At 38.0% G+C, this 576716-nt stretch overlaps 1 protein-coding gene across 1 annotated transcript; it reads right to left on the bottom strand.

The window, feature by feature from the left end:
• Nucleotides 1-282733: 282733 nt before the first annotated feature.
• Nucleotides 282734-518801, bottom strand: SEMA5A (semaphorin 5A; the record flags this gene model as incomplete). The annotated part of the gene is made up of 21 exons (XM_084306898.1): nt 518657-518801; nt 494805-494904; nt 479378-479423; nt 439092-439154; nt 425000-425098; nt 423794-424007; nt 409387-409672; nt 405879-406014; nt 400996-401200; nt 379775-379982; nt 366802-366919; nt 361934-362115; nt 360572-360715; nt 352219-352366; nt 311474-311699; nt 303465-303683; nt 294257-294427; nt 290354-290509; nt 286590-286637; nt 284204-284415; nt 282734-282853 (listed from the first exon to the last, which is right to left on the bottom strand). Exons 1-21 carry the CDS (start codon nt 518784-518786, stop codon nt 282734-282736), a joined length of 3231 nt encoding a protein of 1076 aa, XP_084163024.1. The 5' UTR covers nt 518787-518801.
• Between the last annotated feature and the right edge of the window lie 57915 nt (nt 518802-576716).

Raw genomic sequence — 576716 nt, 5'->3', positions numbered from 1 at the left:
AAATTCCCGCTCTACTCAGACCCCAGCACAGCCTCACTAGAAGATACCATGACCATGCAGAAGTTATTTCACAGTTAATCTTTTTTCTCACTACAGTAATAATTTTTCTCATTCTCCAAGGAAGCACTTCAAAAACAGAAGTCACCAGCAAAATCCTTGGCTACCACAGCTGCTACCAATGGCCACAGAAACTCCATCACCTATTTGAAAAATCTCCTCAAAACTGTTGGTGAGGAAGGGCATGGTCTTTAATGAGACACTGCTAGAGGAGAGAGAAAAAAAGGTGGTTTAAACCTGGGAAAAATAGAAAATCATTTCTAAGGAATTGGATTGGAATTGTTTCTGGAATGATGGGAGAAGAGAAAATGGTAAGATTTTACAAAAGGAATCTTACCAAGTAGGGCTAGTTCATCCTCATTCTGTCCAAAAGGTAAGCCCCACACATACAATAGGACAACAATGACTTTTTTTTTTAATAAGGAGTTTTCTTTCTTCTTGTTGTTGTTGTTGTGTGTGTGTTGTAAATCTTGATTTGGTCTTCTTTCTTCTGTTTTAATGCATACATCAGTTGCTCTTACAATGTTAGAAAAGTCATGATCACAGGAAGAAATTTTGTGATAGCAGAAATATGTTTATTTTAAGTAAATATCAGTCTTAGAAAAAATGATATATTAAAGAATGGCTGTTTTTCAATGGTGAATGACTCACTATCCTTCTCAAGGTTGTAGTTAGAAACAGGCTATTAATGATCCAGAGAGTGTTGTGTAGGCCATTCTGAAAGAAAAATGTAATAAACCATCCTATTTGACAAGCTTATAAAAAGGTTAATAGCTTTACCAAATTAATTATAATGTTAATCATTTTTTTTTCTCCTGCCTTAATCAGCACTGTCAAATCATCAAACATAACCCAATTTTCTTCCAACACTACAACTACACTGAACTGCCATTTTGACAAAGTTTCTCATATTAATCAACCTCTGTATTAATATCTTTGTAGGATAAAACTGAGTTTAAAGCAGATGTTTCAAAAGCCTGTGCTTTTCCAAATCACAGGAGCTCTTTTACAAAAATGAGCTTTCTGAAAGCATTCTCTGTCTGTCACTTCTTTAGAACTTCCCTCCCCTCCTCCTTCCCCCCCCCCCCCCCCAAGGAAATAAGCACATTTGAAGAGTATGCAGTGGATCAGATCAGTTTTAAGCAATTACCAATCTGCTCAGATATGTAGTAACAATATAAAATGTAAGCTTCAATTTTGAGGACCTTCTTGTTTGTTTGTTTGTTTAATATTTTGATCTTTGACAACTTAAAGGTCAATTTCACTAAGCATTCCCTCTCAAAGCTAATCGATTATACTATAAGCACATTTTAAATAACCAAGGGAAATGCTACAGCACTTTATTTTTCTTTTTATGAGAAAAATGGAATTAAATTAAATTTTTCAATCCCCTGTGACTCATTCTCTAATGTAGAATAAATTTTATATGATTTGTAAGTGGGATGTGTATTGATATTGATGTCTTCTCTCTTTTACTGGAGAATATATATCAAACTACTGTTATATGAATATGTGCTGGCAAAAACATGTTGCAGTAATAGATAGTGTAAAATACGATATACCTAATCCATTTGAAGGTTTGCTAATTCCTGGTGGGGTTTTAAAAACATATTTGGAACTAGACCTGCAAAAGAAGTTATTTTTACTATCTTATACAACTTTAATAAGTTCCCCATTTGGAATAAACTAGCCCCCAAACTGGTGAAGACTGCAAAAACGAGAGTGAAACACAGAAGACCCAATGAGTTGTGGGAGAGCAGTCTCATTTGGAATGTGATCTGCTGTTTTAGATTTCTGTTTGCCAAATTCAGACTTTTGTCTGAACTTTTAAGTATCTGCCTTCTCATGGAAATCTTCAGTCATGTAGGTATTCAGGTAGTCAGGGATGTCTGCCTTCCAGTACATTTTATGCCTTTCTAGCTTTTTATTTGCATTTGTATTTGTATTTAATATTAAATCTAACAGTAATTGAAGCAGAAGGTCTGATGTAGGTCTATCTAAATTCAAGTGAATTGTCTAATCTTAATTATATAGGAATCCTCTTTTGGCCTGTTTCTTATGGATTGGTATTTTCCACTTTGGAAGGATAATATTTATTTGTTTTTTTTTTTAATTCCAGATCTCTGTAGAACTGATTTTTGATTATTTAGATAGTATGATGATTTATGAGTCTTCTAGAGAACAAAATGATGTTATGCTTTATAAGATTTTATTTTATTTTATTTTCAGGGAAATTAAACACATATTTTCCTTCATTCAATAATTCTGAAATAGATTTGGGAATAAAATAACCAATCAAACAAACAAATAAATAAATGGGGTCATAGCTAAGATACGATAAACTGATTTTGCTTCACTTCCCATGTAAAGCACATTGACCCAGTTCACTGATGAGGAGTTTGTCTTCTGGAAAAAAAAAAAAAAAAGCCAAGACTGGCGTTACATAGATTGTTACTATCCTCTGTACCAGGCAGTGCTCTAATAGAGAAACTACATAGCAGCCTTTGCTTCAGACTCTCCTGTAGGAAATCATGATCTCCCCAGGAATTCTTAAAGTAGGCATTTTTTTCATTCCTTTCTGCCACACAGGAGGAGGTTTGGCTCTCACAGAGATCTGGCTCTTGCAAGATCTCTGTTTTTCTAACAAGAAAAATAAACTTAATAAAGAGGGTATCAAATTTCCAGATTATTTTGAATATCTTTATTTACATAGATTTACTACTTAGCCTAAAGATTTTAAATTCTGTCCTTGATTAGGTTAATACATATATAAATATAAATTACAAATCGTCCTTCAAAAAGAGGAGATGCAATGAGGTTACGTGTAAAATAATCTTTGCTATTTGTCTGCTCCTGTTAGTTTCTCATTGTCAGGTGCCAAATGATGATGTTATGTTTTGAATATGTATTGGTGCGAACTCATGAAATTTTTTTTTATTCTATTCATTCTATTTTATTGTATTAAAGTGGTAGCCTCCTCCACCACTTAGCAGTCAGTTTTTACTTGAAGCAATACTCTCAGTTACCCTGCATTTATTTACAAGAAATGATAAGAACTGACAGGTGGGTTGCTGTCTTTTTTTTTTTTTTTTTTTTTTTGATAGCATTTCCTTTATTTATGACCTCAAAGACATAACTAGCACTTCCTGATAAATGCAAAAGAATAGGTTTCACAAAAAGTGCGTGGTAGAGAAGTTGCATCAGTTGTATGACATTACTTCCCATGTCAAAATGGATCACTTCTCCTATTGATATTAATTGTGCCCCTGTAAGGCTCAGCCTCTGCTTTCCATCTCCCATTTTCAACAAGCTCATAATCCAAGCCAGAGGAACCCTGTACAGTGTTTGGGGACTTGGACATAAAATCTTCCCTTTGGATGCTTCTCTAAAGGAAGAGAGATTAAAAAAAAAAAAAAAAAAAAAAGGAAATGAATTAATTTGTAATAGACACAATTCTGTGCATGGTTGCCTGTATCTATACCTTTTACTGACACTTACATGTATGTTCCATGTGGACAAGATTTGCATCTGTAGGGGTGCCCTTTTTAAGATTATACCCTGAAAGGACTGCTTGGAGGCAGACTTCAGACAAGATGGTTCAACATTAGCCTGTTGAGGATAGCACTGTATTGGGGTCAGCTTTCACATGTGAATCCTTGCAGCAGCTGAGATGAAGGGTGGTGGGTTGAGTGGAGGTATTGCAGGGGTAGCAAAAGCACTGGGGGAGAAACTAGAAGCAGATTGCTGTCCTTACCTTCTCTGGTATTGTGTAGGCAAGCTGTGGACCTGTCAGTCACAGGGCACTACTGGGAGTGTTGTGAGCACTACTAGGTGCTTCCCTGTGTCTTTTCTCTGTGCAGGCACTAGACTTCCTACTTGAGAAGTGTTACTTTGCTGACACAGTGCTTTGTAGGAGCTGGGGCTCTCATCAGGTCCTGAAATGGCACAGGAATGGGCTGGAAGATTCTCCACACCCTGATTCTGCCCATAAACTGTGAGCCTATTCCTCTATGAGATGATGAGCCATGTTGTGCTTGCCCCTGCTATCCACTAGCTGCAAAAAATTCCATTGCTCTTCAGCTGAAGCTGTGCAGGGTTACCTCTTCATAGGATTGGAAGCTGGGTGACATACATTTTTTTTGTTGTTGTTGTTGTTGTTTTTGTTTTTGTTTTTGGATGACCAGTTAAGATTGGCAGAGAGAAGGATGAAAACAGGCATTTCTGGGCATTTTAGGAGCTGTGGCATGACCCAAGTCTGGGAAGGGTGATGCATGAGGAGGTGTCTGGAGAGTGGGCATTGCAACAGCTGTTTATGAGAACTTGCAAGATCCATGATGTTCTGACTCCAGTGACTCTCAGTTTTAAGACTGCATGATATGAATATGGTTTACCCAGTTGTTCCACAATAAATAATACCATATAAAAAATTGGATTGGCAGAGACATTGAAAGATTTTGTAGTCAAACATCCTGTTCCAATCAGGGCTAACTTCAAGGCTAAATCAGGTTACTCAGAATCCTGTACAATCAAGTCCTGAATATGGCTCGTTACGATAAAGATGTGTCCCCTAGTTGGTTCCATAGCAATTGGCAGTGGTCTGGGAAGTTGTCTCTTCCAATCTGCAGTAAAATAATTTTGAAGAAGGACAAATCTGCAAAATATATACACATGGAAAGCAGATGATTTATTGAATAATCATTAACTGTCTTTTGCCTCTTTTATTTACCAGATAAGTTTTCATTTATTCAACTTTCTCTTATGACAGCTTCATAGAAATCTGCTATCATGAATTGGTCTGGGAACAGAGCAAGATTTGAAATAGGACTATGTTATGAGGCATTGATTGCTTCAGAGTTGCTCACAAGCATTCCTTAGAGCCACTGAATAGCTAACACGAACATTATGTACAATTGCACAACCAACACACTGTTCTCTGAAAGAGGATGTGTTCTTTATGCCTTTGATACGGAGTTTCTGCTCTTGCCTCTGCAATATCTTTGCCATGGAATATAAACTGTATTTAATAACTCTTTAATTGCTGAAGATGAAGCAATATTCTTATATTACTGATTTCTGCTGGATGGCTCTCTAGTTACTGGTCAAGATGAAATTGAATATGTTTATATTAAAATTATTATTTAATGTGATTGTCTACTGTCTTTTCACCTGAGGGGTAACGAGTAACGGTATTATTTAATTCATTGTGAGCTATGGAAGTCTTCACTAACATAGCTGTAACTTCTGTGACACTGATGTTTCATATATGTAGAGCTCCAAATTCCTTCATATGAAGATAGGCTGTTGATTCAAGCTACCTTAGAAGGCTTTCTAATTTCAGCGTGTGTTCAACAAAGTAGTATTCCTTAAGAAATGATCTTTTTGTTACACTACGCAAGCATCTTGAAGAAAAAACCCTAAGAGTAGTTAAATGCTTCAACTATGCCAGTAATTTCCATCGACTTTGAAACTATTTATTTCTATTAGACCTTACTTAATAGTCTAACTGCAGTATTATTTAATTTTTTATTCTGAAATGGCAGCACAGCTTCACAGATACTGTGACTTCTTTTGAATTCATAGTGTTTAATTGCCATAAAAAAACAGTTGTGAGAAAGTACTCTCTGGAAATATGTAACTATGTTGCTTTAATGCAACATCATGGCAACTAGCTGTAGTTCATATCTGAGCTGGCATTTTCATCTTAAACCCTGTTCTTAGTTTCAAATAACTTCCTCAAACCATTATATTCCTGGCTGAAATATCTGGTCTAGTATCAACTGAGAAGTAAAGTATTTAATTTTAAAAAATGTACATAAAAAGATAAAGACAAAACAAAAGTAGTTTCTACATAAGAAATGTCTCATTTTTTTTCCCATTTGGGTAATCTGCTTTTCTAAAAAACGGTAGGTGTGAATGTATAGAGGATGATATAAAGGATGCTATTCAGCATCCTTTGTTAGTTAGTTGAAGGAGTTTCCACTGGAATTTTTATTTTTAAAAACCTCTTTGTAAAATATCTTTAAAACCAGTATGAAATAAATAATAATAATAATAAAAACGAGGAAAAAAGAAATAAAAATTTGACTTCTGATACCATATCACAGAACTAGTTCCTCTTTACACAAGTTGAACTAGGACCTGTCTCAAGGATAAAGAAATAAAACAGTACTATCGAAAGGAAGTTTTGAATAATGAAAAAATAGACAAAAAAAAAAGAGTAAGAGTAAAGGTTCCCTGCTTTAAGTGTTCTTGTTTTGAGAGGTTCCTTATCCTTGAACTCAGACATCTCATAGCAAATGATGTGTTTCATGCTCAGAAAACTGGAAATGTAAGGACCATTTTCTGTCATGCTTCTCTTGTGATGTGGAGTGTGAATGAGTGAAAAGGAGAGTTTTGATATGCAGAATACTCAGCCAAGGCTTTTTAAAGCTGGACAGAAGATCTATGGAAAAACATGAAGACTGCATAAGTACTGTCTTCTAATATTTAGGAGACTGATACTTTGGACAAGGAATAGCACGTGGCTCTTAACAAGTTAAATAATTTCTTCAATGTATAGGTAGAGAAAGGGGGAGTGATGTAACATTTGTTCATTCCTCTAAGGAGTGTTGATACCATATAAAAAAACACAAAATGATAATGAGTTCATCAAATACAGTTATGGATTTGACCTGCTCTTAGGGCTATTCAAAGTGTGTTAATCCAGTATTTTTATTCCTGTTATTAGAAAGACAAAGTGCTTATGCAAAATTGTTTACTATATCTGTGTGTAGAATAAATGCACCATAGGATTTCAAAGCACTTGGGGAAGCAAATACTTGCATTTGGGTGATCCTCTCAAAAAGAAATCTAAATTTATTAGTAAAAGGTGTTTGAAATATTGGGGCATATTATTATTACTATTTTCCAAATATTATCTGAAATGTGCAGAAACCTAGTGGACTGATTTTTCCCCAGTCCTGTGTACACAAGTATTATAGCATTATATCAGTACATCACTTCTGATAACTTGCAGCAGGTATTTTCTGTTTCTTACATTGTTCTTTTTTACTTCAGTTTCACATATGTTTTGCTTTAATGTCTGAAAAACTACTAGTAGTCCTCTGGGTAGTATTGACCTCATTTTGTGTATTCTCTGAAATATAAGTTCAAATAGAAATTTAATATTGGTTTAAATAAAGCACCAGCCTTCTAAATCGTGTTCATTTCCCCAGAGATGTAAGTGTTCCTATATGTTCAGATCTATGTTTTTAAAGTGATGCTTTTTAAAATATCAGAAAATGATCTGCTATGCTGAAACAGAACCCATACAGTGATTTAATGTGATTACAAACACACTGCATGATACCCATCTGACACAATTATATAACATAATTAAATGAAACAAGCTCAATATTCTGATCCTATTACTGTTTTATACAGAAGACTGTCTAGCAAACCACAAAGCATTCAGTAGTGATGGATCAAATAGATTTAATGTTAGACCAAAACATGAATAAAATTTTAATTTTATTTTGATTTTAAAATTTTGATTAAAATTTTGATTTTAATCACGTGATTAAAAAGACAAATAATAACACATATATAAATTACTTTCTGCATTGATGCCCACTCACAAAATATCACAGAAAACTTCTTCCACTGCATGTCTGGATATTAGGCTAATACCAGACTGAAAGAGCATTCTACTCATATTTATTTACTTTCCAATTATGTCTTAATAGGAAATAGTTCTAATACTTCTCATATATTATGATATAAAAGCATATATCATTGTAATGACCTCCTAAAAATTAAGGCTTGAAGACTAGAGAAATTTTGTTTTGAATTTTTTTTGTTCTTTCTCAAACCCAGACTTCACTGAGGGAAGTAGGTTTTCATCTTGAAGATTTTTGTAGCCCTTATGGAACAGCAGATTATTAAGGCTAGACTGATTAATAAACTGACTGAAATGGTAGAACTTTTGGATTTAATAATTCATTTGAAATCTGCTCTTTGTCACATAACTAAGAGGGACTACTATCATCCCGTAGATGTAATTTTGAACGGAGTGGCAATTTGTAACTTCTGTTGACTTTGCTATCTTACATGTACATTTGTATAATTAGTTAATCCAGTTTACTTTGTTACAGAGACAAGTTACTATAATTACATCATCGTAAGGAAACCCCAGACAATATCAGTGTTCTAGACAAATAAAATCTGTCTGCCTAGCATGAAACATATAGTACAATTTAAAATGTATTTTTGAAACAATAAGGCTTATTAGAATTGCTTTCAAAGTACTTATACAAAAATATGCTTGATGGATGTAATGCTTCATTGCCTTCACAATTTTGTAGGTTAGCTTTGGTATGAGAATGTTTTCCGTGTGACTATGTTAGTTAATTCAGTTTGAACGTTCCTCATCCACTCCCAGTTACTGAAGAGAGCAGGCACACAAAACACATAATTCTGCATTCTGTCTCCTTTCTCTGAAAACCTCCAGGAAGAGGTAGACTCAGAGGTGCCTAAACTTATTACAGAGTGAACAGTGGGCATCACAGGGTGAACAGTGGACAACCACACAGATGCCTGTATGTGTATATGTGTATGTATACTTGCATATATGTGTAGGTACTGAAGAAAAAATCTATCCTGTTTTAGGACTAGGAAAATTACACTATTCAGCCATGGACCAGAAAAGGCACCTAGCACCTAGTGCCCCTAGGGCGCACTCTTAGTAACTCTAAAGGGCACAAAAATACACCTTCTCAACATGAATAACACAAATAGTCTGTTCCAGTCTAGGTGAGCTCATAAGAACTGAGTTTTTTCAAAAAACTAAAAAATAAAAAAATTCTGGAGCCCATGAGTAACATTATTAATGTTTAGAAGTAATGCAGGTTGAGAATTCTAATTTTAAGCATTTATGGAGTGTTTAATCAATTAATATATAGGATGATTTGTCTTCTTAAGACATAGTAAATATTAGGAAAAGCAAGCTGACATCATCTTTCTGTATCTCATTCATCATTTTTAAAGGTGTTAAGGATGCCTGGATTGTGACAGTTTGTGGAATCGCTTTATACATGTATATACTTCAAACATACTGGTTCAAAGTGGTATATATCTTGTCAGAAGGCAAGTACCACTCCCTCTGCTCTTTCTTTTGGAGAAAAAAACAAACAAGCAAATAAAAAACAAACAAACAAACAAACTTTTGGGGTTTAAAGTCCTGAGAGATTTAGAGTACTGGAGATTTAGATCTTGGCAGTCTAAACCTACCACCCCAAAGTTATCCTCAGGTGAGGAGTTTCACATCTCAGCTTTGCATTCCACTCAAAGAGAAGCATTTCCCTTAGTCTTGTGTTGTAAGGGATATTTGTTGCCCATGCTCTTATACTGGAATATGGATTAACTATTTACTGTTCACCTTCTCCATGTCACACATGATTTTATATCCATCCTCCTCTGTCATCTCTTTAGCCTCTTCTAGCCTCTTCAAGCTATTTAATCTACTGATTCATTCTCTGTGTGGCATCTCTTTCAAATCCTTGATTGTTTGATTATTAATGCTATTTTGCCTTTCAAATTCTATTTTTCTTTTTAAATAGAGAAACCCATACCACATACAATATCTCAGAAGAAAATGCAACATGGATTTACACCATATCATAAAGATCAAGAATCCATCAGCAGGACAGGTTTTTCTAGGCAGAGATAGTATTCTTTATTAGACCTACTAATATTCTTGAGAAAAACATGAAATAAAATAAAATCTGGGGCATGCAATTCCTCTGCCAAGTCTCAAAATAGAAGTAGGAGCTTTCAAAACAAAATGCAAGGTAAGAACAATTAGTCAGAATTTAGCTAATTATATATCAGCTAAACTGTCTTTGAGAAAAATAGGTCTTGTAACCTGTGGTACAGAGGGAACATTGGGAGGGTTAAAAGAATTGAGAAAGGAGAAAGGCAATCAGGGAATGTAAAAACAACAGAAGTCTAGAGAGATGAATAGGTACTTACCACCTAGGGGAAAGAGAAAGGTAGAATCTGTGGAACATAGAGAGGTTAATGCTGGGGTGAGTCATTATAATATGCTATAAAGAGAGGGTTCAGGGTTGTCTTTAGAAGGTTTTTCGTATGTTTCCTTTGTGGAGATTAGAACACATCCACAAAATTGGAGATGGAGTGACTGTTTTCTGGGAAATGCCTTCCCTTGATATCTGTACATTTCTGTTATGTATAGACTGGATGTGTGAGTTCATGTTGGTGCATAATGGCTGCCTAGCATCAACCATATATACTGTGGTGACATCTGGTGCTCTGTGTGAAACATTTGACATTTCTCCATGTGCAGGTGCAGCATCTACAGAAGCTAACAGTTCGGCTGTAGAGCTTATTCATAGTGAGTAGTACAGACATGTTAGTGAAAATCACTTTTGTTGCATAGGCACTGTCTATATTCAGTGCACTTTGGATTATGGAGAATTTGCTTCTGCTAAATGAGCCCAAAGGCTCAGGAATATGTCTGGGGGAAGATTTATTTCCAGGATTTTCTTCCAATAAAGGCTCTATTAAATGACTTTCTATACAAGTTCCAGGGTAGAATGTTATGTGCCAAGTGGGATTTATTTTTTCTTACAGTTAGTTAATACTTCATGTGGTGTTCAGGTGTCTTTTAGAAATCTGGCCTGTTCCTCTAGAGAATCTTTGTTGGATAAAAGTCCTCTTTCAACTACTCAGGTGGCCATCACAGATTAAATGCAGTAGTATGAAAAGGCAAACCTCTACCTTCTCACTTTCATGGAAAGATTGTACCTTGTATATATAGATAGGTGTTCTGACATGCAGGTTTCCTATATATTGTAGTTTGTAGGCTGCCATTGTTTATGCAGACTGTACTGTTTAAAGAGGTTGGTGCAATAGTATTTTGGAGATAGTTTGACAAGAGGGGGCTAATAATTGAATTTATGGGGAAAACAGTAAGGGAATCCAAATTTCTGGGCCAGTTGATAAAGATGTCACCTGTGTATCTTTGACTTTTTGGTACTGTTATTTAAAAGCCTTTCATGGCTCATTAAAACATTTGTAGACCGTTAACTCCTTTTCAATGTTTATAATGATGCCCATACATATATCACAAATTTTTGTCTTAAGTTTCACATGGGTACATTGGAGCTGCTAGCCTGACAGTGACTGTTTTTTGATTTCCCTGGAAGATGTACCGATAAACCTCTCCAGTTTCCTCTTTTTCAGCGGAACTGGAGCTGCCAGGCTTAGAAGGCTGGACAGCGTATAGAAGTAGAAAAAACTTCCATGTCTCTGCAGAGCTCCTCTGGGCCTATAGTTCAAGTCCTTTCCCATGATAATCATGAGCTACCTGACATGTGTACATGTACATCACATGCCCATGTGTGTGATCACATGTTCATCACATTGAAAAGATAACCATATGCAGTAAAATAAGAATGTCTTGTACTTCTCCACGCAGTTCATCTACCTGAAGGAGTATGAAAATGTTTTATTTGGTCCCTTCTTTTCTTCTGGGTCTAAATGATCTCCTGTACTCCTTTATGACTTGTCTTTGAGGATGGGCAGCCTGGTTATCTTCTTTCTACTTTAAGTCCTGGTTTTGCTCATTTTAGTTCTGGGGCTCTTTTTCTTCCAAGCTTTTAATCTATTGAAAGCCTGTTAGTTACAGTCTGCACACTAAGTGTATTTAATTATCCAAGTATGGAAAGACTATTCTTAGTCTCCATTTAATCTTACAACAGAACAATCCTAAGAAAGATTTTGATTTATTTGATTTTAGATATATGTGTCTGAGTTAGTTGCCTATATTCCTTTTTTGAGGACAGTAAGGCTCATATGATGTGTGATTCATCTGATGTCTACCCTGGGATGAGATAAATTGTTTATGAGAAGTACATCTTTCTTCTCATTTCTTAAGGATGAGCTCTAGGAAGGTTGTTCATATACAGGTGTCTACATTGTAGAAGTCTTTTAAATAGGTGAGACAGATACCATTACCTGAGTCTTTGGCAAAAAAATGGCTATTGAATGGCAGAGAGGAACTTGGTCAAATAAAATTTTAGAAATTACAAAAAAAAAAAAAAGAAAGAAAACAATGAACATGAAATGAGGAAATTATTCATGTTCTGCCATGTGCATGAAGTTCTTTCTCATACGTGTATGAGTTTCATGTAGTAACAGTGCCTGTAAGATCATTAAAGATCAGCTAGTCACTACCAATTCCTACAACAAGCATAAACACACAAGGGGAAAAAAAGAAAAAAGAACTTTTCAGGAACTGCAAGGATTTCTATGGAAATTGCTGTATTCAAATACATTCTTGAGTCACTAGTCAGGAAACAATGACTTTATTGTCCAACACACCCAAACTGCAGGAAGAGAAGACATAGTAAGACAAAATTTTGTAGAAGAACTTATTGAGATTTCTAAGGCTTTTTTTGAGTGGGGGGGAGAGGGGGTGGGGTGGGGGGAAGGAGGGGTGCGTAGCTGGCTGTCACACTTGAATTGTGATAGAGGCTCTTCTCTTTTTATTCAGGAGTTTGGCTGCCAGAAGGCAAATTTGTTACATTGATTGCAAGAACACATGGCTCAATATGATTCTCACTTACTTGTTGAAATCGCTCATCAATATCAAACATTCTTGAAGACATTACATAATTCACAGTGTTAGCTATGATGGCATGAAATTCAACAGAGTAGTGTTCTGCACCTGGGATGGAGTACTGCCAGACACAGGTACAGAACTGGAGAGCATCTCAGCAGAAAGGGGCCTGGGGGTGCTGGTGACAGCAGGCTCAGCATGAGCCAGCTGTGTGCACTGGCAGCCAAGAGGGCAAACTGTGTTTTGGGGTGCATTAAACACTGCATAGCCAGCTGATCAAAAGAGGTGACTATCCCCCTAGATATATCTATATCTATATCTATATCTATATCTATATCTATATCTATATCTATATCTATATCTATCTATATCTATATCTATATCTATATCTATATCTATATCTATATCTATATCTATATATCTATATATCTATATCTATATATCAGTGCATATATATATATGCACTGTTGCAACCTCACCTTAAGCACTCTGTGCAGGTCTGGGCTGCACAATATAGAAAAGATGTTAAGGTCCTTGAATGTGTCCAGACAAGGGCAACAAAGCTGGTAAAAGAGCTGGAAGGCATGTTCTATGAAGGAAAGGCTGTGTACACTTGGATTTTCTTGTCTGGATAAAAGGAGGCTGAGAGGTGATTTCATTGCTCTCTACAGCTTCCCAAAGAGGGGAAGTGCAGAGGGAAGTGCTGGTCTCTTCTCCCTGGTCACTGATGACAGGATGAATGGGAACAGCACAAAGCTACACAAGGGGATGATCAGACCGGATGTGAGGAAAAAATTCTTTACTGTGAGGGTAGTCAAGCCTAGGTCATGCTTCTTAGTGAGGTGGTTGATGCCTCATGCCAATCACTGTTCAAGCATCATTTGGATAATGCCCTGAATAATATGCTTTAACTTTCAGTTAGCCCTGAAGTGATCAGGCAGTTGGGTTAGATGATCTTTGAAGGTACCTTCTAACTGAACTATTCTATTCTGTTCTGTTCTATTATATTCTATTCTAATCCACTCTATTCTATTCTATTCTATTCTAGCTCTTTCATCTTAATATCACAGCTTTTCATTCTCACAGTCAAGCAATTTTTGGCTAAGAATGGATTTCAGATTGCTGCCTGATACTTTAAGCTTTGGTATTTAAGCAGCCTGTAGAATGGAAATAATGAGCATTAGACATTGGTAGAATAATTTGTGCTGGGCTAAATAAAACAGAAAGCTTGGCAATATGGCTGCAATATAGTCCTTTCTTCCTCTTCCCCTTTTTCTTTCTCTCTCTCTCTTTCTCTTTATTTTATTTTATTTTATTTTATTTTATTTTATTTTATTTTATTTTATTTTATTTTATTTTATTTTATTTTATTTTATTTTATTTTATTTTATTTTATTTTATTATTTTATTCAGGTAGATTCCAAAGAATTAGGAAACAAATTTCCAAAGAGTTAGGAATTCCAAAAAGTTAGGAAACAGCCTGTTTTAATAAACAGATGCAGAAAAAGGGGATTAGGCCTTGGAACTAATTCAGCATGGCGCTATGGAACTGGCTGATTCCAGACTATTTGGTCTCCAGCTCCAGTAACACTGTCTCAGTAAACTTCACAGAGGTCTCCTTTTCCTCAGACTCTACTTTCTGCAGTACCTCCTGCGTGTGAAACACAGTGGGAGAATATTGTATTACACAAGAATATGAAGGAGCTTTTTTCATCAGACTTCAGCATGTTGATGAATTGCTTACAGCAGCTCTAATTTAAACTAATAGCATGTGCTGGAACTAAGACAAATTATGAAATGTCCAGCAAGCAAGTCCGAGAGAGTAAATGTGCACTCAAAAAGAGTTTTAAAATGCACATGAAGGATTTATGAATTGTGGCATCCAGGCAGAGCATGACAGTTTCCCTGATGTTTTGAGGGACTGCTGTAAGTTAAATGATGGAAGAAATCCAGATGAATATTGAAAATAGTCAAAACTAGGTGAAGTATTGAACAAATAAAATAAGAATTTCAGAAAGCCCAAGAAGGAAAACTTGAAAAATGAGACTATGCAGATAACATTTGCAATGCCTCCCCACCCCCAAGAGTGAACTATGAATCAGCCCACCATCTCTCAGGAAAAGGAACAGTCAGAATCTCTGCAGTCTAAGAGAGGAGAAATGGCAAGACAATGGAAATTTCAGTTGTCAGCTAAGTAGTAGTCCCTAACTCTGGAAGCCAATGATGAGAAAATGTGAAACTGAACACACCCTTTCCCAATGTCCCAGAACGAATCCATGACCCTGCTATAGCACAAATCTATAATGAAAGTAAAGCTGGTAGTTATATCTATGCAAATTAGTGCTGCATTATTCAGGAAAGCATTTGTCAGGTGGAAACGGAAAAGGTCTTACGTGATGTTTAACTGGTCTAGTCTACTTCTGCTCTATCTGTACATCTAAAAGAAGGCATGGATACGAAGAATGACAGACACATATCTAAGCAGCTGGCTGACTGCATGGGGAAGGACCTCATAAAAGCAGTGACAGATGTACCATCTCTGAATCCATGGTCTGCTTTGATCTGTGTGGCAGAAACCTCCGACTGAAAAAAACATGTCTTGTACAAAAATGCAATGCCATGTAAAGTCTAGGAGAAAAGTGATTCCACTTCTTTCACTAATACTAAACAGCAATTCAATGTACTTCTGTCCATTTCATAATACTTATGGTATTATTTATTGCCACCAACTCCTCAAACAGCACTTACTGAAATGATAGGGAGAGAGAAGGAGTGCTACATTACTTAGTGTAAAGAGAAAAAAAAAATAAAATGAAGATAAAATATAAAGATGATAAAGATAGGACAAAGATATAAAGGACCTCCAAAGATCAAGGAGCCTACTCAGATTTTAGAAAAAAGCCACTGAAGATTATTTATTGACAATTGAAGAAAGTTGATGACCAGAAAATGAAAGAATATCACAAAGAGCTATAACAAATTTAAAGCCAATATTTTATAGACACAAAAGTCATCAGTTAAATTGAAAATGCGAGGAATAATCAGCATTTCCAGACTTCAGCCAAAAAAAACAACTAACCTAACCCAAAACAAAAACAATAAACAATAATAATTCACTCCTGCTTACCACTAGGGTCTTATCTGAACGTTGCTGTCCATCTTTAATGTCTATTCTTTAAAATGGGGTGGCCACATTTTAATTCTCTACTAGGAATAACACCTTGTCCATTTTAATTCCTGAACCATACAGGAGAATTGTTTATGACCATGCTAGTTGGCCCAAGCTATATCAGGGACCATTCTAGCAAATTAACTGCACAGAAATATGATTCCATCACCTTAGAATATCTCTTGGCACTATGTAACATGGTAGTATTGGTATGGAACCTGAACAAAGAAGTGAAACCAGAGGAAGAGAAGTGATGCCTACAGACTTTAATCAGTACATTGCACACACTACTTGTGTATATAAAAGATGGTAAAAATTGGGGAAAGAACAATTAATGAAACTTGAGAGAGAGAGGAGATAAATCTAACACCAATAGAACTAATATTCATACATTCATTCTAAGATGAAGTAAGAAATGCAGTTCTGCAAGAATGGGCATTCACTGTCTTCACTGAAAAACAGAAATCACATATAAACTGTCATTTAGTGCACAGCCTGTCCTAAACTATAACCAAAAGGACTAAGGAAGAGGTACAAATACAGTAAATTTTAAAAAACTAATCTGCTTACAGCACAGAAATTTTACTTTATAGATTCCTGTATCAGGCTGCCTAACAACAAATGTCCTTACTTTGGTAAGAATCTGTGCATTTATGCTTTAAGATAAGTATGCGATTGGCATGATAACCATGCCAATGTACATGATAACCTCATGTACAGGGCTCAGCTCTTGAAAAAAAAATAAAAATAAGACAAGTGAGAAGGAGAAAGCAGATGGACAATGCTGACAAGATGACATGATGCTTCAACATGAAACTGAGGGCATAAATCTGAACAGATGAAAAGATAATGTCATGGACAATGGAAAATGTGACAAAATGCTCAACTGTAAGGGAAGAGCTAACTGTTCTGCTTAGAAGGTAATAACCTATTGCTTTGTCTCTGTCAAAACCTGCCTGAGCACTTTTGCAGGATGTACTAGGAACAACAAGCAGATTATATGATAAAACTACCCCAAACTCCATTTTGAGTAAACATCACTACTGGAGGTGAGCAAGTTCTAAGGGACACATAAACAGAGGACTGGAATGAACCTAATGCCTGCACCTCTCCCATGCTGGAAGCTTTGCTTTGCATGAAACTGTGGGAAGGTGGTTGGCGAAGTCAGGACTGTAGTAATGATATGATTGGATGTGTTTGCATGGTGTTTTGTTGCAAATTATACATAAGGTGCTGCATATTCTAATGGTTAGCTCTCATTTCTCCACTGGAGGAGAGGTCTTATGCTTATGATTAAACTTTGGTGAAATGTTTGTAAATGTACCCCTGTTTCCTCCTCAGTCATGGAATGTCCCAATATGATAGAAACCAATTATCTACATGGTACAATGAGATGTTGAAATCAACTGGAAGAAAAGACACAGTGTCACTATTCCTATTCTTCTTATGCTAGATTTTTGCAGCAGTTATCTTTTAGTAAAACATAACAGAAACACCACTCCTTTAAAGAAAAAAATTGTCACTGCGATGAATCACTATTAAATTATCCATTTATTATTATTTATTTATTTATTTATTTATTTATTTATTTATTTTTCCGGACTGAAACTGGATTTGCTTTGGTCTCCTGCATAAGATCCTAACTGTGAGAAAAATCTCAAATCATTTTCTTCAGACAGGATCTTCTGTGAAGCTAATTTATTCGCTATTGCAATGGTGGGCGTCCTGCCAATTAGATGCACATTTTAGTAAACAAATCATAACCTTTTATTCCCTATTACCCAACACCTGATCACCTCCCCTGTGTCCTCATTGGCTGAGTACTACAGGTTCACAAGCTACTCGATGCTCTTCCATACCATATTTGTACAAATTCTTTTTTCAACCCTTTAATTTCTCCTTTTCCCCCTTTTTTTCCCCTTTCTTATGTTATGAGAACTTGTGATCTTTGTTTTACCATTCTCACACTGCTCATCCTGTTTTTCTCAAGCTTCCACCTTATTTTGGAACAATGAGGCCGTCTTCTGTCCACTTATCTAGTATTTCTCCTTATCATGACTACACAACTACCTTGGAATACAGAAAATTAGTTCTCTACTGCAAAAACACAACTTAGTTTCTCACATAACCCCAAAATCCTAAATAAAAGCGAGGAATTTCAAACAGGTCAATGGGTGTTGTACAGAGCATGTTCTCTGCTGACAACTTCCAAAATACAGTATGCAATATGGTTTATCCTTTTTGGTAGTACCAGAAAAGTGACATTTGCTGCAAGAAATGAGATTGCTCTAATGAGTTTATAAAAATTACATTGATTTAGTAACTTTAATTAATAATCACCTACATTTATTTGAAGAGTTTTAATCAGGTGCTTTAGGCTATGCCTATTACTAAAATACCAGAGTTAACAAGACTACTGATTTCAGCAAAGACATGCTAGGCACAAAAAAAGTAAAGACAGGAAGGATTTCCCCTGCCAGTAGAAGAATGGAACTAGCCGAAAGAAGAGATTGAAAGAAAGAACTGGTCTGCGAAGGGGATCAGGAGGAGGTTAGATAGTTATGAGATGTGAGTACAAAAGGGACAGCAACTAGGCAAATCAACAAACCAATGCAAGATTCCTACCTGTGATCTAGTTCACCTGGCTGGTTAGTGAAAATCAATTATTTCAGAACACAGTTATCTGAAGACAATTTTTTTTTTTTTTTTTTTTTATTTCCATCAAAATATTTTTACTTAACTTGAGGGCAGAATAATTTAATTTTTAAAAAATATATATATAAAAGGAAATAAGACTTCCTTCACCAATAGTTGAAAATGCTTTAAGAATTGCATCTGAGTTATAAGAGGGGGAAAACAGCACACAAGTCTGTGCCTTAGGTTTCCTGTGACAGGTTAATCCAAACATGAATCCATTGCCCCATAGCATGAATATGATTATTTAATATAAGCACCTGCCCTTGGGTCTCTTAGCATAATCATAATGTGTCCTTAGGGGTTATTAAAATTGCTTAAAGTTTAGTCAATGTTTCCCTCTTTGCTTTATGCAAATGTATTAAATTATGAGCACAGAGAAAAAAAATGAACCAGGACATGAACTTAGCTGCTATTAATTTAGCTAACCAAATTAAAAAGGAAAAACCCAGAGACATTGTATAGCAATCAGTAGTAGGCAATTTTATTAACACCACATCTGAAAAATTAAAGTAATTCAGGCTGTCCCATTCTTCAATATCACCAGAGAAACCATCAAGTGAAAACTGCTGGAAAATCTGATGAAACGTGTTTGAGGAATATATCCGGGGAACCAACTTTCATAAGGTCTTGGGAAGAAGGGAGAGGAAAAAAGATTCTGGTATGCAAATTTAATAGATTTTTCTAAATGTCTGTAGTCTTCTCAAGCATATAGCAATTCCATGTGAAGGATTGAGATACTGTTCTATCAGATTTTGCAGCTATTCGAGTCTAAATCCCCAAAGCTGCATTTTTGTATTGTACTTTAAAGAAGGGAGAAGTGTAAAAACTGCTGTAAAAGTTGCTGGTCATACCTCAGGCTCCCAATCCCTTCCCTAAAGGAAAGTCCATAAAGACTGTCAGCAATCTGGGGACACGTGGCTTTTCAGTGTTATAAACAGAAAATACAGACCAAGTCATTCATAATGCACTTTCAGTTTGATACATGTCATGCCAAAGCTGATGGAAATTGACCATTAACAATTAGAGGGAATGTGCCTGGGACAAAAAGGTCACACTGTTAATGACTTTGCCTAATTGCTATTTCATGTATCCAAATATAATACATAAGACATTTATTTAAAAATTAAAAGAGCCAAAAAAAGCATTAGATATGTTTAAATTCACCAAGCAAGAAGTGTCTTCTATGGCAAATATTTAATTCACCAAAAATACACATACACAGATTTCTCATTTGGGAAATTAATTAATGTTTGTTCTAAACTAAAAGTGTTCTTAATTTATTTTGGAAAGCAGAACAATTTTGATTTCATTCACATAAATTTTTCACAGATAAATGATAAGACCCTGCATCCTAAAAGATATGGTTGTTGAATAGATAGACTGTCATTTATTTATATGTCAACTTAATTTGCAAGCAGTTAACTTGAAAGGAACAATAAGGAAATGTATGCCACTGGTTAGCTGGGAATATGATAGTGAGAATTAAGGTAGTTCAGAAGAGCTATACCAAAAGTATTATTTGATAGTGTGCTTATTCTCAAAGTATATATTTAATAAATATATTTATTATTAATACTTCATTTGGAAAAGGTCATGCACCCCAAATTGTTTTGTTTCTCATGTATATAGAACTTTTAAAACAATATAGCACATAAAGTATATATATAACTGTGTATTTCAATATTAGCACTTTTTTTTTTTTAATATTTAGCTTTTTAGTTCACTGTCTCTGCCTCATTAAACATAATAGGAATGGATAGTCAAGTGTAATTGGAATATATTTTTTTAAATATTACATTAAAATATTACATGCTAGCAAATGTTGAATCTTAAATTTATTAGAGTGTATCAGTTGGCTCTGAATTATAATCATATTAAAATAAAGTAGATGGGATAGGTGTTAGGCTGTCTTTAAGTATCATAAGTGTTCGTGATTCTCCATATGTTTACTTCACATATAATTTTTACAGAGCTGCTGATTTGAAAGGTTTCACTGTAGTCACAATTACATCCTAAAATGTCAGGCTAATTAAGAACTTGCTTTTGTAGCTGAAACACTTTTGTCCACAGAACTGAATCAGCAAAATTTGACATTTGTGTGTTCAGATGGCCTATAAATATTTATGCATACACTTTACCCAGGGCATAACTGGTTGTATGGAGCTTCTCTATAACTACCAGTTGGATGATACCAATCCCCTTTGGCTTATTTAAATATAATCATAATGAAAAAAAAAAAAAAAAAAAAAAAAAAAGTAGGAAATTCAAAGATCTCTGCTCTGTTTTACAAAACTCAAAGACCCAACTGTCTGCTGAGCCTGAACACTTGATAAGTGTTTGACATTATACTATTTTGCATTTTATTTGTGGGATTAACCCTTAGGGAGTTAGTTTTGTTTGGAATTGGTGTTAGTTTGCACACCCACTTGCAATTAATTATGTGAAAATTGTGGAAAAGAAATGTTTCTCATTCAGTGATGTTAAGAAGTTGGTGAAAACATGTTTGTGCCAGCCAGTCTGCTTCCTGAAAAAAACTTTTTCTGGGATTCTTCTGTCTCAAGGAGGCCTCTGCATGTCTAATTGAGTCAAGCACTCATAGCATAGGTGGATGGGGTTACTAGATTCAAGTAAATCCTGGCAAATTAAGTCCTCCGTCCATTCTTGTATGAAATGCTTGAGAGGAGCTTCCCATGATTTATCTGGAGGTTATTGCCTTTTTTGACCAGTATCAGCCACCAGATGTATTGTTTACAATCTTACTGACAATATTTAAGTAAACAGATTTCTTGTAATGTTTCCAGTCTTGTCCTCTTTCCTCCTATTTCTATCTAGGTGATAGAAATATATTGCTGCAAAGGTATGTTTAAAAGAAAACAATGTCAATCCCCATTTTAAATCTCTTAACTTATTTGATTCTTAATACTTGTAGCATGTTCGTCCGTATTTAGGGATTGACCTGTTGTTGTCATTATTGCCTACATATCCAAAAACATTTCACAGAAGTAACAGTTTGCTTTGTCCGTATTTTCTTATTAAAACAGAAGATTATTATTTATCAATGTTTTGCAGTAGATCAATCATGAGGAACGTTGCCCCTTTCTTCATGCAGTGGTGACACTGTTCTTTGCATCCGAGTCCTGGGAGTCTTTTGACTTCTTGAAGGAAAATGCCATGCATACAAAAAGTTTTTCTTGTTTGTTAAATGACTTAGCTTTTCTGACTGAATTGACTCAAAACCAAATAACACAGGAATGCTGTGTCTTGGCTAACTTTTCAACTGGGGTAGATGTGGAAGAATAATATCTGTGTTGTCCTCCTGAAACCATCCATGAAAGGCCTATCTGAAAAGAAAGAAAACCTGCAGCCTGACGCTAACAGCTTTGTTATAGTATTTACAATTGGTATAGTATTTACAATTCACAGTATGTTTCTTGTATGCCAGTTGCCATAGTGTGTGTCTGAGCTCAGTATTCTCTGCAAAATCCCTGTGGGACAGAATTAAGTTGATCTTCTCTCAGCTTTGTATTCTAGACCTAACACTCAAACTCAGTTTTGTTCAGTGATTTTGATAAAATAATTGCTTGCTTTCTCTAAGAATTAATTTGTCTGGGAATTTGAGAAATGTGAAGGTTAATTTTAGTATAACGAAAATGAATAATAGAAGATTGCATGGTTTCTGGAAATGCCTTTGTTTGAGGATTTCACATTAAATACAGATAGATGCAACATGAATATTTTCAGAGGCATATAAAGCAAATGGCTTCATCTTTAAGAATTTTTCAAATTTCTTATGAGTCATGTGCTGTTAAAATATGACTTACACAATATATTGATCACTGTGCTGTACAGCTGAATTCAGCTAAGTATACATATGTCAATCAAAGCTTATTGAAACCATAACTGAGAACAAATAGCTGCAGGCTTGTTGTTCTTAATGAAATTATTGGCAAGCTCATTTAAGTGAAAAGGATATAATGCTGAATACCCTGTGAAGTTGCATGTTAGTCCATTTATTTGTCAGCTGAGAAGCAGAAGTTTTTTTTTGTTTGTTTGTTTGTTTTTTAATTATCATTAATTTCTGTTAACATGGGGAAGAAATTAAATACTTTATTTTCAGACAGAATATTCTTGGAATACTTTTTCAGATAAAAAGGACTTTATTTAAATTTAATACATGTAGAAGTAATTTATATGGGGGAGTGACCTGGAGCATAAATATGTAAGAAGTTACAAATAATATGGAAGGACAGCTGACAGGTGGAACTGTTTCTGGTCCACAGACTGTTCTGGATTCTTCCAACACAAAATTAACTCCAATCATACTACAATGGAAAGCTGTGTTTTGTGTTGGTGTTGATTTTGTATAATATCAGAAGGTTCCTCTAAAAATGTTCAACCCCCCTCCACCCCCCAGATTATTCCTCCTTTGTGAAGGCCCTAAACCAACACAAAATTTGGACAGGGTGACTGTCAAATGATTCTGGAGTGAGTAGTGCTTCTGGTAGTAATTTTCTGCATCAAGCAGATCAAAATGAAAATGTTTGTTTGGCCTACGGTGTTTAAGAAAAAGTTTGAAGTCCAGAAAGAGAATTTCTTTCTAATTATTACCTTGCTTAAAACTTAGAAGTTTTTAGAGAGGATTTAAAAACAAACAAACAAAAACAACAAAACAAACAAACAAACAAAAACAGTGTAAGTGGACCAATATTTAGGAATTCAATGAAATCCTAAGACTTAGATTCAGTATATTGAATAATTGAATCAAGTGTAGCTTTGTTGGATGGTAGTAGAAGTGTAGATTTGTTGGACTTACCTAGTGGGTGATGATAAGAAACAGTCCCTACTCTGTTTCTTTCTGACTCCACATATGCTTTAATGTCCAAAAGCATCTTTCATTTTAAATCTCCAGTCTAGATTCTAGTTGACCTTCTATGTAATCACAAGTTAAAATCTCTTCTATGGCATGTATGCTATTTGTCCTTTCCATTAGGATTTATTCTTTTGATATATGAGTGGACAAAACTTGACATCTTTTTATATAACACATACATATACGTGCAAGCAGCATTTATCTCTAGGAAATAGGTGGATGAACATTTCAGGGGTGTTGTTTATTACCTGAAATTTATACATATATATATATGGTGGTTGGTTTTTTTGTTTTTTTTTTTTTTTTCCTTTAAAAATAAATTGAATTATTTTAGGTAAAGTACAGCTTCTTCATCTGATTTTCCATTCTGTCCCTCAGGCACAGTTTGTATATGCTGACTTCCCTCCTCTAAATGTGCATTCTACATGTTTACTGCCTGTAACATCTGCTCCTGCCTAAAACTCAGAGCCCCAAATATATGATCATCTTTCATGATTTTACCTATGGTGGATATTTCTGATTTTCTCCTGCCCTCCGATGGCTATGTTTTTGAGAGCTGCCCCTAAATGGCCTCGTGGGCCATTTGCTTTCAGCGTAATAGTCCATTCATTTAGTTTTCTTTAACTATTTTTAACACCTATTTCGATGGCCTCAATTTTCTCCTGTTGTCTCTGAAGTACTCCAAAATCCTTCATTTTCAATTTCTCTCAGTACATTACTTCTGACAGTTCATCCATACACATCTACTTTGTGCTGATTTTTTAAATCTGTTTATGAATTTTCTAATCTCATGCTGATAATGATGCCCCCAGTATCTCGCCCAGGATGAGTCATCATCTTTTTAGTTAAAATATGACTAACTTAACTCCTTACACTCCTTTCATAACCTCTCTTATCTTCCATCTCTGTTCCAGCTGACAACTTTGAACACCAAAACTTGAACTCTGTATGTATATTGCTTGTTTATATCTGATATTCATGGAATGTCCCTGTGCTACTGATTTTTTAGCCTTCAACATTCCCACAGAACACCCATTTTTGCCATCTTATTCAAAATGTTTCATTTAGGCTCTCATAATATCCTTCAATGACTATCACAGCCTTATCCTGCTCTTCCAAACATACACATCACCTAGCCATATATAAAATTCAGTTTCTGTGGTCAGTTGATCTGGTTTTTCATTTACCTATTCATTTCCTTCCTCTGAGTCCCTTTGTCATGCACTACCATAATTATCTTATCAATTTCAGAGTCCTGTGTGACTACTCCTCTTTGCAGAGATGTTTGGGGAGTTCTTTTCTGTTCACTTGTGCTCAATGCAACATCTTTTAGATTATCTTAAAAGGTAAAAACACCAATAAAGAAAGCCTATTGTATATTTCAATCTGGACTCGGGCAGGCTTGTCAACAAGGCATTTTGCTGGGTGATGGCTCTTTTGTGACTTAACTGAAATGTAGACGGTGGCTAGCTCTCAGCTGACAGATATCTACATTATACAATTAGATGTTAGAACTGGTATTGATGTCTACTTAGCAGCTTCAGCAGAGGTTAAGCACTGAAGCAGTTTGGAGACTAAATGATTCTGTCACTCTAACACTTGACCACTGCAGAAGAGGCCTGAGATTGCTGATCCCAGACAGCTTTCTCTGTTGAGTGTTTGTGAGTCCATGCTGAGGATTTATTTCTCTGTGCCTGTCAATCTAACGTGGTTCAGAAATGCTGAGCTAACTTTAGCAGTGATCACATGCTTAGAAAAAGCCGCTGCACAAATCCTGAAGGTCATCATTTTCTGACAAAAATTTGATGATCTCTCCTGTCAGCATTTGTCCTTCACTTGTTTGTGATAATCAGTGATATATATCTCCATTTAAAACGTCAGTCATTGTCAGTAACATATCTCAACTTTACTTTTTTCTTACCTTACTATTTGTTCAGATTTTCAACTTCTGCCCTATAAAACGTACCAGGTAATAAAAATGGTGAAGAATGGTTTTTAGAAGTTTTACTTCAGAGACTGAAAAAATAAACAGCAGCACCACCACCAATAACAACAACAACAACAACAAAAATAAATATTTTCTAAATAGTTTCACTAAGTTCAGCTATTTCAAATCTTCCAACCAACTGTACAAAGGTACTGATTCAAGGATCTCCATATGTGTGCTGAGATCACTGTAGGATTGGAATCCTCAGAATACGTTTCAATAAAATTTGACTGTGCATAGCAGATGTCAAGACTATTTCTATTATAGGCTTATCCTTGTGACTCATGTCATCATTCCTGAGTAGTGGCCTAGAGAAAGGTATAATATAAGTTTGTGTTTCAGTGATCTTACACACCTTATTGACAGATGCTTCCCAAGGACTTTCTTTGGACAGGAATAATAATGCACTCAACACCTTCACTGAGGGGACAAAAAGATGACAGGTGTCAAGGAGACAGGGAGGCATCTGCAGCATCTGCAAGTTCAATCATGTACCAACAAGAAAACATGACTAGTTATATGACAAAAGAATAATGTGATGTTTGATGAGATAACTCATCCAGGTTTCATACTCCTGGGAAGCAGCAGGGAAAAAAAAGTGATGCAGATTCTTCTATCAGTGAGCAGGAAAATAGTGATATGTTAAATAATAATAATAATAATAAATAAATATATATATATATGGTATATAAAAGGCAAAGTTAATTAAGACCTTAAAAGAGACCTGTTAGAGCTGAAGTTAGGAGCAAACAAAAACCTGAGGAATTATAGTCTGGAAAAGCGATATGAATTCTTTGTATACTAATTACATGTATTAGCAATTCATGCCACTTGTCTTAACTTGCAAGGTGATTTCTAGCAAATAACAGAGCTGACGGTAATTAAACACAATTTCAGTGGAAGAGGAATTTTAATAATTTTGACTCTAGTTTTGTAGTCTGTGCGTGTGTGTATTGTGTTCTCATCATATTTTAGCCTTTGAGTATATTCATTCTACAGCAGGAACTTTGCGTTTTAGGATTTTGCTACACACAATATAGTAAGACCTTGTTCTGACTGGAAATGCTATTGCACAGATTAACATGAACAGTAGCAAAACAAGAGCAAATAAGAGCCATGCCATTTTCTCAGCTGGTTAGGGGCAGGTATGAAGAAGTTGACATTAGATGCTGGCCTTTAACACCTTAGTGAAATGGAAGTTGAAAAATTAATTTCATTTAATATCATTCCTAGTTCCATTAACCTTCACCTTTCATTTTCAGATTTAAAACCTAGGAGAAAATTGTGGAGAGAACAAGATGTTTTCTGAAGTCTCCTGCTGTCAGTGGTAGTGTGGTTAGAATTCAATGTATGTCTTAGTCTGTTTTCTTCATTGCTACTTAATTTCTAGAATATAAAGACCTTAAAATCCCATTCTTTAATGGATCTACTCCAGCTGACAAATATTGCTTTCTGTTGTGTATTTGCAAAAAGGAGTCCCCACAGGGACAAAAAAAAATTATCAATCTTCTTTGAAGAGTTAATTTTATGAGCCATGTCCTTCAGAGTTTTCTATCTTTGCCCTGACTTTTCAACTAGAAAGGATGCTTAGACCCAAGTTCATGTACTGATACATTGAGAGCTTTTTGATGTTTTCATTAAACAGCACACATCTGAATTATGTTTTTCAACTATTACAAAATGCTGAAGAAGATGTATATACAGTAATAAAAGGGTGCCCTACAGAGGGCTTGAAAAATGAGTATGAAATGAGTTCCAGAAGTAACTTTTCTTATTGAGAATCAATAATGTCCTGACTTCAGTGTTCATCTGACAAGATCTGTTATTTTATATAATGTGTGAGCTGGACAGTTTATATTTATTTTTATACTATGCCAATTTAATTATGTCAGACCTGCATACCCTTTAGACACATGGATTTACTTACATAAGGTAGGCTTTTTTCATTAACATTCATTTTAAACTATCCCAGGAGCCTCTAACAATAATTTAAAATTTGAGATGCATTCAAATCTTGCCACCTTCATTTCTGGTATTTATTAATTTTCTCCTTCACTCATGTCTTCCTGTCTTTTTAATGATTTTAGATTAAACACTGATCCAAGATTTCATTTGATTTTACCTTTGTGGCATTTTGTTTTGTTTTGTTTTGTTTTTTTTTGTTTTTTTCTTTGTCTTTTTCCCCCTGCCACCTCCCTGCCATCTCCCCATCTAGAAGGTTTGCACAGCCAATGCATCAATTTTAATTCTGTCCTTTAAGGTGCTTGATAACCAATAGCATGTACGATGGTTTGAACAGAGTAGTACACAGCTATGTGACAGACTGTCAAGCTGTTGTGCTGGGGAGCAGAAAAGGCCATCTGCTCCTCAGCAGATGAGGAATCAAGCATGATACCAAGGCAAGGCAGGGGTTGTGTGAGCTGGGGCACAGCCCCATGCAGACATGAGCATTACTGGCCTGGAAATGGCAGTCCTTTGAGGACGACTGAGGGTCCAGATCAACAGGCAAGCCCATAGTAATAAGGCAGGTCCAAGGTCAAGGTAGGATATCCAGAGGTCAAGGATCTGGAATAATGGTGCCCATGACCAGGCACAAACAGAACCATGTTGAAATGGTTCTAATGGGCCCCTGGGTTGAAATCCCAGGTGGGGCTGGTCACCAGGGCCATTAAGGACTGTTAGTGCACTAAGAACACTGACAGTGTGTAGAGCAGTATCCACACCATGCCTCATAGGCATATGGCTGCTTTTTAGCAGCTATAGGATTTCCTTGACCTGGAGGTCACTATCATATACAAAAGGTTACCCTAGAGCTGACAGCAGAATCTGTCAGCAGCTGCATTCAAGATAATGGCTCCTAGCTTTTGTTGGGCTCAGAATAATTCTCCTTTAAATTTTTCTTCCCCTCCCGGCTCCTCTACTTATGAGCCCTGCTGAGTTCTTATGTCAATGTGCATTTTAATAGGTGCAAGGGCAAATGGTTAACCATTGCAATGAGTAGAAGCTTTATCATTAAATTGTAAAAGCAAAATCAAGTCCATGAATTCATCTTGACAATGGATCTGCTTAACCTGGCCTGTGTGTAATATATTTAGTCTCTAAGGAACTGATGCACTTGACCATGGGGGAGAAAACCTTAATTCCCTTGTGCAGGTTACAATAATGTGTTCAATGTTCTGAGATTGTTCATAATTTTATATTGAATTATAAATTACATGGTGCTTTGCAACATTCAGCATCTGAGAAGCTTGAAAGAAGATAGTAAGAATGATCTGGACAAATGTTCTGCAAAAAGAAAGTCATATTAACTCAGCATCACTAAAATGGCAGTTATTTTTAAGAAGGATTAGGCTGTAAGATATGGATATCAAATGCCAAATTTGCACATATGTGGAATTAATTTTTTGCTACATTTCATGCTGGCAAAATTGGCAGTGTTATAAACACTTGGTAATTTGGCAGTGACTTGAAAGGAGGCCAGCGCCTTCTGGTATTTTTTCTGCTGTGTTACCCACTAGTGGCAACAAAAGAGAAACTGAAGGACACCAGCCTTTGGGGAAGGCATTGGTTAGTGCAAAGTCTGGCAGCCCAGAGAAAAGTTCTGATGTTGCAGAGATTTACAGTGAGCTGCTGGTCCTTGTCAAGAACTGTCCTGGGGTGGTAGGGATTAAAAAAGGTAGTTCCTGGAAAGAAAACATGTACCACTGAGTTTTCCTAACTCCATCTCACATCTCTTCTGCCTTTGTTGGTCAACATCACTCCTAACTAGGTGGAGAAGAGTAGGAACAAGCAGTTCCTCCTAACCTTTCACTGGTGTCTACCCCAGAGCTCCAGTATAGTCTCTGCTAACAGAAAGAGCAAAGCCTTGAGCTGTAGAGGGCTGTTATTTCTGTTATCTGGTTACACCATGCCCTGTGTTGAGGTTCAGTCTTATGATCATCGAACTGTTGTAAATTTGGAGGAATATTTCCAAAAAGGAAGTTTTAAGAAGAAAACTTTCTTACTTAAAGAAAACTTCTTTCTTTAAGAAGAAAATTAAGAAGAGTGCCAGAAATAATGCTCTCTATCTGAGAAAATAGATTGAAGCTACTCAGACAAAAATAAATAAATAAATAGGCCTGTCTTTGGTTTAGAGATGTTCTTTGTTTTTCTTAGCCTCTATTTTAATTTTTTTTCAGTTTCTCTGCACACGTCCTGCCAAGCAACAGCCCATCTGCCTAATTGAAATAGCTATTTTATTAAGCTGTTTCTTGTCGGGCCCTTCTTTTTGAGATCCAGAAAGAGTCCTGCACCATCTCTTTCACCTCGCCTGCCAGCCCTAGTTCAGAACAGCACCTTAGCCTACTTCTTACTTCTCGGACAGTCAACATTTCTTGAGCAAAAACTTCTCTTTTGTAACTCCTCAAGAAAATTAAATCAAATATACTGAGGAGGAAACATCTGACTCCTGTTCTTCCGCAAAAGGGATGAAGGAAAAAAATGTTATTAGCATGTTGGTTTATTTAACATAAGCAAATATTTGACACCTTAATCACTGTAATAGTATTCTAATTTCTAATACTATACAGATGTTTTTCTTTGAAATATACACCTGCACATTAAGGTGTTTTATGGCATTAATGGGCAGAGACTGAAAGTTTAGTATATGAATGTACCTTAGAACAAGATTATATATATATATATATAATTAATTATAAAGGAATTCCATTATTCACAGCAAGTTTTCATTTGTGGTCTCGCCATTTGCAAATATTTTCTTCTCAACCTGGTAGTAAACTGCTTTATAAATCACATTGGGTTTTTGGCCAGAAAAAAAGGAAGGTAATTGATCTTGATTTGCACAGCCAGAATGATGCAGATCCCATGCAATAGAGTCATATGTTTTGATTTGTGTGTCCCCTTTCACCTGAAAACATATTAATTGAATGGGTTAAAGAGACTGGCACATAAAATTGATTACTCTAGGAAAGTACAATCTACAATTCAGTAGCATCTGGAAGATGCATATACTTCATCTTGACTTTAGAAAAATTTGTAATTGATGATTCCTTCAGTGTGGTCTTTAAACTTCTCAGGATTTACCATGTAATAACTGTGGGGGTTGTGGTCAATTGCTCATTAATACAACATCTAGAAAGACTTCTTCTAAGAACCAAACACCCAGGAAGTTTGCTTTAGGTAGCAGAGGTGAACTTTTGGATGGTCTAATTATTGTGTGAAATGAGTAATATTATGACTTTCAGGCTCATTTCTGTTCTTCACCTTTCATCTATTTACTTTTCATATTACAGTTTGAGCTAAAATTTAACATATAATTTCCATCAGAACTTGTCACACCCCTTCAGATGAATTTTGCTCATTTGGTGTACCACTGTGAAATTTATTCATAATATTTGATTAGGTATAAAGTTATCATACCTTTACAGTCATAGTTATGAAAGCAGCTAGAAAAACAAGCAATAGATAATGCCTCCAACAAGATGCACTGCATTTTTTCAAAGTACATGGCTGAAGCTATAAGGAAGTTGCATACATTTCCAGTTAGAAAAATGTTTAAAAGTGCAATAAAACAGTGTCTTTGGAGTTCAAGACAAGGAAAATAGCCTATCATGCTTGCTCTTTATGTCAGCAAATGTTTCCTTGCTATGTCATGGTTTATGCAATAGTGCTCTTCATTTTAGTTTCTAAAGTGCAGTGTCTCTAGTGGAGTGGGACACTAATACTTTCAAGGTCAAATAAACTCTTACTGTAATGTGCTGTAGATGATTCTACTAGGCAAATAGATATATATATTATATATATTTTATAAAGGTTTGATGTTTTCATATTTGGCATCCATCTTGCAAATATATTTAAATATTTATTCCAGAGGCAGTAACACTATTCTATGATGCAAGGGCTTATTAAGCTTAACTAAATATAATAATTAATTGTAACACTTTTGTGCACACTAAACAGTTTCTCATTTGACTGAAGCTTGCTAGAAAAATGATGGATGTTTAGAATGTGCTTCTGGTCATTTGTCTTGATTTCAGTCAGTATGTGAAAGTAGGAATGCAGCATACATTAAGCTAGCTCAGCAAAACTTGTGTCTTCCTGAGCTGACAAAACCAAACCACTTCAAATTATCAATCTTTCATTAGCAGATGGATGTCATGTAGAAAAATGTGTGGCAAAGGTCAGTAAAAGGGAATAAGACAGGAAACCTGAATTGCTCATCTGAGACAGCACAAGTAGTGTTTTCATGTACAAGAAGTTATTTTAATCTAAAAAAGCAGTAATCCTCATGAAAGAAAGATACATTCTCACTTGAATAGAAAAGACACATTAATTGCCCTCATATGTTTTATCTAGTTGAATGGAGTAACCAATGGCAAGTAATTGGAATGTTGTAATTTAATGCCAAGTCATTATAAAAATTGTTGAAGTCAAGGACCCAAACACTGGATAAATTACAAATTTTGCTCAAATATTTTTCTGGTATCTCCTAATACGAACAGATATTTTTATTTATCATTATTATTATTATTATTATTATTATTATTATTATTAATTATTATTTTCAGATGTTGCTCATAGATCAAAGCTTTAATTTCTGAAACAAAGTTTGTAAAGTTTTATTCTGCTCAAATGGTATTTGTTCCTTTGATATGGTGTTTTTGGTGGTGGTCTATTTTTTAATTTGTTTTGCTTTTTTTTGTTTTGCAAAATAATTATGTGCTATGAAAAAATGCTATACGGATCAGATGTAAACTGGATCCTTCTTGTCTATGGCCTTCCTTACCTCCTACCAATGCAGCTGAGAACAACCACTCTATCTTGCTACTGTTCATTGTGTATCCACTTCCACTCCCTCACCTGTACTACAATGGAGATGTAAAATTACACACAAGGTCATTGAAGCAATAAATTTCTTTCCTTTCCCCACATGTGACTGTAGTGGCTAGCTCTGCTTTCTGTACAGTACATAAGAAGCAAAAGCCAGAATGTTCTCAATGAAAGAAAGGAAGAGGCAAGAATCAATGAAGATATGTGAATATCCCGAAATAATATCAAATTTCTTAGAGAAGAATTCTCAAGACTGACATTCTGGTAAACATCAGCAAAAAAATCTTGCCATATTAAGGTATAGCATCTACAAAGTGAACAAATGCAAATGTAATCAACAGAAGAAAATATTCATATTCAGAAAGCAGCAAATTGAGCCTTATTTATTTGACAGAGATGTATAACTTACCATGTGTCATGTTCCCAATACTTTCTACTAAGCTATGCAGTAAGAAATCTTTTGGCACTATCTTATCAAAAATATATGTCTTCAATGCTTTTATCTTCAACAATTAGAGTTAGGCAGGACAAAGTGCTGAGACATTAATGCAAGGTAGAGAAAACTGAGATCTAATATTAGGAAATATGTTGTCTGATGTTGAATCAAGAAACATATTAATTTACTTACTTTATATAATTGCTTTGCTTAGAATTCTACATTATATACGGAGCCACATATCCATGCTGGAATTCATGTTGTACCACATTAATGAATTCCCTACGTCTTTTCATAATCAGGCATTTGATTTAGCGGTGTCATAGAATAAACCACAGCTATGCAACCACTGAATGTGGTGCAGTGTAAACTGCTGACAAAAAATGTTATTTCTCACTCCCTGTTAGGGATCCTAGATTCTTCAAAATTCATAATTTAGGGTTGTCTATATTTCTGTATTTATATTTAGTGGATGATTTATGAGTGACAGGCCTAGTATGTTGATTGCTAGAAATACAGTAGTACTTTCTAATCATAAAGCTCTGTTTTCCTGGAGCCCAGACCTACAGAAGAACTGAGATTAGCTTGCCCAGCACTGTTCAACATTGCTGTGTTTTCAATAAACCAGTGCATTCTGTAACAGTAGATTTCTACCAGCTGTGGTAAATATGCCAAAAAAAATGACTAAAGTGTATTTCTTCTGGGGATTCCATTACACAACTGTAGTGGGTTTACGTGGCAAGGTTTTGGTAGCAGGGAGCCATAGGGGTGGTTTCTGTGAGAAAGATCTAGAAGCTGCCCCATGTTTGGGAAGGGCCCCATTGTTTTCCAGATCCGAGCCAATAAGCGATGTTGTTTTTCGCCTCTGTGAGAGCATATTTAAGACAGGGAAAAAACGCTGCGCCACACAGCAGCCGGGAGTGAGGAACAGCCTTGCGCCAAGGTCAGTGTAGAAGGAGGGGGAGAGGTGCTCCAGGCGCCGGAGCAGAAGTCCCCTGCGGCCTGTGGTGAGGACCATGGTGAAGCAGGATGTCCCCCTGCAGCCCATGGAGTACCACGGTGGAGCAGGGTTCCACGCTGCAGCCCGTGGAGGAGACCACGGTGGAGCAGGTGGCCCTGCACCGACGGAGGCTGCCGCCTGTGGAAGACCCCTGCCGGAGCAGATTCCGGGCCGGACCTGTAGCCCGTGGAGAGGAGCCCACGCAGGAGCAGGTGACCCGGCAGGAGCTGCTGCCCGTAGGGGAGCCAGGTTGGAGCAGTTTTCTCCTGAGGGATGGACCCCGTGGTACGGACCCATATCTGGGGCAGTTCTGGAAGAGCTGCTGCCTGTGGGAAGCCCACGCCGGATCAGTTCATCAAGGACTGCATCCCGTGGGTGGGACCCCACAGCACAGGGGACGAGAGTGACCGAGAAGGAGCGGCAGAGAAGAAGTGCTGTAGACTGACCATAACCCCCATTCCCCGTTCCCCTGCGCCGCTCGGGGGGAGGAGGTGGAAGAGGGTGGATGGGGGGAAGGTGCTTTTGTTTTTTTTTCCTTTGTTTTTCTCACTTCTCTCGCTTGTTAGTTGTAGGCAATAAATCTTACTATCTCCTTATGCCGAGTCTGTTTTGCCCGTTACAATAATTATTGCGTGATTTTCTCGTCCTTATCTCAATCCTTGAGCCCTTTTCACATATTTTCTCCCCATTCCTCTTTGAGGAGGGGGAGTGAGAGAGCGGCTGTGGTGGAGCTCGGCTGCCCACTCGAGCGGAACCACGACAACAACAGACCAACTATATCCTTTTGAGTCTGTTGTAATAATTTTACCCGAGTTTTCATTCAGCAGACTTGATACTCTGTGAATGAGTCACATGTGTATTTCTTTGTAAACTGTTAAAATTTCAACAGCACCTAAAGCTGCATACCTAGAAGTGGACTGTATTGTTATCTGGTTATTTTTCTTGTAAGTTAAATTATATGCACACTTTGCCTACAGATTTATTTAGTTCACTGTATTTAAGAAGTTGTTGAGATATCTGTCCCAATTCAAATGAAGAAAAAAATACGTATTTACTAAAGTAGAAGAAGAAGAAGAAAGCTCAAGGATTTTATTATTTTTTTATTTATGTTTTAAATTGAACAGTTGTTATATGGATTATTTCTATTAACATAGTCAAATATTCAGAGGAAAAACACAGGTTCCAGGCATCTTTGGGCTAAGTTTCTGGTATTGTTTTAACATGTGCTGTTCTTTCACAGAGCGGTTTTTATCTGTTGTGCATAATTTACCCCCATTTTGATTTTATTATTTTATTTTAAAAACAGATAAACAGTTCTTCTAAACACATGGAAAGATGAAGAGAGAGAAAAAAAAAATACAAACAAACAAACAAAAAAAAAACACAAATGCTTTTACATAAAATATGTTTTGGTAATACCTCTGTAATATGTTTGAATAAATTGGAATTTGAAGTCCTGCAAAAGTGTTCTTAATCTATGATAAGTCTGATGTTCTTTGTGAAATTAAAGACACCTGGTTTCATCACTGCATTTGAGTTTAGATATAATACAGTGACATAAGGCATGAATGTATTGAACAGAACCATAGGAACATAAATATAAGAAAAAGAAGAAACCTGTGAATACCTTGTTTCCCTTCTGTTAGTGAAGAATTTTTTGATCAGGATTCCAGCCTGTTCCTTAGTCACCAGTTCTGCAAAGATTCATTTTGGAGGGGGGAGGGATATTTTTCCCGCTATACTAGATCTTAATTTTTCAGCTATGCATTAGATTGTTGATAAGTTTCAAACCAGTAGTATACCCAGTAATATATCAGTTTTCTGTTTTGCTTTTTTGGTACGCATCTCAGTTATTATAATATTCTCTGCCAGTACCTAGCAAGTGATACTTAAAGGCTCTGATCACCTGCTACCGGTTCTTGATAAGTATCTTTCTTCTCCATAGGGTTTTGTATTGCGGCATGGCAGCCTGGCACAAGTCAGTGCAGCTTTCAAGGGCCTTGCAGCTCCTCATGGCCAATGGAAGCACAGCCAGACTGTGCTGCGTGACACTTTGGGCTCCTTGGTGGTCCCTGCTATGCTAAAGCAGGGAGTGCAATATCTCTTATTACTCCAGCGGGAGTAGTGGAAAGCAGCTTTACCATTAGGAACAGTTTGGACTTATATACCTTTTCAGGTAGAGAACATAGGAAGTAGGACTGCCTAAGAAAATGAAAGGGGTGGCTTGAAAAACAGTGTCTCTGAAAAGGATTTAAGGAACACAACTGACAGACAACTCAATATGAGTTCCATGTTATGTGTGGTGGTTTGAGGCTAACACAATCTTTGGTTGCATAGGGAAGGAATACCAAGATGTTTTTACCTCTGCATGGCACAAGCTTTAATGATATACTTTTACTTTGGACCTGAGGTTGTCTTACATATTCCTGATCTATATTTTACCTTTCTTAACTGAATTCACACACCTGTACCCCAAGACAAGCATTGTGAGTTCAGTCTATCTGCCATCTCAGGTCCAAGCTTTGCTCTGTACAAGCAGTTCACCTCTTTTTGAAGCAATGAATTAATTATCCAGTGACTGACTAGTCCTCAGAATGCAGATAGGGTTCACATAGCAGAAGACAATATGAAACAATAGGCAGTCTATACATTACTAACTTTGTCAGCATTTTCCAGGCCCTGTCTGTTTGTGGCTGATCAATGAACTGCTACAATGGCAGAAGGCTCAGAGGAGATGGGAAGGGCAATGTACACAAGAAGTTCAAGGAGGAATGTAAGGAATGAATACATCTGTTGCAAAGAGAGAAAAATGTAACATAGGGAGACAAGAGAATTGTCTTTCTTGTAGATGGCTGCATCAGCTGAGTAGATCAGCCAAATATGTGGGTGGATGTCGTGGTTTAACCCGGCCGGCGGCTAAACACCACGCAGCCATTCGCTCACCCTCCCCCCTCCCTCTCTGGGACGGGGGAGAGAAATGGAAAGTGAAGCCCGTGAGTTGAGATAAAGACAGTTTAATAAGACAAAATAATAATAATAATAATAATAATAATAATAATAATAATAATAATAATAATAATAATAATAATAATACAATGATGATAATAGTACTACTACTAATAATATGTACAAACAAGTGATGCACAATGCAATTGCTCACCACCCGCTGACCGATGCCCAGCTTAACCCCGAGCAGTCCGGCCCCCTCCCCCCGGCTAGCCACCCCTATATATTGTTTAGCATGACGTCAGATGGTATGGAATACCCCTTTGGCTAGTTCGGGTCACCTGTCCTGGGTCTGTCCCCTCCCAGCTCTTACTGCACCCCCAGCCTGCCTGTTGGCAGGACAGAGCAAGAAGCTGAGATGTCCTTGGTTTGGTATAAGCACTGCTCTGCAACCATTAAAACATCGGGGTGTTATCAGCACTCTTCTCATCCTAAGCCAAAACACAGCATTCTACCAGCTACTAGGAAGAAAATTAACTCTGTTCTAACTGAAACCAGGACAGTGGAGGGCATCAACTGTCTGTATTAGTTGTGTGAATCAAATGCCTGGATCAGCTGAGGGGATCAACTAGTTGTATAAGGGTCAGCCCCTGAGTTAGTTAAAAAGAGTGGAAACAGTTATGCAACTGGTAGTACATTACCCAATGTAGTGTGCCTAACAAAGAATATAACAACTGAATAACAAACAAACAAACAAACAAACAAAAAACGAAGACACATTAAATAGTGAAACAGACTTGAGCTGGATTCAACCACTTACTCCTTCCCTTCAGTTGAGGGTGCCCAGTGTTATGATAGTGAATATATGATAGAGAATTACATTACTGGTGTGATTCAACTATATATTGCAATTGCTATACTCTGATAGTTTGTGCTTGCATTGTGTTTTGCGTATGTCATTGTATCACCCTGCAAAATCAAAATGCCATGAAATATCAAAAGAGCTTCAAATAAGTAAATTTGTTGTTAAACATTAGATCTTTCACATGTGGAATAACTAAAGCAAATTTGTTAGGGAATGTTAGACGCTGACACTGATACAATTTTGTTGGATCTGTGTTTCAATGCAAGTATATGTCTCCTATACTTTATCTCTTCATGCAGGCTGACTTAGCTTTTTATGCCTATTGAATTTGAAAATTTCCTCAGGTGAATGTAATACATTTATGGTAATGATTCACTGTAATTCCCCTCATCTTCTCAGTGGTTTCTACAAAATGGGTTTTGAACCCACTGAGCCAGGAAAACAATGCATATAGCAATAATACCTCTATCCAACAGTATTTTGCCTTGTCCTTATAGGTTAAAAATATGTAACATGTCAGTATATCTGCCTTTTAAAGACCTGTGATTCTGAAATATATGCTGTAGCACAGAAAGCTGAATCTGAAATTGTGTAAATGATTCTGGTGTCTGTATTTTAAAGAGATTGCTGAAAAAATGGAGGAAGTTAAAAGAGATACACCAACAGTGTTTGTGGGCTAGAGGATATGATTTACAACAAATGGCTTAGCTCAGCCATTTTTTTTAATTTTTCAGGAAGATATGAGTTAACTTGATTATATTGTATAAGTCCTTTCACAGACAGAAAATAGAAGTTTCTGATTTGATTTTTAACGTCATGGAGAACAGCATTGTAAAAAGCTAAAGCCACTCAAATTCAAATCAGAAATATTGTGTACATGTTTAACTGTGCAGGTGATCATCCAAAGGAACAAAGTTCAGTCTTGAATTCTTTCAGATGAAATCAGATACCTACCTGGAAGACGTGTTTTTGACAAAGACAGTTTATTACACTCAAGAGGGAGTTAACTGAGGGAAATGTAATGGTCTGTGATTACAAAACATCGAACTAGAAGTCTTAAGTGTCTCTGCAAGCTCTACACTCTATGAGTCTATCTGTTCCTGTTATGTTGTACAGAGACGCATAAACCTTATCCCTGACAAGTCTGTAATATTTTCCCTTACATTTTTTTTCCCCTGTTATTTAATGTATGGGACCTAGAATTGCAACGGAACACCAGGTTCATTGACTATAGTCCCCTGTTTTGACATGTCACAATTTAATAATTATTCTGGAAACAATATTCCCACTCAAAGGCTACTGCAGCACCTCACTGCTCTGCTGATTGGAATTCTCATCCCTAATCTATTGATGGCTACCTTAGACATATATTCTTAAGACAGCATTGTCCTTCAGTTTATGCTCCTGATGTATGTGAACATATGCAGAACAGTCATGTTTTGAATCAATTTTTCATTTGATTGGATTTGATTTGATGGAACTACAAAATTTTCAGTCTTTTCTGATAAGTGCCTCTATTCTACTGTCTACCCCAGAAGTCTTTCTCTACATTTGTCTTTTTCAATCTGAGATCATAAGTGCTGATGGGTGTTTGCATTGTTTACTATATTTCCTTTTTTTTTTTTCTTCTTCTCTCCCATTGCTTTTCTGTTCCTTTTTCACACTTTGTTACTCTCTTTTCCATTATACTACCTATTTTTCATTCTTTTATTGCTTTCATTCACTTATTCCATTCTTTTTTATCCATCTGCACTGGTTCCTTATCCATTCCCCTAACATGAAGTTAAAAAGTGCCACTCCAGATTTTATCAAAGAACAATGTAACTACAGACGTTTTCTTGACTTCCCCACTGCTTGACATCTGCCTATGACTTCTTTAATTCTATTCTTTATAATGATTACCACTAATTTGCCTGTTTAAGCATCAGATATGGTGGTCTCTAGCTATTAGATCCCACCAATATCCTTAAAAATTAGCACTGTATTCTCCTTTTCTGGGAGTTTTATGCAAGTTACTAGTTCAAATATATTACCTTACAGCTCCTTGGAAACTGGGTGGAAATTGTCTTGGGCCAGTAATTTGATATTACTGTTTGTTGTTGTTGTTATTTGCTTTATATATTCTACTGACATCTCAACTTAAAACTTATTCTTCCATAACATCTCCCATAAAGAGCTGTCTGCTATGGGAACTTCCTTAAGTTCCCCAAGTTTGTCACAGTGAACCCAGAAGTGAAAAATCTCATTTAAAAATTTCTTCTATGACTTTGTCTTCTCTGAGGAGTTGTTTCACATTTTTAGCATCAACTGGCTTTACAGATTTCCTATCTGACTTTCTGCTCCTAATGTGTTTGAAAAAAGATTTTTCAGTAGTTTAAACACTTCCTAAGACTTGTCCTGTTTGACTTATTTTCTTGTGTTGAAGTTTAAATTTAACAGAATTAGCGCTGTTTCCTATTTTCCTTCCTTGGATAAAATTTACATTTTGTGGAGGGCATTCTTTAATTGTATCACACCCAGTTTAGTACATAGCCATGCGAGTATTCGTAAATATTTTTTATTGGTGATGTTACTTTTCTGCAGTTAGAGTAGGAGTGGAATTAGGTTTACTGTCTTGGGTTGGTGTTAGCATGTTAGGTTCAAAGTTTCAATTAGTGTGATCTTTTATTTTATTTATTTTTCTTAGGGTTAAGGTTATGGCTGAGGCCTCAGATTGTGTAGTTTTTAGAGGGAGTGATAGGGCTTAGGTTTAAAGTTACAGTTTCATTTCTGGTTAGGGACAGGGTTTGCATTTTGAAGGTTAGTGTAAGGAATTAGGTTTAAGGTTATACTAGGGATTTAGAATTAGACTAAAAGTTATGGTTAGGGTTGGGGCTGGGGTCAGATCTTGGGGATCAGAAGTTTGCATTAGGACTTAAATTTGTGTTAGGGTTTAGGCCTTGGGATCTGCATTAGAGTGTAGGACTTAAAGCTTGTATTAGCATTTAGATTTAGGACATTGTGATTAGGTGTTGGGAGTTACAGATTTTACAGATTTGGGGTTGGGGTTAGGGATTTAGTGGCTGGGATTTGTGACTGGGTAATGGCTTATTGGTAGAGGTTAATGATTGTCATTAGGATTTGCATTAGGATAATTGCGTGTATTGGTGGGCTAGAATAGGGCTGGGTTGGGGTTTAGGGTTTGAGGATAGGGGTTAATTTAAGGTTTAGGTTTAGAGTTTAATTTAAGAATTAAAGTTAATATTTGTGTGATCATTTGGGGATTAGTTTACTGTAAGGTTTCTGAGAGGCTTTAGAGTTTGGGGTTTGTGATAGGGACTTTTGTTGTGTTAAGTATTTGTTTTAGGGCTTGGAGTTAGTGTTTACGTTAGAGTTAGGATTTGTATTGTGGTTTATGGTTTGATTTAGGTTAGAGTTAGCTGGTTGTGCTAAGAATTTGTGTGAAACTAGGGTTTAAGGCTTTTTTTTAAGGCTAGGGTTTAACCCTTTTAACTTAGGGTTAGATTTTGGGTTGGGACTAGGGTTTAGGATGACAGTTTGCATGCTTAGGTTTAAGTTTGGGGTTTAAATTCAGGGTTAGGGTTCAGATTTACAGTTTTCCTTGAGAGTGTGGTATTAGAGTTTAGAGTTTGGATTTAGAGATTTTCTTAATAATACTTGGGCTTTGGGTTAGAATTGAGAATTGTGTTAGTATTTAAATTTATGGTTGGGGTTTTAAGGTTGGGTTAGGGTTTGTATTAGTGTATTCTTCTAGGGCTTCGGGTGTTGCACTGGGGTTTAGAGGTGTGTCAATGAGGGTGAGGGTACATGTTACAGGTATACAGTTAATAGGATTTATAATCACGGTTAGGTTTTAAGGATGACAGCAGGGTTAGGGTTCAGTGTCAGATTTATTATTTATTTGTTTATTTATTTATTTATGGGGGGGTTGAGCTTAATGTAAAGTTGAGGGCTTGATTTAGTATTAGGATGAGATTAGTTAGGGTATGGTTAAGGTCTTGGTGAGACATTAGGGTTGATATCTAGTCTTGTATTTAGGGGTTAGAGTTAGGGTTAGAGATGACATTTTTAAAATCTGCTTGGACCCTACCAATGTTTATCAAAGTTATACTGAAATAGAGTTACTCTATTTCTGAATTGGCATATATATGGAGACAAATGGGCAGTTAAAAGATACTCAATATTATAGATAAGAAAGCCAGATATATGCATTTTGGTTTAGATGAGAAAATATCTCAGCTATGTACCCTGGTGCTGTGAAAGTTTTTGTCTATATTTTCCATTCAGTTGTGGAAAAGACCAGTTAATGAAAATGTTCAGTAGAAGAACTATAAAAGTTGTAGAGGTACTGTGTGCTAGAGAGCTGATGGCGTGATAAAAGCAGTGTCAACTCAGGCAGTTCACAATCAGAAATGCAAGCAGTGGCAGGGACCCAACAGAGCATATGGAGTTCAATCAAGATTTTATCCAGCCTGCAGAAATCTAAGTTAATCACATGAAATCCATTCTGACTTCAGAAGGAATAGAGCCAGATTACAGGAAAATTTAAACTATGGCCAACACAAAACACCAATTACTAACATAAACAACAAGAACTTAACATTTCCATAGATATTGGGAATGACTGAAGTTTTACTGTAGTACATCCTTTTAGAAGAAATCTGAACTGCTTTAATTAAAGTGTTTTAAGTCAATTGTTTTGTATCAATACAGCTGAAATAATAATCACAAAAAATGTAGCAACAAACGTAAGCAGGACTCCTAAACTTTGAAGGCATTTTTCCAGAAGCCTAGTCATCATTCAGACAGAGGGATTCTGGAATGGATTAGGAATTTACCTGCTATAACATTAAAGCCCGATTTCATGTACATCTGGAGCTTTCATGCCACCCAAATTATTGCCAAGGAATACTAGTTACTGCAGTTTTTTTTCCTGTGTTCATGTAAAGGACAAATTGAAAAATAGTCATTTAATTATCATTGCTATGACTTTCTAAACCTCTGGCAGCTTGACACATTTTGAGGCAAATGCAAGAAATGTTGTGACATTGAGACTTGGACACCATTTAACTTTCAAATCTGCAGTGCATGGAAGACGCCTTGATATACAGGAAAAAAAAAAAAAAAAAAAGAAAAAAAAATCTAACTATAAGTCAAGTGCCAGAGTGAAAAATAAACCACAGATTTTGGTGTTGTTACATATTTTGCACCAATATTATTCAAGCACCTAAAACTTACCTAGTAAATGTATCAAAATAAGCCTAGAAGATGCAGAAGTCTCTGTGGTGGTATATAAACAGCTGGAATTTATGTTATTAACTTCTGGGAATGTAGGTTGTACCACCATCTTCAGATGTTGATACCATGACATGCTTGATCTTGACTATGGGCTGAGGCTAAAATCAATGGTGATGGCTGGATCTGGTAGATTATGGTAGCCTATGGTCCAAATAGACCTGTTTAAACTTTCTCCACCTAAATAAAGCTTAAATGAGAAAAATGTAGAAAGTTCTGTGAAAACCTTTACAAGCCTTCACTGTGTTGGAGTACACAGTCAGTGTAACACATTGTTCACATAAAAGATTTAAGAATGAAGAATTATTAAATATACTTGATTACTTGTATGTAAGTAGTTAATTAATAGTTAAAATTAATTCTTTTAGCTGACCAGAGAATCTCTGGTTGGTAAGGCTCTTTCATAGACTGCAGGAGCTTTCTCGGGGTCTGGAAGAGCCAAATTTCTATACCAATCATACTATTTCCTTGTCTTATAAATAGTGTTTTTGTTCATCTTGGCAATCCAGGTGTACATACACAGCATATCTAAGAAAGCTCATTAACAGTTTTACCACACAGGATCATAGGGATCATAGGGAACCTTCTTTTTTTTTTTTTTTTTTTTTTTTTTTTTTTTTTCATTCACTTCTGAAATTGAGATGATATTTCTGAAACTGTTGACGTCTGTCACAGTTACAGGATGTCAAGTACTTGCTTATGCTGCTCAGTACAGCACTGTGTAAGTCTCCATAACACTGGTGCACAAAGTGGAAGGCAATGTTGTGTTTTGGAGGTACTACTTAACATAAGTATTATACTTTGAGCTAATAGGCTTTAACATGCACAAAAGTCACTGCCTGAATGCCATGCTTCTGGGAGTTTTCCACAGCTCATAGATATATTCCTTCCCATAGATATATTCTTACTTGTATACATAGACTGCACGATGTGCTGACAATGAAGTCATATGTAGCTCACTTTATGAATTTAATATTTATAAGTTGGTTATTTCTCTAATTAAAAAAAATAAATATCTACTTCAGATTAATTCGCAGCTGGCTTTATGTGTCAGTAGAAAACATTTCCATAGCAATTTTCCAAGGAGCCTATTCCTTCCAATTTGTTAGAGGTTTGTCATCCCAGGAAGTTCTTATGCCATTACCTAAGGCATATATTTCATCTTATTTTAGCCGGAGCATTGTACAAACCTTACTACCAAAAATATGAACCGTAATGACAGTTTTCTAAGACACTGGACAAGTAGGTTTTTACTTGTAAATTTAGGAAAAAGTCCTCGAGGGATGACATCCAATTATACCACAGTTGTCCAAGATCTGTTACAATACCCATGGTCAATTTTGTAAGCATATGTTTTCCTGGATTAGAATCTGCAAGCTTTTTCTGCCTGAGTGAAATTTAATTTTCTGTTTCAGTTCTGTATTGAAGAAAGTCTCTCCTTCCAGTTTAGTTGTGTGAATGCCAGGCTAATTCTAAAGTAATTATTTTCAGGTACACTTAATTCATCTTCTATTTCTACTGGTTGAGATCAATGCTTTAATGAAAGCCTCAATGGTTTCAAAGGTTTTCTCATAGCTGGATGATGTGTAAGAAGGTTGATGGCTTATAGCTCCTGTGCTTTGGCAGTTTGGAAGTTTGTACAAATTCTCTTTAATCCCACATCATGTTCATGTGTGAACTTACTACTGGTAAAAGAGATTTTTTTTCTATGCTATTAACTTGAAATGGGATACTCAGCACTCATTAATGTACACTGTGGCTGTTGGACTGCAAACCTGTCTATTCAGCCTGGCACAAGGAGAAAAAAGGAAAAGAAAAGAGAGCTTGTGTCTATGGTTTATATGCTTCTCCTGTGTCCGGGGTCCAGATTTACTCCATCAATAATAGTGTGATATCAGTGGAAGGAACACATGGTCATACATAGTGCCTTTTAATTCTAAATTGTTTATAGTTCTTTAAGATAAGAAATTTCATATGTATAACCTCTTACCTGAACTGCTTACAAATGGAAATTACATCAGTTAAATATTGATTAAATAGTGCTGCGCTGTTTTCATTATATCTACTCCAATGTTACAATGCCAGCTCACAGTGAGAATGCGATTTATGGCTTTTTTGTTCTCTGCTCAGGATCAATGTTCCTCCATACCATATCTCTTTTACTGTGTTGTTGTTTGTTTGTTTGTTGATTTTTTTTTTTTTTATTATTAATCTGCATCACTTATTAAAGATAGTCAAATCAGCCATGGAGAATGAGGTTAGCCTCATTCACTGAGGTTAGCCTTGCATTTTTTGGAACGAATAGACTAATGACAGGCTTTATAAGTGCACAGCACATAGCTCAGTTCATGGATTCAAAGTTCATGGATTGCTTGTAAGTTCATTTCTGTGAATTTTCTGTGGTGAGTAGATAGTCTCAAAGGTTCAGATAGGACTTTTCTCTCTGCCTGTCCAAGTTAAGGTTTGAAAAGCAGGAGCAAGCAGCACATAATGAAATATTGGTGTTACAATTGTGTCCTCCAGGGAAAGCTTTCTGGTAAAGATTTTGACAAATCAGGAGCTCCTCTGTTTTATAGATTTTAATAATCATTTAACTAACCATTGACACCATAATGTCAGGCATTTTTTCTATTAATCATGGGAAAAATTAGCAACATTTTCATGTCACTCAAATAGCTCTAAAGGTGCAGGCATTTTGAACAACATATGATGCTTTTTTAGAGTATCACATATTTCCTTCATCTTACAAACATTTTTAAATAACCAAAAACAGAGAAGCCAGACATCCAACCTAAACTGTATGGGGCCTTTCAGACTCCTTTTTTGTTAACCAAGGATACATCCCCTCACCTCACTTACTCATTTAAGATAGTGTTAATTGTCTCTGGAATAGTCTGTCTCCACTGATAGGTACATGGTTGACTTTTTGATACAGTAACATTCCGATGCTTTCCTACTTGTCTCTGCCATGTATTTATGCTGTTGTTTAACCTTATCTAGTTGTAATTTAATTGTATTTTTTTTTTGTCTGTCTTTCCATTTCATCAAGATCATTTGTTCCTCGAGTGTTCTTTCAAATGTTCTGTTTGGTACTGCAGATTGTCAGTGTGCTCTCTTTGCAGAGTGCAAGGCTACCTGTAAGGGTAGATTGGAGAGTATTCGCTGTTCAAATAGGCAAAAATCTGCCCATTTCTTAGTTTGTCTAGCAGAAATAATTCTTAGCTATCTTGTGCCTCTTCCTAATAAATTGGACAATTCAAGCTCTTTTATATCTTCCAAAACAAATTTATTTTTTTTCCCCTATCTCTTCCTTCATTGTAATCTTTTGTTATGTTTTGAAAAATCTAGTCTTTTTACAGGGGAAAACATAACAGCTTTCTGAATCTAAACTTTTTTAGTAAGATTGAAATGCCAATAAATATGGCAAGGCAAATGGTTTCAGATGACAGGATATTAGACTAAAGCTTATGGAGGCATTTCAGAGACCAAAAGAGAAGCAGGAAATATGTCATCGGAAGGGATTATTTGTTGAGAAATACATGTTTTAGAGGAATACTTATCACTGAATATATTCCTGGTTTCTTGATTAATGGTAATTTTTAAAAAGCAGAACATAAGGATTAATAAAGAAAAGAGTAAGCCCAGAAAGGTTAAAATGATATAAAACTATTATGTAAATTTTCAGAATACTTTCAGATTATTCTCTGTGACAACATGACATCCAAAACAGGTACCTAAGATGAATAATAAATCCAATCAGAAATGGATTGACAAGCATACACTGTTCACTCTTTTACATAAATCACGAAGAGGGTACTAATTCACATAATGTGATCAAAATATGTATAGAACTGGTGAATAAAATTATTTATAACTGAATCTTATTACTTCGTACTGTAATTTAGTCCAAGTGTTTACAAGGATAATTCACTGGCCTTTCTGATGAGAATATTCATGGTAGAAAAAGACTGAAATATATCTAAAATATTGTTCATAAGTCTACCCTCTCACGGCACAAGCACAAAGTACATTAACATGAACTTTCCCAGATGACAGTTTACCCAGTGTGACAAAACATCCTTTTAAAAATATATCAAAAGTGAACTGAGAAGTGTGGGTAAGACTCGGAAAAGCTTTACAAGCAGAAAGAGTTTCCCCCGGCATTAAGAAGTGCAAGATATTGTAGTCTGGACCAGTAACTTATTACATGCAATTACCAGAGAGCTTGCACAGCTATAAATCAAATTGCTGGAAGGCTCTATAGCAATGTATTTCTTGTCTCCTATAAAACACACTGCAATCAGTCAGAATTTCTAGGGGAAGTTTGGGAGGGATGACAAGAAGCTCAGAGGGTGTTTGGAGAAACACTACCTGATCTGCACCAGGGCTGAGCTGAATACCATGGAGCTGTTAGTAGGAATGAGGTGTCCACGGGCTCAGAGGCAGGCAAGAGCAGCCTGAATCCTCTCATCTGTTCCAGCTGTCACTGCTCTCCAGAAGCTCACATCCAATGTAGCCAATAGATTGAGACAAAATGACGAGGCTGCAGGCTTTCCCTGTACCAACACCAGGAAGAAAAGAGGATTTCAACTCTTTGCAAAGGAGAAAAGAACAAAGAGTGAAGTATTGCTCATACTGCTGCTACAGAAATCTTCCCCATTGTTAGATCAGAGTTTACACGTGTACGATCTTTACAGTACATTTGTCACTCCCCAAAATATCTAGATTGAGTTCAAGAAGTGTTTGGACAATGATCTCAGACATGTTCTGAATTTTTTTTGGATGGCCCTTTGGGGACCCAGGAGTTGGACTCCTTGCATGTTACTTCCAGCTTGGGATATTCTATGATTCTATGGAAGAGTTCTGTGCTACCAAGGTCAGCTGTAGACATAAATCCCCAATTAGAATAATCATTCTCTGCTTAGCACTCATGAGAGCCAGCATTGATCTGTACGGTACAAAGAGGAGATGTTCTTCACTTCATAGAAAACTGCATCAGGCTCTTGAGGTGGAAAGATGATGCACTGAAACTTGTACAGGCTCATGCAATTTGTTGCAAGACTCCCTTGGCTGTGCAAGTGTTTTGACATTTTCTGAGTCACATTGCTTCTGTTGCATTGACAACCCCAAACCGTAACCTCTTCATCTGGAGAAGCAAGAAATACTGTGGGAGAGGGATGGGACACCTTGTCACCAGAAATGAGCCATAAGTCTCACACATATTTGGTGCTTATTATAAGTGACAAAGAAAAGAAGGGGGGAAAAAAGGTACTGCCAAAGATTGTGACAAAACTATCAAGAGTTAGGGAGTAATTTACCTATCTGGTAGAAAAATGTATAAAAAAATTATAAGCACAGAACTGAAGAAGTTTATATGAAGATAAAAATGGATTTAATCCTATGATTACATTACAATTTGTAACACTGTGCATTTTATAATGTAAGAGTGAAGCATATCATTGGGTCTGTAGAAGCAGCTGACATTAACAGTGTGGCCTTACAACTGAGAGAATTTAAAGCATTTGGGTTGAACCAAAATATTAACATTTTATTTTTTTGCCAACACAGTATTTGTAACAAAGACAGACACATATATAACAAAAGCAAAACACAAAACTTTAATAATAAACCAAAGGGAGCAATAGCTAATGCCATTCCTGTATATTTAGTCGTTTTTCACCTAATAACCAGTGGCTAACATCTGAAGGTTCGTCTCCTGCTAGTAGCTGTCAAACTGAACTGTATCTGTCAGTCACATTAGTCAGAACAGGTCATATGTTCTCTTGGGAATGCCATACTAGGCTACGCATTAGTGTTGATAGGATGGGGAATGTGACAAATTATTTTCCTGACACCACTCCTCTCTGTATATAACTACAATTATAAATGTTTATTGAAGCAAGGAGGTGTTTGGAGGCTTCAGGAAAAAGGCTCCCCACACCCTCCCCAGTTCAGGCAGTGCGACTGTGCTTCTTTGCAGCTCCTTGTCCTGGTTTCAGTTAGGACAGAGTTAATTTTCTGCCTAGTAGCTGGTAGAATGCTATGTTTTGGCTTAGATGAGAAGAGTGCTGATAACACCCCGATGTTTTAATTGTTGCAGAGCAGTGTTTACACCAAGCCAAGGACATCTCAGCTTCTTGCTCTGTCCTGCCAACGGGCAGGCTGAGGGTGCAGAAGGAGCTGGGAGGGGACAGACCCAGGACAGGTGACCCAAACTAGCCAAAGGGGTATTCCATACCATCTGACATCATGCTAAACAATATATAGGGGTGGCTAGCTGGGGGAGAGGGGCTGGACTGCTCAGGGTTAGGCTGGTCATCAGTCAGTAGGTGGTGAGCAATTGCATTGTGCATCACTTGTTTGTACACATTATTAGTAGTACAATTATTATTATTATTATTATTATTGTTATTGTTATTGTTATTATTATTATTATTTTCCTGTCTTAATAAACTGTCTTTATCTCAACTCACAGGCTTCACTTTCCCATTTCTCTCCCCCATCCCAGAGAGGGAGAGGGGAGAGGGTGAGCGAACGGCTGTGTGGTGTTTAGCTGCCAGCAGGGTTAAACCACGACACTCCTCCAGAAGTGAAAGCAGTGGAAGCACTCCTGAAAGCAAGGACTCAGCACAGAGCCTCACAACAAGGCTTGCTCATTTGTCTTTTCATTTTCTCTATCCTGTCTGATGTATAAATACTTAAACTGCTTAGTTACTGCATCAAAAGAAGGTTCCAGGAAAGGTTTTGGAGACTTTTCCAGAAAACTTAAGAGCCTTGCAAACTGAAAACTCTTGAACGACTGAAGAAGTAGATTTTATTTTATTTTATTTTGAAAAGTGACTGAAAAGTAACCCTTCACCTTCAGCTGCTTTCTCAGAGTGATCTAGATGAGTACTACAACCCTAGTAACCAGCAAAGGAGTATGGACTTCTTATTTCCAGTCAACATGGTTCAGAAGTCATTGATCCTTACTGCATCAAAACAGTGATCTCTCTCCCATGTCTTCTCTTCCACTTCAAACTACTGACTAACACTGAAAATTCTCCTTGTAAACAGGTAAAAATGGCTGTTAAAATCCTCTCTGTAAGTGTTACGTCCTTACGGCATCCAGTGGGTGGGGGAAATGACTATTCTATTTACTGTAATATTTTGTTGACATTTTAAAACCTTGAAAGATGTTTTACCCAGTGTTTCTTAGGTGCCTTTTTAATTAAAAACCCCCTCAACATATGGTTTTAGCAAGAGCCAACCAAAATAATGCGCAAATGTGTTTATGTGTGGATGGCTGTATGCCAAAGTTCAATAGTGCTCAATTGGCAGCACTTTCTGGAAAGATAAGATTTACTGTTTGGAAACAGGATGAAAGTTTAAGTGTTTGCATTCCAATTACTAGCTAAAAGCAAATCAGTTTTGTTTCCATTTTCTATTTTAGTAATGCTTTATTTATCTTAATTCCTTTGCTTAATATAGTATTTTCTTCAAGGTCTAAGAGCTAGAGCTTGTTCAAAGCAGCAAACACTGGGGGAGGAAGACTTCAAATGAATGGGCTATGAAACTAGCATTGCTCCTATTGACTCAAACAGTGCATGTTCAGACTCCAGAAGAGCTGTGCAGTTTAGAGCAGCTGATTTGTCTGTGACTGGGTTTGGTATCCAGTACAGCCTTTGATAAAAAATAGCCTTCATTTCTCAAAACTCATGCTGTTATATGGGTTTCTGTTACACTTGATAATATCCTAATGCAAACTACAGCACTATACAAATAATGAGAACATATTACTCTAACAATTAGATTGTCTGCAGAAATTGCCCAGCACCATTTGCATGATAATGAAATGGTCGACAAAAAGCAAACACCTCAGAAAATGAAACTTTATGCAAATGGTGTGATACTGTGTGCTGGTTAGATCAAGTCTTTTTTTTTTTTTTTTTAATGTGGCTAACAACATTTACCAAGTCAAGAATCACAGATAATTATTGCAATGGAAAAAATGAATATGAAATAAAAATTATAAATTGAACTGGCAACACTTTTTTTTTTTAATGATATCAGTAATGTCAAATCTGTAAAACAGATTCTATAGGGAGAAAAAATTCACTGACATTTTGCATGTACTTTGAAGGCAGACTACAGTTGTCTTCTGAACAGGCAGAACTCTTTCACTACAGGTACTGCACCACCAGTGATATAAGGGATAGCGAAGTGGCAAAAGAACTAAATCCCAGAAATGCCTTTTTTCCCCACAATATATTTATCATTATGTGTTATTAAAATCAAGAAGTATGAAGTCTCAGCTAAGTGTCCTAGAATAAGAAAACCTTGATGTTTGTATTAGAGAATAAAGGGCCTTCATGTGTTGTTTCTCCATCATGTCATTGATTTATTGGAGGACACATACCACTCCTATCTCTGGGGCAAGAAATATTTACCACAGCAAGGGAAGAAACTTGAAACACCAAAAGGACTGCTGACTATACAACATGATTGCATCTCATTTACATTATATCCTAATTTTATGGCTGATGTTACACTCACTACCAAACTCACCAGTCAGGAATGGACATTATAAAAACTTCGTGAAAAATGTAACTCCGTCTCAAAAAGTTTAGGCTGAGGTAAAAACAGTTTAATAGGACTGAAGAGAAAGAGAATTAATAGTAATGATGATAATAATAATAATAGTAGAAATTAAGTGATACACAGTACTATTTCTCATCACCTGCTGACCAATGCCCATCCCATCCGTAAGCAGTGGTACCCCATATTTATATTTATATTCAAGCACATATATTTCAATATGTGCTTGATTGCAGCACATATCTTGCAACCATGAATAACCTGTGCTATAGTGTCCATACACCCCTTGATGACAAGTCCATCTAAATTTTGCATCTCTTCCTTGATGGCCTGAGGTACCATGTCATTTTGAGTAAGCTATCCTGGTTGGCAGGGCAGCACGAGAAGCTGAAAAGTCCTTGACTTAGTGCAAACACTGCTCTGGAACAATTAAAACATCAGCATTTTGTCAACATTATTTTCATCCTAAATCCAAAACACAGCACCATACCAGCTATTAGGAGGAAAATTAGTTCTATCCTAGCCAAAATCAGGACAGATATTAACCTGTAAAAGTGGCTATGCTGAAAAAATAAATCACCAAAAAGCCAGAAAGTGTCAAAGGAATGCTACCCTATGTACATTTCACAGCCACAGTGGTTAAGCACTGGAACAGTGCTTATATAAAGTGCTTATATAGCACTGGAACAGTGCTATAAACCCTGTGGGTTTTATAGATGGTGGTGATTTTAATGACTCCGGTGGAAAACCGGAGTCATTAATGTCCTGAGAAACCTCTTCTAGTGTTGAAACTGGCTATGCTTTGAGTAGGAGGTTGAACTAGAGACCTCAAGAGGTCCCTTCCAACCCAAATTATTCTGTGATTCCAGGACTCTTTCTACCTCTGTGAGTATATGCTGGAAGACGTGAAACATGATTCTCTGCTAATTTTACAGCAGATTTCTTTGCCAAGAGCTTAGTCCACAGCTGACTGCTGTTAGCTGGGGCCTTTTTGTTGCAATCACTGACTTTGGATTAGGGCCTTGCAACACAAAATAGATGCTCAGGGGAGGAACCAGCTGTCCTATATGTCTTTTTAAAACTAATTCAGCATGTAGCTGCATGTTTTGTTTACAGAATCGTATCCAAACACCTCTCTGACAGTAATACCAATGTCTGTGGTTTTTTTTTTTTTTTTTTTTTTTTTTTTTGAGCACTTACCACTATGATATTCAAATGCTTAATGAATTTATCTTTTTAAGCTTTAAATGACATCTTTGTACTGTCACAGGGAACAGCAGAGCTGTTTCTCATTTTTACAGATGGTGAGTGATGAAGACAAGTGGACAACTTGCAAACATGAAGTATCTGCTAAAAACCTTTACTGAACATGGGCTTGAGCATACATCCATCAAGTTAGGATAAGCAAATTTGGGAATGAATGCCATATCTAATCTCAGAATGTGCATTGCAAAGCACATTTGCCTTTTATCCAGTAAGGTGCAGAAATGTTCTGAAATGGATTTATGTAGAAGGGCTGTGCCATTCTAATTACCTCATCTTTGAATTTGTTTTAGCTGCTTGCTAACTAGCACAGATCTGTGAATGACATTCTGAAAGCTACAGAAAATCTATTATATTTTAAGTGGCTAAAGTTGAATTATATTTGGATTATTTGATGAATTGATGTTATTCATATGGTGGGTCGGAGGTGACAAAGACCTCCCCACAAAAGGAAAAACATAATTTTTCATTCAATTTATGAGTATAAAATCTGAAACAGTGCCACAAATCAAAATGGTCTCTCCAAATGTTATATTTTAAGCAGTGCTCTCCAGATGTGGTATTTAAAATAACTAAGTTAGTCTCATGTTTTCTTTGTTTTCTTCCTTTTTTTTTTTTTTTTTGACACTATTACTGAGAAGCAAAGGTATGAAGGTAAGGGAGAGCCAGGTTTATCATCATAGTCTGAAAAATGGTATTTTGTTTTTAGGTTTAGCTGAAACACTTATGCAAAAGAGGGAGATGTTCAATCTATTAAATTTATTTTTGAACTAAAAAGTCATACCTAGATTTTAAACATTCTAAAATTTAGAAATATTTGGAGAAGTTTCTGCCTCAAACCAACTTCTTTTAAAAATCACAGGTAAAAATCTCTCTTTGTTCACAAACATGCTCCCATGTGCCTTAACAAATGTTTTTGTGTTTCTTATTTCTTCAAAGATCACACAGAATACATCCTTTTGTGTCTCAGAAATATGATCCTGAAATTTTTGTGTCACAGAAGCATAAGAATATGCTTGTGAGAAAGATTGAAATCAATGGCAAAAACACTGATTTCCAAAGAGATAGATTTTACAAATTAAGGGCAGGCATATCCAGTTCAAAAATGGTAGAGGAAAGGGAAGAGAGAAAGGAGAAAAGGACACAGGAATGTGCTCCTCAGTAGCTGGAGGGATCTAGAGCCACCCACATTCCTCCTGCTACAGCTTCTAGTAAATTCAGGCCAGCTGTCATGGCACAAGTTATTGCAGTAGAAGCCTTCTGTTTTAATTCAAAATAAAGAAAAGGACAACAATGAAAAAACAACAACAAACCCCACAGGAGTATTAACCACATGCATTTGTTCTACATATTAATTTTCAGATCATAGCCACACTGCAGAACAGCTCAAGTGCTGATGTAATGGAATTGCAAGCACTTCAACCCTTTATACTTCAGCAAGTGTGTGAAAGTTGATTTGCCTAATTGCAGACATGGATGTAACTTTTTCATATTCATGCTTTAAGAATGAAAGAAATTTCAGAGAATGTGAACAACCTTCTCAGTCATTTTTAGTCTCTCCCTTTCTCTTATGTTGTTGGTCTGCTTCCTTACACTAGGAAATATTGCCCTATATCCTAAATACTTAAGTATGGAAGAATAATAATTCCTTAGAATTTTTCCCACTAGCAGTCACTGCTGACTAGTAGAGGTTTCCATACTTCACTCTTGTAGAACCTTGAAGGTTTACTTCAGCTATGGGAAGAAACATTGCTAACAGGAAAATAAAACAACAGGGAATATTATTAACAGTACTGTGGTATTGCAGTTCAACACCAGAAATAATGAGAGAATTATTTCATATAGTTTATCTTTCACCTACATTGGGCATTTTTATTTCTGTACCATGTCTCAATATGATCAAGAAAAAAATGATATAATCTGTTTGATTCTTCCCCTCCCCGCAAAAAAAAAAAAAAAAAAAAAAAAAAAAAAGTATATTTTCCTGTCCCTTACCAGCTTAAATAAAACATTTCTATGTCTGTGCTGCTGACAATATTTATCTCTGAGATTTTTCACTGCCTCTCAAGTGTGGATGTGTGGTTTTGGTCATGTCTGTATTGCTCAGTGCACTCTAGAGAGAAGTGCTGTGTCCATATTGCATTGCACTTGAAGGGCTACCTTTCTCACAGTACGCCAAAGAGCTTAGTGCCAGCCCATACAGATGCCTCTGTAGCAGAACTCACAACATGCTCACTGCTTTTTAGCTCCCTGGGTGACACATTACTACCTCAGTAATGTCCATTAAGGTGAGCAGGCAGACAGGATGTATCTGCTGCCTACAGTAAAAACAGGCTGCCCATTGCCTCTTCTGTAGTTCTGCAGGTTGCTAGTACTTTGATACTTTGGCCACTGCTGTGTTTTGCTAGACAAATTTTGCAGGCCATTGGCAGGTCTTGCACTGTCTGTAAGGGCACCTGGCAAGTTGCTTGTTACTCACTAACACGCCATGCAAACAAGACATCCTGGAGCTGCAGGTTAGCCACCAGAATGACCACTAGAAACGTTGTGTGCCACTCCTGGTCAGTGGAATCAGTCTTGTGGGCTGCCTGAGTTTCTGTATCCAACAGTCTTCCTACAGTGGGCAGAGATTCAGGAACTAGAAAACCAGTTTCCACTGTTCTGCACGTGGGGTAGACTAAAAGTGCTCCGAGGATCCCCCTGAGCTCCTTGTGAGGGCTTGTCAGCTCAAGCACCTGGCAACTATCCTTGAAAGATTTGTGGTTCATACCTAAAGAAGAGAGAAGCTGTGCACAACATAAGGGTCTATGTGGCCATCTCTCCTGCCAGTCAGTCCAAAGATGGACAGAAAACTGTAAAGCCATTGTCAAGCTCACCTTTTCGCAAGCCATCTGCATTGCTTGCCTTCCTGAGGTGATAAGAGCCTTTGCCCACTTTAACCAGTCACGTTGCCCAAAGGAGTCCTATGAAAACATTAACAATGGCACTGAATGATCATCCCTGTTAGACTGCTGAGGAGACTTTGTGCACATCATTACTTGAAATTTCTACACAGACATGGAATAAAACTTGGGCTCTGAAATATGGCTGGCTGCCTGTGAGGTGGCAAATGCTGAGAGAAGGTTGGACACCACTGTCTCCAGAACTGTGAAAAGTGCTGTCTGGATTTGATAGAAGCTATATGTGAATGCTATTGCCTTTCTATATGGACCAGTTGCTGCAGGATAGGGCCTTCCAGCACTTGTATGTACAGCCTGAAATTGATGCTGCAGTTGGATATGGAGTAGAGAAGACAGACAAACACAAAAGGTGCTCCATGTGTGGAAGTACAGCTGTAGGAGACTGTTCACTTAGTGTCATAGCTGAAAGAGAAGCCCATACAGTGGGTAAATTAGGTCCCCAGAAAGCCCAGAATACAACACTCTAATGTAGGGAAAAATGTACCATTCACACTACAGAAGTCAAAGGACATCATGATGCATGATATCTCACATGGTGAATCCTGGACTTTATCTGCAGACCATTTGGGTTGATTGCCCATTGTAGGGGTATGTGTAACGTGAAAACGTCTGCTTCATTAAGTTATCTGGTTAAGAGCTATTCATCATAAATTAAATAACAAATAACAGGGAGGGTGATAAATTAAACACATGGATATACAAACATGCTCAACCACTGGATGACAGGCCATTAAGAATCTGCTCATGCACATTCTTGAAGAGGGTCAACCTAAACCTTATAACTGATAAGAAGGTGGAAAGAACACTAACCTGATTATTATGGGACATGTGAAGGGCCTTGTAGACTGTGCAAAATTTGCTATGGAATGCTCAGGGAAGGGCCAAAGGCAGAGAAAGTAGAGACGGGGTGGACGGGGGAGGAAGAACTGTGAAAATATGTGAAAAGGCAATAAAAGGGGCCAGTCACATGTAAGCGATCTGCCAGTCTGTAAGCTTGCCTGACTGAGCCTTGCACCTGATCACCTCTATCTATGTTATTTTAATATTGTGCCATTTTTCTCAATTATTTGTCTTTTGGAAACCCACTTCTTATCCTATGGTCTATAGGATGGTCTATGGTCTATGGTCTATAGCATTTGGAAAGACTAGTGTGCAAGAGTTCTGAGTACCAGTACCTGCAACTGAAGAAAAGTCACAGGGCCTGTAGCTCTTTGTATGAGCAAGTGGAAGGAAAAGGGTATACAGGTAACTGTGAAAAGTCTAAATGCCAGAACTGGAAAACACAGAATGTAGTTATTTTTCCCCTGTGAACTTAATCCTGTGTGCATGTGTGTGTCTCAAGGTCAGAGTCGGTACGGTGTAAGGGAGCCCAGGGTCCAAGCATAGATATTAGGCAGGCTGAGAAAGCCTGTGGCAGTATCAAAAGTGTCCTTTATTTCAGAGGTATATGAGAGACAAATGTGTGCATGCATGCCTCTCTTTTGCTGGTGAATATCAAGCTGGACTAGGCAGTATGCAGAAGACCTATATATATAGAGAGGGAGACCTATAAGGGGACACAGGGTCTGAGCATAGATATTAGACAGACTGATACCCAAGGAATCAATGAACATGAACATGCTTTTAAGTCTAAAGAGTAGGGGTGCGTGTGATTCCCCTAGTGAACTCTAATCCTGATCATCCAGAGAGAGAACAGGACTGGGCTATCTGTACTTCTGTCCTTTGGTTCTGGTGGTGGTATACGAACACTGAGTCAGACAGATTTCAGCAGTGTCCTCTGTATATTTCTGTGTGCATGTGGGATACGTGGTCAGACTCACTTCTGGTTTGACCTACAAGCAGGAACTGTAGCTTCCACACGCACCTGCTGCATTTGGGTGTCTGGGAAGCAGCAATTCCTAGGTCCTGGCATCCACCCAACATTCTTTAACAACCACCACAGTGTCTGTGTGCTGATCTGCAGATCCAGGACCAATCTTGGAATCACAGCACCATTGAGGTTGGAAAGGATTCCTGGAGATCATTCAGGTTAAGCCACCTGCTCAAAGCTGGGCCAGCTGGGGCAGGCTGAGTTTGCCACAGAGGAGCAGTTCCTAGGGAAGATTGTGATGCTTCTGCAGGAGTTCCAGGAGGGTCACAAACAAGTGGGAAGCTGAACAGCTTTAAGTTGGAAATGAAGCAATTCTGGTACCAGAAGTGGTACCACTGATTTTTATGAAACTGGAGTGCTGCTATTTTGGTATTGTTCAGTGTTTGAATGTGTAGCTTTTCAAAAGCTCTGATATGGCTTAAGACATCTTTCCAGTGTTATGTCAGGGCACCTTTTCATGCTGGAATTCTGCCTTCATCTTTTAAACAGCAGGAGCTTAGAGCTGTGAGGGTGGTATATACTGAGGTGTCAAACCTGTCTGTCAGGAAACCAATAGAGACCTGAGGCAACTTGTCTTTGGATAGAAACCTTTGTGCTAGTCTTCTTAGCTTCCCAGGCCACTTGCATTCATCCATTCATGGATGGCTGGATGTTGTCTAACATCTCAATGTTTTTTTATGATGAGATGCTGAAGAAGTACAGCAGTCCCTGAACCATGGTGTGAAAACAAATGCTCATGAAAGGCCTGTTGAAATTCATTGTTTTAAAGGACTGTTTGTTCCCACAGGAAGCAGGTTAGAGCACTCCAGAGCAGGACTCAGGAGCAATCCAACAGTGTGAATAACTAGGATTTATGTACTTGCATTTGCTCACAGGCACTTGTTTAGCCAGTAATGTGTACATAGCTTTTGTTTGCAATTGAAAGTTATCAGTAATTTCTTGAAATGCCATTTAAAATTTTTCTTTGGACAGGGAAGTTTGAGAGTAAAATAAGTTTTTAAAGACTAGATGCAGTAAACATATTTCTGATAATGTAAAAAGTTATTTACAAAGATAGCTGTACTGATAAACCAGAATAATGTTGCATGACATTGACATATATATCACCTCATTTATAATAGCTGCCATGAACAGGCCTGTTGAAGTAAATGGTGAATGCACCTTGGCATTTCTAGCTTGAAAAGCCATAATGAAGGATTTATAACCACTGTAATTTTGTAACGCTGCTCTGGAAGGAGAAAAGAAAAATAATACCTTAAATAACAACCTAATGGAAGTATTCTGTAAAGAGAAATAAAATCATTAACCCTTTCTGTCTTTTCAGAGACTGTGGCAATGTACGGACAATCTTTTCATGGGGTCTGCATTAGCATGCTATAACTCAGGGAAACTGTTAAATACATAAGCAAGGACATACTATGCACTTCAAAAGACTCCTTGGGAACAGATAGCACAAAATATAACAGTTTAAACTATCTCAGTGCCATTTGTTCAACTAATTTTGGAATCATAAATACAGAACCCTTCATATAAACAATAATTTCATAATGCTTGTGCCAAAATTCCAAGCCAAATTATATAGTTTCTTGAATAAAAATAAGGTATTTTTAGAAATAGAATCTCAAAAGTACCAAACTGTGTGAAGAGATCTGTTATTTAATAACAACATTGTGGGGTTGTAACTGAGTATGTTATATATATATATATATATATATATAAATGGTAATAATACCATGTAACTGAGAAAGGTGAGCAGAGCAGGTCTGGTGACACCAGATTCTTCCATGAGTCAAGATCACCTGACAAGTCTGCAATGATGGGGTAGGTCCGAGGTCAAACAGGGAAGTCAAGTTAGCATGCTAAAGCAATGGTCAGGGTCAGGCCTAGAGAAAGTATCTAGGGTCAGCCACAGCTGAGTCTGCTCCAGGAAAGTGATGAGACGGGACCAAAGTCAAACTAGAAAGTCAAGTCAGCATTAGGGAGCAGATCAAGACAGTACATAGCCAGTAACACTCAGGACAGGACCCAGACTGTAACATGTGTCTGCGATATATTGAGGTAAGCAGTTTCCAACTGCAGAAGAGGTAGGACCTCAGTGAGACTTCTTCCAGCTATTTCCTTCAGAGTCACCAACTGTACCCTCTCTAATTCGTCTCTGAGCTCAGGCAGCAAAAACCTCAGGAGAAGAAGGATGTAATCAGGGCTCTGCTGGATAGTATATAAATGGATTATTAGGCTAAAGGAGGTACTAAAACATGGCTGCTTAAGTCGTTGGTCTCTGACGGTACCACAGATGATGCTTACAGGTTTGATCTTTATATATGTAAAAGATGGCTTATGGTAATGCCTCAAGTGACTGTATAACTATAACCCCTTTTAAATCTTATGATTCACACATATTTATTGTATACAAATTCTGTAAACTAACACTAGTGTATCGCTGCTATCTTCAGAAATATTTTCTAGGGCACAATGTAAAAGCATTGACCCTGAATACAGAGAAACTAAAGTATATCAAGAAAAGAAAGATTCCTCACAGGCTATGCATAGCCAGACTTGCAAAGATTCCTCTAATATTTGGAAAACAGAAAAAGTTCTTCAGGATTTGCCCCATCACATATTGTTTTATCTATAGTTTTAGAATAGTCATCTTCAGAAGAATAAACAATTTGTATTATAGATGCCACTTCTGTTTTACAAAATTACTTTGATTTTGGTAGAAGATGGATGTTTGATGGTAGTTGGAACTAAGGTGCTTTCTGCAGAGGGTAGACTTCTCTGTCGGCTAGATAGTAGCTTGATAATGTTCTTGTAGAACAGTACTGATTGCAAAACATACTTCTGAGTCAGGTACCAGCACCCTAAGAAACAATCTGACACCATAAACTTTCAAAGCTCATGCTTGTCTGTCTGTTGTTGATAACGACTTTTCATTGTTGTGGTTCTGGTTTGAGTTCAAAGCGTTGATCTAGAAATGAAAGACTGTTTCTTCTTATCAGACCCAGGAATCACTCAGCCTCCAACTCAGAGATGATGAGGTTCAATAGCAATCATTTACTTTTGTAGATTTCTGTAAACAACCTTAAAGATGTAAGAATTCTCAGGGCTAAAAGGTGGTACTTCAGTTTCAAGTTGTCACATTAAATACGCGTGGCCTGTTTCAACTAATTGAATTAATTTGCTCTTTCATGTGAAAACCGAAAATAAAAGATCTTGACAGGTGCCTAAAGAGGACAGTTTAGCTTCCTTTAAAATCAATAGGTATGTTTCTCTTATATGTACTGTTATAAATGGCTCAGGATTCAAATTAGGATTAAATAAAAAAATAGGATTTATTGAAAGAATATAAAGGAATAGAGGTAAGCAAACAGCGCTGGGTGCACCGGGAGTCTCCGCTCCACCAGGACGCACACCAGTTACATCAAGCAGCTGATTTTTATGCTCCTAGACTAATACATATTCATTACTACTTCTAAAAAAAATAGATTATTAAAATTAGCTTCCGGGGTGCAGTCCCTCCTACTGGAGCATGCGCAGTCTCCTCTGGGGTCTCTTCTGGGGGTCTCTAGGGGTCTTTCATGCTGAAGGCTCGTAGTCTTCCTCTCCCCCTTTGTACTTACTGGGCACCATGCCAAGTTTATAGAACATCCTCTTCAAGTCTTGTCTCCCAGCCGTCCTTCAGCTTCTTTCTCCTTCCTCTTTATCTCTCGGCCCCCCCTAACCAGATACCAAAGATCCACATAGTATCCCATAACAGTCACTAGTTGTTATCAGTTGTTCTGAAACTCCCAGACACACGAGTAATTAAAACATTCTTCCCAGCCATTCACAGACACATCTATAGCAATGTTAGAAATAGAAGTCCGGAATAACAAAAGCAAACAGGTTCATAAATTTAAGAAGTGATAAATTGACTAGAATGAGGGGGAGACTGGGACACACTGCATCTATGGTTCAAGAATTAAATTGCCAGTGCAGGGCCCAGAGGCAGACAGGATTCAAACAGAATTGTTCTTTACGGACACGAATTGTTAAAACATTCCTCACAGTACTACTACTGGTGCAAGACGTACCTATTGCTAATACCCCGTACAGACAGAACTGTAGTGGTGGTCCAGCATAAAGGAAAATGAAGCATGTGTTTAACATTACTCTGCTGCTTACAAATCCTAAGTAAGACTAATGGCACCCCACTTCCAAAGCCTACACTCAACATGAATATCTTCTTCATTTATTAGTAGCATTACTCTTGAAACTCATTGTGCTACTTCTATGGTGAGATGGAATTGTTTATCAAGATGTGTGGAGTATACCATAGTATTGCAAATTCACAAATTTCCTGAGTGTTCCTAGTAAATTCCTTAAGATGATCTTCAAATCCAGCACTGATTACCTTAAATTTAGTTTGCAAAAAAAAAACACTGCACCAAATAAACAAAAAAATATGCACAAAAAAACCCCACCAAACAGCAACAACAAACAAGAAAAACACAACAACAACAACAACAACAATAACAACAACAAAAAACACTTTTTAGCCAAACTTTGATGTAAACTTAGAAGTAAATTTTCTGTGGAATACAGGAATCAAATATGTAATACATGCAGCAATCCAACAGAGGATAATTTGGATAATTTGACTTTAAAATGAATTTAAATTTTAGTGTATGTCATGTATTTTAGGAAAAGTAAATAGTGAGTCTTCTTTTTATTTCCCCAGAGCTTTCCTAGAAAGTAGACTGCATTGTAGTCTTAGAGTTTTAAAATAGGGTCAGCAAATAATTATGGAACTATACTATTAGATCTGTGAGCAAATTTAATTATATATAAAAAACAATCAATACTAAATTGCATTGAACCTCTTGAGTTCAGCCCATTAATTGTCCAGCTAAAATAAATCACCATTTATTACCTATGAAAGTATTAATTATACAGCAGTCAACAACATTTGTGTTTGTTGTCAGTCTTACCAGATCAAGACATATACAGCCCCAGCTGTCTGAAAAGAGAAGCATTTGCTTTGTGTTTTAAAAGGTATTACTAGAGAGCTTTAAATGAATAGCTTTCATCCTGCACTGCTAAGTCTGCAGTTCCACTGCAGTTAGAAGCTGATGTAGCTAAACCAATGCTATCTCAAATTGCCCCAGAGCTTTCAGTTGCATCACAGGTATATCCTGGGTTTGCTTTCTTTTCTCCCGTCACTGCTCAACATTTCACTTTTTAGACTGTAACTGGCAAATCTTGATTTATTGTACTGGCTTTCATGGAGGAGTCGTCTATCGATCTGGCTCTGGCCAAGACTGAAAACTGATGATAATAAACTTCTTGGTGCTATGTATGAAAATTAAAAAGACAACACAACAATTATGTATTCGTTGTTGCTGATGGTCTTAGCAGTGTTTGAGTTGCCTTCTTGAATTGGCCTTCCTCTTTTATTCAGTTTCTTGTGCTGACTTAGGTTACATGTCATTTGGGATGAACATTATCATTCTGTATACAGTTAGCTGAGCCCCAATCCGCAATTACAGTACAAATAAGTGTGAGCCAGGAGTTGGACCAGGTGACTCCAGAGGCTTCTTCCAATTTAAATTATGCAATAACTGATATAGAGTATTCTTGTCTCAATTTTGTATTTATTTGCCCATAATTATACTTATTCTCATAAAATTAAATCCATTGCTGATAATAGCCAAGTTTATTCATATCACAGGGCTATGGTGGCTGTAAAATGCTGTTAAAAATGCATTACATCTCCCTTACATAATAACTGTGCTGTTACAATGGTGCAAACTTAAAGTTGCAGTAAAAACACATTTACCTTCTAGTAAAACAAAGAAATAAAAAAGTTTCTTTCTTCATATTCTCTGCAGGTACTACTAAGAGTAAAGCTATATATGAAGTTTGGAAACCTAATTAAGATCTTAGTCTTGTCAAAGGATATCACAGACTGTCTAAATACCACTTTTCTTCACTATTCTTCTATACTGAGTGGAGACATTTTACTTTTTTTTAACAGCATCAGACATTAGTAACTGAAGTTGGTGAGCACTACAGAATTTGCCAGTCATATTAGTCTGAATTTCTGAATATATTAACTTTAGCTATGTTTATATACTGCCTTTCACACACAGTTTCTAATGATACTGTGCAAAACATATCAGAGCCCTTGAGGTCAACCTTGTGAAATCGCTGCCAATATCACAGTGATGTATTTTTTTTTTTTTTTTTTTTTTTTTTTACATATCTTAGATGAATCTAGAGTTTTAGATATTCTCAGTAGAAATTTCACATAATTCCCATAGAGGTAGAAGAGACATTGTCATGTGATTTCATATGTTTAAATACAGGAAGCAAAACTAATTTTTCAAAGACCAATCACATGTAAATATTCTCCTAGGAAACTAATTGCTTTGTTTGTTTAACACATTCAAATATGTTCAAAGATATTATAAGAATTCACATCTATTTTGAAGATTGAGGTAAAATCCAGAAAAAGTATGTGTTGCAAGTTTGTTAGCTGCGGGTTTTATCAAAAACAGAACTAATTTCTAAAGTGAACTGATTTTTCACTTTGTAGAGAGGTTGCTTCTTTTTATTGTTTGGCAAAAGTAATCTGAGTCATTTCATGATTGATTTCATTTTTCCATTTCTCTTATTAATGCAATAGTCTTTTAGTTGAGATCCAAAAGTGACAAAGAAACAGAAATATTATCACGCTTGAATGGAGCCTTGGTGAAAGTCATATATCCAATCGTTCAGCAGTGACACACGTGGAGAACAGGATCCTGAGCTGCCAAATCAGTGCTAAAGCTACAAGGCCCCTAGGTAAGTCCCCTGGAGAAACTCCCTGCCCACAGAATGCAGAAAAGAAATACCAGTTTCAAAAAACTAGTATTATTCTTAACTCAGTAATGTATATAAAATAAAACAAGATAGCCTTGACTTAGTAATGTGTTTCTAGCAAACATTGCAAAAACAAAACAAAACAAACCACACCTGTGTTTCCATTGAGAAAATATGATTATTAACAGCTGCTCTTGGAATTTTTAGTGATTCTATGCATTTCCTGGGGTGCAACAAAGATGTCAAGGCAATAGCAGCAAAATTGTGAAGAAGATTTGGATTTTTGCCAAGGTGCTGGAAAGACTTTCCAGGTTCACATTAAGTTGTGTACTGACCATGCTAAAACATCTTACCCATGAAATTTCACATGTAGACTAATAATGTGATTTGAAATGATTGTAACCTAAAAACAGTATTATAATTTATCAGGTAATTGTTTCATGCTTGTCTGGATTTTCTTTATCTTTACTTGCTATTCGTATAGATCATTTCAATTAGACATAAGCAAGAAGAGTCTGGAACTGGGGGTCAGCCCCTTCTCATGGATAACTTGTGATAGCACTAGGGAATGGCCTCAAGTTGTTTCAGGGGAGGTTCAGGTTAGAAATTAGGAGACATTTCTTCTCAGAAAGAGTGGTCAGGCATTGGAATGGGTTACCCAGGGAAGTGGTGGAGTCACCGTCCCTGGAGGTGTTTAAGGAAAGATTGGATGTGGTGCTTAGGGACATGGTTTAGTGGGTGATATTGGTGGTAGGGTGATTGGACCAGATGATTTTGAAGGTCTCTTCCAAACACAATGTTTCTATGATTCTATGATTTTAAAGTTTTGACCATGAACATAGGAAAAGTGTGATTTACTCTTGACATAACATTTGTCTTTTACTAATTGAGGAGTTGGGCATAAACCTTTTGAAGTGCCAGGTTGTAAGGGCTGGAGAATAATACATTTGCTTTGCAGTACAACAGTTCAGCTATAGAAAGAGAGAAAACAGATACTTGTATCATGTAAGATCTGGTGAAAGACTAGTCATGTTGATATTGGAGGATTTGGACAGGGTTAAGTACCACAAAGATTTAATGTTATGGAAGCTTAAATGTAGACGAAATAGTATTGGGCCAATTGTTGACTACTGGTAATGCAAATTAAAATGAAGATGAAACTGTTAACAAATTGCTTCCTGGATCTATTACCAAGATGCAAGCAATGTTTACTCCATCTTGATCTTGAGTTCTTTTTTTTTTTTTTTTTTTTTTTTTTTTTGTACACTGGGTTTTCTTTGCTGAAGTCACAGTAATTCAGATTCTGCTTGGTTTTGTGCAAGCACCTGTCATCTGCAGTGATTCTAAAAGCATTTGGGACACAACCTGAAAAAGTAAATCAATTTTAAAACAATAATAATAATAATAATAAAAAAAATCTACACTAAACAATCCCATCATAAAAAATAACATATTTCCCCCATGATAAATTGTCTTTATTTTAATGCATTAGAAATAAAAAGTTATTGCTCTTAGTTTTAGAATCAATTTCTAGAATTACTTTTCTATCAGTTTTGATTTGTTAAAAATGTAGAAGTGGCAGGGAGATCATTTAAAGTGTCTTCCACACAGAATATCAATATTTCAGAACTAAAGATAGAGATGTAATTTTTAAACAGCAATCATGCAGTTTAGCAGGCTTTTCTTACGGAAATATCTTTAGTACCAATTTTCATGTTGATACAGCTATATCTCAGAAATTACCTATTTCAGATACATTTGTAGCCATCACACTTAATTCCTAACATCAGAAAAAATTAAAAGAAATGTTAGGGCTCCAATAATCCATGTTTTAAATGATAAATATAACCACAGTACTTTTTGCCCCTGCCAATAAGCAGAGCAGCCAGGCACCTAATTCTGAAACAGAAAAAGTACCTTGGCTTTTTGGAGGAATTTTATTTTATAAGTAAGAAATTTCAAAGAACCCAGGAGAGTTACATGGAACATAACAGGATTTCTCTTAACCACTAGCTGATCATAGTGAGTATTTCATGGATCAATAAATAATAGAGGAATTTATATACAGATGGGAATACAGAGTACAGAAAAGAATTGCAGTGTTGGTTCTAGTCCATGACATCAAGGAAAAGCAACAAGACTTGTGGGTGGATCAACCTAATACACTGTGGAACCCCCCACAACTATACGGCATATATATATAACGGCAACTATAAAAACAAGAAATCCAATGGAAAGCACATCATTAAGCCAGTACCTAGATCATTATTGCATCTTAGACATCCCAGGTGTATTACTAGTAAACAAAACATAGGAAGGAAGAGATAAACAAAAGACTTTTTTCTTAACTTGTAAGAAACACAAAATAGTAGTAGTGATTTGCTAAAGAATGTAGCTGTAAAAAGAAGTTGAAATGTGAACTAAGAAATAGCTGTGAGAAAAAGAGGAGGAAAATTAACTACTTCCCTGACGTATCTTCACAGTTCTCAACAAATGGGGAGCAAAAATGCATTTTTATCCATTGAAAATATTTATCAATCTAAAAATAAATCCAAAATCTGATTGTTTTAGATTACTTCTAGAAAATAATCGAATTCTAGCATTTCAAGTTTGAATCTGTCTGCAAAGTTGCTTCCTTTAAATTCCAGACCTGCGTAAAGTCTTTAAAAGTAGGTGAAGGGGAAGTGAGGAACTACAAATAATTAGAAAGTAATAAACATGAGTGGAAAAATCAATATTATACATGAGCAAAACAAAGAACCTGACATTATTCTGTAAAGCCCACCATTACAACATTGCCAATGTATCACAGATGTTTGGAAAGAAGAAGCAGTGTGCAGAGACAGGGACATATGATTTGTTAAATGCCCTTATCAAACACAGGTCAATATTACCTAAAAGAACTGCTCACTTAATCACAATATAGTTTCAGTGGCTCTGGTAATGTAGCAGTGCTACCAGCCTGCACCTCTCCACTATCTTTTTTAAATTATTTAAAAATCCAGGATGATTTCTGTCACAGGGATGCAAATTAGCCAGTTACGAGGTTGACCTGCCTCAACCTTCTGTTAATAGAAGGAACAAAGTCTCTCTATAAGACCAAGAAAGCTTTAAATCCAAGTCAGATTTTACTAGACTATAAAACAGAGTAGTTAACTTCTAAGATAGAGAAATTCAAAATGAATGAATAAGTCATGTCAGAAAAGAAGGGTTGATAAATCAGTATCTTCCCACTGCTACAGGATGTGCCCTTGCTCTTGGGCTTGTTTTCAGGTAACTCAGAGTCCTCCTGGAAAGAGAGAGATTCTATGTCATCCTTTTTGGTCCACATGGAGACTCTCCTCTCCTTATCTCAGTGGTGTGACTGCACCTTGATCCTCGTCTGCTGGTGCTGCTTGGTGTCTGCTCCTCAAAGAAGTCTCACTGTTAGTTTACCTTACTCTGCACTGTCCATTGTCTCTCATGAAGAACACCTGTTTTCTTCCAGCGGAGAGAGCAGTCTTCTTCCTCCAGAGAGCTGCCTGGCCCCATCCTTCCCTCTCAGAAGAACAAGACTTGTTACATATAGAAGTTCAAACAAAGAAAAAACAAAACAAAACAAAACAAAACAAACAAAAAAGAAAACAACAAAGTTATCCAATCTCAATTTCAAATATAGTTATCCAAATAAAGTTATTCAATTTCAAATATAATTTAGACAAAAGGAAAGTTTATCTAATAAAAGAATGCTCAGTCACAGCAAGAATATATGGGATAGCTGTTTGTCATAGAATCATAGAATTGTTTGGGTTGGAAGGGACCTTAAGGATCATCTAACTCCAACCCCCCCACCATAGGCAGGGATACTTCCCACCAGATCAGGTTGGCCAAGGCCCCATCCACCTTGAACACTTCCAGGGATGGGGCATCCACAGCTTCTCTGGGCAACCTGTGCCATTGCCACTGTTACAGTGAAGAATTTTCTCCTAATGTCTAGTCTAAAGCTATCCTCTTTTAGTTTAAGACCATTCCCCATATTCTTGTCATTATCTACCCGAATAAAAAGTCCTTCTCCATTCCTTTTATAAGGCCCCTTTAAGTACTGAAAAGCTGCAAGGAGATGTCCCCAGCGCCTTCTCTTCTCCACGCTGAACATCCCCAGATCTCTCAGCCTTTCTTCACAGGAGAGGTGCTCCAGCCCTCTGATCATCTTTATAGCCTTCTTATGGAAATGCTCTAACAGATCTATCTTTCTTGTGCTGGGGACCCCAAACCTGGACATAGGGCTCCATGTGGGGCCTCTCAAGGGCAGAGCAGAGGGGGACAATCACCTCCCTTGACCTGCTGAAATAATGTGAAAATTTCATAAGAAGAGCTGCTAAGTTTGATATACATGTGTGAAGATAAATATATAGAGACCTGCAGAGATAGAAACATAGCTTTTGCAGTTAGGGTTTTACATTTCCAAGAGAAACGATAATAAGGAATCCTGCAGACCTCTACTACTTCAGATAAGGGGAGGACAGAAAAGCACAGTATTAAATATCTGTACCCAGAGGCAGAACAGCCTACTACTTCAGCACATCATGATTATAGCCCTGATCCTTGCAGGCACACTGACTTTGGCATTAACATGAAAATGCAAGGCTTTGTACTAAGAGAAGAATACTAGAAAACTGTCTACTGGTTAATTGACTCTGTATAGAATATATTATTCATCATGTCCTGCAGAGCCAAAGCCAGATTATAAAACAATATCAGCATCATTGCAGTTAGGCCAAACATGATTTTCCTTTAGAGGTGGAATCCTTTCAGTGTTTTCTAAGCTGCATGCACACCAGGACTTGACTTTAACAGTTTTAGCCAGAAAAAAACACTGATAAAATGGAGTATGGGCAAAAGTTAAAATGTAAATCAAGTTTCCTGAAGACTGGCCTGAGGTTGATTAAAACAGTACTCACTGAAAGGCTGTTTTTGTCAAGAGATTTCTGAGACGTAGGCATAACAAGTGACTTGTTTGCATCTACTTAGGAGCTTAGATATTTTGATAAGAAGCAAAGGCTACAGCAGGCTGGAACAGTGGGAGAAAAACCCAGTGGCACTAGGTATTCAACTGGTGCTAGTAGGGAATAAAGACTGAGAGCATTGTAACAGATTTAAAAAAGAGAACACATCATAAGTAGAGTGGAGGAGCAGGTCTATACTATGTAAGATTTAAACCTTTCCTCCTCCTTCTTAATTCCTAGATGAATATTCTAATTCATGAATATAATGAATATTCTAATTTACTTATGAATTAGAAAACAAACTCTGTGCGGGGAAGGGGGTGGGGTGTTGAGAGGGGGTGGTATCTGGGAGGGGAGCACCTATGTGTCCCAGATTTTAAGCAGTATTCTCTGCATGGTCAGATTCAGTTGAGAGTATCCCATTGAGTTGTACTGGACAATTCTTACTTCTCTGAATCTCCTGTGCTATAGGTGAGTGGGCCCAGATCTGTGCTACAGACTTTGCACCTGCTCTCTGTTATGCTTTCCAGCTGGTACAGGCAATCTTGTTCACTGAAGGGAAAACAAATACATACAGGAAATAAAGGACATGGAACCAAGCACAGACAGGATGATCCTCTTAGAAATTCCTCACACCTGCTCCAAGTTCAACTCTTCTCTCTCATACTAGACCACATCTAGAAACTACTGTCAGCCAAGTTCAGTAATGAGTTATGGCTCATTCACAGGTGAAAGATAATAAAGTGCTATTATCAGAGACCCCAGAGTCTAGCCCTCCCACAGACAGCAGTGATCTTGAGAGGTGCAGCCCAGAACAGCTGGGACAGGGCAAGGACCGCTGCTCCACAGGCTTCCTCACATATATCACATATCATATCAAACAGTAAAGGACACATAGGCAGGTACACATGTGGGTGGCAGTTATTGTTGGAGGAGAGACAGAAAAAATCTTTGGCATCTCTGGACCACGCAATAGTGACTCCTACATACTCCTAAGAAACAGACTCCCTTAAACTCTCAAAAGAATCACAGAATCACAGAATTTCTAGGTTGGAAGAGACCTCAAGGTCATCGAGTCCAACCTCCAACCTAACGCTAACAGCCCTCCACTAAACCATATCCCTAAGCTCTACATCTAAACGTCTTTTGAAGACTTCCAGGGATGGTGACTCCACCACTTCCCTGGGCAGCCTGTTCCAATGTCTAACAACCCTTTCAGTGAAGAAATTCTTCCTAACATCTAACCTAAAACTCCCCTGGCTCAACTTAAGCCCATTCCCCCTCGTCCTGTCACCAGGCACGTGGGAGAACAGGCCAACCCCCACCTCGCTACAGCCTCCCTTGAGGTACCTAAAAAGAGCGATAAGGTCACCCCTGAGCCTCCTCTTCTCCAGGCTGAACAAGCCTAGCTCCCTCAGCCGCTCCTCGTAGGACTTGTTCTCCAGGCCCCTCACCAGCTTCGTCGCCCTTCTCTGCACCCGCTCAAGCACCTCGATGTCCTTCTTGTAGCGAGGGGCCCAAAACTGAACACAGTACTCGAGGTGCGGCCTCACCAGAGCTGAGTACAGGGGGACGATCACCTCCCTCGCCCTGCTGGTCACGCTGTTCCTGATACAAGCCAGGATGCCGTTGGCCTTCTTGGCCACCTGAGCACACTGCTGGCTCATATTCAGCTGACTATCAACCATCACTCCCAGGTCCTTCTCTGCCTGGCAGCTCTCCAACCATTCCTCTCCCAGTCTGTAGCTCTGCTTGGGGTTATTGCGCCCCAGGTGCAGGACCCGGCACTTGGCTTTGTTGAACTTCATGCAGTTGACCTCAGCCCATCGGTGCAGCCTATCCAGATCCTCCTGCAGAGCTTTCCTACCCTCGAGCAGATCGACACACGCACCTAACTTGGTGTCATCTGCGAACTTACTGAGGGTGCACTCAATGCCCTCGTCCAGATCATCGATGAAGATATTAAAGAGGACCGGCCCCAGCACCGAGCCCTGGGGGACGCCACTAGTGATTGGCCTCCAACTGGACTTGGCTCCATTCACCACGACTCTTTGGGCCCGGCTATCCAGCCAGTTTCTAACCCAGCGAAGCATGCGCCAGTCCAAGCCAAGAGCAGCCAGTTTCTTGAGGAGAATGCTGTGGGAGACGGTGTCAAAAGCCTTGCTGAAGTCAAGGTAGACCACATCCACAGCCTTTCCCTCATCCACCCAGCGCGTCACTCTGTCATAGAAGGAGATCAGGTTCGTCAGGCATGACCTGCCTTTCATAAAGCCATGCTGACTGGGCCTGATCGCCTGCTTCCCCTGCAAGTGCTGCATGATGACTCTCAGGAGGATCTGCTCCATGAGCTTTCCTGGCACTGAGGTCAAACTGACAGGCCTGTAGTTTCCCGGGTCTGCCCTCCGGCCCTTCTTGTAGATGGGCGTCACGTTTGCTAGCCGCCAGTCGATTGGAACCTCCCCTGATAGCCAGGACTGTTGATAAATGATGGAAAGTGGCTTGGCCAGCTCCTCTGCCAGTTCCCTCAGTACCCTTGGGTGGATCCCATCCGGCCCCATCGACTTGTGCACATCTAAGTGCCGTAGCAGGTCACCAACCAGTTCTTCATGGATAATGAGGGCCACATCCTGCTCCCCATCGCCTTCCACCAGCTCAGGGTACTGAGTATCCAGAGAACATCCGGTATTGCCGCTAAAGACTGAGGCAAAGAAGGCATTGAGCACCTCCGCCTTTTCCTCATCTCTTGTAACTAAGTTTCCCCCCGCATCCAGTAAAGGATGGAGATTCTCCTTAGTCCTCCTTTTTGTGTTGATGTATTTATAGAAACGTTTTTTGTTATCTTTAACGGCAGTAGCCAGATTGAGCTCCAGATGAGCTTTGGCCTTCCTAATTTTGTCCCTGCACAGCCTCGCTACTTCTTTAAAGTCCTCCTTAGTGGCCTGCCCACTTTTCCAAAGCTTATAAACCCTCTTTTTCCTCCTAAGATCAAGCCACAATTCTCTGTTGAGCCAGGCCGGTCTTCTTCCCCGCCAGCTCGTCTTTGGGCACGTGGGGACAGACCGTTCCTGCGCCATTAAGACTTCCCTCTTGAAGAGCGCCCAGCCTTCCTGGACCCCTCTGCCCTTCAGAACCACCTCCCAAGGGACTCCACCAACCAGTGTCCTGAGCAGCTCAAAGTCAGCCCTTCGAAAGTCCAATACAGCGGTTTTACTGGTCCCCTTCCTGGCCTCGCCAAGAATAGTGAACTCCACCATTGCGTGGTCACTCTGCCCAAGACAGCTCCCGACGATCACGTCCTCCACCAGTCCTTCTCTGTTTGTGAAGAGAAGGTCTAGCGGGGCACCACCCCTGGTAGGTTCACTAACCAGCTGCGTCAGGAAGCTATCTTCCACGCTCTCCAGAAACCTCCTAGACTGCTTTCTCAGGGCTGTGTTGTGCTTCCAGGATATGTCAGGGAAGTTGAAGTCCCCCACGAGTACAAGAGCTGATGATTTAGCAACCTCTGTCAGCTGCCTGTAGAATTCCTCATCCGTCTCCTCATTCTGGTTCGGCGGTCTATAGCAGACCCCGACCAGGACACTAGCCTTGTTGTCCCTGCCGATCCTAACCCAAAGGGACTCGACCTTGTCATTCCCAACCTCGAGTTCTACAACCTCGAAAGACTCTCTAATATAGAGAGTTAAAACACACATTCATACAAAGCAACCAAACAACCCAGTGGTTTCATATGACTTGACAGAAGGGGGGAGGGGGGGAGATTATGTTCTGTGTTCATCCAGATGCAGTCATAAACTTTTTTATATATATATTTATTTATTTATTTATTTATTTATTTTTCCTAGCTGAGGTAAAGATCGCTTCCTCAGCTAATATCTCAATAGTGTTAACTATTTCTGTCTTCCTACAATATTAATCCAACATTGTCATATTTCTCACTTATGGGAAATATTTTAGCCCTCATTAGACAACATTACATTTCATTTTAATAGCTTTAGAGACTGAGAAACAGATATGGAATTGTTTGGATATATTCCCACCTCTAAACAGAACAAAGTTTGCAAGGAGATACATAGGAGAAGGGATTTGGAAGACAACTAAACACCCAGATTCTTCTTGTGTTCCTTGGCATATTTAAACAGGGGTAGTTTTTCACATGAAAGCACGGAGAAATATATGAGAAGTGTCTGGAAAAACAAAACAAAACAAAACAAAACAAACTTCAAACTAGGATGATGTGTTCTTATGAGATATTGTATGTTTCAAGCCATATAAACCTGCATAACCTACTACCTTTGTATTAGGTTACACCTAATCTTGTATAAGATGATGGAATAAGATGGAATAAGAAGAAGATGGAATAAGATGATCATCTTGTATAATCTTGTATACAACATGATGGAATTTTTTGTGAAATTGATATTGATAAAAAATATTGCCGAAAGGTGGAGCAAATTGCAAAACACAAACCATAGAGCACTCGCATCAAATATGTATGACAATAGTTATCTAAGACGTGGCTCCAAGTCTCAAAGTAACAATCAAATACTTATATACACCAGCAAAAGGTACCAAGAAAGCAGTCTGGGGAGCTGGAATATTTACACATTAAGTAGCTTAATGTAGTAGATAATTTAGGATGAAATAAGACATGCTTATTCTGGCCATTGTTTTAGAAGATAGCCAAACACTCCCTCTTTTCTTATTAATCTGACTTATCTACAGTTTTATGGTTAAATATCTGATTTATGAAATATTTTACTTTGATTTTAGTTTCTGTTGTAAAGATTTTATTGTATTTTCCATGATTTGCAGCATCATTATGAGCCTTGCTCTTGTACTCTCTCTTAAAAGAAGAAGATAATAGAAATATAATTACATGCATTTTTAATGTTAACGCTGTTTTGTCACACAGGAGCAAGCACTCAGTACAACTATGTGGGAAGTATTTGGATGTAACCCCAGGCAACATAACTCAAAATGTCAGATGAATATATCAGTGTTCCACAGCTATCTCCTGCTGTGAAGGATTCTTCATGTTCCATTTAAACAGTCAATTTTGTTGTCGTATCAGTTACATTCAGAGCCTGAACTCTGTTTTGAATTGAGACTCTTTCAGGAAAAACTCTTACTGAAAAGAATCACAGATTGGTATGCAAAAATAAAGTGACTTGGTACACACGTACCAATATATACATATGCATATTTATTATAGACCACACCATATGTTTCAGCCTTAAATGCTGTTTTGACCGAAGCCATTGTAGAAAATTTCACCTAACTTATCTTTCAGACATAAGGACATGGACACAATCAGCCAACTGTGTGTCCAAGTGTTGCTTTAAAATGGTTTTGTATGCCAAATACTGCAGGTTGTTCCTCATATATGGGAAAAGCCCTGACATAAAATGTCTTAGCAAAGCAGTAAATTCATGCTCATCTTAAAGCCTATTAGTAATTTTATATAATTTAATATTTCATTAAATTGAAGTCCTAAGTCTATGCACCAAATTCATACTGGTATTACTTCATTATAAACCTGGTCTGGACTGCTTACAGGAAAGTAAGTGATTACACTCCTAAGAATGTTAACCAGGAGTGACCAAAAGTATTTACATTGTGTGTGAGATCTCTGGCAAGTCTTTCTCCCACCCTTTTATAATAGCACTAATGGCTGACGTTTGCCCTTCTGCTACACAATTTTCAAATCCTGAAGGAAGGCAAAGATTAATTATTGTTGGTTAAACAGAAGTATGATTCCTTAAATTCAAAATTACATAAAATGTGCTAAGGTTTAGAGTGAGGTCTAGTTACATAGGTCAATCTGTGATTTCATATTGAAAGCTTTTAGTGCTGACCCTTTCTTATTAAGATAGACCCCAACAGTGGAAATAAGACTGTATGCACATTTTCTCCTGGAAATGGAACAAAGAATTCAACAATTTATGCAGCAAAATGAAATTGTCATTCAACCATTCATGCAGTTGTTTTATGTTCTCTACTGTCTTGCTCTTTGACTAATGCCAAATAAACACTAATGAGATGTATCTAAAACAAACTAGGAAGAAGAACAGAAGACAGGGGGAATAAATAAAAGAAATTCAAAAGGCTGGTTTATGGCTTCAGAACTCCAGTTTTCAGGGGTGCCTTTCAACCTTAAGCCAAAAATAAAACTAATTGCTGACACACGTGTGTTCAGTTGAAACAAAACGAGCTTAAGAATCATTGATGTGAGGTTACCCAGCTCATATATAGTTGAATTTGCATGCTTCTGGGCATTCCACATTTCCATGAGGAGTGAACCATTTTGACAAATCTTTCACAAATAATGTACCTTGCTAGCACAAGTACATGTACCTTATTGTCACTTTAGTTGCTTTTGTTATCAGAGCTGACTGAAAAAATAAGGCTTTAGATCCATTAGAAATCAGCTCTTTGATAATTATGCAAGAGGTGGAAATTCCCCTGTATACAGTAAAAATTGTATCTGTAAAGAACCCCTGGAATCTCCACGTTGGGGAAGGAATCAACATAAAATAAACAAGAACTGAGGTTTGCCTGCAAGGTCCTTTGTTTTAGGTGAGTCTACCTGGCATACTGAGGGCTAGATGACATGGGAGCACACATTTTCCACCAGTGCATTAGATCATAGAATCCATAAGGACTCCATTCTGGATAACCATTAATTTTGTTAAATCCAAGAAACTTTAAATAAAGCAACAAACAACTTAAGGCTAAAAACACATAAATCTTACAAACAAATTTTGGTTTAGTTTGAAAGATTCTTTCTTATCCTAATTGCTAATATCCACAACATATCCTTCAATCTTTCCCTTAAATGCTTATTTCCACTGTACAACAGGTCTTCTTCTCTATTAAGACTTTTTTACTTGAAGTGCTTGTTACACAAGCCTGAAAACAGATACAGAGCTGAGAAGAGAGAAGAAAGGAAGACATCACTCTTATTAGGAACATCAATTCACTGCCTGTGAGATCCAACTCATTTGGGTCACATTTGCTTTCAACAGAGATCTGCTGCTGCTTGGTTTTCTGAACACTTTCAGGAGAAGGCAATCCAGGACTTTTACAGAAAATAAGCTTTACCAAGAAGTAATGGGTTGTTTAGGGTGCTGTTTTATGTATAGTCACGTACAAGGAAGAGACCTCTGAAAAGTTAGTGATAAAAGGTTTCCAAAGCTTAACAGGGTAAACAGATAACTAATCAGGCAATATGGACTGAACAAGGTGAGGGAGAAATTGTGCAGACAGAATAAAAAAAAAAAGCTAAGGTAGATTGAGAAACCTGCAAAGGGGAAAGCAATGGCTTGAACTGCATTTGAAATGCAAAGGGAAATTATTGATGTGAAGAGAAACTGTGACAGCAGTCTATTTATTTATTTATATCCTCCCCCCTCCCCCAACACCGTCCCCCAAAGCAGAGTTAGTATCAAATAGGCACAATTTAATGGTGTGTTTTTCTGCTGCAGAGATAATCTGATGCTTGCTGTGCTAGATGATGTCTCTGTGTTTCACTAGGTGTGGTTAACTCCTATTCTTCTAGATTTTTCCACTTTGATTTGTCCTGGCTGATTTACAATTGGTTTTACAAGCTCCTTTCAAGGAGATTGTGTTTGACAGTGTGTTTGCTTACACATTTTCATGAGCAGTGCAGGATGGAATCAGTATGAAAAGTGAAGGACATGCAGCTGTAGGAAGTCTGCAGTGTGAGAAGAGACTCAAAGGATATAACTTTTGTGAAGCACAGGGAGCAGCTAGGCAGCTAGGCTTTGGGATGCCGTAAATATATATATATTTAAAAAAAAAATCATGTGGACCTATTCTGTTGAGTTCATTAGAACTTTGGAAGCTTGAGAAAATTACTGGTCTTAGGGCAGGACTGAAGGACCTTGCAAGGATAGTTTAAACAGACAGAGATCTTGTCTACAATCCCTTTTACTTCTCTCTCACACAGCAGAGCTCTTTTCTCTGTTTAAGCATTTTTTCACTCTGGTCTGGATTATTCTAAAACCTCACTTTAGCATTAAAGCTGGATTGGATCGAAGAGCACTGACAAAGTTCCCAAAGGCTGGCTTGAGATCCTTTGACAGGAAAGAGGAAAAGGAAATCAACAACAGAAGCCAAGGACAGGTGGTGCCAGATAGCAACTGATTCATGATTTTGCTAGGTAAGTTATCTAGGTAAAGGCCAAAGGTATTGTGGGTTGCATACAGCAAGAAGGTATCAGCCTCTCACTGTGTATGGCTGTTGCAAATGCTAGCTGCAACAGTCCTAGGCTATAGTTCAGTAAAAAGAAGATAAATAAAGAGAAAAATAAAATATCAAGATGCTGAAGAAGCAGCTTGGGAGAAATGATGATACAAGGGGAAAAAAATACAGTTCTGCTATGGGGAAAGGGGGGATAGTAAAGCAGTCTCAAAATATTTGTGGAACACTGGTATTATGGAGTGAGAGGATTCAGTGAAGGTGTTCCATGAGAATGCAGTCCAGATGTGATTATATGGTAGTTTATATTATAAACTTTTTATATATAAACTTATAAACTTATTATTATATAAAACCCAACAAACATTAATGACTGGCAAGTTGCATACTGGTTGTAGAGTTGGTCCCCACACTTCTTCCTGACAAAACATCTAAACATCAGGAAACTGTATACCACAGAACAGCCCTGTGTTTGCATGTAACTGTGCAGGATTTTAAAAGGCTTTTCCACCCTCTCTTATGCACCAGATGAGAGAGTAAGCATATAGTAGTTCTAGATTTATTCTAATGTTAGAACAAAAATATAAGAGTAAATCTAGAATACAAAGCTATGCCCTTGCCGATTCAGCCACTCTTACATCCCAGTTTCAGCATCTTTGACATCAGCATAACAGACATCAGAGAGCAATCAAATCGCACATCTCTCCAATGCCCTTTGAAAGGAAGCATTTGTGCCTCTACACAAGGCACTGCTGAGCAACAGAGATTTGCTGGTAAATACTGTTGCAAATGTATAATTGAATTGCTTTCAGTGACTGCTACAAGAGCAATATATGCCTTCAGCTCAGAGAATAAAATGTTATTGCAAAATAGTCTAATAAAATATGTTGCTTCACTGTGATACTTCTAGCTTTTGTATGTCCTACCGGGATTATTTTTAAAGAGTGATTTTTTTTTTTTTATTAGCTCTCCAGAAAAGAAAGCAATGGTAATTAAAAACTCCTTCTTAAATTTGTACCTTATTCTGATTATATGTGTTGAACCTGTTGAGAATACCTTTGCTTCCTCAGATTTTCTTTCTGCTTTTGCATTCTAATAATCAGGGTAAAATATCCACAGCTGTGCCTATCTAAATATTTCATATTGAGTTGTGGAGAACCTTCCAGTGTGTGCATTTTCTGTGAATTGTTTGTATAATGCTTTTGTTCTGTATGCAAACACTACTATTAGGCTTATTGTACGTCTGCTGTAGAAAGAAAGTTAAATCTTGACATTCTTTTTTATCTTCTCTAGGTAGATGAATAGAGCTAAAATAATGACTGGAAGGGCTAAAATGTGAAGAGGGAAGATTACTACATGAGGTCCTTGTGAAGTTATCTAAGCACTTGGCCTTCCCTTACATTTCATCCTATGTTTTACTGACTAAGCTATGTGTAATCCTATAGTATTCTACACTAAAACATTTTTATGTATCCTATGTTTGTGCTAGAAACTTAAATCACTAACCTCATATAATGTTTAATAACACTTTTTAAGTATATATATTTTTTCAAATGATCAGGAACAGCTTCTGTTATCTGGCCAAGAAGAACCATTTCTGAGTAGTTCTGAATAATTATTGTATATTGGCATATTGACATGTGAAATTTGAAACACCATAAGGATACTACATGGCAGTCTTGTATTGTGTGCTAGTAGGTATTATCTGGTTACAAAAACTTCTGAAACTATTTAAGCCTTTATCAGAAATGTTATGCACTCTTTTGGGAATTGCATGAATTCAAAATGGTGATTGCATTGGTATGTTGCATTTACACTATCCTTTTCATTCTCATGAAGCATTTCTATAGAACAATTGTTCCTGTTTACACTAATTTACTAGAAGCAGTATTCAGTGCCCTGATTAACTTCATTGATTTTATGTAAACAAGTAGCTGTCAGTTTACTGACACTGCTAATAATGACCTTCAGCTCTAAATTATCAGTGCCATCAGTCTACAGTCCAAACACTATGGCATATAAAGTTGGCAAGGAAAAACCTGGAGTCACTGTCAGTGCACAGGAGGGTTGGAATGTGGTACACAATAAACCTTTGAGGGATAGATTTAAGGAATCTGTCTGAAATTCAGTAGCACAATGAGTAATTGGTTTATTTAGTACAGCACAACAACAACAACAATAACAAACACACTTAAGTATTTTTTATGCTTAACAAATAGATGTCCAAATTATTTAAGCTATTGAACAATAGATGTAAAGTAACTAGGAGCAAATATAGTTTGGAAATTAGAAGAAGGTTTTTTTCAGATGATCTTATTACTTTTATGAAGAGGCATTGATTATATAGTTTCCTATGACAAGGCTCACTAACCTAGGAGGCTCCTTCTTGGCTATGTTTATTTCTGAAAGAAATAAACATTATGCAAACATTATGTTCTGAAAGAAATAAACATTATGTAATTTACAGACAAAAGAGACACAATTCTTCTTCTGTAAATATTGCTATTAAACATTCTATAATATGCTTTTTTTAACTCTTTCAGACATTTCTTCTGCGTGTACCAAGTAAAGTTCCTGGACATCTCCTTAAATCCTCCCTGGTCATTGCCTGAATCCTGGACCCTTTCAGGAGCCATCATGAGGGAGGATGAGAAACAAACAAAAGAACAGGTCAGCAGTCCAGAAAGATGCTACACAGGCCTCCCCCATCTGCTGAATTCTGACAGACATACGTGACTTGTGAAGTCCTACTGGAGGACAGTAAAGAAAAGAGATGAGACAAGGAGGACTGAGTGGCCCAGTTCTTTGGTTGCTTTGGTCAGTTTGTAAAGGAAATATTCAGAACATTGTCAATTAACGCCACCGGAGGTTTTTTATTAGGAAAGATTCTTGGGGGAAAAAGGAAGGGAAGAAGGAAGGGAGAGAGGGAGGGAGGGTAAAGCTCTTAACACCTTGGTTTGTTACAACAGTAAAAAGTTTGTTTCTTCCTACAAGGGAAGTTTTGTACAACAATCACACATTCTATCTACTCCATAACAAAGATAACCAGTTAATTCTATACCAAAAGCTATCATAGTAATGAAAAAAAAGTCATTTTTACACTTCAAATAATATTATATTTATGATAAATCTATACTTACAAACATTTCTTTAATTGCAGAAGGTGTTAAAGATGTTGTAATTAATTTAATCACCCATTTCCTGCATGAATAATAATTTTACTTGATTCCTTATGTGTCCTTGTGACCTACTACATGTGACATTTTTACCCCAGCAATACCCAGGTTGCAATACCCAAGTAAGATGAATTTCTGTATCTGATCAGAAGACCTATTACTTTCTACAGCTACAGGTCTGGCACTTACTTTCAAAGGCGTATTGACCATATATACTTTAGGAAGCTCAGATGCATCTTTCAGTCTGAAAGTTCAAAACAGACCAAAAACAAGATTTAATGGAATGAAAGATGAAAAAAACCCCACAAAACTAATTCCTTGATTCCCTAAATTATGAAGACATTCAGTAAAGGTAAATTTTAGTGAAAGAAAACAAAAACAAACAAACTAACAAAAAGCAACTCTTAGAATTCTTTAAATCAACTTTAAATCAATAAACTCTTATTGTAGTTTTCCACTCTCCTTTAAAAAATTCAGAGGAATTATTTCTTCTTCCCCCTCCCCCCCCCCACACACACACTTTAGCACTAATTGTAGCACAAAGGGGACATCCTTCAGAGAGCATGTTCACCTTTTTTGCTCTCTTTCTTGCTCTCATATATCAGTGAAATGAACATAGCCAGTAAATACAACATGAAGTTTTTATATAGATTTTTTCACCAATAAGTCCCACTGCACTCTACAAAAACAAACAAACAAAAAACATCACAGTATTATTAAGCTATAAAAAAACAGACTAGAGATGGTTTGAATAAAAGAAGACCAAAATATAGTACTTCTCTAGTGTAGGAAACCAATAAACTAATAAGTCTGTATATGTTGTACCAGTATCTCTATACAAGTATGTGTTCTTCAGAGAATAAGCATGAGCATAATGACCACTGATAATGAGAAAGGTAAAAAAATATCTTCTGAGGTGTCTTTTCCAGCTATGTGCCTTCATGTGTGAAAAGTTCTGTTCAACTGTGCCACAAATCAAGGTATTGCAAGAGAGGATGGTCCATAACATGTAAATACTGGGGAAAATATAAATGTTTCAAGCAGAAAATTCTCTTATTTGGAGAAAATGTAATTTTATTTTAGATCAGTCCATGGTGTCTACAGACTTGCAAATGTATGAAAGTGAATGACTGTTTCTAAAGATAAAATGTGGGTTTTTTTTGGTTGTTTGTTTTTCCCCCATGACTATGTCTCATATGTAAGACAGAGAAAAAGACAGTGTATGCTTGTTCTGGGCTTCTCTCATATTGTTCAAATGGAATTGCAATTATCTTGATTTAGCAGGGATGGATCAAGAAGATTACTTCTGATATCACTGAATGAAAAGTGTATGTTAATGAATACTAAAACAAGTACTGACAAAAGATGATAATTAATAGTTTTATTAGATCTCTTGTAACACATTAGAAAGTAAAGCAAGATAAGTGGATTGAAATTTTTTCAGAAAGCTGCTTAATTCCGGAGATTTCTGTTGTAATGGTGGTCATGATAGTCTATGAATACTGACTTGAACTATCTGATGCAGAAAGATTTTTATCACTTTGATTTAGAACAGTGGATTTGAGGTCATGACATGAAGCCTAATAACTAACCAGTGTTTCTGTGTTTGATAACTGCAGCGAACTTTAAGGCAAATTTAACACACAAAAAGGAAACATAAGAAATCCTAAATCTGAAAGGGACCTGGTAGAGAATACACACTGGTGGCGTTTTTAAAAGGTTCTTGGAAGTAACTGTCAGAGCAGAGAAATCAATCCTTCAAAACAAACCTGAATCAAATGTAGCAGCATTAAGATCCACTCTTCTTAGGACATGATGTGAATTACAGTCTATTAAATGAATCATTCAAATGAGAGAATTTCACACAAAAACATTTTCTTTTTTCCTTCAAAAGAAAATAAGCAAGACCTTTGATCATAATTTTTATAATGTGGTTGTAGAGAGCTACCTTGGACTAAGATTATTACAATAATAATTAGGTAAATTCAGTATCAGTTAAGATTACAGGAAACAAGAGTCTCAAATCTAGTGAAAACAGTACTTCTGAAATGTATGTGTAGAAAGCAGGGAAAAAAGATCACTTAACCCCATGAGATCTAAGTGAAACTCATGCATGTGTGGGTTTGGTATACCCTTTTCACATTGTAAATTGTTAACTCTCCTATATTCTTGTTGTATTAATTCTTTTAGTCTTCTGCTCAGTTCTACTTAGAAAGTTTGCAGGAAGGCTATTCGAATTAAGTCAAGTGCCCATGCCACTTTTGTTATGTTTAGTAATATAACTGACAGTTCATTTGTGGTTTCTGGATTGCAGTTCTCTGTAAAAAAAAGGGAAGTACATGCAAAAGTTAATAACTGCACATTGGGAGGGAGAATTTTGTGGCTATGTCTACTTCACTCTGTGCATGATAGAAAGTTTGGGGTCTCAGAATCATCAGACAATTTTGGCTGATCAACCAATTTAAATTGGTCCCTGAAGACAACCTATGGTACATTTTAGCCACAAGGGAATCGGGAAAATAATGTCTAAGTAAGAAAAGTTATGAGATGAGGAGCATAAGAAAGAGTACTTTACTACTATTTGCATGCATTCACCAAATTAGGTGAAGCCCCATAATATCTGAGCAGGATAGGTTGATCAGGGTGCTGATAACAGGTTCTCTCGTCAGACCTGGCTTGGCAAGGTGATGCGTCAGGTCCATGGGGCCCCATAAGGGATAGCAGGAGATGGACCAAGGGACTGGACTGAAAACATGGCTACTGCATAGATCCAGAAGACATGGCTGAAGACAGAACTGGAGACAAAGCTACTATATGGATTTGAGGTTCATCCAGAAGATGAAGCCAGAGAAAGACTGGAGACAATGTTATACCAATGGTGTAGTGCAGGCAAGAACTGAAAGGCCCAAGACCTTCTGGACCCACAGGCAAAGGTATAGGAGTGGAGATCCTGGGTGAGGCTGATCAGGGCAATTAAGGCCTAATAGTGCATAAAGAGCTCTGTCATAACTGTTATATTTTTCCTATAGTCCCTGCACACTCTCATGCTTATGAATTTACTGATGACAGTTTGCACCATCTGAGGAATTAACCCTGTATGAGAAAGTCTTGGCCCGTAAATTGTTATGGATGAAGAACCTCTAATAGCAACATTCTTTATAAATAATTCTAACATACTCACTTGCCTGAAAAAAAAATAAAATAGAGTTCAACATCATTTTTTTCTCTACTGGTGTTTTAATTGAAAGTGCTTGCAAAATCAATTAAATCTCTTTTTATTAGGAGCTGGTTTTCAAAAAGCAATTAACAGATTTTCTGAAGCAATGGTGCAAATATTTTCAGGGCTTTTTATACTTTTTAGGATAATGTCTCTACGTATTAGTTTTACCAAAATAATGGTTTTATAACATTGATGTAGTTATGATTTATGTGATTCAGATATACCATAAGTGTTGACTTTTTAGTGCTACCAAAACAGATAAGCCTGATGCACCTTAAGAAGAATAGTTAGAGCTAAATATTTTTAAAGTGGATAAATCATACTAATACCTCATTAGCCTTCACCCTTCCATGCACACTCATTAAATAAAAAAGCTTTTTACCAAGATTATTCAAGGTTAAGCAATAACTGAGTGCATAAATCAGTGTAAGAATGCATAAATGAATTTCAAGTGAGCTAAACAAGAGTTCTTACTGTTTGTCATTGAGAAACATTGTTTTTCCCACTGGGAGTTTATTTGTGATCTTCCATTGGTGGTTGTCTATCTTACTACAGCTTGCTGTAACAATAATTGAATATCATGCAAGTTTAATAACATACCAGTCTCTGGGTAGTTAAATGTAATTGCAATCACTTTCATCACTTATTGGAAATTATAATTTATATAAGTTTATCTGTAGGTGAATGAAGCTCAAATACACTATACATCAAGAGCATTGATATTTCACACATCCTTCTTACCCTGTATTTGCTGTGGTTACCTACCAAAAACAGCTGTATGTTCAGAATGTGTTTTGAAATGCATGAATATTCAGCAGGAGAACTGTTTTGTTTGCAGTTTTGCAGGAATCACTTCCTACAGCATCATTAACAAAGTCACAGAATTGGAGATCTGGAAGTGACCTTGTCTGAGATCATGTAGACTTATCCCCAGGCACTGAGAAGGGAAACCATCCATGACAGACTGGTCTGTCCCAAACACTGAAGAACACTTGCCTTTCTTTTTTCCTATGCTTTCTCCCATGGTCACAAGGTCAAATGTAGTGCTCTCTCTTGATATCTTTTTTTTTATTTTTGTTTTTGTTTTTCTTTTCTCCAAGAAAGCCTAATTCCTTCAGCTTTCAGAATAGTTAGAGAAAGCTCACTACAAACTTTTGCAATCTACATTACCCACAGCTGGACATAGAGCTTCAGCTGCACCCTGATAGAGGAAAAGCAGATTGAGGACACTTTTATCCCAGTGCACCCCAGGAGATGCTGTGTGACTGACCTTTGGGGGTTTTGCATCCTAGCCTCAAGGACTTCCTTCTTCTTCTTGGACCCTCTGAGCACTCTGAGCTTTCTGGACCCTGTGAGCAACTCTCAAGGTGAGTGCTGCTCTAGGAAAGAGGCAGGAAGGTTGAATGGACCTTTGCCTGAAATGTTTCTTAGATGTAGTTTTTTTTTTTTTTTTTTTTTTTTTTTTTTAAGACATCATGGCATTCTACAGCTTTCTCATGAGGGGAGTGGAGGGGCAGGTGCTGAGCTCTGCTCTCTGGGGACAGCAACAGGACCTGAGGGAATGGCGTGGAGCTGGGACAGGGGAGGGTCAGGCTGGGTGTTAGGAAAAGGTTCTGCACCCAGAGGGTGGTTGGGCACTGGGACAGGCTCCCCAGGGCAGCGGTCACAGCACTGAGCCTGTCAGAGTTCAAGAAGCATTTGGACAACACTCTTAGACACATGCTCTGATTTTTGGGTGGTCCTGTGTGGAGCCAGGAGTTGGACTCGATGATCCCTGTGGGTCCCTTCCAACTTGGGATATTCTGCAATTCTATGACTCTGATAGCAATGTGCTCAGGCAGTGGTTTTGGTTTGTCAAGATAAAGATGATTAGGCACTGGCCTACAGAGATCTGTTGTGTCCCTTGCATCATATGAGAGGAAAGATCTGTGTGGCTTGTGTGTAACAGAGAAATTAGTCAGGTGATGCATTCTGTGTAAGGATGAAAAGAGAGGAAGACTATGAAAAAACACAATAGATCAGACTGAATTGTACAGTAGGACTTCTATCAGCATGCAGTAATGTGAGAAGCAACACCTTCTCTTCTTTCCCTTTTTGAAATGCAGGTCACAGTTGGAGTGTTGACTGGTATCTTTTGGATCCTGTTAGGTCATAGTTAGGGAGAAAGAATGTTCAGGGGAATACATAAGTTGTTACATAGAATATGAAAGAAACAATTATTTTCAGTACAAAGAGCAAAGTTGGACCGAGGGTCAGAACATTTCTCTAATTATTAGCAGTTAAAGATCTTCCTTAATATAAGCTGTTGAATATTTTCTAAAGGTGTTCCAGTGTTTCTTTCAATGGTATCAAGAAAACATGTCACTGCTTTAAATTTAAAATCTATTATAGTTCTGGAAGAAAAGAACATATAAAATGTTATTTAAGATGGTGGCTTCAGGCAATTCCTAATTAAGCAGATGTAAACCTCCCTGTGAGAATTGCACCTAAGAAAACCAATGAACTACATCAATGCTGGATAAAATTCAGATGTTCTGCCAGGATTCACACCCTTGGGATGCAGCAATAAATGAAAGTAATTGGTTCATGATTATGTTCTGTGTGATACTTAGTATGACTTAGCAATAAACCTTCTGGCTTCAAGCACAAGGATTTTTTAAAAAAAAAAAAGTCAGCATTTGGCTACTGCTGGATTTGAGTTTCTGAGATGATATTTCTTTTATAAGGTCACAACACTGGTCACTTAATATTCTCTTCAACATTTAAATTGTTTAACATGATGCTAGAAGGAGTATTAACTTGGGAACCAGGCTGATCACAGACAATCAAGTACCTTGGTGAATTTGCTATAGGCTGGCAGATTGGGGACACTTAAGCGTGACAAATTTGTGACATTTTGAGCATGAACTGGGAAGCCAACTATACAACTGGAAGAGAAAGTAACTTATGTTGGAAGTCAACACCATGTCAACCAAGTTACATGACAAATTACTACACTGTTACAAAACAAACTAAATATATGATAGAGATGGGAACTGGATGTTGTGGTTTGTTGTCTTAATCTTCTGTCAACTGCCTGACAGTTTTCATTTATGTTCAGAATTGCTGCTTTGAAGGCAAAAAACCTTTGGATTCAATAATTAGCTAGTCATGACTGCTTTCCCTTGGAAAAAGGCCTGTAAGGAGCAACTAGCTGCTTCCTAAGACAAACACCTTTATCATGAAGTTACTTTAGTAGTTGTCTTTCTTTGCATTTATACTCCTCTCTCACTTCTCAGTGGGGCTATAAATATTGCTTTCTTACATGTCTGTTTAATGTCAGTTAGCTTTTGGATATGATTCTGCAATACAAATATACATGTATAAATACTTGACAAGTTGGTCATCTGGTCAGATGAAGATAAAAAAAATTACCAGGAGAATGGTTTAGCACTGAAAATGTTGATCAAAGAAGCTGAAGAACCTCCATCTGTGGAGATCTTCAAATTCTACTGCAAGGTCCTAAGCAACCTGAAATAGCTTTGAAGTTAGCTGTTGGGGTGGCCAAGAGACCTCCAGGGGGACCTTCCTGCCTAAATCCTTCTATGATTGTATGATCTCAGTTAAAAGCCTGGCAAGTGAATGCATAAATTACTTTCAGGTGAGAAATAGTCTCGGTTGTGTAATATTGTCCCCTACTTCTGAAGTTTTCAAATAAATTATTGCAAACCCAGTCTGCATGTTTGAGGACCTCCATATAAGGTGGGGAAGATACAGGCTTTTAAATATATATATATATATTTTATCTGATACATAAAGTAAAAGAAGCTTTACAGCCACTAGTAAAGCCAGGCTCTGCTGTAACAAATCATTGGCAAATATGCTGAGATGCATTTTCCTATTCTGTGCTTTCAATATCTGAGATAGAAACTAAGCTCTCCATCAAATTTCAAAATAATTTAAAGCTTGTAATCATTCTGAATATACTAATAATACAGTTTCACTACTGACAAGTAACTGACTTTATTTCCATATCTAGTCAGTCCAACTGGTGCTATAATGATCTTTTGTGCTAACAAAAGGGTAGCGCTGTGACAAAACAAATTATATCACTGCATACAGGAAAACCTTTTTAATTACTAAATAAATTGTCAAGAAAAGGCTATGAACTTGTTCAGAGTAATAAGCTCATCTATAAAAAATCTCCTCAGCTCTAGCAAAATGAGTTGTTAATCTGTCCACAGAGAGAGCTTGAAGTGCTCCACTCAGTGCACTGTATCACTGAAAACCAGTTAACATAACAGACAAGGACATTTCTTCAGTGAGGTAGCTTTCCATCTCTCCTGATTATAACAGTACATTTTAAACACACAAAAATGTATTCTACGTGTATCTTGTTCATGATCTATTGGGATCCTTGAAAAGATTAAAGGTCTGCAAGAGGGTGCTAGAAGAACCTGCACTTCTGTTAGGTAGGTTAAAGTCTCTGCTCTGTCCCCTATGAAGCAGAAAACAAAAGGTAAATATCAACAGGGGTTTGTCATAGTTCCCTGATCTCAGTGCAAATTTAACCATCCTACAATAACTCTAATTGGCTAGAGTAGGCAATGGTCTTCTCAGGAATTAAAAACAACTAGCAAACAATCAGTCACTTCTCCCAGCATCAAAAGATAGTGAAGTGTGTCCCAAAAGATAAAATAATGTTAGGAAAAGAGTCATACTTTGTATACTTGCGTATATGCCACACACATTTCTCAGTCTCTTATCTAGACTATAACAGGAAGTGCCTTTCATTGCACAACTGTATCCAGCACACATGTCGTGTTATGTTATGTGCTTAGGACTGGGTCACTAGGTACTATTCAAATCAAGTTCTACTCTTAATTATTTTCTGTGTTTTATTTTCTGTGTATATGTATGTGATCTGCTAGCAAATTTAAGGTGGAACTAATTGGCAAGAAGGCAAAGAGGCCTGGGTGTCAGTCATTGGATGGAGACCAAAGGTCTAAGGAGCCTGAAGATCTGTGGTTGAGGCAAGCTACTGGAGAGATCTCTGCATGTATGCCTGTGTATCCTGCTAGCAGACACTGATTTTAATCAGCTGGAGAGAAGGAACGCATTCAGTCCATCTGTACTCAACAGAACACAGTATGCATTTGTGTGGGTGCTGTAAAAGTCACTGCTCTCTGCATGGCTGGTTGTAGGTGTGTTGTGTGTGTGTGTGCACCTCTATGGGGCCAGGAAGAACTCACTATATTTCTAGTGAATCAGGCAGATTCACAGTCCCAGAGTCCACTGTATTTGACTACATCTAACAGGCAGCTGAGTCTTTGGGCACAGGGGAGAGCTGGTCCCTTATGTCTCTAAGGCACCCACAATCAAGGTTGTTAAAACCTTACAAATAACAGCAAGGAGTATTGACATCACATTAAACTTACTAGGAATTATTTAATGAAGAAATATTAACTGTTTGAAGGTGTATTTGTGTTTCAGCTACTCACATGAGTTAGGTAGACATTTCTACATGTTTCTTTATAAAAACACCTCTTTGTATCAGTTCGTTTCCCTATCAGAACTTTAAATTTTGTTAGCAGTTGTATGCACATATAACTAGAAAGTAAATTGATTCTATTATTGTTATATTTAATTTGTTCTTCTGGAATAAGGAATTAACTGCTTCACATGTTTGTACATGTGATTAGTGTCATACATAAATGCTTTGTGCCTTCTGAAACTAATAACTATGAATGGCATAATACACAAGAGTAAACTGAAAAAACAATGCCAAATATTTTGTATAGTACTTAATACTTTTTATTCTGTGTTACAAAGGGGGTTTTACAGTTCCTCAGCAACCTGATTTTGGGTAGGTAGGACGTTAAATTAAACAGCATTCTCAATAAAAATCATAGATCATAAGAGATGTTTCCTGTGTAACTGAGTGGAACAAAGGTTCATAAGATGTAGGGCATCAAATATGAAGTGGCCTAATATTATTAGTAATAGATAAGAAACAAATTGTCACGTAAAAAAATATATAACATTGCATATAAAAGAATAGAACATAGGCTTATCTTAGCTGGTATCTTCCCGAGAGAGAGGTTGAAGTTGGCAATCTAGGTGAAAGTGAACTCTTGGGTAATACAACAACCTATTGTGAGATGATAAACTGCAGTAAAGGGATTTTCCTTCCTGACCTCTACAGACAATTAGCTTCCTCCCTCCAGCATGGAGTTTAATAACCTGTGTCATTATATTTCCTTGCATAGCTAGAATGCTAATGTTATTAATATTAAATTCAATCAGAGTGTTAAGTTGAAAAACTGCTTCCAGTATGTCACGATGTGTTCGGGATTGAAAGATCTGCAGAGTTTAAAGGGATGATAAGATGAAAATAGAGTTAAATCAGAAGAATAGTTACCTGCAAAACTGCTCATGGAGAAAAACAGATTTCAGTGAAGTTCTCACAACCATCATTTTTAAAAACTGATAGAAAAAATCCATTTCTTTCATGGTGAAGTTTCTCAGGAAGTAATAGAGTACAATTCTCAATCTCAGTCTTCCCCTCATCAACTGCAGAATATTTTATTGCTCTTAAAAGTAACATAACTGTTCTGGATGTTCTTTAATATAGCAACAGGTGCTTTGATTGATTTATAATGTAGCAACCAAAGCATTTTGATAGTTGAATTTCACAGAATCACAGAATCACAGAATTTCTAGGTTGGAAGAGACCTCAAGGTCATCGAGTCCAACCTCCAACTTAACGCTAACAGCCCTCCACTAAACCATATCCCTAAGCTCTACATCTAAACGTCTTTTGAAGACTTCCAGGGATGGTGACTCCACCACTTCCCTGGGCAGCCTGTTCCAATGTCTAACAACCCTTTCAGTGAAGAAGTTCTTTCTAACATCTAACCTAAAACTCCCCTGGCTCAACTTAAGCCCATTCCCCCTCGTCCTGTCACCAGGCACGTGGGAGAACAGACCAACCCCACCTCGCTACAGCCTCCCTTGAGGTACCTAAAAAGAGCGATAAGGTCACCCCTGAGCCTCCTCTTCTCCAGGCTGAACAAGCCCAGCTCCCTCAGCCGCTCCTCGTAGGACTTGTTCTCCAGGCCCCTCACCAGCTTCGTCGCCCTTCTCTGCACCCGCTCAAGCACCTCGATGTCCTTCTTGTAGCGAGGGGCCCAAAACTGAACACAGTACTCGAGGTGCGGCCTCACCAGAGCTGAGTACAGGGGGACGATCACCTCCCTAGCCCTGCTGGTCACGCTGTTCCTGATACAAGCCAGGATGCCGTTGGCCTTCTTGGCTACCTGAGCACACTGCTGGCTCATATTCAGCCGACTATCCACCATCACTCCCAGGTCCTTCTCTGCCTGGCAGCTCTCCAACCATTGCTCTCCCAGCCTGTAGCTCTGCTTGGGGTTATTGCGCCCCAGGTGCAGGACCCGGCACTTGGCCTTGTTGAACTTCATGCAGTTGACCTCAGCCCATCGGTGCAGCCTATCCAGATCCTCCTGCAGAGCTTTCCTACCCTCAAGCAGATCGACACACGCACCTAACTTGGTGTCATCTGCGAACTTACTGAGGGTGCACTCGATGCCCTCGTCCAGATCATCGATGAAGATATTAAAGAGGACCGGCCCCAGCACCGAGCCCTGGGGGACGCCACTAGTGACTGGCCTCCAACTGGACTTGGCTCCATTCACCACGACTCTTTGGGCCCGGCTATCCAGCCAGTTTCTAACCCAACGAAGCGTGCGCCAGTCCAAGCCAAGAGCAGCCAGTTTCTTGAGGAGAATGCTGTGGGAGACGGTGTCAAAAGCCTTGCTGAAGTCAAGGTAGACCACATCCACAGCCTTTCCCTCATCCACCCAGCGCGTCACTCTGTCATAGAAGGAGATCAGGTTCGTCAGGCATGACCTGCCTTTCATAAAGCCATGCTGACTGGGCCTGATCGCCTGCTTCCCCTGCAAGTGCTGCATGATGACTCTCAGGAGGATCTGCTCCATGAGCTTTCCTGGCACTGAGGTCAAACTGACAGGCCTGTAGTTTCCCGGGTCTGCCCTCCGGCCCTTCTTGTAGATGGGCGTCACGTTTGCTAGCCGCCAGTCGATTGGAACCTCCCCTGATAGCCAGGACTGTTGATAAATGATGGATAGTGGCTTGGCCAGCTCCTCTGCCAGTTCCCTCAGTACCCTTGGGTGGATCCCATCCGGCCCCAAAGAATTTGAAAAGACACAGTTATTTTTAAAAATAACTTAAAATAAATTTGAAAAATAACTTAAAATAAATTTGAAAAGACACAGTTATTTTTACTGGGTTAAGACTTGATATACATTTTCTGGCACCACCTGCCACTTTTTATTTATCCAGGGCATGATACAGACAAACCTGGCCTGGTTAGTTTTTTGCTCCCCACACCAATTGGGGTTGGAAGTGGTCACTGAAGCAGACTACATGGTGTTGTGGTATACCTCACTGCAGGTAAAATTAGTTAAGGTGTTTTCTCATAACAGTATTCATTTTCTGTAAAAATATATTTCAATCAAGTTTTAATTCCTCCATCATCAACAGCTAAAAAAACACAGGCACATCTTTATTTTTGCATGTGTCCTACACAGAGTACTTCAGTCACTTTTTCTTTCCTCTTTTCAGAGAAACAGATCCTCTTTATGAATTCCCCCTTGCTTTCTCCAAACACTCTATTTTTCCACAGCTTTTCACAGATTCTTTGTGTTTATCTGAAGATCAGAAATATTATAACAACTTAGTACCCATAGGCAAATTTTAGCCATCAGGCTTGCAATATGTCTTACTATTCATCTGACCAATTATGTATTTTGCTCTTTCTTCCAACAGAAGATTTTTCCAAATCTCTTTTCAATTTTTATGATTTTTAAGCTTTTTTTTTTTTTTTTTTTTTTTTTTTAATACAATATATGGCACCTTGCATTTAGTGATATAAGAATTCAGTAACAACATGGAACTCTCCAGTCAATGAAAGAATCCTCTCTCCTGAGTTTTTGACAGAATGCTGTCCAAAATATACATTAGGATGTCATCTTGACCAGCTTTATTTGTAAAGAATTGATGGAAAAAGAATTTTATTTCTATCTGTTTCATTATATTTCTAAGTGTTTGTCAAATATTGCCTACGGTTCCAATAAACCTAATTGAATCCTTAACTACTCCCAGGTAGTCAACTAGGTCATATTGGTGGTATAAGACAGCATTATGAACAGACAGTGTACTGTTAACTTTCTTGCTTTTTCAGCTTCTAGGCTTTGGAAGCCAACCTTAGAAAAAAGCGTCTCATATTTCCAGTGAGATTGCTTTGATAGTGGACCTTTGATGTGTGTCAAGGAAGCCACATTTTGCTTTCAATATAAGAGCTTGACCCAGTGACTATATCTTATTAAATGTGCTGAGAAGGAGACATGATGGGAACTAGTAGGTTTCCTCCAGAAATACATGTATTTCCACCCCACTTTCTGATTATATCCCCTCTGAAGCAGACTTAAAACTTTGTTCAAATAATAATACTAATAAGAGGGCCACTGGCAACCAAAAAGGATATTTTAACTTCTTCGTATTTGAGAAGAAATTAATGGAGGTCACTAGCAATAGAGTTCTTATCTGGTGATGTTTTGTGTTGTGTCTTGGCAAGGAAATACAGACAGGTTAGGTGAGAATGGCTAGATATGGAGATAAAATGTAGATATGACAGAAATCTCTTATCGTAAGAAAAAGCAAAACAGAGGTGAAGCACAGCATAGCTTACCCAAATATAACACTTAAGAAACAACTGCAGAAATTCTCCTTATTTTTTAAATACCTTCTTTAAGCTATGCATAAATCCAACAACTGCTTTCTTTGTTATTGTGTTATGTTTTATTGACATGAAGTTTTTCACATAAAGTACCTGAGAATCTGAAACCATACTGAAACTTGAAAATACCACTACAGTTTGATATCAAAGACAGAATTTAATTAAAAAGCACATCCCTTTCTGTTCCTGCCTTTTCTGGCAGAAACCAATGTCTGTTTTCTGAAGAAAGTTTTCCTGAATTTGTTTATATCTTTTAAGCTTTTAATCGGGCTAAAAGATTTAAATAAAATGATTAATTACATGTATAAAAGCAGTAATGCAACCTTGCTCTCTGTGAAAGAGGCCTGTGATTGGATTCTCTAATGTCTGATATGAGTGAGACCACCTTTCCTGTAACGAAGACTCCTTTTCTTTTTTCTTTTCTTTTTTCTTTTTTTTTTCTTTTTTCTTTCTTTCCTTTTTTTATTTTTTCCTCTCATTCTCTCTTCCTCCTCCCCCTCCCCCCCTTTTCTTTTTGTTTCTTTTTAAATCATTGCTCTTTTCTTGCAGTGTGATCTTGTTACATCTAAATAATAAAAACTTTTTAAATTGTTAAGAAGAAAAAGGTCCTATGGTATGGAACTATCATAAACACTTCTCTGACATTCTCCTGTTACAGAAGAGGAGATGGAATATGTGACCTTTATAGTGTCAGTCATTTTTTAACTTAATTGGAAAAATCTCAGAATAGCTCCAGAGGAAAATTCTTTCAGAACATTTTATGACTAGACTTTTAGTATTAAGTCTAAGAAATGGATGTATTTGAAGAAAGAGGTCACAAGTGAAGGAGAATTTGCAGATCCATACAACAGTAGGCAGCAGAGACATATTACGCAGTTGCATTAATCTTTTCAAGTGACATGGAATTACATGAAAACAGTTTTGTAATCATGGTACTATAGTTCAATGATCAGTAAATACTCTGGGAAATGTTCCTTGTAATGCTGAAGTGCTGAATATGCTTTGGAAATAATTTCAAAACAACTATAAAAGGCAATACAAACAAACAGAAATGAAGTTAGTGATATACCAAAGGTATAAAACTAGAAATATAGGTAGAGACGTGTTCCCAGTAAGATAAATTATAAAGTTCTAATTGGCTTTATGAGTAAAGTGGACTTTACTCATAAAATCAGATAAAATCTCTCAACATATGGCCAGTTATTATCTCAAGTCAGGGCACCAGTATACTGTCTCTCATTCAGAATGAGACTAACATAAAGTATAGTGAATGTTAGTTGAAAGTCAGTGTTCAGTCTTTCCCTAATTATGAAATGAAGAAACTGGAAATGTCAACAGTAGAATACCTAACGTTTTTTTTTTTTTTTTTTTTAATTTATTTTAAGAGGATAAAGCAGATTTTCTGAAGTTTTCCTGTTAGGAACTGGGCTTGGTTTTCTGCAGAGTACATCTGGACTGCCTGACCATCTGCCAAGCTGTGCCACAATTATTTAAGGCCTTTTTACAACTCTTGACCAAATCAACTCATTTACCAAATGGACCACACCACACTTCCCCAGTTGAATTCATAGAGATTCATAGAGTAAGAGGAACCAAAGTACCATGTGAGGCAAATTTTGGACTCTAAATTAATTCAGGGGAAATTTCACTACCTAATTCACTGGCAGTGCTATGGACATGAGGATTGTTTCTGGGACCAGTAAACAATGTACATACTCCAGCCAAGATCAGGAAGCAGTCATGGTGTAGTTTCAGCTACACCACCTGGATAGTGAATACTCTGGAATGAGCCCACTTTTCCCATTCTGCCTTGCTCAGAATCACAGATGGGTTTTGTCTCAGAGGAAACTAGCTGTTCCAATCCAAAAGGGAGTTCAGTTTTGAACTCATATATTTATAGCGTTGACAAGTGGTGGACCAAGAACTGAACCAGAAGGTAAGTATTTAGGCAAAATAAATGCAATGTGCTATTAGAGGAAAAGAGACAAACTCTTTGCTGACCTTCATTTTCACTCAGAGAGATCACTGCTTTAAAAAATACCCTCCGGCCAGATGAAAAAATAAAATAAAATGAATAAATAGAAATTGTACTAGCTTTCTATTTACTGTCATATCATCGTGTCTCATAATTATTACTAAGTCAGCAATGGATAAAGGCATAATTCTATAGATGCTGAAGAAGGATTCATTGCAGTATTTGCAGAAACTGGAAAGGCATCCTAAGCATGACAGTTTAGAGAGTTCATGTCCTTTGAGACCATAGCTTCAGGGAACATTGTTCTTTTCCTTTGACATTCAGTAAATATTCACAGGAGGTTGGACAAGCATCAGGAGTTAATACAAGATGTGTTTGCACTTCAGATAAAAGTCATGAAAAGGAGAAGCAGTAAATGGAATTTCTGTCAATTGTGTGCAAAAAAAAATCTCTACCTAAATATCATTGTTAGCATCTGAATTTTCTGTAGGGAAATCAGCAAGATTGCACAGCTAGGAAAATATAAATATTGAACGGTATTACCTACTATTGAAAAGTTAAACAGTTCTCCCCATTGCTTATTTCACTGTGCAGCCTGTGCCAAAACAGAATATTTCCTCTAGTTCTGTTTCTTTTGGATTGAAATGTAGGGCTAACAATTCAGTGGATATTTGTTGATTTTCTTTCAGACATTACTAATAATATTACTTAATAATAGTTGTAACTAACTAGCTGAATATATTTGTTATTCTGTGCAATGCACTATACATTCTGAGAAGACTAAAATATGTAAAATTGGATTTACCTATGCAGATAAGGTAAGGAGAAAGACACAACCTCTTACTTATACCTGCAATGTTTGTCTAACATGAATAAAAATGAATGTTACCTATTCTTCTGACAAAGGTGATCCATTTAATAAGTATGAAAATAGCCTGTGGTTGCCTACACTAAGTATGTTATCACTCCACAGGATGAAAACTGTATTAATAGTAATAAAAATCATACATATTGGCAGATTCAATGTTGTTCAGAAAGTGTTAGCAGCAAGTTCAATGTTAAACAAATTCTCCAAACATGCCATTGATAGCTGTTTTAAATATTTACCTATTTTCTCCTAATTTGGAACGTGATATTCTTGCCTCCCCCCATTACCCAAATTAACCTCACAGAGTAAGTTAAATAAAGTTTAACAAAACCAGAAATCTAATCCTGTTCCAGATATAGCACTTCCCCAACCCCAAATGCAGACAACAGTAGCATCACTATTGGCTTTAGACAGGAAGAACTTGAATAATGTGGTGATTAACAGCAACATCATAAACCTCCTACATAAATTTAGTTAGCTAAATCAAACTTGAGAATGCAACTCAAAAGTTCTCTTAGCCTTGGGTAAAGTCATAGGGTACTGATATATCCTATGTATCTATGTATACTGATGTATCCTATGATGCAAATGCTAAGAAAATATAACAGAAAAATCTCTTGAAAGAAGACAGTCTTCATTTATTCTCCCTCTCACCCTACCCTAGCTATGAGTTCCTGGGCTCTTGCTGTGCCATATCTAGATATGTCAGATACTTATCTTTCTCCCATGTCTGTTTTTCAGTACATTAACTGGGTGAACCACATCAGTCAACAGCTGTGTAAACAATATGTAACCTCACAGGCAGAATGAATAGCTGAGAGTAGTGATGTTCCCTTAATCAAATATTTTCAGTAGATGTTTGTGGAGAAAGTACAATTAGTTTTGATACACTGGTACTAGAGAAGGAGATTCCCATTGACCTACCAGCTTCATTCACAGATGTTTTATGAGTAACTATCACATATTTAGCCCACACATGTAATCTGAAAGCTGCTAATGCATGTGCATGAGGCATTTTAGTCAGAAAGACAAGAAGACGGAGAGAAGTATATGTTAAGACCAGTGCTCTTTCTTTTCCTATAGAGTATGCAGAAGGACCTTTACAGGAAAGCAAATTAAGTTTTGTCTAGAGACAAAACATCTGGCTAAAGTAAGTTGGCAGCTGCTGACACTGCAGTCCTGGGTAGCCCATACATAAGGCCTAACTAAGTTTCGTGAGACCAGAGGCCTAGCTGTTAAAGAAAAGATTATATAGAAACAGCAGATAAGAGAAAAATATTTTCATGCCTCGTTCTTTGAGTTAGCCCTATAGATTTTGATGTGGTGGATAGGACCCTATAGCTCCACCTTGCCTTTTGCCTTAGTCTTCAGAACATGGATGCAGCACTATATATATTTCAATATATGAGCTGAAATAAATTCATGAAGGTTCTGGAAAATGTCTTTCTGTACACATAATGAATATCACATTAGTTTCATTGGTGGTGTATGTATATACTCAGGTTATATGAATGAGACTGCTACCAAAAATATAACAGAAATATAAATTGTCCACTATTCTGTAGATATCCTTCAAAGCTTAAACTATGAAAATTTGAGCAAGCTATGTAAGTAGCATTATTTAAGTGGTCACAATTAATATAATACAGATATGGTTAAGCTGTTATATACAGGTTGGAAAATTATTTTGTAATAAATATTTGAATATGTAGTTGAATAGGCTTAAATGAATAATAGCCATTCCACATTAAAGAAATGAAGTTATCTATGAGATCATTTTTCTTAGTTAGCTAAAAGCACTGATCTTCATGAGATTTTCTTGAAGTTATAATCTAGAATGTATAAACCCAAAGGTTAGGCAATGGAAAAAAATAAAAATGAAATAAAATAATAAAATAAATAAATATCCGTATTGGAGCATATGTAACTCAGGTGACTTTTTTTTTTTTTTTAATTCTTTCAGTTCTTCTAGGAATGTTACAAACTCTTATTCATTCAGTTCTTCTGGAAATGTTACGAACTCTTTTGTGGAGTACAGAGATAGAATGCTGTACCTAGGTTCTACTCCAGCCACTTGAGCAATCTACAGGAAGTGTTATGTTGCAAATCTGAAGCTCCAGCATAAGTTGCCCATTTCATCAAGGGGCTGGGAGAGGAAATTGAATGAAAAAATGTTACTGCTTTGAATTCTGAATCTTCTGCATACCTCAACACAGATGTATGGCTCAGGTCACAGGCTGGAAAAGTGGCACAGAGTGCTGTGATATGATAGTCTAATTTCATGTGTAAAATAAGAACTGCTACAATAGAGCAACTTCTTTCTGGACTACACTTTCCCAGAGTCAGTTTTCAGCAATGGGCTCCTGTAATACCTTTAATAATTAAAAGAATCTTTCTCTTTGGGTATCTCTAAGGACTATGATCAAGAAAATTATTAACCTTCTTTTCATTGGATAGAGCTGGAAGATATCTTTCCACAAATATTTCCCAGATCTTAAATCACTCTCATTTCTTCTTTTCTTATCCAGCTCCTATGTATCTGTGTTATTCTTTTCCTGTGACAGTCACTGTGTTCAGCATTTGCTGCAGTGCCAAATTCACAAGTAAAAGGCTCAGTCTGCTATTTTTTGAGATTTTCATGTTTATAGATTAGAGTATTACATTATTCCTTCGGATTAATCATTGTATTTGGAACTGTTTTCATACTTTTGATGAAATAAACTGGCCTAGAATGACAACAATGGCAATTTCAACCTACTCAAATACATTTTTTAATAGCTAAATAAAGTTTCATATTACAAAAGCACAGAATTCAATTTATTTAATTTTTTGACCACAGTATTTTTTTTTCTGAATCCTCTTCAAGAAAGATGAAAATAAAGGAATATTTACAATATCAAAATGTAAAATATTAACTGAGGATTTAATTTTAAGACTACCCCTTATTATTTTACCAGTTCTCTCATTCTTTCCTCATAGGAGTGGTGTTCCAGGCACTTGATGGACTCTCCACGACCCTTTGATGGACTCTCTCCAGAATGTTTGTGTTTCTCATGTACTTGGGGGTCAAGGGACCGGACCCAGCATTACAGGTGTGGTTTCACCAGTGCTGAGTAGATGCAAAGGGTCATCTCTCTTGACCTGCTTGCAACACTAGTGTAGCCAGGATACCATTAGCACACTTTGCAGCAAGGACACATTGCTAGTTTTTATTCAAATTGTCCACCAGGACACCCAGGCCTTTTTCTGCAAACATCCTTTCCAGCTGGACCTCCCCCAGCATGTAGTGGTGCATATATATTCCTTCCCAGGTGTAGAATTTTGCACTTCCCTTTCATGAACTGCATGAGGTTCCTGTTGGACCATTTCTCTAGGCTGTCTCATTCTTTCAAAATTTGGACACAGCATTTGTTTTATTTTATTTTATTTTTTTTTTGATCTTTACCACTGTTCCAAACACTATTGAAAATCAATATCTATACTGCAGAGAGATGCTCATCATTGTATTCAAGTTCTTACATTCTTGCATTAAGTCAAATGCATATGATTAAATAACTTTTTTCATGTAACTTAGAATTAGAAAGCTAACTTAAACTACTCTCATTTGAGGACTTATTTATTTTATCTTTGTGTTAAAAAGAATAGCTTTTTGCCATGCTCTTCATACTCCTGAGACAGTAAGTATTTTGGGCAACTCTGGAAGGACAATTACATTAATCAAAATTATGAGACTTGCAGTCTAGCTAGAAAGGGTTATATTGAAAGAACTCTCTGAAAGCAGCAATGTGGGCAGTAACACACCATTACCCTTACCATTGCTGTTTCACTGAGCTGAGTGTATTGAGAATGGAAAATTATTCCCACATTTAGGTTATTCTCATAGCTAATTAGATAAGAATTGGAATTTATGGTAGATGAGTACCCTAAAGGTATTAAAATATCACAATATAACATACATTGTTTGTCAGACACTACTGCCCTGAATCTTCTGTACAAAACTCATAAAATACGATAACTCACCAGGGGGGAACATTTAAACTGTTAAATTGTAGGTCATACATCCTGTATAGGCAGACTGTTTTCAGTGGTATTGAAGCAGATCAGCTTCATCTCTGCCTAGGTCTTGATTGATCAGTGTTTCCAGTGGCTTAGTGAAATCCACAATCTTAGAATTTCATTATTAGCTTTATACTTAAACATGCTAATGATATCAAAGAAAAAAGGATAAAACCAGTGATGTGTCAGAAGAATGCCATTGATACTAATTGTAAGACAGTGCAAAGAGGCTGCGTGCTGATGCTTAACTAAGTGTTTTAGTACCATAAAATTTCACACCCTTTTTACAAAAGTGCAATCAATACAAACTAGATGTTTTTAACAGTGGATTGTAATCTTAGTTTTATGCTGCAGAATCAGAAGTACCATAAAACTATCACATAAAGAGACAGATAAAGCAAAGGATATTATCTGATATGCTGATGGAACACATACTGCATTTTTAATTACAAAACTAAACGTATAAGCACCCCAATAATCACAAGAATATCACTGTCAAGTAAACACAAGAACTGTACTTTTACTGGACTTTTGCTAGTCATCTCCTGGGTCTTCTGAGTCTATTCTTCATTTCCTTTTGTCTTTGGCTCAATGCTATCTGAAACAGGGTAGTCCAAGCGTGACCAAAATGATATCCTCAACTGGAAATCTGAGTATTATTCAAAGATGAGATCATTACATGGAGAAAATTGCCAGTTCTTTGAGTAGACTTTGACAGTCAAGATTCCCTTGCCTCCTGCCTGTTTAATCATTAGTCTTCAAAGTCATGCCCAAAGCTGTTCTTAATTCCTTTCTTTAGGTCTAGGTTTTCCATAACCTTGGTGTGGGGAGGATTTTCCTAGTGGAAATTACTCTGTTAAGCTGGACCACCTTCACAATTTTAAAATTCAGTCATGGTTAGAGCTATATTTTATTTCAGCTTACACTTTCAGCATAAACCTGTCACATTTGTCTCTTAGAAAAGATGTAAAGGTTCCTTAGTTTCTAGCTTCTTAGTTACATTTCATTAGCCTTATATATAAAGATTGGTATTAAGATCTGTTCTGTGTATAACGTTGTTTTGAGAGCCTATAGAAAAAAAATATTTTTAAGGTCACAGAAAAAGTTCAGGTGCCTCCAAAATTTATACATCTTAGGGAATGAATATTTGGCAACTGAACTAGGTTTTTCAGAAACATAATTTCAGAAGAGAAGGCTAAAGTCTGTTTTATTCTCCTGTAAGGCATCTGAATATACTCTGGATCTTTTTCTAAGACTGTGCTTTGCTTAGGAATTAGCAGTAGCTTAATTGCTATGAGACATACTGGTAATAAAACACTCAGCTCTAAAAATGACCTTTTCCACCATGCTCTACCAGTTATCTACTCAACATTGCTGGGAAGAAGAAAACATAGAATACCACAGTTAGATTGTTGCAGTGCTTAGCTGCATCTTTGTGTTTAAATGACAAAACAAACAATACACTATAAATAATATGCTACTCAAGCATAACATTTTTTTTAAATTTTTTTCCCCTTGGATGTCTATGCAGAGCATATCTTTGAATTTACAAGTTGTATAAATTGACATTTTTATTATTTTATATGCATTCCTTGATTAAGATTTGGCTCCAAACACTTTCCTACATGAATGTCAATAAGCTGGTATTAAAAATTCAAGACCCTGCAATCCGTTGTAGCTGATCTAATAAGAAATTTGGAATTGTATTTATTCTACAGCTGTGAAGAAATAAACTGTTAATTAATATTCTCTCCCAAACTTCTAGCAATTGTTTTTATGTCACTTTCAGAGTGACTAAGTTGTACCACCTTAAAAATTTTCTCACTTTTATATACAAAATTGTATAAGTTCATTGTTTTATAAAAGCATGTGCCCACTGGACATAAACAAATGTTCAACTGAATCTGAATCCACTTTTTAAACTTATTGATCTGGCAATGTATAAACATATTCATTGTCATGTAGTATTAGAATGAGCTTTAGAACAACACCTCCTGCTTGCTGTGAATCATAAATAATATTAGCTATGCCATATAGATTTAGTACTAGTACAAGTGCTTTCCACATCTCCTCCACCTCTTATTTAAAATGCAGAAGTACCATACTCTTATATGACAGGTCACAAACATTTAAAAGCAACTGATTACAAGTCCAAGTCCCATTAGCATTCTCTATGCCATTTCTTCTGTCCTTCTGGCAGCCATCCTTCTAAAAGAACACATTAGCAATTACTGTATAAATATGTAAAGAAGCAAGATATAATCAACTTGGTCAAACATCAGCAAACACAGGCCACAGGAATATGAAAATTGTTATTGTTTTCAAATACTTTGATATAATACGTCTTTAGTTACTGGTTTGATAAATTACAATGTAGAAAAGACTGTAAAAAAAAAAAAAAAAAAGTGTTGACCTTTCAAATCTGGACTATAGGAAAAGAGTAAAGTGCAAGTAGAGAATGAATACATTTTTTATTAGCAAAATTAAATTCTAAACGTTGAAGTTATTTGTATTCCCTCATTTGATTTCATGAGAAAGCATTCATTCTAGGAGTACATGACTATACACCTAAATACGCCTTTTCCCACACAGTTCTTTATCAGGCATCAAAAAAAAATATATATATATTTACTTTTGAGTCAGAGAGGCAAGATAATAATTTAATGTTTCTCTTCCTCATTATTCAGTTAATCTGCAGTAGATCTGCATGAAACAAAGAACTTCAATAGCACAAGGAGTTTGATAAAATTATTTGTTTTTAAAATCCTGTCTTCTTGGTCAAAGAAATATTAGGAATGGAAGCAGAGCACTTTAACTAGTGCTATTCCTGCTAGAGAAAATGTCAACATTTTCTCACATGAATCGTAATGTACAGGGATGTGTTCAATGACCCACAGTTCCTCTGAGGTATGAATATCCCCATAAGTTCTACTCGGCCTTTAGGAAAACCAACCAACAGAAAGAAAGTTATGAAACCTTTTTGATTACTATAAGTCTGCTGATGGATGATCTTAATATCTTATGTTGCTAGGTATGTTTCATGCATCACCAGTAGAGAGTTTGATATTTATAGAAAGAAACCTTTCTATGGGCTATGGATTTAATATCCCAAACCAGAGTTAGTTCCTGAGAATGGGAAACCTGTGCAAGTTAATAATCATAACAAGCTTCTGATTTTTTTCCTCTGAAGAGGAAAATATTTTAATAATAACTGGATGAACAGCATCATCTAGATGCAAGAGAAGCTTTTGTGCCCCTGGCTTGGATCAACAGAATGGTGTTCATCTTATTTGTTTCCTCTCTCTTTTGTTTTTCTTTTTTTCCTAAAGTTTTCTTAAGCTATTGGATAAGGTGGTAAGTAATAGCAGAAATATATATGTTATTCTGTTTCCCTTTTTTGTGTTTGTTTGTATTGTTTTCAGTAGCAACTAGTAACAGTGCGTGTCTTGATAAACTATAAATACTGCTTCTTTAGGCTTCATTATAAGAACAGTAAGCAAGGGTCACAGGCAAGGCAACCACTTGTAACTCCCTTTGATTTCAGCAAGTTGCACTTATGTGCATGATCTGAGATTCTCTGTCACTTTTTCTTTTTTTCATTGTATTCGTATTTTCAATTCCCAACCCTTTAAAAATTAGGATAAATCGACAAAAATAACAATGAAGATAAGAAAGAACTAATCAAATCATTTAAAACTTAAAGAAACACTCTTGTCTTGGGTCAGTTCTTGTTTTAGACAGGCACTCATCCCTGTGGTAAACTGAAACATTAAGCTGCATTTAAATGTAAATAGCTTCTGAGACTGATTCAATCTACTTTAGTAAATAACGTGCACATAATGTATAGTACGTGCAGCAATTCATCAAGCACCTAATTCAAAATTCCTAGCCTCCTAATTACATATGGTTCTTATGTGTGATAGTTTCCTCTTTTGATGCTTTTATATCCAATTAATTTCAATCTATTTTTAATGAAAAATGAGATTACTTCTGAACTTGAAATGCAAGAGTGAAATAAAGTAATTTAGACACATTCTACAGGTAGTAAAGATAGTTCAAAACGACACCTGCACAAATTATTCAGAAATACAAATACAGTCTAAAATCGTGAGAGGAGTTTAAGCTTCTTATATGATGATCTTAATCTATCAACGGAATGCATTAATCCATATTTGTCATTCTAGAACTTCAGACTGGCATATAAATGAATTATCTTCAAATTTTCACCCCAATGTAAGATTTCACTCCTGACTTCATATTTAAAGTTCAATTGCAGTTTATTTTCTTTAACTCTGAAAAGCAGAACTATATCACAGTCATTCTCTGTCAGAAACTGACCCACAGTCAATAAGCACAGGAGACAGAGTTACATGGATTGGTACATCCTGTCTTATGAATATATTTTTTTTAGTCCATTGAAGTAAAACAGAGAAAAGCTACAAGGAAACTTATGGCATTATGAAATTGCCATTTGATTTCTACTTGAAATGGTAGGCTTGATAACTTCTGAACAGGGAGAAACAATCACACATATAGAAACAAATAAACAATCACTACATATAGAATTGTTTCCTGCTGGTTGACGGGTTTCTGAGAGGACTCTCTATTGCTCATATAACAATGTCATGAGGTAAAAATGTTAGCAACATGATAATGCCACCAGTCCATTCTTCATCCATCCTGCTGGCACAGAAGGGTGACCCAAAGCATTGTGCACTAGCTTGAGAGTTAAGAAAACAGATTCTATTCTTGGTTCTATTTCTAACATACTGTAAAACTTGGGTAAGTTCTTCAGCCTGCAAGTGGCATAGTTGGAGGAAGAATATCAAGAAACAAACAAACAAAAACTACAATGCAGCATTGGAAAGACTAGTAACTACTTTGTTAGAGGATCTGTAGATGGAAAATGTTATGCTCGTGGCAAAATAAATTGTTCTGAAATTGGAATTTAGTCTTGAAATAGAGATCTTTACCTTGGATTTCATGAAGTGTTAAAACTTGAAAATTGTCAGAATGTTTATATTTGTGGCTTTATTTTACATTCTCAGTTTTTCCTAACTAATATTTTTATGTGATGATGTGAGTCAGCTCTGCATTTAAAAGCAGGAAAAAGCCAGTTCTCCTTCAGAAGGATGTTTCTTCTATGCAGGAGAACAGAGCTTTCTTCCAAGGCAGAATCTGGTAAAATGTAATCTTTCACTCATAATCACAAATTAAATTTCTTCAACAGACCATGGAGTTATGTGGCTTCTTGAAAATCAAAGAAATGGCAGGTATGTCACTATTCTTTCACTTATGTCGTGACAAAAGACATACTGAAGTTTTCTGTCTTGATGCATATATATTAATTCTATCTATGCATCTATGTAATGAGAAAAATACATTATCCCTCTAGTTTTAATCTGTCCTTTTTTAAGCTTTCATGTGTTGCCTGAGAGTTGAAATAGAGCTGATCATTCAAAGTGAAATTATTTCAAACCAAGCAAGGCAAAATAAAAGATTAACATAGTGTTGCCATCATGGCACAAAAATTTGAACTATGTTCTTGTGTTACATTGATTTATTTGTGAATTGCAACATGAAAAAGGATGTGAAGTTTTGTGAATATGTAGTATTATCAAATATATTATTAGTATTATCAAATATATTATCAAACAAATCCTGCAGGTGAACTAGATGATCTCTGAAGATCCCTTCCAACTGAACTAATGTATTCTAAATTAATTTTCTAGTGTGGCCCCATGTAAAACTCTGGGCACTATTTGTAAACTCATATCTTACATCAGAAAAATGCACTCCGTCTTTACTCTTGCCTCCAAAAAGGACACTGGGACATGCTAGAAGATAACATATTTTGGTATCCCACTTAAGGCAAAAAAATAATTATTACTATTCTAGTTGCATGGACATAACTAGTCATTTTAGACAGCTTAGTTATAGATCTCCAATAGATCTCCATATGTTGGGGTACTTCCAAGCTTGTTTTTTCCTTTTTTTTTTTTTTTTTAATATATTATTTTCTTGCTCTCGTTTTTGTTTTCATAATCCTGAATGTGCGTATCTTCCCTCATAAAAATATTTCACAGTGGATGCTAGTTTTCCTGTTCCTTGATTTGAAAGTGAAAGACAGTTTTTAATAGAAATAATTGTTTTCACACAATACATAATCCTTTACATTCTTGAAGTCTGAGTACCATCGGAATGAACACTCTTATTAGGTAGTAATTATGTTTAGAGCAAAAGGATAAGGTATTTTGTACATTTTGCTCTCAAAATCCTCAGATATAAAATGATCATATCTTAAATTTCTGTTCCTGTTACATTTTGGACAAAAGTACATAAAACCCATCAATAAATAAGATGGTAGTGCATTTTCATGATAAATATTGAAGATTTACAAATTCGCTTCAGTAAAGCTACAGTATATAAATTTTTTAGCTATGCAGTTTTGAAGTGCAGTTCGTGATGGTAAAATCTAAAAGCTGTTTTTAGGCTCTAATAATAATTTGTCCAGATACAGCTGCTCAATGCAAGAGACGTTTATTACAGGTATAATGGGAATAGAAACATTATTTCAAAAACTTATTAATTTTAATTTTTGTGACGTTGGAAGTCATATAATTTTAGTAAGGCTGGTTAGGACTGAAGTAAGGCTGCTTAGGACTGAAGATGACTCAGCTAAATCTGCTTCTTCTGTTAATTGGGTGTATGCAAGCAAGATCATATATATATATATATACTATATGTGTATATATATATATTTTTATTTTTTTTCTGTATTTATCCACCATTCGTATTCACTCCACTCAATAAGTTTTGGGTTGTTTTTCAGTTTTTTAAACAGCTTTGTGAACTCTGCAAAGATGCAAGCCCATTTTATAAAGGGATAAATGACTATGATTTTTAGGTCACTGTCTGATTGTCATGCACTCAAAAACAACAACAACAACATGGAAAACAGTTTTCTACTTATCAGATTTCCTTTATCCATTTTTACTTAGGGAACAAAATCTATTCTAAAAATATCCAAACCAGCAAAATAGTATAAATATGCATTTATCTTATGAGTAAAGTTTCATAAATTTCTCCAGGTATTATCGATACTTATCCACTCTTCACTTATTTTTTAATGTATCTTTTGATTTTTGATTACCTTATATTTCATTTGGAATAGCTATGTATAATGGACAAAACTTCTACTTGCTTATTATAAAATAGCCAAGAGTTAGGCAGTGTCTACAAATATAAAACAGATGTTCTTTTCTTTTTTTTTTTTTTTTGAGTGAAATATATTGTCTACTTGTCTCCTTTCTCATTACTTCATCATTCACTGAGACTGTGCCCTTTTTTTTTTTTTTTTAATTATTTTTTTTAAAGAAGCTTGAGCTAACTTTACAGTGTCTATCACTGTATTATCTAATTCTATCCTACTAAACCTGCTCTGGCTTGTTCTTTGGAAAAGAATGGTGACAATAGATAGTGAGGTCTTTTAATTACCAAATTAATTAAGGTTGAAATGATTCCATATTTTTTGCTTTAAATATGTAAGTCCTAGCTTGATATTTTCTGCATGGGATGCTATAGATAGTAATTCTGTATTCCAAAAATGTATTCCATTATGTATTCCAAAAAGATACATATATACATACATACATATATGGATACTCTTTTAAACAGATTTATTTTTCTCTTTGTAAATATACTATTATCCATAAAAATACAAAAATGTTGTACCTATAATTTAGGCCACCAATGATGGAGGAAGCAATGCTTTGTCTCTCTGCATTTAATAGCATTGTGCTGTTTGAAGCAATGTAACATCAGTAAAAATCTACATGCTGCACGCATATGCAAGGACTTGTGTCAGCAGTCTCTGATTCTGCTCAGAGAGGCTGCCCCAGCATTCCTCACCAGGGCCAGCACCTAAGCACCTGCACCCAATGTAGTTCCATACCATGATTTACTGAGGATGGTTCTTGGCATTGGAACCAGGTATATCTCTGACCTTTACTGCACACCAAAAAAAAAAATTAAAAAATATTCCCTGTGCTCCCATGTTTTATGTTGTTATTACATTGTACCAAGAGAGATAACTATGTCCCTGGCTCTCTGGATCCTTTACATGAGATTAGAAGACATCATTTCAAGTACCAAAATTTCCCCAAAGCAACAGATAGAAAAGAGAAATCAAGCGATGTTCATCAGCTTTTAAAACTAGACATATCTTGCATTCTCTTTAAGGTATGGAAGGAATTACAGGCTGTCAAGCAAAGTATTTTGAAAATAATACTCCGTTTCTCTTCTTTTGACATTAATATGGTACAATCACTGTGCTCCTCTTAGAGGTACATGTACTTATGAAGAAACTGACGTCCACTTGGGGGTGAATTCACAGAAGCAACATTAACAGTATTTCAATTATATTTATGGTACAAATGAAAGAATATGATCTGCCTTGCAGTGAAACAATTGCTTCATTCAGGCATATGGAAGATAATTTTCTGTCAGTATATGGTTAAAAACAGAGAGAAGAGTGTTAGTAGTTGGTCATCTTCCACCCTGCTAAAAGTTTTGAACACCTTTTTTGTTCTAGTATAAAATGATCGCATATACAACATGTCTTCTTAAGACTCAAAAACTTAGCTAAAAAAAAAAAAAAAATGAGGAAGAAGCACCACTGGGTGGTGTATCTTCCATGCAGAAGCATCCCTAAATGAAAGGCATGTTTCAATACAAGAAAGCAGCAATTAAACATGGCAATGAAATCATACATTAAAAGGATATGTAATAAGAATAATATATACTAATCTGAAGAACTGATTCACTTACTGCAGTCCAAGAGGTGATAACTCCTAACCTACCTATGCTGAAAGATGACAGGCAGATTTTGGAATTCACAGGTCTGGGCCAGCTCTGTGAATCCTTTCAAACCTGTGTTTGTCTCTGTACAAGTGGCAATGAAACACAATACACAACGGGAGGAGCAAAAGATTCTTTAATAAAACCAGAGATACAAGTTCATTGTTTCTTGAGGATATTGATATCCCATTGTTAACAATGAAACTGGAAGCAACAAAGGCTAGCCTCCTGACCCAAGAGACCACAACAGTATCAGTAGATGTTCATTGTTCCTTGAGCAAGAGTTCAGATGCAGTAAAGTGGTTTGGACATTTGCCAAAATCCATGCTTTTGGGATATGTTTCACTAGGATTAGAACAAAAGAAATGGTAGACAGGACCTTTTAAATTGGCAATGTAACAAATTTTGATAAGTCACTTGCATAATGTTTCTCCATATCAAAACTGAAATTTGCCTTTTATCATTTCTTGTTTGTTGAAGAATCTTTAGCTTGTTTTCTTCTGTGTCATTGGGGAATACATTTTACTTAAGCAGCTCAATTCTGTGAACAAACAGAATACAATGTTCTTGAAGGTTTAAATATTACTTTGATTACTTTTGATTCCTTCAAAGTCTCAATATAAAAAATACGTTCATATTCTGAACTGTTTTTTTTTTTGTGTGTTTTTTGTTGTTGTTGTTGTTGTTTTGTTTTGTTTTGTTTTCAATCCAGATTTGATTTAATAAACAATGTTTCTGGCTAGTTAATTATATAATTGCCACCAATGTCAACTCTCAGATGTGTAATGGATCCTGCAACAATATCATAAATAATGTTAATAATTTCAAAGCTGCCTGGAATTTCACAACTTTGCTTATTTGATTGTAACATTTGCATGGTTAGCTAGTGTTTTATACATAGAGAGATCACTGAAGTGTTTTTGTAGCCATAAATTTGGGAATTGGCTGCATTATTAATTGTTTGTGAATGTGGGAGTGAATTATTAGGAATAGCAGACAAATACCAAATAAAATGATTTATAAATATGCATACGTACAATGTTAGTATTGCAAAATGAGAACAGATGCAGACCACTGAAGTTGTAAATAATTCTTTCTGGAATTTCACTCACAGTGCAGAGAACAGAGTAAAAAAATTCATTTGGCCAGGTTAGCCAAATGACTTGATTTCTTTCAAAACCTTTGTGAAACTATACTATACAGATCAATGAAATTACTTAACTTGAATTATTCAGATATATACGATAAATGCTAGGCTTTCCTTCTTTGACTTTACCTATTAATATGTATCTCTTTGACACAGCCACTCATCAACAAATACCGATAAAGAAAAGAGTTTCGCTTATGCTATAAGGATATTGAACCAGGTATTGTTTTTATATTGTATGTGGTAAAACATTTGTGATTGATTCTCTCTAGTGCTAACATAAACACAAAACAGAGTTAATACACAGGTGACATTTACATCATATATCAACACAGAAATGTTATTTATATCCCCTCCAAAACCTGATGTTCTGTACGTAGAAAGGGTTTCATAAAGAGGATTTGCAGGAAATGGGAACAAAGAAAGAGTAATGAGATTGGGAAATTTTTAATATATAGAAAGAAACAAGACCAAGTTTTCATTAAAAAAAAAAAGAAGTCAATTTCCTTGCCCAAAGTCTGGAAGCAGTGAGCATGACCAAACATGATAATGTGAGAGGGGTACAGCTAGTGAAATAACATGTCCTGTTCTTATAGAATAATACCAGCGGTGACAAGCAAACTCAGATAAACTTATAAAGAGAATAAAAATCCATCTAGAATTATGTATTCTGCAGTCATGTAATAACATCAAAATCTGAATTGGCTTATATTTGCACATACACACATATATTTATATTTACATTTATATTTGTATTTGTATTTATCCCTATAGAATGATACAGGTACACTGAGGACAAGGGGAAAATCTGTATTGATTCACTAATTAAAAAGAATTAATGTTGATTAAAGCAATGAATCAGGTCCATTTCTGACTATGGGAGAGTATAAAAGTTTTGGTTTCAAGTAAATGAAAAATTGTGTAAACAATGGCTTCTGGCCACCCTTTACATCCTCTTCTAGACTGAATGGAGGGTCAGCTCATGCTAAGATGTTTTGTGTAGCACTGACTGACACCCTGACAGTCCTGATCAGGGACTCACCTAGAGAGACGTAAAGCACTTTTCTTGTAACTCAGACAGATTATCTTTCCCCCAAAAAAGGCACAAATGAGGGTATGTGCCAAGACATTTCCTCTAATATTTTTAATCTAATATATATTATCTATATATTATCTAATATAATGAGTATCTGTTTAAGTGTAGCCTACCTGTACTTCTAGCCACAAATGTGAGCAATAGTTGCCTGCTCAGCAAACTGCTGCAATATCAGGCAACTATATAACATCACTTTTGCTAGCTAGCATCTCTCTAATGCAAAGATTCAGCTGAAATGTTGCAAGATCCAACACCCACATTGGTCTATTGCTTTCCCCGTGTAACATGGTCATCAAGATATGACTACATGATTTTCCTCAAGCTAGTTTCTGCCATCAGTAGATTAAAATGCTGAAACATTTTAATTTGTTCCAAATACGTTGTTTATCCTTTAAATGGTGGAAAGTTTTACCATGAATTAATATTTTTTGTTGAGAGGAGTAAAATGCTCTTTTTATAAACTAAAGATTTTCATTTAGTAAACTAATCCTATTTATTCTTTAAAGAAAGGAAGAACTCTATCATTGAAAGTACAGCTTGAGTTTACAGTCACTGTCTGTATCCTGTTAGTCATAATACTCTAAGTGTAGAGTTCCATAACATTTCATATGTTAATAATGCGTTTTATATATACGATCCTTCAAAGAAAAATGTTATGGCTTTGAAGTAATTTGCAATGTGAGAACAGAACACTGTCACAAAGGTTTTCATATGCAGTGTTGCTTATTTTGCTTTAATAGGAATGATCATCTTTTTATACAATACATCCTTTATTTTATATAGTCAGTCTTCAAAATTGAACAAATTAATTCGTAGCAACTACCGAAAACTTCTAACTGTGCAAATAACCTGACCTGATGTGCCTAATGTGCCTTTAAGATACATCCAGATGAGAGGCACCAAAGGGAGAAGTGATGTGACTGAATATCAAGAATGGAGAATATCTCCAAAAAACAGTGAGACAAAGACATATATTTGTGTCTTTCAAACGTCATCATGTATAGACTTTCCCTCTACTGGTGAGATTTGCCATCAAAAATAGAGGAAAATGAACTTTATTCTTACAGAAAAAAATGCTGTAGCTTTTCTCCTTTGCAGACTACAAAGATCTTACTGCATTTCTTTGTAACCTAGAATTTCAGGTTTCACTTTGAAGCCACACAGTAATCTAAGCCCTATATAAGGAGATTTCCTAAAGCTTTACAATACCAATCAGTAACTCTGTTTAGGTGTAACAGTACTGTTTGTAGCAATGATTAAATTCATCTGCGAGGGAAGCAAAATTCTGTGAAGAGCTTGTCCCAGACCAAGATACTGGAGTTACCTAAATTTCCCAAACTGTTCCATGTATAGGGTACTCTTTTGCAATTTTTTATCCTCTAAACTGAATTCATGGCAACATAAAAGCGTATCAGGAATAAAACATGCATGCCGCTCTTTTTTTTTTTTTTTTTTTTTTTTCTGGGAGAGTAGTAGGGACAAGCTTGACCCATATGGGAGAGACATTTATTACATCATACAGAGAAATTGCTGAGTTACTTCCAGGTGGAACACAACATTAGAAACTAGAAAAGAATGAGATAGTAAGGCTCATAGTTTTGGATAGCACCCATGCAAGAGGGAAAATTGTCCTTAAAGAAAAAAAAATAAGAGAAAAAAATAAAAAGTTACAGGTAAATCCTATGTGTAAATGGGATGTAAATAATAATATATATATTTATTTATTTTTAATGTATAGGCGTTTAAAATGAAGAAAAACTTGTTATTCTCATCAAAATAAAATTAAAAAAAAAAAGTTCATCTACCCACATGGTGAAAAATTTGCCTTTCCCTGCTCGTTGGTTTTCCTTGCAATTCTCCACTAAACCAGACTGGCTTCTAGACTATGATGATAACAATTCTCTCCTTGGAGGTCCATAATATGTTTCTTCTTGAGCTGTTAAGATTGAAATACAAGGATAAAGCAATATTCTAAAACTAAAAGTTCATTTAAGTCCTACGCACTGGTCTCTTACAGGAAAGGGCTTACTTCAAGGTAAACCAGACATGTCAAGACACCTTGAGGTAATTCTGAGAGGGTTCTGATTCATTTTTTCATTCCTTCAAAGAATTGATCCTGCCTAAATCTTCCTTCATAAACTAACCATAATTCCTTTGATATTTTTATATTCATCATGGGTCTCTTCCCTACATGGTTTAAATAATGTTGTAGACTTTCAGGACAGGAGGCCAAATATTCAAAGCTGGTGGCTTAACTACTACCAAGAAACTATCAAAGAGTGACATAGCTTGAGCTAGTCCTGAACAGCCATTTGTTGACTTGAATCAAATATGTGAACAAGAATAATGAACTTCTCAACTAACCAGATCAATGTACATAAATAATTATAGAGCAGTTCCACATTGGTAATAGCTGGAAACACACAGAATTTTATCTCACTTAATGAAACAGCGGAGAAAGGCAGGAAGAGGAATCATTGAATATAACCTCTGAGTAGATGTATGTTTGTATAATAATTAATTCTTGTTATTAGCTGACATTTTAATTGACTTTACTTAGATTATAAAACCAAAGTTTGATATCAACCTTTTGCATTAAAAATATTAATGCTAATTTTGATGGTGTCAAGTAATGAATACAAAATTTGGTCCTTAGTCACTGTCCATTTATAAATAATTATATGGGGGAAAACTTAGGATTTATATTTTATCTCAGATGTATGTGGGACACACTAGAAATGTTAAACATTTCATCCTATATGGAGTTCATCTTTTGAAAACATATAATATTTGTTAATATATTTGCTAATAGGGATGATTGTGTTAACATTAAACTTATAGACTTCATTATCATCTGCCTCAATATATGGAGGGGGGTGGGGGAAGGGGAGAGAGATTTGCTTCTAAAAATGAAGTAATTACTTTCTAAACAGAATATGAAATAAGGGTATGCAGATTTACCACACCAATGTGCTAATACCTCTTTATCTTCATTTTGACATGTCATGTTCCAGCTTCAGTGTGAACATTTTTAACTGTATTAATATGTCTATGGCAGAAATGAGAGCGCAGAGCCCCAAAACTCCCTCAGTCTTTTCTCCACATAGTTCTTTCAAATTTATTTGATATTTGCACTAAATGACATGCACATTATGACTTGAAAATGTTTTTATTAATTTTTTAAATTAAATCTATTGTGGCAGATGTATTGGCATAAGATGGGTATTAGCAAACTCAGGAAAATCAGTCTTGATACAATCTTTGTTAGTAGACTTAAAGAGAATAAGACAACAGAAGTAGTTCTTAAGTTACTTTCTCTTTTATTGCCTTGGCTTCCAGTATCAGGGTTAGAGTTCATTGATGGGGATAATACTGAGAAGCTTATACTGCTGTTTAAGCAACACTGTCCTATATTATTGCACCCAGGCTATTTTTGCTCAGTAGAAGAGATAACAGATGGAAGCTTCAGGATTTCAAACCACACATTTAATTGAAATACTATGTGGGGTAGCAGGATGACACTGTTAGCATTACTTAATCTTACCAGAGCATTTCCATTCTAGTCCATTCTTTCCATTATGGGTCAGGTCTATACTAAATTCTACAAGTGTGAAGGCTGGTAATGAAACTCTCTTTGCTACTTTTCCACCTGAGGCTGAAGAGAAGACCTGATTTTATTCTGGGAATGAATCGAGCAAATCCTGACAATGGGATGCCAAGAAATGTGCAGTATTAACTAAACCAATATTGAAACTAACCTAATACACTAGTGACTTTTTCTTTGCTCTCTCATTTCTGCTTTGCTCTGATACTAGCACTTGAACTGTCCTAAATGGTGGCAACTGTGATCGATATGTCTTTTGATGGCCCACTGAAAAGCTACCCAAAGTTAATTTTGAAAATAATCCCAGTTTATACATGTGCCAGAGGAGAATATGTAAAATTTCTGATTTTGTTCCAGGTGATACGCTTTAATCCATCATGAGTCTTCATTCTCACTAGGCACTGCATGTTTTATTCCTTTCACATGATAGATTGTGGGTAAACTCTGTAAACTCTGTAAGCCAGACACCCTTGTTTCTATTGCACTATCAAGGACCTACCTTCAGTAATACAAATGTAGTAATCATAAGGATTCTAGAGGTGTTAGTCATGTTGATGAGCAAGATGCTAATGTGATAGGACAACTGTGTTGTGACTGTTTGTTAAACGACTTGGAAAATCACAACCAATATTTAAAGAAAATGAAGGCTTCAAAGCTGAGAACCAGAAACTTAGAAAGTCTCAACACATCGAGTCCCTGTGTGCACAACTGGGCCTTAATTTTCCTGACCAACTGGGAACATGGCATACTCTGCCCATTGGTCCAAGAGCTCAACTTAAGCTCAGAACTGGGCTTTAATTTCTTTCTCAGTTTTCTTTCTATTTTTACCACTCTTTTTTTTCTTTTTCTTTTTCTTTTTCTTTTTCTTTTTCTTTTTCTTTTTCTTTTTCATTTTCTTTTTCTTTTTCTTTTTCTTTTTCTTTTTCTTTTTCTTTTTCTTTTTCTTTTTCTTTTTCTTTTTCTTTTTCTTTTTCTTTTTCTTTTTTCTTTTTCATTTTCTTTTTCTTTTTCATTTTCTTTTTCTTTTTCTTTTTCTTTTTCTTTTTCTTTTTCTTTTTCTTTTTCTTTTTCTTTTTCTTTTTCTTTTTCTTTTTCTTTTTCTTTTTCCTTTTCCTTTTCCTTTTTTTTTTTTTTCTTTTTCTTTTTCTTTGTGCTGCTACGTTTTTGCTTTCTTTTTTACTGCTATTTTCACATATCCTTTCCTGAGTTTATTTCCTTTTTCTACCTTCTGCTTTTTTTTTTTTTTTTTTTATTTTTTTGCAAGGATGACAGTGTTGAGGTCAGCTTAACAGCAGACATTTTGAAATGCCAATTTAAAACATGTCAGCTGAGAAACTAGAAAATTGTGAATCACTTTTTGAAAGTGCAAAATGTGTAATTTGGGATCTATTGCAATTTAACATGGTCCTTGCTTATATTTCTTCAGCACTGCCTAAGAGGGTTGTTGACCCTTTATAAAAAAGCTTCCCTATATGGCATAAAATCCTATGATCTGACAGATGCCTGCAGAAAAATGAGTAGCACATTTCTGAGTTCATTTAGAGCTTTAGTATGAAGGACTGAAAATGACAGCTGAGGATGGGAGGCAATTAGGTGGTATATTCTGAGGATTTCAAATGAACAAAACTACTGCTTTGGGAAGTCTGTTCAGAATTCTGCTTCTAACTGGATTTCTTTATGGGCTGATACACCAGCCTGAAGACTCAGTGTGGGATTATTTCATAGCATTAAAGAAAGTGGAAGAAGCTCTGGAGGTTGTCTTGCACTGCCTCCTATTCAGAATGAGTCTGCTGTCTTCTCTATTATCCCTTTAAATCCACAATTCACTAGGATGCTGAAAGGTAGTAGTTCACAGCGTAGAGTTAATATAGAAGTATTTTTCCATTTGCTTTTTCTCCAGAAACTTTTGTCATGGGAAAGACAACTGCTTAATGAAGTTACCTGATTATGGCTGGTGCAGCTGGTCACCTCTGGAAGCTTAGCAGGAGGAGATATAACAAGGGATAAGGAAAGTTTCTAAACAGCTTTTCAATTACTTTTATTAGTTTAAGTCAAGCAGAGCAGTTTTCCCAAGAGCAGAGTAAGCTGGAATAAAAGGTGTTGTGTTCATTGTATTGTAAAATTAGAGAATGCATTCCCAATAGTGTGTTCTTGCCAAACTGTGGTGGGCTCAACAGCCATGGGGAGAGGCCTTTCTGTTGTAAATGAGAAGGAGAAGTTTTCATTGGTTGTGTGCATATCAGCACAACAAATGTCTCTATAGCTAACCAGTGTTGGCAGAGATCCATGGGTATCTGCATAGTTTTGTGCTAGAGAGGGATGACTTGTACTAGCAGCATCCTAGCTTCTCCCGTTGTGGCATTTTTTTGTTTCTCCCGTGCTTTCAGAGTTTGCACAAGGAATAGAATAGGTACTGATGTTCCAGTGTGCAACTAAGCAAAGTAAAACCTATGAGAAAAACCATGTACAAACACTGAAATGCCATTCCTGAAAATGTCTTTTACAAACAACTCTGTTTCTGTACATCAAAACCTGGCAAAAAGAGTCTGTGGCTCCAGGCTCACTGCACAGGAATTGTATGAGGATCTTGGTGTAAAGACTTGTGTCCTTTGCCAGCCTCTCTTATAATTCACAGAATTATCTAGGTTGGAAGAGACCTCAAGATCATCTAGTCCAACCTCCCTGCCAAACAAGATTACCTAGAGCACATTGCACAGTATGGCTTTTAAGTTCTTTGCAAACAAAATCAAAAGATAAAGAGGCCTTCATAGTACGGACTAGGTCAAAGGAAGTCATGTAACCTGCTGTCTTCACCAACACCTCTTCTGAAGGTGAACAGAGCTCAACTTTTAATTTCTCTAAGATTTTCAGTTAGGACTCTGTACTGACTCCTCAGATTACAGTCTTCACATAGCTGTTTGTTTACTTCTCAGAAAACTTTTAGGATTTTAGAAAAGAGAAGGAAAAAAGGATCTACTACAGCTATAGAAGAAAGAAAAACTTGAGTGATAAAGCTGTTAACAGTAAGCTAGTGAAGAAATAAGAAGGTAAGAAAATTAGAAAATGTATTCAAGCCAGTGTTCCACATAAGTGCAGCATTCTGTCTCAAACAGTGGTAGTATAAGATACAGTTTAAACAGAAATTTTACGCAGTGAAGTTATATGTTCTTTATTGAAAGTTTAGATAACTCTTGCTAAAGGAAGGCATGTTGTTATCCCCTTCTAGCATACAACTGGGAAAAATTCAAGCTGATCTCTGGGAGAAAATGGGTTTTGAAGGAGTCATAAATGAGATCAAGGAGAAATGAAGGTAAAACTAATATTCTTGTTGGGAAAAAAAAAAAAAAAAAACAGTATCTTTTGGAGTATATTATGCATTAGGTGTCATCTCATAAGGTACAATCATGTAGTGATGTATGCAAATTTTTTCAAGATTTTTTATTAGCTGATATGGGCAAAGGAACTTTGTTCCTACTTCATATTTACCACAGATTCATGTGGAGAATTAATTAATTAGTACATCTGCAAAGTTTTTAAAATAAAATAGCATGAAGCAGTTCCATACAGTATAATCTGTTTTTTTCACAGTATTCTTTTAAGATTGCCCATGGACATGCAAGAATATGCAACCCATTGCTCTTCTATTGGAAAGTGTCAAAAATATTGGTTGCATACTGACTTTTTTTTCCCCTAGGTAGAAGAAAATGAGGGCATTGAGGTCTTATTTTCTGGAGATTTTCTGTTTCTCTGAAGGGATGAGGTGGGGATTATTGATCACTTGGGTAAGCTTGTCTTGATGACAGTGCAAGGCAATCAGAAACTCCTTAAAAACAACTTTATTAAAGAATATCTGTGTATACTTTTAAAATAGCCCTAGTTCTATGTCCTTCATGAGGACATAAGAGACAGGATTGTAATAGGACCATTTTCTTCTTTTGCACAACCTATGGCTGATTTGGGAGTCTCCAACTGCTCAGGTAGACTGAAAATGACTCCTGGAAAATAAGGATGAGGAGTTCCCACCTCCTCTTCTCACTGCACAGCTGGAGGGGACATTTGTGGACTAGTTTCAGCCTCCCAAAGGAATGAGGCACTACCATAGCACTCAACACAGAAAGGCCTTTGCATCACACCCTCCTGTTTAGTCAACCCCAAAAACCCATGCCATGTGCACGTACAGGCTTATCTTTCAAATGTATAGTTTATTACCTGAGGGCACAAAGTGAAGAAAGAGTAAAGAGGAGTACTTGGGAATTTTTAGTTCAGAAATTGCACCAAAAGACAGTGTTACCTTTTCCCTCACATGCTTCACTTCCTTCCAGGAGCTCTCATCATAAAAAATAGGCTTAGAATAAAGTCCAGTACCTCCATGCTTCATAATGAGATGTTAGCCACTAGATGCTGCTCATGCATAGTTACACATGTTCCTGCCTCATACTTTCTTGCTTCAATTTGCTCAGGATGACACTAACTTTGGTACAGTTCTCTATTTCACAAGACTCTATTTCTTCATATTCAAATTCCTGAATATAAAGAGATGTCAGCAAGAGAAGAAAGCTTGTATTAAAAAGTTCATCTGTCGCAATAGATATGACTCAGTTAAAGCTCCTTTGAAAATCCTGTGCACATCAGGAACACTTGACCCAAGTGACTGGATTTATTTTACACTTGGACAGTCATGCTTAATTTGTCATTCCCATTAGCTAAATAAAATGTTATTAGTCCTCCATTGTGTTTGTCTTTTTTTTTTTTTTTTAAGAAAAGCTTAGCAGCTAGCAAAGAAACTAATTAGATGAACATTTTTGATGTCTGAAAGTGAATAATTAGAAAACAAGTTATATAAAGAATGTTTAAAATAGTACTTTCTTCCCCATTTCTCTCTCTCTCTCTTTTTTTTTTTTTTCTTTTTCTTTCTTTCCTTTTGCACACTTGCTTCTTTTAATTCCCACGGTACCTATAACAGAAATCACTTCTTCCATAAAAATGCAACTATAAACTTCATAATAATAATCAGGAGTGCACAGATAAAAGATTTTTGTTGTATGATTCATTTATTCTCTTGCCATCTTTCACTATATCTTCTCTCTGAAAATGCAGAACCTTAATATGTAGAAAAAAAGAATTGTAACTGTTAAACACAGGCTATGTGCTTGCTGTCATTGTCTTTTCCATTATAAGCAGATTTTTAGTGGGATCAATTTGGTTTAGAAGTCAAAGTGGAGGGAATGTTACTGAAGCATAAATACAGAGTTTTATTCTTCCAATTAACTCAGATTTTTGAACAATGTGCAGTTATTATCTCCATGATGCTGTTGCATTGGTAATAGGCAGAGACTTGATTAAGTTGTCTGCCAGCCAAACAATGACAGAATTTCATCAATAGTGGTTAGCCTCTATTTTTATGTGAGCATGAAAGTATATCACTTTCAAATGTTTGGGAAGGTGAGCTATATAAGCCAGTAGGGCAGAAGACTATTAGAGCTTCAAGTTAAATGGGACTAATGATTTACTTAAAATTATAGTGCCTCATATAATTACGGTGCCTCACAGAACAAGGGGTTTAGACAGTTGCCTAGCTAGAAATTGCTTAACTGTTTTTCCAGTAGCATTAGTACTGATACAAAAAAAAAGCTTTGAGCCTATGCAAATACAAAACAAGTAGCTGTAAAAGTTTTTTCTGGTTGCACAGAACAACAGATAGGCACAATTGTCTCAGTCCGAGTCTCTCAGACAAGGCTACAATTACAGTTATTGCACTGAGGAAAAAGAGCTTAGAATCATCTTTATAGACTCAGCTAACATTCTTTTTCTTCATTCTTTTAAGCTTGATTGCAGGGCAAAGCTTCTTCACATGCACTGAGACAGAGAAAGTGGGAAAAAAGAGAAACTCAGAGTGATATACATGATGAAGAATAAATGATAACAATGGGATCACCCCCCTTTGTTTTTCACCGTGATTGCCACCTTGCTGCACAGATCTGTATTTGAGAGAAACAACACTGAGTGGATTGTGGGTTCCCAACAGAAAGGTGTGACTTGGATGAATCAGACTGCCAGATTTGGACCTGCAGCTTACACTACATTAACTTTGCTTATGTGTCTGTAGCTGGAAGGTAATAGACCGCATGCATTTCATTCAGTCAGAGCTGATGGAGAGAGAAGGTGGAAAAGTAAAGACAAGCTGGGTTATATAACTGAAGCAAGGAAAAATAATCTGTCAGAAACTGGTGGGGAGGATTCTCACGGAGCAAGAGACTTGTATTGCCAATCAAAATAGGCAAGAGGAAAGATACACATAAGAAAAATGAACAAACAAACAAAAAAAACCCACACGCAAACAAACCAAAAACATAAGGCCTATTTGTCTTACTGTAGAATATTTTACAGATCACAGAGGTAACACAAGCTGTATTTTATGTTCTGATTAAGCCTGGTTGTAAGATGAAGCCTAAATGTGATTGACTGCTTGCAGAAAGTAAAGCCTAATTTTAAAAAGTAAATATGTCTATGCAGCTAGTGCCCACTGATATGACAACATACCAGAAAAGAAAGCACTTAATATCATCTTGAAGCATAGATTAGCTTGATAAAAAGGGTTTGCAACTCCAGAGTTGCAAACATTTAGAAATACATTTATGAAACATCACTGTACAGGACTGTGCATAAGAAAGGAAATGAGATGTCACCTGGAGAAAGCCCTGATATAAGGAGATTCCCCAGTCTCTTCAATACAACATCTGAGCACATAAAGTATTCTGGTAAATATGGCAAGCAATGTTTTGATAAAGTAAGAGGAAATGCCTTATTTAAGATTTACTGATGGATGTTAAAATCCTCTTATTTGCCAAATTCTTTGTATTTACTGAAAATAAAATAATAATAAAAAAAAAAAGATCTGGAATCACTGAAGTAACTGATCACCAAGGCACATGAAAAGAATAAATTTATTATTATTTTAATTTTAAAAGATGCCTATACTTCAATTGAAAACAAATGAAAATTTTATGAATGGAAGAACCACACTTTCTGAAAACAGTATCATTTCAAAAGTTGACAAATGGGTTTATTTGGAGAGCTAACTACAGTGCTGTTTAGTATATTTTTTACAGTGGAAAAGCTAAGAGTGAAATTAGATTAGGATGAATTGGGAAGCTTCCCAGGGTAATGAAGAGTAGGGCACCATGTGTTTTGAATGGCAAAAATATTTGATACATCTGTTCTTCATGATGCTGTGTAATACAGAGGTAAAGGGAAAAAAAAAAAAAAAAAAAAAAAAAAAAAGGACTATCGGGCTGTTACTATTAGACAGATTATTAGACAGACCGGTTATGATTTTTTTAAAGGGTCTCTCTAGTCTGTTTTGCAAAGAAAACATAAGTAAAACATAAGTAAAATGCTGAGGAGTGAAAATGGACACCATTTCATTTTTCCTTCCATGTGCTTTTCACACTTATTCTAAACAGCACAGTAATGGTGAACGATACTGCTTTTGATGCATGTGATCAACGGATAAGCGGACAAGCGATCTCTGAAGTACATAAGGCCAGATATTGGCAACTATTTTGAGAAATCCCAATGGGTGTTACACATGAATTGCATTTGTGCTGCAAGTTTCTACTGCTCTCTGCCAAAGGAGAACTTCATGCCACAGTTCATGGTATAATAGCAAAAGCTCCAGAATATTACTGGAAAAGGCTGAAAACATCAGATGTAGGTTTGATCCTATCACTAGACATGAGGATGAGGAGGAAGACTTGACTGAACAAAGGAGGCTTTTGATTAAAAAGGGGAAACCTAGGTGCATTTTTGTGCCTTTTACAGGAAGATGGGTAGTGATTATCTGTTCAATTTGTAATAGTGCTGACTCCATATCTCAGCCTTCTCCCAGTGTTTTCTTTATAACTTTAGAATCATTGAAGCCAAAAGAAGAAAGGCACAAGCTTTCTCTGGACGTATTTTAAGCAAGTTCAGAATGAAATAAAACTTTGGATCTTTACAGACAGTTCTCTCCCACTTTCTCTTGCCCCACCTGTTTTTGAGAAACATGAAAAAGCAAGGACTGGCTGGGAAAAACAGACAGGAAAATCAGGTAAAATCGGGGTAACAGTACATTTGGTGGTTTGCTTCCATGTTTGTGGAGAGCTGGATCATGCCACACTTAAGAATGAAGAATCAGCCTGTGTTGCTTTTGGTCACTGACCTCTCCTTGCTAAGTCTCATTGAAAAATCAGTCTTCCCCTTGTATTCTAAGTGCTGCACTGCTCCTGCATGGCACATCTGCAGAGCTGGGCAGTTCTGCTAATTGACAAGGGCCTCTTTCAGCAGCCGATGTCTGTCTTCTTTGCACTTCCATGTGCAAAGGCCAGTGCTGCCTCCCCTCAGATGCTCTCAGCAGAATTGTTCTGATCCCTCAGATGAACAGGAGAGACCTCTCATGTTTCTCAGGATGCAGAGATGTAATTATAAAACTGTAAACTAGATGTGAGACTTAATTATAATGTCAAATGGATTGGATTTTAATCATCTCTCTGGATATATGGTTAGGAAGGATTTATCAGGGCAATGACCTAATTTTAAGAGTACAGATTTCATTTAAACAGTCAGAAAACAATTTGGTTCAGTGCCTGTAGCAGGGAGACAAATAAATGTAGACCACTGCTTTTTAATGAGTCATGTCCAAATCATGGCACAGGCTTTAGGAAACAAATTAATCTCTGATGTAAAGCCAAAGAGTATTACTATGCAATGATAATGATTCTGGTCATTGGCCTGCCACAACAGCAGAACCACAGTAGAAGAAATGCTACAAGGAGGGTTGCCATAGGATATTTTTATTGGGTTTGCCTGGCAAGACCTTGGTACCAGAGGCAGGAGTGGCCTCTGTGAGCAGAACTCAGCAGCTACCCCATGTCAGATCAGGGCAAGCTCCTGACTGCTCCAAAAGGGACCTGATGCTGGCCAGAGCTGACATGGAGGAACGTTGGTTGGGCTTCTGGGAAAACAGACAGAACTAAAAGGTAAAAAAACTTCTGCACAACAACTGCTGGGAGAGAGGAATGAGAACCAGCCCTGCAACCCCCAAGGTTAGTGCAGCAAGAGGGCAGGAGGTGCTCCAGGCAGGCAACAGCAGTTCCCTTGCGGGCTGTGCAGGGAGAGGCCCCCGGTGGAGCAGGCTGTCCCCCTGCAGCCCATGGGTCCCACACGGAGCAGATCTCCACGCTGTAGCCCCCCCATGGGTGGAGGAGCCCTCGGTGGAGCAGATGGATGTGGCCTGGAGGAGGCTGCAGCCCATGGAGAGCCCCCGCAGGAGCAGGGGGTCTGGGGGGAGCTGCCGCCCAGCCGTGGGGGACCCGTGCTGGAGCAGTTTGCTCCTGGGGGATGGATGGATGGACCCCGTGGGACGGAGCCGTGTGGGGGCAGTTCATGAAGAGCTGCTGCCTGTGGGCAGCCCCCGCAGGCTCAGTTTGGGAAGGATGGCATCACAGAATGTGAGGGATTGGAAGGGGCCTTGAAAGACCATCTAGTCCAATCTCCCGACCAGAGCAGGAACACCTAAAATCATGTCACATAGGAACACATCCAGGTGGGTTTTGAATGTCTCCAGAGAAGGAGACTCCACAGCTGCCCTGGGCAGCCTGTTCCAGTGCTCTGTCACCCTCACCATAAAAAAGTTTTGTGTCATGGTTAAGCAGAACCTCCTATGTTCCAGCTTGCACTCACTGCCTCTTGTCCTGTCACTGGATGTCACCAAGAAGAGCCTGGCTTCATCCTCCTGACACTCAGCCTTTACATATTTATAAACATTAATAAGGTCACCCCTCAGTCTCCTCTTCTCCAAGCTAGAGACCCAGATCCCTCAGCCTTTCCTCGTAAGGGATATGTTCCACTCCCTTAATCAGCCTCGTGGCTCTGCACTGGACTCTCTCAAGCAGTTCCCTGTCTTCTTGAACTGAGGGGCCCAGAACTGGACGCAATATTCTAGATGTGGTCTCACCAGGGCAGAGCAGAGGGGGAGGAGAACCTCTCTCAGCCTACTAAGCACACCCCTTCTGATACACCCCAGGATGCCATTGGCCTTCTTGGCCACAAGGGCACCCTGCTGGCTCACGGACATCCGACTGTCCACCAGGACCCCCAGGTCCCTCTCCCCTTCACTGCTCTTCAGCAGGACAGTCCCCAACTTTTACTGGTGTCTGGGGTTGTTCTTGCCTAGATGCAGGACTCTACTCTTGCCCTTGTTATATTTCATTAAGTTTCTCCCTGCCCAATTCTCCAACCTGTCGAGGTCCTGCTGGATGGCAGCACAGCCTTCGGGCATGTCAGCCACTCCTCCCAGCTGAGTGTCATCAGCAAACTTGCTGATGGTGCACTCCATTCCCTTATCCAAGTTATCTATGAATATAGTGAGCAACACTGGTCCCAGTACCGACCCTTGAGGGACTCCACTAGATAAAGGACTCCAACTCCACTCCGTCCCATTGACCACAACCTTCTGGCTTCTTCCCTTCAGACAGCTAACAGTCCATCTCACTACCCGATTGTCCAGACCACACTGCCCCAGTTTAGCTGTGAGGATGCTGTGGGAGATGGTGTCAAAGGCTTTACTGAAATCAAGATACACCACGTCCACTGCCTTTGCATCATCTATCCACCTGGTTACATTCTCATAAAAGGCTATCAGGTTGGTGTCAAGCACGACTTTCCCTTGGTGAAGCCATGCTGACTGCCCCTAATGACCCTCTCATCCTTGATATGACTAGAGACAACACCAAGGAGAAGTTGTTCCATCACCTTACCAGGGTTGGAGGTGAGGCTAACCAGTATATAGTTAACCGGGTCCTCCTTCTTGCCCTCTTTGAAGAGCAGAATGACATTTGCTTTCCTCCAGTCCTCAGGCACCTCTCCCATTCCCCACGACTTACCAAAGATGATGGAGAGTAGCCTAGCAATGACTTCTGCCAGCTCCCTCAGCACCCGTGGATGCATCCCATCAGGACCAATGGACTTACGGATGTCCAGCTTGCTTTATCAGTCCTTAACCCAGCCCTCATCAACCAAGGCAAACTCCTCCTTTATTCTGACTTCCTCTGGGGCCACAGGGGCACAAGTCTCTTCAGGACAGCCTCTGGCATTACAGACAGGGACAAAGAAGGCATTCAGTAACTCTGCCTTCTCTTTATCTTCTGTCACCAGGGCACCCACCTTATTCATTAGTGGGCCTACATTGCCTCTACTGTTAGTTTTATCTGCAGTGTATTTGAAGAAGCCCTTCCTGTTGTCCTTGACCCTTCTAAGGAGGCCTTAGTTTTTCTAGTTGCCTCCCTACATCCTCTGACAACAGCCTTATATGATGTGTAGCCTCTCCTCTTCCACTTGAGTTTGCCCAGTAGTTCCCTGTTTAACCATCCAGGTCTCCTGGCTCTCTTTCCTGATTTCCTACCTGTTGGGATGCTCTGTTCTTAGGCTCAGAAGAAGCAGTCCTTGAACGCTAACCAGCTATCTTGGGCCCCTTTTCCTTCCTTTGTCCCATGGGATTTCCCCTAGCAAAAAGCTTGAAAAGGCCAAAGTCAGCCCTACTGAAGTCCAGGGTTGCAGATCTGCTTGGTACTCTGTTCCTGCCACATGAGAGCCTAAAGTCCACCATCTTGTGGGCGCTGCAACCAAGGCTGCCCTCAACCTTCACCGCTTCAGCCAGCCCCTCCTTGTTAGTGAGGACAAGATCCAGCAGCGCTCCTCTCCTAGTTGGCACATCCACCAATTGTATCAGGAAGTTATCATGAATACACTGAAGGAACCTCCTGGACTGCGAATGGCTGGCTGAGTAGGCCTTCCAGAAAATGTCAGGGTAGTTGAAATCCCCACAACAACCAGGGCCTGTGATCGCGAGGCTGCTGTCAGCTGCCTGTAGAAGGCCTCGTCAACTTCCTCATCCTGTTCTGGCGGCACCCACAACAGTATTCCCCATGCCAGCCTGCTCCTTAATCCTCACCCACAGACTCTCAACTCGCTCCTCATCCACCCCAGACAGTACTCAATACAACGTAGTCGCTCTTTCATGTAAAGAGCAACTCTGCCACCTCGCCCTGCTGGCCTCTCTTTCCTGAGAAGGACATACCCATCCACGACCACATTCCAGTCATGTGAGGTGTCCCACCATGTCTCTGTAATTGCCACTGGATCGTAGTCTCCCGACTGAACATGGATTTCTAACTCCTCCTGCTTATTCCCCATGCTCCCTGCATTGGTGTACAGGCACTTCAGGGAGTAAGCTGATGTCACCCTAGGGGGTGGGAGGTCTCCCAGTCTTCATCACTGCTAGGGCAGTGATGCAGTGATGCAGTGGTGCAAGCCCAGCTACAACCATGTCCCCCTTTGGTCTAGTTGAAAGCTTTCTTAATGAGCCTTGCTAGTTCCTGTCCCAGAATCTTTTTGCTCCTGTGAGATAAACCTCTCCTGCATCTTACGGTCAGGCCTGGTGTCTTATAAAATCAGCCATTTCCCAAGAACCCAAAGCCCTGCCTGTAGCACCAGTCACAGAGCCATTTATGGACTGGATCGATCCTTCTATTCCGTCCCACGTCATCACCCCATAATGGAAAGAGCGAAGAGAAAATGATTTGTGCCCCAGACTCTTTCTCCAACTGTCCCAATGCCTTGAAACCTTTCTTCATTCCCCTCAGACTACGGGATGCAGCGTCCTCCCCGTCTATCTGGAAGATCAGTAGAGAGCATCTTGTGGGAGGAACCTCACGTGGAGCAGGGGCAGGTTTCTGAGCACTAGAAAGGGGCAAGCATTGGGACTATCTTCAAGACAGGCAAATCAGGGGGTCCAAGAAGCAACAAGCTGACCAGCCTCCTCTCCTTATGTGGGAAGCCTAGGGACTACATCTGCCTGAAGATCCCTGAGTGGCACACCAAGGGCAAGGTGACCTCTGGGAACATCCAACCTTGTTCAGTCAAGTTCAGGTGTCCCCCAGGACAGAGACTGTGCTGCCTATCTGGACACCTCTTCTACCTGAGCACCCTTGTGGGGACAATCTTTTCCTTTTATCCATGGGGATGTCTCCATCGGCAAGTGTGGCCATGGGGGTGTTTGCCTTTCCACTGAGAAGTCTCAGGCTTCATCTTCTCTACACTCTCCCAGTAGGCAGCTGTAGGCAGCAGTCGGGTCCACCCCTGAGCCTTCTCTCCTTAATGCTGACCCAAGGAGCTCCCTCAGCCTGCCCTTGTACGCTGTGTGCCCCAGGCCCACGCTGTCTTGAATGCCCTGGGCTGGGCACACTACACTACACACACTGCACGCACATCCGTATCTTTCCTCTACTGGGAACACCAGAAGGGGATGTGGGAGTCCAGACACAGTCACTAAATTGTCCCCAAAGAAGAGAGGAAACTGGTTTTCTGTTATTTTTATTACTATATATTTATCTTTTATTGCTATTTATTGCCCGGTCTTGGAAGAGCTCCTAATGAAGCTCTTATTCATTCTTCTCTGAATGAACAGTGACGCTGCGCTCCAGCACTTCTTGCCGGCAGACGTGGAGTCTTCTGCTTCTTTAGAGGAGCAACCGTCTCCCTAACAGATTTGGCTGATCTGCTGCTCTTCTTTGTGCATTGCCATGGAAGGTGCAGCTTTGTCTTCAAGCAGCCATGGGGCAGCCTTCTTGTCCTCAGACAGAGACATCGCTGGGCTCCTGGTCCCAAGGTCCACCGTGGCTCTCTGAGGGGTTCCTTCTGCCGCCCTGGTGCAGCATCCCAGAGGAAGCCAAGTCACCTCTCGTCCACTCCTTGAGACTCCGTGCAGAAGAGATGACACCTCTGGACGAGGTGGGGGTGGGGGATGGAGGATGGGGGAAAGGAAAGGGAAGGGAAGGATGGCCGTGCTATGAGGCACGGCGGCCGGGCCGTGCATATGGAGCTGGTTGGCTGCTCCTGCGGTGCCGCCGATGGATCTTGGCGGCAGGGAGCCCAGGCACGTCGACCTTCATTGCCTCATCTGGAGGTGGATCCACCTCCATCAGGTCTTCATCCGGAGGCAGATCCACCTCCATGGGCTCCACAGTGCAGGGCACCGCTCCTATGCCATGGGCGCCAGACCTCTTCCACTTCCTCAGAACAGGCAGTGGCCGCCTCCTCTTTGATTTGAGGACTGAGTCCTCTTCGGACCCACGCAAGCGTGGGCAGCCTCTGCTCCAGGTCCTCTTCCTTCCATCCATGATGGCTGTCGTCAGAGGGCCTGGAAGCTCAGCGAGTGGCGGGCCCTGTGCAGGGGCCTTTTATAGGGCCCGGAACAATCCGGGGGGCAGATGCCACTGTGACATCAGGAAGCCTCTGTGACGGTGGCCAAGGCATGGCCAGACGTGGCTGTGTTGGGAGAGGTGTCGGTGGCCTGAAAGACGCCCTCACGAGGCAGGAGGAGGAGGGTCGGGGGGCAGAGGGCCCCTCTCCTGGGGATGGCTCTCCCTGGCCATTTTGCCTGCCAGAGAGACAGGCTGCCCCTCGGGCACAGGGCCTGCCCTCCAGCCCCCTCCTGTGCCCTGGCCTCCAGCCCCCTCCTCATCCTGTGCCTGGGCTCCCTGTGCCACAAGACGGTGGCAGCAGTGTTTCTGGAGGGGCAGGGCCTCCACTACCCCCCTGCCACCGACCGGGCTCCCTGCAAGTGGTGCAGCCCCCCATGCTGACAGCATCTGAGAGGGGGCAAAGCGCCCAGACATCATGCAGACGGGCAAGGGAAGCATGGCCAGGTGGCGCCAGGTCAATAAAAGCTCTGCTGATGCTCAAGTCCTGTGGGAGCCCTTCTCAGGGGCCATCTCCTACACCTACCCCTGCCCCCAGAGCATGAAGAGGTGCCATCGCTTGTGCCCCAAGGCATGGGGGAGGAGAGCGCCTGGTCTCTGCGCTGCTGTGCCGCCACAACAAGGGCAGTCTGTGGGAGGGCTGCCATGGTCCTCGGGGCCTGGAGGTGGAAGGGGGGGGGGGGTCAGTCTGAGGTTCACCCTTGCTCTCTTCTCTAGTGTTCAGGAGAAACCTTCTAAAAGTTTTTGTGGCTTCTCTGCTTTCTCGTTCAGAGGAAGAGCTCTCCTGTCTGATTGGAAGAATCACAAGTAGCTCCTGACTGGGAGCCTTCAGGGGCATTTCCAGGGGGAAGCTCCTGCCTGCCTAAGACACCCAGTGCACCCCTTCCTGCTCAAGCAGGGTCACCTACTGCACCTAGCCCAGGACCATGTCCAGGCAGGTTTTGAGTATCTCCAGGGAAGGAGGCTCCACAGCCTTTCTGGTCAACTTATTCCAGGGCTCTGTCCCCTCACAGTAAAGCTTTTCCTCATGTTCAGATGGAACTTCCCTTGTTTCGCTTTGTGCCTGCTGCTTCTCATCCTGTATCTGGGCTCTACTGAAAAGAGTGTGGACCCCATGCTCTGGACACCTTCTCCTAACATATCTATATACACTGATAAAATCCCCTCTCAGCCTTCTCCAGGTTCTACAGACCTAGCCTGTTATGCCTAGGCACCTTTGCAAAACTCTACTGAGAAATTAAGTAAATTCCATTCCTATTTGTAAACCCCTGAAGGATATTTGCTAAGGGTATCATTCACTATAGTTTTTGTTATTGTGTTGAAGCGTCACCCATTAAAAGGACAGCAATGTTGTGACCCAAAATGTTGTTTTCATGTAATTGCAAGGATCTGCAGGGTGTTCAGAGGCAAGGTCCTTGGCATGTACCTGAATTAGGTTTATGTGGCAAAGGCTTGGTAGCAGGGGGGCTGCAGGGGTGGCCTCTGGGAGCAGAGCCAAGCAGCTGCCCCATGTCAGATCAGAGCCCGCTCCCGCCGGCTCCAAAAGGGACCTGATGCTGGCTGGAGCTGAGCCAAGGAGCGAGGCTGGTTGGGCCTCTGGTGATTCAGGGTAGCTTCTGGAAAACAAGACGTCAGATCTCCAAAACAGCTTTCTTTGTGCTAATGTGGGAAGGGCGAGTAAGAGTAAAGGTAAGAGTCCAGATACCCTAAGAAGCGGAAAGTGTGAAGGAAACTTCCTTCTGGCTGATACGGCTCCATATCTAGTTGTCAACTCCGAAGAGAGCAGTTCTAAGTTTCTTGGGGAGAGGAAAACAAAGAGACTGGGAGATTGTACAAAGAAAAAAATGGGATTAGCTATTTCAGGAAATCATAGTAACTGGAAATAGAGATTGGAAGAGTGCTTTAAGCCAAGACAGAAACTTTTTAAAACTAAAACCTAGGAGTTGGATGAACCAAGAAATGAATACATTTTGATTATGCAGTTGTGTCCATTGTTATCTTGGGAAATATGGTTTCCACATAAAATGTATCTGGGGCTTGAAGTTTTCCTAATGCCCTTCTCTGTGTATTCCCTACTGTTTGGTAAGCGCTGAGGTCACACTGCAGACAGCAGCACGTCCTCTCCCCACTACTGAGCTGTCTGATTTCACAACATGTCTAGCAACAGAATGGCTTGGACACAACTGCGCCTATGACCGAGTTCATTCAAGCTGGTGGACAAGGTAAAAGCTCTGGACAAGCGAAGGGGAGGGAGGGATGGACATACAATATGATCACTTTAATCTCATTTCTCTAAGAACCCTTGCTGAGAAAACAAAACAAAACAGAACGGAACAGAACAAATGAAGCAAGCAGCCAGCTTGCTGGAGACATTGTCTGGGAAACAGTGAAAACACTTGCAGACAAAAACATACCAAAAGACTAACTAACTCTTTGAGCTTAATTCTACTCCAACAGCATAACCTCAAACTCCTGTTTCTGTTCATAACAGGCTGGTACAGTAACATGGCGCATTTGATGACTTTGCAGCATAGATGTCAGGAATGCAGCTTGGGATCACCTCCTTCTACTTAGAGTTCAGTTTGAAGGGATGAGCAAGTAATTTTTCCTGGGTTGACGGAAATCTAAAGTCTGTTTTCTAACACTCTTACAGACACTTCTCTGTCCATCGGCCTGTCCTGCCAACTCTGGTGTGAGTGTGAAGTTGTGGCAAGAGGGGTTTCCCGTTCCTATTTCACCCGGTGGACACCAGCTTTCCTAGGAAATTGCTGATGTTGCTGAGCAGGCAGCAGTATCAAAGCCCTAGATTCTGAAAGAAGCAAAGCAAGCTAGAGGAAAACTGTATGTCCTGGTAATTTTCTTTCTTTTTATTTTTTCATTCTTCACTTGTAAGAAAATCTAAGTCTTTAAACCACTTGTTTGAAAACACAGCTTTATGGAAATGCTTATGGGTGTGCTCCTTCACCTTGTTTGGAACCTGCTTAACCTCACTTCAGCTATAGGACACCTATGCTCAAATTTATGCTCCCCATGATAAAGCGGCGTTCTTTCGGTATTCTTTTCTGTGATGGTTGCAGGTGAGGTTGAAAAGAGTTGTCAGTACGATTCTTCGTTTCCTTTGCAGTATCCAAAACTCCGTATTACAGCGGATCTTCTCCTCTGATCTGAAAAGCTTCACAGGCCAAAAGAGAATTGAGATGAAGAAGGAAATAGAGAATGCTGACCAGTATTTCCAATTACTACCCGTAAGTTTTGTGAAAGAATCCGGTGCATTTCTGTAGTGGTAGAAAGTTAATAAAGTCATGATCGTGCACTTGAAGGCAAGCAATGCTATAAAAACAAAGAATGCAAGGCCCTGGTTAAGGACAATCTTCAGGCTGCTTCTCGATCAACAGCTCATTTGGTTCTTCCACAACCTCCTCTCCGCTTGCTTAGAAGTTGTGAAGGTCGGAAGCACACTCCGTGTTTTTCATCCCCTCTGTGTATCTTTTCCCTGACAGCAACTTCTGTCTTGGCTCTTCACATCAAGCCAGAGCAGTTTCTTTGCCTCCGGAACCTGCAGGCTGTCCTCTCGTGTGTACCTGTGGTGGACTGAGGGTAATGCTTGTAACGCACACAGATGCTGTATTCACTAGGACTTTTAGAAAAGAGAGCAAGAAGCTAACCTGCGCAGCAGTTTCTTAGGTTTCCGTATATCTATCTATCTATCTCTCTGCGTATAGATTTCATTACTTAGTTACTTATTTAAAGATCCTTTAAATATAGTAGATACTTTAAGAAAGCTTACTTGTCCCTCTCCTTTACTTGTTTTCAACGTTTACTTTTCTAACCAATCCTTAATGTTACAACATTGGATTTACTTAGTTCTCAGTTCTTAGAAGTTCTCAAAGCACATCAGTGATTTCTATATTTCTCAATCTTTCCATCTGCATTGAGACCTCTTATCTGAATTTAGGTATTAGGTGAAGAAGAACACTGAAACCAGCTGAAGCCGTATCAGCATAGATGCTTCTATGCTAGGAAGTAATTCAGAGTGCTTCCATGGTGTACTTTAGACAGATTTACTCTGGTCCTCTGGACTCAGCATCCCCAAGGGATATTTCAAAGCTCTCTGAAGGACCCGCCATTATCTCTGACACTGCAGTCTCCATTAGGAAGGGGTAAATATTCCTTGCTCTTGTGGAAAGGAACTACTCAGTTAGCTGTTTCTAACCAAAATCTCTTTGTTGTCTTCTATTGACAGACACCACCCGGCTAGCCAAGCTAAACCATTGAAAATGGAAGCAGTGGGACTACTTCCAAACCCTGCTGCTGCTTCTAAGCAGAACTGCGATGTAGGTGGGGACACAGCAAGAAGACACGTCCAGGCCACGGTGGAACTGAAAGGCACCTGTCTGAGCCACAGAACGAAGTCAGCGATTCCCAGTTGGAGACTGTTGCTCGCCTAGTGACACAGCAGCTGGAGCGCTTCTGGTTGCTGCTGATGGGTTCCCGTGAATCAGCCAGGGATATGAGCTATGAGAACGGCTGAAGCGATTTGAAGTTACCTCAAAGACAGAAGAGAGGAGAGAAGAAGACAAGAGGGGAGGGAAGGGGAGGGAATAAAGGAAGGGAGGGGACTGGAGGGGAGGGGATTGGAAGGGATTGGAGGGGAGGGCATTGGAGGGGATTGGAGGGGAGGGGAGGGAAGGGAATAAAGGAAGGGAGGGGACTGGAGGGGAGGGGATTGGAGGGGATTGGAGGGGAGGGCAGGGCAGGGCAGGGGAGGGCAGGGCAGGGCAGGGGAGGGCAGGGGAAGATAGTGTAGGGAAGGTTAGGGGAGGCTAGGATAGGGTAGTGTAGCATAGCATAGCATAGCGTAGGGTAGCATAGCGTAGTGTTGCGTAGTGTAGCGTGGTAGAGGGGAGGGGAGCGTTGGAGAGTATAGGGTAGTGTAGGGGAGCGGAGTTTAGGGGAGTGTAGGGTAGGATAGCGGAGGGGAGTGTAGGGGAGCGTAGGGGAGGGGAGCATACGGTAATGTAGGGTAGTGTAGCGAAGGGGAGTGTAGGGTAGTATAGGGGAGGGGAGTGTAGGGGTGTGTAGGGGTGTGTAGAGTAGTATAGGGGAGGGGAGTGTAGCAGAGTGTAGGGACAGGGAGCATAGGGGAGGGGAGGGGAGGGGAGGGGAGGGGAGGGAAAGGAAAGGAAAAGAGGGGATGGGAGGGGTGGGGAGTGCTACCATAAATAAAATTGCCAAATACATGACATTTTGGATCTGGAGCCAAATATTTGTGTTGCTGAAGGGATGCAAGACACAGACTCCTGATGGCTCTTGAACAGGAGGCGTTTATTGCCCTTTTTCACTACTACATGTCCTCTCCCCTTAGCCCCACGTGCTGTCCACGCGCCCAAATCTATCATACAGTTGGTCAGAGACCCTCAGACACGTGCCTGGAGCCAGCCAGCAATTGCCCACTGCCCAAAGGTCCTCTTTAACACTGTGGCCAATTCTTGATCTCAGCCTTGCTCAAGGTTTTGTTTCTACTGCTTCTTTCCTCATTACCTCTTATTCAGGGACCTGTGAAACAGCGCGAAGCCACCTGAAAATTCCCTCCCCACACGTTGCCATTCATTCCACAACCTGATTTATCGCTGCCATCCGCGCATTGCACAGTGCCATGAAAGGTTTGGCATGCACAGAGGTGGCTGAGGATTTTCAGAAATAACTTTCCTTAAGAACTGCATCAAGACTTTTGCTGGAAGGCAAAAGATTGGGTGATTGATTAACGTAGGGATGGCAGCTGAGCAAGGGAAGCATCTTCAAAACTTCCACATATTTCCTGTATACAGAGCTACAACTCCTCTGCTCTCCAGTTAGGAGTTCCTGTCACCTGCTTAGGAAGCAGAAGCAGTAAAATGGGATTTAGAGGATCCAGCTGAAGCGTCAGTGCCAGTTAGAGGAAACCATCAATGTACGGGGCTTGAAGAGAGTTTGACCGGTTTTCCAAGGAACATGTACTAGTGCTGCATATATATGTATGTAAATATCTATACACCTGGCTTGTATCAGACATAGAGTGGCCATCAGGACTAGGGAAGCGGTTGTCCCTCTGTGCTCGGCTCTGGTGAGGCCACACCTCGAGCACTGTGTTCAGCGAAGACCTCGAGGTGCTGGAGCGTGTCCGGAGAAGGGCTCTGAAGCTTGTTAAGGGTTTAGAGAACAAGTCTGGTGAGGAGCGGCTGAGGGAGCTGGGGTTGTTCAGCCTGGAGAAAAGGAGGCTCAGGGGAGACCTTCCTGTGCTCTACAGTAAGCTTGAAGGAGGCTCCAGAGAGGTGGGGATCGTTCTCTTCTCCCAAGCCCCAAGTGACAAGACAAGAACAAAAAACCTTAAGTTGTACCAGGGGAGGTTTCGGTTGGTTATTGCGAAAAATTTCTTCACCGAAAGAGTTGCTCTGGTGGGTTTACGTGGCAAGGTTTTGGTAGCAGGAGGCCATAGGGGTGGCTTCTGTGAGAAGAATCTAGAAGCTGCCCCATGTTAGGTAAGGGCTCCACTGCTGGCCAGAACCAAGCCGAGAAACTATGTCGTTTGTTCCTCTGTGAGAGCATATTTAAGAAAGGAGAAAAAAAATAAGAAAAAAAAAAGCTGCTTCACAGGGAGAAAGAGAGGAGAAGCAGCCCTGCAGCCCCCCCAGGTGAGTGCAGCAGGAGGGCAGGAGGTGCACCAAGCAGGCAGCAGCAGTTCCCCTGCGGGCTGTGCAGGGAGAGACCCCCGGTGGAGCAGGCTGTCCCCCTGCAGCCCATGGGTCCCACATGGAGCAGATCTCCACGCTGCAGTCCCCCCGTGGGTGGAGGAGCCCTCGGTGGAGCAGGTGGATGTGGCCTGGAGGAGGCTGCGGCCCATGGAGAGCCCCCGCAGGAGCAGGCCCCGGTCCGGAGCTGCAGCCCGTGGAGAGGAGCCCCCGCAGGAGCAGGGGGTCTGGGGGGAGCTGCCGCCCAGCCGTGGGGGACCCGTGCTGGAGCAGTTTGCTCCTGGGGGATGGATGGACGGACCCCGTGGGACGGAGCCGTGTGGGAGCAGTGCTTGAGGAGCTGCTGCCTGTGGGCAGCCCGTGTGGGATCAGCTGGGGAAGGACGGCATCCCGTGGGAGGGACCCCACGGGGAGCAGGGGCAGGGAGGGACCGAGAAGGAGCGGCGGGGACAAAGCATCAGGGACTGACCGCAGCCCTCAGTCCCCTGTTTCCCTGCGCTGCTCAGGAGGAGGAGGTGGAAGAGGGCAGATGGGGAGAAGACATTTTTGGTTTCTTTCCTTTGTTTCTCACGTGTCTAGCTTGTTGGTAGTAGGCAATAACTCTTACTATCTCCCTATGCTGAGTCTGCTTTGCCCGTCACAATAATTGTTGAGCGATCTCCCCGTCCTTATCTCAGCCCCCGAGCCCTTTGCATCGTATTTTCTCCCCCTTTCCCTTTGAGGAGGGGGAGTGAGAGAGCGGCCGTGGTGGAAACTCGGCTGCCCACCCGATTCAGACCACCGCAGTTGCAAAGGACTGGAAAAGTTTTCCGAAGAAACAAGATGGATAGTTTTCCGAAGAAACAAGAAATGCATCGTTTCCTTATTAAGGCTTCCTGGATAATTGGGGTTATTTCATATTCCGAGCTCAGAGGAAGAGAATTGTTGATTTCCCCTTCTTTTTTCTTACATGGAAATAAAAGGTGAACTGCTCTCCAAGTATGAGCAACGTATCAGAATCAAGCTCTTTTTGTCTGTAATCCTTTCTCAAGAAAAGATTTATCACACACCTTCCACAGATGTAGGGGAGCAGGGAATAATTTTTGAACTACTCTAATTAAAGTTTGAACTACTCTAATTAAAGCTGCTCAGGACACTAGTTGGTGGAGTCCCTTGGGAGGTGGTTCTGAAGGGCAGAGGGGTCCAGGAAGGCTGGGCGCTCTTCAAGAGGGAAGTCTTAATGGCGCAGGAACGGTCTGTCCCCACGTGCCCAAAGACGAGCTGGCGGGGAAGAAGACCGGCCTGGCTCAACAGAGAATTGTGGCTTGATCTTAGGAGGAAAAAGAGGGTTTATAAGCTTTGGAAAAGTGGGCAGGCCACTAAGGAGGACTTTAAAGAAGTAGCGAGGCTGTGCAGGGACAAAATTAGGAAGGCCAAAGCTCATCTGGAGCTCAATCTGGCTACTGCCGTTAAAGATAACAAAAAACGTTTCTATAAATACATCAACACAAAAAGGAGGACTAAGGAGAATCTCCATCCTTTACTGGATGCGGGGGGAAACTTAGTTACAAGAGATGAGGAAAAGGCGGAGGTGCTCAATGCCTTCTTTGCCTCAGTCTTTAGCGGCAATACCAGATGTTCTCTGGATACTCAGTACCCTGAGCTGGTGGAAGGGGATGGGGAGCAGGATGTGGCCCTCACTATCCATGAAGAACTGGTTGGTGACCTGCTACGGCACTTAGATGTGCACAAGTCGATGGGGCCGGATGGGATCCACCCAAGGAACTGGCAGAGGAGCTGGCCAAGCCACTGTCCATCATTTATCAACAGTCCTGGCTATCAGGGGAGGTTCCAATCGACTGGCGGCTAGCAAATGTGACGCCCATCTACAAGAAGGGCCGGAGGGCAGACCCGGGAAACTACAGGCCTGTCAGTTTGACCTCAGTGCCAGGAAAGCTCATGGAGCAGATCCTCCTGAGAGTCATCACGTGGCACTTGCAGGGCAAGCAGGCGATCAGGCCCAGTCAGCATGGGTTTATGAAAGGCAGGTCCTGCTTGACGAACCTGATCTCCTTCTATGACAGAGTGACGCGCTGGGTGGATGAGGGAAAGGCTGTGGATGTGGTCTACCTTGACTTCAGCAAGGCTTTTGACACCGTCTCCCACAGCATTCTCCTCAAGAAACTGGCTGCTCTTGGCTTGGACTGGCGCACGCTTCGTTGGCTTAGAAACTGGCTGGATAGCCGGGCCCAAAGAGTCGTGGTGAATGGAGTCAAATCCAGCTGGAGGCTGGTCACTAGTGGAGTTCCCCAGGGCTCGGTGCTGGGGCCGGTCCTCTTCAATGTCTTTATCGATGATCTGGACGAGGGCATCGAGTGCACCCTCAGTAAGTTTGCAGATGACACCAAGTTAGGTGCGTGTGTCGATCTGCTTGAGGGTAGGAAAGCTCTGCAGGAGGATCTGGATAGGCTGCACCGATGGGCTGAGGTCAACTGCATGAAGTTCAACAAGGCCAAGTGCCGGGTCCTGCACCTGGGGCGCAATAACCCCAAGCAGAGCTACAGGCTGGGAGAGCAATGGTTGGAGAGCTGCCAGGCAGAGAAGGACCTGGGAGTGATGGTGGATAGTCGGCTGAATATGAGCCAGCAGTGTGCTCAGGTAGCCAAGAAGGCCAACGGCATCCTGGCTTGTATCAGGAACAGTGTGACCAGCAGGGCTAGGGAGGTGATCGTCCCCCTGTACTCAGCTCTGGTGAGGCCGCACCTCGAGTACTGTGTTCAGTTTTGGGCCCCTCGCTACAAGAAGGACATCGAGGTGCTTGAGCGGGTGCAGAGAAGGGCGACGAAGCTGGTGAGGGGCCTGGAGAACAAGTCCTACGAGGAGCGGCTGAGGGAGCTGGGCTTGTTCAGCCTGGAGAAGAGGAGGCTCAGGGGTGACCTTATCGCTCTTTTTAGGTACCTCAAGGGAGGCTGTAGCGAGGTGGGGGTTGGCCTGTTCTCCCACGTGCCTGGTGACAGGACGAGGGGGAATGGGCTTAAGTTGAGCCAGGGGAGTTTTAGGTTAGATGTTAGGAAAAACTTCTTCACTGAAAGAGTTGTTAGACATTGGAACAGGCTGCCCAGGGAAGTGGTGGAGTCACCATCCCTGGAAGTCTTCAAAAGACGTTTAGATGTAGAGCTTAGGGATATGGTTTAGTGGAGGGCTGTTAGCGTTAGGTTGGAGGTTGGACTCGATGACCTTGAGGTCTCTTCCAACCTAGAAATTCTGTGATTCTGTGATTCTGTGATTCTGTGAAAGTCAGTTTGGGCATAGTGGTACTTCTCTAGCTGTTTCTGAGACATACGCATTAGCAACAGAGAGTGTTGTGCTGTCATTGCGAGGCGCCTGTGGTGATGACTTCAGAAACAGAACTGAATTATGTCACCACAGCACTTTGGGAGCAGCTGCCTCTGTGCACGTTTAGCTGGGAGGGACAGAGAAGGGTGCTGGATGTGATGAAACCACACGAGGATTTGTGGATCTCACCTTGAGGGGCACAGAGAGGGCCCATGCCCTTCTGTAAGTGTTTTGATGCTTGGCTGGGGAAAGCAATGTGGTTTTGTTGTGAATGCTTCGTTTTAGTATTCTGTAGTTTGTGTCAAGTCCTTACAGAAGCATCAAGTTTGGTACTTTGCTCAATGATGTAGCTGCACAGAGTGAGAACAGACCCAATGTACGGGTGAGGGCCTCTGCACGTTCTCTTCTCCCTACAGACAATCAACAAATAAGGGTAGACAGAGAAGAGTGTGCTGTGGTCCTCCCATAGACCGCAAGTACTAAAGCATAAACAAGAGGCTTAAGAGTACCCCTGTCACGTTAAAATTCAGGACAGCAATGGACTTCATCACATGGGCTGGCCTGTCGAGTAGTGTCTCAGGCTGTGGTGTATGAAGATGCACTCCATCTGCTTTCAGGGTAGCAATTGCAGTGGGCAAGCTGCTTGACCTTAACATTTTTCATTCCATTTTTCACCTGAGTTTTGCTGGTTTCCCACGATTCACTCTTGGTCTAGAAAAAAAAGAAGAAAAAAAAAAGAATTTTTTTAAAAAAGGGAATTTGGATCAAAATAAAAGGATTTCCTTTCCATTAATTACATGTTCTTAACTTGACAGATTTGATTATCGACTTAGAAGGCAAATATCTGGCCAGACTGCAGGACTTATGCCCGCAGCGTGGGACAGCTCTCATAAGGGTGATTCAGGGTAGCTTCTGGAAAACAAGACGTCAGATCTCCAAAACAGCTTTCTTTGTGCTAATGTGGGAAGGGCGAGTAAGAGTAAAGGTAAGAGTCCAGATACCCTAAGAAGCGGAAAGTGTGAAGGAAACTTCCTTCTGGCTGATACGGCTCCATATCTAGTTGTCAACTCCGAAGAGAGCAGTTCTAAGTTTCTTGGGGAGAGGAAAACAAAGAGACTGGGAGATTGTACAAAGAAAAAAATGGGATTAGCTATTTCAGGAAATCATAGTAACTGGAAATAGAGATTGGAAGAGTGCTTTAAGCCAAGACAGAAACTTTTTAAAACTAAAACCTAGGAGTTGGATGAACCAAGAAATGAATACATTTTGATTATGCAGTTGTGTCCATTGTTATCTTGGGAAATATGGTTTCCACATAAAATGTATCTGGGGCTTGAAGTTTTCCTAATGCCCTTCTCTGTGTATTCCCTACTGTTTGGTAAGCGCTGAGGTCACACTGCAGACAGCAGCACGTCCTCTCCCCACTACTGAGCTGTCTGATTTCACAACATGTCTAGCAACAGAATGGCTTGGACACAACTGCGCCTATGACCGAGTTCATTCAAGCTGGTGGACAAGGTAAAAGCTCTGGACAAGCGAAGGGGAGGGAGGGATGGACATACAATATGATCACTTTAATCTCATTTCTCTAAGAACCCTTGCTGAGAAAACAAAACAAAACAGAACGGAACAGAACAAATGAAGCAAGCAGCCAGCTTGCTGGAGACATTGTCTGGGAAACAGTGAAAACACTTGCAGACAAAAACATACCAAAAGACTAACTAACTCTTTGAGCTTAATTCTACTCCAACAGCATAACCTCAAACTCCTGTTTCTGTTCATAACAGGCTGGTACAGTAACATGGCGCATTTGATGACTTTGCAGCATAGATGTCAGGAATGCAGCTTGGGATCACCTCCTTCTACTTAGAGTTCAGTTTGAAGGGATGAGCAAGTAATTTTTCCTGGGTTGACGGAAATCTAAAGTCTGTTTTCTAACACTCTTACAGACACTTCTCTGTCCATCGGCCTGTCCTGCCAACTCTGGTGTGAGTGTGAAGTTGTGGCAAGAGGGGTTTCCCGTTCCTATTTCACCCGGTGGACACCAGCTTTCCTAGGAAATTGCTGATGTTGCTGAGCAGGCAGCAGTATCAAAGCCCTAGATTCTGAAAGAAGCAAAGCAAGCTAGAGGAAAACTGTATGTCCTGGTAATTTTCTTTCTTTTTATTTTTTCATTCTTCACTTGTAAGAAAATCTAAGTCTTTAAACCACTTGTTTGAAAACACAGCTTTATGGAAATGCTTATGGGTGTGCTCCTTCACCTTGTTTGGAACCTGCTTAACCTCGCTTCAGCTATAGGACACCTATGCTCAAATTTATGCTCCCCATGATAAAGCGGCGTTCTTTCGGTATTCTTTTCTGTGATGGTTGCAGGTGAGGTTGAAAAGAGTTGTCAGTACGATTCTTCGTTTCCTTTGCAGTATCCAAAACTCCGTATTACAGCGGATCTTCTCCTCTGATCTGAAAAGCTTCACAGGCCAAAAGAGAATTGAGATGAAGAAGGAAATAGAGAATGCTGACCAGTATTTCCAATTACTACCCGTAAGTTTTGTGAAAGAATCCGGTGCATTTCTGTAGTGGTAGAAAGTTAATAAAGTCATGATCGTGCACTTGAAGGCAAGCAATGCTATAAAAACAAAGAATGCAAGGCCCTGGTTAAGGACAATCTTCAGGCTGCTTCTCGATCAACAGCTCATTTGGTTCTTCCACAACCTCCTCTCCGCTTGCTTAGAAGTTGTGAAGGTCGGAAGCACACTCCGTGTTTTTCATCCCCTCTGTGTATCTTTTCCCTGACAGCAACTTCTGTCTTGGCTCTTCACATCAAGCCAGAGCAGTTTCTTTGCCTCCGGAACCTGCAGGCTGTCCTCTCGTGTGTACCTGTGGTGGACTGAGGGTAATGCTTGTAACGCACACAGATGCTGTATTCACTAGGACTTTTAGAAAAGAGAGCAAGAAGCTAACCTGCGCAGCAGTTTCTTAGGTTTCCGTATATCTATCTATCTATCTCTCTGCGTATAGATTTCATTACTTAGTTACTTATTTAAAGATCCTTTAAATATAGTAGATACTTTAAGAAAGCTTACTTGTCCTTCTCCTTTACTTGTTTTCAACGTTTACTTTTCTAACCAATCCTTAATGTTACATTGGATTTATTTAGTTCTCAGTTCTTAGAAGTTCTCAAAGCACATCAGTGATTTCTATATTTCTCAATCTTTCCATCTGCATTGAGACCTCTTATCTGAATTTAGGTATTAGGTGAAGAAGAACACTGAAACCAGCTGAAGCCGTATCAGCATAGATGCTTCTATGCTAGGAAGTAATTCAGAGTGCTTCCATGGTGTACTTTAGACAGATTTACTCTGGTCCTCTGGACTCAGCATCCCCAAGGGATATTTCAAAGCTCTCTGAAGGACCCGCCATTATCTCTGACACTGCAGTCTCCATTAGGAAGAGGTAAATATTCCTTGCCCTTGTGGAAAGGAACTACTCAGTTAGCTGTTTCTAACCAAAATCTCTTTGTTGTCTTCTATTGACAGACACCACCTGGCTAGCCAAGCTAAACCACTGAAAATGGAAGGAGTGGGACTACTTCAAAACCCTGCTGCTGCTTCTAAGCAGAACTGCGATGTAGGTGGGGACACAGCAAGAAGACACGTCCAGGCCACGGTGGAACTGAAAGGCACCTGTCTGAGCCACAGAACGAAGTCAGCGATTCCCAGTTGGAGACTGTTGCTCGCCTAGTGACACAGCAGCTGAAGCGCTTCTGGTTGCTGCTGATGGGTTCCCGTGAATCAGCCAGGGATATGAGCTATGAGAACGACTGAAGCAATTTGAAGTTACCTCAAAGACAGAAGAGAGGAGAGAAGACAAGAGGGGAGGGAAGGGGAGGGAATAAAGGAAGGGAGGGGACTGGAGGGGAGGGCATTGGAAGGGATTGGAGGGGAGGGCATTGGAGGGGATTGGAGGGGAGGGCATTGGAGGGGATTGGAGGGGAGGGGAGGGAAGGGAATAAAGGAAGGGAGGGGACTGGAGGGGAGGGGAGGGCAGGGCAGGGCAGGGCAGGGCAGGGCAGGGCAGGGCAGGGCAGGGCAGGGCAGGGCAGGGGAAGATAGTGTAGGGGAGGATAGTGTAGGGGAGGATAGTGTAGGGGAGGTTAGGGGAGGCTAGGATAGGGTAGTGTAGCATAGCATAGCGTAGGGTAGCATAGCGTAGTGTTGCGTAGTGTAGCGTGGTAGAGGGGAGGGGAGCGTTGGAGAGTATAGGGTAGTGTAGGGGAGCGGAGTTTAGGGGAGTGTAGGGTAGGATAGCAGAGGGGAGTGTAGGGGAGCGTAGGGGAGGGGAGCCTACGGTAATGTAGGGTAGTGGAGCGAAGGGGAGTGTAGGGTAGTATAGGGGAGGGGAGTGTAGGGGTGTGTAGGGTAGTATAGGGGAGGGGAGTGTAGCAGAGTGTAGGGACAGGGAGCATAGGGGAGGGGAGGGGAGGGGAGGGGAGGGGAGGGGAAGGAAAGGAAAAGAGGGGATGGGAGGGGTGGGGAGTGCTACCATAAATAAAATTGCCAAATACATGACATTTTGGATCTGGAGCCAAATATTTGTGTTGCTGAAGGGATGCAAGACACAGACTCCTGATGGCTCTTGAACGGGAGGCGTTTATTGCCCTTTTTCACTACTACATGTCCTCTCCCCTTAGCCCCACGTGCTGTCCACGCGCCCAAATCTATCATACAGTTGGTCAGAGACCCTCAGACACGTGCCTGGAGCCAGCCAGCAATTGCCCACTGCCCAAAGGTCCTCTTTAACACTGTGGCCAATTCTTGATCTCAGCCTTGCTCAAGGTTTTGTTTCTACTGCTTCTTTCCTCATTACCTCTTATTCAGGGACCTGTGAAACAGCGCGAAGCCACCTGAAAATTCCCTCCCCACACGTTGCCATTCATTCCACAACCTGATTTATCGCTGCCATCCGCGCATTGCACAGTGCCATGAAAGGTTTGGCATGCACAGCGGTGGCTGAGGATTTTCAGAAATAACTTTCCTTAAGAACTGCATCAAGACTTTTGCTGGAAGGCAAAAGATCGGGTGATTGATTAACGTAGGGATGGCAGCTGAGCAAGGGAAGCATCTTCAAAACTTCCACATATTTCCTGTATACAGAGGTACAACTCCTCTGCTCTCCAGTTAGGAGTTCCTGTCACCTGCTTAGGAAGCAGAAGCAGTAAAATGGGATTTAGAGGATCCAGCTGAAGCGTCAGTGCCAGTTAGAGGAAACCATCAATTTATGGGGTTTGAAGAGAGTTTGACCGGTTTTCCAAGGAACATGTACTAGTGCTGCATATATATGTATGTAAATATCTCTACACCTGGCTTGTATCAGACATAGAGTGGCCATCAGGACTAGGGAAGCGGTTGTCCCTCTGTGCTCGGCTCTGGTGAGGCCACACCTCGAGCACTGTGTTCAGCGAAGACCTCGAGGTGCTGGAGCGTGTCCGGAGAAGGGCTCTGAAGCTTGTTAAGGGTTTAGAGAACAAGTCTTGTGAGGAGCGGCTGAGGGAGCTGGGGTTGTTCAGCCTGGAGAAAAGGAGGCTCAGGGGAGACCTTTCTGTGCTCTACAGTAAGCTTGAAGGAGGCTCCAGAGAGGTGGGGATCGTTCTCTTCTCCCAAGCCCCAAGTGACAAGACAAGAACAAAAAACCTTAAGTTGTACCAGGGGAGGTTTCGGTTGGTTATTGCGAAAAATTTCTTCACCGAAAGAGTTGCTCTGGTGGGTTTACGTGGCAAGGTTTTGGTAGCAGGAGGCCATAGGGGTGGCTTCTGTGAGAAGAATCTAGAAGCTGCCCCATGTTAGGTAAGGGCTCCACTGCTGGCCAGAACCAAGCCAAGAAACTATGTCGTTTGTTCCTCTGTGAGAGCATATTTAAGAAAGGAGAAAAAAAATAAGAAAAAAAAAAGCTGCTTCACAGGGAGAAAGAGAGGAGAAGCAGACCTGCAGCCCCCCCAGGTGAGTGCAGCAGGAGGGCAGGAGGTGCACCAAGCAGGCAGCAGCAGTTCCCCTGCGGGCTGTGCAGGGAGAGACCCCCGGTGGAGCAGGCTGTCCCCCTGCAGCCCATGGGTCCCACATGGAGCAGATCTCCACGCTGCAGTCCCCCCGTGGGTGGAGGAGCCCTCGGTGGAGCAGGTGGATGTGGCCTGGAGGAGGCTGCGGCCCATGGAGAGCCCCCGCAGGAGCAGGCCCCGGTCCGGAGCTGCAGCCCGTGGAGAGGAGCCCCCGCAGGAGCAGGGGGTCTGGGGGGAGCTGCCGCCCAGCCGTGGGGGACCCGTGCTGGAGCAGTTTGCTCCTGGGGGATGGATGGATGGACCCCGTGGGACGGAGCCGTGTGGGAGCAGTGCTTGAGGAGCTGCTGCCTGTGGGCAGCCCGTGTGGGATCAGCTGGGGAAGGACGGCATCCCGTGGGAGGGACCCCACGGGGAGCAGGGGCAGGGAGGGACCGAGAAGGAGCGGCGGGGACAAAGCATCAGGGACTGACCGCAGCCCTCAGTCCCCTGTTTCCCTGCGCTGCTCAGGAGGAGGAGGTGGAAGAGGGCAGATGGGGAGAAGACATTTTTGGTTTCTTTCCTTTGTTTCTCACGTGTCTAGCTTGTTGGTAGTAGGCAATAACTCTTACTATCTTCCTATGCTGAGTCTGCTTTGCCCGTCACAATAATTGTTGAGCGATCTCCCCGTCCTTATCTCAGCCCCCGAGCCCTTTGCATCGTATTTTCTCCCCCTTTCCCTTTGAGGAGGGGGAGTGAGAGAGCGGCCGTGGTGGAAACTCGGCTGCCCACCCGATTCAGACCACCGCAGTTGCAAAGGACTGGAAAAGTTTTCCGAAGAAACAAGATGGATAGTTTTCCGAAGAAACAAGAAATGCATCGTTTCCTTATTAAGGCTTCCTGGATAATTGGGGTTATTTCATATTCCGAGCTCAGAGGAAGAGAATTGTTGATTTCCCCTTCTTTTTTCTTACATGGAAATAAAAGGTGAACTGCTCTCCAAGTATGAGCAACGTATCAGAATCAAGCTCTTTTTGTCTGTAATCCTTTCTCAAGAAAAGATTTATCACACACCTTCCACAGATGTAGGGGAGCAGGGAATAATTTTTGAACTACTCTAATTAAAGTCAGTTTGGGCATAGTGGTACTTCTCTAGCTGTTTCTGAGACATACGCATTAGCAACAGAGAATGTTGCTAATTCATCCATCCCCCAGGAGCAAGCTGCTCCAGCACGGGTCTCCCATGGCTGGGCGGACACCGTGGGATGGAGCCGTGTGGGGGCAGTGCTTGAGGAGCTGCTGCCTGTGGGCAGCCCCCACAGAATCAGACTGGGAGGCACCCCACGGGGAGCAGGGGCAGGGAGGGACCTTGAATGAGCAGCAGAAATGTAGTGTTAGGGACTGGCTGCAGCCCCCATTCCCCTGTGCTGCTCGAGGGGAGGAGGTAGAAGAGAGTGGAAGGGGGGGGGGAAGGTGGTCGTAGTTTGCTTTTAGTTTCTCACTGTTCTAGTGTGTTAGTGATAGACAATAAAGAATATTAATATTCCTATGTTTTGCCCATGACACTAATTATTGAGTGATCTCTGGTCCTTATCTCAGCCCTTGAGCCCTTTGCATCGTATTTTCTCCTCCTTTTCCTTTGAGGAGGGGGAGTGAGAGAGTTGTTGTGGTGGAGTTCAGCTGACAAGCAGGGTAAAAGCACCATAACATTATAGTGCTTAAATATGTCCGACAAAAAAGTTATTGCAGTTATTTGTGGGAGAGATTTATGGATGTATGGTTCCAGCTCAGTAGCAGCTGGACTCATTAGCCAGGATTTTTCTGAGTGTGGTAGGACACAGGAGGCAGAAGGGTCTGCCTCTCTCTAAGATGGAAGGAAGATTTCACTCCCATGAAAAACAAGGTCCTATAGTTCCTGCTGAGATAAGACATCAGGAAGAAGTCTGAACTAATACCTATCACACAGGTGAGATATTTCCAACCTGATCAGCCAGGGCTGTCAGAAGAGGGGGCTGCTGGTTGAGGTACACAGGTACTGCATTGGTGCTGTATGGTGACCTTGGGCTGGAGCAGGGGCTTCTCTGCATCCTAGAACTGGCAGCAGGCCGGGCAGGATCCTTCTTCTTCAGTTGCAGAACTTCGTGTTGTGCTGAGCTCAGTATCAAGAGGGAGCAGCCATCTGGGAAGCCTTGTCATCCAGAGATGTTCAGCATTATCCCTTCAGGTCCTTCTCAGGCTTTTTGGCTTCCCAGCTCTCTGTAATTACTTGAAGCATTATGAATGAAGATGACATGCTCAAAAGTGTGTTTGGTTTTGCCCAGAATTTTTTAAAGTAGTGGTCTGGTTTACAGTAACCGACTGTTATAAATTCCAAGTCAATTTAGCTTTAAGATTTATTTATAGGGTCAATAAAAGGCAAGTGAACAGCGCTGCATGCACAGGGAGTCTGGGCTCCTCCAACATGCACAGACGTTACATCAGGCAGCTGCTTTTTCTGCTCCTAGGCTAATACACATTCCTTACTACTTCTAGAAAAGGCAGGGTTATTATAATTAGTTTCCGGATTCCGAACCCTCCCACTGGCATATGCATATCAGTCCCCGGTGGTCCTTCTGGGGGTCTCTTGTGCTGAAGGCTCAAAGTCTTTCTCCCAGGCTTTGTCCTTGTCCTTCTCCTTTGTCCATCTTGGCCGGGTATCAGAGACTTGCCTGGTGTCCAAGGCAATAGTCACAATAGTTAGCAGTTATTCTGAGACCCCTTTGTTCTCTTATCCCCAGACAACAGAAACTCAAGGTTTACCCTTCAAGCCCTCTATTGACACGAATTGCTGGAACATTCCTTACAATACTCTTAGATCAGGATTCTGATTCTAACAATGGTTCCTAGTGCAGAGAACTCTTCCAGAGAACAGAGAAGCAAACCAATCCTGACTGCTTTGAAAGAGATGGAGATAGCAAACAAATGTAAAAGAAGAAAATAAACCTGTGGGAATGTTTTCCAAGAATTGTCATAGTCCAAAAGCTTTAAATTGGTTCAATCCCTGAAAGTTAATTAGCGTAAACTCAAGTTGCATCACTGAACTTGAAGCAGTAGGATAGACTTGCACCATTGCAGAACCTCAGTCGCGGATTAAATTGCCATTGCCTCTAACTCTATACAAGAACAAGAGGGAAAAGCACACCTTTCTACTTTGTCAGCTAATGGCAGACCTAGAGAGAAAAAAGAAAAAAAAGTTGTTAATTAAAAAGTAATGTTGTTTTAAGGCATTTCAACAAATCCGTAATATTTGGTATTAAGCAGACAAAAAATGAAAGGGAATAGGAAACAGTAGAAGGTACTTGCATGGCCTTAATTTACGTGGCAACTGACAACAAGAACAACCTGCAATGATTTCAAAGTGCCTTCCAGCATTCACGCTTGGGACTCTGGGGACCAGATATTCTCCCCCTGCCACACATAACTCTCCTACCTCTCAACACATCTGTGCATGACACGCTTTAGGATTTCTTTAACCTTTGACAAAACCTCAAGTGCATTCTGGAGACATACCGAGAAGAACGTGCTCATCTGAACATCCCAAAGATAGTCGAAGCTTTGGAAGGCTACCATAACTCGCCTGGAGGAGAAGAAAGGGAGAATGAACAAGTGGGAAAACACATCTTCCCCTGACCCTACCTCAGAAACTATTAACAATGACGCCTTTCACACTTTTTTTTCAGGGAGCCCGTCTATGGGGGGACCAGGACTGGGGACTTTTCTGAGGGTGACAGATAGGAGGGGTCTGCCCGCCCCTGCTGTTGCTCGGCAGCCCTCTCCTATGTCCCGACAAGGGGTAGAGGCTGCCCCCGTTGTACACATGCAGAACAGAGGGCCAGACTGTCCAGAAGAGACAAGGGGCTGGACCCTTGTCTCGGCTCAGAGCAGAAAGAGACACCTGCCCCTGACACCCATGGTGCCACCTACCTACCACCCTCAAATCTATTGATTTGAGGCTCTCAGGGAGGTTGCAGAAGAGGCTGAGGATCTGGACAGTAGTCTGAACCTGGGAAGCAACCCCGAGAAGAGAGTCAAGATTGGGGGAAGTGCAAAACATAAGGATCAGGGCTGGATGGAGCACCGCATTGTAACCTGTGCCACAAAAAAAAAAAAAAAAAAAAAAAAAGAACGGAGAATCCTGGTGATTGGGGACTCCTTGCTGAGGGGCACTGAGGCTCCTATCTGCCACCCAAATAACCTAGCCAGAGAAGTGTGCTGTCTTCCTGGGGCGCATATCAGAGATGTTAGGAAGGCTCTGCCACGACTCATTAAACTGGAGGACTACTATCCTCTCATAGTCATTCAGGTTGGATCCCGGGAAGCTGCTATTAGAAAAATGAAGAATATTAAAAAGTTCTTTGCATCCCTGGGGAGGTTGTTGCAGGGATCACGGGTGCAGGTAGTGTTCTCTTCTGTCCTCCCACTGCATGACTGTGATGCAGATAGAAGGAGCAGAACAGGACAGGTAAATGACTGGCTGAGGGGGTGGTGTCTGGACCAGGGATTTGGGTATTTTGATCTTGGGCCATCCTTTGAGAGGCCGGGTATGTGGGCTACGGACAGACACCAACTGAGCAAGTTGGGCGCAAGTGTGTTGGGGAGCAAGCTCTCTGAGCTGATTACCAGGGCTTTAAACTAGGTTTGATGGGGGAAGGAAGGGGAGCTAAAGGTGACAGAGAAGGGCTGGGGGAAGTTATCACTGCTGTCACTGTTGAAGACAGGGAAAAAATTTCTGAGCCTTCCCGTAGGATTGTCTGAGGGCTCCTCAGAGAAGATAGTGTTCCTGATCCCCCGGCCAGTATCTTCTTCTTGCTTCCCCCCAGGGGTAACTGTACCTGCTGCTTCCCTAAAATGCCTGTACACCAATGCATGGAGCATAGGAAATAAACACGATGAGCTCGAGATCTGTGTTCGGTCGCAGGGCCATGATCTCATTGCGATCACTGAGACATGGTGGGACAGCTCACATGACTGGAATGCTGTTATTGAGAGCTATGTCCTCTTTAGGAAAGACAGGCTGGGGAAGGGAGGGGGTAGGGTTGCCCTTTATGTGAGGGAGCAATTAGAGTGTACCCAGCTCCAGCTGGGGGAAGGTGAAGGACAGGTGGAGAGCTTGTGGATAAGAATTAAGGTGTGGGCTGGTATGAAAGACACAGCAGTTGGGGTCTACTACAGGTCTCCAGATCAGGAGGAGGAAGTCAATGAGGCCTTCTACGAGCAGCTGCCAGTAGCCTCACAATCACGAGCGCTGGTCCTCATGGGGGACTTCAATTACCCAGACATCTGCTGGGTAAGCAACTTGGCCAGGCACGAGCAGTCCAAATTGTTCCTACAATGTGCTGAGGACAATTTTCTGACGCAGGTGGTGGAGGAGCCAGCGAGGTGGGGGGGGTGCTCCTGGACCTCGTTCTTACCAACAGGGATGGCCTTGTTAGGGATGTGAAGGTTGGGGGCAGCTTGGGATGCAGTGACCATGAGATGGTGGAGTTCCAGATGGAACTAGGCAAAGGAAGTAAGGCTAAAAGCAGGATTGCTACCCTGGACTTTCAAAGAGCCAACTTTGACCTCTTCCGGGACCTGCTTGGGAGTATCTCATGGGATAGGCTGCTAGAAGGCAAGGGTGCTTGTGAGGGCTGGGCTACATTTAAGCAGCACTTCTTCCATGCTCAGGATTGGTGCATCCCAAAGAATAGGAAATTGGGGAAGGGAGGCAGGAAACCCATGTGGATGAGCAAGGAGCTCATCAATAAGATCAAAAGGAAGAGGATGGTCTATGAAATGTGGAAAAGGTGCCTGTCCTCTTGGGAGGAGCATAGATGTGTTGTCAGGTCCTGCAGGGACACGACAAGGAAGGCTAAAGCCCACCTAGAGATGAGGCTTGTGAAAGAGATAAAGGATAATAAGAAGGGTTTTTTCAAGTATGTAAACAGCAAGAGGAAGACTAAGGACAATGTGGGTCCCTTGCTGAATGAGGGGGTGTCCTGGTCACAGGAGACGCTGAGAAGGCAGAGAGGCAGAGATACTGAATACTTTCTTTGCTTTAGCCTTTGCTTCAGGGACACTCCCCTAGGACTCCTCACCCCTGGCAATAGGACAAAGGGTCTGGGAAATGGAGGGCTCCTCCCTGGTGGAGCTGGGAGTGGTTTGGGAGCATCTGAGTGGGCTCAATGCACACAAATCCATGGGTCCTGATGGGATGCATCCGCGTGTGCTAAGGGAGCTGGCAGAAGTGATCGCTGAAGCACTATCATCTTTGAGAGGTCCTGGAGAATGGGTGAGGTGCCTGAAGACTGGAGGATAGCCAATGTCACTCCTTTCTTCAAGAAGGGCAGAAAGGAGGATCCAGGAAACTACAGGCCAGTCAGTCTCACCTCTGTCCCTGGAAAGGTATTGGAGCAGCTTGTTCTGGATGCCATCTCCAAGCAATTGGAAGAGAAGAAGGTTATGAGGAGTGGTCAGCATGGATTCACCAAGGGGAAGTCGTGCTTGACCAACCTCGTTGCCTTCTATGATGGCATCACCAGCTGGGTAGATGGGGGGAGAGCGGTGGATGTCATCTATCTTGACTTTAGCAAGGCTTTTGATACTGTCTCCCATGACATCCTACTAGCAAAGCTGAGAAAGTGTGGGATAGATGAGTGGATGGCAAGGTGGGTTGAGAACTGGCTGACTGGCTGAGCTCAGAGGGTGGTGATTGGCGGAGCAGAGTCTGGCTGGAGGCCTGTGACTAGCAGTGTTCCGCAGGGGTTGTTGCTGGGTCCAATCTTGTTCAACATCTTCATTGACGACTTTGATGAGGGAATAGTGTCTGCCCTCAACAAGTACGCTGATGACACAAAACTGGGAGGAGTGGCTGACACACCAGAAGGCTGTGCTGCCATTCAGCGAGACCTGGACCGGCTGGAGAGATGGGCAGGAAGAAACCAAATGAGATTTAATAAGAGCAAGTGTAGAGTCCTGCACCTGGGAAGGAACAACCCGAAGTATCAGTACAGGCTGGGGGACAACCTGCTGGAGAGGAGTCCAGCAGAGGGCCACAAAGATGATACGGGGCCTGGAGCATCTTCCCTATGAAGAAAGGCTGAGAGACCTGGGTCTGTTCAGCCTGGAGAAGAGCAGACTGAGAGGGGATCTCCTCAGTGTATATAAATATCTGAGGGGTGGGGGACAGAAGGATGTAGCCAACCTATTCTCAGTGGTTCATTGGGATAGGACAAGGGGCAATGGCTACAAGTTAGAGCACAGGAAGTTGTGCACTGACAGACAAAAGAACTTCTTCATGGTGAGGGTGACGGAGCATTGGAACAGGCTGCCTAGGGAGGTTGTGGAGTCTCCTTCTCTGGAGATATTCAAGGCCTGCCTGGATGCCTACCTGGGCAGCCTGCTCGGACTGGGGGACCCACTGAGAATCCATGGAAGTAACTTCACTGAAAACAGACAAGGTGAAGGAAGTCCTCAAGCTCCCCAACACAAAACAACTCTAGGACCCAGGAACACTTACCTGTCAGCTTCTGAACTTCAGTCACTGCCAAACTACTTCACGGGGAAGTAGCACCACCAGGGTTTTCCTGGTTCTGAGACGTCACCACCAATGTAACTAGCTCATAAAGTCTCCAAAACTATTTCACAAAGATGGTAGAAAACATGAAGAAAAAGCAGCCTTTTTCTTCAAAAAGCCAGGAATACTAAGTCCATTTCACCAGGACAGTAGAAAAGCACCCTAAGTAATCTGAACCTCAAACTCCCCTGGAGTAGCAATTCTTCCCATAAATCCTCATGCTTCCAAAGGTCAAACGATCCCCACCTGGCAGATTTCACTTCACAAGGGTGGAGCCAAGAGACCTTGTGGAATAAGCTCATCAACCTGGCTTCAATGTTTTAGGTTCAATTGCTCCTTATCTCTAATAGAAATAATCTGACAAGGGACTTAGTGGTTAGAGTTGACCTAATGAATTAATTACAAAAGGCACATAAGGGTCATATTTCTGCTAGTCATTCTGTGAGGAAAATTAGTACAAAGCCTGTTGAAATAAGATAAATAAACATAAATAAAATAAATAAATACAAGAAAAAAGAAAATGACCTAAAAGGCAAAATTGCCGTCATAGATTTTCAACTGTCTAGTCACAACAGATAAAGAATATAGCAACCAGAAAGACTTTTCTTGATGTTAATGTTATTTAAATTTACTTTTCTGAGATCTCTGCATTATACAGGACTTTTCAAAATCTAGTGCCATGACCTCTGACTGCAGTATTTACTTTGGCTGCATATAAACTATCACGTATAAATGCCAAGATCCGGATCCTCACTCCCTATTCAGGTCAAGGACCGGGCTGAAAGTTTTGGCTTTAATTTGGTTACATGACTACATTGCTGTTGTTGTGGTTTCCCCCGGCCAGCAGCTAAGCACCACACAGCTATTCGCTCGCCCTCCCCCCTCCCTCTCTGGGATGGGGGAGAGAAATAGGAAAACGAAGCCTGTGGGTTGAGACAGAGACAGTTTCTTAAGACAGGAAAACAAACAAACAACAAAAAAACACAAAACAAAACACAATAATAATAGTACTGCTACTACTAATGTGTACAGAATAAGTGATGCACAATGCAATTGCTCACCACCTGCTGACCAATGCCCAGCCTATCCCCAAGCACACGGCCCCCCCATCCCGGCTAGCCATCCCTATATATTGTTTAGCATGATGTCAGAGGGTATGGAATACCCCTTTGGCTAGTTTGGGTCAGCTGTCCTAGGTCTGTCCCCTCCCAGCTCCTGCCGCACCCCCAGCCTGCCCGCTGGCAGGACAGAGCGAGAAGCTGAAATGTCCTTGGCTTAGTGTAAGCACTGCTCTGCAACAATTAAAACATCAGCGTGTTCATCCCAATCCACAACATAGCACCCTACCAGCTCTTAGGAGGAAAATTAACTCTATCCTAACTGAAACCAGGACAGCTGTTTTCTGGCAGGTCGCAGGGAGAAAATTAGCTGGCTTGGGGGAGCTTCTGTACACATGGCTTTTAGGCTGCAGCCAAAGTGTTCCTCTAGATCTGGAAGTTTGAAGATGGTTGAGTGGTTAGAAAGCTGCCTGGCAGAGAAGGACCTGGGAGTACTGGTTGATAGTCGGCTGAATATGAGCCAGCAGTGTACTCAGGTGGCCAAGAAGGCCAACAACATCCTGGCTTGCATAAGAAACAGTGTGTCCAGCACGGCTGGGAAAATGATTGTCCCCCTGTACTCCGCTCTGGTGAGGCCGTGCCTCGAGTACTGTGTTCAGTTTTGGGCCCCTCGCTACAAGAAGGACATCGAGGTGCTTGAGCAGGTCCAGAGAAGGGTGATGAAGCTGGTGAGGGGCCTGGAGAACAAGTCCTACAAGGAGCGGCTGAGGGAGCTGGGCTTGTTCAGCCTGGAGAAGACGAGGCTCAGCAGCGACCTTATCGCTCTCTACAGATACCTTAAAGGAGGCTGTAGCGAGGTGGAGGTTGGTCTATTCTACCACATGCCTGGTGACAGGACGAGGAGAAATGGGCTAAAGTTGTGCCAGGGGAGGTTTAGGCTGGATATTAGGAAGAACTTCTTTACTGAAAGGGCTGTTAGGCATTGGAATGGGCTGCCCAGGGAAGCGGTTGAGTCTCCATCCCTGGGTGTCTTTAAAAGATGTTTAGATGTAGAGCTTAGTGATATGGTTTAGTGGAGAACTTGTTAGTGTTAGGTCAGAGGTTGGACTTGGTGATCTTGGAGGTCTCTTCCAACCTAGATAATTCTGTGTTTCTGTTGCAGTCTCCCAGCTCAGAGCCAACCACCTATTAGTCTGGTGCAACAGATTTGTGTGTTCCTTGCACTAGCTGTTCCTTCACCTCCTCTTCAGATACAAGGACACATGTCTCTTTCACACTCCTTCAGGACTAAACAAGCCTTTCTTCAGGTCAGTAAGATACCTGCTTTTGGTTTCAGTGAGAATTCAAGCCCCAACCACTCAAGTGTCTTCTGGACGGTGTTTCTTCTGGGTGGGATAATTTCCCTTTTGAAGACTTACAGGGATGTAGTAACAAAAGCAAAGGCATAAAACGGTACCTGAGGTACAGGCTACTTTTCAGCCTGCAGCAGACTATAGGCATGATATCATCCTTTGATATCATACCTATATCATATATCATGATATCATATCAGGAAACGTAGAAAATTGCCTGTTGCTTCTCAGGTTTAAAGTTTTCCCTTAAAAGGTGTATGCAAAGGTGTAATCAGCTGTTTGAGTACAATTGTCACATATACATGAACATTTTCCTCTCCCCTTCCCAACTTGGAGTGCAACATTTTTCATCATACTGTTATAAATTCCTAGTCAACTTAGCTTTATGAAATTTATTTATGGGGTTAATAAAAGGCAAGTAAAGAGCGCTGGGTGCGCAGGGAGTCTGGGCTCCTCCAACATGCACACACGCTACATCAGGCAACTGCTTTTTATGCTCCTAGGCTAATACATGTTCATTACTACTTCTAGAAAAGGCAGGGTTGTTATTATTATTAGTTTCCGGATTCCGAACCCTCCCTCTGGTGTATGCGTATCAGTCTCCGGTGGTCCCTCTGCGGGTCTCTCGTGCTGAAGGCTCGTGACCTTCCTCCCAGGCTTTGTCCTTGTCCTTCTCCTTTGTCCATCTTGGCCGGACGTCAGAGACTTTCGCAGCGTCCCATGCAAGCTTTGTCTTTTAGTCGTCCTCCAGCTTTCCCCTTCTCCTTCATCTCTTGGACGGATATCAGGGACTTGCATAGTGTCCCATGCAATAGTCACAATAGTTCACAGAATCCCCCCCCCCAGATATCAGAGACTCAAGGTTTACCCTTTAAGCCCTCTATTGACAAGAATTGCTGAAACATTCCTTACACTATGACCATACTTTTAGGAATCATTCAAAATGTGATCAGTACAGATGGCCACCAAAAGTGTTTTTAAAGAGGAGTAATGTAGTAAAATCAAGTCTTCAGAAGTCAGAAGTGCTGAAATTAAGGAAGATTGTAACTCTGTGCACTGATATAAAAATAATAATAATTAAAAAAGAAGCATCACAACAAGGATTAACTCTGTGCTAATTGGAATTTGAAAATGCCACAAAGACATTCCATAGGAGTCTCATTACATGTTAATTCTGGGGATTAGTGTCAGATTCAGATACCAGGTCTGTTGCAAGACTTTTTTATTTTTTTTAATTCTTTTAATGAGTATTATGGAGGGCAATAGTATAGTGGTTTGGCAGGCTTTCTCTCCCCATACCATCAAGCTTATACACTTAGTTTGTAGTGGGCCACAGAATATTGTATATCTGTGCCAGGTTCTCAGATTGACCAGACTGGTGAATGTTTCTCCTTGGATGACTGGCTTACACAAACTGTTGCAGTGGCTTTTTAATAAGGTTATCTCTCTAAGACAGTTAGCTAGCTATGTTTCAGGTGTGTGATTTGTAACAGAGAAAAAAAAAAAAAAGAGGAAAGAGGAAAGGCAAGGCAAGGCAAGGCAAAGAAAGGAAAAGGTAGGGATTTTTGAATTTATTTTTTTTTTCTTTATATAGGAAAAGATTGGTGTTAGATTGTGGGGGAAGCACAGTCAAGAAGGAACATCTGAAATAGAGAAACTCAATAAAAATCAGGACACTTTTTAATCTTTTTTGGTTTTGTACTTAGAAAGATTATATATTTAAGTAATCAAGTTCAATGGGATAGTTAAGTAATAGATCATCTACCAGTAATAGTGGAAGTTGTTTATTTTAATTGTAAAAACATCGTTTTCAGATTAGTTTTCAATCTTGTGTGCAACTTTCTACATGAAGATATGTGCAAGGGATCAGAGCTAGACTTCATACATTGTATCTGAAATCCATTAATGATTCTATACTCTCAGATTCCAACATGAGAAAAACTGACAAGGATTTTATACAGTTAACAAACTAGTACTCTTGTAAAGTCTAAGTTTCTGGGAAAATGCAGAAGAACTAATACAATTTGCAATTAAGAAGTGTGAACTGTAAGCTTCATTGGTTTAGGAAGGCTCAGAAAAGGGTGTCATTCTAGGTGAATAAAGACAGCTCTCAGTTCAATATATGGTGGGTATATATAGTTGTTTACAGTATTTGGATTTTAGTAGAGATGCTAAATTTTATATCATTCCTGGTAATATTACACTAGAATATAAAAGTCCTATTATGAACCTGGTATTCATTTGTTCATAATTCTTATGAAAATTCCCTGTAAACGATTTCCAGATGAGATTTTGGCATCATGCATGGATGTGCCAAAAATGAACAAAAGATCATTTTTATAATGTAAAAGTAAACTTCAGAATTACTCTTAAGAGTCATAGTATATTTTATATGATGTAAAACTTTTTATTAGGATCATTTTTTTTTCTGAACTAAGAGCCTATCAATTTCTTTAAAAAAATTCTCCCACACAGAAGAAAACAAATTTGCAAAAGAAAAACAAAAATCAGTCTTGCACTTAAAACCTCATTAATTACATTCTCTTCAACTTCATTTTTTGTCTTTTAATATAGAAAAGATAAAAATATAAATGTGAAATATAAATATATTTTATTATATATATATTTATTATATATAAATCTAAATTTATATAAATATAAATGGAGCCCAAAATAGTTTCTGTATGGAAATTTTAGATGCTCTTGTAAAATAAATAAATAAATAAATAAATAAATGGCTTTTCAAATACCAGAGGTGTGTAATTTTAATGTTTAAGGTATAACAACACCTCTATCAATACATCTGCTACGTATCATCTTTAGAAAGGTAGTGGACTATAAGCAAGATTGGTTTGTACATACCATATGAAAAGGTTTAAAAAGATTTTTGAGTGCATATGTGCTTTGTAGTGTTCTATTTAGTGTTGAAAACTTGGCAACAAAACATTAGTAAACTAAAGTCATGTTTTATCTCCATGTCGCAGTAGTGTAAGTTCCAGAAACCCTAAATATCTCAATGTCATATCAGTGGCAATGATATTAACTCTCATTAATAGCAATGAGATTCAAAAATGTATGATTCCACTAACATTGTTCTCTCACAATTGGTTTATGCTCAAAGTTCAGCATCTCTGCTTAAAATGTCAAAGAGTTTTAAAATCACTCTCTGGGTTGCTGGCCAAGGCTGGCAGCCAGGCACCCACCCAGATACTTTCTCACTGCACCCCCCACACCCAGTGGGATAAGGCAGAAAAGGAGATGCATAGGAGTGAGAAAGGTATCGGGTCAAAGTAAAGTCTGGGAAAATGCTCTCTGGCTGCTGGAAAAACAGACTTGACTTGAGGAATTTAATTAATTTATTCCAATTACCATAAATATTTAATTACTGGTTTGAGTACTCAGGAACAAAGAAAATAAACATTAAAATACCTCTTGTCCCCCTTTCCCAGGCTCCACTTCACTTCAAGCACCTCTCCTTCCCTCTTATCAGTGCTGAAGTTCACACTCGGTCCCTTCAGGAAGGCAATGAGCGATGCAGGCAGTGTTGGGGTAACTGTGTAGTGTTTCTTCTCTGCTGCCCTTCTCATGCCTTTCTTATGCTCTGGAGTCCTTCACAGGCTGCAGTCCCCTCAGGGGTGTGCCTGCTCTAAATGGAGCACCTCCCCTTCCTCTCACCCTGAGGTTTCCCACTGTCTCCCCGCCCTATGCCTGTCTGGTGTTTTCTGCCCTTTCTTCCCCATACTGTTGTACCAAAGGGCCCACACATGCCCTGTTTTGGGGCCACCGAAGCTGGCACAGGGCAGCCCTGACCCCATCTAATGCAGCAGCCCCAGCCCCACAGCACCCAGTACCAGCACCTGGGTACACTATCAGATGCCTTTCAACCATAAATCCTTATGGTTGTTATAAATATGGTTGTAGATTTTCTCAGTTACCAGATTTTGAACAATTACTTCCTTGGGCCCTTTTTTGTTTTAAGTAGAGAGGTGTTTTTTGTGAGAGAGATGTTGTTGATGGTGGTGGAGGTTTTGTTGGGTGTTTTTTTTTTTTTTTTTTTTAAGATCAGGTATTTTGGTTGAAGTTCCTTTTAATAAAGGAAAATAAGATAAGAACTTAAAGCAGAATGAAGCCTCTTCTCTCCATGCACAAACTGTAGCACATAAGCAGCAGAGTAACCACACAGTCCCAAACTCCCTGGACACAAATGAGCGGCCCCCAGGTAGGTTGGCAAAGCAATGCCTGTTTCCTCAGAAGTTTGTGACTGAAACTACCTTCTCCACCAGACACACAAAAAGACATGCAGAAAGAAGCTAATCCTTCCAACCTTGCTACCATACAACCAAGCTGATTGTGATCTAGTTAAAATCACCAGCAGATGGTTGAGCTGGTTTCAACATCAGTATTGTGACCTGTGAGCCAGAAACCTGTTGCTCTCATGATGTTTCCACTGTAGTACAGAACATGATAGATCAAACAAGATTGCACCTACATGGCAGCAAAGGCTGAAGCTCTAGAAATCCATAATCAAGCTCTTGAATACCCTAAATGCAGCTCTTCATTGGCAAACATTGTTTGGCCTGGTTAAAGGCCCTTCAGGGACTGCTCAACACAGCAACATCCAGATGGAGAGGAGTCAGCTTCAGAGTCAGAACTTATATATGATGTACTATAAAAATGTGTTCCAGGCGGTATAAGCCAAATGAGAAAGCAGTGCTAACTTCTCCCATGGCAATTCAACGTATTCCACTCTTATCTGGTTTCTATTCTATGCTGTGAAGAAAATCAGCTGATGCCAGCTTTATTTATCCATTGGGGCTGTTTTTCTTTCACATGCTTTTGCACAGATAAGGATGATATACATGTACATACATCCCTCGTTATTCTAAAAAGGAAATGAATTTAGCACAAAGGTTTATTGTAAAAGACATGTGGGGGACCTGTTCAGAATTTCAGAGCTCCACCAGCTTCAGAAAAGTTAAAAAATCCTATCTTCAAAAACTCTTCTAGGAATATGCTGTGTTCACTTGAATCTGGTACTTATGGCTTTGAATTATTTATTCAGCCAAGACTGTTCGGCTTAAAGAGACCTCTTAACTAATGTGTAACATTATTGTAATGTGTATAACAGCTTCTCATCAATCACCACAGCATTTAACCTCCATGGTATATTTTTATCCAAAAAAAAAAAGAGAGAGAGAGAGAAAAATTCTTTCTAGCTATGCAATTACATTCAATTCAATTATAAAAAATACTGGTTTTTTGTTTGTTTGTTTGTTTTTAATCGAGAATGGCAATCATTTTCAGAGGTAGGCCAGCCACTAACATGCCTCATTTAAAGAAATTCTACCATCTCACACTTATGCATGTCTTTGGAAAGATGTCAGTTGTCTCATAGAGTGACATAGAGTCTGCGTACACTAAACTTGCTGCAGAAAATATACTTGCAATACTTTCTCAGTCTTCCATTAATACACTGGTGTGTTTTCAAAAATTCATATGTCACATTTGTACCTAATAGTTAAGATAAACAGTAATAGCTTATTTTCAAGTTTAGTAAACGAGATCTCTAACTTCCTTCCTTGCTTAAGAATTTACTCTGGAAAACAGAACTTAAGTTAATTCCATGCTTACTTTAAAGTACTGTGTATAAGCCTGCAAATTTATTCAATGCAGTGCTTCAGATTAAATAGGAAAAGTCATGAGAAAAACTTAGAGTAAAATATAGGGGCAGGAAAAAAATTATTGTGTGATATAGATTGCAGTTTATTGCCAATTCTTCACGTGATATTGATTCTGCTGGAGAAACTGCTAGATCATTAAAGATGTTCATTATTTAAACTTTTAAATGCTATTAAACAGGATGTAAAAATTCCCAAATTGCTAAGCAAACTATTGAAGAGTCCTATCAAACCTCATAGCTTTTGGAAAATATTTTCAAAGGCTTATGAGTAACAATTTCTATATGGATAAAGTACATGTTTCAGTATATTAACATCAAATGATGTGAACCATTGGACTTTGCAGGACTGAATGCAGATGGTTGAACACCCTTGTACAAAGCTTTCTTCTGAAACTGATTTTAGATTAAAATTAGTAAATGTGTCAGCTGATAGCCCTAGATTCAGCAGCGTCTGTTGATATGTTCATCATTACAGATTACAGCAGGAATAAATTTCTCTGTTGCATAGGAAGAAAGTGGAATACATCTGTCAAATTCTCCAAGTCCTGTAGAGGTTTCTTTTGTATGGCTCACAGAGACATTGAGAACAGTATTCTTCTCCTACAGTCCAGAACTGAACAACTTGAGCTGAAATAATTTAGCTCTTATTTTTGAAGAAGACAGCTAGTGTGAATAATGGAGTAAAAGTTCAAATTGCACTAATAGGTTCAAACACCTGGTTCTTAGTCAAATATGGTACTCCATCTCTTATTTCTGTATGGACAGCTTTTTGTACTCTTAATAACTTAACATGCATATGACATTATCCATGAGAGCTAATACTATATTTCTCCTTGTTTGGTATTTTTTCACAATTACACTGAATTCTGATGTGTTTGCCAGGTACCACATGGATCACATAACACACAAACTTTCAAATTAGGCTGCCAAATACAATAAATCTTTACCTAGTCACCAGCGTCTAAAATCATTTTAGGAAGATGTCAAGCATCACGACTCTAATATTTTGGCTTTAGACATTTTATCCAAAAAGATGTTTACTGCACTCATGGTACTGCTAATAAAAGGCTATTTTCTGTAATTCCTGCATGTATTGATATTTTTTATAGAATGAAATTCTCCACTACTACATACCTTAGATAAGCTTTAGAAAAAAAAATGTTTATGCATGATTTTATCACAACACTAATGTTCAGTCAAAATAAGTGTATCAGTATTAAAAGTAAAATTTTATATAGTTTTTAATCTTTTTAAGTAATTAATAGAACATCAAATACATATTTTTAGACCTGGTGTGCCTACACAAATACTAATTTTTTAAAGAATAAATTATTCAGAAACTAACTCTACTATTTTATTACTGTAACCGGACTTGCTTCTACCTATTGCCTCATTAAACAAGGGTCTAATTACATTTCAAAAATTGTAATAAAAATTAAGTACACTGAGCAAATAATGTAAATCTATTTATACAGTAGGTATAAATTATATTGTGTCCTAAAATTAAGGAACTGAGAAGTGCCTTACATAAAATCTTATCTGTGCGTGTAGAATTATCTTGGAAGTATCTTGTGGCTTCTTGGGTTTAAAATGCACTTATAGACTGCTGAATGGAAAAACAGCAATATAAGACTTCATTCTTTTTAATTCTTATTTGAAACTGTAATTATTACACCAAAAGGTCAGACTTCAGTATTCCATCCACATTCAGATTAAATTTCATTGAAGCCCTTTGTGTGGAACATTCATGGATCTATGTAAGAGAATTCTTGTGAAAATATTATCAAAATGTTTAAATTAAATTCATTGAAAGATTTCCAAGTGGTTGTAGTGACTTAGTAGATTTTGATAATTGATGGTGCACTTATGACTATCAACAGATTAAATAGAAATTGATTTTGTTACTCTAAATTCAATAACTGAGAATTTCAGCAGTGATACAATAATGACTGTCTGCATCTATATTTGGAAAAAAAAAAAAATCGGGTGAAATAAAAAGAGGGAAAAGCAAGTTTCTGTTTTTGAAATTGCATGAAGCCTCCAGCAACCATGCAGTAGTCTAGTAGTAGTGAGTGGCTGGCAGGGAGAGAAAAGGAAAAGAACTGACTGGTCTAAAAAGTCCAAGCTATTTTCCTTTTAATGTGATTGGTAGCTGAAGGAAGAATCTCTTAGACTACCCTACACTCAGCCACCCAGGAATTGTACCAGTATGAATTCAAAAATGACTTGCATATTTCTGCATGTAAAGGCAGGGAAGTGTCTGAGGAAGGGGGACTTCAGGCAATGGGGCTGAGGCAATTATATACATAAATGTTTTGGCATAGAACCTGCAAAGAATAGATACACACATTTTATTCTGCAGCTCCACTAGCTAGGCAAAGAATACCCAGATAATCTGTTTTAGAATCTGTTTTATATTTATGAGAATGCCACATTCTAAGAAACATAAACATTATTTCCTGCAAAATAAAAATAAATAAATTAATTAATTAAAAAAGCACAAGTTTACACTTCCCTAAGCTCGAAACTGCTTAATTTTAAATAATGTTTTCTAAAAGCAAAGAATTCATGCTTGAGTACAGCATAATGTTACACTCCAGGTATAAAATTCTGTCATGAAATATCGTTATCTTATTAGATTTTTACTAAATTATTAGATAAAGTTTGAGAACATTTGTAGATTACATCCAGCAATTATTTGAGATTTAGTATATTGCAATTTAATACAAAGAAAGATCAAGTGAAAATGGTTATCACCTTAGTATTAAAACCATTGACATCCTACTGCATTTGTGCATACAAAATTTGTTAATTCTGTATTAATCTGATCATACCAACAAATGATGTAGCTGATGTCAAAATAAGTTTTACATTTCATGTATCTCCAGGAAAATTTGAATTTTCAAGAGTATCTACTGTTTTCTGTTAGGAAATGAAAGTTACTGATTTTGTAGCCTGTTTATTCCACTTCAACCTAAGGAAAAAAAAAAAAAAAAAGATATAATTTCCAAAACATTTTCAATTTTCTTTTGGACTAAATACCAAATATTAGTACAGAAAGAAAAGGGATACAATTCAGTTGTTACCTGATAGCTTGAACAGAGGATAATGTTTGAACTTCCAGGTTAGATTCATCCAGAGATGGTATTTTTATATAAAATGGATAGAATTTTCTGGTTTTATTTTCAAAACACCGTGGAGGTATTTGCATTGCATTTCTAGATAATTATAATGATATTTGTAAATGCTGAAATCAGTTGATATGAAACATTTGGGGGATGAGAAGCTGGAGAGCAGTCCCACGGAAAGGTATCTGACAACAATTTGAATACAAGTCAGCAGTATGCCTTCGAAGCCTGAAGAGCCAGCCATATCCTGGGGTGCATCAGGCACAGCACTGCTAGCTGGTTGAGGGAACGGATTGTCCTGCTCTGCTCTGTGCTGCTGCAGCCTCATCTCAAGCACTCTGTGAAGTTTGGAGCACCACAATATTAGAAAGACAAAAAATTAATTAGGGAGTGCCCAAAGGAGGGCAAGACATACTTGGAGGGGCCAAAGTCTCTTGTTTTTTTCAGCCCCGAGCAGAGCAAGCTGAGGGGAGGCCTCATGACAGCCTGCAGCTCCCTCATGAGGGGAGCGGAAGGGCAGGCGCTGAGCTGTGCTCTATGGGGACTGCGACAGGACCCGAGGGAACGTCATGGAGCTGGGACAGGGGAGGGTCACGCTGGGGGTTAGGGAAAGGGTCTGCACCCAGAAGGTGGTCGGGCACTGGGACAGGCTGCCCAGGGCAGTGGTCGCAGCACCGAGCCTGCTGGAGTTCGAGTGTTTGGACACAACTCTCAGACATATGGTTTGGTTTTTGGGTGGTCCTTTGAGGATCCAGGGGTTGGATTGGATGATCCTTCTATGATTCTGTGATCTCAGGGTAGAAGATTGTCTCTTTTTGTGGTACAAAATCTTTGCAATGGAAAGTAGGGATGAAGGATCATGGGTTAATTCATACTTCTTCCTCTTGGTCATTGTTTCCTTCCTGAAAAAAAATGAGCATAATGACTCATTTACACCAATCTGCAATTTATACAATCTGAATGGCAAAAGGCTGCATAACCACCAAAAACAGTACAAGGCTTATTTTTTATTTAGCATTTTAACATAAATATACTGTAATAAGACGAGTCCTCTGCACTTGAATCAAAAGCAACTTTTTTATTATTATTATTATTATAATTTTTTTTATTACAGTGTTAGGAATGCACATTTGCATGTATATATTATTGAAATCGGTATGCAATCTATGTGCAGAGTTAGTTTGCACTCACAAATGCTTTCATTTGTCATATTAAAGCCAGTGCTCTTTTTCAGACTTTATTATAATACCTTTCCAGTGTTGCAGATGTTAAAGAGAATTTCAATAATTCATGGCAATTATTTAGATCGTTCATGTGTATACATGCAAACCAGAGCTGCCAGCAATGCAGCATGACATGTAATTATTATTGTTGATAATGTCTGTTTATTTTGACAGCTGGTTAAAAAAAAAAAAGATGCACTTTGCATACTTGAATATTTTATTTCCTATTAATGAGAAGTTGACCAGAGCAATCTGCATGAATGTCTTAATAAAAAAAAAAAAAAAGCACAAGGGTATGTCATGTTAACATATTTACTACTTAAAGTGTTGAAGCTAGACTGGAATTTGTTTAATTGGGTGTATGATAATTTATTCCAAAGAGTATAGTTGTGGTTCTCATTATTTTGTGGCCACCATAATATGATGAGTTACTGGCCATCATCAGAGCAGGCTAGCTAGCTATCTTTAGCTATCTTTCTGTGAACAAAAAGACAGATTTCTTTTTACTGTTTTCTAGTCTGTTACAGGTGCATATATATACTTTTCTGCCTTGTCTATACTTGGCTTGCATTAGTTTATGAACAACAAATGCAGTATTATTATTTTGTACTTTTTCCAGCTAACTGGTGTATAAGAATAACTCCACTCTTCAAAATAGCTTATCTATAAAAATAAGTCAGCTGGAGAACAGGATGAATATTGACCAGATAACATTTAGTAGCAGCTACACCCATGAGCTAAGCAAAAGACATATGGAAAGTATTTGGAGTGGGGTTTTGTAGTGTCCTGAGAAAGGCCTCACATACAACCAGCAGATGCTTGTATCCAGCTTTTGATTGCTATTTAGCTGTGTCTCAGAAAGCGTGGCTGCCTGGAATGGCAAACAGGGGCTCAGCTGGTGCTCAAACTGGCAAGAGAATAACACGAAAGGATTTTATATCTATGTTAGTAAAAAGAAGTATAAGGAAGATACAGATTTGCCACTAAAAGGTGCTGGCAAATTGCTGCAAATGAGACAGGAAATGCTGAGCTACTCAAGGCCTTCTTTGTTTCAGATATCATGGCTCAAGTTAGCCCCCAGGTTGCTGTGCCATGAAGCAGCAAAGCAAATGATGGATCTTCAAGGAGAGTGAATCTAGGGACCATCTGTACAAATTGGACATCTACAAAGATATGAGACTTGCCAGGGTATGTCCAAGGGTGCTAGAAGATTGCAGAGCCACTTTTAATCATCTTTGAAAATTCATAGAGACCGGGGGAAATCCCTGACAATTAGGCCATCTACAATGAAGTAAAAATAAAATAAAATAAAATAAAATAAAATAAAATAAAATAAAATAAAATATAAAAATAAAATAAAAATATAAAAATAAAAATAAATAAAAAAGAGAAACTATAGGCCAGTAAGCCTTACTTCATTCTCTGGGAAAATTATGGAACAAGTCCTCATGGAAGCTATTTCCAGGCACATGAAGCCCAGTTGCAAGCTGGCCCTCGGAACTGTATGTCAGCTGGAGTCTCAGAAGGAATTTACACCTGTTTTTTATTCAATGGGAACTTCAATACTTTTCTTCTTTATAACAATATGCCATGTAGTCCCAATATTAATAGAATGACACTTAGCTAAGGCATAATAATCAGCCATTACATCAATACTTTCAGATGTTTCCAATCTTTCTGTCAAACAGTCACCTATTTTTCAGGAAAATGATATCCTAGAAATGCCAGATGCTTAAAGTGGTCTTGCCTTCCTCTATACTGGATGTTTTCTTCTTTCAAACTCCAGTGTCTGTATTGATTGTCCTTTACCATCACTTACATTAAGATCTGTCTTAACATGGTTGTGTGTATCAGTGATAGTCAAGCTGTTTTTCAGTAAGCTAGTATTAAATTTTGCCCCAGAAACAACCTGAATATAGTAACAAGCAGTGTAGCCTGGAACAAGATAAGCTGCATTTACACCACAGCTTAGCCTACTCCTGATTTCCAAAAGAAAGTGCCTCAATTTCCTTTGTAACACATAGAATTATCTTGTTAGAATTAACTTTTGAAACTCAGGACCTGAGACATCTGTTTTATGCTATGAGGGTGAAAAGGGTTGCCTGGACTGCAATTCTGAGCCAGTGTCTTTTATTGCTCTGTGTCTTCTGTAAGTCATGTAAATAAATCATTTCAGCAATGTTATCTATGGTATCTCTACATTCCAAGTCTTAAATATGATGCAGACATTCATGTTTTTTTGTTTGTTTATTCATTTCTGTTTGTTTGTTTGTTTTTTCATATCTATATTTTTTGATCTCTCTCAAATCACCTGAGAGATATTTTCTCCTCATCTGTCTATTAGAAGAAGAAACTTTAGAAAAAAGAAAAAAAAAAAAAACTTGCATCAGCTTAATTGGCTTGTAGGAACACCGTTCCATTGGATGGGTATGCCAAGGTCTTTGGTAGAGAACAGCAACTTGTCTTTAATTCTCATCATACTGGTATTTCAAATAGCAGAAAATGGCCTGAGGAATCAGGACTTTGCTGCTTTCATATATTTTTGTGTGCGTGATGAAATTATAGCATATTGTCCAAAGCCTGTACAGTGTGGTCTCCAAAAGCACAACATAAAAAGAAACCTTAACCTTTTTAACAGTATGAGGGAAAGCTGAACTGTATATAAACTCAGCCAGAAAGTCTTTGGAACTAGTTATGGGGAAAACTGATATAATACTAAGTAATAGGAAAAAAAAATCTCATTTCACAGAATCACAGAATCACAGACAACTGAAGCAGTTTATTTATTTATTTATAACATGTAACTGACCAGCAGCCGCCTATATTTTCAAGGTCATTATCAGTAATACAACATACAAATCATAAGCTAATGACTTCCAAAATGTTAGTAATCACCTATGATTTTCTAAGTATATATATTTTTAACCAATCACCAAAGATTCTAATCACAAACTCACACAAACCCATACATCTCCAAAGCTACCATCACATCCACTCTTTCCTTACAGGATGGGTTACAAATACCATCCCCATTTTGGTAGCATGGGAGTTACCTGCATACTTCCTGTAAAGAGACACGGGTGCCGTAGCTTTATGGGTACCCATGCTGCTCTCCGCAATATATTAATGCCTAGTTTCAAGTGCTCAATTTCAAGTGCACAGATGAACTGAAATTGCATGTCCCTGCTTTTACCCCTACAGCTGCAGACAGATGTCTGGTGGGGACAATGCTCTCTCTGGGTGAGACAGAGGTGTGATGCCAGTGAGGCAACATCTGGCAGTGCCTAACTAGGTTTTGGCTGCTACTGTTTCTACTCTAAAGACTCTTCCTGTTACAAATGCTTGTCTCACAGTTCTTTTAAGGTTAGATCGATCCTTCCTTCCTTCCTTCCTTCCTTCCTTCCTTCCTTCCTTCCTTCCTTCCTTCCTTCCTTCCTTCCTTCCTTCCTTCCTTCCTTCCTTCCTTCCTTCCTTCCTTTCTCCCTCCCTTCCTCTCTTCCTCTCTTCCCTCCTCTCTTCCTTCCTCTCTTGTCTCTTTAAAGTTTCCCCCATTACTGTTTAATCCTGGCTGATGGCAGTCTTCATCTTAATCGGTTTTTGGCAAACACCCTACCACACAGTTTTGTGTATTTGTTACACACACACACACACACACACTGTTTAGCCTCACATTCTTATTAACAAGGGTTACTAGCATTTAATGCTTAAGTATTAAGATTTAAAATCTTGATATGAAAGATTTGGAAAGGATGGGCTGTGTGAGCATCACTGCAAACAGCCTTGGAACAGCCAGAAAGACAACTTCTCAGAAAAGACATTCTTCATTATCTGGAGTTGAGCTACATGATAGTAATAAGTATAACACTGTTTTTAGTTCTTAATAATCCCCTAGCTTGACTTTGGTCTGAATATATAACACACTTCTATGGTGTGAGTGAAAATGCAGCATGCATTTTCACCTGAAATCATAGTCAGTAGGTATACGAGGTGTCAATACATATTCACATTAAAAAGAAAAGGTGGCTTGAAAATATCTCTACTACAGATGGCACTGTAATCATAGCCTTAATTGCTTATTTGCATTTATTGGCTTTGTCTACCTGTTTGGACACCCAAACTTTGCTGACTTATCTAGCCAATACAGAATTTATAAAATTAGATATAATTTTCCTTCATTTCTCATTCTTGAGAAAATATCCTTTAATTTGTAATTATCTCTCTTTTCTGTTCTCCAGGCAATGTTCAATTCCAGTGGTGCTAATATAAAGCACATTGCCTCTAATTCAATATTGTGTATGTTTTCATACATAAAACAGTTTTTCCCTCGTGTTTTGAAATGTTTTGTCTGCCAAAGGATTTTTTTAAGCATTTGCTTATTTTTAGGCAAAGATTCTTTTGTTGTGCTTCTTTGTTGTGCCAGGGAGGCTTAACAAATGTGTATGTTTTTGCAGTTTTGACAGGGCAATATTTAGTTTAATTATCCAATATGAAAATCTCTGACAATTAATATTAGACTTCCGTTGTCACCTGATGCTTACTTGGCAGTCTTCTGTGTACCCTGTGTCACTTCATGAAAGAACTTCAGGGTGAAGTTTCACAATTCAGCAGAGCACTGGTTGATGGGTAACTTCTCTGATAGTTTAAAACCACCTTCCTGGGGTACAGATGAGCACCAGAGAGATGCAAGGAAAGCAGCAAGAAAAGGAAGCAGAGGATAGGCTGGAACAAGGCATCTTCCTGCTTGGACTTCTTTGAGCAGGAAAGCTCAGCCAACCTGTGAACCCCTGCTGACAGAATGTATGAACTAAGAGACTCAGGCCCCACTATGAAAATAACTTTATTTTAAGTAACAAACTAAATCAGTGTCCTAAAACATCTGTGAGATCTGAATATGAGGCTTTATTTGCTGTGGCTTATACTGTTGGCAATCTGTGTTGAAAAAGTTAAAGAGAGAATTTATAATATTATCAATGCCATGGGATATTGTTATATTATAATTATTATATAATCCATATTATCATTCTGGATTGGTGTTAGTTTACCAGTAGGTTTTGCTCCTTGTACAAATCCTAGATCTTTGTATGTCTGGATGATTACACCCATCCATTAGAAGACTATCAGCTGGGGGCTCTGGCCAAGTTTTCTGATATGGGGAGCAGGCAGAAAGGTTTTGTATAATTCCGAAAGATTGAACTATATTAAATCTGGCCAATTGCTCTTTATTATTAACTATTTATTATGCTTGTTTCTTAGTGCCTCACATGGCACCAAAAGCTCCTCTGGGAAGGGAGGGAGTCTGTTAAATGATTGCTTATTAAGCTATAATAGTATTACTATTTCTGCACAATTTTGGTTTATGGCAAGTATATGGTCAGTGGTGAAAGTGGGAAGCAGAAGACAAAATAACACAACTTCTGGATAAAACTGTCTGGAGGGTGGCATGCCAAAAGAGCAGGAGGAAAGAGCTGGAAACAGGCAGGAAAAAATCACTGTGTTGGCCCACAGCTAAAATGTCAGCTGTGCTTACAAAATATCTTGACAAAGCTCAGATTTACAAGGAGTATGCTTGTAACCTGCAAGTTACTACTTTGAACATAATGTTTGAAAATGTGTGTCACCGGCCAGTGTGTCAAGACCTCTAGAATGAGCAAAGTGTTTTTAATAAGAAAGTGAATCAGTACTCAGCAAAAGAGTACTCATCTGCCAGAAAGAGAGACAGGTATGTTCCAAGTGAAAAAACTTCAGTGAAAATAAAAGGTAAAAACAGGGCAAGAACTGTATATGCCATTTTTAGCTCTACCACATGGAGAAAGAGAAACAATAGGGAGAAAAGAACATGATCTGGGTGCATTTATATTACTGAGAGGAACTCCTGAATCACTTTGACAAGCAAGAGAGGAATTAACTTTTGTTACACAACTGAGAAGTTCAATATTTCTATAACTCCAGATGCCACATTTCCCATATTTAAGCAAGTCTTGTGTTGTGAGAGAGAGACACACACATATCAGGTTACGTTATCACAGAATAGTAAATCTAAGAAAAGGAAAATCCCTCTTATATTTGTCATCAACTTCAGTCACAATATTCTTGGCACACTGTCACACAATTTTTCTTAACTTTGCACGAAGTTCAAATCTACCCAGATAGGTGCCCAGACAGGCAGGTCCTCTCTCTCTACCATACTCAATCATTCTGTTTCCTTAAGTTTTTCCTCTTTTCTGTCCCTCTGCTTCATAGCATATTTGCTATTCACGCACTACTTAACCATCATAGTCTTAATATGGTATATCTAATACACTGTTTGGTCCAATTCAATGTATCACTGCCAGGTACACACATAACAGGCCATATATACAAAGGTCACACACAACTGCAGTATTTCCCAGAAACCTCTCTGTAGCATGGAGGGAGGGAGATAATCAAAATGTTTTGGTTCTGCCCTCCACATTTTAAAGGCAAAGTGATTTGTGGTTGTATAGTGTGACCGGTAAATTGACTTATTGTCTTACATACTGCAAGATAGCAATAAATACTAGGACAAGAAGCTAATTGCTCTCCTTTCTTCAGTAATTTAAAGGGAATGGCAGACTGAGCTCGAAGCTTTTCCTCAGAAAAATAGATGGTATTATTTCCTTCTAAAATTTCCCTGACAGAATGTTAGTCATATCAGGAAAGAAGGGAATGAACAATCCTTTGTTTCAACTTAAAGAAATGTTTCCAAGTTTAGTGCAGCGTAATGTACCATCTCAGGCTGTCAGAGACTTCTCTGATTATGTGAACATTTTGCAACAATACGTTTGAAAACACGTTATATTACCAACCTGTAGTCCTAGTTTATTTATGACTTTCCACCCCCACTTTTTTTTTTTTTTTTTTTTTTTTTTTGAGGGTGGGGGAGTTAACCATGTATGCCATGTGTGTTCAGCACCTAATTATATAGTATGCATTAAACTTACTTGCATCATGAATTATCATGAATTATGATAGAATAATTTGATTCTCCAGCTTTCAACATTTGAGGTTGGGGTTATTTTAACACTAGCAGGCTTAACACCTTACCATACACACACCTTTTCCTGAAGTTATTTCTAAATTAGATACAGAAACCAGAATTTTATTCAGCATTGAATTCGTTTACCTTCAGCTTCCAGTGACTGGATCTAGTCCCAGCCCTGACAGTGATATTATCCTCTATTATCAAGTTGTCATTTCCTATTAGGGTTCTTACAGTCCTTGATGAAATAACCCATTTTAAATTATCAAAGAAAAGTGTACTTTATTGTGGTTTTGTACCTCTCTCACAGAGGTGATTAAACTGCAGCATATTAGTTAGTTTTGCTGGATAAAAGGTAGGATAGACAGTAAGTTAGTAGGGGGCACTGGTACTGGTATCACTTAGTCCAAGATGTTGACTGCCTACCCACTTCAGCACTAAGTTCTGATTTCTCACCACTCTTCCTTGACACATGGCTCTCAAAGACAAAATGATTTTCAGAACCATTTCAGGAAAACTACCCACTCCTGGTTAAAGGTCTGTCTTCTAATACTTGAACTGTGGACACCATAACTGGAAATCTATCCTGGTCAAAACAGAGGAAAATGAAACACAAACCCATTTACTTCAAAGGATTAACCTTCTGTGTACGCATAAAAGTGTTACCTTAGCCTTTTCAGGCCAGCAAAATACATGGCAAATTGATGTGTTTGTCCACCAGAATCTGCCCTTTTCAAACTCCATGAGTGCCAAGATTGGATTCCCTCATGAATAAACACCTATGGTGTACATCTCTCTTGTAGGATTTCACATTGGATTCTTCGATATGGTTTTGACTTCACTCACTGGAAGAAAGCCAAATCACCTAATAAGGTTTAATCAAATATGAATTACATTATTCATGAAAAAAAAAAAAAAGAGATGGGAAACCCTTCAAGATGTAATTAATTTAGGACATTCTATCCCTTTTCAAACAATTTCCACAGGCTCTTAAAAGAAAGTGAACTTAATTTTTCTTAAATGTTGTTAAGAGATATCCAAGCAGACTTAGTAAATGTATACAGCTGTTGGATATATTTATAATGAGTACAGGAGAATCGCTCTCAAATGCCTGGCTGTGTAGCAGAGCAGGAGGTCACCTGCCAGCATATCCTTTGCCCTCCCTTGCGAGGGTGCTCAGAGGGGCAGCCTCTCACCAGGATCTGGGGAACACATGGTACTTTCCTCCCAGGGAGGCACTGTCCCAGGGCAGTGTGGTGGTTTTACTCAGGTGGGCAGCCGAACTCCACCACAACCGCTCTCTCACTCCCCCTCTCCTCAAAGAGGAAGGGGGAGAAAATACAACACAGAGAACTTGGGGTTTGAGATGAGAAAGGGTTAATTAAAGGGAAAGGGAATAGGGAGAAAAAAAAAAAAAAAAAAAAAAAAAGAAAGAAACAATAAGTCCGTGCAGAAGCACAGAGAGAGGGAAAAAAAAAAATATTCTCTACTTCCCATCAATGAGTGATGTTCGGCCACGTCCTGGGAAGCAGGGCCTCAAAACGCATAGTGGTTGTTCAGGAGGAACAGCCCCGTCTCCCACGAGAGCCCCCCCTTTTTATTGCTGAGTGTGACATCAGGTGTTATGGAATATCCCTTTGGTTGGTTTAGGTCAGCTGCCCTGGCAATGTCCCCTCCCCATCACTTGCCCACCCCCAGCCTGCAGGCTCCTGGGGGCTTGGAAGGAGTCCTGATGCTGTGCCAGCACTGTGCAGCAATAGACACAACATTTGAGTGATACCAGTGCTGTTCCAGCTACGAGTGCAGAGCACAGCACTGTGTGGGCTGCTGCAGGGAAAAGGTGACTCCAGATCAGACAGACCCAACACAGGCAGACACCTTCCTGCAGCCGTCTAAACAGAGAAGAGCTACTTAAGTCCTTAATATACCTTAGCAGTGCTACTTTAGCAGGTTTCTAGTATGATATTCTGTGAATATACATGAAAATGTCAAGACAGGACATACATACCCCTACACAGAAGACATGTGGGATGTGCTAGGGCACTTGAAATATCTATTTAAGTTACAGTTGCTGTTCATAGGAATCCACTGTCAACATCACAGACATTTGGTTCAAATCTAGATGCACCAAGAACAGAGAGATTTACAGCAAGTTTCAAAGAATCTTCTGCTAGAATCTGGCCCTCGACAAAACTGTTCCACTTCTCAAATAGTCTTTGAGGGTCACCAGACTACTGATACATGTGGTTCAAGAAAATGAGGCAAAATAAACTGGCAAATGAAAGAAATAAAAACATGATATAACATTCTCCATAGATGATTTTCTGACATGATTACTCTAAAGTTATTGCAAACATTTTAATTAAAATACAACTACTTCATGTGCTTCAAAAGTTGGTATTTGGTTGTGTGTTTACGCAGGGCCTAAGAAATTTGGGGTTTGTTTCTGTCTGGTATGGGAAGCCCTGGCACAATCATATTAAATTCAATAATAGTAATAACAAAACCCAAATGAACCCACAAAAAAATCACTACCACCCTTACCCCCACCCCCTAATTACCATTTTCCACAGCCCTGCAAGATTCCCAGCTTTCTATTTGCCAATATATTGTAGGCAATTTGGTACCTATTGGCAAAAAAATTACAGATATATTTTAAGATTCCTAAATTTTCTTCTCAAATTCTCCCAGTCTTCTCTTGTCATTCTTCAGTATTTTAGCAATATATTACAGTAAGTTTTTTATTTTCTAGGCCCAGAATTACAATTCATTTCCTCCAATGCAATCATTTTGGCTATAAATTCTAATTTGATCCAGTCTCCATATTTCTATGTCACTATTTTATTAGATTCTTGTGAGTGGTATGGCATTCCTTCCCACTTTCTCATTATTCACCCCACTTTATCCCTTTCTATCCAATATGAACTGGAAAAAGGAGTGAGAGGAAAAGACACTTGCCATTGATAGCAGAGACAGAAAGGAATCTTTTGAGTTACGGAAAACAAAACAAAACAAAAAAGTGTTTCTGTCACTTTTAAATAATATTCTAAATAATACTTCTGTGAGTTATCTGAGACACAATATTTTTTCATTGATGTACTACGTATGTTCTGATACATATTTCTCAAGGGCTAGCTCACTAGATGATCTTAACTATATTGGTTATAATAGAGGTGGCAGCTGACACCAGACAAAATGCTTAATACAGGAACACTCTAAAGAAATAGTACTCAGATTTGGCACACTCTTCTGAGCACCAACAAATGAAAGCCATCTCTGCTAAATTATATCTCCTTTTCTTGCAACAGAACACTTTTCCTGGATTTTCTGTTTGTTTTGCACTATACAACCTATGTTACTCTTTTTCTTCTTGTCTTGGCCGGATTGCTGTTTGGAACCCTGTCCCCCCTTCCCCGGTCCTCTTTCTGGGGTAGGTCTCCTGTCCAACACATGATGTCGGTCTCTTTCTTTTGAGGCTTTTGTTTTAATATGGACCAGCCATGAGACCTTGTGATGTGATGGTGTTTCCAACTTGTCCATGAAAGCCTTAAAAATATGTCAGAGCCAGTTTTTTGCAAAGTCTTCAGCAACACTTTTAACAATTTCCAAACACATTTTCATAAGCAGAATGGCCTTTCTAAACAGATTGCAGAATGTACTTCTAACCCTGCTCCATACACAACAGGAATCCACCCTGAATTCATAATTCATGTACAATGCTGAGTCCCCATAATTCTTTACCTTACTATTTTGGCATGGTTTCTTAAAATATTAAAGGCTTCTGGGGTAGAGGATGTAGATTCACTATCACCTCCCTAAAGCAAAAGAGGATATGCTTAGCCAGCTCACATGGGGTGTAACAATTTCTAAAATGGTGACCAAAAAAGTCACAAAAAGGTGGACTCATGGAACAGTTGTTAGGGATGGGGCTGCCTCTGAAGGTCAGGAATGTGGCTCCTGTCACTTCCTGTTTGGAATGTAAGTGTCCCTTGCACCAGTCCTAGTATGACTTTAGCATACTATTTGTCTTTTTTTTTATCTCTTCCATCCAAAAGCAGACGACTCTACACCCCACAGGGTGCAAACATCTGTCGTGGTTCCGCTCGAGTGGGCAGCCGAGCTCCACCACAGCCGCTCTCTCACTCCCCCTCCTCAAAGAGGAATGGGGAGAAAATATGTGAAAAGGGCTCAAGGATTAAGATAAGGACGAGAAAATCACGCAATAATTATTGTAACGGGCAAAACACACTCGGCATAAGGAGATAGTAAGATTTATTGCCTACAACTAACAAGCGAGAGAAGTGAGAAAACAAAGAAAAAAAAACCAAAAGCACCTTCCCCCCCCATCCACCCTCTTCCACCTCCTCCCCCCGAGCGGCGCAGGGGAACGGGGAATGGGGGTTATGGTCAGTCTACAGCACTTCTTCTCTGCCGCTCCTTCTCGGTCACTCTCGTCCCCTGTGCTGTGGGGTCCCACCCACGGGATGCAGTCCTTGATGAACTGATCCGGCGTGGGCTTCCCACAGGCAGCAGCTCTTCCAGAACTGCTCCAGATATGGGTCCGTACCACGGGGTCCATCCCTCAGGAGAAAACTGCTCCAACCTGGCTCCCCTACGGGCAGCAGCTCCTGCCAGATCACCTGCTCCTGCGTGGGCTCCTCTCCACGGGCTACAGGTCCGGCCCGGAATCTGCTCCGGCAGGGGTCTTCCACAGGCGGCAGCCTCCGTCGGTGCAGGGCCACCTGCTCCACCGTGGTCTCCTCCACGGGCTGCAGCGTGGAACCCTGCTCCACCGTGGTACTCCATGGGCTGCAGGGGGACATCCTGCTTCACCATGGTCCTCACCACAGGCCGCAGGGGACTTCTGCTCCGGCGCCTGGAGCACCTCTCCCCCTCCTTCTACACTGACCTTGGCGCAAGGCTGTTCCTCGCTCCTCTCACTCTCCCGGCTGCTGTGTGGCGCAGCGTTTTTTCCCTGTCTTAAATATGCTCTCACAGAGGCGAAAAACAACATCGCTTATTGGCTCGGATCTGGAAAACAATGGGGCCCTTCCCAAACATGGGGCAGCTTCCAGATCTTTCTCACAGAAACCACCCCTATGGCTCCCTGCTACCAAAACCTTGCCACGTAAACCCACTACATTCCACCCCTCGCCTCTGTTAAAAGCATATTTAAGACTACTCACAACATACTCTTACTTTACAATTATCACAACAACCTTCACAAACTTCACTTACATCAAAAAGAAAAAGAATTCACCACACCAAAATAAACATAACATCATCACAGCACCGACAAGGTGGACATTTTACACACACACACCACCCCTCGTCCCTTCACCACACTAACATCTCACAGTTACTGCTTTCTTAAATTCTTCACAACTTGTACATTCCTAACAATCATCCTGCACATATTTTTGCCCGTTACTTCTACTAACTATCATCCTTATCTCAAATTCCTTGAGCCCCACGTTGGGCGCCAAAAAAGACTGTCGTGGTTCCGCTCGAGTGGGCAGCCGAGCTCCACCACAGCCGCTCTCTCACTCCCCCTCCTCAAAGAGGAATGGGGAGAAAATATGTGAAAAGGGCTCAAGGATTAAGATAAGGACGAGAAAATCACGCAATAATTATTGTAACGGGCAAAACACACTCGGCATAAGGAGATAGTAAGATTTATTGCCTACAACTAACAAGCGAGAGAAGTGAGAAAACAAAGAAAAAAAAACCAAAAGCACCTTCCCCCCCCATCCACCCTCTTCCACCTCCTCCCCCCGAGCGGCGCAGGGGAACGGGGAATGGGGGTTATGGTCAGTCTACAGCACTTCTTCTCTGCCGCTCCTTCTCGGTCACTCTCGTCCCCTGTGCTGTGGGGTCCCACCCACGGGATGCAGTCCTTGATGAACTGATCCGGCGTGGGCTTCCCACAGGCAGCAGCTCTTCCAGAACTGCTCCAGATATGGGTCCGTACCACGGGGTCCATCCCTCAGGAGAAAACTGCTCCAACCTGGCTCCCCTACGGGCAGCAGCTCCTGCCAGATCACCTGCTCCTGCGTGGGCTCCTCTCCACGGGCTACAGGTCCGGCCCGGAATCTGCTCCGGCAGGGGTCTTCCACAGGCGGCAGCCTCCGTCGGTGCAGGGCCACCTGCTCCACCGTGGTCTCCTCCACGGGCTGCAGCGTGGAACCCTGCTCCACCGTGGTACTCCATGGGCTGCAGGGGGACATCCTGCTTCACCATGGTCCTCACCACAGGCCGCAGGGGACTTCTGCTCTGGCGCCTGGAGCACCTCTCCCCCTCCTTCTACACTGACCTTGGCGCAAGGCTGTTCCTCGCTCCTCTCACTCTCCCGGCTGCTGTGTGGCGCAGCGTTTTTTCCCTGTCTTAAATATGCTCTCACAGAGGCGAAAAACAACATCGCTTATTGGCTCGGATCTGGAAAACAATGGGGCCCTTCCCAAACATGGGGCAGCTTCCAGATCTTTCTCACAGAAACCACCCCTATGGCTCCCTGCTACCAAAACCTTGCCACGTAAACCCACTACAACATCCGAAGAATTCAAATCTATTAAGGATCATGCTGAAGCAAAATCAGACCAAAGAAATTAATACACAGGTCCTCTGGGACTTGATATGAGTTATAAAGAAACTATTATTTATTAATACTAAGGTTTTTAATAAATTATCTGTTAACTTACTCCTTCAAATAAAATACCTATTTACCAGACAAGACAACAAACAAACAAACAACAACAGAGTTTTTGCATACAATTGTAGAATCCTATTTTCCCTTATGCTGCTCATTTAACATATTTTGGGATTTCTTTTCCTGAAGTAAAATAATGCATAATCAACTCCAGAAGAAAAATGACTGACTGACAGTGGTTACCCTGTTCCTGTACATGTCATTTTTAGTGAAATTCTTGCTCATCAAAAGTCCAGTGTAATTTGATCCCTCAGAATACTGCCAGGTCAGCTCTGATTATTTTCTTCCATTATAATGAAAAATGTCTGTTGAAAATAATTCTTATTCATGTTCTGTGCTGCCAGGTTGCAAGCCTAAATTTTATTCCTAGTCCTGGCTATATGTGGCCCCACTGTAGGCCTAAATGTCTACTTGTGAGGTAGTGAAAGACCTCATGCAAGTTGAGGTTTGTTTTCTGCTCAGCTAAGTTGGAACAGCTTAGAAGGTTGCCAAATTGACATCTGATAGGTGAGCGATGGTGGTAGAATGAAATGATCCTGCCCTCTCCATACTGCAACAACTAAGAAAGCAGCATCCATTGATTTGGGAAGAAGTTGAGTAATTGTTCAAAGAAAGAGAAACAAAAGTATACATAGCAATAAAATTAATTTCCATTAGAACAAGGGATATTTCAGTAGAGGAAGCTTTTTAACTAATCCCTGAAATCTCTGAAGAACTGTGAGGTGACAATAAAATAGAGAATTTGGTCATCAGGAGAAGGAGGAGGTAGATAAAAGAGACTCCAGATTATGCTTCTGTGTCTAGATCTAATGGGGCTATTATCCAAGTACTTTGAGTTCAAACAGGTATCTTAAGGAAATTGGAACTAGTAGTTTGGAATTGAAAATAGGTAAATGGACACTGCACATTGAAGACACAGTCTCTTTAGCCAAGTAAGTACACAGAGTAGATTCTTTGTGAGGTTGTCTCTCAATGGAGAAGAAAAAGAAAAAAGTCTGGCAGACAAAAAATCTCCTAACTTCTGTACTGTGGACTGTAGTCCTTTGGGCCTGGAATCAGATGATCTGACTTCTGTATCAACTAAACTAGGGCTTTCAGAGAACCTGAAGAAGAGCTGTAGGATTTATGGTACTGAAATTGTTTTCATAGAGTGGCACAGTGAATAAAATATAGTCTTCTTCTATCTTAACCTTGGTAGGACTTTTGGTAACAATAGAATCTGAAAAAATGACAGCAAGCCTTCCAGACACAACAAAAATTGTAGTCAGAGAAGACCTAAGTACTGATTTACTGACACTTGTTGTTGTGGAAAGTAAATATTTTACGTCATATTTTCTTCAAAACAGAGAGATCATGATGATGATGATATTTGCTAGTGAATAGGTATTGTGAGAACCATGCAAATAAATGGATTTGATTTTCTCTATATCAGTCCCATCTAGCAAATGTGTCTTGGCAGAAAATGGGAATTTACACATCAGCATTTACTGATACAGCACATGATGTCAACAGTGGGATATGCAGACTCTGGGTACAGAAGTGGAATACTCTGCTTATATATCAAACAACCCTAAGCTATAACATATTAAGCTTTTTTTCTTCTGCTTAGGAAGTTGGACATGCACATGACCAATGATGATGAGGTTTCCCTAAAAGAACTCTACAGCTTGTGAGAGCTGATGTCCTTGCAAAGGATCAAAAAGCTCTAGGAGTATGTTCCATAGTTTCCAATGTTTTGGAAGTAATCTTTGCACTGAATCACTGAATTTAAATAATTTCCCACCACTTTTCCCAACATGAGCAATGAAAAGGTTTACTTGTTCAAGGACTTAAATTTATATAAGGCAAGCAGCACTTGATAATATGAGGTCACTTACTGATGCAAGTTGTAAAACAAGCTAATTTCCTCAGGACAATGAGGAGCTTAAAGGGATCTATTCACCTTTGAATCTAAAGTACTTATCCTTCACTGATGCAATACTCACCAGCAGTGTATGTTTACCAGCAGGCAGTTGGTAAAGTAGTATCTCCTAGGCTTTGTAGCGGTTCTTCAGCTGTCTTAAAGGGACCATAGATCAGCATCTACCATTTCTCAGGACCTTATGATCCTTAATGCATTTCGAGGCTACTTCACACAATAACCTTATTCTTTGTTGAAATTAAGTTTTTCATGAAGCTGGTAAACATCTATAATAGACAACAGTCCTTATGAATGCAAGTGAAGAACGTATATCCCACTGAAAATGCAGAGATAGGCTGTATTGTTTGGGTTGGAGGTTTGCCAGTAGAAAACACTTTAGTTGTGATGAGTGTCAATAGGATGTTGTCTTAATTGTAGAAATCTCCTATGAAATATTTCAGTTATAATCTTGAGAGAGAGCTGGGTGCATATTTTCCTCTGAGGGCATATTTAAGTTTATGGAGTTCAAAATTCCAAACTAGCAGTGTTTTAGTTGGCAGGAAAAATCCTGGGTAGGACACAGATATGAAACTTTTATGCATGTTAGCCTTCCCTAGGCCTAGGGAAATCAGTGCTATTTTAAAGCATATGATTTCATGCATTTTTATTAGCATGTGCTTAGAATGCTATTTAACACTTAGTCGCTACCATACACAGATTAACCTTGCTTTAGAAATATACTATCTAATCATGATCAATGCTAAGGATGATGTCTACACTGTTTGCAGCTTGACACTTGCAAATAAGACATTAATTCAGAACTGCTTGCTAACTTGCTGTGCGGTGTTTGAATTCATCCAGCATTTCTTTACAGAGAAAGCCAGAATTAAAGAGATTCATGTCATGAATAAGTACTACGCGGGATGGTTCTTGACAGTCTGGTATGGGTACTTCCAAATTAATTGGGGCTTGTTTTCATTCCCTTTTCTTGCAAATCCTGCACTGACCGCTGAAAACAACAACAACAACAACAAAATGTTTATTTCCCATCCTCTGTACTGAATATCCCAACTCTAACTGGAAACCTAAGACTACCACTTTCAGATGTGGATCTCCTTTTTTTCTCATATTCTCTCTCTCCCCCTAACTTTATCATATATTGGACTGTAAAATGATAATGCCTCTTTAAAAAAGTATATTGAAATAATTCCTGTTCTCTTTTTCTGTAAACAATCTGAGTAGGATTCTGCTCACGTTCTACAACAGTAATGGAAAACAACAACAACAACAACCAATAAGAAGTCATTATTCTTAACTGAAAAACAAGCAAATATGTGCTGAAATTGTTGCATGTCATCATTAGTACAGCGGTGTTTGTAGCACTGCTGCTACAAATGCCTGATCTACCTGACTGAAACGAGATAAAAAGAGGATTTAGAAGAGAAAAAGAAAGTAAAAATGGATCCTAAAACATTTCTAGCCTTCTGTATGCCTTCAGTTGCATGTATTCCTCACAGATATTATGGCTTCCACCCCCCCCCCCCCCCCCCCCATCATAGATGATAGTGGGTTAAGAATGAGATTATCATGGAAAAACACTTTTTGGATAATTCCTTCAAAAAATGACCAGATGACAGATGTAACTGGCAGCAGACAAGTATACTATGTGCTGACTGCTCTTTGAAGTCCAGGTCTTGGAGGTTTTTAAAATATTTTGCTAGATGAAGACACAGATAACCTGGTTGTGTTGAAGATGATCTGCCTTCTAGTTGGATCTTGGACTATATGACCCCAGAATAATAAGTAAGTTACTTTCTGTTAAACATCTATTTTTGTATTTAAGCTTAAAGGTGTGTATTGAATTCTGCCCATGGGGCATAGTTAGAAACCCAGTAACATTGTAAAATGAAGAGACATTGTTAAATGAAGAGGAAAAAGGAATAATGAATACTTTACAAAGTCAAACAATGCCTGATATTTTGCATTTTCCAATTTGTGACTGCAAGCTGTGCCCAGGAAAGATGCTGAGATAAGAAATGAGGGATCTGTACTGAATGTAACCCGACAGCTGAACAGGAAAATAATGCTTTACTGGAGCTAGTGATTATGTATATGGAAGATCTAAAGTGTAAAGAAAAGAAACCCCCAGTTTTAGAAACTTTTCTTCTTGGCCTGCACATGCTTCTGTAACAGCTTATTCATGAGACTAAAAGTCTGACAATATGAAAATCTGAGTCAAATGCCAAAGACATTAAAAATAAGTGAGTCATAGGCTGGTATTCATTCTGCTGAAAACATGGTTTTTGTTGTAGAAAGAAAATGAGAGTTGAGATGAATGATTGTGAAGGACAACATTTCTACTGAATTTCATTGGCTCTCTAAACAAGTTCCATCAAAAATTTGTACTCTCTCATGAGATACGTTAAAAAATAGGAGCCTTAAACCACCACACATTTGGAACATGTTTGGATCTAGATGAGATTTATTATTTTTCTTTAAGAAAACAAATTGAAGTCAGAATCAAAGAGAGCAGAAGACAGAAATTACTCATCCTGAATTAACCATGAAAGCTTTCACACTGCATAGGACCGGAAGTCTTATACTCGGAACAGAGTTCTACTTCCAGCAGCAAATTGGAATGACTCCAATGACGGTTTATCATCTCACCAACTTCTTCAGTCACTATCTCTGTTGGACAGTGCAGTATCAAGAATCTATCAGTTGAATCTGAAAAGGCACCTCCCGCCTCCTTTCTGGAATTCAAAACAACTATTCCATAGAAGTTTAGGTTAGTGTATAAGGAAAGTATTATGTGAACATAATATTAGATGTGTGGAAGTTGTCGCTGTATAAATTCTTACTCCAAATGTGGCACAAATGTGCACATTTATATAGGGAGTGGAAATCACCTTTCACAAACAGAAGCAGACTATATATTTTTAGTTTCATGAACTGCTTTTGACAGCAGAAAATAAAAATACCAGCAAAAAAAAATCTGCATGATGCAAACCTGCTTAACTTCTATCTTTTTTTCTTTCTGACCACACAACAGAATATTTATTACTGTAGTAGTAGAAAATTAGCTGAAATATCCAAAACTACAAGGTTGATCATCACCATGTGTTTTACTCTGCTATTAGAATATATACCTTTTTCCTGTTGTAAGCATTTTCTCTACAATATAATATTATTGGTCATGAAGAAAAATAGTTCTAGTTTAATACTTATGCCAATGGATTTTGAATGCATTTTTGGTTTCATTTTTATGTTGAGTTACTTATGGTTTTTTCATGCTTATTTGAACAGACATTTGAGTAGTTACTGTAACTCACACCTTGTTATTCAAACTGATTTTTTAGTGTCTAAACAATTAGCAATTAATGGAGTAGGAATTGGATCCAATAAAGATCAAAGTTGAATTCTTTTTAGCTAATTTATGAGGCTTTCAACATTTAGAATAGTGGTCTTTTATTGATAAACATCTTGCTGCTTGCTAATAATAATACTGAATAATATAATACTGAATAATAGAATACTGAATAATACTGAGCAAACAACAAATCACAAATTGTTCATTGCTAAATGCTCCTGAGCACTTCTACTGATGAAGTACTAAAATGTGCCCACGCTGACCTAAAAGCTACCATTACCCTCCAAGTAACATACTATTAAGCCCCAGTTTTGAAAGTCAGATTTGGAGAAGGAGAAATACTAAAAGCTTCATTGTTATTATAAAGATGGCTTATACTTGTACATAAATACCTCAGATATATTGGTCTGCAAAGTTCTAGTTTTGAAACAAGTAATATATAAGAACCCCTTGTTCAAAACCATTTTATGATATTAAAAAGAAGTTATACCTGGTGAATGAGAATACAAGTAAGGATGGGTTAAGGGTAACAGAAGATATAATGTGGAAACAAATAGAAAAATTAGATATGAATTTTGCCAGATAATCAAAGTAATGCTGCCTGGGTTTGGGTTTTGCTTTGCGCTGCATAAGCAAAAAAATGTGTAATTGCTCCCTGAAGAGCATGTGCAATAGAATGCTTGAGATCCGTTTCTACTGTGAGTGTCCAATAGAGTTGATCTATGCACATGCTATTGATGTGTAACTGTAAGACTTACAGGAGAGTTATTAACTGAATACAGATCATTGCAAAAGGGTCCAATAAGAAATCCTAGGTTTTCCATGTCAATTCTGTAGAGTTCATACATAAGTATGCAGGAACTGTGACTTCCAGCCAAAATGAAATTCTGGTCCAATGGCAATACAAAAAGGCTCTTTCTGAAATAATACATGGAATTGGAAAAGAGTATGTGCACATAATCATCTCCGAGGATAAGAGACAATACTTGCCCTCAGATTTCTGGTTTGTTTTTGTCTGTGTTATTACAGTGATGCCTGGGGTCTCTAAACTGCTTTGGTTCCCATTCTGCTGTGTGCAATTAAAAGGTCAGTGTCCCTTCTAAAAACAGGTTATTCTTTCAAAAACAACAACAAAAATAACTTTCTTTGCATTTTTATGTCATATCTTTTATGTATTTTTTACTTAAAATAAATTACAGTGTAAGCTTCCTCCCACAGAAACTATGCAACAAAAATCACATGTAGCTTGTAGAAAATTGTAGAATCATAGAATCATTAAGGTTGGAAAAGACCTCCAAGATATCTGGTCCAACCACCCCCCTAACACCAACATCACCCACTCAACCATGGTCCCTAAGTACCATATACAGCCTTTTCTTAAACACACCAGGGGGTGGTGACTCCATCACCTCCCTGGGCAATCCTGGGCAATTCCTAACCACTCTCTGAGAAGAAATTTCTCCAAATTTCCAACCTGAGATACTCTTGACTTCTTAGATATCAAATTTGGCAAAGGATGACAGAAAAAAAAATGCAAGTAAATACAAAATTTCAGGATTCACTTTTCAGCATCATTTAGTCTTATCTAGTACATCAGTAGCCATCTACAACTGCTTGTAACAGAAAAAGTGCTACTTATGAAGAAATAGTCAATCCCTTGGCAGTAGAAATCAGTATCATTTAGCAGTGTGACACCTTTCTGAAAACACAGTACTCTGTTTATTTAGACACTACAAGATAGTAAGGAGAATTCCTACATTTTAATACTCTCACTTATCCTCCAACATTTTCTCGCTAGATAAGGGCTGAAGTAAGGGTGTTTTTGCAGGAATACTTCCAGGACTGACAGTTCAACAGTTACCTACAGTTACCTTACTTACCTACAGGTTAGTAAGGGCAGTGTGGGATCTCAGAGCTGTTGGGGCATCATAGCAAAGATTTTGGGCAGATTTGCCTCCGAGAGCAATCCAAGGGTGTAAACACAGAAAGATAAAGCCATATACATTCTCTTATATATGCTGCACAAAATTTTATTGTTCACAGCTTCTACATAAAGCACTCTAGCTTACTTTTTACTTATTTTGTCTCCTCTCTACCTTGAACAAATAGCAAACATGATTTGCCTTTATTTTTTTTTTAACAAATGATTAAATTATTTGTTTGTTTGTTTGTTTTGTTTTGTTTTTTGAATATTTACTTTCCAGATCAATGCAAGAATGCAAGAATCTTTTCTTGTGCCTGATGAATGTTTTGGATGAATAACCACAAAAGTGGTGCTAGGACCAGCTGAAGTGTTCCGTATTTCAAGATTGTTTCAAGTGGATTTCTAACAAAGCTTCAAAGCTTCCTCCTTTTAAGCTCTAATTTTCTGAGGTGGTCCAGATGTTTAAACTGGGAAAAAAACAAACAAACAAACAAACAGACAAACAAAAAACCTTACAATATAACTTAGGAATTGGGTTAGAGTTGGGGCAATTCCTCTGCTTAGAATGTCAAGCCTTACATTTTACATGCATGCATGTGAGATTGACTCACAGACTTGCTGAACATGTATGACATGAGACACTATGGTTTATCAGAACATGCATGCAAGTTCTTTTTTGGATTAGTAAGCATGATCTGACATATTGATGACCGGAAAAGGAGTGATTCTAATGCATGATTCTATCACCAGTTAGAGATCATGAAAGTTATTGCCTCCTTCACAGAAAGTTGCATGCTTGAATGCAATGTCAGGCAGAGAAGTCTGCTGCATCTAGTTGTACAATTATATTGTCCTCAACATATAAAAATAAAACACTTATTCTTCTGAAATTTATCATCCATTATAACCCTAAGAGTATAAATCTGCCATAGAACATAAAATACCACACAGTATTATTCCATGAAAGGAACCAAAAATGTTTGAAATCTAATGCATTTGTATATATTGAGAGCAGGTATTATATAAGCCTGCCTCCCTGTTCCATCAGCCACTACTTGTTACCATGACAATTCAGCAACTTAATATCCTCACCAAAATCTACTGATCTACTGCAAGAAATAAATCTATTCCATGGGCTAGTTAAAATAAGTAAATAAGACAACAAATCATCATTCTACAAATAAAAAGAGAAAATCTCACTTTAAGACCACAGGAAGCCTGACGAATCAACAAAATAGCAATTTAAGTTAAAATCTCAGGCATAGTTTTTATTGCTAAGGATTCAAATACAGATTTAATCTTTGGACATTTGCTTTCAATTATGAAAACAGTAAAAATATACTTTATTTTTTTTTCTTTTACAGCAGGTCAGCCACAGATTACACTATTTGTCTAACAGTAATTTATCCAACATATTTTCATGTAGCTCTCATTTTCTACCAACTGAAGTAAATCAGTGTTTCAGATAAATTATTTCTGAAGGGCATTGGCACAAAAGTTATTAGGAAATAGTAAGAGAGAATGTTTCAAAAAAAATAAAATAAAATTGTAAAGGCAGTTTTACATCCATTATCAGAATCAATGATTGCCTGATTTTATTTGTTCATTGTGTCCTGATTCTCATTATGCCTCACATTACCTATTGCCTTGTGCCAAAAAGAAAGAAATAGTAAAACAAAAATGTCTCATTTAAACTTGTGGTAGGGTCTCAGCGTAGAGATAACCAGCTATATCAACAGGTAATTCGAAATCTGTCAAATAGCTTTTATAGGTCTAACATTTTAATACTACACTGTCTTCTGTTCTACCTTAGCCTAGAACAGTCCTCTTGTATTGCTGTTAGGAGAACATACTAATTGAAATAGAATCACTCAATCCAAAGTCCTTTTTTTTTTTTTTTTTTTTTTTAAATGTTTTGAAATAACTGAACTTCCAGCCCTTCTGTAACAACTATTAGAATTATCTCTTTGCAGTCTAGGACCTGTGCATCTGACAATTAAGCTGCTCCAGCATTGCCTAGATATAAGGCTTCAGAACAAGAGATGGATGAGATTTAGATCATAGTTAAAGACTAAAGGACTAGGCTTAGGACCTGTCTTTTCATTTAAGATATTCATATTTACAAGAAAAATAGGCATTGCTAATGTCTAGAATGACAGGTTTGTTTCCAAAAATGCTGGAGGAAATTTTGTGTGCCATAGTATGAAGTTGAGTACACATACAAAGATACTGTTCACATATGGAACTGAATAGGTTGAAAAGCATGAAAATGTAAGGGAAAAAAAATGAATTCCAAAAATAATCAGTGAGGAAAAGAGGTAGAAAATACAAAAAAATATCTATGCAATTTACAATTTATTCAGTTTCACATCCAGTCACAATTTCATCTCAGATGCAATGCATGTTAAAATTTTGCATTCTGAAAAGTCTCCTGTTTATAACAAATTTTGCAGGTCTCTTGTTGGTAGAGGTGCAAATTTCCATTTGGAAATATCAGAAAATGTCAATGGAAGTTGAACTGAGCAGCTTCAGGGTAAGTGAAGCCTTTAAGCTTATAAAGATCAACTACCAGTCAGAGAAAAGGAAGCTGTCTAGTCAATACCAGTTAACATAACACTTCCCAAGAAAGATGTGAAGAGATGTGTCCTACTGAGTATGCATGATGGAGAGCCCAAATCTGAATTGAAGACTATAAGAGATGAATGGATATGAGATTATTACACAACTTTACTTTGACCCGAAAGATAAACACCTCTTTAATTTGCCAGCCAGTGTAGAAAAGCCAGTGTACCAAACTGTAGATGCTTTCAAATGTTGCAGAAGCAGGCACTACTTAAGGGCAAAAATTCATTTTATTATGGAGGAAGGGTTGTAGAACTTGTGAACCACATTTATCAGACAGATGCATAGTAGTTGTTCTTCCCCATGCACTGCTACATGTGAAAAAGGGATCCCAACTTTGATACAGAAAGGGTATAATATTTCCTGTGTGACTGCTGGAAAATAACAATAATCTCTAAACCAGTTCACTGACAGTAAAGCTGATTGCAGAAGCTGCTAAAAGAGGAAAAGGACATTCATGTGAATTGCAAGGCTGTGACAGGTATTTTATTTCATCCTGTGGAATACTCATGTTGGTAATATGTAAACAAAAATTTTTGCTTTGGAAAGTCTCTTCAGATGTGGCTACAAATCCCTGCAGTACATTTGAATAGTATGATTTGATGCCAGCTGTGAAGAAGAGGAATTGTTTCAACTGTAAATTTGCCATGTATAGAAGGAAAATAATCTAATTCCTCCTATGATAGTCTCTGCTAAGACCAAGTAGAGAGTTGAGACTCTACTTATTTTATACCCATGTTTTCCAGCACTCAAGGATATAGTCTTACTCTGTTATGTTTCTTTCTGAACACTTAATTTCCCATGTCTTCCAAGAATTAAAATTATCTTGGGAGGTCATTGGAACAGTGTCTTTCCACTACTGTGGTATTTTGTAAAGGCTAAAGTCCTTGGAAGATACACAAACAGCAGCCACTAAAGACTGCTCTCTTTTCCAGACTTAGAATTATACCTGTTGCTTTACAAGGCACTCTGAATGGAAAGCATGCTTATTACTTTGTCATTTTTATTATTTTCCAGTGATATCGTTTCCATTTCTAACAATGTCTGCTGGCTGGTCAGCTCCCAGTCAGATTGGCCAGTTTTACTGTAGTCTTGCCAGCTGACATCAGAGCTGTAAAGCTTATTCAGATTAACTGTATCTTTGCAAATAATGTCTGTCTGAGGTACGCTGATATATTTATAAGATGTGAATCCCAGCTGAAAAAAATCACAGGAACTGGTTTTTAAAGTCTGGATATGACTCATGCACATTGTATTGGAGCTTTTGGTTTTTCTACTGTAGACAGCAGGCTTATACCCCTTACTGCATTTTAGTATATTTTAGGACTGAGCTGAATAAGATGACTAGTAATTTAAATCCATTTGTTCTTTGAAAACTGTCACTGAAGCTGATCAATAAGGACAATTGATTACCAGTTCCTTAATTTCTCAGTCAGCAGATGAAATTTTGTTTATATATGTATTCTTATCTCAGGTCTGGGAATTTGCTGAAGGGCGTTATTCTTCCTAGCCAAATCTAGTTCACAGGTGTTTCTGGAGAGCCTGAAGAATTCTTGTCATTATACTGCAATAGAAAAGATTACGTGACTCACGTAAAATACAGCTTATCTTTCAGCTAGTTAACTTGTGAGTTGTGTTCTGAAAAGATAGTGTTATGGGAGACAGTGCTGACAGTGCTAAGCTTAGCTCCATGGGAATAATAGCATACTGATCAAAGGGAGAGTGTTGTATTCAAGTACACAGATTATCTTGACATTTCGTCCCACCTAACGGCAAATTTTGACATCAGACACACTGAGAGACAAAAACAGATTCTGGTATATTTAAATCCAGAATGAGTACTGAATCACAATAATTCCAATTTGTTTTTCCTTGAGATGTGAACTGTATGTCTTGCTCTCTGCAGTACTAGGCCATGACCTTCCCTTGGGCTTCTGCGTTCATCAGGGAATACAGCAAGGTGTTCTGTGCAGAAGTTCTGCAGAAGTTCTGTGGAGACAGCTATATTGACACTTTCACTTTGGACATATTTCAAATAAATCAAAGTTTATTTTAGTTTAAGAGGTGTGGAAAAACAATATACACCAAAACATTAGTTCAGGCAGTAAAATAACTTAGATACTATATGTTTCTATTTTCTAATCTAGCACTAGATAAGCAGACTAGGTAGGTAGCCTGGCTTTTCAATTTATCTAGTCTTCTCATACTCACAGAACAGCGGGAAAAACAAAGGTTCTGTCCCCACTTCTCCATTCAGCACACCAAAGCTGAAATGAATGGGACATTCATGTACAGCCTGTCTGGACCTTACAGTTTCTGTAATAGAGCAGAGAGCTGGACAAGGAGGAAATGGAGAACAACCATTAAGTGTTACTCAATTTATTGGTCCTTATGTCAAATTTAGAATAAAATAGCTTAGTAAAGATAATTTAAGGAGAAAGAAAAAAGGTAGTATAATTTTCTTTCAAGCCAAAAATACAATAGAATGACTTTTCCATTGTGCTAATACACTTTATTAGTCATATCATTATGACTCTATAGTGAGCTTTTTTCAAATAAGCTAAACAAAATGGATTCAAGTAAACTTAGTGGATAATGGCTTTCACTGGGAAAAGTAAAAGACAAAAAGACAGTGAAAACATATCTTACCATGAGAATGTCTTGATTGAAACAAGTTGTGTAAACTGGTTTATTAAGCGGAATTTATATCTTGGAGCAGCTTATCATGTTTTATAGAATCATAGAATTCGGGTTGGAAAAGACCTCTGAGATCATCTAGTTCAACCTTAAACATAGTACTGACAAGTCCACTACTACACCATACTACTAAGTTCTACACCTGCACATTTTGTGAGGACCTGTGGGGATAGTGACTCAACCACCTCCCTGGGCAGCCTATTCCAATGCTGCACAACTCTTTCAGTAAAGAAATTTCTAATATCCAACCTAAGCCTTCTCCCCTGGTGCAACTTGAGGCCATTTCCCCTCATCTTATATCCTGGTGGTTGGGAGAAGAGCCTAATCCCCACCTTGCTACAATCACCGTTAAGGTAATTGTAAAGTACAATAACGTCTTCCTAAGACTTCTTTTCTCCAAGGTAAATGACCCCAGCTCCCTCAGCTGCTCCTTATAAGACTTGTTCAGTAGCCCCTTCACCATCCTTGTATTAATCATTTTGTTCCTTCTCCCTTTTTTGCTCTACTTTTCTTCCTTCTCTTCCTCCCCATTCTCTTCTCTCTTCCCTTTCCCATTTTCAGAAAAATAAATCTCTAGCTATAGGGATGCCAAAGAAAATCTCCAGACACCTGCCAGTCCTACCTAAGCAATTTGAGGTGAGATCTAAACCTGAGGCTACAGCTTCATCTGTATATTACTTTCATCCTAGGTAGATAAGAAGCAGCTTTATACCTCTGGTGCCCTTTAGAGCCATTCTAATTTATGGCTATCTTATACTACTGAAGTTGTATAAAAGAATTTCCATGTTTAGTTTTGTTTTTCATTTGTTTAGTGAATCACTGAGCTCCCATATTCTTCAAACATCCTCATACGATGATCAAAAATCTTTTGACAGATCAAAGAGTCACTTATATTACTATAAAATCTCATGCTGTGTTTTTCTGCAATAATTTTTACTGCCATTTTTTCCAAGCAAGTACTAGTTTGACTTAAGATACTCTTAAACATCTGAGCTACTCCTGTTAATTAATATTATAATTAGTAAAATCAGAGGTAAGGAACTATGCTACTTTTAGTTTTCTTTTATTTTGTGATTCCAGGAGTAAACAACAGACATAGTGGTTAGTGTATTTTAAACCTCATAAAAAGTTATTTTTAAGACCTAAGGGACTTGCAATTCACAATGAAAATATTTTGAAATGTCCATCTATCCACACAAAACAGCAGTTGCTATTGAAACCACAGGAATTCCCTGGTAATCAACTTCAAACAACTTCGAGAAGACTAGCAGTCACCCCCCTGCCCCCTATAAATCATTTGAATTACAGACTAGATTTATTTACTGGAAGTGACAGCTCATATGGTGGACAGAATATCCTCCAATATAGTATTTACTGCTTCTCCTGGAGCTGTAGCATGAACTATCTGCAGCAATGATTTTCAAGCACCACTAGTATATGCAAGTGATTAGTGATATGACAGTGTCTCCAATACCATAAAAGACTCAGGACATTGGTCTTTCTTAGCTAAGAAAGGGGAACTTCTGTCCTTTCCCACATATTAGCAGTTCAGCATGTGCAGTGATCTCCTTTATCCTTCAGGTGTGTGTGGTAAGTGAAGAAGAATGCTTAGACAACAGTTGTTAACTTGCGTGTACACTGTATGTTATATCAGGTGGGGGCAGTCCACAAACCCCACAAATAGTCATGTTGTACAAGATTACTGAGCAGTGGGAGGCTGGAACACCCGGCATTGCTGCTGATCACCTTGTGATGAGAGACTATTGTCCCACAGCCAAGATTCACGTTATCTTAGCCAAGGTTTCTGTAAGCATAATTCTGTATCACAGGTAGTTGAAGAAGCCAGGCGTATTTGTAACTGAACAATGAAGTGGCATCTAATTCACAACAAACTCTGGGGGTTCTGTGGCTGAGAAGATGCATCAATATCACACAATGTCTGATTTTCAGAGGAAACTATGGAAAAATCCCATAGTTAACTGATCGGTTAAGATGAGAGGAAAAAGATGTTTTTTTTTCTTGACACCTGCAGAAAATAACTGCACACTCCTTGAAAAAGAAAATAAAAAATTCCTTATTGCTTGTATATGAATACCTAGGCTGATTTGTGGTAGCAAGGAATGTCTTGGTTTTTTACTTGTTGCTGTTGCTATTGTTTTGTTTTGTATAAATAAAAGTGACTCACATGGAAAAAGAAGGGAATGTATGAGCTAGGAGATACTTTTCTCTTTCCTCAACCTAACAACCCACTAATCTGTAAGCTGCCCCTTACATTCCCATGGCATGCACTGTCTTGCAGAGAAATTCATCAGCCTGTGCAGAGTTTCAAAACCTTAAAATAGGTGATGGAATCTCTGTCTTTTCATATCTCAGTTGTACATCTTTCTACTTGTCTTCAGGCTACTCCCAGCCTTTCATCAAAGTGAGAGCAATTCTCTTTTTCTCTGGACAGTACTTTTTGATGAGTATTTATTGATATTCATCTATTCCCATCTCATTTTGTCTCTTGCTAGAAGGCAGCCTTGGGTCCTCCATGTCATCTTTCTCTTATTGTCTTGAAAATGGTTCATTTCCACAACTGTTGAAATTCACCAGTTAAAAATTGACCTGATTCGAAAACCATTCACATTAGACAGTCTATATTTAAGCAAGAATTATGACTGGAAGTCAGAGCACCTGCACCTTTCCACCTACACAGGGTCATGAATCAAAACAAGAATGTGATCTAGACACATCAAAACTTTTTGAAAAGTTTTGAAAATTAAAGGAAGATTTGCCCAGATTTTGAGATTCTTCTTCCCCTTTTCCTCACACAGAAGTAGGCACATGCAGACATACAACAGGGAGATATTTCAGGAGAAGCAGGGGATAAAGAGCCATGACTTCTTTTTAAATGTATTGAAGAGATGCATTTGATTTACATCTATCTTCTGAAGCACTAGCAAAATTGGAAAGACACTGTTGTATCATCATTTTAATAGCAACAAATTTAAATGAATCCTTACTAAAACCCTTTGGAGAGATGAAGTCATCACTTTTATGACGTTCCATTGATGACTCCACTCTTCTTGAGCAGCTACTCATTAATGAAACATTTATCTCTTATAACATCACAGGCTGGTCTGATTTGCTTACTAATGCTTCTTCTTATTATTATTATTATTAGTCTTTCTTATTCCATATCTTCCAGTTCTTGTGGAAGTGACCTTAGTTGCTTACCCTGGAGTAAAGTGCTGCAATTTTTCTTGCTTTCATCCTCGCATGCCCAATGCCTGATACTAAAACAGCTGATTAGGGCATTATTTGATAATAAGAATTAAAAAAAAAAAATAGAGGTGGTATATGTGCATGTTCTGAGTGACATTTCTTTCACATGCTTTGGAGACATCTTTTTGACAAACATGTTCACTTCCTCCATTTTCACCATCTATAACACCCAATCGAACTACTTGTATTTTAAGACTATCGTTAACATATTGAGCTGTAGATGCCTGAATTCAGCCTTTTGCAACAGGTTTTAGTGACTGAAGCACTGTCTCCCAGGTGACAAACTGCAGCTCCTTTGGTCTTGTAAGATTTCACTATAAAAAAAGAATCAGCAGAGAAGACAGAGAAAAAATAAAATTCTGTGACAAAAAAAAGGAGGGTTAACAGCTTGAACTGCCACTTGTAAATTACAGACAAATTTTGGTAGCTAATATTTTTGAGTGTTACTAAAATACAAAAGAAACATTTCATATTTTGTTCTGGCTTATTACCTAACTTTTCAGATCTGTGTAGACTCTTACATAGCATTTTTACATCCTGCAGAGTAACAAATTTAGAATCCAGAATTAGAATGAAGAAATAAGAACTAAAAGAAGAATGGAAAGATGGAAGAAATATGTTAGTTTGTACAGAAACAAAAAGGAAAATGTAGTGATAGTATGTCACTTTCAAAGTGCAGAATGCATAAAATATTAGCCGAAGCATTGCATAGACAACGGAAGTTATTGTTCCGGAGAAATGGAATCGGTATTTCTGGTTACCATTCCTAAATGCTGTAACTGATCAAAAATGCACATTGCCAAATGGAAGCTATTTCAAGCTGATGTGTTTTACATTATGATGAACGATGGTAAATTAGAGTTCTTCATGTATATCACAGTGTATGTAAACCAGATGACATACATACATCAAGGCTAACATCTAATCAAAAGCATGAGTGTGAAACAAGGGGAAAAAAAATTAAAATTGACATCTATTTCACTGGAAGATGAACAAAAACAAGACATATTTTGGATCACCCTCTTTGACAGTGTCCTCATATGTTAGGTTGGAAAGAACTGCTCAACAAATAATAAATGAGAATGTTCCAGATGTCTTCTCTTATTTCCATTGGCTCAGTTTAGGTAATCATTTTTAATCTTTTCACATTCTAAATCAACAGTCTGGATTTTAATGCTGTAGTGAGAAGCAAAATAGATATTTCTCAATTTTCCTAATTTATCATGATCTTATTTGTGTATATTTGTTTCTCAGAAACAAAACTTGCTTTTATGTTACACTGGGATGAAAACTGAAAACTGCTGAAGAAAGATCTTTCAAGTTTTGTCAGAAATGCTTGTGTTCTGTATTATAATTTATATTTAAAATGTTAATTTTTTAAAAGAACAAAGCAGACTTTATAAACTAATTTTGACTTCAGACAGATATAAGCCTATAGTGTCAGATATTTTTTACTTCAGTTATTTTGTTAAATAGTCTAAATAAATAATTTTAAAAAAATCTAAGAAAAGGTCTCATTTTCTAGTCACAGGCCTAAATAAATGTTCTCTTACTGTCTTCTTTGCTGGTATGCACCAGTTTGTTGCATAATTTCTAAGTAATTGCAGCCTGATTTTAATATATATAAATATAACCAATATTTCAGTCCAAATAACATGTCAAATGTCAATATGCTTTCTGTTGGGCAATGTCTCCTGAAGATTTGTGTATTAGACTTGGCTTTTAAATAGTCTTTCATGCCCTTTTAGCAGTTCTCAGGCATAGACAACCATAAGAGCAAGTCAGCAATCTGTGGAGAAGAGGGACTCTTTACATTCAAACTACTATTCATCAAGCTTGATATCATAGAATGGAAAACATTTTCATGTTGTTCAATATTAGTGCCTAGTAGAGAATACTGAAGCTCATCCTAAGGATATTACTTGTAATAAGTTTATAGAATTTGCATGTTTTTCCTTAGGGACTTTGGGGACAAACTTTAGATTATATAACCATTAGTATTCATTTCAAACTGTTTCTTTTTAAGTAGCAGCATTCTTACTCAGTATCTTTTAGAGGAAGGAAGCAGAATTAAGAAAATTATACATTTTCTGGACTAATACAAAATTTGTTAAGGGAAAACATACAAAATTCAGTGGTAAAATGTCTGGCTTGGAGCATGCACATATAACAACTATAATGATATCATTACATTTTTGGATAATACTTACTAGGTTCAAAATACTTTTTTGAATGTATCAAACAAGCCCAAAATAAACAGTAGTGAAAGAACAACATTAAACTACAAGGTGTTTTTGGAAGTTTTTGTTTGTTTGTTTTTTAATCTTTCAAGAACAATGATGCCCAGACTACCTTGTTTTCAACGAGGTGTTTCTCTTTGCATTAATTTAAATTAATTTGTTAGATTAATTTTTACCTGAGGGATAAGCCACACACATATATACACATACACAAACTCTAAGATTTACAGACTGTTAGAAGGCTGACAACACAGGAAATAAATGCTCATTTGAATCAGATAAGCTTTGAGTCAGATGCTACTTCAAGAACATGTAAGCTCAGCAAGGCAACATACTTCTTATTGTTATTTATGAATCTCCCACCTCCTTGGTATAAATGCATTCTAGCATGAATAACAGGATCATAGTAGGTCACTTAGTGGATTAGATGGAGGTCTGTTACATTTTTCTTGAAAGCAGAAGTGGATATCAATTTGAAAAATAAATAAATAAATAAATGTCATAGTTCCCTCTACTACAACAGGCTTCTTCCATATTCACTGGAAGGAAGGAGTGGAAGAGGGAGAGTCAGAAATTTCCCATAACCAATCTGTCACTGATGGAAATACTTATTATTGTAACTGACCAACTGTATGTGTTTAGTGAGAGTGTGTTTAGAGATCAAGATCTACATATTGTCTTCAGCAATTTCCACAGGACAGTGCTTAGAGAAAAGTAGAAATAAAGAAACCATATTAGCCCTAATAAGATCCTATCCTATATATATTTTAAGATAAAGGATTTCCAGTGCCAGGTGAAAATTCTTTGCAATTAACAATACTAAATAGATTTCTACTCTGTGAGCTTGTCCTTGGAATCAAGGGAAAACTCCAGCACCTCCAAAATCCTTTGACAATGAGTTCCACATATCTATCTCCAATTATATGTCCCAGCAGAGATGCTTCTGGAAAAAATGAAGATCAGGATAAAATGGCCAGAGAATCTTGCATGTGTAGTTAGTTGTAACACAAATAAACAAAACCTGTGTACTAATGTGTTTGAAGGGGGGACATTGATTTCTCTTTGCTGAGATCTTTTACTTCTCTCTCCAAGGTAAAAGAGTGTTTTTCTTATTTTCTCATAGTGCTTTATTTTGCAACAATGAGCTAAAATCTGCAGAATGGTTCCCTGCAGTTTTCAATTTAATTGTCCCTAGGAGCATGGTGGAGATGAGATCTGCTTAGCTCATCAAATATAGTTAACATTAAATATATAAACAGTTTAATAATACAGAACCTACGCTGGTAATTTTCCTCAATATAATGTTAATGTTAGTGAAGATGTAGTGATTCACAATGTTAGGCCCAAGTAAGTCTACTCTGTAAATCAGCAGGGCCTAATTTTGATCCTGGTCCTACATCATTATAGTTTGTTGACAATATTGGGAAGAAATCCCTCAACACCATCTATTAGAAATCTAATGTACAAGCAATAGGTGGTATAGCTTAGAAGTCCTATTTTAATGCTTTCAGCCAGTTTGTAGCAAGATATTTGAGAATCCAAATATTTATACCAAATCTAGAATGGTCCAACACTATCAGAGAGGTAGATTTGCAAGCCTCCAGTGAAATATTAATAGCAGAGCACCCTAGGAGGAGCAATATAAGCTGAGAAACACTGTTGGATGCTCAGACATGTTTTATGCTCTGTGACACAGTAGCTAGCACTATGCTGTGCATCTAGGGGATGTCTGACATGCTTATTGATAGTGAACAGAAGTATATGGTTCTACCTTAATGTTACTCATACAGGAAATGATGCATCTGAACATGACCCAGAGCCTACTGATGTCAGTGGAGATATTTCTTCTTCCTCAGATGATTTCATCTCAGCTTGTATGCTAACCAGGCACAGAGACTGGGGCTCTGATACTTATTAAGGGCTTGAATGTGATAAACTCTACAATTTAAAGCAAGCAAGTAGAGCGTTGTGTGACTTTTTCTCTAAATTCATGATGTCTCTTCCACATAAATAATTTTGTAGTCCTGTAATATTGGAAAAATGGTATTTTAATATTCAGGTATTTTAATATATTCAATATTGCTACAATGATAGGCCTGAGTTTTGTCTGTAATATAATGAACAGATATTTATATCTATTAATTCCAAAATAATCTGGTAGTGTTTTCACTGCCACATTAGTATCTGCTGAAGAAGGCAAAAAGCAATTAATAAAAAGTGATTTAACAGTTAATTCAGATAACAAGTTACTTTTAGTGGGTTTTACATACCTAGGGATATGTTTCTTTGTTAGTTTTGGTTTTGATTTTTTGTTTTGTTGTTGTAGTTTTCCTAATATGTATTGTTGGTTTGTTCAAACACATTCCTGATCACTTTACATTTTCTTCTTTGCAATTTGTTAAGTCTGAGGAGGCATGAGTGTGCCTAGCACCCTAGCAATAACTGACAGATGGAGCTCTATAATTTTAAGGATGAAGTTAGAAACTAAACAAGTAATAATTACCAAGGGAAGCCATAAAAACAGTTTTTCCTCTTCCACTTCTCTTCAGATTCCTCAAATACACAGAGGTACCACATGGCCTGTATTTTCTAAATTAACATAAAATTTCTTCCATGCAGTTTAATTATGCACTAAAAAGACTACAGCAATGTATAGTAACAATTTTGCCTTTATTTATAGAAAGAAATATTTACTTTATGTCCTTTGACAAGCTGAGGTGACTTTCTGCCAAATTATATTTTCAGTTACTGATATTATCCATCTGTTTGCCCACCAGATTCCTTATTTATTTGGGATGCTCAAAGTTCTCAGAAAGTTTAGCAATAATAGTAAGTTACCAATAGAGTTTTCAGCTGTACATTTTTTATTATTTTTAAAGTATGAACAATTCAAAATGTGATTTGTAAAGAAGCTTCTGAAATTCTATGTTATTTCCATGTTCTAATTGCTCAGGTGGGTTTGTTAATTGAAATAACCAGGTAAGATATATTTAAGAACTACTACAGGAAAAACAGTTAAATTAAAGTTAAAAATTCCTATCCTGAGCTGTGGCTCTTAGTAAAAGAAAACTTCATCTAGGTTCCAGGTTAAGTTTAATAAGGTTACCCATTTGTTCTGTGCAAGTATTTCCCTTTGATTAAAATCTGTTTTTCTTAGTCTAGGAAAATAGTTATTGCAAGATAAGAAGCTATTAGATTATCTTGTATACTGTACCTTTAGCAAAATACCTCCATTTTCTCTTTGCTTTCATGTCTTAGGTTATACTTTTCTCCAAAATTTATCCTAACCCTTTTTCACCGTGTTGAAATCATACAATACACATAATTAATAACTAATTAATAATAAAATAGTCAAATAATTAAATAATTAATAACTGTAGTTGTCTTACTCATTTTTCTTTCAGGAAGTCAGTACACACCCAGACTGACTGCCCGTCCAAAAATGCCGCAGTTCAGGTCACCGGATGCAGGGAGTGTCTGAGCCTGTTGCTGCCATCGGCAGGAGACAGAGAGACTGTGTGCGTGAGGTGCGAGCAGGTGGATGACCTGGTCCGCATGGTGGCAGAACTCAAGGAGGAAGTGGAGAGGTTGAGGGCTATCAGGGAGTGCAAGCGGGAGATAGACTGGTGCCACAACTCCCTGCAGGGCCTCAAGGAGAGGTACCGGAGTGAGACACCCCAAATGGGGGTGGACCCCCTGCCCTGTCACCATTGGGCAGAGGGAGGGGACCTGGGAGGTGAGGAGGAATGGAGACAGGTCTCTGCTCAACCTTGCAGGCCATGCCCTCCCCTTCCAGCCCTGCCTTCCCAGATGCCCTTATACAACAAATTTGAGGCCCTGGAGCTTGAGAGACCCATGGGTGAGGATGAGGCAGGAAGCCTACCCAGGAGGATGTGTAGGGCGAGGAAGTCGACTCCACGCCTCAGGACTGCCTCCACCAGGACAGAAAGAAGGGTTATTGTTGTGGGAGACTCCCTTCTCAGGGGAACAGAGGCCCTATTTGTCAGCCTGACCCTACCCGTAGGGAAGTCTGCTGCCTCCCTGGGGCCAGGGTCAGGGACGTTGCCAGGAAGCTTCCCAACCTGGTTCACCCCTCTGACTATTATCCTCCTTTGATAGTCCAGGCTGGCAGTGACGACACTGAAGAGAGAAGCCTCAGGGCTATCAAACGGGACTTTAGGGGGCTGGGACGATTAGTGGAGGGAGCAGGAGTACAGGTGGTGTTTTCGTCTATCCCTACGGTGGCAGGGAGGGGTACAGAGAGGACACGGAAAGCCCACCTGATAAACACGTGGCTCAGGGGCTGGTGCCAGCACAGAAATTCTGTTTTTTTTGACCATGGGGCACTTTACTTGGCACCCAGTCTGATGGCCGCAGACAGGTCCCTATCTCTAAGGGTAAAACGGATCCTAGGCCAGGAGCTGGCAGGGCTCATTGAGAGGGCTTTAAGCTAGGTAAGAAGGGGGATGGGGCTGAAACAAGGCTTGTTAAAGCTGTGCCAGGGGGAACAATGGCAAGGCTGGGAGAGAAGGCAATGGCCCAGCTGAAGTGCATCTACACTAATGCACGCAGCATGGGTAACAAACAGGAGGAGCTGGAAGCCATCGTGCAGCAGGCAGGCTATGACTTGGTTGTCATCACGGAGACGTGGTGGGACCACTCTCATGACTGGAGTACTGCAATGCCTGGCTATAAGCTCTTCAGAAGGGACAGGCAGCACAGAAGGGGTGGTGGTGTGGCTCTCTATATTAGAGAACCTTTTGATGTTGCGGAACTTGAAGCTGGGAAGGATAAGGTTGGGTCCCTGTGGGTTAGGATCGGTGGGAAGGCCAACAAGGCAAGCATCCTGGTCAGGGTCTGTTATAGACTGCCGAACCAGGATGAGGAGACGGATGAGGAATTCTACAGGCAGCTGACAGAAGCTGCAAAATCGTCAGCGGTTGTTCTCGTGGGGGACTTCAACTTCCCAGACATATCCTGGAAATACAACACAGCCCAGAGAAAGCAATCTAGGAGGTTTCTGGAGAACGTGGAAGATAGCTTCCTGACGCAGCTGGTTAGTGAGCCTACCAGGGGAGGTGCCCTGCTAGACCTTCTCTTCACAAAAAGAGAAGGACTGGTGGGTGATGTGGTGGTCAGAAGCTGTCTTGGGCAGAGTGACCACGAAATGGTGGAGTTCTCTATTCTTGGCAAGGCCAGGAAAAGGACCAGTAAAACTGATATATTGAACTTCCGGAGGGCTGACTTTGGGCTGCTCAGGACACTGGTTGGCTGAGTCCCTTGGGAGGTGGTTCTGAAGGGCAGAGGAGTCCTGTAAGGCTGGGCACTCTTCAGGAAGGAAATCTTAATGGCGCAGGAACAGTCTGTCCCCACATGCCCAAAGACGAGCCAGCGTGGAAGACCGGCCTGGCTCAACAGAGTGTTGCAGCTTGAGTTTAGGAGAAAACAGAGGATTAATAATCTTTGGAAAAAAGAGCAGGCCACTGAGGAGGACTATAAGGATGTTGCGAGGCTGTGCAGGGACAAAATTAGAAAGGCCAAAGCTCATCTGGAGCTCAATCTGGCTACTGCCGTCAAAGACAACAAAAAATCTTTTTACAAATACATCAGCGCAAAACAGAGGACTAAGGAGAATCTCCATCCTTTACTGGATGCGGGGGGAAACCTAGTTACAAGAGATGAGGAAAAGGCGGAGGTGCTCAATGCCTTCTTTGCCTCAGTCTTTAGCAGCAATACTGGTTGTTCTCTGGACACCCAGTACCCTGAGCTGGTGGAAGAGGATGGGGAGCAGAACGTGGCCCTCACTATACATGAGGAAATGGTTGGCGACCTGGTACGGTACTTGGATGTGCACAAGTCAATGGGGCCGGATGGGATCCACCCAAGGGTGATGAGAGAACTGGCAGAGGAGCTGGCCAAGCCGCTTACCATCATTTATCAACAACAGTCCTGGCTACTGGGGGATGTCCCAGTCGACTCGCGGCTAGCAAACGTGACGCCCATCTACAAGAAGGGCCAGAGGGCAGACCCAGGGAACTATAGGCCTGTTAGTTTGACCTCAGTGCCAGGCAAGCTCATGGAGCAGATTGTCTTGAGTGTCATCACGCGTCACTTGCAGGGCAAGCAGGCGATCAGGCCCAGTCAGCATGGGTTTATGAAAGGCAGGTCCTGCTTGACGAACCTGATCTCCTTCTATGACAAAGTGACGCGCTGGGTGGATGAGGGAAAGGCTGTGGATGTGGTCTACCTTGACTTCAGGTAAGGCTTTTGACACCGTTTCCCACAACATTCTCCTCAAGAAACTGGTTGCTCGTGGCTTGGACTGGCATACGCTTCGTTGGGTTAGAAACTGGCTGAATAGCCAGGCCCAAAGAGTTGTGGTGAATGGAGCCAAGTCCAGTTGGAGGCCAGTCACTAGTGGCGTCCCCCAGAGCTCAGTACCAGGGACAGTCCTCTTTAATATCGTTATCAATGATCTGGATGAGGACATCGAGTGCACCCTCAGTAAGTTTGCAGATGACACCAAGTTAGGTGCGTGTGTTGATCTGCTCGAGGGTAGGAAAGCTCTGCAGGAGGATCTGGATAGGCTGCACCAATGGGCTGAGGTCAACTGTATGAAGTTCAACAAGGCCAAGTGCCGGGTCCTGCACCTGGGGCACAACAACCCCAAGCAGAGCTACAGGCTGGGAGATGAGTGGTTGGAAAGCTGCCAGGCAGAGAAGGACCTGGGAGTGATGGTGGATAGTCGGCTGAATATGAGCCAGCAGTGTGCTCAGGTGGCCAAGAAGGCCAACAACATCCTGGCTTGCATAAGAAGCAGTGTGACCAGCAGGGCAAGGGAAGTGATTGTCCCCCTGTACTCGGCTCTGGTGAGGCCGCACCTCGAGTACTGTGTTCAGTTTTGGGCCCCTCACTACAAGAAGGACATGGAAGTGCTCGAGCAAGTCCAGAGAAGGGCAACAAAGCTGGTGAGGGGTCTGGAGAACAAGTCTTAGAGGAGCAGATATTAGGAAGAACTTCTTTACTGAAAGGGTTGTTAGGCATTGGGCTGCCCAGGAAAGTGGTGGAGTCACCATCCCTGGAGGTCTTTAAAAGACATTTAGATGTAGAGCTTAGTGATATGGTTTAGTGGAGGACTTGTTAGTGTTAGGTCAGAGGTTGGACTCGATGATCTTGAGGTCTGTTCCAACCTAGAAATTCTGTGATTCTGTGATTTTTTTTCTTGTCTTCTTAAATATAAGTACTTCATTTTCAACTGTCAAGAGATGTAGTAGAAATTTTGTTAGAATCTTTGTTCTAAGATCACAACTTTGTGTGTTAATCATAGAATTGTGGGGTGAAGATTTCTGGCTTCTCAGATAAATCTCAAACATTTCCTTCTACACCCATTTTTCCATACCTTCTTTACTATTTTCTATTCCAACCTTGACCCATTGACTGACAAAAGGAACAACATCTCTTAGTGTTTTTTTTTTTTTGTTTTGTTTTGTTTTGTTTTGTTTTCTGCTCAGTTTCTGATTAGCATTTCTTTAAGGAGAGTGACTGGGTGAGATATACCATTCTGGAGGCAGCGGGAGGTGATTATTTCCCAAGTGATGCAAAAACATTTTGAAGGGAGAGAAGCTTCTGTTTTGAAGGCTATGGTGAACAAGAAGTTCTGCAGTTTAAGGAGGAGAGCTGGAAACTGATGGCAAGCCTCAGAGAGACAGAAAGTAAACATCCTAGGGGTCAGAAAGGACTGCTCATTTCACTTCCTTAGAGTTTTTAGTCCTTGCAACAAAATTACTTTGTATGTCTGTCCCCATCAGAATGCCAGTTCCATTCAGAAAGCCTTCAGGAGATCCCAGTAAACTCACTGAAATAGGAAGTCTTGAAAGTCTGGGCTTTTTATGACCACAAGAAATCAGTCAAGCAGCACTTTCCTTCTTTTTCAGAGACTCCTGGATCTAGGTCTTAGTGAGATAGAACATTTTCTGACTTGTTGTTGGAGTCAGATCTCAGAGGTGATCAAATAGAAAGGCAAGTTTGTCTACAGATATTGCCATCAGCCCATCTTTCAGAGCTTTAAGATACTAGAAATCAGTTGTTTGGCAGCGTCTTGCTTCTGGGACAGGCAGAGACTTTAATCCACAGTTTCTAAAGAACTGGAACTGTATCTGAACATGTATTCCTTATAACACTGTATACACTGACGTATTTGGGAAAGATACTGACTGGCTTAGTGGTACCAGTAACACAGATCCTGCTCCAGAGTAGGATTCTGATACCTCAAATGGTATCTAACCATGGTTTAAACATTCAAGCTGTAAATCTTTGGAGCATCCTGTAGTTAACTGCAAATCTTTGGAGCATCCTGTAGTTAACCTTATCTAGTACTTGTGGCACCTAAACTTCTCAAGCACAGCAGCTAGTGACATCAATGTCTATGTTTTTCAACTCAGAAAACAAGCCCTGCACATTGCCAACTCTCCCCAGAGTGCCCACTGTAACAACAATACGGCCCAATGTATTTACAATTTTTACAGTAGGAGTGAGACTGTGGATTTCACCATTCCTGGTAAGAATATTCTCAGGCAATTTCTAGTGTAATTTAATCATTTGTCTGATGACCTTATCTTCATAAATCTGAATTGTTTTCTACAGACTGGAGCAGCCTCAATCACATGAACAGAGAGAAATGGAATCCTAATGTTGTCCATACCTTTGGGATTAGGGCTTCTTCCTAAAGGAGTCTGTGATTTGGCTTTATGTGTCCCTGCCCAAAGAAAGAAAATGAATTTTACTCCTTCCTGCCCTACTGGAGATGCTCAAGCCCAAGAGTGGATGAGACCAAACATGTTCCCCTCCCATTGGCAATACTATTCTAGCTTTTCATTTCATCACAATGGTTGTGTTGGTGCACTTATCAAGAAGCAGACACATAAATATTAGATCTAAATTTTATTCTATTCTACACTATTCACAATGTCCATGCTCTTCTGAACTTTCTTTTTTTTTTTTTTTTTTTCTTGGATATTTCATGTCCTTTAATAGGTTCATGACAAAAAAAAAAAAGTTTTAATTTAGGACTCTGGATTCAGTCTCCTAGACTATGCAGTGCCCTGTCTACTGAATTATTCCTCATATCTAATATTCAATACAGTGATTATATCCTTGAGAAAGAGCCCATGAAAAAACTGTTATGGGTCAAAGACATGATGACCACGAAGAAGCCAGAGGTCTGTCGGGGAGCAGCAAGAAATGGGCTTCTCTGTATAGCTCAGGAGTCAAGCATAGCAGCGAGACAGGCAGAAAGAGTGGTGGTAGGGGGAGCCCCACTGCACCAGAACAAAGGCGAACAGGGCAGGACTGGTGATGATAACCTGGTTTAGCCTGGTTTAGTTCAGTGGTCATCAGACAAGTCCAGAGTGATGAGGCAGGTCCATGGTCAGACTAGAAAAAACAGTCAGCAGGAGAGTCAGACCTGGCTTGCTGAGACAAATGGCAAGACAGAGGCATGGCTGCAGCATATCTCAGGCAAAGAACAAGGGCAAAAGTCTGAGCTTAAAAGCAGCTCTTGAATGAAGGAGGAACAGGCCAGGCCTCTCCTAAGGCTTCTCAAGGCCAGACAGCTATATTTCCTGTGTTGACCCTAGGCCCAGTCAGCCTAATGCCAAGAGGAAAAGGAATAGGCTCATGATCCTGACACTGGCATAAGTAGCTTTGGAAAAGTTTGAACTACAACAACAACAAAAACACAAACAAACAAATAAACAAACACCACACACACAAAATCTAGTAGATCACAGACTTTCAAAACCTCTTTTCATTCAAGCAGCTGTTATTTGTGTTCCATTTCAACTTTTCCATGTCAACGACAGATCACACCCCATCAGCCTGGTGCTGCTGATTTTTTACCCCCCATCAGCCTGGTGCTGCTGTCCTTCATATAATGTGTGCTCTTGGAGAGGAAAATGTTTAATGATTAGTGTGTATTAGACTAAGTATATCTTCTTTTTCAGAAGACACTATAGATTCACCATAAAACATTTCATTTCAAGCTCTATTTTTATATATCAAAACCAGGAAACTCTGAAAAATTCTCTGATAAATACTCCTACATGCTCCAAGTCTGTCACTCTCTTGCTCTAATTTTAGCAAGATCTAAAATGTCCTTTAGTTTCTTCTTTTGGATTTGTGTTAACCTTTGTTAATAAAACCTAAGCTTTGGAAGGTGGCAGCAGCAATCAGGAGTATATCTGAGAGTTCCTCAGATTAACTTACTTCTCTGCTAGTTATTGAAAAGCATGTAGAAAATATGACCTTAAAGAAGATGGTAGAAGAAAGTAACATGCTTTGTCACACAGTGTTTTTTGTCAAGATTTGTTTTGTTCCTTTTTCAAAATTGTTCCACTGGCTTTGGCTTTTACTTAAAAAGAAAGGATTTCCCAAAGGATTAGAATTTGTGCATAGAAGCAATGCTTTCTCCATACTTCTTTCTATCTGTAACTGGGTCAGATTCTTTTCAGAAAACATAATAGGAAGCAAACAACTTCCTTTTTCCATTCATGGAGCCACATATAGAAACTTGGAGCTAGTAGTCAAAAGGGATTAATGACAACATTATGATACTTGCAAAAAATTACCATGTAAGACTATATTTGCTAACTTTGTCTTTTTGAAACATTGCACTTTTTAAAGAAGTGTAAGGGGACTTTTAGAAACACTCTAATCAAAGACGTGGAATGAAATATTAATTAAATTTGGCTGGTTTATTTCATGGAAACTTTGTTACTTAATGAATGTTTTGCTTCTCTTGGCACTCTGGCTTGCCCCTAGATACTTGAGATAAGCTATTATGGGATTCAAGAGGAACAAGGTTGCAATATTTATAACTCATGCCTATCATACAGGGATTTGACACTATGGCTGTAGTAATAGTTTTAGTTTATGATTAAAAAGTATTCTAATGGATATTATTTCCAAAGATAAGAATTTGTGTTAATTTAGTAATTATGAAAAATCTCTGCCATGTGATAAGAGCAGGGAAGGCAGAGAGTGTTAGTATGCTGTTACAAAGAATTGAAGCTTCTAGCTAGCCTAGTTAGTTGATCTAATCCATATTGATTTTTTTTTATTGGGCTCCAGTTTAGGAATTCAGAAGGCTGGACCTTTTTTAACATCACCTTTCCCAAGAAAAGTCTGGCTGACTTCCAAATATCAGACTTGTACTTTGTGACTTTTTTAGGCCTATCCTAGACAGTGTCCTTGAAGCTCTTTCTATCTTCACAGAAATGATGATCCAATATATGCTTTCAAAACAGTGTTTTAAAATACTTTATTTTCATTCTAGTGTCCGTATTTTGATTGTTTCGACATCAAAGAAAGAAATTCATGGGAAGGCAGGATAAGTGATCATCACAGAGTACTTTCAATATGGTAAGAATTAATGGAAAAACATGTTTTTTATCAAGATTTCTTTCATAATACAATTTCTTTAACTCATCTTCTATGTTTGAAATGACAATTTCTTTTTATAGCAGTGGGTCTCCTAAATTAAAAGGTTTATTTTTAACATTTTAAGCATAAATTATACTTTCAGGATATTAATACTTCTATTAAGTGTATTCTGTTCCATATTTTTTTTTCTCATAGTCTTCTTATTAAAGCACTTCCTGAATAAAGTCTGAAGGAATGTAATTAACATGTGCCATATGTTTGCTTTTTCAACCTCACTCCCATAGGGAAGAATGAGTGCAGTGGAACATTTTCTTCTGGTAATGCTTAATTAGACACACACAAACTATACTGAACTTCTACAACAGTAAAGATAATAATAATTAATAATAATAATAATAATAAATGTATTTCCCTGATAACAGAAGTTTGTAAAGTCTAAGTCTGTTTTGCATTATAAACTGTTAAGTCAGTCCCTGTCTGAAGTCTCTTTCCTCCATAGGTGAGCTGCATTGCTCTTGCCAGTCTAATAAAGCTAACCTCACAGTTATGAGCAACTGTTTCTGTATTGATACTGCTTTTATATCTATTGTTAACTATTTGGTATCTTTCTTTACAGTAGATAGAATCACCTGCAAAGTTTATACATTTGCTTCTTTAAGAGCATAGCCACCATTAAGGGCAAGAATGTGAACAATCAGTTTTTGGTAGCATTCAGTTTACATTTATACATGTACTTTTATACCTTATAAAGGTATAAAGGTGCAGCCTAATCCTCACTTGCTTTAAATTACAGTAAGAATAATTTAAACAAGCTGACACATCATGCTTTTGTTACCTTCTTTAATTTAAAAGAAGAGTTATACTTTTTATAACTTAAAGTGTTTAAGCCTCTATACAGTTATTTTATTGAACCAGTTGGACAAACTTACATTCACATTTACAGTTATCCAACATTTAAGGGAAAGGATAGCAGAAAGATAAGAACATTAGACCCTAACTGTATATTTAGCACAGTCAGGGAGAAATTCAGGCATGATCTTATTTAGAAACCATGGACAACTGTATGAGGTTCAACAAGGCCAAGTGCTGGGTCCTGCACCTGGGGCACAACAACCCCAAGCAGCGCTACGGGCTGGGAGATGAGTGGTTAGAAAGCTGCCTGGCAGAGAAGGACCTGGGAGTATGGTTTGATAGTCGGCTGAATATGAGCCAGCAGTGTACTCAGGTGGCCAAGAAGGCCAACAACATCCTGGCTTGCATAAGAAACAGTGTGACCAGCAGGGCTAGGGAAATGATTGTCCCCCTGTACTCGGCTCTGGTGAGGCTGCACCTCGAGTACTGTGTTCAGTTTTGGGCCCCTCACTACAAGAAGGACATGGAGGTGCTTGAGCAAGTCCAGAGAAGGGCAACGAAGCTGGTGAGGGGTCTGGAGAACAAGTCTTATGAGAAGCAGCTGAGGGAGCTGGGACTGTTCAGCCTGGAGAAGAGGAGGCTCAGCAGCGACCTTATCGCACTCTTCGGGTACCTTAAAGGAGGCTGTAGCGAGGTGAGGGTTGGTCTATTCTCCCACATGCCTGGTGACAGGATGAGGGGGAATGGGCTAAAGTTGTGCCAGGGAAGGTTTAGATTGGATATTAGGAAAAACGTCTTTACCAAAATCGTTGCTACGCATTGGAATGGTCTGCCCAGGGAAGTGGTTGAGCCACCATCCCTGGGTGTCTTTAAAAGTCATTTAGATGTTTACCTTAGTGATATGGTTTAGTAGGGGACTTGTTAGTGTCAGGTCAAAGGTTGGACTGGATGATCTTGGAGGTCTCTTCCTACCTAGACAATTCTGTGATTCTGTGACAATGAAGGTATACAGTTGTGCTCTACTAACCCTTGTACTAACAAGGGTTAACATAATTTTTTCCCCCATGTAACCCAACATCAGATACCTAAGCTAAATTCCATTAAGTGGCAAATATCACCTAGTCTGAGTAACATTTTCTCAGTGTTTTTGTATCACCATCTTATTTCTTCTTCACCAATTTCAGTGAGTGATCTTTAAGACAAATACTGAAAAGAAAACACAATCTATTTTATGAAAGGTTGCAATGCAGGAAGTGTAAAGACGAAATACAGCAACTTAAAGTAAGAGTTTGAAAATCCACCAGCAAGAATTATTCTATTTGTTCAAACCACTTTTTCTCTGTCCTCATGTTTAGAGATAACCACAGTGGAAATCAAAGAATTTTCTCAGCTGACAGGTTTGCTTCTGCTGTTGCCTGTAGACAGAAGATAGATTGGAATTAGACACATCACTGCTAACAGGCTAACATCATCCCATGGCTCATGTCCAAACAGCTTATTTGAATAAAGGCAGAGAACTCTAGAAACTGTTACTGTGAGAATATGCCTGATGACAATAGGCTTACTTGGATCTACATCTTCCTAGCATTTTTGTCTCATCTTGGTTTAATTTCTTGCACATTTATTTCTTCAGCACCAGAAACTGTTTTTTTTTTATTATTATTATATATTTTTTTTAATTTTTATTTTATGTCAACACTGCTGTCTCTGTAATAGTTCTTCCCAAGCATTGCACATATTTTCATTTACAGCTAAGACTAAGGATTTCAGGACTGTTTTGTTTTCCAGTCCTTCCTCAGAGAGCAGTAATTTTCAGTCTGATCTGTAGTCTTCTGATACCTACAACAAATGATAATTAAATACTTATAGATTTAAATTTATTGTAGATCAGCACCTCCACTTTCTAGTATTTTGACTATGCAGATTTTGTTTTTAAACTACAGCTTTAGTAACTTCTTCATCTATATTCATTCAGATATTTAACCTGCTCATCTTATTTACTTTGCATAGTCATTCCTCTCCCTGTTATGCCATTTTACCTGATCCAGTTTAGTAGAACTAGGCTTTATCAGTTTATCATTATTACTCCCATTTTCCATCTGCTTTGCTTTGCCACTAGAGACCATCTCCTTTTATCCATTGCAATTAAGCAACTGTTATTTCACTTCAACTGCTTGTCTTTTCTAAGCAATTGATTGACATTATTAGATACCAGCAATTAGTTCCTACTTTGTTTTTAACCATTATTCTTTGTTCCTGCCATTTTCTGATTGTCATCTGATAGCTGATAATTTATCATGAATCACTGATAACTACCATTCTTTCCAAATATCTTTTTGCCACTTAATTTTCCACATTTTGCTTTTGCATTTACACTGATTTCTTTTTTATTTTATTTTTTTCTGTACTGCTGTAGTAGTACTACTACTTAACTTTCAACTCCCTTGCTCCTTCATTATTTTGTCTTTTCATCTTACGTCACCTATCCTCCCCAGTCATTTTTATCTCTTCACAGATTTCAAAAATTTAATTTCATCTTTCTTCAGCTGTTTCTGGCCTGCACATCCATATTTGCACTTCCCTTGTGCTGTGCAACACAAAAAATTTTTGTCAGCAATGAGATCTTCCACCATCAATTGGCATGAACTCTCTGTTCCTCTGAGCTTTTTTGTTGTAGTAGTCAATGTTTTTGTTTTTCTCCTTGTTTTACATTGAAATTGCTGTTTGGTTGCCATCAAGCTCACCTTTATCCACAATCTTTTCAATTTACACAAAGTCCATTTCTTTGCTCTCAATGGCTGTAATAAATGTCTCAGTCTTCAAAATAGGACTATAATCAAAGTTTACAATTTTTTAAAGGAATAGAGGTAAGCAAACAGTGCTGGGTGCGCTGGGAGTCTCTGCTCCACCAAGACGCACACCAGTTACATCAAGTAGCTGATTTTTATGCTCCTAGGCTAATACATATTCATTACTACTTCTAAAAAAAAACAGGATTATTATAATTAGTTTCCAGAATCCAAACCCTCCTACTGAAGCATGCGTATCAGTCTCCGGTGGTCCCTCTGGGGGTCTCTGGGGGTCTCTCGTGCTGAAGGCTCATAGTCTTCCTCCCTCTTGTCCTTCTCCTTTGTCCAACTTGGCTGTATGTCAGAGACTTGTGCAACATCCCCTGCAAGCTTTGTCTTTTAGTTGTTCTTCAGCTCTCCCCGTCTCCTTAATCTTCTGGCCAGATATCAGAGACTTGCATAGTGTCCCATGCAATAGTCATAATAGTTAGCAGTTATTCTGAACCCCCCCCCCCAGATATCAGAGACTTCAAGGAAAAACCTACAAAAACATTTCCCTTCAAGCTCTCTATTGACATGAATTGCTAAAACATTCCTTTGCAAGATACAAGAATTATATACATTAACCACTCTGTTTTTCTTAGACTTGTGGTTATACAAGGGTATGTAAGACAGAAGGTCACATTCATCATACTGTGCGGCCCTAGCAGTGTTCCATACTGACACGAATCAGATGAACATATCTCACAATGGCCAAAGATAATCTCATTTGGATTCTGAACAGTTTGTCTTTGTTGACACACTTAGACCATGTATAGACCATTTCTACCTCTTTTGGACCCCCTTAACACCAAATACTTGCAACTATTCATTCAGACTGTTAGACTGTCTACGCACTTCTCTACTTCTGAAATCATTTCAATTTCTAATCCAGTCCCTCTAACTCAAAGCTAATTATAATATTATATCTGTGATATTTTTTTTCTTTTTTTTTTCTTTTTTTTTTTTTTTTTTAATATTTCTCTTTGCTAGCTCTAAACTTTATAGGCTGCATATTTTTCACAATCTATTTCTAAATCATCACCTTCTGTCATCTTCCCCTTCTGAGCTCTCTCCCCGAAATCTCTTATACGTGACTGGTAACATCACTGCCTGTCAAATAGTTACAATAACTACTCCAATATTTTTGCTGCTGTCAGTTCTACATATCCTTACCTGAAAACCCTTTGCTTTGTCATCTTAAATAAGTGTAGAATGAAATTTGTTTTCTTTGCTATTTGCTGTATAAAAAAATACAAGTGATACAATGATAGTTATTTGACATCAGCACATATTAATTTATGTGAAATGGAAATGCTCTTGGGAAAGCTGTAAAATGCTTCAAAAATTTTTATCAGCAAATAATGTTTGCTGATTATTAAATGTTTAAAAAACAGTTTTTTTTTTGTTTAAAGAACAAATATAAATAATAATGTTTAAATAATGATTAAATAATAATGTTTAAATAATGTTTAAAATACAGAAAAGAGAATGTTTGCTGATTTTTATCAGCATATTTTTCCTTTTCCCTCCAAGCTTGTCAGTCTATCCCATAAAAATAAAGCTTTCTAATTGCGTCTGAGTTCCAGTACCTTGTTCTCCTTATGTTTCATTTTCTCTCTCACTCATTTTAATCACTTAAGAAATAGTCATTATCTCAAAACGGTGTTAACCTTTCAGCAGCATAACACTGAGGAATTTGGAAAAAAAAAAAAAAAGTGGATTTTGCAGAATGTAGCAAGAATTGTCCACATTTGTTACCCCCGTCAAATGTTCAGCTATCATATTATAGAATCAGAATATCCGGAGTAGGAAGGGACTCACAAGAATCATTCAGTCCAACTCCTGACTTCACACAGGACTACCCAAAAAAACATATGTCTGAGAGCATTGTCCAAATCCTTCTCAAAATTCAGAAGGCTTGGAGAGACTCGTCCCTGGAGAGACTATTCCAGTGCCTGTCGACCCTCTCGGTGAAGAACTTTTTCATAATACCTAGCCTGAACCTCCCTTGACTCAACTTCATGTGTCATGTTCCATTTCTAATTATTTCTTTTTTCTTTTTGGCCCATTGGACCTGGTTGCTTGGAGGTCTGTGCTTTAAAGGTCCTATTTCCAGGCAATGATATGATACAGATTGGATTCGGTTCTAGAAAATGTAATACCTGTGAAATTGTAGCTTATTAGTTTTAGGGAAAAGTCATGTGATTTCTCAGCTTTCCTATGCTGTCAAGACAAAAGGAAGGATGAGTGTAATTTAAGTACATCAATGGTGGGGTTAGAAAGCTACCTTTGACATTAAATATGCTTTCAGAACTTTTTTTATGCCCAGTTCCATGCTCTATATAGAATATATAATCAAAGACAGGAATTATTTTTCCTGTGAGTAATTGTATCTGATGAACAAGAATAGTCTTGATTAATTCCTAAGATGGTTCTTATAGAAAGTGATGATAGCAAATTTTCACATTTATAATAACACTGCATTATGTTTGACACTTTCAGATTGAGTTTTGTCAGTGGTTAGCCATTAATGGCAGGAAAATGAAGTCAAGAGGTATGGTTAAAACAGTAACACAGAAAGAGGAAATATGGGTAGGATTGAATGAGAGTACAGAATTTCTATTTTTCCCAGAATTGTAATGTAAACTGAAGCTGCATAATATTTCATTGTATTGCTCAATGTACACTGTAACATTCACACAGTGAACTTCTACTCATTGTTTTTCTTTGCTCAAACAGTGCACTGAGGTATGTTGCAAAATAAAATTATCAATGTATATTAAAGTTTATTCATACTCTTTTCTTCCTCCTTCCATGAAGGATGACCTAACACAGTTTGTGTCTTCTTAAAGGAACACAATATAATTGTCAAGGAAAAAAAAAAAATAAATAAAATCCTATAGTCTAATGTGAGCAGATTTTACTTATTACCTTACACAAAAGACCAACCGCATCAGCTCATGTGACGGGTCCTTTCTGTGGACATGAAATATAATTTTGTCTTCATTTGCTTAAGTGTACACTAAAGTACTGGATTCCTACTGTGGACCAAGCCTTAAAAAAATCGAGAAAAATTAGTAAAGTTAGAGAATGCCTGCAGCCCTGCACAGTGAACTTCAGAAATAAAAAGCACCTTCCAGAAAGACAGAAATAAATCTTTGCTCTTAACAGAAATTGTTTTTGCAGAGCAGAGGTGAAAAAAAAAAATCTAAAATGTTTTAAATGGATATGAGGTTAAAAGAAGCATAAGAAACAAGAATGTGGAATTTTATGTCTTTTTAGGAACTGTTAAATGACCATTAAAAATCTCTCAAAAAATAAAGGAGGAGGGAGAGACAGAAAATTAACAACATATTTTTAGCTTTCCAGTCCATAAAGATTTAGTTTATCACATGGTTTGGGTGCAGGTTTTACAACAGAAGTTAGAATTGTCTTTTAAAGGCCTTTACTCTCTGTGAAAATTTATTTTGATGAAGATTATATGACACACCAGACTGGGAAAAAAACAGAGAAAGGAAAAGGGGAAAGGAACCAGTTTCTCAGATGGAATAAATATCTGTGTCTGATCCAAAACTAGAACATAATCAAAGGTAGAGATAATGAATTACGGAGTGGCATGGTGATGACTGAGAATTGAGAAGAACTATTTGGTGTATGAAAGGTAATGCAATGATGTTACTTGCCTCCGTGAGGAGGCAGAGTGCAGGATCTTGGCAGTGAAACCCTGACTGTTTCCACTGTACTAGGAAGATGGGTCACAGATAATCTGCTGTGTACACACCAGCTTGGAAACGTGTCTGACTGAGCTGGGAGACATTTAATGAAGGCTTTCTGCAGATGCAGAGGAGTACAGTCAGTGGAAAAAAAGTCAGACAAAGTGCAGAAAAATGCTTGAAAAGTTTCACAGGCATGATAGAGCCACACAGAGAACTTTGATAGAAGAGAGGAAAAGACAGACATGCCTTGTACCAGAGGGTATGTACCAGTGTGACTATAAAATTAAAAAGCTCAAAATGGGAAAAAGCTCTGTGATTTTTTCAGGGAAATGTGACTGCATCATGGGAGAGCTCTCAACCTGAAAGAATTCTTCAGAGTGGTGCAGAAATTGAAACAGGAAAATGAATGTGGAGATGCAAACTTCAGTTTAAGATGTCCTTCTTTCTGTTTTTATCTTCACATAAAGATACTGAGAAACTTTGTGCAAAGCATAGTGTTCTATATATTGTGTTCTTTGTTAGTTGTCCCAGAGGTACATTGTGAACAGTGGTAGCTTTACATTTGGGCAAACAAGGATCTGGGAAACAAGCAGGAGCTTTGGGGAAAAACAGTGTAATTTCAAGGATTAAACATTTAAAATTAAAATTAGTTCCTATTAATATAAATAATGGTGGCATCTGCATCTTGGGTGTGGTCCTAAACACATAGTGAGGTACAGTGTTTAAACTCCGCTCATCTTCACTAGATTTCTATATTCACAGGTTAGGTGAGACTGAAGATTTATAGCCCAGTATCTTGTCCCTAGCTATGATTAACAGCAAGGAAAAAATAACAGAAAATAATAAACATGGAGTGTTATTTCCCTAGAATAATCTCACAACCTGGAAAGTTCAGAATGTTCAGAGTCAGAGGTGATGTCCGGTATCTCATTCTGAGTGGGGGTTTCTTCAAAGAATTTCTACAGTTGCTTTCATAACTCACATAAATGTTATGATCCACAGCATCCCGTGGCAAAGAGTTCTATAGTAGAGCAACATTTTCTCTGAAGAATCACTTATTTTTCCTTCTTTTGTTCTTGTCACCTCTTCATAGATCTAATATCCTCTTCTCCACCAGAACAGTGAGCTCCATATTTACCTTTTCAAAGTTTCTACTGATTTTACAGACCTCTGTCACGTAGCCTCTCAGTTGATTACCAGGCTAAATTTCACAGCTGTGAGCTTTCTTATGTTGCCAAACATAGGACAGAAAGTCATCTGCAAGTTTTGTTGTATTTGGTGATTTTTCTCCTCAGAATATGATGAAGGATAAAGAAAGCTAGAGGAAGAACCCTACAGTTAACCTTAGAAATCATTTAATGATATTTTAACCACATTCTTCTGTTCTGTTCTGGCAGCTGATAGGTTCAGTAAAAAGTATAAAAGTGTAGATAGATAGATTCCTTTATAAACATAGAAACATATTCAATTTCTACATATTTTAGAAAACTTGTAAAAAGATTTATAGCTTTTTACTAAAAAAAAAATAATAAAAAAAAATTAAATCATACATCAATTACAATTTGTATGATAAAAGAAATAGAAACACCATGAGAAAAAGGCATATGAAATGTGCTCCTGCCTTTTATATAATGCAATTATATCAACTGGTATTATACCTGAGGTCCAGGTAAACTTATTATAAGCTCACAATGATGTTCCAAGCCTGCATTAGTTCCAGCTACAAGGACTAACCATTGTCTCATGCATGACAGTCAGTAACAAATTTCTTGAAGACATCCACACTAAAAGAACTTCTTCAGCTTTTCCCTTCTCATCCTACTTTTTTTTACAGAAAACTTATTGCTGATTTTTTTTCCTAGACAAATGGTAAAAAAAATGCCACCACCTTTTAATACTTTCTCTCTGCACAAAGAACAAGCAGAGTTAATTGCAAGAATAAAAAGTATAAATCTCTTTTTTATTTTTGTATGAGACAGCAAATGTCTCCCATTTGCTGAAAAAATGACAATGCTGTGGGCCAAATGGACTCCAACATAATATTGATTAGGACTATTATAGCCCATCAAGGAATAAATGGGACATCAATTTAAAAAATGTTCTTGTAGTTTATATGGTAGAAAGAGAAAGACAAATGATTTGACACAGAAACAGCCAAAGTAACTGGCATTGCAGATGAAAATTATGGCCGTTTATATGGATGTGATATGGCCAAGAAAATTATGAAATAGAGATTTACAAATAAATAGTTACTTTATTCTTATTAAAGTATTTGTATTGGAATTAATTAATACATTTGAAAGCACTTTCAAAAGAAATCTGAATGTTCAAAAACAAACACATGTTTAGAGAGTCTGTCCAACCAACTGGAATATTCCCAGCTCCTCCAGAACTGTGTGAAGCCTTGTGCTTTCCCTTTCCATGCACACTTCATCCTACAGGGAACATTCATCAGAAGTGGTACAATGTTTCTTGAATTGCTTGAGCTTCCCCTGTATTAATAAATTTTGTGATATGCCTGCTGATGTGTTTGAAAGCACCCTTCTTTGGGGCAGGCATAATAGCAACCAACATACATGAAGTGATGTGTGAAACACACAGTAAGCATGCACTATTGATCATGTGTGCCCCAACTGAATTTTCTTGGTTGGTTGGTTGGTTTTTAAAGAAACAAACAATGAATACAGTTTTGCTGAGATATAACATTTACTCAACTGATTCTGCACTATAGGAGTCGTTTATTTACTGTAATATTCAGACAAAAAAAAAAAGAAAAGTTTATTGAGTCTTTCTTTTGGGTAATGAAAGACAACATCAGTAAAAATATCACAGGGCTATCAGGTCTACCAAACAGAAAAAATAATAATAATAATGAGAAAATTCTATTCCTAGATAAGGATATAAGTAAATAAGAAATTGAGGGAGTCAGAATACATCTCTATTTCCCCTCCAACTAAAAGACCAAAAACATAAATCAGATCACGTATGCATATAAATAACATGCAGGCAAGTAAATTATATCTGCTGAAAGCAGTCACAATACCAGTTTTAACTATATAAATAAATAATACTTCAGAAAAGAAAAAAGAAGAGGTGGGGGTGGGGATTTCTACTGTCCTGGATCACACCTTGGCTACTCTGTCATCCTCCTCAGAGTGAGTGACTGAGTCTGACCATGCAGACTCTGTGCCCTGAGCTGTTAGATGGGCTCATGTAGTGCTGCTCTTCCTGCATTCATCCCAGGTGCCTCCACAGGCCGTTCAGCATGCTCCATCCATCTTGATGGATGTGCAGGCTGCTTCAAGGCTGTGCAGGCTTTTGGGTGATGGGTGCAGGCATGAGGTAACCTGGGAGCACTCAACACTGCATAGCTACAATATAGTCAGCAGTATCAGCTCTGGCATTATCCCTGAAGTTGATTGCACTTCCAAGGCTGAAGTCACCTTAGGTTGCTGAAAGATTCACATTGAATCCAGTGGCAGAAAACAGGCTTGCTTACCATGTGCAGAAGGATCTTTCTTGCAAAACAGGCACCAGTAATGCAATACAGCCTGTTTTCTACAACTCATACTTGTATCGGCATTTTGGACACTGTTGTCTGTTGTAGCTTTTTTTATTTCTACTTGGTATCAATGTAGTCAGAGATGTAAATGTCTTTTCTATATTTGCTGGTGGTTCTGCACTGCTCTGCTTTGGAGATAATGCAAAACTGCAGCCGTGTCACTCATTCGTGCTTTGTCCTATAAGGAGGTATAACTGCTTCTGAGAAGTACTTCTTGATACCATCTGAGATCAGCAGTTCTGCTTATTACTGCAGAAAAAATGTCTTCATTCATCTGTATTACAGTTTGATAAAATATCTATACAGCTATTTCAGTTTAACAAAAACTCAGTCCCATTTTTTTCTATCTAATTGTTATTTTATCCCTTTTCAGCACACTATTAATACTCTGAAGCAGCATGGAAAGTTTATATATAACAAACAATCGTATTCATTATGGGCATAGTAGGTTTTCTCCATTAAGAGTATACTTTGTTTAACTATCAGCCCTTGCCCTGTTCCATGTCTTTTAAGCATAAATTGCTGAAGACAATTGTAGTATGAACTATTACTGTTCATTTTCTTGCAGAGCACAATTTGACTCTTTGTTTTCACTAAGACTGCTGTGGCAAACAAATAATTATATTAGCTTTCAGATTGCAGATTTTCTTTACACATAAGGGAGCAGGAGTTCAAGATCAACACTTCTCTTGATCTAAAAACAAGTGCTGCTGTTAGCTATTTTCCCTTCAAATAAATATTACTCATATGGTAGTATAATCAGAATAATCTGAAGACAGAATCCAAGAGATGCTTGGCTGTATACCTTTTTAAGGTATCAATTAAAAATCAATAGTGTTTGGAAGTACACTCACAAGAAGTACCTGAGAAAAGGACAGACAGTAAAGAACAAAGCAGGGTCCTATGTAGCAGCCATAGCAAAAGTTTGCTGGAACTCCTCATATAAGCTAGGTGACAACACTGCTGCAAAGCTCTGATCCTGTGAATACCCACTGAGAGCAGATGTTACTTGTATTACAGCTTACTGACCTATTCATATACATGTTTTTGGACACTTCTAAAGATAACCAGCTTTGTGTAGTGTTACTTGAAAATTACAAAGGAAGCTAAATGCTGCTTCAGTAATTGAATTCATAAGGAGGTAGAAGTCATTCAGATAACACGGGAGATAAACAACACAAAAGGATTTTAGAACAATGCAATAAGATATCTGGAAAGAGGGTTACCAGTGGGCAACATGGCCAAGATAAAACGTCCATTTCTACCCCAGAGATAGGCACAGGAGATCAAGGAGGTAGTCAATGCTCTTTGCCCAAATTACATCTCTGATAAATCTATGAAAAAAAGCTGTTTCTAGACTAAATACTGCATGTCTTACCCCAGAAAGACATTTCCACATCACTAGAGGGTAAATGTGTGGATTGAGGAGAGCATATATGGTCACTTCTCTCTGAACGGTGTGAGTATGCTGAAAAGAGACTGTGAGCTGGGCTATAGTAAGTGACCAGGGGCTCAGTTAGTTTAGGTTTGGAGCTAAACCACTGAAGTTTACAGGAGAGTGTGGGGATTTCCAGGGTACGGTTTCCCCTTACAGCAGCTAGGCCATATGATATTAAGGAAGAAATTCTTTACTGTGAGGGTGGTGAGGCACTGGAAGATGTTGCCCAGAGAAGTTGTGGATGCTCCATCCTTGGAATTGTTCAAGGTCAGTTTGGATGGGGCTTTGAGCAACCTGGTTTAGTGGGAGGTGTCCTTGTCCATTTCCCAGAGGTGGAAAATAGATGATCTTTATGGTCCCTTCCAACCCAAACCATTCAGTGATTCTATATGCACTGCTTTACTTCATCCTCCACCAAGACAGAGACAATTCTCCCTTTAAATCTGATATAAAAACTAATTGTTCCAAGTACTCTCTCAGTGGTTGTTCTCAGCAAACAGAAATTGTGCCCTAATAGCTTTTTATAACTTTGTTGTATCTGGAGGATAGAGTAAGGAGCAATACTTCTGAATTCTGACCAAGAAAAGGAGTCAGGGGAAAAGAGACTTTAAATCCACATTAATACTTCTCCCATGAATTAACAATGGCTCTTGTGCTTTCTAAAACCATGTACCCAGAGCTGGAATCTCCAGTTAAAAACTAATGACCAAAGCTCTAAGCAACCTAATTTGAATTCAAGTTTGAACTAAAGTTCAAAGCTAGCCCTTTTTTTCATTGGAGGTTGGATAAGATGGACTCCAGAAGTCCCTTTTAAGCAAAATTATTCATTATTCTAAATGTAATTACTGGATGGTAAAAATAAGGTTATATTATTTTAACATACACTTTACATATCTTTACTGTCAAGCAGTAACTCCTGGTTCAGTTTGAAGAGTCTCTGTGGTTAACTAAAAACTGTCTGGGGAGCTATCTCATGCCTTCCCAAAGCGGACTGGATAGTTTGAGTCTTTAACAGAGAAATTTTATTTATTTATTAATTTTTCACACAGATGCTATTCCAAGCATTAGAATTAAATTGTAACTAACAAAAGACTGGGGAAAAAACAAACAAACAAAAAAAAACCACTAGTATATTCTAGTATATTATAAAGTAGTTGTTACTGTTATTAATTACTTCTCCCTCAAGGAAACAGCTACATCACAGCTGATGTCATAAATTTGCCAGTTTTCCAGTTGCTCATGAAGTGGTCAGAGAGAACATTAGAGGAACAAAACTGACAGTATTATGAAAAATATATTTATATATATACACCAAGACATTCTTACAGTTGGACCATACAAAATAAAAGGACACAAAAACATTCCTTTCCTTCTTGTTTGTAGCACTTGATGATCTTAAAGAAGAAATTAATTTAGGAATTTTCCCCTCAACATCAGCATGAAAATGCCTTTGCTCTATTTTTTTTTTCTTTAAAGCATGGACTTTGCTATTTATCTTAAATGTAGACTTGCAGCCTTCTGCTTTTTTGAGTTTAATTAAAGACCAACTGAATTTCTCATTGCTCTCTTACTAAATGACTATTGAATGGATTTGTCTGGGTATGAACCTTATCTGCTCCTTTCCTTTCTCATGCCCAGTCAATCACTGCCCGAGTGTTAAGTGCTGGGAATGGCACAAGTATCCATCATTCCCCAAGTGCTTAACTACACAGACTCTGAAATGCTGGAGGAAGAAAACAAGTGACATCCAGGTAATGTATATTTTAAGGTCTCTGTCTTTGACAAATATTAATTACCTGTTTGCTCTCTGTTGTATGGTATCTCTATTCTGGGGTCAGATCTTATTCTCCATTAGCATGAAACAAGGTGAAATTCACTCAACTTTTGACAAGATTAAATGAACTCAGAGCACAGGGGAGAGGTGGGATGCAAGAAGTGATTATGTATTGTAATATTTTGCTGATCAAGTTAAAAGCACATGCAGTGCTCTTAACTCTATGTGATGTCTCTCCTCTGCTCTCAGCAAACTGGACTAATGAGATGATGCACCCTCCTGAAAAGCAGGCAAAAATTCCTTCCTTTCCTCTCACATATACTTCCTTGGCCTGTCAGATTACAGTGTTCTAGCATTCTCCTGATAGAGTGCACGTATGTTGGATTTCACAGGTAGTTTGCCTTCCTAGTAACTGTTTTAACTTCTTTTCTACTACATGGTAATATTAATCATTAATCTCAGATCATCTAGACTGCAGAGGCAGTTCTTTTGCAAAGGTAATTTACGTGATTAAACTTGTAGGTGAATTTTGTTTGGTATAGGTTTATAAGCACAATCTAGTCACATGCCCTACATTAACAATCATAGCTTTTTAGCTAAAGAAATGGGTTATGTTTGTGTACAATTATAGCAAGAGATGAAACATGGAATACCTAATGAGTGAAATAATCCTATGAGGAGTGAATGCCTTGAATTTACAATACATCCTGTTTGGAGAACAAATGTTTATTTTTATTGAGCATCATCCTCATTATTTGACTCCTAACTTTCAAAACATTCAGAATTATTTCAGTTTTGTAAAGTTTCCAGGTAATTTTCCCTTGAGGTCAATGTAGAATGTAACATGGAAAACTCTGAATAGTGCTAGATCCAGAATGACTTTAATAGCACTTCCAAAAATACCATTTTAATCTTTGGGTCTTCAAGTACATTAGCCATTTTCAAATTCTTCTGATATGTATTATAACATGTTTTACCCGTGAAACTGTAAAAAGTGTCTTGCTAATATCCATAGTAATATTATTATAATGTAAATTATACAGATATGTTTATATCATCCCTCCTTTTTATTACTCACTAAAGATTTTATTTTTTTATCAAATAAATGACTTGCCTCATTGTAAGTGAGTTATTTCATCATGGATATCAGAAACTGATGTGGGCAATCACTTATTCTAGTGAAGACCCAATGTAGGATGTCTTTAGGCACTATAGATAGCTCACTTCAAAAAAAAAAAATAATATTAAGACAGAGAATATTTAGAATGAATATTTATTCATTCATATGTTTTGTTGCAGAAACTAACTATAATTCTTAAATGCTTCTTGGAAGTGATCTGTGAAATACACCAGGTGATATCATTACAGATGTCTAACAGGACCTAACAGGACAGGCCTTTTTTTTTTTTTTTTCCTGATATGCATACTCGACAACGCTTTATGCATTTGATTTCTGAGTGTTGTATTTATTGACTGTAATGTGAAGCTTCTTTTCCTCTTGTAATCATATCTTCACTGTTTCTCCTCTTCCTTTTCTTTTTCTTTTTCTTTTTCTTTTTCTTTTTCTTTTTCTTTTTCTTTTTCTTTTTCTTTTTCTTTTTCTTTTTCTTTTTCTTTTTCTTTTTCTTTTTCTTTTTCTTTTTCTTTTTCTTTTTCTTTTTCTTTTTCTTTTTCTTTTTTTCTTTTTCTTTTTCTTTTTCTTTTTCTTTTTCTTTTTCTTTTTCTTTTTCTTTTTCTTTTTCTTTTTCTTTTTCTTTTTCTTTTTCTTTTTTATCTATCCATTATTTCTTTTTGTCATTTGCCAGTGCTCATATACAATTTCTCATTGTATAGTTCATTATGGTATCCCCTAGCCACTTTCCCTTCCACATTATACTCATACAGCAAGAAAACACTTTTTCTCCACCCGCGTGCATTAGTAGAAATTTTCTCATCAGCCTTCGGAACAGATGGCTGTTCATGTGTAGTATTTCTGTGTGATTTATTTGGATGCAAAGGTTTATTAAAACTCTTGGCAACATCCCTTTGACCGGGTGGCTACTATTGCTGGTGGTCGGCATTGTATTCCTTTCTTCTCCCTTCACTCTGTTTTAATGAAGGAATCTAGCTGGATTCTGTATCTACAGACTAAAATGTCTAACACAACTGAGAGAAATTCTAGCCCTCTTCCACAAGCAAATACTGGCTCATTTCAAGTTTTGCTCCATACTAGAATAAAATGAACCAAAAGAAGACTCCCGTAAAACCTAGGAAAGCATTTGTATTTTTATTTCCTTTGAAATTCTGATATGATTTTGCCTATTTGTTCTTTCTAACATGACATGTATTAGTCTACGTATTTTTCTCATGTCTTGTTTTTATTTTTGCCAACATGGAGGATTTATTAGTTTAACTAAAAATAACAAACACAATCTTTTAGCTCAGCATGAAACGTTTTCCTCTCCCCTGAGAAACAGTATAGCTTTCTCAGCCTTTTCCCACAAAATGATTCTCCTCTGAGACTTCATTCTGGCTGGTATGTGTAGATTTACAATATGTCATGTATGAAACTATCAGCACCCTGTATTTGGAAGAAAGGACATTATCTTTGGAAGAAAGAAGCTCTGTTCTGTTTCTGTTCCAGTGATGCTGGAAGAATCAGAGGCAGTGTAAACCTCATTGTGCCAGGAAGGACTGTGACTGCATTGCAGAATTAAGACTGACAGGACATCCTAGTCAAAAGTGGGGTGGATACTAATAGCCCTCTTGTAATTCTTCCCTCATTTCCTGGAGAATGCAAATACAATGGCACTGAGGTTTAGAAATGAGATGGAAATGACATAAGAGTCAGACCTACACATATCTACATGGAATGAAATTGGGAGATTCAAAGATTAAGTGTTTTGTTCTACACTGTTTCTTATGAAGTGAAAGAAATAAATTGAGCAGAAGTGATGACTCATCTAAGACCCTCATAAGGCTTACCTCCTTGGAAAACTCATTAAGTGTTAACATTTGCTAATGCTAATGTTAATGTATCCTTACCTCATGGATAGGGACCCAAGGTCCTGTCAGCCTGTATATCAGGGTTTCTTCCCAAGTAAACGGTAGCAGGGGAGGTGAAGTGAAGAAGGAAAAATGTACATACCTAAATCTCACCCTGACATGGAGTAAAGATGGAACTAGAGTGAATGAGAAAATCTGGGAGCTGGGAATTTTTTACATGTCCTACAGTTTAGATAAAGCCTAAGAGTAAAATATATAGCTTGAAAGGATGTCTGTCTTACTCACTTATGAAACTAGCAGTCAAAAGCTAGGTACCCAAGACTCCTATAGTGTTTTTTGAGAGATTACGGTGACTGAAAATACCTGGGACAAGCCAAAAAGCTGAGTGGAAATATAGACTACATATAAAAACTAGTAGAAGTAACTATACACTGGAGGGGTGTGCTGCCATTGAGAGACACTTGAGAGGCTACAGAAAAGGGTTGTCAGAAATCTCATGAAGCTGAACTAAAGAAAATGCCAAGTCTTGTCTACGGGGAGAAGTAATGCCATGCAACAGTACAGGCTGCAGGTTGAGCAGATGGAAAGCAGTTTTACGGAGAAATACTTTGGGGTCCTGATGGACAATAATCTGTTCATGAGCCAGTAATGTGCCCTGGTGGTAAAATAAAAAACCAAAAGCATCCTCGATTGCTTAGGAGGAGCCAACAGGTGGATGGAAGGGATCCTTCCCCTCTTCTCAGCACTGGTGAGGTGTATCTGGAACAATGGGTCCAGTTCTGGCATGGCCTAGAAAAAGACTCAGCAAAGGGCCATTTAAATAGCCAGGAAACTGAAGCATCTGACATATTAGGAGAGGCTGAGAGAGCTGAGATTGTTCAGCTTCAAGAGAAGAAAGCTCATGAGGGATTTCATCAATGTGTATAAGCACGTGTTGGAAAGCAGTATGGGAGACAGAGACAGAATCTTCCCAGGAGCTCTAGTGACAGGAGAAGAGGCAGTTGGCACAAACTGAAATACAAAAAATGCCGCTTAAACCTCACAAAAAAAACCTCTTTTACAGTGAGGATGAGGCAGGTGGACCAGAGCAGTTGTCTCCATCATTGGAGATACTCAAAATGTGACTGGACAAAGCCCTGAGCAATCTGTTCTTGAAGGGGAACTTCAGAGGACCTTTCCAACATCAACTGTTCTGTAATTCTATGAAGCTGTGTAACCCAGCCACCCTGAAAGTATGAGGAGAAAGATGGGGCTTTTATTCCAATTCTCTGGCCTTCTGGTTGTCTTAGGGAATCAGCTTCCTGGTTTCTTTATTCGTTATCAGACTTAATGAATGCTTAAATCTTTTGTTTAGAAAAAGAAAACAAAATAACAATAAATATCAAAAAAAAAAAAAATAAAAAAAAAGGAAAGCTTCAAAAAGAGAATGTGAGCAACACTCTGCAGCACATTTAACATTCTGATATTTGTATAATTCTCTCAAGATATGGAGATATTGGTTATTCTGTTTTTAATCAAGTGTAATGATGATTTAAGCTCAGAAGAATGCTCTAGTCATTGATTTATTGCATAAAATAGACATCCCAGAATTTTTTTCTGCATCTGTTCATTTTCTGCAAATCGGGTATGCTTTCAACATGCCAGTCTTGGTTTGAGAATATCACCTATGCAAAGGCAGAAACTAACAGTGTCAGGTCTCTCTCCTTACTACAATGCAAGGACTTTAGTGGTATCTCAGTATTGTGTTTTGTCCTTATCGTTTTCTTTTTTCCAAGTCTGGTCTGGATAAGACTTCCAGGTAGGACATGTAAACTCGTACAATAAATCTGCAGCAGAGTAAGGAACATGCCCCAGATGTGTCACATACTAAATGAATACTCTTCCTTCTAAGACATCCTTTAACTTTGGAAATAGAAGGAGAGTTTGCTCTTCAAAAATCTTGAGAAAGAAACAAGGGCAAAACATACCACCCACAAGTAAATATATCATGTTTCTTAGTTATCCTTTGAAACACTTGACCTCTGAACAAAGTCTTGTTGTTCTGAGAAGAAACTACCTAGATTAAAGAATATTTTCTTCCACAATTCACAACCATCTTTTTTTTTTCCCCACTGTGAAAATAAAACCAATTTTCCAGCTTGTCTCATGAGATCTTGAGATCATCTCCAGTGACAAAGCATTGGAACAGGCTGACTAGGGAGGTTGTGGAGTCTCCTTCTCTGGAGATATTCAAGGCCTGTCTGGATGCCTACCGGGGCAACCTGTTCTGAGGAACCTGCTTTGGCAGGGGGGTTGGACCCGACGATCATTCGAGGTCCCTTCCAACCCCTACAGTTCTGTGATTCTATGATCTTTGGATGATGACAACAGACTGTTCTGCAAATAGCTGTTTCAGTGCCTGGTGAATTTGAAAAGAATTTGGAGGTACTTCAGTGGCAATAACTACATCCAGAATAAGAAAAACACAGCCATACTCTTAATACTAAGGTAAAACTGTGAGTGAAAAAAAAAAATCAGCTCAGAAACTGGAAGTAAATTAGTTTCTGTGGTATCTGCACTATAGCTGTTGTAGATGCAATATAATTAAAATCTGAATTAGAATTTTTCCATATGTACTTTGTTTTCATTGGGATTGATGCTTGATCTGCTGAGTTTGTTTTAAGTAGGTGTATAAAAACGAATTGTTCAGTTGGTCTTCCTAAAATGTTTAGCAAGTCTGTTGAAGGATCTCCAGCAGTCTTTCTGAAGTTAAGGGAAGGAAACAAATTTTAAGAGATTTTTTTCCATCTCCTTTTCTAATATGACTTAAATAATCATCTCTTTGTCTAAAGAATCTATTTGTAACTTATTTCCTTGTTTTGTTTCCCTAATGGTTTGTACATCTTGAGCCTCCCTTCTTTCTGAGTTCTTCTGAACAGTTTTGTTGGTCTGATTTTGCTTCTACAACCTTCTAGCTAAAGACAACAAAGCAGAGACTCTTTCTGGGCTCCTCACACTGCTACTGTGATTGCTTCATTATCTACAAAGATCAGGGGAAACAAGAGCTCTCCTTTGCTTACAACATGGGAAACCTTTTCTTCACCCTTCATACTCTGCAGCTGCATTCCCCCTGAAAAAAAAATTATCTGTGGAAATAATATCTCAAATAAAGTAAAGAGACTTGTTTCTGTTCTTTCTCCTGTCCTGGTTTCAGTTAGAACAGAATTTTCTTCCTAGTAGCTGGTGGAATGCTGTGTTTTGGCTCGGAATGAGAAGAGTGCTGATAACACCCCGATGTTTTAATTGTTGCAGAGCAGTGCTTATACCAAACCAAGGACATCTCAGCCTTTTGCTCTGTCCTGCCAACAGGCAGGCTGGGGGTGCAATAAGAGCTGGGAGGGGACAGACCCAGGACAGGTGACCCAAACTAGCCAAAGGGGTATTCCATACCATCTGACGTCATGCTAAACAATATATAGGGGTGGCTAGCCGGGGGAGGGGGCCGGACTGCTCAGGGTTAGGCTGGGCATCGGTCAGTGGGTGGTGAGCAATTGCATTGTGCATCACTTGTTTGTACATATTATTAGTAGTAGTACTATTATCACCATTGTATTATTATTATTATTGTTATTATTGTTATTATTATTTTCCTGTCTTATTAAACTGTCTTTATCTCAACTCACGGGCTTCACTTTCCATTTCTCTCCCCCGTCCCAGAGAGGGAGGGGGAGGGTGAGCGAACATCTGCGTGGTGTTTAGCTGCCAGCCGGGTTAAACCACAACACTCCACAGCATATACTGCATGGTGTACATGGGATAGAACTAGAAGGTCTGGCACCAGAAAAGCTAATTTCTAAAAGAAGCTTTGTGCTCACATCACCAAAAGTCTGGTCAGTCAGCAGGATGACAACTGACCTCAGAAATGACTTCTTGGCTGCCATGTAACTACTCTGTCTCTTCTCCAGTACAAAGCAGTTCAAACTGGCTTAACAGCAAGCATCTTTGCATGAAAAGATTTTCCTTGCATCTGTACCTCAACTTGCCCTAATCCAAGTATGATTCTCAGCAGTGATACACAGCTGATACGCATGACCTCTAGCAACCAGCAGCTGTTAGCCCAACCATAGAAAGGCTCGATTTTATTTTTCAGTAGTTCTCTGGTGGCATGAGAACATGAAACTGCTGCTCTCCATCTACGCTTAGCTTTGCTTCCTGCTTCTGTTGTCTCCCTTGATATTTCACATCTGCCAGGAGACACAGACTTAATCCCAGATTTCTCTTCTTCTTGTTCTCCTCGTAACCTCCCATCACCAACTATTTCAAGGTCATGTTTTTGATTGCTCATCAGCATGAATTAGCAATCTCTTTGTCTTGTTATTAACACTGGGTGGAGACAGAAGGAAAATTGGTCTTTACGCCGGTCTGGTATAAGAAAGACACCTTAGGACGCTCATCTTTCTAGGATTTCTGCATGTGGCAAGTAATATTATAGGTTAAAAGTGCAGAAACCTATTATAGGCATTCTGAGCAGTCCCCTGCACCACATATTAGCTCTATACAAGCTCTAGACCTAGAGCTGCCTATAAGCGTCCAAATTAGTACTCCTACACTGTCTCCTGAAGTAGTAAATGACACTTGTATTGATCAGGAATAACACCTCTTAAACATATATTGCCACACTGTTGCCTTGTCCTTTAAATAGCATTGTCAGTCTGTTTCTGTGACATTGCGTAAAGGTGAGGGGTATTACCCACCTGACAGATTTAGGTGATCCAAGCCCAACCTGGGAAGTCCCACTTTTAAAGAAACAAAAAGATTTTAGCATAAATAATAAACTTAGACTTTTCCTTTACTAATAAACAGTGTTTTTTTTTTTTTTTAATTTATTAGCAAAAGTCCAGCTGTGTAGCAAAAGTGAGTTTTGAGCTACTCTTTGTATTGAGAAAATGTATTTAAGTCAAAATGATAGTTTCTGCTTACACAGACAATGTTGTTCCCAGCTTGTACACATGGGAAAGTACCTTCAGATAAGACAATTTTAGGGTTATCTGTGCATAGGCTACATAGAACTCCGCAGTATTCTCCCAGATAAATCCAGAAGGTAAATGGTTGAATTCAAATATCCCCCAATGTGAAGATACAGTCACCCTCTACCGAGGGTTGTACTGTTAAGTAGGATAGTCTGCCACTATTTAAAATGAATGACATTTCAGAATATTAAATCATTAGAAAAAATGGTTAAATGTAATCATTTGTGGAGTTTACACATTTTTCCTCTGGACCTTCAGGCCATGGTGATAGTATTAAGGTGATGTCATTATATTACAGACGTAACAGTGAAACAGCAGGTAACATTCCATGGTACAGGCAGCATCCTTCTTTGTCTTCTTGCTACTATTTTTTGCTTGAAAAAGGCAGGGGAGTGAGCCAAGAGAGCAAAGCAACTGAAGGTGAAATATAAGAAAGCTTTGCTCTGCATGTTTCATCCAAAGACGTTTTGCCTTCCTCCTTCCATACCCTTACAAGAGACAACATTTCTTCAGGGGTCCCCTGAATTTGCCTATCAGCCATTCTTTGTTGGCTTAACAGTTAAAATGGCAGTGCTGGCAGCTTCCTCCGCTCATGTACTTGCAGTGTTGTACAAGTGCCTTGTGGCAAATACTCAGAAAAGATCCACTCTAGTTTCAGGTCTTTCTTGTATTCATTCCTTTTGCTCAGATATTTGGTTGAATTAGCTTTCAACAGAAGTTCAAATTCAGTTTCTAGTTACTCCAAACATACCTGTTTTTATAAATAAGTCAACCCAAATGCAGTGTTTGAATTTTCACCAGTCTTAAACTGATTTGTTAACATAAACTGTCCCACAGACAAATGGAGTTCTAAAAAATTCAGAAGAGGAGAGCATTGTCTATCTTACTTTTGAAGGTCTGTTGCACAAATAACGCCTTATAGCCAGCTAATCCTCAAGTGAATATAGATATTCTGCACTGAAGCAGGTTTTTGTTCAATAGATATTGAGAAATTTAACATTGTATTTATTATTTTTTCTAACAATTGTCATTATGATGGAAATAATCGTAATAAATTTTTATAGTTCTGACAGAAAAAGTTTGAAAGACTTATATATTTTTTTCCAAAAAGTTTTCTGAAGTCTGTACTGTGTTTGCAAAAATAACCCTTTTCTAATCAGACTATTCTTATGTCCTTTGTAAAGCTCAAACTGATTTTGTTGTTATTATTATCATGGAAAGAGATATGGGGAAGTGGAAAAGAGTCCTCTATCTCTCTCTCAGGTTGGGATGGCATTGAAAATCTGAGTGCTGGCCTCTTTGAGATTCCCTGAAAATAATTCCTCTGTGTTCCTTAGGAAGAGAGAAAGGCTTTTTGCAAAAGTATCTTTCTTTTCATTTAACAGTACTTACATGTTCTCAACATTCCTTTACTAGCTTCAGTAGGTTACAACTTAAAAGCCTAGTGAAACACTCTTTATAAAGAATTTGTAATATCTGGTATTTACTGCTTTCTTTCCAATCTTATGTAAAAATATTTAGACTATTATAGCATATCAGAAAATCTAAAGCTGCATTTCAGAGCCTGCTGCTAGACCTAGAATTAATAGGTAAGGCTTTGCAGACAGAAAAGAATTTTCCTGAAATCTGCTGGCACTGGAAACATTAGGGTAGTACATATTTTCCACAGGTTTTCTTAAGTAGTCTGAACAATTTACTTTGAAAAGCAAGTAAACTATAAATAAATATAGGCTGTTTTTTTCCCCTATATTACCTATACATAGCTATTTCTTTAAATTTACCAGAACTACATGAAAGTCTTTAACAATCTGAACAGATTTATTTATTTATTTATTTCTATCTTGGCAACAATTTTAAGGTTTCCAATTTTCAATCCTTCTTCATTTACAAGCTTACAGATCAAAGACAGCAAGTCTCAGAATTCAATTCCTTGCGGAATTTAAAGACAGTTCCTTGGTGTTAATGTATGGTGGTACTCTTTGATTACATGATCGCATATTGCTTTGTCAATGTCACTTCAGCTACATCAGGGTACAGATTAAACAATGTTTAATTACTGATAAGCTCCTTGGTTTATTTCATTTCACGTAGCATGGCCCCAGGTCTTATTTATTCCACAGCACTCAAATCTTCCTAAAAAGACAGAAATGTTATAGGCACTTCCATTACTGCTGTTGCTGTTATCTCTTTATCTCCAAATATTTCCACTAAACTCAAGAGTTGTTTATTATTATTATTAATTATTATTATTATTATCTGGAAAACTGATATATGGATGCATTAAGGTGAAAAATAAGCATTAATTTAGTGATCTGTTTGTGACTCCAAGAGACTGACAGAATATAAATGTTATAAAGCAAAGTGTGTTCATGACCCTATGCCATTGACTTATTATTGTAAATGGAAATATAATAATGGAAACCAGTGATGGAAGCAAAAATGAAATTCTACCTCCTGGAACAGACAATTGCCTTCAAGTCATGCTTTGTACAAACATGGTTCTATATCAGCACTCACTGAAATTTCATCTTGAGAGGAGCATTGAATTTTGGAAAAGTCAAAACGCCTAATTTGGGGTTTGATATTTTTATTTTATTTTATTTTATTTTTAATGGAGCTTCAAGCTTTTAGAAATATTATAGAGTTTTTCTATGATAATGCAATCTAAAAATGAACTACACTGTTTAAACTACCTGAAATTCCATGTTCAATAAAAAATGGCCCACCAGAAATTATTTAACCTGAGGAATAGATACTAATTTGGAACAAACCTGTATTTCAAAATCTTCAAATCCTTTACACCCCATACACTAAAGTGTTCAAGCCCAGTTTAGATGGGATTTTGAACAACATAGTCTAGTGGAAGTTGTCCCTGCCAATGGCAGGGGGGTTGAAACTAGGTGACCTTTAAGGTTCCTTCCAACCCAAAATGCTCTATGATCCTGTGATTCAAAGATTTATATAATACAACTTGCAGTCTGAGTTGTGAGTACTTGACACACCTGCAAATCAAACAGTATGATCCCAGTTATACTGATGGCTATCAGTAGATAATAAACACAACCAGCAAACACCTGAGTGAAGATTGGGTGAATGACTTGCCCAGATTCACACTGATATTTTTTGGCAGATGTTCATTTGGAATCCAATCTCTTGGATGTATTTCAACAGCCTTAAACAGGAGACCATTATTCATTCTTTTCCCGCAACTTCTTATCCACTTGTTGCACAGGTTTCAACTTTTGCTACAAATGAAACAGTTATCCTTCAGAAAATATTCCTTTCTCATCACACACCCTAATTCATCCCAAGAGTGGAATTCTGTGTACAAAGAAAATGTGATCACAGTTAAAATTCTTTTCCTGCTGTACATGTAAGGAGATGATATCCTTGAAGAGCCAAGGAAACATGGTTTAAATAAAACTACTGAAAAACAGATGCAAAACTTATTAAAAAAATGGGTCTGTCATCTGGGGTTTGAAGAAAAATAAAATTTGGTGCAGACAAGTGCCAACTGAAGTAGGATCAATCAGCTATAAAAATATAAAATGAGGAATGGTCTAAATCCAAGTCGTCTCTCTCCTAATCTTGGAACCTCATCCCATACTTCATTACATACTTCATTACATACTTCAGACTTCCTATTCTGACTCCAGTCTGATGGCCTAACCCTTCCCACTTTAGTCTATTTAGGGTCCCCAACTCTGGATTTCCCCACATTGACAATGCCAGGGTCCTTGATCAATGATTACCTTTCGTACATTCTTGCCCCAGTTCTTTGTCCTCCCATGAGTACTCAGCTTCCCTCAGCATAGCTTCAATGTCAGCAGATTTTTCAGGAAAGGAGATTGTACACCCTGATGATAAAGTCATTGCTCTTCCCAAACAAAATTTTAAGGCCTTAGTTTATAGCATGAAGTGAGTGAAATGTCACAAGTAAAATCATTATATTGATTACTCATACAGGAGGAGAAAAAGAAAAAATAAAATAAAAAAATTCTCATGAGTTTCAGTTCCAAATGTCCCAAGATTGTTTTGTCTGAAGCAAATCCTTGACAGATGTTTCATCCTATCTATAACCAAACGTGTGAGCAACTGAACTGGAAGGTAATTTCAGAGCTATCTGGTTCTCCTATAAAAACTTATTATCTTGCTCTTTGTTCCTTCTTCTTACAGCTTCTTAAAGAGGTATTCTTACCTTGGCATATTATAATTAATGTTAACTGAAGTGTTCATAAGCAATTAAATGTGTGTTCATAAGCAATTAACAAATATGTAAGTTTTTAACACTGTGATACTGATGGACATGTTGCAAATAGAAACTGTAGATTCAACAGTTAAATTATTTATCTGTGTTTCCCCTTATCTTACTGTGCTCCTCATGGCAGAATGTAAAATGACCCCTCCTTACCCCCCAGCTTCATTCTTGCAAACATTCCTTGAGCTGATATTCCTCTACATGTCTGCAGCCAGAATTAAAAGAGGTAATAAGGAATCAGTAGGACCCAACTGAACATTGCAAACCTTTTAATTGACTTCCTTGTAAGAGGACTAATTCGTGGTCTTAATAGCTTGTTGAATATATAAGCCTGTTTAGTGGTTACTTTCCTTTATTGTAACTCCGGTCGCACAGGGAACATACTTCTGTTTCCACTTAATTTGCAGACTGGACACCAAGTGAATGTTAATATATTGCTGCAGCTTATTGCCTGCAGTTCCACTGTTTCAATGGCAAGGCTTTCCAAAAATAAGCAAAGCTTCTCATATATCTTTTTTTTTTTTTTTTTTTTAATTCTTTTTTCTTCTTTTTTCTGTGCATTTTCAAGTTCTCCTGGATGCTCTGTATGCATTCTGGAAAACGTGTCCCATTGGTTTAAATGGCTTCTGATCTCTATTGTTCATTCACTTTACAGATAGATTATGATCACATTCTTCATATACTTTCCTTGGAAGCCTAGTCTCTGGTTTATTGAACTTTATCCTTTATCTTCTTCTGGAAAAACAAACAAACAAACAAACAAAAACCTTTAATATTTCTGAGTCTTTAGCAACATCATAACTGTGACAAAGACAATGTTTTACCAACCTTTATCCCCCTTACACATGCTTCACCAAAATAATTGGTGCTTTCCACCCTCTTAGCAATTCTGTTTTTAGGACAATATCAATGGCTTTTCTTATGTATGTTCAGTTCTATCCCCTAGTTAATCTATTAATCTTGCAGACCTCTATGTCTGGATGAACATAATGAATACATATATTAATCAGAACTTTATTTTGCTGTGCAAGGAAGAGAACCTGGTGTTGGATTTAATTTTCATTCTGTGTAATGGTCTAAAACAGCATATAAAACACTTATGGTACTAAATACGTGGCATCATTCATTTCTGTAAAAGGGTTTGTACTCAAAAGGAAATGGATTCTGTCATTCAGAAAATATGCAGACTTGGGTGGATAAATAAAGTGGGGAAAGGTGCAATACTGGACATTTTTTTATAGTTAATCTGATAAGAACATGTATATTTATTATTTGAAAGGATTATTTTGTGGTGTCTCCTTCATCACCTTCAAAGTAACCCAAGGATGCTGTGATCCTCTTCTAAAATACCGTAACTGGATAAGAGCAGAGATCCTCTAACAGTGAAACCAGAAGTTACATCAAGACATAATTTTTTTAGAAGCAATTCAACCAGTATAGAAAATGTTTCATTTGTTTTTATTTCTTAGCCAATTAAAATGTCTTTTGTTACACTTCTAACATCATTTTAACTTTTGTCTTCCTTTTTTTCTTCCACTCAGTCACAATTACATCAGGACTGGCAATGGAAAAATATTTTGTAATTCACATGAATACAGGGAAAAGATTTTCCTTTTTCCAACATGTAGAGTGTTCTGAAAGCTGATTAATCATTCTTTAAACAAGATACAAATTCAATACACATGAACAAGTCCTAGCTAATGTTACATTAAGAATGACTGTTCAGTGCTCTGAGGTTTAAACTTTAATGGGAGTATTGACCTTGATGCCAAACCCTAGTGAATGCAGTAGCTGTTCAGGTACACAGGGATTAAGCGGCAAAAAGAACTCTGTTGTGAGCTGGCCATACTTGAAGTTTAAGCAGAACATGTATATATGCTGGAGCAGATGGGAAATAAGGAAGCGGCGTCTGTTCTCCATGTGGGTTTTTTTGTTTGTTTGTTTTCTTTTCTTTTCTTTTTTACCCCTTGCTAGGAAACAAACCAATATACTTTTAACTTTCTAGCTATCTCTTGCTTCCACTGAACTCAGGAGGAGACAGGAGTCACCCCTTTGCCTGAGTGGTTGTTTCTGAGCCTGGCCTGGTGTGGTGTGCCTCCTGGGATGTGCAATTTATGACTCATCATTGGCTCAGCGCTCAACCCATTAAATGTCCATTTCAGACAAACAAATCAATCATAGACTAGTGAAAACTAATGTAAATATTTAATTGCATCTTAATCATAATTCATATCTTAATCTACTGTTCCCAGATATATTTATTTGAATACATTACAGAGCAAGAGTAGAGTCTTTTGGGCTTACATTTTTTTTTAAACTCCAATCCTGGTCAATCTCAACTTTATAAACTGACTGAACTGCTTTTCCTAGCCTGGTTCTCCTCAGGGCTTTCATCTCTTTGGAGTGGGTATAAAGCAAAGTTATTTTAAGGTGGAACAGGCCAAGAAACAGCTAAGAAATTAAAGGAAAAGACTTATCAGTTTACTTTAAATCAGTACCTTGGTATACTTTCATCCAAGATTAACTGGACTAGAATATCGCTTATGTACACTCAGTATGTACCTAAGTTTTTGAAATCCCTTGGTGCAGGAGTTTGTGAATTCACGGGCTGATCAAGCTACTGTACAAAGCTGTGAAAGAAGAATCCTACCAAAACTTTTCAGTATGAAGACAGCTCCCTGTCTGATGAAGACTCTGAAGAGTCACTTGCTGGTGACTGAGAGGGTGTGATGGGAAAGCAGCATTGCATTTTGGACTTGCCCTCATGCTCTGGCCAAGACATCTGCTATTGACCATTACCAGCCACAAGAACACCAGGGCAGCTGGCCCTCCAAGACAAGTGAGTCTGTGTGGTCTCATTAATTAAGACAAACAAACATGTATATATACTGAGAGTGGAAGAATATTAGTTTGATTCAAAATCTAAATAAGAATTAATAAAAACATAGACATAGTTTTCATTTTTGTGATGGCCAAAGGACAAGCACAGAAATGTATCACTGGTGCACTCAGAAAGGTTTATAAAAAAAAAAAAAAATGTCTCCATGCAAATATGATTCTTTTCTTTCTTGTTTTAGGAAAGTGGTAGGAAAGCTGGAAGGGTCTATGAAAACTATTTAGGTTTGTTGTCATTTAAATAATGTCTGAAAATTAATTTATATCCACCCTGTGTAAGATCACTGACATAAAACCTTTTCACTAAGGACCTTGACATGTAGAGAGTTAATGGAGGGGGCAAACACATGCATTGGGAATATGACAAGTTAACTTTAGTGTTTTAGGGTACAGAACAAATAAAAAACTTAAAGAAATTCACTTGAAACATATGGATAGATACTGCAAATACCTATGAGAGTGGCTGAATATAAAGGGAACTACAGACATCCAAAATTTGGGCTGAATTTCTGGGTAGACGTGTGGTGCCAGGAGTTGGACTCGATGATCCTTATGGGTCCCTTCCAACTCGGGATATTCTATGATTTTACGAAAATTTGAAGAGACAAAAGAAGATTTAAAAAAAAAAAAGTGAAAAAAGTGAAATAATACAATGAGAAGTTAGCTGAAACTCAGATATTAAGTCCAAGAGACGAATCTGAAAAGAAAAAAGTGTAGCATATTGCAGAGGAAATGTGCTGAACCAATATCCTCTAGACTAAGAAAGCAATATGTCAATTTTTTCTAAGTCCATGTTTAAAACCTCCATTTTGAAGTTTAGTTGGATATTTTCTTTAACCAAAATTGAGCATAGTTCAACTAAACCAAATAGTTCTTGTCACTATTCAAAATGCTTCAACTAACTACTCACATGGAACAGTGAACATATAACCTTTGAAACAGGTTTCCAGTAAACAGACCATGAGCTATTTCTCCTTAGTACAATATTTGCAGCGGTAGTCAGCCATTTGTGTCCATTTGTGGAACCATATTTTTGAGACGAGAAGAACTTGGCTTTATGTAACCAGCCTGGATACCCTTATTGTTTTGTTTACTGCAGAATCAGCACATGAAGGAAGAACACGGATTAAAAAAAAAAAAAAAAAAAAAAAGACATACAACTTCAGAGTATGTTACCTTTAGTCACCTATCTCTATCTTGTGTGTAGGTCTTTCTGACAGGATTCATCAAATCTGACAATAGCTATGTCTACAGCTATTTTTTTAGCAGTATGGGCATTTTTGCACCTTGACTCTCATCAGCTACACTACCTATTTTGAACATTTCCATTTTCTCAATTCAATATGGAGTTTGTGTTCATTTTACAAGTGGATTTTCCCACATTCCAAATCTGACTATTGCTAAGCAAGGAATGCCAGATGAGCAAACTTGTGAAACTTCAATGCATTAAAAATTCCTCTGCACTTGAGGAATGAGGATGCCAGCAACTCACCTCATAACATGTTCCTCCATTGCTCTACCAAAGTGCCACAGCAAACGAGCTCAGTTCATGGATCAGAGGAGGGCAGGAGAGTGAGGGAAAGGTTTGTCTCAGACTGGCAAGAATGCTGTATTGCATAGGAGAGGACACTGTGCTCCAAATTCCCATCCAGCTGCTTTTCATATAATATGTGGTCTGATGGTGTTTGAGGTATTCCACCAAGACTGAAGGGACAGGAGAGCAGAGATTGTCAGAGAGCAAACACAGAGAGCAGCCCTCTGGAATTGTAACCTAAAGGTGTTCACTTGGATGGTTTGTGATTGCTGGTAATTCAACTGAAGCTATGCTTAGAAAAATGAAGCTGACAACTGAAACGGAAACTTGTGTTTTTTAATCTCCTCCCCTGCACTTCCACACTTTCACAGTGTTCCCATAATCTAGAAAGCTCAAAACCAATGATTTGCCACATAATTCAGAGCAAAAAGAGTGAAATACTTCCATCCAGGTTCTCAGAGGGAGAAGTGGGAAAATCTACACTTTTCACAAATGTCAATTACAGTATTGTCCTTTGAGCACCCTCACAAATCTTTTCCTGTTCATTTTCATATAAATTATAAGTACCTTCAGGAAGTTAGGTAACCCATTTCCAATGTCAATTAGTTCACATTCATTGAAAAGTATCAGGTCAATTATTGGCCCATAACTGGCTTTTTGAGAAGTAAATGACTCCCTGCTCAACTCAAACTGCTTCTAAAACAAGTTTATCAATTTGATTCCACGGTTTAGAAATCTAATTCATCAAAGAAATGAGTGTGGAGATAACAGACATTTCAGTAACAAATGTAACAAATAGGAAACACTTCCATTCTAAACTAAACAACCTTTGTGTACATTTTCTTAGAGAAGAGCCAGAATGCCAACTCATGATGAAGGGTAGGCACATGATGGAGGTACATAATCCTCACGTGATGGAGGATTCATATGACAGTACAATCAGACAGCAAATTCAGAGTAAAAAGAAGACTGTGCACCTCAGATTCCAGGACATTACTGGCTTCAGGGACTCTTTAGACTCTTCTGTGCTTTATTTCACAAGCTCTTTCCCAGCCTTCTTCACACCTTGAGTGCTATGCGTTGCCTCCAGCTCCCTCTCCCTAACACCATACTGGGAACTTTGTGTTACCTCCTGTGTCTCACTGCAGTGTCCTCCATGCTATTCCAAGCAGAGGTTGTGTTTGCACTGTTTCCACTTCTCACACACTCACCGTTCAGAGTCCTCTTTGCAGCTGCCTACATCCCATTAGTGATTCTTCATTTTATCTTTCCTAACCATGTTATGAACTCTGCCTATTTATTCTGCCTTGTCCTATTTTATCCTTTTCAAGAATTCAGATTATATACGCACCATTCTCACGTCCCTGCCTCTACCAAAGATCCTGTATCTGTCACACTTTAATATAAATAACATTTAGGCTGCCAAATGCTCTATCATCTATCCTGTGGTCCTCCTCCTTCCCTTTTTCCATATACTTTTCTCTGGTTTGCATACTGCTGCCTGGAAGCCAATCCTTCTCAGCACAGAATATTGAGCATTTTGGGAAGAGGAGCAGAAATGAAAGCTGAACAAATTTATTGCAAAAAGTGCTGACTGCTGCCAACAAGCAGTTCTTTGTCTTGCTGCCAGTCAGAGAGGGGACTAATGCCATGGCTCTACTAAATATTTGCAGAAGCACACCTCTTTTCTCCTCATTTACATTCTTCACTACTCCAATTGCCAACAAACTCAGCAGGTTTCCTCTGACTGCTATGGTCTACAGTATTGTCTGAAGTGTGGAAGTGAATAAAATGCAATGATAAAAAATTACCTTGTCACATATTCTAACAAAGACATGCTGCCAACGTTAAAATGGTATCTCACAAACTTAGGCATCTATGTACAGGCTGGTTTCAGCCAGTGTAAGCAGAGTTGCAGAACCAAGAGTTGATATGCTCCCGCACTGCACAAACATGCACAGCTCACAGTGTCTTGTATCTAGAAATGTACTATCAGTTGGGACCATGGAAAAGAATATAAAAAGGGGTTAGCAGGCTTAAGGGGCTGATTTATGAAAAGATTAACAGTAGGACAGTTTACACAGCAATTTGAAAATAAAGTATCTAGTGATCTAAAAATAACAAGAAAAAGAGTAATCATTTGAAATAATTAATGAAGAGTATAACAAATGCAAAACAAAGCAGACTGCCTAAGCAAGACCCACTACCATGAGGAATAAACTGGGATCAGTGTCACTACCTAGTATGCTTAAACTTAAAGTCATCTGTGGATGTCAAAATAATGCTTCTTTGACAGATTACGTAGAATAAAATGTTGATATTTCCAATGAAAATAATTTTTAAAGGCCACATAGATGGAATAAGCATCCTAGTAGCTACTCTTTCAATATCCCTATGGCCATATGAACTAAATGTCAGAAAAACATTCAAAGATTTATGAGATTAACATGTGACGACTCTGGTTCTGTAAAACCTTAAATTTCCATCACAATTTCTATTTAGGTCAAAAAATTTTACTTAAGTCACTGAGTTTTCTCATTTTATAAATACTATGTTATTTCACTTAAATTAATGAGGATGCTGTCTTCTATTCCAACAATAAATGTTGGACACTAGTTGGTGCATTTTTTTTGCACAGTGTTAAAATAGTTATTCTCAAGCGATTTACTGAGATCATTTTGAAACTATATATAATTTGCAGGAATCATTTAAATGAAAATCAGTGAGAACAAAACACCTAGAGTTGCATTATTCTGGGACAATGTGCAAGACAGATAATAGACATAGTACCTGTCATACTGGTTCAGATATTAGCACTTCATTCTTCATTCACTGTAGTAAAAAAGATCCCCTCATGCCCACACTTGATGATTTTTTCTTACTTAGTTTCTTTATCACCTGTGGAAAAATATACATTCTTCTTTACTAATCCCTTTAATGATTTCAGATAAATGTGCCAGAATAAAATAAAATTTCTTAATGATCAGAATTCTGTTCAATTTTTGTCAGCTTTTCCACATATTTATTCCGTCAGACAGTGACATGCTGTCTTGTAATTTTAAAGCAAGTTCAACTGCTAAGACAAAATATTGTTCTGTACAAGTCTTTGCTTAGCAGTGATTTTTGCGCCTCTAGAAAATGTGCATTTAATACAACAAATAAACACACTATTACTTTAGACAAGAAGAATGTACTTCAGTGAAAAACTTTGACAAAGATATCACTGTCTAGAGAACAAAAATATCGCCATGTTTGAGATTTATCATGCCTTTTACACTTGGACACTTCCTTGGACAAGTTCTGTGTAGACAGTAAAAGCTGTAGATCTTGGGTGGGCTGACACACTCTGAAAAGTCCTATGTCACAGAGAAGTGGCTGACATTAGATGGGATGAATTCAAGTGAAAGTGCTCAGTCTAAAATTCCAAGTAGCAGACTCCAAAATTTAAACAAACACTTTGATTCCCCAAACAAAACCTCTGTTAGTGAGAGCATGCAAACATAGCTCAAATATGTATTTCAAAGCTATCTAACAAACAATTTCAAACGGTGAAAAGATAAATAAAACTGAGTATTTGGGGAAAGTAAAAAGACATGGTAAAATATTTTTAATTTTACAAGACAGATTATGAAGCAGAAACATGGCTATTCTCAGGTTGAGTTTGGGTATCTTTCGGGTTCACAGTAGTTTCTGTATCTTCACACCTGAAGTCCTCAGTAGAACTGTTCCTGCTTAAAGCTCTGCTCTCCATATTGAGAGTGTAGGAATGTGGCCCTTAGTTGAGATTTGTCAGGTAATGTCAAACAATTTGATATTGCCCTTTATAACACATTATAAGAAACTTCATTTTCAGGGCTGGAAGAATTTGCTTCTACTGTGCTGGCAGTATCTAAGCTCATAGTAAGAAACTAATAGATTTCTTATCCTTGTCTCTAGCAAAGATCTTGAGTGCATTCACAACTGATTTAAAAGAGACTGGATTTTCTGAAGATTACTTCTATGTTCCCAGTCATATCAGAGTGGGAAAATAGGAGTAAAGGACAAAAAAGCCACAGGATTCTAACCATGCTGGCCAACTGTAAGAAGGATAAAATTCAGTCTTGCAAGAAGTGGAAACCTAAATTACTTTTGGCTTATGGTTTGGCTTCAATTTCAATAGTTCTTTATCTTTGTTTTTCTGTAGTAACTCCCAACAGAAATCTATGCTCTGAAATGGAGCCTACTGAAACCATGCCAAAATGAAGAAGACAGATGTATCGATATCACTACTTAATTCAGCCAAAAGATTTTGGTTGACTGCAGGGTACAGGTGTGAGAATGAAGACACTGCATATCTACCAGTCTGCCTGCTCCGCATGATTAATGGCCTTGCACTTTCTGCTGTTTCTCACAGCTCCTAGCTTCTCGCAAATCCTGAGGGAAGGCAAGTAGAGGCTTGATCAGGAAGTCTCATCAGACTGTATGAACTCCATGACCTACTGTTCTGGTATTAATAAGAAGTTTAAATCTGCATATGCATCCATACACATAGCTCAGTAGAGATATATTACTTGACAAAAAAACAAGAATGGTTGTGTAGGGAAAAAAAAAATAAAAAAAGAAAAGGAGAAGGGAAGGGAAGAGAAGGGAAGGGAAGGGAAGGGAAGGGAAGGGAAGGGAAGGGAAGGGAAGGGAAGGGAAGGGAAGGGAAGGGAAGGGAAGGGAAGGGAAGGGAAGGGAAGGGAAGGGAAGGGAAGGGAAGGGAAGGGAAGGGAAGGGAAGGGAAGGGAAGGGAAGGGAAGGGAAGGGAAGGGAAGGGAAGCTCACAGCAATTTCTGGCAGGAAATGCAAAAATTACCTCTTGGCAACCACTGGCTTTTAGTGACTGAAGTGTATTGAGATGGTAGATAATGATGTTACCACGAGGGAGTACAAAGTAGAATGTGTCAGGGAAAAAAAAGGAAGAGGAAGGAGGTTGTCTGTATTAATTAATGATATTGTTCTCACCAATGGGTGTGAACAGCAAAAACAACAAAAATAAAAAGGGAGGGAGAAGAGTCTGTGCATCCTGCAAACTAGACAGCAGTACTAAAGGATTTAGTCACTTGGTCACTGTAGCAGGAACCACAGGATAGAATTAGATATCTTTTTTAAATGTACGGGTTCCTTCTGCTCAGGGCTGAATCCCCCTGCAGAGAGATACTTGTTTCAGAAAGCCAATCTGGCTTACCCTCTCTTAAAAAATATAGGTTAAAAGAGAACTAATAGCAACAATCCCACTCCCTCTTCCCCAAGTAACCGGATAAAGAGGTCATGCATTTAGAAAGCAGGATGGCCTAGGATTTTATTTGGGCAAGTAGACAAATGCTAATGCACTACTTTCAGCCCCAAGCTGCTTTGCACAGAGCAAGAAGAGTCTCTGCACTGTGCATTGAGTAACCTGGTGGCTCCCAAAGAGAGTGAAACAGCTTATAGATCCTCTGTGATCTGAGCTGTGAATGTGCTATAGCTAATACTATTGCATACTGTTCACATTGCTACTTATAATCTTTTCACCATATGCTGTTCCATTGCATTAAGACTTATTTCCTACTGACTGGTCACATTCTTCTTTGTAAAGCAAGTATAATGTTCTTTTATTTTGATTCAATACTACTTTGCACTTAAAGTACACAGGAAAACAAAACTACCTAGTGCTCAAATCAGTAAAAAATGTCAAATCCACTATCCTTACCTGCTAACTTTATGAGCCCTGAGACCTAGAATATGAAGCTTTCCAGCTGCCTTATAGGTTCCTTTTTGAAAGCAAAAGATTGGGATTATTATGTTTCAACTATCAATAACTTCTTCAAGTTCCTATATGTCCCTAGTATCTAGAGGTAATATTTGGGTATGTAGCTAAATATTCATACTGGTAAGAGATGACTGTTATGAGTCAGACCTAATTAAACAGCCCCTTAAACAGACAGATAAAGAAAAATGAACTAAGGAACAGGGATATACACACATAAACTTCAGCTGATGTTAGCTTAGAAAGCCTACCATCATTAATTTGTTTTTATCTTAGTTTTAAGTGAAGGGAGCTGATCTGGGGAAAATACATAATGGTTCGCCTCCAATGCAGGCTGCAGTATAGTAGTTGGGTTGGTTTTGGTGAAATTTGGAGTGAATCTGGTTCAATTGTTTTCTAAATAAATAAGCTTACATTGAGACTGCATGTAGCTAAAAAGAGATAAATCATTCTAGGTTTCATAGTTCATGTACAGAACTTCAGTGTAATCATTAGATCTAATTTGTATTGTACATTCAAGCATGATTCAAAAGCAAGATTGGCCTGCATACTGAAATACCTGTATTATTGATCCCTATCATTGTGTAGTTATTTAGAAACACTGAGCTGAATAGTTGAGATGTTCATTCACTCATTAAGAGATTTTGGCAATTCTTCATATAAATATTTTCATGCAGGTATGTCCTTGAAATGACATCATGGCAGAGCAAAAGATAATTAAATTTCCGTCCTTTTCTGATAGCTTCAGGCTACCATTTCAAGTTGCTTTCCAGTACACTCTACTTTAACTTGAAATCAGAAGTATATTCTGAGATACCCCCTTAAAGTAAAGAGAGCAGGAACTGCTTCTTTACATTAGCCATTTCTACTCTTTGGGCCACTGCAAATTTCTCCTCTTTATTTTAGGGTGATATTATATAAGTTCTCAACCTCTGTTTCAAAAGCTTGTGACAGCAATCAATAGATAGGCCACATCTCCAGAACTCATCTGATGGAAGGAGTGGAAGAAATCTCTGAATTTTAAAGATGCAGCGGACTTCCATTCCTGGGCTTCATTTAAAGCTATAATTTAAATCCCCATAAAATCACTGGACAAATCTTTTCCTATTGGCTTCAAAAACTGTTAGAATAAATGCCAAAGTTCATATGTCATTCCCAAACATTTACCAAAACAGCCGCTGCATGTATATTCATTTGAAAAGAATGCTAACATGGAAACATCTGGATAAAGAAACCTGCCTTGGTCCTGTGATCCCTCCCTCCTCATTCCTCCTTTCATTGGAGTGAGTAACAGAGTGTCTTCCAGGAGATATACGCACACTCCCAAATGCTTCTAGAGAGGCTAACTTTGAGGTTCTGACACAGATTTCTACCAGGCTGCAAACATTGGACTTGGGATTTTGATCAGACCAGTTCATAAAATGTGGTTTTGAGCTGTATCAGCTTCAGCTGATGAACAATACAGCAGAGAGGGAGTTACACTCACATCTAGCTTGTTGTCTTTCCATCATTTCTTCTCTGTGAATCTCACTAGTAGTATCAATGGTAATGTCCACAAGTAGAAGAGACCACCAGACATTCATTCCTTTCATGATATTCAAAGCAAACAAATTCTTTCTACAGTCATGTTCTCATCTTTGTTTCCCACACAGAGAGCTGGATCTGTGGTTGCAAGAATGAGAAACCAAGTGCTGTACAGAAATGTATGAGTAACTGACCTAAAAAAAAAGGGGCGGGGGGGGGGGGAGGCTGGAGGAGGCATGAGGGCAAAGTCATTGCACTTCACATTCCATTGAAGGTACTGGGATTGTGGGGTGTAACAGAGCAGCAGCTAGGTCACTAGGAAGAAGAACCTACCACTTCTCTTAGAGAAATAAAACTCTTTACTGTGTAGTTGTTGCTTAGTGCTTAAGCCTTGGGTTAACACTGAGGTCTCTCAAAAAGTCCTCAAGGGTAAAATGTATGTTGCTATGGAGTACAATGCTTACAATAATGATTTATTAATAATACATCTGTTTTTTCTTCATAAGAATCAGAACCCAAGAGGCCAGTTTCAGATTCATTCCAAATCCCACTATTTCAATGCTAATTGCTAAAAATGCAGGAGCAATGCATTCTCTCTGCTTGGACCATCTGGCAAATTTCTCAGCTTCGCAGTTTGTTGGTCTTCAGAGTTATTCTGTAAGTTATATATAAAAAAAAATAATTCAGAACTCTATAGCAGCAATGTGGTTAGTTACATGTTTAAAAAAATAGAAGAACAGAAATGCAGGGATTTCACTAACAAAGTTTGAGGTTTCAGATTAATGACAAGTCTAAAGAATGGAACATTCTATTTAATAAAAATAAATATTGTCTTCTTACAATGTTTGACTGCTGTTTCCATCTTGTATCATTTTTCTGAGATGAACTTCTGTAAAATAGTCAAATTCAATGGGTCAGATACTCTGATGTCTGAGAGAGGCATTGTAAGGTAAAAAATTAAAGTCTTAAAATGTGCTACAAACAAGACAATGGAGACTGCTGGTGAAATTGTATCAGGCTTTCTTGAAAGTAAGACAAGCTGTACTGAAACTTCATTGAGAAGAGATTTCTGCCAAGCTAATTAGCCAGAATGGTTGTGCTTTGGACACGGCAACATTAGATGGTTTCTAAGTACCCAAACAGCTGCAGATACGGTCTTGAAATTATCACTCAAGTTTGAGTCAACCTTCATTCAACCAAGTGTCCATTGGTTTTATGTGGAATTACATACATAACTAAACAGGGCATATTCCAGTCACCAATACACTTATTTCTGGAATGCAAGAAGTGTGATATATACTTGATATACTATATAATGATATATATCTAAGGTAATTAATTACACTGTTGTTAAATAATCACTTACAAAAATAATGAGAACAGCTTCTTTATTACATCTGGTCCCCTGTTACAACAACTTGTATATCCTACACAACCTTTCACAAATTTCTGGAATTGCCCATGTCAGATCTTAGTTTATGATTACTTATATAAGTAAAAATTTTAAATTGCCATGAGCAAGAATACAGAAAGATGTTACATGAAAGTTATGCACACAGTCTACAAAGCCGTTTGCTAGCATGCCCACCGGGCCTCATCTAGCATCTCTGTGTTGATCTGGGGATGGCAAATGACTCTACACCTAGTGTAGACTCTACACCTCCTTTCACATGATAACTACAAATTCCTAAATCCTGCATTTCTCCCATTTCCAGTCTCTAAATTCATGAGAGATTATTGATTAAATATGCAATGTTTATTAATTAAATAAAATGTATTTTTCTGTGTTTGTATTTCCATTTCAAAAATTGCTCCCCAGTCTGAGATTGTTGTATTTATATACGAACTCTAACAATGCACAATTTAATAAGGTAAAAACTCATCAAAATATTTTCCATACAAAACAAATCAATATGCAAATAACACGTCCCACTCCATCCATTTAGCCAATGCCCTGAGTAATCTGAACAGGAGAGCTGCATGTCTTTAGAATACTAAATGAAAGGAAACAGCTGGTGATAGACACAAGCTCATGGGCAAACTTTCTCCATAATGGGTTTTCTTTCATCATCAAATTGCATAGAAGGTACTTTTTAAATTGGGTTATGCTCAAGTCATTCAAGCTTTCATAGTGGGGAAAAATTACCTGTAGTATTGATTATCACAGATACAAACCACCTGTGCTCTGTAATCTGCTGCACTAATACTGATTGCTGGAAGAGAGAGTGTTAGTTTTGACACTTTATATGCAAACACCAGTCTCCATGAGACAAAGCTGGGCCACATCATTTTATGGATCTGTATTTAGGATTCATCAGCCTAGTATGTCAAGAGCCTATAGCCATGTGTAAGCACAAGCTTCCCTGAAGAACACACTCTGAAAACAAATCTCTGCCAGGGCATTGGTACAGGTGAGTGCTAAGACACACTAGAGAAAGAAGCTGGGACCTACATTCCCTTTTTGATTTGGCCAAAAGCTCTCTGCCTCTGTATAGCTGCTCAGATAAACTACCAAAAAGAAAAAAATAACCCCTGGGCCCAATATACTGTAAAGCTACTACAAGTGAAGCTACATTTTCAACAGTTTGATAGTATGGTATCAATTCAGAAATGTGATAAAGATATGTAGATCCATTGATTCCTCTGAGGTATACTTAGATTTAGAGACTCGGATTTTCTGGATTGAAATCATTCTGAAGCCATCAGAAAAATAAATAAATAATTAAATAATAATAATAATAATAATAATAATAATAATAATAATAATAATAATAATAATAATAATAATCTGAATTTACCTTTTCCTCCAGAGATCTGAACAAAATCTAAATGCATTGAAGAGGAGAACTATAATTTTGGCACTCTGAAAAACTTATTACTGCTCTAAGGCTTTGTGCTTGTGATCTCTGGTTATATCAAAAACACACTTTTTTTTCTTTTTTTTTTTTTGTTGCTTTTGCCAGACATTCAGCATGTTTCCACAGAGCCACAGTCACTCATATGGTTTGATGAGCCATATGGCAAAGAAAAATTGCCCCAGGGAGATGATGTGTGAGCAGTTATGGAAATCTGAGGCATCAAGATATCATCCATCCCATTCTTCTGCTCTGAGGCAGGTTCAAGGGTATTTGGCAGGTCCTTGCCAGATATATTTCCAGTTTCTCCTTACACCTCCTCAACAACAGGTCTCATGATGTTTCTTGTTAACCAGTAAGACAGCTGAAAAGCTTTTTCTGCTTGCCAGTCTTCAGTTTCCCAGAGCTGGTTAAGCCCTACCATCTCTTGTCTTACTCTGCATGAACACACAGTACAGATGAGCCTATCCTTTTCACAGGTGTTTTTTGTATATTCAATATTGTGAAACATAACAAGTACAAAATTGGTAATTTCTCAATATGTTTTAAAGATTTTTTTAAAACACCTCACTTTTGTCATTTCCTCTAGCTATTCTCTTTGAAGCAGATACAGCTACCCCATCTGAGAAATCACTAATTCTGAGAATATAAAATGGCTTTCCAATTTTTGCATATGTGTTGTGTTATTCAACTCATGTTTAGTCTCTGTTCCACAGTAAACATTCATTCTTGCAACATTGCTTGCAGCATAGCCAGTTGTTTCACATTTTTTGTCACTTTCTTCTTAAATCCAGTACTTGTAGTATGCTTCTCTGAATATCACCTCAGTGTTTTTGAACTGTTTCTCTGAGTTATCAAGATCACTTGAAGTTGTACCCTCTTTAAAGTGTTTGCAGTTCTTTTCCCCTATAGTGTCATCTGTGGATTTTGGAAGTAAATTATTGTATATCATCCTATCTGCTAATGCCAGTGTTCCATATTACCAAGCCCAGAACAGAGCCTCATGGGACCCTCCTTGATATGCCCTCTAGTTTGACAAAATCCTGTAATTACACTTTGACTGCAGTTTTGAGCAGTGATGCACTCACACATAATAATTTTATAGGTTATTGTTCCTTATAGCTGTCATTAAGGCATTGCTCATGGTCCTAAATTAAACTTTTAAAGATTGTCATTTGCATTCTTCCTCACCCCACACATGATGGTAGCATAAGCCAGAATAAAGACTGTGTATAGGCTGTTCTTAATACAATCAGATTTGTTTTCATTAAAATGTCAGTTCAGGTTTCCATACATTTACAATGCTGACTGGGCAAAAATCTCACATCTATACACTTAAAGATGCCCATGTAATGTTTAGACTATTTTATCTAGCTAGCTCTTTGTCAAAGTATTTCTTCATCAGAGGAAAAACATGATATACCTGAATTCTAAAAAAGAAATCCAACTTCTACTGCATGATATTTCTGATCATGATGATAGGAAAATGGTGATAAGGATACCACATTTAGCTTAAATCAGTTTGGCAATTTTAATTTTCAGAGATAGAGTTTGCACAATAGCAAAGTGCTGCAAAGCCTTCAAGAATGTGATGACTTTGGCAGAACTGGGAGGAAGCAGATGACTGAGTCTGGAGAGAGGCCTTCCCTCGCCCCAAAGCAGCTGCTTCAATTCTTGCTCTCCTTTCCAACCATGCACACCTTCTCCATATGGGATGGGATCAGCATGCTGGCTTTGTCTCGTCCGGATGGGGCAGGCACAGAAGAAGTCATCTGAGAATTCATTTTGGCATGGCAGCACAAAGGATAAGCTTATCCTTTTGCTTCCATTTAACTTCCTGGCTTGGAGAGCTGTGACAGGAGTGGCAAATACTCAAATGCAATCTTTAAATAGTTGGGATTGCTGAAGCAAGTAATTTGCCAGAACTTCTGGTGCATTTGGCCAACCATTATCCTATGACTAAATCATTACAGCTGAGACGACTCCATCATAAATTATCCATCCTGGTAACCAACTGCCTTAATGACAGTGGCATGGAAATCCAATTTAAAATATTCCTGACTTTTGCTCTTGTCCTGCTTATAGCTTACTATCAGTGGTTTTCAAATTGTGGCCTGTGTACTACTGGTCTTTGGCCTTTTTTATAAGGTCTGTGAAATATAACTAAACATCCTCCTCCGCACTCACTAATCAGTTTTTCACAGCCTCAGGTACCCTATGTCATGGATAAAACCTTATGTTCTGCCAAAATTTTGTGGAAAACATTTAAGGGATCCATAACTGAGAAAAGTTTAATGCCTGTTGCCTATTTATAATTGTAGCAGCTAAATATCATTATTTATTTATATAGTTATGATATCTGAGCAAATATTCACAATATTAATCATTTGAAGGATCTAGGTTATTCTTTTAAGATCATTCAGGGCAAACAAACTACTGACAGCTTTTTTTTTTTTTTAATATTTAATTACTTGTATTTAAACTATAAGTTTATTTGCATTCTCTCAAAAAATTACTTTTATGTTCAAAGAAATACTATTTTTAAGGGATTAGATTGAATATTTCCATTAAAAAAGAAACAATGCAAAACTTCCAGAGCCATTTATTCTGACCAACTTCTTACTATAAAATAATTTCACTGTTGTTATATTGTTAAAATTAATATCTCATTTTATCTCAATTTATATAAAAAACTTTTAAAATGTTACCAACCATAAGCTTGAAATCTATTACGAAGACTGGCAAAAGGTCTTTAAACTAAAACCAGAAAAGCAAATTATTTTTTTTCACTGTGAAGTTGCAACATGCTGCGTACACAGAGTATGAAGGGAAATAGAAAGTCAGTAAAGAGAAACTATAATGAAGTACATATTGTCAGAGAAACTATAAGCAGAGCCTTGGAAGATGGAGATCCGGCTAACAAAATGAGGGTGAAATATGGCAAATCTATTGAGACTACAGGCAGTAAAAAAAAAAAATAAATAAATAAATTGCAGAAAAATTTAGGGTACTTTTAATTTTAGGGTATTTTTGCTGAAAACTTACAGGATATTACTCATAGAAAGCATGAAAGCATTAGGCTGTGAGTAACCTCTTTCATATCAATTTACTACTTGCATAGTGATGGAGTGTGTGAATAAACTGATGAACATAAAAACAAACAAACAAACAAACAACAACAAAAAAAAAAACACAATAAACATTGATAGTATTTGTCCAGATCATCTGAAAACATGCAAGAGTTTTATTTATTATGTTGAAAATGAAAATACATAGTTGCTTAGTGAAATTAGCTCCTGTACTGGAAAAATGAAGTATTGAATGTAGTATCCATATTTCCAGTTGCTTGCCTCTGACTCTAAAATATACAAATAAATTAAATTCCTTAAAATCAGAATGATAAAATTTTAAAGTGAGCATAATATAGAGCCAGAATCATTAGCTCTTATTTAAAGAAATACATTATCTCTCCCGTCAATTAAAACTCTTTAGTGTGTGAGCAGAGCAAACATCAAGAAGTAAATTCAAAGGCATCTCCTAAATGAGGATATGCAGAGGAATATGTATATATATATATATACACACACACATATATATGGAATATGTGTGTATATATATATACACATATATACATAATTTACAATATCTGTGTATGTTTTTTATGCTTTTTTCTTTGAGTGTAATGTAATTGTTCTACTCATAACCGGGTGACATTAAATATCTCAGCAGAAGCAATAAGCCTTACCACTCCTTAAAGTAATTCCTACAATAACTGATTAGTAATCTTTCTGAAAATAAACCACATGAACAAAATATGATGTGCAGCATGGCTGCAGAGATTTCACTGGGGTTCAGGTAAGATGATCCAAAGATCTCATTTGCAGATTTTAAAGATGAACCCATGCTAGTTTGACTAGACCGGAATAGTTCAGTTGGAAGAGACCGTCAAAGATCATCTAGTCCTACTGCCTGACCACTTCAGGGCTAACTAAAAGTTAAAGCATATTATTGAGGGCATTATCTAAATGCCCTTTGAACACTGACAGGCACAAAGTATCAATCACCTTGCTAGGATGTCTGTTCCAGTGTTTGACCACCCTCACAATACAGAAACTTTTCCACATTTCCAGTCTGAACCTCTGCTGGCACAGCTTTGTGTTGTTAGTGCTCATCTTATCATTAGCGACAAGGCAGCAGAGACCAGCACCTCCATCTGCACTTCCCCTCAGGGAGCTGCAGAGAGCAAAGTTGACTCTTAGCCTCCTCTTCTCCAGGCTAGAAAAACCCAGTGACTAAGGTGATGCAAGTCAAAATCTCTTGTGTTCAGTGACATATGTCCCTGAGTTTGGAGTAGCACCATTTATTCTACAAAACAGAATAAGAATATGCTTGTACTTTTTCTTACTGGTATGTAGCCATGTAGGCTTATCAGCACAGTATTGCCCTCATGGCATCAGCTTCAGGTAGGAAACCCTAGAATGTCCCAATTAATTAAAAAAATTTCCAAGGGAAAAAAATATATTTTTTTCTTTTTTCCTCTTGTTAGGCTTTCATTTTAGTAGCAATCCAGCCTGAGGAGGAAACTGGTTGAAAAAAATAAAATGTTTCTCAGTAAGTAAGTGGGAGGAGGAATTATGGGAAGGGAATAACATCCAGATATACAAACCAGGAATTTGGGATGGAATCCAGGCTGTACAGAAGTAGATTATTGGATGTAGAAGTAAGCAAGGGGAGAAAGAAGGGAAAAGAGGAAAGAAAGAGTATCTCTTCATGATTATCTGCCTGCAACACATTACATCATGAAGACAACAGTCAACTTCCATTAGCTTGTCATTGTTTATAAACATTTTTATTTTTTTTAATTGAGATAATCCTGAAAAATAGCTTGTTTGGCTGTTTTGTTTTGTATAGGCCAATTTCCAAACTTTCTTTGTGTTTTTCTACATCTATAATATACTTTCCCTGTTAGACTCAAGCAAAGTATGCTAGCATGATTAAAACGGATTTTACCTGTGCTTTACTTACCATTGAATGTTTGTCTTTCCATAAACCCAAGGATTCACTTGTTTTAAATTCTTACTTAAAAAAAATAATATGTATATATAAATATATATATATATTATAGAGCACACTGAATCTGGTTTTAGCTATCTTATCCAATTAAAAATGTATTGTATCAAAATGTAATTTAAAGATTTCATTCCTTCTGCTGCCTTTTGTTGGTGTGAAAATGCTAGATGTAGCTGTCACAAAGGAAGGAAAACAGATTTGTTTTTATTCAAATACCGAGAAATAAGGAGCATACAGTTTCCAGGCCAATCACTACCACCTGCCTACAAATACATCTGATAAAGAAAACTTCCTTAAATTGCTCAGCTGCAGTTCTTCATACATGGGGACATATTCAGTAAGTGAACTCTCAGACAACTGAAATACAGAAGTGCTTACGTGGAGATGTGGTGCCTAGTTTTGCCACATTTTACTTTTATCAAGATACACTGTCTATGTCATGCTGCTCAAAGCTGCTTCACCCTCTGTGCTGGTCATTGATTTCTTCATCGCTTATCCTCTCAAAGAGGCTGAAAACTGCTTTAATTAAGGAAAAAAGTCCTTTTTAACTCCTTCAGTCTTAAAGTAACTTGCTGTTTTCCTATTTAGACTCTTTGTAACTTCCAGAAGCATATTTTTTTTTCATCCTAAAGGCTGGATGTATTTCTTAGCTAATGTATTTGCACTCAGAATTCTTGTATTTCCTTTACTCCAATTTCTTCTCCCACAGCCCACCCCTACCACTGTACCTCTTGGTAGCTGTCAACAATTTCTTTCCATCCAAGAGAGTAGAAAAAGAAATAAATCTTCACAGTCAGACCAAATGTCCCGTCCAGCTGTCTTCAAAAGGCAGAAATTTTCAGCATACATTCTCAGAATCACAGAATCACAGAATTTCTAGGTTGGAAGAGACCTCAAGGTCATCGAGTCCAACCTCCAACCTAACGCTAACAGCCCTCCACTAAACCATATCCCTAAGCTCTACATCTAAACGTCTTTTGAAGACTTCTAGGGATGGTGACTCCACCACTTCCCTGGGCAGCCTGTTCCAGTGCCTCACAACCCTTTCAGTGAAGAAGTTCTTCCTAACATCTAACCTAAAACTCCCCTGGCTCAACTTAAGCCCATTCCCCCTCGTCCTGTCACCAGGCACATGGGAGAACAGGCCAACCCCCACCTCGCTACAGCCTCCCTTGAGGTACCTAAAAAGAGCGATAAGGTCACCCCTGAGCCTCCTCTTCTCCAGACTGAACAAGCCCAGCTCCCTCAGCCGCTCCTCGTAGGACTTGTTCTCCAGGCCCCTCACCAGCTTCGTCGCCCTTCTCTGCACCCGCTCAAGCACCTCGATGTCCTTCTTGTAGCGAGGGGCCCAAAACTGAACACAGTACTCGAGGTGCGGCCTCACCAGAGCTGAGTACAGGGGGATGATCACCTCCCTCGCCCTGCTGGTCACGCTGTTCCTCATACAAGCCAGGATGCCGTTGGCCTTCTTGGCCACCTGAGCACACTGCTGGCTCATATTCAGCTGACTATCCACCATCACTCCCAGGTCCTTCTCTGCCTGGCAGCTCTCCAACCATTCCTCTCCCAGTCTGTAGCTCTGCTTGGGGTTATTGCGCCCCAGGTGCAGGACCCGGCACTTGGCTTTGTTGAACTTCATGCAGTTGACCTCAGCCCATCGGTGCAGCCTATCCAGATCCTCCTGCAGAGCTTTCCTACCCTCGAGCAGATCGACACACGCACCTAACTTGGTGTCATCTGCGAACTTACTGAGGGTGCACTCGATGCCCTCGTCCAGATCATCGATGAAGATATTAAAGAGGACCGGCCCCAGCACCGAGCCCTGGGGGACGCCACTAGTGACTGGCCTCCAACTGGACTTGGCTCCATTCACCACGACTCTTTGGGCCCGGCTATCCAGCCAGTTTCTAACCCAGCGAAGCGTGCGCCAGTCCAAGCCAAGAGCAGCCAGTTTCTTGAGGAGAATGCTGTGGGAGACGGTGTCAAAAGCCTTGCTGAAGTCAAGGTAGACCACATCCACAGCCTTTCCCTCATCCACCCAGCGCGTCACTCTGTCATAGAAGGAGATCAGGTTCGTCAGGCATGACCTGCCTTTCATAAAGCCATGCTGACTGGGCCTGATCGCCTGCTTCCCCTGCAATTGCTGCATGATGACTCTCAGGAGGATCTGCTCCATGAGCTTTCCTGGCACTGAGGTCAAACTGACAGGCCTGTAGTTTCCCGGGTCTGCCCTCCGGCCCTTCTTGTAGATGGGCGTCACGTTTGCTAGCCGCCAGTCGATTGGAACCTCCCCTGATAGCCAGGACTGTTGATAAATGATGGAAAGTGGCTTGGCCAGCTCCTCTGCCAGTTCCCTCAGTACCCTTGGGTGGATCCCATCCGGCCCCATCGACTTGTGCACATCTAAGTGCCGTAGCAGGTCACCAACCAGTTCTTCATGGATAATGAGGGCCACATCCTGCTCCCCATCGCCTTCCACCAGCTCAGGGTACTGAGTATCCAGAGAACATCCGGTATTGCCGCTAAAGACTGAGGCAAAGAAGGCATTGAGCACCTCCGCCTTTTCCTCATCTCTTGTAACTAAGTTTCCCCCCGCATCCAATAAAGGATGGAGATTCTCCTTAGTCCTCCTTTTTGTGTTGATGTATTTATAGAAACGTTTTTTGTTATCTTTAACGGCAGTAGCCAGATTGAGCTCCAGATGAGCTTTGGCCTTCCTAATTTTGTCCCTGCACAGCCTCGCTACTTCTTTAAAGTCCTCCTTAGTGGCCTGCCCACTTTTCCAAAGCTTATAAACCCTCTTTTTCCTCCTAAGATCAAGCCACAATTCTCTGTTGAGCCAGGCCGGTCTTCTTCCCCGCCAGCTCGTCTTTGGGCACGTGGGGACAGACCGTTCCTGCGCCATTAAGACTTCCCTCTTGAAGAGCGCCCAGCCTTCCTGGACCCCTCTGCCCTTCAGAACCACCTCCCACGGGACTCTACCAACCAGTGTCCTGAGCAGCTCAAAGTCAGCCCTTCGAAAGTCCAATACAGCGGTTTTACTGGTCCCCTTCCTGGCCTCGCCAAGAATAGTGAACTCCACCATTGCGTGGTCACTCTGCCCAAGACAGCTCCCGACGATCACGTCCTCCACCAGTCCTTCTCTGTTTGTGAAGAGAAGGTCTAGCGGGGCACCACCCCTGGTAGGTTCACTAACCAGCTGCGTCAGGAAGCTATCTTCCACGCTCTCCAGAAACCTCCTAGACTGCTTTCTCAGGGCTGTGTTGTGCTTCCAGGATATGTCAGGGAAGTTGAAGTCCCCCACGAGTACAAGAGCTGATGATTTAGCAACCTCTGTCAGCTGCCTGTAGAATTCCTCATCCGTCTCCTCATCCTGGTTCGGCGGTCTATAGCAGACCCCGACCAGGACACTAGCCTTGTTGTCCCTGCCGATCCTAACCCAAAGGGACTCGACCTTGTCATTCCCAACCTCGAGTTCTACAACCTCGAAAGACTCTCTAATATAGAGAGCCACACCACCACCCCTTCTATGCTGCCTGTCCCTTCTATAGAGCTTATAGCCAGGCATTGCAGCACTCCAGTCATGAGACTGGTCCCACCACGTCTCCGTGATGGCAACCAAGTCGTAGCCTGCCTGCCGCACGATGGCTTCCAGCTCCTCCTGTTTGTTACCCATGCTGCGTGCATTGGTGTAGATGCACTTCAGCTGGGCCATAGCCTTATCCTCCAGCCTTGCCATTGTTCCCCCTGGCACAGCCCCAACAATCCTAGCCTCAGCCCCATCCCCCTTCCTACCTAGTTTAAAGCCCTCTCAATGAGCCCTGCCAGTTCCTGGCCCAGGATCCTTTTTCCCCTAAAAGATAGGGACCCGTCTGCGGCCATCAGGCCAGGTGCTGAGTAAAGTGCCCCGTGATCAAAAAACCCAAGATTTCTGCGTTGGCACCAGTCCCGGAGCCACGTGTTTAACAGGTGAGCTTTCCGTGTCCTCTCTGAGCCCCTCCCTGCCACCATAGGGATGGACGAAAACACCACCTGCACTCCCGCTCCATCCACTAACCGACCCAGTCCCCTAAAGTCCCTTTTGATAGCCTTGAGGCTTCTCTCTTCGATGTTATCACTGCCCGCCTGGACTATCAAAAGGGGGTAATAGTCAGAGGGGCGTACCAGGTTAGGAAGCTTCCTGGCAACGTCCCTGACCCTGGCCCCAGGGAGGCAGCAGACTTCCCTACGGGTAGGGTCAGGCCGACAAATAGGGCCCTCTGTTCCCCTGAGAAGAGAGTCTCCCACAACAATCACCCTCCTGTCTTTCTTGGTGGAGGCAGTCCTGAGGCGCGGAGTCGACCTCCTCGCCCCAGGCATCCTCCTGGGAACATTTGCTACCTCTTCCTCCCTCACCGGCCTCTCAATCTCTAGGGCCTCAAACCTGTTGTGTAAGGGCACCTGGGAGGGTGGGGCCGGAAGGGGAGGGCATCGCCTGCGATGTCGAGCAGGGACTTGTTTCCATTCCTCCTCAGCTCCCAGATCCCCTCCCTCTGCCCGACGGGGACAGGGCAGGGGGTCCGCCCCCATTTGAGGAGTCTCACCTCGGCACCTCCCCTCGAGGCCCTGCAGGGAGTTACTCCAGAAGTCTATCTCCCGCTCACATTCCCTGATGGCCCTCAACCTCTCCACCTCTTCCTTGAGCTCCGCCACCATGCGGAGCAGGTCATCCACCTGCTCGCACCTCACGCACGCAGTTTCTCTGCCTCCCGCCGATGGCAGCAACAGGCTCAGACACTCCCTGCATCCGGTGACCTGAACTGCGGCATTTTTTAACGGGTAGTCGGTCTGGGTGTGTACCGACTTCCTGGAGAGCGCGCCGTGCCTGGTGGCGACCATTATCACCTAGCTACGGCTGTTGTTAACGAGGTGTTGTTTGTGTGTAGGGGGAGCGCTCCGCCCTTCCTGCGCGCCCTGCCTGCGCGAACTGCCGCGCTAACTGCCGCGCCACTCCCTTCTGACGCGCCACGCCCTGTTTGCCCGCCCTGGTCGCCGCGCTCCTGGTCGCTCGCGCTCCCTAGGGGCAGCTTTTGAACGGCTGGGGAGGGGGCGCTGCTGGCTCCGCCTTCGCCTCGTCAGCCTCCCTCACGAGGGCTGCCGGGTCCTGGCGGCTCCCTCCAGTAGGCTCGATGCCGGAAAAAAATTAGCCCTGCCTGGCCCGATCCCCCGCTCCGCTGCAGAACGCGTCTGCCCCGGAGCCGATCGCCTCGGCAAATGGCCGAATTCTGTCACATTGCTTTGTAAGTGTTGCACTTTATCAAGAACAATGTATTGACATGTTCCTATCAAGTGTGCCAGGGTTCAAGGAAACTGTAGGAATTCTTCATGTTGCTTAGGGAAAGATGAGTGTGTGTTTTTTTCTGTGTTTATTTTTTGTTTGTTTTGTTGTGTTTTTTTTTTTTTTTTGGTTGGTGGTGGTTTTTTTTGTTTTTGTTTTTGTTTTTTTTTTTCTCAACAGATTGAAAGCCGATTCTTCTATTTTGTTCTCACTTCATTTCCTACAATAACCAACAATAACCAAATAATTTTTGTTGCCAAGTGCATGATAAGTAATCTCAGTTACTTGTAAGCCATATGGAAAAAAATAATAATAAAATAAAACAAAATAAAATAAAATAAAATAAAATAACAAAATTAATATGGCCTTCAAATAATTTCTGTGCAGAAACAATTTCCCTCTGAGTAGAACTACCTTTTTTCATTATCTGCATTTCCACTCTGAGAAGAGCTACCCTTCTTCATTATCTGCAGGATCAAAGGCTAACCATTCTCCATTTCTGTCTTTACCGAGTATTAGTTTTGTGACTGAAAGTAAAAAGTGTCATGTGTCATAGGGCGACGAAGCTGGTGAGGGGCCTGGAGAACAAGTCCTACGAGGAGCGGCTGAGGGAGCTGGGCTTGTTCAGCCTGGAGAAGAGGAGGCTCAGGGGCGACCTTATCGCTCTCTATGGGTACCTCAAGGGAGGCTGTAACGAGGTGGGGGTTGGCCTGTTCTCCCACGTGCCTGGTGACAGGACGAGGGGGAATGGGCTTAAGTTGAGCCAGGGGAGTTTTAGGTTAGATGTTAGGAAGAACTTCTTCACTGAAAGGGTTGTGAGGCACTGGAACAGGCTGCCCAGGGAAGTGGTGGAGTCACCATCCCTGGAAGTCTTCAAAAGACGTTTAGATGTGGAGCTTGGGGAAATGGTTTAGTGGGGACTGTTAGCGTTAGGTCAGAGGTTGGACTCGATGATCTTGAGGTCTCTTCCAACCTAGAAAATTCTGTGATTCTGTGATTCTGTGATATGTCTTTTGACTTTTGTAACATCTGGTAGAATTAATTTATTATTTAACCATATTAAGTTAATTGTAATGGAAATGGAAACTTGGAAGATCTTTTTCTCCCATTGACCCAAAAATTTCTCAGAGGGAAGAGAAAACAAATAAAAAAGGAAGGAGGTGCTGCACATGCACATTTATCTGTCTTATTTCCTTCCTTTTTCTTTTAATAACACACAATTATTTCAACCAGAAATTTTGCTGGTTGCAACTCAGGATATGTAAGTTCATATTTTTAATTTAAATTTTATGGATGGGATATGATCTGGCACTTTGTTAACAACCTTTCTGAACTTTGAAGTAGCTATTATAAATAACAATGCACTCTTGGCAAAATCATTGCAGAAGATCAGGAAGTGGCAAAGCAACAAATACGTGTAATTATTATTAATAATTGTAATTTAAAATGTAATTGCAGAAGCTAATGTTTTAATAGTTTCTTGTGTTTTATTTTAATGTAATATTAATATTTTAGCCATTTTTAGGTAGCCCTACTTTGACAGCCAGCATCAAAACTAAGAGCAATGCATACTCTTGTCTCCTCAAGAGAGAAATGAACCTTCTTAGCCAAGCTCATGCCTTGTTCTGGGACTGGGAAGTAGGCATAATTCACCTCTTAAAATGTACAACTATTTAACTGAGATGATAATGCATGTGCTTTCCTCCATCAATTTAATAGGCCACCCACAAGGAATAATAACTATTGCACCTGAATTACAGGTAAAATTTAAGATCCAGGAGGCTTTTTATTGTTGTTGTTGTTGTTGGCATTATCATTTAGCCTGCGCTGTTAGTTGCTATATATAAAATATTTTGCAGAACAGCATTTGCACCAATAAAAAATATTTTGGAGAGACCAAGAAATTTTAAGGACTTGGATGAATCCATAGTAGGGAAAGAATAAGCTAAATACGAAACTCCCTTTCACAAATCAAACTTTAGGTTTTAAAAGACATGAACCTTTAATTAATTAGACAGCTATCTAAAAAAAATCTTGTTTTCAAAAGTACTGAACATGCAGCTTTTCCTACTAATTTTGGCAGGAAATGCAACACTAAGAATTCTGCTTCATACTTTTTTTTTTTTTTTTTTTGGTCATTTAATGATGACCAATAATGATACAGGGAACAATCTTTGGAACTTAAAATGAAATCCTGTCCATATTCAATAGCAGAGACTAGAAAAAATAAATGTAAGCATTTTGAGGGACTGATACACTTAAAATTAGACCAAAACAAAAGCAGAAATGTGGCATTTGGCAGAAGGAACTGCTGTTTACTCTATCAGCCTGCAGTGAATTGATTTCAGCCCTATAACAAAGATTTCTAAATCCTGAATGGATTTAAATGCCAAACTTCAAATGATTTTACCCTGTGATGGGCTGTGGAAAATCTCATGCTTTCAGATCACAGCTCTTAATACTCTTTTTTTTTTTTTTTTTTCCTCCTATTTTCCATAGTTCTTGCCTGCAGCTTATTTGAAGTTTTTCTCCAGAACTCTTTTTAAGAGAAATTTGGGTTTTGCTGTCATAACAGGCCACTTTTCAGCAAGAGATTAAATATTTCTTTTGTCAGAGAATGTGAACACCTGAATACTAAAAAATGTTTGCTCAGAACTGCTGCCATCCATCTCCCAGGAGTTAGCTTTCAAAAGCCTCAGGCTCCATCAGCAGGAGCATGACGTGTTGGAAAGAGGGAAGTCCATGGTTTACCTATAGCTGCTACATCAGCAGAAGCGAATGAGGACACAAAGTGCCAGATGCACAATGTTCACAAAGAGTTGCCAATCTACATTTTTATCAGACAAAAGTTTCCAACGTAAATATTTCTGGGTTATTTTTTGGTTTGGTTTGGTTTTGTGGAGGGTGCTGGCCAAGGAATAACTGAAACTACAGTCAGAAGTCCTTTTGACTTTTTTTTTTTTTTTTTTCCAAAGTCAAACCAGCTTTTCAGCAACAGTAGTATGTTTTTTTTTTTGTCTCTGACTCCTGTTTTGAATAAATCCTAAAATGAAATTTTGTTCAAACTGTTAAGCTTTGTTCAAAATATTAAGCTTTGCCTGGCTCCAGCTTCTCCCCAGTTGGCTCCATACTCTGTCAGTGTCTACAAATAGGGTTGTTAATGTTTACTTAAACATTGCCCAAATTTCAGGTTTTCTTTTAAAAAGTCCTGAGCAACCTTACTCCATAGTCCACCCACTGTGCATATGGAAAACAATGTTAGGAGCTCACTTGAACCCCTGCTTCAACTGACCCCAAAAGCATGTCACATTTTATGAATGACAAATACACATTCAGTTTGCTTTGGCAAGTATTTGCCATTTTCAACACTCTCCATTCTCAACAAGGAGAGGATTTGTCTGTTTCGAATGACTCCTAGTTCCCTTAAAACCCAGTCTTGTCAGTGAGCAGAGTGAAAGGCTCTGAGATGGCTGTGAAAGTGAGCATGTAACCCTGCTGATGAGCTAAAAGAAGTGGGTAGCAAATTAAACTATCATTAAAAATGAAAAAGCGTCATGCAGCATGCTGAGATTTAATTGATTTTTTTTTTTTTCTGACAAGGACTCAAGCCGTGACAAAGTGGCAGATAATTTGTAGATATTCTTGATCTCCAGTGACAAAAGCGGTGCTGTACGCAGGGAACAAGGATGACCGGCTCCTGAAAGCCATTTCTCAGCTACTTATTTCCATTTTAAACCAGAAGTATTCCAAGCTGAGGTACATTTCAGGTTTCACTTCCTCTGTAATTTCTGGAGGGGCTGGAACAGAGTGATTTCAGTCAGACAGGGGCAGGAGTAAACACATGACACTAAATCACGTGTGGGTCAGATGGGTGTGTTTCAGCTGGTGTTTCCCACTGAAGACAAGCTGTCTGCCAGTGGAACCTCAGCAGGATGCTTGTTCCAAGTGTCATAGGCTCTCTTTGCTGAAGGAGCCTGTGAGCAATGGCATAGTGGAGGTTGCTTGTGAGCTATGTTGAGACACACGGTAGACAACAGTGTGTTAACCCAATGGTAGTCCAAGCAGTTAGGAAGCAGTTTGGTAGGGGTGATGTTAAATATGATCACAGCATTAACTGAGACATCCAGAATGAAGAAAAGGGCTATGGTTTGATTTCTGGCTCCAGCTATTTCCAGCCTCTTCTCCTTGCCATCCTTACAGTCAGAACAACCATACCTTTAGCTCACCCAAGCCAGACACCTATCCCTCCCTCTCTCACAGGCAGTGCTACCTTCCCCAGCCTTCTCCTGACAGCACTGTGAGGGCTCCTCACACCTTTCTTTAAAAATAGATCTGGCTAAAAAATGGCATTTTGGTATCTGTTTATGCCACAAATGAAATAATTTACATTTCTAATATGTTAGAGAAATTATTTGGGAATGCTTATATATGGTAGAAATTTATATAATAAAAGTATTAATTTTTACATAATTTTCTATTGTACAACATTAAGTTGCAATGTATCACCTATAAATATGTGATATGCAATTATATACTAATAATGTGTAGTATAATAGAATAATATATCCTATTACATAAATTATAGTATTGTAAAATACTGTGAATGCATACAAAATATATAGTCGAATTAACTTAGAGTCATTAATTTAATTAACATTATTGCATGTTACTGAAATAAATGTTTTTGAGCAGGAGTGGGTGATCCAAGAGTGGCTGCTATTGCCTGGCAGCTTAGCACAGTTTGGGATCTTAGCCCACACAGCAGAAAACTACAGCAGCATTACTATAACCCAGCATCATTCCCTCCGAGACTGCAGTCTGTGCATTTTCTCCAACTATTGTACCTTCTACCCTGAAACATTTCCCAGAACAAGTGGAGGTGGTGGGGAGTCATCTTTATGCCTTTTTTATTTATTTATTTATTTTTTTTTTTCACAGCTTCTCTCTCTCACTCACTAAACAGATGTTAGAGCAGGGAATGGAAGGAATATACGTTTCATTAATAGACTTCTCAAAAACACATTTTAAAGTTGTTAAAAGTAGCTTTTATTTTTGGCTTCACAATACAACTAATAAATACTTCCATTACTGAGCTGCAGCCTAAACTGAAGCAGAGCATTAATATAAAAGTAGCTGTGACTGATAGTCTTTGGACTGATCCCTAAACACATACTAGAAGGGTATTATTGTCTACTCATTTTTACTACCAGCAGTTGACTGTGACACAGAAAAATATCCCAGCATTGTTGACCACTGTTTTCTTCTGTGATTGCCCCCTGCTCCCTGGATGCTGAGCTTCTACAGTTGCTTTTCCACATGGTGGCAATATCTTACCTGACATCTTGGCACTGAACTAGGCACCTGCACAGTTGAAAGCTGTACTAAATACCTTTGGGGCAAGTGCTGCACCAATTCTTCTCATCTGTAGGTTGTCACAAAAGTTGGTTTGTAACACACACTCAGCAACTAATGCAAAAAAGAAAGGTCAAGACCTTACTGCTATAGTTTTTTTTCTTCTTTCCTGAAGCATTTACATAGAATAATGTTGTTTCTGAGCAGCCTCATGCTGTAATATTCCCAACTAACACAACACTTAAGCAGCATTAATTTTAAGGTGACATAAATGCAGCATTAAATTTTTGCCTAGGAAATGAGATAACTCCTAGGACTTAAATTTGACTCCACTTCCCTTCAAGGAAGGAAGATAAAGTTTTTGTTATAAAATAAATGAGTATTTAGTTTCACAGTAGCATCCAACATGTGAGAGTCAGACACAGAAAGTGGCAATCTCAGCTCTTTTTACCACACGCTCAGATCCATGGTGATTCCTGTTATTGATTTCAAAGGCTGCGTCTTGTCTAAGTGACAGCTGCCACCCCAGTGTGATGGCCTCTTGTGTAAACTGAGCAAATTTGAAAACTGCATGGTCCTTGGAGTGGAAACGCAGGGCAAAACACAAAAAGATTGACCAGTCATGCTGAAACAAAACTATCTCTACACAAGCTTAAATGCAGCTGGTTAGACAAAAAGCAATTACATGAGGAAAGAAGGCAGAAATGAAATGGAAGCTGGAGTAATTTGAGAAAACAGAAATAAAAATAAAAACATCCCAAGTCAATGCAGAATTGTTGGTCTACTTTAAATCTCTAGCAAATGATTTCCTCAAAACTGGAATTTTTTGCAAAAGATTTTGATTTTTCTGCTCCATCAGTAACATGCATCTGCTTGCCTTCCAGCGCACTGCCACTGCTCCCAGGGAAAACCTACTGCAGTACTACTGCAGTACGATCTGCAATACACTGCTCCACTCTTTTCTTTATGGACACGTGTTAGAAATAATCTTCTCCTTGAACCTGTCTGCATACCTGCTTCTCTGGCATCTCACTTGTGATGTTACTGCTCAGGCTATGCCAACCAATCCCAGTGTGAGTTTGGCTGATGCTACCATAATGAGGTCATAGTTGACATCGTTAGAGTAGTCATTGGGCTCCCATCTAAATATCCCATACTGTATTTACATCTTGTTGCAGTATATCCTCAAAGTGTAGAGAGATGAGTGGCCTTGCCACCCCTCATGCCTGCTTCTTCGTGTTCAACCGAGCACATTCTTTCCATTACCACCAACATGGCTATGGAGTACTTCCTTGGATTTCCTTGTTTCTGAGGCTGATGACCTGCCCCTAGCTGTCCTTGGCCTTGGTTCTTTCAACCATGATCTAGCACTGATGATTCATCTTCACAGAATCACAGATTGATTGAGGTTGGAAGGGGCCTCCCCCAGTCAAGAAGGAATGCCTAGAGCAGCTTGACCAGGACCATGTCCAGGTAAACTTTGAAGATCTCCAAGGGGGAAGACTTCGTAACCTCTCTGGACAGCCTGCACTAGTGCTTCGTCACATACATACTAAAAAAGTGCTTCCTGATGCTTAGACGGAAACTTCTGTGTTACAGCTTCTGCCAGTGTCTCTTGTCCTGGCACTGGACATCAGTGCTCCAAGTGTGGCCTCACCAGTACTGAGTAGATGTGAAGGGTCACCCGTTGGATCCTTGGTTACTCAAACTTCTGGCACCACTCTTAATGCATCCCATGATACCATCAGCCATCTCTGGTAAGGACACATTTTTGGTTCATCTTCTCCTAACCCATCAGGGCAGCAATATTTCCGTGCAAATGTCAGTTGCAGGACACATCTCCCACTAATACTTTGCCCCTTCCAGCCTCTGCAAATGAAGGGTGCTGTCCTGGCTGCTTACATGCTGTTACCTCACTGTGGCAGTAGCACTGGGCATTAGAGGATTGTCTCTGACAGACTGCAGTAGTGGAAGTCTGACTTCTGCAAAGAAACAGCAGGAGCAGCTATTATACTTATTTTAATTTTGTGGTTTTGTTATTAACTGCATTCCAAAATAAATCAACGACTGATACAGAGAGCAAAGGTGTGCAGAAACAATCATTTTCTGCAAATGAGACTGTATTCTACTTATTCAGGATGAGAAAAAAAAATATTCAGAAGGATGGGCCATTGTATCCCATAATTCAGCTGTCCAGTCATTTCTGAGACTTGTTACAGATTTTAGCTCAGAATTGCTTCCATGATTTTGGTTACTAAAATGTTGTTTAGTCATATTAACCTGACACATGTAAGCAATATGGGAGCTGCTGGAAACAGAATAAATAGAACTGCAGGTTCACAGAATGGCTGAGGTTGGCAGGACCTCTAGAAGTCATCTGGTCCAACCACCCTGCTCAAGCAGGGATACCGAGATGCTTGTCCAGCACCATGTCCAGAAGGTTTTGAGTATCTTCAAGGAGGGAACCTCCACAACAATTAGTTTAGTCCTTGTCATCCTAACACATAATGTATAAAAGTCCAGCAAAACTCTCAGATACATCATTGTAATATATATGGTCAGTCTGGCCTACATGTATATCACATTCTTGAGAGGAATGGTGATGAAAAATCCAGCTCACAGTGGATATCACAGTCTTCACCTTGCTGTAGGTTGGGGGAAAATTGATTTCTTTCTGGCTCACCCACAGCTGATGACCAGCATAAGTAAATTCCGCAGGTTGAGGCTTGATAATCTTTACCATCACCTGCTCTCTGAGCAGAAACTACAAATGCAGTCACAGCCCTGACCTAGACCTTTTATTCTTTAAAAAGTGGCTGTTCCTCACAGTGCTTTCTTAATTTTTGTCAAATGGTCCAAGAAATGAGGACATGCTGTGCATCTTCAAGCTGAGTACACACAGAGACTCTCTGAACAAACCTGATACATCTGAAATGCAGTTCGGTCCATATGAGGCCACTTTTACACTGTAGATACCTTTCTTTCACTGATGTCAAGAGCTGAGACTGATTCGACATCTTCCAGTCCAGGGGCTGGGATTTTTCATCTCTTGGTGTGCCTCAATACCTCAATATGAGGTCTCCAACAGCCTCAGCAACTCCTGCTCTTCTCCTGCATTTGATTCCTTTCTCTTTTTCTTGTAATCCTCTGTCCATTCCAGTTGCTTTCTGTCAGTGCAGCTGTTGCCTATCCATTGCTGTCATGGATCTGTGAGTAGGGATGGGGGGGCGGGGAGGGGGAAGGAAACAGAACGGCTGTGGGACTGCCTGCAGAGCCGACATCACAGGGGGCCCTGGCAGATGACAAAAACAAGTACAGCACCATGGTGCTATACATCCAGATGAACAGGGGTCAGGCTGGGCTGCAGGAAGGTGTAAGAAAGCTGTCAGATTCCCCGCATGATGTTTGGCAGCTCTGTAAACCAAAGTACATAAAACAGTCACTGTCAGCCAAAGGGAAAGGGGGTTGGTGAAGCATCCCCCAAGCATCTCTCCTCTGTTATGAACTGCCTCACATTATCTCCACCAGCTTCACACTGCAACCAGTTTTACCCTCTGTCTGAAAAACTCCACTTGGTTATCAGATGGAAAGTCACTTTCTCAGTACTGACAGCCAGGACAGGATAGCTGAGAGGAAAGTCTTCACACTTACACGTTCACATTAATAGGCTGCCTCCTCCAGCTGTGTTTGAGAACTTTAGCCACTCCAGGTGCCTCCTTTCATTTTCATTTGCAAATCTGTTTTGCCTCTGGAAAATATTGCTGCCAGTCATTTCCACCACCTCTGCCCCCCCATCACTGGTTGCATTGACAGCTACACATAGCGACTGCAATCTGCCACATCAGATGGGCAACATGTTATATTCAGCTGGGGAAAATCCATGCACTGACATACATCCTTCTGAGGCTTAGAGGGGTCTGTTGCATGTCTCCCTGGAGGAAGGACATGGACAATCATGGACATTAATACTGCACAAATGCCCTTGCTTTAGATTTGCAGATGTTTGGGCAGTTGCATGGCTCACTCCAAAGGGTTGTACATCTCAGGAGGAATTTCTGTTAAGAATTGCATTGCCTGGGGACATCCTTTTTCTCTTACAGTCTTTTTTTTTTTTTTTTTTTTTTTTACAGTCTTTTCAGAGTTCCTGGGTGATTACTGTTTTGGCAGTCCTGCCCAGGTCTTCATTTTTGATCTTTTGATTTTGTTTACACTCGAGGCATATTAATTTCCATAGTTCTGTATAGAAGACAACTCTAATTCTTATCCTTGGCTGTCCTTCCCACTGTCTCTTTTATTAAAATTCATGTGCAGATTCTTTTACAATTAATTTACCAAAGAACACCTTCCAAACTGATATCTTACTAGAGATATATAAAAATAGTGGATTTTGCAGTCCTTCTTTTAATGCTGATTGCCTCCACAGTAAAGAATAGTGTTATTGGAGGGGGGGGTGGAATTAAATTGCCTACCTCTATGTTTCTTATTCAAGGATATCAGCTTCACATTACAGAGAGGCAAATTAAGGACAAATACTATACTATTTGAAAATATCCATTAAATAAGCTAAAATTGAAGCTAAAATTACATTATTCTAGTGACTGCATTTTATGTGGCGACATCCACCCCTTGGAGAGCTCTCAGAATGAGCTGCCCATTACAATTCTGAATGACTCCTCAGCTTAATCTTTAAACCTCCATTGTTATCTGCATAACAAACCAAATTAATCGCTGTGATTTACGTAATTGTTATAGGAAAAAGGAAGGCTCAGGAGGAACATGATCAAAGTCATAAAGAGCTCCAAGGTTACAACATTCTTTATGTAATAAATGATCCATACTGTCAGCTGGAAAAGGGGTAATGGCAAGGGACAACATAGGTAAGACTTCAAGGAAGTATTGCTAACAATACTTTTGGATGCTTCCAAAGCACTGAATAACCTTAGTGACAAAAATACTACTTTCCTCCCTATATTCCCATTCCCTTACTTGATACTCATTATTTTTCCTCTGTTGATCACTCAGACACACCACTGACCCCGCATGCTCACTGGATTTAATAGCAACTGGTCATAGAATTCCAAGGACCTCTCATTTCACACCTAGGTAAAATCAGTCCCCTGCAGTCCAGGAAATCCAGGAAAGGCTTGCTATACAAACCTTTGCAAATAGCTTGCAGAGTCTTCCGTGCTTTCTGAAATAGGTTAAAAAGTTGAGAAGCTGGAGAAGATAAAGAGGCTTTTTACAGGTGGTAACATGAGGTTCCATATTTGTTTTATTCTCTTTCTTTCTTTCTTTCTTTCTTTCTTTCTTTCTTTCTTTCTTTCTTTCTTTCTTTCTTTCTTTCTTTCTTTCTTTCTTTCTTTCTTTCTTTCTTTCTTTCTTTCTTTCTTTCTTTCTTTCTTTCATCTCTCTCTCTCTTTCTCTATCAAATATATGTTTTCTACATGTAAGTGCTATTTCCAATGGCTCATAAAATTGCCTTGGGATGTGTCAGGCAAGTGTAGGCTTCTACTGTAATATGTCACATTAGGAGTGAAAACTTCAACAAATTAAAGAAAGGCCTAAGCTATTCTCCTTTTCCTTGTTATCTTTCTAAATAAGCATACATAGGAGTGCTTCAAATGAATTCCACTTGATTTAAAAAAAAAAAAAAAAGGTAGTAAGAACATCCATCAATGACCGAAAGCTTGACATTTATTGAGGGGAAAAAAAAAAAGTAAAAGTACATCCCTCCAGAGGAGTTCATCTAATGATTAATTATCTTAATTGTTCTAAATATGCAAGTTTTGTATACATTATACATTCATATATATTCATATAAATACATGTTAAACACACACCTTATTCTCTATAAATGTCCCTAGTTTTAATTTGCAGCCATTTTACTGTGTTGGATGGAAACTCTTGATCTTGAAATGCTTCCATCCATGCCTTTGGTTATGGACATCTAACTATCCACCACGACTCTGAGCTCTGTTATATCCACTGTTTCTCAGAACAGACTCCCTTAAATAATACTTCTGGCTTATACTCTTTATTCCTAACATACTTATGAACTTCCATTAGGCTACAATTTATTTGCTTGTGCAAAGTTTATCATGTGCTGCTTCCTTGCAGCTTTTAGCTTTTTCCTTTGAAGCTTTACTTATTAATTCTTTTTGTGTGTATTTGTGTCAGCAACTTCAGCATTTCTTTTTCTTCCTGACCAATGCAAAAAGCACTAAACAACACAGGGGTGAAAACAGGTTTCTGTGGAACCCTGTTAAAAACACCTTTTCCATCTCGAGGAGAATTCCCTGCTAGCGACCTATCAATTAGCCAGTGTTAATGCACTTCATTCTGGCAGCTTTGTTTTGGCTTTGCAGTGAAATTGCTAAGCAATAGCACGTGGAATGTGAGAGCAGACTAAGGGGGCACTAAGCAGTTCTTACAGGTTAATGGTTGTTCTGGTCTCAAGGATCACATCAATAGTGCAGCTTACTTTTGGAGAATTTTCCTAAATTGTATGTGGATCTATAGGAACCTGATTCTGCAGGTGAATTTATAAAAGCTTGAGGGAGATGAAGAACTGTTGATACTTGCTCAGGTATTCCCACTTTTCCTGCTACTGAGGGGGTTAATTCTGAAGTAGATTTCTGCACTACATTATGCCCAAAAGACTGAAAAGAGCAATATTTGTAGCAAAAGCTGTTAATAAGATATGACATGGCAAAATAATAGAGAATGTTTCAAAATGCATTCTCAGCCAGCCATCAGAAAGAGCTTGTTTGAATTTGCTTCAGGTTTTTCTCTGGTGACAGACCACCCTGGCAAAGCTGAGACCCCACCACCCCACTACCTTCTTAGGGACTTTACAGGTGGACCCAACAGGAGCTAGGGAGCCTACCTCCATTTTTACCTCAAAACTGTCACCATGAGATAAAGAATGATTTTTTTTTTTTTTTTTTTGATTAAACCTCTAGGTTAGAGACTAGGGTTTGTCACAAGACAAGTTGTGCATCTCAGGGAAGTTCTTTGATGCTAGATTTTCAAGCAAATTTAGAGCTCTAACTCCTTTCAAAGAGAGTAAGACAACTATATACATTGATAGAGCTGCTCAGCCAGCCAATAAAAATGGTTTTGAGGCTGTTGAACAGAGCTGATGTGGCATCAGGGCACCCCCAGCATACAGATAAATATAACTCAGCAAGCGTCTCACTAGACCCAGGGTTTATTGCAAATTTAAGGTGCCACCTTTAATCTATTCTAGTGAAGGAAGTGTTTCTAGCTTTGCCAGCTGCCAGGGGCTTCACTTGAACAAAGCTCACAATTTGCAAACTAGATTTGGATCTGATTCTGGCTGATAAAAAATGTCAAGACATCCAGCTGCAAAAGTGCTCACATCCTCACCTCCCACCATTTGTATGAAAGAGCCACAAGAAACTTTATGTGTATTACATGACATTTGTTTCTTGATAACCTATGTAAACTATCACCATTTTTTATCTGTTTGTTATTCTCACCCTTGCTCTTATAATTATGCCTACAAGGACAGAACAGCAAAAGAAATAGCTGCAGAAACAGTGATGTATTTCAATATTTACTCTAAACTATTTCAGTCATCTTTGGAAATATTTTGCAACTACATTCATTGTATTTAAGCAGGCTTTCATAATTTAACACTTGCTCAGAGTTCATTAAATTAAACAAATTCTATTTCACATGTTTGCATAAAGATAAAATTTCTTTGCAACAGCCTGCTTTATTTGTTGATTTGGCTGAAGCAGACAGCATAACAAAAATACTGAACAAGAATATCTTAACTTGAATATTTGTAGTGTATATAAGCCAGACAGTAAAATAATATTTTTCCTTATTGTTTAGTGCTCCAGGCTTTTGGTGAGGACAAAGTCATTATCAGCTGGTTACAGGGCTACTGTTGAAGTTAATTCAAATTAATAACTGGCTAATGTTCTTGTAGACACTTATTTGGTGTAGAGAGGAAACCAACCCTTTATTATCGTATGGACAAAGCAGACTGAAGCCTACCATCAGGACACATCTCTCTAACAAAAAACAATCTCAAAGTGCAGTTTCTTTTTCTGGTATGCAGGGAGTCTGCTATTAGAGGAAATTGTGGTGGTATTGGCAATCTTGGAGGTTGGCTTATATGCATAGGGCCTCTTATTAGGTCCCACACTGCTGACAATTGCCCACTTTTTAATGATAGCTTTTAAGTTCATTACACCAGGTCCGTTTTATTATGTAGAAACTTGTTAGACTCCTGGCCTAGAGCCCACAACAGAGGTGCTTTTTTACTGTTGGCGAGCATATTTTTTCCTCCTAAAACACTAGTTTGACTTTCGTCCAGTGTCTAGCAGAAGATATTTGTGGTTCTTAAGGTAAACAAATTTATTTGAGAAATATGATATTGTTCCCTGTTTTTAGTGTGCACAAAGACAATGGTTCCAGAAATAAATAAATAAATAAATAAATAAATAAATAAATAAATAAATAAAATAAATAAATAAGATGGAGAATGGCCAATACCATTCCCACAAGAAAAGAAAAAAACTAGGGGTCAAGAAATTGTTAAAAAAAAAAAAAAAAAAAAAAAAAAAAAAAAAAAAGGAAAGAAAAATAAATCCATCATTTCCAAGGTATATCCTGAAGCTTTGTTTTCAGGCTTCACACACAACTGAGAGATAATCTTCTTACACAAAGCATGTGCAGAAAAATTACTCTTCAGCATATAAGGATATGTGGTTGGCCTCCCCTACAGAAGCATGTGCTCTAACCTGATGATCTCCTAAGAGCTGTCTGCGAGTGGGGACACTTCAGGAGGTAAAGTTTCATGCATGGTGCTTTTCTTTAAAGCAGGTGTTTTTGTTAACATCTCTTTTGTCTGTCACTGAAACTTCATAGAGCAGTTTTGGAGCAGATATGGCAGAGCAGCCTGTTAGTAACCCAGTGATATCCCTCTTAATGATCACTATTTGCTTCCTGCAAACTTGAGGGCAAATTGAACTCAATTTGTATTGACTGGCTGAGTAACCCTTCAGCTGTTTTTCTTTCTTGTTTTCTTTTTATTGTTTTCCTTTATTTATTTTTTTTTCTTTCAGAGATAATACATCTTTTATATCAAAGGCTGTCAGCACCCACTGCTCCTATACTGAGGCAACTAGGACCAACAGAAGCACCAATATAGATGCTGTTAGTTACGGCCAGGAGAGAGGCTTTTGGTCTTGGCATAAGACCAAAAATGGCTCTCATTATGGCACATCAATTACTGCAATCTATGGCAGGAATTTATATGTCAAAACCACTTCCAACAAAGCAAGCTAGCTAACTTTCCTCTATTCTCATTTTTTTACATAATTGACACCAATGGGAACAAGAAGAGAATGACCTCTGCAACCTGTGCCTTTCTGTAGCAATCTATACGTTAACAGAAATATCTTTATTACTAGATAGTGTCTTCTGCTCTAATCTGTGCCTCAGGAGAAACCCTAGTTCAGGTTTCTTGGAATATCATGGACAAAAGTGGGTTTATTATGGCTGTGGATAATTAATTGAAAAGGTTGTAAAACAACAACAACAAATGATATTGGGAAGTTATGAATAGCTGTAAGAAACCGAGGGAATGAAAGACTCAAATTCATATTTGGAACCAAATTATGGGATTTGAAAATATTTCTATCCATCTCTGTGGCCTGGATTGACCACAAGTTTTTGTCTACTTTAAAATCAAAGGCACTTAGTATTTTATAGGATCAGGAAAATCTCATAAACACACCTTTAACTTGAAGAAAGTTTATTCTTTGAAGAAAGGAATATATTCCTAAACTAATGCCTCGACTAAATACCAGGCAGGAAACTTCAAAGGCAATAAAAAAAAAAAGGCTAAGAAGTTGATTTTCTTTTCTTCTGCACAGAATCCCAATTTATGACTGCAGAACTTGGTATTCCCTTGTGGTTTACTACTGCTTCCCACTGTTGCAAAAAACAAGCGATCAAAAAAAAGCAGTTTAGTAGATCACAGATGTGTGGTTGAGATTTGACTGTGCATGTTAAAGATAAGTGTTCTGATTTGTGGAAAATGTTAAATGAGCACAAAAGGACGAAGTTCAGGTGATGCTGGCATTAAAGACCTGAAAAAGGCAGGAAAACCCATATAATTAAAGCTAGGGAAGAAAAAAAAAGTCAAGAAAAATTGTGAGTATTAATCAAGGCAGCAAAATAATATCAATACAAGCAATAGAGACTCAAAAAGTGGCACACCTAGAATCCAATTTGTTGAAAGTGGTATTTCTGCCACTAGGGAGGGAACTACAGGGTGTAGACATAACATGGAAAAACAGTCTCAAAAAGTCACTGTCTACCAGTTGAGCTACATCTCTGTGTTCCAAATAATCAGTAAAACATTATGTTAAATGGACTCCCTGGAGTGCTAAATAAGTCAATGGCCAGCCCCTATACATGTTCTGTTAGCTGTCTCAGTAGGTGTAAACAAGGTAAACTCCATGTGAGTGGAATGACTCTGCAGTAGCATTTGGCTTAGATGCTTGCTTCTGTGCTTGAGTCACTGCACCAATGTTTCTTCTTAAATATGAGTATCTCCAGCAGCTTTTCTGAGAAGTTTTGCTCTGGAAGCTGTGTTTGAAGGAGTTAATGGCAACGGAAAAATCATTCCATATAAAGTTCTGTGCAGGGATCATTTACTCCCATTATTGCAATAAGCAATGGCATTCCCCTGATACCAAACCAAAAGTGTTTACTATTTCTAAAAATCTCTGAACTCTATTTCAATTACTTAATCTTGGGTACATCACTGTTAAAAACAATTTTTTTTCACTGTGTAGGGTATTTCATAGGGCCATGACAACAGAAAGCACTTTTTAGCACACAAATATAAAAGCAATTTCTTTCACAGCTGTACCGGCTTCAAAATTTTATTTAGAAGTTGCGACCTTAAATGTCCCATTTATTTGAAATTTGATACTTATTTCACTTGCAGTTGATGCATACTGCTGCAGCTTAGAAAAGGGAGAATTAATTCAAAACCATGAGCTTAGCAATCAGCAAATATGTCTGCTGAAGCCTGGAACATACTCTGTGTTACTGTTATCAGCCTTCCATGATATTTTAAAATATGAAGCTTTTATTGTATGAACTTTGTGGATAAGTCCTTTGAGGGAAAAATAATAATAAAAAAATAAAAAAACAGGATTGGATTGCGAGAAGTCTGGAAGTTACATTGATTGAATTTTTTTTCCAAAATGATATTATGAAATTACCATCTCTGTTCAGACATTCATTGCAGTTGAGGAATGACTATGTTACATTCAGTTTAAGAACAATTAAAACAAGCCAGATTCAGTATCAATATAACAGTTTTTATGCAAGCCTTCATAACAGTTTTGCAATACGAAGTTTTAGCAGACTTCTGTACTGGTATAAAATCAGTCCTTGAAATTAACTGCTCATGAAGACAAAAGCTCAGCATGACAGAGCTGTAATCAGCTTTCCACAATCATTAGGTGAAAAAATGTCCAACCTAGATTCAAAGAGCCAACTGGAAACAGAAGGTTTATGTGCACCTCCTTCATTTGCCCCATGGAACAACCTCAGAACATGTGAAGTGGGCTTTTTTGAATGAGTGAATGAAACTGAAGGGGTACATGATAATGGGGATTCAGCCTCTGGGACCAGACTGGAGCCTGCCCAAAACCCATGAGAACAGCACCAGCTGTTTTGCTCCACAGATCTGCCCTGCATCTCCTGCCAGCACAGGTACTGCCAAAAAGCCGCCCGTGCCACTGTGCTTCCTGCAAGTGAAAGTACTGCATTCTCTTCTGGCTAATCTGTTGCTGAGAACTATTCCAGTTCACTCCTCTCCCAAGCAGTAATTGCAGCTCTGAACAGGTACCTGTTGCAGTCGGTCAGGTGTGCCAGCTGGGCTGCTTTTTGCTGGACCAACAAATTGGCTTGTCTACTCAGGAGGCTACAGTCCCAGCAGCCCCGTCCTTGACAGTTCCAAAAAGGACCCCAAATTTCTCTGAAAGTTTTCTTTGCTAAGCCATCAGTCATGTTCTTCTACATCTGTTTCCATTTCTGCCTAGCCTTGCTACTGCTGGGGCTGAAATTTTTGTCAAACCTCCCAGGTTAGCACATTTCCCTCTTTGAACCATCCCAGTTACAAAATCTTGTCGCATGGCAACACAATGCAAAGCATTCATTCAACTATACAGAGCAATCTAAAGGCCATTGCAGCTACATACAGATCCATTTTTTGTGGAGAGAAGAAAGAAAAGGAAAACATTCACAGATCCCAGAACCCTTCTTTATTTTAAATGAAATCAAGCAGTATCTTGTTTTATCATTCATTTATTTAGCAAAGAAAGGAATGAATTCAAATACCCCACACAATGAACACATATTTATTCCCTGATATCAAGATGCAGATTTGCTTGTGAACAATTTTAAATGAGTCTGTTTCATTACTACTGCGTTCACCTTGTACTGTGCATGGATTTGTGCAGAAGCAATATATTTTGGGCTCAATCCTGTAAACATATTAAAATAAGCAACTTGTTACATCCATACCACTGAACTCAGCGTGGTCACTTATGTGATGAGTAAAATCATACCTGTGCTCAAGAGCCTAGATTTTGCCTGTCTAAATTTAGGCATCAAAATGACAGAGAAAATTAGAAGTGTATCTCTCTAGTCTCACCACTTTGTTGGTGGGGAGACACAAGGCCCCTCTGGGTTGTAACGCTGCACATCTAAGGATGGTCTCCCTGACAAGACACAGAGGATGCTGCTGGCAGCTACAACCAAAACTTGGTCAGATGCCTCAAGCAAAGAAGGATAAACTTGGACCAAACTGTTTACAGAATTGATCTCATACAGCAAAGCCATTATGCACGCAATTAACTTTAGGAATAAGCGTATGTCACGCCGATTTCAATAAAACTGGTCCCACATTTAAAGAAGTGAATATATTTATTCAATAATTATGAGGAAAAAATCTTGAAGTATTTATTCTCGTTACCACTTTTTGTTGCATCTGGGACCTCTTACTTTGTTTTCTGGTTTGAACAGCCATATGCTCTGATGCTCTGAGAACTTTCTTCACTTAACATAAGTGCTTTGGTAGCTCTTGATTTGAATATTGACATGGTATTTTCCCAGAGGTTACTGTGGGATTCCAATAGAGCTAACTGAATGCACAGTGTCCTACACCAATCTGAGACTTTAATCAGTACTGCTTAATAGCCTGGAAATCAAAGCCATTTAAACCCCATTCTCTCTCCCACTCTCTTAAGAAAACCCTAATCCTAGTCAGAAATCTCTTGATTAGTTTTAGCCAAACCACACTGCTCCAACAGCAGGTAACTGATGTTGGCTGAAAAAGCTTCCACCTGAAGTCAATTTAAGTGACCATAAAGGTCATAGGAATCAAATCAAAGTATAGGATAAATCTGCAAGCACAGGAGTCCATTTTCTAAGCAACTGAGGACACTAATACAAGCCTAAAATGTGTACTCCAGCAAAGTTTTAATTTGGATTACCCAATGACAGTGTATGCTGTTCAGAATCAACTAGCAACCCTGCTTCCTCTTCGCTTCATGTAGCAATGCTTTACAGAAAGGAATTTACTCAGAGGATTGTGATCTATCTGCTCAAATGTTTCTGTTTGAATTAGAACATTTTTTTCAAATTGATGCAATTGGTGTAAAACTGGCTTACATCACTGGCTTACTACTGACATCAGAGGTAATATTTATTTATCCAGAAAAAATCACTTTATCCATGCAAAAGGATTTTTTTACATTTTTGGCAAAACAGTGTACATGCTTTTATGCAGAAATCTGCTCTTTACCAAAATGTGTGTGGCCAATTTTAGAAAAAAAATATAAATAAATAAATTGAAATTTAATAGAAACCTCACTTTGCTTTGCTCCACGAATTAGGAGAGGCTGTATTAAACTACCTGGACAGCTATGCAGAAATCAGAAAGTGAAAATACTGATATTATCAGTGCACCTGGGGTCTTCTAAAGCTATCTAAGACACAAAAATATAATGGCTTTGAAATGTGTTGTCTCAGAGTCTAGATTGACAAGGAGATCTTGCCATCATTTTTTTTTTTTTTCTCATTGAAGTGATCTAAAATTTCTATGTTTACCCCGAAGGAATGTGGAAATAAAGCCTAAAACTGCTTTAGATAGAATTTTGAATACACATCTATAATGTAATAATGTAATTTAGGAAGCTAAATGACAAAAAAAAAAAAGTTTTAAAGGAACACTTTTCTGACAAGTTGGCACGGTCTTTAAATAACATCACATAGGAATTGCTCAGAGATCTGAACATCTGAAACGCTCTTTGGGAGATGGAAGTGTGAGCAGACTGAGCATCTGCTAAATGCACTTCTACCTATGATCATGCAGACTTAACCTAGAGTATTATCACTGCATATATAACACATCTAACATATATATCTATTCATGAAAGGAATGGAAAATAGATCACTCTAAAGATAAGTGTGCCTCAAACTACTGAATTATTATTATTATTATTTTTTTTTTTTTAAAAAAAGCTTATTTCATATAAATTTCATTTTAAAAGGTTAAAATAAAAATACATATTTTATATATTCTTAAGATATTGGATTCATACCTAATAGTCTAAATACAAAATCCATAAGCCAGACTAATATGCTTTTAGTACAGGGGCAGAGAGGGACATTGTCATGTATGTGAGTGTGTGCGCATGTGCTGCTTTTTCTTAGTGGTAGCAGCAATTTAGATCTTATTTAAAAAAAAAATATTTAAATGTGAAAATTTATCTTTTGCCATGAACAGAGTGATTCAGATACTGGACATACTTATGATTTGGAGAGTTTTTTCCCCTCTGTTTGATTCAATATTTTCTTGCAGAGAAAATTTACTCTTACTCAAGGACAATCAGGTAATTGCTTCCTGGCAAACCAAATATAATGTATAGTAAAACAATCACAAAATATAGAGAAGTGTTGTCATCATCCCTTCTAAAAATACACTAATGAGAGGGTGGAGGGTCTTTCTTTTGATGGAGTTTTAGTAACAGGGAGAATGATTCAGATAGAAAAAATAGGCAGCTGATCTTGATTATTTTCATAGATGGTAAATGCGTGTTCATTTTATAGTACAGCTTTTCAAAGACCACTTTGCATTTTTTTCATTTTACTACAGAACAGAGATAGGAAGGATAGTGCTATATTCAGATTTATCCCCATTCAAGAATGTTGCTCACTGCCATCATTACATATGTTGTTTACACTTGGCTTGTAAGTGGCTGGACCACCAAGGAAGGTGGTGCTTAAATGCAGTCTCATAGGATCGATGTTCCTAAGTAATTTTTGTGTAGCTTTTTTTTGGACATAATTTTTAATCATCATTGTCTGTATTTTTTTTTTTCCTCTGTCTGTCATAACATAACCTAATGATCAAGGGCTCTGAACATGGAATGGAAACATTTCCACATTTCCTTGCATATCTTTCTGGTATTTTGTTGTGATGATCTTTGCATCTAGTATGCTCGAAACAAAGAAACAAACAAAAAATAATTAATTCTTTAGTCCTTATTTTAAATTTCTTTTCACAAGCTTCTGAAAATAGGAAATGTTTCCTTGCTACTATGTTTCCTTGCTACTACTTCTGGAAAATCTGGCCCGAATCCCTGCCCTTTTCTTTTTAGTTGTACATCTGGAATTCCAGCTCAAAAAATGACATCATCATGAATGTGGGTGAAGACAGACAGAACAAAGAAAAATGGTATAAAAATCCTTTGTGTTTCCTCATCTGCCACTACAAAAGGAACTAAAACTGATAATTTAAAACTCAAACAGGATTTTAAATATTTACATCAATGAAGTTCAACAAGATATTCACTTAAAACACCATAATAAGTTTTCTTTAGGGGCTGGTTAGCATGAGTCGGACACGACAGTAAGATGAGACACTGTTTTGTAAATACATCTGCGTTTTCTGCTGATGCTTTGTTTTGTCAAACACGTGCCTATAAAGTAAAAGCCAGAAAGGGGAAAGCAGCTCTACTGATTATGCCTACGTGCCCCACGAGCCTGAGACAGCACACATATCGTGATGCTGTTGCATCATCCTGTACCTGGACTGACCACGAGTGCTGCAGTGGTCAGACTAAGGGAATCCCACAGGCATGCATGAGGGTGAGGAAGCCTGCCGGATGCCACCGCCTGTGCAGTTGTGCAGGTTGCAGTAAGGCTGGCCTGCTAATGACACATGGGATGGCCTTCCAGCATGCCTTTCTGACCTGCCCTCCTGCCTCAGCTTCCCTGCAGCAGGTTCCCTTTCACCCCCAAAATTCAAGCAAACAAGGTGAAGCCTTTCTGTGACTGGGCTTGGCTCACACATGGAAACCACCTACCCTGCAGCTTTCCAGTTTTGGTACAAGATCATATCCTTGGGTGCCGCCTTAGCCTCTGCTCTCCGAACAGCTGAACTGCAGCCTGAGTGGTTTGTAGGCCACTAAGATCATCCCTACAGAGTCCGGAGCTGCTGCAGAGCATCGCTAAACCACCGCGTTTCTTCTTGCCGTTCTTCTCAACACCCTGCCAGCTCTTTTTGGTAGTGCAAGTTTCAGGAGGCTGCACAGCAGGTGATCAGCTCCCTTTTCAAACCTCATGGAAATAAAAGACGATGCCTAAAAAGAAAATTGCATTTGTACTCCTGCAGCAGTTTTAAGGGGTAACAGATTTTTTTTTTCCTTTTTTTTTTTTTTTTTTTAAAGCTCGGGGATTGCTTAGTCCCTTGTCAGAGAAATCTGACTGAATGCTTATGAAACAGCGAAGTGATGTGTTCCTCACGAGCAGTTCAGTGACACCGAGGGGTTACAGCTGCACCCAACACTGAAGGCCAACCTTTTAATCCGCAAAGAAAACATCATGTCACAAACAGGTGTTTTGGACATTTGGCAGCAATGGGATATTGACGGCTTGGATCGTGCTTGAAATGTCTCTGAACTTCATCTCTGAAGCCTCAATCACATGAGCAGTCATGTAGCACAGGCCTTGGGGACTGGGAAGTTACAGGAGGCCAGAAAATACACAAGCCCGTTAGTACTCATCATAATTATTGAAATCTGTAAAATAGGTATTAGAGTAAGTCTTTGCAGTAAGATGTGGATTGAAGTATTTGTTTCTCTCCTCCAGAATCAGGTTGTTTTTGTTAAATGCCTGGGGGAAAAGAAAAAAAAAAAAAAAAAGAAAATGGGAGGGATAAAATAAAAGAAGGCAATACATGCTATTTCACTGAGACGACTTAAGTAGCAAGTATTTATGAATTGTCAGTCAGTCAAAAATGCATTTAAAAGTGCTTGCACATTTAAAAAACTACTTGCATCTGCATGTGTCTGCTTACATAACAACTCTCCTACAGAAAGCAATTCTACTCAATAAAGCTACACACTTTTCCCCATAATATTATAAAATTAACTTTATGGTTAAAAATACTTTCTCATCACATTCAGTTATTCTTTTTAGAACTCACTTATTATTATTTTTTGTGAATAAGAACTATTTACTCTTTACTGTATTAATTACTTGCTTCTTAAATGCAATATGGAGGGGAAAATGTCTGAAGGTCTTATGAATACAAATCTCATTTTCTAATGTTTCAAGATTTTTCAAAAATGTTTCTGTTTTGGTAGCAATTCAGAGAATTAATTAGGAGGTTTTGAAAAAGCTTGAAACAACACATAGACTTCTCTTTCATTTTTAATTAAATTTCTTAAAACGTCTTTAATTATAAATAAAAATGAAGAAATTAAAAACCCCAGGTAGGATTCTCCAGGTAAGATTTAAGAAAAAAACTCATTTGAGAAAAGCTTCACATCTGAATGAATAAACTGTACAATCTGAAGATACTGAGTTAAGTACTTTCAGAATGCTCATCCTTCCTTAATTCAGTGGATCTGAAAAACAGAGCTATTCTAACAGGTCTTTTAAAAAAAATGTCATATGATATAGATACCACACTAGATTCTCATCTAAGGTAAATCTGTACTGGATCATTTACTGAATATTTGGAGTATGAACACTTACTGAGAGCCTTACCCAGTATATATTCACCTGTGTACATGTCCTGCATAAAGACAGTGCAGGAAGATGAATTGTACACTGGACACCATATCATTGGAGCCAAAGGATTATCTTCAATATATATTGTGATGACTGTTAATAGCCCTATTTACCTCTTCAACAAGCCACTAGAGAACACTATTAGGAAAAAAAAAAAAAAAAAAAAAAAAGGAACCTGAGTAGTGGTCTGGTTTCTTTCAGGAAAGGCTGCTGCTGTTTAAATTGTACCTACACGTAGAATCTAACTTAATGTGTAATAGGGACTGACAAAGGAAAGGATCTGCAATTACAATACCTCAGGTAAAATCTATTTTTGTGATTTATGATCAGCATAATTTGAGTCCAAATGCAACTGCAGAATACTATCAAGTAGAATTCTTCTGATATAGCAAAAATATATAGGACCACGTATGTTGTGCATTAGAGAACTCCCAACCCGCTTCTCACCTTGATGGCTTCTACAGAATCATACTTGTCCAGTTTGTTGATATGGTTAGTGATGCTGGTATTTAGAGGAGCTGGTGACACCGGATGGATGACGGTAGCATCATGGGACTGTTGTTGATATCGTTGGCAGTAAGTGTAAACAAGCAGGGTAAGAAGGCAACCAAGTATTGAGCTACTTAATCCCACTGCAATCATGTGAAACATGTTGAACTCTGCATAGTGGAGAGAAGACAATCTTATTCTTAAGGAAGTAGCAGTAAAAGCTTAAGTTTGGGGAATAACATAGAAAAGTGTTTAATTCAAATAATGACAAGGGAAATCTCATGTGTTTCCCAGAAACATCTCATTTGCAGTGGTTTATCCCTACAGCAGCAAATGCATTGTACTTCCCTGAAGGGATCATTATGAGAACCTTAGATACCCACACATCTCTGCAAGTATTAAGACTGAGATTTCTGAAAGATCCTTAGACAAGATCAGAATCCAAACAACATATGAATGAAGTGCTTTCTCTAAGTATTTGAAAAGTTCAGCTAAATTTATTTCTGCAAACTCTACAGCAAAACCTTTTTCATATATAAATTATGTATATAATGTACATGGCTTATTTCCAGTGAACTACATTATCACCTCCTCTGCTTCTAGTTCTTTGTCTTACATGTAGTGACTTGTGGCAGAACAAAATCTTAATGTCTTTAGATTACAGACCTGCTTCCCCTAAAATGTTTTCAGCATCCCTCTTATTTGGTGACTGTCCCAGACACTTTGGCGTACTTTTTTTCTCATCCCCTGCTTTGACTGCAGCTGGGTCTCACTGTTTCTGCATCTTTGATATTTGGCAGTTTGTTCCCTTCTCCAGTCTTCAGAACTTTTTCTCCATGTAATGAGGAAGTGAGGAGGAAACAGTAGTGTTTCAGAAGAAAATGTGAAGAGGAGAGAGAGAGACTCCCTAAAGCTCAGCGTACTTTTAACCACAGCAGCCAGAGAGTGCTGCCAGAACACAGTCCTCTCTGCCCATTGAAGATACTATGGGATCAGATTGTGGGAACCCTCCCTACCTACACAGGAATTAAAACATAGAGAAGGCTCATTGCTGCATGAAACTGTAGAAGGGAATTTAAAACATAATTGCCTCCCAATTATCCTGATATAGAGATAATTGTGTCAGATGTGACGTAAGTAGGATTAGCTGGAAATAAACAAAGTACACTTCTTTTCACTGCTGTTTCCAACTGGAGCTTTGCTTTTGATTAAGAAAGAAATATCATTAAGAAACAGATTTCATCTTAACATTATTGAATATTTGTTTGTGGTTGCATACATGAAGCTGATTTTAATCTGAGAGACTGGCACTAGTCTGAAAAATGTTAGACGTTTTCACTGTAAAACAGAAAAATGGGACAGCACATGGGTTCTGTTTTTTTGCAAGCCCCCTTTACATACCGACAGGGAAAAAAGGAACACAACCTAATATATTGACCTAGGTTGACCACCCCAATATGTAAATTACCACTGAAATATCATTCTACACTTGAATGAGAGTTTCCCACTGTCACAGAACTTGGCAAAAATGTTTTCAGATTTCCACTGCTAATAAGGAAAAAAACAAATTGCATTATCTTGACTCTTATAACATGTAACTATGCACACTAGTACCCTTGCATAACCTCTGTGTTTTCATTGTCCCTTACTAGGCTAAAAACACAGCTTATCTGTGCATAGAAGAATACTGGAACTGGTCACAGCTACTACCATGACAACACCGACTAAGCGTGATAACTAAGCACAAACACAAAAAAGGTCATTTTTCCCGTTTCTTCTTCTTTGTACATTTTTTTTTCCCCAACAGTTCAGTTTTCTCTTTCAAGATTTGTTTCACTAGCATCAAGACTCTCCGGAATTGAACTTTTACTTTCTAGTTTTGTATCTGGCAGCAAAGCTGAAAATGAGTCCAGATAGTCTGAGCCATTAAATGGTTTAGCAGGCTGGCTCTCTGCTATTCATTTGGAGTCCCAAAGAGGTTTGTGAAATTATTATCCAGCAAAAGGTGCAGCAACTTTAAAAATTTTGTCATATTGATAACTAACTTATAAAAGGAATTTCTTTTTGGGACACAATGAGTGACTGTTACAAGGGAAAAGGAGAAAAAAAAACAATAATACATGCTCTTGTCTCAAAGGTCAGCAATGGCATCTGGATATTTAATGAGGAATTCTGTATTAACTACATCTCTATTTCTGGACCGAGTGTAAATAATGAGAATGTGGCATTTATAAGGTGGAATAAATCTAAGACAGTGCAAAATGTGAAACAAATGGAACAAAAAAGAGGGGGGGGGGAATCAATAATTCACCATTTAATACACAGATAGAACTCAAAAGCTTACCGCCACATCGTTTTTCTTCTATGCTGCTGGATCGTGCCACCGATATTTCTAGAAAAACAAATAAACTGCTTATGCCATGGAGAAAAAAAATAACAGGCAGCTAGTAATTTGATCAACACAGTAAGGATTTTAAAAAATGTATTCTTCTACATTCACTCCAAATCCAAAGTAACAAAAGATTTTGACTGTGGTGTGGTGGAATTAACAAAAAAGTTCCATGACATCTTCAGGTTCTTTAATTTATCAACCAAAAGCAGTAACATATTTTTTATTCTTGCTTCCCAATATCCCTTTAATTAAAAAGATGAAGTGTACATTAAAAAAATCTTTGTGAAATTAAGCCATTTTGAGAAAATGCTGAATTTCTGAATAGTAAAATTAATGAGAGTTTCATTATCTTGTGTTCAAACAGGCTCATTACTTCCAGAAGTCACATCTAGCACTAATGTGAAAAGAGGGAATTTACAAATCTTAAAAAAAGATGACTGCCAATTTCATGGGTCCCAAGCGTAAACTAATAAAATGTAATTCCACCCAATGTCCTTCCCATTCTGTCTTTGGAAGCATTCTGAATAAATACTGAATAAAAATGTGTTGACAACCAAGTTTTCCCATTTTTTATTTCAATGACCATGACTTTGGTGAAGGGAAGTCCTGTTTTACAAACCTCTGCTTTGTGAACCTCTCTGGAAGGGTCAATGGTCATGTGGATATGGGTGAGAGTGCAGACAGCCTACCTGGATTTCAGAAATTACTTTAAATCCCTTCTTCCCAAGAAAAAAAAAGTAGCTATGGGAGATGAGGGAAAGGACAGAAAACAGTGTAGTTCTTACAGTGGAGTAAGGTTACTACTTCTGCAGTGACCTAGGCTTTTGAGCAAAAGGCCTGTGTTTTTGAAGTTTGATGATATTCATTTATTTAAGGTAGTATGGATAAGGGGATACTAGGAAGAGCTGCAGAAGGGTGTTCTAAAACTAGGCAATAAAATGAAAAACAGAACAGAATGTAGATCAGTGTAGAGTGGAAAGCAATCCTAGCTTCACAAATAAAATGATGGCTGTGAGCTGACCATTATCACTCATCAGGGGATTATGACAGACTGTTCCATGAAAATATCAGCTTAGTGTTCCGAATGAATCAAAAAAGCAAACAAAATGTTAGGTACAACCAAGAAAGCAAGAGTGAGTAGAACAGGAAATTATCGTTACGGGTCTTTACAAATCCATGAGTTGTCCACACCCTGAACCCTGCATGCAGCTCTGGTTTTCCCATTTCAGAATGCCTCTAATACAATAAGAAAGTTCAGAAAAGGTCAGCAATGACCGCCATTGGTATGCAATGGCTTTTGCATGAGGAATGACAGTAGGCTCTCTACCTCCCAACAAACTGATGATTCAAGATGCAAAGAAGATGCAAGGAACCCAAGAAACTACTTGGAGAGAGAACCATTTCAGAGCATTAAACAGATTGACTGCATCAGGTTTAAAAACTCTCCTGAAATGAAAGTTGCTGAAGGCTGAAAAACTACAGGGAGGCAGAAGTGGGATGATATACACTTGTCCTGTTTCTCTTCTTCCCTGGACATTACAGTACTGCTGCAGACAGGAACTGGACAAGATTGACTTTTGCTCTGAACCTGTATGGACATTCTGATGTTCTTATATGAATATTAAAAATATCTGATAATAGAAAAGGACTGATTAATAAGACAGACTTCAGCTGCAAGAATGCATGGAAAGTAAATTGCACGATTTTTTTTTTCCTGTTAAAATTGGCTTAAGGTTTGAATCTGTATCCAGACTCAGAGCAGTGAAGGAAGTCCTTTAGTGTGATTCTGGGAGAAGGGGATTATAAATGCTAAAGCAGGCCTGGTGGAAAAAGAGAAGAGAAGCAAAGACTATATTAGTGGTCTGGCTTTAAAATTAATCTCTTCTCCAGCTGGAGGTTTCTGCTGAAATATACTGTAGCACATTGTCAGATGTGAAACAAAGTGCTATGACTTCCACATATCTAAAATACCACAGGCTACTTCTGCTAAAGTGGATAACATTTTTTTTTTTACCTTTCTTCACCTGCTAAATCAATACTATTTTCAACATTAGAAAGTAACAGACCTGACAGAACAGCACTCTCACAGATAGCTAAAGGCTGGTAGTGTACTCTGTCTGGTCAAGACCATTAATTCACAATCCAAACAACAAGCAGAGAAAAAAATATATATATGCCAGAAAGCTCTGCAAGGTAATGTTGGTAAAGATTAACTCTGGAAAAACAGCGGCAGCAATGATAATGAGCCACTCTGCCAGAATCACTCTATATGCATTAAGTTTTGTGGAAAAACAGATTTAAGGTAAGCAGAGGGAGGAGGAGACAACGTGAGGGTGGACATGCCAGTATAATAGCTGGGGAAAGGAGTGAGGTGAATTAGAAAAGGAAAGAGAATTTGGGAGGGAGACAACTCTGAGTATGAGGACCTTGAAGAGTGAAAGTGATCTGAGAGCTCCTAAGAAAGCAAGGAAGTTTCACTATGGTGAATGTACTGGCCATGACTTCATCTCCTGTGTTGTGAGAAATTGGAGGGGGAGTGGTAAACAAAGCAGAAGGGCCAAGGAAGAGGTGGCTGCTACTTATTCACCTAACATTCCTCATTTCAGAGTCTGAAACTGCATACTTTCCAAAACAGTACGTAGACTTTACATTGGATTAAGAGGGGGATTCACAGAATGTGAATGTGAATATTGACTGAGCTGCTTCAAAACCCCAAGAAAAAAAAAAAAAAAAAAAAAAAAAAAAGGAAAAATACAGTGTGAGGGGTTTTGCTTTCACATTGACATTTTTCACATTGGTTTGGGAGGAAAAATAGTATTTGTGAATTTATTGCTATTTTCTATGCATCATCCATAAATACAGTGTTTAAGTTTGTTGATTTCTTCTTAATATTGTACATACATGGTATATAATATACTGCTTAGCTGCAGAAAAAAAGGTTGCTGCACTGAACCATCATAATTACACTTCAAATGACACTTGAAATCATAAATTTATCTGCCTGTGAATAGACTGGTGACTTTGTTATGTACACAGATGGAAAGATGACTGTTAACAGCAATGCAATGTAGACATCAATACTGTTGTGTGGATTTAAATGACTGATATGATTTAAAAAAATAAATAAATAATTACATTCATAATTTTTGACAAATGCTATAATACCTGACATGATTCTCCATCAGGTACATAGTGGTCATAGGGGAGATTAGTACCTGAGGCACAACCAACAGTATTTAACTTTCTAGGTGGTTATTACTCTAATTAACTCCATGAAATGGTTTCCTGATCAACTACCCCTGCACCCAGTTTTGCATACACAAATCACAAAACCTAGAGGATCATTTCTCTAATAACCCCAAAGTCTCAAGAACACTTCAAAGTGAGAAACAAACTAGTTCTCCTAACTGCACTCATCCCTGCACCCTGTTACTAAACAAGATGGAAGGACCTACATAAGGCTTAGAGACTGAATAACCACAGTCTTAGGTGGTGACAGCAAGGACAGTTCCACAATTCACAGCCTGAGACAGATTTTCATGACACCAGGTCTAGCACCTCAAGCTCCACCTTGTAGACCAGTGCTCTTTGGGTGAAAAAAAGGCAAATTCTGTCTTAAGTCTTGTCTCTGCACAGTTCCATGTGAGACACTATTATGCCTCATTCCTGGAATGCTGAGAGATATCACTGATCCTTCAGGGGAAGACTGATCTCACCTGGTATGAAGTTGGAGTCAAAAGTACAGGCTCGGCTCTCCGTGGTGTTACCCGTGCACTGGCTGCCCACAGGAAACAAAATAATGCACTGACGAACGCGGAGCTGAACACCAGATGAGTCACACTCTGACCACTCAGACCACTCCGACCAGCTGTCTATAGTGGGCAGAGAGATATACACACACAGACACTGCAATTAAATGTTTCTAGTACGCTGACTGAGAGAGAAATTTCTCATTTTCCTGAATTATGACAGAAAGCCTCGTCTCCAGCTAGTACACACTATCAAAGGACAGACAGCTCATTCATTACAATAAAAATAAAAATAAAAAAAAAAAAAAAAAAAGCCAGTTTGGACAAGCTGGCAAAGGTCTCCAAAATGTAGAGTTCAATGGTAAATTTGTCACCCAAGTATCACAGTTTTGGCTTCTGCCACTGCCTTTGTACATGGAAGGAAGAAGCCTGAGGGATTCTCTGTGACTCCACAGTGGTGACAGAAAGAGATTGTCATGAAGCTAATTCAGCCTAAGTCTTCAGGGTGGACAACAACACTGTATTTTGTTTATGTACCTGACAAATAGCAATGACAGGTATAGCGATATGTATTCGAGATCTGAATGAGGATGTTTACCTAAGAGCCATCTTCTGGACATTTTGTTATTATTATTTAATAATAGTTTTTCATCCAACATACTCTTGGCTGACAAGGTTCATCGTTGCATCCTGTGACAACATAGTAACCTCAGGGTATGGATCGTGCTGGGCTACATCATGGTGACTGGGTAAAGCTGCCGTTCTAGCAAGCCCTTTAGGCACAAGTCTTCTGTGGAGACGTTTTGAGCAGCATGTCCTGTAAAAGGCACTATGTGCTTTGGGACCTTTCCACATATGCAATAGAGGGTACATCCCTTACACATTGAAGTCCCATGGTGCAGTGCAGGAACGAGTGCACAGGTAGTCAGTGGGTTCAGCACCATGTGGATCTGCTATACCTGGTGTACGAAATTGCAGAAGAGGAGAGGGGGCACACTAGTACAAGCGTGAGAGAGATGGACATCCCTGTAATTGTGGATCCTGATATCAAACCTGTATTTTGAGGAGTGCCGCTGCTGGGAGCTCAGAGAATCACAGAGATAAGGTATGCATGACTGGTAGATGTGCCATTTCAAATGTGCTACTGTATGTGTCATCGTGGAGATGCTGAAGCCATAGCTTTTATATGCATTGCTACAGACTCAGTTATTCTGCCTCATCCCTTTGATTTCTTTATCTTCAAAGTATTTAAGTTTCTCTTGCACAGTCTCCTCTCCACTTGCTCCTGAATTCTCTGCAAGTCACGAGGGTAGACAGGAGAGGTGTTTAATCTGAAGCTGCTTTTCACCTCTAACATGGCAACGTTTACTCAGTTGTCATGTCTTTTTCCTGCAGAGTCTTGGCTGGCCTTTGAGGCCAGGTTAAGTCCAAGCTGTTATTAAAAGATCCCTGGGTGAAGAAGGTACTTCTGAATGATCAGGCCACCAGTCTGTAAAATCATAAATCTCTTCCATGCAGAACTACACCATCATTTCTAAATGCTCAATTGCTTTATCCATTATTTGCATGTGTGAGTTAGCACTTCAAAGACAGAATATATTTTCCCTTCTTACAGCAGCCGTAAATACTTTACATATAAAACACTGCTTTATTCATTACATTACAGACACCCTTGAAACTGATTACACTTACAGATAAGCAGCCTATAAACCTCTACGGATCAATAGCACAGTGCTTCCATTCATATTTATGTGATTGCATTTAGATAAATTAAAAGAAAAAAAAAACCATGATGATACAACTTTTAAAATGAAAGATGACAAAACAGTGTATTTTGCAAGACAGTTGTTTTTTCTAAGTGCACAACTATATACTTTCAATTGGATTTGCAATTAACTTTCTACATCTTTAAAAAGTCCCTGTTATCATGATTCTTGAAATTTTAGTTTTCTGCTCATTTTCTTTTGCCAAAAAATGCTATTTCAAATGCCAATAAATTTTTGCTCTTTTCATAACTTACGAAACATTTGAAATAATTTCCATTTTTTTACATGCATTTTTGTGCTGGTTGGTGGTTCATAGATTCCAAGTATAACTATATTAAGCATGTCTCTCAAGCAGCAAATGTCACCACCAATGGTACTTCCGGACCTGCACTAGCAGCAATCACTAGCTATATGATCCTCACCACAACAAAATGGCTGTGCTGGGATGCAAAAAACTTGACGTGGATAGCACTGAGGTCATTTTTGTACCATACCAATATGAAACAGGAACAGTAAAAAAGTTGTGAAATCTACAGTGCTCACATGAGGCAAGGTCTATTCTCACAGCTGGTTGTTTCCAAAATCTATGGCAAATTTTCCATGAGATTGAAATATTAATAAAACATCACAGAAGTGTGAGATAAAAGATTTGCACTCTGAAATTTTATTGCTTTATGATTTTCACTTTCTTGAACTAAAATGACACCAACCTCCTCTTCCACCCACCATCTACTCCAAAATTCAGGTAACCAGGTCAAAACAAGATAAAGAGATTATTTATAAATGCTTAAAAAATGTTATTTCTAGAAAAATGTCACTAGAAAATAAATGCAAGAGAAAGAGCTACAACACTAGTACAATGAACACGCTAATTCTGACCTTTTAAAGATGCTTTAAGGATCTCAAGGCAGTTATGTAACTTTTATATACAAATATATACCATTTGTCTTGAAAAATCAAATCATCAACTAATTTCTGTGTTGTTCTTTTTTTTTTCTTTTTTTTTTTTTTTTTTTAATGCACAGAATGTAGCAACAGAATGTAGCATCTTCCTTAATTTTGACAAAGTATGTATTCTGTTCTGCTCCAGGTCATGCAGTGCCTTGAAAAGAAAATTATCTAAAAGTGTTGTTCCAGACAAGTAATAGGATCCATTAATGGAACTTGTGCCTTCACATGCACAACTTCATCATCAGGGCAGAAAATTTTTGCCATGAAGTCTAGGAGCTGTCATTGAAGCAAATGCTGTATATTTGGAGCTGCTTAAAGCTATTTCCTTTGACTGTTGCCTATCCATTAATCAGCAATAACTGAAAACAATCTCTCCCACTGCCTTTTCACTCATGATTTTATGTTTTGTGTGCAAATGTGTGTGCATTTTTACTCTCTATTTCTGACATAAATTTCATTAAGAATTCAGGTTCCTTTAACATGGTTCAAAAGACAGAGTCAAATTTACAGAAAAAGTCATGATCCATAACACCATAAAACTAGCAGGAGTGCTGAAACTCCTTTAGTAAATAGTTTGCAGTTATTTAAAAAGACAGTCTCTGCTCCTTAACATTCAAAGTTGAAGTATGTATTTTACAAAGAACATTAAGGCTTGCTCTTTGTTTTATATGAAAACAGGGCTTAAACAAAGGTTGATGTAAGGCCTTAGCTATTTGAAGGACCTTGTGATATGCATGCTGTTGAATATGCAACCTCAGCAATTTGATTGCCATGAACATTTATTGTTAAAACAAAAGCATTTTTGTTTTGATTTGTCTTTGTGGGTTTCTTATTAGAAATCTCTCAACCTTTTGCTTGAACCACTTCAAATATTACACACCTTTAGTTTATCTAGAACCAGAACCTGTACCAGTAACTTAAATGGTAATTCTAGTATATTTTTCAAACAGAGACAGGAGGAGGTGGTCTCCTGTAGGTCATATTCTACTGTTATTTGATTTACTGTAGCATGTAAGAGCTGATTGTGCACTTAATAAAGGAGAGAAATGATGTGCTCCTAAATAATAGATCAAGGAGCATTACATTGCCCATCTGAAAATGCCTTACTCCGTGGAACACAAAGAATAAAGCTGCATGGGCTGATTTGCTGTACCTGGACACTGCTGTGTGTTGCAGAGGGCTTCTTCAGTGTGCAGTCCAAGGCAGATATCTCCTCCGTATGCTGGCGCTGGATTTGTGCAGGAGCGGGTTCTCATGTAATGCCCTCCGCCACAAGTTGCTGAGCACTTTGACCAAGATGACCAACAAGACCAGCCTCCATCCACTGAAAAGACACAAAATATCTTATAGTTCCAAGTTGATGTGTGACGTGACATAATCCAGCCCATATTTTCTCATGTTTTGTGGATCTAATTTAGTATATTATATTTAGTACCATCAGTATATGTCAAACTCTTCCATTTATGGGCTGAGTTTTCACAGGATTCCTCTGAAAAGCAGGTGGGATTTCCCAGGAGACTTCTCAGATGGCTTTCAAAATGTGGTCACTGGACATGCTTTTAAAGAAAGTTCACCTGATTGCCTGTCCCAAACTGCATCCTTTGTAACCTCAGTCCTTAAAGCTACTACTCCAGGACATATTTATAGAATTTATGGCCATGTTGCAGCCCATTTGCCAGAGACAGACACATGACAAAGTCAGACATACTTTTCCTTGGTACAGCATTTCCTCTGCAAATAATCTTAGTATTTTCTTAATTTCTCTTTCAATTTTTCCACATAAATAAATAAATATCAAAATATTAATATCCTACAAAAAAAAAAAAAAGGTGTTATTTTGAAACCTTTATTTGAAGTGTTTTCACTTGCCTTATTACTTAAGTAAAGAAGCGATTTGCCATGTCTGCACCTGATTGAAAAAAATACAGTGTGTGTAATTTAACTGACAGTCATAGAAGAGAACCTGTATGTAATAATGGCAACTTATCAGTGAAGTACTACAGGGTCCTGAACTGAGCATAGCATTTGTCTTTTTTAGCTCCCATCCCTTAGAGGAGAAGTGAACATTTTACCACACAAGAGAGAAACTTACTATATATTTCTTTTAAAAATATAAAGTACACATTTTCTATACACAATTTTTGTGGTGCACTCATTTGAGACATTCCTTGTAAGACTTGACTTTATGTTTGAAAGATTGCACTTTTGTCTCCAAAACATTCATACAGCATTTCACAATGACTCATTTAGATCCTTTCCATTTGATTAATCAAATTGCCTTTCAAGGGGTAAAACCATTTCCACAGGTTTATTGAAAAGCTATTTCCTCATTGTCTCTTGCAAAAGAAAAAGAGGTTCCAAATCTAAACAAACAAACAAACAGCCCTTAAATTAAAATATTTATGTAGTATTTGCATTTAAATTCTCTCTTAGATAGACATATTGTAAAACATTAAAAAATGGCTCATTTTGTTATTTTGTTATTGTAGCATTGTATATCGCAAATACACCTTGTGAGTCAGGTAGAATGATTTCCATGCAAATACTGCAATAGTGAGAAAACAAGCTATTTGAATGTGATTATTTTCATATTAAAATGTGTATGTGCATTTATGAAAGTAATTTCAGATACAGCATACCCTCAAGTTCTCATGTGCTAATCAAACAGGTAATTCACTAGTGCATACCTAAGGCTGTTAGTTAACTAATCCCGTAAACAGAATTGTTGAATACATATCATTTTATTCTCTGTATTTTTATAATATTATCCTATCAATCAAGAAAGAAGAGAGCTGACACTTCCTTGCTAAGAGCAGCTGTAAAAACTTTTGCAAGTGATGTATCTAGACTCTGAATAGCCTGATTGGATAGACAGAACTTGGGGAATCTGGTGCTATATTCTGAGTATGCCATTTTAAATAAATTATTTAGATTGTTAAGGAATTCAACGGCTGTTACATTTTTTTCCCCAGGATATATTTATCAGCCAAATCATCTAGCTATACAGATGTATGAGTTTTACACCATCTACCATAAATAAATACTGCATCTTACTAGAATGCCTGACTTGTTCTCTCATTCATATAGCCACTGGAAAACAAATATGTCTTTTGCCTGAGATAACTCTGTTAATGCAGTATTATGCAAGCTCATATCTAACAAAGCCACTGGTTATTTATCTTCAGCGCTGGTAAAATATACTGTGTAATTTTATAACAATTTCAAGAAAAGACATGATATCTTTTATTCAGAACTTGCCCTTATTTTTTTAAATGTTATCAAATAAAAGCAGAAGCTGTTACCCAGCTATTCATTTCATGAGATATCGAGCCTTTACCTTCCCAGATACTTTTTTTTTTTTAATTTAAAATAAATCCTTTACTAGCTCAAACGTATAATCAGATGGATTTCCGCCGCTGTACATAGATCTTCACGAAATCGAGTGACAGCCCAAGATTGCACAGACTGATGATAAATTGTCTGCAAACATTCCCTGTGCCTTGTTTAGCATAACAGAGGCACAGTCCCAAACATTTTCTACATATTTTGTAATGGATTATAGTGAAAATTACCAATGTGCATGCATTTGAAACTGCCATCTGCTGTCTATCCATAGGTGACCAATAACAAAGAGTGACGTGATATCTGAGAACGTAACCATGCTCCACAACCATGGTGGTCATGACTATACCATAAACCTTCAGATGCAAAGGGAAAAGTGGACATAAGAAAAGACAAACAATATAATAAAGAATGTTAAACCTGATCATACGTGAGCTGGATGGTGCAATTATAATTGTTTTTCTTAGCAACTCTTTACACATTCTGCCATCCTAAATTTCTAGGCCTTTCATGGACTATCATACATATCATGTAACTACTTCTTTTGTTTGCCCCCAGAAATTTTCCTTCTCAGCAACAGAGGATGATAAAACATCATCATGGTTTAATAATATCAAAGAAGTGGATGTTTAGTGCTTCAGTTTTTACAAGACATAAATAGAGCTCTGTGGTTTCTTTCAATTTTCTTTAAAGTTGCTTGGCAACACAGGACCATCTGTTTTGTGTGTGTGTGTGTATATGTGTTGTTGTTGTTTTTGTTAGTTTGTTTTTTCCTTTTGTCATGGAGTCCTTATTATTATTTCTGCTTCTTATAGAAAGAAAAATATGAAGTTGCAATGAAAGTACCAGTCACTACAGTTTCTTTACATAACACTTTTGTAGACCTGTTGGACAAAATAAAGTAGTTAAAGAAGTTCCACAACGAAAGATACAAAGAGTCTTTACGTTTCCTGACAACTACTGAGGATGGTCCCTTTTGGAAGGAGGCCTATTCAGCTAGTGGGGTGATCTCAAACAACGTTTTTCTCTTTTGTAGTAAGCAAAAAAAATTTTGCCTACTGACTATGTCACAGTTAATACATATTTCCTTACGATAATGAAAAAAAAGCCATGGAGTAAATGATGTTCTAAGGAGAAACAGTACATAGAAATGTGATCTCCTGGGGACATGATGAAAAATGCACACTGATGGACATTTTCCAAGAGACTAGTAAACTGGATATCCTGCTCTGCACATGGATGTTATAAGAAAGAGGAAAGAAGTGTGGGCCCACTGGCCTTACCTGCTTTCATGAGGACAGAGACAGGATTGCAGGCTTTTTCATATACTGTCTGGTCTCATTTTAAATTTAAATATCCAATAAAATTATTCTTAATTTTTGTTGTTGTTGTCTTTTTTTTTTTTTTTTTTTTTTGGTCTATAACATTAGGTTTGTAACTTTTCATGTTCATCTTTTTGAAAGTGTAGCAAAAGAGAATAAATAATGCTGAGAAATTTCAGTCTTTTCAATTGATGGAATGATAGAATATGGATGGCATGATGGAATATAAACTGAGGGGCACTAGTCTCTTACATCCACTGAGATGCAGCTGGTGTGTTTCACAGTAGCTGAGTTAAATCTGGGGGCACTGTCTGTTGAGCAGTTTACAGACCTAAGAGCATACTGCTCCCATCCAGGCACACAGGGATCATCCCATTCCACATCACATAGTCTAATGCTTTTTCCTAGTTCTAAAGGGTATGGCTGCATATGTTTTACTGTGGGAAAGAAGTTTTTACATCAAAGCTTGAAAAGGCAAAGTCTTGTTTCTGTGATGTTACGTTCACCTTTTATTCATAAAAGCAGTGCTAGATGAAACAAACAGTCAATTTAGTGTAGTGCAGAAACACAGAGAGGAAACTAACGCTTCTAGGAAGAGCACAACAACAAAACCTAAGGATCAAATTGGATTTAAGTCTGTAGCTGAGACCCTTAAATTAGAAGAGCAATAGATACTTCCAAAAGGCAGCTCAGCTCTCTCTTCACTGGCAACAGAAGAAGCCTAGAGAGAACAATGTCTATGAAGAGATGGACTTCAGCAGCCTCAGAGACAAGAGTTATTGACTGCAGGATAATTTTGACCATTCCTTTAAATATGCTCCTGTTGCTTTGTGGCCAACTATGACTGCAAGGAAAAAAATAAGAATAAGAAAGAAAAAAATAATAAAAGCAATAATGAAGAAAAAAGCAGCAAGCAATAATTTGCTTTAGGGGATGCATAAACTCCAGAAATGGTATTTCAGGGAGTTTTGTATATCTGAAACTGCTGTTAGCACATTTACTGATGAAGGCCTGCAGTTAATTCATTCAGATTTTCTCAAGCAAAACATCAAATAAAACAAACTAAACCTACTATGACAAAAAACTGAAACTGGAAACTGGTGAAATCTCAAAACATTGGCATGAGGTAGCAGAATTTCAAATCACAAACAGCAACCGTCTGTTTCCACCTCTGATCCACCAGTATGCTCTAAGTAAAAGATGGGATAGAAACTTCCTCAATGAGTTAAAATGGTATTCAGACAGCTATGCTTAAAGCATTAAAGGCACTCTGGTGAAGCATCTCTTTGTGTAAAAGAATAACAGAGAAAGCAACAGGAAACAAAGTAAAATGAAAATGAAGAAAAAAATGTCTTTCCCTACAGTAATAACTGGAGATCTGTAATGTTGTGAATTCCTTATGTTTGTTTATTTCCAGATGCATATCTTTCAGTTAGTAAATTGTGAATTTTTGTAAAAAATGTGAATTTTTGTAAATCTGCAGAATTTAGCATTCAAACAATGTTTTTCTTAATCTATTTCTTTTTTGTTATGTAAATATCTCACAAGCTCCCAAGAACAAAAAAATCTTGATATGCTTGACTATAGTTTCCTTTATTTTTATATTGACCACATATCAGTAACTGAAAGAAAACAGAAATGTATTCACAGATTCTTTCTATAGTTATTGGGACTCTTCAATGCTTGCCAGCTTGACTCTATTCACCACATCTCTGAGACATAAAAAAGGAGATGAGGCACAGGGCCAAAACATAATTTGTTAGCTCAAGACAGCAGTGCAAATTCTCTTGCTCCTTAAAACAGTTTGGCTGCATGGAAATTGAGTACTATGAATAGGTCCTATCCTACACTAAAATCCTAGATTATTTCTGCAGATTATTTGAGAGACTGCTTGAGAGTTGAAGCCAAAATTGTGTGAGGGATCATTCTAAAACTTGTACAATGTAGACAAATCATATTTCTGGGTCTGGGTACAATTAATTTCTGGTACCGGTCAACTTGCTATTATATATTCAGCTGTTGAGTACTATGAACAAAAATTAATATGTCCACTATATCCTATCAATCCACACTTCAGTGGACTATTTACTTTGCTACAAGCTGTGGGAAAAACTTTGAAGTAGTTTCTCTCTCCCCTCAAGAATGATTTAGGAGTAACTGCTGAAGACAGGTTCAAATTGGCTTCAGTAATTTTTCTTAAAGTTATGGGAACCTGCAGTACATTTAATAATAAATTACTGGCTATTCATAAGTATATTTAAAATTATGCTGAAAGATATTCAATGAGACTAAAGAGCCTTCTACATTTGATGGTTACTCCATGGACTTTTTCATTGTGTCAGTACTTCAGGGCACAGTATCTTCCAGGATGCCATGAAGCCCAATTTAAATGACTTAGATGCATGAAGTCTATTAACTTTCAGCAAGACTTAGGCACTGTTCAGTATTTTTCTCAATCACTTTTTTTTTTTTTCACTAGTTTATATATCACAGAATCACAGAATTACAGAATTTCTAGGTTGGAAGAGACCTCAAGATCATCGAGTCCAACCTCTGACCTAACACTAACAGTCCCCACTAAACCATATCCCTAAGCTCTACATCTAAACGTCTTCTAAAGACTTCCAGGGATGGTGACTCAACCACTTCCCTGGGCAGCCTGTTCCAATGCCTAACAACCCTTTCAGTAAAGAAGTTCTTCCTAAGATCCAACCTAAAACTCCCCTGGCGCAACTTAAGCCCATTCCCCCTCGTCCTGTCACCAGGCACATGGGAGAACAGACCAACCCCCACCTCGCTACAGCCTCCCTTGAGGTACCTATAGAGAGCAATAAAATCACCCCTGAGCCTCCTCTTCTCTAGGCTGAACAAGCCCAGCTCCCTCAGCCGCTCCTCGTAGGACTTGTTCTCCAGGCCCCTCACCGGATTCGTCACCCTTCTCTGGACCTGCTCAAGCACTTCCATGTCCTTCTTGTAGCGAGGGGCCCAAAACTGAACACAGTACTCGAGTATATAGTATATAGTAAGGGTTTGATCCTGTCTGCAACATGCAAAATGGGTAGCAAAGCAGAACCTAAGCCAGAGTTAACAGGAATGCTTCTTTATGGCTACCATCCCGCTCCTTAGTGTATATATCTGAATATTTCTGAAAGGTTAATGACTGAACTATAAGTAAATAGATCTGTGCCTGCAGGGAACATGTGAAGCAGTCCTTACCCTGAGGAAGCTCAGGTAAACCTTAAAAAACATCAAATTCTTCATTACATTTGTTATTTCTAGTACTACAGACAGCACATTAGTGTTGAGGTCAGAACACAATTCCCTCATATTCCTTTTCCTTTCTGTCTGCACTTCCATTTTCTTATACAGGCAAGAATGAACACTGCAGAGTGTCCCCCCCCCCCCTTTTTTTTTTCTCCTCTGCACCCACAGTGGCAAGAAGGGCCTGACGTATCTATTTCTGCTCAGTTCCTGCACCTCTGTTTATAGCCTACTATAAATGAGGAAGTAATACCATCTACACCTACACCAACCTTTCTCATTAACATCTGCAAGGGCTGTATGATCAAAGCCTAAAGGGACATTTCAGAAACTCACTTAGATAGCGTGGGTAAAAATGACTATATATACCTGTCCTGAATACAAGCACCCAGGAAATAAAAACTACTTGCATAGTGCAAAGGTTAATGAGAAGACTGAAAACTGATCTAACCATGGTTTCTTTTGCTGGCTGCTCTCCCCTGGGCCCTTGCTATGGGATCTGCCAAGTCTGCTGCTGCTAATTGAACAGTGAAACCTACTTTCCTCCTCCTTGAATACTGCAAGAGAATTTCACCAGAAAGTGCTAGCTTGTTGTGCCCAAGTGCCTCCTTCAGAACTTTGCTGGCTTCAGTGGGCTTTTGCCCAGAATGAAGCAGGGAACTGTAACAGAAATTCCTTTTGGATCTGCCCCACCAGCAGGAGAGACAGAGGCTGCCCCTGACCTAGAGTTGCCAAGCAATACTGCTGTTCCCTTTAGGCATAAAAATACATAGAAGTTCATGGTCACTGAGCAGCCATAATGGTCATAGAACTGAAGTTTTGTGGAATATTTGCCAAAGCACATTATTTAGGTTTAATTCAAGAAGGAAATATGTTTTTCAAGAAACTACATACTGCTGAAAGGGAAGTCCTGTCTTCTGGACAGATCTACTGCTTAGTTTCTCATGCAGAGAATGGACAACAGCTGCCTGAATCTCACCAAGCATAAGGAATGTTATGCGATTGGACAAAATGTTCATACTAAAAAAATCGTATGTGTGTTTACAGAATGCAGTTTTAACTTGTAATCATATACACAAACACACAAATATATATATGTATTTATGTGCATGTATGTGTATGTATATTACTATAGTATTCCTTCAGGTTCACATTTGAATGTCAATAGCTCCAAGTACTCTATAATAAAACATGCAGCATGGTTATACATAATTAATATAATTAGAGATGTAGGAAAGCGTATTTCTACATTTACTTATTGATACTGGGAAGAACTGAGACTCTCAAAAATTATCCTTCTTTTATTACTTAATGTACCTTGAATTCTATTCTCCTATTCCAATTTCACTTTCTTTTCTTCATCTGTTCTCAACTACATTCTTCCACTTTCTTTTTCCACAAAGCCTTCTGCAAAGCTCAAAAGCCATTGAATTTGGATGTCTGTTTTATGAAGGGTGAGAGGTGACTAGAACTAAGATGTTTTTTCTTCCTAAATCTCTAAGATACAAAAATGATTTATAACCCAGAGTAGTTTCCTGAAAACATATATTCTACTTGCAATCCTTCTTATAGAATCATAAAACAACTGAGCTCAAGCTTCCAAGAATAATCTAAGGCCTACTTGATATACCATCAATTTTGGTGATCAGTCATGAATTTTATTTGCTAGAAGCTCTACACTCAAAAGGTAGCAGATTTAATTCTATCAATCACTGTAATGAAAGTTATACTTTTACTTTAAATAAAGACGAGGGCAGGTTTCTCATAAGGTATTTTTTCTCTTATGAGATTATTTATTAAAGCTGTATTTTTACTCAAAAGTGAAAGATGACATAGCTTTTAATACTGTTGATGATAAACTTATTGACATCACTTGGAAATCTTACCCAAATCCACTTCAGTGTAACTGGCTGTCACAATTTTACTGGGTATGAACACATTACTGAGAAAGAAAGAAAATTTCTCTTTTCTCTCTTCAAGAGAAAAGAAATTCTCTCTTCAAAGAAAGAAATTCTCTCTTCAAGAGATCAGAAACATGATCTCTTGAAAAGGTAACAAAAAAAAGGGATTTCCATGTGGTATTTATCCCTTAAACATTCATGTCTGAGATGAGTACTCACCTTAAAGATATTTCTGCAACATAAACTACAATGGGCTTCTCTGCTATAGGCAGTTATCATAAATATGTATCTTGCAATAGAACATAATCAATGAAATATCTGTGTAGACTTTTGGCAAGCTCAACTGGGCTGAGCTAATTTGTTTCCTTGGAAATGAAAACAGCTGGTAGAACAATTATTTGAGCTGTAATTTACTTTAAAAAAAAAAATAAAAAATAAAACCCAACACAACCACATAAAACAAACAAATAAAAACATGCCATGAAGATGAGTTATATTATGTTCACATACTTCACTTGTTTCAGTTGATTCTTACCTGGACAAGGCAAAATGTTGCATTCTTGGTACTCTAGAGATGGACCAAGGCAAGGAAGACCACCATACTTCGGCTCAGGATTGCTGCAGACTCGTTTGCGATTCCGTATACCTCTACTGCAGTCACGACTGCACTGAGACCATGGAGACCATGGTGACCAGGCACCATTGATGGTGTGAGCAGAGTACCGTCCAGCACGCAAGAAATCCCCTGATAATCCTAATAAAATAAAGGTTGAAAAAAAAAATACAGAATTAAATCAACATCACATCCTCAAACAAACTTTTCCTCCTCAGATTTACTCCTAGGCTTCTAATAGTAAATATGAGCAGGAGGGAAAGACCCTAACAAGCCAAACCTTAGATTTATCTCAGGAATTTCTTCCATAATAGAAATCTCATAATCACTTGCACAGTGAAGATCAGTGAAGATCTGGATCCGTCTCTTGGGAATTATTGTCACTGTTTTAGAGCAAGAAGCTGGCACAGAAGACAAGACTGAGCTGCTTGTGACCATTCATCAAGCCACTCTGGTCCTATAGGCAGGATCTGCCCACTTTCTCTATCCAGCCATTTTCCACTACCACTCACTGTACCCAGAGGTTCATGGGTCTCCTGGAAAGCAATGCATTATATTTGTCATAACCATAGTCTTTTTTTTTTTTTTTTTTGACAGTGTACTGCTGCAGTTCAACAAAGTCTACTGACACTGCCCTTTAATGAAGAGCAATTTTTTTGCCAGTTTAAAAAACAGTTTTATTCCACTGAGTCAAGTGTTTTAAAACACATACAGAAATCAGCCTTTTGGAGACACATGATAGAAAACTTTCTAGTGAAAACAGCAATCTGTGAAGTGGAAAAACAACTTTTTTTTTAATAGAGTTTAGTTCTGAGAAAAAGCATTAGATTAAACAGTGATGGAAACTGAAGTCTGTTATTTATCAAAAAAGGAAAAATACAGAATCTTTTTCTCGTCATATGAACGATATGCTTAGATGTAACCCAGGTGAAGTCCTTCTAAATATCTGCAGTTAATTGCTCTATCTTTGTCACTTACAGGGTTGGTCCTGATTGGAAAGAGACTCTATCAGCTGTACTCAGAACACTGGACTCACTCTTGAGCTGTAGCATTATCTCTAAGCACCAACACCAAAAGCATCTCTGGCATCACTACTGGGATTTCCTACTGTTGCTAAAGCTGTTCACTTTCCCCAGTACTAGCAACACTGGAAATTCAATGCTCAGTGGACCACTAACTTCTGCTTTTATTATAAGCACTTTAATTAGTTGTGTTGAGAGAAAGTCCCACGAATGGTGCTTAAAACAGCAGAGGACATGGCTGCCTGCTTATGCTAGAGCTTCTGTATTGTTAAGTACAGATGAACAGTATCACCAACAGTGGAGAAAACCAGAAAATTGTTTGTAACTTAAACTGCAGAAAAAAAACAACAACACACATTTGTTTTGAAGAAAATCTTTTATGCCCTACCCCCAAGCACAGGCACCATGGGAGAGTCAAGTGGAGCTACAGAAACAGGAGACAGACTGAGGCATGAACTGGAAACAGCTACAGGTAATACAGTCAAGAGACTGCCTGGCAGGAGTCCTGGACTGAACACCTACTGAACACCTGCTGAATGGTAATCAGCATGGGAGAAGCCCCACTTCTGTGGTGTTCAGAATAAAGGCAATTATATCCCATTTCTGCCAGTGCTTATGGCATTATTAAGTTCTACCTTTGTAAATTCTGCTTAAAAAGAAGTACGTCCATAAACATCCCAAAAGACGATGCATATTTTTATTCAACACTTGATAAGAACTGGCAGTGTTGGAATGATGATGCAGTGACACAGAAATACATGTAATAAGAAACTGTTGTGATTAGTAAGAAACAGAAGAACAGCAATATAAAAATGACTAAAAATGGGTAAAATCTCTCAGTGATTACAGACGGTAACTATTTCTCTCCTGCTGAGCCAGATTTTACACAAAGATATTAAAAGCAGCATTTCAAGAAACATGACACAGATTCAAATCCAAAATGGGAGGAAGTACACAGAAACAGTGCAGGAATTATGAATACAGGAATATAGGCCCACCTTCTAGTTCTGTAAGAGCCCCTCACTTTTTTTTTTTTTTTTTTTTTTTTAACTTTGTATCATTTTAGTCATCAAAATGTGAAGATTAAGCCCACAGGGACCTGTGAGACCAAAAGAATAGTATTTTTCCAATACCAGGATTTCAAACAAGGATGTTTTTTTTTCTTCTTCTTTTTTTTTTTTTTTTTTTATTAAATTAACAGCAGTGCAGACATGGGAAAAGCGTTCTTAATCAGACTAGATTGCCAGTCATTTTCCTCATAAAACACTTCAGCATGCATCACTTAATACCACTACTAGCATATTCTGGAGACATTTCTTCAGGATAAATGTATATTTTTTAGTCCTAGGAAACTGTGTGACCTTATTTGTCATTATGATATTATACTTCTTGCAATTTAAATTGGGAGATGAGGAGGGAAATCATCTAAGGGAAAATTCTGAGGTAGTTTAGCTCTGAAACACAAGAATATTCTAACAAATCTTTTCAGCATGTAGTTTGGTCTGCCACAAGTGTTCCCATGTGTTTTCTTCTTTAAAAGGCATTAGAATATTTATTACAGGGAACCATCTTTCCACAGTTTTGCCGTAATTTACATAGTGCTCATAGAGGGGCTTTTAGAACTTCTTCTTTCACCAGAAAGTGCACACAAAAAATAACATTATGACACTAATGATATTAAAAATAACAAGATCTTTTTACATTCTGGAAATATTAAACTATATATTACTTGACCAACTTTGTAGCCTTCTACAATGAGTTTACCAGGTTCATGGATGAGGGGAAAAGAATGTATATTAATTAACTTAAATAAGGGTTTTCACACTTTCCTCCATAACACCCTCATAGACGAGCCCACAAAGTATAGGCTTCTTAAGTTGGCTAAATGGCCAGGCTCAGAGGTTTGTGATCGGTGACACAAAGTTCAGTTGGAGGCAAATCACTGGTGGTATATGCCAGGTGTCAATACCAGGTCCAGTCCTGATTAACGTCTTCATTAAAGACCTAGACGATGGGGCAGAATGCGCCATCAGCAGTTTCACTAATGATATAAAACTGGGAGGAGTGACTGATATGCTGGATGATTGCACTGCACCACCACTGGTCAGAGAGGAATCTCATGAAGTTCAGCTAGAAGAGATGAAAGTATTGCATCTGGGGAGGAGAAACCCAATGCATCAGTAAACACTGAGGCTGACCAGTTGGAAAGCAGCTCTGTGGAGAAGGCCCTGGGGGTGCAGCTGACCACAAGCCAACAATGCATCCTTGTGGCAAAGCGTAACAACATAACTAGAGCTGCATTAGAACGAGCATTGCCAGGTCAAAGGAGGTGGTCCTTCCTCTCTACTCTGGAGTGCTGGGCTCAATTCTGGTCTCCCCAGAGATACCTGATTAACTATATTACTCAACTGCTTTATGCCTTAGTTTCAAGGCAGATTTATGCCTCCTGTTTGAATGTAACAATAAAAGCTCAACTAGCCAAGCAGGCTAGGTTAGTAACTATGAGAAAAAAAATAATAATCTGGAGCAAAAATTCAAGTATCCTGAATAATTTCTAAAGACAGCATGAAATGTTGCTTAAAGTGCAGCAGGTAACAGATAAGCAAAGATTGTTTCAATGTTGTGGTTTTCTGAAGATATTCTGCTAGTATCTGAAAACATCATTGAAGCATAAATCTTTTATAACTTCACACCTATATAACTGATAGAAACCTTATAAACCTTGAAATCTTCCATAGTAAAAATGAATGGTAAAATGCAAGGAAAAACACTAATGCAATGCAAGGGTAACATTTTAAAAGAAAACAGTGTGCAGAGGAAGGATATTTATGTCACACCATGAGAATCACAGAATCACAGAATCACAGAATTTTATTTTTTGCGCCTGTTTTTCTCTGTGTTTAAATATTTGATCCTAAAGTTCCATTAAAGAGTTTTTGTTTGTCAGTCAAACTTGAATTTGATTTTAATTTCAGTTCTAACTTTCACGGTTGTTTTTGTTCTTAACACAAAACACCATGGCTTAGTTTTGCTAAAGGAGTGTAAGAGATAACATCTCAACATGTACTCCTCCTGACTACAGGACACTGTAGATTATCAGCACCTGTTTTATTCTAAATTCTAAATGTAGTATAGACAGGTAACACTAGGATTTAAGTAATATAGAAGACACTGCAGCCAAAAAAACAAACAAACAAACAGTCATTAAGAGAGAATTACAACCTGCCTTCAGAAATAATAATTTTATTAAGTCTGGCATAGAGTAAGCAATCACAACTGGGAATTTAAGCTCAGGTTTCCAAATATGTTTTTCTCCTTTGAAGAACTTGTGTGTTTTCCTCAGATTTTCTTTTTCCTCTCTCCTTCTCAAAACAAAACCAAACAAGCAAAAACCAACAACAGGAAAAAAAAAAAAAAAAAAAAAAAAGAAGACCCTTTTAAAATGTTTGACTGAAATACTGAAATTAGAAGGGCCTTCTTATTTGTTTTGCGAAGGTATGTTGAAGGTATTTGGGAAACCAACTTCACCTTACTATGGCCAGGTCAAAGTCAAGAGTCACCATGGAAAGAAAGTAGTACCTACAGAAGGTGACTTCTGCCCCTTATATCATATGCTTATGTTCAGATGGATCCCTTGTTCTTAATGCTTATGTTTTCAATACAATTCATAGTGCTTATATATATTAAAAAAAATAATGCACAGAGTAAATTATTATGTTTAACTTAAATATTTAACATGCTTCATGAGCACGCAATGAAGCATACAGTGATGTAATTTTTAGACTGTTTTTTTTTTGTATAGACAATCCAGCATTAAGCTGTGCAGATATGTACAAAATCTTTCTTGGTTTATTTGGAATACCTGCCTGTCCCCTGTGTCAGCACCATATGAAAAGCCAAAGGCAGAGAATAAAAGGTTCATTTCTTTCCTCTTAATCAAACCTGTCTGTAAAGCATGAATACTGTGTGCAAATGCTACTATTTGGTTGATTTAGACAGAAGTCTTACCACATGCAGGAGGAGTCCAGTGTTTTCATGGCAAGAATTTCTACCTCTAAGCTCACGCTCCAAAGAAAGTTTGCTTTGCTTTTTGTCTGACAGTGAAACATGATTCTGTTTAATGCGGTATGACTACAGTTACACAGTGGGAGATTATAGACAATGAGAAAATTTCTAGCTAATGGCTCTCTTCTACAAAGAACAGAGAACTGATATTTGCAGAACAAAACTGGTAATAAGGTATGACTAGCATGCTGTACTGGTACTAATATTTTTACAAAAGCCAGCAAATTGGTGCAGTTCAACATGGAGATAACAAAAAGAATGCTTTACAGTATCCAGGATCTGGTCAGGTAGAAGTAAGTTATGATGTTTCCTTGCTATTTAGCCAGAAACAGTGAAAGTGTCTGCCAAAATTCATAGTTTCCCATTCTCTTGGGTTTCTTCTTCTGTTCCAAAAGCTATAGATACAGTACAGGACTCTTATTCACATATTTTCTTCCCGTGAAATCAAGGAGCAGTAGAGGCATGGTGTCTTGACCCAAACACTAACCTGGGAGCAGGAAAATGCTCCTGCTCTTTATAGGCAGTAAATAAGTTTAATCACATCAGCAAGTAATACTATTCCCTCCCTTGAGTTATGAGGGCACTCACTAGGAAGAATGGAGATGTATAGTAGTTTCTGCTTTGTTGACTGCTCAATATTAAGTATTTAAATATTCAGCAATATTGACATAAATCAGCACCGATGCTTCTCTCTGAAGAACACTTCAATTACTGTGCAACAGGGTTGCTCCCTGTCATGTTTTTGTCTGTGATAGAGTTAATTTTCTTTTTTGAGGCTTATATGATGCAGTATTTTGGATTTTTGATGAAAAAAAACACATTGTTCGATGGGTGATTTCCAAATGAAGCAAAGCAGCAGCTGCAGCAAGATGCGGCAAATAAGCTATAACGTCAGTACATTCAGGAATCTGATGTTCAGAACTGAAGTTTTATCTTCAAGCTAATCAGACAAAGAATGCCCTTGACTCCACACACTTGGTCTCTTGCACTCTGCCTGAAGGCCATACTTAACAAAACACAGGCACTGATACTTCTGACTTTGTTTTGTAGGAAAAGGACACCTTATGCCCCCAGCTCCAGAAGAGCATTTATGATCATAATGAGAGAACTGAGGAAGGTGTCTCCATGCTTAATTTTCCTATAACAATATGATCTAGGACAAGCTGGCTCTTTATCTGTTTTGTCCTACTAACCTGCTCTTTAGGTAGTGAGTTGGCTTGAGTATATTCCATTCTTAAGGGCTGACATCTCAGCCTATACAGCCTATCTATAGGCCTATACAGCCTATCTATAATCTTCTGTAGATGTAATTCTAGTTCTTGTGATAATTCTCCTAATTCTGTATCATCTGGTAGAAAAAATAAAGTTCTCCTTCTCATTTAATCTCATGAAACTTTTTAAAAGTTTCATAAATGTCAAACTCCTGGAAGACAGCAAAGATCAGCATCAGCACCCAAAAGTCTACTATAAGAATCATACATCAACCAAGTAGACCAAAATCTTTGCTAAATGCTAGTTTGAAACTTAATTTAGATGAAAAAGGAGAATAGAATCACTTGTTGCAAAAGTTGTTCCATGCCAAAACCTGTCTTGCTATCCAGACACAGAAAATAAAAATTGGAGACTAGATTGGCTGAAATGGATGTGACATAAATTATGCAACTAAGTTTTATCTGGAGTTCCATGCCTTTGTTTTATTAGTTCATGCAGTCATTATTATGTTTTGTTTTGTTTTTAATTTACTAACATCCTGCCCTCTTTAGAGTCACAAATGTCACATGAATCAATGTCTTTAACAGGATGAAAGGCAGGGAAATTCTTAATACTGATTTTCATAATATTTTTTGTCTGAAAAAAATAAAATAAATTTGGAAAGCCCACAGACTCAGCAACAGTTCTTTCTTTGTGGCCTTTGATAAGTCAAATGCCTTTAGTTGCAATTTTTTTTCAGCTGACCTGGGTGTTGTAAAAATAAAAAAAGCTATGTAAGTAGGAAGCAGGTGCATATATATTAAACTATAATAACTAAATATCAATATTTTCTTATACCACTATAATACTTAAATACTAATTATATTATATAATACTTAAAATGTAATAAGGGACAGACATTTAATTAAATATATTAATAAACGTATAGTGACTGTCTGAAGTTCTGTTCTTATATGTATACACACACACACACATTTATTCAAAAACTATGTGTGGCTGCTAGGGAAAGAGAAAAATTCAGAAATAAAACAGTTCCAATCTAAAGTCATCTAGAGTTGAAAAGAGTTTTGCAGGAATTCAGTTTGCCATCTTAGATATAAACAGCACTCAAACTGCTGGCAATAGCATAACATAAACTTTTATAACTGAAATTATCCACTTCATAAATTCCTTATTTAGTTAAACACCTGCATGAATCTGACAAGTTACTTCAGCATTAGTGAGTGAATAGTTCTTCTCAGCATCAATACTATACATTCTAGCTAAATATTTATCAAATGCATTATATATTGCACAAACCCTATCACAGAAAAATGCCAAGACAGTATAAGGAAGTGAGAGAATACTCCAATAACTAGGATGCCCTGTAATTGCCGACAGATTGCTGCAAAATACTAAACAAACTGGTAAATCTCATAGCTAGCAGTAAAAGAAACCTGATTAGTTTGAATGATGAAGCTACATCTGGAAGAAATATAAGCTAGATTCCCCACTGTGATCACTATGTCCTCCTTTTCATTATCAATTCTGTTACGCAAAACACCAGCCAGCAAAAACTTCTATATGATGAAAATGGAACTGCTGACACTTCAGTAGCATAAGGCATTGTGCAGCCATGCTATCTTTGCTTACCATCTGTCGAGCACCCACTAGTGCCATCACTGGAACAATAACGCATTTCAATCCTTTGCCTTCCCACCTCTAGCAAATTTGGGTCAGGCAAGCGTGCTTTGCAGGTATATCGGAATCGTTGTTCATAGTGGCCACCATTGTCTGAAATATTGACTGGAGTCCAAGGTGTCCAAGGAGTTGTCTTTTTTAACTCTGGACAGGCATTGGTGTTACAAGGCTGATATTCCTGAAAGAAAATGGTCATAGTGATTACAATCATTAGACATGACTTAAAAAAAATAAGCTCAAAGCATACAAAGAAAAGTCAATCAATAATAATAATAAATATATTTTTCCATTGTTTCCAATGGCAGTGATCACCAATAAACTTTTAATGCTAATCTCAAAGTGAAAGTGTTTTATTCTGCGTTTATGCAAACACCGTATTACACTAATAGAAGCTATAATATACTAGTACAAATTAGATCTATAAGATACATATACGATCTTTAAGATCTATTTGACATGTAAAAAAAAGTAAGCAGAAAACTATGAGTTTCCTTTATAAAGTAATATCCCCAAATAAGGTATAGCTAAATATTTTAAAGCTTTTAATTACAAGGAATTCTGATAAACTTCAAATTAAAAAACAAACCAGTGAATAATTTCTTGGTAAAATCTAGTGGCATATAAATAAGCAAACCACTGTACATTTTGTGTATAATATGATTTATGAGAGGAAAATGGACAAAGAATATCTTTCATCTGGCTACCTGTGGTGCATATTACCCACAATGCCCTGCACTGCTAAACCTATCAGAAGAAGCAAATTCCATGTAGACTGATTCACATCAAAGGAAACAGACTACACATAAGAAACAAACAAACAAAGAATTGTCAATTTTCTTATTAGACAAATGGATCAAAAGACAGTATATTTCTTCTGAGGAGTACCATCAAAATCTATAGGTCCCACCATTCACCTACCAGATCACAACATGCATCTGATGCAATGCAAACATTTTGTAAATTATATGGATGAAATTAAACAACTATTAAATGTCAGAACAAGTTTACATTGACAAATTATTAAAGACAAAAAGAAATAGGCACCAATGGAACAACAATTTTAAAACAAGTTCACTACCTGTGACCTCTTAGAGAGCTCCTTAGATGAGGGTACCTATTGAAAAGGAGCCTAGGAACTTAGTTAGTAATTCCACTAGATACTATGAGCTGGAACTGGAGCGGCTGCAGGAGCTGGGACTGGAGTGGCTGCAGGGTCTGTCACTAAGTTGATAGCAGTATCAATGGCAGCTCGATAGGCGTGAGCCAGGCCCCAGCATGTTACAATGATTTGTGTTACTTTGGAACTGCCAGAATCATGACACCTTTTTCTCAAGCATTCTGCCAGTTTTTGAGGATTTTGCAGTTGTTCAGGGGTGAATTTCCAAAACACTGGGGGTGCCAACTGCTCTAGATGCCTGCCCATATCCTCCCATACTCCCTGCCACCCACAACTATACTGCCTCCGGGCAGATCTCCGGATGAGCTTCCTAAGTAGTTGTTTAACTTTAAGCAGAACCTGAAGTGCATTCAGGAGGCAGAACAACAAGACTATGCTGGTCTGAGTATCCCAAGGATATTCAATATCTTGGAGAGCTATTGTAGCAAGCTCGGAGGGTAAGAGGGTGGTGAAGGAGGAAGGCATAGTGATCCAGGAGGATACAGGGGTGGTGAAGGAGAAAGGGAGAGTGATCAAGTAAGAAAAAATATCTTCCCCTTTCCCCTCCACAGATTGACTCCCTAATGGAGAAAAACAATAGGTATAATTGCTAATAGTTTCCAAGATACAGTTTCCAAAATACAGAGTCGACGATGTTACTGAGTACAAATACCAAGTTAGAGTCATGACCAGATATCTCATCGTCTCATAAGCCATTGCTACAACACTCAGTACCATAATGATCTGAAACCAGGGCCCGGAGAGGATAAACAACATGACAGAGAGCAAATACGGAAAATAATGTACTATAATACTCAATTTGGAAAACAGGTGCAGCAGAGTTGAGATTAAAGCAATCAGCATTATGACAAGTGACTATTAAGCAGGTCTAATACTTACACCAATTTTAGTTTAACACACTCTGGTCAGATCTGCCGTTATCTCAACCTTTCGAGCCCCACGTTGGGTGCCAAAAAAGACTGTTGTGGTTTAACCCAGCCGGCAGCTAACCACCACGCAGCCGTTCGCTCACCCTCCCCCCTCCCTCTCTGGGACGGGGGAGAGAAATGGAAAGTGAAGCCCGTGGGTTGAGATAAAGACAGTTTAATAAGACAAGAAAATAATAATAACAAAATAATAATAACAATAATAATAATAATAATAATACAATGGTGATAATAGGAAAGTAATAATAATATGTACAAACAAGTGATGCACAATGCAATTGCTCACCACCCGCTGACCGATGCCCAGCCTAACCCTGAGCAGTCCGGCCCCCTCCCCCCGGCTAGCCACCCCTATATATTGTTTAGCATGACGTCAGATGGTATGGAATACCCCTTTGGCTAGTTTGGGTCACCTGTCCTGGGTCTGTCCCCTCCCAGCTCTTACTACACCCCCAGCCTGCCTGTTGGCAGGACAGAGCGAAAGGCTGAGATGTCCTTGGCTTGGTATAAGCACTGCTCTGCAACAATTAAAACATCGGGGTGTTATCAGCACTCTTCTCATTCCGAGCCAAAACACAGCATTCCACCAGCTACTAGGAAGAAAATTAATTCTGTTCTAACTGAAACCAGGACAACTACAGACACACTAGAAATAATAGTTATATGACATACTATAATAATCTCCTTCTTCAGTAACCCCAGCTGATTCTACCATGTTCCACCAGGCAATTGATTACCTGCTCCTCTCCTTCAATGGAGACAACAGCCTTTTTATCTCAGACTTTATTTAGTCTGCTATCTCTTCTGGTATTAAATGGTCTAACTTATAAGCACATCTAATTAGTCTGAAAGTAATTGCTCTCAACCTGTATTTTGGTTTAAATTCTATGTTGCTATTCCAGATCTGAAACAAACTTGTTCGCCTGAAAGCTTTTCTAATTTTTCTATCTATTGCAGTTGGAATAAGAATTACTCCCCAGAAACTCCCACTCCATTAACACGGCAAGGCCCTGGAGAACCCAGATCTGTGTTCAAGAGTCATACAGTATGAGGCAAGAAGGACTTTTATTTTGTGGCAAACTTCCTGGTTTCATAATTTTGTATTATTTCAGGCAAGAAAGAGATCTTAGATTTTCCAAAGCCATTAAATTTTTGCTAGATGCTCTATCTTATGCTGTGTTTCAGCTGGACTACTTTTGTTCACTCCTCAAGGCTGTACAAAGTCCCTTTCCAGTTTAAAATCTGGCAATCACTATATTAGTGACCACATTCAGGAAACATCTATGAAAGAGGATCCCCTCAAAGTGCAGAGGACTGTATTAACCTTTTCAAAATCCGAGTTTCAGCCTTGACTTGTTTCTTGATCAGAAGACAGCAAAGAACAAGCAAACTCTCTCACTCTGCATATAGCAGGGGAAATGACTCCTTTATGCAACTGTTTAACTCACATTTTACTGTATCACATATGTTTTATTTGATGTAAAGACTGAGAACAAAACATGTGTGACTGCTTTCCTCATGGCACATGAACTGTTAAAAAGAACTCATAAAATTAACAGATCCCAGGAACAGCCAGAAGCACCCAACTTGCCATCCCAGCGGCTTATTCACCTGTAACGTGCAGTCCTTTCCATCAGCTGGGTTACGGTGCATCTTTCAAGCACGATTAACTTTCCTTTTTTTTTTATTTTTTCTCTCTTTCTTTTTTTAAAAGACATCTAGCACTGACAACTCTATCACCTCCTGTTACACTATTTAGTAATCCTCAGAACTAGCAAATTTCAAGTTAATTCAAGGCTGCGTTTTCCCCTTAATTTAATTTTTCAGTCACCGAATTTTGTTGTGCCTTTATCAACAATATTGACCTTGTCCTGTACCTACAAATATATTTTTCATGCCGAAGCAGTCATACATAATGATAAACTAAACTGAAAATTTTAAAACTTTGCATTTTAAAATTGATCTGCAGGTCCTGTGAATTCTTATATTTCCCTTTTGACATACCTCTTTATATTTCTTAAGACTGGACAAAATTTGAATTGTCACTCCAGAAGCAGTCTTATCTTTACAGCATGCACATGGAATCATGACATTTTTCTACTGGACAGTCTGACTTTAAAACATACATTATTACATTAGTACTTTTTCCTTTAATAGCACTGCACAAAGAGCTTAAGTAGACCCAATTATCTCTGATAACCTGTTGTTTTCTACATCATAGCTTTACAACTTCATATAGCTTCCTATCCCACATAAAAGTATGGTGTTTGGCAATATTAAGATATGTTTTATTAGCTTCTGCAATTGTCTACCATATTATTTACTACCTCAAGAATCTATGCCATGATCAAACTTCACAGAAGATGTCTTATATCACTGTCTAGACTGTTGATAAAAATGTTAAGTGCTATTGACCCAAGAAGTGATTCCAGGCAGACCCTGCTAAAAACATCCCCAGTCATTTATATCTGTCCATTAACACCACATTTTTCAATTTGTCAGTAAGCCAGTTCTTATTCCATTTAACGTTTGCCATGGAGCTCAGTTTTTCAAATCAAAGATTTTCCTGTTGTGAAGGCAAATGCCTTGGAAAAATTCAATGTCAATCCGGAAGAAGTGTTGTATTATGTGCAAATATCTCAAAATTCAAACTTTTTATCTAGTAGTATATAAGCAAGAATAATTCAATCAGTAAAGTAGATTCTACAAGGTTAGTTTCAGCACAGTTATTTCACAGTGGTATAGAAGTCTCAGTTCCTTGTTTGCTGTTGATTTTTGTATTTTTCAATCAAAAATAAAGTTGCTAGAAATGGGAAGTGTTTCTGACGTGGATATGGTGTAGACAGGTGAAAGTCATGAAAAACAGTGTGAGACTTATGCAATTAACCCATTCTCAATTAAAAATAAGCAAAGGAGGAAGCAGTTAATTTAGTGGCAATGTTCTGAATATTGCCGCTAATACACTTCTCAGATGCCATCTGAATAATCTCTTTTTAAAAAAAATTCAAGCATATTACTGTCTCTTAGACTTTTACCCCTGGTTCAAGTTTGTTTTTATCAATTTCCTTAGGAAACTATGCTAAAATCTAACCTGTATTTGAAACAAAATTCTTCATATATATGTATATAATTCTTCATATATATATATATATATATACACACATAATTAGATAATATGTTCTATTTCAATTTACATTGCACATACTGTGGACAGAATTATCTCCTTACAGACTCTTATGTCTTCGGTGTATACAGTAGGTTGAATACACTTCTTTTGTTCTTATTTGTGTTTTTCTTTCTCATCTGTTGATGTGAGAGACAAGGCAGTTAAATCAACATTAACAGCCCATTCAAATATACTTGGCCCAACAGTTATGTTTTATGATTTACTTTTTATATATAGTATTCTTAAATATTATTTTGGAATCACTGAGCAGTCTACTGGTTAAAAATACTTATAAATTGTTTGCTCTTTGTTCCATCCTGCCACGCTTCGGTTTGTCTGGACCAAAATATTTATTTAATTTTTTCAGAAGATAAAACACCAATGGAAAATAATGTTACTGATTTATAAATTGAATAGTCTAGTGTTTCATCTGGAACAAGACAGGGCAGCAAGATATAAGAATCTGAGTATCTCAGCCTTCTCCCAAGCTTTGAGCTTGTAACAGTAATATGCAGTTAAAGGAAAGGACAGCTTTCTCATGCAATCAAAACAAAGGTCAAAATGAATGTAACAGCATTATAAAACTCTAGAGAAAACCTGTTTCTGTTTATAGGGATCCTTGTTTACACATCAAAACACACGTTTCCCGAAGGACAAATATACCCTTCCCCTCTTCAAGAACCAAAAGATATCACTGCATTTACCTTGCAGTGGCTAAAAAATATGTTTAGGAGAATCACTAACTGAATTTGAAAAAGGGAATGTTTCATTTATTTTCATTAAAAACGTCTTATCCCTTTAGTAAGCATTTTCAAACTAAAACAAAAGACAAAAAAAAACCTGTCTTTTTAGGGTTTAAAAAGCCCTGTTCTTAAAACAAATACCATTAGATATACCTTATTTTATTTTCATTTTTCTATTATAGTACTATTTGAAAAGCATGACCTAAAAGAACACCCAAACCACATCAAATCTGTCGTTAAAGTTGTTAAGCAAAACATCTTCTACACTGTAAACTTCACAGCTGTACTTAAAAAATAAAAACCTAAAAGACTTTTAAGATCTCCATTGTATTTTCATCACACAAAGAGCAATCTATATCCTAGTTTATAGGCAGTATTTTAGCTTCAGTTGACATCAATGGGAAAAGTTCTATTGATTTCAGTGGAGACAGGGCTTCAGAGACTGTCGCTGCACACAGAAGCAATCCTGTAGTGCTGTACAGTAAGGGTAGGTAAGCTGTGTTCATAAAGGATTTTTAAAAATATTTTGATGGATAGACGGAGGAAAAACATTTTACCCTATTCAAAAGGAACATGCTTCTTTTGAAGTGAATGAATTTCTTTTTTGGATGCAAACACTGACTGAGCACAACCTTTTGTTTTTATTTTGTATACTTTAAACAAAACAAATGGAAAAAAAAAAACAAAAACAAAAACAAAAAAAACAAACAGTTGATAAAAAGGGAAACTTAAAGGGAATTAAAAGCTGAATTTGTAACCATTTTCCCTGGAGGAGTTCAGGTCTAGCTGGGCAGGTCATCAGATTGTGCGAGTTCAGCACTCACATTCTGCCTATGCTTTATTTAGCTAAGAAAAGTTCCTGCAAGCTTCATCTCGTCTCATAAAACAATTAAGCTTTGTACAAAGAATTGAAGTACTTATGTTATAAATATCGAATTATGGAGTGAAGAAAGTCACCACTTTCCCCTTTTTCTACTTTTTTTTTTTTTTTTTTGTCAAATGAGTCAAGTTTTTATAAAGGAAATTAAAAAAAAAAAAAAAAAGATCAATCAATCATGAGTAACTTAACTGAATATCTCAAAGGAATAAAGGCTGGTAGGAGCACCTTCAGCTCCACATCAGCCACAAAACTGCCCAGTGGCATTGAGAAAGTGACATTTTTATTTTTAAGTAGTGCTGCTTGGATGCTCACATTCATACTGGCACCTGAGAACCAGTTAGGGTGATAAAAGTTCATTTCATACATTATGTATATTACATTCCTAATAGTGTAACAGTCTATTTTAAAGCATGATATTTGTAATTAACTCATATTCAAAATGAAACTAGAAATGTCTAATGAAGAAGTAGTTCTTTATTCCAACACAGATTTCAAGACAATATAGAAAGAGTTTATTAATAAGATGTTGATTTGGATTCTTCCAAACCTAACACATTTATGGACCTGCACCACGGTTGACCACCCTACCCAAATGCACCAAGAAAATCAGATTGTTATAATTGTTATGTGATACAGGACAGGATAATTTTATTTTATTTTATTTTTTATAAATAACCAAACACATCAAGAATTTATACGTATTTTTGCACACTGCTAGTAGAAAAATGAAAAGTAAAACCACAGTAAATCCAGAGCAACAAGTCTGCCTGCTGACAGCTTAATTTGTACCAATCCTTCAAGTGTCCCTGGTGCAATTCCATCGCAACTACTGAAGAAGCCTACTTCTAAATGCTGTGTGCAGCACAGCCTGTTAACACAGTACCCTTCCTCTCCTCTCCACACCCATTTAACACTTGCATGGTCAGACTATGAACACTCTGGAGCAGAAGATGTTTTGGGCTGCCTCTTTGCTAGCCTTTGGATGATGGGATACTGGTTCATCATTAAAGCATTCAGGTACCAAAACAACAATAATGCTATAATGCTTTGGAAGCTAGATTCTTGCTATGGGAGACAACCAATTTTCAGTCCAACAGTTTCAAACCCCTCAGTGAATTGCAAGTCAACACAAGGGGACTGCAACCATGCTGTGTTTCCCGGACTGCTAAGGCAGGAAACGGCTCCAAGCTATGATCACAATGGTAACTAAGAAGTGTAAACAAGATGAAAAAAATAATAATCCATTCTCAGTGGTGATATCTTCTCAATATCTTAAAGCCAGTCAAAAATCTGGCTAGTGGAATTTACTGTCAGTTTTCAAACTAAGACTGAAGTGTATTTAAAATGTAATGTGTTTCATTGCAATTCATTGGAAGTTTGGTTACAGCTGTGTCATCTGGTACTTGCAAGCAAGTATTGAGTATTGAATATTCAGAATTCTATGTCTTGAACAGGCTGAAACTACAAACTTTTGAATGTGTTTGAAGTCCACAAAGGGAACCAGAATTTTATCTCTGGTCAGCCTGTTCCTTTGTAGTATAGGGTAACACGGAATTCCAGGCTTCTCTTACAAAGTTAGCCATCGATTCTCCTTGGATGAAGAGTACTTTCTACATTTTGCCCACAATGATATAATCCTCCCATAAATTACTCTGTTCCTTTCATTGTTGGGGCACTGAAGATACTGAAGATACATTGCTAACCATTAGGAGACAAGCAATGCCTCTTAAAATGTATGGCCTAAACAGAAAACTCCTCCTCTCATTCCTCCTTCTCTTCTACTCTACCCATGGTCTATGAAATGCCTCACAACTTGGATGAGCTGTGCAACATGCTCTGAAGGATTGTATATTCAGCTACACCCAGGAACATGGAAAAGAGTATTCCCTTGACTGATTTAAAAATAAAAAATTGTATTTTCATTATTCTACCACATTCAAGCACTTATGTTCTTTTCTATATCTGTGTACACCACTAATTTTAAGCATCACATTTAAGCAGCTTTGTCAGTTATGTACTTACTAGGAACTTGCCACTAATTAAGATTCAATGATATCAAATTGCCATCCTAAACACTGATAAGTAATTGTCGAGGCCTTTAAAATCATTGTATCGGCTTAAAAGTACCCGGGGCAGGAAGCTGGTGCATCTAGTAAAATAAGGTGATTAAGTTAAAACATTACTGATACTGAGAGTGTGTCCCATCCTTCAATCGAGGATTATTCTTTTGCACAACAGTTATTCATTAGGGGATTGGTGTCCAGGGTTCACGTGCTCTAGTTAAGAGTCAGAAGTCTGATCGCAAGTTCCCCTTTATCTATCTGGGGCTTGGCAAGCTGTATCATGACCACAGATTGCTGTGTGCCTCCTGTTCTAGCAGCTCTGCTGTGGGATGGAAACCTCTGGAAGAGGGGATTAGAAGATGGGGACAAGATCATCTAAACCTGCTAAACTTCCGTAAGCCTAGAGGTGTCTGTAAAAGAACTAAGGGCTCAGTTATTTTTGCCCTGCATGTTGTGTGGTGTCATTTAGACTGCTGCAAAGCCTGCACAAAGGAAATAAAATATATTACTGAGTTGATGAAAACAGAACACTCAGGACAGCAAATAATGAAGGCTGTAAAGCTGAAGGGATTGTCCACCTATAAATGACTGCATGGATTTACTGAAACTGATTCAAGTGATTTCAGTTAAGCAGGCAATGTATTGCCATGTAGTGAAGGTCTCAACTGCAGCAAGTAAGACATGACCTCCAAATATGAGTGACAACATAAAAAGTAGATGGTGAAATATAAATATAATTAAAGGCAAATGATGTGTAACTTACACATGAATCAAAATGATTTTTTCAGCGTTTATATCAGAACTTAAAACTAGTGTGTAAACACGAGCTTTGAAACCTGTATTTCTACATTGAATTACAAAGAGAGGGAATTTCAGCTTTACCTTTAAAATTAAGAAGGGACTAGTTTTGAAAGGCAAAATTTGAAGGTACAATTTGAAAATATCAGTGAAAGGAACATAGCTAACTGCAGGCTGTGATTTTTCCTACCTGATGACTCAGTACTTCACCAGTGGGGAAAAGGGGGTTGTTCAAAATTCCTTTTGGGGGGTATGCTCAGCTTATTGTAATCAATTGAGTTGCTGCAGCTTAGTGCATTACCAACTCAGCTGGATCATGCTAATGATCTGTGCATGTGGCTTTAGCTATTACAAATGCAGAAGAAGGTGGATTAAGTCAGACAGATAAGGGGTGATTTACTCTGCTGTAATAACTCAATTGTTTGCAATTAGCTCCACATACTCTTACTGAGAAGCTTAACTTTTTCACACAGGCCCTACAATTCCTGACAAAAATCGCTCTTAAATTGCTGAAATAGTTATTATTAACTATTAAACTTAAAAATGCATTTTTTTTTAATAGCTGGAAAGCATGGATATCCAAGTATTTATTAACTGAGAGTAAGAACATTAGAAGATAATCCAACAGTCAAAAAGGCACAAAAAGGCTGTCAACTCCTCAATTATAGAGACTGCTGTTTTGTAAAGTCTGCAAATCTGCTCCCTCATATAAATTACCTTGATTTCTATTCTACAGCATAGCTTTTCCTTCCTGTAGGCTTCTAAAAATAATGAGAGCTTGAAAAGGAGACCCCCTCAACAGCAATTTAAATTATTAAAAGTGGAAGCAAATCTGGGACTTCAATATAGTTTTGACAGATAATGCTGGAGTTGCTTCACTTTGTGACTTACAAAGAATTGGGCCCTTAGATTTCTGATTCTTAGGTTCAGCTGTTACTAACTAGTCATTGTGCCTTTTCCTGAATTTAGTAATGGGAAAAGTCTGCAAACAAATTTTGGTTTGCTTTGTTTGCTACCATGGAGCAGTGACTCTACAGATTGATAAAGCAATGTGTAATTGTGAAACAAGAGGGGGAGAAAAAAGGAGAAGCTGCATAGCCTGTAATCATGGGATTGAGGATAAGGCAGCAGGGTGGTACTCCTGTGGAGAGAAATGGCTCCTGTCTTTCATGAGTCAGTTTCAAATTAAGCACAATGATAGTACTTCTAGAAATTTATGTGCTGAGGACACATTTACTTCCATAATATTCTGACCTGGAAAACCAAGTGGGTGAAAAGCCAGCCAATGAATAATGTAGAAAAAGAAAACTATTATTACTATTTTAGATCCAGCCACAGAGCACATTTTCTGAGATTGTTTTTTGTTTGTTCATAGCTATTTATTATATGATCAGTGCAGCCTTATATAAAGTTAGTGCTTATATGAACCTGTGGGTGATCATTATTCTGATTTCCTGCAATTATACGATCTTCTACGGTCAGCTGAACTTTCACATTTTAAGCTGAGGGCAAAAATGAAACTACCAGTCATTGGTACATCAATACAGAGCTGAAAGTATGAAATTATTAACTGCTTGTGAATTCATTTAGAGAACCAGTACTCAACTGCAGCTTGTCTTATTTTTTTTTTTTCTCTCTCTTTTAAAGATTTATGAGCTGTGCTTTGTACAAAAATGGAACCAAAATTTGAGAGAGCCGATGTTGGAAAGAGATGAAGTCTGGCTTTGCTCTGAAAATCTGATTACTTTAATATTCTTACTGTGTTTTTCTTTCTAAAGAATGATTTAAATGGTATACAAATCACTGGGGAAAAATAAAATCCTGTAATGTCACCACTCCTGAGATAACACTGTAAATGTTAGAGCAGCTGTTAAATGACAAATGCCATGAACTTTGACTCAGACTTGCCAGTACGGACCCAGGAGCTGCAGTAAAAAACAGAACTGCTTGTTCAAATGCATTAAGCTGTGCAATTATTAAAATCCACCAAAATCAGATTTAGTCACACAAGTGAGAGACATTCAATGATTGTGATGATCTATACCTTTTGATAAAGGCAGCAGAAAATGTATGTGTTGTACTTCTGAAAACAAAGCTACTTAGAACGTAATCTGAATATGGATTTGGAATCCTGATGAAGGCATCATTTTGGCAAAATATGGCTACCAGATAGCTGTCCAGAACTGGATGGACTGTTGTCTCCAGAAACTCCAAACATTTGGATCTGCTAGGAGGCAAGTCAAATTAATCTGTATGTGAACATCCACATCTTCATATCTCAGAGGCCACACTGGTCTTCTGTAAACGAGTGAAAGCGAAAAACACAAATACAACCTGCACATCGTTCTTTCAAGCAATTTTTTTTCTTTTTCTAAATGGTGATGGAATGGACAGCACCTGTGGAAAATGGGTATAGCAAGTAGGTTAAAAAAAAAAAAAAGCTATAATCCTCATTTTCAGGCCTTGACCCAAACACACTGAAGCGAGCAGTAGTATAACTGAACTTGAAGTGCACTTGAGTGCAATTTAATACTTTATCACACCACAGACATCTGCCTTTCCCCGGGGCAGAAGCTACAGCAGAACTGACAGGAGTGATGTGTGTCCACACCTCGATCATTGCTGCTACAGTTGAATGTATAAGCATAAAACTATCTTCACTCATAGCTCGTAATCACTTGGACCAGGAAGCACAGCAACTGAGATGCACATGCATTTGCTTCTGCCAACTCCACTATGGGAAAATATGACCTCTAGCAAATGGGGACAGCTGAGCTGTGAGCTGCTTAAATCGCCCTAGCAAGCATCAGTGTAACTCATCTGTCAGAGTCTGTGACTAAGCGGGCAAAAAATAAGAATGGAAAAGGCAATCCAAATAAAAGCATAACATTTTACAGGTTGCCTGGTTGAAAAGCAGGTACCCAGATAGAGACATATGAAAAATATGCCTGTAATAAATGTAAACTCAAATTACATACACACATTCACGGGTTTGTGTTTACCTGTTCAGAAAGTGCAACTGCCCAGTCAAACATACATATAAAATTGTCCATATTTTTTTCAAGAGTGGATATCAACATCCCAGAACTTGCATCCTTAATACTGGAAATATATCTTCCACTTTCATGCAGATGTTTCAGATCCCCTTTGGCTTCTCAAAAAGCAACACGTGCCTATGTTTAGGCAAGCTGAATCCTGCCTTTGGGTTTCCCAGTGGAGCTTGCAACAAAAACATGTGCCAGTACATGCACACACACACAGCAATCTGTTCTAGGCAAAGTATGTGATGCTGCTCCCAGGGATTTATGCAAAGAAACATCTCTTCCTTCTGCGTGACTTATATGCTATGATGGATGTACATACTGTGAAGAAACCAAGCCTTTCAAAAGATCAGGATGCACAGAAACAGAGCAACGATGTGTTGACTGAGGAATAAGTGGGCAGGCATTTTTTGCAGGCATGTCGGAACTGAATCTCCTGTTGATTTATATAACTGCTTCACATTTTCCATTTAATTTGCAGCAATCTAAAAAACTGCCTGTAAATCAATTCCTCTCTCACAACACTATTTTTAGCTTTTTTAATATTGTTGGTTTTATATAAAGTTTGTTTAGAAAGGGCTTAATCCATCTATGTTTTATTTTTGGAACTGTGGTTGCAAATAAAACATTTTTTGATCTCCAGCCAATTCCTGGTAAGACAGATGTTTCTAAAATAAATAAATAAATATAAATAAATAAACACCCCACCCACCAAAAAAAAAAAAAAAAAAAAAAAGGACTAATTGATATTTTCTATTTCCAGACTGAGGAAGTAAAATGCAGAAATAGCTGTGTACTTCCTTTCCAGATGAGGTTTTAATTGACTATAGTCTGTGTGGTTGCGGTCAGAACTGCTCTGCTGCTCTGGGAAAATTCCTTAGGAGAGGATTGTAGCCCTTTTATTTTATACCTTATTGGAAGTCTCAGCAAAAAGGCAAAGAACTCTATTGGAGCAAGGTGTCATTGCTAGAGACATTCAAGCCAAAAAGTTAAACATGAAAACAAAAGGAGAAAGTGATTACAGACTGTACAAACACAGGAATTAAAAAACTGTGTCAATGAAAATAAACTGACTAGGAAAAGAGCATGGCTTCCCAGGAAAATTAAATCAAAGCAGCTTCAAATAAAGCATTTTATGAGTTTCAACAAGTTGGATGTAATATTGGTGTAGGGGATGGTTGGACTAGATGATCTTGGATACCTTAATGATTCCATAATTCTAACAGTATTCTCTCTTAACAAAATACTCATCAGAGTGCTTAAAGAAAAACTTTACCACTTAATGCACATATAGAATCCTTCACTTCTCTTTACGCTCAGCAATTCTCATCTCACGACTTATCCCAAAACAAATCTCTGCATGCCAGCTTTGCCCCACTTCTTATCGCAAAAGTCACATAACCTCATTTATGAAAGGAAGAAAGAAAGGAGATGACAGTGGAATGATTTACACTGCAGTGATCAAACTGGAGAAAAAAAGTCAGTGAATGTCATCTACCAAAACTATTCTTTTCAACAAACCAGAAAAAAAGGCATAAATAGCTACAAGTTATGAAAGTCGGGTTAAATGCCAAAGACTGAAAAATTTAACAGTGATTGAGAGCTTAGGATAATGAAGCTGCAGACTGTCACTGGGTAGTAGTGTTGTGTTTTCTTATCAAAGAAATATGTAGACCCACATCAAAATTATTGGAAAAGCAAGGGCTGGGTAACACATGATGTCTATTTCAGTAATTACTAGCAATATGGAGAGGGCTCACTGCCAGTAACTGTGCAAACACGTCTGGAATACACAAGTCAAACTCTAGGGGCTGAATTTTAGGTCAGAATGGGTGCTCTGAATGTATACTGTATACTTTATAATATAGGCTTCATTTTGACAGCTCAGTAAGCATACTATCAACTCCTTGGCATTTTCAGGCCAATGATATTAGTAGCTGGAAAATAAAAATGTTAGCTATAGACTGCAAATTCCTTTTTATAGGAAAATAGTAAGTATTTTGTATTCACATTGTGCTTTTAAATTAGAAATGTCAGGCCATTTATGAAGAGTTCTGGCTTATCAAACAGAGCTCTGAAGGCAGATTGCTGAGCACAGCACCATTGGAGCTGGCTAATTGAAGACCCCTGTCCTTCAGGATGAATAGGAAGCAATGGAGGCTCACCAAAGGGAGTCCATTTGGGAAAGACTAGGCAGAGATGCAAAAGGCAGCTCAAAGTTGTCCATTTGGAAAGGGAAAACTACAACAAAGTTTTGTTGTTGTTTGTTTGTTTGTTTGTTTTTATCCTTTGGAAAAGCTAGTTAGCAATACTTTTGTCTTTCCACTGATCCAAGATCCACAATAACACTTTTCATCAAAATGTACAAGTTCTGAGAAAGAGAAGTCTTTCTTGTAGATGCCCAGAAAAAAAGGCAACACAAATAATAGCAGTAATGGTAGAAAGGAAAAGGATATAAAGACAATGTTCCAGAACATTGGTAGGATGGGCAATCTGCTTGGTTTTTATTTTTTCCTTAAGAATTCTAAGAGAAGAATCTTAAAGAGGGGTGGGGGGTAGGGTTTAGATTAAAGGTAACAAATGTAATAAATAGAAGTTAACGAGACTAAGTTGAGTTTGTATACCCATAGACAGTTGTTAATGTGACTGTATAAAATAAAAGCAGCAATATCTGAAGAAATTTCACTATTAAGAAAATGCAGGTGTTTGGCAAGAATTTGAGGGTGAAAGCATGAAGAAACAAACAGATTGCAGGATCCCAAGGGATAGGAAAGAATGAAGATGACAGAATGTCGTTTTCATTAAATCCCTTACTTCACAGAACAAAATTATCACAAGCCTTAAAGTGAAGACTCAAATGACTTTTTTTTTTTTTTAATGACAACAAATTCACCTACTTATACCACTGAAGTTTTTAAAGAGCATACAAAATGGTTCTAAAGCTTTTAATTTTCTAGTTTGTTAAATTCAAAAAGGTGTGCAATATGGGACTCCAGTTTTGGTCAACATGTAGCAAGTCTCACGACGTCTTGCTTCTCAGCAAGATGTAGGTGTTTTACTAAGTACTTCAGCAGCAGTGATGAGGTACAGAAGGTGAGACATGCATGCTATGCAATTAGCTCTTGGTGTATAAAAGCAATCACTCTGCAGACACTGAAAGATATACAGGTTCTCTGTGCTAATGGATCCCAATATAATATGAAACCTAAGAATTTCAACCAGGGTTATTTGTGTGGCAGTGGAGTGGCATTAGAGGGATACCTAAAGCATTTCAGTAAGGAGGAACAATACATGCGAGTTTACTACAGATTTAAGGTGTAAAAATCATGCATCATGACACTACCTTCTTATTCACAGGATCAAACATTGGTTAGATGCATTACTTCAATACCTGCTATTTGGACACAGAACCCTTTGTTTGTTTATTTTACATCCCATAAAAGAAAAGTAATAACTTTGTAACTGTTATGCTACCTAAGATGGCATCGGTATCTCTCCTTAAATGGATGGGTTTGTGGGAAGTCACAGCTTTGAAGCTACTTTTCCTTGAACTGCAGCTGATGTAGACAAGACGTTTCTAAAGTTATGCAAGTGCTTTTTTAACTCCAATGACAAATAAAAAAAAGCTAATGTGAAGTCTCTGATTTCATGAAATGGAAAGTTCACTACACTTCCCCTTTGGAAGAATCTGTGGTGGATGCATAATGGTAATTTATTTTTTTTCAAGGACTCTTGACAGAAACAGTCTGAGGTGACATGGCTTTACTATGCTCAGAAGGGAACAAATATTTTATTTGGTACATGGGGCTGTTTCAAAGAGCTTTTAGCTCCTTACTTGGCTGCAGGATCTATAATCACATGGCTGTTCACATCTCAGAGACAAACACATTATGCATTATAGACAATGCAAATAATTTTTATAGGATTCACTGACATTAAACCTCCAAAAAAAAAAATTACATCGTTCAGTATTTCAAGTATAAGTATGTTCTCATTTCAAATGAGAACAACTTCAAATACTTTACATGCCCCTCTTTCCTTCCATCGGTTTAGCCTCACAGAATCTATCTTAACACAAGAGGCAGCTGAGATAGAGACCAATTCTCATGCTATAGTAGTACTAGATTTTGTTATTCCTCAAGTCCTAAAGTTGTGTTTTATCTGAAAAAGCCCCCTACTTCCTTTTTTCTACCAAGAGTAGGAAGGAAAAGTAGGTGCACAGATCAGATGCATTTCTAACTAAACAAAGCAACTCCTTGCTATTGGGTCGCATGGATTTAAACGAACACCAAGTTCAGATTTCTTTGAGAGTCTTTTAATGATGTCCCGCATGCTCCTTTTATACACTGAAGATTATTAATTTAAAAAAAAAAAAAAAAAAAAAAAAAAGGTCAGCACAGGAGTTTAAGAACAGTAGTAACGAGAGCAATGTATTTCATATATACTTGAGTGATAAAAAGAAGGATCTAGCTTGGAGGGGTTTCGATCAGAACATGATGTTAAGATTATGTCTTAATGCAGTATATTATATATTATAATATATTATTTCTGGCAAAGGGGATGCAAATGGGACCTGTCTGGCATCAGAGACAACGAGTCAATGCAATCTATGATGACTGCATTTGATCAGGGGAGTTATCTACTCAACAGTTAAATAAGAATCCCTGAATGGTTTGAGTTGGAAGGAACCTTAAACGCCAAGTTTAAGGTTAAAGACCTGCTAAAGAGACTTTAAGACTTAAAGTCTTTAAGACTTAAAGACCAGTTGCAACCCCCTGCCATGGGCAGGGACACCTCTCACCAGCCCAGGATGCCCAAAGCCCCATCCAACCTAGTCTTGAACACCTTCAGGCATGGGGCATCCACAGTTTCTCTGGGCAACCTCTGCCAGTGTTTCACCATCCTCTGAGTGAAGAATTTTTTCCTTCTAAACTTGCCCTTCTAAAACTGCTAACCCTTGTCCTGTTGCTACACTTCCAGATAAAGAGTCTCTGCAGTGATGAGCCTTCCCCTGCAAGGACTAAAAAAAGCAGATGTATCTTTATTTGCCTATGGGATAAGAGTACTATCCAGCATTAACAATGAGAAGCTCATGACATAAGTGTGTAATTTATTCTAGTGGACGTGAAGGGTTCTGCATACATTCCAGAAGCAGAAGTCCTATTTTAAGTCAAGGTCCCTATCACAAACACTAGCTGAAATGGGATTTCTGAAACACTGATGTGAATACTGAGAGATTCATTATACTGAATTGAAATTATATTATTTCATTATATTGAAATACTGAAAATCCCATGTGTTTTGTTTTCTTTTCCTGTGTACGGCAAGTACAATCTAGCATTCCAATATGGCCCATTTAAAGTGTGATCATAACTCAACCACTAACTTGTTTCCTAGCTTTGTACCTCTGTAAATATGAAGTCACCATTATTCATAAAAGGCCACAGGTTTTTCATTAAGCTAACAATCCTGGCTTCAGGACTTGCTGGGCTTTGTCTGTGCTTGTCTTGGCCTGCCTGGAGATTTGTTTTTCGGATGTAACAGCAGTTATCTAATGACCAGATCTATATTACCTGCTTTGTTTTAACTTTTCATTAGCTTTGCATAACTGTATGATGTAATGTCTGTAGTGATATATATTTTGTAACTAATATGTATTTGTAACATGTAGTTACTGTGGGCAGGACGACCTATTAGGCCTTGTAATACAACACAGCACAGAAGAGCACCAGAAGCTTTGAAAGAACAGGTAGAGGACAATACCTGAGGTCCAGGGGCTATAAACAACCCACAGATGGCCAATTACTGGTCATTAAAGGAATGCGACCTCAGGAGGTCACCAATTGCCAAATTTTAGAGGTAGCAAAGATAACAAGAACAAGCATCCAACATATGTTAAACACAGCATATACAGTAAATTCAGACACAATATAGGCTTGCAGAATAATAGGCTAAGTGTATAGACACTATAGAAAATATAAAAATTATCCCAGACAGATCCTAAAGTGAAAAGAAAGAAACTATCAGCATCACACCTCTTCTGCCAAAGGACTGGGGGTACTGACCAGTTGCTGTATACCCATGCACAGACTGAAAACATCACCCTTAACACAGAGAGGGACAGTGGGAGAGCAAGCCTAAGGGAGAGACACTAAACAGACAGTGTATACATCTTACTTGCACATAATTTAAACTATTTGATTAGGCTGTTTTGAATTATGCTGATTAATACTGCAATTAGATTAACAAGAAATTGTTGGCTTTCCAAGAATGGTGTATTCCTTTTTACTTGTAGCAGGATTATGAGTACAACAAACTAATGGGAGTCCAAACAACCTATTATCTAACCTAACTGCAAAAATTCCTATATAATGATATTCTGTAATAAAACAACAACAAAAGCAAGCAAACCCATACTATGTGTACTTCTAAGATTTTAAGGGATATCAGTAAAAAGGTTCTTTTAGTACTACTGTATATTGTACAGTTTTCTATTTTCCTGTTCATAAATTTTTCAGATTCTTCTCTCAATACATAGTATAACAGATGTCTTGCTGCAAAAATAACATTTTCTTCTCATAACTGCTTTTGAATTTTATTTCTCGAGCCTTATGTTGATACTATCAAATGCTTAAGAACTGTTGAGGATATGATTACTTTGTCATCAACTATGACTAACTTTTAGATCCTGCAGCAGACAGCTATGATCTTCTGTGATGCCCCCCTGGCCTCACATTTACTAGTTTTCTGACTAGAATTATTTTTTTCCCCCTAGGGATTTTTGTAACCTTTAATCCAGGGACAGAGTGTTTAGCAAAGGTGAAACATCAGATATCAACCACACTTGCTTGAAAAAATCTTGAAAAGTGTCCCTAAGCAAAAACTATTTTCAAAGATTTTTTTAATGAATATATTGTACTCCTTGATATTTAAAACTTTGACATTATCATCAGGAATTCAAGTGCAGGAAGGTATTTTTCTCATATCAAATTATACACTTTTACTGTTGATCAAGAATTAACTCTATCCTTACATCATATATTTTTTTACCCTCTTGCATTCTTACATGTGCATTAACACTGCCAAAAGCAAAAAAAGTCTGAGACCTTAAAGTCTGTATAAGAAGATTATACAGATTAAATTACAAAAAACGTGTTTCCAATAAGATCTCAGGTGTAAGAAAGAAAGGCCCAGTGATGAACCTTGTATTTGAGAAACTTTCATTCATGTCCTTGTATAAAGTTCCTTTATTATAGTGGTGGCACACATGATTTCAAGTGGAAAAGGTCAGCAATGAAACCAAATGCTCTGAAGCTCAGCCCTATGGTGTCCCCCCCATTCCTAAACTCTAAGTTGGGAACAAAGGAACTTTTCAAATTCACAAGGTATTAACGTTTTTACAGGTTTCAGCTGTTCACCTACTGTGGTGCTACAGCAGTCTGATGAAAGTTTGGATCCTATATACCTGAAGTAAATCTACAGATATGACAGTTTTGTCATATAAAAAAGAGCTCTTATGCTATAGAGTCGTAAATTGTTTGGCAAGGTAAATAAAGATATAAAATATTAAATGGTTCTTAAAAAAAAACATTAATTGATGCAGCATGAATTAATTCATACCTGGAGAACAAGTCCTACGAGGAGCGGCTGAGGGAGCTGGGCTTGTTCAGCCTGGAGAAGAGGAGGTTCAGGGGCGACCTTATCGCTCCCTATAGGTACCTCAAGGGAGCCTGTAGCGAGGTGGGGGTTGGTCTGTTCTCCCACGTGCCTGGTGACAGGACGAGGGGGAATGGGCTTAAGTTGCGCCAGGGGAGGTTTAGGTTAGATGTTAGGAAGAACTTCTTTACTGAAAGGGTTGTGAGGCATTGGAACGGGCTGCCCAGGGAAGTGGTGGAGTCACCATCCCTGGAAGTCTTCAAAAGACATTTAGATGGAGAGCTTAGGGATATGGTTTAGTGGGGACTGTTAGCGTTAGGTCAGAGGTTGGACTCGATGATCTTGAGGTCTCTTCCAACCTAGAAATTCTGTGATTCTGTGATAATTTGCTTTCTCGTCTACGCTGAAAAATTAAAAGCATTTGCTAATATTGAGTCTAAAAAGTAATGCTTTTATAAATATTCTGAAACAACTTTCAGTGACAGCATTTTGTGAAGTTTGTATGTGTATATATATACATATATATATATGATTTTTAAGTAGAGAGAGTCAATCTATCTGAAGGTAACCACAGTGAAATATTTTCCAAATATAATTACAAATATATTATCATTATCCTAACATTAATTTTGATGAATAACTCAGGGTGGGGGGTGAAGGTAAAACATTGCCCCAAATGGCATAAAACTCTCATACAGCACTGTACGGTTAAGAGCATTTTTTAATTTGCAAACGTAACACTACTTCTGTTATTGTCATTAGAACAAGAATTAAAATGCTTGAGTTTGAAACTTCTTCATTTCTGTAATTTTTTATTTAAAAAACAAACAAACAAACATGATTCCTTGCTGTTATTGTAATGAAGACTTTACCATTATCAGAAAAAAAAAAATGATTTACCAGAGGAACCTTTGAATTCAGAACTATGAGATTAAATAAGAAAATGTAAAACAAAAATCCAGACAGTTAGACAAAAAAGCATAAAATCCTACACATTGAGGTGTCTTGAGTTAAAATATAAACAAATCTACCAATTTCTTAAAATCAGAAAAGGATATTTATGTTGGAAAAAGAAACGACCCAAGCTTTTCCCCAAGGTTGGGGAAAAGTATGACTACCCATGTGCATTAATGACATAAAGGAGGCAAACTGATAACAACATTGGTTAGTTGTCTGTTCTTTGTCTTTTCTCTACTATATGTACTTCTAGAGGTGACTAGCAGTATGAAAGACTTTTATTAAGAAATGTAGAGGAATTCAGAATAAAGATTGAAGAAATTGAAAGCATTCTTTTCAACTTCCAGAATAAAAAAATGATTGTGGTATATTTTTCTATTTATGTTTCAGAAAAGACTTAATGGATAATTTTTGCTTTGCAAAATATTTTTTTGGCTTTGCTTCAGCACAATATTAAAAAATAATAATAATAATTATTAATAAAAGTTGCCTTAACTCTCCAGAAAAGATTGAACAAACGTTTATTTCAGAGACTTAAAGATGGCCTTCAGAATGACCAATAGTAGGATGCTGCAATTATTATCTTGACCTCCTGGAAAGCTTTCTCTTTGTAATGAAAGTGCCCTCCATATTATCTTAACTATGAGATAACTGCTAATCAAGTGGTAGCAATCTATGAATGTCCTGGCCTCCCCAGCTGTGATTATACTGTAATTATAATATGCATATTCTAATATGAATGCAGATAAGACTACAAAATGAAATCTTTTTAGAATAGGACAACAGAGAACTATTCAAAAGGATTGGATTTTTTTTTTTTTTTCTGAGTATTTGGATATTTTCATAGAAGTCTGTGGATTGTTGTAAAGCAGAGGTTGATGTTTTATATTTTACTTTTTTTTTTTTTTTTTTTCCCCACAGAGCTTCTAGCCTCCATTTTCTTGACATTTTGAGAAGAGAATCAAATCTAAACTTCTCATTCATGGCACACCATTTCAGTGCCTTGGAGTGAAAAAAGTGACAGAAAGAAACCCTCATCACCACCAAATTAACAAGAATATTGTAAATCATAAGTTATTGAACAAGCATGAGGTCTGAACCTGCTAGAGCTACTTGCTCATCTGCAGGCAGCCACCCATTGCCCCTTATACTGTCTCAAAATGTGTTGAGAATTCTTTGCTCTAAATCTAGATTTTTTAAACATTAATTATAGTACTCCAAATCTTTGAATGCACACTGTTCTGTCCTAGACATAGTTTAAGGACAAGAAAATGGGGACATCACAATTCAGAAAGCCAGGAAAATGTTCTTTCAGTAAAAGAGGCATTACAGTTAACATTCCTTGGTTGTTGATTTGAAAATAACAGCACTGTAATTAAACAAGCTACTTAAGATAAACCTTTCTGTTTCCTAATGCTTTTATTATTTTTTTTTTTTCATCTAATATGCATGTGTAACCTGGAATACTGCCAATACAATTCCGGTATGAGTCCTGTTATGAAAGGTTTTCAATTATAGTTGGGACTGTACAAGATTTCCAGTGACTGAGACGCAAGTTTTATTGGCAGTAATTCATAGAAGTCATTCATTCATCACTTTTGTTGAATTAAATGATCCCAAGCTCATGCAATGATTGGCACTATTCAAAGATAACAGAAGCAAGAACAATACCATGAACTAGGCCAGTAGCTGAAACAGGTAAAGCCATTCTTTCTATAAATCACTCCTCTACAGCAAAATGGCTTTCAAAAACACTAGATGAATGTGCATTCTCCAAGGAAGAGCCTGGCACCAGTATGAGTTATAGGGATTCAGTCAAGTCAGAGCTCAAAAATCCTTTTAAACATTTCATAGGCAGTTTCATGGCCTTCTCTTCCAGTATCCTTTACCTCAGGCAGCAATCCAGGCAAACCTGGATTAAGCTAATCCCCAGCAGGTAGGTGTCCCCATACAGCTGTGCTTTCAATTCTCACTAAAAGTTTAAAATGTGCTCAACTATCAGGTACTTCCTGAGCATACACACATTGAAGAAATGTGTACTTTCAAATGTGCATTTCAACCAAGAATATGTCATAGATTTATCTATATATGGATATAAAACTTGTCTGTCTAGCTTCAACAGTAACAGAAAGTTGGACTCCACTGTTAGATTTTAATTGGAAGGTTTTAGAGGTGGTCTTTAAAGGCCTATCTGCTTTGTGAGGTTAAAAAAAAAAGTCTCCTGACATCATATAAACTCTGCAGAGTTAAACATTTACGAGTTTTCTACCACAGCATGGCTATACCACTTCCTCAGTTACCTTTCAAAATTCAAATCCATAAAAACACTGAAAACTGCTTAAGCTTAAAAATATATGGACGTGTGGTTTCTTAATTTTAATTAACGGAATCAAATAAGCATGCATCAATTTATGAAAAAAAAAAAAAAAAGGCTTTCTTCATGAACTTGTATAATCTCTTCACCACCAACAAACAAACCACAGGGTACTTAAATTCTTTCCAAGGAAAATGTAGGGAAGGAATCAATTGGAACAGCTTTGTATTCAAAATCATCTGTGAAGCATCAAAGTTATGTTTGTTGGCATCTGTGCTCCAGCTGTGGGGTTTGGAGCTTTTTATTTTTTTAATCACGTTCCTTATTCCATTGAGTAAGTACTGGATTTTGTGCATTTACGGAGTTGGAAAGTGAATTCATCAGGGACTGTTCAGACGCTCACAGCCTTTAATGGTGTTTCACTAAAATAATATGGCAACTTTAAAGCTTCACAGGATATCTATTTAACTGGATCTTTGTAAGTGACAATTTTATGGTATTAAGCTAGATTGAAAAAAAAAATATATCTTTTTTATACTTGTTGAATTGTGTACACAGAAAAGGATGCCGAAAAACAACAACAACAAAATAAATTAGCCGACAAACAGAAGTCCCCACATCCAAATCATAAAAAGAATCATCTGACGATAATGTTAACCAATTCTTTGATTGCTGGTAATCCATTTATAAGCAAGTTCTTATCTTTATTAAAAAGCAGTCAGAATGACGAAGTCTGAGATTGAACCAGACATCCCCCAAATCAAAGGAAGACTAAATTGCCTTTTGGATGAGGCCCTGTTTTTGCAGTGGCAATCAAGCACTAAAACACTTTGTGTTTATGTTTGTGATTCCATATGGAATATAACATCATTCTGAACAACTGCAGAAACAAAATGGTGTATTTACTTCATTGTTGTCACAGAATATGGGTTCTGAGTCCTTTTGCTTGACCTCTTTTAGCCAGCATAAATTTACTAATGCAGAAGTGTGGGCGGTGAGGTGTTTTTGTTTCTTTGTTCTTTTATAGTGTAATATAGCTATTGCCCAGTTCAGCAATTCTTAAATGTCCCTCCACAGGAAAACACTGACCTTCACTAAGCAGACTAGATTCCTGCTTTAGGTATCTAAGGTTAAGAAATACGGATACAGTGAAACAAAACGAAACGAAACCAAATGAAAACCCACTATTTCAGACAACGTGTTTTTGTTTTTGTTTTTGTTTTTGTTTTTCTGAGAAAACAAAACAAAACAACAACAACAACTTTTTGCTGCTTTCTGCTCTCTTGAGAAGTGACTCTACTCAAGAGAAAAGTATTAAGGGACTAGTCCCTGACCTCTTCTGTTGAGTACAAAAGAACAAAGAAGATAGCTGTGAGTTTAGTACAGCTTTTGATGAGGGACCTGAATCAGGGACATGAACCAGCAATGTTCTACTAGAACATCACAGGCACGGTGTTAGAGGCAGAGAGCAAATGCTTGCTGTCTATCAGGAAATCTGAGAAAGGCTGAAAAGAAATCAGCAGAGATAAACAGTTGGGAGAGAAAGGTTATTAAAAGTACTAAGTCACTCTTCAAAAAGTTCTGTACAAATGGAAAATGTATGGAAAGAATATTGAAATCTGCACATTGCATGAATAAGGGAGGCCAAAAAATAATTTAAGGAGGAACTTCAAAAGGTTTAAAAACTAAAAGTCAATCCTACTTCAAAATGTATTATAGACAGAAATATTGCTAAGCAATCTGTAGGCCAAATATATTATAAAGGTACACAAGAGGCATTTAGAAATGGCAATACCACAACAGGGATGGTTCATAATTTTTCTGTTTTGAAGACACTATGCAACAAATAACAAAACAAACAAACAGACACCAAAGAATATAATTAAGGAAACAGAAATGATTAAACTGTTGCTAGTGGCACACAGCCTTTTGCTTACAATTCCTTTCCCATATGAGGCCTGGAAGGTGGTAAGTCTGACATTATTTTTGAGAGACTGCAGAGTCAGAGTCCTATTCCGAAGGAGTCAACTAACATGAGTAAAGGAAGTAAGTTGATACAGTGAACTTCGATTTCCGCAAGGCATTTCACAATGTCTCTCAAAGCCTCTTAAGGAAAATTGGCAGTCACAAGCTAGGAGAAATGCTACTATCCTTTCATGGATAATAAACTGGTTAAAAGATAGGAAATGGAAGAGAGAAATACGTGCTCAATTTTCACAAGGAAAGGTGTCCAACACGGTCTGTGCTGACACCTGTGTGGTTAAACGTATTCAAAAGCACTGGAAGTACTTTAATATCTAAAAAGCTGTCTACTTTCAGGAAAACATTGCAAAGGCTCTCTCCAGGGGGTATTGCAGAGGAAAAGGGAAAGTGCATACTTAAGAAAGTGCATATACTATACCAGGCTGGTACCACAGGCAGAATGCAGTTCTAAGAACTAAACCTGTCAAAAAAATTCCCCCAAATAGTGAAGGATGCCTACCTTATCAAACACAAACACACAGGCCATTTTCATCTCTATTTGTCTCACTATTTTTTGGCAAAGCCCTTCTGTGATTTTGGCAAAGACAAATGCTTTTTTTTTTTTTTTTTTTTAAAAAAAAAACATTGCACTCTCATGATCTCGTGATTTAAATTTTACTTTTTTCCCTGCTTGCCTCTCACAACACATCACAACACAGGGAATTCTGCTTGTGCAAACTATTCTTCCTATAAAACTTAAGGCAACATAAATTGTTTTTTCTTGACATTTTGTGACTGTCATGAAAGACTGAATTGACTTTATGTTTAGGGCATCTCATATTGTTTTACTGCTTCAGTTACACCTAGAAAACTAAGTGGCAAATAAAATGTCAATCATTATGGAAAAAAAAAAAAAAAAGAAAAAAAAAAGAGGTTCAAACATTTTTCCTACTAAAGACACTTAAAAGACTCCATTCTTCACCTTTTTTTTCCCCCAAAATTAAATTTTATGACCTACAGACAGGTTTTTGATGGATTAATTTCTATAACACAGCATATTTTTTTCTTCACATTGGATCTTAAAATCTGAAGATCTTATACTTCATAGAAAATTGCTGATGTTACATTTCGCTATATGTCTACTATTCCTCTTAGCCCTCCATTGCAGAAGCAGATTATATGCACTGATATTAATTCTTTTTCTAAGTACTTTAAAGTCTCTTTAAAAAAATATTCATGCTGCCAAGCTATCTCACACAAGTGCTTCAATATATGAATAGGGATTCTGGATCAGCTTTTCAAGAAGGGATAGGACACACAAATTAACTGCTATTAATACAGAGCTTAGTGAATTTGTAAAGAGGGTTATGTGCTCTTACATGAATGCATATACTGTAATTCTAGTTTTCTAAGCAATAGCCTGAAAATTTTAGAAACTTCTGACTGAATGTCTGCCATGCATTACATAGAGCGAACATACTTCATATTAAAGCAGGATTATACATCTTGGTTTTATTCATAGAGTAACCACATACAGTCTCTGAACTTCTGATGGGCTATATCATTGAAGGCTGTCCAAAGACATAGCTAAGTCAGGTAAGGCCAAGAGAGCAGGTGAGTTTGTTGCCTAACTCTAATGCTTTTTCTTATAGTTTGTATTGACTGGGATGGGACCAGAATAAGATCAGCTATGGGAAATTATTTTTTTCTTACCAGGAGTTACATTCACACTAGTATTACATTACCAGAACAGCAAAATAGCAGAGCCAAACATTGAACCTACCATGTTGCATGTCTGAGCCTTATACAATGTCCTCACATGAACTAACATACAAATGCCTTTTTATAAAGAATCTTAGAATCAGCCAGTACATTCATAAAATGGTCTTGATGTACAAAAAAAAGGGGTTGCTTGGGAATAAAGCATCAATCATACAAAAGAGTCTTGTGCTGAGCATGGCAGGTAGGTTGTACCTTTAAAGGTCCCTTCCAAGCCAAACCATTCTGTGATTCTGTGTGAGCTGCACAGCAGTCTTGTACCTGACCTGGCATCCAGCAATCCAGCCTACACAACAGGCAAAGTATCACAGAATCACAGAACTGTAGGGGTTGGAAGGGACCTTGAAAGATCATCGGGTCCAACCCCCCTGCCAAAGCAGGTTCCTCAGAGCAGGCTGCCCAGGTAGGTGTCCAGACAGGCCATAAATATCTCCAGAGAAGGAGACTCCACAACCTCCTTAGGCAGCCTGTCCCAATGCTCCGTCACCCTCACCATGAAGAAGTTCTTTCTCATGTCAGTACGGAACTTCCTGTGCTCTAACTTGCAGCCACTGCCCCTTGTCCTATCCCCACAAACCACTGAGAAGAGGTTGGCTACATCCTTCTGTCCCCCACGCCTCAGATATTTATATACACTGAGGAGATCCCCTCTCAGTCTGCTCTTCTCCAGGCTGAACAGACCCAGGTCTCTCAGCCTTTCTTCATAGAGAAGATGCTCCAGGCCCCATATCATCTTTGTGGCCCTCCACTGGACTCTTTCCAGGAGATCCCTGTCTTTCCTGTACTGGGGAGCCCAGAACTGGACACAGTACTCCAGGTGAGGCCTGACCAGGGCAGAGTAGAGGGGGAGGATCACCTCCCTTGACCACGCTCCTTTTAATGCACGCCAGGATCCCATTAGCCCTCTTGGCCACAATGGCACAGTGCTGGCTCATGGTCAACCTGTCATCCACCAGGACCCCCAGGTCCTTCTCATCAGAGCTCCTCTCCAGCAGGTCGTCCCCCAGCCTGTACTGATGCTTCGGGTTGTTCCTTTCCAGGTGCAAGACTCTACACTTGCTCTTATTAAATCTCATTTGGTTTCTTCCTGCCCATCTCTCCAGCCGGTCCAGGTCTTGCTGAATGGCAGCACAGCCTTCTGGCGTGTAAGCCACTCCTCCCAGCTTTGTGTCATCAGCATACTTGTTGAGGGCAGACACTATTCCCTCATCAAAGTCGTCGATGAAGATGTTGAACAAGATTGGACCCAGCAACAACCCCTGCGGAACACTGCTAGTCACAGGCCTCCAGCCAGACTCTGCTCCGCCAATCACCACCCTCTGAGCTCAGCCAGTCAGCCAGTTCTCAACCCACCTTGCCATCCACTCATCTATCCCACACTTTCTCAGCTTTGCTAGTAGGATGTCATGGGAGACAGTATCAAAAGCCTTGCTAAAGTCAAGGTAGATGACATCCACCGCTCTCCCCCCATCTACCCAGCTGGTGATGCCATCATAGAAGGCAACGAGGTTGGTCGAGCACGACTTCCCCTTGGTGAATCCATGCTGACCACTCCTCATAACCTTCTTCTCTTCCAATTGCTTGGAGATGGCATCCAGAACAAGCTGCTCCAATACCTTTCCAGGGACAGAGGTGAGACTGACTGGCCTGTAGTTTCCCGGATCCTCCTTCCTGCCCTTCTTGAAGACAGGAGTGACATTGGCTATCCTCCAGTCTTCAGGCACCTCACCCATTCTCCGGGACCTCTCAAAGATGATAGTGCTTCAGCGATCACTTCTGCCAGCTCCCTTAGCACACGCGGATGCATCCCATCAGGACCCATGGATTTGTGTGCATTGAGCCCACTCAGATGCTCCCAAACCACTCCCAGCTCCACCAGGGAGGAGCCCTCCATTTCCCAGACCCTTTGTCCTATTGCCAGGGGTGAGGAGTCCTGGGGGAGTGTCTTTGAAGCAAAGAAAGCATTCAGTATCTCTGCCTTCTCAGCATCTCCCGTGACCAGGACACCCCCTCATTCAGCAAGGGACCCACATCGTCCCTAGTCTTCCTCTTGCTGTTTACATACTTGAAAAAAAACCCTTCTTATTATCCTTTATCTCTTTCACAAGCCTCATCTCTAGGTGGTCTTTAGCCTTCCTTGTCGTGTCCCTGCAGGACCTGACAACACATCTATGCTCCTCCCAAGAGGACAGGCCCTTTTTCCACATTTCATAGACCATCCTCTTCCTTTTGATCTTATTGATGAGCTCCTTGCTCATCCACATGGGTTTCCTGCCTCCCTTCCCCGATTTCCTATTCTTCGGGATGCACCGATCCTGAGCATGGAAGAAGTGCTGCTTAAATGTAGCCCAGCCCTCACAAGCACCCTTGCCTTCTAGCAGCCTATCCCATGAGATACTCCCAAGCAAGTCCCGGAAGAGGTCAAAGTTGGCTCTTTGAAAGTCCAGGGTAGCAATCCTGCTTTTAGCCTTACTTCCTTTGCCTAGTTCCATCTGGAACTCCACCATCTCATGGTCACTGCATCCCAAGCTGCCCCCAACCTTCACATCCCTAACAAGGCCATCCCTGTTGGTAAGAACGAGGTCCAGGAGCACCCCCCGCACCTTGCTGGCTCCTCCACCACCTGTGTCAGAAAATTGTCCTCAACGCATTGTAGGAACAATTTGGACTGCTTGTGCCTGGCCAAGCTGCTTACCCAGCAGATGTCTGGGTAATTGAAGTTCCCCGTGAGGACCAGCGCTCGTGATCGTGAGGCTACTGGCAACTGCTCGTAGAAGGCCTTATTGACTTCCTCCTCCTGATCTGGAGACCTGTAGTAGACCCCCACCACCATGTCTCCCATACCAGCCCACCCCTTAATTCTTACCCACAAGCTCTCCACTTGGAGCTGGGTACACTCTAATTGCTCCCTCACATAAAGGGCAACCCCACCCCCTCGCTTCCCCATACTGCCATGAGATCTAGGGAGAGATTTACATTTTCCTCTTCCTCTCTATCCAGGAAGGAAATGAGTGGTTCAGGTACTATCCCTGACACAGCCTGTTTCTTAGCAGTACTTGTGCAGCCTCCATGCTGGCATGGTGGAGAAGAAACACCCTGACACCTGCATGGCAGGGTGAATGGAACAAAGAGGTACCAGTGAGGGTAGTCTAAGTTAAGGAACATGGTGAAAGCATTGAGGTTCTCCTATTACCGTGTTATTCTGGAGAAATGTTTATAATTTTAAGGGTTAATAGTCAAGCTGTAACTTGCAAGTTTTCTTGTGCATCCCAGAGGGAATCAACAGGGTGTCATGAATTTGTACCAGCTGACAACCTGGCTGACTTTCCATTTGAAATGTCAGTAAATTGCTAGCACAGCTAGCATGTTGACTTTAAATGAGTTTCTTTTTCACTTTTCCTTAAGTGGGCTAATTCAAAGCTCAAAGAGATGAAAGTGAGTCTGTGCTTCCTCTGAATGTGATAGCTGAAAACTAAAGGTATAGTCTACAGCTGCTCTTTTCCATTTAGAACATCTCTGGACAAAGCAAACAAGAATTGTATTCTGGGGTTGACCACCTGGACCACTCCCAGTCTGCACAGAGGCTTCACCTAGTTCAAAGGAAAGATAAATCAATGTCTTTATCTTTACAGGGTCATAAATGCTTCACTGATCTCTCATTTTAGAAATCATCATGAGTTACAAAGCTGAGGATTTTTGTATTGTAAATTGAAAGGGCTGGGTTTATGACTTCAAATTCATTCACCTTTCAGATGTTTCAGTTGATGTTATAAGTATTGTCTTATGAAAAAAAAAAATGCTGCCTTGGAATCTGCAGGATTCATCGTTTTACTTTCAGCTTACTACTCAGTCAGAAAAAATATATATACGCTATGTGGTGCTGCTTTCAGTACCATAAAGTGTACTGTGACTGTGAAACTACATCCTGCCCTTTAAGCTGTACAGGCTAATCACTGTGTATAACAGTAAATATGTTCAGTGCTTATGTGAATTTATATTTTCAGACATGAAGAATGCAATCCCATCTACTGGAATATCTAGGCCTAAATATATTTCAGTATGCTACAATAGACTCAGAATCACAAGACACTGAAGATACAAAAGGATGAATAAACACAATGAAAATGTATGCTTGCTTTTTTTTAAGGCTTATGAACATGTTTGTCAGGGGCTTTGAGTAATTTACAGCCTTGTATTTGCTGGCTATAGTATTAGTGCAGGTATCTTCTAAGCCAACAGTTGAATGTGGAAGGGATGAAGGAATCAACCCAGGAGGAAAAAAAATAGTACTTTATTAATTTCATCAGTAAATATTCCCAAATTTATATAAAATGATGCCCCAACCTGATATAATTTGGGTAAGAATAGGGCTTCCTGACACTATTTTCATTGAAAAGCAGAATCCTATCACAGCCTAATAAATTAAAAATTTCTATAACACTGAGAGTAAGTGAAAACAAAAGCTGTTAGATAAACATCATGATTTTGGATAGAGATCCACTCTATCCACTATAATTGCACTCTGATGGCTAAGGGCTGCTGCCAATTAGCTCAGCTAACAAATCAATCTTACACTTTTCAACATTCACTGCAGTAGTGAAGTTATAACAGCAACAGTGCATAATATTTTTTCAGGCTTCAACCATCCCTCAACTTATTAAGGTCAAAAGTCTGAAACAAAACACTGCTTTGTGTTAGCAATCAGGTCTACATGTGAGTACAGTTTCTGGTATAGAGTTTAACGTGTTATTAACTATGTTTGCACGATAGCATTTTAACTACAGGAGTCTAAGGCTAAAAGGAACAAAATAACGAGAGGAGCAGTTAGTTATAAGCTTATTCAATAATAAATTAAAAAGAGGAACACTGGAAATGCCATTCTACATCAGGCATGTTGTCTGGTTATTGGCAAAGGACAGCACAGAAATAAGTGGAATGCTCAAAGCACAGATCAATCAGACTCTTCATATTCAAAAAAAGATTTAAAAGCTTAAAATGTGATTTACCATGCCACCTAAGCTTTAATTTTTTTTTGGATCTATTATAACTCTACTTCATCCCGATATTCTGCACACTTTGTATAGAGTTGCTGAATATGTTGAATAGTTTTTTTTATTCTTAAGTTTTAAGCCTCAACAATGTCTTGCAACAAGTTGCGTCACATAACAATGCCCTGAATAGAATTTAATTCAATTAAGTGGCTTCATATTACTTTAAAATTAAAAATTAACATTGTATATTACAATACAGAGTGCACAGAAATCCCAGTGTTTCCTCTGCAGATCTGTTATTATTTTAAATATTGGTCCTTTGTACACTAGAACCCTGTCTACTCTGACTTATCAGAATCCCAGCCTTTGGCTTTCTCTGAAAATTTCCTAGGGCTATACTCCTTTCTAATACTTTCCTTTAAGAACAGTAAGTATGGCTACAGAACAGATTTATAGAACAGCTCTATCATGCCTCTGGCATAATTTTCAATGTGATGTGTCATGCACCCTTTTTCCCCATTTTGATTGTAACTGCACAATGCCCTAAGGTTGTTGCTGAGCTACCTGCAGTAAAATTAAGGTGTTTGCATACTTACAAAGACAGCTTTGAGATGGAAAAGATATATAAAATTTGTAGAGGAAATTGTAACATGATCCAATGACTTCAGTCCTTAATTCAAGGGAATTAGATAAATTCAGCTTCAAAATAAGCTCCACTTTGAAGATAAGTGAAGATAAGCAGTGATGGAGAATTAACCATTACTTGCAACGTGATTTCAACTAGCTTCAGTCTGGGCTGTTGTAGTCAGCCTTTCTAAGATTATTTATGGGAAACCCTAGACTACCTTTATGTCTTTATTTGAAATACCTTTCTGAAACTTCCTAACTGCTAAAACCAAATCTACATTTTTTCACTGCTACATAACTTTTCTGGCTTTTAGCTAGTATTATAAACAACTTGTGCACCCAGCTGCTGTCTTGTACTTCACTGTGCTTCAAAGTGAGAGCAGGAGATTCCTTGAAACTCTATGACTTTGCAATGATGATACAACTCTTTTCACTTATATTACTTCAGCCCTCAGAGATACCTAGCAATAAAACAACCAAATCAACTTCTGCGTTGATGATGCCTCCCAACTTCAGGACACCAGAAAACATAATCCAAATTTTTCTGCCAGTATTACAAAGAAAATTATCATTTTATTTTTTTTCTTAGAACCCAAGTTCTTTCCTTTAGGAAATCTAGAGTAATCTCACAATAATCTCACATATCCTCTTCCATGACAACCCAACAGTACATGTATACCTGGCTAGATACACCCTTCAACTCCTACATCTTCTTGCTAGTATATCACTTCAATGACCATACTTCCTTGTAATACCGTATCACAAATTTAAAGCCATATACTTTGAAGCTGTTTCAATTTGATTGGCAAAAAAAGCCCCTGTAATCTTCTTGAAAAATAATGCAAGGAATGTATCAAGTAGTCTGCTTTAGTAGTATCTTAAGGAATTGATTTCCACTTTCCATTCTGCATCTTAGTTATTTTATACCCTGAAATTTTTTGGCATTTTGAAAATCAGACATCAGGTAAAACAGCCCCTCTCCACCTGCATCACTTTCTTCTTTTCCTTTAATTTAGATAAATGTAGATATGAGGCTTGCTATCTTTTTCTCTCTTAAACAAACAAAAAACAACAACAACAGCAGTCTATCATTCCCCCTCCCTCCCAACATATTACTCCAGGACTGACATTATTTTTTTCCTCCTTCACTCCACATAAAACACACAATGTAGAGCTATATGAGTTTCACTCGTACCTCAGGCCTCTGATGTCCTTAAAAATATGCGGTTCATACAACTGTTCCATTACATTTACTATTTATAAATCGGTGCATTTCTATAGCATAGTAATTACTATAACCAGTTGTCATATTTTGAGTTTTAGTCAGGTGCTTCCAGGGATCAAGAAGGATTCTTTTGCATATGCAGATTTTCCATGTACTTTTTTACCTTATTCTTTGCCTTCTTTTTTGGCACCTGAAACTGGTTGCAGCTGGGGTTAGTGGGCTAAGCCAGTCCTCTGAAACTGTACAGGAAATACCAGATGTGCTTCTAGATGGCTATCTGATGTAACCTGCTCTCATGATTGCTAGATGGAGGATAGGAAGAAACTTTCTCCCAGAACAGACTGGTAGAAACATTGGGAGTTACATATGATGTTCTTTTTTGGTCTTGAATTCCCTCAAAGTACATTTCAGTTGCTGCATATCTTACCGTTACTTGAGTCTCTCTGTTAAAATAACTATTTATTTATTTATGTATACCATTCTCTCTGTTGTCAATTCTGATTTCACAGAAATACTATTTATCAAAGAAAACTACACTACACGTGTAGTTCCATAAGCGACTAATGAAGCTTGATTTCCTGTAAGTTTATATTTCAAGACTTCAAAATTTTTCCTTCTTTCATTTCCCCTTTCTCATATCTCCTGCCAGTAGAACTTAGAAGTCCTACCACTAAAATTAAAAGACATGCAGTGGCTAGTCACAAACTGCATGTGTGCTAACAATCAAACTCACTGACCAGCATCGGATGCAACCTGTAACAAACAAGGGACTCAGCAGTAACTCTGTCTCTGAAGGTGGAAACTAATTTAAGTTTTTGTCCTCTAATGAATCAGTATTTTTCACGCAACTTGTTGCAATTTCATATTGTTAGGTAAGACAGCTCTCCAGTCAAACCTCATCACAAGGATGTGAATCTGTTAGAACAGGTCCAGAGAAGGCCCGCAAAGATGATCAGAGGGCTGGAGCAACTCTCCTTTGAAGAAAGGCTAAAAGAAGATGGGGCTGTTCAGCCTACAGAAGAGAAGGCTCTGGGGTGACCTTATTGCAACTTTTTGGTACTTAAAGAGGGCTTATAAAGAAGATGGAGAGCAACTCTTTGCTCAGGCAGATAATGACAGGACAAGTGGAAAAGGTTTTAAACTAAAAGAGGGGAGATTTAGATTAGGGCTTAGAAGAAAATTCTTCACTCAAAGGGTGGTGAGGCACTGGAATAGGTTGCTCAGAGAAGCTGTGGATGTCCCATCCCTGGAGGTGTTCAAAGACAGGTTGGATGAGACCCTGGGCAAGCTGATTTAGTGGGTGACATCCCTGTCCATGGCAGAGGGGTTCGAACTAGATGATCTTCAAGGTCCATTCCAACCCAAGCCATTCTATGATTCTATGATCTACAGCATAGGAGCTGCTGAAAACCATAACAAATAGCAAAAGTTGTAACAGGACACTGGTGAACTTGGCATTTTAGGACACAGCATGGAATGTCCTGGATGTACTGAATCATGTCTCCAACCTCTGATCAATAGGACTCCTTACATGAACAGAGGCACTTGGCCTTCACCTGACTTTGTGGAACAAAGCCATTCCCTACACTGAAAGCCCTGGGAAAGCTTATGCATAGTTACCGTAAGATTTGTTTATATGGTATTTTAAATAAGATCTGGGATTCTGAATCCAAAGCACATAATCTGTATCATACATAACAATCAAGAGCAAAGCTCCTGAATGTGAGAATACATATTTAGGGCAACATATCCAACTAGGTTTGAAAAAGATTTCAAAACAACTATAATTGTTCCATAAAATAAAATATTGCACGTGACTTGGAAGTCCCTGAAAGAGTTTGTTATAGGAACCTCAGAAGAAAACTGAAGTCACTATCAACTGTCGTAGGTTGTAGTGAATTTCTTAATTTGTCCTGAATTAAGGGGAGTTTTGATAGTTTTCCAAGAGACAAAGGTTTATTTTGTAGCTTTACTTTTAAAATTATATACTTCTCAAAAAAGTGAAGTTTCACAATGCTTTATTTTAAGCAAGAAAGCAAACAACTTGCAATTTAGCCCCTTTCTCAAAGTTAAATAAATCAAACAGCAGAATGATTGCTGTGTATGTAATTAAACACTACCTTAACTGCCTCATACTTAGATATATATTCACATCATTTAAATCAGTTTGTATTTCACATTTACTTTGACTATGCATGCCAAGTTGATAACCCACTTAACTGACAAAGTTGAGAGTCACATGTACCACTTTTCAGTATGTCAGCATTTTCTGAAACTATTTCTTGTGATTTTTTAAACCGTTTTAATTACTTGATATTGGTTGTAATTGCAGCTACATATACATCATCAGAGGAAGGCAGGCTCTATTTTGCAAAACATTTAAAACATACAAGAAACAACTAATATTCCACGGAGTTTACATTATAGAGAGGGAAAAAAAAAAATTTAAAAAGGAAACGAGCATGAAATAGTCAAATGTCATATAAAAAGTGTAATTTTTTGTACCTCACATTTTCTGTGAGGTACATTTTCTGGTTTTGCAATAGATGATGGAGTATTTTCCCTTAACTTAGAGATCAGGCAGAAACTTAAATAAATAAATAAATAAATAAAAACACAATAACAATCTTTTCTGTTCTCTTGTTGCTCAAATGGGCGTTTGGAATTTATTTTGGGATATGACAAATATTTTAAAGGCAGACTGTGTCCTTTCTGATGGACAAAGTATTTCTGCAAACCTTCCATCTTCAAATTCCTTTTAAAAACTTAATGAAAGAGAACATTTCTGATATTTGTTTTTCCAAGACATTTTTTTTTAAACATGTGTCATAGCAGAAACTTTAGAATACAGAATTCCCTGGTTTTCAGCACAATTCTGGAACATTAAAATAATAATGAAAAAATATGAATGCAACACTAGCAACTATTTTTAAGGAACAACAACACAAAATCTGCTCTTCTGTTCTATTTCACAGAAAAATCTAACATGCTTTGCTTTGGTATATGTGAAGTATATACTCTTTACCAGATTTCCATTACAATACTAAAATTAATGCATATGTTAGCATGACTGAAATGAGAACACAAATACAAAATGTATGTTATCCAACTGGAGCCTTGGACTAGAATTCCTATTCTAGGAATAATTCTGAAAATAATTTACTTTTTATTACTGACCCGAGGCAAATTCAACTGAGATTATGCTTCTCAGGGGAAAAGAGCTTTCTGAAGCAAACGTACAATTTACCCAAGTATGCTGTAAAATCTAAAGAGATTTGTCCTCTGAGTCATATTAACTTAGTCCACAGAATTCCACAGTGCTTTCTCTAGCACATGGATCACCTGAATACATTTGAGTAATACCGGTTTTGTCATCCACCTAAGCTTTCAATTACCTGATTTTAGCTGCTCTTAAATTTGGCTGTGACAATCCTCTCACTCATTAGACAATTTCCAGCATTCTGCACTAACTTTGATTAGCATAAAGATCTTGACAGGTCCTTATGGCTCCAGATTTTGACTTCAAACTTCATGTTTTTGACCTTCTGGAGTATCTGTGTTCTAGCTCTCATATATCATAAAAGTTTATGATCTTCTATATTGAGCAAAAATGCTTAAATGGTTTTGGTCTTTATTCTCCGGTCATCTATTTTTATGTATTGAGTAAACTTCAGTGAGAGATGCATCTTTAAAATACCATCATGTTTTTATATCTTTGGAATATCTGTATGCATCAAAAGGTTTATTATTATTATTTTATAAGATGCTAAGTTTGCAATAGCTGCATGGAACTCTCTACTAAGTACTGATAAGAAATATCCAATCGTCTTGGTTGAATTCTGCCTTGGTTGAATATGAGATACAGCCAAGGAACCAGCTGATGAGAATAAAACAAAACACAAGCAGTAGCCACCTGCTGTGCTGTTATGGACTAACAGCAATACAACAGAGCTAAAAGGGAGGAAATTTGCTGAGTAAAAATTACATAGTAGAAATCATCAGATGGACACAGACAACTGCTGTGGATATGGTAAAAGCAGCAAAATGAGAACAGCTAAAGAGATTAAGATTGGCTGTACTACAGACACACAGGCTGGTCTCAGATTAGTAAACAGAAGAGGTAGGTACTCCCTACCTGATATCTGGTCCCCTGATACTGCTGGCAAACAAGATGAAAACCCTTTCTTAAGAAAACAGTTGCAGTGTTTTTTCTCTCCCAACCCCCCATTGAAAAATTGTTTTAAAGATAAAGAACCACCATAGTTGAAAGTGGTCCCAAGACAGCACTTAGGCCTCCCTACACTTCTGATGCATCAAAAAAAAAAAAAAAAAAACAAAAACATTTCAAAATGAAATGAAGTCTAATATTTTTATTTTCTTCTTAAATGGTATGCTCTCCTCAGTCTACGTACTTCTTTCCTGCTTTTTAAGAATGCAAGTCCTGACTACACAGACAGCAGAATCCAAACCATACAACTGCAGACCTATGGCAACTCAGGTTATTCTAGCATTATGAAAGTTTCCCTGAATTCATCTTTACTGAAGGTAAATAAGAAACTCAGAATGCCTTCTTTTATATTAAAGCTATCTTCTCATGATTAAAAAAAAAAAAAAAAAAAAAGAGAACTTGGTATTTTAATTCCCTGAGCCTATTTCAGGTATGCCTTTCATTCACTTGGTGAAAGGCTTATAACATCTTTTACTCCAGATCTAATATCCAGTAGGTAGGGTAGAATACTACCACTTTCATTGCATTTTTTCCTGAGATTATTTAGTTTTCCAAGTGAATAATGAATACCAGCTATACTAGAATACTTGTTTATCCCATCCCATGAAGTCATGAATACTAGGAGATGGGATAAACAGGGATGACTGGGACAGAAACCTTTCACACTATGCTCTTTACTATGCTAGCCATGAAGACTTAACAATAGATCTAGGCCATATGTCTGCTTTTTTTGTGTATCATTGGGGGAAACAAATATTTTGGAAAACTTTGAAAAAGTTATTAGGCTAATTCTTAAAGTTCAGCTGAAAGACAAGAAAAAAAATGTTGGATGCTTTCAATATAATGAAAATGCACTTTACCACCAGGATAAATATTAAGAGAACAAATCCTGGGAAAATACACAAATGCTTAAAATTAAGAAAGGTAACAAATGATCCTTCCTTTAATACTGAATTACTACCAGACTAACAAATAGTCTAGAGATGATGACAAACCTCAGAATTAATTGTTTACTCTCTAAAATGAAGGCATGTAAAGATTGGTTTAATATGTGAAAACAGAAATAAATAAAAATTATTCTGTGTCTAGTATTCTGGAACAAAGCTCAGTGCATATTTCTCAGTGTGCAGCATTAGGCCTAGTCATTAAACTCTACATGGATAAGACAGAACCCACAATTTTCCTTTGAGCTGTGTTCATTTTGGTCACTGGGGAGATTAACAATACCTTCTGTCATTCAGCAACAGAATCTATCTTCTTAGGTTTCAGCCACTTCAAATTTTGCTTTCTACATAATATCCTCTTCCATGACAATCCATCACTAGAATTCAAATTAGCTGTAACATGAAACGGCACCCCAAGGTTCATCTTCTGATATTCACCTACACTTGCTAAGTCTTTCCTTCAGCTTCTAGTTGTACTGCAACAAAATCCCTTCCTTTGGCTTTGATGGTGTTAACCACTCATCACTATTCACACCGAGCTTATTTTCCTAGTGTACTGCAGTGAACTTGTCACCCTGCTCTCTGCATGTCTCTGCTATGTTTCTCTCAAACACTCATACGCTGCTATGTATATACTGCTTCAAGAAAGCAATGTTCCATTTTGATGTGCCCATCCCATGAAACATAATGCTCTGTTTGTTCATATGTAAGAAAAAGCCCCTATATGCTGTTCCCCACACTTCCCTTTGTAAATGAGGTATTCACAATTTATTTAATTCATTCAAAATTGTCCCACAGTAGCTTCAAAAATTGGCAGCTGTTAGGCTGCTGAGATGCTAAGATCACTGTGTAATCTGTATTCACTTTTTGTCACATTATTTATTTAGATTTTAAAGCTATCCTTTTCTGCGCTGTACAGGACCAGAGACACCAGAGACCTGGGCTTATAGCAAGAGTTCCCATGTATTCTGGTGAACAAAATAAAAAAGACCATAAACCTGCCGAAGACACATTGCCCATCTGCACCAACCTTGCCTCAGGAAGCCTATAATCTAGATGACATTATATAAAAACTGATTGATATATATTTCTCCAATAAACTGTGTGAATTTCAGCACACACCAGCAATGCAAAGACAAATGTACTCTACTGACTCATGTTAGGGGTACATCACATGGGCACATGCCTATTTGCTGAAGGGCAAGCTGAGAATTACTTACCACACTGCAGCCAGGACAGTCAGGACCATTTTCACATATCCTGCGCCGAGCTTGAATCCCTCCTCCACACTGAGCAGTGCAGCGTTCCCATGGACCCCAGCCTGTCCAAAACACATGAGGGGGGCACAACAGATGCTCATTGCAGTACCTGTGAGAAGAGGCAGACAAGGAGCCAAATAATCTGTTTAGTATCGAGACAAAAACTCCTCCAAGTTCTTTATTTGATTATTCAGATAGGTGTTTGTACAAGGAAATATTTTATACAAAGGGCCCTTCTCTTATTCATAAAACATTGAACTAATGGTTATCACACTGTGCAGAGTTTAAAAATTTATTGAAGCATTTGAAGCATTTGTTTGCTTTATTCAGTGCCTTAATACCCTCTATGATACAACTCATGATACAGCCATGCTATTGCACTGTGAGCACATAAGCAAGGCTGACAGCTACTTTCATAATAACAGTTGTGGCTATACATCTGGGGCAGAAATGAGTCAAACAAACAAAAGACAACCATTTAGGCAGGCACTCTTCTATCATTCTCCACCCAAGCATTGATTAGGAACCATCTCTCTCGTCCTCACAAAGCTTTTTTTCTTTTTTCTTTTTTTTTTTTTCATTTTGCTTTCTACAGTGACTCCACTTTTATGGGCAAAATAAAAACTGAAACATTGACTCTAGGCACAGAAAAGTGTATTGTTCTGATAGTGTTACTGCTTTATCTTGTAAGGGGTGTTTTCAGCTATTATAATCTTTGAAGGATTTCCCAGTGGGCTGCAAACTGATTCAGGGTGCTTCCAAGATCTTGAGGGAAACAGGAATATCTAATTACAAAGCCATCATTACTGTTACACGACATTCAGACATTTGGGAAAGTCCCAACTTTTAGTGTTTTTTTTTTTTTTTTCTTTTTTTTCTTTTTTTTTTTTTTCTTTTTGACTTTTTGTAAAAACCTAAGGTTCATGATTTTTAGTGTGCCATCTAGTGACACTGGCTGTAGCATACACCGCTTGGTAAAGCCCCTCTGTGTGGGTTCAAAGGGTTTGGGCTATCAGTAAGCACAACTGGGACTCAAAAAGGGACCACTGTGGTTGCCACTGTATGGCTCTTGTTCCTACTATTTCTGACTGTTCTGAACAAACAATTCCATTTATTACAATACTTCCTCATCTTTTACACCAGTCATCCAAAATCCACTGTCTTCTTGCATTTCTGGCAGGCTTTCATCACTTTGCACTCTCCTGCCATGAAAACTGAACGGTAATTCATTTTCTACACAAAGAGAAACAATGACAGTATAAACTGTTGTTATTTTCAAAAAGATTAACAACATTTCAGAAAGAAAAACAACTTTTTTTTTTTCTTTTTCCAGAAATCCCCAAGATCTTCAAGCTTTAATTCTTCATTACCAAAGAATTTGCATGTTCAGAAGTCTGTAAGGAAAAAATGTTGTTTGTGTGATATATATATATATCACACACATATATATATGTGTATATACACACACACACACACACACACACACACACATATATATATATATATCTCAGTAGGCTTTTCACATACACTGGAGCCTGTGATTTAAAATTTATCTGTAGGTCTGAGCAACTCCACTGCAATTTAAAAGGTTGGGAGTGGGGTAGCAATATTTAGTGTCGTGTTTCTGTATTGTTAAGTAAACTATTAACGGCTTGTATTGAGCATGTCTGCTGTTCTCCAGCAAACTGAGGGGAAAACAATAAAAAATCAATATTTATGAATCTGCTATCTCTGAATTCTTCTGTGTGTGATTTGAGTAAATGTCTTTTCAACCATAGTTTATGCATAAACTTTTTTTTTTTTTTTCTCTTGAATGTTCATTATTTGCAATTCACAGTTCACATTATGCTATCCCTAAAGATGCAGAGGAATGTTCTGGGACTGGATATTCTTCTCAAAAAACTCAAACAGCTGCATGCATATTCTCTGTCACATGCATTCATTTATGGAAATATTTGTGATAGTTGGTCTCTGTGATCATTTGTTGAGAATGTGTACCCAATGAAACTTACATGCAACATCACCATTTATTTAAATGAGTACATATTTTGCATATTTTAATTAGTTTTGAATGGAGATGTGCTAAATTAATTTGGGATACACACATGGGATTAAGCAAGTCTGCCATGAAATTGACAATTACTGATATTCAGCCACGCAAAAAGTGAAACTAAGGGTGGGATTCATCTCACCTTAAAATATAGACACATACAGTGTAGCTCTCTAGAAATGAAGTACTCATCTAAACTTGAGCAACAGCTCATGGAAAGAAAAAATCTTTTTAAAAACATGAATTATGTCACCATAAAGTAAATGTCTAATACAGGTCATACAAATACAGTCCTCGATGTACTGATTCCTCTATAATAACTATAAGAGTTGTGTGAGAGAGAGACATCTAAGATTCCATACAGCCAATTCAAATTTTGTTGATACAACCTACAGAGCTAGAATCATTAATTTGGCACAATTTAGGAATATATAGTAGAATGAAACAAAGTACTCTGTTCTCCACTGCCTGTGTTGCCTAGAGATCTATAAACTATAGTGGAAGTTCAGCCATCTCACTTGTGCATTAACACTCACATCGTGGACACCTGAAGTCAGGTGTGACAAATCTCATTTAGATGAGATTCCTGACTCTACACAGTGCCTCTTAATGCCATCGTGCTCTATCACCTGCTCTCTCTCTTAAGTGGAAGACAGAATGGAGCCTAGCAATTGACACAGTAAGCACTTCAAAGACTAGCAATTCTGCTAACCAGCAATGTTTAAAGTTACAGTTGAAACTACAAGATGAAACTGGAAAAAACAAACAAACAAAAAACAACAACAAGAAAACAAACAAACAAACAAAAACTAAAATTCACATGCAACTACTGCTTTCAAATCAGGGGAAAAAATATGACAAAACCGATTGCTGATTTTTATTTTTTTTCAGAAAAGGAATAAAAATCACAGTGTACAAGTGGAATCTGATTTTCATTTCAGTCAGACAACCTCTAAAAACATCAGGTATGTTTTCAAAATTAGATACATCCCTGCAATTGATCTTTGAGTGCTGTGTTACAGCAAGGGGCTTTGAGCCAAGTTTCATTATATTGATTCTTGGCTGCATTTCAAGTCACTCAGTAACCCTTTTTCCCTTTTGCCCTTTCTTCCCCTCTTAATTTTGTTCTCAGGACCCAAAGGGCTAACATTTTACAGTAATTCAACAAAACACGCAATATAAGAAACTTGAATCTGTGAAACCACTGCCCTCTCCCCTAATCCCATCTCTAGCTGTGATGAGGTCAGATAGAAGAACAGCCTAGCGAAATGTGGGTTTTGTACAGTGACCTTTCCCATTTTCCCTTACAGTGAGCCCAAGTTCAAATGCCCTAATAAAGGAATTGTCATACTGGGGAAAAGGAAAACATCCTCTATCCAGACATGTCCAGAACCACTAGTTCTTAGAGTAATTTGTAAGTTTTACTCCAGGCAATTAGGGTACAACTGGAATTTATTTCAGCAATTTATTTCAGTGTTATAAAAAGACAAAGTATTTGACTTTAGTCAAATTAGTGTTGTCATGCAGCACTGAGTACAACACATTAACTGCATGACAGTTACAAATGTGTCTTTTTCACTCTGCACAGAGATTCTGTTTAAACACATAACACTTAATTTTGAACAATATTATGTTAATATGCATTTAAGAAAAACAAACTAACCTTAATCACTGTCCACCTATTCCCATGTAATACTGTTGTGTGCTGGGTATTCATGGTTACCAGCTGCTAACTTACTGGGAAGCACAGACTGTGCTGAGGTTGATGGGAATGCTGGATTCCTTTAATTGAAGGCAGACATGTGACGCACACACATGCCTTTCTGGAAAGAGATTGCTGCATCAACAGAAATCCCCACTCAGGAGACTCTGGAAGGTGGCTGGGGTTGTGGCATGTGCTCTCAGGAATTTCTGTGGAAGAGGAGGGAACAGACAAAGCGAGGAGCATGGGAGCACACACTTCCCGTCAGGAAGGGTAGTCGTGGGAGTAGGGGCAAGTCCAAGGACTCTTGGTGTTTGATCTTCTCTGCTGAAGGAGACCGAGCTCGTTTGTTCTGCTCAGAAGCAAACAGGGCTACACAGATGGGATGTTTGGCTCTCAGTGCTTCCTCCTTCTCATGGAAACAAGTCCAAGCGTTCTGAATCTTCTGAGGATTGTGTACAAAGTAAATGTGACAATATCTACTGCTTCCTACATTGTACTCCTGAAAATTCCCAGTGTTTTCAATGGTTTACTCCTTAACTGCAGCCAATTCATTTTTCTAATTCTGATTTGCTCTGCTCTTTTTTCTTCCTTTTTCCCTTTGTAATAGAAGAGGAATACACTTCCTAGAAGCAAGGGATTTTCATTCTAATGTACCTCAGTTCTGCACCAATAGGAGGGAGACCAGTGGACTTAACAAGGCTGTACTACTACATCTTCCTCAGCAAGGAGAGGAAAAGCATTTTCATTCAGTGACAGAACAGTGACATGCAATGTCAAGACAGGGCAATACAGACTCTATAAAGTCAAACCTGTAGAGTTTTCCCAGCAGCTTCAGTGAATATTCCACACACAGGGGAAAGAAAACAAAAGAAAACAAAAGAAAAAAAAAAAAAGAAAGAAGAAGAAGGAAAAGGAAAAGGAAAAGGAAAAGAAAGAGAAAGAGAAAGAGAAAGAGAAAGAGAAAGAGAAAGAGAAAGAGAAAGAGAAAGAGAAAGAGAAAGAGAAAGAGAAAGAGAAAGAGAAAGAGAAAGAGGAAAAGAAAGAGAAAACGAAAACGAAAACGAAAACGAAAAAGAAAAAGAAAAAGAAAAAGAAAAAGAAAAAGAAAAAGAAAAAGACCAGATTTTTGTAAGCCCCTAGTGAATTCATCAGGTTGTTTTCCATCTCGAGCCTTAATTACAATATTATTTTATCTGATTAGCAAATTCTGTTAAAATCCTATTTTTATTCCCTCTCCATATTCTGTCTCAGCACACATCAGCTGTATTTTTGACCTATTTCTACAAGGCAAATTGACTTTGTAATCCAAGTCTTTGCTGCTATCTCTCAAATGTTTTCCATCCCCCCATCCTTTAGCACTAGAGCATGCAACTGCCTAACCTATCTGCAAAACTTTAAATTGGTAAATATTTCCACTGACTTCAAGGGAATGACCAGCAAGCACAGATCTACTTGATGCATTAGACATTGCAGGATCACAGATTTCATGAGGTAAAACAAACATAGCCTAGCCAAACATTTACTCCTTAACGCATGAAAAATATTCTCAAACTGAATATTCATTCACATCTGTAGGAGAATTAACCTCAGCAATAAGCTGTCTTTTTGTGTTTATTTTTATGTAATTATGCACTGGATTTCTACTGGAAACAGTGTTTGTTTAAAAGCTGTTCCAAAACTTGGCACAATGTTGATTGTGGAAACTGAATCCCTTAATTAATCTCCTAAACGTGTGAAGGTGACACGAATGTGTACTTTTGTAAAGACAAAAGCACACAGTGTGTAAACCACCTAATATTAATTTTTAGTAAAACTATACAGATATTCACCTTACTTATGGGCTGGGCCACTAAGAAAGTAAAATGTTAGGCTATTTATAAACATTCATTAATTTCCACGAGAAAATCTGAGACGCTGCTTATTGGCACTCTGTAGGCAAAGACATTTCTTATAAAGTACTGCAAGTAGACTACTTGCTGAGTCTGCCTAAATGTATTGGGCCCAGTTCTTAAGTACACAGTGTCCACCTGACACAGATGTAACTCCACTGGCACTGAACGGAAACAGTGAATTAATACTACTACAAATACTGGTACTCCATTGCCCTCAGCTCAGAACTCTCCACAAGCTGTTAGAGCCCTGAGGGCACTCGAAAAGCTTTAATGGAGGCAACCAACCTCACCCATGGGCCCAGGAGCTCTATTTAAGGTCAGCCAGGGATCTTCAAGACTGTAGTTTGGATTCCCACTGGGATCTCAGGCTGCCTCATCAACACAGTATCACCTAGACCCAGATGCTTGGTTGAATCCGGCCATGATCTGCAGGCTTGCTCTGCTCCCTTGCTGTGGGTGGTGGATGAGCCCTGCCTGGCAAGTTTCATAGGACTCCACTTTTTACAGCTCTGAAAAGATCCAAGTTCTTTGCCTGACACTGACAAAATCCTGGGAAATACTGTTCCTCTAGAAAAGCTGCTTTACAAATGGTGTAACAAAATGTCCTAACCTACCACACCTTCTTGAAATAAAATACATATTATCCTTCCAAAAGCATCAGCACACTAAAGTTTCGTGGAAAGCCTAAACACAATCAGGGTAGAGGTATGAAAATTAGCTGTGAGCAAGCTAGTGAATGAGAGGCATGTTGATAAGGCAATGCAGGCCTGGTGGGAGTGGAGGCTGTTTCATGGAGAAAGTAAACAGCTACAGAGGAACTGGGAGAGAAAAAAGGTATCCTGCAGTAAATTTACTGGCACATAATCCCAGACTGCTGCTGAAATGGACAAAAGAGGGATAGTACAAGTAACTTGCGGTCTACAAAAGCTGAGCAACTTAAGCTTTCTGTTTGCTCAGAACAACTGTGTACCAAAATCCAATCCTTCTAAGTAAGTATTTCAACTCATTGTAAATATCACTTTCCATTTTGTATATGCTTTTTCAGTGCATCCGTTGTTTTAATACTGGAAATTTTCTCTTATAATCAGATAAGTATTTCTCACAGCTTTCTGTGTTTCTCTGAAACTCCTTATTGGACTATTCTATGCTAAAATAAAGATGAACAATGACTGCTAACATTCATAGTCCATCACCAAAAAGTCTATTCAAACTAAACTCTTTTCTTCTATATCCAGTCTTATTGTATCTTGCCCTGGACTGACCTCTCAGTTCAAGAAAATCAATAACTGTTATTCATGCTAGGACAGAGCTATGTGGCAGCAGATTTAATTCTACATTTGGTGAACAGTTTTTTGATTGGGCAAACTATTTTCAGAAAGCAATTTCTGAAATATCAAAATGCTCTTCCTCTGTGATGAAATGGTAAATATTAATGGCTCTGAAACAGCAAGTGTTCACATATTCTACGATACCGATCCATTACATTTAGAGTTAGAGAAGCCAGATCCCTTATTTTCTGTCAATACATAAATGTGTGATGAAAATTCCCTTCCCTGGAATCTCTTCATCTGAGGAAATGCCAGAGCTGTTGCTTAATTAAATCCCCCATTGAAACTCACCATAAAGGTTACCAAATCTTACTTTGATCTGACAGCACTGTAGGACAAAAGCATCCCTTCTCCTTTGGTTATGTGGAAGTACTTTACAGAAGCACTGAAGTAAACTGCAAGTATATATTGACAGGAAATATATCCACACCCATCTCTTGTAATGGATGTCTACAGTAATCCAAATTCTTACACCAGCACCAGTCTTCTGCTATTAACTTTTTGGCATGCCTCAGGAAACAAGATAATAAACCAATCTAAGAGCTGTAGTGGATCTGAATATATTCTAGTTTGATCTAAATAAATGTTTAATTTCTATTAAAGTTCCTATCACATAAATAACATATTAAAGACTTTTGGGTATGTGTATGAAAAAATCAGAGGTCTGAATTTTAGATTCTGAGATAATGACAAAATGCTCAGTCTGGTACAAAACATTAGATGTTGAAATCAATATTTAAGCTGACTTGATCTTCTCAGGGGCTAATATACATACAAATAATTTAAAAAACAACAAAAACAACAACAAAAATACTGAAACCTTGCTAAAAGATATTTGACTCCGGGTGTATTATATCTATCAAATATAAAACAAAGCCCTTGAAACTTCTCTAGACGTTATATAGATGCTTAATTCATTTAAGGCAGAAAAAACGAACTCACAGTATCAGTAACATAGTGCTGTGACCTTACTATATTTTGCTCTGAATTCCAGGTCTTGAGCCCAGGCGACTTACAATTCAAACACTGCAATCAATTTTCCAGGAGAATCAATTTTCAGGGTCTCAAGGGACAACAGCACATGACTTCAGCACAATCCTCTGGCACTACTAGGAGCTCAGCTGGCTTGGAAGGGATGCAGCTGAAGTGAAAGATGAAAGAACTGCTGCAGCCCCACAACCTTGCTAATGGGAATACTGCTATTGTGCAGCAGTGGATTTAAAGAGAGAGTGGAAGAAAATGGAATGAAAGAAAAACCAGGTAGGTAAAAGAGAAAATATCCTGTGGAATACAGCTGAGCAGAAGAAATAAAATAGATAATAGAGAAAAGATAACTCACCTCTCCTCGCGATTCTGTCCCACACAGACACGTCCTCCATGTCGAGGGGTTGGATTGCTGCAGGAACGCTGACGAACTTGAAAGCCTATTCCACAAGTGGTACTACAAGGTGACCAAGAAGTCCATGGTGTCCAGCCTCCATTTCTGGTAGAATAAAAAGCTCAGGCTCTGTCATCTGTTATACATAGCGAATGGCTGATTAGGTGTGACTGACAGCAAAATCTGACCCATTAACATTTCTGTAGAAATCATTAATACTTCACTGTGTTCCATTTCTTAAAGAATACTGAACTAAAATAAAAGTGCTCTGATCCTTCCATATTCCTTGCATTGTAAACTGCTGCAAGGACCCCATTACACAAGAAGTAAATAAAGTCCAAAGACATGAAGCTACTTAGTTGCTTTCAGTCACTTTATTCTGGGTAAACTTGATTTGCGAACTTTTGTACCAAAGTTCTGAAGATAACTTTTAATTACATATTTGTCCAATTATTATTTGCGGGTCTCTTTTTTTTTTTCTTTTTTCAGAGACATCTGAACATCAAGTTTTGCTACCTATTTGTGATTAAAGTGATTAAAGAAAAAAAAATCAAAATGCATTAGACCACAGTTTCAACAGTATACTCTGATAAGTCACAAATACCTTATAATACCTTATTTGTGACTTATCAGAAGAGCTAACCCTGTATTTGCAAACTTCATGAAGGCACTTGTACCTCCCTAGTATACACTAGAACATACACTAGAAAAAATGTACTTGAGATCAAGCATCTTGAAAAGAATTTAATATTCTGCCCAAAGCAACAACAACAACAAACCAAAAAAAAAAAAAAAAAAAAAGAGAGAGAGAGAGAGAGAGAGAAACTTTTGCAGTTCTCAGAACTATCTGATGGTTAAGCGTACAGTTTTTGTATTCGTAGAAGAAAAACAGAAATCAAGAAAAATAAAACTCAACAATAGTGAGCTCCTGAGGTTTCACTAGTTTTATGACTCACAGAACTCAAAGAACTGAGAAAAATATCATAATTTGGATATTACCTAACATTTATTTATGTTTTTCTCTCTAACATTTTGTTAAAACTAACAGAGGACAGTATAATTTGGCACACTGCATTTATAAGCACTATTTGCCATTTGGTACACTGCATTTAAAATCACTATTTGCTATTCCCTCCCACAATGTTTGAGAGAGAATTTCCAATGCCTCATTTGCTGTGGCCATCACTATGGACTGTTTCGTGTACATAACAGGATCAGTGGATGAGATTTCAAATGATGAAAATTATGTTTGTTTGTTTTTTATGATTAAGTTAAACATTTAAAACCATAAGCAATAGAACCTGAATTTATTTTTTTTTTTACCTGGAACAGTTGGCAATTTCCATGGTTGGTCCTTCACACAGCCACCCTCCACACTGAGGAGCTGGACTGTCACACACACGCGTCCTGCAGAGGCAGGATCCAACACTGGTACCATCTGTGTGGCTGCAAGGTTTCCACTGTGACCACGTCCCAAAATGTCCATCCACTGTCAGATTCCTCGTCTAGAAATAAACAAAACAGAAAGGCCTACCTGAGGCCTGATAGTTGCTTCATACTATTCCTTAATTCTGCAGTATTATCTTCCAGACAGTACACTACACTTGTTGCAATTGCTACAGCTGTAGGATTCCCACCATCTCCAGATAATCTGGGCCACTGGATGCCACTACTATAGCAAAAACAATAATTACAACCATTGCCCTTCACAACCATACTCAACCTACAGTTATTCAATAAGAAGCGTATTTTACTTCCTCCATTATCCTCTAATGACAGCATTGCCTATTTCCTAAAATTTGCCTGTGATTAGCAACTTGGACACTTATTATAAAATAGTATGTGCAAGAATGTCTGTGGAAACATATGTCTGATAGTACCATTTCAAAATAGTGAAATGTGGTTTTACATTTGACAATATCTAAACTGTAGAATCATAGATTATCCCAAGTTGGAAGAGGCCCATCAAGGCCAACTCCTGGCTCCACACAGCGCCATCCAAAAATCAGACCCTATGTCTGAGAGCATTGTCCAAACACTTCTTGAACTCCGGCAGGCTCAGTGCAGTGACCACTGCCCTCGGCAGCCTGTCCTAGTGCCTGACCACCCTCTGGGTGCAGAACCTTTCCCTAACCCCCAGCCTGACCCTCCCCTGTCCCAGCTCCATGCCGTCCCCTCGGCTCCTGTCGCTGTCCCCAGAGAGCAGAGCTCAGCACCTGCCCCTCCGCTCCCCTCGTGAGGGAGCTGCAGGCTGCCATGAGGCCTCCCCTCAGCCTGCTCTGCTTAGGGCTGAACAAATGGAGTTATGTTGGCCTCTCCCCATATGTCTTGCCCTCATCATCTTTGTAGCCCTTCATTAGGTATTCTCTAATAGTTTTACATCTTTTCTATAATGTGGCATCCAAAACTGCACACAATACTCAAGCTGAGGATGTACCAGTGCAGAGTGGGAACCCTAGAAGCAATTATATTCATGTACCGTTAAAAAAAAAAAACAAAAACAAAACAAACAAACAAACAAACAAAAAAAAAAAACACATTTTTAAAAAGCATAAGTAGCACCTAGCACCTAACCCTACATGATTAGCCAGTTTGCTCGCGCTAAAGTCATTTCTCAACACCTTTGGTTGGGAGGGTCAGACTGTTTTCACCTTGATGGGAATGATTCCATCATGCAGCCATAACACATTAGTAAGAAGTCTTTACTGTTCAACTTAAACTAAATGTGTTAGCTCAAATCACATCAGGCCTTATTGCTACGAGAACTTTTAAACACAATTGGGCTGGACATGGATAATCCATCTCCATTAACAAATATTAATGTTTGTACTATTAATTCAATTTAGCAAGGTGTTAATCTTGATTATCTGTTACCATAAATTGAAATGATGGCAACTACATCACTTCAATGCTAACAATTGCCAGGTTTGATTGCCACATTTTAGCTTTCAGTCAAAAAGAAGTACTACCAACTGAAGACTAAATAGAATTGAAAGCAATTCTTAGATAAAAATAAGTATGTAGTCATGCATATTTTATCAAATGTGTGAGAACATAATTCTGTAACATTTGCTTATATATTGAAATAGGAACTATATTTGCAGAATTCTTATGAATATTCTGAAATGGTGTCTCCCTTTGCTGTTTTTAGTATTGTTTCATTTTAACAGTGGTAAGGGAAGTACACATTTCACTAATAATTAGAAGACACAAGATTCAATTACAGCACAAGACATGTTTCCACTGCCACATTGGGTGCTGGCTGATTCTTTCCACTGTGGTGAAGGTTCCTTAATTTCACTATTCATTACATTTCTTGTGATTTATTATTCACAGATATAGCTTCTTCACAGAACAACAATGTGTACATTTTGCCAGCTACAACATATATAACTCATCATTTCAAAATTCCGCTGACACTATTTTTTTTCTTGAAAATAACTCATTGATCTGTGCTCACACATACTATAAGCTGTTATTTTTCATAAGACAATAGGAAATAAGTACTTCTTTTTAAATGACAAGTAAACACATTCCTCTTACACTGCTACTCTAAGAAATATATAGTCTGTAAACCAGAAATGGTATGTTCCCAACACAATTAATATAAAAGATGTGAAAATATCTTTCTTGTTTTCTATTCCTATGCTGTACCAAAACATGTTTATTGTTACACCAACAATTATACACTAAACCTGCAGTTGTCTTTAGTTATTATAATTTATATCAAATGGCAGCGAAAGCATTTATAAAACACGGGTGAAAGCTTGATCTCAGAAGCAAATATGGATGGGAGGTTTCTCTTTCCTGATTTTTTTTTCCCTATTCCTGCAAAGATCATCCCACTGTAGTCTCTGTTGTTACCTACAATTTCCCTGTTCTCCCTATGCATATCTCCTTTTCACAAGTAAAATCAAACAATTTTGTAATAGGACTATAGGAAAGCAAACTGTACTGACCATGGGTTTTTTAACCCTCACCAGAATTCGTTCAAGACCACTGCCCATTAACCTTTCACAATCTGACATGCCTTGAGTGCAAAGTCATGGTCAAAGAGACAATATAGCTGTATTTTCCTGACATGGCTGCATTCTGCTTTCCCTCTATACCTTCCTGTTTTTGCTACCATTTCCTTTTTTTTTTTTTTTTTTTTCTGTAGCTGCCTAAATCCCTTCTTTATTTCTTTTCCTTCTTTCCTCTTTCCTTCCTTCCTTCCTTCCTTATTTCCCCCAAATATTCAAACATTTTATTTTATTTTATTTTATTTTATTTTATTTTATTTTATTTTATTTTATTTTATTTTATTTTATTTTATTTTATTTTATTTTATTTTTTGTTTGTAAAAGCTCTCTGATGATGCCACTATTTTTAGTGATGGATTGCAAGTGTTATCACTGGAAAATATTTTGTCAAAACTATTAACAAGATCTTTCTTTACTATAAAAAGTATTAGATGAGTAATAGTGATATCTGACCAACTGGAAGAAGCTCAAAGCAGATATGTGTGCCATAACATTAATTACTATCTGTATTCACTCACAGTTGGTGTACTCATGCCAGAAATACCCACTTGAGAATTATAAATCAAAGTAAGATAACTACAATAACTGTATTTGTCACAAACGATTTTCAAAGTTCAGAGACACAGTAGCACAGATACCCAGCTATCTCTCTAAGACCCTTTACTGCTCCACCATGAAATGCCAATAAATGTTCAGGCACATGAATAATTCCCTAGAAAATAACTTCTCAAGTATTACTGGTCACACTTAATTTTGTGCCAAACTAGACTACAAACAGGCCACAACTGATGTGAATTTGTAAGAAATTGGTCATGCATTCATCTAACAAATTTTCTATGGTGTTAAAAAAGATCAGTGCACATTTACTAACAGTAGAGATTTTAGAACCACTTGGAAACAAAGCAGGGAGGTTAAAAAAGTTTCTAATATTTTTTTCTGTTCTGCCTTCAACATTTTTCACATTGTTTCCCACAGCATTTTCCTGGAGAAACTGGCTGCTCAAAACTTGGACAGGTTTACGCTTCATGGGGTTAAAAGCTGCCTGGGTGGCCAGGCACAAAGAGCCATGGTGAATAGAGTTAAATTCAGCTGGAGGCCTGTCACAAGTGGTGTCCTCCAGGGCTCAGTACTAGGGCCAGCTCTCTTCAATATCTTAGTCAATGATCTGGACAAGGGGATCGAGTACACCCTCAATAAGTTTGCAGATGACACCAAGTTAGGCACGAGTGTTTATCTGACCGAGGGTAGGAGATCTCTGCAGAGGGGTCTGGATAGGCTGGATCGATGAGCCAAGGGCAACTTTATGATGGTCAACAAGGCTAAGTGCTGGGTCTTGCACTTGGGGTACAACAACCCCATGAAATGCTACAGGCTGGGGAAAGAGTGGCTGAAAAGCTGCCTGGCAGAAAGGGACCTGGGGGTATTGGTCAATAGCCAGCTGAATATGAGCCAGGAGTGTGCTCAGGTGGCCGAGGAGGCCAACCGCATCCTGGCTTATATCAGAAATAGTGCAGCCAGCCCAGATAGGGGAGTGATTGTCCCCCTGTGCTCTGCTCAGGCTCTCAGCTACACTTCAAATACTGCTTTCAGTTTTGGGTCCCTCACTACAAGAAGGACATCGAGGTGCTGGAGCATGTTCAAAGAAGGGCAATGAAGTTGGTGAAGGGTCTAGAAAACAAGCCTTATGAGGAGCAGCTGAGAGAGCTGAGGTTGTTTAGCCTGAAGAAAAGGAGGCTCAGGGGAGACCTTATTGTGCTCTATAAGTACCTTAAAGGAGGCTATAGCTAGGTGGGGATTGGTGTAGGAAAGACTATCACACTAGCAATTAGATATTTTTAAACTAAAAAATACGCGGAGGTAAATCCTTCAAATAAAAATGTGTCAATATCACTAACATTTGAGCATTTGTTTTCAAAGTAGGAATATAGGCATTGCAGGGCAAAAAATAACTATCCTTTGAAAGAATGCTAAACAATTTGATCTAATTAATATAGTTTGATAATAAATTGAAAAGAAACTAAATATCTTGCTCAAGTCTGATAGGAGGGCCTGAAAAAAATGGTATTAAATACATTTTTGTAAGCTTGAGAAATTTTATGCAAGCTCATTTTCATGAGATTCACATTGAATCAAAAGTTTTAAGAGATAAAAGAAGGTTTTTGGACTTACTGGGCACACAGTAATGCTTTGTTCCCACTGACTCATACTCAGACTTTCTTCCAGTGTAGTGCATTTCTTCATCACCATGTCCCAGCCACAATAAGGATCCTGGGATCCAATGCATGCACTGTGAATGAAAACCAATCAGAAAACATGAACATTATCCTTGTCTGTACTTGCCAAAGATCTCTAAATAACTACATAGCATCTCTTCATATTTCATAAGTATATGAAACAGATCAAAATAGGTAGTGAAATTGATCCCTGTTATGATGAAGCACAGATGGAATGGTTAAACAGAGAAAAATCAATTTGAATGCCTACACAAATCCAGAGAATTTGTTTCAAGAGCATAACTGAATTTTTGTCTGCAGGCACAGTATGTAGTCAAGAATTATCACTGTTGTACTTAATTGCTACAGAGTTACAGATATTCATAAAAAACAAACGTCTGCTTCAAGTACAGAAGATTTCAGAAGTTACAGTTCTTAGCCTTTTCTATCAGTTTTGGAATCATAGTTATCATCATTGAGAGAAATCAAGTAACAACATCTACTCTTTGTAAATGAATTATAAAACCCTCTGTAAGAGCAGATATTTGTTTTCTTCACTGCTACGTAGTCCCTGGAAAGAAGTACAAAGAGGCATTACTGGCTGCCATCAACACCTCTCATGTATCACACTCTGCCCTAGACAGTCTGTCCTAGTATCACACAAGGAGATCAAAAGACGAAAAGAAGGCTAGAGAGAAGGATGGCAGTATAGCTCCCTATAGACTCTGAAAGATGCACTTTAGAAAGCTAAAATATCTTTTCTCTATTAAATGCCTTGCTACTGGTTGGGCAAGCATTAACAGTCCAGGCTGTGGGTCTGCAGCCTCATGGCTTCAGATACCTAAGAAAGGAGGTGGAAGTTCCATAATAGTGAAAATAATGCAACAGTTTTAATACTTGTCAGTGTAAAAATAGCTAACAATTACACATACAGGTAATCAATTCAAAAATGTTGACTAGAATGTAAAAAATGCCAAAACAATCATTCTTGTTCAACTCAAATCCATAGGCATTCTCATTCTCTCTTTAGTTGTTCACGTTACATTTGTTAGCAAAGGGCCACCAAGATAATTAAGGGACCGGAGCTTCTCTACTATGAGGAAAGGCTGAGAGAACTGGGACTGTTCAGCCTGAAGAAGGGAAGGCTCATGAGGCATCTTATCCATGTGTATAAATATGTGATCAGAGAGCGCAAAGAGCACAGAGCCAGGCTCTTTTCAGTGGTGCCCAGTGACAGAACAAGAGGCAGTGGGCACAGATTAAAACACAGGAATTTCCTTCTGAATATTTTTAATTTATTTATTAAAAATGTGCAGCTGATGGATCACTGGCACAGGTTGCCTAGAGAGGTTGTGGATTATCCCTCCCTGAAGATCTTCAAAAGCCACCTCTACGTGGTCCTGGGCAAACAGCTCTAGGTGTCTCTGCTTGAGCAGCGAGGGTTGGACCAGATGACCTCCAGAGGCTCCTTCCAGCCTCAGCCATTCTGGGATTCTACCCTCACAGATCCTATGTTTTCTTCGTATTTCTATTTATCTTTGGCATTCCTCACATATTTCCATGCTAACATCTGATAAAATGCAGACTTACTAATTCCCTAGTATACTATTCTATATTACCATCATAGGGGATACTTAATACTTACAAATTTTATGGATTTAGTTCCTATGGTACCCTTGGCAACATGGACTGCCAGAACTATGTGGCAGGATAGTTCCCATCTGCAAAATGGGGCATAAGAGACATAATAGCACAAACTCCCTAGGTGCTTCTATTTAGGCAGCAAGTTCAAAGATAAAGCTTTTGGATTAGAAGATTTAGTGTTTGGAAGAAAGTTCCCACTTCTCTTGCAGCTGTGAACACTTAGCATTTTTGTAACTCAGGCTGCATGTTTCCAGTCAACTATTTAGAAAGCGAGGAGGACAATTGATGCAAATTATGAAAAGTTTTAAGTGTCTTGGCCTTCCAGTGTTTGCAAGACAAGATGTTGAGTGATCTTCTTTACTGTACTGAGTATCTCTGAGGAAGCATGTTTCATGAAAAAAGAATGCAAAACAAAGTTAAAGGATGACATAATGCACAACTGGCAACCTTGACTGTGCTATTTCTCAAAGTAGAAGTGTTTGCTTCTCCAACTTCACAATTCCTTTATGTAAATTGTTATATTTCTAACTAAATTTACTTATTTTAAGTGAAACGTTTTAAAAGCCTGTATCCTTTTATGTAGAACCAGACTTATTCTTTCCTTGGAGAAAAAAAGAAAAAAAAAAGACTGAGACCCACTGATCACAAAAGAACCTTCCCACTGCCTGAAGTCATCGCACCAGTAACACAGTTAGTTAGTAAGGAGAGCCCATTAGAAAGGAACAAGAAACACACATCGTTGTTCAGCATCTACCTCACAACAGCACAGCAGTACTGACACATCACTTCAAGTTCTCAAACTGAGTGTTTTTTGGAGGGGGTGGTGAGGATGGTCCCAGTCACAGAGCTTTTTGCTTGGTATCATAGGACTGCAGCAGCCTCTGGAGTAACCTACATTGCCCTGTTGTTTCTCTCAGTCTCTGCTCACATAGCTCCCAGATGATCCTTCTCCCACTTAACTCTTAGATACGATTTCCACTTTTGCTTTCATTTCCACATTCCTTTCCACTCAGGAAAATCAAAGTGCCTTGCACACCTGCACACAAAATTATATGAAACAATCTGAAACAATCTTGGAAACAGATGTACTATTCTGAGGAAAGCAACAGGAAATTTTCCCTGAGAGGTATTCCTCATGAAGATCCTTTTTTTTTTTTTTTTTTTTTTTTTCCTTTTTCTCTCCTTTCTTTAAATCATTCTAATCATTAAATCATTCTAATCAATTGTCCCAGTTGTTATTATATCTAAGCTCATATTGTAGAAAGTTTTATATTTGAAATCTTATATTTAGACAGTATAATTATGCCAAGAGTGCAGTTCACCATCACTATCTTTTTGGCATTTTAATCCACCATGCCAAGATATAATTGTGAAATGAAATGGGCCTGGCTTAATAACTGCGCTATCTTCAGGTCTTGTCACAACAGTCCTTCTTGTTCTCCTCCATGCATCATATTTGAGAGAGTTCTCTTTTTTATTTTAGATCACTTGTTTATATCACAAATATTTCTGAAAAACAGATACATTTTCATGCTTTTAAATGAAAAGACAAGAGGTAATATACAGGTAAATTTTTGTCCATCTTTGCATGATCATGTCATCTTTTAAAACTATTTTATTTTCTTTGAGAAAAAAAATGAATAACAACGGCTAATTATTTTCATCTGTTATGCCTATGTAAAAACAAACAAACAAACCAACAAAAAACAAAAAACAGAGATACCACAATAAGTTTACAGATAGAAAGTGATGAGGATAGAATGAATCTTAAGTATGAAAATGTCAGAACTTCCATCTGAAATATGAAATTTAAAGGGACTATTGTTTTCTCATAATTATGTGTCCTTACTGTGCTCAATTAAACAAAATGTTACATTATTGTAAGTCTTTTGTAATGAATCTCTCTCCCAAGAGACAGCAGCAAGAGGAATTGCTTCATTGTATATATGAAATAACAAAAGAAACTGTACAAAGTGGCTGTCAAAATAATGTAAGTATGGAGAGTTGAAAATTGGATACCATTATGCATCTCTATCCCTTTTTCCTCCCAAATTCCTGTCTAAATTAAAGCCATTTTAGATGCTACTGTTGGAACACTACATACATTAACAAAATTAAGATTAGTTCTTTCAGTTGACAGGGCCCTTTCAGATAGAGACCAAGTAATTGGCAGAACTGGGTATTACATTATCTATCTTGTCTCTGGGACTCCACCCATTTTCACTAGAGATAAAAACCAATGTTTTGTTTGTTACTCCCAGAAGGTACCAACCCACATCTCCAAGACTTCATGTGATTTGTCCCATTTGCTACAACTGGCAATTTTGTGCAGGAAGGAAATCTGGGGAGTAAACATGAATCAGTTCATTCTAAGACTCTGGATGCAATTTACCCTATCAAAACATTCAATGGCTTTCAGCTTCTATCAAGTAATTCTAATTTCCCTCTATGTCTTTTTTTTTTTTTTTTTTTAATTTACAAAAAGTAAATGATAGGTAGTTTAGTAACTCCTTCCAAGGCATTCATTTGGCTGTGATGGCTCAATATGTCTACTAACAGTCATGCGACGCTTAAACAATAGATTTTTACTGACTAGTAAAATCATAATCATAAGTCACACCACTCCAAAGCATGCTAGCAATATCAGACCATTTTCCTCAGCTATTTTATAAACACGACCAAGCAGGCTAGCAAAACTGCTCTACTTGGGTTATATTTGATTTAGTTAGACAGAAAATGAGGCAGCAAGAAATACCATCAGGAGAAATATATATAAAAAATAAATACAGTTCTAGACTTAAAAAAAAATTGTGTGATCTAAAAAAAATAAAATAAAAGCTATATACTAATACAATTGATTTCAATGAGATTTCAAAATCTCCTTTCAGTGGAAACATATTTCCATATTAATATACATTTTAACTGCTAATAAACTATCCTCTTGAATTGTCACATTTTTTTTCAGAGAATATATAAACATACGATGTGTGTCTTCTGAAACTGTTCAATGAAACATCTTTCGCTCTTTACCCGTACACTTAGAAGGTACTTCAGTCTCCTGACCCTTTCAAATCTTTCCACTGAGATAGGCATGCTTACCTAGTTCCAATTACCGTTAGCTATGATGACTTGGACACTTTGTATACCAGGAACTGAACTGAGGTCACCACCTTAATTCAGAGAACCCAGATTCCTCATAGCAAATTTGAACAGACAACTGAAGATAAAAGCTAGTCTCATGTTCCCAAGTCACTTTGCTATCCATTGCTGAATGAGTACATGAATCTGATACTAGACTAGAACACAGATACCCTTCAGTGTTTTTGTTACTGATGGTTTTACAGGGATAAAGAAATATATACGCAATGAAGTAATGCAGAAGAACATAAATGGTGGGCAGAAAATTTGTTATGTCCTAGGCGCACAAACTAGGATGTGTATAAAACATGCAGAATCCTGTTTAATCTTTCTCTGTACCAGTAGAAAATAATAATAATAATAATAAATGTTTAATCATATCAGCTACTCTATATGAACTACTGTTTCCTCCTCTGACTTGAATTTATATAAGACAATCAAAATGCATCTAGGTATGATTCAATCTAGCAGCATGCACTGCCAATATTAGCCTTAAACCTGCAAGTTGCTCTCTTCAAACACAGAATCAGGAATTTATGAATAATTTGTTTAGTTAAGTTGTTTATAACATGCAATTTTCTGAACAAAAATGATTCCAACTGGCCCTACTATGACTCTGGGAACAAATGTGAAAGACAACTCTTTAACAACATGCTCTCTACAAGAGAATGTAGGCTTCCAAAAAAAAAAAAAAGGTTCAGCTTCCAGCCCTCTGATTAACTCCATGGAGGTATTCAAATAGACATGTAGATGCAGTGCTTAGGGATATGGTCTAGCTGCAGACTTGGTAGTGTTAATGGTTGGACTTCATGATCTTCAAGGTCTTTTCCAACCAAAATGACTATATGATTCTACAATTAGAAGGTAGGATCCAGGAAATGCTGGGTCCACCAGGTGCAGCCAGAGTTTTCAGAGCACTGAAGGTTCACTTTTAATGGGTTGAAACTATCTTGTTTCTCTACATCCTTCTCTAACACAAATATTTGCAATTCAGGTACTACACTGAATACATTCCCTCTGCTTGACAAGTGTACAGATACATCTCCATACAGATATGAATCTGCACAATGCTCTAGCAGTGACTATGGCCCGCAGTTCTTGCTTGTCTGCTGCTCTGCAGGCAGCCTGAAAATCCTGGAAAACTAGGATTTGGCTAGGAAAATATAACCTTACTTGCTTCACATACATATGCTCTAATGGATGCAAGCAGAGGTTTAAGCGCATTTCTGCCAAGCTTGACCCTTCACCCCTTTTTCTTCCAGACCCCTCACAGCTGCCTCCCCTCCCTTCACTATAGCCCCTCTTCCTAGACCAGAGAAGTGGTAATGATGATTGCCCATACTGGACAGATTTGCTTTCATATGGCATCCCTATGTCCGTGAAAAAGACCTGTGCATCTCTAGCAGATATAGATGTAAAGAGGGTACACTACTTCCATACCCTTTCAGTCAGCTGTGACCTAACTTCTTCTGAATTTAAATGCTGGGATTTACTTGATGCTTACAATCTGAATGAATTATTAAAATAACAGGTCCAGTCTTAGGATATACAACTTGGCTCCTTAAAAGTACTAACCAGACTGCAGGTATCTTAATGTTTCAAGGGCACCATCACCTCTAATTCCAGAAGTACCTGTAAATACTTCCACTGGCCTGACAACACATTATGAGGAGCAGATGGTCTTCAAAGTCACTCAGTTTGGGCTTCCAGAAATGGAGCATCTAGACTCCTGTCCTGGAATCCTGCCCACAGTTCACATTTTTGCATCAAGAATATTCTCTCCCTCATATACATTCAGGTCAATAGTAGACTCCAAACGTGGATGTTAATTTTCTGTAAAACTTCAAATAAATGAAAATGTCCATAAAAGATTATAGAGTATTAAAAGAGCTGTAAACAAGTCTCATGAGAAAACAACTAGTGCAATACAGAGCTGAGATGCATAGTGCATGAACTGGTCTGCCTACAGAGCAATCCGGTATGTGGTATGTTATATTATTTTAAAATAAAAAAGTTTCCAGACTTGCAACAAAAAAACACTACCCTGTCTCTTTAACTTCTGTTTTTAGAGAATATACTCGCCAAGTACCAAATGATTTGTGAAACAATCACTGGAATGTAGATAGCTTTAAACATATCAGGTGATTTTCAAGAAAAATGTAACAGTAACAATACTGAACTAAAAATTTCTTAAACTTTTGGTATTTTTTAAAGCAAACAAAAAGCATGAATTACATCATAACATATGAAAACCACATGCCTGTGTTAAATTTTTATTTCTTAGTTTACTGCTATGTTTAAAATAATATCCTGCTAATAAAATCTGAATTGCAAATATATAGTCAAGTCCATATGGTTTTCTTACAACTTTTCAAACTAAAAGGAAAAGATATTTCCTTTTTCCTCATCTGGTTACTGCTATAAATCTACTGTGAGCAGTCTGAAAAATTCTACCTGTTAATCAAAATTCCTTCTCGTTTGCCAAAATATGTGCTTATTATACATGTATAGGTCATATGATTTGAAGAGCTGTGATACAACATCTCATGTGCAACAAAAGGTAAATGTCCAGTTTTTCTCTGATGCATTTTGTGGGCTAGACAAAGGCACTTTCACCAAAACCCTTGGTCCTTGCAGAGGAAGGTTAAAATATAGGTCAACCTCAGATCTGCAAAGCTTGATTTGTTTCCATCTCCACTGAAAGACTAATATTCTACTTCGAGTGAGGAAGACATTCAGCTGCTCTTGATTTCCTTGTTCTGCTAAATTTACTAGTGTTCTGGTAAGTTCGCACCAATTGAAGGTAACTTTGTAATGTATCTAATACACTATGTCTACCTAATGCCTAAAAAATAGACTTTTTATTTCAAAAAACAGGTGCTTATCACCTAGACTCACAGCTGGGATTAGGATTTATCCCAGTCTGTGAAATTTACAACCATTTTTGTTCTGCAATATTACTCTAAAATCACCAGTTAAAGTTAGAATATTAGAACCAACTTGAAGTCTAATGCAGCAGCTTGTTTCTCTGATTTAAAGCAGAATAAAGCTTGCATATTTTGAAATAAAGAAATCCACCTGGATATCCAAAAATACCTATTCTGGAATTATTATTTCAAAACAGCAATTTAAATTCCAAGGGTGGGCCTCTACTATTCTGGACCTATTAGCACCTGGTAATAGTTTAGAACACATTAATGGTTCTATCTTGTATAATATTAGTATAGAGGAATAATTATTCTACTAGGTAATGATAGCCACAGTGTTTTGTTACAATGAAAACAGGTTCTGAGTGAGTGTGAGAATACTTCTGAGGAAGCAACGCTTACAGCCAAGATGAAATAAAGAAATGTAGCAGTGTTCAAAAAACTTATTCCAGTAATCTTGATGGAGTCTTAGGAATGAAATAAATAACAATCAAATTTGCAATAACTCTCTTGGTGTGTTAGTTAAGCCAGTACCTCTTTTGGTACTGTGCTGCTACTGTTATCTTTTGCATATGTACAGATTGCTTATCTGATAGCAAAGAAAGCAAAATATACATGATGCCATAAAAAGGAGAGAGAAAAGTCAGGGTCACAGTAGAATAACTATGATAATATTCATTAATATTACATAGTGGGTCACAAGATTGTTATGTAAAAACAATCCTTAACAATTCCCCCAAAGTTGTTTTTATGCTGTTTACAGTCGCTATCTGCAAAGCTTTCAGCAGATGACGTTATTTATTTATTTAGACACAACTCTAAAGTAAGATTAGTTTTCAAGCCTTTTAAGTGCACAAAACCTATCTTCCATGAGGAATAACAATTCCTGACCCTTGCTTGATAAGATTTTGTAGAACATCAGGCTGATGCAACCTTTTGTTGCCCCTTCTTTTAGACATGATGCACTGAAAACTCCAGTACAAATTGTAACATCGACTGATTTACCTCAGAGAAATCACTGCCATCCAAGGTGGCTTTTGAAGGCTGTAGTTACCAATAAAAGAAAGCTGACTGGTTCTTTGTTTCAGGGGATGGAATCTTTACCCCTTATTACACATTTTATTCCTTATGACAAAGACACAGAGCTTTCAAAGTAAATAGCAACCACTGCAATTTTAGTGATTTTAATAGTTATCTATTCATGATAATCATTCTATTTGTCTCACATTATAGTTAATCACTGGGTATACAAAAGTCAGTTGTGTTTTCTGCTTGACCTACTCAGTGCTGAAGGATTACAAGGAGATGTAGAATTCTCATGGGAGATACTATCTCCTGCAAATAATATTGCTGGTCTTCTGTAAATGTGTGGATTGCAATACCTCAGTGACAATATGGTCATATCTGAAGGACTTTCCTCAAGTATAACCTAGATAAAATAACTGCTCTGCTCATTTCTTCTGGAGCATGAACAAGCCGGGGCTTTTTGGAGAACTGTTTCTAAGAATTATTATGTGCCAAATTATTTTTTCCCTAGCTGATTCCTGAAAACAGTAAGACTATTTGAGCAGGATGGTCAAAACTATTCAACTGCTGGGAGTGCTCTGACGGAGATATCCCCCATGAACACTGCCAATCCAAATAAGTAACATGGACAATTCATAAACAATGAAAACATCACAGCATAATGGAAGGTGCTGAGCAATCCACACTACAGGCACGGAGACAGGCTCTGCATGAGATATGCTCTGCTGTCACAACAGTAGAAAAGGATGCACAGAACTGCACTTAGAACATCAGAAATAAAATAATAATTAAAAAAAATATCAAATTTAGCCTCCAAATGTAAAACAATATTTTCAAGGGCCCTAGATAACAGTGTCTGTGGGAGTAGAAACCTACTGGAAGGGGGGAGAGGAGCTGTGAGCTGGTGGAATAGGATGGTCCTGGACCAATGGGTATGTCTGTCGGGGCAATACCACAAAGCTGAGGAGTGTGGAAGCATCAAGTAGAATATCCACTACAATTAAGAAAGTGCAGGAGGAAGAGATTTACAAGGAAATATGAATTATCTAAATATGTACAGCATATCAGAGAGACAGTTAAGGGGACATAATAAACTACAAATAAAAGCAGTAACAATTTGTGTTTGAGGCTGGTACATGAAGATAAAACAAGAAATAATGAGACAAAAAGTAAAAAAGCAAAAAAAAAAAAAAAGTCAGTCTAGAGGAAATTATCTTGACATTGAGATATTAGCTTCTGGAACAGTCTGCTCAACAGAAGGAATGAGTTGCATTGTCTGAAACCTTTGCAATAAACCTAAACAAAAAGATTAGAAAAGATTAGATAGTAAGCACTCTGCTATTGACATAAAAAGAGAACAGATGAACAACTATACCTTCAGTCTTTTGGCTTTTTTAAGGCTGTTATTTATACACAAGCATGCTCCATTTCTCAAAAAATTATGTGAAGTCAGTATTAAAGGCTACACATGCCCTTGATCTGTGGAATAAACTCTAGTTATTATTGATGGATGTTCAGAATATAGCCTTGGTGCAGTTATACAGCCATAAGTATGATAAATGTGAATAGATAAAATAATCAAAAAAAGAACCCCACTGTCCCAAGGCATCTCTCCCACTAAGGTTTTCCTCTGTTTACCCACTGCTAGAGCATAGAAATAGTTGGCGACATATAAAAAGGGTGTGAATATTAAAAAAAAAAAAAAAAAAAGTAATGCAGTGAATGTTTGAGATTATTTTTTTAATAACCAGTGAAATTTATGCCTCCAAGTAAGGTACCTATGATCTGTCCACACGCATGAAACCAAGCATCCTTGAAATCCAGCATGACAAGCCAGGAAAAACCTAGTCAAGCCATGAGTAAGTGAGAGGTGAAAGAAAGATTAAGTCTTCATTATCCAAACAATCTGAGTCCCTAATGATAGATGATAAGAAGGTGTCTTATTTCATCTAGATCACAGTTGTAAATCCTTTTCTTTCTTACAGAATAGAGCTAGAATTGCTGGTGAGCTTTTACCAGGAAGAAAGCATAGATGGTAATCCATTTGGTGCAATGAATATTTAATTATTGCAAGCAAAGTGATACAACTACAAAAGATATGACTGAAAAACCCCACGAGGAATAATTTTACTTCCTTTGCATAAGTCATTCCAGTGGAAGATGAGAATTCACATTCCTCTGGGCAGAAGAATAAATTTTCATTTGAGAAGGATTTGAGACATTTAACTACTGTTCTACTCAGTAAAACAGGAAGAGCACCACTTCTTTTTTTAAAGCTCTTAAAATCTAGTCGATTAGTCCCCTCTGCTCAAACACGGAGAGGAATGCCTGGCCTGCAGCTGTGAATGGAGTTTATGACTTGAGGCAACAGTTCCACCCTGTGAGAACAGAAACCTTGCCCTACAGTCAAAGTAGACTTGGTAACTGTGCTGACAGAAGCACAGGTACAATGGACCTTGCAAGGCCTCCACATAGGCAACTACTTAAGTAGGTTGTCTCAGACTCAGACCTGACCTCACACCTTACAAATAAGGTATGCATTGAATATGGCTGCAGCCTTCAAATATTCCAAGTGGAGTTGCAGGTTTCATGTAAATACAGGGCACCTATGTTTTTTGAGCACTTCGTGTTTATCATTGCCATCATGAGCACACAGTCCCTAAGAAGACACAGGATACCAACCTGATCTCCCTTCCTGAAATAAACATATATACTTAAGAAAACATGATCAATATCTTGTACAACCAAAATGGCATAATCATGTTATATTCAAGAAGATAAAAAAGCACAAGAATATGTCATTAGATTTTTTCTTTCTCCGGATATGCATACATGCACACACTCATGTCCCTCCCCATTCCAAGCCCTTTGCTTAATGAAAAGGAGGAAACAAAAACATCCTGTTTGACTGGCTAAACCAAGGAAAGATGAAACTTGGTCCTATGAGGTAGAGACTTGCCTATTACTTTTCCTTAAAGTGAGCTTTGCAGGACTTCCAGCAGGGCTTTGGATACCCTATCACTATTATTTTACTAGAAAACACCTAAAATATGCTTTATAGCACAGCATAAACAGAAAGGGCTTGTAAAGAATTGTAAAAAGGAGAGTAGCTCCCTGGTCTACTCCAGCTTTCCAAGGCAGAGCTTTTCCTTCAGTCTTGTTCTCAAACCAGTTGTCTTTCAGTGGCCTCCTGCATGGCACCAATCCCTACATTGTGCTGGGTCCCTAAGAAAATTCCTTCTGATGCCTCTGAGCTGCAGCACTGCATCTTCTTCCTGCAGTCACTTCCATTCTGTGACCATGTGCATGTTCCCTCTGAAAGCCAAAAACTTCTCCGTCTGCAAAAAGTCATTAACCTTCATGGAAGGCATAATCCCTATATGCTACACAAATAGAATCAGAGAATGGTTTGGGGTATCATGGAATGGTTTGGGGTATCTTTAGGGATACCCTAAAGATCATCAGATTCCAATCCACTGCCATGGGCCGGGACACATCCCACCAGACCAGGTTGCCCAAAGCCCCATCCAGGCTGGCTTTAAACACTCCCAGGGATGGGGCATCGACAGCCTTGCTGGGCATCCTGTTCCAGTGCCTCACAATTCTCAAATAAAAACTCCTGAGTACAGCAGCCAAGGAAGGCAACTGTCAGCCTTTTCATCTCCTTTAATAGCCCAGCTTTTCAAAGGAACATGTAATAAACAAGCTGAAAGAAAATCAAGCTAAAAAAATACAAAATACATCTGTCACAGTTCTCAAAAAGCTCATCACACTCATTCAGTCTCACTGCCATAGAACAGAACAATTGTACTGAATTACTGGCACCACACATATCAAAGGAAGACACAACTAATCAGATGAAATTAATAGTCACTAATGTGTTGCAAACCAGACACAATTTTAGGTAATATATAGAAAATGTTTCATGCTGAGCTTTAAACTCCTTAATTGCCATAATACAGTCTAAAACCAAGGGGTAATTCCTAAAAGTTAATTTTCTTGTTTGATCAAACAGAAGACGTCCCCAGAGACTGTTCTGATAAATGGTGTACCTAAAAAATCGTAGCTCAGAGAATTACCTGTGCTTCTGTCAGCACAATTCATTTGGATTCCTACTTAAAGTCACTTTTCTTTCCAATTTTTCCTGAAAGCTTCACAAGCATTTCTCTCCAATCATATGAAGCTAGCTGTTACCTGAATGTTTTGTAAAATAGACATCTCTTCAGGGGGACTTTAATCACATGCTCCTGAAGACCCACGAACAGGACACTTTGGCTATGCAGGATCTGAAGACTCCTGATAGGCTCTCGCTGACTCTTCGGTAGGAGTTCAATTTCCTCAAGCAGGCAGCTGCTCGAAGTCTGGTTCATTGGGGCAAGTACTTTCTTAATAGTGCCATAGTCTGCAAAGGCAAGAGGAAAAAATGAGTTATGAAAAATCATATTAGCAATTCTACCTACTTGGTGTCATTTGATGAATAAGTCTTCATCCTATACAGGATGAATTCTATGAAGCCTCAAAACGTGGGGATCTCATTGGAGTTTCCAATATTGCTTACAGTATAATGAAAAGAACTTGTAAACAACCATTATGTTCTCTGTGTAGTCTAAAACAGTAAAAATAATAATAATTTCATTAGTGCAGGACAGACTTCACAGTAGTAGTCTCTCAAAAACAAATGTTCAAAGTTTAAAGCAGCTTACAAAGCAATAAAGTCTACCATTACCCCGTCTGCTTTAAGACTGAATATATTAAAAGCTATGGGTTTTAGACATGTATTGCATTCATTTAATAAAGCACATATGTATGCATAAACACCTATATGTGTCTTAACTGAGCATAGGTGAAGATGGCAATAAAATAAGGCTGCTTCCCTTCTTTTGGTTATCTGGATTTCAGCTTCCGAGAAATCACATCTTTTAACAATTGCTCTTCACTTCTACTCTTATTGTGATTTCTAAGCAAAGACTGTTAAGTATCTCAAAAAAGTGTGAGATCACTGACAAGATTTCTGATTCATTCATGCAGTTTTTAAATAATTTAAAAATATCAAAGAACACTTGTTCTGAACACAAAGAACCGCATTCTCACACTGATAAATATTTTAGCTAGCTCTCTGACCAAAGCAGCATTATGCAATTTTCTATGTGCCAGCAATAGTAAATATTAAAGGTCCAACACTGCACACACATTCTGAGATCAACTCAAGTTGATCTTTACTCAACTAAAGTCTTGAAAGTCTGAAAATACCATCTGTGAGTAGGTAACACTCACAAGACAAATATTCTGTCCTGCACCCCAGTGGAAGTGTTTTTCTCCACGACCAGCAGAGGGGAAGAGGCATGGTAGGGAGCTGGCAGTGGAGGCCTCAGGCCCTGCCTTGGCAGCAAGGGGTCACAGCATGGCAGCTGTGGCCTGGTGGGCAGGGGCCTACTGCTTTCCTGGTGCTGGCTTTGCTCTAGGAGGGCATGGGGGGGGGGCAACCCCATGCAGTCCCTAGGGGACAGACAGCCCCGCTGGGGCACGGGGCAGGGGACAGTCTGCAGCTACCAGGGCGCAGGGTGGAACAGCTAGTAAGCAAATTTGAGAAAATACAAATGGTAGCTGCAAGCAGACTCCAAAACTGAAGAGGAGGTGGAGAAGGTTGAGAACCCAAGATGGCAATTGCTGTTCAGATCTTCTCCCCTTTCCCGAGGAAGGCTGAAGAGTCAATCTAAGACCCGCAGAAATACTGGAAGGGAGCAGCATAAAGGAAAACAGCAGGGAGAGTTAGGAGGAAGTTTAGGTATAAAACGTTAACCACATTGTTAACAAATGTTTTAATAACTAGCTAATATGAGCTTAATTTTATTAGAAACTCCAAACTAATTAGACTCACTAAGAACACTTTTCTCAATATATAAAGTACATTCTTCTCTCTCCATAGCAAGCTTCTGATTGTGAGATCATGACTGCATGTTAAAGTCTTCTGACTAACCCCTCAATTCTGACTAATTTCTCAATTCTGAGTAAAATCACTTCATACAACTATTTAATTTTTTCTTCCATGTTAGCATATACAAAGTTGTCAGGATTTATCATATGTAAGAGTATTTGTTAAAAAAATGAAACAAAAGAAAAACTCCCATTAAATGACAATTTTAATTAAAATTTAACATTTTGGACAAAAAAAATATTCTAATTTTGATTATCACTGGTTTTTTGTCAGCCACTTAAAATAGAGACGTTAAAAAATAATTAAACCTTTGCCAAGAATCAGTTTTGCTTCACAATTAAGTAATTACTAGCTTGATCAAACAACATAACAAGCATGTGCTTCTGCTAGTGCTTGTTGGGTGCAGACTCTCAACTATAATTACAAGTTTCATGGTCAAAATGTGGTCTGAGAATTATCCCCCCCCAAAAAATAAAATAAATTAAATTAATGTTTGCATTAGTCACTGAGTGAAAAACAGATGAGCTTGGGGGGAACAGTGAAAGGAAGAAAAGAAGAATGAGTGAAATCATTTTACACATGTGAATAATGAAAAATCATTTTGTAGATGTTAGTACAGTTCTATACCATTTGTCTAACTGGCATTCAACAGATTCAGTGTGACTGCTGATACACTGTACTTGGCATGCCATCTTTTTTCTGTATTGAGACAAAAAATCAACTATGCATTCAGTATTTGCTTCTCATACAGACTAATACTCCCTACTGCTGCTGTGCCAGGCCTGGCATCTACAGACTGAGTCACTTGTGGACACTTCCCCAAAGACAAAAGAGAGAAAAACAAACAGGATTGGAGGTCTCCTCCCATGCACATTTAATTTAGGAAATGAGAACACAGACAAGAGAGTATGTTTTGCACTTTTCTTCCCGTCAAATGTGTTTGTTATAGAAATCAGAACTGCTTTTTTTTTTTTTTTTTTTTTTTTTTTTTTTTTAAGTTTGGATCTATGGCCTGGAGAATATGGTTACAGCAGCATTTTTCTCTACAAGCAAATGAAATATTCTCATTTCAAGAACTGCAATTGCCTTCCTCAACACAGCTGTCATTGCTCTTGTCCTTTTTCCTTTTTAGCTTGGCATACAGTCTCCATTCCTTCCAGTTCCTTCTGTGGTTTTTTTTTTTTTTTTCCAGCATCTCCCAAGTGATTCCTTTTCCATTTATCTTCTGATAGGATCAGCACTCATACAGAAATGTCAAAAGTCATAAATGACTGGGCTTTAAGTGAAGAAGCAGTGTCAGAGATCCTATAGATTATCCCAGAGAAACACTCTACTTCAGCAGCAATGCGGTCATATGCCTGATCAGTCAAAAAGAACAAAATCTTATCTGAGATCTACCGCTGCCTCAGCAGGCTCTCCTACTCCTAATCATCCATAACCTATCTCTTTTGCTTTAAGTTCCTCCTGACTATGTTTCTGACTTTGCACGGACCATCTAGAAACCCAAGCAAGGGTAACAATCTGTTTATATTCTGCAACTTTGAGAGAGATAGATTCCCTGGATTGGCAGCTATGTTCATTAGAGTATGGTATCTAGCAAGGGGATGTAGTTATCAACCTATAAACCTCTTCAAACTATACTAACATGTAAATAATTGCTATGCCAGGCTTTCTTACAGCAGAAAATCATATCTATTACACCAGTCCTTTCAAAAGCCAGGTACTTTGCTCAAGACTGCAATTCTACTACAGTGTGCAATATTACGTATCATATAGATCACAGGTTTCCTAAAGAACCTGCAACAGCTCCATCCTCAGAATTGTTGACTGTTCAGCCATTTTCACATCATGGTTGAAAACAAAACAAAACAAAACAAAACAAAAAAAAAAACAAACAAACAAACAAAAAAAAAACAGTAGAAACAGTAGTAGGGAAACAAAAAATAGAAGTAGGGAAAGAAATCATTGTTGAATGCAGCTCTGGAGCATGGAGCTTTCCAGACCTGTCAAAATCTTTCAAGGAAATGTAATCTTTATCATCACACTAACTGTCCACTTCTGCCCAGAAGTGAAGAACAGGAAACAAAAACTTCCCTAACAGATGAAACTTTTTTCCCCACAGACACAGTGAAAGTCCCAGTTTCGTCACAAATGTCAAAGCTGAATCCAACTCTTATTCAAGAATCCTGACAAATCCTAATGAATGGCATGTTCAGACGCTGAGAGTAAGCGAGACATGCTGTAATAAATCCAGACACTGTCAGCCTTGGTTTAAAGATTACCAAGTATACACAGGAGTAGAAAAAGATAATGATATTGGTCACAACGAGTAAATAATAGAGTAAATAATGTGCTGTGTTAACTTTTACTGAAAGACTTTTAAAGAGACCTACAAAATCAGCAATGGCATGTTAGAAATACAGTAACTATGAAAGAAGATGAAGAGGAAAGAAAAAATCTAGTTGAAGTATTAATATGTAATGCACAAAAGAGTATGAAGAACTGAATGGAAAACGTGAGATGAGACTGTAGAGAACAAGCTTGGAGGCTACAGAGTCCATAATGAACAAAATGGTAATGGTTCAAAATCAAAACTCTAAAACTAAATAGCAAAGTTTAAGATACAAATAAAGCACAGCTAGCAATGGAGAACATTGCAAGAGTGTGCTTGAAATTGTATCAATGGTGACACCCTCAAAGAACAACAGAAAATGAACACACAAACGCAGATGCAACAAACTAATAAAAATCTAATCTCTCAAGTTTTGTAACAGTTTCAAGTAAAAACATCTTTTTCAAAATGTCCAAAGTGAGACAGAATCAAAGTATATGCATTCACCTCTTTAAAAGAAGAAAAAAAACAAATCTGTTATTTACTTTTCAGGGGGGAAACAGTCCTAATTCTTGCCATAGCTGACAGTGAAACAAAACCTAATTTAATCTTCATTTTAATATGGCTCTGCATAGGACCTTGGACAGGGGGGATGTCTCTTGAAAGCAACCTAATACAGCAGTAGAAGACAGAATCTAAGTCAACATCTTTCAGAAGAGAAGCCTATGGTATTGGCTTTTAGCAATGTTGCCAAAAAAAAAAAAAAAAAAAAAAAGTCATTGGTGCCTTCTAAACTGTACCAGTTGAGAACAAAACTAACTTCTAACTTGTATATTACTCTTAAGTATATCCTCATGCTAGCTGTATCCCTAATATTAGTGACTTAACAAGTATTCCTGTACTTTCTGAGGACCACAAGGTGCCTTGACAGATCTGAAATTCCACTGCTTACATATACCAAGAAAAAATTAAACAGTATAGTTGACTGTAAATTATAAACTAAGAACAACCACTATAAATAAGGGCCTATTTTCCTACACAGTATTGTTTAGAAAAGTAAAATGTCTTAAGTCTATCCAGCTATAACTTAAGAGATTAAAAAAATCTGGCCAATATGGAGGAAAGGTGCAGTCAACACAAGATAGAAAGTGGATGCTAAACATTTGTAACCAAACTTGAATGAAGTATCATCTCTGCTAAAAATATACTATTCTATCTTGATATACTGTGAAAACAGCCTACTTTATAACCTTAAAATCTGTCAACATAGTAATCATGGTTTTTTGTTTTAAGCTAAAGTTTAAAATTAACAGATGCATATTTGGGGGCATACATTTTAAAGTGTAGTTGAAATGGATACAAATTACATATGTTTTCAAGGACTGCAATTTGGAATATACTTCAGAAAATGGTATTTTTCAACTATTTTGATTTTTTTTCCTTTTTGCAGTGCTTTTGCATACTATTTTTCAATTCAAATCATTTTTTCCAGTGGGAAAATAAAAACATTCAGACTGTACTAAGACTGTTGAAATGCGAGAAAAAAAATTGTGAATGTTAAATTTCTTTTAAATATTATCCATGTGTGTATATAAACAGTATGTACAGTCATCATATAATTGTACTATTTAAACACCTTAAAAAGGGGGGGGGGGGGGGGGTGGATATTAATAAGGTTGTCCTCAAAGCAGAGGTCTTTCAGAAGAAAATTAAATTGAGTTAAAAAAAAAAATAATGTGTTCATATGAGTGCATAACAGTACAAAATCAAAGTGCAAGGTGATCAATAAACATACTTAAGAAAGAAATAAATTTTAATCACTGGTATTTACTTTCTTCTACCACAGGAACTGAAAGAAAGCAAAGCAAAACATGCATTTGGTTAATGGCAGAAATTTATTGCAATGACAGAAAGTATTAGGTTGCATAATGGCTTATGTGCTCAACATAGAAAAAAGACACAGGAACAGCTAATGCAGCAGCTGGTTGTGCTTAGAAAGGGAAAGCCCAGGCCTTATGATTTAGCAATCTGTGTAAAATAAAATAAAATGAAGTAAAATGAAGTAAAATAAAATAAAATAAAATAAAATAAAATAAAATAAAATAAAATAAAATAAAATAAAATAAAATAAAATAGATGCATATGGTACACAGAATATGAGAGCATTCAAAACCCACTCTTTTTTGCTCTTCCTTAAACTAACTTTAAAATTAGTTAAATCATCATTAGAATATGGATAATTAAAATCTTTGCTGTAATCGGTTTGCCCATGTGGGGGTGGGGTACAATTTGTTTTAAAGCAAGGGGAGAAGGCTTAGAAGATAAGAGAAAATAATCATCCTTTGTTACTTAATGTATCTTTTACCTCCAGTTTTCTGAAATATATATTTATATATATACTTGAATTACAGGGATGGGTTTTATCACACTATAGCCCAAAGGACATATGAACGACTCTTCAACACTTCTGCTTTAGAAATTAAAAATACTATTAGAAAATGTAGTACCTCTACAGATTGATACAAAAAGAATAGTTTGATTTTAAAATTCCCAACTTAATTTACTGAGTAGTACTATACTGTTTTTTTTTTTATTATTTTTTTTTTTATGTATACTCTTTACTTTCCATCCTATCTTCAAAAAAAAAAAATTGCACCTCAAAAAAATTAATATGGATTCTGATGCTTTATCAAGACACAAATTTCATTTTTTTAGCTAGAGAAGCTTCTTAGTGCCCTATTCGAAGAGAAGTTCAGCTGTAGCTCTGTAAGAAACAAGAGTTTCTCATGACTGTATGTCAAAATTTAACATGAATTTATTTTATGAAGGGAATATTTATGTACTATCCTTTTTACACAAGATACTGAATTGCTGCCTCAATGACTCTTTTGATTAAGAAGCACTGACCTAGATGTTAGTTATTCCAAAATCAGGAGCTTTCCTCAAACGAAGCCACGTGTTTGGTAGAACATAAAGAAAATGCAAATTAATGAAGAACATTGCTCAAAAATAAAATGAAGACAAAATAAAATGTAGCCCTAACACATTTTCTGGATTGTTTGACTATTGAAGATTAAATACCACCACCACCTCAAACACGCTACAGGAATTTAGTTTCTATCTTCAAATACAACACTTTTGAAATGTATCTATCAAAGAAAAACAAAGAAAATCATGACAACTGACATGTCAATCCTTTCTTTACTGCTTTCCAGAGAAAAGTTTTTAAACATAATGCATTCTTTTGAATGCTTCTATGCCCTGTAGACTTAATTTCCATTTATTATGAAATCTAACAAGAACACATTCAATTTGCAGTTGAATCAGCAAAAGCTTCCAGTAAACAACATACAAAATTTTAAATACCCACTTTAATAAACACAACATCTTCTGCTCCTCAAAGTACAATAGATTCTAAGTTGGTACTATTAAGGTTTCCATTAGCAGTGTTGCCTGTGAATCAAAAGGGTATTACATTTTAGAAAACAACGTAATTTGTGTACCATCCCTCAGTGGCCATTTCATGTCTCACATTGAACTGGAATTTAAACCCAGCTGAAGGATTTAAATACAACTCATTCAAAAATTTTCATATAAATAGACAATTTAATTTCTAAAGAGAAATTCAGATTTACCTGAGATGAAAATACAAAGCAACTACAGCTAAAGCAGAGCAACATGCCTTTTTGAAAAGAGTACATCTATGAGCTTCAAGCTGGTAATCCCTAAAATTTAAAATTATTTTTACTTCTTCCCCTTGGTCTTTTCTAAAAGCTTAAGCAAGAACCCATGCTAAGCAACAAAATACATTCTGGATTACCATCTCAGACTCCACATCAGTTAGGTCTGTTTTCTTCACAAAGAAAGACTTTCAAATCAAATCACCCTCTTTTTCAGCTTGCTAGATTGAAGCTTGCACTAGCAGCAATTTTTTTACTCTCTTTAAACCTTAAACAGATGTTTCATGTTGTCTGACAAAATAAACAAAGTACTTTTAACAATCTCAAAATGTATGTATTTTGAAAAAATCATACTAATTGTCACACCTTTATTTACTACTTCTTTTCCATTTTCAGTCTGATAAGAAATTTTCAGCTCATCAAAGATGTGAGTGAGAGAGATAAGATGCATGTTCATAAAATTTTGTCCGATTTGGAGGTTCTGAAACCATCTGTAACACAACACTTAACTTACTCAGAAATAAAACGTAACTTTAGAATACCTTTTAACAGCTACCTACCTAATACCTATATAGCAGCTTTTACAGTCTACAGTCAATGAAAAACTGTTTAATAACTAAAATTTCAATCAGTGCTGCGTTACTTTTATTTATAAGACATAAAGCAGTATCTGTTTTAAGGCTATATGAAACAGTATGTTTTCATAATTTTTACTTGCAAGATCATTTTATTACATTTCAATTATAAAAGTTTTAACAAAGAAAATGCTGTTATGGATCAATTTGAAGATTTGTGAGATCTGTATCCAATTGCCATCTTTCTCTCTCTTGAGGCTTTTGAGGCTTCGTGTGTGAAACTGGTATTCAGAACAGTAATACCATCTAAAGGAAAAAAAAAAAAAAAAAAAAGAAAAACACCTTGGAACTTCACTTTTTCTAAGACTGTTTTATGTAACTATAAGAACAGCTTACTACCTTTTCTCACTGGAGATTTCAAACCTCTTTTGTTATGCTGTCTTCTGGCACACTGGCTTGATTTACTGAGAAATCAAAACCAGTGATACACATTTACCTAATTCTTCCCTGATGTACATGAGACAGCTGAACTAAAGTCTCAGTTGCAGACAGGAAAAATCATGGTCTCTGAGAGTTACATTACCATGCACCACTGAGGAAGACTATCGAACTGCTGTGAACAGGGAAGGAGAGAGATAAGCAATATATACTAAGTCTGTGAAAAGTACCTCTTCCTTGCTTTCAGCAGGTTCTGATGTGATTTTATGCTCTGCAAGTAAAAGGTGCCTTTCATATCCTTGGGGAATTTCAGGGAGCACTTTCTGCTTATTTAAAAAGGCGTTGGAAAAATATTTTAATAGTCCTTGCAGCATGGTCTGGAAGCAATAAAACCTCTCTAGCTGAATTCTCTGCCTATTTGGCTTGTGAGCTGCCGTGCTTCTTCTCTCAGGCCAGATGAACCATGCATTCTGCCTGCAGAAAAATATACCACCAATAAGTGGATTTAGGAGGCTTCCTCCCCCATCCACAGCCACCCCTTCTCTTCTGAATTAAGCATTCAGCAAGGAGGTGGAACAGATGGCTTTGAACTCTGAACTCCAAGAGGAATTAAATCGCAGCTCATCATACCCCATATGGGTGCTGCTACCATCAGGATCACTGAATCAATGGAATGGCCTTTCTCTGTCACGTTGCTGTGTTCATAAAGGAGGATAATCCTATGGATGTGTATCAGACTAGCTCAAGGCACAGCTACTCAATCATGTTCCCATACCAAGTATCATTATTTATATCCCCTTGAGAAAGTTATATTAAAATGTGTGCATTCAAATGTATTGCAATACTTAAGATACTAACATTGGTTTAAGAAATGATGCTTCTGCAGAGAGTATGTGGTTAAAACTACAGCATAACATGAAGCTTTAATGAGTTGGGGAGCAGAGAGATGTTTCTTGGAACTTGGCAAACAGGTGATTGACACAATTTCAAATTTAGCTTTAATACCCTGCACTCTCTCTTTTTCTTCACTGTGAAGGTATCAGCAAATCTCATGTATACAATATGAAGCAAAAGCACAATTCATGACAACATCAAACACAAAGTCCTTGATCTTACCAAGTGATCACCTCGTGCTGCATTTGTATATAATTTACCCAATATCCATAAAAATAACTCAGCAAAATAAAATTTACAAGGAGTATGACAAATGTAGCCAGCATTTTTATTTTTATTTATTTTTACGGCAGGCTGGCATGCAAAAAGACACATTTTTCCAGCTTAGAAAAAGAATGCATTTCAATGTCAGGTTCAAAATGAAATAGAACAAATGTCAAGACTATGTTAGTGCATAAAACCTACAGGCAAAAGTAGACGTACATATTTATTGCCTTTTATCATAATTACTCTATTTGAAGCAAAGAGATCCTACCCATATGCACATTAACCTGCATGTGCTATCAGACTACTTTTACTTTTTAGAAGTCTCAAATATTTCTGTTTGTTGAATATGAAGTCTTCTTATCAACATATTATGACAAGAAACAGCATGTAAAGATTCTTTAGGGATGTACCTAAGGTTTTACTTCAAGTGAGCTATCTAGTTTGTACCTCCAAACAAAAGCAAATTAATACAAATTAGGCTGCAGTTCAGATATAGCATTTCTCTTTGGTGGTTGAAAGCAGTGTTACTGGCAACACTCCCAGACGTGAAAAACATTGGGAGTTTTCTCAAAAAAAACAAAACATTGGGAGTTTTCACTCCCGGACGTGAAAACATTTTACTCCCTAAGACCAGTTAAATGATCATAAACTCATCGTATCATTCAGGTTGGAAAAGACCTCTAAGATCATCTAGCCTGACCCTTAACCTAGTACTAAAGTTCACCACTAAACCATGCTACTAAGTTCTAAATCTACACATTTCTTGAAGACCTCCAGTAATGGTGATTTAATCACTTCCCAGATCCAATATCAAGAGCTACAAGTGAAAGCATATATTCTAGAGAACACCCATTTCAAAATATTTTGTATTAATAGACATTCTTGTTGGCATCATCCAACTTTTATTTTACTAAAAATCACACATACACACACACAAAACCTGAAACTGAGGCAAAGATGACACAAGTCATATGTAGCCTCTTGGTTCTGAATGGGAAACATTACACCTGTCAAGAGACACCTAATTTTCACAGAATCACAGAATTTCTAGGTTGGAAGAGACCTCAAGATCATCGAGTCCAACCTCTGACCTAACGCTAACAGTCCCCACTAAACCATATCTCTATCATATTTTCATATGATGGATTATGAAAGGAAACAGAAATATAGTTATAAGGCTGCTGCTAAATAAAACAATTCAAAATGTAATTAATAAGTCTATATTAAATTCCCAGAAGCTTCTTCTCAGTAAGAGAAAACATTGCAACTTAAGAAAGACCAATAACATTTAATCAGTATCTAGGGCTGAACTGCTCAGATAGTGCAAAGAAATGTGTAACCTCTTAATAAAACAGTAGGAAAAAACAAACAAACAAACAAACAAAAACACATAGATATTAATTGTAAGATGAAATGGTTGTTATGATTTAAAGCTTGCTATCTGACAGAGCAGCAGTGAAAAATGCCATGCTGTACACAAAGGATAAAATCACTATGGAATACAGACCCTGGATCACTGCCAGTCTTCTAAAGTTGAGGTGTATTAACTCTGATTGGATCTGACCAGACAGGGAGTGCTTATTGCTCCTATTACTTTTTTATTGTCTTCTCTTTTTGCCACCACAATAAATAAGTACCTTGTACTACCCAAAGCATGCTATGAATATGGTAGTGTTTTCCCACTGAATAAATTTTCCAGCACCCAGATCAAAGAAGCACTTACATGCACAAGTGGAGAAAACTACTTCTCAGATAATAACCCACAATAAACCTTGCCTGATTTCTTAACTGAATCATATGTGGCTATTTTGATTGAAAGTGTCAGAAAGACAACTGACTGCTGTAGCAATCCAGTAGCATTATAAATTTGGCTGACTAGAATGAGTCAAGGGCTATCTTCTACTCAAACTCATTTGCAGCTTGCACAGTATGCGTCTGTATGCCTCTGTCTCCAGATGAGCCAAATCCAGTATATATAACCAGTACAAATCCACTATGATTTGCACAGAATGTCAGCAGCAGTTTCAGCCTAAAGCACAACTTTTGTCCAAAATCAGAGAAGGAAAGAAAGATGCTGTCACTCATTTTCTTTCCAACAGAATGTAAATTAGGAGTAAATGGACATGAGGCAGCAGCAAAATTGCTATTAGAGACATGAACCTAGAACTCCTCCCTAGCAGATTTTCATCTCACTAACCTACAACATTAAAGCAGTAATAGCTATAATATATAATATATATTATCATATTACATTATATTCTTTGTATAAGAGTCTAAAAGTTGAGATATCTGGTAATAGGGCAATAGTTAAAAATCAGCTCTTATCTCCTAGACAAGTGATCTAGCCACTGTGTTGGTTGTGGTCATTGCCATTCCTTCTGAACATGTGCAGTTATAGAAAAAAAATTTCCAAGATTTGTGAGATAAGAAAAATAAAAAATAAATTAAAGGAATGACTTTGTATACAAGTGAGTCTTCTCTGCAAATGCATTTTATGACTCTTACTCAGTACCTTGATATAGTAAAATACAGATGAAGCCTAATCTACATTTTTGTGAATCTACCTGCAGGTTACATGACACTTCATAGAAAGGCCACAATACTGTCAATAACATAATATTTCATTTACAAGTACTCTTTCAATAAAAATAAATAAAAATAAATAAGAAACAACAAACACACTGATTACTAGTGGCATTGCTTATATTTGCTTAGTCATAAACATTTGGATTTATTGAGGCTTACAGAGAAAAATGCTGCAAAATGAAGAAGCTCATAAATGTGAACAAAAAGAATTCAGTAGAATATCCTATATAACAATAACTTTACTCACACAGCTCACACTGATTACCATATATATGATGTCATCATACTTGTGATCCTCCATTTCCTTTTTTTCAGGGTCAAAAGGAGTTTCATGTAGGGTTTGAAATATTTTGATTTCATAAGTATTCAGCTTTCTTCTTTGTTTGGCAATGGGTTCATTAAGTCACTCTTCACCTTAAATGAAAGGCTTTTCGAAAGTAAAAGGCCTTGCAGAATATTCTACAGATGTTAAAATGCTCAGTAATGTACCAAGATGCCCAATGCTTTCTGAAAAGCTCTTGTATAGCCAGGTCCCTTGAAATGGAACACTTCCACCCCAAATCTCTCAAGAAGGGTTCTGAACACTGACTGAGTATTCACACAAGAGCTACACACTGTTTGTTTTGGGGCAGGAAAAAAATAAAAATAAATCAGGCGCTAACAGAGACATCAGCCTTAAAGGCAGCAGGAACACCTCCTCCACCATCAGCTTCACATTCTGTGCTTTAGAATCACCTACTAACACATGAATGTAGGGGTTTTCCAGTCTGGTTTCCTTTCCCTGCCAAGTCTCTAAAAAACTTGGAAGGAAGAAGGAAAGGTTATTTGGTCATCCTAAATTTGTAAAGTAGTCAAATAAGTGTGGAGAGCTCAGCAACACTTTGACAAAAAGGAGCTTGTCCCCTTGGAATGGAATGGAAGGTTGAGATGAAGTCTCAACCAGCTCTTCACAGCTTCTCTCCTTAGTCTGTGTATTAGTCTTGCTTGCATGCAAACAGAGCCGGCTGTTCTTTGGGCAGTGGCTGCTTTTGGCACGAATTCTGACTTCCAGTGATGGCATAGAAGAGCCCACGCCGTATGTTCTTTGGACATTTATTTACAGTCTTTATTCAGTAGAGCTGGGCAATTATAAAGACATAACCATAACTTGTGAACAGACAAAAAGGCTTCTCCTACTTAAATTTGTCCCATGAGAACAGAATACAAATGCCATCTATTTGCAGCAAGCAATTCATGAACATGCTATCTAAAATATGAACAAACTATCTGGGCAAATACCAGTAACAAACTAATCAAAATCATGACCTATTTATGAGTTGACAATAACAATAAAAAATGACTACAAATAAATAGTGGGTAATTTGTGAACCAAATAAAGGGCAATGGTTCTCACACATAAATTGCTGTCAATGAATAATTTAACCAGCTCTGCTTAGAGTCATCAATTTATTAAGAAACCTCTTTAGCGCTATCTGACTGGAGCTGGCAGAATGAAAGATCTCCACACAGAGTGAAAAAGCCAAGGGAAATCATTAGGAAACATCTACAATTCAGGGTTTGATTCTCTAAAGTCTGACAGTATTATTTGTAGCCTGGACTTCAAACATGGCCATTCCAATCTGGTAACATTTTAAAGACACTTTGCCCAGTACAGGTGACACGATACATAAGGCAAATCAACTTTTCTGTGTTTAAATTACCTAGTAAAATGGCTATAGTTTGCACTACCTTTTTTTCTTTTTATTCTGAATGGAAAATATTATAAATATTCTGGCAAGAGCATATAAGAAGCATTCTCAGTAATAACATTAGCATGAATCCCAGAGTGAACATTAGACTCTCAAAGCCAAAACAGTGCAATCTTTTTTCAGGCTTTGCAGCAAAATGTTTCATGGAAAGATTAATAATATAAACAAGGTGTTCATTCAAGTAGATTTTCCTTTATCAGTGGTTATGGTCACTGCAAAAACAGCAGAGGATAAGGTTATTCCTTTGATGATGTACTGCATAATTTTTTTTAACAATGTTCATGATCATCATGCTGCTGACTGGTGTCTTCCAAGGGGCACCATTTCTAGACAGAAAAGTAATTGGTAACTGTCCATGCTTCAAAGCTCTTAAAATGATACCACAAAAGGCCAGGAGGACAAGAAGTTACAGGGAAGTATTTTTAAAAACACTGAAGTGGAGCTTTACAAGTGTGTATAAACACACTATGCCTTTATCAAGGAAAGACAGAATCAAAGCAACCATTTTCTTTTAACTTTGGTAGTATCTTAACAGACAAGAAAGAGTTTTAAAACTGTAACTATTGCGTGCTACAGTGCATATGCCCCATTATCTATCTGCACTCTGATTTTTCCTGCTGCTCTGTTTTTGAACTAGAAAGCATTAATACATACAAATAGTCTACCTACCACTTTCACACTTGAGTTGTGATTCAAATTATAACTACTTTGAACATTGTTATTATTGCATTTATATGGCAGTTTCTAGACTAAACAGGTGTTGTTAAACTTACAGGAAATATCTAGAGCTTCTTTCTAAAAAAAACTGTGCAGATTACTTTCAATAATCTCAACACACTTGAGATAATACAGTCAGAAATAGTGTCAAATTGGAAAAAAAATGCAGTCAAATTAAGTTTTGATGCTCTCTGCACCATGTATGAAATGTATATAAGCATATATTTTTGCTTATAATGTTAAGGTCCATAGCTTCACACTTACTGCATATATTATGACACTATGCTCATTAAATATGAAAGCTGCACACTTTGATCAGAACCTGTAGTCTGCCAGGAAAATGACAATATTTCCTCCAAGATTTTGAAGCAAAACCACATATACGTTGTTTTTTTTTGTTGTTGTTTTGTTTTGTTTTCCTTTTCCCTTTTCCCTTTCCCTTTTTTCCCTTTCCCTCTTTCTTCTTTTTAAGATCTTAAGTTGTTCCTTAGCAAAATGTGTCCTGTATCGCTAACAAAAACAAAAGCAAAAAGATAGTATTGTAACAAAAAGTGGAGGAATCAAATCTTGCACTACTTTGCATCAATTTACTGTCTAGTAAGACAAATGGTAGAAATACAAAATGTTTTGATAGCATTTCCAAAATGAATGTCATGCATACTCCAAATCACTTCATGAGGTAAGGACTAATCTCTGTAAAACCTACAACATCAGGGACGGCTTCAACAGAAAAAATGTTACATTTGTGTAAATTTAATACCTGTTATTCTCCTGCTGTAGGCAAATGTATGAAAAATCCAACTGCATTTTCCTTTTGAAATTTCTTTCTGAAACCTCCACATGCCTTCATAATCATTATTTCATGTGTTTCATCAAATATATATTTTTTTAATTTTATTTTTTTAATCATTATTCTTTCCATTGCTATGTATAATTTTGAGGTCTTAAGAGGGAAAAAAGAAATGCTACCTTCCTGAACTTCTTGGTACAGCTTTCCTAATATACTCTGGTCACCTTTAAGTCTCAAATAAAACTTGTCCTTATGGTACAAAAATTCAGGCTCAGTTAAGTGAAAAGTCCACTCTTAGCATACAGATAAGCTATGCAACCAACAGTAAATATTTCTTTATGTTTCACTAGATCTTTGTAAGTTAGCTATACCCTAATTTCATCAGTGCTAAAACATAAATTACCATAATCAAGAGGGTATATATTCTGCCTACTGAGACAAGTACTGAGAAAACACGGGATTTTTTTCCAGCATTTTTAAAACATGATCTTGAAATTTATTTTCAGACAATATCAATATTATTTTTTCTCAAAAGCCAGCAACCAGAAACTGGTTTCACAATACCCTCAAACTAAGACATCAAATCTAAGAATTTTCTTATTTGTTCCAATAAATCGATACATTTTGTAACAACCTTCTAAGTAAAGGCTATTTGGAGTATATTTTCTCAAGCTTTTGCTCTTGTTGTAGTATCCTGAAAAACATTTTGGATACATTTTTTATATTAGCAAAGTTTTTAATCACAGGACACCTAGGCACATAAATTGAAAAAAAAAAAAATAAAATTAAAGGGAGAAAGAAAAAGAAGAGGAGAAAAGGACAAAAGGACAGAGAAAAGGGGAAAGTACACAAAACTATGAAATATGTAGCACCATTTTGTTTTTACTTTTTTGAAATTTAAAAAGTAGTCAGAACTAGTCAGATCATTCACTAACCTGCTCCGCCTTTAACCTATTATTAGAGATAATTTGTAGTTCAGAACTTCTGTGAATTCTTTCCTTGAAATGTTTCAGGGATTTCTTCCTTCCTAAAGACAGCATCACTGTGCTAGTTCTAAGCAACAGCAAATGTGCAGGAATTGATATATCCCTTCGTTCTCTGTTAGAAGTCAGGGCAGCAGAAGATTAAGATGTATTTCCAAAGTAGTAGAATATATTTTTGATACCAGCAGTAGCTGTTAAATCCCAGCACATCAGAATCTCCAGAAGAATGATGACTTTGCAGAGCTTTAAGAAATGAAGACTGTTTACACGGCAGATTAATGCATTTGTTTGCTTATTCCCAGTCTCTCCTTAAGTAATATTATCTCTACTGAAGTCTTAATGAAATTAGATTACACTTTTAATACTTTCAGGGATATTCTCCTCTGTCATACCTGTATTCTGATAACAGGTCGGAGAAGTAGGTGAATATGAGATACAGGAAGAAAGAATTTTCTCTTAACTACTTCCTATCTGCTTCAAAGAATAGGATTTTTGCTTTGATTAACAAAGACAGAACATTCATTTGTATTCAATCTAATCTATATATTTACCTATCTACTGAATCAGTTTTGTGATTTTTAAGAGGCAATTTTGTAAGAATGTTGCAATGAATTATAACTACAAAACTTAGGCAGAATACATCCCCCACAGCATGGGTTGGGTCCATCCTGCTTTATGGCAGTAGGTATAAATTCCTTACCACCAGTTATCAGGAATTGAACGTATTTCCCTTTTGGCACCAAGTAGTACAGAATCACAGAATCACAGAATTTCTAGGTTGGAAGAGACCTCAAGATCATCGAGTCCAACCTCTGACCTAACACTAACAGTCCCCACTAAACCATATCCCTAAGCTCTACATCTAAACGTCTTTTAAAGACTTCCAGGGATGGTGACTCCACCACTTCCCTGGGCAGCCTGTTCCAATGTCTAACAACCCTTTCGGTAAAGACGTTCTTCCTAAGATCCAACCTAAAACTCCCCTGGCGCAACTTAAGCCCATTCCCCCTCGTCCTGTCACCAGGCACGTGGGAGAACAAACCAACCCCCACCTCGCTACAGCCTCCTTTAAGGTATCTGTAAAGAGCAATAAGATCACCCCTGAGCCTCCTTTTCTCCAGGCTGAACAAGCCCAGCTCCCTCAGCCGCTCCTCGTATGACTTGATCTCCAGGCCCCTCACCAGTACAATGACATCTATTCTCACAGGGTTGTTTAAAAATGCAGTTGAGCCCAAACAGTTTGCATACTGTACTGGAATGCGACAGACAGGATAATTCAGGTTGGAACAGACATCAGGTGGTCTCAAATCCAATCTTCTGCTCAAAGGAGAACTAGTTGTAATATAGACTGGATAGCTGTCTAGTCTTGAAAACCTTCAAGGTTGGAGACTACACAACATTTCTGGGAAATCTGACCCATCACTTGACTTGCCCAGAGAAGCTGTGGATGCCCCATCCCTGAAACTGTTCAAGGTCAGCTTGGATGGGGTTTTGAGCAACCTGGTCTGTTGGGACGTGTCCCTGTCCATGGCAGGGAGGTTGGAATTAGATGATCTTTAGTTCCCTTCCAACCCAAATCATTCTATGATTCTATGGTTCTAAAATTAGTGTTGGTTTCCACAGTTAACACCATTGCCTTCTGATTTCTGTTGTTTATAGAAGCAGTGTTGTCCTGGTAATCTTTTACCACATGCAGTTTAGGATGCAAACTCAGTGCTAACTGCCACATAGCTTCTACACAATATAATCTAACTCTATGGAGAACTAAGATCCTGCATCATTACCAATATAATGAAATTAAAGTTATGACTTGCACACCAAAAATGGTGAAATACTGTCATTCCCCCAGTTCATAAGATTTTAGGAGAACTACACTTTGTTTTTTTGGTATATTTGGATATTTTCACACTACCCTCATGTATTGTAGGTATGGTATCTATATAAAAACATGCGGTTCGTTTTCACTTCTACCAATCAGTTAATGTTTCTGAAAAGTAAGTATTAATTAATTATTTTTTTTAAATAAAGTTTAGTAATTATGCTTAATTGGGAGTGCACACAGAAGGAATGTTAACAACAACAACAACAACAAAAAAAACAACAATAACACCCTGCATTTGGGTGAAATCAAAGTGAAATAGAATTTACTCTATTAAAAAAATCTTCCATAACACTATATTATTACTTATGTTTCTTTATCGTACAGTTTCTCACATTCATGCACCACATACTTTCTGATTATGTAAAAGCATGTCAGACAAAAGGTTCAGCTACCATGGAATCCTACTTCCATAAATGACTGAAAGCAGAAGTACAGAGAAGAATAACTGTACAGGGCAAGAATATATCATAAGGAATATACAAACAACATATTTTTAGCAGCAAGAAAGATGCATAAAAAGAACTTGGAACTGTTATTGATTGATTAATTAATTAATTAATTAATTTATTAATGAACCACAAAACTTGAAATTTTCAGTCCTCACTGAATCAGACACAAAAGGAAAAACAATAAGAAAAACTGAAGACAACCAGAATTGTGACAAATTACATAATTCTCAATGCTGTTATTATAATGCAAATATCCTACAACGCAGTAACAGTGTCTTCATATAAAACCAAGTACATGTTTCTGTAATTCAGTTTCTGTCAGATCGCTGCAATACAAACCACACTTAATATAGGCATGATTTCACTTAAAAGGCTATTATTTACCAACCAGCAGGTTGTTTCAACTACAACTGGCCAAATCCAAGCACAGTTTTAAACTTATTTAAGGCTTTCAGATTACTGCCCGTCTTTCCAGGACCACAATTAGAAAGGATAATATGACAAGAAATATTGTCCCACCCAAATGTGCCAAATTACTCAAAAATCTCTTCAGATTCAAAAAGAAATTATCTTCACTGAAAAAAAAATGTTTTCAGGGGGAAAATAAATAATAAATCATATATTGAACCACAATGCACATTTTTCGGTTCTGTTTAATATCTTAATTGATGTCATAAACTGTGGAATCGAGTGTACCCTCTGCAAGTTTGCAGATGACTCCAAGCTGAGTGGTGCAGTTGATACGATAGAAGGAAGAGTTGTCATCCAAAGGTACCTTAACAGGCTTGAGAAGTGGGCCAACATGAACCTAATGAGGTTCAACAAGTCTAAATGCAGGGTGCTGTACCTGGGCCGGAGCAATCCCAGACATGAGCACAGACTAGGAGAAGAACTCATTGAGAGCAGCCCTGCAGAGAAGGACTTGGGGGCTCTGTTACAGCGGGTCCAGAAAAGGGCCACAAAAATAATCAGAAGGCTGGAGCACTTCTTCTGCAAAGAAAGACTGAGAGATCTGGGGCTGTTCAACCTACAGAAGAGAAGGGTTTGGGGTGACCTCATTGCAGCCTTCCAATACTTAAATGGTGAGGCACTGGAACGGGTTGCCCAGAGAGGCTGTGGATGCCCCATTCCTGGAGGTGTTCAAGACCAGGTTAGATGAGGTCCTGAGCATCCTGATCTAGTGGGTGACATCCCTTAGGCAGGGGTGTTGGAACTAGATGATCCTTGAGGTCCCTTCCAACCCAGGCCATTCTATGATTTTGAGGTTCTTGATAAGTGCTAAGCCATAGAATATACAATTTTCAATAATAAATCATATTTAAGAGTGATGAAAATGATTCAGCTTCTCTATAATTGATGTGATGATTATGATGAAATTCTATAGAAATTGACCACATTGACTGCAAGAAGAATTAGTTGTATAGGATTTTTCTTCCTCATGTTGATCAACAGATTTTTATTTATTTATTTATTTATTTTGTATTTGGTGATTACTCAATATGACACTAAAAAGGCTCACTAGTAAACCACTGTTTAGATGAGTTATGCCCTGCTAATGTGCTTAGAACTAACTATGTGAGAATTGCCCTAAGTTTTCTGCCACAAAGCTCTAAACATGTTATTCCAACCTAATATGTCAGTATCAGTTAGGGACACCATTCTTCTGCAAAATCAATTCTCTGACACCTTCAGTGTTTTTAAGGAGCTTGAATGAAATTTTAAACCTAGAAAGCAATACTTCTAATCAAGACAATTTTAGTCAGAGAACTGTAGCAATGTATGAACCTTGAGTGTGACTGTACCCTTAATTACATAAAAAAGAATAGAAGAGAGAAACTTGTCAATTCATGTTTATATAATTTCCAGCCATTCACTCTCTTAGTAGCATATAGACTTCATGCTTTCAAAGAACTGTAAAGACACTAACATCTAAGTTCACAATATTATATAAACCAAGACACTGCAAACTACTGAACTCGTTTACTCAGAAAATGTAAAGACAGAGATAATGCTGCTATAAAGGAAACAAAAACAACAAACTGTTCAAGGTGTTACACACACTGCCAAACTGATTTACAGACCATTAAAATTCACAGACCTCACACTTTTGCAGTTATCACAACAACTCAGAGTTCATACCTGTGGCAAGATAGATGATATGGAAGAGCATATCCTTGCCCTGCACAACATCCACAACCACATGAGAAAATCGGCTATTGTCTTCCATGAAGTAAGGAATTGGAATAACTGGTTGAACGACTTCATGCATTAAGAAGAATTTTTGAGCATCCTGAAGATTTCTTTCAGTCAGATTCACATACAAACCCTGGTCCATGGTGCCGCACTGCAAACACAGAAAAGTAACGTTACCATATGCCTCAACGATAACAACAGATTTACTCTCTAAATTAGAGCATAAGAACATGAATACCAAGACTGTGTATTATAGTGACACTTTGGAATTCCACATTCATGGCACATTTTGGTGCTGATCAGACTGTTCACACAGTGACTGAAGAAGCTCCACTTTCCTGAGGCAGTACTAAGGGGACTCCCTAACTTCAAGCAATACGAAAGGGCACCAGACTGACTACAGATGGGTTATAGTAATATTTGGTTATAACTTATGCACACAGGGCAGCAAGAAGAAAAGCTACTATCAGAAATTTCTGACTAGTTTTCTTTACAATTTACATAAACACAGTGCTAAAGGCATTACAAATTTTCAAAGGAAATCTCTATCACAACCAGGGTCTGACAGGAATCCCAGGTCACAGCACAGTTCTCCACAGTTCTATAAGCTTCTTCAGACTCTGTGCTCATTAGCCAAGAATGGACAGAATAGAGCTCTAACTATAAATCTTACTAAAAATGTTATCCATAGCAAAGATATGTTTTCTTTGGAACTGACCATATTGTATATCTAAAAATTGTACTAATTTCTGTGTATTTATTCATCATATGCACAAATTCCAGACACAACTAAACAAAGCAAGATAAGCAGCAATTAATTTTAAAATCTTTGTGTTTAGGTCTTCAACTAACTGAGGACACTAGATATATGTATAGCATGTGTGAGTATGTAAACATCTTCATGTTTACTCATACACAGATGCACTAGAGAAGTAAAACAGTACTTCACAACATTATCAAACATTCATGATGTGAAAGGATACTCAAGTCATTTTTTTTTTCCACTCTATTCCACTTTTAGGACCAGCTTAACAGTTTTGTCAGTGACATGGACAGTGGGACTGAGTGCATGTTCAGTAAGTTGGACGATGACACCAAGATGTGTGGTGTGGTCAACACACTGAAGGGAAGGGATGCCATCCAGAGGGTCCTGGACAGATGGGCCTGTGTGAACCTCATGAGGTTCAAAAATGCCAAATGTAAGGTCCTATAAATGGGTCAGGGCAATTAGGAAGGGAAGTTATGGATCCCCCATCCTTGGAAGTGTTCAAGGCCAGGTTAGATGGGGCTTTGGGCAACCTGGACTAGCGGAAAGTCAATTGCAGGGGGGTTAGAACTAGATGATCTTTAAGGTCCCTTCCATCCCAAGCCATTTTATGATTCTAGGATACTATGTCATAAATTGCACTATGAATCAAAATATGAACTAAATCATACAGTCTGCAAAACCCTAGAAGTTATTTTTTCATCATTGCCATATTAGCAATCTGGAATTAAGTGATGACTCCAAATATATATTTTATTTTTTTAATTCAATCAATAATTCCATAACAAGAGAACCTATGAGGATGAAAGACAACTGACAGGAAACAATTATTTTTCTTGCATGTCAGACCAATGAAAAAAAAAGCATAGCATGCCAAAGAAGAATTATTCTGATTATATCAAGCTAGAAAGATTCTAGCTAGAATGTTCATAGTACACTGAAATACATATTGTCCTTGGTCTTACAATGGAAGATGTCCTGCATAAAGAGAAAAGTAACAAGCTCTGGAGAGAAACAGTGTTGTTCAGGACTGGGATTCCAGTACTATTCTAATCTGGAAAATATTTAAATTAATACATCATTACATCTAGCCGTGGAAATAAAATGCTGAATGTAATTATCACCACCCAGCTGTAGAGTTCCTTCATAATCACATGCTTCTGTCTGTTACTGCTGAGTAGCTGAGTACTCTGAGGATAAATCTAATTCTCCAACCACATAAACAGAACTTCTGGTATTTTACCATACCCATGCTTCCTCCTTTTGGGGAAGGAAATCACAAGTTCAGCCAGTGTATGTATCCTCTCTACATGCAGTATGTACTTTAAAGCACTGTGAAATCTTAAAAAGGTTACAGCTAGCTCTAAGCATTAGATTAGCTTCTGGTATATGACGGCACTGCACTTATTGAGCCAAAAATCTAACTGAAAGTTCAAATGAATAAAAGATAGCACCTGTGAAAAACAGAAGTTCAACATCACTAATGATATCTAGAGATCAGTTAACATGAATTGGCATCAATACTGTGTTTTAAAAGGCCACGTTACAGCTCTTTAAACTAGTGCTAGCCTACAAAGCTGTTGCTCTGTGAGATATGATAGAAATGTTGAAATGTTGCTGGTCTTGTAAATTTGATAAAGAAAGTAAGAGTCATACTAAAATCAGCCAGACTCTCCAAACAAGAAATTTCAACATTTTATTGCCTGGACTGAGAGCTAGAGATGACTACTGATAGTACAGTATAGCCTCCCAACTGTTTTTATATAGCCATTAGACTGTCAGCTTCATTTGTATGTACCATTCTGTATGGGGTGCTTCTGTAATAATTAGACTCATTAATAAAGGTTTTGCAGGAAGACATTAATAACTTGTGTTTGACTTCCATTTAGTCAGAAAGAAGGCAAGATTTTTACATACAAGCCTTTCTTCAGGCTTCTTTTTTCAAAAGTTTAACCTCACTTGGATCTTCTTACAATCGTTATTCTGGCAACGTAACTATTTCTACAAAATGTAAAAAGTTATATACCGATAATAGCTTGCTTCGGCAATATGGCTTACTTAACTGGTATTTTGCCATTTGGGCATAACGCCAAACATGCTATTCGGAAAAGGTAACAGGGCTCTCTGGCCTGTATTCAGAGCAAATTCAGTGCTTTATTTTCCTTTGCTTGCATAAATCAGGACATAATTAAAACTACCTACTGTCCCTGGTGGATGGTTCTGTTTCATGCTTGCAGAGATCTCATGACCCTTCCCATGATAGGGAAGGCTGTTACAGAAGCAGCACTGAACCCCTGAGATTGTATCAAGATTAAAGGAAGGGTGAAAGGCAGATCCACATTTAAATATTGTAGTGAAAAGTTATTGGTTTTAATCACTATATTAATGTAGTTTTCCTTCTATTTCCCTTGCCAGCATCACTCTCGCTATAACTGTCCTTGTGGGAGTGGTGACTGTGCAGAAGAATAAAAATGCTGTATTGGGTGGCAAGGGCTTGGTAGCAGGGTAGCTGTGGAGTGGCCTCTGAGCAGGGCCAGCAGCTGCCCCATGTCAGATCAGAGCCAGCTCCAGCTGGCTCCAAAAGGGACCCAGGCATGGAGCAGCAGTTCCCCTGTGGCCTGTGGAGAGGCCCCTGGTGGAGCAGGCTCTCCCCCTGCAGCTCATGGGTCCCACATGGAGCAGATCTCCACGCTGCAGCCCGTGGAGGAGCCCCCAGTGGAGCAGGTGGATGTGGCCTGGAGGAGGCTGTGGCCCATGGAGAGCCCCTGCAGGAGCAGGAGCAGGGGCTCTGGGGGGAGCTGCTGCCCACCTGTGGGGGACCCGTGCTGGAGCAGTTTGCTCCTTGGGGATGGATGGATGGACCCCGTGGTACGGAGCCATGTGGGAGCAGATCTTGAAGAGCTGCTGCCTGTGGGCAGCCCCTGCAGGCTCAGTTCAGGAAGGACAGCATCCCATGGGAGGGGACCCCACATGGAACAGGGGCAGAGAGTGACCCTGAAGGGGCAGCAGAGAAAAAGCATCAAAGCATCAGGGACTGACCGCAGCCCCCATTCCCTGTTCTCCTGCATTACTCAGGAGGAGGAGGTGGAAGAGGGTGGATGTTTTTACCTTTTTTTTTTTTTTTTTTTTTTTTTTTTTTTTTTAAGTTCTCACTGTTCAAGTCTGTTATTAATTAGCCATAAATTATATTAATTTCCCTTATGCTGAGCATGTTTGGCTCATGACAGTAATTGAGCAATCCCCTGTCCTTACCTCAACCCAAAGAGCTTTTTATCATCATAAGTTCTCACTCTGTCCCATTGAGGACGGTGAGTGACAGAGTGTCTCTGGTGTTTGGCTACCAGGGTTAAACCACAACAAATGCGTGCATATGTGCTTACCTGAAATATCCTTTAATTTTTGTTTAAGAGTACCAGTGACTGACCCACCTTGAAGTAATTAGTTTTATGCTGTCAGCCAGCTACAGATTATTACATACTCTAAGGCTGACAAGTTCAAATAAGGAGCACAACAGTTCACAAATTATTTTAATCAGACTCTTCACAAGCATGGACCACCTTGCATGGGGAAATAGACACAATGGTAACCACTCCTTTCCTCCCCCTCCCATTTTTTCCCCCTACCATATTTTTTTTCCTGTCAAATGGTGTTTCCTTTCCAGATTCTAATAGCACAAATGCAGTGTAAAGGAGAAAAACAAGTTTAAACCAGAAATTAATATTTGAACCAGATATTTGAACCAGAAATTAATATTATCTTGACGGATAACTACAATGCTTCATATTTTGACAGATTAAAGTTGTGGTTATTTTTCTCCTAACCTGCAGAGCACATCCTCTTTTCAACCCAAATTGTTTTGTGAAAAGATAAAATTAAGGATATTGAAATAGGGGGAATTCGTAAGCTTTTTTTTTTTTTCCCATTTATATATTTATTTTTAAATTTTAAGGTCTTAGGCTACAATATACTGGGAAACTCTAAAGTTACTTAAGTATGAGCCAAACAACATTCAGAAACAAACCACCACATGTGAACTATGTTTCCTTCTCCCACATATCTGTACCTGAAAATTAGGGTTAGGATTGGGATATGGAAGCCAAGCAGAGCGAGAGTTTTCCTGGTATTTGAAGGGTCCGTTAAAAGCCTGAGTTATGGCACTCAGGTTGAAAACACAAACTGCTGAGGCTGCTATGCTGTTCCTGAAAAACAAATATAAACATTAACTTAAATAACAACGTTATGAAGTTCACTTGCTGAAAAATAAATTAAAATATATATTTATTCTCCTTTATTAACTCTCCAAGTAATTAACAAAATTATTATGATAATCCAGGAGATAGTATCTCAGGATAAAGATACATGATGTGCTGACATTGGACTTAATTTTTTGTCACCCTTGCCAAGTAGCTCATATGGGAGAAACTTCATACTTTGTGCTGCTACTGTAGTATAAGAAGGCCATACTTTATGCCCACATATAGTCACATGCATCGAGGACATATTTCTTCTGGTTTCAAAGTTCAGGAAAACATTCTTCTCGGGGCTCATTAATGGTTCTTCTGTGCAACCAATGACAATACAAAGAGGTAAGGATTTTCATCTTATGGCATATTTCTGGACCCTATGGAACCCCTGGGTAAGAAGCCTGAACAAAAATCCCATCTTCCAAATGATGATGTACAGCAACAAAAATGCAAATTCAAGAAACCCATCAAGGGAAAACAACTTGGATTGCATACTTTATGAGATCTCCTGTTACAGGAATAAACAGCAGCCAGGCAAAACATGCAATTTCCTGTTCTTGTCTTGAAAATGTGACAGGTTTCACAATAAAGCAATTCTGCATGGTGTAAACAATATAACTTAGTGACTAAGAGATCTCTTAATGTGGAAAATTGCATTGTTCTTTTCCACAACTTGAGATAAAGACAGAGATAGTTAAGGTGGCAGTTGCACAAATTTGCACCGCAGGTAAAACAGCTGACAATTGATCCACAAAGCTTTCTTCTTTTTATTTTTATTTTCTATTTTGTAACTTACCTTGCATTTTACACAAGCCTTTAGAAAACCTACTACAGAAACTCCAAAATGATGGAGAGAAAAAATAACAGATCTAACAAAACTTTCCAAAACTGAAAAAATTAGGATATATGGATTTAACAGCAGGACAAGAGAGCAATTTCCTTGTTAATGTTTGTCACCCTTTTTTCAAAAATCCCCCAAACCTGAAGTTTTGTGCTAGTACCTTCTGCAGAATCAATTATCAATAGGGTTGATAATTCCCTATATAAGTTGTCATTAAAGGCAGCTTACAAATACTATGAACAAATATCAAATTCTTCTTAAATTCCCTGAAGTCCTTCAAGGACATCAAACTGATGCTTGTAAATATTCAAATGGTCTGAAAGAAATAAAGTCAGCTTCACTATGAAGCAGGAGGTACAATGTACTTAAAAGTCAGCCACACATAAATGGTACATGTTTGCTATGACTCACAGTATTTATAGACAGAAATGCTTCAATTTTTCCATCACAAAATGATTCACAGTATATTTAAAAAGAATTGCAATTCTAAAGATACTGAAACTGAAGAATTCTGAATGTGGTTCAGTAATATCTGATGCTGCTACACCAATGGAAAGCAGTGTGTGGGTTCCCCTCATGGAAAACCCTGGTGGCTCTCCATCATCAGGTTTCAAGACTGAAATCGTACGGGTTGTGCAGATATCTGTGAATCAATCAACTGAATCAATCAATTAGTTGTAATTAATTCCTCTTTGAATAATACATCTCTATTGGATAAGGCATAATGCTAAGCTAATGGGAAAGAAGGAAGTAGTAGCAAAGTTTCAAGTACTGTCAAGGTCTTACATTCCAGGTTCCTTCTCAAAAAGATTAGGGTGAATGATGGTAGCCCTGACACAACCTCAGAAATGGTGTAATTTGTAGCACAGGAAGCTGCACTGTTCCACAGATTGCCAGGACAGTCCTTCAGAGTGGCTCCCCTAACATGACGAAAGCTTTCCAGATTTGCTGGAGCAGAATTCCTCCAAGCAGGCTTTCCATGGCAGGAGAGTGTCAAGGCTATTTTGACTTCTCATGACAGATCATGTTGAACAGTGCGTCAGCATGCCACCTAAGAAATGCCTGTCCTCTAGGACTCATACTAGCTAGTAAAACAGACTAATGATATTAAAATAACTGTTGCAAACATCACCAAATTTTCTATCTCCAATAGTCCCAAAGACTGCTCTTCTCTATTAAAAAGCAGCATATAGCTTCAACACATTGCTTCAGTACAAGAACAGTGTTAAGCTTATCACCCAATGTCCCAAAGTCAGGAACTGTCAACCTGGTGCAAGGTGCCCATCAAGCTATGCTCACTGCCTGAGCTGCCAGCTAAAGGGTATATCCCAGTCTGGAAGATGTGTTTATACCAGACTGTACCAAAAGCAGGAGAAACGAGCTGAAGCCCAAAGTCATGATCACTAAGGGTAGCATTTATTTGTGACTATTCCTAGCTGGCTAATATGTGCATATATACCTCTCTATATACATATGCATATAAATAGGATGTAGGTATTCAGCTGTTTAGAAAGGAGCACTGAGCAGTGTTTTAGGTGCTCAAGTACCTTTTAAAATTCTATGCAAACCTGATTTATGCAGCAAGAAACTGCAAGTGGGAAAAAGAATCAGAAACCAAAATCTGAAACCTTGTTCCAGAAGTGTAAAAATTTGGCTGCACAGCCATAATTCATGGGTTGCTCTTGCTGAGCAACATATGAGCTCCATTTATCATGTTTTATGTAACAGCGCACATTTCTGAGATAAAGTCTCTCTCTCTCTTTTTTTTTTTCTTTTTTTCACTGAAAGTTAAACTATTCTTGATATCAAGCTCAGAGTCCAGAAAGCTTTTAGGTCCATTCATAATGTCTTTTTCACAATGTTTTAATATTTAACAGTTTTTAATTTTTAAGATTAAATGCTACAATTTCAGATTTTACCTTGTTGATATATAAGGTTCAGACAAAACAGATTAAATTTTGATTTGATTCTCAAGCTCACAGTAGGATATGTTAGGACTGATTTATAATATTTAAGAGCACATCTTGTGCTCTTTTGGGTAAAGTGAACACTTCCTGACTCAAATTGCATTGAGCCAAATTCATGATCACATGAAATTATAATTATAAAATATTTATTTCAAAAGCTCATCATATATTTATGCATATGAAATAATGTGTGAAACAAAAAAAAATTGTCTTTATAAGAATGGATGAAGTAGATGACAGAATAGCCTTAAAATTTATGAAAAAGATGACAGAAGAAAACATAACTGCTCCTTTGCTGTAAGGAAATATTAAGAATTCTGCCTTCTTTCATACACCTTCAGCAATTCATATTGGAAGCTGACTCTTTTTCACAAGACTGGGCAAACAGTGTTTTGAAATTATTATGTTTACTTCACACATACAGAACAGAGAACAGTCCAGAAGCTTTAGCTTTTACTGTTGTATATAGAAAAAAGAAAAAAAGAAAAAAAAAAAAAAAGTATCATGGAATTTACTTACACATTAGTGGTAAAAATCCCATAGATCAAGTCCAATTCTGGCAGGAAGAAAGTGCTCTGTAGTTCATTATAGTAAAATGGAATTTCTCCAGGACGAGAGCAGTTCAGCCGAGCTTTCATGAAGGTAGTCCAGGTATCCTCCAGCACAAACTTGCCACCAATGTCATTTTTGCACACCCTAGCAGCCCGAGAGAAGACTGTTTTCCCACAGTCATGTTCCACTGCATTCTCTCGGAAGAAGAAGTAGGTGAAGTTCCCAATGTCATAAGATGACACAAAATTTGGTTCTGAAAATAATAGAATAAAAGATTTATTATTGTATCCCAGTAATATATGCACTCATGTGGACATGAAAGTTGGCTTTCATGTCAAGCTGAAGATAACTTCAGGCACTACATTTAGAAAAAAGATACCTTATATTATCTTTATACCTTATATTATGGTGTATTCTTACTACGTAACTGGTTTAGTATTCCATGTTAAGCGGGTTTGTGCTTTGCTACCATGCCACTCCAGATTACTAGAACAATGGACAGTTACTGAGTGTGTCTAAGAATGTTCTCAGTCACTTTAATGAAAAGAAAGAAAATTCTAAATTAGAGCATTTGATGGTAGTATAACCACATATCAGCCTTATCTCATTTAAAATTATTCTAAGAATTATGGTATTTTTTTCTTTTAAGAAAAAGGATTAAAATGATTTAAAAAAAATAATAATAGTGATACAGGAAAAAACAGAGAACATAAAAAAGAAATCTAGGAAATAACAGATGATAATATTTCTTGAAATAAAAGAAGGGAAACTGTATGTACAATAAACACATGGCCCTTTTCCCATAAGGATTACAAAAACTGAGAAAAGTCCATGAGTTTAAGAGAGATTGACAACTTGATGAGTTGAATTCTTACAAGACAAATTTGATACATGGATTTGTGGAGAAGAATTCCCCTTGTGTAAGGAATCATTATAGAATGCTGGTACCTCTAAGAAACAAGAAAAAATTGTTTTCATTCCCAAATTTTGAAGTGGAAGAACAAACCAAAACAAACCTGCTTGAATTACTTCCACTGTGATGCAACAATCCCAAAAATTTAATAGATGAACATTTGACAGTGTTATTGCATTGGGGAAAAAAAAAAAAAAAAAAAAAAAAAAAAAAAGAAGCTGATGCAATTGAATCTAAACATTTTGCAGGAACACCTCTAACCTATCAAAAGTTTTAAGGAGAACTTGAAGGGCAAGAAAGCTGGCATTTCCAGGCAACAGGTCAAACCCTGTCAGACAACTCTTCTCCAAAGACAGCTCAACCCACAGTTTACACATCTTTTTGTGCTGCTTCCCTCTCTATCTGCTGTGCTGATAGTCTCCAAGACAGGTTTTTTTTGGCAGCAATGGTCATCACCTCCTTGGGATATTTGAAGCCGAGCAGATATTTAAAGCTCTCCCACTCCTACCTATAACTTTTACTTGTTATCCTATTCAGCACTTCCTTGAGAGTCTGTAACACAACACATTTTCCACAGGCTCTGATCTGTACATTGCACCCAAACACTTTTGAGAAGGACTTGTTGGTATCTTGAGCTCTCATAATCTCATAAACTCATCCTAACAGCACCAGTTATATCTTAAAAGCCAAAGGCAAAATAGTTTGACAGGACTTGTGATGGCAATAAATGTAAAATTGGATTGACAATATATGCAGAACTACACTCCTAGTTACCTTTTTCCCTATTAGAACCTTGCCTTTTCATTCTACATGTGTAAAATTTTCATTACACTAGGATTTTGCTTAAAAGACTTCAATAACCTTTAAACTTCATTATTAGAGTCTATAGATGTGTAGAAATAATTCTTAGTTGCTCATGAGCTGTCATTCTTTAACTATACACATGTAATATACTATCACAGTTACACTAAAAACTGAAAACAGAAAAAGCTGAAACAAAGACCTTACTTTTTAATTTTCTTAATCTGTTTTCTCTAATAATGTGCATGTTTGTTGAACACTTAACAGAGGAATGGAATGGAATACAAGATTTAATTAGAAGTATTAATGTTGAAGTAACAAAAATATGTTGCTAAAAGTCACAGAATCGTATACTATCACCCTCTAGACAGGTTAGACAGTTTTTGCAGACATTAAATAGTGAATATATGACCACAGATATTCTGCATGAAAGTTTTTTTTTTTTTTTAAGTAAAATCCAATCATGATGTTTCATTTATTCTCAAAACATATAATGTTTTCAACTGTATTGAGCAAACTTGTATTTATTTAACTAATGCATGCTAGAAACAAAATATTTTTAGGAATACCAGGAAAAAAAAAAAAAAAAAAAGAGACAAAAAAAAAAATAACCTACTCTCTCATTTTCCAACCTCAGTTTATATCCATACCACACCTTGCCATTGTTCCTCTTAATCTGTAATGCATGTTACTTTCTTCCCTCACTCTACACAATAGCCTTTTAGATTGTTCTTATTCCCATGGAAAGAACTCGTGGCAGAAAAAGCATCCACTAGTTGCAGTGTGACTTGGTTTATTTGTCCACTGTACTAATGTATTAAAGCAATATCCACTAACATTAGATGTTAAAAAACAGTACAACCAAAATAGCAAGAAAAAGTAAAGTTTTCCATCTGTTTGAATTCTTGTAGCCTGTAACCCTACTTGCTCTTTAAAATTTTCTCAAAAATATCCTGATTGTTATAAAAAGATTCTATTTATTGGGCAAATGCTCAACATCAATTTTGTCCACCTACAAAAACATCCTGTAGAACTCTTAAACACAGAGGCGATGCCCTGCAATCAGACCTTACAATGATGCTTCTCAAGGGGAGACCACTGGCATAAAAAGGTCTCTGCATTAGAACAACAGCAACTTGCTGCGGGACCAAAAACACTACTGGAAACTCTCAAAGTTAGAATAATGAATTACTGATAATGCCCATGAACTGTAGAAACAAACATAATATGAAATGCATTTAGAAATGTTTTTAAGGTTCTTGAAAAATCCATGTCAATTTGTCATGAGACTATTTTAAAGTTGTACATACATGTACATGTACATCATAGTACATGTATAAATAAAAACTAGTACTCACATTTCAAGGATTCAAAACTGAGAAATAGTCTATAATCTGCAAAAACCTGTGCATATACTTTACTGATTATGAAGTGATGAAAATGTGACCTGCTCTTGAAACTTGGGAAAACTGAATAATCTCAGAGCTATCTTGGAATTTTGTGGATATAGAGGGATTATCATGTCAGACTTTTCATTTCATTTTCTCTTTGTGAAAAGTGAACTAAGTCACTTCAAAGCTTCAAAGGAAAAGGGAGACTCTTTTCTAGGAAAAAATAGTTTATAGGTTTCCAGATATTGTGCTATGAAATGTCATTTGTTGACATGGAGGACTTCTTACAAAGGCTTTCACTAGATAAGTTGAAATGATTTTTATTATTATTTTTTTCCTGCTGAATTTGCATGTAGTTCTGGAAGAGTAAATTCATTTTGTTTGTGAATGAAAAGATTACTATAACAAGTGTAAGGATTCTGGTGTGTGACAGGATACAGCTGTTATGGATCAACATGAGACTGTCAATCTGTAATAATGTCATGACTATTGTAAATGACAGTTGTTTGTTTGTTTTTTTACATACATATATATATTCAGTTTATGGATGTGTCAGGTTTATTAGACTTTCACAAATCAAATGGAACCAATGGAATCAGGAATGAGTTTGTCAACGTGACATGACAAAGGTCTCCAGTGTAGTACATGGAGCAATGCTGCACAGATACTCAAGTCCATGTATTGAAAGCACTGCCATGCTAGTTAGTGCTGCCTCCAGGCAAACAGGGTTGTAGCATGCTATTTCTGAAGATTGCTAACTCAGCAATCAGACTTCAAGGTCTGGGAATGTCTATAGCTTCTCTCTTAAAGCTGCATGACTCTGTTCAGCAACGACTTTTCCCCACAGACTCTTCTGAGTTGTTGTAAAAAGATGACTGAACCATACAAAGTCCAGATAGTGCTTCAGTCAGAAATAACATAATTGTTTTTCCAAAGACTGGAGACAAACCTACATATCCCAGGGAGTACAGTCTCTGCACTGAACAAAAAGGCATTTACTAAGAAGAGGCAGTTCTTCCCTTTAGATAATTTTCTCTTTCCACCCATGCTCGGAACTCAGAGACCAAGCCCATGCTCACTGTTTTCACACTGATGCTTCCTGACAGTGCAGACTGCTCCTGTAGGGACTGGCTGCAGCTCTGCCACCCAACACACACTGACGTTGCAACCCAGAGAACAGCATCCTTGTAGCACAAAAGCAAGGATATGCTGTACACCTTGGGAGGCAGTGCAAGGACAGACCAGGAGACTCAAGAGTGTGCAGAGCTGGGGGACTCAGGAGAACCAGAGGATATATATGCACAAACTTGTATGTACACACAAACATACATGTATATGCCTAGAAGATGCATATATAGTTGTCTGTTAGCCTTTGTACAGAGAAAATGTGTGTGGCCAAAGCTCAATTAGAGTTGAAGCTGGCCACTACTGTGGGGGACAAAAAAAAAGTTTTTGCCTTTTGTTTTTAAATATGTTAACAGCAAAAGTAGGACCAGAGACAATATTGGTCCATTACTTGATGAGGATGGTCACCTCGCAAACAGGGACATAGACAAAGCAGAGACGTTTAATGCCTCCTTCACCTTGAACACTGATGATGGGTTCTGGGACCCCATATGCCCTGACTTGGAGAACCATGACTGTGGAGAGAACGATAAATTCCCAGCCAACCAATGAGATTCACTGCTCCACCTGGATGCATATAAGTCTATTAAGCCTGATGGGATTCATCCCAGGGTACTCAGAGAGCTGGCTGATGTCATCATGAGACCTCCTTCAATTATTTTTCAACTGTTGTGAGAATCTGGAGTGGTTCCAGTTGACTGGAAGCTCACAAACCTCATTCCAATCTTAAAGAAGGGCAAGAAAGAAGACCCTGGTAATTACAGGCCTGTCAGTCTCACTTTAGTGCATGGTAAAATTATGGAGAAAATTATCCTGGGAGTTATTGAAAAATCCATGAAGGACAATGTGGTCATTGGTCATAGCCAAAACAGGTTCATGAACAGAAGGTCCTGCTTAACAAATTTAAATTCCTTTCCTGAGAAGGTTACCCATCTACTTGACCAAGAGAAGCCAGTTGATGTAATCTTTTTGGATTTCAGTAAAAGTTTTGATACTGTTTCCCACTGTATACTTCTGGACAAAATGGATATAGCATACAGCTATGGATACAGCTAGATAAAAACGTAATGCCATAGGTGAACAATTGGCTGATGGTTTGGTCTCAAAGTATTATAGCAAATGGGGCTACACCAGGCTGGTGGCCAGTCACTAGTTGGGTTCCGCAGGGCTCCAATTTATGGCCATCTCTCTTTCATGTTTTCTTAAATAACTTGGATATAGGACTAGAAGGTGTTTTGAGTAAGTCTGTAGATGACACTAAACTGGGAGGAGCTGTTGACTCCCTCAAGGGCAGAGAGGCCTTGCAGAGAGATCTTGACAAATTAGGGGGCTCGGCAATCACCAACCTCATGGAGTTTAACAAGAGCATGTGCCAGATTCTGTGCCTGGCATCTGGCAACCCTGACTATACATATAGACTAGGGGATGAGAAGCTAGAGAGCAGCCTCTCCGCACCCCTTCCCCCCCCGACCCCAAACAAAACAAAACAAAACAAAACAAAACAAAACAAAACAAAACAAAAACGATCTAGAGGTTTGGTTGATAGCAAGATGAGTATGACCCAACAGTGTGCCCTGGCAGCCCAAAGGGCCAGCCATATCCTGGGGTGCATCAGGCACAGCACTGCTAGCTGGTTGAGGGAAGAGGTGTGGCCTCACCTCAAGTAGTGTGTACAGTTTTGGACACCACAGTATAAAAAGGGCATAAAACTATTTGAGACTGTCCCAAGGAGACCTATGAAGAGGGGAGGATGTATGAGGAGTGGCTGATATCACTTGGTTTGTTCACTCTAAAGAAGAGGAGACTGAGGGGAGACCTCATGGCAGCCTACAGCTTCCTTACACGGGAGGGAGGGGGAGACAGGGGCAGGGAGTCAGGATCTGATCTCTTCTCTGGTGACCAGTAATAGGACCTGAGAAAACGGCATGAAGCTGTGATAGGGGAGGTTCAGGCTGGGTGTTAAGAAAAGGTTCTTTACAGTGGGGGTGGTTAGGCACAGGAGCAGGCTCTCCAGGATTTCAAGAAGCACTTGGACAACACTCTTGGATGTATGGTTTAATTTTTGGATGGTCCTGTGTTGAGCCAGGAGTTGGACTTGATGATCCCTGTGGCTCCCTTCCAACTCAAATATTCTATGATTCTATAATATTTTCAAAATCTTAAAAATCTTAACAGTGATCTAATACTGAATGACATCCATTTGGACCTTGTTAGCCAACCTCACTAGATCAATGAATCACACCCTCTTGCTGTTGGTCTCTTATATTCAGCAAAATACTTAATAGCATTAAATTCTAAGAATATGTCTTTGTGGTTTATTTTTTTGTTTGTTTGTTTTGCCCCACCCCACCCCCCAAACACACACCATTCAGCTTGCAGTTAGAAAAGCTCTCCAAAATGAAAGTGAAAACAATGGAAAGAATTTAAATTCCAAATGTTGTGCTAGTTGACTTTTTTTTTTTTTCCCACCTTACTAACATAATTAATGAAGTACATTTCCTATTTACATTCTGCCATCTCAGTATTTCTTTTTTAATTATATTCATTTAGTGTAACACTCTGCAGCTGTTGGAACAGTATAGATCTTACATTAGGCTGCCCCAGGCATTGCTTCTTGTTTAAGGACAAATCTTAATCCTAGAGTAAAAATTTCCTGTGGTGTTAAACTCCTTCAAAGTAATATATAACCTGTAGTCATCATAGTTACCCTCATTAGCTGAAATGGAAAAATGTTAAGTCCAAGTATAAAACTAGTGGAAATCATTGCTTATTAGTAGCTATTTTTCCTCTTTCATAATCATCAAGGACACATTCTTAAAATACTCATCTGTCATACCATAGTTGGTTACCAGTCTATTTGAACTATTATTTCTTCTGCAATGCCTCAACTCTCCTTTTTTTTTTTTTTTTTTATATATATATATATATATACTGTTCCTTTTGTTCAATTGAAGGCTTTATGGGTATGGAAGAGCAAGGACTGCAAAATACAGTAAAAATGAGCATAACGGATATTTTTTCCAATCTTCTTTTATACTGCTGATAGATTTTGTAATACAATTCACTATAATCATAAAAGTAGATGCACTTGTTAGACATCATATTTTACTAATGTACTCTAATAATTCCTGAAATACCATTATTACTTTTCTGAAAAATAGTTTTCAAATATAATACTACAAAACAAAATATTATTTGTTATTTCAAATAAATCTGCTTCATTTTCAAGGTAAAATGTTCCATATAGAGCATAATATTTTGTAATTTATTACATCATTAGCTGATGCAAATTTGCTGGTGACAAATTCAGTGACATAAATTATTCTCTACTCTGATCTAGTACCTATTTAAGTCCTGGAGAGTCCTATCTGAGCTTCAGTGGATTTTTGGTTTCCTATATTCACGGATAGGTACCTTGCACAGCAGGATATTGGGAGAATGAGGGGGATGGGGAGCACAAAGAGGGAGAATATAGATGACTGCTGTAATTCACTCAGAACCTCTAGGGGTTTGGTCTATACAGATCTATCAACAAACTGCAAAAGCTTGGATGCTTACTTAAAACTCCAAACATTATTAAAGCCATTTCTTCTTTCTTTTTTTTTCCTCTCATCCAGTTTTGCAAAGAAAGAGCCAGACAAAGGGCTTTCTCTACAGATCTGGGCCTCTACTGTTTTTCTTTTTTTTGCTGGAAATTGGAGTTCACATTAATAATCATCCCCTTCTCCATTCACTGTTAGACTTGATGTGTCTGCTACTGAAATTCTATTTCTGCCTCCAATATTTCTGTCCTCCTCCTTTCTTTGGTGAATGCTGTTTTTTATGTGTTCTTGTTTCCCAACGCTCATCCCTTTTTCTCTCTTTCCCTCATTGAGATGTTTTTCTGTTTTAATTTCTTCCATTCTCTATTGCTCACTGTGTACTATTGTTTTCTGCAGCATTAATGAGTCTGATGTTTCTGCCACACAACCTCAAGGCAGGGCTGGACACAGATGATTTACTTGCAGGGATGCCTTTTTTCCTTCTTAGTATAGCCCCCTCCAACTGGCACCTAACACTGGTTGATACGATCAGCCCAGATATAAAAGAACAGGCTCTACTCTCTCTAGCTTCACAGTCTTTCAATAAGGAAAAGGTGGAACTTGCTGCTTCACCTGAGATAGATAAGAAGGAAAAAATCGCACCTTCATGGGAAGAGATGTCTATCTCTACCATTTTAAATAGGTGAGGAAGTGGCATGAAGGTGCTTTGTAGTAACAGTCTGACCTAGGACAAAGGAGGTCAGCAGATGTACCTCCATCTTGTGTCACCTTACCTCTTTTCTACTCTTATTACCATTTAGGGAAAGACATACAGCTCTGAAAGGAAAAATCACAGAACAACTGCACAATTTTTGCCTTTGGTAGCAGCTCCAGTGGAGAATCCTAAGGATGTCTTTCAAAAGTAATGGGTATTTCCGTACTATTTTAGGATACTGGCACAAAGAATGATGAACAGAAAGGATCAGAATGAACTGTATGGGTAGCATAACCAAAGAAAAGTAATTATTAGTCTTCTTGCAAAATAAACAACTGGTAGCATGTGCTTTGACTATCTTCAGTCAGGCCTCATACCTGAAAACTGAAGAGTAAGCTGCACATCTGAAGAAAACAGTGGTTTTGAGTTACATTATGTATTGCATAATAAGTAAAGCTTGTGTCAGGAATTTACAAGGCTTTTCACTAAAAACAAACAAACGAAAATGAGTAATTATACCCATTTCTATTAATGCTTTGAAGCAAAAGTGATAGGATTATTTTTCTTCTTAGCTCAATTTTTTTTCCACATATCCTTCTAGCAACAAGATTTATAATAGAAGTGAACAAACAAGAACGGATTTAGAGCTGCTAAATGTTAAAATGGATTTAAACCCCACTTACCAACTATCTGTGAGAATTTTGTTTTTGTTATTACTTGTGAAGACTAAATTAAAAAGAATAAGTTAAGACCAGATTAAGAAACTTTCTATTAAGCAAAATATTAAAAAAAGAAAATCTCAAAAGAACCATTTTCAGGGTATCTAATAACCAAGCAGCAAGAGGGAAAAGCAATAATATTGTGTCTACCAGCAGAATAGAACAACCCAAACATTCCTATACTCTTCTCAGCTAAAAAAGTTTATAATCTAAGATTTTATTTTATTATTTTTTTCTGGTTTGGGTCCACAAAATCACATTATTAAATCACATTTTAATCATCTCTGATCTGCCCAGTGATGAAGTGACTAGGCATTTAGAACAAGTTTGTATTTACTTAATGGGTTCCAAGAGCATCTATCGTTATATATCTAGGATAAAGAAACTACTACAATGCATTTCAAGACAGTTGGAGACCCAAGCAGCCTGAATATGCAATTTTAAGTGAAGGCATTTTGTAAAGAATGAAACCAATGTCTCAGTGTTTTGCCATATGATAAAACAAAGGGATTGACTGGGATTTGATTTTTTTTTTGTTTAATCTGTTTTTCCTCTTATTGGCTAAACAAAGCCGTTATAAAACAGACATTATAGACTAAACTAAACCTTCACAATTAGGCATCAAATCAAACATGATTTGAGAAGGTGAACTGAAAGGAGAAATACCATTATTAATTGTAAATGCTGGACTACAAAAAAAAAAAAATTAAAATCTCCCAAGTCTAAGCAGTGGAGGCTTTTCCTCATCAATCCGAACACATGCAGTTTGTGGATTTCAAGCATAACTGTTCCATTTACCTCTATCTTCTAGACCAAATGATTTTAAATTCTGCCCCTGCTGCGCTGCATGGATCAACCTTAAAGCAAAGCCCAATTAGAAGCATAATGTAACAGTAAACTCTGGGTATTATTTAAGCTCTGTTTTATGCTGAGAGTTAAAAGAGACTCAAATAAACAGCATGTCAGCTGTAAATCAAACTGTTTTTTTTTTTTCTTAATGAAAGATGTAATTTATTTACTTTCATTTAATAATGTCCTAAGAAGACTGCTAAGGCAGACTATTTTATTTTTTTTAATACTACTAAGGTGATTTTAAAATGTTCTAGCAACATGCTGCCCTTTACTGACCTGAGCAGTTGGCTGAAACTCAAGGTCTTGCTGATTGCATTGGTCAGGAGAAGAAATCAATGGAAGAACTGTCTGCTTTAGATATAACGCTCAATGTGTGCTCAAATGCACACATTGACCTCAAATCATTTCTCTCAAGCACAGAAGTACTTGAGTAAAGACTTAGAGAGAAAGAGAAATGAGAATAGGTGGCAAAACAACACATCTTAGAGAGTAAGATACTGGTAAACAGCCTTTCTACTTTCTTCTATGGTTTGTCCATGCATGTATACACGAACTCATGAGTAACTCCAAGAATTGTTTTTTTTGTCCTTTGTCTACATGTGAAAAGAGAAGGCCAAAGTAGGAAAATATTAAAGGGAGAGGTACATTCTCTGTTCAAAAGTTCCAAGCTTACTGTCCTGCAGCCAGTCCTGGCCCATTGTGATGGAAGAGTAATGTTTTGCAGCAGTTGCTAACTGTTCTGGGTGATCAGGTTCATCTTCACTGAGAATAATAAGAGTTAAAGAACACTAACAGGAGAGGTAAGAAAGGTTAAGGTAATATGGGGTCTGTCTGTTTGCCATCAGCTAATAAATTCCTGGTGAGCTACATGATCTGTAGAACTGCTGGTTTATGGCGAACTCTCAGGTCATAGCACTGGTCCTTCAATTGTATCTCCTCATGAAGGTGAGCACAGTCTGCAATATGATGATCATGGTCAAAAACCTGTACACTGCATATGGCCAGCTGTACTTAACATTATCTGTAGGAGCACCAGTAAGACAGAAACAGGCTCTGTGGGCAGAAGATTAATTTGCTTCTGGAGTAAAGGAGGGAAGATCTGAGATAAACTCTCTCTGAATATGATCACCAGTTATAATCAAGAGCTGAATAGGTTACTACTCTTAATTTTAGAAGACAGCAAATTCAATAACTGCCTTCAGGTGTTTCTTTCTTCTTGCACTGAAGACAAGACTGTTAAAACTCTAATTTTTTTCCAGAACTTTTAGAAAGTGGGCAGATATCTGCAACAGTTTTCAAGTGTTTTGTCTGCTATTAAAAATTGTCAGAACAGACAGAATTCAGGTGAGTCAAATCTCAAATACTGTCAGCAAGTTGTCGAGTGAACAAACAGTATATTTGCAGACCCTCCAAGATGGTTTCCACAGTAACTCCAGTCACCAATACAATCTCTGTGTTGACGGTGTTGCTGTGCTATCCATCTACCCTTTTGGATCAGAGATCTTTGTACTCCATACATCGCAGTGTCACTGAACTTTAGTTTTTCCTTTCAGTTATACCCCCACAGTATATTCTTGTAGCTGACGTGGTCTGAATAATTCATATTTTTACCCAAGCTACCCCAACTCCTCACCACCCTAGATAATTGAGTGTTGAGTGCATCAAGAAAATGATTATACAGAAATGAAATTTCACTGACTTCTCCATGCCCTACTAAGGCTAAGCACCTTATCAGAATGATGCTCAGTAACATATCCTGAAAATAACTTCCAACTTCCAATTCAGCTGATGTGGATTGCTTCCAGACTTATGAAGCCTCCAATAGAAGGCAGAACCTGATAATAAATTTATGACTCTGGCTGAATCAGAAGGAATTGCGAGGCTGAGACAGGCCATCAACCTAAATTTGTCTTGTATGTGATATCTGAGGTTCCAGAAACTGAAATTTCAGCGTGGTACACAGGACCTTGCCCAAGCCACTTTTCCCTTCCCACATTGTGTTTCATGGTTCCTGTGACTGCATGCCTTCTGCCAATTACGAACAAGTTTTCTTCTATATTGAAGATTTGGAGCTTTCCATGTCAATATCCTTTGCAGCAAGATACAGTGAATGTTGACAGCATAATCCCTGAAGGACAGCACACAGGCCTGTCCCTTTGGCCTAACTGATGGCATTAAAAACCTCTAAGTGCACTACGCCATCAAACCTCTAAGTTCACTACCCATCAAAAGCAACACTGTCTTTATTGTCTAGTCATGAAACATGAAAGCAAGATAATCAGCTGTGCTTTAAAATACTGCTGTAACCCCAGAAACAGTTTGAAATGGTCCAATATGAACTGCACAGTGGCAAGTCTAAGTGATAAAAGAGATCGCACCTCTGAGGGAAACATGGGTGTAACAGAAAAATGCATTCGAATTGGAGATATTCAGACATGTGCATATGCACACATGCCTAAAACAAGGCTGAATTAGAATAACTGTCAGCTAATGCTGCTGAATACATATTATGAATCATAGAATGGTATTGACTAGGAAGCTTCCATTCCAGTTGATAAAGCTTCCTACCTTTTTCTTGCAGGATTACCTATGTTACTTTCTCACTGAAAGAAGCAAATTCTTCACTTCAATCTAAGCACTGAAAACCTAATGCAGTTCCTTTGCACGGAGTCACATATGAGCAGGCAAATTGACATAAAAAGATATAATCCCCAACTTTTAGCTACCCCAGAAGACATTGAACCTTCTCTTCACATAGGGCACTCAGATGCTTCCAGCCTTTTATTGGATTTGCTTGAATTGGCTCCAATTACAAAACTCATCTTGTTCTCCCTCCACATAGATAAAAAACACACATTCCTGACAACTTAATTCCAAACAGTTTTGAGGCAGAAGAATGAGTTCTAACAGAGAACGTATAGGTGCAGCTGAAGCTTTTAATAGACAAAATGTAAATAGAGACAATCTGATTAATTGGAGCAGCTTTGGTGGGGAGTGGTGGGAATTTTACTGTGCCCTTTGGCATAGAACATTCAGTTAAGCTGAAAACTCAGTGTGAACAATGTTTTCACTTTGACAGGAGCACCCAGGTGTGGCACAGCAATTAGCTTCAATACCATGTCTGTGTGTACAAATGCTGCCTGAACAGGGATATCTATACAACAAGTTCATTTTTCCTCTCATACCTCGTTTATACTACTATAATTCTGTTATGTTTCATGCAGTTTGGTTTTGTTAATTAATATACTAAAATCAGCTGACCTTCAGAGAATGTAAGAAATCTCTCCAAGCTACCTCTGATGGCTTCTTTGCATAGGGAAAATACACCAAGCAAAGATGCACAATTCGGCATTAGGGTTATATAAGGACTGAAATATCTAAAATAAAGTCTGTCACTTGTAGCTGACATAATGTTCTGAAGCTGGAAGGGTTTATACACGCACTTAATTTTGAAGATGAGTAATTCCATCATAACATGAAATGCATTGTGGGAGTTGAGACTGATGGTTACTTACATGTCATGAGTTATGAAAATTAATTTTGTTTTCCCTACTGGGACAAACATGGGCAAATTATAAAGTACATAATTTTATATTTTATGCTAAACAATAATTTTCATTTTAAAAGGACTGCATCTATGTTTTGAAATACATGCATTAATTGGCAAGTGGCCCTGTTACATATGAGGAATACCTGTCAGTTTACAACTTCTCCCAGCTGGAAATCCTCACAAGGTATTTAACATCTATGGTACAGGAGTTATTGTATCTATATAGTCACTGATACTATATTATTTTTATGATATGTCTTGCAGACTAGCCCCTTTTCTTTGGCTATAATAAGCTTCAAAAATGTTAGTTTGCCACCTAAGCAGCTTGAAAACACACCTATTTCTGCTTGTCAAGGCTGGGACCTGCAAGAGAAGGTGGGGAAATTCAGTCTGCTTATTTTCTGCCTTTGGTTTTTGAAGAACTCAGCAAAAGAATACTAAAGACAAGCTACTGCTCTTGGCCAACTCAGTTTTGCTAAGTAAGCACACATGAGAGATAAAGTACAGCTCATCCCCATGCCTGCAAACACAGCTTGAATATTGAAGCACACATCTACAAACAACAGCTATGTTAATTACATGCCATTATAACAGTATTAAATTCAAAATGTATTATGAAAAAACGTAAATTCAACGTATTATAAAAAATAATTTTAAAATTATAAAAACGGTAGTCTAAAACATTTCAGTTTCTCTGAATGGAATTTCAGTAATGGAATTTCAACAACACAAATTGGGAGAACATGGGTTAAGAAGCAGTTAAGTCTCATAGTTCATCAGTACTCACCATTCAGCCACTTGGAGTTGTATTGGGCAGTGCGGAGAGGAGGAAGGGCCCCCAGACTGCGATAAATGGCAGGATCCCTTCCTGGAAAATCCATGGCCGTAGCAGCATATAATTCCCCACTGGAAGTGAGAAGAGCTGTGGAGTTGTGCTGGGGACTATAAGGACAACGAGCCATGCCACTGATTTGATCATGTATCTCTGTCAGGTTACTTAACTGTAAAATAGTGAGAAAATGGGATTAAAATGACCTGAAAATTGTCATTTTGGCCAAGCTGCATCAATCTGAGCAAAATCATATCATAAACACCAATTATCATCTTTGGCATTCTACAGCACTAATGAGCTGACCTGTACATCTATCTTGAACTGTCTCATAGAGGTTTTAATGTAATGTCTGATCTTGCTTCTGCACCTTTGGTGGGTAAAATATACAAGTTAATCATTAGCCTAAAATGTCTGATATTAGAAATAACTCAAAAAATAATTATCTATACACAGATTGTTACTATAAAAAATAGATCTGATTGCCAGAAGCCGCTAAGGTATTCATCACAGCAATTGGTCAGATGGTAAAAAAAAATATGACTGTTATGTAGGTGTGTTCTAGGAAAGAATGTCTTATGAAAATGAGATTTTTTTTTATTTTTTTTTTTTTTTAAACTGAGCTTTCTAGCTCTGTAGAAATATTCTCTGATTCAACAGCCCTAATACTTTCATCTACATAGCAAAGTGCAGTGGTAATATGTTATTTGAAAATAAAGGTAGAAAAGTTTTAAACATAATAAATGTGACAAGGATTTTTTGGTGATACTTGTTCTTTGTATTTAAACAATTCTCCCCTTCTTAAATAAATAGTTCACTTAGTCCAAACAGTAACATTTTGTTTTTTATTATATGACTATTTTTGATCCTTTGACACACATAAATTGCAACTAGGGTTTTGTTTGTTTGTTTGTTTTCCAGAAATGTAATTATTTTTCAGCAAAGATTTCTCACTCTCACCAGTCAAAAATCAGTAGCACAGGTACTCATCTTCTCTATAACTACACATGCACAGTAGGCAGCCAAACTAACATTTTACATATCAGCTCTCCAACCCACATGCAAATGGTCTGGACACAACCACAGCATACTCTGCCTATTAATCAGCTGTCTTAGAGCTTGAGCTCAGACTTGAGCTCATCAGACACAATCTTTAAGTCATACCGTCCGATTGGTGCAAATAGGAGTGAATGCATTGGTTCCACAGGTAAAGAGATGGTTGCCTCCAACAAGAAGCACTCGAATATAGTTCTGGCATTCCTCCTGCAATAGAGAAAAAATAATTTATTCAAAGCTTATGAACACCCAATGTGTTCAATACTGATACTCATAAACACTTCCTAATAAAAACACAGGCATCCATCTTTGTGAAAGGATCTTAATATCAGAACAAAAAAGATCTTCAGTATCAAAGACTATTTCTGACTGTGCACTTCAAAAGTTTAGCTAAACTATTAATGCACTGCCATTTCAACAAATCAGATGCTGTTTTTGAAGACAGATCACAAAAGGGAGGAAGTCAGGATTAATAACAGCTTGCCAATAAGAAGAGTATGTTCAAACTAGTATAAATAAAATTATTGAGATGTCCAGACATGGATTTGTCCCTACTAGTTTCATAATTTATGTTTTGTTTGTTTGTTTGTTTGTTTTTAATTATTATAAGCATCTAAATTTCTGTCAATTTGAAGTTTCTCATGAAAACCTCAAAAATTTCATTATCTCACTACACATACACTGACCCCTGAGGAATAATTTGATTTTTATTTTTTTTAACCCTGTTAGAATGTGTATATGCTTTATGATTTATTTCACTCATTTCAGAAGCTAGGAACCAACAGCAATGTCTAGCATTTATTCAGACAGAGCTTTTTTCTGCAATATTAAAGATCTCCCAGAAATGTATATTGGATAGACTCAAACATTCATCCTGCAGAAATGAAGGAAGAATCAAATAAAATGAAGAAAATCAACCATATGCTTGGAGGGAAAAAATAAAAATACTAATAAAAAAAAAAAATCCAGGATCTTTCCATTTGAGAACCTGGCTAAAATGCTTTTTCCAGCATTCATTAACATGTAAAGGATCAAAAAACCCTTGTGAAAATATACCTATGAAGTTCTAACATTTTAAGGGAAATCATGCAAGTACATCCATGTAATGGTAACAGTGCAGAAGTCCCATTATCCGGTCCTATGGTTTTATTAAGTATATTGCTTGTTTATCTTGCAAATAGACTCTCATGTTGAAAGACAAATATAATTATGAATAAATTCATCAGGCACAAAATAAAGCAAGATGAAGGAAGATGGGCAAAATATATTTAAGATTTCCGAATAATATTAATAAAACCAAACCAAAACATAAAACATCAAAAAACATTCAAAACTGAGCAACATCTTCAAAAAATGCACATACAAAAGAAACTGCATTAGTCTCTCATGAAAACTTTTAGAACTTTCTCTTTGAGCCTTAAGTGTAATTGTCAAATATTTTAAAACTAAGAGTTGATTCCTGCTGGGTAAAAATATCTTGAATTTACCAAGACTGTCATCTTAAAACTCTTTCAAACAAACAGAAGTTAAAATGCAACCATATAATAGAGTCTGGCAGTGCAACAAGCCTTTTAAAGTGCAATTATTTCACTTCTGCTTCTGGGCAGCTTTCTTAATGCATGTTGTTCTAACTACACACGTGAAAAAAAAAAAAAAAAGATGTTAGTTATTTTTTTTTTTATTATTTGCTTTGTTTGTGTTTGTGTTTTGTTTTGTTTTGTTTTGTTTTTCATTTGTTTGGTTTGGTTTTTGAAAGAGAGAGAATGAAGGATGTTCAAGGAATTTCATATAAATTAACACAGTACTTCATTCTTTGTGCTGTTTCCATCTCGCCCTTTGCTGCAATCTATGGAATGTAAGTGTAGGAAAAATAAGTGGGTTCTGACATTACAGCCCAACCAACCTCTTCTCTTCATATCTCAGAGCTCCCTGAAACAGTGCCATTGCTAAATTATTTGCGTGTTGATCACTGTCCTGGTTTCAGTTAGCACAGAATTAATTTTCTTCCTAGTAGCTGGTGGAATGCTGTGTTTTGGCTTAGAATGAGAAGAGTGCTGATAACACCCCGATGCTTTAATTGTTGCAGAGCAGTGCTTATACTAAGCCAAGGACATCTCAGCCTTTGCTCTGTCCTGCCAACGGGCAGGCTGGGGGGTGCAGTAAGAGCTGGGAGGGGACAGACCCAGGACAGGTGACCCAAACTAGCCAAAGGGGTATTCCATACCATCTGACGTCATGCTAAACAATATATAGGGGTGGCTAGCCGGGGGGAGGGGGCCGGACTGCTCGGGGTTAGGCTGGGCATCGGTCAGCGGGTGGTGAGCAATTGCATTGTGCATCACTTGTTTGTACATACTATTATTACTTTCGTATTATCCCCATTGTATCATCATTATTATTATTGTTATTATTATTTTTGTTATTTTTTTTTTCTTTTCCTGTCTTATTAAACTGTCTTTATCTCAACTCACGGGCTTCACTTTCCATTTCTCTTCCCCGTCCCAGAGAGGGAGGGGGGAGGGTGAGCGAACGGCTGCGTGGTGTTTAGCTGCCGGTCGGGTTAAACCACGACAGTCTTTTTGGCGCCCAACGTGGGGCCCGAAAGGTTGAGATAACGGCAGATCTGATCAGAGTGTGTTAAACTAAAATTGGTGTAAGGATTAGACCTGCTTAATAGTCACTTGTCATGATGCTGATTGCTTTAATCACAACTCTGCTGCGCCTGTTTTCCAAATTGAGTATTATAGTACATTATTTTCCGTATTTGCTCTCTGTAGTGTTGTTTCTCCTCTCCGGGCCCTGGTTTCAGACCATTATGGTACTAAGTGTTATAGCAATGGCTTATGAGACGATAAGATATCTGGTCATGACTCTAACTTGGTATTTATACTCAGTAACATCGTGGACTCTGTACTTTGGAAACAGCATCTTGGGAACTATTAGCAATTATACCTATTGTTTTTCTCCATTAGAGAGTCAATCTGTGGAGGGGAAAGGGGAGGATATTTTTCCTTACTTGCTTACTCTCCCTTTCTCCTTCACCACCCCTGTATCCTCCTGGGTCACTCTGCCTTCCTCCTTCACCACCCTCTTATCCCCTGAGCTTGTTACAATAGCTCTCCAAGATATTGAATATTTCTGGAATACTCAGAATACCATAGTCCTGTTGTTCTGCCTCATGAATGCACTTCAGATTCTGCTTAAAGTTAAACAACTACTTATGAAGCTCATCCGGAGATCTGCCCGGAGGCAGTATAGTTGTGGGTGGCAGGGAGTATGGGTGGATATGGGCAGGCATCTAGAGCAGTTGGCACCCCCAGTGTGTTGGAAATTCACCCCTGAACAATGGCAAAATCCTCAAAAACTGGCAGAATGCTTGAAAAAAAGGTGTAATGATTCTGGCAGTTCCAAAGTAACACAAATCATTGTAACGTGCTGGGGCCTGGCTCATGCCTATCGAGCTGCCATTGATACTGCTGTCAACTTAGTGACAGACCCTGCGGCCACTCCAAACCCTGTGACAGATCCAACGGCCACTGTGACCCCTACGGTGGATTCTGCAGCCGCTCCAGTCCCAGCTCCTGCAGCCGCTCCAGTCCCAGCTCCTGCAGCCGCTCCAGTCCCAGCTCCTGCAGCCGCTCCAGCTCCAGCTCCTGCAGCCGCTCCAGTCCCAGCTCCTGCAGCCGCTCCAGTCCCAGCTCCTGCAGCTGCTCCAGTCCCAGTTCCTGCAGTCGCTCCAGTTCCAGCTCCGGCCGCTACTCCAGTCCCAGTTCCTGCAACTGCTCCAGCTCCAGCTCCTGAAGCCGCTCCAGCTCCAGCTCCTGCAGCTGCTCCAGTCCCAGTTCCTGCAGTCGCTCCAGTTCCAGCTCCGGCCGCTACTCCAGTCCCAGTTCCTGCAACTGCTCCAGTCCCAGCTTCTGAAGCCGCTCCAGCTCCAGCTCCTGAAGCCGCTCCAGCTCCAGCTCCTACTGCTGCTCCAGTCCCAGCTCCTGCAACTGCTCCAGCTCCAGCTCCAGCTCCTGTAGCCGCTACAGCTCCGGTTCCTGCAACTGCTCCAGCTCCTGTAGCCGCTCCAGCTCCTGTGGCCGTGTCAGAGAAACGAGCTGTAGCAGTGCAAGTTGACCCTGCAGAGGGCATTCCAACCCCTGTGGCAGACCCTGTAACAAAGTCAGAGAAACGAGCAGTAGCAGTGCAAGCTGCCCCTGTAGAGAAGGTGAAAATATGGTACAGAAATTCAAGTCGTTTAGAACGCAGAGAGTCTTCTGCCAATCCAGGTAAGGCTTCTGCCAAAACTAAGTATAGAGATGACGAAGATGATGACGACGCTGGGCCGTCAAGGATTCAGGAGGAGGAAGATGAGGATGCCGAAAGAGCAACAGTAACTACCCGAAGCCTAAACGAGCGCGAGCTACGAGATGTGCGAAAAGATTTTGGTCGCTGTATAGGTGAGCAGCTTGTCACCTGGCTGCTCCGGTGCTGGGACTCTGGAGCCAATTGTGTGGAATTAGACGGCAGGGAAGCCAAGCGGCTGGGATCCCTTGCTCGAGACGCCGGCATTGACAAAGCAATTGCAGATGGAGCACGACCCACCAGCCTCTGGAGGCGTCTCCTCTCAGCTGTGAGGGAAAGGTATCCCTTCAAGGAAGATATTTTATGTCTACCAGGCAAGTGGACCACTATGGAGAAGGGAATCCAGTACCTGAGGGAATTAGCCGTACGGGAAGTGATTTATGAGGATCCAGACCTCAATCAAACATCCACAGATCCAGATGAAGTCAAGTGTACACGACCCATGTGGCGGAAGTTTGTACGGAGTGCACCATCATCATATGCCAGCTCATTGGCAATAATGGCCTGGAAAGAGGATGAGGAACCCACAGTGGGTGAAGCGGCTAAACAACTCCGGCAGTACGAAGAAAGTCTCTCCTCTTCCTTACAGGCCTGCGTCTCAGCTGTGGAGAAACTTTCTGAAAAGGTTCACCAACTTGAAGAGAATCTATTGTCCTCCCCACCTGAACCAACCAGTGCCCACCGACCAAAGGAGAACACTGTGGAGAAACTTTCTGAAAAGGTTCACCAACTTGAAGAGAGATTATTCTCCTTCGCACCTGTACAAAGCAGTGTCTCAGCTGTCAGGGGTAGGCGTTCACCCACACAAGGAAGACGATATGGTGGGTACTCACCCCGTGCCACCCTGTGGTTTTACTTACGAGACCATGGAGAGGACATGAGAAAGTGGGATGGAAAATCTACCGCGACCCTAGAGGCACGGGTACGTGAGTTGCAAAAGAAAACAATCAGGAAAAAGGGATTCTCCGAAAAGTTTGCTGCTCCAACTTCCAGCAGACAGTCCTTCAAACACAGAAACGAGGAAGATTCTGACCAGGATTAGGGGGGCCCTGCCTCCAGCCAGGGGGAGGAAAGGGACAATCGAGTTTATTGGACTGTGTGGATTCGATGGCCTGGCACATCACGCGCACAGAAGTATAAGGCTTTAGTAGACACCGGTGCACAATGTACTATAATGCCATCGAGCTATAAAGGACCAGAGCCCATCTATATTTGTGGAGTGACAGGGGGATCTCAGCAGTTGACTGTATTGGAGGCTGAGGTGAGTCTGACTGGGAATGAGTGGGAAAAGCACCGCATTGTGACTGGTCCGGATGCTCCATGTATCCTTGGCATAGACTATCTTAGAAGAGGATACTGCAAGGACCCAAAAGGGTTCCGGTGGGCTTTTGGTATTGCTGCCTTAGAGACAGAGGGCATTAAACAATTATCTACCTTGCCTGGTCTCTCAGAGGACCCCTCTGTTGTGGGGTTGCTGAGGGTCGAAGAACAGCAAGTGCCAATTGCTACCACAACTGTGCACCGGCGGCAATATCGCACCAACCGAGACTCCCTGATTCCCATCCATAAGCTAATTCGTCAATTGGAGAGCCAAGGAGTGATCAGCAAGACTCATTCACCTTTCAATAGTCCCATATGGCCAGTGCGAAAGTCTAATGGCGAGTGGAGACTAACAGTGGACTATCGCGGCCTGAACGAAGTCACGCCACCACTGAGTGCTGCAGTGCCGGACATGCTGGAACTTCAGTATGAACTTGAATCGAAGGCAGCCAAGTGGTACGCCACAATTGATATCGCTAATGCATTTTTCTCCATCCCTCTAGCAGCAGAGTGCAGGCCACAATTTGCCTTCACTTGGAGGGGAGTCCAATATACTTGGAATAGGCTGCCCCAGGGGTGGAAACACAGCCCTACCATTTGCCATGGGCTGATCCAGTCTGCACTAGAGCAGGGGGAAGCTCCTGAACACCTGCAGTACATCGATGACATTATTGTGTGGGGTGACACAGCAGAGGAAGTTTTCGAGAAAGGGAAGAAAATAGTCCAAATCCTTCTGAAAGCCGGTTTTGCCATAAAACAAAATAAAGTCAAAGGACCTGCACGGGAGATCCAGTTTTTAGGAATAAAATGGCAAGATGGACGTCGTCAAATCCCAATGGATGTGATCAACAAAATAACAGCTATGTCTCCACCAACTAACAAAAAAGAAACACAGACTTTCCTAGGTGTTGTGGGGTTTTGGAGAATGCACATCCCAAATTACAGTCTGATTGTAAACCCACTCTACCAAGTAACTCGCAAGAAGAATGAGTTTGAATGGGGCCCTGAACAACGACAAGCCTTTGAACAAATCAAGCAGGAAATAGTCCATGCAGTAGCCCTTGGGCCAGTTCGAACAGGACCAGATGTAAAGAATGTGCTCTACACTGCAGCCGGGGAGAACGGCCCCACCTGGAGCCTCTGGCAGAAAGAACCTGGGGAAACTCGAGGTCGGCCTCTGGGGTTTTGGAGTCGGGGATACAGAGGATCTGAGGCCCGCTATACTCCAACTGAAAAGGAGATATTGGCAGCATATGAAGGAGTTCGATCTGCTTCGGAGGTGGTCGGTACTGAAGCGCAGCTCCTCCTAGCACCCCGATTACCGGTACTAGGCTGGATGTTCAAGGGAAGGGTCCCCTCTACGCATCATGCAACTGATGCTACATGGAGCAAGTGGGTTGCACTGATTACTCAGCGGGCTCGAATAGGAAACCCCAGTCGCCCAGGAATATTGGAAGTGATCATGGACTGGCCAGAAGGCAAATACTTTGGGATATCATCAGAGGAGGAGGTGGGTCGTGCTGAAGAAGCCCCACTGTACAACCAGTTGCCAGAGAATGAAAAGAAATATGCCCTGTTCACTGATGGGTCCTGTCGTATTGTGGGGAAGCATCGGAGATGGAAGGCTGCTGTATGGAGTCCTACGCGACGAGTTGCAGAAGCTGCTGAGGGAGAAGGTGAATCGAGTCAGTTTGCAGAAGTGAAAGCCATTCAGCTGGCTTTAGACATTGCTGAACGAGAAAAATGGCCAGTTCTCTATCTCTACACCGATTCATGGATGGTAGCAAATGCCCTGTGGGGATGGTTACAGCAATGGAAGCAAAACAACTGGCAGCGTAGGGGCAAACCTATCTGGGCTGCTGCATTGTGGCAAGATATTGCTGCTCGGGTAGAGAACCTGGCTGTGAAAGTACGCCACGTAGATGCTCATGTGCCCAAGAATCGGGCTACTGAAGAACATCAAAACAACCAGCAGGTGGATCAGGCTGCTAAGATTGAAGTAGCTCAGGTGGACCTGGATTGGCAGCATAAAGGTGAATTATTTATAGCCCGATGGGCCCATGACACCTCAGGCCATCAAGGTAGAGATGCAACATACAGATGGGCTCGTGATCGAGGGGTGGACTTGACCATGGACGCTATAGCACAGGTTATTCATGACTGTGAAACATGTGCTGCAATCAAGCAAGCCAAACGGTCAAAGCCTCTTTGGTATGGAGGACGATGGCTGAAATATAAATATGGAGAGGCCTGGCAGATTGATTACATCACACTCCCTCAAACTCGCAATGGCAAGCGCCACGTACTTACAATGGTGGAAGCAACCACCGGATGGCTGGAAACATATCCTGTGCCTCATGCTACCGCCCGGAACACCATCCTGGGCCTTGAAAAGCAAGTCCTATGGCGACATGGCACCCCAGAAAGAATAGAATCAGATAATGGGACTCACTTCCGAAACAACCTTATAGACACTTGGGCCAAAGAACATGGTATTGAATGGGTGTATCACATCCCCTATCATGCACCAGCCTCCGGGAAAGTTGAACGATACAATGGCCTGTTAAAGACTACCTTGAAAGCAATGGGCGCTGGGACGTTCAAAAACTGGGATACGCATTTGGCAAAGGCCACCTGGTTAGTCAATACTAGGGGATCTACCAACCGAGCTGGACCTGCCCAATCAAACCTGTTACGTACTGTAGATGGGGATAAAGTTCCTGTAGTGCATGTAAAAAATATGCTGGGTAAAACAGTCTGGGCTACTCCTGCCTCAGGAAAAGGCAAACCTATTCGTGGAATTGTTTTCGCTCAGGGACCTGGATACACTTGGTGGGTGATGCAAAAGAACGGAGAGGTCCGGTGTGTACCTCAAGGAGATTTAATACTGGGTGAGAATAGCCCATGAACTGAATTGCACCATGTTAAATAGTATATTATACTGTATGTTATCATTACCATGATTACTATAGGTGACTAATTAGAATGTATGGAAAAGAGTGTAACCTGAGCATGACATAAATGGTATGGAATAAGGGGTGGATAGATGTCCTGGTTTCAGTTAGCACAGAATTAATTTTCTTCCTAGTAGCTGGTGGAATGCTGTGTTTTGGCTTAGAATGAGAAGAGTGCTGATAACACCCCGATGCTTTAATTGTTGCAGAGCAGTGCTTATACTAAGCCAAGGACATCTCAGCCTTTGCTCTGTCCTGCCAACGGGCAGGCTGGGGGGTGCAGTAAGAGCTGGGAGGGGACAGACCCAGGACAGGTGACCCAAACTAGCCAAAGGGGTATTCCATACCATCTGACGTCATGCTAAACAATATATAGGGGTGGCTAGCCGGGGGGAGGGGGCCGGACTGCTCGGGGTTAGGCTGGGCATCGGTCAGCGGGTGGTGAGCAATTGCATTGTGCATCACTTGTTTGTACATACTATTATTACTTTCGTATTATCCCCATTGTATCATCATTATTATTATTGTTATTATTATTTTTGTTATTTTTTTTTTCTTTTCCTGTCTTATTAAACTGTCTTTATCTCAACTCACGGGCTTCACTTTCCATTTCTCTCCCCCGTCCCAGAGAGGGAGGGGGGAGGGTGAGCGAACGGCTGCGTGGTGTTTAGCTGCCGGTCGGGTTAAACCACGACAATCACCCACTCTTTTTGTTCAAAAATAATGTAATTTTTTAAAACTCTGACATTCCTGAGATTCACAAGATACTTCTCTTTTATGTTTCCAAGCCTGGTGCCAACTTCACAAGCATCCACAGTGCAACAGGGCAAATAAGACATCTCAGAGAAAACTTTTGTTGGGTACACAGTACAACAAAATCAGAGCTGAAAAAGTGGCTTATACAATTGGTTATTTTATTCACACAACAAATCCAAAATAATACAAAACAAAAGACTAGTCCTGAATAAAACAATCACCACCCAAAAACACTGAAAAATTATTAAATTAAATTTAGTCGATTAAAATGTTTAGAATCACTTTTTTTTTTTCAAATCTGAAAAAAAAAAAAAAAAAAAAAAAAAGAGGTGTGTGTTATAGAAGCAGCATTTGTGACTTTAAAATCAAAGGTGTTCCCCTCCCATTTTGGAGAATGGTGGTAGCTTTGGTGGCCATCTTTTATGTAGACTTATTCTACATTTCATCTTTACTTCTTTGCCCATGTTTTCTTACTGTCCCATAAAAATACCTTTTAAAGAAAAAGAAATTAATTGAGTAAGTACTGTCTATTTTTATATCAGTATACCTTAAAGAAAACAGAGCTATTTGAAACAATTTAGCGGCAAAGCAGGCTAGATTACTACTTAATTTTAACACCTACTTGACAGTTTAAGGACAATCTGGCTACAGTTACTTAGCCATTTGCAGCAACATTTGTTGTATAGGCTAATATTTTAAATACATCCGTGCTTATATTTTTAATACTTTTATAGAAAATTCATATGCTAATATGTGCAACCATTACAATCTTAAATAAACAAGGGGTAAGATGCTTGACTACATTTTTTTTTAATCTCTTATTTTATTTTATTTTACTTTTTCCCTTGTGTATTTGTATTTTTTCATTTATAACAGTTCTTACTACAAGTTCCAGTTGAAATGGCCAAATTTGTTCTCTTAATCATGTGTGCTATTTTAGACTTCTAAAGGCTAACACATGCTGGCCACAAGGACATCATTTTGTCTGGCTCACTCTTGAAGCCACTAGTTATTTTAAGCAACTGCTTACATTGGTAGATAAATGTATGAAGTCTCAGTAACAAACATCAGCCTTCAAAAGTCAAGTGCGCATTACACTGTCAGATGTGACAGATGTCCCTGTATATTTTTCTCTCCAGCTCTTTTCCCTCATTGGCTCCTAAAGTATAAAGCTCAGAACAACAACTACTGCTAACAGCTAGGGGCAAAAATTCCGTGCAGCTTCTTTCTCAATAACAACACCAAAGTTGCATTTAACTGACCATTATCTCAAAACAGCTAGAGCTGCTTTACAGTTCAAAGCTGGCTTGTGATTTCAGGGCACTCCATCAGCAAACTGACTTAGAGGTTTTCTGCCTGCACTCACTGCCCCCACACTGGTCTGTGGTCAGAAAAGCTTCAAGAGAAACCAAGATCTGAGTGAGTAACTTACCCACAGCCATCCTTGTAATCCTCACCATTCCTTTGCCACTGTCTGGGCTTGCCTTGTGTATTTTGTCTCCAGTCTTTCCTGTCCCCTCCCTACAGTCACACATGTATCTGGCCTAAAATCTGAAGTCGCCCTGAGAAGTTTTACAAAAATGAAATCCCCAGCAGCTCCCCAGTTTAAGCTGGATCTACGTATGCCACAGCAAACAAGGAAGCAACCTTTCTGGTAACAGCAACTGGAAACTTCCAGGGGGAGTTTCTCTGAAAAAATACAATTCACTGTACCACTGAAGTGAATTCCTCCATGTCTGCTAATTTCCCTTTGTTTCAAGTGAAGACTGCTGTGGTTTCACTAGGAAAAGGAGATGCCACGGAGCACATGCTTTCCTCATCTGCATGCGTAAGTTCTCCCAGTTTAAAGAGTATGGCTCTTAAAAATAACCTGTGTCATGAACTTCTTTTAGTCTTGGGCATAAGTCAGCAAAAGACATATATCATCAGGTTATCCTTTCTCTGGCCTTAAACTTAATCTTTGATTTTAACCTCAAGCACATCAGTGAAAGCAAGAGGCATGAAAAGTACAAAGAAAAAGACAGTTGTCGTTCCATCTGTGCTGGTTGCTCAGTCAGAATTATTTCTTCACTGGATTGCATTCAGATGTAATGAAATCCAAGAATTGTGCTTCTCTTCTAGATTGTGAATGAAGAAAAAGGCTACAGATCCAAATGAAACACTAAATTTTTATCCAAATAGTAACAATACTAAGAAGCAATCACAGCATCATAGAACAGTTTGGATTAGAAGTGACCTTAGATAAGAACATCAAGTCCAACACCCCTGCCAGGAGCAGGAACACCTTATATTAAATCAAACCACCCAAAGCCCCATCCAACCTGGCTTTGAACATTTCCAATGATGGGGCATCGACAGCCTCTTTGAGCAACTCATTGCAGTGCCTCACCACCCTTGTGGTTAAAAACAAATAACAACAAAAAACTACAATTAAAACCCTTTCTAATAATAATCTATAATCCATATCTAGCCTCTTCTTTGAGATCATTATTCTTTGTCCTATCATTACAGGCCTTGGTAAAAAGTTTTTCTTCAGCTTTCCTATAAGCACCCCTTAAGTACTGAAATCTTAGAGGTCTTTATTAGAATAGAATACATACTATTGTACATTGACAACTTTCAATCACTTCTACAAAACAGTGTGATGAGCATGAATGAAAACATGTATGTATGTACTACACTAGCTATTCTTGAACACATTTCACAAATATTGAGTATTTTTCTGAGCAAAATTATTTAATAGCAACATATGCTTCTGCACTGTTGAAAGGAACATGGATATTAAACCACAAAGAGTACTGTAAACATAATAGTCAAAGTATACTGCTATAGCCTCAAATTTACCATCATTTTCATCCATCATGTTAGATTACAGTCACTGCACTGTGATTTTCAGATGAGCTGAATGTTATTCTCACAGTTTTAAATTTCAAAAATAACTGTAAAACAGAGGCATAAACTTTTAGTTATACACTGCATTCCTACCGTGATATTTTCTGCTCTGTACACACCTCAATCATTGCCAAATAACAATATTCTATTGTCACTTGAGCAAGCTCTTTAACTTCAGATTATGTCACCTCAAAACTAAGGGTGAAGCCTTGAAGGGTATATTACATGACAGACTACAAATATTTTAGGTGGAAATAACAATTTACAAAACGAAACATTTGTCTAAAATACGAGGTCCACAAAATTATTTTCTCTCTGCAGGTTAACAAGTAAGCATCTAGTAAGCATTCTGATCTATAATCTATTTCTACCATTAAAGCCTTCACACAAGTCAGTAATTTTAAGGTAAAATATTGCCCATTCCTTTTCTCTAGCTATTAATACCTTCTATACACACCTAGTAAATTCTGCATGTTAATGCCTAGTTATCAGTAACTTTAAATACATGTTTCCCATGCTGGGATGGGAAGAAAGGGAAAGGAAAAGAATAAAAAAGGCAATGCCATCCTTAATTCCTTTTCTCAGTGCTGTAAAATCATATCTACAGTGAAAGATGTTCCTCCATAAAGACAATAATCTTCCATGCTTTACAGTGCATCTTTCTTTCCTTCTATTCCTTCCTTCCTTCCTTCCTTCCTTCCTTCCTTCCTTCCTTCCTTCCTTCCTTCCTTCCTTCCTTCCTTCCTTCCTTCCTTCCTTCCTTCCTTTCTTTTCTCCTTCTTATTTATTTATTTATTTATTTTCCCCAGCTAATTCAGTCTTTTTCTCTCTTCACAGTATAACACGGACATGATTCTGTAATTAAATTCTTCTTCTTCAATCTCAGATGGGAAGAGATACACCATGGCCACACTGCAACATTATTTTCCAGCACTTAGTAAGAAAAGCTGAAAATGAACTGCTTTGCTTGATGGGAGATGTTAAAGGTCAGTGATTATATGTATATAACTATGCAGACAATGCAGAAGAAATCTGTCCTCTACTAGAAGGCATGAACATTTGGAATACATTTTTCAAGCTTGCTAAGGTTTTATGTTCTTTTATTTCTTTCTTTGTTTTTGCTTTTGAGTTTTGCTCATCAGCAACGTATGCCAACATGTTTTGCTGAATGTGAGTCCTGAAACCAAGTGTGTTCACTTATAGTTATTGTGCAATGTACTTCTGTGTTTCTCCTTTACATTTTAACTCAATTAACTTCAACAATTAAACAGCATAATAATTATAGACATATATTGCATGCACTTCTAGTTGATTTTATACTTAATTTCATAACTACTTTCAATTCAGGACAGCCAGTAAAGAACATGGTTTTAGTACAGGTTCCATCTTAGGACTGCATTTAACCATTCTGAATAAAAGAAATGGTAGTTAGCCAGATAAGAAAATGGTTCTGAATACTAAAAATAACATCAGGGCCCATGTCCATAAGTTTAGTGAATGACATACTATTTTCTTCATAGCATCATTATGAAATATAAATGTTTCAAAAATTGCATCTAATACGCAGGAAAACAAACTGATGAATTTATAAAGAAATTACACAGTTATATGGGATTTACAGTGTTGAAAATGAAGTGAGATACAGCCCATTACACATGACATGTTGTAGAGTCCAAACAGTAAATTGTTAGAAACTCAATTCCTTGATCTTTTCACAATATCTTCATGTGACTGTTCCTCCCACCACACACCTCCCTATATATATTTTTTTTTTTCCTTTGCACATATATCAATGTCATACTGTTTTACTACAACTTTACTCAGAAAAGAATGGGAGATAGCACAACTGCGTAAGGTAGAATAGATTTATACACTGAATTATAGCTGATATTAAAAATTTTGTAAAAGCAGAATGGTCTCATGCTTACCTTTGATTTGCCTTTACTGTAACAGGCTCTTTTAGTAGCTTCATCACATTGCCATTCCACTGCCTGTAACCAACAGAAATTCATTAGAAATGCAGGGAACACAGAGATGTAAAACTTAGCCATGTAAGCCCATACTTGAGACACGTGCTTCAGGCATACTGACGATTAACTGGGGGTGTTTCTATCCACAATCACCTTATAAGCTTTTCTCCTTAGAAATGTAATTTTGCTGTTCATGTCTTAATCCAGAGTGAAACTGGCCATCCCCATGAATCACTGTACCTACAGCTTCAGCAGAATGAACCCCAATCACATTTGACACTGACTACCTGCTTTTGTACCAGCCTCACTAAGCTAAGCAGCTAAGAACATTGTGAAAGGACAACCCTTTCTCCCCAACACAGCCAGGACACATCACACCTGGGGTCAGCTCTGCTGAGAGACCTTGTGTGTTGGGAAAGGCTGCAGTCCTGCTGTTTTTGCAGAATTTCTCTCAAGCATGAAATGGAGATTTTAGTTGCTCAAGGTGTGACTGCAGCAGTAATCAGAAGAGCTAAAACATTGAAGGAAAGGAGCAACAAGCAGACACATACAAGACAAGAGTGAAATGGAGCACTGCAAAACAGAAGCAATTTATCCTCATTTTTGAACTGTCCCTCTGCTTCGACAGATTTGTGCCAGGACTGGAAGTCTAGTCTGCATCACTACAGTTTCACTGCCTGAGTTAATTCCAATTATTTCAATATTTACCATTCAACAGCTATGACTTGCAAACTCTATTGCTCAGTGGAGCAGGTCCTATGCTTGGTGTTTATGTGCCAATATGTGCACATATTTGAATGCCTGTGTGTGCTGTGTAGTTAGAGTGCATTTTAAATCATCCTGCTTGCTTTCACATCAACAGTGCACGTCCACTTGTTCTTTATAGAAATGTCACAAAGCATTTTAAATTTTACCAGGAAGAACTGAGATTACTAAACTAACCACTGCTGCTTAATTATTGAAATCACAGCTTTTTCAGTTTTGTTTACCAGGAAATAATGAGAGAATTCATTCAGATTTAATATAAGCAATCTTTTGTACCTGTCTTTCAATGGAGACTATATTAATAGCAGAATCTATAATTAATAAAAATAACAGGTTGAAAGCCTGTTTAAACAAAGGGGAAAAATGCCTGCAGAGTATACTATGTAGTATTCTGTTTTGCTTTTCAACTAGCCCAAGAATGTGCTTTTCATTTCAGGAAATAAAGACATGTAAAACAAACATCATTGCTTCTCTTCCTCCAGCCCAAGCCTTTCCATTTAAAACATTTTCTTTTGCAGATAAATGACCACAGCATGTTGGGGATTATATTGAAAACTTCTGGAAAAGTCAACTTGCAAATGACCATAGCATCTATAGCAAAATGTGTCTTACCCTATATTAGATTAAAAAAGCAGCAATGACTTAACATTTTTGATTCTGTAATGCAAGATTCACCTCTATGATGATGACAACACTACAAATGACTGCTCTTGGATAAGCAGTGTGGGTTCCTTATCAATTCATTAGGACACACTGAACCTTTATCTTATATGGCTATAGATACAAGTACTTTATATTGAATATATTATCTTTAAACAACACAAATTTGAAATGCCTGGAGAAATGCCAAAGTTACTGGTAGGAGGTCAGGATAGAAAGACTTCTTGGAATATAGGTACTGAAAATATGGTTAGAAGGAAAGTTCTTGCCAAAACTGAACTGAGAAGAATATGCTGAGCATGAACAGCAGTAAGAAAGACAGAAAGATTGGAATCAAGATAAAATGCTTATCAATAAATCAATTTTCAGTGACAAAATATCCAGCTTTCAATTGGCTCTAAGTCCATGGTAAAAGAGTCATTTGAAGGAGAAAGATGTAAAATGCAAAACTTTTGCAATGTCATAAATCAAACAAATTAAGTACGTTTCTCAGGCACTGAAATGTTTCAGAAAAGACAAAACAACAGGCTTTAGGGATAAGAAATTCAGAAGCCAAAAGTGACAGTTCTTCAAGTTTTCCATGAAATCTCAGAAAAATATACTTCCACGAGCAGGTCACAAAACCACTAAGTTATTAGCATAACTGAAAGAAAACTTTCATCTCTTTCTTCTGCATCCATGAAATGCATAGATTCAAATAAGGATACTAAATATTAAACCACTATGCTATATATTTGAGTACAATAGTTAGGAGCAAATACAAGAACACAAATAGAATTGTATTCTACTGTAAACTATTGTAACTATGCATAAATACATGCACTTTCTAACTTTCTGGAAAAACCCTCTTCATACACATATGCCAAAAGAGTAATACCGTCTGGATAATAAGTACATACAGACAAACTAGTGACAAAGTCACTAGTCATCTTTGAAATCAAATATACTTTATAGCCCTATAGCACTGTATTCCACTGTTGGAGGAGACAATAATAGAGAAGGTTGCAAATGAAGTTTATTACAAAGGCACCCGAAGAGAGCTGGGTAAATCAGACTCTTATACTTTGGTCCCCAAGGTTCATACATATTCAGTAATAAATTCATATGCCCTGTTACTGATTAAATGAAAAGACTAGATATAAACTAACATTTATATAAACAGAGATTTTTTTCTTTTAATCTTCAGGAAATTTGAGGGCCTTTCTCACAAAATGGAAATTCAGTTATTCAACAAAGCCTACTAGTAATACACAGGAGGAAGACAGGTGGAAACTCATCAAGTTAAATGTCATTTCAATGTGGAAAAAAAGCAACAGGAGAAAAATGTGTTCTGAATCTTTAATACATAAAGACAAAACAAAACATCCCAACAGAATAACAATGCAATTTTTGTTACTAGACAATGAAGAGTTTAGAGTTTAAATTCTGAAAGAGCAGTCTGACACGTACAGATTATTTTATTTTAGAGAACAAGAGCAAAGAAAGGTTAACTTAGAAAAGTTAGCATTATCCATTGTTTGCCTTAAACTGACATATTCTCCTGCTTTGCACCATTTAACAATATTTCTCAAAGTTTAGCTAAGTAGTGTAGAGAATAAGATATGAATACCATGTTGGATATTTTATCCCTTTCAAGACCAATACAACTAAAGTTTATTCTGTTAGGATCTATTCATTCCTACATGTCTTAAAAAAGCAGCTCCAATTTTCATGTGACAAAACACAATCTCCAGCGTTCCACATACTGTTTTTAATTAATATTGTAATTCTACTTAAGCTGGCAACAAAACGCATTGGACTGAATTATAGAGACTCATGTTTTTCTTTGCTCTGGGGAGGGAAGGAACAAGAATTTGAATGTTATTGCTGGAGAAAATAAGTACAGTAGTACATCAGCTACTTGTACATGTCTTCACAAAGAACATACCTGTATAGGATAAGGAGTTGCATATAAGGCAGCACATCATTCTGTCTTTGATAGCAAGCTGATTCTAGTACAGCTGCATGCCTCATAAATCCTTCTATAAATTCAGTCTTTCAAGCACCTCTATAAATGTAATGTCTTGGTTTAGTTTGTTTCTAATTTCCTAATCTTCTACATAGCTACAATCTAGTAGATATAAATAAACCTTAACTGTTTGACAGTCACCGGTAGAACTGTACAAAAAGTTTGCAGTGAGATTTTTACCCCTGCAAAACCCAATTTGTGTGTCCAAGCCTAAAGACTGAACTTGTCACAGTGCATTCAGATAAGAAAGTCACAGTTCACTTTTGAACAGATTGTTTTCTTCATTTAAAAAATATACAGAACACAAAGCACTGTATAGACCTGACATAAGATCAGACTGAACAGAAACATGGCTTTGGCGCACACTTTAACTCTAAGTTTGAACACAAGTGTCAAGCTGATGGCAGACATCTTCCTGTAAAAGCTCAACTGTAAACAACTGTATCAGTGTTTTCAGACATTCTATCATCGATGTTCAGAAAACACTGAAAACTTCAGGTGAATTTGTTCCTGGCATGTCAAGGGGAAATGAGAAGGGAGAAATTCCAGCCAGAAAACAAAAAAAAATCAAACTCAAGCTATATAATGGGACAATTTTCTTCAAAAATGAAGAAAGATATACATCCAACACCTACCAAAGTTAAGTTAAAAGTTACAAAACAAAAAACAACCATAGTCTTTGGAACAACAAATGTATTTCAAAAACTTCTCTGTTTGGGTGCATGATAGAGTCTCACTTAAAAGTCAAACAATTGCATCTTTAATGGGCAAACTAAATAAATGCAAAGAGGTTAGTTCCAAGGGAAATCAAATGAAAATCCCCAGTCTAAACTGATTTATTTAAATGCCTTAGAAGAACACTAAATAGAAGGAAAATAAGAAAACTCTGAATAAGAAGTGTCCCTCCCAATTAAGAATTAACTCTAAAGGGCTTTTCTTCATTTCCAGCATGCAGCAACATAGTAAGTCCTTTGGCAAGACACTAAGATATCTCTTCCAACCTAAATTATTCCATAATTTTCCAGAAGAAAAAAAATAAATAAAAAAATCAAAACCATAAGTAAATAACTCTATTATAGCCATTTTCCACAACTCTAATTTGAACTAGTAAATGCAGACAGGAAATTTGCCAAGTATGAACACAATCAAAGCAAGGATTGGTCAATTAGAGTATATTAGGTGAGATATACATTAGTTCCATTTACAGGTCAACAAAACCCACATGGCTTTCACCAATATTAGTGGAAGATGCACACATAATAGTATACAATCAGATCTCCTGGAATAACTATATTCCTATAGCTTCATAGATACTCACAATACATGCATGTAGGCAGGTACACAAACATATATATAAAAATGAACTTCTTTTCAGTGTAGAAACAGAATGTACAATATTTCATAGTGAAAGAAGTTAATTAGTCAAGAACCAAAAAAAAAAGAAAAAAAAAAAAAAAAAAAAAAAAGAACAGAACAGTATTCCAGACAGATGGTCCAGCACTTCTTAGGCAGATGGCTCTGCTAATTAGATACTGGCAAAAATAACATTAAAGAAGATGGTTTAATTATCCAATGCCAAAAATTAAGAACTACATGATATTTCCTTTCTGCTTTTTCACTGCTTGCTTTCATCTCTTATATCATGTATTTAAACAATACTTCGGGGAGCTGGGGTATAACAGCAATAATCATAACAATAGATGTCATCAAACATGAGTAATATTGCCTTATTGTTTGCATCAGTCCAGCAATGGAATGGCTTCAAGAAGTTGTTACTTGTTTGGCGAGGGTGTCTCACAACCTGCAAAACCATGTCTCAACAAACATGCATACTCAAATCCAAAAGCTGAGTTTAAAGAGGCCATAAAGAAAGTGTCAGAATAGTAAATGTGGAGAGAGAATTTAGCACTGAGAAGTATACCAGCAAATACCAATGAGAAGTATAGCAGCAAATTGGCAGCCAGTGTTAGTAGTAGATGGTTACCAGAAATTTTAGGGTATCCTTTGGTATAATGACATCCCTGCTTTCAGAAAATATGTGGAGCCACTTAAGATTTATACATCTCCTTACTTCTGAGGAACCATTTTCCTTGTTTTCCACAGAGCCATGACCTCTTGTCCTTGCAGCCATTAATGCTGAAGCACTTCTTATCTTGCCAACAGGCTCCTTAAAAAGGGACTTCCCTTTAACATAGCTTTCTCTTTTTGCTCATCAAAGAAAAGAAAAACTGGTTTCTGGGGTCTAAAGGCATCCTGGTTAGGCTCTCATTGTGCAGTGGCAGGCCAGCAGCTCATTCAAGAAGTTCAGTACTGTATGGACAACTTTATTAATTGATTACGTTAATTGTGGTAACTTGCCACCAATTACCACATGCAACAGTCAATTCTCCTGGAAATAACATTGTGTGTTTTGATTTGTTCAGAATCAGCTTTTACTGCTCATCCACAGTTAAAAAATTACATGCTTGGTTTCTTAAAAGGTGAGAAGTATGAAATATATGGAAATAAACATCAAATTATACTTGAATTTTCCAGGGTGTGATATTTAGTAAAAACTGAGATCCCATTATAGATACATAATTTCATACTTAAATCACATAATATATGAAACTTTATTTGGCTTCCAGGACAATGCTGATGCCAACTGAGTTTTCTTTCAAATATACTGGTCTGAATATATAAAAATTGAGATGAAAAATATATTTCCAAGCCAAAGTTTTATTTAGCTTATTTTGTTGACTACACAAAAAAAAAATAAAAAAAAAAATTGTCAGAACTGATATTAGAAGGGAAAAAAAATTAAGCATATTGAAAAATAGTTGTTACTAGAACTTTCAGAGACTCTCAGTGGTTATCTACACTGTTAACTTTAATGACACTAGACTCTGCCCAAGATTGAACTTTTACAAAATGTCACCCAACCATGCACCTGTGCATTCCCTCTTTGTGTTCTGCAAAGATTTCTAAATGTCACAAAACATTAATTTGGTTTATACTTAACAGAGATGGGTTTATGGAGGAAAATACAGTTTTAAACCTGAAGTCAGCAACTCAGAACTTAATTATATTGAGAAGCTGGGGTCTTAGTCCTGCTACCAGAGTTATTAAAAAAAAAAAAAAAAAAAAAGTGTTGCACTATGACTTTCAAAGTTTTGAAAGTGTTGAATGTTCCAATCTGGCATTTCAAGGCTTTTAGGATTTTATGGACATTTAAAAATTGAATGTGGGTCTGTGCTGAAGGGGTAAAACAACCAAATGTTCTTGCATTCCCAAGCTTGGCAGCCATTCAGCAGGTAGGAATGAGATATGTTTCATAACATATTTTTAATGCACAATTTGAAATTATACTAGATATTGTATAATTTAATGTATTGAGTAAATTATATGTGAATCCTTTAAGATTAACATCTGTGTTAGCACATTTACTTTTAAAGCATTCCCTGCTTTTTGGCAAATAAGATCGATTTTAGTAGGCTCCAAGACCTTTTGAAAGCTATTTTTATTTTTTTACAAGTAGTATAGTAAACTTCTAGGTGCTGATCAGAAATGTCAGGATTCTCTGTATTTCATTAAAAAGAAAGATACGCAATTCCCCCCTCTCTCCTCCAACTCCCTAGGTGAAATAAGTGCAAAAAGAGTCCCCTGACACAGGAATTTCAGAAAATTAAGACTACACTTCTGACCTTGAATATAGGAAAACATTTAATTTTCCTGTGCACCTGCTCATCACTGCAAATGAGCAGGTGCAATCAGAAATGGATAGGAGGCAGAGTCACTGGAAGGTGTGCCATCTTGCCGCATAATAATGTGCTGTTCAAGTCAGCCACACTAGTGTGGGATTATGGACCTAGGCCAGCAGTCATCCCCCCTTCACCTTTGAACCTCAGACTGTCAAGCAATTTATGATACTTCAGAAGGCTCTACGCAAACTGAAAACCTTCCTGAAATAATTTCTCAGAAAGGCAGACAACATACTACTTCTTGTCCCTGAGATGTCAGACAGCTGGATTATAGCTTCCAGATATGAGTCTTACAAAAGCAAACAGACGAACATGAGATATATGGTGGAGGATGAAATTTATAACATCTTCTAAGTGGTATTTGTTGAATTAGCAGAACATCATGCTGCATAATTGAGAATACAAAAAAAAAATAATTGTATTTTTATATTTAGATAATTTTGTCCATGTTTTATTACAAAGAGAATAAAAATTTTATTATGTTTTTTGTCTCTTTTATTTATTTATTCAGATAGTTTTGCCATTAGGCTTTAGTGATGTCAGGCTTTAATATGTTAATACCCATCTATAATTCTATTACACAGAACTTGCAATAGCTTATTTACAATAATAATAATTCTTTGAAAAGTTAGCCTAAAAGTGTCATCTTACAAAACAGTGAAGAGACAAACATTGCTGAAATAAATTTAAAAATGAATATATGTCCATTCAATATGCAACCAAATAGGGGTACAACAATTTTAGGCAGATAAAAACAGAGAGAAAGCTGAATGCTGAGAAACAGTAAAAGAAATGTTAGAACCACCAGTCTGCACAGCTTGCACAGTGAAAAGTCAGGAAATAAATATGTGGTTCAATAGCAAAGAGACACAAACATAAGATTTTCTACATCCTTCTGGTTAAATCAATAGACCAGAAAGGTGATTTTGGAACATCAAGATTGATTTTTCTTCTTTCCCTTTAAGAACAATACAGAGATGTATAAGACACTTAGAAAACGGATGGGACAAAATGGAACACAACAAGAAAAACACCACCAAATTTCCAGAATTGGCAACAGTGTTGATGACAACACAACTGACAGTTCAGTCAGAAAAGAAGAAACTTATTTCTTTTTTATTATTTTCAAAGTAATTGGAATTAATTTGACAAACACTAAAATGATCTGAGACAGACTAAATCACAAGAATATGGGGAAGAATAAGAATAATAGGCACCTAATTGAGAGTCACAATAGAACATGTTGTGAGCTGTGAAGAAAGACACACACATAAACAAAAAGAATATCGGAATGAGGAAAATTCTCATTAATAAACAGAAGATGGTTATTACATCAAGAAAGACTGAACCTACAGCTACTTGGAAACTCACTGGAATGTAGCTGTATTATTGAATTATATAGAAAGCAAGGGGTGAGGAAGACAAACTAAAGAGCATCAGGACTAAGACAAGATTCTACTCAGAATATGAAAGGTCTTCAAGAGAACTTCATATACTCCAATCACAGTAGAAAGAGCAGAGGTAACAAGGAGGACAGCAATACAACTTTAAACCACAATTTCATCATGAAGATTTGGAATAATGGTGAGGCTATGAAAAAAGCTAAATAAAGTTCATTTTTCTCCTTTTTTGACATAAGGGAATGGTACGGAATAATATACCATTGCACAGGGCTTTTCTCCTCCAGGTTTTGTGTCAAATGTCATTCAAACTATTATTGACATCTGGTAACCTGGTATCAGCTGAGTGGGTTATTTTTATCCAAATTTCTACAAGACAGGCCTCAAGATCAAAACAACAAATGTCCATTTTTGCAGAGGCAACAGAACGGCCATTTAGAGAAAAAGATATAGCCCTGTCAAAGATAAAGGTGTTTACCTCATTCTGCATGCACAAGAAACCTCAGAAAAGAAGATACTCATTGAAACAATCATCAATATCATGTCTTAACAATTTGTCTCTAACTTTTTCCCCAGGTTAACCTCATATTTCAGCACGTATGGGACAGCTGTAGAAAGTTGTGCTCTACCCTTAAACTCAGCCTAAGAATCCCAACCAACGGGCTGCAATGATGAAGGGGGATGAATTTTTCATCACTTGTGTACTTGCATCTAGAGAGTATGTCACAGGCAAAATGATGTAGAGTTGGAGAATTTTATTTGACTTATTATAGTGCCAACCATCACAAACCTCAGTCCATCAAAATTCCTCTGGTGAGGAAAGTAAGTCATTTAGTATGCTTTCAGTTTCCTCAGTGGATGATTTCCATAATTGATTTCTTAATCGCCAAGAGTAAAAAACAATAATAATAATAACCTTCTAGTAGTGTTTAAAAAAAGCGTACTTCATATTTCATACTGAAATTAAATTTTCATAGATTTAATAAATGATTAACAGTTGTTTTAAAACCTGAGAAATTTGTTACAAATGGTCATGAGCTCATCTGTAGAAAACATTACAGACAGACTTATACATAAACTATTATATGACAGACTGAGTAATTATCTATAACAATAGATTGATTATGTACTAAGTAGTTAATTAATCATTAAGTAGACTGCTGTAAAATATTTATGCATTGAAACTTTGGAAATAAACCATTTATTCAGTGAATGCCCTTGTCGCTCAATTATTATTTGCTGTACACCCAAACCCATGTTACAACAGATGAACATCTGAAGATTTCTGCAAGAGCTTTCATTCTAAAATCAAATTGGAGGAGGAGAAAAATAATCAAAATCTGTGTGATGCATTGTCTGGTGCAAAGGCAAATTCATATTTGTTATTACTGCTTGATCTGTTTGCATTACAGGACCATGAACAAAGCACAATAAAATAGTTCACTAAAATGAATGCCTGGCTAAACATATCAGATTCTCCAGGAAAAGTTTTATTGAAGAGCTCATTATTCTATGGTGAAAGCAATTTGGCAAGAATTTCTAACACCATTCTTTCTTTGCAGTTTTTTTCAAGTGGAAAACAAACAAATATTTGTAAAGAAAAGCCATCACATATCCCCAGAAATCCATGACTGCACTTCTAAATAACACAGTTGCCTTTGCTGGTGATTTAGATCCTATATAGGAGAAGGTTGCTGCTGGAGAACTCATTGTGCAAGCCAAAAACACTGGTACCACAGACAGCACAGAACCTCGTAGAGCAACCCCCACATCTATGAAATAAAGTGGAAGGGTGTCAGAGCCTTAAAACTAGTGACAGAAAGCTCAAGTCTCAGTTTGCATCAGGAAAGTCAGTGAAGGAGTCCTTAACTGTCAAGAAAAATATCTCCTAAGTTTCAGTGACACGCACAAATTTTAGTAACAATCTCATACAGGGAGCCTAATTGAAGAAATTTATTTCAGAACTAGCTGTGTGATGTCTCCCTCCTCCTACTCCTGTAGCCTCTTTTCCACTTTTATTGGTTTAGAAACCCTCTGATTGCTACAGTGGCAGAACAATATTGTACTTTTGTGTTTTTCACCAAGAAGCTGAAAGCTCAGTGGAGATAACTATAAAAGCATGATAAATAAAGCTCATTCAATAGGATACCCACTGCAACTGTTAATAAGGCACTTCTATGCAGCTACAAGGTTCTCATTTCTTTTTACAGATGCCATTAGCCTTCCCCCATCAAATTATACCTTATTAGCAATTTGTCTCCTGATGGGTACGTTATAACTCTTAGCTTTCTAACACTTGTGTATATTGGATAGCAGTTTAACATGATAAAAAGAAAGTAACAAAAACTCATTCTTATTACTATGAATTATTTCTTAAAAATTCTCCCTTGCTTATCCTGCTGAAGTGAGTCCTTTGAAGTCAGTGTTCCAAATCCCGGAGCTTTTACTATAGCAAGCTAAACACTCTGAAATCAAAGGGGGTTTTGTCTAAGAACAGAAGAGAGGCTAGAAATTGTAAACATTCTCTAAATTCACTAAAGAAAAGACACAGCTTCTGTACAGTGGCTTATAATAGCAACCCCCTTTAATATATGCCTGGAGTACTGAAGAACTGTAAATTTAGATCAGAATCCAGTCATTCATAGAACCTAATATCCTGTGAACAGCAAACTGGATTTGAAACACAGATCAGCCTACACTGTGTGCACCTCTACAAAGCTGCAGAGAGAAAAAGCTCCAACAACTCAAAATAAATTTGCTATTTCATTTCAGGTGTATATCAAAATAAAATGTATTTTTGAGGGGAAAAAATAAAAGGGTAATATTTATCTCTGTTATTAAAAGAAAGAAAGAAAGAAAGAAAGAAAGAAAGAAAGAAAGAAAGAAAGAAAGAAAGAAAGAAAGAAAGAAAGAAAGAAAGAAAGAAAGAAAGAAAGAAAGAAAGAAAGAAAAAATAAATTTTCCAGAAAAAAACGCTGGATTTTTATCTACCTTGAAGTGCAGGGAGGAAAGCACATTATTTTAAAACAATTTAAAGGTACATACATTTACTTAGCATTTCTACGCTATATGCACTCTGATGGACACCTAAGGAGCTCTATTTTCTAACAGAAGCAAACTCGAAACTTAGTTATTTAAGAAATAAGACTTATTATATTTTTGAAAGATATTGTGAAATTTTAACAGTAACATTCTGAATAGTCTGCTTGTCTCCTTGCAGATTCTGTAACCTCTCCTGGCAGAGGAGGTGGTTATTTTTTGTTTGTTTCTTTCTTTCTTTCTTTCTTTCTTTCAGTGAAGCCTACTAAAATTTACTCAGTTCTTTCACCTAAATTCAGGGAACACAAAAAATCATGTAGAGCACAAGACACGTGCGTGCACACACACACACACACACACACACACACAAAGTTTGCATATATAAACACGTTTCTTGCACTCTGAAAACAGAATGGTTATGAATCCAGAAGTTGGGGAAAAAATAGACAAAGAACGTAAAGATTTAAAGAAGAAGAGAGAAACTGTATATTTAATATGACTCTGAAATGTAAGCAAAGGTACCACTTCCTTGGGGTGCATTATTTGAGGCCTAAATTCAGACAGAACTAAAGAAACTTTCCTGTAATAAATTTTCTTGAAGTACACTTCATCCCTGAGCTTGTTACTGCTACCCATCATATAGACTTCTACTGTCTGGGATCTTCAAGGAGAGAATGAGGCTCCACCTAAAGTTACATGCAAGACTGAATATATATCAAAAGAATAAGAGCAATACCAACACTTTAGCCTTACAATATGCCAAAAACACAAACAGTCCTACAATAAAAGGACCAGACAAATCACTGAATCTTGGATTCTCTGGAAAAGGAAACTGAGTGACTCTCATTTATAAATAAGGCTAGAGACATCCTTTCAGCCTGCACATTAACTGTGACTGAGCACTAATGTAACCAACTGCCTAAGCGGCAGAATAATTTACATCAGAACAATAACATAGGCCCTGTCTCACTGCCCTATCTTTTCAAGGACAATGATGACTGAACTTCTCAAATGAATTAAAACAATTAATTCTTCCCTAGCCATGTTCCTAGAAATGGCAAAAATATAGGTGTATCAGATGTTGCACTAATTCAGCTGGTAACAAAAGCCTGAACTTCCTAACACGTCCTTCAGGGCGGTTCTTATTGCTTCTGAAAAAAAATTAAAAATATACTTCCACCTAGCACTCCAAAGGAGCCATTCCCCTCCCACATCTCCTGAGAAGACTCCAAATGAGAAGACTACAAACATTTTATATCTCTTCAGTGTTGAAGTGGCTGGTTGTTGCCTCAAGGAACCAGCTTAAACATCATGAACTGGTCAGTCCAAAGAGGCTATGCTAGCCTGCAAAAATGCCTGATGTGATTTGAACCCATGCACATGTCTGTGTTACTGTGCAAACATGTGAATTATGCGCTCCAGAATTTGTATAAAACAGTAGAAACAGAAGGCTATTCAACGCCTTTCTTCTGTGAAGTATTTAAATAATGTTGAGTTTATGTTATACAGTTCCACATCATGAAAAATTTGCAGAAGATATTCATAAGTCATGAGACCCTACGCCATAAAGAGGCCTTGGAGAAGAAGTCCCTTATCTGTTCATTCAGACTACCTGTTTTCTGCTAATTAAAATAATTTTAACATTAATTCTAATTTGTGAGTCACTGGAAAGAGCAGAGGAAAGGAGGGACAGGCAGATGATTGTGTGTATATAAGAACATGTTAGGATGTTGTGGTGGGTTGACCTTGACTGGCTGCCAGTGCCCACCCAGAAGCTCTCATAAATTTAATTGTCAGTTAAAAAGAGTAGGATGGTGAGAAACAAAGAAAACACCTTAGCCTCGACTTCCCCCTTTTTCCCAGGCCCAAACTCACCCTTCCATCCCCCACTCCTCAAACTCCTGTCTCCAAGCAGTTCAGGGGGATGCGTCATGGAGCTGGGGCCATCCCATAACAGCTCCTCTCTGCCGTTCCTTTTCATATTAAATAACATATCATTTACTTCATAGCCATGGTTGATGACTTCAGGAAAGAAAACTCAATTGTTCTAGACAAATTCTTCAATACCAAAAATAAAACTCTTGGCAATAACATTTTACATTCTTAAAAGATAAATTGCTATTACTAGTACTACTAATAAAAATAACAGCCAATAACACCCATAATAACAATATTAAAGCAAACAAGTAAACGCTGCAAAGAAAGAGGAGTACCCCTAAATGAGAAGGGCATATGCTTTATTTTAGAGCACTGACTTGCTCCCCTTGCACTTGGAACTAACTGGTAGAGAAGGAGGGCACTTGAAGCACAGTTGTATTAACAGAACGTGAACTGAAGCAACTGAAATAAAAGTAATGTAAAATAAAAGTTATATTAGTAAACAAAATAGGAGTAGGAAGAGAAAGATGCAACTCTTTCACCTTTGCTAGTTTTCATCTTCTTCTTTTACTTTAGTTTTCCAGATCCACTGGCAACAAATTGCTGCAATGGAATTATTTTTTTACGCATCAAGTAAATTCTTCCTTCCAAACATATCTGAGCTCCTCTAAAGGGGAATTAACTCACTAAGTGTCATAACTAAACTAACACATTTTACCTAATGCTTCCTAATGCTTACATGAGCCTCTTCCACTACACAATAGTCATAGCTTCAATAAATACAAACTTGTCACATTAAATAGATAGAGTAATGAATAGTGTAATAAATGTTTTTAATCTCAATCTAAATTACGTACAAAATCATGTTTGATATTGTGTTAGCTGAAAGTTGTTTTCTAGCATACATTATTTTTCTGGTATAGATATAACTTGTCATGTCTTACTGTTGAAAGAATGCTAGCTTTCCAAATGTTATAAGACAAGGAGGAATCTCAATCATTTGGCTGTTGTTCTTTTTTTTTTTAATGAAGAGAGATTAGTATCTAAAGAATCCTGTGGGGATAATGCATATATGATGCTAGGCAGAGCACAGATAATAATTCTGACTTGGCAACAGCTTGAACATACTTAAAATGCATGACTGCAAATCCCTCCCACTGTCGCCACCACAATAACAGCTCTTATCAAAGTTTCAGCTGCTTTAGGAGGTAGGTTCTCCACAAATGTTAATCTGTTCAGATTCATTTCCAAACTGAAATATGCAGTTGTATAAATTAAAACAATGGAACAAGCCAAAGATGTCAATGGTTTGGCTGCTTTCTGCTCAAAAAGGGCTAGATGCATTGTGCTGCACAGGGAGTACAGAGGCAATCTTTTTCATATCTTACTACAGCAGGTCAACACAATTTTTAGTTTTGGTCCCTGAGTTACATATTTCATACATGCTCCTCAAATGAAACACTGTAAGTGGAAGCAAGACCGAATGAAGAGAAGGCATGAATCTCACACAGGCACCAGCTAATAGTACTGGCAGTCACATGGAGTGCATCTCTAATGCATAGTCACATATGCTGCATCTCTGAAAGAAAGACTATGTGACTATGTGTCCCAGTGAGCAGACAGGGCAAGTGCCTTTTAGCCTTTTCTGAGAAAGTTACATACCATAGTTGTGTGGGAGCCTTGACTGGAATGAGATAGAAAAAAACACTGTAAATGCCTACACAGAGACAGTGAGAGCAATGAACTGTTGAAGGATTAGATAAAGAGATGCAGGCATTTGTTGAGATGAACTTCAGTGACACTGCAGGACAGCACGGGCCGAAGAGGAAAGCCCTTGTGATACAGGAACAGTTGACTGAGCATAAGGGGAGGAAAATGGTCCAGCGTAAGGTTCTGTCTCCCTGTGCTAAGATATGGGATCAAAGAAGCCAACAATAACAAAAAGAAACAAACAACAAACACAACAAAAGGAAGAAGCAAGCTACGGTAGGGATTTAATCATCAGATGTTACACAAAGAAAACTGAGACAGGTCTAGTGGGGGCTATAGATAATGCTATGCATCATCTTCAAAGTTACTTATGAAAACAAAGCAAGGTTACTTACAGAAAAAATAAAAAATAATAATAATAAAAGACAGATAGGGAAAAAGAAAAGTAAAAACTTCTGTCCAGTGTCCAGCTAAGAATAGAATTGATTGGGGTATCTGGATGAGAATCCTCTCCAGTGAAGCCTTTAGTGACCACAGGCATATTCTGAGGGATGCAATGAGGTCAGAAAGAGCAGCTTTCTTTCAGAAAAAGAAAATTACCTTTCAGAAACATTTCAGATACTCTCAGAAAGTTTAAGTATGAATTACACTGAAGTCTGGCAAAAAGATGAAATTTTTAGACAAATGAAGATTTTCATGAAGCAACTAAAAATGAGGCCCAAAAGTGAAGAAGCAGCTCTCAGTTTTGTTCTGAGTAGCATGCAGAAATAGCACTGTAATAGCAGCCATAAAGATTCAGCATCACTGCAGGAGAAGCTAAAGACCCAAATCCACTACAGAACATTCTGTTTCATAATAGAGAACTTCAGTATAAGAAAGCTTGATAAAAAGGAGCAAACTGAAGCAGGTAAGAGTTAAAGTTTTGCAGGCAGCATTCAAGGATACTCAGCTGGAGATACATGACAAACAAACAGAAGGACACAAGAAAAAGGGCAAAAGTAAAGTTGGCATGGATTAACCACAGGGCAGAAGTTAATAAAAGGAAAAAAACATCCTCTGGAAAACAAAAGTAGTGCTAAAATAAGGAAAAGAATAGCACAAAATAGCACAAAACAAGCAAGTTGAATCTAAAAATCTAATAACAGGGACAAAAAAGAGCTAAAAGAACAATTTGCAATAGCTATAAATATTGGTAATAAATCCTTCTTCAAATACATTAGAAGCAAGAAGCTTGACAGTTCACAGAACTGGTAAAATGATCAAAGAAGTGATTAAGAAGATAGAGGCATAGCAGAAAAATACTTCCTTCCCCACAGCCCCCTCCCCCCCCCCCCGCACACACACACCAAGTTCATCATGGAAGAACTCAAGGAAGGTCTAGTCCCATAACAGTGGTAATTGTTGGAGGGGATGGGCTGCTCATCAAAAACTCTGTCTCAAAACTCACAATGCTGATAAAGGGCTTAGAAAATAGACAGATAATGAAAAAGCAACAGATGTTCAAGAACATTATTTACGCAATAAATTTAAAGGAATTCAGAGATGTAAGTGCTGAACTACTAGCCAGAATAAGGTCTTCAGCTTATAACTGCTTTGGTAACTGAGGACTGCATGACAGCAAATGTTGTGTCTCTTTTTTATACGGGCTCCAGAAAGACCCAGGAAACTGGCAAGGCTGATACCAAAGAAATTATCATAAAACTATATAATAAATAATAAAGCTAGTAAACAAGGATGCAGGCCCTGGTACAGGAATTCAACCATCTTGATGTTGCTGAATGGAGAGTACAATTGGGTATAAGTAGTCCAGGAGATTTCTGAAATACATGTATATTGATAACAATTCCTTGATAGAAGTGAGTGAGAAACCAGCCAGGTGAGATGATCTTCCAGAGTTGTTATTAAGAAACAACTAGTCAGGTGTGTGAAATGTGAGGTGAGCCCTGACTGCAGTGACCAGGATGGAGTTGACAATTCTGAGAAACATGAGCAAAAACTTTTTTTAGAGAGACCTCAACATACTGGAGAAATAAGCTGTCAGATGCCTTATAAAGTTCAACAAAGACCTGCATCTAGAATGGAATAACCTCCTACAACAACACTATCTTACTGTACTTACTGGCTAGAAAAGATGGATATGATGGACAAAGGATAAAGGATATCCAGATGATACATTCTGTATGGATTTCCATCAGGCACTGGGTAAGTTCCCTCACCAAATGACCTTTAAGAACTTCTTCAAAAAACTATACAACCAGAGTATAAGAGAGAAGGCTTTTTCCTGGAAAAAGAAGAGCTTAAAAAGTAGGTGGGGCAAGCATATATCCTATTTTCAGAAGGGAGGGTGCCAGAAGCTGAGTCCCAAAGAAATCTATGGCAGATTCCATAATGATCAACATATCCTTACGTGATGCAGAAAAGAGAACGAACAGTGAAGTGACAATACTTGCTAATGATACCAAGTTATTCATTTTAGTAGAGAGCTGACTGTATAGGCAGACCTTACAAATATGAATGGTTAGTTATCTATACAGAACTTCATTTGCAGTTTCAATAAATGCAGTGTTGCATACCAGGAAAAAGAACCTTAAATAACAAAATTACTTAACTTCATGTATTCAGTGATGGGCTCTGAACTGAATACTGTTATTCAGAAATGAGATCCTGAGTTACAATAACAAAAAAAAAAAAAAAAAAAAAAAGGAATTGAGAATAAATTATGAGAAGTATGGAGCATTAGAAAACATCGTTGTACCAAAAAATCCATTTACTCTCTTGTTTTGAATAGTGTGTGCAGCTGTGATCCATCCCCCAATTTCAAATTTGAATGTAGAACTAGGAAAGGTGCAGGGAAAGGTGACAAAAGACCTCCATCTTTTTGTGTTTCCTCTGCAAGGTAAAATTAAATAGACTGATTCCTTAGCCTAGAAAAAGCACATCTGAGTAGAGATAACAGACAGCTAAACAATCATGAAAAAGGTGTACAGGGAATATTGTTCATTGCGTTTTAATAGTGAATTCATAGTGCATTCACTGCTTTTTGAATTCTAAAGAATATTTAATGAGATTTTTTTTTTTTTTAAAGTTCCTTATTCATATGATGAGCTGTGGAACTCTTTTCTGAAGGACAATGAAAATACAAAAAGTGGATATAAATTAATTGTCACAGGGTGAAGCTGACCTGAAAGTATCACTCAGGCAAATGAGATCTTAACTAAATCTGCTCTGAACTCATTAGATGGATCTACTATACGGTAAAAACAAACAAACAAAAAAACAATAACAAAAACACAGATAATTGTTTAATTGCTATTAAAATTTATGCCACTGATTCTGTTCTTGTGGTTACCCCACCATGTAATTTCCCTATGATAGCTGAAAATCTGACTGAATTAAAAAAAAAAAAAAAAAAAAAAAAAAAAGTGATACACCACCTTAATTTCTGGAAGCTTCTAGATTTCAAATAGCTCGGAAAGTTTTCTGAGGAAGTATCATTACATGATTAGGTTTTTCTTGGTCACCTGTTGTGGGCTGAAGACAAGACAGTAGGCTAGGTTTGATCTGACCCAGTATAGATATCCAAAAGTTATAACTCGAAGTTACATCACCCATTACCTGCTTTAGTTTAATTTACTGTAAATGATCAATACATTTCCACTGAAATTATCTATTCAGATGCCTTTAAAAATAATTTCAGAAAAAAATAAAAATAAATTTGAACAACATTTTTAATTAATATCACTTAAGTTTTGCTTTATAGCAAGGAAAAAAAAAAATAAATGTCTATCAAAAGTGGACCAACTTTTTATAAAAGATAATAAAAAAATCAATGGTCTAAATCCCCTCTTAAGTCTTGACTACACCCAAAATATATTCAGTTTTTGTCATAAAATTTTGGTTAAAGCAGCACACATTGACTCCTCTCCCCTTATATGCTCAATTTTTTTTTCTTCCTCTGTATAGAAGCTTTGTACAAGTATAACTGAATTCATGTTAATTTATAATAGACTATCTAAGGAAATCACTACGTGCAGATTTTTATTACAGACACCAATGAAATTAAACAATAAAAAAGAGAAATCATACAGCGACCAAAAAGATTTATCAGCTTCAATAAATGTATCAGTACCTACTATGTGTAAAGTAGACCTAGAATTCCTAAACCAGCCAGTAGTTTCACAAAAATGTGGGTCATAGCTACAACTGACACAACTAACTACCTTAAACATGTGGATAGGCAGCTGCTAATAGAAGTGTTTGAAAAGTGTACCTAACTTATAAAGAGCTAACTAAAATCATTTGATTTGGGAAGCACTTTTCCACTGACTTAACAATCTGTTCTGTTCTAGGCAGCAAAAGTCTGAGCTCACAATGATATTACCTGGATCTGAATTTATCTTCCTACTCACGTAGCTCCTGTTTCTGATTTGGTCTTGCTACAGAAGTTTCCCTTGTATGAAATTTTGTGTATTCTGCACCTTTCCTTTTGCAGATCACTTTCTCTGCTTCAAAGCTGAGGGATGAAGATCTAGCAATCATTCTGTGTCCTGTCTGATAAAAGACAGTCCTCATTTGAGGGTGGGATATCCTGGATGCTACCCCACAAGGACACTAAGAAAAGACAATACCAAAAGAAACAATAAGATTTTCCCATGGGTTTCAGGGACCTGGGACTCCTGAAGGCTGGTCTTAATGGCAGAGCCTGATATGAAGAAAGGATTGAGTACCTTGGCCTTTTCCATTTCATTTGTGACTGGTTGCCCTGGAACATTTAGCAGCAGGCTCACATTTTCACCATTGTCCCATTTCCTGGTGATGTACTTCCAAAGTCCTTTGCTGCCCTTCACATCACATAAAATTTTCTCATTCATTCTTCTAAATAATTAAATATCAAATGTGTTTTTAATTTAATCCAAAATATTTAGATTATTTCATGCTTGGGTTTTAAAGCTCTTTTCCCTCTTAATATAAAACGAAGTCTAAAACAACCTGAAAAATTCTAGAAGAATACTCAAAATTCTTCATGAAAAGTTAAAACACTGAAATTTTGTAAAATAATCCAAAATTCCCTTACAATGGCTAAAACAGCTCACCAAGAGTATTCACCAAGTGCACCAAGCAGAGTTCACCCAATATTGACCAGAATTCACTTTTTTTCCTCATCAAATTTCTCATCTATCCTCAAAAATTATCTAGTGGTAGTCTTCAACTAGTTCTGACTAGTTCTGAACCTGTCTATCACTTCCTTCGGATAATTTGCCTCCAGCTTCAAACAGTTTCCTCCCTACCCTGAAATCCACAGATTTCAGAATTTATTTATTTATTAATGAACATAGCACATAGGCCAAACTGTTTGCCCAAGACAAAAGAGGTAAACAAACAAGAAGTATAAAACTATAGAGAGGCACCAGATTAAAAACAGATTTGGATTCGTCTGTTGTTGGTTTTGTTTTGTTTTGTTTTCTTTTGTTTGTTTGATTGTTTAACAGCAGGTAGATTTATGAACATTGTATTTTTACCTACTACTCATAAATAAATCACAAGTCACAGTTGTCTCCCTTTTCGCTTCTTAGTAAATAGAAACAAACAGACTAAAAGGTTTAGTGTTAAAAAAAAAAAAAAAAAAAAAAAAAAGTAACAAAGTGCAACCAGTATTTCACAGGTTGCTGTTTTTTTTCTTTTTCTTTCTTTTTGTGGGTGGGTAGTGGGTGGATGTTAAAAGGATGAGTTAATGTCTGGTAATAAGCTAATGATTCAAAGAGGGGGTTCTCTTCTCCATTCTCAGTTCTGCACTAGGTTGAGAGCTGTGGTTCCACAACCCCTTCTGAGAACACAGGTGAGTTCCCCCTTCACTCCAAACTGATCTCACTCCCAGCCACAAATTCCTGTCTCCTCCTCTGCACCACTGCCTCCTTCACATGGTCCTACAGTGAGCTGATTACAACTAAAATGGCATAAAGACGGTCTTTTTTTTTTTCTCCTCCTTATAGACCAGAAAAGTGAGAGCACTGAGTGGGAGGGCAAGGCAACACTCAGCCAGAAACAGAGCAAGAGAGTAAGGGTAGGAATCTTGGCATCCCCAATGACACCAGATTGCATTGTCAAGGATCTACAACCTTCATAGTTTGGTCACTTGAGGATCTGTCAGCTTGATAGCATAACCGTTCTCATTACCCATGATCAGTTTTATTTACTTGTTCTTTTGAAGTCACTTGGTAGTACTTTAAAGAAAGTTATTAGACCTGAGGAAACTATAAAGTTTAGACACTCAGAATTAGGAAATGGCTATGTTTTGCTACATGTATCAGTGATTTACAGGTAAGAGGGAGAGATGTGAAGGAAAGACACATCAACACATCCTTTCTTTCCACCACTCTCCAAAGCAAATCTCCTCACATGAGGAGTTTAAGTATTTAAATGGACTTAAAAAAAAAAAAAAAAAAAAAAAAAAAAAAAAAACAGCAATGACACAAAAAAATAAATACATGTAAAAGAGAAGAACTAACTAGCAAATACTATATGTAACAGATAAGTACTACACATTAGGCATTCTGAGTGCTACTTCTTCAGTGTCTAGTGATTTAGGATTCTGTTTATGAATCTAGAAATACCAAATGATAAAGCAAAGCCTTCCAAAATAATGTTGGTCTTTATTTGTTCCTCTGGCAGCAGAATAGCCAGACCTCTTGATAGAGCAAATCTACAGTCACCTTTGAAATAAATGTGTTTTTTTCTTAAGTCAGGATCACATGCTCAAATCTTATGTATATTATGAAAGACTGAAGTTTCTGAAAAAGATCAGTCCATTTCTATGCCCTCAAGTTAACCTCTCATATGTTGTAAATTATTTTAATGAGCACTGGAATGAAGAGAAGGCAATGACATATGGCAAGCTTCTACAAGGGTACCCAGCTGTTGAATAAAAGGTTTAACATTTGAATATGATCACCACCATTCCTCTGATCTTTACCATTCACATTGTAAGGGTATTATAATTTTCAAAAAGGAGAACAGAAAATTTGTCTCTAGACTTTAACTAATATTCAGGGAGCCATAAATTCCCCATTTATCGAACTTAAAGAGGTATATGGAACATAACATTTTGTGATTGAAGCCTTTAGAATTTAAACTTGAAACTGAGCTGCTGGAAACCACGCTGCTGTTCCGCTGTACTGTAAAGAGGTTGTTATAAGACACACAGTTGATAATGGAACTTGATACTCTTGTGAGCCATCGTTCTATAAAATAAATGGTCTAGAACCTGGGCAGAAGGATTGCATAAGCAACTTTGAAACAAATAATGAATGTTCCTCTACAGCTGTCCAGTACACATGGAAAGTTGAGCAAGTGAGAAGGACAGGCATACAACAAACATAGTATTATATAAAGCTATGAATCTATAAATCTATAGCGATCTATAGAAAGTTTGCTGATATTAAAGCATACACTGCAGAACACTCATTATACATATTTAATAAACCTTGTTAAGCTTTGGAATTGGTGTTCTGACTGTGAAAGTCTTCTCGCTGATGGTTTTTACTTCTCCATGCTGTCAAAAACTAGAAAGAGCTTACTGTAATATAAGCGGAACATTCAGCTCAGGTATGTAGGGATACTGTATATTTTTAAACTGCAAAATGGCTGGAATCTTCTTCAGCTTTAGGAACAGTGAATTTTGAACAGAATTAATTTCTTAACCAATACATCAGTCTTATAAGAACATGCAGAAGCCAAGAACAAGTCTGGAGAAAGCTTCAGGAAGTGAGATTGTAGGGATTTTGTTTGTTTGTTTGTTTTAGTAATGACAATTATTATTACTTTAAACTTCTGGAGTCAGAAAAGCATATTGTTAGAATTTCTTGTATAAAACTACATCAAAATTAACTATGATATCAAAAAGGTTGTATTAGGAAGAGTAATAAACATTCCAGAAATGGCAATTGAGTCCTCATACTTTCAACCTGGAGAAAGTAGTAACTTACTCTAATGATAGTAACAGACACAGAATGCGTATAGACAGTAAACATTTATGTTTTCCACTAACTTATGTATGTAGGATGCTTTCATATGAACACTGTTAAATGGCTTCTCTTGTGAAAGGTAATTGTGATCCATGAAGACAACTGAAAAGCTTCTATTCATATTGATCCTCAAGACCTGTAAAATAATACTAAAAAGCCTTTTGAAAAAAAGAGGAAGTGCTGAAAATTTCTTCTACTTATTGGGTAGATACTAAAACACATCAAGAAATAACTAGCTGTGCCTGTTAAAAGCTGCAACCCATCACTGGCATTAATCTGTTAATAAATCCATTGCTCATATGTATTTGGATCCCCATCTATTCTCTAGAACTTGCATGTTCTCATTCTTCTTACTCAAGATATTCCTGCAGAACTGACTATGGAAGAGCATCCTCAACACTGTTTTTTCTCTGTATACCAGTGGGAATATTCATCACATTTCAGTCAGTCAGCCTATTTTTAAAACCTATTTGTAGGGTACTCTGAGGATCACCAAGAATGCAGTTCAACCTCATAGACTGTTGGTACTAACAAGAAGGCAAAGGAAGGGACAGAAGGGAAGATGTCCTGGATGGAGTCTGACAGGGTAGTATCTTAGTTTACTTTTCTGCACAAGAGCTTTGCAGAGGGGTTACACTGAGTAAAGCATATGGTCAAAAAATCAAGCTCACACTGCTACCATCCCATTTGTTTCTTCAAGAGTTTATTTTTTCATTTTAATTGTCCTACTTGCAATGACAGCAGCAGCAGACCTTGTAAGAAAAGATATACATTCCCTCTGCGAGGGCTTTGCTTTTCTGCTACCCCAAAGAATTAAATGTTCTCTTTGGTTTCAGGCATGTCACAGAGGTCTCTCCTAATCAAGCTGAAAACAAACACTACCATGTTAATTCACTTCTCTAAAATGATGTAGGAATCTGTAACTCTCTATTTACTTTCCAGATGAGAAAAGGTAGATTTAGGTGCCCCTCTTTTGATATGACTTATACCAAACATGCTGCAACTTATACCAAACATGCTGTGAGCCCATGTTGCAGGATTTGTCTTTGTACTTCTCCTCATGAAAACTAAACAGAAGGGAAAACATAAATTCCATGAGGAATAGGGTATAACAACCCATATTCCCACGGCTATCATAGTAGTGCATTAACATCACAACCAGTAATTACAATATTTATAAACTTCCTCACAGTAATTGCAGTGTCTGTTCAACAGGCATTTTAAAGCAAAGCCTGTACCACAGACAGGTGAGATAAAGGATATCTCAACATGCTTCAATTAACACAAACATCTGCTTCTCCAGTCCCATGATATTAGGAAGCCTGGTGCTCAATCTATGTAGAAATCCCTGCTTCTACAGCTGCACTAGCCACACCAACACATCTCTGATATGCCACGTATCTGCACAAACCCTATAGCGCACAGTCTACACTGCACTGGGAAGGTACCAGAGCAGCATTATCCAAATCCTTCTACCCATTTATCTATCAATTATTCAAAACAGACACAAACTAAATGAGCGACCTGATGAATTACAAAACTTCAGCTGTGTCACATAAATGTCAGCGTACCAAACAGGCCCCAATAGTAACACTTACATGTATGAGCTTGTGGCCCCAGAAGCGTGCCACAGACACACCTAAAATGTCCTGAAGGCTTCTCCTCCTTTAAAGCCATAATCTTAGGCGACACAAATTTAGCCAGGTCTTTTCCAACACTATCAATAAAGGTACATATGAAAGTGTTAATTTCATACACACTTGGCACCTGTTCAAAACCTTTTCAAAGTTTTCCTATAGCTTTACCAGAAAGGCTTGTTGGAGCTAGAATTAAATTTTCATTTTGCTAGAATCTGCAAAATGAAAAGGGAGAGGGAAAAAAGAAAAAAAAAAAAAAAAAGAAAAAAAAAAGAAAAAAAAAAAAGACTTCTGAAGCCTCCTGTTTAGGAAACACAATTAAGCTACAGAAGAGACAGGTCCAAATGCATCAGATGAATGAATACAGATGAATCAGATGACAAATACAGACATGAGCCAGACTCTTGCACACAAAGACAGTATGCTATCTGTTAGGTTATTTACTGTTTCACTTTCCAGCTCTCACTTGCCTCTTTCACTCCACTCCACACAGACAATTAAAAATGTTTTCCAGGGATATGACAAACTACCTTTGAATGAAAGAAAAGTAGTTAAGCTCTTCTACTATCCATTATATATTTTCTTCACTAGCTAGCTGGATCCAGTTTTACCTCAGAAAAGTGGGCATTTCTGCGAATTAGACCCTGTTTGATACACTGCAGCCTTTGAATTCATTTCTTTTCATTTTACTTTTTAAGTTATATTTTGATGCTGGGTTGTGTCCCCGAAATTCATTTCAAGATGGATTTAACACTTCTAGAAGTGGGGTTTGATATGTCTGTTACATCCCACCCTGCAAAAGCTCATCAGCTGTACTAAGTAGGCATACTGTAGGAAAAAAAAAAAAAAAAAAAAAAGAGGGATTTTCCTACAGGAGGAGCAATTTGGAAATCACTTGGTTTCAAAATGCTCTTTGTTTTAGTTTTCCCTTTCCTATGTTTAGTAGCAAAGGTGTTTTTACTTGAAGCACTCCATTTCACTGTCTGCAACAGCCTTCTGTCACTTGAGAGGTGGGCAATGGCTAACAAAGTGATTGTGTTGGGCTGTATGTTCCCAGATGAAAGGTACAACATGCTGCTGTGACCACAGGTTTAGGAAGTGTACATAACTTCAGACAGCCTCTGGGCTTTGCTCATCTCTCTGCAGATTGTCTTTCAGCCAGGAATCTTGAATGACTGTACCTATGATCTGCACAGCCATTTGCAGATCTTTGTAGAGATGTGCATCTGGAGAGTCTCAACCACCTGTTCTGTAAGAATTTTGGCTGAAAATTATGCATATCAGCCTGGTAAACACAGTATTAGCTTTTCTCCTTTATTCTGCTCATCATACACTTGTATGGTCTCCAACCTGCTCTGGCACTCTGAGAGAGTCTTCTCTGCCACGACAATGGGGTGGGCTTTTTTTCTCGCATTTTTTTCATGTTAGATAGCTCACAGAGAGACACTAGTTTTTAGACCATTTTTGACCATTTTTAAATGGCTTCACTTAGTGCAACGTATTCAGCCAGATCACACATTCTTCTTGAAGAAACTACCAGTTTTAATCCTCTTTGCTTCTCAGATTTTATCTTCCAGAGCTCCATTTTCTAGGCTACGTCAACTAAAGCTCTTTCATCTGACTCTGATTTGCTACATAAACTAGATCCAATCTGTGCTCCCCACCCCCAAAAAAGTTACCTCCAGCTTTCTGGTGCTTTTCCCTCAACTGGTTATTTAGCAACAGCAGGGAGTTTATGTATGGCTGATTCTCCCAGCAAGGATGCCAAGATCCTTTCTGTTATTTTTTGCATTGCACATATACCTGATGTTCTAGAAAAGTCTGGTAAAAATTACATCATCTTCACAGATAAAAACAAATAATAGATTTTTACTTGTTTATTGAACTAAACTAGGAACTTTCTCCTGTATGATCTCCCTTACTACACCTAAAAAGTGTATTTGCCCAAGCATGGCTGTGATCTCAGGCTAAAAGATATATTTTCTTTCCCAATACACAAGGGTGATTAGCAGAGACAGACCTTCCATAGCTGCACACTTTCCATGAGCTTTGTACATCACATCAACTCTAAAACGCATTTACAGTGTCTCAGCCTGATTGCTTTTATTCACAGTAATTCATTCATTTCCTCTGTTCCATCCTGCTTAGTTATTCTCTGCAGCTTGCAAGTCAAAGGGAGAATTCACCTTTTAGAAACCAGCTTTTCATCGCACTACCCTTTATTTGATCAGGAATGTTAATGAATTTTTGGCAAATCTGAGGAAGTACTTGTTCAATGTCTGCCTGGCTAGATTTATCATTCCTTATTCCTTCATTTTAATGTGTCTACACATTTAATGTGTAGACACATTAAAATGAAATCAAACAATTAACATGTTTTATATGTTATCTTATAGAAATAAGAATAATTTGACTCAATTGCAAAGGGAAGCATTTCTTCCTTTTTGTGTCTGAGCTGGGGGTATGCAGAAAAATCACTGAAAGTACAAATTTAGTTAAATAATATTCTTTGCTTACACAGCAAGACTGTTTTTGTAGAATAATTTGGATAGGATTTTCATATAGCAGTTCTCAACTTTCAGCTTTCCTGCTCAGCCTTCTTCACTGGATATCTGAAGTATTATTATAGTGTTTAATCTGAATCCAACTTAAAGAGAAGTGTGACAGCAGTTAGTCCTTATCTGATGAATTTCTTTAAAAATAATGTTTACAGAAATACCTTAGAAACACCTACCCAAATGTTTTTAACTAGTGCATATAAGCATAATCTCATGTGTATAAACATATGGAAAACCTGTCATGGTAAAACCTGTCAATGATAAGAGGAAAAAAACATCCATTTCAATCTAACAGACATCAAAACTTACTATTCTTACATGTACTTCAGGAAAAAAGGGAATATATTTAGTCTGATTTCATGAGTTGTACATTATAAAGATTGTTTCAATTATAAAATACCTTACATTAAAAATATTCTTAAGGTTTCAATATTTTTAAGGCAAGTTTAAAGTACGTGTCATTGAAATATATGCACTCTACCCTGGACAATCTTTTTATCTTAGCATTTTCAACAGATGTTACTTAATTTAAAAGAAAAGGGTAAGCCTTTTGGTAAATATTCAGCATGCAATTTCCATTCTTTTCCATGAACAAAAGGCTTGGACACAGAGAAATACTTGCTAAATTAATGCCAAAATCACAAGTTTATTTCCTCAAGATGCATAGCACAATATTCTACAAGTAATACTGCTGGCAGCCATGTGAGAAAAGATTATGGAATCACAACTAGAGCAATCTTCATAAATATACAATGATGGATTTTTGATCTTCTTTGATCTTCTATGAACTTAAAGCTTTATTGTTTCTTTAAACCTGTCCTGGCTTATTATTAAACCTTCAGTAACAAAAGTTATCCTAATTTAAGTACAAAAAAAAAAAAATGCAGTTGCCAACGGTTCTCTGCAAGTTTGACAGGATAAAATTTAATCCAGATACTTTGTTTGTTTCTTGTTTTGTTTTAGTTTAGTTAAATGGCTGGGTATTTAGACAACAGCATGCAAAGTTTTACTGGAGTAATTAAAGAAGCAATTCATTTAGGAATCGGAAAGAACAACATTGAGGAAGCTTCCACTTCATCACTGGCAATTAAGATGTGTGCAAAAATCTGAATGTTCATGTAGACTTCTTTCTATGCTTCCAATTTGCATAAAGTCCCTTCTCTCACCTCTCTTCTCTCTCCTGTTTTCATCTTATAGCACCAGGGTTTCAAAAAGTAAGGAACAGTTTGACCTTTCATATTTTCAGGTCTCTGTGATAAGCACAAGGAGGCACAGAACCATTGCACAGAACTGTCAAATACCTAGGCAAAGATTTGGGCTTAAGGCTCTAACCCTTTCAAGTGAGATTTCCACTGACAAATATCCTAAAAGGAATAGCACATACAAATATTGGAGAACTACTGCATTCAATGAGACTACAGAATGAATGCATTCTCTAATTCATATTTAAAGGTAATTAATGAAAACTAATGTAAAGGGAAAATACCAAACCTAGCATTTCATTCAAAATGTTCATTTTTAAAGCTCTGAAAGTCAAAGAATAATGATAATAATTTAAAAAAAAAAAAAAAAAAAAAAAGAAAAAAGAAATTCTTTTATTTTCTAGAGTGATTCAACTTAACTTTTTACAATAAAATCTGAAAAATCCTCCTTGCTTCAGGTTTCATTTAGAGAATAAAACAGTAAGGAACTGAATCATGTACCATATGAAAATGGTCAATGCCACAATTAAGTTATAATTTAACTACTAATTAACCAAAATTTGTTTTCCTTCTGCCCCAGTTACTGATTATTCCTAGAACTGACTTCCATTATGCTGTTTTACCCTGGGTATCAACATAAATATGGAATTCTGAGATTTTTCTCAGGTCTTTTAATAAACCTAACTTAATCATTAAATAAAAACAATAAAAAATAAACCAAAACACAAGCAATTTTGGAGTTGACTGTTTCCGATTACTGCAATGGTAGCTATACCCTGGGAAAAATACTAATGGGTTTTCATCAAGAAAGCAATTTCCATAATGGAAAATATATACAACTACACGTATAAATATTAACCTCTAATCAAATTCCTGTTTGACTAACTCATTTAAGTTTTCTTCAAATCATATTCTTGTCATTACTTATCTCTAGCTAAATTACCATAAACATCTCAAGATAAATGAACAAGCCCAAGTACAGACACTACAGTTTATAATTTCCTGACTGTGTAATAATCTATACTTTTTAATTTTATATTTTATTTGACTGGCAATTCAATACACCAGCCACCATCATATCATAGAATTATTTTATAGACCTGGAGAAGAAAATAAATAATTTTCCAGGCACTAGAAACCCAGAAGGGAAGCTAGTATTAAAATTAGGGAGGAGAAAATGAAAAAAGGAAAATGAAAAAAAGCACAGATGGACAGCAAATAAGCCTATAACAAGGTTAATTATGTAATAGACCAGCCTATATTCAGTCAGCAATGAAGCCTTGCTTAAGAACGCTCATTAGTAGTCATACGGTATTCAACTTCAACCTGTTATTTCAGTTTATAAACCACAGTAGAAAGAGCTTAGTTTACTTTTTTACATGTAATTTACTGACTGTGAAAGCCATGGACAACATGGACAAAATCCCTATTGTCAAATTCCATACGGATGCCTAACTCAAAAATGGGCTGACATTTATGCTTCCATGTACCATCAGCATTATTTCCTGGCTGGATTAGATAGCTTAGAATGCAGATGTTGGTGGATGCTGTTCCTGAGTATGAAGCTACCCCCACGCACTGGGCAGACAGCCTAAGCACCTAAGTTTGGACTCCAAGTTCCATTCTGGGGGAATAAGTGGAAATACTGTCATAGGGAAAACCCCATTGACCAAGTGTAACTCCTAAGTGCTCATTTCATTGAACTGCCCTCAAAAGGCAATAATCTTACCCATAAAGTAAAAATCAAAGTGCTATTAAGAGAAATAATGTAGTTATTTATTTATTATGCCAGATCGTCACCTAAATCAAGTGTGCTTTCAGTTTTCCTGCCTTCAAGTAAATCCTAAATAACAGCTGAAACAGTGATTTAATATAGAAATCTCATATATGTGCCTAACACCATATATTTCAAAGCACATCTAGTTGTTTGTTTTTTTTTTTAATAAATAAAATTATTCCCATATTTTGACATTATTTATAGCTCCTAGACTTGACAACAGTAGCATCATGTTGTGGTACCATCTGGGATGGGTAAAACAATACATGCCAAAAGAGGTAAGAACACCTGCTAAAAACAAGAAGGGGAAAATGCAGTACAACAAAGACAGGCAAAAAAGAGGCCTTTTATTTATTTATTTATTTATTTATTTATTTTTCTAGAAAGACAAGATACGCCTATCAAAATAGAACTTGAAGCTACTTTAATCATTATTCTTAATCCAGACCAGAACTAGTTCCCTATGCTATAACTAAACAGTGTCTTAAAACATTTAGGAGAAACAATCCTCATTTAAATTGGGCTTAGTAGTGCTGACCTGAGTATCACACTGAAAGCAGCACAGCCCCTCCTTGTGTCCTCAGCCATTTATGAGAGCAGAACGCTGTCTCTTGCACCTGTGGGGGCTCCTCTCCCACCAGTGTTCTTATTGTAAGTTCCTCAGACCTTTCCTCTTCATTAGCTTGTAGCACCAAGTGTCCACGTTCCTGGAATGCTCTATTCAGGAGCTTTGTTTTCTCAAATACTTTCTTCAAAACAGACTTTCCTGTTTTTCCTACTCACAGAAGCAAATGAGAACAAAACAAACCTACCAACCAAACAAAAGCTAGTCTCCTGCCCGTGAAGAATGTCCACCTCCTCTCTAGGGATCAAGGGAGCAGAAATTTTTGCCTTAGGGAAATAGCGAGTAATTCAGCAGCTGGCTGCATCCTTTAACTGCACTCTTTCTCTTAATCTTGGCTTAAATGTTTTTTAATTTCACATGTTAACAAGCAATGGCAAGGTATAATGGCAAGGGATCACACGGTGCCCTTAAACTAGGTACTGATGATGTTATACACAGAGGTGTAAGATGAACACACCTCCTATATTTGAAATTACTCCAAAGTATCTATATCCATAAGCCTGATAGAACTGTTGAATGGATCTCTGCAGCACTGGAAAACACAATCCTCTCTCTAACTGAGATCTGCTGTTCTCTACATCTAGGATATATGTGGCATGCAAACCGTGTTTCACTCAAATTAGTTTTTATAGACCAGAACAGGCAATGAAGTTCCATACCAGTGTCTATAAGCAAAATCTGATAATCATATTTGCAGATGTTGGTATGCAGATGCATATTTCCTGGATCACAGATATAATAGGGGCATCTCTTTCGAATCATACTGCATATTCCAGATTTTTTTTTAAATTGTTCCACACTGAAACATCTATGTGGTGAAGAGCTGAAACCCTTGATCAGGAACTGCTTGTAGCCAACTCTCCTCCTGGACATATGAATGAAGACAACAAAGGAATAAAGACAAGCTGCTTTCAGTCTTTGTATTAGTATTTTCTGCTTTCATTTTCTGTACAGTCTCCTATCATTGCTGCACTTTTTCAATATAGAGGCTATGTGGAAAGAGGCTGATTCTCAGAGGAGAACAGACATCCCTCCATAAATATTGCAGACTTGTTCCAGAATACTTTACTCCAGAATCAGCTGAAGCATGCCATGGTCTTATGCAGTCTAGATATTTGGAAAACAAAAGCTGATTTCCCTTCAAACATGCTACTTGGTGATTACTCTTCTGCAGCGGTGTCAGTATATTCATATTTGTGAAAACATAAACACAACCGCCACCTTCTTATGAAAAGACATTTCCACTATTACTTTCAGGTACAGTCTGGTTGCACACCATACATACCGAGAAAATTTGGCAGTCAATCAATCAAAATGAGATGAAGTATACCAGTAAAAAATCCTTAATAAGTATTTCATAAATATGTGCTGTAAAATAGAGCTTTTGAAATCAGATCTATTTCGCATGAGAACAAAGGCACTCATGCTTTATACACACACACACCAGTGATCCATGTTTCCCCTTTATCTTACAAATAAAACACACATTTATTATCTAAAGGAAATGAGGAGTAGTGAAAAAATTCAGTACCTATTTTACTTCTTTGCTGTGAAACCAGTACAGAAAATTACTGTAAGCACACAAGAAATGCAGCCTAACAAGCAGAGGTAGGAAATTGAAACTAAAAATAAAAAGCTAAGCTTCTCTAGCAAAATGGATGTGTTCACACTCATTTATCTGAAATGCACTTGTGCTTGTATTTCAGTACTGGCAGAAAACAATGACAGACACAGCAAATAAATGACAAATGATAATGTCTTTGCCCAGCTTTCTTTTTCTTCTTTTTTTTTTTTTTTCCTCCATACTCCCAAAATGCACACACAGATAAGACAAGGCAGCAGCAAAGAACTGAAAATATGCCAATATTATTTTCCTTCACCCAGACTCTTTCTAACCTTCTATGACAAATATCAAGCTGTACTGAAGGGTAGGATACTACAAATTCTGGAGACTAAAACCTCCTAGTTATCTAGGAGTGAAGTGTAATTGATTGACAAACAGGGATAAGCAGAAGAGTCATACATCCAACTGGCTTCCTCATATGCACCCTATGTGGTTTTGTAAAGGGATCTGCATTTGAACTCAGAATATAAGAAAGAAGAAAAAAAAACATCCAACAAAGAAAAAATCAAATACAGAAGATATATAACTAATATCCTGTGGGTGAAAAATCCCGTTCAGAGAAAAATATTCAGAATGAAAAATGGAAGAAAATGTGGGCAAACACAACAAAATATGGATATATATATATTTTTTTAAGTAGTTATCTTCTGCATTAATATGTAGGTGCACCTATGAACACTGCCTATTTTAGTATCTTTGTTGCTGTTGTTTGTTTTCTTAACTCCTCCAGGGAGTGAAGCACTGTCTGCTGCTAACTGGTTTCCCTGCAGATACATGGAGTGAAGATCAACATTTGTGCGATATAACATGTTGCATCCACCTTTAGAAAACCCCTTTTGACTACATGTAGAAGAGGTCATTGGGGTACAGATTAGACACAGGAAAACATGCACTGATGGCCAAATTCATCATCAATCAGATTACACTCTGTAAGTGTAAGCAGAAAACAACACAGTGAAAATACTAATGATACCATAGAAGAAGAACTGGAACTACAAGCAGTCACCAAGTCCATCTTTACCTACGACAGAAGACTAGCTCTAGCTTCACAAAGACTTCTTACCTCTCGTTTAAAGCCCCAAATGCTTAATTATTTTCAGATTTGCTATATGATAGAAACAAACAGTCTACCATCTGAAAGGGATCAACAAGAGGAAGTATTGTGCAGAAGTAGAACTGTGATATGCAGATGTACAGCAATTTGTTTTTTAAAAAGAACATTCTCCCCTCAGCACCATCTTATACAAAAGGTAAGAGTTTAAACACCTTTTCAAGTTTTGCTCATCCATAGCACCTAAGCAGATGTTTGCGCTTGCTCTTCCATCTTCTGGTCACTCTGCGATTTGCTCATCTCAGTCTTCTTTGAAAAAGTTTTGAGCACTAGTTGTTCCTTTTGCTTCCAAAGTTCTCCAGGAAGAATTTGTGGAAATCTTAATGACAAACTAATGCTAACTTATCTGGTCTGGTTGTCCATTTTTCATTCACATACCCCAAATGCATACATGAAGGGACAAAGAATAAATAATATTTTAGTGGCTGATGGTCCCTTATGAGAAAGGAGGAAAGAAACCCATAATAGGGAGGAATGCCTTCTACTCCCCTCACCCTTAAGCAGTTATCAGGCACAGAAGGACCCAGTCTGAGTGTTTGTTTGATTGGTTTGTTCTTGTTGTTGTTTTTTTTTTTCCCCTTAGGGATCCAAATTAAATGTTAAATCTCATTGTACTCTGGGTTTTACCAATGCCAACCTAAGCCTATAACAAGTTAAGGATATCCTCAGGTTAGTTTAGTTCCCATATGGTTTTGAGTGTGAAAACAGAGAAAGTTTTTCTTGCATCTTGTTTTCCACACAGGTAGCTTCACCCCTAAATAAAATGATGATTCATTAGGCTTTTTCATGTATTTCCCCAATCAGACATCCATTTCCACTAATAACTAAGAATATGCAACACAGAAATAAATGGACAGAAGCACAGTCTAGGAAAGATCTACAGAAAAAAACATCAAGCTGCCTTTAAGAGGTTCAATTTATTTTGCAAATAAACAAAAGAAGGAAATTGAAGATTAAAGCTCAGGTTCCTTAACTTTATCTCTGAAGGTGATGTTCATTATAACAAAGTTTTTAATATCAGCATAAATTAAAGATTTGATTCTATGTGATGAATTCTCACAAGCTTAGGGCACTGTCCCAGAAATGAACTGTAAGGAGAGCCTTAGTGTTTTATGCCTCTATTGGAATGTCATTTTCTCTAGACTGGGCCAAATCACCACATAGTCAAAAACATGGTTATAAAAGCCTTTCACAAAAGACTTTATAAGCTCCCACTTTGTAATAGCAAGCAATTGTAAAAAAAAAAAAATAATAATAATAAAATAAGGTATTAGGTAGCAAAAATGTTTGCTACCTAAAAGTATCAAGTATTGTTAAAAATATTCTGCATTTAAATTTCTAAAGTGTCTCAGGTTCTAATTATGTATTTACCTGTAAAAAAACAAACAAACAAACAAAAAAACACTAATTCTCAAAATCAGCTTCTCTCTTTGCTTAACATAAGAAAACAAAGTATATATTCAAAATATATAACAAATTAACTCATTATTTAGCCTACCATCTAGGCACTGATGACTTATAAAAGTGAACAATCTTGTATAGGAAGTACTTCAGACACTCTAGAAACATGCAAACAAAATCAAGAATTCCCTTTAGTTAAAGTCTTTCTCCAAAGCAACTCTTTTTCCTGACAATTCATAAATCCCATCTTGCCTTTACTTCCCTGAATACCTCATTAACCATTACATTATAAATAAATAAATAAAATCAGCTTAATACTCCAGTATTTAAACTTAAATAACAATAATAATAATTAAGAAAAAAAAATCTCCAACCTTTTTGGCTTTTGTGAAAAATTTGACTCTTTAGCAGTAAACTGAGGCTAAAATTGCCTTTAAAAATTGACTTTGAGGTATATGTATTTTTAACCAAAAAAAAGTGTTGATTCAGTATGAGCATAAAACCTCAGGAGAGTTCTATAACTACAGGAGCAGGTGGAATAGGCTGATTTTAAACCCTCCGGGCATTTCAAACTGAGAATAGGCTTCACAGCCAAAAGATTCATATGAGAAAGGTGAACCCAAACAGTAAGTAAAAGCATTTTTAGGACACATGCTTACAAAGATGGCACAATTGTCCTAAAAAAATGTTACAAGACAGCATGTATTAGCTTTTCACAACCCTGATGGAATGTACAAATCTTCACCCCTGTGATGAACTTTACAGATGTACCAGCAAACTACTCAGGGTTCAGGGAGGCAGACACTAACAAATCTTTGAATTTAGAAACATTATTTTCTTTTTTTTTTTTTTTAAGTTGAAAAATAAAGACTTTTGTTACAGCCATTCTCTACATAAGGTCAAAGTCCCTCTATTAATCTTCATACTGCCTAGATACCATAATTATTCAAACTTTTTTTTTTTTTTTTTTTGACCACTATTTAGATTTCTGATTTTGCATTTTAAGAAATATAAAAGATTTCTCAGAAAATTCAGGTTTCATCTTGGCCAATGTTTTTAGGCAATGTTCTTCTATTACTTGAGGTGAGAGATAGCAAAACAAAATTCATAAATGAAAAACAAACAAGCCTTCAATAATAAAAAGAAATCTATGAGGCTACACTGTAGTAAGTATAAAATATTTGGCATTCTACAACCACAACCCAATCAGGGCTTCTTTTCTAATCCATAATCACCATACACACATTGTTCAGACAGCCAGCTTTGAACAATTTGACTCTCAGGCTTCTCCAGTGAGAGCTTTAAAGGGCTTTCACTCTTTTTATTCTTCTTTATTCTCCCACACACAGAAAATTGCTGAGACACATCAAATACCAGTTTGCTATAGACACCATCGTATTAAACTTGCTCATTCAGACAATAGGCTTTTCCTATAAAGTACAGAGCACAGAACCATGACATGTCAGATGACATCTTTGATATATCTACAATGGGCAATGACAGCTCACTAAACAGTCCTATCTCATGTTAGATACACATCCTGTCTGAGGCAATCTATCAACACTAACTCTCACTTTTACAGGGGATTAACTTTCACTAAAGTAATAGAAACCTTTTCATAAATGAATTTCTGTTCTGCATTTCTTTTGTGAGAACTTGAATTTTAAATGTCTTTTTTTTTTTTTTTTTTAAAGGAAGGTTATCTTGCATTTCAAACTATTTTCCAGTTACATACTTAAAAAAAAACAAAGCACATATATATATAAGCTTTTTTTTTTTTTTTTTTTTTGCAACAAGTATTTAAACAAGGAGTCATTATTGTACTCTGTTCCTTTGTAGAGAGTTTTCCCATAACAAAGTTGTACTTGATAATACTGTAATGTCTGATAATATTACAGTGTCTTTCTTTTAAAAAATGTAATGAAAATTGTACAAGATATACAAGGATATATTTTTTATAACTCATTCTTACTATTCCAGTTTGTTACATATAACATGAAACATTAACATCTTCTAGTAGCATGTGGACAAACCAAATAACCTATTCCAATAGCTATTTAAACATGGCAGATGGGGAAAACTTATTTATTACAGAAATAACTGAGGTGTACCACTGGTTGATTAAATGTTAGGTATTCCCTTTCTTTTCTGATAGAAACATACTATAAGAAAGATTAAACTGATGAATCAAGGTTAAAAAAAAAAAAAAAAAAAAAAAAGAAAAACAGCAATGTAAATAAAATAAACAGTTATAAAAATCCAATTGAAAACTGTAGAAAAGGAAGATGCAAATTCTAACAAACATCCTTGCTTCCATGCTGGAAGCATCTGCTTTGGATGAGAAGAGTCAACAATTTTCCTCCCTCTTCACACACATGATAACAAAGATAGAGCTTGAGTAATTTTCTAAAATAATTAAACAACAGGTGTATAGGTTGTATTGTTTCCAGCCCTTTCATATTGTTATTTTTCCACACTGAAAACATCTTACAGCTAGCACTTCACCATGTACCTTTCTTTCCAGATGTGAAAATTAACTTGTGAAACACCTACAAGTTTTACAAAAATTGGTTCATGCAAAGTAATCAAAGAAACATAAATGGAAAAATTAAGCTTAGTTTTTATATATTATGACAACTGCATGAAGAAAAATGCTAAAAGAATAATTCTGCCAGTACAATAAATATAGTACAGTAAATACAATCTTGTCTTTAGGTGGGTTTCAGGTTCAAAGCCGCCAAGTTTGAATTCAAAGCTTCCTTGAGAATTGTTATGGTTGCTTAAATTAATAAAGCTTCCACACTTTCTAGTGTAAGACTTTGAGAGATTCCCTCTGTGTCTTAACATTTCCCAACAAATGCTGAAAAAAGTTACGGAATCTACTGAAATTGTAAGAAGAGTTCAGACAAGTAAACCCCAATGATGACAGAAGTGGTGATCATGATCCTGGTCTGGGGGTACCAGTAGAGACTAGATGACCTCTCAAAAACACTCCTAAACCTATTTTTATGACTATATCAGTGACTGCAATCATACTTTCCACACAGGACTACAAAATTATCTGAATTTGTTGCACAATGACTTTGGGAGTCATAAAGAATACACCTTACATTACTTGCATCAAAACAAAGGCTTCAAATATCTCACAGCTGACTTAGAGCTTCCATAACAGGCACATTCACCAGCCTGGAAGACTCCAAGCAAATATGTTGGAGAAGGGCAGCCCTGGAGCCCTCTAACAGGACCAAAAGGGTAGCACAGGGGAAGAAAAGGATAAAAAGATCTGTGAAGGACAAATATTCATAACATTCATAAATTCATAACGGTAGAGAACAAAACAGGGAAGAAAACTTTGAAACTCGGAGTAGCAGCAGTAGAGATATGCTGGTAAGAGAAAATAATGACATACTTTGTTTTTTGGAAATACAATCTCATCAAAGGGAGAGGTTTAAAGATACAGAAGTAAACCAATGGTGTTACATCATTGAAGACTGAATAAGAAATTCTACCAAAAGTTAACTTGAGAGGACTGTTTGTTTAAAGGCTTCTGCATATTCATAAAACCAAAATCCAGTAACCTCGTATAAAATCAACATTGGGATTTCTCTCCTAATTTTATATTTTTTTTTGCTGACCCACGTGGGTGTTGGTTAGTTTAGCACAGTTATAAACTTCCGAAATCTATGGATTTCTCCTGCTTTAGTGACCTCAGCCAACTGATACTTTTTCTAACAGAGGAAAGCTGAGAACTTTATTTTGCTAATTCATAGGTATAAGTTCTCAGCTTTTCTCTGTTAAAAAAAGTACAACAGCACCATCAGAGATTTTTCTGTGCATCCTATTAATAATCTTCATGGCTTAACACAAATTATTAGCCAAGTTGTCTAATATGTCACACGAGTAAACAATCTGAATTCTGGGTACTAAAAGTGCACGTTGCATTGCAGCCTTAAGCACTAGCAACAAACAGACTTTTTATAAATACTGCAATTTTGGTTAATTATAAGCCAACTTCAGATCTTGTTTCTAGTAAAGGAAGGTAAAGGAAGACTTCAAACCTAATTAAGGCATACACACAGTGTTCTACAAATCACAAAGATAGTTTTACCTCAATGCATTTTACTTTTCATTGCTTAACTATTTAGTATTACTTTGTGAAGTAATAGCTACAGTACTGAATATAAAGCTAGTTTTAAATTACGTAAATTAAAAGATTATGAAAAAACATATTTTAATTTCATTGTGATTTTCCTATTACCTTACCTCAGTAAATTAGACAACTTAATTAAACTTACTAAAATAACTCTTACAGCCAAGAATACAGGCATGATGAAGGTTACAGATGATGCCAAGGTTAAAAATAATGAAAGAAAACCCACATAACCTAACCAAGGAACACCACTGAGGTGTTTAGGAGACTGAGGAAAGATGTGACTGCTTGTATATGATAAATTCAGTGTGGAAGTCATATGAAGTTCAGGGTACAATAAACCGATCAGGGATTCACACTTACCTATGACACCTAACCACTTCTAAAAACCTTTAATTTTCAAATTCCAAGCTCTAACAAGTTTTAAACAACAGATAGCTGCCTTTTACACAATACTTCAATTCTGACACTTATGTTCACACCAGATTTATTCATTGAAAGTTTGCTGCTTGATTAGTCTAATTTTTCTTTAGCAAGTATGAATTCACTTTTCAATTTATCATTCTTTTAAAAAAATTGTTATCTTCTCTATAATAATAATATAGCCTGAAGAAAGAAGCTTTAACAAAATGCACAATAAGTTAAAACATTTTTCTGTCAGAACATGAACAGAATTCAATTCTACCAGCCTCCATTTTGTACAGATCCTCTCTAATAAAAATCACAGCAGAGAGTAAAATAACATCAGGTCTGTATGGCCTCGGACAAACACTAATCTGGAGTTAAAATGGATAATACGATTTACATAATACAGCAAAGAGGACAAAAACAGATGCATACTTATCTGTGGTTATAAAGCTTAAGAATATATCTTGATTATCTGCTTTAAAACATCTGCCTAACCTATATCATTCAAAGAAAACAAATGTTAAACATACCTGAATTAGAGAGAGATCCTCAAGCCGCAACCTGAAGAGGTAGTTTCTGGGGAAAAAAATAATAAAAAAAATAAAGTTAATTGTTACTAGTATTTAAATAAAGTTATGATTAATGAATATTAAAGATTAAAAAAAAAAAAAAAAAAAAGAGAGAGTCCTGACTCCCAGTCGCACTAACTTCTTTCATGGACTGTCTTCAAAACATTTCCCTTTGCCTAAAGGCTAAGGCAATTTCCAAAACAGAGTTTCAGTTTGAAGGCTGTCTATGAAATAAAGTATCTACACTGCATATCTATACATCCGAAACATATGCTCCAGTCTCCCCTTAGAATCAACAAGAAATAGTGTTTCAGCAGATTCATATGATCAATGTTAGATGTCTAAATAAGAATAAGATGACACATAGATTAAAGCTGTCTATCTCTCTCCACAATAATGGCAAGCTTGCACAACAAACTCAGCCACAGATATGTAAAGTTTGAATTTAAGGATCCCATTACGAAGAAGCATTTATAGAAGCCACGGAGTTTTCACAATTGACTGAAGTCTTGTCATTACCTGTTTTAACTTCTTTGAAATCTGAATAAGTTGTTTTTGTTTTGTTTTGTTTTCCTTTTACATCAGAGCTACACATGTACAAAACCTATTTAACAAAAATCCATCTTTTTACTACAAAAATATTTCTCACTCCGCTTTTGCTCTACTACAGTATTGCTATACCTACACAAGAGGATTTCAGGTGAACCATGAAGAAGACGTAGCACAAAGGCACTGCTTGAAATCCGTGGAAATGATGGGTTAGGTTACTCAGAAAGGTAACCGTGTCCCTCTGACCGAATACTTTCTTCAGCGTGTACTGTTACACCTCTTCCAATAAACCAGTTCTGGTGGTAGCACCCATAATTTCAGTTCACAGAACTCATACAAATGTATGAATAGCACACCAACTTTGAACTGATTTCAGCAGGTACATATCTCTAGCAAATACTTTTTTTTGTAGTAGGTCTAAAATTTCTTACATCCTCCATTTCCATATTCCTCCTGCCCACCTTTCCCTCTTCACTTTCTTTCTTATTCTCTTCTCATATCCATTTTTCTTCTTTTCATTATGCCTTTTAAAAAAATGCATAATCTCCTTCAGTTCCCTTTTCCTTATTGTTGACCTTATTTAAAGCCATTCCGCCTTACCTAAGGTCACTACAGAGTGATTGTTTTATAAAGAAAGATAAAAAGTAAGGAATTTTGAAACATGAAAATAAAACCACAAGTAATTTAAATCTATTCATAAAAAACATGTAAGATTATTTTTTTACGGATTCCAACAAATTCTTTTGAACAAAGTAACTGAAAACAGGCAATAAAGAGATTGCTAAATTTAAATTTTAAACTTGAATATTTTGCAATATTTGGAAACTATCTGCAATATTACACCCATGCAATTGGTAGACGTATAATAGAAATTACAATGTGGATACATTTTTTATCATAATAATTCAAACTCTTTCCAAACAGGCGTGAGATATTTCTAATGGGTACAGATGGTTAGGACCTGTTTTTTATGTCTCTAATAAACATTTTAAATGAGCCTCAGAACTTTAGACACATCTTGTGTCTAAAAAATGAAAAACATTATTTGAAAAATCATGCATCTCAGAAACACAACCTCTATCATAGTTTTATTTATGGACTCTGGTGTGCATGTCTGTGCATTTATTTATTGGCTCTAGTACATATATGGCCATCTTAAATTGTGTATGTATAGGAATTAAATCAGTCTATCCAAGGGATATTGCTATAGGGATAAAAAATAATAATAATAATAAAATAAAAGAGGCAGACTAGCAAGGGCAAAAGAATATGAGAAAGCAGAACATTTGTTATTAGAACAAGGAAATCATCACCACCTCCAACAGGCAAAAAAAATAATTGAAGCACATGTGTTTGAGTCATGAAAAGAACTGAAACAGGCAAACAGTGAAAATGGTACAATGTTTACACAAAGCTTCATCCACAAACTAAATGCAAATTAACTCGAAAGATTCATTGGAAGTCAGGCGATGATGCATGCTGTCTTTCTACCCTATCTATACTGTCTCTGTAAGGACAAAAAATACCTTAATGGTTTTAGTTTTCTTCAGAAATTTTCAACAGGGAATATACAAGTACATATACTAAAACGGTTCTTTATCTCACTGCGTATATGGAACAACTTCCATCAACCGTCACTGACTGTGCTTCTTTCTCTCCAGATATCAAAGTTAAAGAGAACTGCATCTTCACTGCCATTGCAAATCTTTCTTTCATTTACAGAAACAGAATAACTCCTTTTCTTCCAGAGAAGTTGAACTGTATCCCCAGCAGGTATAAACTGTTTTCTTAACTTGGTAGTATCAGAGTCACATCTCACTCTACAAATAAATGCAGTCTCTGTTCCAAGATAGATGAGCACAGTCTCATCTCATACTCTTGGTTTTCAGGTCAGTACTTCACATAGTGTCATGTATGTACATTTTGGGTACTTCATCTTGACATATCTACTGAATATTTATTACTGATGTATCATCTGAAGACTGTGATTAAGAAATAGCATATTATTAATGATGCCTTTCTATGGTATTTCATTATTATATCATTTCAACCTTTACAATTTGTCCCAAATTGTAAATAAGTAAAACAATGTTATCCTGTAGAAAAAGAAAAGCAGTTTTTGTTTTTTTTTTTATTATATTTTTCCCTACAAAATGAAATTTATATCCTATGCAGTAGAGCACAGCATTATTATATTTCCACATTAAAATATCCAGTGAAATTAGAAATATTGACCCCATAAGTATTAGGAAGACTAAAATGTCTATGTTCACATGAACAAGCCAAGAGCCAAAACTAACTACTGGACATCTTTTAACTTCCTGTTGTTGCCAACAAATAATTACTTTTTTTTTTTTTTTTTTTTTTTTCCAGTTTCACAAAGCCAGCAGAAAGAAATGTAAGAAGAAAAAATCAAAGTGCAAGACATTTTAAAAGCATCAAACCATTTCAACATAAAGGTAAATTAGGTAAATAAAGAGCATAGTGTGACTGTTACTACAAGAATAAAGCTAGGACTACTAGAAAATTAGCTACCTAGATAGCAATCAGAATTGTTCCTATAAGAACATCACCACTTAAGTAAAACTAGCGAGACTGCATTAAGCTTAATAAATCCAATAGTTTAACGTACAAAACTCATTAAAAAGAGACATTTGGAAAAAAAAATCTATAAAAAATAAAAATAATGTAACTGATAGTAAAACACATATTGGAAATTTATTATGATAGCAATAAATTTGTCAGCCCAAAGGAAAAGTCAATGCCAAAATTCATGATATATACAGAGTCATTATACCCCTCATGAGAGAGGTCACAATGCTTATTCAGTTATGTTGTTGAGATCGTGATATGGATTGCTATTTTTCAACCTCCGTTTAGATTTATTCTACTGCATGAATGCTTCAAAGGCAACAAAGGATGTGAAATAAAAAACGACCAAGTAATTTCGGAAGCATAGCTTTAGACCTTTTAGCATGTAGGTCTGCCTCTTCTGCAAATATGGTGGTAATAAAAGCAAGACAAATACAACATTACATGCTGGAATTAAACTGATTTGACACTGGCTGTAACTGGTAAATGTGTTTCGATTTTGTGCTTAATGAATGAGGAGAGCAAATCCAAGCAGAAAGACACTGTAATGAGAAGAAAACACAAGTGCAAGACAAAACAGAATTTTGAGTTCCTTCAGCAGTTAATAAGCATTTTGTTTTGTATTATGGTACTGAACAACTTTCCTAGCTGAACTATGGTAAGTAAAATGTAGCCTGCCTAAACTCAATAGCAAAGAATTCCCCTTGTATCAGTGGAAATTGAATGAAGCACCACAAAAAGCATTCTTTAGTGCCCTCCTTTAAAGTAGTGTATTCCAGTCTACTGCAGTGAATACATTTAGCATGACTACAGATAAAAGCATAGAAACATACAGCAGATCAATTCATTTTGACATGGACTTCTTAAAATTAAAAATCCATAAAGAACTGAAAGCGCATAGTGTTTATAACGGGTGTTAAGTCTAGCACTTTAGTCTTTTCTTAATGAAACAGAAGGGCATAAAATTCAAACACAACAACAATAAATACTGTTGATAAATAATGTTGCAATGAACACAGACGTGAATTAAAGGAACATTAAGGTGGCACATACCACTTCAGAGAATGCACTATAAGCTCAGGTTTTGGAAAAAAAAAATAAAAAGATAAAAAAAATAAAAATTGTAAGATAGCAAACAAACAAAAAAGCATGCTCCATTTCCTCTACAATTGATAGCCTAAATCAAAAACTCAAGGCATGACCATACAGATATTGACAAATCTCCTGGAAATAAAACAGTAGAAGATTCCTTCCTTTGAACATCTTTGAATAAATTAATTCATATGAAGGAATAAAATTTAGCATAATTTACTGGAAGGAAAAAAAAATATTAAGAACAACAACAAAAGTATAAGCTCTTAAGGAATCAGTTAGTAACAAAAAGTCACAATTCCATGATCAAGAAAGGAAAGATTTTGGTAAAAGACAATTCTAGTTTTGCAATGTAATAAAAGCAGCAATTGGAAATAAACAACAGGAGGAAAGTAGATAAATTGAAATTTATGGTGTAGAAAATTGATTTGGTTTATTAAGATATTATAGAAAAAATATGAGAGAGAGCTAAGGATAATATGTCAGAAATAAAATAAACCTAATCCAAGTGGATTAGGTATCTATTATATGACTATTACATGACTATGAACTATTACATGAAAAAGGTCAAGTTACAATAACAAAAAGCAAAATGGTGAGTAAGTAATCCTTGTCTGGATTTTGCAGGAAGTAGAAGTCTTATATCGCATGAGAATAATAAAGTAACAAGCTTGATAAATGACAAAGATGTGAAAATTGCATATACACAGATAAATACTTTCAGGCTACCAGGTAATGTTTGTTTGACTTAAAAATTTTGGTGATCTTTGGTCTTTTTGACCTGCTTTAATAATTTCTAAAATTACAGGAGATCATGAACAAAAGGTGATAGGAATGAAAGAAACAGGCTACAGGAATGAAAGACTACTCAAGTTTTATCAATGTTCATAAGGACAAAGAGGAAGACTCAGGTTATCACAGGCTGATCAGTGGGCACCGAGCTTTGCAAACAGAAAACTGATAATTCTCTGACAGTTACTTTTCAGGATGAACAAGTTTTATAGTATGTGGCTCCACATGCAGCCTTAGCAGTGACTCAAGATCCTAAGTCATAAAAAAGTCCTGTACAGAGGACCAACAGTAAGGCATTGCTTCTACATATTTCTTGCCAAGTACTTCTCCAGAAAAAGCAGAGGGGTACCAGTGGCCTGCCTCTGCAGCCCTGGAGCTCACTCTTCTTCATGCCATCTCAAACACAGATTACTGTCTTCTCCTGTCAGCCCATGCATCTTTCAGACAGCACTTGGTTTCCTCAATGGATCACTGAGTATTTGTCACCTCTGGTCCTCTGATGCCTTCAGATCAAAGTTTTCCTGATTATTATGTTTTAAATACACACTCGTTTGTGAGCTTACTCAGCTATTCATTCTAACTGTTGTCAGGTTCAGTTTTATCCTTAAATATTACCTCTGACAAAACATTAACTGTGTATTACATAACTGTGGCTGACAAAAATTTTTAGTACTCTTTTATGTTGCAACACATATCTCAAAGTATATGCCCCCAGATTTTATGTTTTGGCAGATATGGCATATATTATGGAGTACCTTCCCATATAAATAGCCAAGTAAGTTCTCTGTAGTCTTGTTACTATTTCACTGTTTAAGAAATTAATTAATTTAAAGTTAAATTTAATTTTGCTGTTATATCTCTTCCAAAAAAAAAAAAAATCAAAACAAAACAAAACAAACAAACAAACAAACAAAACCAGTAACGGGAATAGGCTTAGATAAACATAGACATTTTAGACAGTTCATACCTTTTGCAGCCTCCTTTCCCATAGCAATCAACTTTGGCAAATGTAATTTGTTTAAGCTGGTTTTGTAGGGGAGAAGGTGAAAAGACTAAGAAAGTAAAGACTGGTCTTTTATTTAGTTAGTTAGTTATTTTGTTAAGATACTGCAACAGCAACATGAAAAAAAAAAAAATTAATCATGTTAATACTAAAGTGTTTAAGGAGGGAGATACTAAACTTGATGGTCCACATTTTCAAATCTTCAGTTTCCCTTCATGTGGTCATGCTGCAGTCCTTCAGCAGAGCAGTTTGTTTCCAACACAGCCCCTCCTTTCAATGGAAATTTGCTGTACATGGGAAACTCAGAAGGAGGATGCATACTATGGTAAGCACATGATGCCAACGCTTCTCTATATGAAATGCAATCTCACTCCCATCAAATCTACTGAAGTGAAGGTCTTATACACAGTATGCAAGGTTGCACTGTTACATTTTCTGGCTGAAGTCATGGTGTGAGTACTGTGGCCTACATGCACACTGAGCGGCCCTGTCACAAGATGAGTGCAGCCACTCCACAGGGGTCTGCATTGACTCATGCAAGGCACCAGTATTTCAGAGGTGGAAGAGAGTCCTTCACAGATGCCACTGCTGCTCTCTAGGATTTCTATATCATGTTATCAGACTCTAAGGCAGCAGAACCCTGCCCTACATTCCAGTGCTGTTAAGGCACACAGAAGGAGACAGGTTCAGCAGACACAATCTATCTGTTGGTAACTTAGGACTGAAACATTATGTTAGGACTGACATCCATTGCAGAAGAAAGAAGGTAAACGGCATGAGAACACCAACAGGGAAGCAAAGGAAGGCAGAAGTTGACATATTCTGCAGCAGGACATACAACTAGCATAGATCAAGTGTATTAATTAAAACACATTATTAATTAATTAAAAACACATTAATGAATTCGGTTAAAGACAGGTAAATTCAGAACACTTCTCCTTTGATACCATTTCTAAAGATGGTTTACAGTGAAATAACAGCATTCTCTGCTATAAAAGCTTCGTTTACCCTTACCTCATCTCTTTTCATCTTACCCTGGGCTAACTCCAGAGCTCATCTGATGATACATCATTTTAGTTTCACTAAAGAATAGCAAGACATTAAGCCAGCACAAGAAAAGTAATAATTTTTGTGGGATTAGAGAATTGGCTAGTCTTACTTAGCAATCAGATTATTGCCAGAGCTGTTGCACAGGAGGGGAAAATTGTGTAGTGGAGGAAGACATGGGCATGAGGACAAGCTTTTAAAAATATTTAGGAATCCAGTAGCAAAGTAGGAAAGGAAGACAAGTAGAGGGAGAAAGACCCTTTTTTTTTTTTTTTTTTTTTTTTTTTTTTTTTTTTTTTCCCCAGCAGCAGTAGGATGATACTTTTTCTTAGGTTTAACATTAAACCATACCTGAGATGACATCAAATCAATCAGTGAAAGGACAGACATTGATTACTCCCAACAATGTCTTAAATGAGCAATAAAACCCAGACTGATGTTCAGAGAATACAGCAGCTAATTCCTGTTGCCTGCGTATTCTCCCAATATGCTCAGAACATCTCATTAACAAGAAGCTCTCAGATTCTCCTGCTGGGAGCAGACAACAGCAAGAAGCAAACCTGTACAGTTATTTATTCCTTTATTAGTGATCCTTAAACCACTAGTTAATGAATCCTTTAATTTGCCTTTCTGTTATTGTGGGAAGTAGTAGTAATGGTTCAAATTAACGTTCCCAAACACACATCTAATTAAGTGAAAAGGCATACTGTTACAGTCCTTCATCAACAAGATAAGGAGTGACTGAGGCAATAAGCCACCTCCAAGCAAATTTTAAACCTCAAAGCAAATTTAATTAACTTGCAGAAGAATATACAGGAGAAAGCCACTGTTTAAGATGTTCTGTGTTCTTGTTTAAGATGTTCTGTGTTAGAAACAGAACAAACAGACAAAAAAAAAACACAAACAATATGTCTAAAGATATATTATCTAATTAAAAAAAAAAAAAAAGTTGAATAGCTTTGAAATCAATTTCTGATAAGCAACTATCAAATTTTAGAGCACAATTGAACTAGCCAAACTTGAATCGTAAAAACTAAATTACCGCATCTCGAGAATGACCTCCAGTAAGGCTCCTGCCAGTTCACAATTTCAATCAGAAGAAGCTTGGAGAGAAGAAGATTATTTTCCTTTTCATTTAAACAATCTTATTCTGCTATATTCTGGTATGTATTCTGGTATGGCCTGATTAAAAGCATTAAGGAAAAAGAAATAATGAAAAAGTCACAAAAAATAAAAATAAAAAAATAAAAGAATAAGAATGTATTAAAAGGAAAATGTAACCCATTATTTCAAACCTCAGGATTTCTGCTCTGATCTACTAGGTTTGAGACAGGATTCTAAGTTGGCTCTTGGTTTACCAAAATGTCTCGTACACTTTTAACACTTTTTGATTTATAAAAGCTAGAGTCAATAAGTGTTTACTGTGTTGTCTGGGAATGAGGAGAAAGAAGGCAATGAACAATTTGCCAGGGCAATTCAGACACTGCTGTATCCTGCCCCTGAGCAGGTCTTTTCCCTACTCAATTGACCTTTCCAGGAGCCAAAAAAAAAAAAGTCACCACAGGAGATATGACAAAGCACTTTCACAAAGGTGCACTTTTCACTAGGAAAAGAAGGCTGAGTTGTTCTTGGGGAAATCCATGCTTACTGGCATTTCAAAACATAGTATTCATTATCATATTTGAGTAGGTGCTAAGTCAGTCCACTAAATAGCACACACAGAAATGTTCAACTGAATATTTTATCAGGATTTATCAGAATAAGATAAACAAAGAAACAGCCTCTCATTTCCCTGAGCTCAGTGAGTAGCTAATGCCCTAAGAGTAATCCTTTGCTGATGCCACTTAATTATAAAAGTAAATTGTCTTGCTATATGGTGCCTTTTTTTTTTTTTTTTTTTTTTTTAAGAAAATAAATGAGATCCCTTGAAGGTTTCAGTTTGCAAAAGAGCTCATTTATTTTGTCTGCCAGGTCATACATGATGCTAAGAAAAATGCCTGTGGCAAGCTGTAAAGATAGGGCAATGTAGCTATATTCCCATGAAACTATGTCAAAAGCCAATAGTATTCCTGTAATATACTGACAGCTGTTCTACATCCATACTGAATTCTTTCTGTATAGAGTCCCTCATGAAATTATTAATTATTTTCTTTTCTTTCATTTCATTTTACTTACATGTATAATCTCATCCAATTTAACATAAACCTATTACTAGAAGCAGTTCTTCTTACATTAAATCTAAACCCGATATATTGAAAAATCTGTCATGTTCTTGCTAATTTTAACATGCTAATTTTAAAACACATAATACATAATTACAATACAAGTAATTCTTCTTCCCCTAATTTAACTTAAGAAATTGAACTTTAATCTTTGCTTGTCTTTACTATGCACTTTGGATGGTTACATCAATGTTGGGCAATACAACTTCTCCCTCTACCTTTTTATTTCCCTGTACCCACCTCTTCTACCCTATTCCACTTATTTCTCGAAGCTAACTAAATTACTTTTTCTACTCAAGCAACTTGTGGTAAAGGGTACCAGGAAAGCAGGACAACTATAAGTTGTTACTGAGATCCAGGCTAACTCATCCATCATTTTAAAAGATATTCCTCTCCCTCTGAAGCCCTCACCAATAGTACACATATATTTCAATTTGCACAGCAGGTTGACAGAAGACAGAATTATATGGTTTAAAACAAAAGTATTACAACTCTTATGCTTCAGATTCAAAATATGTTATTAACCAGACCTCTTACATTGGAAGAGGTTAAAGGTTGACAATGTTACTTGACACAAAACCTGTGTAAACTCAACAGCACTGCTAGCTTTCCTTTTAACATTACAATCGAAGGTATAATTGGTCCTGTATCATATAGCAATATGCAGAAAATACAGCAGTCACAAATAAGCATTGCACTTCATGATAGGAAAAAACATATGACTGCGACCTAAGAGAGAAATATCTGCCACAGTTGAGGTGCAAGATCTGTGAGAAATTTGAGAGGCAAACAACAAAAATTGACTATAGTTACTTCTTTCAACTGCATTCAGAGAAACTAAGTGTGCACACTCCAAAAATGAACCAGACTGAGCAAAACCCAAGCTTTACTCAGACTGCCAATCTTTCTCCTGGATGGGTGTGGTGAAATGAGGAAATGGAGCAGTTATTCCAAAACTTAAGCAACTCCTCAGCACAAGGAAAATACTAGTGCCAGGGCAGATGGGATGATTAAACTGAAAGTGTGAAAGTGTGAGCAAGTACTGGACAACTTAAGATAACACTCACAGAATGGAGTGTGAATGGTGTAACAAAACTGAAATAGGACAAGTATACTTCAAATTAATTAACCTAAAACCTGTAAGAGAGCTGGACATTTTGCAAAACAAAATATCAACTGGAGATTTCTCATGAGGACTGGAGGACAACCTGTGCTCAGGTGGAAAAAAAAAAAAAAAAAGTGTTTTTGCACAGCAACTACAGAATATCCACAGACATCCAGAGGACCAATTTTATTTCCCAAAATAGGTAAGAAAGATTAATTTTAGCAATACAGGACTGGATATGACCTTTCTGGTAATTGCCTGATATGGCAAATGCTATAATATAGCGTCCCTTTCATATATTTAGAGTTCTCCATCTCAAAAAAATAGTTGTTTTCTTGTTTTGTTCACACTGATAAAATGTGACAAAACTCATTGTTTCTTGATGAAATTACCCATGTCCAACTTAAAATTATTTGGTTTTCTGCCAACGTTACTGTATAGTTTACACAGCTATTTCCTTCCCTAGATGTACTCACTGATGGATTCATGGGCAGTTACTGTGCACAGGCTCAGCCTTTTTTCCCTACACTAATTCCAACCTCCAACCCACTTCTTTTAGCAGGCTTTCCTTACACCTTTTTCCAATTTCAGGAATTTTTTATTTTTTTTCCTGCTACAGTTTAGGTCTTCCAGGTATCTTGCGCAATGGTGTCAATTCTTCTATGTCACTGCTGGAGATAGTTTTCAATGAATTATGAGATCTTATTTGCGTTTTTATATAGCTGCATGACATTGGCAGCCCCCTGTGGGAATCCGGAATGAATCCCAGACGGGATACTCTCCACCTTGCTCATTAAGATAAAAAAGTCATGAACCTCTTCAGAGATTGTAGAATTTTGACGCTAAAAGAACATCATTCACTGTCAATATCAGTGACGGAAATGGAATTTAGGAATTTCAATAGTATTGAAATTTCACAACACTGTTTCATTTGGCTTCCGAGATAGAGAAATTTTGGCAAAGAGTTCACTAAACTCCACTATGGCAAGAAAATGCAATTATAACTTAAGATGAGCCAGAACACAGCTCTGGGCTATGAAAATCAGTTTTGAAGAACACCACCTTAACTAAAGCAAAAGTGTAGAGGTACAGGCATCACCCTCCAGTTTTGTTTGGATGCTTGAGAAGTAAATCATAATGGCTATATTTCTCTTGACAGTGTAAACCAAGTAATACGTTAATACAAGTTTATTTGTAGCTTTGCCATGTGTCACACTGCTACTGAATGACTGACTACACAAGGGAAAAAATATGTTAGAAGACTATGAATTATCAGTTTCACAACTGAAAAAGGAACTTTTAACTGTTCTGATCTTAGTGAAATCACGTGACATAGCTATTGGTTTTTCAGTAATGAAATGTGCTAGTACAAGAACATAAGAAGATTATGTGTGCGTGTGTATATATATATATATATATATATAAATATATATATATATACGTATATTTTTTTTTTTATCAGCAGTCCTGGCTACCAGGGGAGGTCCCATTGAAATGGAGGCTAACAAAAGTGATGCCTCAGTCTGACCTCGGTGTCAGGGAAGCTCATGGAGCAGATTATCTTGAGTACCACCATGCGGTACTTATAGGACAACAAGGTGAGCAGGTCCAGTCAGCAGGGGTTTACCAGGGTCCTGCCTGATGAACCTGATCTCCTTCTACAATACAGAGATGCCCTCAATGGGTGAGGGAAAGGCTGTGGGTGTGGTCTACCTAGACTTCAGTAAGGCTTTTGACACCATTTCCCACAGCATTCTCCAGAAGAAGCTGGCTACTCAAGGCCTGGATGGGTAGCACAAAGAGCCATGGTGAACAGAGTTATATACATCTGGAGGCCCATCACAAGTGGTGTCCCCCAGGGCTCAGTATTGGGGCCAGTTCTTTTCAATATCTTTGTCAATGATCTGGACAAGGGCATTGAGTTCACCCTCAGTAAGTTTGCAGATGACACCAAGTTGGGCACAAGTGTTGATCTGACCAAGCACAGGAGGTCTCTGCAGAGGGATCTGGAGAGGCTAGGTTGATGGGATGAGGCCAGCTTGATGATGTTCAACAAGGCTAAGTGCTAGGTGCAGCTGGGGCGCAAAAAAAAACGTGCAATGTTACAGGCTGTGGGAAGAGCAGCTGCAAAGCTGCCTGGTGGAAAGGGACCTGGCAGTATTGGTTGATAGCCATCTGAATGAGCCAGCAGTGTGCTCAGGTGGTGAAGGAGGCCAACAGCATCCTAGCTTGTATCAGAAGCAATGTGGACAGCAGAACAAGGGAAGTTATTGTCCCCCTGTACTCTGCTCTGGTGAGGCCACACCCCTGAATACTGTGTTCAGTTTTGGGCTCCTCATTACAAGAAGGACATTGAGGTGCTGGAGCATCTCCAAAGAATGCCAGTAAAGCTGGTGAAGGGTCTAGAAAACAATACTTATGAGTGGCAGCTGAGGGAGCTGGGATTCTATGATTGTTTAGCTTGGAGAAGAGAAAGCTCAGGGAGACTTTACTGTACTTTACAATCACTTTAAATAAGGTTGTAGCAAGTTGGGGATTGGGCTCTTCTTGGCCTCCAAGTTGTACCAGGTATTAGGAGAAATTTCTTTACTGAAAGGGGTGTGTAGCATTGGAATAGATTGCCCAGGGAAATGGTTGAGTCACTGTCCCTGGAGATCTTCAAGAAACGTGTAGATTTAGAACATAGTAGCATGGTTTAGTGGTTTAGTGCTATTAGTGCCTTGTCAGTACAAGGTTAAAGGTGGAACTAGATAATCTTAGAGGTCTTTTCCAATCTGAATGATTCTATGATTCTCAATCTCTCATTTGTAGGAATAGTTCAAGAGAAGTGATTGTATATCAAAAGATATTTCACAGGGGATAAGGAATTAACAGTGCATTCTCCTCATTATGTTTTATGAGAGCACATTTATGGCTTAGGACAGAAAAGGAATTCCTCTCACCATTCTTAGGAAATGTGAAGCCTGTGAAGCAGATGTGCAAGAAACTTTAACTAAAATTTAATCCACAGGCCATAGTACAAATACAGCAATATTTATGCTCTGTTCAGATAACTTTATGTGAAGCATGTCTACAAGCAATGTTTTAAAGAAAAACACAAGGAACTGATAACTCGACACACACACAGTCATTCAAAAGTTCAATTTCTCTCTTCTCAAAATTTGCAAAAGTTCACATGTTCCTGACACCCATCAAAAGACTGCAAACATCACTCCTGAAAATGAGCTGAAAAGTCTACATCACATTCCACATGAGTGGATTCATTCTGCATGATTAGGCAGACTCCATGTAAAAGATGCAAGGCCAACACTTGCAATCTGGGGGACTAGAGCACCACAGCAACTGGTTCCCCATCTACTGAATCTATGACCCCATGACACACAACGCCTTTCACCAAATAGTCTGGCACAATGCATTAAGGAAAAAAAAATGTATTGAAAAGAAGATACTAATAACAATAATACGAACAGTTTGGGAAACCTGAAGATAAATGCAGGAAAACAAAAAACAAACAAACAAATAAAAAAACAGCAGTGTGGAAAAGCTCAACATTCAGAATAGAAATACATAATATTAAATAAGGAACAGAAAAATCTACCAAATTAATGAACACTTAATAACCATCTACACTGCAGAAAACAAAGATTTCTGTTGTGCTTTTAACAATACTATTTTTATTTATGCAATTTTAGCCATAGTAAGAGATATGAAGCTGTGAAGTTGTAGTAACTTGCAGAGAAACCAAATGAATCCTATTGCTCCTACTGCATTGAGCCTTTTGCAAAAGGCAGAATTGGCAAGTGGTATTTTTTCATAGTCACTGACTATTCAAGAAAATCATTTGCAGCTTATCCCATAATGATTCAAAAGACTTCACTGAAAGCACAAGTTCTAGAGGACATATTCTTCCCTGAGATTCAGAAGCTACATGAATAGTATGGACAAAAAAAAGTCTTTTTTTTTTTTTTCATAGTTTATTGAGATCCATACAGCGTGCATTGATCCAAGATGCAACTTCATGTGACTGTGGAGAGGCTCAGACAGCTCTGACTTACACTGGCTGTCTTTATACAGCATTATGCCTCATTTCATTTGGCAGCTTACAGAATAGCAAATCAACATGAGCACACAGTAAATCCCATTTCAGGTGTGCCAGACATAAGTATCTACTACATAAACAGAAATGTTTCCCCCTTACAGGGGCAAAAATTTTTTGCAGTGCATTTTACAGTTCCATACAATCAACCTCAATTTCAACTAAGAAACAAATTGGGAAACAGAATCATACTCTAATGCTAAATGTATCAGAAATATGAAGTGACTGGAAGTTCATAAATTTTAGACAGTAAAATATATTCAAAGGAAGATTTAAATAATAAGTTAGTTGGATAACATCTTTGCTAACAAAAACATTTTACTATACTTCATATGCTAAGGGAATAAAAACTGGTGTTTAATGACTGATGCTGCTTCAGTGTTGACACCAAAGACAGGATCGCTATTTATCACAGCTTGCAAAGTACTGTCTTACTGTGAGGAAATGATTATCACTGACTTCACCACTAATTCTGCAGACTTTAACAGTTCGTAACTGCAATGAATAATTAATTATTAGAATCACCCAGGCAAGAACAGCAGTATTGTATAGCCAAAGTTGGGATCATTACAAGTTTTATGCTGTACTAACTTTTGTCACAGTGTCATAAAGCATCTCCCTTGTTGTATGCATCTAAAGTTTGAGAATACTCCAGGACATTCCTCTTTAAAATGAGAAAAGTACAAGCTACTATGCATTCCTTGATACCAGGCACTCCATCTTCCAACTCTGGTCAGGAATAAGAGAAATAAACACACACACTTCAGGTGAGTGGGTGTGGAAAGCAGGGAAGTCATGAGAGCAATCCGATGTTCGAATTTGACTCAATATTACTTTTGAAAGAACAAAATCCAACCTGATGAAACATGGAAAGAAAAGATATTTCTCACCTTGCTCCAGCAATAAGCTCTTTTTGTCCCGGATCAAATGTTAACTGTGAGAAGTCTACAGCATCTTCTGCTCTGAACACATGTAACCAAGGGGCAATTTCTAAAACAATGAAAAAGAAATAAATGTTACTGTAAATGTCTTAGTTGTAATACATCAGGCAGTCAGCATTACATTTGCAGATACTGTGGGGCTGCAGGTTTTCTTAGTATGGTCCTCCAAAGAAAGATAGGCAATATTACTACCACATAATCTTCACTATAGACTTATGAAACAGGTTGGGCAGTCACCCAATTAATATTTGAATGAAACTTTCTAATTGTGTTCTGATTTATAAGCCAGATGTTTTTCCTCCCTAGGTAAAGCAGACAACAACACAGTACAATTACAATAAGCTGGTAGATACACAAATGAAGTCAGATTAATTTTCCATGCATCAGAAGCAGATAAGGACTAGCATTTTTTGTTTTCTTCTTTAATGAAGGTCTGAACAAGTGGAAAGCAATGAGGAAAATGAGCAAATTTGAATTTTCATCATTTTCACCATAAAAAGGTTGAGACATGAGGGAGGTAAGAGGGAACATGCTTGAAATTCAAATGAACATTTTTTTTAACCTATCTTTCTCAGACCAATGTAGTGCTACATAAAGCACAGAGCAGACAAGTGGATAAGCTGCTGAAATTCAGCAACAAGCTTTACTTTTATTCAGAATATGAATCTATTTCTAGTTGCAAAGGTAAGCACTCATAAGTAACTGTATGCCAGCTCCTTATATACTTGTATTACTATTATTTTTACTCCCACAAAACCAGTGTTTTTTCTAGCACCACAAACATTGTTCTGGGAACAGAGCAAGATTCATTTACTTTTACACAGACACATTGAGCTCCCAAAATTTCAATAATTATTTAAGTTCTTTAAAGAAAGTGGAGTTACAAAGAAGCCTTTTCCTCAAAAGTCTTTTCCCCAGTTCTCAGGATATCAAAACACTTATTTTATTCTAAATGTTTGATGTAAATCTGTTGTCTGGAACATATGTAAAAGATAAATAGGGCTATGTATGTATAACACAACAGGCTGTGGAACTATCGACTTATGGACTGCATATATGAAAAAGACAATAAAAAAATACCAAAGATGAACACCTGGTCATGCCCATTTGAGACACAGAGTCAATACCTACCACTGAGAGTGCCAGGGCAGTGTCATTTTTGGAACTGGTATCCCCAGCTATGGCTTAGGTTGTCAACCTCCATTATAAACTCCCTTCTTTGCTCACATGCATATTTTCACTTTTGAAAATGTTTGGGTTGAAATAATCCATGTCTGGTGCCTGTTTCAGGATGATTTGTTCTTAATTTAAATATTAAAGTTTTTAGCACAAGTAGGTCATCTATTCCTACGGAGAGGGCCCCAGAGAAAAATGTTATTCTGTGTCCAAATGTTTTCTGCCATTGCAGAGAAACATTAAATGTACTGTGCAGAAGCAGTAGCATCATATATTTGGAAAAAACAGATGGAACCATGCAGTAGAATCACTTGGGTGTCAGAAAACTAACTTCTGTATTTTTAATGACAGCCTGTATGCATCTGGGCAATTACAGGACTGTAATGCCAGTTTGCACACGTTCTGCAGAATTTGTAGCTAAATTCACTGTTGTTTCCATCTGTGCTGGATAGGTTCTCAAAAACAGGGCAGGAGAGGGGATGGGGCCACATATTAAATAACTGTGGTTACAGCTGCCACCAGCTACTGCTACACATGCTGTGCATAGAACCTAGCAGGACTCAGTAAGAGAAATATATATATATATGTATTTACACTTATACACACACACTATATGCCTATTTAGTCTTATATATATTTATCTATTTATATTTATACATATAAGGCTACACAGGAAAGCCTGACACAGACATTTCCTAACATTTGTGTACTTGATTTTACAACCTCAACTGTTCAGTAACACCTTTTATATGAAATAATCAATTGCAAATTAAAAAAAAAAAAAAAAAGTTGAGAAATTAGGTAGGACAAGAAGATAAGGAAATAGAGATGTAAGTCTTTAAGAATATCACTCTCATCCAGGACTTGAAAGCTGCACAAAAGGCAGAAGCGATTACTCAGGCTTTGAGTCCAATCAAGACAGACAGCAGAGGATGCACCAGGGGCTGGAAGTGACCAGGACATGTGCTCACTCCAGAAGTCTATCAGATTCAAGGAAGCAATTCTCTTCCACTTGTTCTGCTGTTTTGGCATGGCAAAATAAAGCTTCAAGGTATAGCAAGGAGGTGGTCAAGACCATGTTTGGAGCAAGGGGACAGAGGCCAGGTGGGTCAAGACAAGCCCAGGAAAAAGTGAGAAGAGAATGAGGACTTGTTAAGAAATCTATCTGAAATCTGATTCCCCTCTGTCATCCCAAACAATAAATTATTTTATCCTTTCTCTGTTGCATTCAACATCATTCTTGCCTGAGTGAATAAGAACAGGAAGAGCAAGTGGCAGCAAGAGACATTTTTTGCAGCAAATACTCTGAAACTGTGTCTTGTGTGCCAGAGTGGCATAATGTATCTCACAGGAACAAGCCTTTATGGAATAAAAGTTCAACTTTGTGATATTTCCATGTGGGAAAACAAGCAAACAAAGCCAAAAAAGACAATCAAGCAAAACACAATTGTTAAAATAAAAGCTTATTGGTAAAATTCTGCTTTGAGTTACAGTACAGAAAGTCTATTCTGTTGATTTATTTGCATAATTAGATATAACATCACCTAAACACCAAAATCTAGCTGAAAATATGTAGATGAAACAAGGCCTTTCCATCCTGTTATGAATTATCTCCATAGAGTCAGAAATGTGTAAGAAGCTATTAAAGGTCTATAAAATATTTTTCTTAGAACTAAAAACTCGTGGTAATGATAATAATTTCATTTTATTAATGCTTATCACATAGATGCAACATGACGGTCCTCTTTAATATCTTCATCGATGATCTGGACGAGGGCATCGAGTGCACCCTCAGTAAGTTCGCAGATGACACCAAGTTAGGTGCGTGTGTCGATCTGCTTGAGGGTAGGAAAGCTCTGCAGGAGGATCTGGATAGGCTGCACCGATGGGCTGAGGTCAACTGCATGAAGTTCAACAAGGCCAAGTGCCGGGTCCTGCACCTGGGGCGCAATAACCCCAAGCAGAGCTACAGGCTGGGAGAGGAATGGTTGGAGAGCTGCCAGGCAGAGAAGGACCTGGGAGTGATGGTGGATAGTCGGCTGAATATGAGCCAGCAGTGTGCTCAGGTAGCCAAGAAGGCCAACGGCATCCTGGCTTGTATCAGGAACAGCGTGACCAGCAGGGCTAGGGAGGTGATCGTCCCCCTGTACTCAGCTCTGGTGAGGCCGCACCTCGAGTACTGTGTTCAGTTTTGGGCCCCTCGCTACAAGAAGGACATCGAGGTGCTTGAGCGGGTGCAGAGAAGGGCGACGAAGCTGGTGAGGGGCCTGGAGAACAAGTCCTACGAGGAGCGGCTGAGGGAGCTGGGCTTGTTCAGCCTGGAGAAGAGGAGGCTCAGGGGTGACCTTATCGCTCTTTTTAGGTACCTCAAGGGAGGCTGTAGCGAGGTGGGGGTTGGCCTGTTCTCCCACGTGCCTGGTGACAGGACGAGGGGGAATGGGCTTAAGTTGAGCCAGGGGAGTTTTAGGTTAGATGTTAGGAAGAACTTCTTCACTGAAAGGGTTGTGAGGCATTGGAACAGGCTGCCCAGGGAAGTGGTGGAGTCACCATCCCTGGAAGTCTTCAAAAGACGTTTAGATGTAGAGCTTAAGGATATGGTTTAGTGGAGGGCTGTTAGCGTTAGGTTGGAGGTTGGACTCGATGACCTTGAGGTCTCTTCCAACCTAGAAATTCTGTGATTCTGTGAAAAAATAACACAGCTATATATTTTGTACACTACGACATGATAAATAAAGGCATAATTTAATTAAGCTGCCTGCTGACATGTAACCTTGCTTTACTGCTTGCTGATACAGGTGACAAGCTACAGCAGTCCCTCCATTTCACAGTTCTCGCTGACTCCTGGCATTCCCTCCTTTTGCCCTACCTTCACCACAGGTGCAACAGAATAAAACAGTTAGCCCTTCAGTGAAGTCTCTGTTCTCACTCCTGATACTGAAAACATTATTCAGACACACCTTCAACCTGTTTTTTCCTCCTCACCTTTAAAGTCAAGTACATACATTTACATTCCCACTGATACTGTTCTCAGACTTGAAGCTGTGCATGCAAAAGTGTATACGTTGTTTACATACAATCACAACAACAGGTCTCCAACACATGGTGGGTCCTTTCAGTACTACCATAATATGTTTCTATCATTAGCCAATACATCCCACTAATATTGGACTGAAATCTGCAGGCCTTAAATGCATTCCTGAAAGAAAATGGATATTTTCCCATGGAATTAAAAGACTGGTGCCAAAAGAGTCAGAGAGAGCTGCAGTTTTCTCAAAATCTCATGACATGCTGTGAATCACAATGGGTTTTTCAAGGTCTTCTGTGGTTTGTTTCTTATTATAATAGCTTAGGAAGCAAAGTTTGCCATGGCTCATAAACCCATGGCACAGCAAACACACTGAAGTCCCCTCAGCTTGTAGGAAAGGTCAAAGGAGTCTCCTAAAGAACTTTATAGACAAAGGAGGATAACAACCAAGGCTGGGCGTGACAGCACTGGATACTCATACAAATAATGAAAGTCCAGAAATCCATCTCATTTTTGCTTTAAAAATATTGTCTGCCCAACAGGCTCTGGTTTGTCTGGAGTACATTGTCGGAGACTAGCCAAGGGCTGCTAAGCTCTGCAGTTCTCCACAAAGCAAGTCCTCTCCAACCTAGGTTTCATTATTCAGTCCTTCAAAGAAGATTTACAGTAAACAGACACATAAATTGACAAGGAAAAGAATGGCTTGTTTAGAAATGAATTCAGAAGTGATCTTTAATGGTAAGAAATGAAATCAAGAGATGAGACTAAAAATGTACAAATTTCATTAGCAAATTAAAAGATGTTTTAAAAAATCACTAGTGTTTACAGTGTACGTATATGGTACCTCATGCAATGGTGTCCTTTTGTGCAAATAGAGAGCAAAAAGTTAGACATATGCAGAACCACCTTCTCGAAGAAACTTCAAATTAATAATAATACTGTTGAAAACCATCAGATTTGCAATATTAACAGAAATCTCTGGGTGGCATCGGTACAACAAAATCACTAATCTTATCATAAGAAAAATGTAATATACTACTGCATGCTGAAGTTATTCTAATTAAACGTATCTAATCTAAGGATGATAGGATAATCCCTGTCTTCCTGAAGTTGTATAATGATTTTAGCATAGCTTAGACCTTCCCTTCCTGTGATACTTGTGTTATATTATCATCCCCTTGAAAGGGAGTGAGACAAGTCAGAAGCCTCTGCTCTGATGTGCCACGCTGTTTCATTAACCTCAGGAGAATCCATCAAGTGAGCTGCCGCAGCTGGCAAGAGGCAATCCACCTGCTCACTCATCAGCACGCCCTGTTCTGGGATTTATTTGCAGCACTTCACCCTTTAAGGATCAAGTTAGGTGCACAGGTGAACTCTTAGCTGTGGCATTTCTGGACTCCATTTTGCCTAGCTATTTCAAAGTGAGGGCTGAGAAAAACGGGATATTCTTAAGTAATTTCTGTGTGTCATTGTTGTCAATTTCAGTGTGATTGTTAAGTCCTCCTTTTAAGCTTCCCATTATGATCTATTTCTGTGAGTAACAAATTCACTCAAAACAACAACACGAAAACAAGTATTTCTCTGTCTGAAAATAAAATAAAATAAAATAAAATAAAATAAAATAAAATAAAATAAAATAAAATAAAATAAAATAAATAAAATAAAATAAAATAAAAAGAGAGAGAAGAAATAATGGCATGCTGGAGCCTGTTGCATCTTTCACAAGTCACTTCTGTTTATACATATTTTCTTACATTTCCAATCAATGCTCCTTTCCACCTCTTTCACTGTATTCTCCCCTCACAAAAGTGAATTAAACAAACCCTTGTCTGTAAGTTATCGACTCACTGCACATGAAAGAAAAAGTGCCACGACTCCAGTGAAGAAAGGAAATACGTGCAAATACTATTCCACAGGTGCCAACAGAACAGAGAACTCCATCAAAACAATTCAGCCAAAGAACAGCTGCACATCATCCAAAACAAATCACAGTTCATCCCTACTTATCCAAAAGGGGATAAGGCTTAATGTGTCAACAACGTAACTTACTTTTCTAGAATTTACTCAAGGTACATTACTCAGCACTCATGTACAATGACTTGCTGTATTAAGTAATTTTCAGCTCTAAGGTTTTTATTCTTATTTTTATTTTTTTTTTAAATTAAAATGCTGGAAGAAACTGGCTATGTCTACACACATATATCATATACAGGTGTTTGTTTCTCAGATAAGCTTCTGAAAACAGCTGTGAACAGACTTCTAGATCAGGCATCAAGGCTTGCCTGTGTCACTGTAGCGCTGAGAAACCTATGCTAGACCTGAGCAAACTGTCTTGTGCATTCCTCAAGCTGCAGTGACCCGAAGGTCCACCACAACCATTTCACTCTACTTCTGGTGCATACTGTTTAAACTATATATAGTAAACACTTATATTATGTTTAAACCCATACAATTACAGGATACTAGTTAAATATTTGTAAAGTCATCTTTTACATGTTTGCATTTAACAACTTTAAGTCATTCTTCACATATTTTGACTTACTTTGGACCAAATTCTTTCTCTATCTATACAAGCACTGTTGCAAAACATGCCAGAAATCTTGATGGAAATATTCCTGTTGGATGCATTCACAATGAGAACAGCAAAAGTGTGGGGTTTTTTGTTGTTTTGTTTTGTTTGTTTGTTTGTTTTTTGAGAGAGTAATGCAAGGCAATATAAATCATAAAATACTCATCTGACAAATATGATAAGCACAGCAAATATTTTTCCCATTTCTCTTACAGAAAAGGTTCATTTTAAGAGTTAGAAGTAAAAAGCAATATTCTAATTATACCCATCTCAAAATCTGAGCACAAACATCCACTCAAGTCATTCTTCCATAAAGCCTATGATAGAAGCTGAATACTTGGAAGACAGCAGCCTACTGCAAAGCAGGGAAAGGCTCCTTGTTATAGGCTGTTTTTCCAAAACCTGTAATTCCAGACATATGCTTTCTATATGCAATGGTATGTTGGCAAATCTGTTTCCAGAACCATACGCCTCCCTAGCTTTATGATCCTGGCTGCTTAGGCAGGATGTCTTACAGGACTGTATCACTAAGATGACTGTGCCTTGCCCATGCTGTGTCACGCTCTTTCTAGGGAGATGAAGCCACAGTTTGGGAAAAAACCCACAGAGTGCCTGCCACCTAGGCCATGCGTGCTGACTCCCTCTAGGATGCAAAGCCAGGAGCACTCAATATAGACACAGACTCAGATCAAAGTTCTGAATGTTTGTTAACCTTTTCTACGTGATTCATAATTCTGTCTTTCTTTACTATGCATTTCAGAGGCAGAGGAATTAATTATTAATGCTTCTTACAATAGCAGGGCTTAAAGTCAGTACTTAAAGATATTGCATTTTAGTCCCATAGTTGATGTTATGTATGAAGTTATGAAGTTAAGAGCAAGAAAATACACAAGTAATCTGACCTTTAGATACCAAGCATGAATTACAGGCCAGGAAGGTGCCTCTGGTTCTTTTTCTGTGATTTTTAGTACACCAGTAGGACAAACTACTGCGTTACAAATTTAACTAAGGGGGGAGGAAAAAAATAATAAAATAAAATAAAATAAAATAAAATAAAATAAAATAAAATAAAATAAAATAAAATAAAATAAAATAAAATAAAATAAAATAAAATAAAATAAAATAAAGGTAAATCTTTAATGTTTAAACTTACAGAAAGAGACAGCATTGAAAAGAGACAGCACTTAAAAAAGTTCTGTACTAAAAAGTTAACAAGCCAAGCCAAGCCCAGCTCAATACTCCAGTGAAATTCCTGGTCCACTTTTTACTCAGATTGGAAGATGTTTGGCATGTCCACTTCTTTGTATATATGGTACAAATATCCAGATGTCAAGCGTAAGGATGGTAATGGATGTTAACAGATCTTACAGTCTTTGCTACCTGAAGGTTCTAATAATCTAAATGGAGTAAACCAGAAGCAGATTGGATGCTATACATACAGAAAAAAGCACAAGTTCAGCAACAAAATAGCGGCATCTCCTGATGTCATTTCATGCTCCCCTGTAAAATGAAAGAATTAGGACAGCAAGGTCTATTAAGCACATACTCAGTATCACATTTTAATAAGAAAGCCATTGCATGTAGCCCTCATTGTACAGAATACATTTACATCTGTGTACACCACTTTAATAATACAGATTTAAGAGAATGCAGACATCATAACTGAGGAAAAAAACACCAGTAGTACCTAAACAAAAAATGGTAATCAAGTTGAAGATTTAAATAAATATTATAAAAATTAAGGATACTTTAATGTTGATAATACATTGAAAAATAAAAATAAATTGATTAGGTGATTAAATAGTAAAAGAACTATGAAGTTTCTAAAACAAGGAAACCAAAAAGAAACAAGAAAATAAACCATCATTTCTGCCTCCAAGGAAAAAAACAAACACAACTGTACAGACTAGATTAACTAACGCAATCAAATCCTTCACAAAAAAAAAAAAAAAAAAGAAAAAAAGAAAAAAAAAAGATGGTGTTACTGTTACTGTTTTGCCAAGATTAAATCAGTAACCACAAACTAAAAGATTCCTCTTTTAAGTTTTACCATACTACATTTGTTTCCCCTTTGGAAACATGAAAACGTGTCAGACCTTCATCTGCAGTTCAGAGCTCATCTTTGCTAATATGGAATTAAAAAAAAAAAAAAAAAAAAAAAAAAAAGCGCACACACACACAAACCCACAAAAACAAGAAGACAAAGCCAACCTCAAAACTATGGCTTTCTTTTGAGACCCACTATTCTGGAGGTCTCTTTAGACCATAAGCAAAGCAGCTGTCGTTCTGCTACTATCCATCACAACTTAACACCATCCTGAAGTTTGCCTTTCCTTCCAAAGACAACTTCAGAAATCAAGAAATAAATATGCAGCTCTGGCCTTATCTAGAAGATCTGCCAGCTCCCCAAACCTCTCTCCACTTTAAATCATCTGTAATAAAACAAATCCTAACACTATAAATCCCTTGACATCATCCAGAACGTTCACACGTTGCTTATTGGGTCTCTGCTTTTTAAAACAACTATTACCAGCCTCAAAACAATTTTGGAGATAACAAGGCAGGGCTATACATAGTTTATTTTTATTGGGAGAAACAGAAAACAAAGCATACTTAAAGTATCTGTCTCTTGACTTAAAACAAGTTCTATATCACAGAAGAATGAACTTGAACTTCTTTCTTAAACTCGCTGTAAATTTACCCACGCCTACCCAGCTCCTCACATTTTTCATTGGTGCTCTCATTAGTCACAAAGTCATGGCCTCAGCAGTCAGCCTACAGCTCTCAAGGTAAGGGAGATGCAGTCACAGCAATTGCCCTTCCCTGGTTCCTTGGCCTGCTTTTACAATCTGCTTTAACCTCCAAAGTTTCAAGGTCTAAAAAACCAAGCCTGCATTCCTGTTTTCTTTGCCCAGTCAAAGCTTCCCCAACTAGAAGCACATACTTCTGCATTCTTTTGTGTATGCATATGTCTTTTACTGGGATAATTAAAGGGAATTTGGGTTCTGACTGTCTGTGCCCTCAGGGAAGAGACAGTAACATCTGCTGCAATGACTATTTATTTCTTATTTTTCTGTACAAGGGGTTTGAATTGTTTATGTTTCATTGTTCAAACACACACATTGCATACAAATGCAAGGAATAAGAGAAAAGATTGAACTCCCACCTAGATAAAAGCAGTTTCAGTGCTACAAGCGCAGGTTTTATACGCTTAGGATCACTTGAGAGTTCTACAGAAATTACACAGTGATGTGGTATCAGCCACGATATCCAGTTAAGAAACTTTTTCTTTTTTTTTTCTCTCTCTCATAGAGAGAGACAGTATGAAACTAGAGGGGAGAAGAACAATAGAACCTACTTTGCAAAGTTATGCTAGCCAGCTGGCCGAGATATCATTAACCATACTCTTCCCACTTCTAAGAAATCAAACCCTTGACTTAAACATGGAGCACCTGATGTTATGTTTTTAAATCACACAGTATCAGTCATCTGAGGATAGCATTGTATTTAAAAATAATAACTAGGTGTGCTTCAAAACTGTTTGAGTTTCCAAGAACCGTGCTTAAAAACTTTCTGTTGCCTGATCTTCAGCACCTTTTTTGAAAAACAATTGTGAAGTAACTTACAGACTGTTGTATAAGCCATAAACTGAAATAAGGATTTTCAAACCTAACCCACTTTAAAGCAAAAAGCCTACTAATCTTTACTAACTGTCCAAACTAGGAACCATAAAAAACATCATGCTGCAGACTACAATTAAGAAAAAAAAAATAAGGAAAAAGGAGACGGGAAGAGTCAATAATGAAGCGATTGTGGTCCAAGGGCTCAGTTCTGGGTATTTCTCCATGATGCCTTTAAATACAATGCCAACTTAAATTTCCCTACTTTCAGATTGCATTGAACTGTCATTCTAATTGTTTCATCATTGCACACATCTGTTCTTAATATTTTGCAATGAAATATTCATAAATACCAGCCTGAATGACATCACCTTGAGATAAACTCAAGCCCACTGCTTTAGAAACACAGTAGGGATTGCAACCTACCCTCTCACTGTTTAGATTCTCCGCTATCTCAGCTCTTGGGAAACTGCTATTCTCACCATAATCATTAAACTTTTTTCATTTTGTGAAGCTGTCAGAAGCAGATTTAGCAACTGCCCCTCTTCTTGAATTGTTTATGCACCTGGCTGCATAACAGAGAGGAGCTCAGGGCAGTGTTAGAGAAAACAAACACAATGGAAAGGATTTCCAGAAAAAGGCACCTACAGAACCATAAGACTGGTGTTAGCTGCCATGTTTGTAAGGGCAACGAAGGTGTCACCTCCACTTAGTTCACAGCTAGGATGAGTTCTTCTGCATAACAATAAAATGCTTAACATGTATTTAAGAGAGAAGCTTTGGTAGGTATCAGAGATCTGAGGGATCACAGGAAGCTACTAAAGCCAATTTACTATAGTAGACTATATGTGTTGGAATGGTTTATGGGTTGTATCACTTCAACCAAGTGAGTGAAGAGTCTTATCTGTAAAAACAAACAAATTGTCAAGCAAAGGATGTGGTATCCAGGTCAGAAAAATAAATCACATACAAACTGTATTTTAAAAAGCAACAGATGTAAGACTAAAGCTGACAAGAAGCCTGTCATCAGATTAGAGGTAGATTCAAACAGAAATGGGATAACATTCAGGTAAGGAGTCACAAGAAGATATACAGCATAAAACAAAGTATATTGTTAATTAAAACTGCTGATGAAAAGTTTCAGAGAGTTTCAGAAAATTTTCACGAAATTAAAATAACGGGAATAGACTTGGGGGAAAAGAACAAATGCAGGAGAAGACAAAGAGGGAGAGAATGCCTCAGTGAAACACACAAGTGTTATTATCCTGTACTGCACTTAAGTTTCTTCTGCTTTAATATCCTGTTTGCAACAGCTGCTAGCTTAAGATGGCCTAGAAGAAAAAAAAAAAAAAAAAAAAAAGAAAAAAAAGTGTAAGAAATCTAATGTAGACAGTACTGGTATTATCAAATCTTAACATTATGTCTCAATCCAAAGTCCCAAAGTCTAAAAGTGAGAGATAGTCTAAGCCTGAATCACATAAGAGCAGAAAATCAGGAGGAAAGAGTACAGAAAGCTAATCAAAGCAAGAGATCTGAAATAAAAAAATGATGAGAAGGGCGTGAGAAACCTCTGTAGGATTCTCAGGAGAAAGAAAAAAAAAAAAAACACATCAGTGAATGAAGGAGGATGAACCAAGGGAGACACTTTTGCCCACTTTACACTGTCAGCCACCCTGCAGGTAGGCTGATCCACACTTCAGTGTAGGGACTCATTCAGCAGTGTAGGTGGAGATGAGCACATTACCAAAATAAGGAATATTTTCTGAGCTGTTAAAATCATGCCATGTAACTCTGCTGTGTTTTGACATGTGGAAATTCTACTTGCTGCATCTGTCCTTCCCCATACTAGTGAGAGATCTATTCATCACTAGGGCAGTTCTGCTAGTCAGCACTCCAGGCAGACATAAACCAGTAACTTCACACCTCAGCCAGCACAGAGTCCACACACTCTTCCCAGTGAGTGCAGCTCCTCGTTCCAGTTACCAGCACTGGTCCCACCGCTGCCTGCCTTCCCATGAGTGATACGGAGAGACTGACCTCATGCAACATCAAACATCCTTGGTCATGCCCTTTCTTCAGAGGGGATCAAACTTCCACATTTTAACAATTAAAACCTGGTTTTGGCTTTTGGTCACAGAATTTATTTTGGAGGATATCAAGTTGTATGACTATTGGAAAACAGCATTTGGCCTTAACGGGGAGTTTCTCACACACACACACAAAGATCAATTTTTATTTATTTAGTTACTGTAGGGAAGAGAAGTATAAAGCCAAAAACCTGGTTACTATAATGCCATATTACTTTTCTGGAAAACACCTGTTTCAATTAGCAAAACTATTTCTAGGACTGAAGGTCCTGCAATGACACACTAATGGTGGCATGCTACAGCACTAAACTTCTTTAATTACATTGCTATAACATAATACAGTTTCTTGATTTTATAAATTCTGCCCAAGACCCAAGACTACAGCTTGTAAAGTGTTTTCAAGTCTGAAAATGCTTTATGTCAAAAAAAAAAAAAAAAAGCAACAAAAGAAGACATACTGTAACATGAAGGGCAAAGGGGACAAAGCCTGATAATCTTGGTAAGACCTTGGAGCTAGGACTTCAGACTGGAATACACACCCCACCCCTACTATAAAAACAGCAACAACGAAAAAGCCTTCAAGCCAAAACAAAAATGTGACCAGCAAGAAAAATACAAGCCCACAAAATATAGAATAGCAATTCTCTTTGTTAAAAATAATGACAATAAAAAAATGTTAAAAGGCACTGTCAAATTATAAAGGTATCTGTCATTATTATTAAGTACCTCAATCACTACTCTATAGATCTAGTTGTGAATTGATCTTCTAATCCTCAGAAATGGTAGAGAAGAACTGCTTCTTTGTCCAGAAGAAACAAAACCTTTGTCCATCATAACAAAACCTGAAGTGAGTACTATTAGTGGCAAGACAAGCTTATGACACGTCAAAGTATGGTCTCACCTGAATATGACAAATTGCCATGTAACAAATGAATATCTACCATGTTCAGCCATGCAAACAAAATCAGTCACTATTCAGCATCCTATGATCCTGTCAAAAGCAAGAGAACAGTACCACAGAAATGAGGTAAGAAAAAGCATGTGAAAAAAATCACTTTGAAGAAGCACTGACTGTTCTCCTTCTTCCACATGCTCTGTCAAATAAACATAGAGTATGTCTGAAAGTTTATTTAAGAAATTAGGTATGTGATTTTGCTCTTCTTTTTCCCTCCTCCTTTCCCTAGGAGGAAGAAAAAATAGTATAAAAAAAAAAAAAGTTTAAAACGTTTTCCCTCCATACCACTAGGATTCCTGGTAATAGAAGAGCTGCAGGCAAGTTCCAAGTCAGGCCAGGGTTTCCTCAGATCTTGCAGCTGCTGCAATAGCTAACAGAAGGCTACATTTGGTGACAAGCAGTAAGGGCAGCAGGGGCCTCAAAGTTTAAGAGAGGTCCCATAAAGTAGCCAGATCCTGAGGGAACTAGCTGATGCAGTTGATGTAGATGCCAAGCCACTCTCCATCATATTTGAAAAGTCACAGCAGTCAGGCAAAATCTCTAGTGTCTGGAAAAATGGAAACATCACTCCCATCTTTAAAAATGGTAGAAAGGGAGATTTAGGGAACTACAGACCAGTAAGCCTTGCATCTGTGCCTGGGATGATCATGGAACAGATCCTCCTGGAAGCAATATCAAGGCACATGCAGGGTAAGGAAGTGATCCGAGACAGCCATCAAGGGTAAATCATGCCACCAGTCTGGTGGCCTTCTATGATGGGGTGATCAGGGAACACTGACTGATGTCATCTACCTGGACTTTCCTTAAGGCCTTTGACATGGTTCCACACAACACATTTATCTCTAAATTGGAAAAGTATGGATTTGAAGTGTCTACTCTTTTGTGGATAAGGAATTGACTGGATGGTTGAAGCCAGAGAGTTGCAGTTGATGGGCCTATGTCCAGGTGGAGGCTTGTTGATGAGTGGTGTCCCTCAGGGGTCCAGCTAGGGACTAGTTCTGTTTAGTATCTTTATCAGTGACACAGCCAATGGGATCGAGAGCACCCTCAGCAAGTTTGCAGATGACGCCAAGCTGAGTGTAGTTGACATAACAGGATGGGATGCCATCCAAAGGGACTTGGACAAGCTTGAGAAGTGGGCCTATGTGAACCTAATGAGGTTCAGCAAGTCCAAGCGCAAGGTTCTACACCCAGGTCAGGACAATCCCAGACACGAGGATCTCACTCATTAAGAGTAGTCCTCTCTGCACCAATAGCAGTCCCTGAGAAGGACTTGGGGATGAAAGGCTCAACACATGCCAGCAGTGCACACTTGCAGCCCAGACCCTGGGCAGAGTCCAGCAGGTTGAGGGAGGTGGTTGTCTCCCTCTGCTCTGCCCTCGTGAGGCCCCACATAAGTGTTGCATCCAGTACTCCTCATCTTTCTGGGACCCCCAGTACAAGAAGGACACGGACCTATATTAGGGTGGGCCCAGAGGAGGGCCACAAGGATGATCAAGGGGCTGGACCATCTCTACTCTGAAGAAAGGGAGAGAGAGCTGGGGCTGTTCAGCATGAACAGAAGGCACCAGAGAAATCTCACTGCAGCCTTTCAGTACCTAAGGGAGGTCTACAAAAAAGATGGAGAGTGACTTTTTACACAGACAGATAGTGATAGCATGACGAGGAGTGGTTTTCAACAAAAAAAGGGTACATTTAGATTAGCTGTTAATAGGAAATTATTTATTCAAAGGACGATAAGGTACTGATACAGGTTGCCCGGAGAAGCTGTGGATGCCCCATCTCTGGAAGTGTTTGAGACCAGGTTGCATGGGGCCCAGGGGAACCTGGTCTAGTGGGAGGTGGCCCTATCCACGACCGGGGTGTTGGAACCAGGTGATCTTTAATGCTGCTTTCAAACCAAGCCATCCTCCAATTCTATGATATGCTTCATTAAAGCCTTTTCCAAGGGGGTGAGATCAGTAGAATATTCATGCTGACAACTTATCTATAGAAGGGATAGAGTATTCCTTAAACGTCTTCTGGAAAAAATATATATACTGTCTGGTGGGGGAAAAAAAAAAAGGCAATATTGTTTCATCAGCTCTTTAAACACATTGAAACTTCTAGAAGATTATAGAAGTCCACCTTAGGAGCTTTGTTTCTTGATCACTGATGTGTTCCTTCAATATATTCCATGTTGGAACCTATCTTTTACAACCTTTATGTAAAAACACCCATCTCCACTAAAAATACGTATCTTTGAAAAAAAATAAAAATAAATAAACCCATAGATTTTAATTCCCTTTGCCCACTTTGTATAGATAGTGGAATTTGTCAGGAGCCTGTCACTTATTCTGCTGTTTTGCTAAAGATCAGGAAATTTCATATACTCCCAACATCCACATTTGAGCAAAAGGAAAGAAAACAGCCATAGAAAGGCTACTTGGCATGTTATGTGCAGCTTACTAGCCCTTCTAGTCATAGCTGTTTTCTAGTTATCAGAAAGTTAAAAATAAAAGTTATCTGATATTTAATACTTTGAGAGGTTCAGTCACTACCATAACCTGTTTCTTTATGGGGTAACAAAGATACAGGGTGATTTAGGCAAATAGTAAAGGGATAGTAGACTTCAAACTTATTTTTTGAATTAATTGTAAGCAGTTGAAAGTTGCCATTTGCTAGTGGGTGCTTAGTCTCCTGTGTGAAAATAAAGGCAGACCTGATTCTATTAAATATACGTGTGTATATATACATACACACACACACACATATATATATACAGCTGAAGGAGGAATTATTTTCCTCCTTAAGAGGGGCTGGTTTTTGGGAGGGTCATACAATCTCATAGTCCTATCATCTTGACAAACCAAAGTTGTGATATCAACTAGCAATCAACTCTTCTTCACTGATGAATCACCCTTATTTAAAGGAAAACCTAAAAGATGGAAAGCAGTACACTTCAATCCCACTGCTGAAACTGGAAGGAGGTCTTTAAAGTGTGTTTTTGAATACCAGTGGAAAAAGAAGAAAAGAGCAATAAAATCTGAGCAGCTTAGTAGACTATTATTAGTTTAAACAGTAGCTTGCAACAAGATTAGGGGAAAGAGAAGAGAGTACAAATAAAAAACAAGTTCATACAGCATGCATCTTTTTTTATTCAGCCCACAAGTTATTTCCTCTTGGCACATGTTAAGTGTGTCTGCTCCACACACAAACCACATGATAAAAGGAGCAAAGATGTACTGAATCTGTATTACTGAGACAAACACCAAGTGAGGGAATTCTGTGGTGGTTAGACAATAAGGTTAAGAAAATATGTTTCTTAGGATTCCCAAATGAAGAAATCAAAAAATAACTATGCTACTTTTCTTTTCTGGTTAACCTCAAGTAGAAACGAAGGGTTTACTTTCATTTCTTTTATGGACTGAGACATGTTATTTTTAAGTGTGTTTATTTAACAGATAAGCTCTTTATAGCACAGCATGTATTTAAAATATCACTAAACACAGCTTCTAAAATTGTCAAATGATTTTTATTTTATTTTTTTTTTGCTGAGACAGCACTACTTTATAGAGGTATAAAAGAATTAGATTTACCCTAGAGTAGATATCTTAGCTGTACACTGAACATCAATTAAGTCAAGTTTACAACTGTACATTATTCCTAAAAAAAAAAAAAAAAAAAAAAAAAATCCTACATCAGCTAGCTTTTGTCTCATGCCAGTGCCATGCTACATACATGTATATGCATGAGAGAGTATGAAGAGATGGCTGCATGAAGCTGTAAATATAAATATTCCTCCACGTCCAGCCAGTGGATGTGGTGACCACATCTCTGATTCATCAGTGGAGGAGTCTTAAGTCAAGGACTGCTGTCAGGTTTATGCAAAATAACCTATGCTAAATCACCCCACCCATTTAAACTGCACGAAGCAACCCAGTTAAGTTTGCCTGAAATAAAATATGAGACAGACAAGCAAGGGCTGCAATCTGAGAGAAAAGACACAGCCAAGCAATTCAGATACTCCCTTTAGGTCTACCTAACAGAAAGGGTCTGTCTACAACACAAGTCTCCAGTTGAGTGTGCAAATTTTGGCAGGTTAGACAATTTCAAAGTTCCACATGCTGGAGATGGGAGCAACACAGCACAAAACTGTAACTACTTTTACAGATTGTGTTTTGTTGTTGTTGTTATTTTGTTTTGTTTTTGTTTGCTTGATTTTGTTTTTAAATCTGTAATAAAATAAAAACTCTATCTGCTATAGTTTCCCTAAAGTGGGTAGTTATGTGCTTTGAAACCTATGGAAATATTTAGACAAACTTCAGTCTATGCAACTGGTTTTCTTTGTTTTTGTATAAGAATAGTTAAACTCTTATAAACAGCCATTGATTTTCACAGGCATTTTATTTTTCTAAACACCATTTGCCTATGATTTACTCCTCAACGTTCCTACCCACAGGAAATGTGATTTCCACAACCATCATTATTTAGGCTAAACTATATTAAGAAGGTGTGTTTTTCCAATAAAAAGTAAGAAAAACTTGGTTACCAATAAACCTTAATATGCTTTACAAAGTTGGTATTTCATATCTCTGTGCACATGAAAGCATATCCAGATTAAAAAAATAATAAAAATAAAAATTTTAAGGCCTGATCTTTAAAGATTAGCTTATTTTAGGCCTTTTTTTTTTTCTGTCAAAACTTTTATTACGAACATAAGTATACTTATTCACACATTTGAAATATATAAACATATGCACAGACCAATGCACTCTTGGTCTTTGTATGTCCATTCTATCACCTGCATTTTTTTTTCCTTGCACCCAAACCTACAAGTTGCACAGGATTTGCAACCTCTTGCCTCTAATATCTTTATGAGATTTATGTTAGCATAGCTGATGAATCGTTAGCACATACATGTAAAATATGCAAGCAGAACTAAGGGAAAAAAGAACATCAGACTAGCACATTTGCACATCTAGAGGCAGACTCCTCCTTGAAGAGAAAGGGACTTAGGAGGGACTATGCATCACCACAGATACCCCCAACTACATAGCACACTACAGGGCTGATCCTCTCGATCCATCCTTGTTTTTATTAGACATCTGCTTTTATATAAATCTAATCACTGCAATAGCCCTGACTAAATTTAATAAGAAAAGGAAATTTCCAGCTTCCAAGTAAAACACAAAATGCCTTCTTCTAGTCTAGGAAAGCCCTAGGGCAGCAAATTTTAAAGGTGAAACAATTTTAATTCTCAAATAGGCTTTCTTAGTTGTTCAAGTTTCTGTGAGGAAGAAAAAGTACATTATACATTCATAACATGAATTATGCAGATAAACAAATTACACTGATTATTACCACTATGTATGAGAAACAGATGCAATGGAAGAGGGTTTTGGGTCATGACAAAAATAATTTGTATGTGCATATGCAAGATTTCTTTCCTTTTCTCTAACTGGCAAATTACATACTTGAGTAGAGGTTCTCAACTGGTATGTGGAATTCCTGCCATTTTAAATCAGAAGATATATCACAGACTTTCAGCTAAAAATATCTAGCTGAGAAAATCAATGATAGAAATAGTATGTGCCTCTCCACAGAAGGTAGCTTGACAGGACTATCACCTAAGTGTTTTTTGATGGGCAGTGCAGAAAGCAAGCAAGTTTTTGGAAGAGATATAGTCCCCTTCCATATTTCACCACAACAATTCTTGTGGACTAATTTATCTTTTTATTAGTATTTTGCAGCTGTTCATCATACACTACAGCAGATTCTCACTCCATTAGTTTTATTTAATAGCTTATACTCCATCTACCATGCCTCTCAAAGGAAGTCAAATAAAACACGGCATACCAAAAGCACAAAAAATAGCCTTAGTCAGGTATAAGTAAAAGAGTTGGTATTTCTGTAAAGTTAGTACTGGAGTTCACAATCTTTAAAGAACCTATCAACCAATAACAACAGTGCTCAGCCTTGGCTGATGTTGAGCATCGTGCACAGAATTTAGCTCTGGTGAATCTAATATTATAAGATGATTTTACAGAATAGGGTAACAATGTAGCAGTCAAATGAAAGGTTTCTTAGTGGTTAAGAATTGATTCCAGGATGCTGTATTGGTCCAGCAGCACTAATAACGTCAGCAGATACAAAGAGCATTTTCTGATATGCATTCATGAAGTCAGTAAATACAGCAGGGAGAATACAGAACACAAGAAGAGGGCTGGTTCAGTCATGTCAACTCCTACTATAGGATTCATTCACAGAGTAGTTCTTCTCACACACACACATATCTATTTCTTATTTTGATACCTCCAGGAAGTCCATTCCTAATATACTGCTTCAAAAGAAACCTCTCTTACTCATATTTTCCTTTGGTGCCTCATCTTTGGTTTTGCTAAACTAGCAACCCTGCAATTACTAGTCAACTGCTGCATGCCCACACTAGCTACGTTACCTAGCCATCACATACTGTATAATGCATTGAACATACATTTCCACGTATAATTTCAACCATGTACTGATGGCTCCCTACAGATTATTTTGGTGATTATGAGCTACATCTTACTACACTATTTCAAGTGAATGAAAACTTTTTTCAATATATGCCAGTTCTTAAAAGCTAAAATACATCATGGATACATACTGATTAATATTTCTACAATGAAGGTCAAAAGAGAGTCTTGCATTGAAAATCTTACCAAATCTCATGTTAACAATACGAAAATAAATATGAAAATAAATGTTTCTACATAGCTGCATTTCCCACGTTTATTTACAGCAAAACTAAATTATTCAGCACAATCACAGTGATGTTGTCTTTGGCTGCATCAGAAGATGCCACTGAAACAAGAAGATAGCAGGTCTCTGTCCCCAGACAGCCTTCACACAGATAACTTAAAACTAGAAGGACATAACTGCCCTTCTATTAAATATGATGGAGAACAGCAACAATCTAAAAGGCAGGAAAAGACTAGATTCAAGCTACTCTCCTGTATGCAGGCTGAAATTTATGGACAGAATCAGGCTCACATCAATGCATTTTTATTCAACTTCTAACATGTAACTCTACTAATGAGTCTAAATTATTTGCTTTTACAGCTCTGTACACAACAAATGTACATGAAACAATCCTTCAGTTTGTGAAATAAAGCAGCCAAGTGTTGGATTTTTAAATGTGCTTCTTTAATTTACAACTTTGTTTATGTCTGTTATAATAAAATTTCATTTAATTTTTCAAATCTAATTTACACATACTATATGAATACTAAGAAAGTCCACATACGTCAGACTAAATCATACTACTTAGTCCATCAATAAATGAGAGATAAAGGTCCTTCCTTCACCACAGACTGATGGTTTACAATCCTCACGTAAAAACTATGACCAATTTAGTTTACTTTCCAATATATTGGAGAAAGGGACATCTGACCATTTTCTTATCAAACCGTTAAAATGCCAGAGCAACATGTTTTGCCGAGAAAGTATTTATGTTATTTTCTATAACCTTATAGAAGAAATGGAAACAAACTTTTTTTTTTTTCAATTAGAATTAAATAAATCCTAATTCATTGAAATAAACATAAAAAACGCATGCACGCTTTCTTAGTGAAACAGGAGGAATGCAACAGGTGATGTAATACATCCAAATCTCCACATCCTCCCAGCTGAGTAGTATTTGGAATTTCTTTTAAATTGCAACACTAATAGAAAAAAATCAGTTCAAATTATAAAAAAAAAAATCAATTTATTTATTTATTTTTAATAGACAGTGTCCTCCAAGTGTTTTTTGTTTTGTTCCAACTATTCCTCAGCAGTCCATCCCAACACACAGGAAGACAACCACATGTATTAAGAGACTGGCTTGGCTAAGCTGGGTGCTCATGATGGGGCTCCAATGCAAAAAGGCAGTATGTATTAGGTGGAAACAGGGACAAAGTGACCAAGGAGGAATTTAGAAACACTGCACAGACACTTAAGAACCATTTCAGGTTGACCAAAGTTCAATGGGAGTTCAGACTTGCAAAGAATGTCAAGGGCAACAAAAAGAGCTTCTGCTGCTACAATAATAATCAAAGGTCAAACAGGGAAAATACAAGTCAGTTGCTGAACTTGGGCAGGTGATCGGTGCCAGCAGACACAGATGAAGATGAGGTGCTCTATACTCCTGCTTCAGTCATCATCAGTGAGGTCTCACTGGCCACTGTATTTAGCGAAGGAGTTCAAGAACTACCAGTGGTGGACACAGTCTGAGTAAGGAACAACTTGCAAGATCTCAGCCCATATAAATCCAGGGGATCAGACAAGCTGCATCCATGGACAATGAGATAGTTGGGCACTCTTCATCTATGAAAAGTCACAGAGAGGAAGAAACATTCCCAGTGACTGCAGGGAAACAAATGTGGGAACTACAAGCCAGTCGGCCTCTCTTCGGTTTCTGTGAAAGTCACACTGTTAGTCCCCTTGACTTTTATGGACATGGAGGAGAAGGTGGCAACTGAGAACAGTCAACATGGGTTTCCCAAAACTAAGCAAATTCCTGACCAACGTGATTGCTTTCTATAATAAAAGGACTGGTTTTGTTGATGAGAGCAGTGGATTTCATCTATCTCAAGTCTTTCTGTCTCGCTGCAAGTTTGGATGTTATGGTCTGCCTCTACAAACAGAGAATCAGATGGATAAAAAGCCAAGTAGATGATCAAACACAGAGAGTAAATGTTTCATGGGACTTACTCCACCATGAAGCCAGTGCAACAAGTAGAATATCACAAAGATTCATCCTGGAACCTGTTCTGTTTAACATCTTAATTAGTGGCTAAGGGGGACCACCAGACCACATGCTGTTAAGTTTGTAGATAACACAAAATTCATTGATAAGCTTGAGAGTAGGGCTGTCATCCAAAGGGACCTAGATGGGTTGGAGGAATGGACCAAGAGCAGTCTCAGGAAATTCAGCACGCACACAGAGTCCTGCACCTGGAAAGGAACAACCCCACAGCACAGGCTGAGGACCGACTGATGTCTTGGCAGCCAACAAACTGAACGCAATCCAGCAACATGCCTTCAGAGTAAAGAAGGCCAACAGCATCCTGAGCTGTATTACCAGGAGTATAGCCTGCTCAAAGGAACAAGATCAAGGAAAGGGATTACTGAATCACACTAGAAGCATCTGAAATATTGCATCCAGTGTTGGAGCTTCCAATACAAAAGGGTGTTGTTAGGAGAGCCAACGAGATGGCCAAGGACCTAAACAACATGAGCTACCAGTAAACTCTTGGGGAAATGTGCTTTGTTCAGTCTAGAGAAAAGAATGTTTTTAGGGTGACCTCATAGCAGTTTCCAACACCTAAAAGGTGATTATCAGGAAGATGGAACCAGGATCTTGGCAGCGGTGCACAGTGGATGATGTCCTGTTTCAGCTGGGACAGAGTTAATTTTCTTCATTGTGGCTGGTATGGTGTCACATTTTGGATTTAGGAGAAAAATATTTTTGATAATTCACTAACATTTTAGTTATCACAGAGCATTACTTACACTAAGTCTTACACTACTCTTCAACTTTTCATGTTGCCCTGGCAGTGAGGAGACTGAGGGTATGCAAGAAGCTAGGAGGGGAGAGAAACAGGCCAGGTGACCCAGACTGGCCAAAGGGATGTCTCATACTATATGGCATCACACTGAACAATAAAACATAGGGTAAGTTGGCCTTGGGGTGGCTGCTGCTACTCAGGGGCTGGCTGAGCATCAATTAGCAGGTACTAAGCAATTGGATTGTGCATTACTTGCTTTTGTGTATTCTTTTATTATTATTTTCCCTTCATTTTTTCTGTCCTATTAAACTGTCTTTATCTCTACCCACAAGGAGGGATTGGGGGAATAAGCAAGTTACTGTGTGTTACTTAGCTGCCTGCAGGGTTAAACCACAATAAAGAGAAGAGACAATGGGCTTAAGCTGAAATAAGAGAGGTTCACACTAGATATATGGAAGTAAGTTACCATTGAGGATAGTCAGGCTCTGCATAGGACTGCCCAGAGAGGTTGTACTGTCTGTGCCCTAGCAGGTTTTCAGGGCCAGGCTGGATGAAGCCCTGAGCAGTCTTGTCTGATCTCATAGCTAGCTCTGCTTCGAACAAGAGGTTGACCTCCTGACTTCCCCTTCCAACCTGAACTACATTGTGACCCTAACTTTACTTTAATCACAGAGGAAAATGAGTCACCCACCTTCAACTGAAATATTTAGCACAAAGTTGTGAACAAACTTTTCAAACTTAGTTGTATTCAACCTATATGAATACAGGATGAAGAGATTACGTTAGGTGGTTTTTTGTTTTTGTTTTTTGTTTTGTTTTAAGAAAGGAGAAGGTACTTCTTTGCTCTTACTCTTTACCTTTGTATGTAATCACTGGGTGTTCAGCTCTGTGGCAGTGGATATCTTCTGCTGCAGGCTCCAGTATTCCTAATACCCCAAATCCTGCCAACAGCACTGTAAGGAGGCAGCTTCCTTTCATGGTGGTCATGCTGTCCTCCACAGCAGTCAGTTCTTTCAACCGGCCACTCTCCTTGAACTCATGTGGGAAAAGCACCTGGAAAATTTGAAGAAATTTACTCAAGGACATAAGCAAATACCACAGAAAAGTTAAGCAATTCTTGATGTTTAAAACAATGACAACAACAAAATCATTTTCTGTCTGTTTAGGTTTTGACTCCATGATAGTACTCAAACAGCTGCTCCTATAAATATTTTATAAAGTTATCATCAATTACACAGTTCAGGAGTATTTTTTTCTTTTATCATCCAGAAGCATTCAAAAACCGTTACTCATTCCCTCCCTCACCATTCCCCATAATTTTTTGAGACTGATGACAAGGTTACTTATTGCAAATTCAAATGCTGAAGACCTCTTTCTAATAAATCTAGAAACCAATCACCAAAGTCATTGACTTTCATTCATGACTAGAATAAAGTTGAAGTTTCATTTCCACATTTATTTTCTTGAAGTGGCCAATAACCAGACAACTTTTTTTTTTTTTTTTCCTAGCAACAGAATACTCATGGTGTCATTGTTACTGTAGAACCAACCCAATTCATTCAGCTTTATCACATCAAACATTCCAAGCACTAACAACCTAATGGTGCAACTCAAAACACTTTTGCCACTGGCAGCTACGCTAAGTCCAACAAGCTTGCTTGTTGATAGCACACACTCATGAGACATCATTGCCTTTTAGGGGAAGAAGGCTGGAGATTCAAGACAACTGCATTACAGCAGAAATGTCATTTTGCAAATTAATGGAGCCATTCAGGAAAAAATAATCAGCAATATTGACTTCTAATACATTTTATCTCACTGAATTGCAGTGTGTTGTTTAATAAGGTGGAAATTTTCTATTTGTGTAAACACCCTAAATGCTTGAAACAAAGGGCTTTTAATTAATAGATGCTCCATAGTAAGACCAGTGTTTTAAAAGCTATGCTCAGAAAGCAGAATGGTTAGTAAATACAGTTTCCTAACATACTCTAGCACCAGCCATCTTCCGATGAACTTCTCTACTCTTAGCACTTTATTTCTACTGCCTTTAGAAGCCTTCTGGCTACGACCTGGACACATCTAATCTTCATTAATTTAAAGTAAAGTAAATAGACCACAGACATAATACATCTAAGCAGTACATAAATTTAATAGTCGATTTTAGCTTCTCTGCTAAATTTGCTTATGTTTCAGAGAGGAAAAAAAAAGTGAGAGGGGTGATTCTAGCCAGTTAAATTCATATTCCTACCTTCCTAAGTAATATATCTTATGCTGCTATATTCCAATATGAATCTGTCCCTATAAATTGCCTGTGGCTCATCATCTCATAGATATTCTGCAAGCATAAAGCTCCTGTTCCAATGTTTCAGTAGTTCTGCAAGGATGACATTTCAAACATTTTGCACCATTCATATCCAAATTCATACAGTTTATGCGGGTAATATCATAACTAATGGATATTACTAACTTATAGATAGCACAAATATATTACTACCAGGTGGTTCTAATTCAAGTTTCCATAAGATTATGTATGTGTATTTACAAAGCAAAGTGAAGGACAGATATCACATCACAAACTCAAGACTGTTTTTCTTGCTCATGGTACAGCAGAACTATTCCAACACGTTTGCATGTATTGTGTTAAAGAAATTTTATTTCCTTTAACTTGTAAAGTCTCAGAAATACCCATAAATATGTGAATATAATGGAAATAAATTAAACAAGAACAAAATGAAATATTTCTACTGGAATCTCGGCCTTCTCTGGCTCCCTGGCTGTCAATGTTGTTTACATGTATAGTTACACAGTAGAAGAATTTGGGGGCAAAATAATTTTTCCCTAACCTAGATGTAAACTTTCTCTTGTTGTATGCATCTCACATTGTAAAAATGAAGGCAGGAAACACTCCTTTCCCTTAATTAGAATATCCAAAAACAAGGTTAGACTTTGAAGGAGACAAAAGAAAAACAGCAAATGTATTTCTGATTATGTATCTCAGAGAAAAAGTTAGGTTTCCTTCTACCTCAACCACTACCTGTTTAAGTTTACTAATCATATGTATTAATTCATTAATTTTATTTTATTTAAAAAATGCATTAGTTAATACATTTAAAGTAATTAATGCAAATCAAATACATTGTGGGTGACATCAAGTAAAAGCTTACTTTCAACTACACAGAAGAGAGTCTTCAGAGACCTGAATCGGACAAGAGAGCAGTAAACCAAGTTACCAGATGGAAAGCTCATCACAAACTCTCTTACAAGAAAAGGACAAGCTAAGGTAGCTGAGCAACTGGCAGGAACAGGAACTCACTACCCACCTCATTATGCTACAGTATGAAGAGATGGAGAAAGGAAAAGGACTCTAGAAACAACACCTAATATACTGCTAGAGGAATTTAAAGAATAGTAAGAAATAAACAAATATACACTCTGGCATACACTAACAGCATGAAAAGCCTTTTTCACAGAATTTGCAGGGATTATATTGCTCCCTGCTGCTCAGCCTCAAGTGAGGGCTTCCACATAACACAAGCTGTGTCTCTCTCTCTTTCTCCCTGAGATCCTGCCTGCAGGAAAGAGGCAGCAAAGGCAGCACCTGAACTTGTGGCAGCTCTGAAACAATGCAACAGGTTCAGAAGTCTTGAAGCAGGCAAAGCACTAGCCCCTTCTCTTTACTAAAAGTGTGACTGTTGTGCCAAGAAGTGGTGCTTAGCCTAGGGCATAAAACAAACTCCAAGAGAAGCCTAAAGACAAAAAGTTCAGGTTAGTTTCCTTGATTTCTGTAGGCAAATCTCTCTTAACAATGAAATACAACAGTCAAGTCAAAATTCTTCAAAACTGATCAGGAATACTGACTATCTTTTAAATTATTGCTATGCATTTGTGAATTAGCACATTATACCTGTATTATCTGCACAGTTTTTCCTAGCATGGATTTTTACATCCGACTTTAAACAAATTATATTTACAAACTCAGTACAATCCAAGGATTTAAAAAAAAAAATCACATCATAAAATTTATTGTAATCCCATATATTAATTTATTTTCTATATTTAAAGGGTCTTGTGCACTTTCTCTGTCTTCCTCTTTCACTTTTTTGGACACAGTTTGCCTAGACAAAATGTAAAAATCAATGAGGCCTATTACATAAGGGTATTTTTTTATTATTATTATTTTTATTTTTATTTCTTTTTTTTTTTTTTAGCAAAGTAGTATTTAGTTTATCCATCAGGATAAACCAATGGATATTTGAGGAGGAAAAAAACAGCTATTCAAAATCTGCTATTTCAATTGAGCCAACAAAAAGATACGTACTGCTAAAGAGAAAAAAAAAAAAAAAAAAGTGAATGCTAAGCATGCAAAGCCTGTAACTGCTGTGCTAGATAGAAGCAGATTCATTAGAGACTATTCCATCCAAACACCAAAGTCATATATTCAAAACACAACAATCAGGATGCCAATATTTCTAGATCAGTTAAAAACACCATGTTTGAATTATAATTTACCCCTAAATTATAAACTATGCTTTCTTTTATTTGACTCATAAGCTGACGTATAAAAAACAGAGTTGCCATGCAAATTGCAGCTGTCCAGTGTCAACGATGCTTTCAAATAATTATCTTTGTTGATTCTGCGTCAGTTTAACAGCAATTTCAGTGCATGACAAAGTGAACTTACGTCAATACAAGTATGTAAACAAACAAGTGTGGTGTGGTGTAAAGATGCCAGTTTCAGGACTGGGTCTGTACATGCACCCACAAGCAGGTCTAGCATTTCTTTACATGCACACCAGTGCTCTTGCAGACACTGCTCACGTACCTTGCTGCAGGCGATCCATTTCACTTTTCCTGTCTGCTTTGCTCCACTTCTTAGGTTGTAGAACAGATAAAGTTTGATCAAATTTTACTCATACTAAATAACTGCTCTGGACAACATACACCTTGTAGATAAGCATCAACCAGAAGAAAAAAAAAATAAAGTACTTAATGACGCAGACCATACACTAATACACAGACTAATGCACTGCTGCACTGGAATAGAATGATGAATGCAAACAAACATGTTCTCCTATATTATCAGTGTATGCACTTGAAATAATTATTGGTAGTTGTTTTTAATCTTCAATCATGCCAGTTTTACTAAAAATTCTGAGTTTGTCTACTGTAGTGTTAGTGGTATGTTTTTTGCCAGTCATTTGAAGAGCTGAATATTTTCTTACTGCTACTAGGGGGAATTGCTGTTTTCTCTTTAGCAAGAAAAAGCCCCCACCGTTGTGTGTTGTTAGTAAACACACAGAAAAATCCTGAAATGGTATCAGCAGCCACATGGTCATAAAACTGGAATATGTGAACCCCCCTAGGATGTTGCTCAGTGCCGTTTTTTTTTTTTTTCCCTGTAATGGCTTTTGATTTCATAAGCCAAATTCCCCAAATTCATATAAACCATTTGAGAAGGTTATATTAATATATTAAGTATATATATATTAAAAAAAAAAGAAAAGAAAAGGCTTTATAACCTCACCTACCTAGCAAATGCATTTCAAAAAGGGAATAGGAGAGGGTAAGAGCTATAGAGAGGATGATGGCTCCCTAAATCCAGAGCTTTCCAGCAAGACAATCTTACTTACAGTACGTGGGGTGGCTACCAAAAACATCTAAATTCTCAGATGTCTGTGCTTTCAATTGCCAGTGCTGGCAACACTACTGGTGTCACCCAGAAGGGAGCATGTGGGGGGCACCAAGTGGGCCACATCTGTCTGGAACAACAGTGCTCCACTCTCTTCCAATGAGAAATGCCAGAATCTTTTCTACAAAACATTCATATTTCACTTGTTCCACAAATGAACTGAGACTTTTTTCTAATCATCCATCTCCTAATAATACATAGACATGCTGAATATCAAAACTAATTTAAATCTTGTTTACAAAAAAAAAAAAAAAAAGTTGTTTCTACTATAGTGATTAATCCTGTAGTTCCTGTCAAATGCACAAATAAAAGCTATACCTCTTTGTGGTATAATTACTTAGAGATAAATCCCTTATTTTAAATAGCTTTAGAAAAACAATTTGTGTATCTCTCATATACACAATTAGATTAGAGCAATAGCTCAAAGATCACCTCATTAAACATCAAGATGAAACTGGAGGCTATATAGTTCTTCAGTGAAAAAAATTCAAGCATATACTACCGTGTCTCATCACTGGACCCAGCAATCCAGACTGTTTGCTATGCAACAGACTAAGTCCTTCTAATTTGTATTCTTATATAGTGAGACTCAGCTTCAATTAACAAACTGATTACCAAGTTACTTCAACTTTTTTTTTTTTTCCTGAAATTGTTGCCATTCATTTCTGCAGTGGCATGAATTTTAAAATCTGCAAGAGGCAGTCACCCATCAGCTGTCATTGACTAACGCAGTCAAAAATCAATCCTTAAATTCATAGTGACATCCTGCCAAAAGCCTGCCAATATCTGTAGCTGATGGTGGCAACTCATTAAAGAAGAATCCACCATCAAAGCTAGTTCTCCAGCACAGCTCAAGTAGCTGAGATAACTGTGATTTACATGAAGGAAGCTTTCAAGAACAGTGGCCTGAATGAAGCAGGTCTGTAATGGCTCTCAGATCTCATTAATCATGCCCAAGGGCACATCTGCCTCTTCAGTGGGGCAGAGTGCTAGTGGATGGCAGGATCCTCGAGCAAGTGCCAACTCACCCAGTTGGTCCACACAGAACAGCATCATAGAGGTAAGAGTAAAGGCTGTCATATCAGCACAACATAGGCCCAAATTTCATCAAAAACCCAGCCCCCTCTCCCCTAATCCCCTTTTCACCCCTAGTTTTCTTCACCTTACAGCCAGCCTCCCAGAGCAGTCATCCAGAGCACCTGCCCCAGCACATTCCTTGGGATGTTCACTGAGCTGTGATTTTCAGTCTGGCAATTAAAAGTCAGTCTGTGGAGGAGGATAGAGGGATCCTCTTCCTCTGACAGAGTCTAAGAGCTAACACAGCTAACACAGCTTTTCCTTTACAAAATAACTTAAATGGAAAAAAAAATATATATATATATAATATATAAATTTATATATATGAAATATATATATATGAAATATATATATATGGTAATCACTGCTTGCAAATAAAGCTCTGAGAAGCAGAGAAAGTTGGAAGGAAAACCAGAGGAAGTTTAGCAGCCAAAGGGAAAAAGTAAAGTGAGAGTAAAGTGAGAAAAAATGGGCCAGGAGAAGGCAGAAGCAGCAGTTAGTGCAGGAAAAGGAAATGCAGAGGTATAAACTGTAGCTGCTCAAGGATCTATGCACACTCCTTTACATTTCTTCTCCTTTCTGTCTCAGCTGATACTAATATTGGCAAACCACATGCATTTTCTTAGGGCACAAAAGATGGCCAACACCATCAATATGACATAACACAAACTGTTCTGTAGTAAGAAAGGGGAAAACATCTCTTACAAGCTCACTTAGTAGTACTATATGCACAAGTACCGTGAGTAACAGCAGTTCAGTAGACACTCCTTGCCACGTTATCCTGCTGATTTTGAATTTGCATTTTTATGCACAACTTTGCAAAGGGATGGGGCAGATCCACAGAAACAGGACCCACAGATGGCTGTTAAGTATCTGGGCACTCCCATGTGGCAGTGCCTGCTACTGGAACAGTATCTGTGGCAAGTCCCACTAGCAGCATGCCTGGTTCCCTCACCCTTCCCTAGCCACGTGCTGCTTGCTCCTGCCAGGGACCAGGTGCGGGGCTGGATCCGTCCAGACTCTGCAAAAGATCTGAGCTCAGCTCTGTACAACATTCAGTTTGCATTTTACTAATTTGTATTGCTATATGTTACACACAAGTCAGTATTTACACATTGTTTATGAAGTCTAGTGAAAAATGAACATGTCCAACTGTAAAACAAAGAAAAAGCCATTGCATCACTTTTTTTTTTTTTTTTTCAAATTGTTGTACTATACATGTGTGAGTTGTGACCACAAGAAGAAACAGCATCCCAAATAGCCAGTCTGCTGCATTTTTTCCTGAATATTCCCTCACCCATCTATTAGGAAGCTCTACAGTTTGGAAAGCTCTCTGCTGGTTACAGCTGAGTCAGCAAAGGCTTCAACATCAGCATTCTCGCATAGGCATTAACTGGAATTTCTTGCAACTGTCATCCTTCACAAAACACGATATAATATTAAACTTCAGAAGTTTCTATCACTTTAGCCAGCAATGCTGTTAGTGGTCCTTACAAAAATGCTTTCTAAATATCTCTGGCATGCTCCTGAGAGATAAAATATAATGCTGTGGGCTAAAATAAATTTAAAGCAATATATACTTGCAGAGACTTTGTAATGCTGCCCTTGAAAGAAGATGTTTTACACTACATAATTCTACACCTCAGTAAATAAAAATTATTTGTGAAAAATCTTTTTTACTCATTAAACTTGAGTGTAATAAAAGGAAGCCAGTTCACTACACTGAACAGATATTACACTAAGAAAAGCAAATGACCAGAAGCATAAAGTATTTTTAACATTTATTTTCACCATATTTGCTAGCCAATGCAGTCTCAGTTTATGGCATTGTTTTTTCCTTTGTTTTAAGCTACATAACTACATTTATTTCACAAAACTAATTAAATACTTTGGAGAAGTGCAGAAAATACTTTGATTTAGATGGAAACTGCTGCAATGATGACATTTCATGAACATCCTTCAAACTCTTATTCTTTCCCTATCTTTACAGTGAACTTACTTGTTGCAATCACAGAATCACAGAATCACAGAATCACAGAATTTCTAGGTTGGAAGAGACCTCAAGGTCATCGAGTCCAACCTCCAACCTAACGCTAACAGCCCTCCACTAAACCATATCCCTAAGCTCTACATCTAAACGTCTTTTGAAGACTTCCAGGGATGGTGACTCCACCACTTCCCTGGGCAGCCTGTTCCAATGCCTCACAACCCTTTCAGTGAAGAAGTTCTTCCTAACATCTAACCTAAAACTCCCCTGGCTCAACTTAAGCCCATTCCCCCTCGTCCTGTCACCAGGCACGTGGGAGAACAGGCCAACCCCCACCTCGCTACAGCCTCCCTTGAGGTACCTAAAAAGAGCGATAAGGTCACCCCTGAGCCTCCTCTTCTCCAGGCTGAACAATATTTTGGTAAAAAGTCATCCATGCTCCCTGTATATGGGAGCCACAGAAAAAGTGAATTTTAAGGTATCTCCACTGGGAACTGGTAATCTATACTGGACCACAGTCATAACTGTAAGGCTGTGACTGTTATTTTGCATAATCAATACACTGAACCTTCACTATAATTTATATATCACATAATTATCATTATGATATATAATTTATTTATGTATATAAAACTCTTAAATCACAAAAACTCATGCTTTTAAATCTGGACATATGCCTTGCCTTCTACCACGACTATTACTCAGATATAGTTATTATGCAGGAAATAAGTTTAGTTTAGGATGCTTTGTCATATTCTCCTTTTCCCCACACATTATTGTAAACCATCTTGTACAGTGGACTACAAAAAAAAAAAAAAAGACTTAAAAGCATAACTTGATTTAATAAAAGGTCGTAGTTAATGATTGAGATGAATTCCATGCAACAGAACAGCAGAAGACAATGCCCTGAGATAATCACAGGAAAATGTTTAGCTGGAAAGAGGGTATTTTTTAATCAGACAATAGGAGAAAGAGAAAGGTAAAAAAAAAAAAAAAAAAAAAAAAAAAAAAAAAAAAAAAAGCATATAAGATCTCAAAAGTGTACAAAAAGTGGCTTTGAGTGAAAACAGAAGAAAATGTGCTAATATGAGAGTAACACAAGTTTAGCTGTTGCATTCTAGATAAGTTGGGAAAAGACAACACAGATTTGCGTTGTGCTTTCTGAATAATTAAGACAGAAGATCATCACATCACATTATCACAGCCATCTGGAAATACATTTTTATATTTATAATTTATACAGGAAAAAAATGTACACGATGTAAAAAAACAGAAGGAAGCAACTTCAAATAGCTGTGTTTTTGTTTTTACTTTTAAAGTTAATATCCAACTGAAAATATTAGAATGTAAAGCCCAGAAAAAAATAAAAAAGTTCTCTATCATTTTATAAGTCACTGTATGAAAGTGCTTCATAGTACTTGGGAATTAGCTTTCATAAGGACTCACATTTCAAAATGTATTATATTAAATCACCAATCTAAAGAACAAAATTGGACTGCTAAAACAGAACTATTAGTGGATATTCTTCACATTAATACTAGGCGAACTTCCAAAATAAAGATTGTATTTAAGTAGTTACTACTTAAAAGAACTGCTGGCTGAGCTCCAGAATGTCATGAAATGACTACTCTGACCACCTGTTTCAGTCAAATAACTCAGGTGAACTTATTCTTCTGGTGGGCTCAATGCTGCAGTTTCTTGGTACCATTTTTATAGAGCAATGGCTTTTAAACAAATTTTAGCAAATTTGTGGTTGTCACAGCTTTGACAGCTGAAATACAAAAATGTATTCACTTCTATTGTATGTTGAATCCACTCACCCCACATACCCCTTTGCAAATGCATTTCCCACCTCCTCTCAATTCCTAGCCAACTGCCAGCCTTTGATTTGTTTCTTCCTGTCAATAACCAAGACCATATCTCTTTATGGCAACAGCTTCAGTGATAGTAAGTTTTAGCTGACTGATATGAAGGAAAGGGGATTACACATCACTGCTATAGAACACTTCTGTTCTCCATCTACTTCTTTATGTGTAACTCTTCTTCCAAGATAAGCACTCAAAATACATAATTCATCTCACCAGGTGTCTGGACTCCTCCTTCAGTTCTTGGGCAAGCAACAGAGACAGTATCCTACAGAGAATGCTTAAGGGGACTGAACCATCCAGTATCTCTGCAATGGTTGTAGACAAAGTCTAGGGTAAGTGGGCTGCTCTCCCACTTTCCTTGCTCTTTATTATTACCACTGCAAAGACTGATTTTCTTTTTTTTTTTTTTTTTTGTGCATCAGCAAATGTTTTCCTACACATTTACATTGATGTAACACACCAATGAAAGTGCTGTTTAATGTTCAGTCTAATCCCATGATTAATCTATAGGCAACAGTACTCAAAGAGAACCCACCTATTTTATTTTGCCACAGTATATTTCTTCACTCCGAGGGTGGTGAGGCACTGGAACCTCTACTGCCCAGAGTAGCTGTAGACGCCCCATCCCTGTAAGTGTTCAAGGCCAGGTTGGATGGCTTTGTGTGACCTGGTCTGCTGGGAGGTGTCTTTGCCTATGGCAGGGGGTTGGAACTATATGATCTTTAATTTCCTTTCCAACCCAAACCATTCTGTGATTCACTGAAACCCGTATACTCCTCCATACTAGATTTTGCATTTAGATCTGTGTTCCAAATGAGAACTGCACCAGAAAAAAAGCATGAATCCCTTCTATGCCATGTTCAGTTGTGTTAGTACCACAACAATTCACAGACATCATGCAAACTTTTTTTTTTTTTTTTTTTAATAGGAACATTAAATACATGACCAGCAATACTGTCTTTTGAAGATGCCTGTTAGAAACACAGGAAACTCTGATAAAACTATCAGAATTCTAGAAAAAATAAGTTTGAAAGGAAAATATTGGCTTCAGCTAAATTATTTGAAAGATCATCTACCTTTTGTTAATTTTTCACTAAATCCTGAATCCAGAGGCAGATATCTTGTACTTTCTGTGAAATATCAAGTTCATAAAATCTTTCCTAAAATAAACTATGTGAAATTAAGCATAATGGAATCCTCTAATATTTTTCAAAGACCATTTTGTAGCTAAGTTCAACCATGAGAGTCATCAAAAACAAAAGGTAAAATCCAAAATTAATACAAGTAATACATGTAATTTACTTACTATATGTGTATACAATAGTCTCACAGATGATAGGAACATCTTTGTACATGCCTGAGCTTCCTAGCAATGTAAACTGGCTTATTTTTCTAGATTCTAAGATATGGTAAAACAGAATAAATAAATAAATAAAATCATTTTAAAGAGAATAAACCATAATTGTATTTTGTTCCCTCAACATCACTGTTAAAATGTAAGTTATTTGAACTTACTAAGTTCAAAGTCATTAAGTTGTTTAAGTCCAAAATTATTTAAGTTATTTTAAAGTCTGTTTAAAAGGAGTAAAACTTGATGCATCAGAAATTACATACTAGCTTGTGGAATGCATCCAATGAAGCTGTCAAACAACAAATAAGATGATGTCAAACAACCTCAGGTTAAATGAGGAATGTCTCTTGACATATTTGTTCCTACACACAAAAGAAACCTGTGGGTTTTCTTCAGAACACATTGAGCTGTTCTGTACATTTGTATCTCAAAATAAATAAATAAATGCATTCTAGTTTTTTTCTGAGACTGAAACCATCTTTCTTTAAAAGTTTTTGATTTTGTTTTAAAATTCATCTACAAAGTTTTATCTAATTGTTAATGATGAATCTCTTTTTAATCATTTCTACTTAAGAGCTTTCAGGAAAAAATCTTTTCCGTAAGGTTATTTCACAAACTAACAATGTTGTGAAAATCCAATTTGTCTGGTGACATCTTTCCCAATGATTTCTCAGTGGCTGACAATTTCCATCAGTCAAGGACTAAATTACATGAAGTGTCACTGATGTCTTCATCATATCCAAAATCGCTTTAGACTTCCATAGCTTTGTAGCCATCATTTTTCATTTATCACTTTGGAATCTTATAAGCACACAGTAAGTATGCAAGTATTGCATACATTGAAAAAATATCCTAGGCTCCTCCTTTTGAGGAATCTAGGATTCAGAGAGCTAATGTGTCAAAGTCACCTTGAACTCATAAATAGAGATGCGTAGGATGACTATATATTCCCTCAGAATTCTAAAAATAAAGGCTTGCAGTTTCAGCTTGCTTAAACTGTTTTGCTTGCATCCAAATTTTTCTGGTACCCCACAGGTGTCTAAGTGGAAATTTCCTGTCCAACCCACACAATACACTCACAGATGTCATAGCAATAGCCTGTGGAAAACCATCTAGAAAACCTTTGGGAGCCCCCTCCCCACTGCTCACCATCGGGCAAGGCTGGATGACCTCCAGTCAGGAACAGCCTTAGCTACTGTTGCTTAAGACCACCAAGATCTATTACCAAAAGCCGCATAGTATGGCCAGCACCACTTTTTTGCACTACTTTCTGTACATCTTCATACCTTCACATTTCATGTGCCTCAAAAACAACACACACACAGAGCACAGGCAAGGGTTCCCTTTCCCGGGATGAACAAATAACCACAACACTGGCACACTGACATGCCACGAGTACAGCTTCCACTTCACCTGGCTGCCTTGCTCCTTCATCTTATCCTGTCCACAAGTCTATATCCCTGTTCTAACACCCAGAGTAACACCACACCCTGAGCAAAGACCCCAGCTCCCAGGCAGTCTAGATTTTCACAGTAGTCAGTTGTAGCAGAGCCGATAGTCCAACATCAGCTAACAATGGCATGTCTCAGCACTGAGACCCATGCACTCACTTGTGACTGGCATCATCTTCTCCCTCATATCATCCCATTCCAGATAGTTGTCCTCCAGCATCATTTTTAAGAACACCATAACTGCTATATGTAGGAAGAAAAAAGAGGTGTACAGAACTTGTGCTCATTAAATCACAGTGCACCTTCTGCAAAACAAAAATCTTCTCCTATCTGCTCTCCCTCTCGCCCTCTGCTGCAGTCGAGCTTCCTTCTCCCCTTTCCCCAAAACAACGTGGAGAGGCAATACAATACCCTGCTTCCACTGAGACATAATGAGCTGGCTAGTGGCTAACCCAGGCTATGAACCCACACCAGAAACATCATTTCATATAAACTATGCCAGGATCCCACTCACTACTCAGCAGCAAGGAGGATAGCACATATTTCAGTCCACCCCCTTAATTCACCCTGAGCTCCAGACCTGCCAGCCAATGCACTCATCACAAGCCAGACAAACCACTTTTCCCATTTCCTCAGGTATTCAAGGATTTGGCATGTTACATTGGATGCAAGTGGTGACTGAGAAGATTGAGTCAAAACACTGAGAAAGAAAGGTCTCCACATGATTCCACGTCTACCACTCCAGCATCATTTCGAAAAGAATTCAACAAGCCATTGCACAGCTCAGTTTTGGAAGACAGCAGATCCCAAAGCATCTCCTCATGGGATCCATTAAAAGCATCTTCACACTTCGTAGCTGAAACTTGGACTGAGACTTGTACAGATTTCTCAACTCCTTTTCATCACAAAGCCTTGGCAGATAATGATGGGACCAGGCAGTGTCCATCACGCAGGGGACGTGGCAGTCATGGCACATACCACATGTGAGTAAATAAACACGAAAGCTAGGAGAACGTGATATGAATTCTTGTGGAACAGCCCATTCCTTCTTGTGCCTACACACAGGTGACCAGCTATCCCACTCTGTGAGCACCACCTTCCACTATGCCCTAAGCAAGGGTGGATCTCTAAGTTGACTCCTTCAGTTCACAGTGAAGGAGTGCATTACGCCCCATACAAATCAAGGCATACTGACACTTCTGCACTCTGCTGTAGGAGTCATAATAGACCTCAGTGTCTTTCCTTTCTGAGCCGACTAAAACCTCCTTTTGCTTGGGTATTCACAGGACCGGGTATTAATTTAAACACAAACAAAATGTCAAGATATCTTTCCCTTCCTTTATTTGTCTTTATTTCTTCCATCAGACTTTCACAGATACTGAGTATGCTCTTATTTCCTGCCACCTCTACCCTTCTGCTTTTCTATAAACATGCTGCAGTTAAATTCCTTCTCCCTTGTTTACCAACTCTCCGCCTCAAAGACATTTGCATATTACTACAGAAAGACATGATGTTAAATCTACTTTCAGAACAACAGTTCATGCATAAAGCTCAAGAAGGAATAGCAACTAAAGGAAAATGACCGTGAAAAAAGAACAAACAACTTTCAAATAGCCTCTGACAATGACAAGGCAAAACACAAGTACTATAAAATATCCCACAAATAAAGTCCAATTACACCCTGCCCCTTGGCTGTAAGTATGGTGTTGAAGAATGATCAAGTAAGAGCAGAAAAATGTCAGCTTACATAGCAGCAGTGCAATGAGATGCAAGCATTATAGGCATCTCCCCTCTGCTATGAGAAAGGTCTATGGAATGGAATTGTTGGAACTCAAAATAAAGAGCCAAGAAAGAAAATGTTAGGGATGCAAGGCCTTTCCACTGGGGCTCTTGTGAACTAAAGAAATGCAAAATTTGACCTAGAAATGGGCAGAGAGGAAAAAAGACCGGACACAACAAAGAAAACTACCTGATAAAAATAAACTTAACACACAAACTTAAGACACAACAAAATAAACTACCTGATACTGTGTGTATTTGGACTGGTTAAAAAAAAAAAAAGTCATAAATTTAAATCAGTGTTAGAAAATACATAACTCAGAAAGAGTTATTATGTGAATGACACTCATATTCTCCAGGAGTAGTAACAGAAACTTTCTAGCATGCCATGCTTTTTATGTTCTGCCTCAGCATGTTTCACCACTGACAGACAATGGAACTTGCATGCCACTGGAGAGTCGCAAAAGTCTGGATGCAGCAACGGGTTCTCTCCATCCTTTCCTACCAGGCCAATTCTCTCCTCAGTTACATACCCCTTCCCCACGACAAGATAGCTGCAGGATGACCTAGCAAAGTATCTATACTGCTGAAGTCACCTTGATGTGTTCTAGCTTTTAAATTGTTAACTTCTTTTAGTATAAAAATGTAATTTATCTTTTATTTATTCAGTCACTACAGCCATATCGAATTCTACAACTAATCAATGCAATTATAGATAAACACATCTTTTCTACATGGGAAATCCAGTCGGAATTTCATGGATCTTTGCTTTTCAAAGATACAAACCTATATTTACAATCATATAAAAAGTTATGAAAACAAATTGAAACATGGCTCTCACTGTGCAAAAATCTTTGCATACCTTCAATGCTCTGTAAATAACTCAAGCAGAGGTCATCTCAGCAGGTTAATCATAAGCCATATTGCCAAGATACAGAGTTTGTACTAGCTAGGCTGTATTATCTAGTCCATAGATAAATAAGGTTTTCAATTTCCAGGGCTGTCAATCTTGCATGTTTTCCAGCAGTGAATTCCACCATATTTTATAAAAATGCAACTTTAAGCTGAGTGAAATATAATTCAAGCCACTTTCAGTGGTGTTGTGCAGAAGGGCTTCCAGAGCAAACAATTATACTATTTTACACACACACCAAAGTAAATAAATAAATAAATAAACCTACCATGTGTAGTAAAACAAGACAGAAAAAAAAAAATAAACTGTATCAACAGAGATGGCTCAAAGGGTCTCAAAATAGTGCCCTTTTCTGCAAATTCTTTTGACATATTCAACAATTGAGACAAGGGAAAGCAATCCATGAGATTTCAGGCAATTGAGAGATACCTGGAATACCTGAAAATAGCATCTCAATTGCAGACAAGCATGACTAGTGGAGGTGCAGTTATGCCAGTGTGGAAAAGTTAAACCTTAGCCTTAATTAGAATTTATTTTTATTTTTTTTTTTTTTTTGGGGGGGGGGGGGAAGAGATTAAAATTATAAATCAAAGACCACTTAGTTTCACACCAGGTGTTAAAACTCAGCTTCTAGATACCATTAATCCTGGAAACTTAACAACAGGCTTTAACGTGAAGACACTCATTTTCTGTAGCAAAAAACAAAGGGTATTTCCATTACACACAATGACCTCATCCATCCCTCTATGATCCTCCTTCACCTTCTATGCGTACAGCACAATTCATCACTTCAGTAAAAAGCTGTTTGCAGTTCAGTGGCCTGTGATACGTTACATACCAGAGCTTCTGAAAGAGAACTAAGCTCCTTCATTCCACCCAGAAATTGCTGTTGCTACTTTGAAGCAATGCAGGTTACTTGTAACATAAAAACAACACCAACTACTACTACCACAAATGAGCCTTTCATTTTTATGCTTCATTTGATGCAATTCTCTGAGCCTGGTCACAAAGGGAAACCACCTGCCACCACACACACAGTGCTACAAGGAAAATACCAGGAAAGTTAGAAGTGTGAGGAAGGACACTCCTTCACCTGGATGAGCTCAAAGAATTAAATGGTTTGGGAAATGTCTGAGCTAAGCAGTACTTTTAACTGGTAATAGCCTCCATTATATTTCTCTGCCTTTTTTCTCTTGTGAACTGCTCTTATTCTGCAGTTCCCCTCCATTTATCCCAAATCTCACCCTTGTACCCCCTACTCTGGCAAAAAAAAATACTCTTTCCTCAGGACTCAGTATGTCACTATTTAAAACATTCACTTGTTCTTTGTCCTTAAAAATTCTGGCAATGTTTCCTATAATTCTTTTGAGTATCTATTTCATCTACTTTATTCTTGCTTCTGCTACTATTTTAGCCAAATTGTTCTTTACCAAAAGCCACTACTCTCCCTAAACCAATGAAAAAATAACGTTCTCCCCTCTCATGTTTTTTTTTTGTTTGTTTGTTTGTTTTCCATTTTTATTTCAAGTACCCTCAGAAAACTTTCCAGAAGAAATATATATACCAGTCCAGAAAATTTAAACACTCTTTATTACTGGTATGGATTCATCTATCTGAAGTCCATAAACCACTGACTGAAAAGCAAAGACATTTCTTTAATTTGCAAAACCTGGTTTTCTCATCCTGAGAAATTTCAGCAGTTTCTCATATTTGCTTACCTCTTGCCATTTAACTCCTTCAATTCAATCTAGCTATTTTCCACTAATCTTCTCCCATGACCCTCTCTCTTCAGCACCTCTATCAGTTTGGGACATTTCAACTGCTATTATTATGCAAGTCTATCATTTTTATCTTTGCCCTGTTGATCACCAAAATGTAACTCCAATATTTTGCCTCTCCTATTAGTATGCAAACACAAAAGTATCTTTGAGTTTAGCACTCTTCTCATTCTCTTTATACTCTAGAATATACTCTATATTCTCTATACTCATTTCACCTTTCTTATCTCGCCCCGTAAAGTCCACCATCTCTACCCAGAAATGAGTGTCACTAGGAGATTGTAGTGTGAAAAGTTGTGTTTGTTTTGTTTTGTTTTTCCTAATTCCTCTCTCACTGACATGCAGTACAGACTCAACAGGGAATGCAGTCAGGAAAAAAAAAAAAAATATATTTTTGGACTACAAACTGAACTCTCAGTGAAACAGCTTGAACATATTAAGACTAATTGAACTGTAATTCATCAAGTGCCAAAATAAACATTCATCTTACAGCAAGGGAAAAGTCTCTGAGTTCAGCGTAAGACCTCAAATTACATAACAGCTTAATATTTCTAAAAGGTATTCTAACAACAGAATTCCTTTCTGGGACTGCACCCTGCAACCTTACTGTTTATAAAATAGTGCATCAGAACTGCCACAGCAGGCTGTGCTGCATGTTTAGCTTACATGGAATGATCACACTGGCCTGCTACCCTGTCCCCAGGAACAGCCAAATACAAATGTCCAGACAACAGTGAAAAACAGAGCAATTATGTAGAAATATTCTCCTCCTCTCCATCCCTCAAAACACATAATGCACACCTTTCTACAATTTGCAGATGAACAAGTGCTTTACCTAGAGGAAACACCTGTGTATGTCTCCCCTCTCCCTTTTCTAGCTTTGTTCAGCAGCTCTTTATAACCATGCAGCAGGCACAGCATCCTGTGGCAAGGAATTTCAGACTTGACTTGCACACTGTGCAAAGAAAATCTTTTCCTTGTTTTGAAAGTACTCTCTGCCTGTTTCACCTGGTACCTCCTCCGATACAAAAATAAGGTGGCAGTGAATATTTATTTCCCATCCACACACCTCTTTTGATTTTATAGACCTGTGCCATTATCATCAGGCCAGCATCCCTTTTACAACTGCAAGGCTCTCATCTACACTCTTAGTTGTTCTTTCACAGAAGCAGTCCCATGCCTTCTTCATTCTGTTGCCCTTACTTATTCTTGATGAGCTTTTCTCTTTCCAGTTTTGCTCCATTTTTCTGAGATAGAAGACCCGAACTGTCATCGTAATTCAGACACAAATACACCATAGATTAAGAATGGCCTAATAATATTTTGATCTCTATCCTTTCAGAGCTACTTGTGACATAAATTTTCTTTTTGACAGATGATTTTCCCATTAAATTCCTGCTTTTAATAGCAAGATCTAATTCTTGATATGCAAAGGCCACCCCAAAAATGTTACCAACTTTGAATTTTGTCTACCATTTTAATGGCCACAGTCTTATAAGTTTCTTCTGCAGTGTTTCATCCTGCTCCCTCTTTTTACTTTCTTTTGCCCTGAATAAAGCAATATCTGAAACAAACTTTGTCATCACCCCTCAGCTTCTGCTCCTAGCCACTTAGGAATCTAAGAATCTCCCTGTACAGAGATCTCTATGGAAATCCACTGGTGATTTCCAGCTACTATGAGAATTGATCACGTTTTGTCCTGGTGTTTTGCTTCCAGTCTTTTAAACAATTATTCACACAGTTGGCACTCCTCCCACCAAACCTGTGCTTATTGAGGTCCTTCAAAAACTTCTTGCAAGGACTTTGAATGCCTTCTCAAATATAAGTAAAGCAATACATCGTAAAATCTCTTTCATCTGTGTTCCTGTTAAGTTATCCAAAGGACCGCGGCAGTTTATAAAGACTCAACTTCAAATCACAAAATTGCTATTTGGAAGGGATCTCTGGGAGCCATCCAACCCAACTTATTACTAAAAACCAAAAGTAGAGCATGTAAGCTGTATCTTTGTTCAGCTGAGACTTGAGAACCTCCATGAGGAGAGATCCATCCCCCTCTCCTGTACAGCTGTACTACCTTTCTAGTGAAAAGGATTTTCTTGAAATGTCCAATCAGAACACTTCAATCTGTAACCTAAGCAAGCTGACCCTCTCCTCCCCTGTTACATGGTTTGCTACTACTAAGAACACTGCAGATGCTCCATCATCTTTATAAGCACCTTTTCAAGTAGTCGAAGGCTAATAGTAGCTTGTCTCTAAATATCTTCATCATGATTTTGTTTAAAGAAATCAATGCTTTCGTTGTATCTCCATCATATTTATGTAGTGTCTTTCCTAACACATTCACTAATAATTTTTTTTCAATTAATCTACACAATTTAAACAAAAGGTTTACTGGTTTCTAGGTTCCCAGATTCCACTTGAATGCTTTTTAAAATGTGGCATCAAATTAGGCAACTTCAAATCTGTTGGCGCTGTGACACTTTATAGAATTATTTAGGTTGGAAAAGACCTCTAAGATCAAGACCAACCATTAACCTAGCACTGCCAAGTCTACCACTAAACCATGCCCCTAAGCACAATATCTACACATCTTTTGAATACTTCCAGGGATGGTGATTAAACCACTTCTCTGAGCAGTCTGCTCCAATACTTTATAACCATTTCAGTAAATAATTTTTTCCTGATATCCAGCCTAAACCTCCCCGGCACAACTTGAGGCCATTTCCTCTTATCCTATCACTTGGTGCTTGGGAAAAAAGACCAATCCTCACCCTGCTACAACCTCCTTATTGTAGTTGTAGAGAGTGATAAGGTCTCCCCTCAACCTCTTCTCCTACAGGCTGAATAACCCCAGTTCCCTCAGCTGTTCCGTATAAGACTCATTCTCTAGACCCTTCCATTAGATTCACTGGCCTTCTCTGGGCATGCTCCAGCATATCAATGTCCTTCTTGTAGTGAGGGGCCCAAAGCTGAACACAGTATTCAAGGTGCAGGCAAAAGCCAGAGCCAAGTACAAGGGACAATCACTTCCCTTGTCCTGCTGGCCACACTGCTTCTGATACAAGCCAGGATGCTGTTGGCCTCCTTCGCCACCTGAGCATGCTGCTGGCTCACACTCAGACTGCTGTCGACCAATATCCCCAGGTCTCTTTCTGCCAGGCAGCTTTGCAGCCAGTCTTCCCCCAGCCTGTAGTGTTGCATAGGGTTGCTATGCCCTAAGTGCAGGACCCGGCACTTAGCCTTGTTGAACCTCATACAGTTGGCTTCAGCCCATTGGTCCAGCCTATCCAGATCCCTTTGCAGAGCCCCTCTACCCTCAAGTAGGTCAACATTCCCACATAAAGCAAGAGGCTGCATGTCACACTCTGTAGCTGGTCTATTTTGCCCTTCAATTCCTTAACAACTTGGGCAAGCTACATCTCATCCTATCAAATTGGGAACATGCAATTTGTTCCAGCCTCTCCTAACAGACTCTTTCAGTTGAGGAAGGCAATCTCATAAGAGTTCCATAAGAAGCACTCCAAAACAGGAACCACACCACACTTTCCAATGGTGAATGCATACACACAAGAATTATTTAGCTTTCTGCCAAGACTTTATATTGGCTCATTCATTTCATAATGTCTCTATATGTGAGCCCCACAGGGTCTTCAACTAGCTTCCTACTACTGATATATTTGGAAAAAAAAAAAAAATAAATTATTAATTCCATTTTTAGCATGATAGGTTGTTTTTGGTTTTTTGTTTTGTTTTTGTTTTTTGTTTGTTTTTAGTGGTGGGCTGTGTGTCTGTTTTCCTCCTTTGAACACAGACTCAGCATTTTGAAAAAAACTTCTTGCTTTTAATAGTCTCCTCTACCTTGTCATTTAGCTATACAGGTTCCCTTCTCCTAAGTCTTTTTTAGACAAATGGTCAGCATTTGCATGCAGCCTTCAAAAGAGCATCCTGAAATAGAGTATCTGCCACCTACAAATATTTTACTCTTAGAGTTGTCCTTTCAATTTTTTCTATAAACAAACATCCTCATTTTTACATTTTCCCTTTTCAAAGTTAAACCTTTTTTAAGAGAGGTGAAAAAGAAAGAGAATTGCAGGTTCTGCTTTTTCTTGCTTTCTTCCCATTTCTGTTTCTCCCATTTCCTTGGCTTAGGGAGGAGAGAAAGGCAGAATACTTATAACATTCTACAAAATTGTGTCTCAGTCTTTTTCCAGATAGTATCTTACAATCTCCCCATGACACCACCTACCCACTGAACAAAATACAGTCTCTTACCTTTTAGTCACCATCCCTCTGTAATCATCCACCAGCACAGTCTTCTGTTTGTTAAGAGCCTAGCAGAGAGGGGTCCTGGGTCTACCTTGTAGGCTCCTAGGAGATAATGAAACAAAAAGAAACAAGTATTGAAGAGTAAGCTCATGGGCAATTCTCAGAGATTTATAGCAGTAATAAAACACCTGTCTTTCAAGACAATAAATAAGAAATGTAAGGCACTGAACTGCACAATGGTAAAAAAGAATCAAACAGAAAGAAGCAAGAAAAAAATAATTCTTTAAAATAATTGGCAGCTTCAGTCATGCTAAGAATGAGAGAAGAGGAATATTCATCAAAGAATTAACAAAATCCATATGATGTGAATTTGAGAAAAATCCTCACTGTAAAAATCTTCCTTGGTGCCCTAACCATTGCTAAAATTAAATATGCCTCAAATGTGGACTGGAATCTTGGCCTAAGTGAAATTCATGACAACATCCAGGTGTGCAAAACTTTGGTGATCTTTCATCTTTCCATAAACCAGAAAGTTCAAGAGAACAATGTAGTTGCTGTCTAATGTCTCAGAACAATACTAAAGGTACTTTAAAGAAGTGATCTTAACAACGCATCTCCCTAAGATGTTAATCCATTGTGAGAAACACAAAAACAATATAAACATTCAGAAAATGACCTCTTTTCTTAACTGCAACAACAACAACAACAACAACAACAAAAAGTACTGCTGATCAACCAATGGCTATCTTGAATCTGCAAGGCAGGAATCACATATCAGTTTCCTGCTCTCAACACCTCAACAAAAAGGTACTTTAGAGGTAAGAATCAGTAACAGACCATCTAATTTAAGCATTCATTTCTTGATTGAGAATGTCTACAGCACAGAACAAATACACTAGCAATCAACAGTTCACCCTTGAACCTAATCAGAGGAATGAGACAAAAAGAGTCATTGCTCCCCTCTGTTTACTCACTTATATAAAGTGACTGTACTTGATGATTGAAAGTGCTTGCATTTTTTTTTCCCTGTATGCTTTTCTGACCTACAAAAGTCTCAAGAAGTCTGCTGAATGCACACACAGCACTGCCTAAAAACATTGTATAACTGGGAAACATCACACCTGCAGGAAGATCTCTCCAGGTTAAACAAGGAAGATCCAGGTTGATGGTTACCATGCCCAACTTTCTCACCAATCTCCTGCTCCCTATCACCAAGAACTTAAGGGCTTTATTATTTGTTTATTTTCTTTTAAATAAAGATTGTATATTGTATGCGCACACACACACCCCTCCATGAAATTCAGTGACCTCAAACTTTGCTGTTGAAGCTGCCAACAGCAAATTTATCTGGTGTCTCCATAACATAGGGATCAAGTGAAACTCAGTATAGAAAGTCATTTCCAATTTCACAGTCCAAGGTGGTAGGTGAAACTTGCATTGCATCACTGTTTTATTTGCCTCCCACTTTTCAGAAAGTCAAGGACAAATTTAAATCTTGGAAGGGGACCAAGTTTTACTTTTTATATTACTACGTACCACAGAATACTTGAATACCTCAGCCCAACTACCTGCCATCCATACACATTGATGACAAAGTATTCTGAGACACTCACCCTGACAATTAATTAATTACAGGAGTTACCATACAGTAAGCTGTACAAACAACTACAAGCATCACATCTCTAAAATGCAGTGTGGTAATGATTTATGTATGCACTCACTACACCAGAAGAAGAAGCTGAATTGTTATGCTTTGAAACATTACAAAGAAAGCTATATACCTCCATTTTTTTTAAACAAACCTGACAGTACTAGTGCCTTCTATATATGCTTTAGCCCACCCACTGTCCCCTTACTCATTTCAAGATTTATATTTCTACATAGAATCCTCAGATTTTATTTTAGAAAAACAAAAGCTTTAGCAAATTTTTTTATTATTATTCTAAGGAAGTACACAGACAAAACAGAAAACGCAGTTTGAATTCACCTTAGTGAATTAGGGAAAATATGCACACACAGAAACAAACCAGTGAAGCCTGGATTTCTACAACTTCATGTCTTGTTTCCTTTATACTTCTTGATATGGGAACCCTGATGTTCCTGTGACTGGTGGCACCCTCATTTGACAAGATATAGTATGTGTTGTGGGAAGAATGAGTACCAAGCTAATTGCTGCTGTTATTCTGAGTTAGCCTATACCAAACCAATCTGATAGGAATAGTAAGTGAATCCAAAAAAAAAAAATCTTTTTTGTTTTAAATTTGGAGGCATTATAAGCATATTGCTTTTTCTTTCTTTTAGCACCATTTGCTAAAGATGACAAACTAAGTTGACAGTGCTTTCTGCCTGTCTCCCACCCTTTTCCTTTCAAATGAATTTTGAAAATGATTACCTGTTTCAATCAAACAAAAACTTTCATGAAAATGGCCAGGCAAGACAAGAGACAAGCTAACTTTCCAAACTGCTGTTTTTCCCTATCTGATAATGAACACTTGCACACATCAGGGAGGACTTAGCCATGGTACATTTGATTTGCCCATCAGCACGCTAATTTAAAAAACAACAAAAGCACGCTGTAAGTGGTTAACAAAAACATAGGTAAATACTAGTGGAAGTTCTCAAGAAATCTTCACTAAATTTACTGATAAATATATAGGAGTGCTGCTTCCAACTACTGTTAGACTATGGGACTGGAGTAACTGGTGTGCCCAGCCAGCATGATAAAATGCAGTGGGGACACAGAGAAGGGTACATACGTAGTTAACAGCCTCCATGGTAACACAGATGAGGACACCACTCTCACGCCTGTCTAGGGTATTTGGAAAGTTATTTGACTACAGGCTGAATTGAGAAAAAGAAATAATCACAGCACATCTAGAAACCATGACTCTTCTAAACACCAAGATCTCCCACTCCTGTTGCAGCCACTCCAGTAGCATGGCCTCATCCAGGCAGCTGGAAGCTAGCCTAGGTGCCCAGGATTTTACATAATATGTAATGGCAACCGTGGTTCACTTGGCAAGGCAGAAATGCCACTACTAGGCATAGGAACACTTTTGCTCCACATCGTTTCACCAGCTGTCCTCGGTACCTGCTCTGCAGACATCATAACCCCACGTGGCATACATGAGTTTTGCTGGTGCTGGTGGGGTCATGTCAACTGCACTTCTAGGGACAAGGGCTCATTTCCCCCCCATGTCAGAGGCTATACAGTTATCCTCCCTCCTCTTCCCCTCCTCCAAAACACACCTGCATAATGCAAATACATCACACTTGTGGGGGTGAATCAAGGTTGAATGGTTAAGACAGCTGCTATATATGACCCTATGCTTCTTCTTCAAAAACTACCATTTCTCCTTCTAATGTGAGCTAGATAATATTACCACTTATCTCTCCCTCCAAGCTGAAGTGGTCCTCAAATAAGGAAAGTGATCTCATTAAATCCAGTTTATTTGCTGGATTAAAGAATTGACATGGAAAAATGGCAATTATTAAGCTAATGTCTAGTCATACAGAGCATGAAATAAATAGAAATACTCTTCTGATATTGCATTACACCTATAAGTCTTTCAAACCACAGTATTCTTCTGATCAAAGTAAAAACAAAACAAAAGTTGGAAATTCTTAAGAGAAAAAAAAAATGAATGAAGGAAAGAATGAAAGAAAATCAGCAGTTTCCTGCTTGTCCCAGATGGAAGTATTTGAAACTTCACAGATGTGGCCCACCCAAACACATCCCGTACAGACAGACACACCTGTGGACACATGTTCCAGAGCAGAATGAATGGATGGAGTGCTACAGCCACTCCTCTTTCATTCACCTGTAAAGCTATGAAATATCTAGGTCTTTGCAGATGTGTCTTCTGATTCAACTCAGAAATCACATCTGGACAAAGAAGGAGCACTAACAGTACTTACTAACAGCACTTACTCAAGCTTTGCTGTACTCTAGCCTTGATGGAACAAAGGCTCCGAGTCATTAAGGAACTTGAATGCCCACACACACTCCCACGCACAAATAGATCTGACTTAGCAATAGATCTGACTCATCCAGTATCTGTCAGGCTTAACTCACACACATAGTAAATCCAGCATAATCAGAACATGAGAGACTTGCAGCCCATATGAAGATCATCTCTGGAAAAAAGGAGATTAAAAAAATAAAATAGAAAAAAGGAGTCCCACAGAGCAGACTCTTTGCAGGTGCTGTAACTCATGCAAAAACTCTGAAGTAAGAACCCTGGTCATATTCTGCATGTTGATATGTACACTACTGGTCACTGTACTTTTTTTTCCAGTTTTTCCAAAAAGGAAAAACTTGACAAAGAAAATTAGATCTATGAATTATCCCAGTTTTTAACTCTAGTTACAGTAACACTTCATTCTCTACCAGGCCAAAATAAGAGTGAATGAAGAGAGATGAGTGCCAGAATGGGAAACGTATCGTTGACAGGGAAAGCATAGATCAGAGTGCACGAAGTCACCCATCAGCCAGTTTGCTGGTTGAAAATTATAAAGCAGAATGACTCATATTTGACTTTGCAGGGGTCTGCCTAATAACAGTCCATTAAAAGCTGCCGAACTTGATCTACTTACTCTCTTTAACCCCATCTAGGTCAAAATGACAAGACATATTAGTGTAAATTTAAACTTTTAACAAACAATCAGATTTATAGTCCAAAAGCAGCACTTAGTTCTTGCCAAAAACTACCATGATTCCCAAAATAGTAATTTTAAACATATAGTACGTTATTAAGAATGTTGTCAGAATGAACAGAATTACCCACTTTAAAACAGCAGAGATGGAGAAAAACAGTAATAAAGAAGAAATTATTGTGGTCTTGCTCCCACTGAAGTCATATTTCTCATGAAGACTTCAAAGGGAGGAGTGGAGGGAAAGATGGCCTTTATCCAACTTTGTGCAAATCACACAACTGAGTGTTTTTATTTGGATTAAATCAGGTTTGATACAACGCTGATCTCCTGGAGTCTGACAGTAAAACACGCTCTGAAAATATTTGCTCTTGTAGAGTGACACCATTTCCCATCGTGTTTTTCTAGCCTTTGACTGAAGTTTATAAGACATTTCAAATGTTCTCTTGACACTGGCATTTGCTATCTAGATGCCACCAAACCCTTGCAGGGATTCCTGTATCTGGAGTTCATTGAAACGTTATCCCAGATAGCTTCTTCTAGTTCTGGGATACTGACAACAGTAACACCTTTTCAGCCAAATAAAGTTAGCACAGACTTCACGCAAGCCAGAAACTTAGCACAAGATGTGAAGTTTCAAGGCCAGAGAAATCTAATCAGTAATGAAACTCAATGTACAGAATTGTTAAACGCTGCAGGATAATGTGCATAAAATATTTTGGGGAAGTAGGGGTGTTTTACAAGACTTAGATAAAAATCAATGTTTCTAGCACACTTTGTTGTCCTTAAGACAAAACACAACAGATAAATATATTTATTTTTAAATAGTGTGGGAAGGAAACTCTGCAACAACCCTCTAAAGAAATCTTTCTTCCTCAAAATGCACCACTGTACTGCTTCTAACTCTTCTACACCCGTAAGAAAATATTCTCGACTTTACTCTACCCACTCTGATAAGAAAAATGGCCCATAGAATATAATGGTGTTCCTCTTTCAGAAGTCCACCAGGTAATGTCTCGTCCCATCTGACTAATTCTCAGTCTCTCACCCAAAACTGATGTTAACATATAAACCTTACATGGTGTCCAAGGAAATTTAAGGTCTTTGGTATCTATATTAATTTATGTTGTTCCCTTTCTTTCATTAATCAGTATGCAGCTACTTTCCCCACACGTACACACTGGCACCAAAAAGGGCAAGTAAGCTACGAAAGGTAAAATTAAAGGATAATGTAAGATCCTTAGTTTTATGTAAGTATAAGCTCCTTGAGCAAAAGAACCTTTAAATATGAAAACATTAAAAAATATTTCACATTTTATCCAGCCTGTTGAAAAAAAAGTGAACCTTGTCAAATTATGTTTTTTTTTTTGTTTGTTTGTTTGCTTGTTTTGGTTTTGTTTATTTTATTTTTTAATTCAGGTGAAGCTTAGATCACAGACACATTTTAGAGGGGGAAAAAAAAGTACGCAACCCTGAGGGAAAGGTATACCTGCTTTGATATACTATTCTTAAAGACATTTTCTGTACTGCAGGATACCAGCTGGTATATTTCCTGTAGTATACTCAATTCAGAGACATCTGCTTGCTAGTAGACCAAGGATGAAGCTTGGGGTTACGAGACCTGGAATTTATTCCTGGCTAAGCAACTGATTTGTGGTGCATGCCCGAGAGCCTTGCTCTGTCCCTGTTTCACCACCATAAAATACAAAGATGACTTCTAGTATGCACCAGTTTCCTTAAACAAAATGTAAATATATATGCAGTGAACTGCACTGTAAAAACTGTGGCTCCAATTATAAGCGAACTCCCGAGTATAGTGGCAACTGCAGGAAAGCTTTATAGTTGCACTCTCTTGGTCAGAGCCCAGCTGCCTTCTGGAGAAACAGGACTGAACAGATTCATGTAGGTACTGTAGATGCCAAATAATAATGAGAACACTAATCCTGAATATTGCAGCTGCTGATAATGCCCATCGCTAAACAATGCAGAAAGTATCACATTCACCATTGCCGTCAGCATGCACTGTTACAGATCAAATAAAAATAAAAATAAAAATAAAAATAAAAATAAAAATAAAAATAAAAATAAAAATAAAAATAAAAATAAAAATAAAAATAAAAATAAAAATAAAAATAAAAATAAAAAGGAGGGGGAGATACGTGGTCTGTAAGAAACCAAGATAGTCTAAAGAAAAAAAATAATTCAGTGCATATAGCTTAAGGTTATGAGGAAAGCGCCTGCTAATATGCAGCAGGCTCCCGTAATTGTGCAGCTGAAGTAATAATACCCCAACAAAATACCATTAAAATGTGTAGTGTTTAACAACTGTGCCAATTTTCATGCATGTCAGTTTATTCCACAAGCTGGCTTATCCACTTTTAAAAGCTCCGAAATGATTTAAACAAATTATACCCACTACACTTTAAAGGTAGGAGACCATACTAAATCCTGGTTAAGTCTATTAATTTTAAGAGTGAAATACCAGGGAGAAAAATGGATTCACAGTGAACTTTTCAAGTGGGGAGAGAGTTAAATACTGCTGTGGTTTTGTTTTTTGGTGTAACACATCAACAAGCTTCAGACAATTTATGTTCTCATCCCAAATGTACTGGAATCATCTACGATACAAAAATAAGTGACAGAATTAACACATTTTTTAATCTACATTGCTTTCAAAATCTGCCTTTTTTTTTTTTTTTTTTTTTTTTGCTTAGATTGTTCTCCTTCAGTAATGGATGCTTTCTCTTCTACCATCTCAGCATGCTCGAGACAAAGGCAAAACTTAATGTATCTATCATCAGAGCCAGAACACACAGCATAGTCCATCTGCTACTGTAAACCTCAAACAGAGATGCTCCCCTCCTTTCCCCAGCAAGCTTGCTAGCTCTACTACTCTGTCTGCAGCATGAAGTCAAATGCTGTGTTTCCCCCCCCCCCAGTCCCCTTTAGGTGGCTATAGCAAGGATACACAGGTTGTGATCTGGAGGTGTTCCAAAACTTCTCAGAAATATTCTTCCCCAGGGCCAAATGTTTTCCCCATCAGCAGTGAAAGCATTCAGTGCTTTGGCATTCTCCTAGCAGCCTATCCCTCCATTTGCCACCCAACATGCATGCACACTCCCATCTCCCTGGCTGCTTGCAGTGCTGAAAGGATTACAAATGCCTCAGGCAAAGCAAAGATAAAGAGGAAAACACTTTAGTGCTGGGCATCATCCCAGTGAGGACACAATTTCCAAGCTCCTCCTCAACAGATTGTGTGTGTGCATGCACACACGTCTGTATTTAGTACTAACAAAATTAAGGAAGGAGAGGAGTTTAATGAATGAGTAGGATCACTGTCAAGAATTTTATTACAACACCTTGTTTTTCATAAAGTGTCATTAAAAGAAAACATCTACCATCCTCTGTGGTGTGCCAAGTTTATAGCAGGCAGGAGACCCCAGAAGTAGCCTGCAGTTTGCCCCCAGCTAACTTCTCTTTCACTGCCCTCCTTGCCTTCCACCCAGTATCTTCACTCCCTGCAGAACTTACGCTTAGTTTCAAGTGGCATACTGCATCATTTATTTATTTATATGTATATTTTTTAAGGCTAACCACTAAACTAGAACATGAAATACCAGATTCTGCATTCACCACATTGATGCTCTCCACTTTCACCTAAGTTGGCAGAAAAAGAATAAATACCTGGATCTGGTTGGGCTCCCCTATGTCAAATCTGCTTCAAATACTTGTTGAGTGTAAAAATTCAACATAAAAGAGCAATAGATTTTGATACCTGGTGCTGGGGATGATTTAGGGTTTTCATACTCAAAAGGTCATGAGAATTTATGCAAAAAAGTATGCAGAAATATTAAGTACATTATCCTGAGGGGAGTTTATTTAAATGCAATGTTGGCTTCAGTATCTGCTATTGGTTCTCACTATTTTTGACAATTCACCAAACAATTACAACACATAACATTTACAATGTTATGTTAATTCATAATTTAATGTTAATTCACAACTTAATAGTAAGAATCAGTAATACATAGACCACTGACTGCAGCAAATTGCCCCAAACAGGAAACTGCTATTACAAATGCTTTTGGGAATATTCAACAATTTGAATTGTGACACTGAAGATTTTTCCTTAGTAGGATTGGAAGGGAGGACATATATCATGTCTGCAAGCACTCATAAGATTCCACTGTTTGTGCTCACTTGTAATTATATAAGATGAAAAAGATGTTTGATTCAGAACATCTGCAGTGGAGCAAGTCCCTCAAATTTTCCTAGAACAAATGCAGGAAATAAATAGCACAAAGAGAAGAAAGAAGTAAGAAGCACCCAGATTTGATATGGAAACACTAATGTTAGGACTGGTGCTCCCTTCAGAAATACAAAACAGACTGCTGGAAAAGTTGGCATGTTCCAAAATTCTTATTTTCCTTCAAAGGTAGGAGAACTTGAAACAATGCAATAAAGAGAAAAGAAACATTCATTGCAGATAAATCAGAAAGATAATCATGCTTTGTCTAAGAACGAGGTTCAAACTTTACCACTGACTCAATATGTACATTGAGTCTGCAAGCAGGTGCCCATGCTGCATTTGCCAGTGCTTTCACCCACACCACATCTTAATTTATTCTCTAACTTTTTACCCTAAGGCTTTTCTATTTTTTTTTTTTCTCCAAAACAAATGAATTTGGCTCTCAATTGCATTGTGCTGGAGGCAGTGTTAGTACATAGTGACTAAAATGAAAAGTAGACCACACAGAAGGGTATACCAAATTATTCCAGAGAAAAACAATGTTAAAATTGGATTAAGGCAGAATATCATTAAAGTAATATGATAAAATAAATAAATAAATGATTTATTTTATAATCATCTCAGATGAGATGAAACTGAACAAAAATGTGAAAATATCAGGAAATTGGAAAGCATATTTAAACTCCCAGCCCACTTTAAACCTCTGCTTTACTTGTATTCTGCACCAAACGTGCGTACAAATACTGCCTGTATCTCCAGCTCAGATGCAGCTGCATTTTAAGAACATTTTGAGCTTTTCTCCACCCTCCTACCCTCTCCCCATGTTTTTATCACTTTGATTCTCTCAAGAAAAAAAAATTTGGATGGTTTGTTTAGTGAGATAATAGTCAAGATTCAAGCCAAACTCTTAAGGAGTATTGGACCATGAGAACCTGCCTCTCAGAGACCAAGCACACCCCTAGTCACTCAAGAACAGGCTCTGAATGTTTAAGAGTCTTCTTCTTTATACAACTTCAATCTATGCCACAGTGCCTCCTCATTTTTTAAAATATCCTTGTAAGGACACAGCTTTGCATTCTACAACTAGGAAATACTAGGAAAACGTGAAAGTTTTCTCAGTTCCCTTGTTGAAACTTCCTCTTCCCCACAAGAGCTATGGACCTTCTGCTTTCTGCTTAAAGTCTCAAAGTAGGCAGAGCAAAGAGATGATCAGGCAGCAAACACAGCTTGTGACACACAGTTGGGAAGTTCTGAGGGCAGTGAGCAAACAGGGCAGGCAAAATAAATGAGCACTATTTTTACTTTATTATGCAATAATATTTACTTGTTATCATGGGCTGGCAATATATCTCCGAGCAGTTGGAATAGAGCTGATAGGCACAAAGCAGAAGCTATACTCTTGTGTTTTGGTCATCACTTATCCTCCATCCACTGAATGGCAGAGGCTTTCATCTCAGAAAAAAGATAACAATTCAAGACAGCAATAAACACTTGTTGATACACTGGTGTTAGGTGTACAGGCTACCCTCCCTTTTCAGAGAGCACAAGGATCACCTGCTTTCATACTGAGTGGGTAAGAAAATGCGTCATTTTATACATAGCATTAATGACAAAGAACTGTGTAGTCTTTAAATGCAAAATCAGATCCTATCTGAGAGGCAGGCATTAAAGCAGAGGACAGAAGAGAAAAAAAAAATCCTGATTCATTAACTAAAGATAAGAAATATTAGCATTGAAATGGAAAGGGTAAAACTTTAAAGGGTTAAACTTGGCACAAAGTATCTTGCTCTTGTTTACACATCCATACATGCTTAAAACCTCAACAAGAGACAGTGAGACTGCTGTGCCAATTCATGCCTCATTTCTGCCTCTTCTGAAGCATCTTAAAATCGAGTCATTATAGACTTCTGGTTACCCAAAATGTGATGGGTAAGCTATGGGTGCTATGGTTTGCCATTTTTTTGGACTATGGTAGTATTTATTACGATTTGTAACAATGGATATCATTGAGATTTAAGACATTTGTTATTTTTCTCAGGGTCAGAGCTTTGCTCAGAGTTTGTAAATTAAATCATCTGTCTCAAGAAAAATTAAGGATATACTAAGAAGTGAAAGCTAAAGATCAAAGTTCCAGTCAACATAATCTTTTCTCAATAGACCTGAAAGCCTATTGAGTGACAGCATTAGAAATGTCAAAACCTGCCTTTTGACAGTAGTATGGCAAAATGAATGAGTTCATTTACCAGGGATCTCATCTGTAAAGTGGGATGCAGAGTCGATAAAAACAACTGATGGTGCTCAACAGCACCTCTGATTCTGGTTCCAGAAAACCAGATTCTGATTCCAGAAAATACATCAGTGAAATCTTGTGGGGAAACTTGTATTAAAAAAAAAAAAAAAAAAAAAAAAAGTTAGACCTATGTTAGACATGGTTTCATGGTTTGTGTTTTTTTTTTTTTTTTTTTTTTTTTTTGTTGTTGTTGTTGTTCTTTGTTTTGTTTTTTGTTTGTTTGTTTTAGGAATCTCCTCTAGTCTGTGTTAGCCCTTTTCCATCCAACATTATATCAGAATTTTATTAATACTCTTTTACTTGCCTTTATGTGTCAATTTTTTAAATAAAGTAAAAGACAAAAGTTAGAAGAGCCTGTCTCCCCCTGCTTTTAGAATGTACTTTATAAGTATTGCCTTAGAAGGACCACCACCTTTACCAGCATAACCAAAGAAAGCTGTTTTTATTTTCTTTCAATTTTTAGACACATTTCTGATGTGTAGTCCACTTTCTTAGAGGAAAAAAAAAAATGATTAAGGATGCCAGAGTTGTTCCCTGAATGACAAAGAAACAGGAGAGCTGGAACTACGGTAAAAATTCCACTGAAGTCACTATAAGCATTCCCACTGGTCTCCACCCAAAAAAAAAGTGCAAGACTGGCAAGCCTGGAATTCATTCGACTCCAGCTCCAGCCTTTCAATACCTATAATTACTCCCAAAGGACTAATGAGGAAGCCAGTTCTCCATCTCGTAAGACATGCTGACAGACAATCAGGAAGCGAGACACTGGGTGCTGTGCACCAGATGAGATGAGGCTAGCCCTTAAAAGGCTAGGAAAGGCAGTGAGAGAAGTGGATTTTTTTAATGAATCCAACATTTCCAATAATCTCGTCCTACAACAGAAAAACATTCATCTGTTCAGTCTTTCTTCTCAGGCAGTCCTATTTTAAAACCATCTGTTTCATGAAATGGCTCTATTTATATAGTATAAATGCAATAAAGCCCTCTGAAAAAAGTGGGACACAAGACAAGGAACAAGGGAGAACAATCTGGTGCACAAGAACTGCTCTGGATGAATTTCGACACCTTGCACTGGTCAGATAAATTGCATTATTTCAATTCTTTACATACTCTTTAGTATGGGCTGTCCAGACTTACCTGAAGATATGGTAAGCTCTTGCTTACAATTATACTTGATCCTCAAAAACACTGCCCAAGATATAAAATATTTATTTAACTATTTAAATAATATTTATTTATTTAAACCTGTACTGAAATACAGGATGTTCTTCCCCTACAAAAGATCCAACTAATACTTATGGTCAAAGATTCACTGCAAGAATTATTCAATTTTGAAATGCATTATAAGCATTGGACTTTTTCAACTTTAGACATGATAAAAACAGCAAATCAGCATCTCTGAAGTTCGCAATAAATCATTCACAATAAATCACCTCCCAAACAAGATAATTCTAGTAAAAATTCAATTCATGGCTCACTCTTAAAAGGCTTTTCAACATTTTATTGCACTCCTTTAATGATCTAATTTTATAATGTAATTCTTCTTTACTTATCTTGGATCATCACCTTAAGCTCTAATTTCAAAGAACAAAAACAAAGGTAAGTTGTCCCCTGGAGTTTTCAAACACTTCAAGGTTTGACTAGCAAGGTTGGTCAAATTAAACTTCAAATATCATGGCAAATCTTCTGAAATTCCTCTTGAATATATCATCTCTCACAATTTGGAAGAGAAAGTGAACATCCTCCAACAGATGTTCAGACCAAACATTGATTTAGGATGCTAATACCTCGTCCTGCAGATGTTAAGCTTTGAGTTCATTCCTGACTTTTGGTAAAATGTAGCTCCATAAACCAACTCAGAGCCAGTTCTATGTTGTGGATTATTAAACTGAACCAAGAGGGGGAATGCTTTGTAAAATAGCATTTTTTCTCTTGCAAAATAAATGAGAAAGCTGCAAGTCAATAAATATCACTTCCTAAGCCCAGACAGAATTTACTTTTCCTAAGGCCTCACTAAAGACCTAAGAAAATCTGGTCATTTCCAAAATACAGAAAATATTTATGGTTATTTCTGTGGATGTCAGGATCCCTGTTTGATGGTCTGCCTCTCCATGTCTTAGAAAATCGATTTTAACAGTAAGAAGTAGGTAAACAAAAACATACAAACAAACAAACAAAGTAGTAAAACCATTGCTATCAATCCTAAACAAAAAAGACAACCGTTTAGTTTTACGTTATGGGGCTAGGATAGCAAAATTGTGCTGAACTAGAGAATGAAATATGCAGGTTATTATTTTAAATGTTATTTATTTTTATTTATATAATGTTATTTATTTGTATATATAATGTATATAATGTATAAATATATATATATAATATATTAAATTTTATATAGTATATATAATATAAATATAATGTGTATATATAATGTATTTAATGTATAAATATAAATGCATGTTTTTTTTAATGTTATGTCCTTTTAAATTCAGACTAATATACATGCATATACACATGCACACGTTAATGTACATAATAAACAGATGGATGTCCTTATTAATCACCCAATCCCTCATAAAATAAATATATAAAAATTAAAAAATAAACCAGTAAAATCAGTCAGTAGAAAATTGTGATATGATATCCAGTGACACTGTCTCATCTCTGGTTATGAGCACCATATATGATTAGTTCAGAACTCACACCGACAAATGCATTTCTTTTAAGAATAAGAAGGTTGTAACATGCATCTGAATAACAAATGACAGCACCACTCTCAAGGCAAGATCCTTCAGAACCTCAGAAGCTTTCAATACCAAGACACAAAGCCATCTTGCAGGACATTCTCATAAGCTCGTGTTCCTTGACTGGGCAAATCAAAGCCTGTTACCTGTGCAGGACTGAATACTATGCAACCTACTATTAACACTACCATTGCTAAACAGCCTATCTTCATACAAGAGTGGAAAAACATAAAAGCAGCAACCATGACTCACAACAATCTGGACACTGAAGATAAGAACAGAGGGACAACAGAAACAGCAACAACAAAAAGGGGCAGTGTTCAAGGTGTTAACCAAAACAGATTACACTTTCTGTGAATTGGAAGAAGCAGATATTGCAGAGAGGCACAGAGAGAGCCACGATCCCTGTACAAAACAAAAATAAATAAAAAAAAATAATAAAAAATAAAAAATAAATACAAATAAATTGAACCTTCAGGAAAGATAAAGAATTAGGAATCAGCTCATGGGATTAATCACATCACCATCAGGATGTTTAAACTAATCCTTTCTCACTGTGCTGGTCACAAATTACAGTTTACTGAGATCCGATTAAAAAAAGCAGCTGTTGCACCAAATATGTGAAAAACAATGGCCTAATGACAAGGGCCACCCAGTGCTCTTTGTTTGGTCTACATAACTTCCCCAGCTCGTTGTCCTCGGGCTATCCACACACTGCAAGGACAGTTTCCTAGGTACAGGAGAAAGTGCCAGCAATGGCTCTCTTGTACTCTCTTTACAGGACTTAGCACACATTATACCACCCAGCTACCTACTTGATGATGTGACAGCTTTCTTCAACTCTGATGTGCCTGAAACACACCACTTACACTCAGCCACTCTTTACAGTAAACCAAGTTGCACCTTATGAACCTTCATTTTAAATCAGTTGCAGCTCTCAGAGTATTGTCATAGAAGCTGTAGAAACTGCTGCTCTTTTACCAACATAAACACAAGCTTTTCGATGTGGGTTTTGAAAATGCTAAATTCTCCAGCAAAATGGCTGGAAATATCAACTGCTTGGTAGTTTAAAACGTTCCCTGAGCACTGGCCACAGTTCGAAACAGTCCAGCACTTTGTCAGATGGAGATCCAGCAGAAGGATGCTGGAACCAAAACAAAATCTTCCTTCCTCTTGAAAAGTAAAACGGAGAAGAAAAGAAAAGAAAGAAAGAAGAATAAAATAAAAAAGCAGAAACCAACATATTAGGAAGAAATACTAGAGCTCCTCTACACCAAGAACAATGGAGGACAGCAGGGACACTTAGGAATGTCCACAATGTGTGGCCAGACAGTACCACCTCCTCCTTCTCCTCCATGCCAGGCTTCCTGCAGGCTGAGCGAGCTCTGAAACACAGCAAGGCCTGAGAGCAGAAGGGAACCTGAGGCCCAGAAACAAGCTCCAACTGCCCCAGCTGTAATAATAAAAGCACACCAGCTCGTCCCACAATGACTCTTCATTATAAAGAAAACACAGTTTAGAGAGGTTTACTTTTCTCTTCATGAAGATTTTATCAACTGAATTTCTTTTTTTTTTTTTATTATTATTGCATACAGCAATAGGTGAGGTTTTTAGAAGTATTGTGAACAAGGTGCATAAATGTTACTATTCCTAAAGTACAAAATCTCATGGTTGAATCCATATTGAAAATTTTAAAACTTTACCCCAAGCTGCTTTGTGAAACGATTAGCATTTTACTTCCTGGAAGAAAAAAAAAAAAAAAATATATATATATATATATATTATATATATATTATATTATATATATAAAAAATAAAAATAAAATTCCTAGAGGTCTGTAATTTCTGCAGACATAATTGTCTAAAAGCACTAGAATTATATATGTTTTTATTATTATTTTGGTACATTGTTGTTTGTTTTTAAGTGAAAAGGATGTTCTTCATTCAGAATCAAGTTATAACTTCCTATCTCAGCAGTCACTTTCCCAAAGCACCCTTCCCCCACCTTCTCCACTACCTTTCCCAACAGGTGAGAATAACGTGTAACGCTCTTTCTTTAATCAAAGCAGTTGTCAGAGTCCTTTGTTGTCTAACTTGCTAGAGGCTCTTGTACCTTGAGGCTCTGGACAGCCACCAGGGCAAGGAACACGACCTCTGGGCATTCTTTCATGCCCAAGTAAAGAAGCCAAAACTCAAGACCAATATCTGAATAATCTCTCCATGCACATTTTTTCAAAGCCACTCCTTCATATCTGTCCACATAAAACATGCTTGAGAGATTAAATACAAAGGTGTGACTGACTACTGCAATACCCCTCGCCAACCACAAAACACAAGCAATGGCCCACTCTTATCAGTTGGACATGTGGCTGTGAACAAGCCTAGCACATCTTTTCTTGCTAAGACTCCACTTCCATACCCTTCCTTAAGTTTTCAGCTGTGCCTTAAATAAAGAATAATTTTAAAAATCAGCCCTGATCTTTCAAGGCCTACATGGACTGTTTTCTCTTATTCCCAAATGAACTGCCAGCTTCACCTCCAACCTGCCTTTGCAACTTGCTATTTTACCATCAGGCCTTCCTCTCACTCAGTCACTCTTCAGAGATGCTGCTTGTCAGCATCTGCAAATCCCTTCACTGTTCTCCTCTCACTCCTACACTGCTTTGCCTATGCCTTGAAAAAGCAGCATAAGCACCGCTGTTCACAATACAAGACAAACTTGCTCCACTATTCCTTGGTGCAACTATTTATTGCTCATCCCTTGGTTTCAGGTGGAAACACTTTGCCCTGCCCCAGGTCTCCTGAGTGGTTACCAGGATAGTTCTCTTAAACTACAGCTCCTCTGTATTAAAGATCTCCCTTTTCTCCTCAGTTTAACACACACACACCTTAAATATATATATTTTTAAGGGTTACATAAATATTTAAGAAGATTGGCCTGGTGTATTGGAATTCAAAATTGTTTTTAAGAGAGGAAAGAAAGGATACATTCAGCATGTACTAAGAAGGCACAAATATGAAAGTCAGGGACCACTTCATGTGATAACTGCCTTTCCAAAATAAAATATTCATTAGTAAAACTCTCTTCATAAAAATCTGCATAGAGTGAGCCAACTCATACAGAAAGTGAACAATTTACATGTGTTTACTTCAAAGCAATGGAATGCCAGGTAAGCAGCCCAATATATGTAAGTGACTGAATATAAGTGACATGCAGTGGTGTGAACCATTAGAAAATGGCAGACTGAGCTCATCTACCAGCCAAAGTGTGAAACCGAGGAAATGCTGGAGAACAAATTCAATCTATTACTTTTGTTTGTGTTAAAGTATATTATCACTACAGAGATGCAGTTGTTGAAGTTAAAAAGGATAGCTTTTCATAAAAACAGAACATTGTAAACACGCTGTTGGATTGTGGATAAAAAGCTGTATTAACTGCTTAAATCTTAATTTGCATATGGCAAGAAAACACAATAATAAAATTACCAGGATAAAAAGAACTATCATGGCTTTGCACACTTGCCAGAGCCTGTCCTCCTACATTAAAATCCCCAGCAGGTTAGTTTAAATCCTTAAAAAGGGAAAATATCAACAAGCAATAGGAGATGAAGACATTTAAGAAAGTTCTTCATATAAAGAACATAATTCTCTTTTCAACATAAATAAAAAAAATCCCTTTAAGCAAGAAACAAGACTTATTATTTCCTATTTATGCTACTGTTATTGCACCACAATGATTGAAGATAATCTCAACAACAATGAAAATGAAGCAGTTCCATATTAATTAAGTACTCACTGAAGAGACAACTTTATCCATGTCCCCAGTGTAAAGCATTTTAAGATTTCACAAAAATTTTATCTCTGTATTTGTCTCTTAGTATTTCAGTCATCTCATAAGCCTTTGATAGTTCGGTAAAATAGAACAGGATAAAAGAATAAAGACTTCAGTAAGTACTGTAAAAATATTCTATTTAATGGATCTGAGTAACATTAAGAAAATATCAGGTCCTAATGTGAAACTGGAGTCACAGTGATCAGCACGTAGGCTTGTACAATCAGTCAGAAATAAGAAACACTCCCAATAGAATGACCTTGTGACAACCATAGAACTTTAACTATTAAAGATAAACACTTTGCATGGCTGGGAGTGTTGCACAGGAACACACTAATGGAAAGGGGACAAGCACTTGCTGCTTCAGAAGGCAGTAGTAGAGATATTGGAGATTTCCTTCACCTAGATCTTTCGCTTTAAGAACCAAGTAAAGGATATAAAAGTCTTCCTGTCTCACTGTTTGTCTTTAGTAGCTTTCCCCCTAAATCTGTTTCTATAATGTTTTTTCCTATATAAAATAATGTCTGCTCACACTGTAAAAATGATTTTATATCAACATTCATATATGTATTGCATATTCAAAATGCACACAATACACCTAGCATTATGACAACTATAAAGTAAAAAATACACAAATAAAACACTCAAGAAACCTTATAAACCATTTTAGCATATTAAAACAAAAGGTTTGTCTGCCTTTAAATGCCTCAAAATAAAATGTTAGATATTTATTAGAAGAATGCTTATGAGCTCATGCTATATAGCTCATGACATTTCCAGTTTCAATTCAACTTTTCTTTTTAAGACACGATCTTCATAACTTATTATGTTTGTGCCTTTAAGATATATCTGCACGAACTCCCTACTCTTTTTTCTTTTTTTTTTTTTTTTTTTTTTTTTTTTAAGACAGTGTTACCATCTAATGCAAAAAGTCACAGATGGTTTGCTACTATAACTATGCAGCAGATAAAAACAAACACCATAACAGGACTGCTTTTGAGTATGCTAACTCAGCAAAGTTTCTAGTGTGATGGCTACTTTAAAGGTTACAAAGGAGAAGATATTTTACATAGAAAACTTGCATTTCCTATGCAATAAACTTACCTAAGTTTCAATAAAAAGAGAAAAGTGTTCTCCTCATCATTTATGTATGTGAAGCATCTTTCTCTATGAAGTTGGCATTCTTCCACCTCAGAGACTGTCTACTGAAATGCCCATCTGGGCTTGCATTACGGAAAACAGGAGCAACAGGCATGCTTTGATAAGGCACAAAGCCAAAGTGAGTAATACCTTACAGAAAACACGAACTTGCTGAGATGCATAAAAGTAGTAAACTTATTTATGTTACCATTTTTAAAAATCTATCTCACCAGAAGTAGCTACATACCCAGTTTTTGGTTTCACGGAAAGAGACGGGCATCTTCACCTGGTTCCTAACACAAACAGCATTCTGTGACAGTATTCTAGTACACGTTTTTTACTATTTTACAATATATATACACACACATATATATATATTACTATTTTACAATATTTACTATTTACAATATTTTACCCTTAATTCTTTACATATAGGTATATGTAATATATATATACATACATACATATAAAATGTCCTGAAATAAACTGATATTAGTGCCAGAAGGATATCAAGTCGGAAACTGTTCTTAGCATTCATTACCAACATGTAAAAAGAAGGGTACCCCCAAGTCTTCTCATCCAGCATTATCTTACAATACAAAGCTTCACTTTTCTTCACTTCTCATTTAGCTCTGAATATTTACTTATGCTTATAAAATATAAGAAGTACTATCTTTAGTGTTATGAATTCCTATTATATCCATCATTAAATGTCCATAACAACAGCATGATGCTTTTACTACTACTACTAGTCAGTCCAAACTATCAGTAGTTCCAGTTCTCCTAACCGTGCAATCAGGAACTTGAGTACAGGGGTAGAGAAAAGCAAACAGCTGAGAAAGAACACAAGTGTATTCAGAAAATGCATTCAGGTCTGCAACACCAGGCCACAATAAGTCAAAAAATTCCACTTTCTAGAATCCTGGGCCCCTCTGTCATGAGTAACTCTATGGAAAGAACTAGCCCCCAGGTATGACACCCTCTAGACCCCAGGTACCAATTATAGGGAAAATAAGATTAGTTATTGCTCATAAACCCACATCACCTGCATTCCAATGATATGGATATAGCACTGTTACTGATAGTGACATTTATTCCCTCATTCCCCATAACAACAAAATAAGGTACATTTCAATTTTTAAGGGTCAACAGATTTTGTTGTTGTTGTTCTTTGTTTGTTTGTTTTTTTTCTTGATTATGGAATTCACCAGAACATTTCAGGGTTTCGTGACTACTACGACAACAGATCTCAGATAATCTAAGTTTGACTTCAGAGCAGATATTCTTAAACTTTTATTTACAACTGAAATGGATCTGTAATGCATGTAAAATTATCTTAATGTGTTTTACCCATGTACTTTCTAGAGTTATTTTTCTAGACTCACAGCTAAGCTATTTCAACATGACTACTTTGCTTTTTCACAGTATCTGCTTTTTTACTAGTACCATTTCCCCTCTTTTATTTTTTAAATGAGGCTGGAGCTCATAAAACCGTGGTTCCACAAGTTTTACTTCTCTTCAGCTTCACATGTTGAACAGACACCAACTGCTTTAGAAATTTAACAGGCTTCATTTTGTTTTGATTAAGTTATAACTCTTCAGAGCCATGAGATTTTCATCATCCTACATTCCCTGCTCCTTCAACATCTTGAACTTCTAAAACACCACGGCAGACTTTAAACAAATGTGGCTCACCCTTGTGTTCACATCTACTGACATCATTGCAGTTCAACCAGCACAGACGTTCCTACACATTCAGATGCATGCAACAGACAAGTTGGTGCTCTTCTGAGTCCATATACAGTGCTTTCTACCCCTTTTTAATCTACGAGGGAACAAGCTCTTACGCTTATATGAAAATATGGCTCAGTCAGTTAAAGCTGCTCAGAAATCCACTGTAAACATAAAATGTATCATTTCCAACTTTGTATTGAATAGCAAAAGATAAAGTTCAAGGGTCAAGACTAGTTCCACTGATTCTTACTTTCCAGGATTCTTCATTAAAATTATTGTTTTTATGATAATCAGCACAATATTATTATTCCCCCTGAGTTGACCATTTTACTGCCATGAAGTCATTGTGTAAAATGACTAAAATAGAAAAGTTATAAGACTATTTAGTTGGGCCCTACTGTCTGATCTCTCTATCAGGGCAAACACCTCTCTTCCAAACAGAAATTAAAAAAAAAAAAAAAAAAAAAAATGCAGTAAGTTAAAAAATCATTGCATCTCACTCAGGAATGGACAAGCAAGCCAAAAGATGCATGCTGTTGAAGCAAGAAATTAAGAAGCAGTTATCACAGAGTATTAATAAACTACTTCCATTTGTCCCATGATTTCCAGATGATAAATCTGGGAAAGTGTCAAAGTGCTAGGGATGCACTAACAACACCCTATATTAGGCCTAAGTGCAGTCAGCTGAGCACTCGCTCCTGACTGAAGTCAGTGTCAGAAAACACGTTCAAAGTATATCTCTACCAATGGGACAGGCTGTTTCACACAAAATAAGAATGTTTAGATTACTGTTTCTAAGACATTTTCTGTACTTTGGAAAATTTATGCAATATTTAGAATTTGTCAACAATAAAAAACTATGATAAGAATCATAAGAACTATGTTAATTATCCAATTATTCAATATAGAAAATTCCCTTTTCCAACCATGAACTCGCATTTTCACAAGCAGTTATTCATTGCAAAAAGGCTGTGACAAAAAATGTCATTGAAGATGAAAATGTCATTGAAGAAGAAAAAATAAGAGTACAACTGACTGTATTTATTCAAAATTGCTGTTTCCTACCTAAAAAGAAGTAGAAGAGTTGCAAGCACACGTTCCACTTCGATATTAGAAAATATAGAATAGCCAGACCAGCAATTCACAGGAATGCACAAAATTTGAAGTAATCCATGCTGACAAACACTGCCTTGGTAGGGTCACATTTCAGGCAGGAACAGTACAACATGTGCCAACACCTGAATTTCAGCCAGTACTGAAATAGTAGTTAGGACAATCAACCTCATCCAATGTTGGCAAAGTAGAACTTGACAGCTAAACAAGTTTTAAAAGTATAAGGGAAAAATATGCCATGTTTGAAAAAGCGCTGCTTTAAAATTGCTTGTTCTGAGTTAGTACTTGAAGTTTAAAATCAGATTTTAACTTGAACTGGCAGGTATCTGTAATTTCTGGTTCCTCTTTCACATTTCTCTGCATTAATGAATACCCATGTTCTCAGCTGTCTTGATAGTTCCAGCAAAGATACAAACAAATTTCAAAAAATCAGCAGTGGCCTGGCACTGGAGCTAATCTATTTCTCCAAAATCCCAGAGCACTAAGTAGTACAGTGCTGACACACCAAGTGGTTCTACATGCAGGCAGTTAGGGTCCAACAGAATAACAGCGAATGGTCTGGGTATATTAATGCACAAAACAAAACTTGAAAAGCCCAGAAGCATTCAGGGGGTTTTAAAGTGAGATACAGCTTACTTTTGTTAAGATCAGAGAGAAAAATCTCAGGCACTTCTAATTGGCACTGTTATCCTGATCATGTACATTCACCCCATATGGTATCTTTTGTGGGTCTTCAGTCCACAGCGCAAGCTGTGAGTATAATCAAGGAAAGAAGAAAAAACCCACACCTTTCAGATAAGCTAGCAGAAAGGCCTTTGACTTAGATGGCAGCTGCGGGCAACCTTGAGGCATGGCTCTGACACAAGCTTTCTTTGTAATTTCCTCCAAATGAATGAAATATCAAAAATGTATGTGGCATACTCTTTGATGTAGTCACTAAGACAGTGCATAGAAAAGCGTTTCATGTACCCGCACAAGCTCATACAAATAATGAACACATGGCAGATTTTTGCATTATTGCCATTTTATGCAGGTGGAAACAATTGCAGCAGTCAAGCACTAAAGAATTGCTATTTAAAGGGTAGGTCAATAGCATAAATGTGATTTGTCAGATATTGGGAGGAGGAAAAGTGGTAGGGAAGATTCTTTACCATTTCTTCAGAAAAATCACAAAACAAAATGCATGTCTCTCTCCTCCTCAGACTGCCTCCCAGCAGCAGCTAGCAGGGCATGACCAAGTGTCAGCTGATCGATTTCAGTGGAAAACCAACTGCATGATGGCCCCAATGAGGCTGGCAAGTCAGGGGCCACAGTAAGGAAATCCTGACTTTCTATTTAACTTCTAAGTCTGACTTGAAGTACTGCACAAGATTAGGTAAAGTGTCCAGGACAGAAAATACTAGGCTTCTGATATACCTATAAAAAAATAATTTTAAAGTACAGAAAATCTTCAGTACAGAATAATATATCGGATTTATTTAGGATCTTTCTATTCTGCAAGAACTGGACATCTGCAGTGATGCTTATAGTATTATAACTTTCTGGTTGCAATGTTATTAGTCCAAAAAAAATTTTAAACTGCTATGCATTTAATAGTAGGCAATAAACACCGTGAAGTAAAGGCATACATAACATAATAAAACCTATACAGCTACCTTTTAGACTCACTATAAATATGTTTTTAGGTTGGACATGATTCCCAAAAAGTAAACCCAAATGTTATACAAAATGGATATTTAAATTTTTATCAGTATATCTACATACAAAGATCACAGATTACAATGAAGTTTACTGGGCAAATTTGGACAGGCACATGCCATTTTTAGTTGTTTGAATCTGAGGTTTTTTGATTCAGAATTCTCAATGGTACTGTTGCTATGACTAATTCATTAGGCCAATTATTTCACTAATTATTTTATTATTATTAGGAAGGAAGGAAGGAAGGAAGGAAGGAAGGAAGGAAGGAAGGAAGGAAGGAAGGAAGGAAGGAAGGAAGGAAGGAAGGAAAAGGTCCCACTATCTTCTTTCAAAGGACCAAGTTATAACTTTTTTTTTTTCCTCCCAATGCTAGGTGCCAGGTAGCCAGAACTTAGTACAGATGCTGAGGTTTTTGTTGTTCTTCAGAAAGAATGTTTCCTCAGCAATAGCCTGGATGTACAGGCACAGCAGTATTGATCTTGTAGGTACACACACCTATTACTCTACAGTCTTCATCCATGATCCAGTTTCTCATGATAATAAAGCTTGTTCTGCAGGGGGAGCTCAGCAGAGTTTCTATGGCTGAACACTAGAATTTGGCTTTTAAAGAAAAAGAATGCAGATAGGACTGTATCACTACATTTCTGCTTGATAAATTTCTTCCTATCTTTAATACGAGGATGAGAACCTATGTGAGTGGAATTTCAAGAAACTCAAATTTTTAATTGCAAAGACCTGGAATTTACTTTGACAGGTGAATGTAGTCTTGCAATTGCCAAAATCTTACAGTTAAATCAATATACACTGCAAGAGTTTAAACCAGTTGTAGAATGGTGTATTCTAGCTGGCTCATTTCAGAAACCAGATCGTCTAGCAACTCAGCTGCTGAGATGGTGGTGGTCTTTTGGACTCTCAATCCAAAACTACTGGTTTAACACACTACATTTCTTTATAAAGATGACAAGATCCCGTAATATAAGAAACTAAACATGCAAAGACTGCAGACTTACAGCTAACTTGTTTACCTTTTACACTATACATAAAAAATACTTCCTTCATTATACATAGAATCCAAAATGAAATAGCAAAGTTGTTTATTGTGTGGACTTTTTTTAAAAAACAAACAAACAAACAAACAAACAAACACTAAATTCTAACCTTTATCCCTTTTCCCTATACATGACTTCATTCTTAGACATTTCTTCCACTGACAGAAGTACATCATATAATGATATACTTTATAACAAAATTGAAAAAGGAAAAGATAGTTACCTAACCTCACCTTTCATTGCTGAAGAGCTGATGTAATATCATTGTAATGTGGTATGCTTCCAGTTAGATTTGCTTATGTCTGTACAAAAGGTAGCTATTCATATGAAAGCCAAGGAAACAAATGATTCCCTTCATTGCACTGAAGAAACCACTATCATTTTTTTTTTTATAATCTGATTAGATCTCCATGAGGAAAATAGACCTGATTCTTAATATAAGCAAGGAGTTCTTATATCAGCACTTTGTTGAAAGAGTTAAATACATTAAGTGATTAAAAATACATTTATTTCAAATTGTTACCTTGTAATAAGGTATCTTATACCATTAGTATTTAAAATTATATATACAGAAAAAAAGAGTGCAGTGTATGTTTTCCCACCACACATATAACTGCCCCTTCTGAGCAATAAGTGGCAAGGCAGTCACCTTCTCATTTTGTTTGCCTTGGGTCTTTCACCTAGCAACAAGGAATAGAAAAAACAGTTCTATAAGGACTGAATTCAAACTGCAAATACACGCACAAAAAGTGACATAGGAACTCCAAACAAATGTACTGTTATTACTTTAATCTTGAAAGTATTTATCCAGCCTCCATCACCTTCTCACACTCATGTTACAAGATGTGCCCCGGGAATAACACAGGCCTGGCCAATTTCTATAGCCTGTTCTCTCCTATTCCTCTAACACCTAAAGACTTTGAATTAGAGATGCTGGGGGGGAGGGGGGGGAGGGATCCTCAGCACCTGTTTCTGGAGCTGTTGCCCACAAGTATGACATGCACCTTTTTGGTTCTGCCTGACACCACCTGCCTCCTCCGCAACCTCCTGTAGCACTGAGCACCAGGAGTTCAGTGCTGGCAGTGGTGCCACTGGAGCCTCTTCGAGTTCTACGTTTCTCCCAATTTCCCATGGTGCGGGAATCAGCAAACAACAACTTCCCACTTCCCATATCATTTTTTCATAACACTCAGTCACATCTCCCCTCCACGCGCAGCCTGTTCCTTACCACCACAAGAAGTCCCAGAACTTTTAATTCCTTCCTCATACTATAGTTATCCATCTCTTGGTGATTAACCATTCACCCCTACTCTCAAACAGCTCCAGGAAAATGGTCTCAGTTGTTTGCTGCAGCATAGTCCACTTGGAAATATTTCAAAAGAAGAGTTTTCAGTTTTCAAACAGCTGGAAAGGAGAGAGGAGGGAAAAAAAAAAAAAAAAAAGGTACACCTCACAGCTACCTGACTTTTTGGACAAAAGTTGACATTTGAAACAAAAAAAAAAAAAACAACTCATATTGGTTTGAATACAGACATGGTAATATCATCCACCAATATTCAGTAACATCAAATATTTTTTTCTGATTTAAAAGCATTTTTATGTAACAGAGTTCTCAGAAGTATATCCACAGATTCATGAGAGGTAATAACCCTTTGATGTAGATATCTAGATGGTCACCTGTCTTACTCGTGCACATGAAAGCAGATAGAGGCAGTTTACTTATTTTGCAGCACTAAATAGGTGTAAAGAAACAAGAATCAAGTGTATTTTTTCAGACCTTTTAGTTCTTCACACTAGTCATCAGAGCCTATTTCATTTTTTTTCTTCTGGGCATTCAGTCATAGCCATTCCATGCTATGTTGCCTTATTTCTTTGTGCACGCCTCTTCAGATAGGCAAATACTTGTCATTGCAATGAAATCATATACTGCTTCTTTTCACAGCAAAGGTTTAAAATACTTTCATTATGTTTATCTGCTTTTTAATCCCATCTACACCAAGCAAATCTCAAAAAATCTTTCCTCTTTTTTGATTCCCCTCCCCAGAAATATTCTTCATAATCGCTCTTACAAATAGAATGAAATAGTTCTTCGCTTTAGGAAGAAAAAACAAAAATTAAAAACAGCTGAAATTCAACTGTATTCAGGACCTACTTTTCAGTGCTTTCTTAATCAACACCATTTTACTAAGTGAACAAAAATGTGAGCTACAAGTTAGCAAAAGAAGTCATCATAGCAATTTCCTATGGACTGGAAAGTATTAATAGCCACAGGCAAATCAGTCATTAACATCTACTGATTTGGAGGATGATATAGCATTAAAAATTCAATAAAAACACTTTGAGTAATAAAAGCCTAGGGTTATTTGTTTAACCAATTAGATTGTTTTTGGCAGCATTCCTGCTTTTGAATAAACCATGCATGTTCTTCAATTAATCATGAGAACTTAGAACTACAAATCTGCAGTCTCTGCTTCCTAGTCAAAGAGATACATGGCACAAGGAGTCCAAAAGATGGAGAGAGAAAATAAGCATAATTTACATTATCTCTCAGTGGACAAAAGAGTGCTGGCACTTGAAGATGTGCTAATTAGCAAAGCTTGGCTACTGGTGCTTAACGATCTGTTCCTCATGCACTGCTTTCTGAATCCACTGAGAGAGACAGGTACAAATTGCACCTATAAAAAGTTATAATCCATTAATATGTATATGAGGTGCATCTTGTTATTATTAACGTTAACAGTCCCCTCTAATCTGTGGGAGAAGCAGAAAGGTATAAACGTGTAACTAGAATAACTACACTAAATCACCAGGCACATTTATTAACAGCTTTATTCTATTCAGAAACTTCAGTGACAAGCCCTTGCCACACCGGCAGCTTAAAGTCCTGGATTTTTTTTTCTCCAGTTTTTGGAATGCCTCAGCCTTGTTTTTTGTCTCTCCAGGGAGCTGATACGCGTCTCACAGTCCATATAAACCACTTAATACTCCACCATCAATTCTCAATTCCCTACAAAACACTCAAACTCAAATTCCCTGCTTTGGGTCTCTTCTTCAGTGAACCAGACTAAAATCTCTGGGGTGTACTCACAACTGGCCTTACAAGCTGAATACTCAATTTTCTCTTATGTCTTTCACAAAACGTATTCATACTGGTTCTGCTTATTTGGACAAAAGCCAAAATTAGCCATTTTAAATCAAATGATCTGCTTCTATCTGATAAATGAATTATTCTTAGAATATGTCTATTCACAGGAATGAAAGGGAAATATAAAAAAAAATGTGGGAACCTAGCCCAATCATGGCCTTTATTTCCACAATTATTAATGAAGCTGGGTCTTTAGAACTAAGTCTTCTGATATTTAAAAAGGGATTTTATGTGAAAAACAGAAGGTGATTTTTTGTTTTATTTTTAGTCATTCCAGCAGTAATGACTAACATTTTGAAACAAAATCTTCGCAACGATCCTTTAAAAAAAAAAAAAAAAAAAAAAAGAATTTGCCTTCTTTACATAGACTATAATCTGTCAAAATCATTTTTGAGAGAAATCAATGAATGAAAAAGCAGCATTGATCCTACATGTGCACCTGAAATAATAGAATTTAACTACCAAAACAAACAAACCCTACTCAGAAAATTTCCAGAGTAAAATAAAAATCCCACTTCAAAGCTATTTCACTTTATTTTAATACAGTAAGATATTGGTGCAGGGTGAGGGATGGGGTAGCAAGTTGTTAATTTTTAACTGCCTGATCCTTATTTATTTGAAGCTTTGCCCCAATTTTCTGAGGGGAATCATTTGGACAACTAGTATGAACATGGTTTAGTGGTGACTGTTAGCGTTAGGTCAGAGGTTGGACTCGATGACCTTGAGGTCTCTTCCAACCTAGAAAATTCTGTGATTCTGTGTGATTCTGTGAACACATAAAAAAAAAAAAAAAAAAAAAAAAAAAAGATTCTAGCTATTTACTTCTATGCACAGAGGCAAGCAGCTTTAGTCAGAGGAATGCTTCCCCAACTTAATGATGTATTTATTTACTTTTAATTTTCTTCCTTTTTAAAGTCCATCTACTTGTTTAATTAACTATTCAGTCAGTCCTCAATGTAAAATTTGGGTATTGAGTCAAACTGGTAACAGTTGTTTTTTTGTTTTGTTTTGTTTGTTTTTAAGAACAAATTCCCTGAGCCAGAAAAGCAAGGAAATACTTCAGATCTCAAATATATGAAGTCCCATATGAAACTACAGAGTATTTTCTAGTATTTCAAGACAAGAGATCAATACATATTCCACACCTAAAATTTCTCTACTATGGATTTTAGAAGTTGCAAGGTATAAGTATGAAATCTGTGGCAGAGTTTGAAAACAATCATCAACAGATTTATACTAGTGAACCTTTCCTGGGGGCACAACATCGTTGAACATCAATCAATCCTGAAATGCCAGCAAAGGACTCAAAGAAGGGAATATGAATACTGAGGAATTAAATGAATGTGATACGTTAAGCAACCTTTATTTCCAGTATTTCACAAAGTAGGGCCTTTTGTATATTTCTTATCATATGTCTAAAGTTCAATTCAAACTGTGAATCCATAGCAACATTTAGGGAAGGATTTTCCAATTTACACAAACCATGTACTGACTTCACTAAAGGTTCAACAAAGTCAGGTCAACTAACTTGAGATATATGTCAAAGATGGTTTTCTTCCTAAAGTTTAAGCGGTAACATTTCCTGGCAACAAATATTACATATTAAGAATAACAACAACAAAACAAATTGCAAGTACTACTTCTGTTTTAACTTATTCACTTTAGTCTAATATGCAAGGATTACTGAGAATGCAAATCCACACACTAGACACCCAAAGTGCTGGAAGTAAGCAAAACACAACTCACTAAGGCACGGCTCTCGCTTTCTACCCATACTGATAACCGTGATGTACTGCAATGGTGCTGCTTCCAGAATTGAGCTTCAGCATCTGTTCTGTTAAAAGATGATGATTCCGTCCCACTATTTCTTAGTGATGCCCAGATTCAAGACTGCATAACTCTTGTAAATAATTAACTGAGATTTTCAAATCAGCAATACCAGGCAGCAGCCAGGTCCCTCTGTCCCAGCTCAAAATAACTCATCTGCCTTTTTACTCGTTTTTCCCCTGGTGTTGTCCTCTTCTTGTCACAGTTGCTTCTCACCACCCACTACCTCCAGTTCTGCAGGGAACCTATTACTACACGTCATAAGCATGTGCAGTGGAACAGCTATGTAAATAGAAAGCTAACAGTGAAATGCAAACACAGTGTTAATAAATCTGTCTGTGACCCTAGATTTGGAGCCATTACTTTTTATTGCCACCACATGAAAGGAATTACTTGAAACAAGCGGTTAAAAAAACAAACAAACAAGCCAACCCCAGTTGACAACCAATGCAGACCTGGAAATAAGTCTGTCTACAGAGGAAGCAGACCTTTAAGAGCAAAATTAGTTTTAACTGAGGGAACACAATTTTCACCCCAGAATTGTGAAAGACCTAGGGCATGAAGTCACTGGTGTAACAGCAATGTGTTTAATAACCAATCTGTCAAGAAAAACAAAATTACTATTTCAATTGAAAGAAAAAAAAAAAAAAAAAAAAAAACATCAGTCTAAAGAGGAAAGGGAAAAAAATGATGCAGACTGCTATAGATCCTTATGACTACATATATGAAGGTTTAGAACAAATTTAAAGAAAAGAAAATAAGAAGAAATTCTTCACTGAGAGGTAAGGCACTGGAAGAGGTTGCTCAGAGAAGCTGTGGATGCCACATCCCTGGAGGTGGTCAACGCCAGGCTAGATGGGGCTTTGAGCAACCTGGTCTGCTGGGAAGTATCCTTTCCCATGGCAGGGGGGTTGGAACTGGGTGATCTTTAATGTCCCTTCCAACCCAAACCATTCTGTGATTTTAAGAGAGAACTACATATAAAAAACATAGCTTAGTGGAAAACAAGCTAAGCAGGGATATGGACCTCTTTAAACACAGCAGGAAATATCAGTAAAGGGAAGAAGTATATATGATGACAATCCCTGACACACCATGCCAGACATATGAATAAATTTGTCTCAGTATCCAGATGATGTCTGCCAGAACACAGACCTTAAGCAGCCTCCCCCATGGGACAGTCAGGCCCACAGGGAGCTGCTTTCTTTGAAGATGCCACTTGGTTGGTAACCAGAAGCAGAAACATATCAAAAATTTAGGAAGGACACAAAAATAAAAACAAAAACAAACAAAACAACAACAACAAAAAGCATGCATATGACATTTAAAGGAAAATGCATTCCATGCCCTAGAGAATAGAAGGTGGGAGACTGTTCAAGATCGAGGGGAATCTGTAGGTATTTTCTATAAAAACATACAGTAACAGGGTAAAGCTACTTGATAAATAGTTACGTATCGGACGCAAATTATCTGCTGAACATAAGCATTTCCTTCAGATTTGTACAACACTCACTTTAAAACCTCAACAAAAGAAAATCTATTAGCTAATTTGCTTTAATGACTTCTCTTAGCTCTGCACCAAACCCTTCGCAGCATTTTACAATCCTTGTACTGTAGATATACAGGGTCCTGGAATTAGATTTGTAAGGTCCCTTCCAACCCAAACCATTCTATGATCCTTCAAGTTACAAGGGACTTCAGGAAGCCCCTTGTCCTATGTTCTGCTCAAAGCAGGGAAAATAGAGAATTTAGACCAGGCTGCTCTGGGCTTCATCCAGCCTGGCTTCATCCAGACAACTTCCAAGAATGGAAACTTCACAGCCTCTCCACGCAACCAACTCTAGTGTTTAATTGTCTTATGATTTATTTTTTTCCTTTGGGAATTGGAATCTCTGTGTTTCAATTTATGTCTGTTAACTCTCATTCTTTGACCATGCACCTGTTATTAGGTGCCACTAAAGCTACTTCTTCTGTAGGATAAACAAGTTCAGTTATCCCTGTCTCTTCTCCTTCATATGTTCCAGTCCCCTGGCCTTGCTGGCTTCACTCATGTTGATCAATACTCTCCTTGTATAGGGGAACCAAATACATACACAGCATTCCACAAGTGGTTTAACAAGTGACAAAAAATGGGAGATAACCAATTCTGTCAATCTACTAGCTATTCTCCTGGTGATATAACCCAGGGTATTGTTAGCCTTCAGTATTGCCAGGTCACACAGATGGGCTCATGTTTAGCCTACTGTCAACTCACTCTCAGATCAATTAACTTTAAATGAAATCATCGTAGTTGCACTGTGATTTTTATCACCATAACAATAACTATATATATTTATGCAGATTTTCTCAGCCACACAATTGCATCTCTGAGCTACTGTGTAAAAGTTTTGATGAAAAACATTTCATGCACAAAAGAAAAGGCTTGGAAAAAACAATGGTCACATTCAAGTACTGTAACTAGAAGAAAAAAAAAAACACAACAGATCTCTTTGAAAAAAGAGTTATTTGAATACAAAAGAAAGTTATGGTAAAGCACATGAATCAGAAGATTTACGTATATCAACAGGCCCTTCAACACTGATTTTTCCACTTTTACAGAACTAAGAATTGTTGAGCAAGTGAGCTCACAATTGGTGAAATGAAGTCAAGTCATTGTATTATTGCATCAATTACTCTGAGTGACTGTAGCACCTTCCAGTTCCAGTCAGAGGCTAAGCTCTACAGTTGCAGAATGATTTTCAAAATTTTCAATTTAAATGATCATCCACAAGTGTCCCTGATGTTTTTTCTCCCTAATGTTTGATAAAACTTTCTGACAATACTGTGTGTGCATAAACCATTAATCAGCTCCATTTTCTAATTTTGCACTTGCATTTGACAAGCTTTGGAGGATCTTCATTTCCCCACTTCAAATGCGCTATTCTAAAGAACATTATAGAACACAGACATCTGAACAAGTAATTAAAAAATTAATAAACATACATATTCTCAAGAGTAACAGATCAAAACAATGTGACCAACTAAATTATGATGCTTGCAGAATATCCAAATAATCTCTTACTTCAATTAATCTAGTGTATTTAAAAAATCTACTTAAATCAATAAACAAAATATGGTGGTTTGGTTTTAGCATTTTGCAGTTCATTGGATCATAACAAGAGATAATTAATCACATACATTGCATAAAAATTTCAGATGAGAATGTTGGAATAATTCACTGTGCTTATAATTTGAGTTACAACATTTTTCATAGAAAGCACATTAACTTCCATCCCTGATACTAAATATTTAAACTTGCTATGTTTGAACTTCATACCCCTGAAAAATTAACTTTACAAACACAACTTTCACAATACATTTTCAACCCTGACCAATACATTTCAAACAAACCACAATACATTTCAAAAGTGTTGTCAAAGAATTCTGTCATAGTGCAAATACTATTTCTAACAAAAATGAGGACTTTTTCCTGAGCTGGTGGAAGGGGATGGGGAGCAGGATGTGGCCCTCACTATCCACGAAGAACTGGTTGGTGACCTGGTACGGCACTTGGATGTTCACAAGTCAATGGATGGATGGGATCCACCCAAGGGTACTGAGAGAACTGGCAGAGGAGCTGGCCAAGCCACTATCCATCATTTATCAGCAGTCCTGGCTATCGGGGGAGGTCCCAGTTGACTGGCGGCTAGCAAACGTGACGCCCATCTACAAGAAGGGCTGGAGGGCAGACCCGGGAAACTACAGGCCTGTCAGTTTGACCTCAGTGCCAAGCAAGCTCATGGAGCAGATCCTCTTGAGAGTCATCACGTGGCACTTGCAGGGCAAGCAGGCGAGCAGGTCAGTCAGCATGGGTTTATGAAAGGCAGGTCCTGCTTGACGAACCTGATCTCCTTCTATGACAAAGTGACGCACTGGGTGGACGAGGGAAAGGCTGTGGATGTGGTCTACCTTGACTTCAGCAAGGCTTTTGACACCATCTCCCACAGCATTCTCCTCAAGAAACTGGCTGCTCTTGGCTTGGACTGGCACACGCTTCGTTGGGTTAGAAACTGGCTGGATAACCGGGCCCAAAGAGTCGTGGTAAATGGAGTCAAGTCCAGTTGGAGGCCAGTCACTAGTGGAGTTCCCCAGGGCTCGGTGCTGGGGCCGGTCCTCTTTAATATCTTCATCAATGATCTGGACGAGGGCATTGAGTGCCCCCTCAGTAAGTTCGCAGATGACACCAAGCTATGCGCGTGTGTCGATCTGCTTGAGGGTAGGAAGGCTCTGCAGGAGGATCTGGATAGGCTGGACCGATGGGCTGAGGTCAACTGCACGAAGTTCAACAAGGCCAAGTGCCGGGTCCTGCACCTGGGGCGCAATAACCCCAAGCAGAGCTACAGCCTGGGAGAGGAATGGTTGGAAAGCTGCCTGGCAGAGAAGGACCTGGGAGTGATGGTGGATAGTCGGCTGAATATGAGCCAGCAGTGTGCTCAGGTGGTCAAGAAGGCCAACAGCATCTTGGCTTGCATAAGAAACAGTGTGACCAGCAGGGCTAGGGAGGTGATCGTCCCCCTGTACTCGGCTCTGGTGAGGCCGCACCTCGAGTACTGTGTTCAGTTTTGGGCCCCTCGCTACAAGAAGGACATCAAGGTGCTTGAGCGGGTGCAGAGAAGGGCGACGAAGCTGGTGAGGGGCCTGGAGAACAAGTCCTACGAGGAGCGGCTGAGGGAGCTGGGCTTGTTCAGCCTGGAGAAAAGGAGGCTCGGGGTGACCTTATTGCTCTCTACAGATACCTTAAAGGAGGCTGTAGCGAGGTGGGGGTTGGTCTATTCTCCCACGTGCCTGGTGACAGGACGAGGGGGAATGGGCTTAAGTTGCGCCAGGGGAGTTTTAGGTTGAATGTTAGGAAGAACTTCTTTACCAAAAGGGTTGTTAGACATTGGAACAGGCTGCCCAGGGAAGTGGTGGAGTCACCATCCCTGGAAGTCTTTAAAAGACATTTAGATGTAGAGCTTAGGGATATGGTTTAGTGGGGACTGTTAGTGTTAGGTCAGAGGTTGGACTCGATGATCTTGAGGTCTCTTCCAACCTAGAAATTCCGTGATTCTGTGATTTTTCTAATTTTTCATAAATAAAATCTAACCATTTCAACATATAGCATTCTTTCCAAAACTACTCTACAAATCCAACACTTTATATCATTTGAAATAAAGATAGTAACAGGCATTACTGATCCAAGCTTTTTTTTTTTTTTGGCCCTGACAATAAGATCCACTGATGAAAGATAAAAACAATCCAGTCAGTGGACAAAGAAAATATTGCCACTCCAGAATTGTTCTCTTCTTCCAGAGCTGAAACTCTTCCCAAAAAAAATTCTATTGCCATTAATATGAACAGATCAGTCTGGATTAAAACCTGTAGAAAGAAAAACATACCTATATGGGTACCTGTGCAGAAATTCACACTAAAACCATGGGGAAATATTTGCATATCACTTCAGAAAAATGCGAGTTACACCTTAAATGCAGTTCTAAAATAATTATGTGCTTAGAGAAACACACTGTAGTGGCAACTGGAAGATGTTGTCAAACACTGATGAACAGAAGATTACATGTACACAATCGTACAGCATAATACTGACAAGGTTTCTTTTAAAGTCCTATCAGTGCACTGCATTACCTTTACAAGAAAAACAGAATCAGCCCTTCTAACCATGACTGTGAAGTCTTCTGTTCTTCCGGAACACATAACTTCAGAAACTGAAATGTAGTGGAGAAACATTGAGCATGTTCATGCAAAACCTTCAGAAGTGGCTCTACACAGACGTGTAAGATGAACACAATACAATTATTGCTAGCTCTAACAATGTAGGTTTAAAATTCTTATTCTACCTCTAAACTGTTCCACAGAGAGCCTTTAGGTGAAAAATTTCCTAACTGGAGAATCATCACCTCACATGTTAAGATGAAGGGATCAACTTTTCTGCAAGGTAAGCTTCTCCATGCTCAGGGTCTGTGAAAGTAACTGTGCTGCCTGCAGGAATTTTGAGCTGGGGCAAAGCTGCAAGATTGACTTTGCTGCAATTCTGAGCTGCCAGCATGCCTTGGCTTGCATGGAGACTCTCAACCCAGGCCTCCTGCTCACAAGGCCATGAGGCCAGTGAGCTCAGGGACTAACCAATCCCACTGAAAACTTTATTCTGAATCTCCTTGTGTTGTTGCCTAGCTTTGGGGACAAACAGGAAACCCACTAGGGAAAAATATCTTCTGGCTTCAGTGCAGGCCACTACCAGTCAAGTCCAGTCCATGAAGCCTCAGCAAGTGAACACACATGCTCTCTGCTCCTCTTTCCGCTAATGACACACCTTTCCCACTGCCTCTGTACCAGTTCTGGTGTTCACCAAGCTGCCAGTGAGACAAAGAGTGCATTTATGTTAAACGCAAGGCAAAGAATGCAGTGGACCACTATGCCAATAAACTCTGCTGAGCAAATTATTTTGGGGTGTGTGTTGCAGAGCAGCGAGGATAAGGGAGGCCAAGGCCACTACACCAGTCAAGACAGACAAGGTGGAACCAAAGCAAGCAGGAGCACTGTCAGCATCAAGAGCCCAGTCTACCTGAGATGAGCTTGGGAATCCCTGCCCTGGCCAAACACCTTCCCTATAACAAAATGGAATGGTCTAAGATAAAATCTCCTAGTCTGCACATATTCTGCCACATGTGGGCATTGGTAGAGTAGTCGCTGTTATGGAATGACATTAGTCAGCTCTGTGTAGATATTTATTGATTCTTACTAGTACAGTGTATGAGAAAAAAATTAAGGCATTAATTCATTCCATTTGTACTTAATATATTGTTTTCCTTTTATGTGTAGTATATTGAGAATCACTGGAACCTTTTACTGCATATTACCTCCAAGATTATTAAATCCTGCCAGCATTTGAAGTTACTTGTTCATTAGAAACTTTTCAACTGTTTTTATTAAATTAATTAATGTAGTGCTAAAAGTTTAGTATTTTAAGTAAGAAGGTGTCTAAAAAGTTATTATGCAACTAAGGTCTTACTAATATGTGCTTTGATAGGAAGCTGTAGAGATAGAAAAATGAGTTGGGGAGGGGAAATGAGCAAACCAGGGAAGCTGCTACAGACAAAACTGACATTTTTCACCCTATGTCCAAATAAATGTATTAAGATTTAATTTTTATCAAAATAAATAGAAGAGTTCTCTACAGACGTACAATTATCACATAAGAATATTAGTATAAAATTTGAATGTTCTAATATTTATTCACAGGAAAAAATATACA

This window comes from Netta rufina (assembly GCF_964035555.1).
Source record: "Netta rufina genome assembly, chromosome: 2".
NCBI lineage: Eukaryota > Metazoa > Chordata > Aves > Anseriformes > Anatidae > Netta > Netta rufina.
This window is presented reverse-complemented; position numbering and strand designations above follow the sequence as displayed.